General features: G+C 42.7%; 2 protein-coding genes, 3 long non-coding RNA genes, 1 other non-coding gene and 1 pseudogene across 7 annotated transcripts in view; 5 read left to right on the top strand and 2 right to left on the bottom strand.

Annotated features, from left to right (window-relative positions):
* The first annotated feature begins 75,992 nt into the window (after positions 1–75,992).
* Positions 75,993–77,066, top strand: LOC109251339 (uncharacterized). The gene is made up of 2 exons (XR_002073456.2): positions 75,993–76,562; positions 76,810–77,066. It is a non-coding gene; the product is annotated as an uncharacterized LOC109251339 (long non-coding RNA).
* A 94,517-nt stretch (positions 77,067–171,583) lies between these two features.
* GADL1 (glutamate decarboxylase like 1) lies at positions 171,584–338,618 on the top strand. The gene is made up of 15 exons (XM_019422854.2): positions 171,584–171,789; positions 201,717–201,889; positions 209,600–209,726; positions 212,001–212,091; positions 215,572–215,678; positions 216,383–216,498; positions 221,567–221,646; positions 221,769–221,823; positions 226,857–226,973; positions 233,241–233,305; positions 233,577–233,658; positions 264,522–264,721; positions 274,661–274,712; positions 284,438–284,527; positions 338,407–338,618. Exons 1-15 carry the CDS (start codon positions 171,753–171,755, stop codon positions 338,578–338,580), a joined length of 1,566 nt encoding a protein of 521 aa, XP_019278399.1. The 5' UTR covers positions 171,584–171,752; the 3' UTR covers positions 338,581–338,618.
* LOC128777461 (U6 spliceosomal RNA) lies at positions 281,954–282,060 on the top strand. The gene has a single exon (XR_008422721.1). It is a non-coding gene; the product is annotated as a U6 spliceosomal RNA (small nuclear RNA).
* An 11,010-nt stretch (positions 338,619–349,628) lies between the features above and the next one.
* LOC128777380 (ferritin light chain-like) lies at positions 349,629–356,381 on the bottom strand (annotated as a pseudogene).
* Positions 356,382–371,837: 15,456 nt separating this feature from the next.
* Positions 371,838–464,034, bottom strand: TGFBR2 (transforming growth factor beta receptor 2). The gene is made up of 7 exons (XM_019422855.2): positions 463,289–464,034; positions 425,719–425,887; positions 420,347–420,537; positions 391,199–391,998; positions 389,364–389,505; positions 377,504–377,631; positions 371,838–374,508 (listed from the first exon to the last, which is right to left on the bottom strand). The coding sequence occupies exons 1-7, from the start codon at positions 463,380–463,382 to the stop codon at positions 374,329–374,331; spliced, it is 1,704 nt and encodes a 567-aa protein (XP_019278400.1). The 5' UTR covers positions 463,383–464,034; the 3' UTR covers positions 371,838–374,328.
* A 28,251-nt stretch (positions 464,035–492,285) lies between these two features.
* Positions 492,286–551,594, top strand: LOC109251366 (uncharacterized). Of its 2 annotated transcripts, none has more exons than XR_002073487.2 (4): positions 492,286–492,364; positions 492,551–492,739; positions 547,307–547,497; positions 551,325–551,594. It is a non-coding gene; the product is annotated as an uncharacterized LOC109251366 (long non-coding RNA). The 2 variants fall into 2 exon arrangements; XR_008422621.1 differs by lacking the exon at positions 492,286–492,364 and adding an exon at positions 550,124–550,204 and having other exon boundaries at positions 492,375–492,739.
* Positions 551,595–576,337: 24,743 nt separating this feature from the next.
* Positions 576,338–576,716, top strand: part of LOC109251340 (uncharacterized) — a 404-nt gene continuing 25 nt past the window's right edge. Inside the window, exons 1-2 of the long non-coding RNA XR_002073457.2 lie at positions 576,338–576,451; positions 576,590–576,716. The exon at positions 576,590–576,716 is cut by the window's right edge and continues 25 nt beyond it. This is a non-coding gene — a long non-coding RNA (uncharacterized LOC109251340). The remainder of the gene's footprint in view (positions 576,452–576,589) is intronic.

The raw sequence follows: 576,716 nt of genomic DNA, 5'->3' as shown, positions 1-576,716 counted from the left end.
TCAGTTGCCTTTTTAGGCCTCAGTTTCCTTATTTGAAAAATAAGACACATAATTGTATAAACGCAGTTCGATCGTTTGTCAAGTGAGGTGGTTACGAGGATTAAATAAGTGTTCAGCGTAACACCCAATTGTATAAACGCAGTTCGATCGTTTGTCAAGTAAGATGGTTACGAGGATTAAATAAGTGTTCAGCATAACACCCAATAGGTAGTTAGTATTTGATGTCTAACCATCGTTGATGGTTGATGTTAACCATCGTTGTTGATGAAATGAGATATATTCTGCAGACAGTATTCTTTTAGATGGTATATTACTTCTCTATTTCTGTGTACCAGATTGTAATTGACTGTTGAACAATGACGGGTTAAGGACATCGTAAGCCCCTGCACAGTTGAAAAGTCACGTATAACTTTGACACCCCCAAATCTTAACTACTAATAGCCTGCTGTTGAGCGGAAGCCTTACCGATAGCACAAATAGTCAATGAACACATATTTTTTATGTTCTGTGTGTCATATGCTATATTCTTACAAGAAGGTAAGCTAGAGAAAAAACTGTATTAAGAAAATCATATGAGGAAATACATTTATAGGACTGTACTGTGTTTATTGAAAAACACCCATGTGTAAGTGGACCCGTGCAGTTGAAACCCGTGTTGTTCAAGCATCAGCTGTAATCAAAATCATAATGTTAACCAACAATTATTGAGTGCCGTGTGTGTGCCGGGATTGTACTAAATCTTTTATTCATAGTAGGTCATTTAATCCAGCCCGGCAGGGGCAGAGGAGTGCTATTATCATCCCATTTTCCAGATGAGGCAACTGAGACACCGAGAAATTAAGCATAGCTCAAAGATCACAGAGAACAAAATTAGAGATTGGATTTCTGCATGAGCAGAAATCTAGAGCCCATGTTGTTGACTTCTACCTGTGTTAAGTCTGGGCTCAATCAGGGGAGCAGAACAGTCCTGAGGATTAGGAAATCAAGGATTTATTTTAAAAACAATTAGACTTTGCCCGGTTGTGGGAAGAGCTGGAGAAGTAAAGGTCCACAAATAAAAGTTGAAGGATCAGACTAGGACCCACCCGCCTGACCTCATTTTAACCTTAATAACCTCTTTAAAGGCCCTATCTCCAAATATTCTGAGATACTGGGGCTTAGGCATTCACCATATAGATTTTAAGGGGACACAATCAGTCCATCACAGAGCTTGGTGTGGGTGAATGAGTCAGAGTTTTTGGGAAAATGCAGCGCACACTCATCCGGCTGCTGGAGTGGAGCCACAAGGGAGCTGACGTAGAAGCTCACGGAAGTCGTCGGCTCTCAGTGACCCTCATCTTGTAAGCAACCAGTGGCCGTGAGGCTGAGCTCACTGTTGCTCATCAGCACCGGCAGGACAAAAGGAAAGCTGGATGTGTCGCAAAGAAATTCAAGGACGAACTGGACCCCAAGAGGACCTCAGTATCCCCCTCGTAATACCTCCTGCCAACACTGAACTTCAGAGCACGATGGCTGCTGCTTCACTTTCACGTCCGTTTCCCAGGCAATTTCACTTTCGGCAACTTGAACCCAGACCATACAAGAAAAGAGGTTCTGGGAAATATAGTTCCACATAACTAAGTTGCTGAAAGAACCATAGGGCACATTCTAGAACACTGTGTCTCTGGATGTCAAGCTGCCTCTGCAAAGAGAGAGTCTCTAAAATCACTTTTGTTTGGAAATGCTCTGTATTTGAGTTTCCACTGGCCGGCCTCTTAAACACTCTTGTGGCCCATGAAACCCGCAAAGAAGCCCTTTGCAACCAGAACCAGAAAGAATTATCAATTCGTGTTTGCATACAGCAAGGGGAAATAAGTTTTATTAAGTGTTTATTGTATGTCAGGCACAGTGCTAAGATCTTTTTATGTATTGTGCCATTTAATTTAATTGCTAGTCTAAACAGTGTTATTGGCGTGCCTGATTTGCAGAAGAGGGAACACAGACCCAGAGGGACAAAGCATTTTTCTCATAATCATATAGTTAGTAATAATAAAAATAATAACTTATTTTTGCTGAACGCTCACTATGTGCCTGGCGCTGTAATTTAGAGGCAAATTAGCATTTTATATGACCACAACACTTGAGTCGGAGGCTGTTGTTATTCCTGCTTTACCTTGGAAGATAATGAGGCACAGAATATTTCAATCCCTGTCCAAGGTCATCTAGCTACTCACCGGTAAGGCCACCTGTGGCAGAGATAGGAGTGCTCGGTAAACATTGCATTTGCTCTCCGATACCTCCCAGGGTTGGTTAGTTCGTTGTGGACATGTGACTCCCCATGGGCTCCATGTGGCAGTGGGCTCTAAGCAGCAGTGATGTGTGAATGGCGAGGCATTGCGACATAGCATCAAGGCTACTGCTGACCTCCTGACCACATGCAGAAGGAGGGTCACGTGCTTTGAGACCTCGCCTTACCCTGGGTAGCTGAAACCGGGGAAAATAAAACCAAGGAGAAGGGAGAACTCTTGTAAAATCGGGACCCTTGGGAAAATGAGAAAGGCCCTTCGGTGTCCATAAGGGAAAGCCCCTTACCTCCTGGTCATTCTTTAATGACCTCCTGGTCATTCTTTTAGGTCAGGGATTGGCAAACTTTGTCTGTAAAAGGGCCAGTGAGCAAATATTTTAGGCACTGTGGAAACAGGGTGTATGTGAAGTTTTCATATTCTCTCTTCTCTTACTTCAGGACCTAAGGGTGTTCCATAGGGTGGAGGCTCTATCAGCATGGGTCCCTGAGTACCTGTGTGGAGCAGAGTCACCTCCTCAAACATACACCATAAGCAAGAAGTTGATCTTTTTCTTTTACGTGGAGATTGGTTCATTTGTGGGCCGTGTGGTCTCTGTTGCACATACTCAATTCTGCTGTGGTCTGTTGGTTACTCTAGCATAACTGGCCCATCTTGACCGAAACAACCCATGCTGGTCTAACTGTGGAGCTCCCAATCTTCTTTTAGCCACCAAGCTATGCCATCTCTGCCGAGTGGCAGGGCTGGGAATGAAGACCCGAGTGCAAAATAATGTACGCGATTGCCCTTCAGAAGTAAGGAAGCAAAGACGGACATAAGATATCTAGGTATCGTGGTGAATCCCATCTGACCGCAAGCATTGGACTTACCAAAGTCAGTCATGGCAATCGATGATAATTCCCCTTGGCAGGATTTCAAGGGATCTTTGTAATACTTCACCAAAGAAGCAGGGCTATCTTCTCTAAGAGGAGGGGAAAGAGGAAGGGAGAGCAGATTAAAATATAGCAGGTGACTGGAACACAGACACACTCTCAGTCACTCATTTGCTCATCCAACTGCGTTTTGTTAATGGCTGCTCTGGCCGTACAACAGCTGAGTTGAGGATTTGCAACAGAGACCACATGGCCCACAGTGCCTAAAATATTTGCTCACTGGCCCTTTAACAGACAAAGTTTGCCAATCCCTGACCTAAAAGAATGACCAGGAGGTCATTAAAGAATGACCAGGAGGTAAGGGGCTTTCCCTTATGGACACCGAAGGGCCTTTCTCATTTTCCCAAGGGTCCCGATTTTACAAGAGTTCTCCCTTCTCCTTGGTTTTATTTTCCCCGGTTTCAGCTACCCAGGGTAAGGCGAGGTCTCAAAGCACGTGACCCTCCTTCTGCATGTGGTCAGGAGGTCAGCGGTAGCCTTGATGCTATGTCGCAATGCCTACGCCATTCACCTCACTTCATCTCGTCACACTGGCATTTTATCATCTCGCATCACCACAAGAAGGGTGAGTACGGCACAAAAAGATATTTAGAGAGAGAGAGAGAGTAAGAGAGAGACCACCGTCACATTAACTTTCATTACAGTACATTGTTATAATTGTTGTATTTTATTATTGTTAATCACTTGCTGTGTCTAATTTATAAATTTTACCCCAGGTATGTATGCATAGGAAAATACAGTCTATATGGGGTTGGGTACTAGCCGTGGTCTGAGGCATCCACTGGGGGTCTTGGAACATAACCCCTGTAGATAAGGGGGGGAGTGTTGTAGTCTGAAAATTCCCTCCTTAATCACATTTTCAAATTAAATTAAGGCCTCAAAGGGCCCCATAAAAATGCAAATGAATGATCTAACTCATTACCCCAGTTAACACCTTTGGCACTAATTCCTTTTGCAGTCTTATATGTCTCCAGCACATCTCTGAACTGTGAAGGAGGGAGGGCGGGGAGGCAAGAGATGGGGATGGGCCAGGGGCAAGGTTGAGAGGCTTCTGTCCAACCCCTGGTCAGTGTGACAAATGGAGTCAATCAACGTCCCTTGCGTCAGAGTTTGGGCTCCATGTAGAGCATTCATAATCACTCTTCTGTGAGCGGATCCAACTAAATTGCCAATCTCTGCTCTTAGGGTTTGGGGGATGAGGGGCGACGGCATCGCTCTGATTTGGGGAAACGCAAAGGCACGGCCCTCATGAACAATTTAACATCAGCGCTTGTGAGTACTTCTCTGCTCTTAAGTTCCGGTCACGCATTGTTGCCCCACCTGGAGTCTCCTACTGTATTTTCTGATTGGCTAAACGTTATGTGTCTGTCAAGGCTCAGGTTAGGCTGGTCTCCTCTAGGAAGCCTTCCCTTATTGGCCAAGAATGGGCTGCGTCTTCCCTTAGCCCCATATACTATTCCCATTACCGGTACTTCCCAGGCAAATGGGGGTCCTGCCTTGGGTCCTGTGCTCTTGAAGATTCCTTTCAGGTTTCTTGTGGCCTGTGCTCCTTCCGTGAAGTGAAGAGTCTTGGCCCTGTTTCTAGATCGTTCTCTGAATAGCCAGGACCCTGACATTTCTATCCCAAATGGCCTTAGTCCATTGCCATTTGCCTACAGAACGTCTTCCCCAGATTCTTTTTACAGAAGATAGATAGCTTAGCACCCCTCGTTCTAGAAAATGGCCACAGGGCAGCTACTCGGGTCGGGGGTGATGGTGGATCCAGTTTGGACACATTGGTGTTGAATCCTTACTGTGTAGGATGGAGCCTGGGGTGAGGAGGGAAGGGAGGCAGGTTTCATAGTCTCTGCAAATGGTAGCAGTGGGCCTGGCCATCACAGCACTTACTCTGTGATATCACTCTGATTCATGTGCCATTAGACTGTGAACAAATTGGGGGCAGACACTGATCTCAGTTCTCAGCTGGGTAAATTGCCAGGTGCCTTGTTAATTGTTGCAGTGGAGAGAAGCACCTGGAAATGGGGCTATGCTGCAGCTCTTGTGTCTTCCCGTCTGGAGAAATAGTTTTGTGAAGGCTGAAAGTTCACCCAGACTCTCTGCAGAACTCCCTTGCTTGGAGGTGCCTGGGCTTGAAATGAATAAGGAAGCCTTCCTGGCAGGGTCTCCTCTACCACCTGACCTATTTCTAAAGAGTGGAGCTTTGTTTAGAGAATTGGTGAACTAAATTGACCTTGCAAAACTGTAATGAGACCACGCGGCCTAAGAAGACTTGAACTGTGAAGTCTTAGTGGTGAGTTGGGGAGAGACATGGATGAACTATGAATGAATCAGGCGGAGACCTGCCCCAGCCAGCAGGGATGTTTCCATTGCACGGGAACAGAATGCTGATTTGACTTGTTTATCTATTCAGGACCTTGGCAGTTCGGTGCTGTTCAACACCTGATTTTAAAAATGGATTTATTGAACCCCCATTATGTTAAATATTCCAGAATTATGTGAGCCACTTGAAATTAAACACAGTGGAAATCGTTATACAGTGGAAATTGACAAACGCTGCAAATTAGGGCTCCCTTCCCCATTCTCCCCACCCCCGACCCCTGACCCAGCTGATTCACCAGCGCACCACTGCCGACCCTGCAGAAAACCTCTTCTTCTCAGGAGTGCAAGAGTCAGATACAAAAACACACGATTTCTTTACATCTTTATTTTTTAAATCATAAAAGTATATACATGCTTGTTACAACAAATTCAAAAGAACTGAGTGTATGAAATATAAAATAACAGTTCTCTCTCTTCCAATCCCAAATCCCCTCTCCTACAGAAGTAACTTTGGAGTGTAGCCTTCTAGAAGTTTTCTACAGTTACACAAACACATAGAAACAACATTTTTTTTTTTTTTGGATTAATGGATTGAAGCCGCACACACATGTTTTTTAATACGAATTTTTTTTTCTACAGGAACATATTGTGGATATTTGTTCAAGTTAGATCATACAGATCTATATCATTCATTTTAGTGACTAAGGGTACACCACAGTCCTGTCTTCTTAATGGCCAGTTAGCTCTTTTCCATTTGTTTTCCATTTTATTTTTTGCTTCTACAAATAACGCTCTATTAATCATGCTGTGCATGTATGTGTATGTGTGTGTATTTCTATGCACATGAGGGATTCTTTCTTTTTTTATTAAGTTTATGTATTTATTTTGAGAGAGAGAATGCAAGTGGAGGGAGGGGCAGAGAGAGAGAGAGAGAAAGAGAGAGAGAGAAAATCCCTGCACTAACAGTGAGCAGCCTGCTTGGGATTCTCTGTCTCTCTCTCTCTCTCTCTCTGGCCCTCCCCTGCTTGCTCTCTATCTCTCTCTCTCAAAAATAAATAAATAAACATTTTTTAAAAGTTATATTTTGTTGTTTTAACTTGCATTTCCTTATTCGCAAGACCAAGTGTCTGGTTTTACATTTGTATTTCTCCTTTTGTGGGTTACCAATTCATCTTTGCTCATTTTTCTATTGAGTTATTCATTTTAGAAATCAATGTGTAGGACCTTTCTAAATAAAATGCATTTTAGCCTTTAGTCTGTAACACGCACTGCAAACATTAGCTTCAAGTTTATGTCTTTTGACTTTGTATTATTTTTATATACACATATGTACACACATATGTGTATATATGTGTGTACATATGTGTATCCACATACACATATATACATGTTTATATATGTTTTATATAAACATATATATATGTTTATATACACAGAAGGTCTATAAAATTAAACCACCCAGGGGGTGGTTTTGTGTTTATACTCATGAGGGCTATCCATACCCCAAAGTAGGAAAACACGATCTTATGTTTTTCCTAATACTTTCTATTTTTCTTTTACATCTAAGTTTTATTTGATTGCTTGTTTTTATCTATTCAGAATTTGTTTTTGTGTCTGATGTGAGATAAGGATGGAAAAGATATATGAAGAAGTATGCTTTTTACAGTAATGCTTGCAACAGCAAAAAAAAACCTGGAAGTAAGTCTATGTCTCTTACTAGAAGAGTAATTACAAATATAGGCCATTAGACACCTCCTAAGAAGGAATAGTTAGGTCTGTCTCTGTCGACATGGAAGGATGTCTTGTTGTGTTAGGAGAGGATACATTTCAAAGAACTGTACCTGGTATGCACTATGAGTGTTTATGCTTAAGGCCACGTAGATTTTGTTCTAACTCCATAGACTGTAGCGTGATTGGCATCCCTGAGATTGTGCGATGCAGAAGTCCTGTTGGCTGCACTGATATAGGTGATGCATATTCTGCTGATCTCTGGTGAGTCCCCCTTTCCTCTTTTGATATACCCTTGGACTAACTTACTTACTTTCTTTCTCTCTCTCTCTCTCCCTCCCTCCCTTCCCCTCCCTCCCTCTGTCCCTTCCTTTCTTTCTTTCTTTCTTTCTTTCTTTCTTTCTTTCTTTCTTTCTTTCTTTCTTTCTTTCTTTCTTTCTTTCTTCTTTCAGAGGGAGCAAGGGAGCAGAGAGAGGGGCAAAGGAAGGAGAGAGACAATCCTAAGCAGGCACTATGCTCAGCACAGAGCCCAATGCAGGAATTGATCCCATGAACGTGGGATCATGACCTGAGCCAAAATTAAGAGTTGGATCCTCAACCAACTGCGTCACCCAGGCACTTTGAGGGTTCTCTTTCTTGGTGGTCCCCCAAATGGATTTTCAAGACAGCTCTAGGTAGGTCATCTAGTAGGGGCACAGGAGGAAGGCAGACTTGCCCACTAAACACCAGTAGTACAGACCACATCCGCTAGAGCCTCTGTCCCCACTTTGCCAGTCTGGGATCCCACAGCCAGGTTTCTGTTCCTGACATCTTCCGCCAGAATCACTCACTATTCTGTAAATCCTGATTCATCCAGGAGGCACAGATGAGAAAGAAATACTTGTGGTTAGTCATTGAGTTTTGGGGTGGTTTCTTATGCAGCATCGTTGTGACAATAGCTGATTGATTTTCTCCTTATTCTATGAAAATAAAATCCTAATTTTATTGGGGCAAGATTGAGCCCAACTAAAAAGAATACATTTTTAAGCTTTCTTAAGTGCTTGATGTATCTGTGTGACCAAGTTTGGCCAATGAGATAAAGTGCTGGATCAGATTTCTGGGAAAAAAAACAAAAAACGCCCAACTTTGCTGAGAGATACACCCCTTTTGCCCTTCTCTCTTTTCTTCTTCCTGCTTCCAGTTTCACAGAGGAAAACCAGAGAATCAGTGGCCCCCTTTGGATCATGAAGTGCTTTGGGATAGAAGCCAAGTTCTAGGGTAGTGAAGGAGAAAGGCAAGAGCCTGGTCCCCGATGCCTGTGAAGCCACCATAACAGTCCAGATTGCCTGCCTCCAGATTTCCCTTGCTTGAGAAAAAAGAAGCTTCTATCTTCGTTAAGCCACTCCTAATCCTAACAGATTATGTCGTATAATGTTGAATGGGAATGCCAACTATAACTGTCTATCTACACTTTCATTGTAAATATATTAAAATAGAATATACATAATAGCAAAGACTAGAAAGGACCAGAGCTAAATGATAAGTTTGACTTGATTATGTGAAGGGAAATGTTTGCCAAGTGATGAATGGTTAGAGTCAGCCTGGATGAAAAGGCAGTGTGCCAGGCAGGAAAAATAGCTTTGGCTTCTGGTTCTAGCTGGGAGCAAATACAGGAGGTGTCACCATGGGCACATCACTTAATTTCTCCAAGCCTCAGTTTCCTCTTTTGCAGAATGGGGTTTGGGACAGAGGGACGCTTAACTCCAGTGTTTGGTGCACTTGTTTCTTGTAATAATCAGCCTACTTCCTTCACATCTAATACATGAGGACATCTTTTCTTCCCCCCCCCCCAAAGGTAACTGGAAGAACAGTTAAAAAATTATATATTCACTAACTTCACAATGATGCAATTCCACGTTTTATGTCATCGGATTATTTGGCCCCATTTATCCCACAGTGTAGAGTTATCCTGTGACAATACCTACAGATGACCATCTCTCAGGGTTGCCCCAAGAATCACGTGAGCATCTATGACTACTTCGAAAACCGTAAAAGCTTCTGGGAACGCTAGGTGTGTTCACTGAGGGAGGAAAAATGTGAAATGACAGCCATCAGGGTGACAGAAATAACCCTGGGGCACAAAAGCCAGTGGCCAAGAGATGATGCAGGCAGACATAACTGGTAGACAAACATGACCATAATTACATGTCCTCTCTAGACCTTACCTCCTGAATATGGTCTTTGGGAAAACTGTGATGGAGACATCTTTGGTCCAAAACAAAGAAATGGAAACAAAAGCAAAGAAAGACACAAACAAACAAAAAAAAACCCAAACAACAACAACAAAACGGGTATGTACACAGGATTACCCAAGTTTAATTCCTTTGCCAGCTAAACCCATTAAAGTGTAATTGTTATTGTCACTGACTCCAATGTATTATTAAGAACAAGGAATTATTATGATGATTGTTCCTGTTGCAATTATACAGTAAATTGGCTCTTTTAAAGCAATTTGAGAGCATTAAATAATTTTCCTGTAGGAGCGGCCCCCAAGGCGGGGTGCAGTCGCGTTGCTGTGCCTGACCACGGACACATGGGAAACCCTGCCTCAGCTGTATTCTACACTTGCCCCGCCCCCTGTATGAAACCAGGCTGACAGTACTGGGCTGATCATTCCCGTTCGCTGACTCACATGTGTTCATTCATTTCTGTATACTTGTTTGAGTGCTTACCATCTGCTAGGTGCTCACTCCAGCAGCGAACAGGACTGTAAGGGCCGTTGGCTTCTTGCCCACATTTCCTGAAACTTCAGCCTAGCCTGTGGGCTTTCCAACTACCAGCACCAGTGTGTCTTTTCCTGAGGGTATTCTCCAAGGTGATGAGAAATCACGTACCCCCACCAGCCACCCTCGAACAATGACTGATAAGAGTTAGTGTATAAATACCCCTCTTCTCTCCCCTTTCTGAGGGGAAACCCCTGTAGCATGTGTTTTACAGTTTCCCAGAGTTACCCCCTGGGGTTAAAAATCATTTGCCCAGGGTGGCAGTGATTTGATAAATACAACCCTTAGTCACTGCTTTCCCTTCTCTGTCCCATTGCCCTACTGGGACTACCTGGGATCCCTTTGCAAAATAAAAGGCTTACTTCTAATCCTTGTCTTAGAGTCTGCTTTTGGGGAAATCCTTGAAGACATAACCCTTGACTTCAAGGTGGTATGGAAGAAGGAGTACAGACTCAGGTGCCTATAGGGGCCAGGCAGGTGTGGTAAATGATGTTCCTCCCCTGAGCGTACCCTACTACCAATAGACGCAGTATTCAAGAGCTCTGCCTAAAGACTTTAGCTTACTAGCTATTCTTTCCTCCCAAGATATAGTCCTTGCGTCCCAGGGGGCATCAGAAGGAATGATTGCCACCAGGTAGTGACCGAATGCATGACAGTACCTTCAATAACCCATTCACTCATTCATTTGCCACCCATCAACTTATCTAGTAACCACCTGTGGATCCATCAAGTCATTTACTTACCACACATCCAGGTACCTGCCATCCACTCAGTATTCTCTTATTCATCAATCCATATATATATATATATATATATATATATATATATATATATATATATATATATATATTCATCAATCCCTCAAAGCCATCTTGAGAATGAAAACCTCTGATGGATGCTGTGGTTTGCCACAGAGAGCCCCCGGTGCAGGACCAAGGCGCTAATTTACTGCACTACTGGGGGGTATTGGTGGCTGATGACCCATAGCACCCACTCCTCAGGGGCCTGACAGGTGAGGCTGAAGGCACAGAGTCCCAACTCTTTTTACCACAAATTGGATCTCTCTTAAGGTCCATCCCAGCTCCAGAGCCTCCTGTGGGGTTAGTTGAGATCTCAGCTGCAGTTACAATACAGTTTACATTTTCCCTGGTCCAATTTGTTCTTCTCACTCTTAGGGAACGCTTGTCAATCAACCTTTTACATGCAAATATCAGAGATTCAGGGTCTAAGATAACCTTATCCAGCTTTGTCAAGTCTTCTCAGATCCTCCCAGCCCCTGCCCCGACAGGTTAGAATGAAACGGACTCAATCAGGTTATCACCTCCTCCTCTATGTACCCAAGGTACTCTGTTCATACGGTGCATCTGTTGGGTTCGGTTAGGAAGACAAAGCTACTATTAATGTTATGGAATATCTTAGTCTGTTGGAGCTTCTGTAACAAAATACTACACACCGGGTGACTTACAAACAACAGAAATCTGTTTCTCACAGTTCCGGAGGCTGGGAAGTCCAAGATCAAGATGCCACCGTGGTTAGGTGAGGGCCCTCTTCCAGGTCACAGAATTCTTGTTGTATCTTCACATCGGGGAAAGGGGTTGGGAGCTAGGTCGTAGCTCTTTTGTAAGAGCACTGATCCCACTCATGAGGGCTCTGCTCTAATGACCTTATCACCTTCCAAAGGCCTCACCTTCTAACACCGTCCCTTTGGGTATAAGGGTTCCAACATATGAATTTTGGGGGTGAGGAGGACACAAGCATTTGGATCGTAGCATGAAAATATGGGATTCAATACAGAACCTTTTTCTTACAGAAAAATGGAAGGCGTCAAGGAGGCGAAGTTCTGGAAGCGAGGAGTCAGAGCAACAGAAGAGTCAGAGCAACAGATGAACAGCAAAACAGGTTTGCCTGAAGCACAGGCTTGAGTACAGAGCTGGAATTTGCAGGGAAATCTGAGATGCTCTGTGTGGCTGGCTGCTGACATGTGACCCCAAAGGAGATACTCGTGGAGAGCAGTGTAGAACTTGCTACCTGTGTGAAAGCTATTGTCCTCACGGAATCTGTCATTTTGACAAGATGCAATCTGTTGCCTGTGGTCAACTTGGGGTCATGGTGGTCAGCAGGACTGGCAGTTGAGAATAGGAGGTGGGTGCAGTTAAGGGGCCCTCTGGGCCTATCTCTGTTTCTCTTCATGTTTGACATCACAACCTCCTAACGTAAGGGCCTCTGCTTTTCTTTCGCTTTCCAATTCTCATATGGGTTCCTTCTAGTCAACTCTAACGGAGAGGCATAAGGAAGGGTGATTCTAAGAGATGTGGTTCCCAACCACAGATGAAAGTGGTCCTGCCAACTTGCCAACATACATTCTAAGCACATATAAAATTAAGACATGTACCATATTGCCTCATCGTTGGATTTTTCTACCTTGAGGCTCCGTCTGGATCAAGAGGTAGACCGACTAAGACTGTGAGCCGAATCCTTCCCACTGCCTGTTCTTGTAAATAAAGTTTTATTGGAACAAAGATACACCCGTTCACTGTTCATGGCTGCTTTCTCTCTAGCATGGCAGAGTTGAGTAGTAGTGCCCAAGAGGATATGGCTACCAAGTCTAAAGCATTTACTAACTGGCCCTTTGTACGAAATGTTTGCCAACCCCTGCTCTGGGCTGTGGGACCAGTGAAGACAGGGGTTGTCCTACTTATTTTTGTGTCCCTGTTGTCAGTGTCTCACACACTGTATGGAAGAGTCTGATGAATATTTGTGAGGTGATTGAGTGAATTTTGGACATAAAACATAAACTCATACAACTATTAACATAGGAGTTGATACATTAAGAAATACAAGTAGATACAGCTGTTGGAGAAACCAAAAATTTTGTTCTTCGGGGCCGAATATGTGAGTTGTTATCACATAGTATGTAGGAGGTATCAGAAAATTCTGGGTGGATTTGATGAAGGTACTAAGTTCCCCAGAAGAGTAAGGAAATAAATTAGAAATGAGAAGCCTTGGGTTTTAGACCTGGATCTGCCATTTTGTAGCCCTGTGATCTAAACAAGTTACTGAGGGCTTTCTGATCCCCTTTCTCAGCTATGGGTTAAGTATTAAGAATACTGGCTTAGCCAGACTCAGAGGGTTTTTGTGGCAAGCTAATGACATGATGGTGTGGAATGCTCTGGAAACTGTAAAGCAATACCCAACTAAAAGGGATTACTTTGCAGTCAGAAATAATTTTCAAAATTGACATGGAACACTGCGTTTGTGAAGCTCAAGTTCTGTTTGTGTTTTCCCAGGGGTCTCATACCTTGAAGGCTTGGTTGAGTCTACAGGACCTATGACCGTGCCCCTACGTGGGCTACGATGCCTCAGAGGCCAGAATATAGGGTGGGATGTTGATGGAAAATGGCCTTTTCCTTCTAAAAATTCTCCAGGTCTTCAAATTCGCTCTGGCAATGGGCTGCATCTTTTTATAGAACAGCATCTGACGTGTCAGCAATCTCTAGGTAGTTTATTGATTTAACATTTCTTCAGAGATGCTAAGAAATATGTGGTCTGCTGACAGCAATGGGGAGCTGCGCCTTAAAAGGGGGATCTGATGGCTTGTTCCCAGCTGTCCTGGCTCAGAGCCTCTGCAATCACTGATTTTCAGAAAATTGTTTTAAATAGAGTTTCTGTTCCATTTTGAGCAGCCTCTCTTTGCTTCCTCATTTCCCAACAGTCAATGGGGATTGCGGTGATTTTGCGTGGTATCTCACACACTGTTGCTGAATGGAGTCATTTCATGTTGAAATGACCAAAGTGGCAGAGAAATCTGCTTTGGTCAAAAGCTGAAGTTCACTGTGTCAAAACAATCAGATTCCAGAAATGATTTGCAAAAATCCATTTCTTTATTGTTTTGGAGCACAGAGACAATGGGATCTGTGGAGCACGTCCCCGAACAAGAGTCTCAAAGGCCGGGCAGGAAGGGATTCTAGAAAGTAAAAGGAAAGAATTCACCTTAGAATGAATTCCCCTGGGGTGGAGGGCCCACCCCTGCCCAGGAGTCTCCTGCCTCCCTCTTTACTCCCCTCGTATCTCCCCACTTCCAAGGGAGGGCACTTTCCTGATCTGGTTGGGTTGGATTTAACTTGTGGTTGGGCCACTGTGACTTAAAGGTCAACAAAGGCTTCTGGATTTGTTTCTTTCCTTTTATCTTGTGTCTCCAAAAGCATGGGTTTGGTCAAGGTGTTTATTCTCCCAAGTATCCCTTCTCTCCCCTCTTGTCTGATCCCAAATACTTAGGTTTGGGGGAGAAGTAGGAGGTTAGGATGACCAACTTGGTTGGCCCCGGAAATCCTGGTTTTAGCACCAAAGTCTAATACCTCGAGAACCCCCTCAGTCTCAAGTAAACAGACACAGTTGTTCACCCTGGACCCCATTTCGTCCTCCAGACTAAGCTGCATATTCCAATTCAACTGTTACTGGGGTACCTTGTGTTGGGGATTTTGGAGGCTGCCTCAGGTATTAATTAAGTACTACTTAAGGAAAAAATTTTTTTGAAATTCTCATTTGGCTTTTTTCCCTTGTACCTGTTCTCTTTTTCTGGAATCCCCTGAAGAGAAGAGGTGAAGGGCAGGATGGGTCCCCTGCTATAATGGCTCTAAAAATGACTCTCAGCATCTACAATGGCAGTGTTTTATAGACACAGACAAGGAGCCTGCGGTAAGAGGCCTGGGGAGGAAGAAAAGCAAAGAAGTTTGTGGGGACCAAAGAAGAGGGAAAGGGAAATAAAGATTTAAAAAAAAAAAAAACTTTTTAAAATGTTTATTTGTTTTCGAGAGAGAGAGAGGGACACACACACAGAGTGCAAGTGGGGGAGGGGCAGAGAGAGAGGGAGACACAGAATCGGAAGCAGGATCCAGACTCTGAGCTGTCAGGACAGAGCCCGACGCGGGGCTCGAATTCACGAACCGTGAGATCATGACCTAAGGATGCTTAACCAACTGAGTCACCCAGGTGCCCCAAGAAAATAAAGATTTTTAAGAAAATGGGCCAATTCTCTAAAAGGGTCTCATTTTGAAGGCCATATATTTAGGTCAACACTACTGAGATTCCACGTTGTGTGGGGCCCCAAGACACTTGGGTGAGTCAGACACAGCCCTGCTTCTAGGAACGCCTCATCCTGCTTTCCTGGCCACTGTCTGGGGTGTGAGTTCCACTCCAACCTTGGGCAACTGGGAGGGTAGCACTGGGGTAGCTCCAACTGGAAATCCACACTGAGGCCTCTTGTCCCAACTGTGACCATGTCAGGAGAGACCCACTGGGTTTCTAGAGTTCTAGTGAGGCGAAAATGCCACACGGTTTCTTGGGCTGGTATGAACGATGTTTGTCATTCAGCACAAACGGGCATTGATCTCTTGTAGAAGCCAGATCTCAGGGAGGTTCAATATCCTTGGCAGGCTACTAAATCTAGGATGATCTGCTTGCCTTATGGCCAAGGGCCCAAATTTCGGGTCCTCCATTCACAGGAGAATTCTGGAAAATTGCTTAATCCTGCCTGGTCTCTTCTGGGGTCACCTTAGGTAGCAAACGGAATGCTGTCTTTTTCATTAGGAGTTTGGTTATCATTACTTGCTAGGTATATCTTACAAAAATCCAAACATTTTATTCTTTTGAAAAACTAACAACTTTGGCAAACTCCGGGCCCCGTTCTTTGAGTAACAACAGGTAGCTGGAGTTGGGTGGGGACGGTCTCCTTTAGAGAGAGCATGGCGTTCCGAGTCCCCAAAGCCACCTCACCCACTGCTGTCTCGCTCATATCGTACGCTGGCCATTTCTCATTTATATGGTCCCGTGGAACCCGTGCATCATTGATTCTCTGAGCCCTCAGTTAGAGTCTATAAGCATGGTGCCCTCTTCCATAGTGACCACCTCCTTCCTCCTCTTTGCCTCTCCCTCTTCCTTCCTTCCATTTCTACCCTGGCCTCTCTCCTCCCTCATCATCTCCCTGCCTGGCAATAGAACTTTACATAGAAGCGTGCATCACCTGTAATGTACATAGACCAAGCACCCAAATACAATGTCCGACCATCTAAATCAGCAGATCTCAAAGTGCGGCAGCAGCTCTTGGACATTCATTATAAATCCGAATTCTGAGGCCCCTGCTAGATCTCCTAAATCAAAACCTCTGGCAACGAGACCCAGGAGTCTCTGTCTTAACCAGCTTTCCAGGTGAATCTGTGACACGTGCGTCTCATACTCACTGGTCTACACGTGAAGGCGCCCATTCGCTGAAAATAAAATCTGAGCCGGGGGAAGGCAGTTTACTTCTCTGGCTCTCAGCTGAGTGTAACGTAAAACCCCCTCCTCGCTCTTTCTCCATATGCAGTGTGGGGAAGTGAAAGAAATGTCTGTTTGCAGTCCCGAAATCACCATTTTGTGAGGTGTCTGAAGGCCTTTTAGCTGCAGTCCTGCTCACTCTCAGTTTTATGAGGCGTCTACTGGTGTCTAGGACGCTCCCTTCCCTGTCACGGGCAAAAGGAAGGGAAGAAGTAAAAGTCCTTCCTCATGCGTGGTCCTCCAAACGCAGGGTTCAGTCCCTGAGGGTTCTGCAGGTGCCCCTCTGAGACCAAAGCCCAGGAAGCGATTTCCCCTCAGCACGCTGACCATGGCACCAGGGAAAAGCGGGGCTCGGATTCTGGGATAGTGGAGAAGAGGCGATGCGTCACGGGTGATGATGTGATTCATGCAAGACCTTGACCTGACATGATACGAGTGGACCGTGCCGTTGATTCAACACCTGGGTTGAGTCAGCTGAACTGTGTCACTTCCTTCACACTTCTTCTTATACGCCAGAAATGGAGTCACAGGGCAGGTAAGGACTATGTCATAGAGCCACTAGGGGGCCATTCATTCATTCACCCTATTATTTGATATGCCCTATTAAGCTACATCTGAGTGCCAGACAATGTGTGTGTGTGTGTGGGGGGGGGCGTGGTGGTGTGGGTGTATGTTATGAGTTTCTTTTCTGTCATGTTCCAAATAATAAATAGTTTTGCTACTTCTGCAATTTAATTCATTAATTAAGTTAATTTTATTCATAATGTTGGGGACGTAAGAAATGGATGCAAATGAATGCTAATTTCTGAGTTAATATTGAGAGCTAAGGTCCTTGCTAATTTTTAAGGGAAGGATTGCCGTAGTGGTTTTGGAATTCAGAAACAGAAGCTTCTGTTCTCCCCCCACCTTTCTCGTTTAAGCAGGGTAGGCTCCCACCCTGAGAATGAAGTTTCCGAAGTCTCAACGACTTCTGTCCTAGTTTTATTCTGTCTCTTGAGAAGTATTCATTAGGTGCTGGAAATGTTGCCTGGTGCTTTCCTCCCTTATGACTCTTTTTCGGTCCTAGATCTGAGAATTGATGATAATGGATTCTCTTCTTTCTCTTCCAATTCAGCTTTTTGTTCTTTGCTCTTTTGCTTTGCGCTCACACCTGGTAACACAGGATGGCACTCCGAGAGAGGGAAAGGTGCCTGGGGGAATGTGTGTGTTTCGGACCTCGCCTTCTGCTGGCTTCATCCGTCACACATGTTTCTCTGTTAGCTTCAGGCCCAAGGGGAGGAATTCTGATGGAGAACGGCGAAGTGGAAAACTTTACTTACCTACAGACAACAACGACCTCCTATGATGTGCTCTTTTGGGATTTGGCAATGAGGTGTTTGTTTCAATGGAGGAGTTTCACTCCAGATGAAATTCCACCTGCTTCCTCTGAATGCCTCCACACAATAGGAGCCTTTTGCCTTCATTGGGGGGGTGGGGGTGGGAGGTGTTCTATTTTTGCCGGGGAGCAAACGCTCCTGGGTCCGGTTCTTTGGTGAGTTCACAGCCTCTGTTGTGAAATAGGAAGGATGCTGAAACAGGTTGCTGGTGGCTATATACAGGAATTTCTATTCTGGACCAGACTCCTTGGCCGAACCCATAAGACGTTTGGGGATCTAGCCTTTGCAGCCCTACCGGTCCTATCTCTTACAGTGCCTGCCTCCCCTTTCAGACTTCCCCCTGGCCCGGCCATACAGAAGCTCCTCGCCATTCCCCGAACACTCCATACTGGTTGGTCCCTTTGGGCCTTCGCACGCTTGCTCTCTGGGCCCGTTTACGTGGGGAAACCTGTGACCATCTTTCAATACCCAGGTCGAGCCTCAACCCCTGTATCGAGCCCAGCAGAGGCTTGTCCCTTTCACCTCACACCACCCCTAGGTAGAGCTGCTGTTGTTTCCTTAAGTTCTATTTGTACCTACGTTGCCGTGGTTATGATACCATTTTGTAGTTCTTGTTTTCTCACATAATAGGATACTCTCAGTGCTTAAGCGCAGAGATTCTGAAGCAAGACTGCCTAGGCTCAGTCCCACTTCTATCACTTACTAGCTGTGTAATCTTGGGCAAGTTACCCGGTCTCTAAATGTGAGTTTCCCCATCTCTGAAATGAGGGGAATGATGATCCTACGTGCTTCACACGTTGGTGTCAAGGAGCAAGTGAATTGTCATTATTCCTCTTTCTCCTCCTGCCTTTTTACACCTCATTTCTTTTTTTTTTATGTTTATTTATTTATTTTGAGTGGGGAGGGGGCAGAGAAAGACAGAGGGAGGGAATCCCAAGCGGGCCCCATGCTTAGCACAGAGTCTAATGTGGGGCTCAATCTCATGACTGTGAGATCATCACCTGAGCCCAAATCAAGAGTTGGATATGCTCCACCAACTGAGCCACCCAAGTGCCCCTATATACCTCATTTCTATGCCTAGTATTTTTCCCCTGTATACAAACTGCCCTCGGGGATGGTAGAAGCAGTGTAGGATCATTGATTTTTTTCATTTTACGTTTCTTTTTTTCTTTCTGGATTGAGGTAGAGAGAGGGAGAGAGTGAGATGGGGAGGAGGGGAGGGAGGAGAGAGAATCTTAGGCAGGTTCCATGCCCAGTGCAGCGTCTGACATGTGGCCTGATCTCAGACTGTGAGATCATGACCCGAGCTGGAATCAAGGGTCTGAAGGTTAATCGACTGAATCCCCTCCAGGTGCCCCTAGTTTTAAATTTCCTAAATAAGCTTCTGTAAATTTATAGCAGAAATAATAGTGCTGGATGCTGACTTCTCAAAATGCTACCCAAGACAACCTGTTGATGAAGCATGTCTGAATTTATTGCTTACTACAATAAGAGAGATAATTACCTTGACAATCTTTTTTTTTTAATGTTTGTTTATCTGGGGGGGGGGGAGAGAAAGGGAGAGGGAATCCCAAGCAGGCTCTGTGCTGTCAGCGCAGAACTTGACATGGGGCTCAGTCTCACGAACCATGAGATCATGGTCTGAGCTGAAATTGAGAGACGCTTAACCACCTGAGCCACCCAGGTGTGCCACCCTGACAGGGTCTTAATACCATCTCAGAAAGCTGTGGGTAAAGTCGGAATATTTATGATTCCGTGATAAGTAGGCAAAGTTCATGATGAAGTAGTTTGGGACTGGTTGACACAACCAGGTGAGAATTTCAAGGCAAGGGGTTCAAAACTGGTCTTCATTACTGATGAGCCTAGTTGACTTATCTGTTGCTGTCTGTTGAGAACTTTCAGGAAATCTCTGAAATGAACAATAAAAGGTATTCAGCATTTCATCTTCCTGGGCAAGAGAATCCTGGAATAGCCATGTTAACATAGACAGTAAGTTGGATGGGCATAGGTGATTTTGGTTCTCAATACTTTGAAAGATACAATAGATTTTATTTTCAACAGACAGACTTTGTTGGGGTAGGTGTCATGAAATCCCACATGGCTAAGCGGCAAGCCTAAACCATGATGGTTGGAGGAATTTGAGAATACAGTACTTACACAATAGAGGCGGGAAAATATGGGGTGACATAGGAGTCTTGGAATGCCACACAAGAGGAGAAACCATCTAGCAAGAGGAAGAAATTAGAAAGGAATGATACTGAGCTTAAACACTGTTGTCTCTCAAAGATGCCTAGTGCATCTTCCTTAGGAGGTGGGAATGATGGAGACCCTCAGCCATTTGGGAATCTGAGGGTCCGGGGGACTAGAATTCTATTTCTCACCTGGAACCAGGCAGCTTTTTGTCTCATGTCAACAAGAGGCAACCACCTGTCGGGAAGAAGGGCTGGGAGGTAGCTCTCCTACCTCCCATGTCGGGGGTGGGGGACAAGGAAGCTGGCAGAGAGCTGAGAGCTGGCAGGATAGCCAGGGCATCGCTGTGGCACTAAGTGAGGGCACTTCGTAAGGAAGCTGTGGATTGCTTATCCCAGGCCAGACACCGAGTGGCGAACATAGCCAAGTGTCAGAGCATCGTCCACGGAGAGAGGACGTGAAGCTTCTGGATCGATTGCCGAGCGTTGCTTCTGCCGGGAGAGTAAGTGGTGAGGTGCAGCGGCAAATGTTGTGTTCCAGTTATCTGTTAACCACACACAAAAAATCCGCCTTGAAATGTTGGCTTAACTGTAAACCCGTAACAACCATTAGTTTCGCTCACAAATCTGGGGCAGCGGGCAGCGGGTAGCTGGGCTCAGCTCAGCCATTCTTGCTCGGGGTCTCTGACACAGCTTGCAGATGGTAGCTGGGGCCAGGGTTGCCTTAAATATGAATTGGCTTGTTTTAAACTCCTGGGCTGCAAAGGCAAACAGCTGAGAGCAGGCCCAGTGAGGACTGCCCAAGCTTCTATCTCTTTCCATGGAGCTGTCCCCAGTCCCAGACTTCTTACATGGTGGCAGTTCCTCAGAGGAAAGAAGGTGCTGGAGAACACCTTCACGGACCCAAGTGGAAAAGGTGGTAAGAACACAAGAGGTGTTTTGATCACCGCACAGAGAAAATTCTCTGGAAGAAAACCCATGATCTTTTCATCTAAACATGTTATCGATGAATGGGGACGAGGCTGGTGGCTGTTGAGGCAGGAACCTGACCCATACTTCAAGGGCAGGAATTTGGAACCAAATTGCAAAGTGAAGGCAATCACAGAGGGAGCGCTCGAGTGAGTTTGTGTGCAGATTCATGGGACTGAACGTATGAGCAACAGCAGCTCTGGAAGGCACAGGAACACGTGAGGGAGGGCTTGTTTGGAAACACAGAGTAAAAAGAAATCTATGTGAGCCGATGAGAGAATTGGAGTGAAAAGAAAACCCTTAGTCTGCAGAGTAAAAATGTTCTGAGTAACAAGCAGCATTAAGGAAAAAAGCAGTATAATTCAGTATATCCTGGTATAATTCCTGAACTTAAAGGGTAGAGAGAAAAAATCCTCTATGCTGCAAGATAGAAAAAAAAAGTTATGCAGGATAAAGAATCACTGTCATTTGACTGTATTTTGGCAACACTGCATATGAGAAGAGAGTAGAACGATGTCTATATACATTTCTAAGAGGAAAGATCTGTGCCTGCAGAATCTTCTATGAAGCCAGGATATTATTCACCTGCCAGGGGGAAAGATTGAAATCTCTGGATTTGCAATAAGTCTGAAAAAGTACCTACGAGTAAAACAACTGACAAAGAGCTCTAAATGAGCAGCCCCCAGAGCGATAAGCCATGGACAATGATAGAATGAACGGGAATGTGTGACGTGAGTTCTACGTGGAGATTCTGAGGTAGAGAATGCCTTCTGCCTGGGTGATAATCTGTAAGTCAAAATATCAAAATGTCCTCATCAACCTGGGAAAAGGGAAAAAGAAGGAACAGTCGACAGGTCTTAACGTAAGGGGTATAAGGAGGAAGCGAGAGAAGAATCCGGGCTGGCTTCGCGGCCGGCGATTTGTATGAGGTCCCCTGCTCAGAAGGGCTGATGCTTGATTCAATACTCTGCTGTTGCTGTCTTGCAATTATTAATAATTTGGAGCAAGGGGCCCTGCATGATCATTTCACAGTAGGGCCCGAAAATGACACAGCCGATCCTGAATAGAGATGGTTAACAGACTAGATTTAAATCCCGAATTGACCATGTTCAAGTCCAGGAGATTCAGAGTTACTTTTGAGTGGAAAAGAAGAAGATATTTTTCCTGGTCAGCAGTGATGGCTTGGAAACTTGGTTAAATTAAGAAACAGAGAAAAAAAGTTAGATGTTTGCACCCCAGCTCCTATGACGTTTATAGCCGATCACATGCAGGCTCTTTGAGGGCAGAGGCGCCAACGTCAGCATCTGTGTCGCCTCACGGGCCTTCTCCCGGAGAAGCCAGATAAGGGCGGTCTGCAGGAGCCCCCTGCCATCTTGCACCACAAACCACACAGACTGCATTGTGTGATCGATTTTGAAAAATGAAAGTCTTCTCAAGTTAAAGCGTTCTCTGTATCGAGGGCCAATCATTTCTGAGGTTTTATTTGCAGTGAAAAGATTTCAAAACTTCCAGGCACTCTGCTGAAGGTGGCCAGGAGACACAGGATAAATAAGCCAGGGCGGCAGACCATTCACAATTTAGTAAGAGCTAGTCGCCTCTCTTAAGGCCCCTCTTTTCCATCTCTAGGACGGAATGGCTTCGGCGTGTCCTCCCTCAGCAGCTTTCTAAGTTTCGCCTTGTTGTAAATATTCCCGTCCAACTTGAAGGAATCTACTGCATCGCGCCTGTCAAAGTGGGCACCTGTGGATTTCTCTATCCAGCTTCCATGTACTTTTCTGGTACCGATCCTGATTTTGTTCTGGGAATCCTTCCTTACCCGGGACCAGAGGAATCTGTTCTCTGCTCCCCTAGCCCTGTGACTGTCCGGTAACTGGGTGGCCATACTCTCTGTCATCCAAACTGAAATGCTTTCAGTGAAAGGGGGCACTATTAACAATTATGCTGGGACAACAGGGAGACAGGGACTCTTCCAGAAACACCTGGATATGTGGTTCCCCCAGTTCAGAGGGGCCACCTAAGCCAAGGCCTTCGGAGCAGAATGAGCTTCTGGGAATGCCTGGAAAAGGAGCAGCATTCTCCCCAGAGACTATTAGAAGAGATGAGCACTTTCTCTGCCTGATGCCACGTGAGGGCGTCGGGCTGGAAATTGCTACAGTCTGTGTTGTCATCTGCTCCCTACGGGTGACAAAGCCAACACACAGAGGAGGGCAGAAGGAAGGGGGGATTCCCAGGGAACCAGAGCTGGAGCCGCCATGACACTGGCCCCCAATTTCCTCCACACCCTGTCCACAGGAGAGTACATTTCCGTCCCGCCTTCTCCTCCACACCGAAGCCTTCCCGTAGCCCTGCCCCACCCTGACCCCTGAGCTGAGCTCTTAGGTGATGTATTGATTTTCCCACGGAATATTTCCTTTGGAAAGTCCCAGCATTATGTCCGAATAGATCACAAAGCTGTCCGTACACCAGCTCTGTGCCCTAAAATTCTATTTTTATCATTTTGTCATCTGTTGGGTACCCGTTTTACCCCATTCATTCAACTTAGAACTTGGTGTCCTCATTCTCACAGATCTTCCTCTACTGCCTGAGTTGCACAGGTTCATTTTCTCCTTGACATCCATCTGAAATTCTTCCAGAACTTCTTGGAGATATTTCTTCCCTTCCGAGCTTCCTCCTGACTCGAAGCTTTGGATTGTGCTGGGTTGTGTCAGAGCCTCACCGCTAGCCTTCTGGCTTCCAGACGCTCCTCCTCCTCTAATGCAAGGACTCGTAATACTTTTTGTGGCATTTCCTTTTTGGTGTCCCATCGGTGCCACTTAAGGGTTCCACCAAATAAGGATTTTAGATGCCCAAAGTAGAATACTTAGGATTACAAAGTCAACCAATTATATTAAAATATAGCCACTGAAATATAAGCCCCATGCAAACATCTACTATAGTACTATCTGTGTTTCTCTAATGTCTCAGACAATAAGATCCAGTGGCAGGTTCGGTAACAACTGTAATTTTAAAGCTGTAAGGAGCATAAATGATATTTTTATATATCTGCAACAGTTGTACTGGGATATGAAGAGATCCATAACTTTTACGCTGGCAAATATACAAGTAATAATGATACTCCTGCCATCTGGTACCTACCTTCGAAGTAGAAGAAAATGCCACATTCCCGTCAAAGATTAGTATCAGCAAAAGGGTTAATTTTTTTTCCACCTAGGTACGGGGATCCCACGTTAGAAGCCTCCGCTTTAATCAGTCCTGCGTGGCGCTGCCAGGTCAGTGTTTTGCACACAATCTTTTCACTGTGTCACTTCTTCCTTCGACCTGCTCTGATGGTCTGTTGCTTATTGGACCAAAATCAAATTACTGAGCTTGGCGTTCAGGAGAATTTCATAATACTTGCTACCCTACCTGTCCAGACTTTTCTGGTGCCATCACTCACCTTGGATTCTGCTCCCTAGCTGGGTGATTTCTTTGCTATCTTGAAACACAGGACGGACACACCTCTATGTTTTACCCAGGAAAGAAATATCATTTGCTTAAGCAAAAAAGGATTCAAGCATGGATAGAAGCACAAATAATGCTTCCTGGTGGCTTTCAGAGTCTCTTGATTCTTCTTTTCTTGGCACCGGTCTTTAATTTCAGGTAAGGTCTCTCGTTTTATGGAAAGATAGGGTTGGAAATCCAGGCTTTCTTACATTTTTTTTTTCAGCCTACCAATCCTAATTGAAAGAGAATCTCATTCTACATGGTACCAAGAAAAGCCCTCGGAGTTCCCAGATGGGATGAAGTTTGGGTCCCTTCGCTTTCCTTGAATTGACGACCGCAGTCACGGAGCTAGAATATTCTGACTGAACCGGCCTGGGTAATGTGCCAGTCTTGGGGCTGGTGATGATGTCAGCAGACTCAAATCACATGGAAAGAACAGGGAAGGGCATTCACCTCAAAGAAAACTCACGTTACTGTTATCAGCAGGATGGTTCTTATAACGGGCAGACAAAAACAATATATAATCTGCTCCTTTTTTAAAGACTGGGTTCTAACTCTTTCCGTAAAAATATGTTCTTCCCCCTCATGTTTCCCTAGGCAAATCCCTTCCTTCATTCGAGAAGGGTAGGTAGGTGGGATAATTAATATCACTGAGGAGCTACTGTGTGCCAAGGGCTTTATATCCACGTTACAGGATTTAAAATGCATAGTCACAGCTTGCAAGAACAGCAGCGGAATTCAATTTATTGCTCCATAATCAAACTCAACTTGTTCTTTGTGGTGGGGGGAAACATTTGTCACATCAAGATCACTCAGATTCTTCTGGCTTAAAATTTAATTTCTTTTGGCGTCAGTCCTCAATCAATTCGGGCTTTAAACTAGGTTGATGCGAAGTCGAAATTCCCTTTCAAGGTTGATCTCCCTTCTTCGGGGTTCGGTCTCCCCCCTCTGTCTCCAGGATGCTGCCCGAGTGCAAGGGAAAGCTTGGACAGTAGCATCACAGCCTCAGGGCGAGGGTGTAACCCATTGGCTGCCCCCACGGGCCTCCGCTGAGCCCACACATTCTCCATCATGGGGAGTGGCCCTTAATTCCTGCTGCATGCTGGCTGTGTTGACTGCTGTCCGTGGACCGAGTCGTGGACTGCAGTCATGATGTCTGTGGACTTGACCTCCTCCTCCTCCTCCTCGTGACCCCAGACCCCTCTCAGCACAGGGATCCTTCAGCGTTGTGCCGGGTCCCTCCGCCGGAGCAGGAAGAATTATGGATCTCTATGGGAACCGCAAATACCATCTCAGGTGTTCTTGCTGACTCTCCTGTGGGGTCCCAAGGGGTTTTCCTCCCAGAACTATTGATGTGAGTTGAGGTAGAAGCCTCTTCATGTTTAACGTGCCCGGAATTCACCACATCTGGCTTTTCTAGTATCTCACGCACATCTCTGAACCACTCTCCCTGTGGGACAGGAGGACCACACCTTACCTGTAATCTTGCCCTCTTCCCCGTGCCCCGAGGCTTTCATCTCCTCCCTGTGGGGTGGCTGAGCTTCTCTTAGGCCGCATCCTCTACCTTCATCTTCAAAAGTTTATAAGCTTTTGACCTTCAGAGGCAGCAATCTCTTTTTTCCCTTTGCTCTCCAAAAGTCACAAATTTTACAAAATGAAAGTCAGAGCTTTCACATATCTCCCAATATTGCTTGGGGAGTCTATTCGGAACGTCCAAAGCCGGCCACCTGGCGTTCTGTCCTGATCTGAGTTCTGTTGTCCTCCTGAAGCAGCGGACGCGTCGCCCTCCAGGCTGGAGAGCAACAGCTCTACGAAAACCACCCGTATGAGTCTCTTGCTGCTGCTCTAATAAGCGGCCACAAGTGTCGCGACTTAGTCATGACTCTTTGTTGTCTTGCAGGTCTGAAGACAAGGGGCCTGAAGTGGTTTTTTATTAGACTAGAGCGTCGGCTGTCTGCAGGGCTGTATTCCTTCTAGAGGCTGTAGGGGAGCATCTTTTTCCCTAAGTGCATCAGCTTCCACGGGCCGTCTGGACTCCCTAGTCTGTGGCCCCGCCTTCCTCCAACCTCTGTTTCTGTCTTCACATCTCCTTCTCAGACTCTGCCCTCCTGCCTCCCCCTTATGGGGACCTCTGTGATTACATTGGGGTCACATGGAACGCTCAGGATGATTTCCCGGCTCAAGACCCTTAACTCGATTACCTCTTTAAAGCTCCTTTTACCATTTAAGGTAACGTAGTCACAGATTTCAGGGATTAGGATGTGGGCATCTTTGGGGGGGGCGGGGAAGTGGTTATCATTCTTCAGCCTTCCACGCTACCCAAAATGAAAAAAATAGATTAAAAATATCGCAAGATATTACCTTGCTCTATGTTCTAATTCCTTATATTCCTAAGAACCCTAGGAGTCGAGTGCTATTATTCTCATTTGACAGAAGAGGAAATTAAAGTTAGGTCTGGGCCGGTAATTGTCTGACTCCAAAGCCAGTATTTTCTCCACTACCTCACAAAGAGTCTTTCTTCCCTAATAAGGCTACCCCAGCCCACACCAAATTTTCCTTTAACCCAAACTACCATAGCACGTTTCATTCCACTTGATTGTATACTATTTAGAGTATTCAGAGTATAGTGTAGTGTGTGTGTGTGTGTGTGTGTGTGTGTGTGTGTGCGTGTGCACTCATCTTGCCAGACAAAATTATAAATACCTAAGCTGGGATGAGATCTATTGCCTCTTTCGAGCCACCATGGGGGAGCCACACAGTGAATATGTCATAAAACCCTGGTGATTTGATGGTTGCTGCTAGAATCTGTATCAGCTATCTAGTCAGCTAGCTGAAGTTTATTGAGTTCCCATGGTATGGGATGCCCTGGGCCTACTTGAGAGGCAGAAGTAAAAACATATTCCCTGGACTGAAGATATTCTCAGTCTGATTCTAAAAACAGTACCGGGCTCCTGGGTGGCTCAGTTGGTTGAGCATCTGGCTCTTGATTTCAGCTCGGGTCATGATCCCAGGGTTGTGGGATCGAGCCCCGCATTGGACTCTGCACTGAGCATGGGGCCTGCTTGAGATTCTCTCTGTCTCTCTGCCCCTCTCCCCTCCTTGAGTGCGCACGCGCTCTCTCTCTCTCTCTCTCTCAAATAAAAAATAATTTTTTAAAGTTTAAACATAGTTAACTATTAACCATTTATAAATTTAAATTTAAAAATACATTCCAGACCATGGGCCACATCCTGACAGACACTATATATCAGTTATTAAATCCTTACCAAATCCTGAAATTTAGAGGCGAGCTTTTTTACTTTTTGGCCCCTTTGCTTCTCTTTCTGTGATTTTCTCCTCGTTTCTCAGGCCATTCTCACGGACAGTGGCACCCTAGCTTTGGATTAGCAAAATGGGAGGGCCGTTTGGTGGCTCCATTCACAAAAAGATAGATACATGAAGCCTGGCACGATACCAGGAGAGGAAACTGTCGAACCTGATCATTAAGGACCTTGGGGTTTTAGGTAATTCAGTAGTTAGGTTTTCCTAGGTCCCTAAAAATTCTTGTCAGGGACTATTGGTCATGACCCCTGGCTTCTGTAATTGGTATGGTTAATGGTACTGGCAGAACTAGAAATGACTTTGGGGCCAAGAGCATGGCTACCTACCAAGTCCAAGTGTATGGCTGACCGATGAGTCCTGCCAGTGAGTCTCAGAAGCCTCCAAACTGCTTTCACCCTTGGTCACATTACTGTTTTCTCCACTTCCAGCCACCGTCTTGTCTTTGATGCAATGAGGTGGATGTGTGCAGGAAAAGAGAAATTGAAAAGAAAATAGAAATGCTATCAACTCTTGTTGGAGCCCTCCGAGGGTGAGGCATTTGGTGGGGGGCTTTATGTATCGTATCTCATTCATTCTTTCTAAATAACACTAAAACTCTAAGTACAATTGTCCCCATTTTACAGATGGGAAAATGGATCTCATAGAGGTTAAGTGGACTGAGGTAAAACAGCGAGGATATGGTGAACGGCATTTTCATATCCTGGTCTCTTGGTTTCCCCAAAGCCTGCATTACTCTGGTTCAAAAATATACCACGGGGGCCGGAGGCACTGAAGGATGATCCTACCAGTGTTCCCTTCAGTTTCCTAAACTATATTCCTTGGACCAATGGTCTGTGACGCATCGGTAACATCCACACCCTTCCTCTCTCCCCAAATAACAGGTTCTGTGGTCAAATAACTTTTGGAAAAGCCACTCTTAGTAGCCCGGTCTTGGAGAGTTATCACGCGTTAGCATATGGAAGACCTAAAAACCTCCAACAATGAAGACCACTTAGGTCAAGCCCACCTTTTCTACATGTATTTCACACTCCTAATGTTGTCTTTACGAGAACCGTTGCTTCAGCTTCCGGGGGAACACCACCTTGGCACCCAGCCAGTGCCCAGCTTTGAAGGGGATGCAAGAGAGGTAGAAAGAGGAAGAGACAAAGCCAAAGAGAAAAAAAACCGTTTACCGTTTCCTCCTTTGGAAACAGGCAGAGGCCCAAAGGCCGTGAAAAGTCCCACTATTTCCTGCACGCTCCTTAGGGCCAAGCGCGCGGGTCCCTCACTGCTGGCGGAATCCTTACGGCGATTGCGACCACTAAGGAGTGACCTCTCCTGAGTGTCGGTCAGCTGATGCCACTAAGACAGTGCAGTAACACCACTAGCCTGAGTTTCTGGGTCGAGCAGAGCCAAGGAGTCGGGGAGCAGCCTCTCCCCTGACTCTCTGGATCCCTGTGCGTTCGCCTTCAGCGAATACACCTCGAGATACAATTTTAAATTACAAAACAAGAAAGGGCGTTGGATTAATGCATCATGGCTGCTTTACCACCTGCAGCAAAACCGACTTTCCAAGCTACCCATCCGATCTTGCACAGGAAATGGCACAAAACCCCGGGCTGGAGTTCTCACCACTCGGTTAGGTAGCTCACTGGCAGTCTGAAGTCAAGGGCTGAGGAGTCTGCGTAGGAGCAAGCAAAGGCTGGGCTTCTAAAAGCACCTGCCCCTCATCTCCTGGGCTAACAGGCTGCCCTGTTCCTGCAGGACTGTTTTCTCGGATTTCATTGCGCCTTGCTGCAGGATTTTGAGTTGAAAATGCTAGGCGGTTAATTATACAGCTAATGAGCTCTGGGGAGTTGGCTTTCAGACTCCCTCACTCTAGGTGACAAGTGGAAAAAGGGCCACCTAACATCTTCTGCCCTTGGGGAGCGAGTTAAACAGAGCCAGAGTCGGATTTTGAAATGCAGCACGTTCATGAGAGGAGCGTCTGGAGTTCTTGGATTTCTTGCGTCAGGTGTATGGGTAGTGCCTTTCTCTCTTGCTGGAAAGGTCTCTGTGGAGAGTGGGTTTCCCCGCCTTGCTTATATTCTTTTACAGGCTGCTGTGCGGCAGTACAGCTATACCTGAAGGGGAGAAAAGAGGTGACATTTTGCTAGCGTCCCTTCCTCTGGGGCTTCTGATGGGTCCTGCAAGCCCTGCAGAAAGTCCAAGGCCACCCGTTGGGTCCATATCCCACCAAGCAGATGTTCGGTGTAATTTACTTTTAAGCATCCTTTCTTAGGAAGCTACCAGAAGCAATTTTCCACGAGGAATGAGAAACCAAGGCAGGGGAAGGTTTGGCGGTAAGGAAACTGAGAATCCCACAGAGGACTGTGGTGTCGGAGAGCCCCTGCGTGAGCGTGAAGGGAAGCCCTGGGGATGACAGCTGTACGGCAGACCTAGGGCCCTGGACTCTAACATGAGAGCTTAAAAAATAGTTTAAAAAAAAAAATCGAACTGCTAGATCACTGGATATGTTTCCCTGGGGAAACATGAATTGAGATGCTATAGGACGGTGTAGAACACCTAGCAATAGCTATAGAGAAAAGTAAGTGAAAAAAAGTAAGTCAACAATTAAATCCAGATAAAATGGAAAGTTTTACAAGAAGGGAAACGTTACTGGTATACGACTCGGCTTGGCAGTGACTAAGTATTACATAGTTATCATGTTATAATAGAAGTATAATGAGATGTAGGACCTGTAAGCAGAGGGATAAGTTTATAAGAAAGCTAAATAATTACCTATTATTATAAGTCATCGGTAGATAATTTCTAAAACTGGCAAGTGAAGAAATAGCAATAAAATATACTCTTTGCATAGCTGCGGAAAACAGAAACATGAAATAACAATGAGTTAAACTGGGCGAACGTTTTTATTTCTCTCTTACTCAGTGTAACTAAACAGTCCAGGATTGTGGTGATAGTTTGTTCCATAATAGCCTCAGTGTAACCCAGTGTCCTACGCTGTGGTTCTGATGAGGCCGGCTTCCATTCCCAAGTTAACCTCATGGTTCAATGTGGCTGCCTAGGTTCCAGCCATGATGTCTGCATTCCAGCCATCCAGAAGAACGAAAGAATGAAGGAGAAAGCAGTCAAAGGATATGTGTCAGCTGTATTTTAAGGAAGATTCCTGAAAGTTGCAAATAATACTTTTACATCCCTTAGACCTGGATTTAATTGCATTACTATATATCATTGAAAGGGGGGACTTGAAAAAATACTTTTTATTCTGGAAATCATGAACTCAGCTAAGAATTGGGGTTTGTGTTTCTATGGGAGAATGGGAGAACAGATATGGAAAAACGGGCCGTTTCTTCCACACATATTGTTTAGAAACGTGGGAGTAAATTCCAGGAGAAATATCTAAATTTATTGAAATTAGTTACTGGTTGGAGAATGAAGCTTTTGAATGCAGAGGGGTGATGCATAATCTTGCAATGCTTGTTACAAAATTTTGGTACCTTTATCTTTTAACTCTTTAAGAAATTATATGAATGTATTATATTGATAAAAAAGTTAAACCATAGGGGGTCTGGCATGGGATGTGATAGCAGGCTGTGCAGGTTGGGAGTATATTTCTCTCCATTTTCCCCTCATATTTATTTCCTACTCATTTCTAAACATAAAGCAAATCTGGCATTCTTTTTTTTTTTTAATGTTTATTTTTGAGAAAGAGAGAGAGACAGACAGAGGGAGACAGAGCATGGGTAGGGGAGGGTCAGAGAGAGAGGGAGACACAGAATCTGAAGCAGGCTCCAGGCTCTGAGCTGTCAGCACAGAGCCCGACGCGGGGCTCGAACTCACGGACCGCGAGATCGTGACCTGAGCTGAAGTCGGACGCTTAACCGACTGAGCCACCCAGGTGCCCCGTGAATCTGGCATTCTTAAGCCTCATTGCAAATTGAAAAATTATGATTCCAAATTACAGAGAGAGAATAATTGGGCTTATGCAGTCTTCCCTGTATCTACTCTACTTTTCTTGCTTTCCTGTGAATACAAAGAAAATCTTCCCAGTAGACATCAAAAGCAATCATAATGGCAATAAACCAGTGACACATCTCAGAAGCTTAAATAAGATCTGTTTGCTCCCAGGGTGTTAGACACCTCCTTTTGGGAAGCTAGGCATCTTTCTACTGTGACTTTCCTCTTAATTCATAGTCTCTTAAACTGTAAAAAACAGTGATGTTTAATCTGGAGATTTTGATTTCACCAGTCCAGGTAATAGCTCCTGCCAGATTTATCCTCTCAACTTCTTTGCTGGTAAATATTGTCCCCTTTCCAAATTCATATCCACCCCTGCCTTAGAGAATGTCCCTTCGATTCCAGCTTTCTTGTCTCAGTGAATGGAAGTGCATGATGTGAATGCTCAATTCATCTACTGTGTGAAAATGATCCACAGCCACAGAGAAGAAAATAGAGTGTTAGATGGGAGAAAGAAACACAGTGCAAGTCCCAGGCTAGTGCCTGGGGCGTAATGATCGAGATGATATCAATAAAATTATTAGCTCGTGTAATCATCATTTAATTGACGCTCAATTTACTGTAGCTGGATTTACCAAATACTAGGTTGGATTTTTTTGGTAAGTCATCTCTGATATTCGCCAACTCTGCACGGCGGGTATTACCATCACCCTGACGTTACAGATAAAGAAATAGCTCAGAGATGTGTCATATCTACGCCAAGGTTTAACAATGGGTCAGTGGGGCTTGGGGGTTAACTCAGGACTGTCTGACTTCAGAGTCCTTGCTCTCTACATAGCACCAGACTGTGAATTCCTGGTTGGCTGCCCCATCCTAGGTCTGGGAGCCCAGTATTTTGCGAACATGTCTTAAGGGCTGCGCTAGCTTCAACCAAGAACACACAACTGGACCGCATAGAATTCATAGTAGTCACTTTTCCTTTCAGAAGTGCCCTGGTTTGGATGGTAAACTATTTGGTTATTGTAGCGGATGCTGGCAGAGCCCCATTCACATCCTCTCAGTTGCCATCTCAGGGTGCACCTCGGAGGCACCTGCATTTCTTTCCTTTGGAGCTTTCTCTTGTCATTGACCTTGCCAACAGCTGGGGAGTTCATGTCACCTGGCAGCTCTCTCTAGCAACGAAGACTGACAGCTGGTGTATCAATACCCCAACTCCCTCGCCCCTTGGGTGGGATCATTGATAAGTGTGTGTCCCATCCTGGCTCTACCACTCTCCACGGGATCAGGCTACAGTTGTCCACAGGGATAACTGGTGGGGAGGGGAAGACAGGGCAGGCGAAGGTGGGCAGATACGCAGGGGGGGTGGGCGACGAAATGAGGGGTGGACTTTGGTCCCCGGCGACGATAAGATCAGGCCAACGCAGGAAAAGGATCACAGTCAGCGGGGAACGGAGCGCCATCCCGGGTGTTTGAGCAGGGCAGGGAACCGTCGGATGCACTATTCTCGGAGGCTGTGTCTGGCCGGGAGCAGGCAGATAGGACGGGGAAGGAGGGTGCTGAGTCAGAGGAAGAGAGGAAGGCTGAACCTAACGTGGGGGGAAAAATGCAATGAGGATGGTGGACCGTGAGTCATTTCAAAGGAGAATCGGTCGTATTTAGTGGCTGACTGGCAACAAAGGACGGGCGAGATGAGTCAGTGGTGACTTGCTCTCTTCGGCCCACAAGCCCTCCGCCTCGAGCTGTGAGCAGCACTAATGACAGGCTGCTGAGGCTGACAGAAGCCAATTCCCTCCGATGCTAAAGCGCACTTGGTTTCTGGCTCTCTCCGCTTCTCCTTCCGAAGGCCACGCTGAGCTCCTTTTGAATGGCAGCTCCTCTCTCGAGTGCACTTTTCTTTAAATAACTGAACCGGTGGTGAAGAGCTGAGGCTGGGGTCAGACTGAGCAGGACTCAATCTTACTACTGAGGTCCTGAGCAAGCTTTGTGTTGTCCTGAGCCTCGGTTTCCTTAGCTTCTCAACGTGGACAATAGGAGTTTTTCCTTTATGAGGGTGCTTGGAGGACTGAACCAGAGGATACGTGGACGGGGTCATCACGGTGCATGGCACCCCAGTCAGTGCTCAGAAAATGATGTTGATTGTTCCTATCAAAGTAGGATGAATTGTCTCACCCTGCAGTGGCCATAAGAAAAGAGGACTATTAAAGAAACAAAATCGATATCGATATCAATGTCTGCATCTCTGTTGTGAGAAGTAATTTTCCCCCCACTCTTTTAGGTTCTTGGCTGAGAACCCCATGTAATACAAGGCGGATTGGCAGGAGAAAACGAAACAGAACTTTAAGAGCATGTGTACTGCCTGTCTACCTGGGAAAGACCCAGGAAAACTGAGTGGCTCCCTGAAGTGGCCCAAGCCACCGCCTTAAATACCACCTCCAGCTAAAGGCAAAAGAAGATGGGGGCCTGGGGAGGCGACCAGGAAAAGCACAGTAAACAAGGGTAAGTTTGTTATGCAGATTGAAGTCCTTGCTTCTCTAGGGATAAGAGTTTCTAGAGATTTAGTGTCGTCCTTCTCTTCCTGGTACAGAGACGGAGACACTCTTGCACAAAGAGATTTCCCTTGTAGGTATGAATGGCCATCACAAAAGAATAACTTCTATTTGGTTTTCAGCTCTTCATCTATGTCTGCTGTTTCTTAAAAATAATCAGCCTAAAATAATTTTCATAGCAAGGAGGCACATTTGGGAATGGTACGTTCTGTTCCCCTTCACTATCTATCCGTCTGAGGCCTAGAAACAGGTAATACTGTTCAGGATTCTGCAGGAAGCTTGGCATTAGGATTGTGGATGAAGAAATAATCTTCTCAGCTCTGGACAAATTTTTTTCTTCTCTCGATAGCTACAATATTGGGGGAGTTTCTATTCTATTCTTTGTGCCAGAGATCATATCCCATTTCATGGATGGCTTTAGGTCAATAAGTAGGTCTATTTTTCGCTCTTCAAAAGGCTCCCAAACACAATTGATTTCAAACAAAAGTCACCACCCACTTCGCCTCCCTTTCATGCTCCTGACCATGAAAACGGTCCTGCACACACACAACTCCTGCCCCGCTCAGTGGGGAGGATGGCGATGTGAATCCTTAAACACAGACCTGAGCTAAATAGGCACAATTGTCTTGTCTGGCAAGGATGACAAAGGGAACACACCCTCTTTCATTCCGTTCTGAAGTCCGTGCTGGCTGATTCCTCAGCTGGCCAGTTCACAATGCAGTGTTTCAGAGAGTGGTTATTTAGTTTGAAAAAGCCTCTGAATTGACTAGGATGTCTTCATGTGGCATTTTTCTTGGGCTCCCTGGGTATGCCTGAGGCTTTCTTGTTAATCCGGGACCGATTCAGAGGTAAGCCGTTTACGGGGCCTTCACACCTGTCCTCACACCTGCCTCCACACTGTGCACACCCCCCAGGGCGGCTAGTGAGGCTGGACGGGTGTGCACAGCCCCTCGGGTTTCCTCTCCTCATCAGAGGCAGCCATAGGGCTGCGGCTCTCAAACTTGACCTCCTGGGACGAAACGTCTCCCATAGGATCAAACCGCGTGATTTCAGATACTTAACAGAAATCCCCAAATGCTGGAAAGGCCTCTCCTAAATCTCCTCCGTATCAAAATGGCAAAGCCCTGGGACTGCTCATCTCGGTTTTCAGGGACTTAGGCCCTCAGGTGAACTGGGGAAGAGCAGATTTCATTAATCCACCCCGTGTGCTTTCTTCAGAGCAGGACTCCAACCACCGAGGGCAAAACCATACCGCACACGTAGCCGCCCGGGCGAGGTTTCCAGTGGGCGGAGATGAGGACTTTGGAGAGGACGAGCCACACATCTTTTCATAAAGGCTGAAATGTTAAACTGCAAAAGAGGAAAAAAAAATCGTTTTGTTTCAGCTGGGTGCTAGCACTGGGTAATTATAGAGCAGAACGATTTGAGGATTTGGTTTCCTTCTCTAGAAAATTCCTGGAAAACTACTGAGTGTGGAGGCATGCTGTAGGCCAGTGTAGCATAGGGAGGCGCCTTACAGTGGTACTTCCTCTGGGACACCACGGTTTTGAGGTAACCTCGTGTGGTAGGCATTCCTGGTCTCCCCAGCCCCTTCCTTTAGGAGACCAGCCTACCTCACCCCCGCAGCTGCTGTGGGTGTTGGTGGCACAGCTGTCCTCTTCTCCACAGAAGGTCTCTCCTTGGTTGTTGCTGCCATTATGATAGGGAAAAGATAGGATCATATAGGCAGAGAGGGAAAGATCAGGACCTCAGGTCGCTGGGTGGGGGAAAACACAGATTTGGGAACAATGCTGGGAGCATCTGACCACAGGAAACCCCCTTGGGCGTAAGGTTCCTCTTAAGAATATAACAGACACCTCGTACTCCCCCTCAGGTTCCCCTCAGGCATTGGACAATCAAAATACCTAACTAAAATAAGTAAACCATAAAACTTATGTTACACGAGGGACAGTATGACCATAGTCTGACTCTTCACACAATGGAGTGGAGCCAGTCGGGAACGGACAACCCCAGCATTCAAGCCAATGAAGGTAGAACCCGGAAGGAATAAGGAGGGAGGTAAGGGCGGGGGCAAAACCTTACAAAACAGAGGCCGTTGTCTACTGTCAGGGGTATTCACCTTCGAATGCCCCTTCTCCATAAAGAGAGCTTTCATACTATTCTCCCTTTCTAATCTTATACTCTAATAAATTTTGCCCACTCCTCATTTTATTTTGTGTCTACCCCTTCTTTCTTCAAAGCGGTGAGACTATCAATCCCGGCTGTTGAGGTAAAAAAGTAACCTGCAGCAGCATGCCCAGTGATGATGGGTGATCAGACCCACCACCTCACCCCCTCCCACCAGGGAGCCCCTGGCAACAAATGACTGTCACTGAGGGTAAAAATCCCAGCTTCTCGGTAGGACAACCATGGTGCAGTTTCCTTCCCAGAGCTCGCTGTGGGATTGGCTGGGACTACGCTTCGTCTAAAACCACACTTTCGCTTAGACTTTTCGCCTGCCTTATCCTGTGTCCCTCATTTCCCTACGAGTTTCACCTGAGAGTGCTCCCTCATTAAATCCAGGCCTAAGAATCCCTGCCTCAGGCTCTGCATTTGCAGAACCCCACATAAGACACCTGGCTTATCCAGGAGGCAACCTGAGAGCTGACTGGCTTCTTTGTCAGAGGTCATGTGAAGCACCACCCTCCATTCTCTCTCCCACAAGGCCCTCTGCGTAGATTTCAGCTAAATTGTGGCCACATAGAGGCTCCTCATAGGTTGGCTCTCTGGGTTGCCTGAGTATGATCTTCTTCAGTAAAAAATAAAAGCAACAAACCTTCACTGCCTATGCACTAGATTTCAGTTGGACTTTTTCATAAGAATGCTTAGTCAGTATGGCACGGGATTCTTAGAATTTTTCTACTACTTAGAAAGTGACTCTCCTCCCCCAATATACTTCCACAATTATCTAACTACTCTAGAAAATTACAATTTTGATGTTCGCTCCATGCGTTTCAGTTCTTTCTGCCAAAATCATGTCTTTGAAACTCTTGAGTTTCCTCTTAGAACTCATTATCCTAGTTTCTGTAAGCGTATGAGAGCACCCTTTCCTTTCCAAAAAATCTATCCACACAAACGTTTCAAAAAATGAACACGTTTTATTTCGTTTCCTGTAAGGCTTTTAGTCCAAGTGGTTTAATTTAACACGAGTGAGAGGGAGCTTGAGTGCACGAGTGGAAAATCCTGGTGGAAATGTAAGCATTCAAGGGGCAGTGGCTTTCTCCAGTTTTATGCCTTCCGTATTATCCCATCGCTTGCTCAAAAGGAAATGTTTAGATTGGGCTCCTGCAGGAGCACACCCTGAGAGAAGAACTCATGCGCAAATGACTTATTAAGGAAGTCCTATGATGAGAAACAGTAAGGCAGTGGGAACAGAAGTGCAGGGAGGAGAAGTCAAACAGGTGACAGGAAGAGTCAAGTCCCACAGAGGGCAGCTTCATCTCAACGCTCAGGGGACCTCAGAGTTTTATATTTAGGGGTGAACAGGGCTGAGCTCCAGTCTCCTCACCCACCAGTCACTGATCGAGGGCTTCACAGCCAAGGGCAGAGTGGAAACTGACATTTCTGCTTTTTTTTTTGTACGTGGGCCAAACAGCTCCAGCAGCCTGAGTAGGTGTCCGACATCAGTCATAGGTTCCGTGTGTTCAAAGTCAACTGAATCAGAACCCGGGAGAGAGACACAGAGAAACAATAAAAGGACTCGAGGAGATCTGGGTGCAGGCATGAGAGAGTCCATCTCAGGGAGGAAAATATACAGAAAGGTAGGGTGTTTGGCCCAAGAAGATCTTAACTTGAGGCATTTAAGCCAAAGAATGTGCTCTGTGCTGCACGCCAGCTTCTGGATGTCCCAGCCCGCCCTGCTTGCTTTATGGTGACGATGGCCAAACTCCTTCCGGGTCTGGTGTCAGCTCTCAGTTAATCGGGTTTCTCTACGGTCAGTTGTGGGTGGACAAATCACACCTATTGTAGGCATGGAGACTTGTGACCGTGGTTGAGTGTCCCTGCGAGAGGCTGAAGATTCACGAAGCTGTGAACCAAAGGAACCAGGTCATTCCATCCTTAAATGTGCCGCTTTGGCATATTGATTCTTTTAAGCTGAAGGCACTTGAGAAACAGCAGAAAGAGGAAGGGCTCTCTGCCCTCACCTTTTCTACTGAAAAGCAGACATAGAATTTCCTGCGAGGAAGGCGCCCTTCCTGTACCAGGAAGATAAGAACACTCTTATCACCAGATCCTGGGCCAATACCAAAATGGGCCTGTACAAGCAAATTTACCAAAATAACCCTTCCCTTCCCTTAATTGCCCCCATATACTTCCTGGTCACCTCCCCACAATTTACTGCCCCAGCCTGAGCCCCTCTGTCTGGTGACATCCCCTCAACTTAACTGTTCTCAATGTAAAAAGAGCTATAAGCTTTTGAGTCTAATGGCTTCTTAAATTCTTCATTTTCCTTCTGAATGCTCCCCTGGACACATAAAATATTAAGTCAATTTGTAGGATATCCGGGGTGCCTGGGTGGCCCAGTCGGTTGGGCGTCCAGCTCTTGATTTCTTCAGCTCCGATCATGATCTCAAGGTTCGCGGCATCTGGCCCACATCACACGCTCTCTCCCTCTCTCAAAATACATAAATACACATTAAAAAATATATAAGATATCTGATTAAGTGTTTTTTAATGTTTACTTATTTTGAGAGAGAGATAGAGGGTGGGGCTGGGGGAGGGACGGAGAGAAAGGGAGAGAGAGAATCCCAAAAAGGCCTTGCGCGGAAGGCCCGATGCGGTGCTGGACCAGATTTAAATTCCAAATAATAAATTACTTGTCGGATAAATAGGTCCTAAATGTTGCGGCATGCAAATAATTATTTATTAATTAAGTATGTCCCGTGCAATACTTAGGACACAATCTTACAAAAACAATTTGTCTTTCATCTGAAAGGTAACTTTAACTGGGAGTCCTGTATTTTACCTGGCAACCTCAGGTCTAACACTTCCCATCGGGGCGGCTCACATGGGTGGTATGGCTTTGCCCTAAGTGGAATGAGTCCTGCTCTAAAGAAGGCAGATGGGGTGGAGATCTGCGCTCACCTGTTAGCAGCACAGCCCCACTGCCTCTCCCTTCTACATACTCAGAAGGCTGGGGGAGGAGAGAGTCCTTGGGGGCAGTCTTGTGGAGAGAGCATTCTGGGGAGCGAGGCTGTCTCCTTCCCTCCCCACAGAGGAGGGAGGGAGGTTTGTGCTTTTCTGTCTAAAGCAAGGATGCAAACCCTCCAGTGCACTTGCAAAGATTGGAGGTACACGCCCCACAAGGACAGGAGATGTTGGTTTTCAGGTTGGATAGAATCTCGCTGATGAGCCCCGTGCCCACTGAGCAGGGGAAAGGGAGTAGGGAGCAGAGGGCGGGGCTTCCACCATTTGGCAAAGACGAGCCCACGCAGCCAGGGGATGCTGCGCAAGGTAGCTGGGCTTGAGCTGGTGTTCTGATACACCCCCCTCGAGGGACGCGTGCTAGGCAAGGGGACATGGTAACAGCAGGGGCCATGCGGAATGGCACTGGGCAGAGGCGGGGGAGTTGTGGTAGGGTGGAGAGGGAGCTGGACTCCCCCACTTCAGGGGACTGTGGGGGAGGGAGGAGTCACAAGGTTCCGTGATAACCCACCCCTGTGCCAGCCAGCACTTGGAGCCCTAACACGCTCAGCTCCTGAGGGCTAGAAGGTGAAGGCCGGAGGGGCAGCCACAGCCAGCGGGAAGAGCGGACCTCAATGGCCAAGAAGGTGATGGAGTTTCTGTTCTCCCTGCCTCCTCTTGCTCCCTGTGTTCCTCCTTGGAAGAGGTGGAGCCTAGGACAGAGGGGGAGTGGCGTGTGTAAACCACACCCACACCCACACACTGTGTCTTCATTCAAAAGTCCAACTGGGCATGGGGGATGGAGAGCTTTGAATGGCACGTAAGATTGAAATTTAAAACTCGTCCAAACCAATTTTAATAATGAAACTTGACTAAGTACTTTGGAATCTCCCCAAGATGTTAAGAGAAAATGTGGATTTGATAAAGTGGGGATAAAAGCAGAGATAAGAAAAAAAACTCTTTTAGGCCTAACTCCAATGAGTATAAAAATGCTCCTAAACCAATGCCATCTAGCAAAGCAGAATCCTTAGGAGGGCAGATTCACCTGGTGGTGTGACAGCTGGGCCTCTGGGAGGGTAGAGCGTCGATGAGCGTGCTGGGCGAGCAGGGCAGGGAGAAGGGCACGCTTGCCAGGCTGGAGACACGCGGAGAGTTCTCCTTCTGGAAGGCACACTGCCAGGCCCAGCCTCATGCACTAACCAGGGAGGGGAAGATCTCCCTGAGACCACCCCTCAGACTGAGCCTGGGTCTGGCTTTGGAAGTGTGTGAATAACGGAACGGACATGGTTGACTTTTAAATGAGGGTTCTAGACAATAAAAGTGTAAGTTGGTAAACTGGACCAGTTATCCTTTAAACCATCTCTCTTTGGTACTGGAATAATCTCTGCTTATATTCAATACCACGGAGTATAGGCACATAAACATACATTCACGTAAACATGCCTTCAGTATGATGGATTCCATGATTGTCTTCCAGTTCGGTTTGTATTCTTACGAATAAAAGTTCCTCGGTGAAAACTCAGCCGACAGTTGTGCTGATGATGTACGAGGGAGGGTTGGACCCCGTTCACATTTCCACGCTTGCGTCTGCCCCGCAGGGTTTAGCCAGGTAAGAACTTGCATATGTCGGTGAAATGGGAGGCCTGACGCATGGGTTGCTGCTTGTCGCGGATCTGATAAAGAAGGGAGGGCTCATTTTTTCCATAGTCGATTCCAGCTGACAATCTTTGCTCTAAGCTCTACTTTCTTTGGTCCCTTTCACCATGTCAGACACAATGCGTTGCCTCTTTTTTTCCCCCGAAGAAGCTGCCAGAACTATTTTCCAGCTTGCTAATCCACGATTTTTAAAATGATGGATAATATACTCCCATCGATCTTGCAAATAGTAGTTTGCAATAACTAGCCCTTTCCCGTACACTGTAATCACTCAGGTCAAAATGGACGATCACAAGTGTGCAAAGTCTGAAGGAAAAGAGGCGCGATTTGAAAATCATAGTTGTACTGAGTGTCGAGGTTGAGCAGTTAGCAAAATTTTCTTTTTTTCCTGGCTGCCTTGTTAGGTCGGGTGATTTTTAGGAGAGGATTATTGTTAAATAACCTCTATTTCGTGTAGCGTGGTGCCCTCGAGAAAATTATTTAACCTCTTTGCAACTTAGTTGTATCCTGTTTAATGAGGATAATGATAGCATTTACCTCTTAGAGTCGTTAAGGTTAAATGGCCTTCTATAAATCTTTATCTAGGTACAAGTGTAAGTCTAGATGCAGATATAGTTACATCGATATAGGTAGAATCTTAGACCTGTTCCCAGCGCATAGGAAACTCTTTCTTTTTTTAATGTCTGTTTATTTTTGAGAGAGATAGAATGGGTGTAAGTAGGGGGGGGTGCAGAAAGAGAGGGGGACAGAGGATCCAAAGCGGGCTCCATGCTGACCGCAGAGAGCCGGATATGGGGCTCAAACTCCCAAACCATGAGATCATGACCTGAGCTGAAGTTGGAAGTTTAACCAACTGAGCCACCCAGGTGCCCTCCTACGCAACTTTTAATAAATAGTATTTTTGGTAGGACTGCTTCCATGACTATTATTGTTTTCAGTTTTCAAGATAGTTAGAGGGCCTTATGGCGTAGTAGTACGAGCACACACAAGTTTTAGAGAAAGTGAATTCTGAAGCTAAGGCTCTGTGCCACTTACTGCGAGACCTTGGGTGAGGTAAAGGAGCCCAGGAGTTGTATCGCCAGATGGGTGAAACAATACTCCCCGTACAGGATCTTTGAGAAGGAAAGTGAGGACTGAATAAGATGATGTATACAAGGTATACAATGCAGGTCTCAGTACATGTCAGCTTCTTCTTCCATTTTTAGAGGGCCAGTAAGAGACACTGGGTTTTGCATCTTTACAGCTGTTTCTTTGTCCTTGACGCATTTCACTCTCCTCCTCCCCTGTTTTGATAAAATGAGATCAAATCCATGATTCCCTTGGACCCCATCCTACCTAATTCTTCTGGGGAAGGATTAACATATCACTAACCCTCCAATCATGGAGTTGGAGTGACCATCTTTGCTCTCCGGACCACTGAGTCTGGCTAATTAATTTCAGTGAACATTATGTGCCCAGGTAAACATGTGGGGGTGACTCTCAGAACCTTGTCCTGGAATAGGGTAGTCCCAGCCACCGCCTCATCCGGCCCCACATGGTTTGAACTCAGGGGCCTCCCCGACCTTAGGAAGCACATGTGACACCTGCTAAGTAAGCTCAGCCATAGAGCCACCTTCTCTGCTGGAGGAGTCCTGAGCATATGAAGGGGGATCAGATGACCTCGGTGGGTCTTTCACCATGGCTCCACACTGGAATCACCCTGGGAGATTCGAAAAATTCCTGTGCCCAGGCTGCGTGCCAGAACAATTAAATCAGAGTTAAAAAAAAAAAAAATCCATGTGCTTTTGATGTGCAGTTAAGACTGAGAACAACCATCATAGGCAACTCCACTCAGACCTTCACATGCCAGGGGAATGCTTTTGTAGATAACATGACCATTACTTCTCAAATATAATGGAACTTCATAATTCTAGTTAACACGCACTACCATGTACTGGCTTTTTGTGCCACTCAAGTATTTTTAAATTCTAACAAATTTTATGGTGGCATTAGTTTTCATAGAATAAGAATGCATGCCTTTTAAACGCATAATTCGATGACTTTCAACAAATACATCTACACACTGAACACTTGGCAGAATATGCCACCCCCAAATTTGTCACTTTGGTCCAAGTGTTATTTTGAGTTAGAGGCACTTGAAAAACGGCAAATACAAGAAAAACACCCTAATCTTCTTTCTGTGTCTTAAAAGCAAGAGATGAGATTCCCACGTGAGAGGTGTTCTCCCAGCTCCAGAAGCAAAGTAAATTTTTCTTACCAAGATGAGATGTGGAGGCCTAGAGAATTCTATACAAACAGACATTGTTAAAATTACTCTTCTCTTCCTCTGGCCTCCCCACATAGTTGAGTTGCTTTTCCATAATTGCTTCTCTTTGTTCAACCTACTGTAAAAGCCTACAGATTTTGCCACTTCTTTGGGTCTTCGTTCCTTGTGAGGGTTCCCGTGTCAGGTAAAGCTTCTCTAAATTTGTATGCTTTTCTCCTGTTAATCTGTCTTATGTCAATTTAATTCTCATGTCTAACTGAAAAACCCTAAGGTGGTAGGTAGAGGTAATGAGTTGCCTCCCTTACAATGCAGATGTAACTACCACCACAATCAAGACATAGGACGTTTCCAGAAAGTTCTCTTGTGCCCTCCTTTGGAGTCAACCCTCCTGCTCTTCCAACCCTCTGTCTCAGGAAGCCAATGATTTGCTTCTTGTCGTCATAGATTAGTTTTGGGATTATACTCTATGCACTCTTTCGTGTCTGGCTTTTTTTGCACGAATAACGTGCTTGAGATTCATCCATGTTGTTGTATGTATCAATAGTTCATTCTTTTTATTGCTAAGCAGTAATCCGGTCTTTGAATATACTACCACTTGTCTATCCATTCACCTAATTCTGGTACCGATTTTTCTGGTACTTCTTTCTGCATTTTTTTCTCCTATAGCTAGTTTATAGTGAAAACAGGGAAGATGATATTTCACCAGAACCCCGATTTTTCTATGAATTCCTGGGTTGGGTTCACGTAACATACTTAGTAGTGATTGGGCACCTAGTCAAATTGTTCTTCCTGACATAAAATGGAAATACCCAGCCATACCATCTGTTTTCCTAAGCTCCCAGAGCTGTTGGTTTATGTGAACTCATAGACACTGCTCACCCCAGGCGGTTTCATTGATTCTGGGTTGCTATCTATTGCATTATAGTCAAGCTCAGTTATTCACTCAAAGCTTAAGTGACTCATTTAATAATCTTTCTTTGGCTACCTACACTTAACTTTTGTGTTTTAGGATATCATAATGAAATGGATAAGTTCAGCTAAGTAGCTGATTCATAAAGCCCTTAAAACATCACCAAGCTGCCAGTTATTCCCCAGAGTTATTTTGTAAAGCAAGCTCGTCACACACACACACACACACACACACACACACACACACTAGATGTGTACGTAGGAAATATATCTTAGATGTATACATGTCTATATGTATCCTTTTCACTTTATATTAGAAAATAAAGACTATGCTATGCCAATAAAGCCTCTTGTAACTACTTTTTACTGGCTGCATACTAATTGTTTGTGTGGATGTACCATAATTAAGTTAATTATTTCCCTATAATTAAAATTTTAGGTTGTTTCCAATTTCTTCTCTACTATAAAAATACTTCAAAGACCATGTGTGGACACGTACCATTTTCTATATTGCCTTCTTTGTCTTCTTAACCACTGGTTTTTGAGTTTTTAAAAAAGCATTTCATGCCATGACCTTGAATTTTCTTCCTTTCCCTCCACAGTGAATAGATGTCTGTGGTCGGTCACTGATACAAATATTCATTTCTAGGAAGGTTCCTGGTGTCTAGGAACTCTGAAGAAAGTCCATTGGCCTTTCAGTGCTCTTGGATTTAATGTTACAAAGACCATTACTTTTCAAATTTCTTAGCAAGCCCTCTGCCATTAACCTGAAGCTCATCAATGCTAAGGGTAATATCCCATATCACAAATATCAATGTTGTCTAAGGGAGTTCTAGTTCAGGTCATAGTACAATAAGATGTGGAACTGGGTGCTGGGAAAAAAATCAACATTCTAGAAAAATCCACAAGGATATTCAATAAAAAGTGATTTTTCATTCTATAAAATTCCAAAGATCTGACCATTTTGTTTGTAGTAGGTGAATTTATTTTACCCATATTTAGAAGTCCAGTATTTGTTTTATAGTATTAAGCAAACAGGAAACTGAAAACAATGCATAGGATATTTGTGCTCCTTGTTTTAGCTGATCATGAGCAGACCTCTCCAATGATAATATAAATTTGTTCACAAGTCTTGTTCAGTTGCCTCTAGCAGAGTGTTTCTGAGGGCCTTGGGCAGGTGGAGACAATAACTGTCACAAATGAATTTGCCTACTATGTTTATGGTCTAGGAAACATTCTCTGGCATTGGTCAAGGTAAAATAGCATTTTTTTTCTAATCTAATAAATTATCATTTATTCTTATATCCTTCCCTTTTTTGTCACACTCTGCTGGGATGAATCATTTCTGTGGAGATGAGGAGAAATGTGGGGCTAGGGGCTAGGAAACCACTAGAAATATTTATTCTCTTGGCTTGTAATTATTTATATATTATGAAATGTAAGGAGATTAACATGTTTCCCAGACCCAAAGGATGTCCCTTGGAGACCTGGAGGGTGGGAAATTCCTTCCAGGAAACTGCTAGAGAAGGCAATTCCCTAATTCTGCGTATAAACTGACATAAATCCTAGGTTCCTCCTCAAGGAGTAAGTACATGGGTAGAATAGACCCAAAGAAACAAAGCAAAGCCTCTCAGGCCTGGACGCAGTATAAATCCCTGAGTCCCAGATCAATCACGAGTGAGTCAGACCCCAAAAACACAATGAAGTCTTTGAAAAGTCAGCCGACGCTGAAACCGCCATACACAGAAGGTGAGGAAGAACCTGCAGTCTAAACCTGAGTTGGATTGCTTTGCTATAACATCTGTAGCACACCCCTTCCGCTGTCCCCTGAAAATATGAATAGGGCCCACAGTCTTAAACATAACATTCAAAATGTCCAGATATGATCCAATCCAAAATGACTCCACAAAAATGGGCCAGAAAGATTTGCCAAACTTTAAAGAAGACGATCAGATGTCAAACATAAAATTACCCAGAAATTAGAATCATCAGACTTTCAAACAGTTATAACCATACTCAGTGAGGTAAAGCCAAACACACTCGAAATGAGTGGAAAGAAAAAAGATCTCAGCATAAAATAAGAAGCTATACAAAGAAGCTAACATAAAGTTGTGACGTGAAAGGCATAGTATTTGAAATTAAAAACATTCACCTGGGGCGCCTGGGGGGCTCAGTCAGTTGAGCATCCGACTTCAGCTCAGGTCATGATCTCGCGGTCTGTGAGTTTGAGCCCCGCGTCGGGCTCTGTGCTGACAGCTCAGAGCCTGGAGCTTGCTTCGGATTCTGTGTCTCCCTCGCTCTCTGCCCCTCCCCCACTCATGCTCTGTCTCTCTCTCTCTCTGTCAAAAATAAACGTTAAAAAAAGTTTTTTAATTAAAAATTTAAAAAAAGAATGTCCTTCAAAAATGGAGGCAAAATAAAGACATTTTCAAATGAAGAAGAGGAGAATTTGTTGCCAGAGACTTGGCCCTAGGAATGCTAGAAGAAGTTCTTTAGATGAAAAGGAAATGATACAGAGGGAAGCTTGGAATTTCAGGAATGAAAGAAGAGCAACAAAAATAGTAAATATCTGGGGAAATATAAGACTATTTTTGTCTCCTTAATTATCGACAGCAAATGTTACAACATCTGGTTTAGGTACAAGGTATATGGATGCAATACATACATATGACTACTATAGCATAGAAGAGAGAGGATAAAGTGAACTTTATGTTGTAAAGATTATTTTATGGAGGTTGTTAAATATTAATACTAAATTCACTGTGAGAAAATATGTATGTACACTTTAATCTTTAGTCAACTGTAACAAAAAATAATGCAAAGAGGTGTAGCTGAAGAGCAAATAGATGAATAAAAGTGTGCATTAAAATATGTCAATAATCTCTTTAAAAGGCAGGAAAACGGAAACAGAGATACAAAAAACATAAGGGACAAACAGAAAATAATAATAAAAATGTAGCTCCAAATCAAACCCTATCAATAATCACATTAACCACAAATGGTCTAAGCACATTGAATAGATAATAATTGTCAGATTGGACAAGCAAAAAGCCAACAGAAAATGAAGACCCAGCTTTTAGCTATGCACGAGTGTCCTACTGCAAATAGGATGATATGAAATCGGTTAAAAGTAAATCATGGAAAAAATATACTATGAAAATATTAATAAAAAGAAAGCTAGAGTGACTGTATTAATATCAAACATCATAGACTTCACAACCAGAAAAATTACTAGGGATAAAGAGGGACATTACGTGATGATACAATGACAAATCTACTAAAAAGAAGCAACCCTAAATACATACGTCCTTAAAATCAGAGCTTCAAAACACATGAGACAAAAACGAATGGAACTGAGATGAAAAGCAGACAAATCCATACAAACCACTGAGAGGTCACCCTGAAGGACTTCAACTTGACCTCAATTACAGGTGAGCTATAGCACACGTGAAAAGATCTTAACATCGCTAGTAATTTAAGAAATGAAAATGAAAATCATGGGATACCACCATACACTTATATAAATTTCTAAAATTAAAAAAAAAAATAGGACTGACAATATTATCAAGTATAAGGTGCCGGTAAGGATACGGAGCACCTGAAATCCTAAGACATTGCTGGTAGGAATGAAAAGTCGTGCAGCCACTTTAGAAAGTAGTTTGGTTGGCAGTTTCTTATAAGGCAAACTTATCTTTACATTTGACCTGAAAATCTGCGCCCCACCCCCTGCAAATCTGCGAATGAATGATCATAGCAGTTTTGTTCAAACTTTACAAAACTTGGGAACAACCCGGATGCACTTCAGCTGGTGAATGGGTAAACAAATGTGGTCTAATCATATTCAGCAGTAAGAAGGAGCAAAATACTGAAGCAATCACCGGTGTCGATGAATCTTGAATATATTATGCAAAGTGGAAAAAGCCTGACAAAAGGCTACATACAATCTCATTTATGTGATATTCCAGGGTAAACCTACAGGACCAGAGAACAAATTATTAGTTGCTAGGGATTAAAGGAGGGGAGGGTTTGCGTATAGAGGAGAAGCGTGGAGGAATATTTGGAGGTAATGAAGCTCTTCTGAACCTGAGTGTCTTGATGTTTATACAACTCTAGGTATTTGTCAAAACCCACAGAACGGTATGTTCCACAAAAAGTGAATTTAACTGTGTGCAAATTTAAAACATTTCTGCTGCCCTCAACCATACCCCCAGCCTTCCTCTCCACCCATGTTTTCTTGCGAATCCTATGTAAGCAGGAAACTGGGACAGGGACAGGAAGAGTTGTTGAAGTCATGCATGAGTCACTGGCCTCATCACACAACTGCTGTGTGTTCGCATACCCGCAGGACACTTTATTAGGGCGATGTGCAGCTGAAAGTCTGTCTGCAGCCCATTTGCTGATTTTGCTATCCTGTGTTATTTTGAGGAAGCAGAAAAGAGAGTTAGAGGTTGCAGGGTGAAGAGAGAGGGCAGCCACAGAATGTCCTGCAACTCTACTTTTGATGCGACAAGGAGAAATGAGTTGGCCATGAGCATGGCTGAATTGTTTTTCTGCTACTCATGCACATGAAGGAATACTGGCCAGATAAGAATATCCTAGTAGAAAGAGGCTATGTGTACTGGCTATATGAAAGAGACTTTGAACAAGAAGAAGAAGTAAGTAACAATCCAATGGTTTCTAGCTCCTATCAACTGGCAATACAATGGCAGGGTGACAAAAATCAATTAATCAGAGGTGCACGGATGAAGGAAAGTCAAGGGATTTATTCTATTTGTCTAGGTACCTATAAAACACCCAAGTCAAGAAGCTCTATAGGCAATTACCATCTAGATTTTGGATTTTAAGAAGGATTGGGCAAGAGCAGAGATGAAGGATGACTAAACTTTCAGCACCATGCCACTATGGCAGCCTTCAGACAGGAGTGAGCCTCCCTCAGCCACACTGATCTTAATCCTTTCCGGGTTCCCCTCCTCCACCTTGGTCCCTCTTAGTGCCGGATGAGAAAACTCAGAAGGCTGGTCAAGGGGCTGGGACACAAGATACTTGTATCACAACTCTCCTTTCCTCATAGTTCTATCTACGCCCACATTTTTTTGTTTTTTCAACTGCTCCCTGGCATAGGGAGGACTTGTAGTCCAGGATCTAGTCCCAGATTTAGCAAGTGTTTCTTAGGGCAAAGGTCGTTACAGGATTGATTTGACCTTGGGAGTAGTTGGGAGGCAATGTCAGGTATCCAAACCAGATGTGCTTTGACTTTTAGGATCCAGGATAACACACTGATGACATTAGTTTATCCAGCAAATCCCAATTTTGAAAGCAAGAATTAAAGTGCACGGAGTGCCCACAACGTGCCAGGACTAGGTTAGCTCTGGATCCACTCTGGCTTGTAGAAGTCCCACAAGGACAAAAAGAAAGGATTATGATAAGGTGAAAACTTAGAAAGGTAAAGCAACTATTAAATGTTATATATCTAGTAATATTAATTCTATTTATTTATTTATTTTAAATATAATTTATTGTCAAGTTGGCTAACATACAGTGTATACAGTGTGCTCTTGGCTTCGGGGGTAGATTCCCATGATTCATCGCTTACATACAACACCCAGTGCTCATCCCAACAAGTGCCCTCTTCGATGCCCATCACCCATTTTGCCCTCCTCCCTGGCCACCCCCCCAACAAGCCTCAGTTTGTTCTCTGCATTTAAGAGTCTCTTATGGTTTGTCTTCCTCTCTGTTTGAAACGAATTTTCTCCCCTTTCCTTCCCCCATGGTCTTCTGTTAAGTTAATTCTGGGATTCTTTCTTACTTTACAAAATATGCTCTTTCTGTTTCTCTACCGAGTAACACGACTGAAGCCTCAGGTCTCCTTTATTAATCTGTTTCAAACATTTACTTTCCTCTACTGACCGCCTCTGATCTGGCTCTCTCCGGCCTTTCACCTGATTTCTTGGCCGAGGGAAGCTGAGGGTGCCGAGGCTTTCCTAAAGGTCTGGGTATGAAGGGTCTCACCAAATGCCAAGACAGTTTGTGTTTGTTCGGCTGGGCAGCAGATAGAGTAAATGTTTTGCACTTACGGAATAATATGCACCTTAAACATATGTGAATGGGTTTCCCCCAGGAAGAGAAGCTGAGTAAATAACTAATTCTCACCTGCCATCTCTCATTAACTTTGGGGTAGCCACCATGCCCTCACAATTCACAATTCCATCGCTCAGTTTCTGTGCCCAAGGATTACTTTTTCTGCACACACCTGGGACTCTTTGCCCAAGGCTCTCTTTGGTGGTGGGAGCAAACTCAGCCTGCGCTGCAAGAGGCTGGAAGCACTGAAGATTTCATGCCCTCCTAGTAAGCCCCGTACCGATTATGGACCAAGGTTGGAGGATAAATATCCCAAGTGCTTCTTCGCTTGGATGAGACACTCTGAAACGTCTGTGACAAGTCTCCCAGAGGAACCCCAGGGGAATGAGCCCCATTAACTCACAGCAATATTGAGCTGATTAATGCATCTTCTGTTAGTTTCTTTTGCTTGCCTTTCTTGCTTCCCTACTCCACGACCGATGCTTTCTGGGATCACCACCTGAATAAATTACATGCAGCCAATCCTTGTCTCACGGTATGCTTAGTGAGAATCCCCCTAAAGACACATTTAAAAGAATGGTGGCATTTCTCACACTCCTATGTTCTCTGCTTACGGTTGAAACCATGTATGTTAAATATACATACAATGGGGACTACTGTCTAAGCAGAATCTCGTCTTAGATGCAAGTCATGTTTCTCTCCTGAAAACGTCATCTTCCTTACTTTCTAGACACATAAAGCCATGTACATGGCCGCGCCCATATGGTACAAATTCCCCTCTGCTTTTGTTCTTTAATGCTTTTGGGGTTAATAACCTCCGTTGGTTCACCTGATTCCAGGGAACTCTTTCCAATTGTTTGAAATGGTTCAATGGGGGAACTGTGTGCTCTCTCCTTCCTCCCATTATGCTATTGCTAAATGGACCTAACAGAGCCACAGACTTGGGCTGATTGTCGCTGAGCATTCGGAACTGAAGCAGACGGGCGGTGGTGGGTATGAGTGAGAAGTGATGTGGTATCCCTCTCTAGGGAAGGAAATGACTGGATATAGTTGAGTCTACCTTTCTGTGGGTGCAGGGCTCCACCTCGTGAACCATGAGATCATGACCTGAGCCAAAATCGAGAGTTGGACCCTTTTAGCCTTGTAAGACTCATTTGGAACTTGTGAAACTCAAGAACGGGAAGAGCATAAATTTGTGTCCTCTAAAGCCACTACATTTGTGGTCATCTGTTATAGCGGCAATAGGAAATAGTGAATGCAAGGTCCCAAAACTGCCGAAGCAGCTTGACAAGTTGTACCAGACGGTTGATGAACTGTCACGTGACTCGTGTGGAGATGTTGTTTTTGCTCTTGCCCCTAGTTCCAATTTGTACATTTCTGTCACTGGCGAAGGCTTATGGTGGGTATTCACAGATATGGCCAACAACATGACAGAGGCTGGACTGGTTGGCTAAGGGAGAAGAGATGATAAGGCTCATGCCTAAAGGCGAAAGAGGTCCCACTTCTGGTCCATGCAAAACAGCGATGGACCATGTGGCAGCTCACCTGGTCATGGCCACGGAACCCCAGGTGCTGAGGTGGGAAAGCAGACAACCCAGCTCTGAGGCGTTAGTTTTAGGAACCCAGCAGAAGGTGTCTGGCATGATTCAAAGTTCCTCTGCAGTCATCCTTTGCCGGCAATTTTTAGATTTCTAAATATGAATGAGTTCCATATGAAAGCTAGATTTCATTGGGTGGGCACGGAGGGTAGGAGGGTGGATGCAATTTGGCTGACTCTCTCCAACCTATTTTAGACTCCATTATTTCTCCGAACTCCTCTTCGAAGCACGAGTGGTAGCCACCGCATTGCCAGAGAGTTTGCTGTGTGCCAGGAACCTTATATATTATCTAAATCAATGCAATAATTCTGTGAGGGGAATGTCATGGAGCCCTGTTTCTAGATAACTCAGGCTCAAACAGCTTAAGCACACGTCTGGATTACACAGCTCGAACGTAGTCGAGCTGAGATTCAAACCTGGGTCTTTGGGACATGAAAGTCTGACCTTGACTGACACGCCACACTGCCTCTCCCAGCTCAGGTATCCTGAAATGGCAGGCGTGCTCTGCCTTTTCCTCTAGTTCTTTTTCTTCTGCCCCAAATCCCACCCTTCTATGAGCACTGGAGACCCCTAAGGCGGGGGGATCAGAGGGCATAGGCACACTTTGTGCTCATCCAAATCGTCCCATTTCTTCCTCCTTCATGCACAGACCATTTACACGCCGTTAAGAGAGTTCCGCGCAAGTAGAACGAGGAGCTATTTTATTTCAAACCGTCCTCAGTCACAGCTGTGAATAATAACAGCTAACACGTCTACGGCCACCACCAAAACCAGCCAATAACGCGCATGAATCACGGTGTGTAAATTTTTGCACAGCTCATTCGTACATGGGCTTTTTGTTGTCACAGCAGCTCTTAAGGCAGGTAATGCCATCGCCTTTTATAGAGAAGAACACCAGGGCTCAAAGAGGTCATACAAACAGAAAGTCCCCCGATCACTTCATTCCAAATCCACCTCCCAGTCAATCAGTGAGAATCTGTTGAGCATCACAAAGCATCCTCAGCGTGTTTGAAGCCTTGGTCACCACTGCCTGGGTCGGCCTTTGATGGTGTTAGGGTGGTTTTGTACCCATTCGGTTGGCTGCTTTTAGCCAGAAATTGTCACTTTCGTGTGGTGACAGTTCACAGTCGCCTCTGCCTTCACGGGAAATCGATGTCCTTTCAGAATTCTTCTTCCACCTGAAGAACAGAGCAGCCTCTCTTTCAGCTCCGCTGCCCCCGTTTGCATTAGGGCACCAGGCTGCATCGAATGCGGGCGGGCTGTTTTATCCATTCATTCAATAAATGTTTATCAAGGATTTACGATGCCCTGGGCACTTTATTAGGTGATGAGAATGTAAAGATGAGCAAGACAAACATGGAACTAACAACGTAGTAGGAGAGAAAGGCAGCTAAATTATCAAAGGACATAAAGGGTTGGGTCTGCTCTCCAGCTGCCCAGCTGAGCACAGCTATTGGAAACGATACCTGGGATCTCATTTATGGGTATGACTGAGTGACAACATGGGAGAGGTCAATGCCATTAAAAGAAGAGTTTATTACTTACAGTTTCCAGGAGGAGGGGATATGGTATGTCACGAAGGGCCACACGGGGAAGGAGCAGGGTCAGTCGGCAGGCAGAGGGAGCGAGCGTAGGTGAGAATCTTTAATACTATGGCCGTGAAAAGTCATGAGGTGGGGGCATCCTCTAAGTGGGTAGGAGCAAAATGCAATATTGGGGTTTGGCGTGAGAGGGTTCATAATATGTTATCTATGTAATCTGCAATAACACAGGGGTCATACGGATGTAAACAGCTTCAGCCATTAGCTTGGTCCATGCTTGGAAGATGTCAAAACATCAATTACGGAAAATCAGGACTTACTATTACAGCAGGGTTGATCAGCAGGCCCCCTGAAGGTATTTGAGAAATGGGTGCCATGGTCGTACCGCCACTGAGAGTTTGGGGTTACTATACAACCACAGCTGACCAATAGAGTAACCTCGATAGTTGCAAAGAATTGACCTTCACAAGAAAATGGTCCAGGAAAATTAATGCCTTGACTTCACTCTCTTCTCTCCCTTCAAGAGCCTTCCAGAGGCTAGAAGGCAAAAAAAAAAAAAAAAAAAAAGACCATTAATGTAGTCCATATAGATTAGTCCCCTGGGGCAGAAAATAGGGCAGTGCAGGGGGAAACTATTGAGCTCAGAGACCAAAAAGATAAGCAAAAGTGAGCTGTGAAGGGAGTAAGTTCTAGGCCAACAGTGCAGCACGTGCAAAGGCCCTTGGGTGGAAGGCAGCATGCTGTCTTGGGAGAATGGGCTGGTGTGACAGGAAGACAGAGAACAACGGTGAGACGGGTCAATAACAAGAGTGGAGAGGTAGGTAAGGACGTTTCCTGGCACCTCCTTATAGGCCGTGTGAATTATTTTGCCCACTATCTTAAAAGGGTTCTCAGCCAGGATAGTGGATGACATCATTTTCTCTATGTTTTTAAAACAGCCACTCCGGTTGCTGGACTGATAATGGATGGGAGGGAGGGGAGAAAACATGAGGAGGCCAGCTAGGAGGCCCTTGAAGCGTACGTGCTGGGCTGTAGCTGCTCAGCCAGGCATCTGTGGGCATCAGCTCCCTGTGGCATAAAGGAATCCCGAGAGCCAGGGAGGGGCCGTTGGACAAAGCCAGGACAGGGCTGCCAAGAACCATCTCACGCAGCAGGGCAGAAGCTGGTTGGCCCCCGTGGCCTGGACAAGGAAGCAGTCTTCTCCAGCTGGAAAGACTTGAGTCAAGGTGTTTCTGTGTCAAACAGTTTCACAGAAAGTCACCACGTAACCAGGAGGAATGCTGTGTCTCTGGGAAGCGCACCTGCTCCCAGGGACCCCACAGGGAGGACTTGGCTTTCCTTCCTGGGCTTGTTTGAAGGATGCTTTTCATTCGGTCTTTCTCCTGGGCTCCTGGGAGGAACGCAGAGCAGAGGGAAGTTTCCGGAAGCCTAGAGATGAAACACACAGGACACATTCCTTCACCTCCCCCCATCCCCATCCCCAGTCGCTGCTGCTGTCTCATTGCTCCCTGATGGGATGTCATGGGCCCTCTGGTAATTGTCTGACCACTGACCCCAGGGAGGGAGGGCAGAAGCAGAGAAACGTGCTTGCACCCGACCCCTCACTTCCCTGTTTCTCTCTCCTGGCACCTTTTGGGCACCTCACTCTCCTCACCTTTCCTCTTTTCTCTTTCTTCCCTGCTCTGTTTGCCTCCAAAGTGATAACCCATTTCTCTCCAATTTCCTGACCGCGATACTCATTTCTGTCAGGCCCGAGAGAGGACCAAATTAATGCAATCCTTTGTCAATAAAGAAAGGACATTTGTTAAATGGAAATCGTGCTTAAAGACAACAGAGAGCATCCCTCAAGGCCAAGCGTTCGGAAGAACAAAGGAATTACTCTGAGGAATGTTTAGAGTGGGGGGATTTGTATCAGGCATCAATATGTTCTGTCTGTAGAGACTCCCTGCTTCATGGGACAGACGGAAGAAGCAGAATTTGCAGGTGAAGCGCCCGGAGTCTGGAGCCAGATGGATCTTGCCTGTGCCATGGACTAACTGTGTGGCCTTGGGAAGGTTACTCAACCTCTCTGCCTCCACTTCCTCATCCACAAAATGGGAAGATTTATAAAATCTGCTTATATCACTTTATCATAATAAGTGAATATCATGTTCAAAATAATGGGAGGAATATAGCAAGCATTTATAAATATTTGTTGCTATTATTAGCCTAAAATGACGTCAGTAACATAAATTTGCGCACAGCAAAAAGTTAATCTCACTTTATGAATTACAAGACTCGGGAGGTTCCTTTCAGAAATAAATAGCATTTTTTTTTAATTTTTTTTTTAACGTTTATTTATTTTTGAGACCGAGAGAGATACAGCATGAACGGGGGAGGGGCAGAGAGAGAGGGAGACACAGAATCGGAAACTGGCTCCAGGCTCTGAGCCATCAGCCCAGAGCCCGACGCGGGGCTCGAACTCACGGACCGCGAGATCGTGACCTGAGCTGAAGTCGGACGCTTAACCGACTGAGCCACCCAGGCGCCCCTGTTATTTTTTTCAGGTCACACATTCAAAAGAAAGATTTATAGTTGGGGTAAAATAGAAGCCCCAAATAAGAATGGAAATCCTACCATTGTTCCATATAACAGTCGAAAGGTTGGAAATGAAATAGAAATAATGATGGCAATAATGACAATTTACTTAAACAGAACAAGTAGCTCCCCTCCCCCCCGCCCCCCGGCCACTGTCACTGAACATTTCATCTTTCTGGTCACCTCCTGAAATCGTCTCCAGAATCATAAAATGTGTATCTTCTTGGCTACTATAGCTTCAGTCGCCATCCTGCCTAGAAATATTGCCTTTCAGGAGTGATTTAGTTATTTAGAGAGTAGCTTGAAATACAGCACAGGTGATAGGAATCTTTAAGGGCACAGTCTGGGTCTTGTTCATCTAGATGTTTTCTGAGCCCATCACAGAAGCTTGTTATACAATACTGTTAGATGGATATTCAATATTCTGCGGCTGGTGAGTGAATGACAACTAAAATATTAAATGAATACGAATACTTGGGGGCAGTATACTTAGCAAACACACACACACACACACACACACACACACACACACACACAGAGTGATAGCTAGTGATTATTAGATGCAATTGCTATGTTAAGGACTGTACCTTCACTACAACCAGGTAGGTAATATCTCATCCCCATTGTATAGATGAGGAAACTGAGTTTATAGAAGTTAAATAAGTTCTCATTAAAGTCAGAAGAATTGAACCATGGGGTGCCTGGGTGTCTCAGTCGGTTAAGTGTCTGACTTCAGCTCAGATCATGATCTCACCATTCGTGAGTTTGAGCCCCATGTCAGGCTCTGTGCTGATGGCTCAGAGCCTGGAGCCTGCTTCGGATTCTGTGTCTCCCTCTCTCTGCCCCTCCCCTGCTCATGCTTTGTCTTTCTCTGTCTCTCAAAAATAAATAAACATTGAAAAAAAATTTTTTTTAAAAAGTCATAAGAATTGAGCCAAAATTTCACACCCAAATCACCTCCAACGTTTGACAATTACATTATAAAATGAGGGGTGCCTGGCTGGCTCAGTTGGCAGAGTGTGAGGCTGTTGATCTCTGGGTCATGAGTTAGAGCCCCACATTGAGTGTGGAGCTACTTAAAAAAATAATAAAATTTACAGAAATAAATAAGGGTGCCTGGGTGGCTCAGTCGGTTAAGTGTTCCACTTTGGCTTGGGTCATGACCTCACAGTTCATGAGTTCTAGCCCCGTGTCAGGCTCTGTGCTGACAGCTCAGAGCCTGGAGCCTGCTTTGGATTCTGTGCTTGCCTCTCTCTCTGCCTCTCCCCCAAGTCATTCTCTCTCTCTCTTTCTCTCAAAAATAAACATTTAAATCAATCAATCAATCAAAATGGAAGGAGGGTGATTTTTATTTATTTATTTTAGTTTATTTATTTTGAGAGAGACAGAGAAAGCCAGCAGGGGACAGACAGAGAGGGAGGGAGGGAGAGGGAGAATTCCAAGCAGGCGCTGCCCTGACAGCCCTGATGCTGGGCTGGAACTCACGAACTGTGAGAACACGATCTGAGCGGAAACCAGGAGTCAGACGCTTAGCGGACTGAGCCACTCAAGTGCCCCAGGGGGGTGATTTTTAAGTGAAGTGTTGCTAAAGTTACCTGAGAACACATCTAAGTGTATCTTTGGTAAAAGACGTTTTGTAACAGTATATGGATTAGCTATTGCTGCTTAACAAAGCCCTTCAAAACTCAGTGACTTTAAGAAGAGGTAATTTTTTTTTTATTATTCCTGCATTTGTGGGTCAGCCAGGGTTTTAGGTGGGGCTGGGATGGACAGTTCTACTTTGCCCTGTGGGTGTGCAGCTGCCTGGACGGTTAAGCCTCAGGCTGCCGTGGCTGGGGTCGCTATGCTGCACGTGGATCTCATCTTCCTCGGGGGCACAAGCAGCCAGACCATGCTCCCTTCTCCTGGCGACAGCACACCTGCTGAGGGGAAAGACTTACTGGGCAAGTCCCTGTCTGTGTCACATTAGGCAAGTTACCTGGCCAGACTCAAAGTCAAGAGGTGAGCAGGTTTACTGTTCCAGTGGAGGTGGGGGGTAACTGCCAAGTCTATGGCATATCGCTCACACTTTAACTGGGCGTGCAGAAGTACTATGAGTGATATAGAATAAAGGATTTATTAGAGGGATTACACCTTATGCAGTCGTGGGAGCTATTTAAAAAGTCACCGTAAGGCTGTTGCCTCTGTATCTGAGGCTGGGACTGGGGTAATCAGGGCCAGTGGTTGGGAAGGGCCAGTGGTTGGGACACAATGTGGCGAGAGCAAGAGCCACCTGGAACCCACGTCGGTCTCTGTTTTCAAATATGCAGACATGGGTGGCCTGCAGGAGAAGCTGGTGCTCCGCTGATGTGTCTGGCCAGGTGCACACATACCCGGCTCAAGAGCTACGGAAGGTGGAGGAAAATCTCCAGCAGGAGCTGGAGGCTCTGTGGGGCAGGTGCCACGCCGTGTCAACACGGAGAGCCAACAGGTCAACAAGAACACACAGGAGTTTCAACAGTGCCAACCCACACCCCAACCTTCAATACATTAAAAAAAAAAAAAATAGCGGCCGCTTTCCTTCCCTTTTCCGAAACTCACAGAAATTTTCTTCTGGCAAACTTAACGCAGGACTAGACAGAGAAGAGTATGTTGGGAAATGTAGTTTCAGCTTAGCTACGATGCCAAAACCAAGGTACGACATGTGGAAAAGGGCATGGTTTCAGGAAGGGATAACATATCAGGGTCCAGGATGCAAATGACCACACGTAATAACATAGAGAAACTGACTCAGTGCATGTGAGGAGTAATTGTCTGCCACAATCAGTTCCTGCTTATTGAAATGGAAGCGTGCAATGGCCTTCATCAGCTTTATGAGTTGTACTTCGTTCCTCTCTGGAGAAAAGCAATCCACGTGGATTGTAGCGGGGCTGCTAGACCGAAGAGGACAAGTTGGCGGTAAAAATGTAAGACATATGCCCACAGGTAGAAGGTGATACTGCTGTTGACAATCCCTGTGATGCCAGCGGACTAGGTCATGTCCTCACTGTGAGTAAAGAGGAAATGAAGGCCACCTCGTTTACGTCTCTCCTTGGCGAGAGTGACACAAAAGCAGCTGGAGAAAGCGAGGCAGCCAAACAGTAAATGACCAAGGGGCAATCAGGCATTGAAGAAAGAGCCCTGGATTAGGGGTCTGGAGAGCTGGGTCCCATTTCTGACGGGCCACAACTGGTTGGACCACTCTAAGGATGTATTATTGCAACTCAGTTTCCTCATCTGTGGGTGGAAATGTTGGACCAAATAAATGTCTGGCTGCCTTCTAGGTACTATGATCCAAGCAAGCCCTTACATGACCCCGGTGACTTCTGCTAACCTACAGTTTCTCTGTCTCCTGTTTGCAACTGTGCATTTAGACTTTGGGCGAGGGACAGAGGTACCCAAATTAGATACTCAACTACTGGATTCTCTTGTTCAAAAAGCTGCTATATAACTTTGGTTAATACAATTTACCTTGTTTGCGTCTCAGTTTCTGCTTTCTCTTTTCCTGTCTCAAAGAGGTATAGGTATGTGAATTCCACTCTGCTGCTTGGAATAAATCAACTTTTCAAAACAAGGAATTGTGCTAGTTTTTTTTCTTCTTGGCATCAGAAGGAACAAAAGGAGGGTGAGAGATGAAGGACGGTTATATGGTGTTAGGGGTGGAAAGGGGTTGAGTTGAATGTTGGGAGGGAAATGGAGGAAAATAAATCCCTGCAAAACCCAACAGCCCTGTGATTCACAAGCAAAACTTGTTTCTGAATTGGAGCAGAGAGTGGTGCCCATGTGATGGTGTGTTTCCCCAACTGGGATTATTTTTTTAATTGGAAGTTTTTAAGATCAAAGGATGCCTATACATCCCAGCTCTAAATTAGGAATTGAAAGCTGTAAAATCCAGGATCTCCTAATTAACTCCTGCTCCAAAGGACCATCATGGCATATGAATAAAATGTACGGTATTAATTGTACAATATTCAATGAGCAGAAACATCTCCAAGTAGCCCTGGGAGTTATCCTACTTCCCCTGGGAGCAGAACCTCCTTTTTCCTAGTGGAAGAAGCTACATCTAAGATCAGCTGTCTTACTCTACAGGATCAGGATTTTTGATCATCTCACAGACCAAATTTCCCACAGGATGAGAGGGGCTGGCTGTCTCAGAGAATTCTTATAAACAGCTGCATCCCAAATCCAGACTGCTTGGCGATAAGCACTCCTTACCTCCTTCCCCGCTACTCTGGCGATGTGAAAATGGAGAGCTGACAAGAGGGAAGGGCTGCTTCCTCTGGAGCAAAGCCCACACTGTGTCTAGAAGATGTCACAGCTGTATTTGTTAGGTCATCCAGAAAGTATACACTGAGACACAGTTATAAGGGCAAGATACTTATTGGGGATAAGGTCTGAGAGAGAAGTGGAGGGGAGTCAGCAGGGAAAGCTCAGACCACACCCTGGACCAGACTCCTGTGTCAAGAGGGGTGGAAGGTGGTCAGGTTTGGGGGGGGGGAAGAACCTCAGGCAGGTGCATTGTACTCAGCAGTGGAATGAAGGGCTTAACATCGTATGCAAAAAGGAAGCCCCTCTTAGGTTTTCACCAGGCTTAAATGGAATTAGCTTTGTAGTTTTTATAATCTTCTTCACAAAAGGATGCGATTTCAGTTTCATTGGCGATTCTAGCTGCTTTTAGAGTCCTATCTACTTTCAAACAGCAATCTGTCATCTTCTCCCAAACTCAACATGAGTTCCCTCGTCTGGTTTGTAAGCTTGGTGAATAATCTTTACTTTATCGTATTTGTAATTTCTGAATGGTGGTGGGAGGCTGGTCCTTGAAGGCTCATCTTGCTTCAGAAGTACTATAAATCCCTATACAGTTGGGTCCAAATGAACTCTGTGATATACCACGGATTTAAATTGTGATGCCCAATGAACAAATGAGGTGACCTATGATGGGAGCTTTGGAAGCCATGTAAAGAAATTCCTTTTGATTCAGCAATGTCATTCATGCATAGGCCCCCAGGGATCTTGTATATGTGCATAAGAAGAATTGTTGTGAGCGTCCCCTGATGAGGCTCTGAGATACTTTTGGCCAGCCCAGTGGAAGGGGCCAGGACAAGCTTGCCTATAGAGGGGTTCCACGCTGGGCAAAAGTGGCCAGGCCCTACTACCTATGTAATGCCCAGTCATTGGCTGGAGGCTGCTTGAGGACAGTGTGGCCTTACTGTAGATTCTGGAGGCCCTCAAAGAGGAAGCTGTCAGCCAGCTGCACTCCTCATGGCAAATCACTCTTGAATGAGGTCTGAGAGGTGGCCCTCCCTGGCTGCCTCACTGGCCCTGGCGTGCCTTTCGATGGGATAACGAAAGATGGAGTACACCATGAACTTCCTTATTGCTGACCCTGCCTTTGTGAGCTTTGCCTTTCTTCAATGAGATCTATTCCTTAATCTTCACGACGTGACCTTGTAGAATTAGTCCCGATATTTGGTGCGTAAACGGGAGGCCCATCCACGTATAATGATGTGATTAGCCCAAGTAGGAAGGCCACAGGTCCTCAATTCCTTGCTCTCCAGAGGACACCGCGGTGTCTGGGTAGGAGAAGCCCCTCAAGTGCATGGTTGTGACTACAGCACCAGTGGTCCGCTGGGCCTCTTGGGCTTTCAAACCACTCCAACCGCTCACAGAAAGTGATACTCAATATGCCCTAATTGAATTAAATAACAGGTTTAGTTTTCAGCAGTCGCCAAGACGGTCATCTTCAATGAAATGACATCTCTTTAAGGTACAGTTTGTACAAAAATCTATAAGAGCGATAGAGTGGGTGGGTTTCCATCACGTTGAGAAAGGAGGTGCCACCCGTGCTCTTTGGAGTAGACAAGACTTTTAAAAACAGTTTCAGAACCAAAGGGCTGTACAGATGCTGGAACCCTGCACTAGATGTTGTTGGACAACCTTATTGCCTGTCCCATCCTTCTAACTCTCCTCTGTACTTCAGGGTCTAGAAGTCTAGGAGCTGGATTTCTTAGACCTCTTGCTTCCAGCCCCATGGATGTCATTTACATTCTGTCAATGAAAGGCACTCACACAAAGGTGGGGTAGAGGTAGACGCCATTTCTCCTTCCTTTAGTATGGACAGCAGATGGACCCGGGCTTTGTATATATGCAATTTAATCTTCTCAGTGGCTTCTGAGTTTTTCTGGTCTTCACCTGACTCCAGGCTACAGAGGAGCTGGGAAGTTAGCAGTGAGGTCCACGTCACTGACCCCTGCATGACAGCAGCGTTTCTCCGTCTTACAAGGCTGTAACTGTAGTCGTGAAGCTGAAGGCTAACACCTGTTTCCTGCCTTTACCTTCTCCAGCCCTTCCCACAGTTTTGTGATCACCAAATTGTATTAAAGCCCCATTTTCTTTGAAACACTGGAGCTTGGTTTCAGTTTTTCTGAACGATAGCAGCCTGTGCATGATACTTTCCCCCAGTTCTCCATGTTTATGGCGACCATCTTCGGAAATTTCACGGAACGCTAAATCTTAAGCAACCATTTAATTCCGGGGCGGCCGTGACCGTGAGGACGCTTCTTCCTTATATCGAGCCCAGTTCTTCCTACTTGTCATTCTCCTTTGATGCGGTTCTATCATTTGTGACCATTCAGAATTAATGTGACCCCTTTCCCACATGGCAATCATTCATATTTTGAAACAACTTTTTATTTCCTTCTACCTGCCAACCTCCTGCCCGATATTCTCTTCTCTAACCAGTGTGACCTTAGTTTCTCTGTGATTTTCTCATATCTATCGCCTTCTAAGAGTGAATTGTCCAGTAAATCATTTGACTGTTATTTTTTTTCTTTTTTAATGTTTATTTATTTTTGAGAGAGAGAGAGCATGAGCGGGGGAGGGACAGAGAGAGAGGGAGACACAGAACCCGAAGCAGGCTCCAGGCTCTGAGCTGTCAGCACAGAGCCCGAGGTGGGACTGGAACCCATGAACTGTGAGATCATGACTTGAGATCATGATGCTTAGCCGACTGAGCCACCCAGGTGCCCCTCATTTGACTCTTATTTCTCTAGTTAAAATATTCCCCCACATATTTTAGCCAATGCTTGATACTTTCAAGTGGAAACAAAGTCAATAATAAGTGGCCCATAAAAAAATTAATTAAAAGGGTAGGTTTGGGGGGAAAACATACTGTAAGGAAGACAGCAAAGGGTAGTATCTATGATATGTAAAGAGTTCTTACAAATCGACAACAAATAACAATTTGAAAAAAATTCCAAATATATGCCTCAATAATTAATGGAAGATGTAACCCAAATGGCTGATAAACATACAGTGTATTCTCAAATTCAATTAATAGGGAAGGAAAATACAAGTAACACAGAAATCTTTTTTCATGCTCATCAGACTGAGAAAATGATTGAAAAAGTGATGAAAGTAATTTCTAGCGGGAACATGGCTAAAATTTCCCATGCTTTTATGATGCCAAAATAGAGTGTTAATACATTTTCTGAACACGCATTCTGGCAATGCCCATGAAAATGAAAATTACATAGGCCTCTGACCTTGAAGTTTCAATCCTGGGAACACATCCCCAGAAATACAATGCATATTGGTTTTACAGAACTTACGCCTTTCACAAAAATTAACTCAAAATATGCCTTTGATCTAAATGTAAAACTATATCATCTTTAGAAGATAATATGGGGGAAATATCAGAGATGTTGGGTTTGGTGGTGAGTTCTTACGTGCAACAACAGAAGTATAATCCATTCAAGAAAAAATTGATAAGCTAGACTTCACTAAAATTAAAAAGTTCTGCTCTCTGAAAGACACTGTGAAGAGAATGAAGAGGCAAGCCATAGATTGGGAGAAAATATGGAGAAAATATAATACCCAATAAAGGACCTGTATCCAAATACATCCCTAATGAAGGAAATATAAAGATTCCTTAAAATTGTAAGAAATAGGGATGCCTGGGTGGCTCAGTTGGTTGAGCATCCAACTCTCAATTTAGGTGCGGGTCATGATCTCAGGGTTGGAGGATTGAGTCCTGCATTGGGCTGGGCATGGAACCTGCTTCAGATTCCCCACATCCCCCCCTCCCTCTGCCTTTCTCCAGCTTACACGCATATGCTCGCTCTGTCTCTCTCAAAACCAAAAAAAAAACAAACCAAAACAAAACCCAAAACAGTAGGAAACAAACCACCCAATCCAAAAATAAGCGGAAAGTACTGAAAACACAAAATGTCTAATCTACACCATGGACCTTTGTTAATAATATATCAGTATTGGTGGGGTGCCTGGGCGGCTCAGTGAGTTAAGCGTCAGACTTCAGCTCAGGTCATGATCTCACGGTTTGTGAGTTCGAGCCCCGCATTGAGGCTCTGTGCTGACAGCTCACAGCCTGGAGGCTGCTTCAGACTGTGTCTCCTTCTCTCTCTCTCTGCCGCTCCCCCACTCATGTTCTCTCTCTCTCTCTCTCTCTCTCTCCTCTCTCTCAAAAATAAATAAACATTAAAAACATTTTTAAATATATCAGTATTGGTTCATGAATTGTAACAAAGGTACTACAATAATGCAAGATGTTAACAATGGGGAAACTGTATATGAGCAGGAGGTGTGTGGGAACTGTGTGTTATCTCTTCAATTTTTCTGTAGACCTTTGTTTTAATGCATGTGTATAATTTTATTCGTTATTCAATTATGTATAAATGTGATTAGGTGTATTATATGGTACACATGATCTAGCATGTGTAACATTCATATATCACATACATAATGAGAAAGGAAAAGTAATCATCAGCTATGTAGTTCCATTGACTCCGATCTCTAGATGGGTGCGTTGAATTCTTCTCAGGTGAAGGTGAAGTCTGTGTCCATCCCAATCTGACACTGCAGCTCATCCTCCCTCGGGTGAGCTGGCGGTATGTTAGCCTCTGCGGTGCTTTAATGGCCATATTTCCGTTACACTTTTGGCCCTTGACAACGTCTGCCCAGCTTTATTCTTTGATGCTTCGTGAGGTCAGTCTCCTCTTACTGAGCGGACCGGTGGTGGTGAATTCCTACTGTGTGCGGGCACCCTTCCGGGCATGTTACCCGTGCCGGCTCATTTTGTCCTCACAGCCGTCCTACAGGGTAGATAATACCTCAGCTCCACTTTCCAGAGGAGGGTGCGGAAACCGGAGAGCTCGCTCGAGGCCACGGATTGAACCAGTAAAACTGCCACACTGGGACCAGCACCAGAGTTTGGTTTCCCAGGATACTCAAGGTTCTCGATCTTCACAAGGACCTGGGGGTACTTGGTAAGAATACAGTAACTGATCCTCCTTCAGAGAAGATTCATCAGGGTTGGGGGGGGGGGAGGGAGCAGAGGGGTGTTGTGGTAGGTCTAGAAATCTGAGAGGTTCACGGATTCCCCAGGTGATAGCAATGTATGAGTCAGGGAGCATTCTTTGAGAAACTCGGAACCTTAATAAAAGAGAAGAAATGGGCACTAACGAAAAAGCAAAAACACACAGGTGAGAATTGTGGCTGCGTGCTCAGCCTGAGAAGCATTAATATCAGAAAACAGAAACTGGATTTACAGAAGTCAGTGGAACGTGGCATTTAAATCGCACAGCGACGAAATGCCCCCCGTGGCTGAATGCTATGAACCTGCTAATGAGGCTGCTTAAACCCAGGAGGCAACATTAGTGTCGAAGGGCCGGGAGAGGACGGGCCGGGGGGACGGCACAGCTCAGCCATCCGTCAGGTGGCCGGTTTTCCTGTCGTAGTAACAGTTGCTGAGGGTTCGGACACTGTAGCTGCTCGGGAGTCACCCTCCCCCGGGGCCTCCAGGACACCCAGGCGGCAGCGACCATTTCGGGCAGCCCCCCCCCCCCGTCAACTTGGAGGTAACGAGGTTTCTATTTTGTGACCGGGCACTAGAGAGCAGGGGAGCGTGTGTGAGGTCTCTGCAGGGCGCCCCTCTGGGCAGTAGGCAGGCAGCCAGCTGGACGCCGACGTGCAGCGGGCCAGAGGGGGTCCCAGGGCGCCCCTTCGAGGGAGCAAAGTGGTGGCTGAGCCAACAGGGGGCAGCGTCCGCAGGCCAGAGGCCTGGGAGTTCACCTGATTCCATCTGTTCTTGTTTGCTCTCTACAGCAAGCTCTCGTTGGCCCAAGTTCCTCAACCTCTTACTGGGAACCGGGGCCTTCTAGAAATCTGAAGAGCAGTGGCACTTATAAAACCCCAGATACTCGGTGGAGGGGGGGGGGGGTAGCTTATTCCGAGTAAATCCGAATCTCCCGTGACCCAGGCAGCAGAACGATTTAAAACTCTCCAGGTGTTACCGATGCGCATCCAAATTTGGGAGCAAGTCAGCTGTGTAGGATTCTTGCCCGAGACAGTTCTAGCTACTAATTTTTAAAACAGGAGACGGTTAGCTAATATTCAACAGAAGAAATAGTGTTGGTAGTTAAATCACATCTGACTTTAAAGGAGAAACAGTCCTATTTCAACGGTCGGCTGCGGGGCGCCTGGGTGGCTCAGTCGGTCGAGCATCCAAGCTGGGCTCGGGTGGTGATTTGACAGCTCGTGAGTTCGAGCCCCGGGTCAGGCTCTGGGCTGACCGCTCAGAGCCTGGAGCCTGCTTGGGATTCTGGGCCTCCCTCTCCCTCTGCCCCTCCCCGACTCGTGCTCAGTCTCTCTCTGTCTCTCAGAAATACATAAAACATCAAAAAAAAAAAAAAAAATAGGCTGTAAGCCACCTGGCTGTTCACTGTAATTAACTTGCTGAATTAAAAAGAAAATGGCAGGATACACCCCAAAACAATGAAACAGGAATCTCAAGGTCCGGGGCTTGGATGTGCCTAGTTTTTTGAAGTACCCCAGGTGGTTTCCCAGGTGATATCAATCAAGGCTGGAAACCATATTGATCAGGACGTACTCCTCCTAGGAGTTCTTTTTATTATTTTTTAAAAATTTTAAAAGTTTATTTCTTGAGAGAGAGTGAGAGAGAGAGCCACAAGGGGGAGGCGGGGGGAGCAGAGAAAGAGGGAGAGAGAAAAGTCCCAAGCAGGCTCCACACTGCCAGCCCAGAGCCCAATGCGGGGCTTGAACTCATGAACTGCTAGATCATGGTCTGAGCTGAAACTGAGTCAGATGCTTAACCGACTGAGCCACCCAGGCACCCCGACTCCTCCTGGGAGTTCTACTGAGTTTCGTGCTGCTGAAGGAGCGGGTGGTCCTGTGGGTGATCCAGCCGGCTTTGCAAATGTGAAAGGAAGGCTCCCCAGGACCTTGCATCCCCCAGCGGGACTACACACAATAAAAGTACCACCTGCTATTGGCTAAGTACCTCCAGATGTCCTGGAGCAAAACTGGATACAAAATTGTAAGATGGTTTCTTTTTCACTTTGCTCCTTTCACTCGCCTATGTTTTGTCCCCCTGGCTTGAGTTTTTCTGATTAAGAAGTCTCCAGTAAGTCTCCCCTTTCCCCTTTGATGTCATTTCTCTTTTGTTCTCAACTGCTTGTAAGATCTTTCTCTGTTTTCCATTTCCAGCAGTTTGACTCTGAAGTGCTTAGGTGGAGTTTTCTTTGTCTTTCTTTTCTGAGGGTTCTCGGAGCTTCCTGTACGGGGTTCGTAAGTGGTTTGGTGTCGTCTATCAGTTTGGGAAGATTCTCAGCCTTTATCTCTTCAAATATTTCTTTGGCCCCGTTCACTCTCTCCTCACCTTCTGAGACTCCAGCTGCATGCAGGTTAGAACATTTGGTATTGGTTTATAGATGTTAGGTTGCTCTTTCTACTTTTTCAATGTCTTTTCTCCATGGGGTTCAGTCTGGTCATTTCTCTTGACCTATTCGAGTGGTAGCAGCAATTATTTCTTGGGACTTTTCACATTCTGAGTAGGAGTTGGGATATTTTCCCTGAGTGACATTACAAGCCCCATTTTATTTTGTAAGGTTTATTTATTTTTGAGAGAGAGAGAGAGAGAGAGGAGAGAACAAGCACGGATAGAATAGAGAGAGAGAGAGGAAGAAAGAAAACCCAAGCAAGCTCCCCACTGTCAGCCCAGGACCTGATGCAGGGCTCGATCTCATGAACTGCAAGATCATGACCTGAGCTGAAATCAAGAGTTGGATGCTTAACTGCCTGAGCCACCCAGGTGCTCCACTAGCCACATCTTATGAACACACACACATACACACACACACACACACACACAGAGTCACAAGAAGGCTGAGTAACCTTCCTGAAGTCACATAGTATGTGGCTGTCATGTATGTGGAATGCAATCATCATAAACATTTTTAAAAATCTATTGTAAGTAATAAATTGTATACATGTTCTTAGGAATCTCACTAACTTACAGATATTCCATGGTAGTTGTTAGTTGGGGAGGATTATGAGATACCCTGCCTCCAAACCAGAAGTGTATCTCCTATTCCGTTTATGATTCCAGTATTGAAGCCCCTCCATTATGGGGATCTTCCTTGGATTCAAGCATGAAGGATGAGATGTGCCAGCAAAAGGGGTTAATTAGAAGCGAGTGACAACTTTCCCACATGTGAATGGAACAGGGTACCACTTTTGATGTCCCACGCCCTTCATGTCCACCAGGTACCCACGGCAGGTGCCCACGGGTGAGCCTGGCCAGTAGCCCTGGTCTCAGCAAGAATCTATAAGCAGCCATCTAAGAAGCAAAGGCTGGCCAGGGTCTGGCTGAAGACAAAGCCTTTCTTTCTTTTTTCTTTTTAAATTATTATTTATTTGAGAGACAGAGTGAGGGAAGGGCGGAGAGAGGGAGACAGAGGATCTGAAGCAGGCTCTGTGCTGACAGCAGTTAGCCTGAACCGGGGCTCGAACTCACAGCTGTCAGATCATGACCTGAGCCGAAGTCGGACGCTTAACCACCTGAGCCACCCAGGCGCCCCGATACAAAGCCTTTCTTAGGGAAGCATCCCTCTATGTTTTCTCCCCTAAACCCTGAGGCCCAACTCTCACAAATTCCCACTGAGCAGAAGGAATGGACTAGGACTGCCATTCTGTGAAACCAACTTGTCTTTTGACATTTTCTCTTTCCCATAGCTCCTCATATCCCTTTGCAGTGTGAATTCTCGGTCATTAGAGATTCATTTATTCATTTCCTCAGCAAAGCTTTGAGTTTCTGCTCTGCACCTTGGTGTTCTGAGGCTCCTGGAGAACCCAGGCTTGTGCCCTGCTCCCTGGAGGCCCTCAAGGAGGTGGCGGGACTCCAGCAGGGAAGGTTGAAGATGCCTCCCAGGGGACTGGGCCGCAGGCACAGGAGCCCCCTGCTTCTCCAAGAATTCCTAAACCCCGAATGTATCAGGGAAGTGATGGAACAATTGGATTCCAAGGTGATGTGTCCGGGACAATGGCCATAATCAATACAGACGCACAAACAGTAGCAAAAACAAACTCTTAGAGCTTGTTATATGCCAGGCACTGTTTTTTTGCGTTTTACACATTTCGAGTCATGCCATCGTCTCAACATCCCTACAAGGCAGAGACTATTATTCCCGCTATACAGATGAGGAAGTTGAGGCAGAGAGAGGGTGAGTAGTTCCCATGAGTGCTCACAGCTCATAAGTAGCAGAGGCAGGATTTGATCTCAAGGGGTCTTACTCCAGGCTTTCAACGTAATGCCTTGGCATCATGTAGGACCTCTGCAAAACCTCTGGGGAGTGGGGAGCTTTCTAGCATGACTGAGGTTGATATTTCTGCCAGCTCAGCAAGGCGAGGGCTTAGCGGCAGTGTTAAGAGTAGTCAGTTCTACCGGAGGAATACTAAGGATCGTCATAACCACCAGGGGGGATGAGAAGGTCTCCGATCTCCTGGAGGGGACTAGGCGATGTTGATAGCTGCTTCTCTGGTCTAGGCAACTCGAACCTAGACTCTGCCAAGGCAAGGTCTCAGGGTCAGAATGGAAGCCCTTGTTCCAGCCAGTAAAGGTGACAGTGAGAGGACCATAAGAAATGTCAGCCTATGTGGGTGCAAGTTGCTGGCTGTGATTCCAAAGACAGATGTGGTTCCAGCAAGACCGAGTGACAGGGTTGGGGAGAGGCAGGAGTGGATGGAGCTTGGAGAGAATTCCTGGAGACCTTGGAACAGAGGGAAAGGAGACTTTTACTGCATGCTTACAAGGCCAGAGGAAGGAAGAGGGCTGTTAAGAGTGCAGAGATAGTTTGGACAGACAAGAGACAGCTTCCCTTCCAAAAGTCTGGAGGAGGAAGTGGGGTTTTGACAACAGGAGCCAGAGAACAGGCACAGAACAGAAGCCCAGGTAGAAGAAGGTAGCTGGAAGGAGGTGGGGGAGAGGAGTCGCTGGGGCGTCTTAGGCCAGTATTCCCCCCCGCCCCCGGGGAACTGAGAGGATGCTGACCTTGCCAGCAACGAAAAAGGCCTGTGGGCTAATGAATCAGTTCCATCTGACCCACTGGGCCCCCGATCTGAAGTGAAGTCCACGGAGAAGCAGCCAAATTAAAAAATACTCCTCGGCTTGGTCACAAATCTTAAATCTGGGGATATACCCAGCGGTCCCACTGTGATACTAAAGCTCAATTATACATTGAGTCCTAAGCCTGGAATACTATGATTTTTCTGTCTCAGACAGGTGTTCATTAAAGGTCACTCGGCAACCCCTGAAACACAGTCTTTGACACCGTAATAGCTGAGAGCTTGAACCCCTTTCTTCTGTCATTGCTCTGGATTTTGGCTTCCGGCTCAAAGTTGAGGAGGTAGACAAAATGACTTTGTTTTCTCCCATGGTGCTTGGTAGTTAGTTTTTTTTTTTTTTTTCATTATAAAAGTGATAGATGGTTATTAAAAATGTGAAGAAAATATAGAAAAATGGAAGCATAAAAGCATTCCCAGTCCAGTTTACCCACCAAGTGTAGATATTAATGTTTCAATATTTTCCTGCCAGTCTGGTCTTCTATGTGGAGGGATTTTTCTAACTTACTTAAGATCACACTGGATACATGATTATCTAGCTTGAATTTTTTTATTTGACATGATGCCATAGCATTTTCCAGTTGAGCACCCTTTAACTTCTAACTGAAAAAATTTTAAACCACAGTAAACTGTCAAGACAATTGAAATTCAAGAAATACTACAATGAACACCCATTTATCGTCCACCCAGTTTTACCAGTGTTACTATTTTGCCACATTTGTATTATCTCCCCTCTCGTACATATTCAATATTAATAATATTACTATTTTCTTCTGAATCATTTGAGATCAAGTCAAAGATCTTATGATCCTTTATTCCTCAGTATTTCAAGAGTATCTCCTAAGACCAAGGCCACTCTTTTATAATCACAACAAAATGATCAAATTTAGGGCATTTAATATCGATACGATAGAATTATCTAATTTGAATTATCTTACTCAAATTATGCCAATTTTGCTTCAAACAATGTCTTATAGAGCAATATTTTTTCCAAACTAGATTCTATCCAGGGTAATCTATTAAATGTAGCAGACATATCTCCTGAGTTTCCTTTCATCTTAAAGGGCTCCTCAGAAGCATACTGGGTGCAATCTGGAACCAGGCAGTACTCAGAGAGCAGAGATATGAGGGGAGATAATGCAGGCCATTCCCGGTTGGTAGGTGGCAGAATGAATGAACAAGGGACCTTATACACAAGGCGTGCCTTGGCCATCTGAAAGACAAGTGGAGCCCCACACCAGCCCGCCAAACCTTAAAAGTGCGTAAAGAATCCTTAACTGGTTTCAGTCACGTATACCGTGCAGGTGTTCTCAACAGCACATCACCATCTCAAGGCGATGTCCTTGGACCAGTCTCTGGGAGCAGGAAAGGCGAGTGGAACCCACATTCCAAGGACAGGGGCAGAAGCGAGGAGCTCCTGGTGCCCACATACGGCTCACAGGTCAACCGGCAGTCATGTCCCCTCGACGCCCTTCCACAACAGCTCCTCAGTTGACTTTTGATTCATATGAATGAACGTTTTGCAGAGTAGGGGCTTGTGGTTTAATAGCATGACCCTCGGTTGATACTTGTATCTATGCCTGAGAGCCCACTAGGTGCACTAAGTATAGTTTACCTAAAGATCTCAGCATAAACTTTCCAGTGGCTTTCCACTATAAATAAAGTCATGGTGAACTTTTACGTAAAGCACTGAAGGGAAAGTTTCTTTAAAGGAGGGTCTCTGGGGTGAAATTCCAGGGTCAAGGAGTGTGGACATTTGGAAAGTCCTGACGCCTTGTGAAACTGCTTTCCACACAAGTTGTGCTGGCCCATCATGGTGCTTGGAGACGGCTGCCTGGGATTCTTGTTTGAGACGAGCTCTGTCTGTGTATTTCTCTGTAACTTACGTGGGATGATCGTGCACAGAGCTGGGAAGAACTTGCATGAGCTCACTGAGACCAGAAGTTGGGAACCCAGACACCTCTGGGGTCCTCAGGAACCACCAATGAGTGAAAAGGGCTCGTAGGGATTGGTGAGCGACACAGCTTCCACAGGATGCAGTTGCCCCTCACCTCCAGCTAATTATTGCCAACCTTTGCGGAAAAACTGGTGCCGACTCACAGCTTCCAAATTTTCAACAGAGGCAGGAGATCTCGATTTTTGTGTACAACGTGCCATTTTGAAACGTTGCCGGTTAATTAAAACGTTTTTTTAGGCCTTGTGTAAGTGAAACAAAACACATCTGTGAGATGGCTGTGCCTTGGAAACTACCAGTTCATGGCTGTGCTCTATATTTTTCTTAAAACCTCCACGCTGTTCAATATTTCTTTTCTTCTTGGCATCCTCTTGACTTGATTTCCAGGCACCAGATTTTCAGGGTTCCTCCCTTAACCTCAGCCCACGGCACTGTGCTTTATCTTTTGTGTGTATCCTTAATGCTCGAAAGTTGCCCCCGTACTCTAGTATCAGTCTTGTTGTTGAGCTTCTTGATATGGTGACACATCGGACGGAGGCATTAGGATGTGTCTGTCTTCTCGGTTTACCCAGAGTCATGTGTGGTCAGGAGGATCTAAGACTTGGATTTGGTTCTCTTGAACCCATGTGTGGCAGAGATATTTGCTGCTAGGTTAGTTGATAGGCTTCTGCTCCTTCACAGCCCTCACTTCCCTCGCAGGGTGCCTGGGTCATGTGACTAGTTCTGACCAATGGTCTATGAGTACAAATGATGTGTGTCACTTCCCTGGGGAAGCACCTACCGCCAGTGTGCATCCCCTCCTGTGCCCACTCCCAGCTCTCCTCCCCTTCGTCTGTGACTGCAGATGGCGTTGTTGAATCTCCGCACGGAGGGTGGCTGCCGGGGGCCTGGTTAAGGATTGTAACACAAAGGATTTACAGATGAGCCATGATCCTATTATGTGACACGTGCAGGAAATGGGTGAAGTGTGTGTTCTCTCTAAGTCAGGGTCTACCCTGCAGAATAGGCATAGAGAGAGAAGAAAATGTTCCCAATGTTATCATTCCTTTTCGGAATTTCGTTGTTAATATTCAAAATAACTTCTGGGGGGGCACCCGAGGGGCTCAGTCCGTTAAGCATCCGACTCTTGGTTTCCGATCAGGTTATGATCTCACGGTTTGTGAGTTCGAGCCCCACACCCGGCTCCGTGATGACCGTGTGGAGTCTGCTTTGGATTCTCTGTCTCCTCTCTCTGCCCCTCCCCCGCTCATGCACTCGCTCTCTCTTTCTCTCTCTCTTTCAGAAATAAACATTAAAAAAATAATAACTCCTTGAATTGAACGAGGAATAAACATCTAAATTCTACAGAAAAGGAAACTGAGGCTAAGGGTTTGTCTGATTCCAAAGCATGTTATTTTTTCTGTTGTACCCTCCTGAGCAGAAATTGGATGGGTGCAGAACATAGGCACTAGTAGAACTAATTAGTAGAGAATTAGAGACATCCTTCTTCATTCGAAGAAAATCCCAGGGCGAAGGCTACCGTTACTTTCACTTGTTTTTAATTATGAAGGTAAAAGACAGTACATGAGGAGAAGAAATGAGAGCAATACAAAGCTGCAAAAGCCACGCTTTTCACTTGCTCTAGAAATTCCAGTTCTTTCCTCAGATGATGTTCCTGGGAGTCAGGAGAGTGAAGCCCTCCATTGCTTCCAACAAAGTAGAAAACCCAACATTTTACTTCCGATAATGTATTTTCTAACCATAGGTGACTAACATGTCCGTGCTTTGCAAAATCGTCATTTGATTTTTGTTTTCCTCTCTCAAAGATCAGACTCTCCACCTTTGTCAACTTTTGTTAAGTTACATTTTTCTAACTTATTCTGAGAACGATACAGTTGACAGCTGCAGCTTTCCTCGGCTGTTTTGTTCAGTCTTAGGTTGAGAGGGGGGATAGTCAAAAACACATTTCCCTTCTTTCCCTTCGAGCTCAGCACACCTCGAAAGTTCTTTCCCGGGGAACGAGTTTGCGATGCTCAAGCGGGCTGCACGCATCAGTCAGGGTAGCTGGAGGACGCCCAGCAGGACGGGCTCAGAGGCGTATTAGAGCAGCACCATTTCCATACGAGGGTTTCCTATCGCTGTGAGTGGACTCCACGCCAGCTGGGAGCTTAGATCCCATTCAGGGACATTGTGTCATTGGGATGCAGATGCACTAGAGGCTCAGCAGACCCCCGTACGTACTGGAAGTTGAGGTATAGGCTGCCATCTTGCATTTCTCTGACAGCACAGATCGCTAGTTCGTGTGGAACCGAAACAAGAGCCTGTGTGTTTGCAAGGCAAGGAGGTTTGCAGATCTCATTTTAAGGGTACCTGTGTCTCTTCCCTGGCTTGGATTTGCAACAATTCCGACAGATTTGATGGTTGGGGGGCAACCATCCTCAACCTCTCCTGTTACTTCTGTGGGAAGAACACACTTCACTGTCCCAGGGGTGTTGGGTTGGGCCACATGACCTGATACAGCTCAAGAGGGTGGCAGTTGCAACATGCAAGTTCCAAGCCTCATCCTGAAGAGGCATCCTAGTTCCCCTTGTCCATCCACTATTGTTGCGGAAAAAGACAAGTCCCAGGTAGCCTGCTGGTCCCGTCATGACATTGGACAAGCTGCTTCACCTCTGCAGAAGTCGGTTTTCTCACCGGCTGAATGGGAATAACGGTTGTGTCCATTACGTGGTTGTTGTTAGGATCAGATGAGAGAATGCTTGCCAGAGGCCCAGAGCTGTAAATACTTACAGAATGTTGGTTACCGTCTTCTCGCCCCATTGAGATTTGTCAAGGTAATAATTAATTGCATCCGTCTTCTCACCCATTTCTGATCCAACTTAGGAGAGCACTGGAGATCAAGAAGGCACAGTGATCCATAAGGCAGACTCTAGGAGCAAGGGGCCCAGCTGTGACCTGGGACTAGTTACCTAACATTTCCCTGTCTCCGTTTCATCAGTGGGTTAGTGGGATGAATAATAGCACCCACCTTGTGTTAGTTTCCTACTGTTGCTGTAACAAATTACCACAAACTCGGTGGTTAAAAACAACACACACTGATTACCCTATAGTTTCATGAGTCAGAAGTCTGAAATGGGCCTTCCTGAGCTGAACTCAAGGTGTTGGTGGGAGCTCTGTTCCTTTCGGGAGGCTCTAGGGGAGAATCGACTGTCTTGCCTTTTCCAGCTTCTGGAGGTCACCTGTACTCCTTGGCTCATGCATGGTCCCTTCCTCTGTTTTCAAAGCCAAGCCTTTCTCATGCTGTTTCAACTAAGTCTTATGCTTCCTTCTTCCTTTTTAAAGGACCCTTATGAGTATACCCGGCCCACCTGGATAATCTGGGATAATCTGATTCACAACTTTAATTCCTTAATTTTCCCGTTGTTGTGTATCCACCGCCATATTGCCTAGTTTCAGGGCTTAGGGTGTGGACATCTTTGTGAGGCCTACCATCTACCTCACAGGGTTTTATGATGCTTAAGTGAATTAATGTATGTAAGCCATTTGGAACAGAGTCTCACACATCTTGAGCATTATATAAGAGTCGGCTATTGATATTTTTCAAGCAAAAGTCAAGAATATCAGAATTGTTATAGGGCTAGATTTGAGTGTAAGATACAGACAAGGGGCCAAATGGGTTTCCCATACGTTCTCCTTTGAATTGAACTTACACATCTGGTCGTAGGTCAAACCCCTGCACATCTTCAGACCTTTCCTGGCAGGAGTGGGTCCTCCCTACGGGGCAAACCGCATGGAGAGAAGGGCAGGAGAGGAGACAGCGAGAGACCCGGAAGATTTCATGCAGCTGCAATGATGCTCTCCTCGTCTCAATAACCGGACACGGCACCTCTCCTCTTGTGAGGAGGAGCCCAGAGAGAAATACTTCTGGGGGAGGAGAAGAGCTTATGCTATGGGCCACCAGGAATTCAGGGAGAGGAAGAAAATGTTTTTCCCACGGAGCCTATGGTCCATGAGGTCCGGTGGGAAAGACTCGCTCTCTGCTCCGTATCTCTTTACCCGGTTGGTCAGGACTGAACCTGCTCTTGCTCCTTTTAAATGAGATAAAAGCTTTCATCGGAGTCCTTTCACTTAAGTTGGCTTCTCCTGAGGTAGCCGTCCTAGCCTGCAAAAGTGCCCAAACGTAGCTATGGCTGCACATCAGCTGCCGCGTAGCCTAGGTTTAAATGGAGGTGCTTGATGGGTCGCCTGGGTGGCGCAGTCGGTTAAGCGTCCGACTTCAGCCAGGTCACGATCTCGCGGTCCGTGAGTTCGAGCCCCGCGTCAGGCTCTGGGCTGATGGCTCGGAGCCTGGAGCCTGTTTCCGATTCTGTGTCTCCCTCTCTCTCTGCCCCTCCCCCGTTCATGCTCTGTCTCTCTCTGTCCCAAAAATAAATAAAAAACGTTGAAAAAAAAAATTAAAAAAAAAAATAAATGGAGGTGCTTGAGACCATGTGCACCCACACGCACAAACATAGGTATTATATATACAATATATAACATCAAAGTCTGGACTGCTTTCGACACGGCACCCCCACCCCCATCCCCTTACCTGCATAAGGAAGAGGTCGTGTAAGGACACAAGGAGCAGCTGGCTTCCAGGAAGAGAGTCCTCATCAGAAGCCAACCACGGTGTCACCTTGATCTTGGACTTCTCGCCTCCAGAGCTGTAAGGAAATAAGATTCTGTTGTTAAGATTCTGTTGTTGAGGCTGCCTAGTCTGTGGTATTTTGTTACGGCAGCCTGAGAAGACAAAGACAGTAGCTAAGGCTTTTTTCCCTTGGTGTTTGTCCGGTAACCTCTACGGCAGCTTTGCCCTTCGGCACCGGTTGTGACATGTGTTCTCTTCTGGGCGGAAGCTCTGAAGGCTAGTGCACGGTTCAATGTTTCCTCTTCACCCTGCCAGGCCAACTGTGGAAGCCCGTGTGGAGAAGCGGCTTACGTCTGCCTTGGGTCCTGAGTGACCGGACGAGCAGAGCGCCTTCCGGGTCACATGTGTGGCGTGAGACAGGGAGAGGTTTGTGGTGTTATGCCCCTGAGTGTTGGGATACTTGTTTCTACAGCGCTACATGGCCTGTTCTGACTGATCTCCTGTCTCCAGGACGTCCCTGCAGAGCACAGATAACAAAGGAGTTAATCGTGGCTTTCTATTCCGAAGCCTAAAGCCCAGGAATGCAAACAATGCATTTGAGATACCAGCTGGAGATACAAGACCTCCTCTGGACCTAGAGAAAAGCCATATGGAAAACCGGGGAGGAAGCAAAGAGCTCAGACCCCAGTGTATCCCTGGGTCCACGTTCCCTGCCCCTGCCTCTCCGAGGTGGGCGGTTTCTCTCGCAAACCCGTAGATGCTTTTGGAGATGTAAGAGCTGGTGGGATTCGGGTCCCCGTCTAGAAAAACTCCGCGCATACTCAATGAGGAGCAGATAAGGTCTTTGAAATGTGTCTACAGCTGCATCGCTTCATGGAGTCGTCTCCCATTCACTGACAGGAGGTCAAGAGAAGGGACCCATGTGCCTAACATAGGCGCGTGGAGGAGAGGCCTCACCGGCCCCTTCTGTCTGGGAATGGGGGAGAGTGTGGCGGTGCTCACTCGTGGTCTAAGACCCGCTGAGCACGCAAGGCATCTCCTGCTCTGTTCCTGACTACCTCCCCTGCCACATTCCCCATCATTTGCCTTCATTTCAGCCCCAGTAAGTTACTTACGCTTCCCTAAATCTCCTCAGCTACTCTATGCCTTTGTGTCATAGCCTTTGCTCTCCCTTCTACCTGACATTCTCTTCCTGTCCCTTATTGGACTGATTCATCCCTTGAGGTTCACTTGACTTGCCGCCTCCTCTGGGAAACATTTCCTATTTCATCAATGCCATTAGTCATTTTTCCTTTATCTACTGATGTGCCTAACACTTCCTGCTACTTAACAAAATTTCAACAAATCTTTCCGAAATACTAGCTGTGAGCCAGGTGTTGTGATCCCCAGAGTGAATACTGGCGAACAGAGCAAATAGGGTTCTGCCTCAAGGGGTCCCCATTTCAGGTACTATTTTGGCATGACAAATCTCCCCCAAACTTAGCAGTGTAGAGCAACCAACCATCTTATCTCATGTGGCTTCTGTGGTCAGGAATTCAGGAAAGGCTCCAGCTGGGTACTTTTAGCTTGGGGTCCTCGTGGAGTTGCGGTTAAATGGTGACCACAGCTGGAACAACAGAGGAGGGCAGAGTGTGGGGACACGTCAGTTTGCCAAGCATCTGTCTCCTTTAACGTGGGCTCAGAGCCTCTCCGTATGGTCTCTCTGCATGGGCTAGTTTGGGCTTCCTCTCAGCATGCCATCCTCAGGGCAGTCTGACTGCTTCCATGGCATCTGAAGACCCCCAGAGAGAGTATTCCAGAAGGCAAGGCAGAGGTTACATTGCCTTTTGGGACTTAGCTTCAGAAATTGCACTGTCACTTTTCTTGCATTGTCTTAGTTAGAAGGGAATCACCAGCCTGATCAGATTTAACAACGGGGGAATTAGGCTCTACCTCTTGATGGGAGGATAAAAAGTTCTAGAAGAGCACGTGACACAGGAGAAGTCGTTACAATCAGTTTTGGAAAATAAAGACTGCCATGGTTTCCTCTAGTACTTGCCAAACTTGAATGCAAGCCCACCTCCCTCTTTAGACCATAAGCTTGTTGAAGGCATGAATTAGGTCTTATTATTTATTCTTAGAACTCAGCACAGCATCTGGAAGAGAGAAGTCACTCAGTATATATATGGAATTAATCAATGAGTTCTCCATTTTTTTCTCCTCCAGGTTCAGAGAATCCTGAATTCTATAAACAGAAATTATTATCTATTATTTTAATTAAGATAATGAATACTTCTGCAAGGGTTATTTAGTTTCTCAAAATAACAAATTTTCTAAGTATCCAGTAGGCTTTTTTTTTTTTTTTTTTTAGCTATCAAAGTCAAATTTCTAAAAGTTGCATAGAAACTTGACATGGACACAAAATTGATTTTTTTTCCCCATAGTCCTTCTAAGTACTTTGGTTCCTCATGCTGAAACATCTCCACCTTGAGGACTCTGCCTGCCAGATGAAAACTGGCAGCATCCTTTGTTTTTGTTTTGTTTTGTTTTTAAGTTTATTTATTTATTTTGAGAATCAGAGAGTGTGAGTGGGGGGAGGGGTAGAGAGAGGGAGAAAGAGAATCCCAAACAAGCTCTGTGCTGTGAGCACAGAGCCCGACGTGGGGCTCGATCCCACAAACCGTGAGATCATGACCCACGCCGAAATCAAGAGTTGGATGCTTAACCAACTGAGCCACCCAGGCGCCTCATATCAGCATCCTTTGAAGGGTTAAAATTTTAATAGAACCTAGGCTTCCCCAGGGCGATGCGGGTCTAGATGCTCTGCTGTATTGAAACCCAGACTTGACTTTCCCCAGGATCACATAGCTCCTTACCTCGGAAGCCACAAGACTCTTCCCCTTCTCTCTGAATGGCACCCTAGCAACCAGCACACCCTGAAGATTTGCTGGAGCTGCTTCACTAGAGAACAAATCTGAGATGTCCCTAAACACAGTTTGCAGTCACAATTAGACTGAAGGGCGCTGGCCAGTGCATTGTGGCATATGTCCGTTTCGCTCAGCTCCTTCCACACATCCAGGACGCTCGGTGAAGGCTCCTCCCATCTCATTTCGAAAAAATTTTAGGCAGGATGAAGTAGGACCAATACCAGATGCTTGTGTGGTGACACAGAAAATAGGAGCCATTTGCCAAACTTCCTTAGGTAGCTTTTTCGTTTCCTTGTCCCATTCATGTCTTGTTTACGGTAGTCAGTTGACTTGTATTTATGATCGTATATTACATGTATATTATTATGACCATGAACAGTTACCTTAGTTATAAACATTGATGATAGCTTCTATTATTTCTATTATTAAGGTCTTATCCTAAACACTTTACCCACCTCAGCTGATGCTGAAACTCTGCTATGTTAATACTCTCTTCCCCATGTGGGAGGTTCAGAGAGGTTAAAATTTTACCCAAGGTAACAGAAGCAGCAGAGCGGGGTTCGAACACTCTCGTGCCTGATTCCAGTGTTTTTAAGAGCCTGGAGCTTTTCTCTGACTCGAGAGGTAATCGTAAGGAGCGGAGGAAGTTCCGACAGTACTTGTATGTGCAACCTCTGTCCCCACGGGCTCTACTCTGGCCACCAGCTCCCCCTCAGGGCTTCTCTGCCTCTATGACAGTCTTGTTGCCTAGAAGAGGGTGTCGAGGTGGCTCCCCCTTGTGAGCCCAGCTGTTACTGCGGTGGAGGTTGGTAGCTGCAGGTGGCCCAGCTGGTTTGTGGTCCCTTGGCCATTTCTTGGGGTTCCTGAGGACGGGAGGTGCAGCATTGTCGGCCGTAAGGAGTGTGAGGTTTTGAGAGAGAGGACTGTGCAGTGAGTCTTCGTTCGTCTGTCTGCTGGTTGCATGATCCCGGGCAAACCTGACCCTCGGTTTGCTCATTTGAAACAGGACTTAATGATACCTGTCTTGCCTTCCTCTCTGGTCACTGTGGGAATCAAATGACTTAACCTTGGGGGAGATTGCTCCGTGAAGTGTAAAATTTGACAAAATGTTGGTCATTTTTATCAGGGATGATCAGCAGGGTTGGTGTCCCTCAGGGACAAGGCTGCCACATAGGAAGGGGATCGCACAGTGGAGGAGGGGTAGATCGGTTCCTGAAGACTGCAGCGGCTGGGAAGGATTTTTGAGATGTGCTATTTGGTTGCAGTCGTTACTGTTGGGACAGGGCGGGATAGTGAGGCTGGACTGATGCACCAGGGATGAAAAAGCAAAGCTATTAAGACAGTAAGATCTTGCCAATAGTGTATGAGAATGGAAAAAAAAACCTCTTTGCCAAAGTACATGTCAGGCCTTCATTTATTCCTTCAACAAAATGTTTTTAGATGCCTGCTCTGTGCATAGCCCACGAGTTACTAGAACGGAATATTTAGATACCTGTTGACATAAAATTAATTTGATTAACTATAGAAATAAAGTGTTTAGACGGATACTTAGAAAATTAAGATAAATACAGGATTTTACTTTAAGTTTGCCGACTTCACAAGTTCCCAAGACATTCCGTTTCTTGCATTTGTGCACCACGCAGAGGACAGTTCAGAGGAGGAAGCATGATGTGGCACGGTAAAGTTGTTTGTGGTGTCTGTTGTTTGTCTGTCGGTTATGCCCTGGCTCTTGACCTTGGCACTTCTCCTCCTCAAACTTCAATTTTCCTATCTGAACAGTGCGGGTGATGATACTTTGTGGCCGTCAGGGGACCGGATGGGACTTCCGTACCACGTTTGGTAAGCGATGAGCAGTCAACAAATGTTAACGTCCTTTCTTGTGAAGGCTGGTGGCTTCTCGTGGTATCAGGTAACCCTTGACCATAATCAATGCCATTTGATTCTTCTCTTCTTGGAGTTCCTGACACCCTTGTCCTCATTGGCCCCCCTGGGGTGGTAACCACGAGGCTGACTTCCCTTTTGAGCAGGAGCCATTGACGACAGTGTGCCCTTCCCATGTGACTGCTCAGAACTTAGGTACAAATTCAGTACCGGTTTCTACCGCACGGGGAGTTTCATTCTGCAATCTTAGATGGGTCTGTGATACCTAAAGGCCAGAGTGCCTGAAAGTCTTAATCAGATCTGTTCTCCTCTTGGAGAGAAAGCTCCTGTTTCAGACAAAGTCCAAAGCCCAGGAACCCTCCACATTTCTGAGTCAGGGCTTCTGTGGTGTATAAGCCAGAGGCTCTTTCTTCTGTCTGCCTGCCTGTCATGTCTTTGTAGCTTCAAGAGCTTTTCACCTCGCATCTCACTGATTTTTATGAACAAGGTAGTGATCTAGCTGCATCATCTGTCACCTACTGATCCCAGGATTTAAGCCATGAATATGGCTGGCTGTAAAAATATCTGCTTTCCCTGTATTAGGGCAGGCTAACTGCCGTAGCACACAATCCCCGGATTTGGGTGGCTTGGCACAATTGTTTATGTCTTGCCAATGGAAAGTCCAGTTGGGTGTTCCTGGACAGCAAGCAGCCTTCCAAGTGGTCATATCGGGATCCAGTCCTGTGGTTTTGTCTGTAGGGTATGTGGCTGTGTCCTTAGGGCCCTACTCATGTCCCTTTGGCCCCTTCTATTTCCTACCAATTCAAGTTCAGCTTCCACAACCACCACCTGAACCTCTTTCCAGAGGCTCTCTCTGGCCCCCCTGAGCTTGCTCTGCCCACATGTGTCAAAGTACCAGAAGTGTCCCCAAACTAATTCGTATTCCTCAAACAATGACTTATGAGGATTAGTATATAAATACCCCAGCTCCCTTGATCCTTAGGTGGGATAACTCAGGGGAGAGAAGGGGAAGAGCCCTATGCTGTTTACCATAGGGTTAAGCTGCCTCGTCCACAGGGGTAACTTATAAGATAGCATACTTTTTTTAATTGGTTTTCTTCTTTCCCTACTTCCTCTCTCCACTCCTCTCTTGATGTTTCCTGAGATCACCTTCCAAATTAACTACTTTCTGGAATGATCAAGTGAACTTTACTGGCTCAGGTAACTAAAAGGCACATGGTTAGAACTGGTTTCAGACATGACTGGATTCAGGGTTCAAACAATGTCTATTGTATATGGTTTCTCTCATCTTTGCTCTCTGCCTTCTGATATACTGGCTTTCTTCTCAATATCCAAGTTGTAGGAAGATGGCTGCAGTGGCTTCAAACTGAATGTTTTCTCCCTTTTAAGTTGAAAGAGGAAGAGAATAAAACATTTTTCCAAGTTGAAAAGAAGAAGAAGGAGAAGGAGAAGGAGAAGAAAGAAGAAGAAGAAGAAGAAGAAGAAGAAGAAGAAGAAGAAGAAGAAGAAGAAGAAGAATCTGATTCTTTCCCATTGGTTCTGATTGCTTGATGTGCCCATCCGCGAACGAATCACAGTGGAAGTGATTATAATGTGTGATTGGCTTAACCTGGTCACGTGCCGGCAGGCTAGTAGGACTGCCCTACATAACCTCATGGGCTGATGTGAGGGAGATGCGATCATCCCAAAAAAGTAGGATGTTGCTGGCAGGTGGGATGGATGCTAGAGGGGCAGAGAGCACATGTTTCTGAAAATCCCTTTTTCCTCTGACAGTCTCTCGTTTCTAACTATGGTCTGTGCTTTTGCTAAAATGTTTCTGCGAGGTTTAAACGGGGGATAATGTGGACGGTGTATTGGCTTTGGAATCAGGAGTCCTGGGTTCTTGTCCTCCTGCACCAGCTGTAACTGAGTGAGTTCCTTCTCTTCTCAGATCCTCAGAAGGGGAGGATCTATAAAATGAGACATTTGGACACAATCTCTTCTAAGACCTTTCCCAGTTCAAACATGCCATGATTCTCTGATGCCCCTATTGTTCAGTCAAATGCCCATCTAGAAGGGAGAGGCAGCCAAACAGTTTCCCAACTGGAACCAAAACTTTAGAAATATAAGATGTTCATGTAAATTCCTTTCTGTATACTGTATACTTTCTTGTATTTAACAGAACACCAAAGGGTTATACTTTAACGTTTTCATTGCCCTCCTGGTTAATCTCGCAATGAAATTATCCTGTTGCATTTGGGACCATGTCCCGTATTTCCATAACAACAGACTGGATAAGCCTTAGATACAGAAAAGTAATTATTGTTAATATAAAATCTACTGGAAACCCATTCTTCTGAACACTTTGCCCTTCCTTTAAAAAAGTATTTTCTTGAGAACAGTTTAATCCATCTGATCATGATTTAGTTTCTATTGACTCATCATTTTTCCTCAGCAGAAGTGATTTAACTTCCAAAAAGTATTTAAGAAGTAACTTCGACATTCTTTTTTGCCAGCAAATAGAAAATCACATTTATTTATTTATTTATTTATTTTTTTACCCTAGAACAAATGGATTTTAAACTTAAGTTTCTAGCCCAAAGCTATGAATGCTTCGGCTTTGGTCTTGGGTTTAAACAGAGCAAAAGGTCTTCTAAACTTGGCTCAGAAAGTAGGCAAAGGTAATTTCCACCTGGCACGCCCCAGGACTGTTAACAGTTATTTATGTGGTATCTGTGCTGATGGGTGGGTTCTCCCGCCATATTTAGAACATCATCGCTCGGGAACTTGGCCGTCTTCGTACTTGGAAAACCTCGTGGTGTTTCCTTCTTTATCATGTCCGGATGCAGCGTGGCCCTTGTTGACAGAGACCTCTCCTGCCACTCTCGCCGGTTATGTAGGAGCAAGAACTCCGTACGCCCTTGCCTACTTAGCTCTGCTCAGGAAATGAACATGCGAAGGTCACTGGGAAACATGGTGGCGAAGAGACTGGGGAAAGAGAACTAAGCTGAGGCACAGAGGTCTAGGATCTGGCCTTGCTCTGATATTATCTGACTGTCGGATCCTGTGCAAGCCACTGACCCCATTGCTGCCTTAGCGTCAATGCACTCACAGCACAGCTGTAAATGAGAGTGTTGAGCTGAGAGGTCCTCAGCCTCTGTATTGAGAATGAGCCCCAAGTGGTTATTAGTATGGTTGGATGCACATTTCAGTACTTCCGCGTGGATTTGCAAGACATTGTTTTGTTCCTCCAAGTGAACTTTTTTGGACAGAATCTATTTGCTAAACATGACTACAACGATGTTTCTGGTTCCATATACAGTATCAGGACTTACTCTTCCTCCATCAAGAGGTGGAGTCTCTGTCTCCTCCTTGCAGCCCAAGGCAGACTTTTGTGACTGTCTCAACTTTCTGAGTGACTTCTGAGCCCCAGTCCTCAAAGCGGAACACCTTCTGCCTGGCTCTCTCACTCCAGTTTCTGCGCTGCAGAGACCACGTGGAGACAGAGAGGTCCCAGGAGCCCCAGCCCTGCCAGCTGCCAGCTGTTGGAGTCCCGCAGCCTGGGTACCAGTCACACGAGTGAGCCAGCCTTCTGATGACTCCAGTTCTAGCCATTATCTGCCTGCAACTACATGACAGATGCAAATGCCAACCACCTTGCCGAGGCCAGCAAACTCCCAGGTGGGTATGGGTAAAAGTGAGATCATTGGTGTTGCTTCAAGCCACTAGTTTGGGGTGGCTTTTTAGGCAGAATGTACGACTGAACAATGGCTACCAAGTTCCCGTCCCACTGGGTGATAGGAATAGGGCTTAGCCATTTCATCCATGCTATTCTTTCCATGGAATTGTCTGAGTTGGGAGCCATTACGTTGTCATGCTGTCAGGGGGTTATCTGGTCATGCTGCCCTTGAGGTCGCCATCTACATAGTCTGTGTCCACTGGGGTTCCTTGTTCCTGCCTAGTCTGCACTGGTCACTTTGTTCTTTCCTTCTTCGTGAACATAAGAACTCTCTAGTCTATTAACTTTTGAAACCGTATCTGTGCTACACTCAGGCTCAGGGGACACATTTAACCGGGCTTCTGGAAACTCCATAGCATCGTGCCTCTTGAGTGCAGAAGGTCATTTTTGCTGTTCCTGCCATGCGGTGTGGCACAAGAGTGTCTGCGGGACTCTTCCAGACGGGCTCCGAAGCCAGTATTTTTCAGATTTTCAGGTTGCATCCCCTGGATGAGTCCTTAAATCAATCCGGTAGCTTGTAACCAGCATTAAAACGAATTTTAAAAGGGCAGAATAGAATTGAAAGGAATCTATCAGAGTAGTTAAGGGAGCTATGATGGTTAGTTGTATATGTCACCTTAGCTAGACCACGGTGCCAAGACACCTGGTCAATAATGGATGTTGCTGTGAAGGTAGTTTTAGATGAGATTATCACTCAAATAATTAGACTTTGAGCAAAGCAGATTACCCCCCCCCACCTGGTGGGCCTTATCCAATCAGTTGAAGACCTTCAGAAGAAGACTGACTTCCTCTGAAGAAGAGGGAATCCTGCCAGCAGACAGTTTTTGGATTCAAACTGCAATGTCAACTGGGCCTACCCTGCAGATTTGATACACACACACACACACACACACACACACACACAAACACACAAACACACACACACACACTCTATTAGTTCCATTTCTCTAGAGCACCTTGACTAATACAGTAGCTGTTCTTTCATGAATTTGTGCTTTTAATTATATATATATATATTTTTTTCAGTGTATATATATATATGTTCAGTGTATATATATATGTTCAGTATATATATATATATAGGGTATATTTTCAGTGTGTGTATATATATATGTGTATATACTGTGTGTGTGTATAATTATGTGTATGTATGTATGTGTATATATACATGTATATACACATACATACATACACATACTGAATTGTTGCCTAATACATGTTTCTTACTATGAATCACGGTAAAAATGTTTGGCAGATACCATCTCTGAGGCATATTCTCAGACGTTTCTTTTCGCTTCTTTTCATGGTGGGATCTTGTCATCTTGTTAGGCTCTTCCCAGGGCTGTTGGCTCTCCAAACATCTCCAGGTTTGGTTTTATTTCGTTTTCTTTTCTTTTTCCTTTTCTTTTTCTTTTCTTTTCTTTCTTTTCTTTTCTTTTCCTTTTCCTTTTCCTTTTCCTTTTCCTTTTCCTTTTCCCTTCCTTTTCCTTTTCCTTTTCCTTTTCCTTTCCCTTTCCCTTTCCCTTTCCCTTTTCCTTTCCCTTTCTACCATCCCCTCACTCCCTTTCCAGATTTCAGCCGGCAGGGACATGATAGGGATCCAGGTGGTGGGAGGGGGATTAAGACACAGGATTCCTTGTCTGGTTCATCCCTTCTTCTGACATTACCTCCCCCCAACCCCCTCTCTCTCTCCTCATTCCTTATGTCTCGAGGAACCTTTTCAAACTGAGTATGATTGGTTTCCCACAAGTTGTTGGCAGAGTGCCTGGGACAAAGGACTTTTCCCCTTGAGCTTCAGGTTTTATCGTCCGTCTCATGGGGAAACGAGTGTGTACCTCATGCTATTATGGTACAACTGAACGGAAAAGAACATGGTCTGACACATCTCATATATTCACCGTATCTCAGTTTCCCTTTCTTCCTCACCCGCGACATAAGTTGATGTGTTGGCATCCTCTCAAGACAGATTCTTCTGGGTGGGAACCCCATCTGATTCTTTCACTTCTGTAGCACATAACAAGTACTCAGTATTATTGAACTAAAATTCCCAGCCCAAATATCCAGTACTTCCTTGGCCTTTTGACTCTTGTTTGTTGATTGAGGAACTCTGAGCCTGCCAGATCGGGGATTGTGCTAACCTCCCGTGGATAAAATACACACAGACCGACTGATGTTAAACACGTATCACACAGATAATACCAAGTGAAGACACTACCCAATTGGAAGTGACTCTTAGTTCACCTGGAATGCCTCTCTATTAGGGCCCTCTCTTCCAAGACTGCTAGAAGGACAGAGGAGAATGAAACAGGAAGCAGATGTTACAGGAATCTCCTTGGCATCGAGCAGGAGACTTGATTGTCCCCAGTGGATACTTGCACATCGTGAGGGGGGCAATATTTCTAGTAACTGCATACAAATTCAGCAAGCGTTCTCTCTAGGTATTAAAATAAAAGCCTTATTCTTTTCCAGTTTAGTTGGGAGTCATAATTCAGACCGATAGATGAAGGCTGGTTGCCTGAAGACAGCTGACCTCTCAAGTCCTCTTAGCAGACCCACACCAAAGTGGGCTTTGTGTACGTAATGACATGGGGAGAAAATAATACCTTTCTGCCTGTTGCTGGTTGGCACCGGCCCTTCTCTCCTGGGAAGGCTTGTTTCTGCCTATTTAAACTATAAAGTGGTCAGTCATGAATGTCATCTAAATTTGCGTTCAATGCTGACCACATTGCCAGTGTTCAATAAATGAAAAATAACATTCCATTTTGGAGCATTGGTCTGTGACCTAGAACTCAAGTAGTCACTGGCTTTGCTGCTTTTACCATCCCACTGCCATTCACAATAAAAAAGTGAAATAATTAATATAATAATCCCATTCAAAATTATACCCATTGGCTTAAATAGCTTTGCCATATTTAGAAATGCTTTGGGTAAATGCAGTTATTTAATAGTTTAAAGCTAGTTTCATTTGGATAATAGAGCATTGTTCAACGATGAAATGACTAGGTACCCTTTTCACGTGCCCTGCGAGAAACACAATAAATAGAATGTTGTGCTTATATGGTATCAGTTTTCCTGAGCTGTCAGTTCAAAGCAAGCTACGTGCATTTCATTAATCTCAGCATCCCTGGGTTGACACAATAATCCTGCTTTCTGGAGTAGTTCCCTCTGTCTTTCTCCATTGACCTTTCCTCCTCATTCCTGACTGTCCTCCAGCCCCCCACTTCCCACAACTAACTCTCCTACTTTTTCTCTACTCGCTTTCCTCCTATCCTCCTTTGCCGTTTTCTTTTTGGAACGGCCACCTCCTTTATTATGTTTTTAAATGTTTATTTACTTTTGAGAGAGACAGACAGAGTGTGCGTGGGGGAGGGGCAGAGAGAGGGAGACACAGAATCTGAAGCAGGCTCCAGGCTCTGAGCTGTCAGCACAGAGACTGATGCGGGGCTTGAACTCACAAACTGTGAGAACATGACCTGAGCCGAAGTCAGACTCTTTTTTTTTTAATTTATTTTTTTTTCATTTTTTTCTTTTTTTTTTTTTTTTTTTTTAGTTTTTAAAATTGACATCCAAATTAGTTAGCATATAGTGCAACAATGATTTCAGGAGTAGATTCCTTAGTGCCCCTTACCCATTTAGCCCATCCCCCCCTCCCACAACCCCTCCAGTAACCCTCTGTTTGTTCTCCATGTTTAAGAGTCTCTTCTGTTTTGTCTCCCTCCCTGTTTTTATATTATTTTTGTTTCCCTTCCCTTATGTTCATCTGTTTTGTTTCTTAAAGTCCTCATATGAGTGAAGTCATATGATTTTTGTCTTTCTCTGACTAATTTCACTTAGCATAATACCCTCCGGTTCCATCCACGTAGTTGCCAATGGCAAGATTTCATTCTTTTTGAATGCCAAGTAATACTCCATTGTATATATATACCACACCTTCTTTGTCCATTCATCCATAGATGGGCATTTGGGCTCTTTCCATACTTTGGCTCTTGTCGATAGTGCTGCCATAGACATGGGGGTGCATGTGCCCCTTCGAAAGAGCACACCTGTATCCCTTGGATAAATACCTAGCAGTGCAGTTTCTGGGTCGTAGGGTAGTTCTATTTTTAATTTTTTGAGGAACCTCCATACTGTTTTCCAGAGTAGCTGCACCAGCTTGCATTCCCACCAACAATGCAAAAGAGATCCTCTTTCTCCAAATCCTCACCAACATCTGTTGTTGCCTGAGTTGTTAATGTTAGCCATTCTGCCGAAGTCAGACTCCTGACTGAGCCACCCAGGCACCCCAGCCGCCTCCTTTAATAGGGTTTGATTTACTGGGCAGGTCCCATGCCAGCACCTCAGCTGAGGACTACCAGGGAACTAGGCATTGGTTTCTGGTTGTCAGCTTTCATAGCTACGCTACCCATCGGAATGTATAAATCATATATAGGTCAGGTAAGGAAGAAGGTCCCATCGGTGTTGCTTGTTATAGAAAAAGGAAGTTTAGCATAAGAACCTAAACATATACTAGCACATATATTTATAGCAAAAAAAAAAAAAATGATCATTACAATACAGAAAGAGATTTAAAGAAACACAGCCCTGAATACAGACTGACATGGTCTTTTCAAAAACCCACTGGGATTTATCCCTTCCCAACCTACCTTTGATTGTGTTTTCAAAGTTTGCCATAATCTTTCTCCAGTGCTCTTTGCAAGGTTCACGCTCCATCCCTGTGCCATCATGGCTTCTGAAGGATTGTCCACAGTCAAAAGACCTGTTTGATTATGAGGATTTGTCATTTGGGCTCTATTCCTCATGTTTCTGCTGTTTTCTTGTGACTTCTGGGCACCAGATCCCCTTCCCTCCATTATTTTGCTTTATCAGAGGGATGACATTCAATCCCTTCTTGAGCTGTAGTCGCTCCTCACTGCCTACAAAGGTGTTTGGCCTTCACAGGGGCCTCTTGCCAAAGTTTCATATTTCTGAGACCAAATTCTGCCACCCTGCTCTGCTTGTCTCTTGTACATGTGTACACGGGTCCACATGTCCACATGTATGTATATTCCCATATCACATTTTTAGCATGCACATACACAACTTTGTATTTTTCCCCAGGAGGGAGACTGTTCCCCCCCATCAGCATCAACATACTGAGGCACTGGCTTTGTTTTTAAAATGGTCTAGTATAGAAGGGCTAATGTCCATCCATTTTATTAATTTTTTTTTTTAATTTTTTTTTTTAACGTTTATTTATTTTTGGGACAGAGAGAGACAGAGCATGAACGGGGGAGGGGCAGAGAGAGAGGGAGACACAGAATCAGAAGCAGGCTCCATGCTCTGAGCCATCAGCCCAGAGCCCGACGCGGGGTTCGAACTCACGGGCCGTGAGATCGTGACCTGAGCTGAAGTCGGACGCTCAACTCGACTGAGCCACCCAGGTGCCCCTGTCCATCCATTTTAAAGAACAGCAAACACATTTGCTTCCTTCCTCAAATTTCTTAAAGGGGCACTGCTCCCAAGCATTAAAACAAAACAAAAACCAGTTACGTTGGGGTTTCCTATCACATATTTTTAAAAAGAGCAAAAGAGGGGCCCCTGGGTGGCTCAGTCGGTTAAGTGTCTGACTTCGGCTCAGGTCATGATCTCGCGGTCTGTGAGTTCGAGCCCCGCGTCGGGCTCTGTGCTGACAGTTCGGAGCCTGGAGCCCATTTCAGATTCTGTGGTCTCCCTCTCTCTCTGACCCTCCCCCAGTCATGCTCTGTCTCTCTCTGTCTCAAAAATAAATAAACGTTAAAAAAAATTTTTTTTTAAAAAAACAAAAAAATATATATTGAGCTACATCACGGGAATACAAAATATTGGCTTACAAATTTGTGAATCTTTCTTCTCCCTTCCTCTACCATCCATGAAGATGCTGTGGTGGGACTTCCTCAGTTGTATGGAATCCCATGTATTTGTTAGGATGTCTTTGTTTACAAGGAGGAGATACCTGATTCACACGGGCTTGAACAAGATTTGTTATCTCGCATTTCTGGAGCTCTGTGGGTAGGCTGGGCTCCAGGGTAGGACACTCAGGGCTCCAGCACCATCCCTCTGGGATCTTCTCTGCCCTGTTGCAGACCGACTCTCACTGTTACAAGGTGGTTATCAATAGTGACAGTGGCAATTGCTTCTTTGGTGAAGGGTGAAGGTGAGATGAAAGTTCTACTTATAGTACCACAGAGGTGAGGCAAAAAGAAATACCAGGTGGTGGAGAGGCTAAGAGGACCGGCCCAATAAAGTCCTGGGCCAGAGAGGGGATGGGAAGGGAGAGAAGGGAAGCAGCACAGATTGAGTTAGAAAGAGAATTTCCTGGACTTAGAATGGAAGAGGAAGGGCACTTTTGGGCATCAGCCACGCACGTGTAAGATATTGACAGCAAGAGAAATGGGAAGGAAAATCTGAAAGAAGTTTAGCTCTGTCATAAATATACACTCCTTTGGTGTTTTCATGAATGACTGCAAATTAAGATTTACATGGATTTTCAGTTATTTTGGTTGCTGGAGGACGACAGATTCTAAGGGTTGCTGAACAATCAGCCCTTCTTTTGCCATTCTCTATTAGAGAAAGGTGAATCATATGATTTGTCATCCAAATAGGGACATTGGAGGCTAAAAGGGGACCCTAGTAATGATTATGCTGGTACTGCCTGTGTAAACCAGGACTACCCCAGGCAAAATAAGATTCATGCCAATATTTGATACAAAATTTTAGTCAGAAATGCTGCGATAAAAATGGAAAGTGAGGTACGCAAGCACCTAGCCTCATTTGCAGCGATGGTGGTCGGGCTTCAGAGTTGTGATCTATGATTTGGCGGCAGGAATCCCTGAGGAGGACTTACCTTCCTTACTAAATTGACACTAGGTTGAACAATGGCTCTGTCCCCCTCCTCCTGCTTGGACTACATGCATCTGAAGATGCATCAGCCATTGTGCGAATATTAGGGTGGAAGCCGGTGGCCAGGTTGGTGAAGAAAAAGATGGAGGGAACTGGGATAGTGATGATTTCATGGGCCTGCTGAACAGGCCCAGTCTGCTCACCTCCAGACTTCTTATAAGAGGAAAAAAAATAACCCTAACTTGTTTAGGTCAATCTAATAGGATTTCTGTACCTCAGACCCAAGTACAAATTCTGCTGATATGTGGATTTTTTTTTTTTAATGTTAGCTTGTATTTAGATGGAGCCATTGGGGCGCCTGGCTTGCTCAGTCAGTAGTGCACGCGACTCTAGATCTCAGGGTCATGAGTTCGAGCCCCACGTTGGGTGCAGAGATTACTAAAATTAAATCTTAAAAAGAGACATGGAGCCATAATGTAAGAATGCTTATATGGCAAACACATTAATTCCTTTTCTGTAGTAAATAAACTACATTGGTTGAGAAGACATTCTAAGTATTTTTTTTTGGTAGTGTTTTATTAAATTATAGACATTTTCAAACACACACACAAATACACAGAATAGTAGAATAAACCCTGATATGCCCATAACCAAACTTCAGTAATTATTGTTTTATTATTATCGTGGGTTTGTTTCTGTGTTAAGCAAATTAACATTCTATTGAAGGATACATATTATAAATGGGGTAATACCCTCTCTTATGTACAACTGGAGAGACAGAAAGAAAATTTGTAAATAATTTGCTACAGTAACAAGGAACCATCATCAGAAGTGAGCGTTTGATTCACAGATTATTGACTCTAGGTAATGCTGGGCCATGTGAAATCTTGGCTAAAAACCAAACATTTTCACAGGATTTGTCCCAGCATGAAGAAAGTGAGGCATAGACTGAAAAGACCAGAGGTCATTACTAGTCATGTGAGCTTAGACACCTTACTTAATCCCTCCAGGTCTCAGATTATTTACCTGTAGAATGGAGATAATATTCACCTCACAGGGCACTTGTGAGAGTTAAAATAAGGTAATAGTCGTAAAGTTGTTTATGTAGTAGTTGATACTTAGTAAATGTTCAATGGCTGATCAGTATTGCTGATTAATTGGCATGAGTTTCTTTTTTCTTCTAGGCCAGGGCAGGGGGGTGAGTGGGGATGCTGTAGAATGACAGGAAGCATAAAAATGTCTGGTTCTATAAGCTTCATAAAATGACACATATAGGAGAGGTCGATAATCAAAGACTCCATTTTCCATACTTGAAGACTTAAGTTGCTTCTACCAAATAGAGAGAAGTTATCACTGTGGATAAAGATAGTTAACTTGTTGCAGGTATATTTGTTCCAGGGTCCAGAGGTGGTTAGTCAGCTATAGCAGTGAGTGCCTGGGGAGATGCTGAGTTCTCAGATCAGAAAAAAAAAAGTTTCATATAATTGGATCCTGAAAATTGAAATTTAGAAATATGTAAAAAGAATCATTTTGGTTTGGGTATTTTCACACAAACTATGAGTCAAAAATCTCCAAATTAAATCTGCCAGAGTTCTTTGGTTATTCAATCTCATGTTTTCAAGAATAAGATATATGTCTCCTATTCATGGTAATAAGGAGAGAAGGAAAAAGAATTTTCACAGGAAGTTCATGTGTGCTCAAACAGCAGATCTTATATTTGTGCCAAGTGCATTTCTTATGGATTGGAAGGGTATCTTAGGTGTGGGTTTCTAGAAACAAGAGACTGAGACAGGAGCTTGGCTGTGTGTTGAGTTGAGGTTGTGCCCTCAGTGGACAAAGAGTAAAAGAAGCAAGAGAAAGAATAAAAGATGATAAGCAAGGATGTGGTCTCATCTGGAGTCTGATCTCTTTGATCCCACAGAGAGCTCTGGAGTGTGAAGTGTCTCACAGAGTTGAGCCCATCTTGAGGCAAGAGGACTGGACTTTTGTACCTACAAGTCAGCCAGTTAATGTTTGTGGGGTGTCCCCAGTTGGGAGAGAAAGGCAAAATCTTTCATGTGGGCTCTCTTTTGTCTGAGGGCAATTCTCTAGAGGAGGGGGTAGCTATGAGCCATTGGCAGCTATCATTCACTCCAGCTGGGGCAGGTGCACTGGTATAATAAAAAAGGGACCAATGGTATCTGTTACAGATAATGCCTTCATTTGAAGTCAGCTATGTTCCTCTTCATGCTGCTTTGACTAAATTTACTTGGAACAGAGAGTTTAAAGAGGAGGTTCTCTAAATAGGATGTTCATTGTTTCTCAAGTTCAACTAACATACGGACGCTCTCCTAAGAGGGGAAAGTTTTCTTAGTTTCCAACACCGGCTTAAATTGTTTTTAATAACTACTTAAATATACATAAACCTAAAAGTTTCAATAAACTTCTTATGCTCACATTTATTAAAAAGGCATGAAATCATAACAAATTACAAATTAAAATTTAAAAAGTCTAAGACCATTAAGAATCCAAGCAACATAAATTCAGTGTGATGGGTGATAGTGTTTTGCCGAAACTAAGTTCCCATTTCAAGATAAATAGAGACTGTGCATTCCCAGATTGTCTGCCCTGCTCCACACAGCCTATGTTACAAGATGCTGTGTTGAACGACCAACTTCTCACCACTCCTCTGTAATAGAACTTCTGCAAACCCTAATTTGTAGAGGTCATGAGGTTCTCTAACCTTCATTGGGCAGGAAGGAATTATTTAGCGTTTACATATACTTGGTCTCTACTATTGTTCTTAGCTCGCAATAATGAAAGGCATTCATCTTGGCACCGCTGTGATGATAAACCAAAATGCAAACACAGGCACTTAAATGCTGTAGCCATCCTCAGGAAGCAAATCATCTGTAACATACACAGTTTCATTGAAATGAAAGTGTAATATTGTTTAATTAAATTTTTTTGAGAGTGAGAGTGCCCATGTGCGTGTGCACGCGAGCACACGCGCGCGCGCGCGCACACACACACACACACACACACACACACAGAAAAGAGTGAGTGGGGGAGGGGCATAGAGAGAGAGGGAGAGAGACAGAATCCCAGGCAGGCTCCTCAATGTCAGCACAGAGCTGTACGCAGGGCTCGGTTTCATGGCCCTGAGATCATGACCTGAGCCAAAATCGACAGTTGGATACTTAACTGACTCAACCACGCAGGCACTCCAAAATGAAAGTATAATAATTAGGGTTCATTTAAAATACTCTCTTAGAGCACTGAGAGGCCCAGAGAATGTGTCTGCACATTCTTTGATAGGAGGCCGTAGCTCTGTCCCACGAAATGGGAACCTGTGCAGGGTGCATTTGCCCATGAGAGGACATTTGGAATACCCAAGAAAGCACCATTTTGACTCCTGCTGGTTGGGGCAAGAGGATGGGCATGAGAAAGGCCCACAGGTTGGAGGGTGAGCCATTGGCAATCTGAAAGGCCACTGAGTGGGGTTTGTGCCCCATATCTCATTACAACACTAATGATTTAATTTAGTAATGTTGACCATGACTATCAGGTGGTTCTGCGTATAGGGGCTACTCCTTATGCTAGGTGAACCTCCTGCCCTTGCCACTGACTGAACACAGTGAAAGCTGCAAGGAGCCCTGGGCTCTGCTTGGGAGGGTGCAGCAAGTGAGTTGGGACTCTGGAGTTAATGGCGCACCTGAGGGATTATGAGCATCGCCATGTTGCTGCAGACTGTCTCTACTGGGAAACTCAGGGACCAGAGTGCCTGCCACTGCCCAGGAAGGTTCCTGACTTCCTCACCTCCCCTTGCTGCCTTACACCAAGCCACATTCCCTTCGGCAACCTGAGCACCACCTGAGCAAAATGCGTAATGAAGACAATGAAAAGGTAGGAGATTATCTGCTGTCATCACTTGCGTAGAATCTGCCCCCTAATCCAGGAACAAGACCTGCACTGAATCAGAGAGCCCAGTGTGAGCCAGGGTGGATTAAGTAGAGTCTTGGGTGGAGGGAAAGCCTTAAAACCCCCTGTTTCGACATAGAGGTCAAAGCAAAAAGGAAAACCAGCTGGGCAGCTGCAGGAGCACAGTGGCTGGTTCAGTCTGCTCCAGATCATCCCCTAATTGAACAGTGGGAAAAAAAACATTCAGAGGAGAGACTTGCTTAAGTCTCATTTACTGAACAAATAGTTAGCGATCAGTGTCCCCCAGAGGCTGGACAGTCAGTCTGCGATGTGCCAGATACACAACAGACAGGCATGAGTAGTCCCTGCCCTCAGAGGGCACTGGGTTCAAAAGGGAGATGGAAGGTGACCAGATGGTTGGATGCAGTGGGTCAGTGCCTTGAAAGGGGTGACACAGAGGCCACACAGGCACGCAGAACGGTCGCCTGATCCGGCCGGGCACAGTCAGAAGGAGCTCCCTAGAGGAAGAGATGGCGAAGCAGGCAGTGAGCACAAGTTCCGGGACTAGAGGGGCAGGCAAGCCATCCCAGGAAGATACTGCTGGCTCTACCTTCATGGTTTTTTGACGCCATTGATTGAAAGAGGACTGGAAACAGTCTGGACCAGTTTCCTCTGCTTCAACGCATTGTACACATATGACCAGGATGCTTCCTGGATCCTTCTTCACGGGAACGTGTGACTTCGAGTTTTCTTCCACATAAATCTAACCCTCTGACAGTCTCCAAGGCCATCATCATCCCACCTCTCCTACCGACCAGCTCCCAGCACCCACCTTCCATTCATTCAAATCACAGGCATTAAAACGATCCTACTTGGTAGTGATCACAGGCATTCGTTTGGGAATGACCGAACACACATGGTAGGATGTGGTGTAGACCAAAAGAACCTTGCTACTCAACGTGTGATCCCTGGACCGGTACCAGCATCACCTGGGAGTTTGTTATAAAGTGCAAATTCCAGAGCTCCAACCCAGACCTATTGAAGCAGAACTTGAAGGTCAAGATCCTCAGGTGATTCTGGTGCATTTTAAATTGGGAAATGGTTCTAAAGAGATAGTGTGAGTCTAATTCTAAGTGACATACAAATGACAGCAGCTTTATTTGTAAGCATAACATCACCATGATCGCTTATCTTAAAAACTCAACAATTTGTACTGATAAAGTTTTTCTGATTTTTGCTGGTTGATTAATTTTGGCAATTAATTTGCATAATACTGGCATTCTTACTATCTTTTAAAATCGTGCGCAGGATTCATAAAGTGATTTTTAGAGTTTATTTTATTTTGAGAGAGCGAGAGTGTGAGCAGGGGAGGGGCAGAGAGAGAGGGAAGGTGGAGAGATAGAGAAAGAGAGAGAGGAACATAGAGAGAGGGAGAGAAAGTGCAGTATTCTTTTGTCTCAAAGAAAGCATTTCAGGTTTATCTATGTCTTCTTTGGTTTTATCTTGTACTTGTGATACTCCAAAGCAGAGTTACCTGTTCCAGTTTCAAAACTGTCAGATTTATATCCCTCTTGTTCAGAAAGCCTTTGAACTAGATAAGAATTATTCTTGTGAATGAAGCTTTACTTTATCAATTGTCATTTTCCTCCTCTTCTGGAGGATTCTGGAGCTTTAGAAAAATGCTTTCTCAACAAGAAAGCTTTGTTCGATATGAAATTTGAATGCAGCAGAGAGCTCTTTAAATATGCCATCAATATGCAAATAATTTCCAGATTTATTTAAATTCCAAAACAATGGTTGTCACATCAGTGAAAATGCCTGAATTTTTAGTAACACATATACGAACACCAAAATAGCAAAACCAAGAGGGTAATCAATAATGACTGTAACGATTAGCAATACTGACAGATCAGGCAAAGGTCATTGTCAACAGACCTACTGCCATAGAAGAACAAGAGATCATTGAAGAAAATGACATCATGGAAACGGTCTCTCTTCCAGCTTTTACTATGCAAAAATTTTCCATTCATTCGCACTGGCTTGGAATAAAATTTTTGAGACAAATCACTCTAATTTTGAATTCAAGTCTGAGATGCCTAGAGCAGTGACATATGCCTGTGCTTGCTAGGGGGAAATCTGCTAGGAAAAATAATTTATCTTCAATCCGAACTTCATTGATTTGTATTTTAACAAACTTCAAGGAGGCTAGTACATGCAGCAACCAAACTTGCATTAAGTGTTTTTTAACGTAAGAAGTGTTTATAAAAGCTTACATTTTTGCTCCTTTCGTGGATTTGTTGTGATTTGTGTATTTTTGTGGAATCAAATGGTTTTCCAGAAATAGGACCTAATGTATCCCATTTTATCTGTAGGAAATAAGAGCTTAACTTAAAACGGCATGACTTGTAGCTTTCTACCAGGGTAAAATTTAGCCTTGAGTTGAAGGTCTTTGAAGGTCACCCGCGTAATGGGGTACTGATACAAACCTTGTCTTCATACAGTTGCAGAGAAAACCCTTGGAGTGGCTAGGAGAAATCTGGATTTCTTTTCTTCCAAGCCCTGTTGGTCTTTCTGTGTCCCATGGGGGGGGGGGGGGAACTGAGGCAGAATAACTAAAGGTATCCATCCAGTAGCCGTGTGTGGTTTTGAATCCCAGATCTGCTCCTTACTAGCTGCATGGTGTTGGGCGTGTCTGTAAACTCTCTGTGCCTTGTTTGCTTATCTGTAAAATGGGGAGGAACGTGACAAGATTTCCCTGCAGGAGGGTGATGTGGATAAAATGAGTGTATCTAGAGCATTTACAACAATGCAGAGTATACTTTAAAGGCTGTATTTGATACTATTGTCATTATAGTAGTCAGGAGATGGTGACTAAACCTCCATTCCCTTTCTCTGTCCCCAGGAAGAACTGAGGAAAAAGCAGGAATTTCTCTTCTATATCTTTAGAAGCAACAAGGACATCAGCGTTAAAGTCACACAGACCTAGGTTCAAGTTCCCTCTCTCCTCAGCTCTTCAAACCAGGGTATCTTATGTTCACTCAGCTTCAGTGTCCTCATTTAGAGGGGACAATAATATCTACTTCAGGAGAACTTTAGAGATATTAAAAGAAGTCAATATACTTAAGGGATACAGCACTTACCTGGCTGGGTGGTCAAAAAGGTCAATAAATGCCAATTTCTCTCCCTTTCTGTCATCACCTACACAATCCATGACCCTATGTTGTTTGTATTTTTGTTGTTGTTGTTGTTTTGCTACTGCAAATAACCTTATGTCACTTTCCAATTTCCTTTTGCTCTTCCTTCATCCAGCCCTTTAAATCTGAGTTCTTTTCTGGGCAGGCATGGGTATCAATTCAACTGGGGCGTTAACTAGTCAATAAGGTATATCTTCCAGGAGCAATCCCTTAATCCCTCCAAGGAACAGAGGGAGAGGGAGAGACAGAGACAGAGGGAGATAAAAGAGAGGAATTGGCTGGTTCATGTGGTCACAGAGGCCAAGAAGTCCAGTGATCAGCCTAAGGTCTGCAAGCTGGAGAAAGAGGAAGGCAGGAGCTGTATATCAGAGGGTCGGTGAAATTTGCCACTCAAGCTGAAGAAAAGAGGGAGAGAATTCACCCTTTCTCTGCCCTTTGTTTATCTGGGCTCTTAGGGATTGCATGATGCCTGCCCACATAGGTGAGGGAGGACATTCTTAGCCTACTGGTTCAAACACTAATGTCTTCCAGCAACCCCCTTACGGACACACCCAGAAATGTCTTACTACCTATGTGGGCATCCCTTAGCCCAGTCAAGTTGACATATAAAATTAGCATCACGAGAGGATAAGCCAGAGCAAAACTTAAGGGCCAAAATCTGAAGGACTTGGCAGCCACACAGATGAAGGAAAAGGAGAGGGTAGCGATAAGTGGGTTGGAGAGTAAAGGAAACCAAAGAAGCAAAGGGAAACCCTTGTTTCTGGTTTGGATGCCTGAGTCACTGGTGGAAAGACAGGTTTTAATAAGGGGATTTCAGAGATGTTGAAAGGGAGTTAAGCTCATAACTGAAAACCAATAGGGCTGTTCACTTTATTTTTAAGTCAGAATAATTCTGGTGCTTGAGGGTTGTCCTTAAATGAGTTCACAAACTACATATGCAAGAAAAAAAAACAATATAAAAGCCTCACAATTTTATTTGTATTTTGACTATCCCTCCCTTCTCTTCAGTCCATTTGGAAGTTCCCATTGGCTTCTCCAGAGTTCTAACCTGTGCAAGGGGTTGTAATCCCATGCAGACTGCTTAGGGCCAAGGCACTGGGAGTGAGTGGGGATGGTCTACCTATGAAGATGCATCTCGGACATCAGTCTACACTCGGGAGGGCCGGGGTGTCCTTTTCTCTTGAACTCACAGTCCTCTCTGCCTGGAGGTCTCAGATGAATAACATGGAATTCTGAGGAGAGCCTGGAATCTTACCTGCCCTGACTTTCCTCATACCTCCTCCCTGGGGTTTTGTCTTGATCTCTCCCAGAAGATGCAGAACATCTTTTTCTGGGGGATCTTAAAGTCCTCACGTCACATCTTGTCCCTTACTTAATTCTCTCAAGACAGTCTTCCTCTCTTCAGTACTTTTCCTTAAACTCTCTTAGTGTTTGACTAACAAAGTTTGGAATTTTGGAAACCAAAGTCTGAAAAACTGGTTTTCACCATCTAAGGGATTTCCACCTTGAGGCATTAGATTTCTCCCTTGAGGCAATTCTCAAAGCTCCATTACCTTGAATGGGAGCAGGGGGCCTGGGAAGAGAGCAATACTGAAGAAAAAGATCAGGTACTATCTTAAAACAAAAGAAAAAAAACTCACCTCACCAAAAATAAAATAAGCAATGGGAGAAGAATTTTCTTGTCCTCTTTGGGGAAAGCCATTGGCTGAAGGAGGGACAGCAAAGGCATAGAAAACAAAAAGCATTTGGAGTAAATAATTGTAGATATTGATAGTGGAGCCTTTGAAGTTAATAAATTGCATGACTGTCTGTATGGGAGGGCTAGTTTTTTTTTGTTTGTTTGTGTTTTGGTCCCAGCTCTTATTTGTGTAGTTTCAGGCATGTATCTTGGAGTCTTTCCGAAGGTATCTGACCAGTGGGCTCATGGGATTGTAGAAAATGAAACAATATAATAAATTAGGGTCAATCAGAGACTTGGCAAAAGTTAAGTAAAACGATGCTACATTTTCTTCAAAAGAAAAAAAGACTGTTTCTATTGCATTAAGGTATGAAAATGGAGAACTTTCTGACAACTGATGAGATATCGTGTCACCAAATGTATCCTTACTGCTTGTTTGTTTTATATTTTTGCTCTTAAGATTTTCATTTTGGTAATTAAGGCTTAGAGGGGCATTAACCTCATTTATATAGTTTGTTCATCCAGAAACCAGCGGATCGAATGTTTTATTCCATCTCTTGAACACTCTGGACAATTACAATTCTAGGACCGCAGTTAGTGTTTTCTCACTGGAGAGCGAACCCTCGAATTTACTTAAATCCCTTTCCCCATAGTCTCCTGAGAGGAGGAGAAAGTGGAAATTCGAGTCACAGGGAGGTGTGTATTCACACTGTCTTTATGAAGTCACAGTGGAAGCCATTTACATTTGGACTTGAATCATAGAAAAGATGTGGAGTGGAGCCAAGGGACCAGGTTCCAGTCTTATTTCCGCCTCTCATTAGCATGCTACGATTAGTCACATCTCTACACTTCCCTGGCATCTGCTCCTCCATGTGTACAATGGCGCATTTGGCTTGGGTCAAAGGACAGACACGCAAGGAGCTGCCTGGGCAGGACAGGTAGTGAATGCAAAAAGTGTACATGACTGCCTATCACAGCATCACCACTTATTTTCCTCACGCTCCCGGAAACAACTGTTGAAATTTCAGGCTCTTTTTACAGATCGTTAAGCCTTCCCTCAGCATCCTTTCCACACGCTAGCCACGCTTCTTCTCATGGTTGGTTTTCCTAATGGCAGATTAAGTTGTATTCTTTTGCTACAGACACGCTTTGTTGGCATAGTAAACCCAGAAATCCTCTTAATGCTCGAGAAAATATGTCTGGATGACATTTTTCTTAAAACACATGGCTTTTTGGTTTGGTTTTCCATTTTGGAAAAAGTCTCTGGTGTGAGGATACAATTTTCTTTCGGTTTTATCCTACTACAGGAGTAGCCTGTGGTGTTAATGGGATAATACCTGCCAGTTGACACTTAGCCTCAGGATGGGGAGTAATAGAGAGCGGTGGGGACTGTGGCAAATGGACAACAGCGGGCAGGGGCCCCTGCCCTTTCCACAGCAGGCACCTGCCCCTCAGCACAGTTGATTGTTGGCCTCTGAGAATGAGTCCAGTACAGGCGTGTCTCCCGAGGTTTTGTCAAAGCTGTAAATTCTGACTATTATGCATGGAATTTTCCTGAATTTTATATGTTGGCAACTGAATTGAAATAAATATCAGTGGTAGCAACACTGAATATTCTCAATGGATCAGGCTAAACCAAAAACCAAACAAACAGACAAGCTAGATCACGTGCACTAAAAGGTTTAAGACTTTGGGCCAAATGACCCTGAAGTTCTTTTTTCCCTGGAACTTCCTTTGTCACAACACACATTTATATACCCCTTGATACATTCTAAGCGTATATTTTAAGGCACTATATACGTGTCCTAACTCATTTAATCTTGCCAACAACTTTAAGAAGTAGGTGCTATTATTATCTTTGTTTTACTTCATTTACAATTATGATTTCATATCTATTCTCTTTATTTATTCACTTATTTTTAATTGAGTTTTGAAAATTTAATTCCATTGTAGTTAACATACAGTGTTATATTAGTTTCAGATATACAATATAGTAATTCGACAATTCTATATGTAACTCAGCGCTCATCATAAGTGTACTCTTAATCCCCTTCACGTATTTCACTCACCCCCCACCCACCTTCCCTCTGGTAACCATTGATTTGGTGTCTATAGTTAAGAGTCTGTTTCTTGATCTGTCTCTCTCTTTTTTTCCTTTGCTCATTTATTTTGTGTCTTGAATTCGACATATGAGTGAAATCATATGGTATTTGTCTTTCTCTGACTGCCTTATTTTGCTTAGCGTAATCCTCTCTAGCTCCATCCGTGTTGTTGCGAATGGCAAGATTTCATTCTTTTTTTTTAAGTTTATTTCTTTATTTTAGAGAAAGAGAAGGAGGGAAGGACAGAGAGAGAGGGAGAAGATAGAATGCCAAGGAGGCTCTGCACTGTCAGCACAGAGCCTCATGTGGGGCTACATCCCACGAACCACGAGATCATGACCCGAGCCCAAATCAAGAGTTGGACACTTAACCAACGGAGCCACACAGGTGCCCCAGATTTCATTCTTTTTTATGGTTCAGCAATATTCCATTGTATATATATATATACCTCATCTTCTTTGTCCACTCACCTATTGATGGACTCAGGCTGCTTCCATAATTTGGCTAAATAAGGCTGCGATAAATGCAAGGGTGCATATATCCCTTTTAATTAGTGTTTTGTATTCTTTGCGTAACTACTTACTAGCATAATTACTGGATTGTAGGGTAGTTCTATTCTTAATATTTTGAAGTAACTCCATACTGTTTTCCACAGGCTGCACCAGTTTGCAATCCCACCAACTGTGCATGAGGGTTCCTCTTCCTCCATATCCTCGCCAACACCTGTTGTTTCTTGTGTTTTTGATTTTAGTCATTCTGACAGGTGTGAGGTGTTATCTCACTGTAGTTTTTATTTGCGTTTCCCTGATAATGAGTGGTGTTCAGCATCTTTTCATGTGTCTGTTGGCCTTCTGTATGTCTTCTTTGGAAAGATGTCTGTTCATGTCTTCTGCCCATTTTTAAATGGATTATTTGTGTTTTGGGTATTGAGTTGTATGAGTTCTTTAAATATTTTGGATACTAACTCTTTTCTTCATAAACAGACTATTATTTTGAGAGAGAGAGAGAGAGAGAGAGAGAGAGAGAAAAGAGAGAGCATGTGATGGCAGAGTGAAAGGGAGAGAGAGAATCTTAAGCAGGCTCCACCCTGAGTGTGGAGCCTGATGTGGGCTCCATGTCACGACCATGCGATCATGACCTGAGCTGAAATCAAGAGCCAGAAGCTTAACCAAATGGGTCACCCAGGCGCCCCATGGATATTAACTCTTTATCCGATATGTCATTTGCAAATATCTTCTCCTATTCAGTAGGTTGTCTTTTAGTTTTGTTGATTGTTTCCTTCGCTGTGCAGAAGATTTTTATTTTGATGCAGTCCCAATAGTTTAGTTTTGCTTTTATTTTCCTTGCCTCAGGAGACACATCTAGAAAAATGTTGCCATCGTCTATGTTGGAGAAATTTTTTAATTTTTTTAAATTTTTTAAATGTTTATTTATTTTCAAGAGCAAGAGAGACAGAGCGTGAGCAGGGGAGGGGCAGACACGGAATCCAAAGCAGGCTCTAAGCCATCAGCACAAAGCCTGATGTAGGGCTCAAACTCACAGAACATGAGATCATGACCTAAGCCGAAGTCGGACACTTAACCGACTGAGCCACCAGGTGCCCCATATGTTGGAGAAATTTTTGCTTGTGCTCTCTTCTAGTATTTTTATGGTTACAGGTCTCACATTTAGGTCTTTAATTCATTTTGAGTTTATTTGTGTGTATGGTGTAAGAAAACAGTCCAGTTTCATTCTTTTGTGTATAGCTATCCAGTTTTCCCAATATGATTTGTTGAAGATTTGTTTTTCCCATTGCATATTCTTGCCTCTTTTGTTGAAGATTAATTGGCCATATACTCATAGGTTTGTTTCTGAGTTTTCTGTCCTATTGATCTGTATGTCTATACATCCATACTGTTTTGAACACTTCAGTTTCATGGTATAACTTGAAACCTCCAGCCTTGTTTTTCTTTTTCAAGATTGTTTTGGGGGCACCTGGGTGGCTCAGTCGGTTAAGCGTCTGACTCTTGATTTTGACTCAGATTATCATCTCACAGTTCATGAGTTTGAGCCCTGTGTTGGGCTCCATGCTGACAGTGTGGAGCCTGCTTGGGATTTTCTCTCCCTCTCTCTCTGCCCCTTTCCCACTCATGCTCTCTCTCTCTTAAAATTAATAAACTTAAAAAAAAAAAAAAGGAAAGATTGTTTTGGCTAATCAGGGTCTTTTGTGGTTCCATACAAATGTTAGAATTATTCTAGTTCTGTGAAAAATGCTCTTGGTATTTGGATAGGGATTATACTAAATCTGTAGATTGCTTTGGGTAGTATGGGTATTTTAACAATATTTGTTCTTTCAATCCATTGGCATGGAATATCTTTCCATTTGTACTGTCTTCAATTTCTTTCATCAATGTTTTATAGTTTTCAGAGTACAGGTCTTTCACCTCCTTGGTTAGGTTTATTCCTAGGTATTTTCTTGTTTGTGGTGCAATTGTAAATGGGATTGCTTTTTAAATTTCTTTCTTTCTTTCTTTCTTTCTTTCTTTCTTTCTTTCTTTCTTTCTTTCTTTTTCTCTTTCTCTCTTTCTCTTTCTCTTTCTTTCTTTTGCTTCTTTATTAGTGTATAGAAATGAAATGGGTTTCTGTACATTGATTGTGTAGTCTGCTAACTTACCGAAATCATTTGTCAGTTCTAGTAGTTTTGTAGTAGAGTCTTTAGGGTTTTCTATATATAGTATCAATTCACCTGCAAATAATGTAAGTTTAACTTCTTCTTTACTGATTTGCATGTCTTTTATTTCTTTTTCTTGCCTGATTTCTGTGGCTAAGACTTCCAGTACTATGTTGAGTAAAAGTGGTGACAGTGGACATCCTTGTCTTATTCCTGATCTCCGGGGGAAAACTCTCAGTTTTTCACAATTGAGTATGATGTTCACTGTGGATTTTTCATATATGGCCTTTATTATGTTGAGACATGTTCCTTCCAAACTCACTTTTTTGAGGGTTTTACCATGAATGGATGTTGTACTGCATCAAATGCTTTTTCTGCATCTATTGAAATGGTCGTATGGCTTTTATCCTTTCTCTTGTTCATGTGATGTATCACATTGATTGATTTACAAGTATTCAACAATTCTTGCATCCTGGGAATGAATCCCTCTTGATCATGGTGAATTATTTTTTTTTAATGTATTGTTGAATTTGGTTTGCTATACTTCGTTGAGGACTTTTGCATCTGTGTTCATCAGAGATATTGGCCTGTATGTAGTTCTCTTTTTTTGTAGTGTCTTTATCTGGTTTTGGCATCAGAGTAATGCAGACCTCATAGAATAAATTTGGAAGGTTTTCTTCCTCTTCTATTTTTTGAAATAGCTTGGGAAGAATAGTATTAACTTTTTTTAAATGTGTGGTAGAATTTAAAAAAATAAAAAACTAAAATAAATGTTTGGTAGAATTCACCTGTAAAGGCATTTGGTTGTGGACTTTTGTTTGTTAGAATTTTTTGATTACTGATTCAATTTCATCACTGGTAATCAGTCTATTCAAATTTTCTATTTCTTCCTGGCTCAATTTTGGGAGGTTATATGTTTCTAGGAATTTATACATTTCTTCTAGGTTGTCCAATTTGTTGGCATGTAATTTTTTATAATATTTTCTTGTATTCTTTGTATTTCTTCAGTGTTGGTTATTTCTCTTCTTTCATTTCTGATTTTGTTGATTTGAATCATCTCTCTCTTCTTTTTTGATGGTTCTTGCTGAAGGTTTACCAATTTTGTTGATCTTTCAAAGTACCAGATCCTGGTTTCATTGATCAGTTCTGTTGATTTTTTAGTTTTTATTTCATTTGTCTCTTCTCTAATCTTTATTATTTCCTTTGTTCTATTGGTTTTTGCTTTGTTTGTTCTTCTTTTTCTAGCTCCTTTGAGTGTAAGGTTAGGTTGTTTATTTGACATTTTTCTTGCTTCTTGAGGTAGAACTGTATTGCGATAAACTTCCCTCTTAGAACGGCTTTTGCTGCATCCCAAAGATTTTGGACTGTTATGTTTTCATTTTCATTTGTCTCCATGTATTTTTTTACTTCCTCTTTTATTTCTTGGTTGACCCATTCATTGTTTAGTAGCATGTTATTTGACCTCCATGTACCTGTGCTCTTTCCAGATTTTTTCTTGTGATTGATTTCTCATTTCATAATATTATGGTCAGAAAAGATGCATGGAATGACTTCTATATTTTTAAAGATTGTTGTGACATGTTTTATGGCCTAATATGTGATTTATTCTGGAGAATGTTCCATATGTTCTTGAAAGAATGTGTATCCTGCGTTTAAGAAAAAAAATTTTTTAAACTTTGTTTATTTTTGAGAAAGAGAGAGACAGAGTGTGGGCAGGGGAGGGGAAGAGAGAGGGAGACACAGAATCTGAAGCAGGGCCCAGGCTCGGAGCTGTCAGCACAGAGCCCGATGTAGGGCTTGAAATCATGAACTGTGAGATCATGACCTGAGTCAAAGTCAGCTGCTTAACCAACTGAGCTACCTAGGCGCCTATATCCTGCTGTTTTAGGATGGAATGTTCTGAATATATCTGTTAAATCCACCTGGTCCGATGTGTCATTCAAGGCTACGGTTTCCTTGTTTATTTTCTGTTTGGATGATCTATCCATCGATGTAAGTGCCATGTTAAGATTCTCTACTATTATTGTATTACCATCAATTACTTTTTTTATGTTTGTTATTAACTGCTTTAAGTCCTTCCATGTTGAGTGTATAAATATTTACAATTGTTATGTCTTCTTGTTGGATTGTCCCCTTAATGATTATATAGTGCCATTTGTCTCTTGCCATGGTCTTTGTTTTAAAGTCTATTTTGTCCAGTATAAGTATTGCTACCTGGCTTTCTTTTCACTTCCATTTGTGTGATAAATGCTCTTCCATCCCTTCACTTTCAATCTGCGTGTGTCTTCAGGACTGAAATGAATCTCTTGTAGACAGCATATAGATGGGTCTTGATTTTTTTATCCATTCTTTCACCCTATGTCTTTTGATTGGAGTATTTAATTCATGGACATTCAAAGTAATTATTGATAGGCCTGTATTTATTTCCATTTTGTTACTTGTTTTATGCTTGTTTCGTAGTTTTTTTCTGTTCTTTTCTTCTCTTGCTCTCTTTTCTGATGATTAGTTGGCTTTCTTTAGTGATATACTTGGATATTTTCTCTTTATTTTTTGCATATCTATCACTGGTTTTTGATTTGTGTTTACCATTTGGTTTGTATATAACATTTTCTGTATATAGCAGTCTATATTTAGTTGATGGTCATTTAAATTTGAACCCATCTTTTACTCCTCTTCTGCCCACAATTTAGGTATATGGCGTCATACTTTATATCCTTATATTTTGAGAGCCTCTTGATTGGTTTCTACAAATATACTTATTTTTACTGCTTTAGTGCTTCCTTTCCTTACTCCTGCTTATGGTCTTTCCTTTCCAGTCAGAGTCCCCTTTAACATTTCTTGTAAGGCTGGTCTAGTGGTCATGAATTCCTCTAAATTTTGTGTGTCTGGGAAATTCTTTATGTTTCTTTCTATTCTGAGTGGTAGACTTTCTGGATAGAGTATTCTTGGTTGCAGATTTTTTTCCTTTCAGCATTTTGAATATTTTATGCCATTCCCTTCTGGCCTGCAAAGTTTCTGCTAAAAAATCAGTTTACGGCCTTATGGAGTTTCCTTTGTATGTAACTGCTTCCTTTTCTCTTGCTGCTTTTAAAATTCTCTCTTTATCACTACATTTTGGCATCTTAATTACTATGTATCTTGGTGTGGACCTTTTGGGTTGATTTTGTTGGGAGATCTCTGTGCCTTCTTGATCTGGATTTCTGTTTCCTTCCCCAGATTCTGAAAGTTTTCAGCTATTATTTCTTGAAATAAATTTTCTGCCCCTTGTCTTTCTCTTCTTCTTTTGGGATCCCTATGATGTGAATGTTATTATACTTGAGAGTGGGGCGCTTGGGTGGCTCAGTTGATTAAGTGTCTGACTTTGACTCCAGTCATAATTTCATGGTTCATGGGTTTGAGCCCTGTGTTGGGCTCTGTGCTGACAGCTCAGTCTGGAGCCTGCTTCAGATTCTGTGTCTCCCTCTCTCTCCCCCTCCCTGCTTGCACTGTATCTCTCCTGTCTCTCAAAAATGAATAAATGTTTTTTAAAAAATTTATTACACCTGATGATATTGCTAATTTCCTTGAGTGTATTCTCATTTTGCATATTTTTTTTCTCTCACCTGCTCACCTTTCCATTACTTTGTCCTTCAGGTCACTGATTGATTCTTCTGCTTCATCTACTCTATTATTTATTCCACCGAGTGCATTTTTAATTTCATTTATTGTGTTCTTCATCTCTGATTGGTTCTTTCTTATCTCTTTGTTGAGGGTCTAACTGCTGTCCTCCCCTTTTTCCTCAAGTTTAGTGAGCATCTTTATGATCATTACTTTAAATTTTCTATGAAGCATATTACTTCTCTCCATTCCACTCAGGTCTCTTGCTGTGGTTTTGTCTGTTCTTTCATTTGGGACATATTCCTCTGTGTCCTAATTTTGTCTAACTCTCTGTGTCTGTTTCTGTGTTTTGGGCAAGATAGCTACCATCTCCTGCCCTTGAAAATAATGGCCTTTGAGGAAGAGGTCCTATAGTGCCCTGCAGTGCTGTGTTCCCTGTTCAGCAGAACCCAGTACCTCAGGAGTGTTTCCTTTGCATGACGTGTGCACCCTGTTGCGGCCCCTGGGCTGCTTTTCCCTTCAGTCCTGTTATCTGCATTGGCTCTCTTTGCCTGTGGTGAGCAGCGTTTGCTTCTTGTGTTGTCAGTGGGCCAGTTAGTGGACGCTTTTGGCTTGAGTTGATTCAGACCAGGCGTTTGACTGAAATGTGGTAGCATGGAACTGGAGGTACTTTCCCTGTGTTGTCCCCTGAGTAGCTTTCCTTGGTGGGCAGGGCCTGCAGTCAGACCAGTTTTCTGCACCCAGGCCACTGCTGGTTCTTCCTTCTGACCGGTGTGTGTGTGTGTGGTGGTGGTGGACTTTTCCTCTCTCCAGGGAAGGAGTCACTTTGGAGTGGTACTGGCCACTGTGGGGGCTGTTTGCATACTGCCGGGCCTGCAGCACCACCCTGTATAAACTCTGGCCAAGAGCCTATTGGAGGGGGCAGGTCCCAAGAAGCACAGTGGCAGGGGGATGCTGTGTTTTGAACTGCCATTCCTGGTTCCTTTGCAGGAGGGCTCCTGCAGTGCCTGGACTGAGGCACCATTTGGATGGGTCTGGGGAAGCACAGCAGAGGGTGTTATGCGGGGGGGGGGGGGGGGGGGGGGCTAGCAAGCTTTGGGTGCATTCATTCCTCTGCAAGAAGGGCCCTGCATCACCTGGACGGATGTCCAAAGGGGTGGATTGGCAGAAGCACGGTGGAGGTGAGGGGTGGGCACAGCAGTGCTAAAAACTTAGTGAGTCCTGCAGGTGGCAGGGTGTTTACGCTGGGGGGTGGGGAGGGAAATGGTGCCTTCCAGTTCCTTTGTTCCTGGAGGAGTTCCCCATGATTTCTGTCCTTCTAGGACACTGAGATTAGTAAGTAACACTGCCTCTCATATGCCCCAGGCACCTTTCAAACTGGGGCTTCTATGCTGTATCTTCATGGGCTATTTGTTGTGCTGTCTCTTTAAGGGCAGACGCTCGGTTTTTTTCTCCCCCTCCCAGCTCTCCCAGAACTGAGCCTGCTGAATTTTTTAAATTCCAGATTTTAAGTCCTGCTGGTTGTAAGGACTCATGAAGTTCAGCCCCTCTGATTTTCAAAGCCAAATGTTATAGAGATTCATCTTCCCTGTGCAGGCTCCCCAGTGTGGAAGTCTGTTTCTTTCCCCTCCCCATGCCTGCAGCACCCTCCCTTCTGTGGGCAATCCTCTGATTCCCTTTAGTTCCTGACAGTATCTCTGCCCCTCCTGCTCTCTTCAGTGTGGCCACTTCTCTACATTTAGTTGTAGGGCTTATTCTGCAAGTCTCTGGGTCATTTTCTGGGTTATTTACACTGATGAGAATGTTATCTATTTGAATCCATGGGAGGAGTGAGCCAAGGGTCCTTCTATACCACCATCTTCCCTGGAAGTCCTTACCTCATTTATTTTTATCTTTCATTTCATTTCATTTCATTTCATTTCATTTCATTTCATTTCGTTGAGTCACTTACCTAATGTCACAGAGCAAATAAGTCATAAAGCCAGAATTCAACACTGGCCCTCTAACACCATAGCCCAGAAATATCTCTTTATGCAGGTAAAATTATATTTCCTATATTAAAAAAACACCTTTTTACCAGGGGTGCCTGGGTGGCTCAGTCGGTTAAGCGTCAGACTCTTGATTTCAGCTCAGGTAATGATCTCCCGGTTTGTGGGTTCAAGCCCCAGTGGTGCAGAACCTGCTTGGGATTCTCTCTCTTCCCTCTTTCTCTGCCTCTCTCTCTGCTCCTTCCTTGCACATGCATTTTCTCTCTCTCTCTCTCTCAAAATAAATACAGTTAAAAAAATGCCTCTTTAACAAACAGTTTATTTTGTCAACAAAATTTGTTGTTGACAATAAGCATACTTATTTGGATTTGTATGAAATGAGGAGTTTGGATTATTTTTATTTTGTATGCAAGGGGAAAGATGGGCTTATCAGGTGACCAAATATTAGTGCCGGTTAGATCAACATACTGCCTGCATTAGCAAGATTGAAGAGAATGAGATGCTAGTTAGGATCAGTTTCTTCCAATCAGATCTAATATGTAAATAAGTGGCTGCCCTTTGATTGGTTACTGATGATCCTCGGAGGAAGTGATTAATGTTTTGCTTTTCTGGCTGCCTCCATACCCAAAGAATGTTAATACAAATGGAAATTTGGTCATATATTTAAGCAACCTGTCACAGCAAAGAGATTTCCAGAGCTTTTTGGTTAAAGAGGTTTTTGAATGTATGTATGAGCAATATATGGGCTGACTTTTTACTTCAGCAAATATAAAGATGTATTATCCCTTGAGGTTTGTTATTAACCTCAGTTTCACCTCTGTTAATATTTACTCCGCAGGTCAATAAATCTTGATATTCACTTCAACAGAAGCCAATATCTTCAGATTATGAGTTATTAATCTTAGCCAAACTGAAAAATTGTGTGAATATTTTTCTTTTACTAGAGAAAATGAGGGCTTTTTTGGTTTCCTTTTTCTTCAGGCTTTCTTAAGGAAGAAGGTTAGTTGTTATCTGAACCTCCAAACTGCTTTTTCAGATTTAGTGTTTGGAGTGGAGGGTATGAATTGGTTACAAAATAAAATTCAACTGAATAAAATGTAAAGATCTTCTTAGTTTTATTCAACAATTTATGAATCCCACCTAGCAGCTAGAAAGGGGCTCCAAAAATGTATACAAAATGGAAGACTTTTATAGGCAGAAAGGGGTGAGACAAAGAATGGATCCTTTGTGGCAAGCTCCCCTTCCTTTGGAGGAAGCTGGGGGGCGGGGGTCTCTCAGGCAGATTACCTCACTAATGCTGACCAGGTAATTCCAGATAAACTGGTGGAAGGTAACATTCCTGGGAGAGGCTGAAACTACAGTTAGGTTAGGTATTAAGTCTTGGTTTGCTGACTTGGGTCTTAGCACAAGTGGCTCCATTTTGGATTCTTTCTTTCTTTCTTTCTTTCTTTCTTTCTTTCTTTCTTTCTTTCTTTCTTTCACAAGTCTTAATGCAAGTTTTAGAAACTCTCCTATTGAAAGGATTGCAAGGCGGCAGGAATTAAATAAATCTTATTTTAAATCCACCTGTGAAATATTCTGATTTTAAGGGGAACTTAGAAAAGATTATAGCCAAATCCCTGCTGCCCGCCTTTGTGTCATTTACTGACGTTGCTTGATGTGAGCCATGCCAAATGTGATGCATTTCTAGGTCCTGGCAGCAAAATGCTGTGCAGTAGAGAAGGACCGCTGCAGCTGGCCCAACTCGGGATAAAAAACAGCAAATGTGAAAAGACACAGGTGAATGCATGGGCTTTCCAACAGCGTAGATGTTGCGAGTGAAGTGTGCAATAGAAGCAATTAGCTTGCCGTTTCAAAGGAATGTTTCTAGTCCTAGTCTGGTAATCTGGAGAATCACACCTATAATCATAGAGAAATTCAAGACAAAAGGAGATGAAAAACTAATGGAAGAAGTTGGAGGTCATCCGACCTTACGGCTAGTGGATGCTGCTCATGGAAACGGAGATATGTAGGATTAGGAAATAACTGTGTAGAGGGTGAGAAAGCGTCTTCCCAAACGCTGATAAAGGGACATTTTTAAAGATTTTGTAACATGTTTAGTGGAGGGGGGAAGGGCGGGGGACCAGGGAGAAAGTGGAGGGGAGTTCCGAAATGTGGTGGGAACTCTGGTCAGACAGACCAAGCCTGCAGAACCCTGTTTCTCAAAGTGTGGTCCTAGAACTAGCAGCTTTCGCATCACCCAGGGACTGATTAGAAATGCAAATTATCAACCCCGTCCCAGAGCTATTGGATCGGAAACTCTGGAGGTGGAGTCCAGCAATTTGTAGTTTAAGGAGCTCTCTAGGTGATTGTGAAACGCCTCAAACCTGAGAACCACTGTGCTAGGGCGCAGAGTTTTTAACCTTATCTGTACATTGCAATTCTTTGGGGAGTTTCAAAGATAATGATATGCCTGGGTTTTGCCTCTGGAGGTTCTGATTTAATTGCTCTGGGGTACGGCCCGGACATCAGGATGTTTTGCAGCTTCATAGATGATTTTAATGGGTAGCCAGGGCTGAAAATTACTCTAGGGCAAGTTCTCATCCTAAATTGCTTTTTCAAATCTAATTCTCTCCTTTCATATCAAATAGAATGCTTCCTTTGCTGTCCTGAAACAAAATTTATATGAATATTACTACTCATGCACATATTTTTAACTGAAATATAAAGGAGGAAGAACAGAAAAGTAATTTATGATAATATGCATTTCAAACATTTTGATTTGTGGGTCTGACCACACTTAGAGTGAAGCAGGCAGATGCCTGCGTTGAGGTGTTATCAACATGACAATTCCAAATGCAGATTGATCCCGGTGCGTTGAACTGGTAACTCAAACACCATGGACGACACTACTGGGAGTGACATAACTTGCCGAAAAGAACGAATCTTGGTAAAATTTCTAAAAAAAACAATGACCGGTTTTCCATTTTGCTGAGCCTTGGGTCAAAGCATGTACTTAAAGGGACGGTGACTTATTGTAGCGGATGCCATGGCTCCCCACAAAGATCCCCCTCCAGAACAGAAGCACTTACTTCCTCAGCTGCTGTGAATGCCGATTGCTGACGGCCCTCAGTTGATATGTCTCTTTGGGACTTTCCCTCAACTGAAGAGCACCGCCTTGCCCAAGATCTCCCCAACCTAGTACATCCTTCTCAGGCACAGGCTTCATTCAATGACTGGTCAAGGCTGGGTTATGAGTGAAGTGGATCTCCTGCCTAAATTCGGGGCAATTCTGAAGGTCCGGAGATTGAATCAGATCGACTGAGACCTTTGCTATAACTCCATTATAGCTCAGCTTCTTTCTCCGCCCAACCCTGTTCCCCTTGACCCCTCCGGGCTGATGGTTCTGAGAATACTCTCTGATAAGCCTCCTGCTGAAGGTATCCATTTTAGAGCCAACTGCCAGTGCGACCCACCAGTGACCACTAAAACCACCCGTTTCAGTGAAAGCCTGACTCCTTTAGTAGTCAGTTGGGTTACAGTTACCTGAAAAGATTTTTGTTAAATATTTTTATCCCATCCAGAAAGGATACCCCTTCATTGAGACAGATGGTGAAAGAGCCAGAATTGCATTTGCGGGAGTGACTTCTGGGAGCATGAAGCAAGCTGGCAGAGGAGAAAGGAAAACTCAGGTAGTGAGTCCCAGAAATGGCACTGGTGCTGGAGTCGCAAGTGTTCAGAACAAATCCCTGGAAATTGAGCTGGTAGAGACTCCACTAAATTCAGAGACAGGGCAGCCTCCAGCAAAAAAAATGTAAATTAGTCAACATTTGTTTTGCTTTTCCCCCCGGTACCCTTTTCTCTCCATGGAGTCTGTAGCTGTGAGAACCTACTCTTTGGAAAAGATCTGATAAGCTATTTACCCCTTAGAGTGACTCTAAGTCAACAGTTTTGGTTTTTTGTCTTCCAGGGTTGTTTGCATTTGAAGTATTTTTATGGAATAAAAGTTGTGGTCTTTGGTTAAAAGGAATTTCAAGAAACTATCCTTCATTAGACAGATTGAAAATAGGAGCCCGTGAGCCTTTCCTCTTCCCACCCACTCACAATCCGTTCTCATTGGGGAATTTTTTAGGGTCAGAGAAGGGCGAGAATGGGGTACCCCAGCAGGAAAGTCTGTGAGCTCTTTGGAGATGGGTCACGCATGAATTGTATTTCCCATATCCTTGGAATTTGATATAGAGAGTTACAAAGCAAAGCTTCCTAGTCTTGGTTTTAAAGATAGAGTAAATTCGGAAATCTTCCATAGTCTGGATATATGCTTAGGATAATGAGTGTGGCTTTTGAAAGGATACTACCAAAATGTGAGAAAACCTCTCTAAATTTTATTTGTCTGTGAAGTCTTTACAAAGTGATGTAGTCTTGGCCAAGTAATTTTGTGTCTCTGGACTTCAATTCCTTTTCCATGACACAGATTATTATTTAGATTGCTCCCATGAGATTCCTTCTCACCCTCCTCTTTAATCACCTTAATGAAATAGAAGAAGAAATGTAAAAGTGAAAACAATGAGGACAACGTTAAGAACTCTCTGTAATCCTTTTTAGCGGCCCTGGCATTCATTCATTCATACCACAAACATTGACTGTCCACACTGTGCTAAGTCTTGGCCTGGGTTCAGAAGCCGAACGCATAAAGAGGTGCAAGCTTATGTCCTTGCTGCCAGTGTAGCGACATCATCCTTGATCTGCTGACCCTTAGGGCCTGACTTTATTTACTGCTCACATTAGTTCTATCCTTGGCCATGAATTAACCATGACTTTGCGTCTTAAATGCAGCGTGCGTGAAAGCCCTCTGTCGTTGGCCAGGGTGTTGTTTGCATAATGTATTGACCGTGCATGTTTAAACAACACCTAGGCGGATCATTAATACCAGGTACAGTTACTGAAATGAAGCTCCTGAGAATTTCTTCCCTTTGTAGTCTGAATTCTTGCCAATTTCTGAGCCGTTCCTGAAAGCAAATGGCTGGTGTTCTTTTTACCTCTCTTTTTGAGTCCTTTCAACCATACAACTAGTTAGAAGTAATTCAGCTAGGCTTTCTGAGCCGTGAATGTAATATTTTCTAATGAAATGAAGCAAAATCTGAGGAAAACACCATCATTAGGAAACCACAATTTGCTGAGACAGGATGTTCTTTATCAATAAAACAATTTAATATGGTTACCATTAAATGTCGTAGTTCTATGGCAAGCGCAAGGTGACAGGGTTAGCGGGCAAAACCTTCAGTTGTACAGAGCGAAATTTCCTTATGGGGGTCGTAGGGAATGTCATCTCTCGGGGCCTTACCTTCCTTATGTATAAAATGATTTTGTTTGGGTCTAAAACAAATTAGGATAGGATAGGAGAAAAATGTTTAACCGGTAACATGTTTTAAGCCCAGTAAATATGTATGTGGTTTATCTCAATAAATACATATATGGAAACAGATTCTCAAGAGTTTTTATGAGTACAGAGGCCATGATCACACAGATTTGTGGGTGAACAGTCAAGAGACATGGACATTCCAGAAAAAATACATGACTATAACCTACCAAGTGATAGCAAATACATATTGTGACTTCAACAAGGGCCAGGCTACATGAGACACTTTCTGTCAGTAACATCACCGAACGTTGGCAAGAAATACGTGCTTTTGATAATTTGAAAATAAACATCTTCCACTTATATTTTCGAACGGTACTTCTCATTCTCTTTGGGAAGCATCAGGTTTTTGTTGTTGTTGTTGTTACTTTCCCAACTGCCATGAACCCATATTTTTGTAAACACAATAAAAATGAATTCCCAGAAAAATGAAATGAAAATTTAAAAATAAAATCTCCATTGTTTATTTTTAGATTTGGCAGACAGGTAATTACTGTATCTAATTGTATAAAGATGTCTAAATGTTTCCTCTCAATGATCTCTTTGTAGATTAGTTACAAAAATGCTTGCACACCATGATTGGTTTACCACCACGCAGGGAACAACAATGGTGGTGAGGACTCAAGGACTTCCAATAAAAGGCTGATATCTGGAATTGCTTCCACATCATCACTTTTGTGGTGGTAGCTTCATTTAAATGGGTGTTTATGTCGGCCACATATTAGTACGTAAACTTTTTTTTTTTTAATTTTTTTTCAACGTTTTTAATTTATTTTTGGGACAGAGAGAGACAGAGCATGAACGGGGTAGGGGCAGAGAGAGAGGGAGACACAGAATCGGAAACAGGCTCCAGGCTCCGAGCCATCAGCCCAGAGCCTGACGCTGGGCTTGAACTCACGGACCGCGAGATCGCGACCTGGCCGAAGTCGGACGCTTAACCAACTGCGCCACCCAGGCGCCCCAGTACGTAAACATTTTTTAACAAAAACAAAATTTCTGAAGTCCAGAGGATCAATTCAATTCAAATCATATTCTTAGCCTCTTTATAAGGCACTATGATGGCCCTATGATGAAGAGAAAAATGAAGGAGACCGTTCTTTGCCCTCATGGGCCTTAGAGTCAAATAAGAGAGTGTTTTCCCAACTTTTTGACAGAAATCCAGTGTTAGAAATACTATTTATATCACAAGCCAATACGTGGATACACATATGAAACAAAAGTAGCACAAAATAAATATTTGCCTCTTTTATAGAATTAATTTGGCATTTTCTTATTCTATTTCTATTTTATTTCTATTTTATTCTATTTCTAATCTATTTCTCTTCCACATTTTAAAAATTATGATGATGAAACAGTAACGATTTCATGACCCACTAATGGTGTGCGACCCAGAATTTGAAAACTCTGAAATAGGGGCAGGTGACAAGTATAAAGGTACCTCTAGTTCAAGGAAGAATGTGCCACCAACAGAAATTTAAACTGAAATCCCACAAAATATCAAAGGAATTATGCTGCTTGGAACTTAAGGAAAAGGAGAGCTTAGTAGGTGGGAGAGTCAGCAGAACTAAGGATATAAGGTCAGGTTCATGGTTGGAACTCAGCAGACATTCTTGGCACTATGTTTCATGCTTCTGCTCTGAAAACCAAGAGGGTCTTCAGGGTGAAATGCTTCTGGTTGGTTTGATGAGCTACCTTTACTCAAAATTCTTTGGCCAACAAATATGTGTTGAGGGTCTTCTGTGAGTCTCTCACTGTTCTAGGCTTGGCATACAGCCATGAACAAGGCAGATACAGATCCCTTTGTCCACACGGAGCTGGTGTTCTAGGTAGGGAGAAAGAATAAGCAAGGCAGATGAGTAAAGGTACTCACTGTACAACTGTGTGCAACTGTGAACACTATGTGCAAAGGAGAAAGAAAGGAAGAAAGAAATAAAGAAAGAAAAGAGAAAGAAAGAAAGAGAAAGGAAGAAAGAAAGAAAGAAAGAAAGAAAGAAAGAAAGAAAGAAAAGAAAAAAAATGGTAGAATGGAAGAAAAGAGAATCTAGAGTGTCAGGGTCAGGGAGTGGTTGAGGTATGAAATAGGGGAAGGTCAACCTCATTGAGGAGGTGAGATTTGAACAAAGACTTAAAGGAGGTGAAGGGGTATGCCAAGGGGATAAGGAGGAAAGGGCATTTTAGGCAGGGGACCGAGTGGCACAGAGCCCCTCAGGCAGAAAAGCCTTGTCTGTTCCAGGAACAGCAGGCAGACCCTGTGTGGCTCAGGCAAGTGACAAGGGAGAGCACGGTAGGAGGTGAGGTCCTCAAAGCCTTGGAGGCCATTGTGAAGATTTTGGCCTTTACTGTCAGATAAATGGGAAGCCGCTGGAGGCTTTTGGGCAGAGGAAGATGATTTGAGTAATGTTTTTAAAAGTGTCACCTGGCTGTTTTGCTGGAAGTAGACTACAGGGGCCACAGGTGGAGGGAGTGGATATTGCAATAGCCCAGGAGAAAGAAGATGGCGGTTCGTGCCGTGACAGTAATGGTGGACACAGTGAGAAGTCGTCAGGTTATGACTATATCTTAAAGGTGGAACCCAAAGGGTTTTCTGGCAGGTTGGCTGTGGGCATGAGAAAATGAGAAAAGTTCCCAATTGTCCTGTGGAAGGATTGGATAGTTGGGAGAATGGAGTCGCTGTCAACAGAGAGGGGGTGTGCATGATGCAAATATTTTAAGGATTCAGTTTTGGACATCTTGAGCTTGCAGTATCTATTAGACTTCCAAGTGGAGGCCTTGTATGAATTTGGAGCTCAGTTTGGGCTGGAAATCGAAGCGAGAAATGTAAAGTTGGGATTTAGGTTTTCATATCTTTTCTCTCATTCCTCACGATCACTACTCTCATTATTATTCTACTTAATAATAGAAGTGGAGAGAAGTAGAGGAGGAATCTTGTTTGCTTTGACCCCAGCTTCCTAAAATTGGCAGTTTGATGTGAGAAGTAACAGCTATTTTGACAAGAGTCGCTTTTCTGTAAAAGACCTGTCTTGATATCGGATCACGGAAAGGCAAATGAGAATTATTGCATGGCCACACTTTATGTTACGGAGGCATCACCGAAAGCATCTGATAATTCAAAATTTATGTCATTTAAGTCATCCTGGCCAAGAGTGACAAGTATTTTGGTTTACCAGCTACCGTGGTAGCTCTGTGTGCCAATAGTGTAAATATAGTTTATAACTCCTGTCCCCATCTGTACAGAAGAAGCTCTCCTTGCACACCACCGCTGCACTCTGAGCACTTCTGACCCCAGCTGGGTGGGTTTCCCCCACAACGAGCGACACCAGCCGGTGTCCCACAAGTCAATTCCATTCTGACACTAGCTAGAGTTAGTGCAGGCCCCACGGGTTAAGGGCTCAGCCCCACAAGACCGTCCTCCCCCACCCCAACTGTCAGTTGTATGTCCCACTTTGTCACCTCTGCTTCTGACCCACTGGCTGCATACTGGACGTTCCTGCAACTCTCTCCTCAGGTTCTATCGTTTGCTCGAACAGGTCACAAAATCCAGGGAAACCCATACTTACATTTGCTGGTTTGTTATATAATGAAGAAAATGATAAAGGGTACAAAGGAACAACCACATGAAGAGATACATGGGGTGATCAGGTCTAGAAGGATCCTGAACACAGGAGTTCTTGTCCCTGTGGAGTTGGGGTGCGCCCGCCAAGGCTCCTCATGGCCCAGTCTCTCTGGTGACCAGACTCCATCCGGGAGTCTGCCGAGAGTTAACCTCCTTAGAAAAACAGACCCTGCTTTCACCCAGGAACTTACAACGGATTTAGGAACTCTATGTCAGGAATTGGGGTCAAAGAGTAAATATTAGTACAAAAGAGGCTACTAATGCTCTTACCGCTTAGGAAATTTACAATGGTATTAGGAGCTCTGTGCCAGGAACCAGGGCCAGAGATCAATGTATATATTTTCTATTATCTCACACCATCCTTTGAAACATCACATTTCCTTGCGTTTTATATGAAGAAATTAGCCCTTTTAAAAATTCCAAGTGCATTAAGATTTTCATAATATTTTTTAAATTCAAATCCATATAAAATGAGCTCGTTTCGTACGCATTAGGAAGAGGTTTAGCCCAATCTGTGGAGCAGACAATGCTTGGTATCCCTTGATCTCTATTCTCTCTCTTTCTCTCTAAGTACTAGAAGCTCGGGTTTCTTAGCTTGGTGTTTGGTTGCCTAAAATAAGGATAATGTTTCCCAGTCCTCCTTACAGCTAGAAATGGCCACATGACAAAGTTTTGGCTAATGGGATGAGGATAGAAATGATGTCTACGATTTGCACATTAGGCTTACCTTTCTCTCTTCCTCCATCCTGTTGGGATTATGGCCTTGGAAGTCAGCTATTTGGATCCATTCGGAAAAGGGAAACGTGGGAATGGCAGAACAAGAAGATGGAAGGAACCGGGGTCCCACAGTGGTGCTCTAGAGCCAGGCCTGCTGCAATAGCCCTATGCTGCCTACCTCCGATCTGCTTCACAAAAAGAGACAGAGCTTCAATGGTTTTGTTGAAACTACTGTTAGTTGGAGTCTTTAGAACATGCGCCTGATATTCTAATTAATGAAAGTAAGTAAAATATTCACTTCTCCAAATTGTGAAAAGATGCAGAGAGCATTTGCCTGGGGCAGCATGGCTTAGCAAACAAGGCACCGACTTCGGTGTGGCCTCAGACAGCCTGGATTTGAATTTCAGCCTCTCCCTCTAGCAGCCGCATGACCTTGACAAAGTTATTCGCATCCTTTGATACTCAATACTTATCAATTGGACAATATAAAAGAAAACAGAGGTAAGATATCTAACACGGGCCTCCAGAGAATTAAATGGGGTAATGCAAAAAAAGTCCTTCAACCAAATAGGCATATAAGAAATATTCAGTCTTGCCCTCGTTTCTTCTTACTGTCTGTTCTATACCTAAAGGTCTAGTGAGTATTTCGAACGCAGTGTGTCCAAACTGAGCTTCCCTCTCCCTCGCAGATTTGCTCCACCCATAGGTTTCTTTCTTTCTTTTTTGTTTTTAAGTTTTATTTATTTATTTTGAAACAGGGAGCGTGGGTGAGTGTGAGCAGGGGGAGGGGCAGGCAGGGGTTGGGGGGTGGGGAGAGAATCCCAAGCAGGCTCCGTGCTATCAGCAGGGAGCCTGCCGCAGGGCTTGATCTCACGTCCATGAGATCATGACCTGAGTCAAAATCAAGAGTCAGATGCTCAACCAACTGAGCTCCCCAGGTGCCCCCCCCCCCATCGGTTTGTTCATCTCACTTTATGGTGATTCCATCTCCCATTTCTTCAAAGTCAAAAATCTTCAGAGTCATCTGATATACCTCTCTCTTTCCAATAAACCACATGAATTTATCAGAAGATTTGGAGGATTCTATCTTCAAAATAGATCTAGAATCTGACTTTCTCACGGTATCTACCACAACCACCCTGGTCTGAGCCACCGACTGCTAGCTACAGCCCAACTACTAAGAATTTTCCAGACATCAGCCTAGTATTAGGGGCTATGTGGGAGTTTACCCATCAGATATCGAGGAATTTGTTACGTTAAGGATGATTTTAGTTCAATTGTCCCTACATATGTGTTTGAGTGTCTGAGGATTGTGCAGCACAGTTTTGCCTTATAATTCAATTTACAGCACTTTGCAAATGCTCTGTTTTGCCGAAACACGAGTGGACGCTAAGTGGGATGGATTTTTATTGCACTCTTGGCACACTCTGCACTTTGTAAATTAATTAGCCCTTTTCAGTTTTGTTTTTAAGAAGTAATTGTTTGCAGCTGTCTGCTGCAGTACTTATCTCCCTTCTAAAGGCTTCATTTTGATGCTTTTTATAAGAAAACTGGCTGGGATGAGGGCAGATTCTGTATTCTGCCATTTATCCAACCTAAGGAGATTTCTAAAAGAATCAGAGTGAGACATTCTTTTGGGATCAGAATGGAACTTTAGTTCCCTCTCTTTCCTTTTATTCATTTCTCACTCCAGCAAGAGGAGCGATTCCGGCTAGGTCATATCACCTCTGGAGCCTCAACCATTGATCAAGTGAATTTAAACAGTGTCTTAAATAAATCACCAAGGTTCTACTTAGTTTCTTTGGCAAGAGTCAAATTCTAATGCAACTCATTAGGAATATCCTATAATTCATCTAATGCATCCAGCGGATGGAACCATCACTTGCAAGTTTTGTTAATTTCTATCTCCTCTTCCTCAGTGATCAGTTGTTTTCTCAGTGTCCCACCAGGAAAGACAAGCCTTTCTGTATCATTGATGAACTTTATTGCTGGGATGGGACTTCTCAAAACATCAGGTCGTCTAATTCTCCAGAAGAAAGAAAGACGAAGGAAGGCAGAGGGATGGTAAGGTAGATTCTAAGGTGCCCTCTGGGGAGGCAACAACCGTTCGGCGACCTCGAGACTCCTGAGAGATAAGAGCTTTAATTGCTTTTCCTGAAAATACTCTGCACACAATGTCAAATAATCTCGTTTCCTTTTAGAAATGCCTCTTAAAAGAAAAGAACAGAATTAGCCACAATCTGATGACATCAAAACAACAGGGACCCTGGAATCAAATAGATCTGGGTGCATGTCTAGGTCTTGGGCACAGTTCTATCACCTCTTGGAGTCTCAAATTTCTAATCTTTAACTTAGAACAATGGTAGCCAATTCGGTGTGACTTTTAGTATTAAGAAGATGATATATATAAAGTAGGTGTGGCATCGTAGGTTTTCAGCAAATGTTAATGGTCTCTATAGATAGGAGAATTTTTTAGGTGGAAGTTATTATCTTCCAGAAATACTGCAAGAGTGAACCTCCAGAATTGTTCAAATTGGGAAATACATCATACTATAAGAGTATATGAATCATCTAGGTACAGTTTCAAAAACAGGGGCAAAATGAATCAATACGGTATATACTCTCGTGTCTGGCTTCTTTCGCTCAGCATCATGTTTTTGAGATTGATCTATATTGTTGCGCGTATCAAGGGTAGCACTCAACTCGCCAGTTGAGTGCTTTGTGATGAAATATTTCAAGTATTTTTCAAGCCGTTGCTGGTACCATATCTGCCAATTTCCCATCCACCAAAGCACGTTACATGGTCATGTGCAAAATCTAAGTGCCTGAAAGTACCATCTAGTGGATGAAATGGGGAGGGAGGGCAAAATGAGTGGTTTTTAACGTACCTGTGTGGGGAAAAACAGCTTTCTAAAAATCTCAAAACATCCCATTTAACAGCTTGCCCTGGTTCAAACAGAAGGTAAGAGGCAGGGCCTTGCATTTCAGTGTGAATACTTCCATAACCTGTGCTCTTTCCACCACATCGCCGATGGCAACTCATTTTGAGATTGTAGAAGCGAAACAATGTGAAAGAAAAGACAGTCTAATAGGCCTTAGCAAAAAAATTTAACAGCCTCGCCTGAAATCCCTAACCTAATTACTGGTGGCTGATGATAAAAAAAAGAAAGTTAAAAAGTGACAGAAGAGAAAAGAATTTTTTCCCGCACTCTCCCATCTCCTTTGCCAGTACAAAACAATCCACCAAGATAGCATGTGCTAAAATTTTGTTTAATTATCTAGGAGTTTGATGAGAGAGAGTGTGTTTCATAATTTATAAGCCAATTCTTGTTTAGCCAAATTAGGTCTTTAATTCTTGCATATTATAGCAACTATAAAATACAATTACATGTTACATAGGAAACAAACCCATAAAACAAAATGAACCAATCAATATAGCTCCATTCCCCCATAGAATTCTGTGTGGTATTTTAATGAGCCAAACTCCAAAACTAAAAATCAATATCCATTATGATCCTTTTAGAAAGGAATAGTGGTCGCATCTTGTTACCATGAGTGTTAGCCACAGAAAGTTCCCTCTAGCCTGTTTCTCCAAGGCCTAGCGGCCGCCCATGGCAATAACTTGGTTGATCTCATTACAGCGACATTTGCTACTACAAATAATTTAGCAGGTGCACATTTATCTATGTCAAGATCTTTCACTTTGATAGAGAGGAAGGATGAAGTTGGTGGAAAGACAGGCTCAGCTCTCTGACTCACAAACTTGGGGCCTCTCCAGAGGGTGGGAGGAGGGTAAAACTTAACCCTCAGGCTCAAATGTAACAGTGACTCTGGAAGGGTGACCTTGGAGAACCAGGGTATTTTACTAGGAAAACACAGCAGCAAAGGTTCAGGTTATCAAATATAAGGGGCAGGAAATTCTCTGGTGATCCTTCTATTTGAGGGAAAGACAAGCAGGGAGAAAGGGAAAAGAAACGGGGAGGAAAAGAAAGGGAGGGAGGGAGGAAGGGAGGTAGAGAAGAAGGAAGGGAGGGAGAGAGGGAGGATGAAGAGAAGGCAAAGAGAAAACTACAATTTGTATTTGTCTCCTAGAGGAAATGTGCCTGAGGGGTTAAGGATCTGGTCAGTGCATCTGAACTTATCTGGGCCTTGGAAAATAAAATCTAGCTCCCATTCATCACTTGCTAAGTGCTCAGGCTCTAGAACTTTGTGCGGCAAGGGAAATAGTGCTTCTGTACTGTCCAATATGGTAGCCACCAATCACCCATAGCGCTCAAGCACCTGAAATGCAACCAGTGCAACCAAGGAAATGAATTTTAATTTTACTTAATTTCAATTAATTTCAGTAGAAATAGCCCCATGTGGCTAGTGGTTACCCTATTAGACAACACAACACAACTCTATATTAAGGCTTTATGTGTGTTAACTCCTTTAACCCTTACAATAACTATTGCCATGTCCATTTTGTACATGGGGAAGTGAGGCACAGAGAGGTTAGCAACTTGCTTAAAGTCATGTAGCTAGTAAGCATCAGAGCCAGGAATCACAGCGATTATGCTTTATACTGATCTTCAGTCCCAAATGAAGCAGATTTTATAGGACAAGACAAAGCTTTCTTTTATGATGACAAAAGTGGACCCAACAGACAGGTGTAAGATCTTTGGGATTTGAATACAAAGAGTCAGGAAGGTCCGAGGCTACCATCCATGGAAAGCTCTTTTGGAGCCCTACCTGCCACTGGCTTCTTTATGATCACAACTGGCCACTTTGAATAGATTGGGTGCAGCCTTTCCCCAGTGTGTTTCTTAGAATACCAGTCTTTCAAGAATAAAAATGTGGTGGTGGAGGAATGGGGAATACACGATCAACAACAGAGAAAAACTACTCTCTTTGAGGCATGTAATGCATGCAATCATCTGAAGGTTCTGATTCCAAACTTATTTTTTTGCCTTTATCTAGCATTTCCCTCATTTATTTGACCACTAAAACATTTTGGGGGTCGGTAGGTAATACGGTGATTGGCCAAACATACACTGGACGAGGCTGAAGCATAATAACTCTGAATTCTATCTTGGACCTGAAGGACCCGAATTCTACCTTGCACGTCCTAGCAGATGTGCAGGAATATATGTACATATTCATACATATACAGCAATATTCTGCCTCTTTTCCAAGTAAGTGATGGAAGGCCACTGGTATAAAAATTTAACTCACCCCATAGTAATCATATATTATGTAATTTATATATATATATATATATATACATATATATATATATATACACACATATACACACACACACATATACACACACACACATATACACACACACACACATACATAACACACACACATATATATACACACACATATATATTCCTATATGTAGGAGTAGAAATTTATTTTAACAAATTGGCTCACATGATTATGCAGGCTGAGAAATCCCAAGCTGAAGACATAGGACAGCCAGTGGTGCAGGTATACTAGGAGTATAAGGGCTTGAAAACAAGGAGAGTCAGCGGTGTAAGTTCTAGTTCAAAACCAAGAGGAGATTGATGTCACAGCTCAAACAGGCAGGCGGGGTTCCTTCTTGTGCAACATTTTTGTTCTATTTAGGTCTTCCACTGATTAGATGTGGCCCACTCACGCTAGAGAGTCTGCTTTACTTAGTCTACTCATTTGAATGTTAATCTTATTTAGAAACACCCTCACAGACACACCCAGAAGAATATTTGACCAAAGGTCCGGGTACCACACGTATCAGTCAAGTTAACACATAAAATTAACCATCGCACACAGGATAAACAGTTTGTACGTTACATTGTCTTCAATCTCCAGATGTAGGTACAGATAAAATGCGTGTAAATTTAAAGCAATGGGCCAGGGGCGCCTGGGTGGCGCAGTCGGTTAAGCGTCCGACTTCAGCCAGGTCATGATCTCGCGGTCCGTGAGTTCGAGCCCCGCGTCAGGCTCTGGGCTGATGGCTCAGAGCCTGGAGCCTGTTTCCGATTCTGTGTCTCCCTCTCTCTCTGCCCCTCCCCCGTTCATGCTCTGTCTCTCTCTGTCCCAAAAAAATAAATAAAAAAAAACGTTGAAAAAAAAAATTAAAAAAAAAAATAAATAAATAAATAAATAAAGCAATGGGCCAAAATAGTCATCTGAAAAAGGTATAATGAATAGATTGTTTTCTCTATGTTTCCGGGCTTTGGGGATATTCCATAGTACATTTATAATTGGACATATTGTTTTAAATTTAGGAGCACTTTCTTTGAAAAGGTATCTAGAGGTTGAAGGAGAATATGTTGAACATATTATTCGAAGATGAAGCTAATGTTTTCTTTAAAGATAAGTTTATTTTTTGTGTCCCGACTCTACAGACACCTAATATGCTGCTTCTTTCCTGAGCTCCCTCACAGCCTCGCTGTCATTACATTCTCTGCCTGATAGTTTTGGGTTTTTTTTTGTTCTTTCTTCCCCATCTGTCAAAACTTGCTCCAGGGGCAATAATCTGATAACTACATTAATTTGTTCATTGAGACCCTCAACAGGCATCTGTTGGAATTTCACCCAGTGCCTGGTTCTATCACTCGCTGGGGTCTAGAGAAGAGTCAGACCTTGCCACCTTTAGTGGCCCAATAGGGGCACACCCAATATGGTCAGGGAGAAGGGGTTTCAGGCAAGGCTGCCCCAGTGGCCCAGAAGATGAGAAATGGAAGAGTCAAGGCTTTCAGTAGAGGACAGATCACAACTGCTCAAAGATTTCTAACTAGGATTTCCAGGGAATGCCAGCCTGGGCACATTTGGGTGAATTCCTTGGGTGCACCTGGCACCCTGCATGCCTCTGCTGGCCCAGCAAGCCCAGGGTAGAGAAGGGAGAGCGTGGGACTCAGGGCACTGGTCACTCCAGGGGTAGACCCCGACTTGCTCAGCTCACTGAGAACCTCTGGAGAACTGCCTATGGGGAGATACAGCTTCTGATGCTCTCACAGGGAAACCCAATCCAGTTTTCTTGCCAACACAGGGCAATCATAGAATCTATTATCCAAACCATAGAATCTATTCCCAAACACTTTGGGAATCAGAGGAGGAGCTCTTAGCAATTCTACCATGACAATGTTCATCATTACCCAGGACTATCCTGGGGAAATTGGATATATGGTCACTCCGCCTTGGGTTGAGTTAGATTTTTATACCAGTAGCCTTCCATCATCTACTTGGAAAGGAAGCAGTGTCTGAAAATAGTAGAGTTCAATTTGTTTTCAAATAAGGCATGTCGAATTCCCAGGGAAGCTACTAAAATACAGGTTCCTAAGTCCTAACACTAGAGATTCAGATTCAATATGTCTGGTATGGTACCTTGAAACGGACATCTTAAACTTCCCATGTGGTGGCCTGAGGTTCACATCCTGACAACCACCGGCCCTTGGGATTAGCACTGGGTGTGGATCTGGAGCTTTTGTATCCCTGGCTGTGTAATCTTGGGAACATAACCTTTCTAGTCCTTCACTTCTTCAACATAAAATGGACTAAACATCCACCTCATTGAATATTTTGTCAACTGGAAGAAACGTTGCCAAAGTGCTCGACACAAAGTCTGGTACATCATAAGCACTCACTAAATGGTAGATGTTATATGATGTCAAAAAAATGAAATGGCAGTCTCTGTAGATCAAAAACTCCATCTGCAGTGATATCAAATGGTTCAATCTAATAATTTAAGCAAATATTCTGAAGGCTTCTTGAAGTTTGTTGTACTGGGCATTTGTCCTTGAGTGGTTAGTAGGTGGCACACCTAGAAGATTCTTTGAGAGCAGTAGGAGGAACTCTAAAGTGCAGAGTGGAATGGTGCTTCTGGCTGAAGATCTCAGCCCGGTGGACTGGTCTAGAGTAGCATTTCTCGAATTTCCACGGATGCACAAATCCCCCGGGGCCCTCGTTAAAATGCAGATTCAAACCCTGGTTTGGCCTGCGCTTCTACAATTTTAACAAGCTCTCAGGTAATACTGATGCTGATGTTGATGGTCCAGGGACCCCACTCTGAGAAGCAAGAGTCTAAGAAGCGTCAAGGGAGATCAATTTTTAAAGCTATCCCCAGGGGTCTTGACTCTCTAGTGAATAAAATGAAGTGCTCATCTTCCTAAAATGAATGATACGAGGGAACATCTCTGGGGCATCAGGGTGCCCTGAAGTTAATTGCTTTTTTGATAGCATTTTAAGCAAAATTACTGTGCATTCATCTTCACGCAAATCCAGGAATTTGAATATATCCATTTTTCTGATAGATGAAGCAACTTCCTTCTTTTTTTATTACTATGCACAGAAGCGCAGAATTTTAGAGCTTAAGTGCATTTATTCATTCATCAACTATATCTTTAGCATCAACCACGTGCTCTGCACTCTGCTAGATTCTGTGATAGAGAGAGAAAAGCAGAAAGGGATCAGAAAGAAGGTTCCGGGGCTGGTTAAGATGCAACTGGGACCAGATCACAGAGTTCTTGAGCCAGCGTTTCTTCCTTCCTACCAGGTCGTGCCATAAGGGCGGCAAAGTGATATGGCAACATCATTCTAGATGGCGGGGTTTGGAGGATGAAACTGCAAGCCCAAATTCTGTTTTTCCCATTATTTCTCACTGGGTACGTTGGAGGAATCATCTCTCATAGAAGGAAACAGACAAGAGTTAAGTACATTTTCATCTATGGCATCAGTTCTCCCAGCTGTAAGATGAGAAGGTGGTTGAGATCATTTATACAGCCACTTTTGACTACGGAATTCTGTAATTCAAAGCAGGGGTGGGAATTTTGGTTTCTGTCTACATCTCCTCTTTGATCCTTTGGGCCGCTGTTCAACTTGGGACTTCGTTCGGTTTGTCCACCCACAGCATAAAAGCACCATGCTCTCTCCAGGAGAGTGAACATCTAAGAGTAAAGGAGAATGGATTCCGTAGTCTAGCTGCTTTGTTGCTCCAGAGAGGTTTCAAGCTAAGGCCATGAATCATGCTCCCCACCTACTGAACTGTATCTAAATACGGATTTAAATTCATGGGTCTGTGTCTAGATTGATGTACTCTGTAACGGAGAGGTCGTGTACGACGGCCCACTCCATAAACAATGGGGAAGGACCAGAGCCTAATTAACTGCTTATGGTAGGTGCCCCAGGCCCGAGCATTTAGTGTGGCCCGTTTCTTTGAGTACAGTATGGAGATTCTGGCTTATTAGGCAAACTGTGTGTCATTCTGGGTCTCTGAAGGATCACACAGTTCCATCTGTTCCATCCATTTTTTCATCCCCACAGGAGACCAGTTGCTTACTTGACTCGTTGGCCTGTGACAAAGCCAGCCAGGGCCCTTGTCTTTTTGGTGGTCCAGAATGAAATGTCCTTTGTTGATTCAGATCTGCATTGGTCCATCACCTCTTATCTCAACTTCTTATACCTGTGTTATTTTATCTAAAGGTATCTAACTTTCCCAGAAGCCTGCATAGATAGATAGATAGATAGATAGATAGATAGATGTAATACAATTGCCATTTCTCTTTTGTATACCAACCCTACTTTGAGAGAAGACCTTGAACAAGACTGCAGGAAACGTTCTGTCTCCTTAGTGCAGGGTTGTTCATCACACATGGATTTTGACTGTGAAATGAGCCCCCTCCAAACCATGTAGTGAGCTTATGCGTGAGGCCATGGGCCTTGTTCCAGCCGGAACTGGCATGCGGGGACTCTGTTCGTTAGAAGTTATCAGGTGGCTGAAAATACTTAACTCTGTTAAGACTCCGATAGCGCTCAAGGAGCCTGGGTAGCACTTTTGATTTATAAATGTCTAGAGACTGGTGATCATTTACCATGTGGCTCTCTGTACCATGAGCATCAAATAGTCTTAGCTTCAGAATGCGCCTCCTTATTCATCTGATTCCAAATCTTCCATGTGATACTGAAGTCTTTCTGTCTCTGTCACATTGTAGGCCAAGCTGACCTCTTTCCAGCAGGGCCCACCCCCAACCCCCAGTGCCGCCCCCCCGGCCCCGCACCCCGGCTGGTGTCTGAAACATGCTTGAATTGTACCGGGTGTATTTCCACTACTCCGTCATTTTTTTTTTTTTAATTTTTTTTTTTTTTTAACGTTTATTTTTGAGACAGAGAGAGACAGAGCATGAACGGGGGAGGGGCAGAGAGAGAGGGAGACACAGAATCCGAAACAGGCTCCAGGCTCTGAGCCGTCAGCACAGAGCCCGACGCGGGGCTCGAACTCACGGACCGCGAGATCGTGACCTGAGCCAAAGTCGGCCGCCGAACCGACTGAGCCACCCAGGTGCCCCTACTCCATCATTTCTACCATCCTTTACCCCCTCCTTCAAACCTTTGCATGCAGATCAACTCCTCTTCTATTTGTTTGCTCCCCTCTGGTCTCAAACGCTTGTTTCCAGCTCCCGGTGTGAATGTCCTTTTCTAGCCTCTGCTAGATTCGGTAAACCTACTGACCCCACTTCTGGCAGCCTGGGTTTCATGCTCGTTAAATTGTTTTCTACTTTCAACTTTTAGCTTTGCCCAGCCCTCTGGCCTTTCTGGTTCTCATGGAGACTTCCTGCTCCAGCCACTGGTCCCTAATTGGCACTCTTAGCCGATTTCTGGATATACTCAGTCACAGGGATCCGATGCCTTCCTATATCAACCTCCTAAAAATGCTCTCACAGTCCCTGCTTAATATTTCAGTGGTAGAAAATTTATTCCACCTTAAGACAATACAACACCTTTACAATATCTCCCTTCACTGGACCAACATCTGTCACCATTTTACTCTTTTTCATAACCTGACCTAGCTCCAACCCTCTGTCCACATAGAACAATTCTAGACCCTCACCCCCACCCCAAATATTCTTGGGCAGCTGTGGCAGATTGTATTTTGTAATAATTACCGCAACAACTTTTTCTGGTCCTGTCGGCTCTCCCAGAATTCCCCCCCCCCCCCGCCCTCTTCAAGAGGTAGAGTCTATGTATCTGCCCCTTGGAAACAGGCAGGGCTTTGTGACTGACTTGACAATCTGAATGCGGGGGAAGTCGCACTGTAGCTTGTTGGCTGAGTAAGAGAAAGCAAATACAGCCATCACGAGACTTTGTCTATCATTTGGATCTTTACCTTTGAAGCCCTGTACCGCCATCTAAGGAGTCCGGTTGCCCAGAAGCCACCGTGCCAGAGAGACCACGTGAAGAAACCATCTAGAAGAGAGACAGATGCTTGAGGAGCCCCAGCTGTTGGTGTCTTCCCAACTCAGACACCAGACACGAGCAAAGAAGCTTTTGAGATGATTCCAGCTCCCACCACCGTCCGACTGCAACCACTTGAGAAACCTTGAAGATCACTTAGAGCATCCCAGTCGGCTCCCAGGACCACGAGAGAGAATAGTATTAAATGACTATTACTGTGTGAAGCCAGTGTTTTGGAGTGGTTTGTTATGCAGCGAGAGATAACCAAAACAGCGGATACCATGAAACTCTTTTCAAGCTGAAGTCAGTCTTTCAGCAAACATTTATTAAGCACCTAGTGTGACAGGCTGAATTGCCTGGGTTTTTTTTTTCTTTCTTAAAAAACATTTTTTTTCCAGTGTTTATTTTTGAGACAGAGACAGAGACTGAGACAGAGCATGAGTAGGATAGGGGCAGAGAAAGAGGAAGACACAGAATCCGAAGCAGGCTCCAGGCTCTGAGCTGTCAGCACAGAGCCCGATGTGGGGCTTGAACCCAGGAGACATTAGATCATGACCTGAGCCAAAGTCAAAAGCTCAACTGATTGAGCCACCCAGGTGCCCCTCTTTTTTTTTTTTTTTTTTAAGTGAACATTACCCACAACACAGGGCTCGAACTCACAACCCTGAGATCAAGAGTTGCATGCTCCACCAACTGAGCCAGCCAGGTGCCCTAAGTTGCCTGTTCTTACCTGGGCTTCATTGACATGCTTGATGTGGTTCTCTCACTGTCCTGATCAATGACATTGGCTAAAGTTCTGGACACAGGCTACATTTTTTGGTGATATTCTTCCAAAGCATGGCAACAGGAAGCAAACCCTACATTTAGCATTCTGCTGGGCCAGCCCAGATATTCTGAGAACAAGCCCATTTGTTCCTAAGCTACACCAACACAGTGGGCATTCCACGGGCATCCCAGCTCTGATGTCACCAGCTGCACGACCTCAGCCAAGTCGCTGAACCACTCTGGACCCCAGTGGCCCCATGCAGGAAATGAGGTTATTAGCATTCACATGGAAAGGATAATGTGGTGATTAAATGAGCTAATGTATGTCACATACCTGGCCTGATGCCTCACGATAGCAAATGCTTACTACATAGTAGACCCAGTTATTGTTTTCAGTCCCTTCTTCTCTTCTGAAAAAGTAATTGTTTTAATGTACCCTAAAATCAAATTAGCAGATCGAATTAGCTCTGGCAGCCACTTACATTATTGATTCATATGGAATTTACAGTAAGGGAAAATCTTTAAGGCAGTGCTTCTCAAACCAAGGCAGGATGATGACAGAATCCAGAGGCAAGGGTCCCAGCCATCTGTATCCTACAAGCGTGCAAGTGTCCTTGGTCCACGGACATGTCTTTTCCTTACGTACTTTTTTTTTTTTAAATCAGCCACAAGCTTTAGCCTTTCCCTCATCTTGGCTTTCCTGGTTGACTAATAATAAACACTGTTAACTTTCAGCCTGCTAACACTGGCTTTGTGATACCGTGTTGAGAGATCTTTAGGTAATAATTCTGTCATCAGAAGTATTCAAAGATAGTCCTTTGGACTTTATATCTTCTTCAATATGACGGACACATCTTGTATATCTTCATGTGTCATCGATGAAAAACAACAGCATGTGGAACAGGAGTCCTTCAACCTTCCACTAAAGAGATGCCTGCAGCCTGACGTAGACTCCTAATCCAACCCTCCAAGGGACGCACGTTCAACCAGTCATAAATCCACTTGCCGTGCTATCGCCTGATCCACAATTTCCCCCTTTTTCTAAAGATCACGAGAGACTTTGACAAATGTCCTGCTGAATCCTGGGGCCTTATATCTACAGGATCCCTCTGACAGGCCTGTCAAGAAGCCATAATAAAAAGGAAAAGGGTCTTGAACGACCCACCCTTAGCAGAGCGTGGTGATCTCAGCTTTCTTGTTCTTTGTCTTCTTCTTCTTTTTTAGTTTTTAGTTTAACTTTGGCCATTTCAGTAATATGTCCTAGAATCTTACCTGGTATTGAAATTGGCATCAGCAGTTCACCAAATCTACTCATTTTGAAGAGAACTTAAAGGAGCTACTGCCCTCTCTGAACATTTGTCTCCCTCCTTCCCTCCCTTCCTTTCTTCCTCTTTTCTTCTTTCCTCCTTCTTCTTGTTTTTTAAGTTTATTTATTTTTGAGAGAGAGTGTGAGAGAGAGAGCAGGGGAGGGGCAGAGACAGAGAGAGAGAGAGAGAGAGAGAGAGAGAGAGAATCCCAAGCAGGCTCCACACTGTCCTCACGGAGCATGACACAGGACTCAGACCCACAAACCATGAGATCATGACCTGAGCTGAAACCAAGATTTGGACACTTAACCGACTGAGCCACACAGGCGCCTCTTCTTTCCTTCTTCTTTCCTTCCCTCATTCCTTCCTTCCTTGATGCCTTCCTTTTCTTCCCTTCCTTCCTTCCTTCATCTCTCTCTCGCTCGCTCCCTTTCTCTCTTTCTTTCTTTCTTTCTTTCTTTCTTTCTTTCTTTTGCTTCTTCCTTCTCTCCTCTCTCTTTCCTTGCTTATGTATTTATTTACAACCTTGAATTTGGAAAATTTTAAACATACAGAAAAGCAGGGAAACTAGTGTAATACCCCCCCTCACACACACACACACACACATTCCCATCAGCAGCTTCAAGCCTTCTTCCTGCGGCCAAGCTATTATTTTCTGTGCCCCATCCACTCCTCACCTAGCCATCACTGGATTACTTTGAATGGTATCAGATCATTTCACTGTAAATATTTCAGTACATATATCCCAAAGCAGGGTTGTTTGCTTTAAGAAAACATAATCATGATACCATTTTAAATTAAAAAATTCCTTAATATCATCAAATATCCAGTTAGTAGTAAAATTTTCTAGGCTGTCCCATAAACATTAATCTTTTTTTTCTTTTTACAGTTTGTTTGAATCAGGATCCTAACAATGTCCTCATTTGGTCCATGGGTCTTAGAAGTCTCTTAAGAGACTTTTAAGTCTTCCCTCTTATTTTCTCTTTGCATAACTTTGTTGAAGAAATCAGGTCACTTGTCCTGTAGAAGTTCTCACATTCTGAATTTTTTGCACCCCATCAGTGTTTAACATGTTCCTCTGGTCCCCCATATTTCCTTTAAATTGGTAGTTAGATTTAGAGGTCTGCCCTGATTCAAGCACGATCTTTAGCAAGAATATTCCATAGATGGTCCTAGGTACTTCCCATCACCACACACTGAATTCCTAGTTGTCTTGCTTTATATCATATTATAATCTTTTCTAAATGTTTATTTGAGAGAGAGAGAATATGAGTGGGGGAAGGTCAGAGAGAGAGAGAGAGAGATGGAGACACAGAATCTGAAGCAGGCTCCAGGCTCGGCACAGAGCGGGGCTCAAACTCATGAACGAGGAGATCATGAACTGAGCCAAAGTCGGATGCTTAACCCACTGAGCCCCCCAGGCACTCCTATCATATCAGAATCTTCAAGGAGATTTTCTCCCTTCTGAAAACCTGCACTATGTTATATATTCGCATTTACAATTATATTTGTAAATCTCACACACCTAGATCTCTGAATGACCTCTGACCACACTTCAGGGTTTTACTTTCAGGTTGTTCTCGGGTCCTTGAGTGCAATTGTCTGTATCAGGATTTTTGATCTTATGGGGAGAGCCCCGCTAAGTGCTCTCGATTCTTGCTACTCAAAGGTCCACAGGCCAGCAGTGTTGGTATCATGTAGGAGTTTGTTAGACCTGCAGAATCTCCAGCCCTACCCAGAGCTGCTGAATCACAATCTGCAGTTTGATAAGGTCCCCAGTGATCCATAGACACATGAGTAACATTTTAGAAGTTGCGTACTAACACACTGGACCCTCCCGCATACGTGCTAAACAAAACACCTAAGTCCTCGAGGCTTTAGGCATCGCTGGTAGATTTCAGTCTAGGGGTGGGACTCACTTTCCATTGTGACATAACGTGACTCTCTGTGGACCGGAAAGTCTATCGTTTGTCTCACTCATTGTTCCTCTCTCCTCCCCACAGTTCTCCCTATTAGCTGACATCTTTTCTTGGTTTCAAACGTCAGCGTTCATGAGTCTTAACATTCCGAACCTCTCTGGAAATAAAGATGCCCACGAGAGAGCTTTTCACATTACCAGCGTGGTATAGAAGGGGAGACACCAAACTGTGTGCACGGAAGCTGCCATTAATTGAGTGACTTTGAGAAAGTCAACGTAAGGTTTTTGGGCCCACACATCCTCACGTAGAGAAAGAAGGGGATGACCTACGCGCTCTCTACGGCCTCTATGTTAATTGTGGTGATTTCAAGAGAGGCCGAATAAGGAGATGCCAGCACATAAACTCGAGAGCCCGACTGCTGGTTCTGCCACTTACCAGCTTCACGTCCTTGGTCAAACTAGATAATGCTCGATGCCTCGGCTCTTCATGGGGAAAATAGGGATAAGGTTTGTGCCTACCTCCTATGCCCGTTAACACAATTAAATAATTATTTGTTAGGTGGTTAGAGTAATACCAACCCATAGAAAGTGCCATATAAACATTTCTTAATTTTTAAAAAAGTAGCGGGTCCCGTGATCATTTGCTCATAGTCCCTCTGGAAAGAAAGCGTCACCCTTCCTGTCTCCTCAGCAGCAGAGGCAGAGAGGCAAGTCACAACTAAGGATTGTCAGGCCACGGAGCAGCTCTACACATTTCTTGAGCTCTTCCTGGGTGCTAGATCCTGGGGAGAAAGCCAAGCATTGTCTCTTCTCATGGAGCACACAGCCAGCGGAGGAAGCAGCTGCTGAGGGGTCCACCTTTCCTTGCCTCCCCCTTTTCACCTCTTTCACTCACGATCCCTACCCACTCTCCGAAATAGTCACTGCCATCTGGCGTTCAGATACCACGCTTATGACTTATATTCTGCCCCTGGATGTGATCTTGTTCACAGAGTCTCCCAAGCTCCATCTCGTAGAGGCTCCGATTTTAGTTCCCGAGCCACAGAATCTGAGCCCATGATACTTCAGACTCTCCCGGCTCGCCGCGCTGGGGGAGAGATAGTTATTAGACCTTCCCAGCAATAACAGAACTAATTCTGAGATGGTATGGGAGTTACCTATTATTCATAAAAAGGAAAATAAAAAACCACCACACTTAGAGATTCAGAACAGCAGTCATGTCTTTAGCTTATGACTCTATGGGTCAACAATTTAGCTGAGGCTTAGCCGGGTAATCTGGTCTTGTCAGGGCTCCTTTGTGCGCCGTGCTTGCTGCAGGCCAGGTGGACAGGTTTGCTGCCGTTGGCTGGGTTTTCTCATATCTTTCAGGCTTTAATTTCAACAACTGGGCTCACTCAGCCCTGGTCCACATGCCTTTCTTCCTCCAGAAGGTCAGCTTGGGCTTAGTCTCACGATGGAGTCAGATGCCAAGGAAGTGTGGGGAAGAGGGAGAAGGCAGGGTTCCTGAGGCCCGGGCTCAGAAACACCAGAGTGTCACCTCTGCCACATCTTATTTGTCAAAGCCGGGCACAACACTCAAAAGAGAGGTGAAATCAACTTTATTTCTCGATGGGAGGAAAGCCACAATGCAAAGGGCATGCATATAGGGAGGGGGAAAGGGTGGTGGCCATTCTGGCGAACAATGTGCCATGAGTGGTTTATGTGTAGTCCTATTTGAGAACAGGGGGCTGGGAGTAAATACTTCTCGTGGTGTTCTACTGCCTTCTGTCTGCATCTAAGTAAATGACTGACCTGTCAGCCCACACGGGACCAATCACTCTGAGAATGATGAAATCACTTGAGAATGAACCATTCTGAAATTTCATATGTGCAGAACCAAGGTGGGAGAGTTTCTGAAGCTGAGGGCTCAAAGCTGAAAATCCTCATCCTGCCCTCTCCAGGAGATCGCAGACAACGGTTAGGGGAGAGACACAAGACACGTCGTTTTGCCTTGCTCTTTGAATGATTTTAAGCAAGTCACAGGGACTCCCCTGTGAGAGGTCCCCAGGCAGCCCACCTCCCTTCGTGTGTTATTTCCTCCTCACATCACATGCTTGTCAAAGCATCGCAGTATTACAGACAAATGGGCTGTTGAAAGGCATGCAAAGCAGCATTTTATATTTTGATGCACCGAGAGTCACCGTGAACATCATACAAGCCATTTCATTCTGAAATCAACTCTTGTGAAGCTTGTTTCATTGCTGTTCAAAATTCAACTGCCCTCCTTATGAAGGTACCTTCTCCCTGGAATGTTTTTTGGCCCCATTTAGCGTAGGGGGGACTTGTTCACTGGAGGAATGCATTATGCCCTGAGACAAAAACCCCGCCAGGCTTCTAGGGAATTGATTCTGCCCAGAAGCCTCCCTATTGCAATATTTTTGTTGTGACTGTCTATTTGACGCCTCCCAGTTGAGTGCAATGGCCATTTTGTTATTTTTTACTCCAGTTTAGTGGAAACGTGTGCAAATGATTCTGTTCACTTCTTTTTTTTCCTATTCCACCTCCTACCCCCACCCAGGAAGCAGGTGGATTTCATCCTGGGTGTGACTTTTCCTTTACCTGTAAAAGGAAATGTCATTACATATTGGCTCACTTTTGGTTTTGTGGATTTTTTAAATACCTTTTATTGATCAAAGTTGACAAGCGTCTGTCTTTAGGCTTCATGTTACTGCCTTATGTGCCTTCTGGGCGCGAAAAGGTACAGGACTTCCTTAGAGACAGGACGTGGTGTGATGGTTTGGAGCTTGGTTTGGGTGCCCAGAGGCTTGATTTCATATCCCAGCACTGCTATTTATGGGCAGTGCGACCTTGGAGAGTCCCTTCGCGTCGCTAAGCTTCAGTGTCCTTATATGGAAACAGGGATGGTGTCTACTCATTGGATAGTTGCAGTGATTTATGAGATGATGCACAGGAGATGCTGAGCATGGGCCCTGGTATATAACGGGAGCTCACCAAATGTTAACTATGGCTTGATGTCATTTCCGTTGTGGTGGTGGTGACGGTGGTGGGGTTCTTCCCTTCTGTGTTTCAGTGAGGTCACTGGTTAGAACAGAGGCTCAGCCAGGAGCACCTAAAACCATGTTTCTGGATGATCAGTTGATCAACTCAATCTAATCTAGATGATAAAATGCCATGCAAGTGGCTAAAAGAGAGACAGAGAATATATTTCCTTCCTTTCCCTTTCTTTCCTCTCTTCATCCTTCCTTCTTCCCTCCCTCCCTGTCTTCTTTTCTCTCTTCTTCCCTCTCATTCTGTCTCACCCCCTGCAGTATTTATTAAGTACCTACCCCGCAACACAGCACTGGGTACCCGGATGCATACAAATGTAACATGGTCGCTGCTTCCAATCCCTGTGGGGAGATGCAAGGAATCAACCATTACCGTCCAGTGCTGCAGGGGAGCACAGTGAAAGCCCAGGTCCTTGAGCTTGACACAGGGTGTGGGGAAGAGTTAATGCTAAAACCAAAGATGGAAGGTGAGTAGAACCTATCCAGGTAACTGGAGTGAAGGGTGGCCTTATGGGTAATAGAAGAAGACTCAAGACAGGAAGCAAAGGGCATTTAGGAAAGACATACAACATGCCCTGTTTGAGGCCAGAGGAGGCCAGGGAGCTACGTCTACAAAGGTGCTGGCCTGCTTTACCCCCAGGTGGATCAGAACTGCCCCCAAATCTGAGTCCTGGTGACATAGACATTCCCCACCCAGAAGAAGCTCATACTCTTGACTGACTAGGGAGGCAGGTTCAGAAGTAGTGGTAATGGGTCATGGAATGTGGACCGTCAGAGATGAGCCTGATGGTCCTAGCAGCTCAGATGGAGAAGGAAAGGGAAAGAGGTGAAGGTCAGAGGAGGGAGAAGCAGCCCCCAAATGCACCAGCTTCCAAGAGAGTAGGCTGAGGCTGAGCTCTGAGGCACAGGGACCTGAAAGGCAGGAGAAAAAGCAGGCAAATCAAATACAGAGTGTTACTGAGTCTGCAACCAGGAGGTGGCCCACAGCAACTTTGGAAAAGTGCCACCCCTGCTCCTGGCTTGGTTGGGAATTTGAGATTCTTTAAAAGGGTTAAAGTGCACTGAAGGCTCACAACCAGGTGGATGGAAAAAGTGCTTTTAAAATGAAAGCACTTGAGGGCAAAAGTGCTGGGTCTTTTCAATTTTTTATTTACCTAGCATGAGGTATAGAACCGGGAACAGCAGGTATTCATCTAATGCTAAGGGAAGAATGAAAAAAAAAAAAGAAAAAAGAAAAACCCTAATGATCTGCAAAGATTTATTTTGTGCCTACATGAGATGCCATGGAAGGAAGGGAAAAGGCTTTGGATCCATACATAGGAGCTTAAATCTCAAGTGGAATGCATACCAGCCATGTGATACCAGGCAAATTATTTGACATCTCGGAGCCTCCGTTTCCTTATCTCTAAGACAGGAATGATGATCCTGACCTTCCAGGGCTTTTCTGAGCATTAAACATGAGATTTGTTTGTAAAGTGCCCAGCATTGGGTACTCCTAGAGTGACAGCTTGGGTTTTTTATATTAGCCATAGAGCCATGCGGTTAATAGAAAAAAAAAAAAAAAATCTGAGTTGTCAGTCTTCGGGCCGGCAACTTCTTTTGCCTTAAATTGAAAACCATTTAAAGAGTTCAAGATCAACCTTAGAAAAAGAGATTTAAAGGGCATAACCTATTTAAGTATCTTAAAAAAAAAAAAAAAAAACCTTCTTCAAAGAGCTCACACATTTAGGGAACTCTCAACTTTTAAGATTTAGGTATTTTGCATTCCTTAGCCAGTCTATTAGTTAGAGTCCTATCAGACAACAGAACAAGAGAAGTCTAACAGGAAAAGTTATCAACAGGGGAATGGAGTATTAGAAAATTGACTAAGAGGAGAGAAAAAAGAACTCCTAAGGATACCTTGGGGCTGAGGAGGGGTACCTGAGGACGGAACAAACTTGGGAGGGGAGTATTCTCCTCAAGGCTGGGATTCAGACCTCGTTGGCAAGGCTGTGGTTGAAACCCACGGGGTGGTAGAGAAGTTGGCTGTTCTGTGATGTCAAAGTCAGCGGATGAGGCTGAGGCTGGCGGGTAGAGAGCCATCTGCTGGGCTGCAAAGCAAGCTCACCAGGAAGCTTCCAAGAGTCGTGGGGGTGGGTGCCATTGACTTTCTAAAAAGCCAGCTGGGACACCCGATGGATTTGCTAGAAGGGTTCTGAGACGCTACCTAAAATTGTGGTGGGGATACTGTTGCCACGTTGGGAAGAAGCTGTCATCAGGGAATTACCAGAAAATGAGCTGGCTGCCTGGGGAACTCCTTCGCCATCCTTTGGAGGGCTGCTAAACTCTCTGTGAGCAGGTGACTCTTGTTACGGGCTATGGGGACACTGCCACAAAAAACCACCCACTTGGGGGGAACACGACGAGGCCAACCAAAGGGAGACACCAGAACCTCTTCCTTCTCTAGCATTATTTCAGTGCCCTCTACTGACGAGCCTTCACATCATCCTGGCCATCACAGGAAAATTTTCCTGAGGTCCACTTCCCTTATGACAGGGCAGGCAAAATGGGTGACTTTGGAGGTGAGAGGCAGTGTATTGATGACTGGCATAGCCACGTGGGAGGCAAAAGAGATCCTTGAGAATTCAGCCCCATGTGCTTTGTCTTCTCCAGAAAAGAAAGGATGGGTTTGTGCCACATGATATATCTACATCTTCCTGGGTCTCCAAAGAGAATGATCAGAAGCTGCTTATAAAATTTCTATAACTTGAATGAATCGTTCTTATGAGATGATAAAATTAACAGAGCTAGTACAGAGCACAATTTTTGTATTAAAATTATTTACACGGTTTTATCTACGGTTTACGGATAAGTGTCAGAAAAACTATGCGTCTAAGCAAATGATTGCAATTGGAATTTTTAGACTTAATGAACTGTAGCAAAAATTTACTTCCCAGAAACAACATTTTAATTTTTAAAACGGTAGTATAGAAACCTCAAATGCTATCTTAATGCAGTAACACATCTGGAAAGCCTTCTTTGGTTTTGCTCAGTCCCTCCTGACTGACCAATATTTATTGCCCAATCGTCTTAACATTGATTCCCCAGAAACGTGCAAGTGATTTATTAAGGAAGTGACTCTCAGTGAAGATGAGTGAGAGAGTGGGCTCACAGGACAGAGAAGGGAAGGAAGACAAGCAGAGGTGTGATCCCAGGCAAAGTCCCACAGAACGTGGCCCCTCGGAACCTAATTTTGGCCTGGTCCCACAGAGAGCTCTGGGTTACGTCACACTTCAGAGTTGTCAATCTCTGAGGCAGGGGAGCCGGGGCATTTATTCTCCTCCACCCGTAGGAGCACTTCTCATTCCCCGTTCATGCAGCAAAGTGGGTTCCGGTAGGTTGAGGTGAGTGCTCAGAAATAAAAGGACTGGAGGTGAAAGCACACGAGTGTCCCAGGGAGGGGGTGGGCACGGGCACAGGCACACATGTGCTACAATAAGTAAATCTGCATATCTCCAGATTTGAGGGAATTTGGGCAGAGTGTGAGATTCGCCTTCCCCCCCACCACTGTATCTTTGGTCTCCATTCCTTCCTGACTAGCTTTAGTATAAAGCTATCGGCCTTGGAGAGCCAGTGGGTGTGATAAGGACTTTTAGATTCAATTCGACACAGGGAAATGTGTACAAATGTGGTAAATACAATAGGGAGAGTCAATGAGAAATCAGGTAACTCAATAAGAAACAGACTGAAAACTGTGTATTATGTAGAGGAGGTAGGCAGTAATTGTTAACCTAGAGATTTCCATAGAGTGGTAGAAAGCAGCGGATAGTAGTTGGGAAATTACAACTGGTTATGTGGACTCCTGCAACGGAGATAACTGTTCACCTCCCCAATATCCATTCTTCCTTTTTACAAGAGAACCTCAGTATTATTAAAGGAAACAAAAAGTCCTGATTTAAAAAACAAGAAATGAAACAAAACAAAACAAAACAAAACTCTGTCACTCTCCCTTGAATTTAAGGGTGATCTAAGTTCTGGTCAATAAGATGTAAGCCGTTGTTGGAGAGTGTTTTGAGGAAAGCTCCTTGATCCAAGGGGCGACTCAGATAACATGAAACTTTTGCCTCTTGCTTATCCATCTCTGTCTTCCTTCCTCAAACCAGGAGGTGATACTGAAGGGGATTCAGCTACTTGGGGACCATGCGGTGCCTAGGACATGTAAAGGATGACCGAGGGGGGAGAGAGAAGGTGCCTGGGTTCCCAGTGACATTGTGGAGTTGCTGTATCAGTCCAGAAACTCACTGCTCCAAATTTATCATTCCGTGAGAAACAGAAAACCCTTAATTGGTTTAAGCCATCTTGGGTTCTCTGTACTAGTAACACAACACAATTTCTTCACGGTATTATTTTGCAAGAACCTTCGCACGGAAAGAAAAAAGCAGTGTGTTGTTACTAGAGGTAGGCAGAAGGTCAAAGGGGAAGTCTTGGTTTGGATTTGCCCAGAAGCTGACTTTGAAGTCATTTGCTTGGGAGGGAATACTGGAAAATATTTCTGGGGAAGTACCCAAGTGAGATGGAGAAAAAAGGAAGCACTGAAAAAGAATGTATTTTTCAAGCAAGTTAGTATCAGGGGCAACTGGAGTTTTATCCTATCAGAGAAGTCCCAGGAACAATATAGAACACATGCTTTAGAGTCCTTCCTACCTCATGGGTTAGGAAGCTGGGCCATGTATACACCAATTACTATTGATCACTGAAAAAAGTCTGCTCTGAGCCTCGATGAGAAGGGAACAGCTGTAGAATAGATGGTCCATGTTTAGAGGTGGGAGGGGGAGAAAGAAGGATGGAGGCAGGTGTAGATACTTCCTTAGGCTGAGGGTTGGGACACTGAGGTCTACCCCATGTCATGATTTCAAATTATTAACGTACCATGCAGTCACCTTTTTAATGAGTGAGGGAACTGAGTATTTAGTAGGTAACTTGAGGCAAGTTCTGAAGGTTTAAAATAACCAGTCAGGAGAATGAGAAGAGAAGCTGACCACCGGTCCTGCTGCATTGTACAACCCCAAGGGCACGGTTCCCATCATGACGTGCGGCATGATAGTCCGCTGCTCATTGCGGGAATGGTTTGAAAAGCAACACAGCTAGTCCAGCCGAAACTGAACATCAAAAAATTTTAATGGCACTAAGGTTTACGTGTGGTGGCGTTTACTTCAGCGGGGCTCACGCTTATAAGTAGGCTGGTTGGATTGATTCACAGTAGGAGATTTTCAAACAGAGTTAGTAAAAAGACAGGAGCAAGAGAGTTTAGCGTCTTCGAAGACTGATTGAATTAATGGATCCTGGAGTCAGGCAGACTGGTAAGAAAGCGGTCAAGGTGTTGGGGGTGTTTGTGAAATGAATGAACAAGGGTAGGGGAGCAAAAACCGAGGAAGATGGAAGCAGAGGAGGTTGTAGACAGAGATTTAAAAAAAAAAGGCTGATGATGTTAAATAGGGTTCAATCCTATTTGAGAAATATGGTCCAGGAAGAGTGACCCTGTTATTGGATTGATGGGGTTGGGTGCAAGTAAAGAGACAGTCAAAATGGTAAGGACCCTGGGACTTGCCGGTTGGGGAAGGCACAGCATGTATATGAACACATCCCTCTCCTCACCTGTGGCAGACATGACCAATCCATCACGGCACTGATGGCCTCATGATTCTTCTCACAACCAGTCTGACGTGGCACCATGGCTTCATGATCCTTTTCAAACAGCAGTGCTCATTGCCGTGTAGTTATCCCACAACTTGGGGAATTTTGTACGGAAGGTGACACGCGCTGATTTGGACTGTGACCTGCTGCTTGTACAAAGTTCATTATGATGGAAACCGGCTGGACTGGCATCTGGAAGCTTAGGTCCTTCTCATGTCTATTCCTAGCTAAGTGACCTGCATAGGTGACTTCGTTGCTCTGTATACTGCAAATCAGGGGTATTTACACCTACTTTGCCTACCCACTGGGAAGTCGTAAAGAGACTGCTCTTAGAGGAAAGTCAAAGATGCTATACAAATATTTGTCATCGAAGTCATTAGTGTGTCGAAAGCTAAAAGCAGTGGCAAAAAATGGAGTAAATATGGGACGCATTGAAGAAGACAATCTATAGATTCGAAGTACAAGGGTAGGTTCTGTGTTTTGTTTTTCCTCATCTGCACTTTCTAGGTATTTTTAAATTCAAGCGAAAGCATTCATCCAATGACTCTCTCTGTACTAAAGAAAAAAGAAAAACCAAAAGCTTGGTTGTTTAGGGGTGCCTGGGTGGCTCATTAGGCTAAGCGTCTGACTCTTGATTTCAGCTCAGGTCGTGATCCCAGGGTCATTAGATGGAGCCCCGGGCTGGGCTCCGTGCTCGGCATGGAGCCTGCTTCAGATTCTCTCTCTCTCTCCCTCTGCCCTTCCCCCATTCTCTCTCTTCCTCCCCCTCTGCCCCTCCCCCTAACATGTACTCGCTCTCTCTCTCAAAAAAAAATTTTTTTTAATTCAAAACCAGTTATTTAAAGAACTGTTTAAAAGAAAGTTGGCAGCTAGAGGGATTATATAATCTTAAACAATATTGCCCCATCATGCAGAACTCTGATATTTCCTGCTCCTTAGTTTCCTACAAGCTTCCAGGCTGCGGCAGAGACCCGGAATCCTATCCCGTTGCTCACAGCCAAGTGTAAATTAGACCTGTTGCATTTTATGGTTTGGCCCTGTTTGACCATTCCCATGTCAACCTGACCGCTCTCTATTCTATTTTTCCAAGGAGAAAGCGAAATGTTATTATTCACGCCTCTCCTGCCGGAACTCACCAACAGGCGGAACTTCTTCCCCCTGCACTGTGAAAGCGTTCCAATGCCATGCTGATTTTTCCCCCTGTGGTCAAAACAGAAACTTGTTTGTTTTCTCTCAAATTTATTTGGAAAGGATGTTGTTACAGCGGTGCTGTTTGAATTATTATAGCTAACCTTTTCCAGTGTACATGTCCAGAGGCATAATTGGATTCCCAAAATGAACTCCATTGACAACAGCTGCAGAGGGATGCTTCGACTTGTTTATTCTTAAAATTAATGCTGCTTTCATTCGCGCGCTCTCTCTCTCTCTCTCTCTCAAAAATCCACTAAGTAAGCCGGACTTAGTGAAGGGCAGATTTGTTAATATTTCCAAAAAAATAATAACTACAGGAGTAGAGATCTGGTACCAAAACTGACCCCAGGACCTGCCTCTCTCCCCTTCCCTTTTCACAGTATGTTTATTTGGACAGTGTGTTCAGTCGGGTGGGAGAGTCCCTAGATTTCTCATTGTACTTAGCAATCTCTTGTGACCCCTTAGATCAAATTTAGTGGCATCAAACTCTAGTAGCCACTTCTGCTCCTGGAGTATCATTATTCTTACAAATTGTACATCATTATGCTTTTATGGGAGGGCTATTATACCTTGTAAATAGCACAAGCCCAGCAGCTATGAGCCAGCAGGCTGCACAGGGCACTGCCCGCTGAGTGGACAGACGCTCAAGAGAAAACCAGCTCTTTCCTGAAGTGCACATACCTGGTTGCTGCGGGACAAGTGCCAGTGACTTCGGGAGGTTGAGTATTTGGGGTAGAAGAGGCCCTGGTCTGGAAGGCAGGCGGGTATGGTCTGCATCCCGGCTCTGCCACCGATGAGCTTCAGCATGTGTCTGACCTCTGCGGTTTTGCTTCTTGAGCTTTAAACAATTTTCTTAACGTTTATTTATTTTTGAGAGAGAGAGAGAGAGAACGGGCATGAGTGGGGGAGGGGCAGAGAGAGATGAAGACAGAATCCGAAGTCGACTCCAGGCTCTGAGTTGTCAGCACAGAGCCTGACACAGGGCTCGAACCCGCAAACCATGAGATGATGACCTGAACCATGATCTAAGCGGAAGTTGGATGCTCACCTGACTGAGCCACTCAGGCACCCCTTGCTTCTTGAGCTTTAAAAGGGAGATGATAGTCCAGCCTCATGGGGACGTGAAGTGTTACAGCCATTTTGGAAACCAGTCTGGCAGCATCTATTGAAATTAAAAATACGCACATCCTTCAAACCAGAAACCTCATTTCTGGAATCTGTCCCTAGAAATAAAAGCTCCAGTGCACAAGGCCGTGTGTACTCGGGTGTTTGTACAGATGAATGAATTGGAACATCTACACCCTGGAACATTGTACAGCCCTGAGGATGAATGAGTGACTTTTCACGGAGATATTTTCATAAGGTTTGCTTGAAGAAGAAAAATTAAATGCAGGAAGAAGTAAATCATATATGTGATTTAGGTACATTTAAAAAGCCCTTATATATGTTTGTAAGCATGAATGTAAATTAATGCATATGTCTGTTTATAATCGATATGGTTTTGGAAAGATATGGAGATGGAAATATGCATGCATGGATTACCTTGGGGGAGGGGAGAGTTATGTGAAGATGTGAGAATGAAAAACAGAGTAGGGAGTTAAGAAAAAAGGGGAAAGAAAAGACCCCACTAAACAGTGTCTATGATCTGTTGTGGGCTGAATGTATGTCCCCCAAAATTCGTATGTTGAAGCCCTAACCCGCAATACCTAAGAATGTGACTGTATTTGGAGGTGAGGCCTTTCAAGAGGTAAGTAAAGTTAAGTGAGGTAATTGAGACGGGCCCCAATCCAATATGACTGGTGTCCTATGTGTAGGGGAACCGAGGGCACAGACACACGCAGAAGGAAGATTAGGTGCAGGCAGTGGAAGGAGGCAGCCATCTTTATAAGCTAAGGAGAGAGGCATCGGGAGAGGTCAGCCCTGCTAACACCTTTTGGACTCCAGCCTCCAGAACCGTGAGGAAATAAATTTCTGTTGTTTCAGCCACCCAGTCTGTGGAACTTTGTTACAGAAGCCCTACCCAACCAATGTATTATCACGCCTGAACATTTCCATGTAGTTATTTTTATGTGTAGGTGTGGCTATAACTAAATTAAATATATGGAAAAATGCCTGCTTCCCATATGAATTATCAAGTTCTCAGAAAATACCAACTATTATCATTGTTATTATTACTATTATTATCAATTTCACCCCACAGTATGCAGCTAATATTTTCGTTATCACTGTTTTACTTAGAAATTCCTAATTTTGATTGGTATGATAGTTGTTTATAGAGATTTTTCATTTTTAGATTGAAGTATCTGTTTGGTTTTACTTTTTATTGATTTTATGTACTTGTAGTTTTATTGTAATGGGATCAGAGAATGCTGTTCATACTCTTTTACTTTATAGAATTTATTGTGGCTTACATGTAAACTAACATAGCACTTTTTCCACATATGCCTGAGCAGATGTCTTTTTAATGACTAGGATGCAAAGCCTAGTAAGTATTCACAGGATCTACATTACTGTTGTGTGTTTTAAGGTCACTCTTACTTATGTTTGTCCACTTGACTCTGTGTACATTTCATTATATGTTTTTGTGAGGTGTTTTTTTTTTTTCCCCTTGTAGGTAGTCTGGTTTTACTCTAAAAAAATTCCTTTTTTGACATTTAGAAAGGGTTTATATTTTTGTTCTAGTATTTACCTAGAAATACCTTTTATATGTTTGTAATTTTATCTTTTCCTTACTTAGGCTTCCACTATTTGACTTGTCATCTTTCAGTGATGCTCTTAGTATCTCACCTATTATCTATGTGACAATAAATGAGCTCATTCTGTTTTGCCCTGTCTCCCTCCCTTTCTCTCCCATTTTTTTAGTTGTGCTGTTATAACTCTATCAAAACATTTAACATTTACAAGCTATTTTCCTACCCTTACTACTAGGTTTGTTTTTGTCTCAGATCTACAAATATTTATGTAATGTGTGTGTGTGTGTGTGTGTGTGTGCATTGTGTGTATAGATATACATAACATACAATAGATACATATTAGAACATACATACATATAAAATAACATACCATAATAACATATTAAAACACATCTGCACATAACATATCCAAAATTTTGACATTTTCCTAATTATCTCTTCATCATCTTCTAGTAGATTTTTCAAGAACTTACGAATACAGGGGCGCCTGGGTGGCTCAGTTGGTTAAGCGTTTGACTTCAACTCAGGTCATGATCTCACGGTTTGTGAGTTTGAGCCCCGCGTCGGGCTCTGTGCTGACAGCTCAGAGCCTGGAGCCTGCTTCGGATTCTGTGTCTCCTCCTCTCTCTGCCCCTCCCATGCTCATGCTCTGTCTCTCAATAATAAATAAACATTAAAAAATTTTTAAAAAAAGGACGTATGAATACAATATTCCGTAAGTTCCTATGCATTTAAACTTGTTTTATGCTGTATCATACCAGCATTTAAACTGATTCTAGAACTTTTTCTGGGTTAATAAAAAGTCCTCGATTCATACTTTATTTCTTTGAGTTTTAAGAAAATGTTGTTCCAGGATTTTTTTGTTTTTTTTTTTGTTTTGTTTTGTTTTTTGTTTTTTTTTGCTTTGCATGTTGATGTTGAGAAGTCTTAGATCTAATTTTCTGTTCTTTGTAAGTGACTTGGCCGTTGTAATGAAAAGCTCATGTTATTTTTTCTGTATCTCTTAAAGTCTAAAACTTTTTCTAGGTTATGGCTTGGAGTTGACCATCCTGGGCATATGGTGGACCTTTTCAATATGTAGATTCCAGAATTTCTTTTCTTCTGGAAAGTTTTCTTAGATTACACTTTTAAATATTAGTTGTATCCCATGGTTTTGCTTTTCTCCATCACAGATTCAACTTATGGTTATTCTGAGAATACTTAACACTTTGTCTCTGATCCTTTGTTTCACTTTGTTTATCTAAACTGTTTTCATTCATCTCCTCAATGTTTCTTAATTCATTTTCAATCAAGTTGACTTTCCCTTGGGGCTTTGCAATTTATTCTCCATTTCTGAAATAGGGTTCTTTCCTATTAAAGTTATTTCCTAAGTGTGGGCGTCTGCTTCACATATTCCTATTTTCTGCCTAGTTTCTTCTATTTTTCTTATTTGAGATGTTCCTTCATATCTGCAAATACCTGTTAATGGCATGTAACTCATGTTGAAATGTATGTAGCGTGACCCTGCTTTTCTTTTCTTAGAGTGTTCTCTTTGATTCCCATTTTCATCATCTTATAATCGATTTATATGGATGTTGTCTGTGTTCTGTTTTTCAATGTCTTGAATTTAACTGGGTGATCAATAAAAAATGTAGCTATCAAAAGTTTTGGTGATTCAGTAGGTTTCTTCCTTTAAGAGTGCCTTCTTCTGCCAGGGCAGTGAAGTAAGTTCATGTTCTTCAGTATGTGGTATCTTTTGAAGAGGAGGAGGGCTGACCTGTATTTTGATTCTGTTGTGCTCATTTGTTCCCTAAGTATCTTAATTTCTAACCCTTGTTTCGTTCTTCCTTCTAGGACACTTTCCTATTCCAAGTTGCCTACCTTTTGCCTAGAAAGACTTCTTTATGAAGACTGCCGCTTCTAGTGCTGTACATTCTAAGACTGTACCTCTAGATTCTTCCAGAGCTAGGTTCCTGTGTTGTACCAGGTAAGAAAATGACCTGAGAGTGAGTTTATTTGTTATCTGGCAGCATTAGAACCCTGAAGTATTCTCCAGGTTAGGGAGCATTAGTGTCTATATAATAATGACTATTTGCGATCCTTGAATATGGTTTGTCCATCTGTTAATGGAGGTATTTAGTCATTGATCTCAGTGAAGTTCTGTAGATTTTAGTGTAAAGGTACACACCTATGCACATCTTGTAGTAGATTTATTTTATTCTGGTGGTTGTGTTCTTCTTATAAGTAGTATACAGTTAGTGTTTGTTTATTCAGTTGAACAATCCAAATCATTATTTAGAGTATTTAGTCTTTTTATGTTTAACATAATTACTGATATAATGGGATTTAAATATACTATCTTCAGTGATTATTTATTTTGACCCAATGTCGTCTCTTCTTTCTTGCTTTTTTTACATTAATACAAATTTTAAATTATTTTATGATATCATTGCTTACTTGGGGGGCTAATTGTTTTAAGTTGGAGGTTTTGGCTATTAACTGCAAATTATCATTATTTTTCAATTACAAGTACACACTTGATATCTAACATCAATGAATCTCAGTAAAAATAATAGATTTTTGTTTGTTTTGTCTTTGTATTTTGAAAACATTTTTTTGCTCATTTTAGTTTGTTTTTAAGATGGCAGGAGATCAACACAGATTTGGTGAGAGAAGCGGCAGGGGTGAATGTTACAAGTAAGGAGATTTGAGAGGGAGATTGTTGCATGCTGGGCAAGGTGTTCTCATCTCTTTGTAGCTTCTTCAAGACTTTAGTCAGGTTTTGCTTTGTAATTGGATCTGTTTCTTTTGTGTGTTGAGATTGGTCATGAGGCAGATCGATTTCTTTACATTTTGGGAACTTGCCCAGGGCTGCGTACCAGACAGGGGCCAGCTAGAAAACAGAGCCTGTTCTGGGTAGTTGGGTGGAAGGAAATTACTATAATGACCTAGTAACTAAAGTATTAGAAGAACTCAAGAAACGGAGGAAGAAGGTAAGGAAACTCAAAGAATAGCAACTGCAGGAAGCCGCTTCTATCTTTGGGGGCAGTGGGCCAAAGGAAGGAGGCATTGTTACCAGATTCCAGGAGCTGTGGCCACCTGGTGGGTGCCGTATCCATCTTAGGGTCTATGTGACAGGAACTGGAACCACACAGCTGCTGCTGGACACACAACCCAAAGCCAAGAAAGAAGGGATGCAAAATCTCTTGGTATCTTCTTCCAACCACATTTCCATCTCCCGTCAGGGCCTCCCACTGATGAAGCCAAGTGAAAGCCGAGAGGCGGGAGCACCCAGGACATGAGGTTTCCCAGAGTCAGTCCTCTGTAATTCAAAGCAAATGAAGGGAATGAGGGAGAGCGAATGTAAGGGCACAAGGCAAATGCCTGGTGCGGCACGTATTGTGATCACATCTTTCTTAAGCGTGTTGGATGACTTCCGGGCACAAGGAGGCTATACCTGGGTGGCTTCAGCTCTCCGGCTGATGGCTAAGCTTGTGACACTAGGAATAAATGAGGGGTGTGGTCTGTGACCAGTCCTGGCCCGGCTCTGAGGGATGTCCTGTTCTGGGTTAAGAATTGCTTTATCCCCACCTATTCGAATCTTCTAGGTGGGGGTGTATTTGAGGAGATGGAGTCATTCTTACATGCCCAGAATGTAAGTTTTTTATGGGGTCCTCTCAGGGGAGGGACAACCTCCCCAGGGAAGTTTTCTGATGCTGAAGATCTAACTCAATTCAGCCTCTCCTTGTGCGTACCCATTCTCAACTTCAGCCTCTGGCAGTAAACCTTCATCTCCATTTTTCTTTCAACTCTGCTATAGAGTTGCCCATGCCCGGCGACTCCGCCATCTTGAAGGGAGTTTTGTCACGATGGCTCAAGCGTGGCCATAGTCACTGGTGTTCCCTTGCCTGGCACTTACCGTTACCCACTATTCTAAGCAGTGAAAACGCAGGATGCTAGCTGCCACCCCAATCTCATCCTTGGCATCAAAACAAATGAAGGGAATCCTAATCATTTTTCCCAAACGGAGAAGTAGGAAGGCACAAGGAAGAAGAGCAAGTTCATAACTTCGGCATAAGCCGAAGTTAAACCTAGGGAGAAGCTCTTGGCCAACTCTGCCTTTACTTTTTCATGTCTTCTTGTTAAATAGTCGACAATGTTTAACAATATTCTTATTAACTATTTGTTGACTATTTAACAACAGTGAAATGACTATTAAATGAAGTAACCTACACAAGAGACTGAGAAGTAAGTAAGAGATGGGGTGCGGCAGACGCAGAAGGGTGTGATGTCCTGTAAGGTAAAGGAAACAAGTTTTAATAAGAATAGTCAATACTGCCAAATATTGTGGAGAGATAAAGGGATAGAAGTACCTAAAAGTACCCACTGGGTGTGGCGACGGGGAGGTCATTGGTAAGCTTGGCAAAAACCACGTCCAGTGACGTGCTGGCAGCCTCAAGAGTGAGTGGTGAGTGGAAAAGAAGAGGAAACAGTGAGTATGGCCAAGTCCTGACAAGTTTACTAGCAGAACGGTGAGTGGGGAAGTGTGGTAGTAAGGAAAGCGTTTCTTTTAAAAGTGATAAGGCCTTGAGTGTCTTCATATTCTAATGGGAAGGAGCCAATAGGTTGGGAAAGTTTATAGATGCAGGTGGGATTAGGAATAGTCAATAGTAAGATTTACGAGAAAAATAAGTCTATTTTTTCTCTCACAAGGTAAGGCCTCTCCTCTTTTTGGTAAGTGCTTAGTCAGAGCCTACCCTGTGCCCATATTCTGCTGGGTCCTGCGAGCCGTGATGAGCCAAGGCTGACATGGTTGTTGTGGCCCATGAGAAGCTTAGAAGCTAGCAGGGACATAGTCCTTAATCAAAGGATCACATCCCAGATTGTAAAAATATACCAGCACCGTGATGTGCGAGAGATGCATTGATCTGCATAGTTTTGTGCTTTTGTTTAATTGCAAACTCAGCAATCATGGAGAAGCACGGAGAAAAGCCAAAGGGAAAGTACAGAAGGGAGTCTTTGGGTGCCTGACTATGGGGCAAAGATATTTCATAGGTTAGGGAACACGAGAGAATTCCTCCTGGTGCCTGAGTTTGTCTAAGTGGAACTGAGCCTCAGACAGTCATCGCTTTGATACTAGACCGTTGGGCCTGTCTGACCTACCAGCTGAGAATTCAGCTTGCTACCTTTCTCATACGCCTCCACGGCCACCAGTGTCTTTCCATGGGGAACTTGGCTCTGAGCGCTGCTGACTCTGGGGACAAACTCCTACCTGATAGAGAATATGATTCTACTAATCTCATTTGTGTTTATCAGGTATTTAAAGATAACAGTAAAAAATAAAAATAGACCTCCAAACTCTAGCTAAGGGATGAACTTTACCTTGCTTTGTAGAACTTTGAGATTCTGTAGGTTGTGTGCTCCTGGCTCTTTTTCTGTCTTAATCTGTTTGAGAAAAAAAAAAAAAATGATCAAGAGTTCAAAGATCTAGATCCTAATTTGTGTCCTGACTCTAACTTGTGAATTTGTTCACTTCATCAGTTTTCCCTTCGCTGGATTAGATGAGCATTCAGCTGTCTGATCCTACCTATTAATTTTAAGAGGAATTTACAAAATGTACAATTTGCTTTTTGAAAAATACTGAGTATGAGGCACCTCCTATATGTCACAATAATTAGGTAGGTTGACTAAGTGCCGTTTTAATTACCAAATTTTTAATAATCAGCCATAATTTTCAGGATTCTCCACCCTCCCATTGGGTTCCTCTACCCTTGACCTATTCTTACCTTAGCATGTCATTTGCACTTGACTCCCCCACATTTCTGCCTCTTTATTTAATACTGTGACTCTTCTTGTCCCTCTTTGATTAATGAGTTTACAGGTGCAAGCTTCAGCTGACTCTTCTGAAACAGAGCCATCTATTTATAAAATTAGATGCCTCACAATTTGAAAACAAAGGTGAGAACTTATTTCTTTTACCTAGAGATTTTCAAAAAAGCTTAGCATCACAGATCAGGAACTATTAGGGTTAGATGAGAGATTCAGTCAGATGGATAAGCTCCTTGACAATTGGTCATCTGGGTTGAGTTTATGCCCTTCTAAAAGGTAGTCTCAGAAAGCTTGCAACTTGCCATAGGGATTACCCTACGATGAGAATACTGAACATGAGGGGCTGCTTCACAATTTTTTCCAGTTGAACAGCAGACCATGATATGAAAAGAGGCAATCCTGCATGGGTGGACTGAAGAAATGAGTAGTCTGCCGGGCCACCAAGTAGATAATGGCTGACTTAGGAAACTTTCTAGAAAGACTGTGAGAAGTTGGTGTCCTTCTCAGGTCTAATCCTTTCCCTCCCTCGACATATGCGGACACAACACACACACACACACACACACACACACACACACACATGCACATGCATTAGAACTACAAACCATTAACCATTGGCTTCTACAGGTCTACAGGACAAGCTAAGTAGAAAGTTGGCTGAGCTGCTGGAAGACCCCAGTGGTCTATTAACCTGAGGGCCTTCTAAATACAAACCACTCTTCTGGATGCATTCCACCCCTAGTGAGTGTTTCCTTGCTGGCTAAGGAGAAAGCAAGACTTTCTGTTTTGACAATCTGAAGCCTATCTACCAAACTTAATCAGAGGGATAGGTAACAATCAGCTTCCGGAGCAGGAACTTTGTCTCCCCCTCGTACCCATCACCAAGCTTCAGCATTGCAATTTTTTTTTGCTGTATGGGTTTCATCTATCTACTGTCCATTTTTTTCCTGGACTATTTTAAAGTAAATCCCACAGTCATATAATTTTACCTGCAAATATATATGTATTGCTAGAAGATAGGAACAATTTTTTAATAGTACCCAGCGGTTGTTATCATACAAAAAAATTGATAATGTTTTATTAATATCATCTAATACCAAGTCCTTATTCAATTTTCCCAAATTGCATCAAATGTTCCTTTGCAAAATTGCTTTATTCCAATCAAGATCCATACAAGACCACACCCTCCTCCCTTCTTCCATTCTTTTGCTGGACTCCTCATGGTTACAACACGGGTAAGCCAAAAGGGAGCAAGAGGAAATTGTTGATGCAATCCAAACAGGTCAGTCTCTAGGGGCAGAGAACAGGGGGAAGACAGATGGAGGAAGGTGGATGTGCAGAAGAAAATAGGAAACCCACCATGCCTCAGAGCACAAAACAGGGCTGTGTGTTCGGGGAGGAACATGATGTGTGCATGAGGGGGCTGCAGGGAGACCAAGTTTCTGCTACATCAGGAAACTTCACCCACTTCTCCAGCTGGAAGAACGGAATGGATCCTGTTGGTCACTCTAGGCGACAAGCAACAGAGGAGAAGTGAGTCTCCAACCAAGGTCTTTTTTACTACCACATTTCCTGAATACTAAGATTCCGTCAATTGTAAAAGGTGCTGTCATTTTAACAGCAGTCTCTCAAGTGCAAGAAGGAAGAAGGAAAGAGGAAGGAAGGAAGGAAGGAAGGAAGGAAGGAAGGAAGGAAGGAAGGAAGGAAGAAAAACACATATTGCATGAATTATAGCCATCACTGGTACTTGGATATCCCCATTTTGAGACATTAAAATGTGAAAACGAAATAAATCAGACCAAGCATAGTTTCCGAGAGCAGCGAAACTATTCTGTATGATACTGTAATGGTGGATACTTAATGATGTAGTTGTCAAATAATCAAATAATGGTATAGTTGTCAAAATCCAAAGAATGTACAACAGGAAGAGAGAACGTAATGTAAACTATGGACTTTAGTTAGTAATAGGGTACCGATATTGGCTCATCAATTGTAACAAATGGACCACACCATCACAAGATGTTAATAACAGGGAAAACTGTATGTGCGTGCGTGCGTGTGTGTGTGTGTGTGTGTGTGTGTGCATGAGAGAGAGAGAGAGAGGAGGTGGTGGAGAAAGGACATGTGGTGGGGGGGGGATCTTCCTCTGCTCAAAGTACTTTCTGTAAACATAAAACTACTCTAAAACATAGTCAATTTTTTTTTAAAAAAAGAAGTATGTGTTAGACTAAAGGAAGTATAGTTATTACACCAATCTTAAATGCTCCCTACTGGTCAGAGTGTGGTGGGTGTGGTGGGAATAATCTTAACCCAGGCAAACAGGCAAAGTTAACCAGAACATGAGTGTCTCTGTTAATTAATTAATTGCATTAATTAATGCGATTCCAAAACACACCGTCTCCGAGTTACACAAGGCAAAACATAAAAACAGAGGCAGATATTTCTTTTCTCTTTTGAGACCTTAATTCTGCTTTAAAAAATAATGACAGAAGAAATAATCATTTGCCATACTGATGAATATGTAGTTTTCCTTAATATTAGAATCTAAGGCAGGATCATAATTGGCTACAGTGCAGACAAACTGAGGGATATCAGTGGTGCAGGGTCCTTCAGCCCTGGAAAGCTGCTGACAGATTATTCAGTTCATTCTTTGGTCCTCTGGGTTGGCAGCTCTCAGTGTCTTTCTTTGAATAGAATTCAATGAACAGAATGGATAAAATAATTGGGCTGCAAGGTGTAATGATTTGACAGCCAGTTAAAAAGCTAGCCTTACGCAGAAGGGGTGGCCCTCTTTTTATCTGCTCTAGTCTCCAAAGATGGCCTCCGTATGCATGGCCTCTGTATGCATGCCCTGAAGCGATCCCCTCCCAGTGAACCTGGGCCAGCCCTGTGATTTCACTTTTGACTATAGAATGTAGCAGAAGGTCCAAAGCTTTGCAGCTTCTTGAAATGTTGATGCTGAGGGCAGCCAGCCACCATCTACTCTCCTCAGACCTGACTCAAGTGCTCCTTGGGGATATACTTCAGAGTAAGATGATCTCTGCACCAAACGCTACACTTAGTGATGGAAAACGATGTTTTTTTATGGGTCAGTTTGTTGGCCAGTCTCAGCTGGCCAGTTTTTGCCTGGGGACCCTCATGGGGTCACAGTCAAATTTGGAAGTTAAGGCTGGAGTCATCTGAAGGCTCAACAGCACCAGCTGCACAAGATGGCTTCCTCAAGCACATGTCCGGGCACCTCACTATGGTGGCTGGAAGAAAGGCTGGCCAGGCATCTCTGTTTCCCCACGCTGCCTTTCTGGTGGCTAGTGTGGGCATCTTCACAGCATGGACATTTCAGGGGAGCCAAGCCTGGACTGATATTCCCAGAGCCCCAAGAGGAAGCTATAAGACTTCTTTTGACCTAGCCTCGGGAGTCCTGTCTGCCACATTCTAGAGTCAAAATGGGTCCTCTTTGGAGACTAGTAGCTATTTGAGTGCTACTATTTTTCTGTGGAAGTGTATTTTTTTGTTTGTTTCCAACAATTCCCCAGGTTCCCTTTAAGTAGCAGGTTCAGATAATAATAACAAAGTGACTATTCCCAAGGGCTTGCAATGTGCCAGGCACTGACTGCCCTACAGGTTTTATCTCTCCCAGTATCCTCTGAGTTACCAGATATTTGTCTCAGTTTTGCAGATGGCGCAACAGCATAGAAAATAACTTGTTGAAGGTCACGGGGCTAGTCAGGGGTGGGCCCTACATACAGTCCACGGCATAAATGTTCTGATTTCTAGCCACCTAGATGATGTGTTAAATTCTAAACATTTCTAATGCTTTTGTCTACACCGTATGAGAAGCCAAGAGAACCTGGACACAGATGGAAAAAAGGAAGAGTGAAAAAGGAAGATGTTGGAAATCGCGACCAGAAAAAAAAATTTTTTTTTCCATGCATCTTCCTTAGGAGGGCACGTATAATTCTCTGTGATGACCCCTGCCTAACACCCCTTCCCCCACCTTATTCCTATTTTATGCTTCACTGTGCTTTTAGTCAGTGATTCTTAAACCTGGCTTCACTTTAGAATCCCCTTGGAAAATTTAAAAATTCCTGATGGCCCAGCCAGCCCTCAGACCAATTAAATCAAAATGTTTGGGATAGAGCTGAGGTTTCTGTATTTTATAATTCTCCCAATCCCACAGGAACCCAGCATAGGGTCAAATAACATAAACCCTGCTCTGGTTATCAAGAACAGTTCGTATTTCACCAAAAACACCAAGATGTTCAATATTGCTACCTTTTGCTTTTGCCACCCATTTTTCTTGGCAAAAGCTCATCATTCAATACCCAGAGTGTCAGATCCCCCTTCTTCAAAGAGGACATACCACACTTCCCAATGCCTGTCACATGTCAGTCGTAACAGCATGAAAAACGCATTATTTCGCTGGTTTACTTGCCTGGCCCCTTGCCTCTCCTCCTACCACCCACTGTCATAATCCTCTTTAGGGCAGGGAACATATTTTACTCGATTCCTAGCATAGTGCCAGGCACATAATAGGGCCATGATAAATGTTTAATGACTGATGACTGATGAATGAAGGAAGGAAGGAATAGATGGATGAAAGAATGAATAAATGAATGAATGAAATTTAAAATCTGCTACTTTCAGTGGTTTATTCCACGGCTTGGTTTCAGGGCATAAAATTACTTGCTGAGAGTGTATAAAGAATATCAGAACTGCCTTTACGTAAACATTAGGTGTTATCCCTTACAACTGACCAAGCGTTGCTTATCAGACAGCAATGCAGTCAAACCCAGTAACTTACCTATAAGGACATGGTTGAGAAAAATGTGAAAGGACTGTTCTTAAACACAAGCAAGATATCAGTGGTAATGGGTAGTATAAAGTAGACAGGTTTATCAGAGTCCTGGCGAGAAACCAATGCCACGTTCACGCTGGAACAATTAAGAGTTTAACAAAGCGATTATGTCAATGGCGCCAGCAGGTATAAGGGAAACCAATGAAGAATGATATAATATCCTTGGGCTGGCAACATGGGAGCTCTTGACCTGCCTGAAGAGGCAAAGGGAAGAGAGCACTTCTTGGAACTCAAAGAGAATAGCTGTTTGGTGAGGGCCATGTGTCAGGAACCACCATGGGTGGGGAGACACAAGTGGCTTGTAGGAACCGACAGAGAGGGACCGTCGGACCTCACGTTTCCCCTCTCTCTGACCTCCTGCCAAAGCCTCTCATTGGTTGACTCCAGCTCAGCACTGGAGGGCAAGAAAGCCCAATGAGACAGTCCATATAGGTCAGTCTCCCAGGTCACAGAGCAAGGTGGAGAGGGGATCTGGGAAAATACCCAGCACAGTAAGACGGGTCAGTCCTTGGTGACCGTGCACACCTCTTCCACTGGCCTTTCTCCCCTGACAGGTTGCTCAGGCCCACGCTCCTTTCACATGATTAATGGTGTTACTGATGAGGGAGCATAACCCAAGCTGACAGCAAAGTACAAGCTAGCACACCCCCAGACGGAGCATGTGTGATATTTCTCGGACACTCCTGGTTACCCAAGAACAAAGGAAAGGGGTTTAAATGCTTGCCATGGTGATGTGGGAAACTAAGGCATATGAAAAATTCCCTTACTCCCTACAGCCCATTGACAAGTCCTTGAAACAGTCAGAGTGACATCCCTCTAGGAGTTCGGCTGCCCTGAAGATGACACTTTGTTAGGGGCAAAAAGGAATCTGGGCTTAACATTATCCGGACCCCCCCACCTCCCACTCCCCAGGATCCTGTAAGTCCACTTGAACATGTAAAAATTCCTTTGGAAACTTCCTTTATCTCAAGTCCCCCAAGATATGTGCTGGGACTCATACTCCAAGCTTATGGCCCCTGATGTACATCTGAAGGGTCTCATGACTGAGGTCTTAACAACCAGTAAGAAATGGTGTTTCCCTTGCTTCCAAAATTCCTTGGAAACTTACGCTGTCCCTAACCCCCTCCCAACCTAAGGGTATATAATCAGTTACTGGTCACAACCCCAGTGCAGCTCTTTCTGTCCATGAGTCCTGTCCTTGTGCTTTGATGGAGTCACCTTTTTTTGCACCAGTGACATCTCTGGGAGTTTTCCTGGCCTTTGGCTCTGAGCCCCACCATCGTCCCAAGATCCCATCATTACTAGGTCTTACTGGAGACTTTTCAGGGGCACAATCTTGTCTTGAACCTTTTATTTACTTTTTCTTAAACACATCTAACATTTTGGAGGTTTTCTAAGGAGTGTTCGTATTCCCAGTTACAAAGGAGATAGAGCATAAACAGAAGGGAAAATCACAAAGCTTCAACATACACTACAAAATTTAGCAACGCAAGTGCTCTCTGAAGTCTATAATGCATGACAGATTTGGCCTCTTTATTTCTTTTCCTCAGTGGATTAGTTTTGGTCCTCCTTAGACCTTAAATTCCCTAGGGCCAGAAATTTCTGGCAGGAAGGTGCTAGCTCTTTCCAACTTCTTTTGCTTTCTAGAAAGTTCTAGGTCTATTATCTTATGCATGGCTTATACGAAGGGTCACAAATGCAAAGGCATATAAGGGCTGATAGGAATTTAAATAAATTGGGTTGAGTGGAGACTCCGACACTTACTATATGCCAGGCACTAAGTGTTTTATATTTATCATCTTCTTCGCTCATTACAATTCAAAGAGATAGGCGTAATCATTGTCCCTGTTTTTGGGATGAGGAAATTGAGACATGGAATACATTTCCTATATAAAGGGAGCAGTGGGTCCTTGGCTCCTCTTGTAATCAGGTGGCAATATGGGTCATGACCCTGAATTTTTTTTTTAAGAGCTTGAAATCCGAATTTAACGTGAACTCTCTTAATTAAGAAAAAAAATGGCAACTGTTTAGACATTTTTCAAAAATACCGTGCAGGCCAAAGAAAGTAACTGTGGGTCAGTTATGGCTTTAGACAACCCATTTGCAACCTCAGGTCAATGATTCTAGAAGCCTTGTAAGCAGCAAAGCTCAAAGGTTTTAAATCAAAAAATACAGAAAACCCTGATAAATTCGCATGAATCCATGGGAATAACAGCAGTTGCCCCTCTAGGTCACTGCTTTTCCTCAGCAGGAGGCTCCAGGACACCTGCCTCCCACCCCCGCCCTTGCCATCCAGGAAAGACTTGAAAGGCGGTGCTCATCCTTAATTAACTACAGTTGCCCAGAAAAAAAAATAAAAATAAAAATAAGCAAGTGAGTTTCATTTGCATTGCCCGCAGGAGGCCAGACACCTGGCTTCTCCTTTTCAATTACCCTTCTTTACATAGACTTGCCTGGAGGAATCTAATTTCACCTCCAATCATTTTTTCCATTACTTTTATTTAAGAAAATAAATAGCCATCCCTTGTGCTGAGTACTCAAGTCGAAATTGTAGAACCACTACCCAATTGGAAGAAAAGGTTTGGTTTGCTGAGCCCATTGAGATTTCCAGCTCTTGTTTTTCATAAAGTCAGGTTTGAAAACAACACACACACTCACACACCGAAAAGTAGCTACAGATCTCTGAAAATTAGTTGCTGTGTATACACTTGTATCTCTTTTCAAAGAGCTTTCCCCCCAAAGAAAACACCAGCAGCAATTAAAGTCGACAAATGACTCATTTGGGGGAACGCAGTTGAGAGTCAAGGGTTTTTGGGATGCAAAAGTTATTTTAAAAATCTTCACAATCAGCTCTAATTAATTGGCAGCCCTTTTTCTTCTCCTTGTGCTCTCTCGCGAGGGTTTCAAGAGACCTCTTGGCCATCTTGACCTCCCACGTGTGGGCAGAGGTGGGAACAAGGCACAACCTCATGCCGGGCTTCACCCTACACGACAATGGTTCTGGAAATGTTGTCCTTGTACCCGCTTGCACCAGAATTACCTGGGAAGAGGAGGTGTAGTCTACAATGCAGCGTTTGGGCTCCCCCGCCCCAGACCAGCTCTATCAGAATCTCTGCCCTTTTAGCAGGGGAAATTGGCATTTTAGCAAGCTTCCTTGGGGATTGGTGGGCAAACTATAAACTGGGAGCTATTATGACAGAGGCGTCAGGTAAAAACAATGGATGCTCACATTTCGTGTACATTTCCAGCCCATTCCTGCCTCACCAATACTGCTGGGGAAGGTCACTGAGAAGACAGGACCACCAGTTGACCCGACCCCAGGCCCTTTGAACTCCTCACCCCACCCCCGTCCTCGGAACGTGGCTGTGGCTTGCTTTTCCAGCTAGGACACAGGATGCAACCTTGAGATGGTGATGTGCTGTTGAGAACCAGGGCAAAGTCTATGTGACTGAACCCAGGTAAGGCCTCCAAGTAAACTTTTAAGATCTGGTGGGCAGGTGCGGGCATGTGGTGTTGAGCTGCCGCCCAAGACAAACCTCGGGTGTAAGTTCCCTTCGCCTCATTGAACCTGCCACCTACCAACCTGGAGAGGCCCGCCTCTTCTTATCACCCCTCCCTACCCTCCAGGTGCGGGGACCAGTTTCCGATTCCACCTGGGAAGTTCCTGAGGGGGTTGGGAAGCAAGAAATGCCCCCTTTGAAGTAGATACTATCATTCTCATATTTCAGAAGAGGAAACTGAGGCACAGAGAGATTTAATAAATTTCCCAAGATCGTATATAATGAGGGAGCGTGGGGCAAGCTGAGGGAAAAGTGCAGGCTAAGAGCACCCCTCGCCCCCAGTGGGACATGTATGATATTCTTCGGAATATCCTGGCTCCCCCAAAATGGGAAAGGACAAAAAACAAATGGTTAAACGCAGCAGTCTCCACCAGTTTACCAGAAAAGGGCAATCCCATCAGAGCCTAAAGTCCAGGAACCTCTACTCTCTTAATGTTAATGCTTTGCTAGAGGGAAAAATATCCTTAGCTTGACAACAGCTAGGCCTCCAGTAAGTCTTTAGCATATGGAAGTCTGTTTGGAAACTCCCTCCGGACTTTATCTCCCCGGACACCATAAAATGGTCACCGCCCACACCATGGGTCCTGTCCCCCCGTGCTTTCATAAAATCACCTTTTTGCACCAAAGATGTCTTCATGAATTCTTTCTTGGCTGTTGGCTCTGGACCCCACGAACCAGTCCCCCATCACCCCAAAACATCATGAATATATACACCTGATTAGCTGCAGAGATGAGAGCTGAGCTCCAACAATTTGGCTTCAGAGGCCACTCTTCATGATTACTTCGGAGCCCTTCTCCCATGGTGGTCCCCGGGGCTGCTGGTTTAAAATGGAGGTTCTGGGGCCCCTGTTCCAGAGATGCTGATTTGGTGGGTCCCGGGTAAGGCACATCAGCCTGCTGGGGCTTAGCAAGTATCCTGGGGAGCGCGTCCCTGCCCCCTGCGGCCACACCTTCCCATAGATTTGTCACAAGGCAATCTCCCCTCCCAGACAAGGGCCCCTCTTGGAGCGTGACCCAGAGCCCCTCCCTCTTGTACTGTCAGCCTGTGTCTTCTTACTTGGTGCTTCCCTCTCCCTGCAAATATGCTTGAGACATCCCCAGTCTGAGACGCGTGGCAAAGCCACAACCCAATCACAGGTTACCTGACCCCTCTAACTGCCCTCCTTGGTTTCCACATCAAACCTTTAGAATTAACAGTCCACCTTGCCGGGTCCACCCTCCGTCCCCTGCCCAGCCTACCAGCTCTGGCTTCCAGCATCACACCTGTGATGGGGCTCTAATGAAGTTCTCAGGTGGCCTCTCACAAGTTCTAGCACCTCCTCTGGACACTGCATCAGGGCTCACCCCTTCCTGACACCCCCTCCCTCTGAGCTGTTATTGCCCGGTTCTCCAAGGGTCTTTCTGCTCTTCCTGGATCCTCTCTTCTCTTTAAATTCAGGGGCTTCCCGAATTTCTGTGCCGGGACTTTCTTTTCTCCCTCCTCTGCCAATGTCAGCCTTCCTTTCCCATGGCTTCATCAATCTTTGATGAAATCCCTGTCTTAATATCTCTTTCTCAATCTCTTGTTCTTTGGAAGTCTTGTACTATACTTTTAAGCATCTTTTGGATAAACCTATTTGAAGTCCCCACAGTTGTTCCAAACTTATCCCAAACAACTCGTTATTTGTGTATCTTCCCCAAACACGCTTTTAGCTCTTTTTTTTTTTTCTGTGAATAGTTTCATCACCTACCCAATTTCCCAAGTCAGAAGGTTGATTCGTCCTCAACTCCCTACCCCCACATTTCATGCAAGTCTTGAACTTTCTAGAAAGTGCCTCCCTGCTGCTTCAGTTCAGGTTGGAAAATGATCTCAGAACTGATCTGTCTGCGGTTCTGCCTTCCTCGTCTGTCTTTAATGTGTCACCAGATTGGACTCCCAGAGAAACAAAGTTGATAATACATCTCTGTTGTATCCACATTCAACTCACGAGCTGGGGTCTGAACCCCTTGACTTGAAGATACGATTTCATGCCAGACCCTTACCACTCCTGGCACCCCCACTCTGCTCCGGCCACCCTCCACTGCTGTTCACTTCAGCCTCCAGGCTCTTGATTTGCACAAGCGGACTCCTCTGACTAATGCCTTTTCTTCTTTTCTTCATTTCGTTAAACTCTGCCATATTTTCTCAACCCAGTTGAATGCCATCTCGTCTGGGAAGCCCCGGGGCCCCCAAGCAGAGACCAAGTGACTTATGCTCTGGCTGCTCCAGGATTGGATTCACCTAGTGCATCTGAATTACCTTCTTACCCATCTGTCCTCATCCCTCAGCACAGAGCATCGCAGGGAAAGACCACTGATGTGTCGGATCTGTCCCTCTAGCCTCAGAGCCTGCACGCAGTGGATCCTCACCGAGTGTTATTCTAACAGATGGCAATTGCTCCCTGGCACTCAGAGCGCAATCAATGTCACAGTTACTTATCTTCCTAAGCTCCATTAGGTTTGGCTCGAACACTCACTCGACAGTGGAAATCTTGTGCAGGGGAATTTTGAGCCTTACAAGACCCAGTAATTGATGATGGGCGAGGGTCCTGCACACTGGCTGGTCAGGATCATCATTGCCCAGGCAGACTGGAATCGTAGCTGTGCTTGCAATGGAATAGTCGGGAAGGTTAGGCCCACGCAATCAGTCCCCATCTACAGAGGTGCCTATGCTGATGGCCCCCTCTGACGCCTGCCTATCTCCAAGGCTCAGGACCCAGGCCATGACCTAGTTACTAGAAGCATTTGAACCCCTGATGTGCCTTTGCCCAGGCTTGGGGAGTCCTTGGCCTCATCTCTTTCCACCCTCGAAGGTCAAGTTCTCTGTCCTCTTTGTCGCTCCAAATACCCAGATTTGTTGCTTGGTAGGCCTAGCCCGGTCACTGACAACTTATGTGCCCACATGCACCAGGAGGTGGCTGTGTTAGGGGACAGCAGAAGGCCGCTACGGATGGTGGCTGCTTTTCAGTTGCAGCTGATTGAGGGAGGGCAGCCCATCGTGGTCAAAGAGTTCTTCCTAGTTTTTCAAGAGATGCTAGGAATGGAATTTTTGTGAGAAAAAAATTTAGTAATTTTTATTTTTTTTTAATTTGTGTTTTTTAAGTTTATTTTGAGAGAGGGAGAAGGAAAGAGAGAGGAGAGAGGGAGGGAGAGAGAGAGAGAGGGAGAGAGAGAGAATCCCAAGCAGGATCCACACTGAGCGCAGAGTCCGAATCGGGGCTCAAGCCCACGAACTGTGAGATCGTGATCAAGAGTCAGACACTTGACTGACTGAGCCACCCAGGCACCCCCGGTAATTGATTTTTAAAACCATCACGGTGGGAACCAAATAAAACTTGCTTACAGGCCAGATTCAGTTGGTGGCTGGGCAGCTTGTGACCTGTAACCCACGCCTTTCTGCCGTAAGAATTTTATGATTTGTCTGTATGGTAGCCCTCCCCTCCTAGCAAATTTTCTGACCTGGGAAACACACTTGCCCTCCCTGGAAGTTTAGAGCCTAGTGCTGGCTGCTGCTCTCCGTGGCAGGGGTGGAGATGCTGTGGACTTTTCCGTGGTAGGCTCTAGGAGCAAAGACATAAAACATAAAGGCTAGTTAGTTTCTTAATAAGTTGCCTTATGATGTTTGACTGTTATGGCAGAGAGACGAAGGACAGTCCAAATTTATACCCTTTCTTCTAAAGACCGCTTCTGTATTTTAACAGTGACCTTCGGTATCAGTGTGTTGTTTTTTAAAGTATATTTATTTATTTTTAGAGAGAGAGCGTGAGTGAGTGCAAGCAGGAGAGGGGCAGAGAGGGCAGGAGGGGGGCGGGGAGAAAGAGAATCCCAAGCAGGTTCTGTGCTATCAGCGCAGGTCCCAGTCTTAAAACTGGTGCGATCACGACCTAAGCTGAAATCAAGAGTCGGACGCTTAACTGTGCCACCCACGTGCCCCTGGATCAGTGTGTTTGAAGCTATCTGTGGGGAAGGACCATTTTTTTTTTTTTTTACTCTGGCATGAATTAATAGTAAAATATGATAATAAATTACTAGAAAAAAACCATGACATAAAACGACATACACAATGCAAGGCCCCAATTTTATTTTTATATTATTAGACACAACAGACATAAAATCAGCCTGCCATGAATCACAGCCTTGCTATGAAGCAGTGGTTCTCACTCAGTTGGGAGCGTTTTGTCTGATGGGGACATTTGTCACTGTCTGGGGACATTTTTGGCTGTTGAAACTGGGTAGAGGGGTAGCATTCAATGGGTAGATGCCAGGGATGCCGCGGAACATGCCAGAACGCCCATGACAACCCCACAGCAGTCACCAGGCCCAAGAAGTCAATAGTGCCAAGGTTGTGTGTATGATAGTTTCTAAATGACTCCCTCGTGTTCTGTCTTTACCTTTTTGTGGACCAGTTATGAGCCCTTCCCTGACTGGCACTGGTCTATAGACCACACTCCAAGAAGTACCATTCCAGAGGTTTTGCCAACACCTTTCTGACCAAACCCCAAATATAAGCCGATGGTGGGATTTCCAGAAAACTTAGTGTGCTATCTAGGGGTTCTCATAGCAGACGGTTAAAAATATATCTGAGATTAAGCCATCAACTTCCATTATGGTACTTTTCAGATGACATATTCTGCTGTCTCGGGACAGAGGCATAGCTGAGCAAGAGTCTCAATTGTGTCAGGTGTATCTGCACCTTTCTTGTTTAAGTCGTGTGTACATGGGGAGAAATAGAATGGTGTTCTTAACCTTCTAGACTTGAAAAAATTAAAAACAAAACACCAAAAAACCCTTGAAAAGAGGTAAACAGGCGACCGATTAGTAGTCAAGTCAGTATCAAGTGTCTTCATTGTGTCCTGGCTACAAGAATCATTGTGCAATATCAAATGGCTTTTAATATCTCAAGGTCATCCTCAAAGACCCTCCCAAGACCCAGTGAGGCGGATGTTTCCTTACAATGCCAAATCCAGATGAAATCAAACATGGAAGTTTTCCTACGTATTGCAGAAGGGAAGAGCTTTTGGAATCCACAGATTTGAATCCCAGCTCTGTGGCTTACTAACTGTGTAGCCTTAGACAAGTACCTAATTTTAAATTTATAAAATGGAAGTAGTAATAATTGCTTCTCCGGATTACATGCCAAGTACTCAGCACAGCTTGCTTCAATGGGACACTGGAGTTGGTATTTATCCTTTTTTTTGGCTCTCCTGCATCTATCCCTCCTTCCTATGTGTGTGGGGGTCCCTTTGTTGAGTATGGTAACAATTGGGGCACCTGGGGAAGCCGAAGAGAGAAGACTGACCCAGTTGACTGCTGGAAATTTTCTTATTGGAATAGATCCTCAGAATGTTCTTTCTTCTCTTCCATGTCCTATCCAGCAAAAGGCATGCCTTTCACCTTCAGTTAATTTGGTCCAGTGGCCAACTCTGCACTGCAGAGATATTTCTTTTTCTTTTCTCTGAATGTAAATTTCTAATTCCTTGGAGGATTCCTGGGGGAATCTGTTGTTGAGATGAAATCAGTTTCCAGTAAAGTGTTTGTAATATAGTAGTTGCTCAATAAAAGCTGAATGGATCTGTGAATTGATGAATGCTTTTCTCACAGCCAGTGTGCCTGGGACATTGATTGCCAAGGTCTTTCTTAAGAGCCATTTTTATGTCCTGCCTTGTTATGGAAAGTAGAAGCTTCTTTGTGAAGGAATTATGACTGGCTAAGTGCAGTCTTTTTCCTACAACACCAACTGCCCTATCTTTTTACCCTCTAAGGGCCAATTTTTTTCTGAAAGGTTTTGGTGAAGAGCTCTTATTACAGATCATGGCAAGTGTTTTTGCTAACCAGGGGAATCCAGTGTAGAAATTGGGCACAGGCTCTGTAATCATAGAAACTACATTCCAATCATGATTCTGAAACTCTTCACTTCTGTGTTTGCAGGCAAGTTACTGAAGCTGAGCCTTTACTTGCCCATCTGTAAAAAGGGGACAATGATAATTTCTGTTCTTATAAGGATTATAGGAGGGAATGTATGAAAAGCATTTAGCAGAGTGCCTAGTTCATAGTACATGTTTAAAGATGATAGCAACCAATATTAGTGAAAAGGGTCACTTCTGGTTGGAAACATTTATTTTGGAGAGAGCAAGAGAGACAGAGCACCGGTGGGGAAGGGGCAGAGAGAGAGAGACACACAGAATCCAAAGCAGGCTCCAGGCTCTGAGCTGTCAGCACAGGCCCAACACGGGGCTCAAACTCAAGAACTGTGAGATCATGACCTGAACCAAAGTCAGAGGCTTAACCAACTGAGCCACCCGGGAACCTTGGCTGGAAACTTTTAATCCTTCAAGGAGAAGTAGCTATCTTCTCGGAGGTGGCTTCTTGACGCCCTATATCTTTCATAGAACATAAAATATTTAAGAAAGGTTAGCTGGTTCTAAGCCTGTCTTACCTGCACTAAAGTATTCTGAGGGCAAGATTTTTCCTTAAGTTACTAGTAACTGGTACAGGGAGAAGTACCCAGTACTTGAAGAATAAAAGCACAAAAGAATATGACACAATGCCTTCGTTTAAGATTCAATAGGACCATCTACAAGCCAGGAAGAGAGCTCTCACCAGAAATTAATCCACCGGCACCTTGATCTTGGGTTTCCCAGACTATAGACTGAGAAAATAAATCTCTGTTGTGTCAGTCAAATGAATGAGTGAATGAATGAATGAATGAATGAATAAGTAAATAAATGAGAGCACTGAGATAAGCCAGTAAGAGGTAAGCTCAAAGAGCCGTTTCTGGTTTTCAGTCTAAGCATTCTGAATGGTATATTTGCTGGTGGGGTAGAGGGAGAGGAGGGTGAGGGAGGGCTTCTTGCCCAGGTGTGTAAATTGACGTTTCTGCAATCCACTGCGGCCCAGCTGGTCCCGGTTTGTCTCGTACAGAGAGACGTATAATTTAGCAGTGGCTGACACTGGTCACTGATCCGAGCTGGAGTACACAAGGTTCGCTTATTACAATGCTAAAAACAAAAAGAAAATTCGCCAGAGCGTAAATACACGTCCTTCGGTATTTTTTAAGTTTATTTGTATTATGAGAGAGAGATAGAGAGGAAGAGAGAGAATCCCAAGCAGGTTGTGCAGTCAGTGCAGAGCCCGATGTGGGATCAAACTCACAAACTGTGAGATCATGACCCGAGCCGAAGTCAACAGCCCAATGCTCAACCGGCTGAGCCACCCGAGTGCCCAGTGTCCTTCACTGGTTTTTGAATCAAGCTACCAAAGGTTAATTCCTGAAGTTCTTATTTATGTTTCCATCACTAGATCTCAGTCCTTTTTCTGCTGAAACTGGATACAAGACAGTAGACGGAGGAGAGGGTCTCAGGAACTTGATAAAATTTGTCTGCATTGTCTTTACTATTTCTAATGAGTCTAGTTGTAGGTATATTAGGAATAACCACTTCTTACTTGAGAGCAAAGATCTGCCCTGTCTTCACTGATAGGGACTTAAACTCTTGCTAGCCTAGAAAGAATTTACCTGCTAAGGGTGGATACGAGGCTCTGTGCAAAAATAAACCAGGACTTTTTTTTTTTAAGCCCGTTGAAATATCTAGATAACAAATGCAATTCCCTAATGTAGTTGTCATAAATATGCTTTGAAATGGCATTAACTGATTTTGCTCCTATCCTATCAACAGCCTAAGTTAAAAGCTCCTGAGGGAATTTAACTTTAACCATAAAGCTTGTTAGAAGGATGACAAAAAAGCCGCATCCACTGATTAAATTTAAATTTACAATAGGAACATGGCCGCAACCCAACTTTATGGCCTGGCTGAAAGAACCAGAGTGTTGAGAAAATTGCAGCCTCAAGACCAAACAAATACCAGGCCTTTCTAATTCACCACCTCCTTTGGCTCACTAGCCCTTGGCCTTTCCCTTCTCCAAACTGGAATTTTGCAGAGGCAAGAGAGGCTGAAATCCGATAGGGGAAAAGGGATTCGCTTGTAGAACTCTGAAATGTCAAGGCAGTACTGAATGAATGGGTAGCAGACGGAGCTCACGGCAGCGGCCCTAAAATAGGTTCCCTGAGCTGGTGGCCTGGAGCAGGCCACATATTTAGCTGAGGGCTTCTGGGGCCAGATCGGACGCTGTGAGGTGGTTACTCCCAAACGCCGGCCTCTGGAAAAGTCACAAGCCAAGGCTCACTCACCTGCCTTGCCTAGGAGAGCTGCTCTCTGCCTATTTCTTCCCAGGCAAATCACCCACATTCCTGCACGCTGTTCCCCACCCCTTCCCAGCGAGGGCAGAGGGACCCCCGGCAAGGGTCAAGTCGTTGGCATGCAGCCAGCCGCCCACCAAGTATTAATAGAGAGCCTTGGGCTGCAGGAGCCTGGCACTGGGGCCTCGGGTTGCAAAGTGAAAGGAGCGCCAGGAGTGTGTCCTCATCTCTCCCTCCGCCCTGGCGCGCGCCCAGCTGCCGCCGGGTGCACCTGCGGGGCCCCAAGGGGGGCGCTGCCTCAGCAACTGCAGCCGCTGCCTAGACTGCGGGAGCCGCGCGGGGGACAACCCGGAGTCGGGGAGCAGCGATGAGCAGCGACTCGGACCGCGAGTGCCCGCTGGACGGTAACGACTGGCCTCCGCGTGGCTGCGATTTTAGCCCCTAACCGCTTCCCTCGCGGGCTTTTGTCTCCGGGATGCTGGGTGACCTGGGGATTGAGGAGGAGGGGTTATTTCTCTGTAAGGCGGCTGGGCTGGGTAGGAAGTCCCCATCTTCATGGATTGTTTTGCATCCTTTTCTGTACCTTTCAGGGTTAATTTTAGAATTTAAACAAGTTAACTTTTATACAGCGCAGAGGACTGCGCTCGCAACATAATGGGCACCGTGCAGGTTTGTGAAATGAAATGCATGTCGGGGTTTCACTGCTTGGCGCGCTGCTGCGGGGATCCTTAGACCCCGTGAAAGTCCCTTTCCTGAAGAAAGACGATTTTGCTTCCACTTGGGACGTGCACAGCATCACCCCCGCCCTCCCACCTCCACCCTCCCACCTCCACCCTGCTACTCTTAGCAACTGGCCTGAAAAGAGGCTGCCTTGATCTTACAGAGAGAGTGATGCCCTGATGCACTTGGGCTGGGAGCCTGCGGGTGGGGGACTGGACGTTAGTTGTTTAGGGAAGGTGTTGGGCCGCAGAATTCCCCAAACTGATTTTATAACGCGGATGCCATTTAGTTCTACTGTAAGATAATGGTTACTGGCTTTTGCGAGGGAAGGGTCTTAGACTGCTTTGAACGTGCGATGAAATATTCCGAACCCGTCTCCCGTGAGGTTTCACCCATCTGTACACATTTGGATGTTTGCTAAAGATTTCAGGGTAGACTCCTTACCTACCTCCGTGAACCCCCCCTCCCCACCCCCCCCAAAGATTCCCTGCTTTGAAAGGTCATTCCTATTGTTATTCAGGCATTTTCACTAACTAGTTAGTTGCTGACCTTTTAGGAGGAGCGCTCCTCCAGGAATAACTCCCCTTTGCATCAGTATCCTTTCGGGTTGTACTGAACGAGGCTTAATGAAGCTGTGTTAAGTTGAAGCTCTCTGGGGGCTTGGGCACAACAGGTGCGTCAGGTACCCCGGCTTGGGGTCCCTGCGGATCATTTTCAGGGTGGGGAATTTTGCACAGTATTTGGCAAGACAAGAGCCATTGTACGACAAGAAATCTTCTTCGTTCATTCCTTTTATTGTCCCTAAAAAGTTCCCAGCATAGCTGTCTTGATCCTATTCAAACAAAAAACATTTTTTTTTAAAGTTGCATTGTTATTGTGTTTCATTATATGGTATGAAAAAACTAGTGCTATCAACTTCTGGAGCTTTTTGTAAAATTACTATTTTTGTGTTTCTAGGGTCAGCACACTCTGTAATTTAAGACATCTAGCTATTGGAGAACTGATTGAAAACTATAAAGTAGATTGTTGATCAGAAAAAAAAAAAAATTCCCAGTTATATGGCAGGCTTCTTCATGTGAGGCAAGGATAAGCCGGATAATTGTATGGGACAGCCTTAGCCCTGCACTGTTTTGTTTGTTTGGTTTTCTGTTTTTAATCGTAATTCTTTCAAAGCCATACGCCCTTTAGAAGTCTGATAGGAACTTAAAAAAAAAAAAAGTATCTATTCTTCCTAAATTAAAGACGTGTCCTTGTAATTGGGCACGTCTTGTGATGACTTCAATAATTAGCCATGTTTGAATAGTGAAGTGTGAAGTTTAACCTGACATTTGAATTCCGGAGAATGCCAGAAGGCCCAGGCTGTGCGCCGGGTCATCTTGGAACAGGTGATAAGGCGACATGTCTAATAGCAACCAATTGTGCCAAAAGTTGCCTATGACATCCTTAAAAAAGCACAGGATAGATATGTTAAACTCAGTAAATTTCTAAGTATGTGTGACAAGATCGTGTAAGGTGACATTTGATGAGTATGTTAAATGATACGCCTTGTGTTAAACCCTCTTGTTGACTATCTGTTACAGCCCTATACATTATGGAAGAACATCACAGGGAATCCTGTTACAGCTAAAGAATTCCTCATGCTTAAATACGGTTTATGATCTTGCCATAGCACATCCAATTAATTATATGATATTGAAATTTTAATTCCATTAACAATTAAGAATTCTTTGGACTCACATAATATTCCTCCCCCCAACCCGTGGTTTGAAATAATAACACAAACCTTCCACATAAATCGTCCTGCAAACTCATCCTTTTTATTTTATTCAGCTTTGCTTCTTGTTGAAACACTCTTAAAATGGAAGCGAATTTCAAGTTTTAATGGGGAGGGGTAGATATTTTTTTCTCTTGAAAAGCTGACCTTTAAATACTGTTGTAAGTCTGGTATGTTGTAATAAGATTGAAACCGTGATATCCAGGAACAAAATTTTTCTGTAATTTGTTTGGTGCCCTCTTTATAACTCAAAGATAATGACAAAAGATTCTGATTTCCCGCCGTGTTGTCATGTTGAATACACTGCTTTGTTGCAAATCATAGTTAAGCTAACTTTTGATCTCCCCTCTGCCCTTGGCTTCCCCTGCTTTGTTATATAAAGACGTTATGACAGTTTATGAATACCTAATTTGTAAGTGTCCCCTAATTGTTTTGCATAAGCAGTTGAGGTGCTTTCAAGTGCGTGAAAGTTGAGTGTCTTTTGTTTATCTTTTTCTTTCCAGAGTTAGGTCCGGGAACAAGAACCTTTGTAAAGAGGGATAGCCGCCCCCTTCCCCCCCTCCGCCCCTCCCCGCCATTTAAAAAGTCACCGCTCTTTGGGAAAGGAAGAATGAATGAGTAACCTTTAACCTGATATATTTATATACTTTGCAAAAACTATAATGTTGCTTCCACACTATCCCGGGGAACAGGATGCTATTGTTTTGTTTTTCATGTCTCACTGCTGCTTCAGTTTTCTGAGAAGTGGGATCCTGGGCCTCTTGACCTTACTTTTGAGATTTTCCCTTGCAGGCGTTCTGGTAACCTTGCTGAGTATCCCTGTGACCCCATCCCCTCCCTGCTTTCCAGCCCTGACATACTTCTCTAGAAGTCTAAATCTCTTGATTCCAGTCTAAATCAATGTCTTTTGGTACACCTGTTCCATAGTGCAGAGGGTGGTAGGATGGAAATGGAAATGGGAAAATGCCTCAAAGAAAATAATATCTCAAAAGTGAAACCCACATTAAATTTATGCACAACACGCATGGATTCTGGCACAGTCCCTTTTTCTCCTCTCCCCACTTTCCTTTCACCTTGAGCTTCTCATGATCACGGAGACACGGGATCTCCATGGTGTTTGGTTCTGTGCCCATTAAACTTCTTTTTGGATTATGAGGGACTGAGTATGTAAAACATCTATTATTTTGTCCCCTTGCAATCACCACACAGGTGAAGACATAAAATTTTGCCATCCTCCGGGGAGCACGTGTCCTATGTGCTCCCTTTTAACCACAGCCCCTCCCCTCCCCTATAAGTAACTACTACCCTGACTTGGGTAGTAATTACTTTCTTGCACTTTTTATAGTTTAACCATCTAATTATGCATTCCTCGACATAACAATTTAGTCTTACCCATTAAGAAAACCTGTGATACGTCTTTTAATTTATAGATTCACCCTCCTGGCCTTTTCCATTCTTATAGTTTATCTGTTAAAAAGCCTGGGTTATTGGTCTATAGACTTTTCCACAGTCTGGATTTTGCTGCTTTTGTGCTGGTGGTTCAGTGTTTTCCTTGAAGATCACTTTATTTTGAGCACTATTTTATACCACCCAGCCCTTCCTCCTTCTACATCTTCTGGGTTAAATTACATTTCTTAGTTTAATCTTTGACTTCTAGAAAGAGCCATGATGTCATTTTATCTATTAGGCTTTTTATTAGTAGGCAATAAAAGATTTTATTGAGCTTCTATTATGCAGCCCTCATTTCTTACATTGATTTCATAATTAATTTCAGTAAGTTGATTGAAAATTGATGCTCTCATTAACTAATTATTTCAAGTACTAGTAATTTGGGAGTATTATGGGCAGTCTCACAAACATATATGTATATATATGTATGTGTATATTATATATATTTTTTAATGTTTATTTATTTTTGAGAGAGAGAGAGAGAGACAGAGCTTGAGAGAAGGAGGGGCAGAGAGAGAGGAAGACACAGAATTTGAAGCAGACTCCAGCTTCTGAGCTGTCAGCACAGAGCCCAATGCGAAGCTCGAACTCATGAGCCTTGAGATCATGACCTGAGCCGAAGTCGAACGCTTAACTGATTGAGCCACCAGACACCCCACAAACTTTTATATTTTAAGCCCTTTTTTGATCTGTTTTCAGAATTTTTCACATTTCTTCTATGTTATTTTTGGTTTCATAAGTAATATTCAGGCAATTATTTCTTCTTCCTACCATTAGTAAGAGTAAAATGTTGGAGTGTTTTCCACGTTTGGCAATAGGGTTTAGTTTGAAAAAATGTTTATGTTAGGTTGCTTAAATCGTAGTAGATTGCAGGATAGTTTGTACAGCAAGAACACATTTTGTTGAAAAATAATAATTCATTTATACATATGAAACCGGAGCTGAAAGAACTTACACTTGGGGATTAAAAGTAGTTGTATACAAGGGGCACCTGGGTGGCTCAGTCGGTTGAGTCACTGACTCTTGATTTCTGCTCAGGTCATGATCCCAGAGTCATGAGATCAAGCCCCATGTGGGGCTCCATGCTGAGTGTGGAGCCTGCTTTAGATTCTCTCTTTCTCTCCCTCTAGCCCTCTACCCTACTTTCTCTCTCCCTCTCTCTAAAATATAAAATAAAATAAAATAAAATAAAATATAAAATAAAATAAAAACAATAGTTGTATACAATTGGGCAGGTAATGAATTTTTCCTTAGGTTCTTCTGCTTGTCTGTATTTTCTGAAGAGCATCTTCATTGCTTCTGACAGACAAAAAGAAAAAAAATAATTTGATAGGGAAGTGGGCTGGGAATGGGGTTTTTGTTTTGCTTACATGTTTTTCTCATTCATTTTAGGCCAGGCTTTCCAGTTGTATTTGTCTGGTTTGCTTTTTATTTTCTTACACAAGCATGATTGTCATTTCTATTGTTCAAACAAATCCTTATATTGGAATCTAAATGTGTTCTTATTAATCCCAAGTTACTGAATATTCAAGTTGTTTCAACTTTTTTTTTAATCACAAATATAATAGAAGAGAAATAATTGGCCGGAAATTAAGTAAAAATATAGAAGCAAAAGAAAAAAGAAAGGGAACTCTACAAATCTACCAAAGGATTAACAATGTTTTAAGGCATAATATAGAGTTGAAAATTTGCATAGAAATGCATCAGGATTAGCAATTCTTGAAAATCCAATGGTCAGAAATACTTATTATTATTATTTTTTTTACAAATCGTCATCCTGACTAATTTGCACTTGGTTATGGCAGTGATGGGGAAGGACAGGGTTTGAGCTTTGCTTTTTATAGACCAAAACTTAGTTTCTGACTCTAATAACAGTGAGGCCCCTTTCAGGGCAACTTAATTTATAGATTCCCCAGTACAATGGAGATGTTAACAAATAACATTACTAATAACCTCATGGGATTTTGTGAGAATGTACGTAAAGTACCTGGCATGTTTAAGATTAGTATGTCCTGTCTTCCTCCCTCATTAAACGTTTACCATATTGAAATGTATGGATAAATATGCCTGGAATTCTATGGGGAGTATGTTTTAAAATAAGATATAGCTTAGATAGAACCTTCAAAGCAAATAACAAATGCACTGTAGTATAAAGAAAGAAGACCTTGATCTTTATCACTCCTAATAGAGTAATTGAAAAAGGGACAGTGGTATATATATATATATATATATATATATATATATATATATAATTATTATTATATTATAATAATTATTATTATATATATATAATTTTTTAAAGGTTTATTTTTGAGAGAGTGTGTGTGCATGCAAGTGGGGGAGGGACAGAGAGAGAGAGGGATCTAAAGGAGGAGGCTCTGCTGTGACAGTGTAGAGCCTGATTTGAGACTCGAACTCACAAACTCTGATATGACCTGAGCCAAAGTCAGCTCAGCCAACTGAGCTATCCAAGCTCCCAGGACAGTGATTTTTTAAATAGTCTTCCTGGGGTGCCTGGGTGGCTCAGTTGGTTAAGCGGCCGACTTCGGCTCAGGTCACGATCTCGCGGTCTGTGAGTTCGAGCCCCGCGTCGGGCTCTGGGCTGATGGCTCAGAGCCTGGAGCCTGCTTCCGATTCTGTGTCTCCCTCTCTCTCTGCCCCTCCCCCGTTCATGCTCTGTCTCTCTCTGTCTCAAAAATAAATAAAACGTTAAAAAAAGAAATTAAAAAAAATAAAAAATAAATTAAAAAAATAGTCTTCCTACTCAGAACTGAAACAGCAGAGATAGAGAATACAATAGAAAAATATGGGAGACAGATTTTTGTTTTTTGTGTTTTTTTTTGCCACTGATTACATTATGATCATTGAGCTCAACATTTTCCTGGGTCTGTGCAAGGACAGAGCCTTTGGTGGATTTAGGGAACTAAAGTCGGTTTGCTTCCATTGCCATCACTGCTGTAAGGGCCATCCCTTCAACAGAAGTTGCATATTTGAACATGAAATGAATCAGAGACCTCCAATGTGGGTTTTCACCTGATACTGCTTTTATGAACAATATATCACAAAATTCTCATGCAATGGAGTTATACAGAGCATGTTTTTTCCCTGCCTTAGCTGAGCTTCATTTTAAGTCCTGCATATGGTTTACATACTTAAAGTTGTCTTGTCTATGGCCTCTGTGGTTGGGGCCCTTTGCGCTGGGGATAAATCCCAACAAGTGTTGGTCCCAACTCAAGAGGGCACCATGGAATGCATCTTTGCTGTTCTCTTTTTGTTATTGTCGGTGGAATGGTTAAATTTTGTAGACTAAGACTTGAAAACATGTGGATTTGGGTGAGCAAATAGGATAGAGTTGAAGGATTTAGATCAATGGGATATCAGCTGTCTATTTTACAGGTGGCTGTCTCACTGATAATCTCTTTAAAAGGCATACACTTGAAATTTGTATTAAAATAAACTTTTAAGATTTACAATAGCATCAGAAAGAATACATAAAGATAAACCTAACCAGGGAGGTAAAAAGCTTCTACACTGAAAACTGCAAACATTACTGAAAGAAATTAAAGATGACACAGATAAATGAAAAGACATACCGGGTTCCTTGATATGGTTAAGATGTCTATACTATCCAAAGTGAACTACAGATTCAAAACAATGCTCATCAAAATTCCAAGAATATTTTCTGCAGAAACAAACAAACAAACAAAATCTTAAAATTCATATAGAATCTCAAGGGACCCTAAATAGCCAACACAATTTTGAAAAGTAGCAACCCGAGAGGACTCACACTTCCTGATTTCAAAACATATTGCAAAGTCATACTAATTGAAACAGTGTGGTACTTACATAAAGAAGGATAGATAGACCAATGGATTAGAATACAGAGCCACGAGATAAGCCCCTATGTATGTGGTCAAATGATTTGCAACAAGGGTGACAAGACCACTCAATGGGGAAAGGACAATGTCTTCAACAAATGGTGTTGAGAAAACTGTACATCCACATGCAAAAGAATAAGGTTGGATCCTTACTTTATACACTACACAAAATTGACTGAAAAATGGATTGAAAGCCTGAACTGAAGACCCAAAACTACAAAATTCCTAGGAGAAAACATAGGAGAAATCCTTACAATGTTTGATTTGGCAATGGTTTCCTGGATATGACACAAAAAGCAGAGGCAACAAAAGCAAAACTAGACAAGTGAGACTCCATTAATCTAAAATACCTTTGTGCATCAGAGGACACAAACAACAGAATGGAAAAACAACCTGTGAAATGGGAGAAAATATTTGCAGGTCCTGTATCTGATAAGGAGTTAATATATAGACTATATAAAGAACTCCTACAACTCAATTACAAAAAATCAAATAAGTCAGGTAAAACTTAGGCCAAAGACTTGAACAAATATTTCTTCAAAGATGACACACAAATGACCAAAAAGTCTATGAAAAGAAGCTCGGCATCATGAATCATCAGAGAAATGCAAACCAAAACCACAATGAGCGATCACCCACACTCACTGGGATGACTACTATTAGAAAATAAAAATAAAATAGAAAATAACAAGTGTTGGAAGGATGTGGAGAAATTGGAACTCTTGTAGGCTATTGGCAGGATTGTGGAATGGGGCCACTGGTATGAAAAACAGTAGAGAGTTTCCTCAACAAAGTAAAAATAGAACTATTATGTTATCCAGAATTCCTATTTCTGGATCAATATGCAAAAGAACTGAAAACATGGTCTTAAAAAGATAGTTGTGCACCTGCATTCACAGCAGCACTGTTCACAATAGCCAAGAGGTTCAAGCAACCCAAATGTCCATCAATGGATGAGTAGACAGACAAATGTAGTTTATACATACAATACAATATTATTCAGACTTAAAAAAGATAGAAATACCATCACTGGCTACCACATGGATGCACCTTGAGGACATGGTGTTAAATGAAATAAGCCAGACATAAAATTTTATGATCAGACAAATACTGTATGATCCCACTTAAATGAGGTAATGAAAGTAATCAAATTCATAAAACATAAAGTAGAATGGTGGTTACCAAGGTGTGGGGGAATCCAGGGAGAAGGAAAAGTCTTTACTTGTTATATAGTTTCAGTTTTGCAAGATGAAAAAGTTCTGGAGATCTGTTTCACAACCATATGAATACAGTATACTTCAACAGAGTGAGTTGCACACTTAAAAATAGTTAAAATGGTAAATTTTAGCTTATGTGCTTTTTACCACAATAAAAAAAAAGAACACCTAATTTAAAAGCAAAGGAAGCAGGCTTTTAAGAATAGAAAAATTTGTGAAATAATTTTAAAACTTACTTGCCTCCCTCAACAGATTTAACCGTCTTTTGTGTATATTGGCAATGCCATTGGGAGGCCAGAATCATATAGCATTTCTAAGAGTTGAGATGTATCCGCCATATTTGTCCCTTCACTGAATGATGGGCAGATTGCTGTTTTTGAATTCTTGTAACTTTTATAGTTTGTCTCCTTCATCATGATCTCCCATGAGTGTCAGAGAAAGAATAATTTCTTTCTTCTCATAAATCCTAGTAGCATCGTTAGCCGCCACTTGCCACATTTCCTCCAATTTATTGCTTTCGACAACTTTGGCTATTGTCCCATATTCTTGGTTTTCTAGCCCACGAAAGGTTGGTATCGCACCCTATGTAAGGTTGATTGCCTCCGGATGAAATGTCAATAGGTTTATATAAGAGGAGGTTTAAGTATCTACTACACTAACATTTTTCTACTTATTTATTTTGCACTCCTTTGTATTTTTGTGTGCGTTCTGGATATTTGATGTTGCCAGATAAGATGCTTCCTAATAGAGTGTATGTAGGTGAAAACGTATTTTTATGTACACATATGCATGCATAATTATAGTTCATGCTCACGATTTGGAGAAACCAATAACGTTTTATTGCTCAAGAGATACACATGTAAACAGATTTGGCAAGTAAGTCCCGGCTTAAAGGAAAATTATAGCTTTCTACTCACTGAACTGTACTGGGAGTATGATAGATCCCTCACCCTTCTGGAGGGGACAATGCCTGCATGTGCTCTCCTAGCTTGCTCTGTTTCTATCGCTCACATAGGCAGTGCTACTAAGAAGTCCATAGCAGAGCCTACAGAAGGGTGCACTCTTCTATGCTGCCCATGATTTTTTAAAAGCTTTATTGAGGTATGGTTTACATATCATAAAATTCACCTGTTTGAATGTGCAATTCAATTTTTAGCAAATTTACAGAGTTGTGCAACGCTCAGCACAGTCCAATTTTAGAGCATCCCCATGCATATGATATTTCAAAAAAACATTACCATGCTTCTTTTTCCTGCTGTTTCTGAGTACCTGCTCTTCTCTGCAAATGGCTGTCTGCTTAAGAGGGAGTATGATCCTTACAGGTAGAATGCAAAGAGAAAGATAATTACTATTTAGATTCCAGTGGCCAAAATCAGAGTTTCAAAGGAAAACAATAGTTTTACAACTCAGGCTATTGCCTTGATATAGGGCTCCCTAAATTCCTTTATTTCCCCTTTAACATGACCTACTAGGCCTAGAAGACAAAATCGTGGAGGTATCGTACAGAGAAGATACCTTTGTGTACCTTTAAAGCTAAGATCAAAAAGGGAATATTTAAAGTAAGAAAAGTCCGTGTAGAATCTCCACTCCTGATATGAGGTGATAATGGGGAGGAAAAAAGAGATTGAAGCAAGGGAGGCAAATGTTGAAAGACATAGCATCTCTTCCTTATTACTTGGGATCAAACCCAAGGAGCAGGGAGGGGCGTAGATCATTTATATGGTAGGTTTATGGAAACACGGCCAACAACAGAAATCTTTACCAACTTCTCTTGGGGAAGGCTGCCTTGCAATCTCTTCAACGCAAAAGGGATGGCTCACTGAAACTGGACAAGGAGGGAGAGGCTTGATTTAGCCTTTGAAGGGGTGGAGGTAACTCAGAAAGACCCTCTTGTCCTCAGAGGAAGGTAGTTGAATCAAGGACCCTTGATCCTCCCAAGGGTCCCTCTCTGATGAAGATGAAATCATAGGACGATCTCTGTTGGGGAGGTTATGGAGGATGTGGCATAAATCCAGAGGGTCTATACCATCATTGACAGCCAAGGCGAGGTGACCTTAGTCGTGAAGCACCTCCCCTATCTAACCAATGGAGAGAGAGAGAGAGAGAGAGAGACACCATGAATATGCCTCAGCCGTGACTGCCAGGTGAGAAAGGGTGTAGAAACCAAGATTTCCCAGAGACAAGGGTGCTGGTGGACACTATACTGATCCAAGGCCCCTACCAGTCTTCCTCCATCTTGAGGTTGGATAACTTGCTTTTCTGCTTATGTGCCTACAAGCCATCATGAAGAGTATTAGGAGAAGGGGAAATGGAGATCTAAGAGATGGAGCATTTTTACACGGTAAAACTGAGCATTGTCTAAAGAGACTGTTTAACTTACCACATATGACCAAATTTTAACCAGACTGGGCTAAATAAGGTACATTTTGTTACCTCTTTTTGGCAATGGGGACTCAGGGGGAAGACAAAATTAATTAGAGACCAAAATATATTTATATTTTCTCCGTATACCTGTGTGTCATAAACAACCTTGGGGCCACAAACAACCTTGAAACAAATGAAATTGGCTGCTTCAGCCACTGCCATCGACACCAGCCCCGTCTTTGCGGAGTGCAGTTGCCAAGGGTGAACATGCACAAAGCTGGGCCTCAGGTCTGCTGATGGAGCTCCCGTGGTAAGTGAGGCTTAGCGGAAAAGTCCTCCATTTTTTTTAAGAGGGAAAAACAATGGGTATCGGATGTCAGTCAAGTCACATTGTAATTCAAAGCTGAAGTATCACTTTATTCATTCATTCATTCATGCCTACAACTCGTAAAAGCAAAATAATAAAGAGGGACTTTTGCCAGGAAACAGCTTTGCTGAGCCTCAAGTGGTCCCCGTGGCCCTAAAGACCACATTCTTCATCATTTCCTCCAGTGAGCTGCCATCATGGGGTCCTGACACGTTTTAGGAATTCACAGTAGTGCAGATCATTGATGAAGACTCTTAGCAATTCTGGAATGTGATTTGTGTTCATTATGTGAATGGGATTTTAACTGAAAAATGGGCTTTCGCCATAGAATCACGGACAGTTAGAGTGGCCAGGCATCTTGTAGAGGGTCATTTAACTGACGGCATCATTTAACCAGAGAGTAAAGTACTATTTGCAGTCAAAGAACTATGTAGGGCTAGAGTCGGGGCTGGGCTCTCCCATCCCAAGTTCTATAATGTTCTGTCCGTGCCTATTGTCAGAGCAGATAATTAAAAGTAAGAAATCAACCCTGTAAAATACAGATTAAATCACCGTTAAATTTTATGTTAGTTTCCACCAGCATCTGAAGTACAGTGCTAAGAATTTCAGCATTCAGGAGCTTCTTAATGGGAAATATTATAGAGCAGCTATCTAAATATTCAAATCTGTTTTGATGATTAAGCTGCAGCATTGGCAAATTTTAAATTTCTACACTCCAATTTTGCCTGTTAAATATATTGCTAAGTCCTTTTGTTTGAGTTTCTTGCTGATAAGACTATTCCCAATTCAGCACTCTGGATATTGTGTTGTTTGATCTCCTAATGCTTTGCATTGACTTTCAAAATCAATAGAGACTTAGTTGGTATTTTATGACATATCTTATCTGTTCTTTCAAATGCTATGTGGGCCAAAAAATATATCCAGGGAACATATTTTCTTCATATGCACTTTCATCATGGTATATTCTGTTATGCCATCAGCTCAGTTTTGTTTCAGTACCTAATTTGTATGAAGCAATGATAGAGAAGAAAGAAAATCCATAAAAAATTGAATTTCCTGATACTTGTTGGTGGCCTTATTTTTCAAGTTGATGGCACAACAAAAGAGAATTTCAGAAAGTAATTGTGGAACATACGTATGATGACAGTTTTGTCCAGAAGTGTTCAATACAATATGTCAGTTTAGCAGTTAATTGTTCTTTTATTGTTTCACGTGTATTCGTCCAGTCTCCCTGGTGAGAGAGGCAGCGTGGTTTAGTGAAAAGAGAGGAGACATTGCAATCAATCATAGTTTGAATACCAGCTCTGCTATTTACTATACCAGCTATGTGACCTCCCCAAAGTTAATGAACTTCTCTGATCCTCATTTTCATATTTGTACAGTTGGGAATGATACTTGCCACACAAGATGTCATAAAGAGTTGCGTAAACACGTGTTAATGTCCAGTGCGGTGTCTGTCTGGTCCATGGGCATTCAAAACATGGTAATCATTTGTCTTGATTTGAGTTTTTCAGAAGCAGACCTAAGTCAAGGGTAAAAGATCAAGTAGTTACTTTGGAAGGTGGTTTCAGAGCTAGCCAACAGAGAATACACGATAAAGCAAAGTAGCCCTGTGAGTAATTGAAGCTTAATTCTACTGGGGAACTCGGGGTGTTAGTGAAGAATACACACCTCAGAGTCATCCCCTATGAAAGACAAACGAGCTGGATATTTAGACATTAATTTCTATTGGTGATTGGTGGGAGATGCTGAGGTATGGGTATTCGTTTTTCAGAACTTCAGGCTTGCCACATAAGTGGGCAGAGAAGGTTTTGCCAAGATAGAAAGGCTGCAGGCAAAGGGATAAAGACAGTTGACTTGGAAGGGATTGCTTGAGCACAGGTCCGCCCCTGAAGAACCACTCTACTCCATTTTTGTTAACTATCACAACATTTCCTTAGTGAAGAATTTTGTTTTCCTAGTTCCCTATCGTTGGTATGCTGAAACCACTTCCTACCAGCTCGTGAGAGTGTTAAATATTCAGAAATGTTGTAAACGAATTATCAGATTGTTAGTAGCTTGAGATTAGCCTGACGGGAGTCTTTACACCAGAAAGCTAGACAAGTGCTGTCAGTCAGGGCCTTTTTCTTCAGAAACCAGTTTACTGGCGCACCACTGTCCCCGTCCCTCTTCTCCCAGTGGATGGAGAATAGGAGTTACGTGCAGAGGCTCAGGAGTCAGACCTGAGTTCAAGTCTGAGCTCTGAAACCTTTTGGCTGTGTAGCTATGGGCAAGTTACCCAACTTCTGTGATCCTCAGCATCCTTGCCTATAAAACAGCATGTGTGTAACTTGTATGGGTAGGGTGAAGATGAGTCACAATAACATATTGTGCGTAAGGAGTACTCTGGCATAACGTGCTTATTATCGAAATTAAACCTTACCCAATTATGGGAGAGGCTGAGGAAGAAAAATTCCATGAAGAGGCAAGAGGGTTTCTCTGGAAATCAGATAAAAGTCAAGTCACTAATCAGCCCCCCTGAAGCACTGGCGAGAGAGGGCAAGTTAGAGCTTATAGAGGAGCCTGGGAACGCAGGCGGGTGCAGTTGCCAAAGTGTGACCGTGCGCGGAGCTGGAGAAAGAAAGCTGTTTCTCTGTGTAGCTTCCATCCCTGAGAATCAAGAAGCAAGCATTCAGATGAGAAGAGAAGAGACAAGGACAAGCCAATATGTGCTGGGATGTCGGCAACCACTCACCACGGTATCTGACATCAAAGACTGTCCGAGAGGCCGGGCCACTGCTTCTCTTCTGTCTGAGCGCAGATCCAAGAGCCGTAGAGAATAATGGACTAGGAGACCACCCCAGCGGGCAGAATCGGACCCCCGTGCAACAGGTGCAATATGTCCTTGGCTAGATTTCAGAACTGCTGTGGACCAGTGGCCGGCTCTATGCCTTCCGTTCTTTCCTGGGAGTGTCTATGGTGGTAATCATATTCTTGCTATTTTATGTTGAGTGTGGTGTCTGAGACTCTGTGTGTTTAGTTTATGGGTCCCTGAACCAAGAGCAGCTGCAACTGAATAGCCTTTTATGTTTGTAGACTTGACACAAATCAGAAGCGATCCTGGACTACAAGCGTGTTTCTATAATAGGACAAGATTTGGGCAGGTTTGGGGATGGGAATAAGTGTATTTTGTGGGTGGAAGGAGTATGAATAATTTTTGGTAAGAGGGTAGACTCTAGTAGATTGAAAAAAAATGGCTTCACATTCCTTTATTCCTTCCTAGTATTCGTATCACTTTGCAAGGCGACATTGCCTTCTGTCGTCAAGAGGTGAGCTTTTTTTCTGGTGACTTGCTTTGATCAACACAGTGTGGCAGAGGTGATGTTGTGTGACATACAGTCCAAGGCCTCAAGAGGCTTTGTAGCTTTTGCTTTCACCATCTTCAAACCAACTGTCACCTTGTGAGGAATATCAGTCTAATCTCTTTGAAAATGAAAGCCTATGTCGAGAGAGAGGTCCAGCTATCCTAGGCTTTCCAGATGGGCTCAACTCCCAGCCACTGCACAAGCTGATCCAGTTGTGTGAGTAAGCCCAGGCAAGACCAGCAGAATCACCCAGACAAGCCACAGCATCGAGAGAAACAATACATCATTGTTGTTTTAAACTTCTAAGTCTTGGGGTATTTGTTACACAACTGTAGATAACTGATACCTCCTCCCAATAAATTATTTTTGTGTGTCACTTAACCAGAGTGAGTTTTAGTTGTTTGTATCTTCACAGGGTTGCTGTGTGGGATAAATATGCTATTATTTGTAAAGGGCTTAACCCAAACCTGGCACGTAGGAAGTGCTAGATAAATGGTAGCTACTATTCTATGAAATAAGTTCCAGATGTTTATGAGAGGTGAAGTATGGACAGCCCTTACAGGCTCTGGTAGACCTATAGAAGGAGGTACATGACCATGAAACAATACGTGTGCCCCTAAATCTCAATTTTCTCAAAGTCAAAATGAGGATATTTGCTAAATGATCTATAAGTGATGGTCAGGCTCTAAGATCCCATGTTCCTATGCAAGATTGGCCCCAAACCCACTTTGGCACATATTCTGGATGGACCCAAATTCAAGCCTCACTGGGTCTCAGCTGTGGACGCACCCATGCCAACGTCTTTCTGATCTGTTATGCAGTGTTCTACGGGCGCTTCATTTGTCAACATCAGAGCAGCGATGAGATGTGTGGGCATCCCCCTGGGCAGCCATGTTTGCCACTTCAGGGGCACCATCTACAATGTAGTTTATGTGACTGTGGTGGCTCCCAAGAAGGTTAAATTTTTTGGAATATTTTCTCTGATTTTATATGGGGTAAGGCTGATTCTGTGTAGCATAAAGGATGAGAAGGAAGGTGCTGGGGGCAGCCTCACCTTCTTTTCTACTTCACTGAGCAGTTCATCTCTGTCCCTATGTTTGCATACTCTGCTCGGCAATGTGTTCGCCCTGCAAGGGCCAGAGTCCTCTCTCCTTAGGAGGCAGTTTAGATCATCTGATTTTCCTTAAAGATGCTTCTTGGAAAGGTCTTACTGCCATTCCAACAGCTTCGTGGTATGTTCCTTCCCATCACTTGTAATAGCCTCCATAAAGGAGTTTTGCTAAGTACAGTTTTCTCCATTTGAGGTTGGCCTCATGTGAATGTCACAGCATGTGTGTTGAGGTGCTAAGGAGCTGAGAGTTACTGTCTCTGCTCATCTAGAAGATGATCTGCCAAAGGCCTAGGCTAGAAGGCAGAACCCTGGGCACAGATGAGCTTCACATCGGAGTTAATCAACAGATCATGCAAATGAGGCACCCATTTATAGCATTTATTTAAATTTTCATTTAAATTGCTGGTTAAATGGAATACATTTAAAATTCTGAAGTCAACACTTGAGCAAATTGGTTTTAAAACTATATATTAAATTGCCGCACATTGCAATTTAATGCATAGTTCCAAGATAATTGCTTATTGCTTTAGGAGTACAAAATATATGTCCAAATTGTTTAGTGTGGCTGATGAGACACAAGAAGCAGTATCTTCTCGTTTGCCTTTTCTTAAAAAAAAGAAAGGTAGAGTGTGGTAATTATCAACGTTATGTCGGACTGAACTCAGGGTATCTGGCTTTGAATTCTGCCTCTACCACTTATTAGCTGTCTGATTTGGGCAGTCCTCTTAATTCCCTCTGGCCTCAGTTACTCTATCTGTGAAATGGAGTTAAGAAAGATATTTTCATCATAGGCTTATTGGGAGGATTACATGAAGTGATCTGTACAAGGTGCCTGGCTCAGTACCTGATCCTCTGTAAATATCCGGTGAATCTTAACTCCTGTTTGTTTTTTTTTAAATAAGGGCCATTATATTTTTATTTCCTGAATGGCATCTACTACTAGAAAAGATAAATCACACAGGTGGCATCATCTGTGGCTTGCGTTATATTTCTTTTTGGCAATATCGTTCTGAACTCTTTGCAAAGACAGTACTCGTTGACCTCAATCATCCAGACTTGTTCTTGAGAGGAATATTTTTAAAAAGAGAAAAAAAAACACCATATTTGCTTTCTGAGAGTATCTGGGTGATCCCTAAATTTTGGAGAAAAAGATAAAAAGAGATGAGGAATTCTGAGGGTCCGTAGAGTATACTAAGGTGTGTCTAATTGGATTTAACTTTCCTTACTTGGAAATGGCTACAGAAACCAAATTATTCAGAGTATGAGTTATGGTTCTCTGGTGTCACAGAAAACAGCATGAGTCTAGATCACTTTTAGGGGGAATTCAGTGGAAGGATCTTGGAATTCACTGATTTGGAGAGAGAGGTAAATAATTAGACCTTTGAAAAGATAGGAGCCCAGACAACTCTGGAGATTGGAAATACTTGGTACCTGGAGATACCCACCAAAGAGCATAACCTTAATTGACAATCATGCCAAGACTGTGTCTGGGGGTGGGTGGGAGGGTCGTTCCAGTTGGGATGCTGGTTAAACCCCAAATGCCCTAAGCAAACAAGGAAACTAAAAATGGGCATTCTCGCTACTTAGCCTTATGTCAGCAAGGCTAATTTACAGACACAGCAGTGAGTTAAATCTCAGGTTTCACAAGTATGTGTAGACAAGAAGCAACATGGAGAGTCAAGGAGGACAAAGAGTCAAAATGGCACAGGGTGAAAAATGACTACGAGGGTGGCAGTGGCTAATGAAGGAGAGGGACACACAGTGAGCAGCGTTCCTAGTGTACATATTGCACCTTGGTCCCAGAGTCCCCACTGAGCCAGATGAAAGCGTCTCTTCCATAGCCAAGTTCACCAGTCTGGGGCTGGAGGATGGGGCTGAAATGTACTATGTGGATATAATAGATTCAATTTTCTCATAGAGCCTGACTACCTTCAAATCCTTGCAAGCTGAAATTGTACCCATCAGGAAAGTTCATAAGGCTTAGAGGTGGGATGGTGGGTGGGTGAGGGTGGTTTTAAGAGCTGCTTATCAATATGACAAGCTAAGATATACAGTAGCAGCACATATAGCTTGTCAAGTAATGTTTACTCAAGCGATAGAAATAAATGACTCTGGAAAACCCACTGTCTTGGAAATCTCAGAAGGTTACCTAATTCCTGGCCTCATGTCCAGTGAGAAAGGAAGGCATTTTTGAAATTAAAGTAAATTATCAATATCCATTATCAAAAAAATGGGTATAGAGATCATATACCTCAACATCATACAAGCCATAAATGACAAGCCCACAGCTAATATCATCCTCAATGGTAAAAAGCTGAAAGTCTTTCTCCTAAGATCAGGAACAAGACACGGATGCCCACTCTCACTGCTCTTAGTCAACATAGTATTGGAAATCCTAGCCAGACCAATTAGGCAAGAAGAAGAAATTAAGGCATCCAAATGGAAACAGAAATCAAACTGTCACTATTTACAAATGACATGATATTATAAATAGAAAACCCTAAGGGCTCCATCAAAAAATTGAGTTGTTAGAACAAATCAACAAATTTAGTAAAGTTGTAGGATACAAAATCAATACATAAAAATCTACTGCATTTCTATACACTAAAAGTGTCCTCTCAGAAAGAAAAACAAAATAATTCTATTTGTTTTTATTTTGTTTAAAAATTTTTTTTAATGTTTATTTTTGAGAGACAGAGAGTGTGAGTGGGGGAGGGGCATAGAGAGAGAGAAAGACACAGAATCTGAAGAGGCTCCAGGCTCTGAGCTGTCAGCACAGAGCCCGATGCCAGGCTAGAACTCACAAGCCATGAGATCATGACCTGAGCCAAAGTCGGACATTTAACCGACTGAGCCACCCAGGCGCCCCCAAAACAATTCTGTTTGTAATTTCATCAAAAAGAATTAAAAACCAGGGATAAATTCAATCAAGCAGATGAACGACATATACATTGAAACTACAAGACATGAAGGCAAGAAATTGAAGAAGACACAGAAATGGAAAGGTATTCCATGTTCCTGGATTGGAAGAATTAATATTGTTAAAATGTCCAAGCTACCCAAGACAATGCACAAATTCAATGCAATCACTATCAAAATCCAGTGGCATATTTCCAAAGAAATAGAACAAATAATTCTAAAATCTATGTGGAGCCCCCCCACCCCATAACGCCAAAGCAACTTTGAGAAATAAGAAGTTGGAGGCATCACACTCCATGATTTCAAACTATATTTCAAAGCTATAGTAATCAATATAGTATACCATTGGCATTAAAACAGACACATAGATCAATGTAACAGAATAAAGCCCATAAATAAACACATATGTGGTCTATTAATTTATGACGAAGGCATGAAGAATATACATTGGGGAAAGGACAGTCTATTTAATGAATGGTGTTGGGAAAACTGAATAATCACATGCAAAAGAATGAAACTGGACTATCTTACACCATACACAAAAATTAACTCAAAATGGATTAAAAACCTGAACATAAGACCTGAAACCAGAAAGCTCCTAGAAGAAAACAAAGGCAGTAAGCTCCTTGACATAAGTCTTGGAGATGATTTTTTTTAGTCATCTGAAACCAAAAAGCAAGAGCAACCAAAGTAAATATAAATAACTGGGATTACATCATACAAGCTTCTGCATAGCAAAGGAAACCATCAACAAAATGAAAGAATAACCCACTGAATAGGAGAAAATATTTGCCGGTCATATGTCTGATAAGGAACTAATATCCAAAATACATAAAGAACTCATAGTTCATACAGAAGAACTCAAACAATCTGATTAAAAAATGGGCAGAAGATCTGAGTAGACATTTTCCCAAAGAAGACATATAGATGTACATGAAAAGCACTTGTACATGTACAAGTACATGAAAAGGAGCTCAACATCATTAATCATCAGAGAAATGCAAATGACAATCACAGCGAGATACCCCCTCATACGTGTTAGAATGGCTAATATCAAAAAGACTAGAAATAACAAATGTTGGCAAAGATGTGGAGAAAAAGAAATGTTTGTGCACTGTTGGCGGGAATGTAAATTGGTGCAGCCACCGGGGAAAACAGTATGAAGATACCTCAAAAAATTAAAAATAGAATTATCATATGATCCAGCAGTTCCACTTTTGGGTATTTATCTGAAGAAAATGAAAAAGATTTGCATCCCTATGTTTATTGCAGCATTATTTATAGTAGTCAAGATATGGAAGCAACCCAGATGTTCGTCGATGGATGACTGAATAAAGAAATTGTGGTTATGTGTGCATACGTATAGAGTGGAACGTCCTTCAGCCCTAAAAAAGAATGAAAGCTTGCCGTTTGACGTGACATGGATGGACCTCAAGGGCATTATGCTAAGTGAAATAAGTCAGACAGAGAAAGGCAAATACTGTATGAGTTCTCTTAGATGTAGAATCTTAAGACGAAACAAAACAAAAAACCACCCAAAAAGACGCAGACTCATAGACGCAGAGAACAGATGGGTGGCTGCCAGAGATGGGGAGTCAGGGTAGGAGAAATGGACGAAGGGGGTCAAAAGGCAAAAAGAAAACAAACCGAAACAAATAAATAACAACAACTAAGGCCTGTCTGAGTAGCCGAACAGCCTGGGCTGCTGTGTACAGTTGTGCAGGTTGTATCCTGCACACTCTATGGGGCACCATTTATACCACCGTCTAGAAGAAAAATAAAATTATAAGTGAATAAATAAATAAATAAATAGGGTTTATGGGACACCATGCATTTATTGGCTATTGGTGGGGCTCTGACAGCTATTTTTTTTTGGGTGCTTTAGACTCCTTTGTGAGGAACTTGTCCTCTCAGAAAATGGATGGTGTTTAAGCACCCACCTCTTCTGTTGAAGGGGATGCCTTTGTGTTTCAACAGAATCTGAATCATTTGACTAGCATCCGAGATGCTAACACAACAGGATCTCATAAAACAAAACCCTAGGTGATGGGAACATGTCACCTCCAAAAAATGTTATATGTTCGCCAGCGCTTTGCAAGAGAGGAACTGATGCATGGATGCACAAAATGATTTTTTTCTCGCCTTATTCTGTCACCTTATCATCCAAAGGTCATTAGAACATAGATTTCCTGGAGAATAGGAAACTACCCTGTCTTTGGACAGCTTTAGGACTCATTAGAAAGACACAGGATTCCTGGCTTCAAGTTTACAGCAGCACTATTATGGGGAGAGGTTGAAATAAATACAAACCTACCATTCTGTCCACTGCCTAGTTCATGTTCTCCCTCTCCCTGGCCTGGAGTATCACCATCCTATCTCCCCACCTCCAATTCTTGACCTGCCATCTGACCTCTACACCTGTTAAATCTTTCTAAAGCCCTCTTCTTATCCCGTCGTAGATAAGGCTTCCTACTGCCCACCAAGTAACACCTAAATTCTTTCTATTCAAGTTACTGCAAGATCAGTCCCCATGCCACCCTCCCAACACTCACTTCCCCCATTTATAGACCTTGCCTCTTGGACAAACAAATTGTTGGGATTTCCTGGACACCAACATACGCATTCATTGTTTTTCGTTTTTTGGTTTTTACCTGGTTCGCGTTGCCTTTTTATCGTGAATGTTTTTGCCATGACGTTTGTTTCTACCCCCATCACAACCAATTCGTACTAATGAGAAATAAATCTTGGTTCCCTAAGCCTGCCTCGCCCACATTCTTGACTAACTTGCCATTTTCCAGTGGTCTCCGTGTCAGCGCAGGGCTCCACCGTTTGCCTGGTGGCACAGGTGCCAAACCCAAGAGTCACCTTAGATCCTACTGTTTTATTTACCCCCTACGTTCAATTCACCAGCAAGTCCTCTTGGCTTTCCCACCAAAATGTCTCCCGTAGCTCAGCACTTCTCTGCATCTCCACTGCTACCTTCACATCAAAGCTTCAGTTCTCTGTTGCCTGGACCTTCCACAGGATTTCCTCAGTGATCTACGTCCACATGCGCCTCTGCGTGGAATCAGACTAATCTTCTATAAATGTAAATCCCATCATGTTACTCCTCTGTTTAAAACCCTTAAGCGGCTTCGTGTCGCTTTTAGAATAAAACACCTTACCTGATCTGCTCCCTGTCGGTCTTTCCAAAGCTCACTTGGTTCCTTCTTTTCCCTTTTCCTCCCACTTAGGCTGCACAGTCCTTTTCTGTTTCTTTCAGGGGCCAATTTACAGATTATTTGCCTTTTCTGTTCCTTCCTGCTAGGCTGTTCTCTTGCCACATCTTTTTTACATCTGGTTCCCTAAAACACGTCAGTACAAATGTCTCTGCCTTAGAAATAGTTTCCCAGGACCAGATCTAAAATAGCTTCTTCTCCTTATTCTATTGAGTCATTCAAGTAATTTCCTTTAGAGCATTTATTAGAGCCTGCAATTATTTTAATTGGCTATCTGTTTGCCTTTTTATTGACTACATCTCCTGTCTACCCAAGTAAATGTCAATTTGTGTCTTCTTGTTCGTCTTGAACATGACGGGCACTAAGTAAGTATTTGCTGAATGGTTGAATGAACGGTCATCCTAACTACCGTCTAAGCCAGGTGGCCTTTCTGCTTCGCACATTCAGAAGCTCTTCTCTGGAATTTCAGTGTGCTTTGTCTGACCTCGAGCTTCACACTTTGTACCCTCTGGATGGGATTCTAGGTATTCATAAACATGTCTAATTTTCCTGACGAGATTTTGAGGTTACCATCCGTGTGTCTGATTCATCTCTGAGTTCCCCCACCGTGCCTATCCCAATGTCTTGCACACAATATTCAGTAAATATTTCACAAAGTGTAAATATAAGCAATATTGATTCACTGTGGATTTCAGCTAATTTCTTAATTTCTTTCTTTCTCTCTGCCTATGGATAGCCACCCCTCTTTAGCTGAATAATATTGTAAGCATATTTTTGCCTTTTACTCCTATGTCGTCATATTTGTGGGTCGCACTGTGGAAATCATTCAGTTCCTAAAAAGGCTCTGTGATTCTGCAGCATCGCAGAGGTAGATTCAGAAGCTAAATCCCTACATTCGTTACTATTACCCAAATCTCCAGAGGTTTTGTGGCCAATGCCTTGTATTGTTGTTATTTATTAATCTTTGTTTATTTTCTATAGTCTTTTTAATCGTAGGTTGCCCATAGTTACCCTCTCATTGATATGTTGTTTTAAGACAACAAAATGGCTTAAAAACGGGCATGAAATTTGAAAGGGATGCAAACAATTTACGAGCCCAGCAGTACCACCCAGGTACATCAAGTTAAATTGGGCATCCGCTCTTTTAAGATTAGAAGAGACACCGGAAGTAGAAAACTCCAGAACAGAAGGGTGTTTCTTCAGCTTGCTCTTTCAGCCGTACTTTCCTTCACTCTGTCTCCCTAAATATTCTCTTTTCAGATGTTTAGCAACTTGAGGACAGAAACTCTGTGTTTCTTATCTCTGTATCCCTAGGCACCAAGTTGGTGCTTGGTAATTGTCCCTTATTAATTTATTAATTAATGCTATCCTCTTTTGCAGGCGTTGATTTTCATGCCCATCTTGGACCGGCCTATTGGGCTTTCCAGGTCCCGACTCTCAGACCTCCCTTGGTCCCCATTGTCTTTTGCACAAGTTTTTGGAAGCGTTCCTTGGCTCCCACCCAGATGCCTGGATTCCTCTTTTGATCTATTGTTCCTCCTTCCTATCCTTTGGAAGCAAGCATTATTTTCCTATTGCTAATTTTCTCTTAATGATTAAAGAGTCTTGGATGGGACTCTTGGCTCTAACTGGCAGACTTTCTGATAAAGACCTAAGGCTATTAATTCTAACTTTTACCTGAGCCAACAGTGGAATGTGGGTGCCAAAAAAGAGTTCATATAGACTCAGTCACATTAATAGTTACTATTTCTTGTTATCTTTAGACTGTTCCTGGCACTTTGCTCAGCACCTTACATGCTTTGCCACATTTAACCCTTCCAGTGACTCCTTAAAATAGACATGTCTATTTCCTCCCTTCACCAGATAAAAAATCTGAATCACATGGAATGTAAATAACATGGATGAAGTCACAGGAGCACAATTAGAATTTGGACCAGGATCTGCCTGGTTCCAAAGCTTAAGCTTTGGTATCAGCTAGGGTGCTCATGGGAGCCTTATTAATGGAATCATGGTGACCAGAGCACGGGAAATATGAATTCACTCTATTTAAATTAAAAAAAAATTAATGTTTATTTATTTTTGAGAGAGAGATAGAGAGAGACAGAGCATGAGTGGGGGAGGGGCAGAGAGAGAGGGAGACACAGAATCTGAAGCAGGCTCCAGGCTCTGAGCTGTCGCACAGAGCCCAGCGTGGGGCTCGATCTCATGAACTGTGAGATCATGACCTGAACCAAAGTCAGATGCTTAACCAACTCAGCCACCCAGGCACCCCTGAATTCACTGTATTCTAGAGTTGGGGATACCACACCTGGATTTTTGTGCTATGCCTCCTTTTATAAGATAGAAATAAACTGACCCAGACTCGTGACCATGGGCTATCAGAAACCATTGAAGAAACTGGAGTAGTTCTAACTAGAAAACAAAAAGAGAGAGAGAGAGAGAGATTTAGATGATAGTTGAAAGAAGTCTCCCCGTATTTGGCTCAGAGCCCTGTGGAAGAGAAATTAGACATGTACCCACTTACTGCCAAAGCCTGTGGAAATGACACAGATGCGTACGTGAAGTCACGCTGAGAGGAATTTTTGTGACCATTCCAGCTGTCAGTGGGGTGCCACTCTACGTGATGCAGTTTTAAAATTATGATTATTCATTATACCGATACTCAAGGAGAAGACACGTCCTCTAATTCAGAAGTTTCCCCCGATACCTCGACTTCTCTTACAACCCTGAGCCTTAACCACGAATGTCGGCATAGTTTATATTCAAAACATCTTATGAGGGTCCTTCTCGTGCCATTGGACACCTACTGTCTTCTGGTTGGTTATTCAGTACTCTGAGGCTCTCAGTTAACTGGGGACAGGAATTGAGTCTACTTTATCTTGCTGTCGTTACTACCTCCCTGACATGGCCTTACAAACTGTAGATGCCTGCGGAACAGAATCTTGTTGGTCCTCCCCAGAGCTTCAGTATGTTATTTACCCCGGTTTCACCATTTACTAGCTCTGTGACGCTGGGCAAGCCAGTTAAACCGTCTGTGTCTCAGTTTCCTCAGCCGTAACACGGAATACATAACTGGAGTTTTTGCGACCGTTAAATTTGTTAAATCTGTAAAACTTCGAGAACAGAGCTGGACACGTAGCCTGTAGACATGTCTCGTGTGGCTGTAAATTTTGAGGACCTAATCTCCCCGTGAGACTTGGAGGTCCTTGAAGAAATGATCCCCTTCGCGTGTTTGGCCCCTAAAATGGGGCCTGTGTGGTGGCCTGTGTGGCAGGTGATGGCTACATGCTTGTTGAAATGAATGCCTAAGTATTAGAGAGAGCCTAGACAACTAAAGCTGTTAGATTTTGGGAGGACCTTAGCGGTCACCAGAACAGTGAATCGTAAGTCCAGCTGGACATTAGTGTGTTTCAGCAGCGTTAGTATAAGTTAGAGGGCTTGCTGAATTCCAGATTTTGAACGCAGCCTAGAACAAAATCGTTTGAGTAGCAACTTAGGCATCTGAATCTTACTCAGCTTTTCTGGTAGCCAGACCAGCACTTTCCTTTGTGTCCTATTTTGTGGATAAGGAAACTGAGACACAAAGAGGTTGTACTCTCCCAGGATCGGGGAGCGTGGGAGAGATCAAGTGAGACTAGAACTCAGCTAACCTGACATCGTGGCCACTGGGTTGTGCAGGGGATCTTTGGATTGTATGAAGGGATTGCGTAAGATGACTTCCCAGACGTCTCTGCCGTCAGCCAGGCGGTCCTCAGAGTTACTGAGTGCCTACGCGTGCTAGCTGCCGAACGGGTTTCTGACGTGACCAGGAAAACGAGACACGCATCCTTTTCCTGTAGGATTTTACAGTCTGGTGCAAGAAATCAAACCGCTGCACAGAAACCACAGTGCAAGCTGGAGAGTGACAAGGCAGGAGGTGTGGAGAGCTGCCCGCTCAGTGGGGGCTGAACTGCATGACCGCCATCTTGTGTCCTGAACATTCTGGCAGGAAGTACTGCTGTGTTTACGGGGCAACCCCCCACTCTGTGGCCCCTCTTTCTACTCTTCCACTGTGGCCCCTTGGTCTAGAGTTCATTACCTTGTCATTTGACCACGCTGAGGAGATTTTCCCTTTCTACTATTGTAGCTTACTGTCACAGGGAGTTTCACTTCCCCTCCGTGCACTTATGTATTTAATAAGTATTATTGGTTGCCTGTTACTGTTAGCTAAAATTTATAGAGCCAGCTAATATTAATGACTTTTTTTTTTTTTTGCGTGCCCACTACCTAGCAGCCACTGTTTTAAGTCTTCATCTGTGTTAATTTACTTAATCCTGCGTCAAAGGAAGAGGCCACTGCTCAAGAACTGAAACAATATTTGAAGTTGAATGTATTGGTTGCTCACCAAGGAAATCTGCGCATCTCTTTGAACAAAGCAAACATTGATCTCATACAGAGCTTTGGGAGGCATGGGATTGGAGAGCCGGTGGACCTTCACAAGTCAGAGTTTAAGGGGTCGACTGCCTTTCACATTTGGAAGTGTGGTTCCTAGGGTGAGGCTGGATGGACTGACTTTCAGAAGTCAAATTCCTACAAGAAAAGGAAGGTACAGCTCAGTTTCCTGTTGAACCTCCTCCCTGTTCTTCTTCCTGTTCCTCCCGTGTCTTCTGTAGGCCATGGATTGTATGACTTGTATTCTATATCTACCCCGTCCCCAGCCAAAGTTGTCTCCCGCTCAGTTAGTCAGGTAACTTACAATGGCATCTCAGAGAAGGGGACATTATCATTGGTTGGTTGAAGGGTCAAGGAGAGCTTCTTCTATGTAATAGCCAACAAAGGCTTATCAGACTCCTATAAATTGCCAGGTGCTTTCGAGGTGCTACAGAAACACAAGTGAAACCAACAGACAGAAGCTTATACAGCCAAACCTCTATTGGAGAGACAGATACTTAGACAAATAAGTAAATAAGTTTTTATTATATGTCACATCATGGTCACTAATTTTGAGTCAAATAAAGCAGAGAAAGAAGGTGGAGGTGAGAAGTGGCTACAGTTTGAAATCAGGTCGTCAAGAAGGCCTCTTTGAGAAGCTCATGTTTAAGAAAAGAGTGAAGAATAGTGAAGAGGCCAAGGTGGATGGAACTTGGGGAGCTTGGAGGACAGTAGTAATAGATGAGGTTTGAAGTCCAGGAGATGATGGGGACAGGAGATCATTTAGGGCCTTAGAGCTCATTATAAGGACTTTGACTTTTTGGTTGATGAGATACAGAGCCATTGGATGGTTTAAGTCAGCCTTGATCTGACATATCGATTCAAGGGGAACATAAGAGCTACTATGTTGAGCATAGTCTGTACGACATGCAGGACAAGGGTGAGAGCCAAGGGTTAGCTGGGAGGCTACTGCACTAATCCAAGCTTTTGATGGTGGTCTGGACTAAGGTGGTAGGGGAAGGGGTGATGAAAAACAGTCATATTTTGGATTTATTCTTCATGGAAGATTCTTCCCATTGAAAGACTTCATTATTAACCACTATACACACTAGCAGTTAGATTGGAAATCCTGGGTACATATCCCAGAAGATCACAGTTTGACCTACTTACACAACCTGGGAAAAAGCATGGGGAAGAAGAGGCACATTGTCACATCTGGCAATAGAATTAGAATGTATATATCAAGAAAAGAAGCATAATCTGTCTCCAGTTCTTTATAGTTTTTATAGATTTTCTCACAGATAATTGCATGAAATATGGGGATTTCTTTGCTGTGGAGACAGAGATGACTTTAGTTTCAATTTCACTGCTTTTCTGGTTGCAAGTGGGTGTTTGACATTTTGTGTGTGTGTGAGAGAGAGAGAAACAGAGAGAGAGAGGGGAGAGAGAGAGAGAGAGAGAGAGAGAGAGATTGATTCTGAGAGGGCTACAGAGTGACTGCTATTCCCTGAACGATAAAAACCTGAAATCCTACTAATGAGGTTAAAAAAAACTAACTTTTTCTCTCTGCCTAATAATAGCCCTGCCTACTGACATAACCAGGGTTCCCTGAATAATCGCCCTCTTTTCCAGTTTATTTTTAGAACCTAAAATTGGGAGGGAGGAAAGTGCCTTTAGGTGTTACAGGCTTCCCATCTGAAAGCTCAAACCCCGGGCTTCCACATTTGGCCCTGAGCCATGTTGAATGCACCCTTTCAAGTGAAAGATAAGTCAAAGTGAAGGGTGGAACTGAAATCCATCCTTGGAGCTCTGGATGGTTTACCCTTCAGCATGAGGTTAAAAGATTGATCCTCTGCTGCAGAACCCGGCTTTCCCAAATTGGGGAATCTGCCTGTGCCATTTTTATCTGCCTCCATGGACACCAATTGGGTTTGCCAGTAACAGAAGTAAAGCCACAGAATTTTACCAAAATGAACTACTTTGAGGAAAAGACGGACTTTAAGGCATAATAAATGTTAATACTGTTATGCTTTTTATGCTTTAGTAAGCACAAAAATATTTGAAACGCTTATGGGCCACTGGCATGTTTAAGGTAGACTTACAAAGTACAAGCAAGGCACTGTTCTGGGTGTGGTGCTGAAAAATAGTTTTAAAACTTGTTTCTGGAAATTTCCACAATGTACTATACAGGAGGAAAGAGAGACACTGATTAGAGAAAGAATAAAATTGAATCAAAGCTTGTGGCAGATATTGGTGGAATATTTGGATGAAGTTGCCAGAATTATTTTTGTGGAGGGCTATTTTGGGTAGGCAGTAACCTTTATTCTCAGATATAGATTTCCATGTTGACTTTTAACCTTTAGTCACTGACTGGCAGTTGTACCTTCCTGAAAATGTTCTGTTCCATCCTTCTGCCTGTGCCCAAACTGAAAGTTTGAAAAATTTAAGGGTATCAAATGTGGGTTTACACCAACCATCATGCATCTCACTTGTCTTTTCTTCTTCTTCCATAAAAAAGTGGCTGAGTATATGTAAGGAGGGGCCCTCAGGGACAAAAGCAGTGTCTTTAATATAGAGGGTCATTTATTTTTTTTTTATTTATTTTTTTAGACTTTCTTTTTTTTTATTTTTTTGAATTTTTTTTCCAATATATGAAATTTATTGTCAAATTGGTTTCCATACAACACCCAGTGCTCATCCCAAAAGGTGCCCTCCTCAATACCCATCACCCACCCTCCCTTCCCTCCCACCCCCCCATCAACCCTCAGTTTGTTCTCAGTTTTTAAGAGTCTCTTATGCTTTGGCTCTCTCCCACTCTAACCTCTTTTTTTTTTTTCTTCCCCTCCCCCATGGGTTTCTGTTAAGTTTCTCAGGATCCAAGCATGAGCTTCAAGTGTAAAGTTAAGAGAGGTGACCTAGACATCATTTTTTCTTCAGGAATGACTTATTCCTACAAAAGGAATATATGGCAGTCCTTAACAAATTACAGAAGAGTGTATGTGCACAAAAGAGACATGGGCTTGTGTCTACAATCATCTTTTTGTACATGTGTTTGAAAGGTGTTTGCAAGAGTGAGTAAAGTAGGTTGAATTTACATTTCTTGAGCTCCTCCGCACTCCCTGATGCTAAACAAGATGCTGCAGGAATGGAAAATAGAACTTTCTTTCCTTAACTCTATTATGCCATTGGGAACTATAAAAAATGGTCAGCTTCAACTCCCCACATGTATTAAAAGAGATATGGGGCGCCTGGGTGGCTCAGTCGGTTGAGCATCCAACTTTGGCTCAGGTCATGTTCTCGCGGTTCATGGGTTCGAGCCCCGCTTCGGGCTCTGTGCTGACAGCTCAGAGCTCAGAGCCTGGAGCCTGCTTCCGATTCTGTGTCTCCCTCTCTCTCTGCCCCTCCCCCACTCACATTCTGTCTTTCTCAAAAATAAATAAAAACATTGAAAAAAAGAGATACACCATTCGAAGCTGGGGTAGTGATCCATTTTTCCCCTTGTGTTTTGTTGTGATCTGATTAGATTCCATCTCAGACATGATCTGTTTGTGTGCTTGCAGGAGACCCCCATCAACAAGAGATGGTTCCAAGTAAGAAGAGTGCTGTTCTCGTGGATGGGGTTGTACTGAACGGCCCCACAACAGACGCAAAAGCAGGAGAAAAATTTGTGGAAGAGGCCTGTAGGCTAATCATGGAAGAGGTGGTTTTGAAGGCTACAGATGTCAGTGAGAAGGTAAAGATAAACGACACCTGTCAGAAATCTGAGGAATGGGAAAGATAGGTTCTTTCCCAATCTGGTGGTTCGATGTAAGGGAAAATGGGAAGCTCATGCTATTATTTCCTTCCTACCTTTGTTTCAAGGGGATCCCGGGAAACAAAGTGTGAGCCCCACCCCCTTCCCCCCAGCATCTACTTTCCTAGGAGGGTTGGCGCCTAACTTTGGCAGCCATCTTTTCTTGGGAGACTGGCTGAGACCTCAGACCTTGACCATGAGGGCATGAAACACAGGAATGAAGCTTCTGCGCTGTAACCGTGTTGATTATAAATAACCTGATGATCTGATTTATACATGCCCTAAAAAATACTCTGCTCTCCATTGTCATGGGCACATTCTTTTTGTTACTGGTAAAACACAAGTGGAATGGGGAAAAGGGTATGAAAAGTTTTAAAATTTATCTAAAGGTCCTTCTCAGGAGCTTGTCTGAGCTCAACTGGAAATCTTGGTTAAGTCTGACTTCTGACTGGTACCAATTACTGGGCCTAGGTTTCAAATTCAGGCTCCAATTCAGATTCAAATTGATACTTCAATTATTACTAATCACATCTACTCTTAGGAGTGTTTACTGTGTGCCAGGTGATGTTCTCAGGACTATTCCATATGAATTTGTGCATTTAATCCTTACAAAAACACTAAGAAGCAGGGGCTATATGTTAACTCTCTTTTAAGGATGAGGAAAAAAGTGAGGCACAGGAGGTCAAGTCCTCTGCCCAAGGTCATGTGTTAGTAGGCATTAGAGGTGGCACGAAAATCCACGCAGCCTGGCTTGAGTCTGTGCTTTGAACTTCTCCTCTGTGTGTCTCTTATAATTGCTCAATTATCCTTTATCACATTGATTATCTTTCCTATTGGAGTCGAATTATCAATGAATAGATGTATAGGAGGGATTCTTATTCCAATTCTATTAGTCAAAAATAAATATCGTTTAAAAAAGATTTTGAATGTGGAACGGGATTTATTCTGAATTTTTGATCATACGCATTTGGGAAAACTAATAGGAATAAAGGTGAAAGTGTCTCGTGAACTTAGAATAGCTACATTCCAGGCAAAATCACTGATGGTATTTCTTGCTTACATATTTATAATTGCATATTTTCTGGTCTTATCTGTACTTGTGAAATATTTTGGACCGGCTTCACTTTGGAGCGCACTGCTTTGCTGGTAAGCTTTTTTCCTTTTTAATTGGCCTCTATTCAGTCATTAAATATTAACTGAGTATTAGCTACGGGTAAGCCATTATATTTGGCCCTGGGGGATATAAAGACAAATAAGATAAAAGCTCAGCTTTGAACAGAATTTATAGTCTAATTGGAAGGGTGAGTTTTCACTGGACAAGAGAACAGGGGGTCCCAGTAAGAATGTGATAAATGTGTGTGATTGGGGCTGACTTCGGGGATTTCACAGAGGAGTGGGCAGTCTGAGCTTTGATGTGGGTTGTGAAGGTCAAGTAAGATTTTGAAGGGCAGAGAGAAGCCGACCCATGTGTGCTGAAGAAAGCGGGAAGGCAAAGAATGGAAAGAGCATTGCAAAAGGGAAATTTTGCCCAGAAAGAAGGGCGCATGTAGGGGACTAATGGGAGATAAGACAAGAAGGGGAGACTTAAGATCCTAAGTTATCAGTTAAGGAACCACAAGTTGATTGCAGTACAGTCACTGTGCAGTCTCTCCATGTGAAGTTGGGTTGAAAGCTATGTTGAAGTTGGGTTGAAAGCTATGTTGAATTTGGGAGAAGGAGGTGGAATTTTTATGTCGTGAATCTAGTCTACTTTCTCAGAGATCCAACAAGGCACCTTTGAAAGGTGACCTTCAGATACATCCCCACACTTTGTGAGTTGATTACTTCTAGTGTCTTCTCTTACAGACATTAAAAAAAAATTGAGTTATAGGGACGCCTGGGTGGCTCAGTCAGCTAAGCACCCGGCTCTCGACTTCAGCTTGGATCATGATCTCACAGTTTATGGGTTCGAGCCCTACACTGGGCTCTGTGCTGACAGTGTGGAGCCTGCTTGGGATTCTGTCTCCCTCTCTCTCTGCCCCTCCCCTGCTCGCTCTCTATCTCTGTCTCAAAATAAATAAAAGTTAAAAAAAAAACTTAAAAAATTAACTTACAATTTACTTTTAGTAACATTTGCTCCTTTCGGTGTGTGGTTATATGAGTTTGATAAGTCATGTAACTACACCGCAATCAAGATATAGAACAGTTCCATCACCCCCTCTACAATCAACCCTGGGACCATCTATAGTCAACCCTGCCCCTCGCCTTAGCCCCTGACAGCTGCTGACCTGTTTTCTGTGCCCGTATTTTTTTTTTCTTTTGCCTTTTCCAGAATGTCAGATAGGTGGGATTCTGTCACAAGAGGCTTTTTGAGGCTTGCAATTTTCCCCTCAGCAAAATGCATCTGAGATTTATTCATGTTGTTGTGTATACAGGGATGCCTCATTTCACTTTAGTGTCCTTTGCCAATATTATGTTTTCTACAAGTTGGGGGGTCTGTGGCAACCCTCCATCTACTAGGTCTATTGGTGCCATTTTCCAACAGCATTTGCTCACTTCGTGTCTCTGTGTTGCATTTTGGTAATTCTCACATTATTTCAAACTTTTTCATTATTACATCTGTTATATATTATAACAAATTCTAAAATATTGGAATATTTTTTATATTTCTTACGATCAGGGATCTCTGATGTTGCTGTTGTAGTTGTGTTGAGGCACCACAAACCACACCCATATGACAGTGAATTTAACTGTTTGTATTCTGACTGTTCTGCCCATTGGCAGTTAGTTCCCGGGTTTCTCCACCCTGTCCTTGGGCCTCCCTATTTGGAGACACAACAGTATTGAAATAAGACCACTGAATAACCCTGAAATGGCCTCTGGGTGTTCACATGAAAGGAACAGGTGCATGTCTCTCACTTTAAATCAAAAGCTAAGGGGCGCCTGGGTGGCTCAGTCGGTTAAGCATCCGACTTCAGCTCCGGTCATGATCTCACGGTTCGTGGGTTTGAGCCCCGTGTCAGGCTCTGTGCTGACAGCCCAGAGCCTGGAGCCTGCTTCAGATTCTGTGTCTCCCTCTTGCTCTCTGCCCCTTTCCCGCTTGTGCTCTGTCTCTCTGTGTCTCTCCAAAATAAATAAAAATGTTAAAAAAAAAATTTTTAAATCAAAAGCTAGGAATGATTCAGCTTAGTGAGGAAGGCATTTTGAAAGCCAAGATAGGCCAAAAGCTAGGCACTTTGCATCCGTTAGCCACATCGTGGCTCCAAAAGGAAAAGTTCTCGAAGAAAATTAAAAAGTGCTACTCCAGTGAACACATGAATGATGGGAAAGTAAAACAACCTTACTGCTGATATGGAGAAAGCATTAGTGGTCTGGGTAGAAGACCAAACCAGCCACAACGTTATCTCTTAAGCCAAAGGCTGATCCAGAGCAAGGCCCTAACTCTCCTCCGTTCTAGGAAGGCTGAGAGAGGTGAGGGAGCTGCAGAAGAAGAGTTTGAAGCTCGCAGAGAGTGGTTCGTGAGGTGTAAGGGAAGAAGCCGATTCTGTAACAAAAAAGTTCAGGGTGAAGCAGCCAGTGCTGACACAGAAACTACAGCAGGTTATCCAAAAGACCTACACTAAACACAGATTTTCAATGCAGACGAAACAGCCTTCTATCGGAAGATGCCACCTAGGACTTTTAAGCTGGAGAGGAGAGGCCAGGCCCGGCTTCAAAGCTTCAAAGGGCAGGCTGACTGTCTTGTTAGGGGCTAATACAGCTGGTGACTCGAAGCCAGTGCTCACTGACCATTCTGGAAATCCCAGGACCCTTAAGGACGTTGCTAAATCTCCCGTGCCTGTGCTCCGTAAATGGGACAACAAAGCCTGGATGACAGCACCTCTGTTTATAACATAGTTTACTCGATATTTTCAGCCCAAAGTTGAGACCTACTGCTCAGAAGAGAGATTCCTTTCAAAATATCACTGCTCATTCATAATGCACATAATGTCACCCAAGAACTCTGATAGAGATGTGCAAGATGAATGGTCCCATGCCTGCTAACATAACACCCATTCTGCAGTCCGTGGATCAAGGAGTGATTTCAACTTTCAGGTCATATTATTTAAGAAATATATTTTGCAAGGTTATAGCTACCACAGATAGTGATTCTTCTGATAGATATGGGCAAAATAATTTAAAAAAAAAAGAGCATTCTGGAAAGGATTTGCCATTCCAGATGCCATAAATAACATTTGTGAAACATGGGAAGAAGTCAAAATATCAACCTTAAGAGGAGTTTGAAAGAAGGTGATTCCAACCGTCATGGATGGCTTGGACGGTTTAAGTCTTTGGTGGGGTTAGTAACTGCAGATGTGGAAACAGCAAGAGAACCAGAATTAGAAGCGGAGCCCGAAGAGGGGACTGCATGGCTGCAATCTCATGAGACAACTTGCACGGATGAGGAGTTGCTTCTTATGAATGGGCAGAGAAAGTGGTTTCTTGAGATGAATCTACTGCTGGGGAAGATGCTGTGAAGGCTGTTAAAACGGCAACAAAGGATTTGGAATAAGACATTAGCTTCGTTGACAAAGACGTGGCAAGGGTCTGTGAGGATTGACCTTGATTCTGGAAAAGGTCCTACCGTGGGCAAGATGCTGAGAGCATCACATGCTACCGAGAAACCGTTCATGAAAGGAAGAGCCGGTTGATGCAGCAAACTTTATTGTTGTCTTATTTGAAGAAATTGCCACACAGCCGCCCCAACCTTGAGCAGCGACCGTCTCGATCAGACAGCAGCCATCAACGCTGAGGCAAGGCCCTGTGCCCCATGATGGTTTGCGTCTTTTAGCAATAAAGTAGTGTTGCTCCATAATCTCCTCAGGGGCTTCCTGGGTGAAATCTGAAACTGGCTCCTGGCAGAGGGCAGGGAGAGACCAAAGAAACGAACAGGCCGCTCCAGGTTGGTGGTGGCAGTTTTAATGAGCAAAGGGAACTTACATAGACTTGTCTTGGCGGCAGCAAGATGGGTGGATCCCTGAGCCTGCCTGCCTTATCTACAAAGTTTATATACATAGAGATAGATAGAGGCCTCAACTGGGTTCAGCCAAATACACTGTGCGACTGTTGTCAACACCACGTCATCTCAAGACTGTGTCCTCAGAGCCGAAAATGTGACTTGAACCCACATTCCAAGGACGGGGAGGGGGTGAGTAGCCTCCAAGTGCCCGGGTCCAGCTTGTGGGTCACCTGGGTGGTCACCTCTTCTCAATGACCTCCCCCAACAAGTGTTTTTTAATTACGGTGCGGACATTTTTTTGAGACATGATGCTATCGCACACTTAATAGGCTATATATAGAGGACAGTGTAAACATCCCTTTTATAGGCACTGGGAAACCAAAAGTGTGTTGGACTCACTTTATTCTGATAGTCACTTTATTGAGGTGGTCTGGAGCCAAACCTGCAGTGTCTCTGAGATACGCTTGTATCAATAGTCATTCCTTTTGATGGTCTCACTTTTGATTGAACTCTGCCTATTATGGTTCTCACATCAGACTTTAATTTCATACCTCTTGTACAACTTAGCATTTCCTCCTTCTTTCCCCAACCTCCCACCTCCCAGTCTCCTGACTTCCTGGCTACTCCCTTGTCTCTCTCCTCCTCTCCACAGCCTAACTTTTTAAAGAGTGTCTACACTCCCTCCCTCCCTCTCTTTCCTCACCTCCCACACCCTCACTCCATGGCAATCTGGCCTTCACTCCCACCTCTCTAAGCCAAACTGGTATTGCCAAGAACACCTCCTTGTTGATAAATCCCATGAGCACTTCTCAATCTTTATCAAATTCGGCCTCGCAGTAGGATTCGATAGTGATGACCATCTTCTCCTCACAACGTTCTTTTTTTCTTTGTTTTAGCAGCACTAAACTCTTCTCAGATTGTCCCTGCTTCTCTGGTTTGTCTTCCACCTCACAAGTGAGCTTCTCTCCCTTTGCCTGTATCTTAAGTGTTGTTGGTGCCCAGGTGAGATCCCGTGCCTTTCTTCTTAGCGGTAGGTTCTCTCTGAGCCATGTTATCCATATTGTATTTTCATAGTATATGCCCAGAACTGCGTTTCTTGTCTTTCACAAGAGCTTCAGGTCAACTGCTGCACTCCCTTTGGAGGTCCTGAGAGGCCTCAGACTAAATACGCTCGAACCTCATCATCCCCACCCCACATCCCACGAGATTCTCCACCCGCCTCCCCCACCCCACCATCACCACCTTCAACCCATGCACGCAAGCTACAGACCTGAGGGTTGTCCTTGGCCCATTCTTCTCCCTCATCCTTACTGTGTAATTGACTTCTGCGTTCTATTGCTTCTGCATTTTAAATATCTGTGGAAATACTTCATTCCACTGGCATCCACCTCATCCAGAATACCACCTTCTCTTGCCTGGTTTAATACAGTAACCCCTCATTTCCAATTTCACATGGAATCGTCACATAGCAACTAAAGCTATTGTCCAAAACACAAATATGTTCATAGCATTCCCCTGTCCCAAACATTTCAGCGTCTGCCTTCGAGCCAAGTTCAAACCCTGTGACATGCCAGAGGAAATCTGTCATGATCAGAGTCTTGTTTATCCCATTCAGTCATTCATTAATCCTTTTGTTCATCACATCTTTATGGAGCACTTCTTACGTGGTGGGCACTGTGTTAGCTACTTGGGAGCAGCGAGCACAGATGGACATCTCTGCTCTTGTGGACATTATGTGGGACATAATAAATGAATTACATGGTAGGTTGAAAGGTGGCAAGTGGTATGGAAAAAGGAAGAGCAGAAAAAGTTGGGGGGGGGGCTGACAGAGATGGGACAGGGTGCAGCTCGTGATGTTAAATAAGGGAATTGGGATTGCTATCATTGAGAAAGTGACTTTGAGCAAAGCTCTGAAAGAACAGAGGAGGTTAGCCGTGAGGACATTTGAGACATGAGCATCCAGGCAGAGGGCACAGCCAGTGGGAAGACTCCAAGGTGGGGGTGTTCTTGGTCTTATTTAAGGAAGAGCACGTTAGCAGGGCAGAGCCAACCAGGAGGGAAGCAGATCATACAGGATCATTTTAAGTCATTGTGAGGACTTTGGCTTTACCTTGAAGGAAGTGAACCCCTGAGATATGTCAGCAGAGGAACGACCATAGCTTCGATTCAAGAGGATCATTCTGGATTCTGGCTGCTAGGCTGATGGACTGTATGGGACAAGGATAGGGGTACAAGCAGAGAGACTAGCTAGGAAGTTATCGTGGCGTGCCAGCTTCCCTTCTTGGCCTCTCCTTCCTCAAACTCCATGCTCTAGCCACACCAAACTAACTTCACTCTTGAGATGTGCCCCTTATCTTTTAGCCTTTATGACTTCCGTTACTTCCACCTAGAGTGCCCCTTGCCTCACCCCACTGCCTAATCTTTGCTTGGTTATATATCGGTTCCCCCAGGAAGTCTTTGACCTTCCAAATCCAAGACGGGGCCCCTCATTTGTTCCAATGACATCTGGGCCACTCTCACAGCCTTTTCACGCTGAACTGTGGTGGAACATTTAAATCTCGGTCTCTCCCACCTGTCTGGGAGCTGCAGGAGGGTAGGGTCCATGATGGTAACGTCCTGTTCGTACCTGGCTCCGGTGGGTGCTCAGTTAACTGCCATTGCTGAATGTCTAGGTTTGCGAGTGGCGGCCTCCTGAACAGCTGAAGCAGCTTCTGGATTTGGACATGAGAAACACAGGAGAGCCACACCACAGGCTGTTGGAGCTCTGCCGGGATGTTATCCGCTACAGCGTCAAAACTAGTAAGACCTTTCGTTTGCTTCCTTCGTCCGTACCCCTGATAAGTTCTTATATTTTCTTAAGCACGTATTTACCTCACAGTAAAGCTGAGGATGACAGTGTTTATGAGATAAGAAAGCTAGATCAAAAAAGAGTGGTTCTGATATGTTTGCGATGGGCCATTTAATCCCTAAGACAGATTTTTTTTTTTTTTGTAAGGCCAAAGATAAATCGATGGAAAAACCGTTGGTGTTAGTGATCATATAGAAATATCATCTGTTCCTTGGCCATCCCATCCCCCGTTTATAATCATTGCTTATGTTGGTCCAAACTGCCAAAGGTCACTTTGATATTAGAATTTGTGAAGGGGTTTTAAATCCGAAAGGCCCAGAATATGCAAAAAGAAAAAAAAAAAATGCTAAGGAGGGTGTCCTTGCTATAAACAGGAATAGACGTGGAAGATACTGATGGACTCTTGGCAGTTGGTACTTGCCCAATTATTTCATCAAATCTAGCACAAATCTAGCAGGATCAAAACATGAAAACCCTTACGATGGTGTAAAAAAAAAAAAAAAAAAAAAAAAACGAACACATGGTAAGTTTCTGCCGTGATAGCTTCACAAGAAGACTTAACAACTATGATCTTTTGTAAATGCAGTAGCATGGTATTCGCCTTGGGCAGAAGTGCTATTCTAACTGTTAATACCCCATACACCCAGTGAGCAAGTTCCAAAGGTAAGAAAGTAACTTTCCCAAATATGCATTTCTCCATGGGCTGTAAAGGTAATCTAGTGCTTAAGACCATACAGGCATTATGCTTGGTGAATTCTGACACTGAACTAAATTTAGTGGAAAGAACATAATAAAATCCTGGCTAAAAATAATTGCTTTATATTCCCTTGGGAAAGTCTAGTGTATGTATCAAAAACCCAGTTAGCATTTCAAAAGAAGAGATACATATCTTATTATTATAGTGCATGTCAGAAGTGGAGAATGACATTTAATGCAGTAGATTTTTCAGTTTACTGGATATTTTCCATAATGTTACCATGGAAATCAATCATAAATTAACGCGGAACTAAAAAAAAAATCTTATTAAAATTACTTGTAGCAATGTCTGGTTTCCTCTGCCAGAGTAGAGGAAGTTTTCCACATATTATTTTTAAAAAACCATTTTCTTGGACTTTTGTTTTTTATCGAACCCCCAGTTTAAAGAGGGGAAAAAAAAAAAGAAAACCTAAAACCAAACGCCGAGCGTTGTAATGAGAAGCCACTAACTAAAAAGGTTCCCAAATACTCAAATTTAGAAATAGACCTCCTGCCTCTTTGTTCTTTGTCATGCTGGGCTTCCTATGATTGAGAATGTCAAGTCAGTTAGCCTGGTGTGTGGTGTGAATATTCACACTGTGTAAAGCCAAGAACCTTTATGAGACCTTTTATAGGAGGGGGAAAAAAATAGAAAGTTGGAACTGGAGTTGAGTCTTAAAGGCTACTGCCTTTGAAGTAAGTTGAATTAGAAAGTTTATGTAAGCCGCATGATGACTCACATCTTAGTCCATCTACATAAGCCAGTTGCACTACGAAAAACGGTCTAATCTGAAAAATGAAAAGTCACTCCCCACCGGTAGCCCAGCGTGAACCCTGTTGGCGAGTGAAATGCGTTTAAAGATAGGGAAGTTAATATCAACATTTTCAGAAGACAAAGGCAGCAGGCTTTGATACCTGGACAAAGAGTTCAAATAATCCAGTTCTCCAGGGTTCTGGTTTGGATCTGGGTTGTTAGACAAAAGGGAGCAGATAAACCAGAGGTCTCGAGGTAGTGCCCAAGTTTTGCTTAGAAACATATTATTGTTCGGTAGAAATGGTTATGAGGTGGGTCTTCAACATGTGTCTCCCTTGTACACAATTAGAATTTGAATTCTTTTTAAAGCTGTTGCATAATTTACATTCAGTAAAGTAGACAGATCTGAAGTGCTTAGCTTCATGTATTTGTACCTATCTGTGCATGAGTAACCACCACCCAGAGCAAGATAGAGACCATTTCTGGCACTCTGGGGGCTCCCTCAAGGCCCTTCCTAGACAGTATAACCTTCGCAAAGGTACCCAGAATTCTAACCTCAGTCTCCGTAGATCTGCTTTGTCTGATATTGAATGACATCTAAGTGGAATCATGCAGTATATATTCTTTTGTATCTGGCTGCTTTTCCTGTCTGAAAGATTCATTTATGTTACTGCTGTATAGATAGTATTGGTCTTTTTTATCGCTGTGTAGATGAACACTCTGTTTAAATTTACAGACCATCCCAGATTTTTCAACCAGTTGTATGCTGGACTTGATTACTACTCCTTGGTGGCCCGATTTATGACAGAAGCCTTAAACCCAAGTGTGTAAGTGCCATTTTACTGAACTCTTACACAGAGCATGCATTAGAGATGTTTTTTAAGTAGGTGAAGTTTTATTTTGTGAATTTCTATTTAATGGTTTCATTTGTACAGTGTCATCATAAATAATGGAATGATACTTAGCAGTATTTTAAAGAGCCGTTTGATTTGATAGTGGGACTGTGAGATGGTTAATGCAGGCATGGTTATCTCCACCTACCAAATGAGAAAATTGATAAAGCAACTTGTCATTCATTCCTGCATGAAAAGTCATGTCTCTGCCAAGTGCTGGAGGGATACGTTGAATAAAAACAAACCTTGACTTTGCCTTCACGAAGCAAAAAGTCTAGTGAGATAGAGATGCTCCATGCAAATTGATCAAAATTATCCACACAAATTGATCTAAACCTTTAATTCACATATGAAGAAGACGTGCATGATGCTATAAATATAAGTGGACAATTTTGTTAGTTGGGAGCTCAGGAAAGTCTTTGAGGAAATGACGACGAAGAGTTGAAGAATGAGTATAAGTTAACTAGGTGAAAAGAGGAAGGATGAATTTCAAACAGAGGAGCAGCATGTACAAAGGCCCTGTGGCAAGAGACAGCGTGATGTACCTTATAAACTGAAAGATCTTTGCAGGTGTGGCTGAATAAGCTATGGGGAGTGTGATGGAGGATGTGATTGGAGAAATGGATAGAAACCAGATATGCAGGACCCAGTGGGCCATGTTTATGAGTTATCCTAAGTACAAAGGAAAGGCTGTAAAGGTTTCTAGATCATGAGGGACCATTTGCTTATTGAAAAGATCACTGGAAATATGGAGAGTGGATTGAGGGGACCAATCGGGAGGGAATTATCTTAGGCGAGAGAGGACAGTAGCTTGGACTTAGACAGAAGTGATAAGAATAGAGAGAAAAACATGTGTTTAGAAGATAAAACAGAAAGGCCTGGGTAATATATCAGAACTTGGGAATGAGGACAAGAAGGAGGTTTATAAAATGTTGCCTGGGTTTCTGGCTTTTGTAGCTGGGTTGACTGTCATTTTATTCATTGACACAAGAAGCATTAGAAGAGGGGACTGGTTTTCAAAGATATGGTAAAAAAAAAGGCAAGAGCAAGAATTTAATTTTCAGTTGTGAGCAATTGAGTTTACAGTGACTTTGAGATATCCAAGAGTATGTATCAACCAAGCTGATATCTCTATGAAAGGGATCAGTTTAGAAGTTGTGGTGAATGATGATAATTGAAATGGTAGGCGTGGATGGGATTCCTGAAGTCAGTAAAGCTCAACTCTTTCTGTTCATTAGAATCAACCTGGGACATTTCCAAAAAATGTATTGAGGCCCAGGTCCCAACCCAGACCAATTAAATCTGAATTTCTGTGGCTATGTCCCAATCACCGGTATATTTTCAAAGCCAAACAAATGATTTTGATGAGCAGGATGAAAACACTTTGAATAAAAACAAATCAGGAGATGGAGAAGCAGTGTCTGCAGGGCAGAGTATAGAGTGAGGATAGAACACAGGACTGAGCCTTGAGGACATCTAATATTTTACCATCAGGAGGAGGAAGGCTAGCCTACCATGGAGAGAGAGAGAGAGAGAGAGAGAGAGAGGGGAAGGAGAAAATCAAACAGGAAGGCATGGAAGCCATGGAGGAGAGTGTGTCTAGAATCATATGCTGTTGAGTATTGACTGAAGACAGAGATTCAAAATTGTCCCCAGAACTGGCAGCATGGATGTCATTGGTGACTTCAGTTAGAGAAGGTTTTGTGGCGTAATGCGAGATGATACCAGCTCACAGGGAGTAGAACAGTTAAGTAAGTGGTAGATAGGCCAGAAGAGAGAGTTAAATTACCCAACTCTGTGAACCTTTCCTTGTGGATCTTGGGTTTTCTACCTTCCTTCCTGGGTTCTTTCAGTTGAAACACTGAGAGGTTTACAAAACGTTCAATCGCTGCTAAGCTGAACAATCCCCTCGAAATGTGAGGTCCTGAGAGCATCCCATGATGTCTTCTTCTCCTCTTCCATGCCTGTTCTCAGGTTCAAAGTTTGGCTGGCTTTCAAAGGCAGCCTTAAAATTAATTTTTTTAAAAAAGTGGATGATTATCTCACCATTTTTCAGGTACACATAAACGTATATACTTTTCCCCACACTTTTGCTATGTGTAAACTGGTTGCCTAGCATAGTTGAAAATAGAACTTGGATTGTTTGCAAGATGACATGATGTCTGGAGAGTGCTTGGCACATAGGGAGGTGATACATTGTGGTGTTCTGTTTTGTTGTTTCGTTTCATTTCGTGTTTTTGTTTTGCCCTGTTTCCAACATTTTCCCTTCCAGATGTTAAAATATTTGCATTAAACCCTGTGACTGTAAGTCTAAGTGTGTCTGTTTAACGTACATATTTAGAGTACCCATTTATTCAGATACACTTTAATGTACTGGCCCGATTGTCAGAGAAGGAGAATATAGACAGTTAGTCTCCGTCAGGTTATCTGGAGAAAGAAATGACTCAAACATCACAAAACAAGACATGGTAACCTTCCCAGGTTGGTTCTCGGGGAAACTGCTCTAGATGGAATTGAGCGAGCAGGATGTGTATTAAGGAATGCCTTTGGGATCAACATGGGTGAGGGGAGGGGAAGGCAGCAGGAGTGGAGGGAGACAGGAGTCCAGCTGTCATGCAGGCTCAGTGACAACCTTGGCCGACTCCATGGAGATCTCTGGAGCTACAATGGCCCTTTAGAGTGGTCTGGGGTTGGGTCCACGTGACCGTTACACCTCCAGCTAGCCCAGTCATAAGAGGAAAGGTTGTGACCTTGGGAAAGGTGGCTCCCTGAAGCTGACGCAGTTCCCAAGGGGCTAACTTAGTTTCTCTGGCAATAGCAGCTCAGCCCAGAGCAACAAACCCTCCAGTGACAGGGGATTTGGGTAGTGCTTTGCAATAAAATCACCACCTAATAAGAGATGCCCCGCAGAGTACTTCCCATCTGCACAAACACAGGAATGTAAGAGAGGAAACCCTAGCTCAAGATTCGTAGTTTCCATGTAGAATATCTAGAGCTGACTGTTAGGGTACTCATGGTTGTAATCTAGTAACACCTGGTTACCATGACAATGGTTTTTCTTTAACCGGCATCCAAAGCAGCATCCAGAGAATAAAGTGGCCACTGCTCATAGCTAATGTAAAAACTCTAGATGCACTGCCTTTATCTCTCCCTTCCCGTAAATTAAGACTTCTGAAGTAGCTTGCATATCCCTAAGGCCACCAGCTATTGGCATTTATCAAATCATGACCAGCGCTATCACTGACTGCACATGTCTCTATTTCCAATGGGATAAATGGCCCAAGACTCTACAGAGGCTCCACCCACAGGTCCATAGCCACTTGGTTTAATAAAACTCTGCGTGCATTTCTCGGGACACCAAAGGGATGGTTTGACTCTAGTCATAGAAGTGAAGTGTTTTTTATATCTATCTAGTTATACGTATGAGGTGTCCCCAGTGTTTCTGTTAGTGGAAGAAGCGGTTCTGAAGAAAATGATTGAATTTATTGGCTGGAAAGAAGGGGATGGAATATTTAACCCAGGTAAGTACAGCTAGTTATTGCCATCTCCTTTCCATTGCAAACATGTAAACATTTATTTATGTATTACGTGAGGAACAACTCCTTGAAGATTTACATATTCCAAAAGGTTGGATATTAATAATGCTATTTGTTGAGAATCTAGCGTGTTCCTCTTCCCGGAGTGACAACATTTTGCATAAATGCTAAATAACTGACGTAAATTTTAAACAAATAAGATATCTACCATTTAGGATTTATATCTAACAAATGAATTTATCTGCTCCTGGGAATTTGGAAGGGCTAGAAGTTTTTCAGTCAATTTTACTTGAGAAGATTTCTGAATCACATTTTGTTTATCCTACGGTCCTTTATTGGGACCGTAGATGAGCATGTATTATCATTTTATTAATCAGGTGACAGAATATTATTAACTATGAAGACTTGGGTACTGGCCCTCGTCCTTCGATTGAAACTCTTAGTTTGGAAAAACTCTGGCATGAGAGAATAGAGCCAAACGCCAGTCTTTGCTGAGGTTGGAAATTGCTGGAACTGGAGGTTAGGAAGTGTGTAGGAGTGATGTGTGGGACGCGGCACTCAGAAGACTCTTCCGGAGATTTGTCATTAGACTAGAACAGCTACGGCCATTCATGTCTTGCACGGTGGTTGGCACTTAGGGAGCTATACTTTCATGCTATAAATATGCCATTTCAATTTTGTTTTTGCAGGTGGTTCAGTGTCCAATATGTATGCAATGAATTTAGCTAGATACAAATACTGTCCCGATATTAAGGAAAAGGGGCTGTCTGGGTTGCCAAGATTAATCCTTTTCACGTCGGCAGAGGTAAAAAAATTATTTTTGATATCAGTTACAGATTTTCTGAGAATGCATTATTTAAGAGGGTTTGGTGTGTTTGGGGCGTCTGATATGCTTTTATCCTATCCATGTGTGACTAATATGCCTAAGTCTAACATCATATTTTCTTCCAAAGGAAATTCTGACGGGTTGGATATCGTAACCCCTGGCCACTCAGTTTTGTACATCACCTTGATTTAAAATTTACAGTCTATCACATTTTTCTTTGAGAAAGGAGAACATTCAATTTGAAAGCGCTATCTCTTTCTGTGAATCTCTCCTTCGAGTGTCTTATTTATTAGAACTTATCAGCTATGTCAGAAGACTCGCGTCTCCTTGTAAAACTGATGGCTTTGAATGGCTAACACAAAGGCTTTTCAAGAGGATAGGGAGGTGTTCAGAAACAGTGACCATCATACACACACACACACACACACACACACACGCTTTCGTGTTGCCACAATGCCCTATCTCCTTTTACTCTGCACCAAAGTAGGAGGTCCGATTTTAAGTAAGTGCTTTGGCTTTGAGCTAAGCTGCCTGGATTCAATTCCTGTCTCCACTACTAACTATCCGAGTGACCTTGGTAAGTCGATTAACTCCTCCATGCCTCAGTCTCCTAATTGTTAAAATAAGCATCAGTTAGCTGTTGTATGTACCGAATTATCCCAAAGTCCAGTGGTGTAGAACTATAGCTATCTCTCAGTGCTTATGAGCCTTGAGATAGGCCAGTTCTGCAGCTCTTGGCTGAGCTCTCTTATCTGTCTGCGGGCTGGCTGCCCAATGGCTGATCCAGGAGTGGGCTTGACAGGGGCAACTCCAGTGAGTTCTCTCTGCTCCACGTGTCTCATCCTCCAGCAGGCTAGTCCAGGTGTGTTGTCACGACCGGGGTGCAGGTGAAAACAGCCTGGAAACCCACCAGGCCTCTTGAGTCTAGGCTCAGAACTGGCACATTTTCGTTGGTCTAACTATGTGACGGGAAGGAACCCAGATCCAAGAAGTGGAAAAACAGACTCTGTCTCTTAAGGGGCCTCGATGCAAGGTCATCTGGCAAAGGGCATGAGTACAGGGAGAGGCGAACAATTCGGGGCCATCGTAGCAAGCCAGCAGGCACAGGAGCTCAGCAGTCACAGATGAGTGGGGTGTGCCAGGGATCGAATGAGTTAATGCATGTGAAGTAGGATCCGGCACATCACAGATACACAGAGGTGCTAGATTTATTAGTAGGAGGAGAATCACCTAGCTACAGTAATGTGGGTAGAATACCTAGCTACAGTAATGTGGCAAAGCTGAAGTACCATGTTATCTGAAAGGGATTCTTATTTTCCTTTTCTCTTTTTGTGCGATTCCAGTGGGTGCCTCTGTCCGTCCCACCACTGCCTCTTCCCCGCATCCCTGGCCGGAAGAGTTTAGCTTCTGTTCCTTCTGTGATAATCCAAGGTCTCTTGTCAACCACACGAGGCGGGCAAAATCTATGAGTTCTCTGTTATTTCCGGCCGGGCTTTCCCGTATCTGTTATTTTCTTTTGAGAGCATGAGTTATTAGGGTAGGAGAACCCCCATGTTTTCCTCCGTGTCTGTCTAACCTTTGTTCTGATTGGTTCAGTGCAAAGTGGGCAGCAAGTGTGGGAAGTGTCTGGAAGGAATCATCTAATCTGAGATTCTTAACTCAGCCACCTGAGGCCCTTCTTCCCAAAACCTTCTTGCGGTGAAGCCAGTGAAGAATGTTTGGGAATATAGTCATCTGGGGAAAATACTTGGTTCTTTGGGATTATTATGGAGTAGAGTTCCCCTTCTCTTCCTATGAGAGTCTCACGCTTGTGATTTCATCCAAACCTCATCCCATCACAGTGGGGGGTTAGGGATTAAACACATGAATTTTGAGGGGACACAAACACTCAGCTCACAACAACGTGAATTCTAAAGGAAAACTCCATAGCTTTGAACACACCATAGCTCCAAATGTATTATTTTCATTCCATCCATCCAGACCCTACCTTGCGGCTCATTCCCTTCCCTGTTTCTGCCAGAGAGCCTGAAGTCATAGTATTGCATTATTTTAATTCATGTTTTGGTGATCACCTTCAAAGCAATCCATTAGTTAAAAAAAAAAACCAAGAATTAAAGAAGGCTGTGTTTCCTCAATGGTCTTAAACCCTGTGTTATAGTCTTTTTGCTATATCTCTCTTGCTTACTTTTAGGTGTTGGCCCTTGGCCCGGTGATTATTTGATTATTTGTGAGTATAAGCAATATTAGGTGGTCTTCTTTTTCCAGTTTTTACGAGGCCTTCGGGGTGACCACTCCATCTCTGTCTTGCACCATCGGATGTAGATTATAGGCACGCTCCACTGAAGGTGTTTTTGCATACTGGAGCTTTTGACCGCAATCCGATTGTTGATGTGGACCTAGAACATCATAACAGAGACACCTGCACTGTCAGTGTATCCACAGCCGCCTCTGCAGGCTGAACAGGAACCAAAGAGAGGGGACACTTGGAGAAAAGTAACAAAAGTCACAAATCTATGGCTTGATTAGCAGTGAGATATGAATTCCCCTGAAGTTACAGAAATCATAGGTTTGGAATTCAAGTCATCGTGGGAATCAGCATCAAGCAGCGATCGTTGTCTGCTACTAAAAAGTGAGGGGAGGAAAGAAACTCTCCCCTCCCAGCCCAGCCAGCCGTTGGCCTAGCTCCTCTCTGGCAGGATGGAGACTGGGGTGGGGTGAGAGAGGCCAGGTGCACTTCTCAGGGTCGTGCCTCCTCACCACCTCATTCACTGCCCTCTCCGTGGCCCTTCTCTCTAGGCAAGTGTGACCTGAGTTTGAATGTTATTTCAGGTGTTCTCCACAGGCGAGCAGGTGCTTCCTACGATGTCAGGCTGGGTTCCGACCCTGCTTTAGGAATTGAGCCAGCTGTGTGCTCTTGGAGAAGTCCTTGTACAACATCCCTCTCCCTCATTCCCCAACACATGACCTGCACAGACCCCACCGCCTGGAGCTCATTTGAGCATCGGATTCGTCAGCACCAGGAGGGAGTCCAATTGTCCAGAACACCATCTATGGGAGGGGAAAGCGGTGCTTCACCGAGAAGCCCAAGGTCACAGAAAAACCCCTTTCTGGAATCAGAAAGGAAAACGTCAGTGCAATCCTGTCTTTCATGTAGACACTTGCTGTTTTATCTTGATAGAAATAAAAGCCCACTGAGATTTTGGTGTCTTCTGTAGGACGAATGAAACCTGAGGGCAGATTGGGTCTTAGAATGGCTGACTGACTTCTTTTGCCGGAGACGGGAGCAGCCACCATTTGTTTCTAAATGCAGCCGTTACTTCCGAACTCCAACCTTCTAGGTTTTTCCTTTCCTTGAAACTACTAAGCACGTCTAAAGCATTGCCTTCCTTTTTTTTCCCCCCTTCCAGGGCTCTTTGCTTCCTCTGATGCTTTCAGATGTTTAGACTTCAGTTTCGCAGACATTTTTTTTCAATCTGTCCCTATCCATCTGAGAATGACATTGGACTATACTTTGCCCTGAAGCACCTAAAGATAGCTCCACTGAAGCTATTCTCGCTCTGATTACCGGTTTTTTACTCAGCAGATCCATTACTTTGGGACATTTTGCTATTTCTTAGGCCAAAGCAATGGGATTTTCCTTATTGGCAGATGTCCGTGGGCTAGGCTACACTTTATTATTACGAGATCAATAATTGTTTGGTTGCCAGAGCCCAAGTCTCTGGTGAGAAATAATTCACCTTGGCTGTGTGTCACCTTAGCTGTGGTGGGCTGATGTAGCAAGTAGAGAATTAATTACGTTTTCATATACATTATTACTCCTCAATATGCATATGTTCTTGTAACAATTTGAAATGAATGCATCCTACAGGCACTTGGCTGTGTCCTATTTGATACTTGGAAATTAATTATTTAGGCTGGTTTCATTTTTCCTGATGGTGTTACTTCTGCATTTATTTTTACAGAGTTAAAAAAAAAGAGCTTCCAATAAAACTCTCTTGACAAAGGAAGAAAAAAATTACCACATTTGAGGGAATATATCAAGTTAAGTGTGAAGGCATGACTACTCTTTTAATGTATTCATACCTACAAATTAAATTACTAAGGGTTTTTGGTACAATAATGTCCTTTCGCACCTTCATTTTTTCTGGCATGAAACAGAATTAATTGACCACCTGTCCACACTAATGTATAAAGAGTGACATCTCCAATGTTTGAATGCTAATTATTTTATAGGCTTTATGTAGTAGGAAAAAAAGTCCCAGCAATCTAAAGCAAATACTACCATTTCCAGTAGGAAATAGGTCAGACCTAATTTTAGAGCCACATTTGAGCCTCATTCACACCAGGGCTGCAGAAAGTAGTGTGTCCATAAATTACTATTACTTTCGTTATTGTGGTTTTAGCCGCGTTCCTGATTGCCTAATTTTGATCTTACGTTTGGTACTGAGCCAGATTCGTCAAGGGTCTGATCTGCAGTTTATAAGCCATTGTTTGCTTTTGAGAACAATTAAATTCTGCTGTGGTTTGTGATTGTAGTTATGGAAGCAGAGTCTTGCTCCCTCCTTGGAGGGTTTTGAGTCAGCAGTGGACTAGATTCTGTTTCCATTAATGTTGAGTCTTATTATAGCGTCAAGAGAAACTTCTCTCGATGTTATGGAAAAACAACAGCCTCCAGTGACCAAGTTTGTTCCATATGTCAGGTTCTGTGTTAAGCCCTTTACGTGTATTTATTTCTATGAAAAACAAATGAATTCGCATTGACACACCCACTTTAAATTAGCAAACTGAGGCTTGGAGAGTGTACATTATTTTCTCAAGATTCCATAGCTGTAATTGGAATTAAATCCTAGTTTCTCTGATCCCAACCAAAGTCGATGTTTTCAACCACTGTATTAAGGAGCTCATTTAAGTGACTACTTTCTTTTTTCTTTTATGGAATCATGTTCCAAGGATTGGGCTCAGCCATATGACTTGAGATAATAGGCAATAGTTTTTTCATGCTGTGTGTTCATGTTTTCCTTTTTCTCCCTTGTCCCTTTTAATTTAGTGTCATTACTCTATGAAGAAAGCAGCCTCCTTTCTTGGGATTGGTACAGAGAATGTTTGCTTTGTGGAAACAGATGGAAGGTAATGGGGACAGGATCCGGAAGCCTGGTGGGCGGAGGGGGAATTCATACTTTTTAAAAAAGCAGTACCGATGTCTGTTCACTACTAAACATAACTGAACGTCTCAAATCTGTGTCTCTTAGAGGTAAAATGATACCTGAGGAACTGGAGAAGCAAATCTGGCAAGCCAGAAAAGAGGTGAGAGGGGAGAAAAAGAGGGAAGGAGAACGTAGGCATGTGTCTGGATACAAAGGAGAGAATTGCAGCAGCCAGACCCGTTTCTGTGTGTGGGAGAGAGAAGAGAGCTGGTTCTGGTTAGCACTAAAATAGGGAAACTCATTTACAGATGTTCTATTTCCAGGTGCTTGGCTGTCCATGTTCTGTGCAGTTTCTCAGATGTTCTCATTCCCAGGTGGCTGGAGCCTACTAAAACACTGACATCACCATATTCTGGATTCTTGCCTCGAATTAGCCTTCAAAGAAGAGCCCAGCCTCTCCAGCAGGACCCCTGTAGCCACTCTCCTACCTAACTACTGCCTGAGAATTCTATAGGCCAGACCAGGTGTCTCTGGGTTGCAGTCAGAATGATTTTGATTTCTTGAGCAATCTGCCCTCCCAGGTTGCTTCCACGCAAAGCCCATGGCATACCCATCACCTTATTTTGGGTATGGGCCTAGTATTTCAGCTCTGGCAGAATGTCCTCCCTTCCTTAGCTGCCAGAATATATTAAAGCTGACATACCCATTGCTGGGAAGGCAAGGCCTGGCCCCCTCACCTGCCATATTCCAGCTAAGGCTGGCCCTGACACCTGCTTTTTGGGGGCGTGGTTGTCTTGGTGGCCGCCATCTTGCTTCTTGGACCCAAAGCCTGCTGGGTTAGGTGCACCTGCTTCATTGCTTCCCTCCCATCCCACCACATCTCTCGCCGCTCTTGGAGCTTCAGACTATTCCCCTGTGTTTCCAGTACATAGTGATGGCATCAAGTTTGCAACTGTTGTAGCTGCTGAAAACCAGAAAGGCCAGCCTTGAGCTAGGATAGAAGGATCTCCTTATACGAGTTCACACTCTAAGAAGGATAGGCTCTTTATTTTACTTTTTTTTTTTGGTACAAATCTTTATTTGTACTTTTTATTTTAATACTTTTCTGTTATTTTACTCTTCACATTTTTAATTTTTCCTAAAAACCACCTTATCACCAGAACATGCTTGCTCATTGCATTTGGGTTGAAATTCTGTACTTAAAAATTCTGCCTTTACTACAGGTGTACTGGCTTTAGTTGTGTGTCCTTAGATCTATATTTATCTTTTTTTTTAACATTTTGATGACAAGTGGGCTTGATAGCTGTCTGGTGAGACAGATTATCAGATTTCATTCACTCTCAGGTAAAATTCTATATGACAACCTGCTTGTTCTGCTGTGAACCACAGATATTGTGTTCTAATTTTATCCTTTTTCCCCCTAGTTTTATCTTTTTCTACATACTCCTATCAAAGAGAACTTTGTTTATGTCGTTAATGCTTTTCTGGGGGCGGGGGGGCGCGGAAAATCGATTGTGCTTTCCGTATGGTTCATAGAATTCCTTCCTTCCTCCTTCCCCACTCTCTTTTCACTCTTTCTTTCTTTCTTGAATTTTAAACTTTTTATTATGGAAAATTTCAAATATATAAAACCTAATATAATGAGCCTCTCTATACCCATCATGCAACTTTGAAATTGTTAGCTTCTGCTCTGTTCTGTCTACACCCCACCCCCTTCCACTACCACTAGATTAGTTTGAAGCCAGTCTCACACATCGTATCATTTGATCTATAAATAGTTCAGTATATCTGTAAAAGGTATATACTCTCTCTTTATTAAAAAAGAACACACACATACCATTACAAGAAATAATTTCTTAATATCATCAAATTTTTACTCTATATTAAAATTTCTCCTATTGCATTTTTTAAATAGTTGGCATGTTTGAATAAGGATTCAAGGTCCATATGTTGCATTTGGTTGATTCATCACACAAATCTTTTCTTTTTTTTTTTTTTAATTTTTTTTTAATGTTTATTTATTTTTGAGACAGAGACAGAGCATGAATGGGGGAGGGGCAGAGAGAGAGGGAGACACAGAATCGGAAGCAGGCTCCAGGCTCTGAGCCATCAGCCCAGAGCCCGACGCGGGGCTAGAACTCACGAACCGTGAGATCGTGACCTGAGCTGAAGTCGGACGCTCAACCAACTGAGCCACCCAGGCGCCCCCACACAAATCTTTTCTAATCTGTAGCTTACCCCGCCTCCTTTTTTCTCTCCCTGCAATTGATCTGTTGAAGAAACCAAGTTTTTTATCCTGTAGAGTTTTCCACATTGTGGTTTTTGTCGATCACATCAAGAATTTGAGAATCTAAGTGTTCCCTTCCCTATACAATCCATCTGTTCTCTATATTCCCTGTAACTTGACAGTGAGATTTTGAGAGTCAGTGAGACTTAGGTTGGAATTTTTACCAGGAAGGCTTCTTCACAGGTGGCGTTTTGTCCTTCAGTCGGGACACATCTCCTGTCTCTTTTTGTGCTGCCATTGATCCGTGGGTTCTGGTATTATTGGTCCATCAGTTATAGACGTCTGCTTCAGCTTCTCACCCCATGAATTCTGCTGCCATGGATGATCTCTGTCCACACCTGTTATTTCCTTAGGTGATGTTCTAATTCATTCCCATATTCCTCCTTCATTTAATGGCAGGCTTACTACCATAAAGAAAACCTTCCCTTACTCCTGTTTGGTTTCCCAAGAGGAACCGTTGGCACAGTGAGGGCAGGATAAATGTTTTATTCTTTCTCCTTATTTACCAGTTTTCATATTAATGAGTTAGTTGCCTAGCATCCGTTAAAGATAGCCAAAGCGACTTTTCTTCTTTAATATCATGAAGGATGCATGCTCTAGCATATTTGATGGGTTTTATTCTGCTTCAGTCATTAGTACTTTCATTGTTCAAATTTTTGTTTGTTTCGACAATGAAAGTACGTGAAAACTGACATATCCTGAAGTTGAGAACTTGAAAAGACGAGTTTTGAAAAAGTGAAAATCGCTTTAGGGACATTTAAAAGTAGGGCGATGGGGTGAGAGTGGGTATGTTTCCTCAGTTTTCTTTCAAGTTAGTTAAAACTTGAGTCTAGATTCACCGAGGACAAACCTTGTGTCTGTTCTGAGATAATACCTGGCGATTAGCTTCGTTTTCCAGTAGCTTCAGACCTTGCTCTTCTGTTTCAAGCTTTTAACTCGTGTTGCTACAGATGTGGGGCCAGTGCATCAGTTTTTTTTCTGCTGGGATTCAGTTCCCCAGCCCACCACAATCCATTAAAAATCTGTTGAGCAGTGACCTTTATTTGACGCCATTACAAAGATGCCGAAAACCACAGGAGCATCAGAAGTTCTTATGAAAAGATCAAACTCGTATAACCACTGGATATTCGAAGGTGCTTTTGTGTACGAGTGTTTTCAGTGACAAACTTTTGTAGGGAATACACCTCATCAGCAGCACGCAATCAATCCTGTTCCCACTGAATTTTCTCACTGATAGCATGAGATATGAGAAAGGGAAAAAAAATGGAAGGTTAAATCCAGATTGCAAAAGTTTAATTTCTGGGACTGGTATTTATAGCTAGGTTGTTAAAAAGGTGCGGAAAACTCATTAATAGGCTATAATAGCCTGCAAAGGTATTTTTTCACAACTGTTCAGGGTGTCATAGGGTTTATAAGGAACAGTCCAAACATGAAAGGCACCTTAAGTGCTTTTAGGAAATTACTTTTTCTCTTAATGATTGATGTAAATCTGGTCTCATTTTATTTAGGTCACCGACATGATAAAGACGTAATCTGTTGGTAGTTGATCGCAGGGAAGAATTCCTAAAGCCTATGGTTCCCCAGGGTCTCTATCCCCTACTGGCCCTGCTCTAACAGGTTTGGATGGACTGGATTCCGTGTGTCACCAGTGTCTCCCCAGATGGCCAATGGAGTCACTGTGTACCATCACTTTGTTTCCCGTGCATCTCAATTTAAAGAGGTGGACCAAGTGTCTTTGCTCTGCTTCTCTTTCCACTGAGAAGTAACGTCCTTCTGTCGAAGGTCAGCTAAATGGGAATGAGTCAGGTTCAACCGGAACACCACCTGACATTAAATGGGACGTAAGAACAACTGAACTTCAAGATAAAACAGAGAAAACTAGGACTCCGTCCTAAAGGGAGGTAAAATGACTTTTATAGGCAGTAAACGTTCTTGTCACTTGTTCCCCAGGAGCTCTAGAATCTTCGGATTCTCCCTGCTTCCTCCACCCCTACTTCTGTGTGCAAATTTTCCCTCCCAAGTCACTTCCACAGTGAGCAGAGCCTCTTTGCTGACATACGGGGATGGATCTATGAGGTCAACAACCTCATGTGCTTCCCTCTATCTGGCTGCTCTGAAGTTCCTTATGGGGCCAGGGCATCTGGCTTGCTTGGCTACAATTGCCATTCATCTCTGCGTGTGTTCCCACAGTCTCCCTCCCCCACCCCATTTCCCTCTGGCACCTGTTCGCTCTACAAGATGTAGCCACGGGCTGTATGAAGAGGCATAATCGCGGTAGGAGTGATGCAGGTTCTCTTTTCTAGCACTTTCTAATGGATTTCTCTGTGGGGCACCCATCTTGGCAAGTGTCGCCCAGTGAGGTTACTTTATCCCCTCGGATACCACTTTGTACCTGAGCACACACTCTTTGTTTTGTAGCTCTGCTTACTTTGCAAAGTGACAGGCAGACGGGCCTCCACGGTTTGCCCCTGGAGCTGCTTGTTTTCCAGTCGTCCTCCTGGTTATTTTGTGGAGGCGCAACCACGCGGGCACCCAGGCCCCAGTGACATGCCCCCAAAAGGAGTTAGCGATCGCATAGAACGCCAGCCTGCCACTGGGCAGAGCATCCTCACTTTCCGTGTGGGAAATCTGAGAGCGTAGAATACTACGGAAAGAAAATGAGAATAAAAAGGGTTACGATGAGTATCAAGTTGGGACCAAGGACTCTTGCTGTCACAGCATTGTCCCAGTTTCCCTGACCTCTCTGAGATGAGATTGCGGAGGAGTTGAAAAGCACTCTGCAGGAGTGGTCACCTCTGACGGAAGCCCGTAGATCTCTGGATGTATAACCGTTCTGTTTACCAACCTGCTACAGGACAAACATAGTGGTGATGGTGACAGTTCTTGTCTGTGGGTCCTCCTCACAGGGAGCAGCTCCGTTTCTCGTCTGTGCCACCTCTGGTACCACCGTGCTGGGAGCCTTTGATCCTCTGGATGAAATAGCGGACATCTGTGAGAGGCACGGCCTCTGGCTTCATGTGGATGTAAGTGCATTTGTCTGTACCCATTGGTTCGACTTCCTCGTCTGTTCGCCGCTGCGGTGGGATGTCTTTCATGTTCTCAGAAACTAGACGTGAGGTCCCAGCTACTTTCATTTGTGTATTTCTTTCTTTAAAAAAATTTTTTTTAACGTTTATTTATTTTTGAGAGAGAGAGAGAGAGAGAGAGACAGAGTGTGAGCGGGGGAGCGGGGGGAGCAGAGAGAGAGAGAGAGAGGGAGACACAGAATCCGAAGCAGGCTCCAGGCTCTGAGCTGTCAGCACAGAGCTCGACGAGGGGCTCGAACTCATGAACCGCGAGATCCTGACCTGAGCCGAAGTCGGACGCTTAACCGACTGAGCTCCCCAGGAGCCCCAAGCGTATATTTCTAATTAGGGGAAATACATATGTCATTTTCCATAAGGTAATAAAGAAGAAGATGCCAAGACTTGGTGTAAATTTTGGTTTTGCTTTCCAGATTCTATTTTATTTCCTCTTCTCCCGTGAACCATTTCCTCTGGTCCCTTCAATCTAGTACTGTCATGATGCGGGTGTGGTATGAGGGGCACAGTGAACTACAGAATCAAGAGACTTTGACTTTGGGTTCTAACTGGTCTCTTCTTCATTGTGACCTCACCCGTTTGGGCTTTGGTTTCATTTATAAAGAGGGAGATAGCTGATGTGGTCTGTGAGGTATCTTCTAGCTCTAAAATGACATGATTCCAATCAGCCGGAAAATGCAAAAAGCTGCATTACATAATTGCCTGCTATAATTACAGCAGGTTTTGTCTGGATCCCTCGTAGATAATTATTTGAGAGGGACTGAGATAACTTGCATTCTTCATAATTTCCTAACTTAAAGAATGGACTTTTTTTTTTTCTAATTAATTTTGTAAGTCCTGGGGCTCTTCCTAATACATTTTCCCTTAATTAAAGGTAACTCTTTAAATTCTACTGATCCAGGGTTAATAATTTGAATTCGGCCGGTTCTGAATGCTTGTCGAGCTTTTGGTTTTCCTTTTCTTTTTATAAAACGAGGAGTTAATTAGTTTGATTCAACCTAATAGAAGGGATGGTTGAACATACTGATGACACCATAGGGAACTTTCTTCTGGCAAGTGAGTGATTCATATCCTCCTTAGCAGAAAAATAAAGCACGCTATTTTTGACTTTCTGAACGGAAGGTAACTAAGCATTTGGGGGATATACCTACACACAATTTTATAGTTTGTATGATTTTATGCTTTCAAAGTACAGTGCCTGGGTTACAGAGAGAATTTTTCAGCAGCTCAAGGCTTTCATTAAGCATATGCTAATATTTGGTAAAAGCAGCAGTGATGTAAATCTCGCTAGAGTCACCGGCCCTATTAGTATGCCGATGGCAATGCTTCAGGTAGATTATTTGTGACTTTAAGTGGGATTGTCGCATTTGTACTTGTTCACATTTCAGCTTTTATCTTATTGATTTTTATAGACTTAGGAGCATAATAATACATTCCGTCCTAAAAGACAATATGAAGTGAGTACTCTGTGACTGTGGAAATACGGGGGAAAAAATCAAGTATATCAGCAGTTATACTTAAAAATTCCATTCTCATAAAAGAAACATCAAATATGGATTATGTAGTTTAGGGAAAGCAGAGCAGGTACAGCAGTTTCTAAATTGGGAGTGAGATTAAAGACTTAAGAGAGGCTCAGAGAGAATTGTGATTTATAAGTATGAATGAAAACCTCCCTAGATTTTCAAAAAGAAAAAAAAAAAAAGAAAAAAAAGCAGGTTGACATTTTTTTTTTTAATTTTTTTTTAGCGTTTATTTATTTTTGAGACAGAGAGACAGAGCATGACCAGGGGAGGGGCAGAGAGAGAGGGAGACACAGAATCTGAAACAGGCTCCAGGCTCTGAGTTGTCAGCACAGAGCCCGATGCGGGGCTTGAACTCACAGACTGTGAGACCATGACCTGAGCCGAAGTCGGACGCTTAACCGACTGAGCCACCCAGGCACCCCGAAGGTTGACATTTTTTAAGGAAACACTCTTATAAGAGTCTTTAAGCCACACAAATTGTTTGATTTGCACCTAGTAGACATCTAGCGGTATTAGACAAGTTGGACTACGGTTTATCTGACCTGTTAACGAGATTAGCTCCCACACTGAGACAGTGGTCACTCATGCTTTAATATCCCAGGCTGGGAGTACCCTGGGTGGTCAGTGGGTTAAGCGTCCCACTCTTGGTTTCAGCTCAGGCTGTGATCTTGCGGGTCATGCGTTTGAGTCCTGCACCGGGCTCTGTGCTGACAGTGTAGAGCCTGCTTGGGATTCTCTCTTTCCCTCTCTCTCTGCCCCTTCCCCACTATCACTGTTTTTCTCTCTCTCTCTCAAAATAAATAAATAAACTTTAAAAATATTGCAGGCTGGATGTAATGGAATACTACATTATATCGTTATAATAATCATATTGAATCTGTTGATAAAATTTTATAAAGGGGGGGGGTGCCTGGTTAGCTCAGTCTGCTAAGCATCTGACTCTCGATTTCAACTAAGGTCGTGATCTCATGGTTTGTAGGATTGAGCCCCGCATCGAGCTCTGCACTGACAGCACGGTGCCTGCTTGGGATTCTCTCTCTTTCTGCCCCTCTCCCTCCCTCTCTCTCTCTCTTTCAAAATAAATAAGGTTTTAAAAAAACTTAAAAAGAACTGTAAAGAATTTTTGCATTTTTTAAATGTTTGTTTATTTTTGAGAGTGGGGGGAGGGGCAGAGAGAGAGAGGGGGACAGAATCTGAAGCAGGCTCCAGGCTCTGAGCTGTCAGCACAGAGCCTGACACGGGGCTTGAACTCACAAATGGTGAGATCATGACCTGAGCAGAGGTCAGATGCCCAACCGACTGAGCCACCCAGGTGCCCCTAAAACAATTTTTTTTTAAATAAAGGAGCATGTAGCTGATCTCGAAGAAACCTCATATACCATGGATAGTTTATTAAGTTTAAAGATAAAAATTAGCACAATTGCAGTAATTACTTTGGCCTGTCTGAAATTTTCTGGAAAATATTTTTTTAAACCCTAGAAAATACTAAAAACAGTCATCCACTCTCTTTCTTTTTTACAAATGTAATTATTGCCCTTCGGGGTTTTCCATACAACCTCCTTGCCCTGCATAGATGACATATGTGGCTAATTCCAAGATCTACTTACTTTGTTTCCATTTTAATGCGTCTGAAGTTGGTACGTTGATGTCATTTTTTTTTCTTTCCTGGTGGCACACAAAAGATGGTGACTCTTACCTTCGGTAGTGCCTTACATTTGGTTAATTATAGTGTATTTTTACACAACTGCTTAAGGAAAACTTCCGCGTTTTGGCAGTTTGTATCTCTGGCACTATCCTTCCTCCAGGACGGCAAATGCTGCTGTACCCTCTGCCTCAGACTAGAAGAACCGTCTGGTCTGGCCCTTCTCTGAGGCAGAGGCCCTGGATACTGCATGATTTCCCATCCCAGCCAAGCGTGCTGGGGTGTCTTACCCACTCTTCATTCTCAATCCCAGGGGAGGTAGTAAATACGTACGTATTTAACATCAGGGGCTTTAGAAGCTGCCGGATCTCAATTCTGCCCTTGCCTCCACCTCCCTGTCCAGATTGGTCTTGCTATTAATTTCTTAACTAATTAATCAAAGAGAATAACATACACGAATGCTGATGCATAGGGGCACATATACCACAATGTTTATAGCAGTGCTTTCAACAATAGCCAAACTATGGAAAGAGCCCGAATGTCCATCCACTGATAAATGGATAAAGAAGATGGGGTTTATATATACAATGGAATACTACTTGGCGATGAGAAAGGATGAAATCATGCCATTTGCAGCCACGTGGATGGAACTGGAGGGTATTGTGCTAAGTGAAATAAGTCAGAGAAAGGCAGATATCATATGTTTTCACTCATATGTGGAACTTGAGAAACTTAACAGAAGACCATGGGGGAAGGGGAGGGGTAAAAATAGTTTCAAACAGAGAGGGAGGCCAGCCATAAGAGACTCTTAAATACAGAGGACAAACTGGGGCGGGGGGGGGGGGGGGAGTAGGACAGTGCCCGGAGGGGTGTTGTTCTTCTCCCGTCAGCTCTTTTGAGGACTAAGCCTGAGGAGGAGCTGTTCCCGGCCCTGCCAAGCCACTCTGAACCATGGAGCTAACGCCTTGAAAGAGTTCATGTGATTTTCTTTTTATTTATTTTGAGGAAAGCAGAGAGAGAGCACAAGTGGGGGAGGGACAGAGAGGGAGGGAGAGAGAGAGAGAGAGCAGTCTCCACACCGTCAGCACAGAGCCCAACATGGGGCTCAAACTCACGAACTGTGAGATCATGACCTGAGCTGCAGTCCGATGCTTAGCTGACTGAGCCGCCCAGGTGCTCGAAGTTCATGTGATTTTCAAACTTCCTTGCCCCTCACTAGGATTGTGAGAATTTGTTTAATTTTGGGGGAGGAAAAGGAGGCAGAGGGTGGTGCAGGAGACGGGAAGGTGTTCGAATGTGGTGTGTGAGGCTCCCGAACTCACCTCCTTCCATCACCCTCAGCTCCGCACACTGTCTTCTACCATTTGGCCCTAAGCCAGGATGTTATCCTGAAGCAGGAATGGGCTTTGGCTCCCAGATCTCACCTACCACCTCTGAACCTTAGTTTTTCCATTAAAAATTTTGAGGTAATAATGGCTCCATTCTCAATGCAGTGTTGTGTGGTCTAGATAACCATGGAGGGCATTCAACATGGCCCAAGTTGGTGCCCTCATACTCCCTCACAACCATTACCCTTCCATACTCTGCAAATTAAAACTTAGAAGTCTGCTCAATTTCAAGGACCAGATTGACTTCCTTATTTCTCATGTGGATTCTTCCTCCCCCCGCCCTCCCGCCGCCCCTCAGCATCCCCCCTACTCCTGGCTCCAGACTTCCTGTCTGTGGGTTTCCTTCCATTTCCTAGTCTCAGCTGTCTTCTCCTTCGCTCATAATGTTTACGTCTCCTGTGGACATCTTCCCTAAGTCCCAGGCTTCCTTTCTCCCACTCTTCAAACATTTTTGATTTGCAAATACTTCTGAAAACTGTTTGGCTGAAAAGATCTAATGAATGGGTTCCACCTAGCCCTTCCTAGTTGGCTTTGAGTTCCTGTGTACACCTCTACCCACCCTGTCAACTGTGCTCTTTATTATTCAGAATGCCAGCCCTCAGCCCGTACCTCATTATCAACCCTGGCATGTTGTGTGTGGGAGAATGCCAGCATTGCAAAGGATATTGTCTATTTTCCTCTTAAATACAGAGGACAAACCTGTGGTTGCCAGACGGGAGGTGGGGAGGGGTGGGTGGGGGTGAAATGGGTGAAGGGAATTAAGAGGCACAAAATTCCAGTTATAAAATAAATAAATCACAGAGATGAAAAGTACAGCATCAGGAATATAGTCAATAATACTGTAATAACGACGTATGGTGACAGATGGTAACTATACTTGTCGTGGTGATCACTGAGAAATACATAGAATTGTCAAATCACTGTGTTGTACCCCTGAAACGAATGTAACGTCGTGTGGCAACTATGCTTCAATAATGACACTAAAGAATAAAAACACTTCTTCACTGGATTATTTGTTTTTTGGGTGTTGAGTTTGGTAAGTTCTTCATAGATTTTGGATACTAACCCTTTATCTGATATGTCATTTGCAAGTGTATGTTATTTGCAAGTATTTTCCCATTTCGTTGGTTGCCTTTTAGTTTTGTTGATTGTTTCTTTTGCTGTGTAGAAGCTTTTTATCTTTTTTTAAATTTTTAAATGTTTATTTATTATTGAGAGAGAGAGAGAGAGAGAGAGAGAGAGAGAGAGAGCAAGAGAGGGGGAGGGGCAGAGAGAGAGGGAGACATAGGATCTGAAGCAGGATCCAGGCTCTGAGCTGTGAGCACAGCTGTGGGGCTCGAACTCGCAAACTGCAAGATCATGACCTGAGCCAAAGTCGGATGCTTAACCGACTGAGCCACCAGGCGCCCCATAGAAACGTTTTATCTTGAAGAGGTTCCAATAGTTCATTTTTTGCTTTTAATTCCCTTGCCTTTGGAGATGTGTGGTGGGGGAGAGGGGAAAACGGGTGATGGGCATTGAGGAGGGCACTCTTGGGATGAGCACTGGATGTTGTATGGAAACCATACAGGTTGTCACTCAGGGTTTTCTGTGACAGAGGACTGACAGACGAATGGCATTGAAATAACGTGTTGTGGTTCTATAAATATCTCCACAGGCTTCGTGGGGCGGTTCAGCTTTGATGTCAAGGAAGCACCGCAAGCTCCTGAGAGGCATCCACAGGTAAATGTGGTTTTTCCAGGCCCGGGGCACCTCGCATTCAGGCAAGTGCATCTGCCTGGATCTTGCACACTCAAGGGACTATGAAAACAGAGACAAAGTCACCGCTTTACTGGAAAGGAAACCAACCCAAACCCCAAACTCCCCCAACTGCTCCAACAAGGCAGCCTGTTGAACACCTGGGTGTGAGTATCACGTGCTACTAATGATCTTAATCTTGCCGCCAGAAGCTACTTATTCCCTCCTTCCCTGTCCGTTTGGTTTTCCGCAACAGAGCCGACTCCGTGGCCTGGAACCCCCACAAGATGCTGATGGCTGGAATTCAGTGCTGCGCTCTCCTCGTAAAAGACAGATCTGTGAGTTTTCCTTTTCCCTCTTAGGGTCTTGGGGCATTAGGGAAGGTGAAACCACCGTGTTTTCGGAGGCCTCGCTCTTGCTTACGTTTCGTTGCTTTGAACCGGATACAGTGGAAGGTCTTTGGTAAATGGTGGTGGCGTGAAAAGGAAAACTACAGAGGCTCAGATTAAAAAAAAAAAAAAAGTCTAGTGTTTCTGCTCAGGTGATTTTGGGGCTTAGCTTTAGGTGTCATATAATCTCATTAGTCACAGCAAAATGGTCTCTCTTGCCCTCATTGGGATTATATTTTAAACCTCAGTTTTAAACATGGCCAAGATTTTGTTCTCCTTGATTAAGCCTGGGATTGAAGTTATCTTGAAACTTCTGCTCGCTGAGAAAGCGGAACAGATGTGTGTCATACATTAAATTGAATGCTTAATATGCTTAGCTAGGGTTTAACAGCGCATGCATACGGGAAGATGTTAGTTCCGTGCTGATCACCGAACACTGATTTATTATGTTCTTTCGGAACATTTTGCGTGTGTGTGTGTGTGTGTGTGTGTGTGTGTGGTGGGGGGTGGGGAGGGGGGGGTAGTTAGACGCTAGTCTGGATCCCAGCGGGCCAGGTTGCAACGGCGCTGCGGGGGTCCCCCCTGGCCACACGTATAAACCCTGTGTTTTTCCGCGGGTAAAATAAGGATTCTTGTGGGAAGTGGCCCAGGCTGGGAAATGCCGCTTCATTCTTAGAAATGCCTCCTCAAGATATGTGTGCAGCATGTGGGTGATCTTTCTCAGCCATCTGTTTACATTTTTTTTTTTCCTTAGGGGGACTCCCTTTGCCAATGCTAAAGTCATTTTCTCTTTTTAAGGAATTTTATTTCAAAGGAAAACCATATTTAAAGTTGAAACCCAGTCTTGCTTGTGCAGTTACAACTCTCTTTCAAGATGAATTGTGACATTTGTATGTCCGCACTCTTTGTGTTTGGAGATGACCGAACAGAATAGTGTCGTAGGGGCCAAGGGCAGGCCCACCTAAAATGTGCCCCAGTGGCATATTGATTATTTTGAATTGAAGCCACTTGGGAATCAGTCAGGGCAAGGACACTCAGGTCCCCTCTGGCCTCCTGAAAACAGAAGACAAATCTCCCACCTGAAAGGTGCCCTCCCTGTAGAAAGAAGTAACAAGACCTCCTGACCCCCAGAGACAGGAATTGTAAACCTGAGAAAGCTGTACAAACAAATTGTTACTTTTCTTTTTACTAATCTACTACTCCAACTCAAATTCCACTTAGAATTCCTAACCAGTTAAAATTTCCAAACACGTTTTCTTTATTGTGTCAAGGCTTCACAAATGTATTGTCTCATTGTCTAAACTGTGTAAAAACCGCCTTCGTCATTTGTTTGGGTCTCGATCTCATTCTTCGGCCTCCATGTGCCCATAATAAGACTTTGGTTTTTCTCTCTTGTTAATCTGCCTTCATGGGAATTTAATTCTTTTTTTAAAAAAAATTTTAACGTTTATTTATTTTTGAGAGTGTGAGAGAGACACAGTGCACAGCAGGGGAGGGGCAGAGAGACAAGGAGACAGAATCTGTAGCAGGCTCCAGGCTCTGAGCTGTCGGCACAGAGCCTGACGTGGGGCTTAACCTCACGAACTGTGATATCATGACCTGAGCCAAAGTCGGACCCTTAACCGACTGAGCCGCTCAGGTGCCCCTAAACGGGAAATTTAATTTAGAGTCCAGTTAGAAGAACCTAGGACAAAGTACAATTTCTTCCTCCCTTTCAGTATCCATCAGAAGCTACAGAAACCGATTCTGCATGTGGAAATAGAGATACTCTCAGAACTATGAATTTATTGCCTCCTATTTTATTAGGTTGTCTACTGTTGGTTGTATTTCACACCATTTTTTGTTTTGCATTTAACTTCTCAAGTTATTATTTCGTTTTATAACTGAAAGGTAGTTTAAGATTATCATTCATGAACCAAGGAACATCCTCGGCTTGCCTGTGGTACGTATTTAGGACATGACAGAGTTAGGAATAAACCCAGGTTTTCCTTTGCTCTAGACATAAGAACAAAAATATACTAAGCATCCTTTCTGTGCCTGGCATTCTACATCTGCCTTCTCCCCAGTCCGCCAATCTGAATGACATCCTTATCTGTTGGTGTGACACTTTCGGGAGTGGAAAAGTTAGACCAAAAATTTGATGACTGCTCTTTTAAATAACTTTCTGGCTTTTATACATTTTTCTTGTCGAATGATGTTTTAGCCAAGAATTGATTTGCATTTATGTACTTGATGCAATTCAAAATTTTCTGCATCGTCTAACTCTATTAAAGGGGTGACAATTTTATTTTATTTTTGTAAAGAATTCATTCCTGGATCTCAATAAAAAACAATACCCATGTCGACTTCCATGGCAGGAATTAAAAAGTTGCGGAAATTGTATTTTTTGTGCAAAGAATTGAATGTTATTAAAAGTTGCCTTTTTTACTGATTTTTTTTAAGTTTATTTATTTACTTTTGAGAGGGAGAGGGAGAGAGAGAGAAAGAGAGAGAACGAACAAGCGGGGGAGGGGCAGAGAGAGGGAGACACAGAATCTGAAGTTGGCTCCAGGTTCTGAGCTGTCAGCACAGAGCCTGATGGCAGGGCTTGAACTCAAGAACCTCGAGATCATGACCTGGGCCAAAGTCGGACACTTAACCGACTGAGCCACCCAGGTGCCCCAAAAGTTTTAAGCTTCTTTTAAAAATAAAAGATTGTTTTTATGATTTTATTATTATTATTACTATTACTTTTTTTTTTTTTTGAGAGAGAGAGAGAGAGAACACCAGTTGGGGAGGGGCAAAGGGAGAGGGAGAGAGACTTTTAAGCAGGGTCCATGCTCAGTGGAGACCCCAACACGGGGCTCAATTCCACAACCCTGAGATCACAACCTGAGCCAAAATCAAGAGTCAGACATTCAACTGACTGAGCCACACTGGCGCCCCTTCACATAAAGGATTGTTTTTAAATTAACTGGAATGGAGAGCGGAACCATGAGAGCTGAGAGAGGACAATCAGCGTAAGCAAGTTTTGCGTTGGCAGTTTTCTGTCCCTTTTGCACCTATTTTCTGCCTCTGTTCTCTTTTGTATTTATTCATTCATTATTCAGCCAATGCTAACTGACTTCCTGGGTAGGCCAGGTGCTGTGCTAATTTGGGGCTTATAAAACGGGCACATTCCCTGTAGTCAAAGAGCTTATAATCTTACCGAGAAGATGATGAACAAAATGTTCATATTTAATTCTTTTATTATTATTTTAGTAAACGCTCCGAAGAATGTGTCAGACACTGTTGATCATATATACTATAGCCATTCCAACCGCCTTCCTTTCTCCTTCCCGAACTATCTAAGCAGTCTCCCTTGCAGTAAGAGCTACAATATGACACAGCTGTGGTCGGTACAGGATAGAGGAAGGTGTGAGGACTGTTGAGAACTGTTTTACCTGCAGCTGGGGGTGATACACACAAGAGGAAAGCATCCTTTCCCCTTTTCTACCTTGAATGAAGTTGGGTCAGGGCATGATGTGTGGAGTTCTGACAGCCGCCTTGCAGCCATACGACGATGACCTTCAGTCAAAAAGTGTTGTGCTGATGCTGGAAGTGATTACTTTGCAACCGTTTTGTGATATGAGGTCATTTATTGTCCTTATTGCTGAAATCACTTCCACTGGGTGATCTGTCCCTTGTAGCCAAATGCACTCCTATCTGATACAGAAAAGAGTATGGCACTCAGAGAATGTATATCAGGGAGAACTGAGATGTTTCGGCTGGAAGAAACAGAACATACAAATTTTTTTTTTTTTAAGAAAGGAAGGAATTGTAAGAAAGGAACCCAAGCAGGCTCCATGCTGTCAACACAGAGCCTGACAAGGGAACGATTCCACAAACTGTGAGATCATGACCTGAGCCAAAATTAAGAGTCATATGCTCAACCGACTGAGCCACCCAGGTGTCCCCAGAACAGAAAGAATTTTAAAACCAGAGAGTAATCTGAATAAATTTTCATTTAAGACCGTGAATTGGAGGTAGGCAAGAGTGGAAGCAAGAATATGAAGCTTGCAGTGTCCAAGGAAGAGTTGATGGCAGGGAGATGGAAAAATGTGATGAAATTTAAGATATACTTTATCTGTCCACCAACCAGATAGGGTTGAATCACCAGTTATATGAGGGAGATGAAGAACAGGTGTCATGGTTGACTCTCTTGACTAGTGATGCAGCAACTGAGTGAAGGTTCATGCGTAGGCAGATGGAGATTGCTAGAGGATGAGAAGATTTGAGAGTGAAGTATCTTGATTTTTAGCATTGGCTACATTAAATTTGGGATTCCTATGAAGTTTTCGAGTGAAGATGTCACGTAGGCAGTTGACGTGTAGATGCAGAGCTAGGATGAGGGGGTCTGGGCTGCAAAAGTATATTGGGAATTGCTGCTACATAGATGTTCTCCAAGGTCACAGGAGTGGAATGGATTGTCTTGGGAAGAACTTGGAACCGAGAAGAGAAGAAGATGTAGAATTTAGCCCTGAGGAACTTCAGAGTCCGTGAAAGCTGAAGTTGGAATGGCTGGGGAGGTAGGAGGAACATCAGGAAAGCGGGATGCTAATAAAATTCTCTTTGAGAGAAGCGTATTATGAGGAATGTTCATGACCGCCATCCTTTGTGTTGAAGCTCAAATGTAACTTCCTTAAAGAAGAGATCCCAGACTCACCAGGTGGACCGGCATCTTCCCATTCTTCTTTCTCAGACCCCGTCCCCTTCCCGTAAGTGCTCATCATGATGGGTAATTAAGATTTCTCATGTATTCACTTTCCCTCCCTCTAGAACATAAGCTGTGTGAGGATATAGACTAGGTCATTGTATTTGCCACTGTATTCCCAGTGCCTAGCAAGTATACACTAAACAAGGGTGAAATTAGAATTCACTGAAAAATTGACTGCTTAAATATATTAAAAATCCTCAAAAATACTTGCTATCATGTCAGCAATAACTAGGGGTTTCCAATTTCTCCCCTACCCCAAAAATCGTTCCTTTCGAACGCTCTGAGATAACAATGATGAAAATGGCAGTTGATGAGTTTTATTGCCTAGGTCCTAACACGAGGCTGGAGTGTGCCTCCAGCAGTAATTGATGAATAGCGATTTTAATTTGGACTCACTCCTCCAGCTAATGGAAGGGGATAACTCTAGTTAAAAGAAAGCAAATAACTTAGTGAATATACTTCTGTTAAGGGAAAAACGAATTCCCTAATTTGTACCCTCCGAGCCCTGACATTCACAACGCTGTTTTCCTGATTGACTAGCTGTGGTGTTTGCATTTTTAATGTCCTGTATTAGTAAAGAAGATGGCTTCCAAAACAAAGCAGAGCTGCTGTTCTCTGAATTGTACTATCACTAGTCGCCTTTGCATCATAGGGATAAAAAGAAAATCAGATGTTAAAAAAAAAAAAAAAGAACCCTGTGATTATAAATAGGTTGACTTCAGATGTAAATGCTGGCACTACATGGCTGTTTTAGATCAAAGGCAATTTTGATGCTTTGATCTAAAAGAAAAGGCAATATATTCTAAGAATCAGTTGCATAGATGGAGAAAAATCTCAATGTTGGCTTTTTAATTTTTAGTGCTTATTAGAAGGACTGTTTAGTTTAAAGGTGGGGGGAACCCTAATAGATACATGAGATGAGAAAATACCAATCAGATGAATTTTTGAGCATGGATGTTTTCTCTCCATTTCTACCTACCGTTATCAACCAATATTAACTCACAGGGATTTCCTGTTTCATCAAACAATTTAAGGGGCACTTTTTTTAATTTAATTGTCTTTAGAAAGACTATGTTGGTCTTGTGGATTTTTTTATTATGTCTGTTTTTATATGTTTATTTCAGAAGCAATTAATATGCATCATAGACAAATCAGAAAATTCAGATATGGAGAAAAATGAAGAAAAAGAGACAATTCAGATAACTGCATGCCCACTTATGTATGTTCTTCTGCATATATGCATTTAAATAAATAAATGTGGGGGCGCCTGGGTGGCTCAGTCGGTTGGGCGACCGACTTCGGCTCAGGTCATGATCTCGCGGTCTGTGAGTTCGAGCCCCGCGTTGGGCTCTGTGCTGACAGCTCAGAGCCTGGAGCCTGTTTCGGATTCTGTGTCTCCCTCTCGCTGACCCTCCCCTGTTCATGCTCTGTCTCTCTCTGTCTCAAAAATAAATAAAACGTTAAGAAAAATTAAAATAAATAAATAAATAAATAAATAAATAAATGTGTGTGTATACACACACACACACACACACACACACACACACAGGTGCACATACCTAATCTAAAAAGATTATAACAGGGATGCCTAGGTGGCCTGAGTTGGTTAAGCATCTGACTCTTGATTTTGGCTCAGGTCATGATCTCCATGATATCATGGTTGTGAGATAAAGACCTGCATCAGGCTGCATAAGATTCTCTCTCCCTCTCCCTCTCCCTCTACTCCTCCTCTGCTCATGTGCACACATTCTCTCACTCTCTCTCAAAAAAATAAAAATAAATCAAAATAAATAAATTATAACATATTTTTCTTTTAGCATGCTATTTTCGCTTAACCAATTGCTTTTTAGTTAACCAATATTCATTCTATACGTTTTTAACAGCTGCATAGTATTCTATCATTTTGATATATTATAATTAACTTGACCATCTCGTTATTGCTGACCAGTTAGGTTGTTTTCGTATACGTGCTGCTGATGTAAGCACTCAATTAGGTTGTTTCAATGTTTGGCTGTTAGAGATTTGGCTGTCATCTTTGAGGGCTAAATCTTTGTGTAAATCCTATATTCTTTCCTTATAAAAAATTCCTAGAAGTAGAAGACCCATGATGATCTTTCATGATGTTTTTTTATACTTATGTCCGAATTTTCCTTCTAAAATATTGCTTACCTTCTCACTAGTAGAGTATGAGTGTGTGTGTGTGTGTGTGTGTGTGTGTGTGTGTGTGTGTGTGTATGTGTTAACCTTTGACATCACAGGGGTTTTTAGCTTTGTCAATTTAGCAGGTAAGCCATGTGTATACCCACACTTACAGACACGTTTTCCTTCTAGTGTTATTTATTGACATAGCTCTTTCTGAGGGATCTTTTTTAGACAGAGGTATTGACATGCAGCTGTGGGCTATACCTAGGTTTCAAATGTGAGGCCGATAAGTTTGCAGTTCTTCATTCTAGAGGAAGATCAGAATCCTCCTCTATTCTTTAGGAGAATAGTTATTCTCTTTACACTCTTTAGGAGTCCTGGTTATTCATTAGGAGAAGGAGTAGCAAGAAGAAGAGTATAGGAAATTCATTCAATACACACTCATGAAAGGTCCATTACGGGCCCAGTCCTACGATGCAAAGAGAAAACAAGGAAAAGGAGCCCAATATCATCTCCCAATATGGTCCCCCAGAAGAAGGCAGAGATTTTCACTGGAATACTATACCTGAGAAATGTGTTACCTTTTCTTTTTTTTACAGTTTTTAAAAATGTTTATTCATTTTTGAGAGACAGAGTGCGAGTGAGGGAGGGGCAGAGAGAGAGGGAGACACAGAATCCAAAGCAGGCTCCAGGCTCTGAGCTGTCAGCACAGAGCCCGATGCAGGGCTCAAACTCACAAACCGCGAGATCATGACCTGAGCTGAAGTCGGACGCTCAACTGACTGAGCCACCGAGGTGCCCCAGAAATGTGTTACCTTTTAGCCCCATTTAGATTTTTATTCTGGGTGGTAACTGATATTGCAAATGACAATTACTATATGCCGTTTTTTAAACAAAATTGTGCAAGAAAAGAAAGAAGGAAGGGAAAGTAGATTTATTAGAGAAACTGGAACACACGGTGTCAGATTCGTGAGGACTTCTTTGTTAGCCCTTGTTTTTCTTCATGGAGTTCCTATGGAAGTGCCATTAGATGGTTTGAAAATACTAAACAATCTGATGATCAAAGAAGTTCTTATTTTCACGCCAGGGAACACTCACACTTCCCCCTACACAGGCACATTGTAAGTTTCCTTGGAATGACAGCCTCCTGAGTAATGTGGCAGAAAAAGAGGAAGGTAGGTGTTTCAAACTGATGACAAAAAAGAAGCATTTTGCTTGTAGGAGAGACATCAGTCTCCTGGGCTTCATGCTGCCAAAAATTACTCTCCATGTCTTAGATCTTCCTGCACGAACAGAGAAAATTTTTAGTTTTTAGCAAGGTTGAGATTGCCTAAAACTGGCAGAACTCATCAAATTCATGGTTGCTAAATCGCCCTTTCCTTTTTAAATTCTTGGCTTTTTTTTTAATTGTAATAAACAAAAATTGATTTTTTCATGAGGCTTTTGGAAATTTGTGCATGTGCACGTATATATGTGTGCATCACGTCAAAAATAAAAAAAGGCTCACATGCTTTCAGTCAGTCGTGACAAGCCCCTTTATCATGTCTGTTTTCCTTTTCCCTGAGGTAAAGGGAGATAGTGATTAATGTTAAAGTTGCACATACTCAAAATCCACTATGTCTTTTTCCACTGAATAAACCAGTAATTGGGTTTTAGGGTTTATGGTTGGCACTGCATTTGTCATTGGTTTTAACAAAGGATTTGCACTTTGTTTTGGATCTGTGCTCCTTTTAGCCTAATATATTAATGCCTTTGTGAACTGTGGCTCCAAGGGATAAGTTAGTGCATCATTGCGGTTATCCTACCCGATTTCCGTCAGTGGTTACCAACTTGTCATAAATGGGCCCTAGTCCCAACGCAGAACCCTTTCCGTGGTTTTTGGAATCCGTATACAGCAGACCGAACTACCGGAGGGCAGAAGGGATCTTATTCATTGCTATGGTCCCACTGCTTAGTACAAAGCTTGACATTCAATGCTCAGCGAAATGTTTCCTGAAGTGAACTTACTTTGTGTCTTTTTCCAATACCATCAAATGGTGATGTGTTTTAAATCTGTTACCTGCAGTGTGAAGTACTATGTCCTTTATCATCACCACCTGATCTCTTTCAAGTCTTAAAAAGTGCCCCTTCCTGCCAATATGTTGCAATTTTGACGGGGGTGTAGAAACTGTTTGCCTTATCCATATGGCTTGATATATCCATTACCTCCTCGCATCCCCTTTCATGTTGGCACTTGAAAAAAAGTCTTTACTCTAAACTGTGCCAACATTTGGCCTTTTATCTACATGCCTCAGAGACCAATAATAAATCAGTGACTCATGCTTTCCTTTTTCAGAAACCATATTGTCTTTCCCCTAGGAAGTTATTTTCGTTTTAGTGTCTAATGATGCTGTTCTTTATTGGCGACTGGACAAGCGGAAGAGATACTTGCTTTTCTAAGGCTCCCTGGGTCCTCTCTTGACCCCTTCTAATGAACAGAATGACATTCACAATCTGCCTGTTTGCAGTGTTGGATCCAGTATCTTGGCCAACAGCTTCCCAATTTCATCCTTGAGTTCCTTCAGACCTTTGGGTGACTGCCACCTGGTCCTACTGATTAAGCTACATTAATTTCGTCCGTTTGACTTAGATGAGTTGGGGTGTTGGCCACTATTGGACTTAATACCTTCTGCCTGTCTATTTCTGGAGAAGCCTCAGAGTGTGGGAATCTCTCTGATATCCTTCCAGGTAAAGACTTCATTCTTCATAACAGCCATCCCGTTTCAGTAGGGGACCCCAACCTTTGCTTCCCTGCCAGCCATCATAGAAGACTTTCAGATTTGCTAAAAGGATAAAAAGTGGGGGCAGGAGTGGGGGAGAAAGTCTGCCCTTGTGTCCCAGCAGTTGAAAATATCCCGGAAGGAGGATTCTATTTACAGATTGCTTTTTTTTTGTATCCTACCTTACAACAAAACTGATGAAGGTCTCATTATATCGGAGGGTTCTGTAAGCTAAAATCTAAGAAAAATGAGATACCTAGAGTAAAAGGGCACAAAAGGAAACGTGGAATGAAGCTAATGGAAAAATTCTTGCCGTAATTAGCATGCTAGATCTGCCTCAGGTGGATAGAATTTGGTTTTCACATTTTTAAAGGATTCCAAGCATCTGCCATTTTTTTGCCTTTTATTTTTTATGAACTCACCGCAACAGGCTTTCTCTTTTATTTCTACTCCCTGGTATGACACGGGAGGCCCTTTTGACTTCTTAGAAAAAATTGTTCCGTTTGTTTTCCTTTGCACAATTCTAATTGTCATATGTGTTGTTTTCCAAGGAAGATATTTGAAAACATACCTGACATTCCTAGTTAGGCTTTCCAGCTTTGTTGTTTCAAGGACAGAAAATTTCAGGGAGTCAGTTTTCTTCTGGGTTCTTCTTCCATGGCAATTCCAAATGTTAATACGAGTACATGTGAACAGAATTATTCTGATTTCGTAGAAACTCAGGGGTGGCAAATGTAGATTTATTTTTCGTAGGCTTTTAGGAATTGTATGTAAACCCTACTTTGTAGGAAAATTGTTAACAGCAATAATAAATTAATTGTAGAATTAATTAATTTCCCTGAATAGAAAAAGGGAAACTCTGTAAAATAGTCACCATATCTTTAAATTCAAGGTGTATATAACTTATGTATGCAAACACTTATGCATACACATTCACACAGCAAATATACCTGCCCTTAAGTCATTATGATATTGATGAACAATTATAATTTAGGGAGTTTTGTTAATTGCAAAAGTAACTCAATAACCTCTCTGATAGCTCATTCCGAGGGCTTTTGTTGGCGGGGGGGGGGGGGGGGGGGGGGGGGGGGGGGGGGTTGGAAGATGTTGGTCGTTTTTTCTTTTTTAGTTTTTTTTTTTTTTAAAGATACATTCAAAGAATATAACTAGAAGCACAGAGGTCCCCCATGTACTCTTTCTTGTTATTGGCTTTTGCTTTGTTTTTAGTTCTTCTCTGTAGTATGGATCCTCAAATAATATAGTTTATTTTTACCTTTCTGAAGGAATCGTGTATATATTTTTGGCTTGGCTTTGTTGTTGTTGCTCAGATTTACCTTATGTCTGTAAGATTCATCTGTGTTTTGACGCAATCTGATGATTATTCATTTTCACTGCTGTATAGTTTTCCATATGATTATAGCACAATTTGTTTATCTTTGCTGCAGTGATGGACACTTGGGTTATTACAACTTTGGGCTTTTACAAAAATTGGCTATGAACATTTTTGTGCACATATCTTCATTGCTTGCTATATCTCCAAGATTCCATCTGGCCTAATTTTCCTTTTTCTTGAAGACCTAATTTAGGAATTTCTTAGTGGATCCAAAGGCAGCATATCCTGTTAGGCTTTGCTTCTTTGAAAATGGCTTTATTTCATTTTTTTCTGGAAGTAGAATTCTGACAGTAATTTGCTTTTGGTACTTTAATGATTTTTTTTCCTTTTCTTTCCCCCTTTTGTGTGTTAGAAAGTTAACTAACTCATTTTTTTGATGACAAAATTACTTTTTATTTTGGCTTCCTTTAAGATTTTCAAGTATTCTTTAATTTTCCATTTATCTATGGTGTTGTAAATATGGATTCTGTGTGGTTTATCTTGCTTTGGCTTTATTGGGCTTATTAAATCTGTGGAATGATATTTTTCCGAATTTTGAAGACTATTCACTTAATTATTAACTCCCTCCTTTTCTTTCTCTTTCTGATGGACTGTCCAATTAAATGTATTTGATATCTTCTCACTGTTTCTTTCTCTATTTTGTATGTTTCATAATTTTTTCTTTCCACACTTTGTTGTGGATAATTTTGATAATCTTTGTTGAAATTCATGAATTCTGTCTTCAGCTATATCTAATCCAGTTTTCTTTTAATTGAGTCTTTTTCACATATATAATGCCTCTAGGTTCTTGCTGACATTTGTAAGATCAGCCTCTATCTCCATGACCATTGCACGCCTAGATTTACACCTAGTCTACCTCTGTTAACTCTGATATCTAAATTCCCTTGAACGCTATTCCCATTGATTCTTGTATCTGTGACTCCTGGCTCTCTATCTAGAGAGACACCTTGTAATGTTTGATGGTTTACGGAATATTTTTGTTTGAAAGATTACCTTTAGGAATAATTTAAAATATGGAGTGGAGTTACCTACCTTGGGAGAGAAGATTTTATTTTCATTCTTCTGGGCATCCGGGGGAATTAGCAGCCCAGGACCAAAGCTTGAAGTTTTTCTCGATCTCTAGAGTATATACCCTACCGCCATTTCAGGGTGGAGATCTTTGAATCCTAAACAAGAGGAAGAATTGCTTTACTGCCCTTAGTGATGCTGAACACCTTTGAACTCTGTTTCCTGAAGTATTTGGAGTGCCTGTTTCCACACATGGTGGCCACTATCTCTGTTCCCTCACTTTACCCTTCTGGTTCCTGTATTAGCTATCCTCCCTCAGTCTGAAAATGTCCCTGGGGTAGAGACATTTCTGGCTGAACTTCTTGAGCTCCCTTCCTCTCCATGGACCTTCCAGAAGTTTATTTCTGTCTTGGTAGGTCTGTGATGCTTTTCTTTAGATGCAGTTTTTATGCTTTGTTTCAGCATATTTTGTTTCTTACAGTAGGAGCATTTCCAATTGATCTAGTCCTTTATTATTAGAATTTGGCTTTTTAATAATCAGCTGCTATTCAGCACCACCGGTGGGAATAAGCATTTGTTAGTTTATTCACCCTTTCATTCAACCCGCAAAAATGTACTGCCTCCTATGTGTTAGATGAGTAGGCATCATCCCTACCCTATGTGAACTCAAAGGCTAGTACGGGAAACAGATTTTAAGCAAATAACTGAAATATAATACATAATGTATGTAATAGAGTGATGTAATGGAGTAAAAAGCAGATGTTTAGGGAATGCAGATCAGGTAAGAGAACAACCCCTGCTGAAAAGGCTGGTGTGGAAAAGTTAGTTGCAGCAGACGTGACTTAACAGTCATTGGTAGTTTCTTTCCATTTTTAAAGCAATCTAGATCATGCTAGCACAGTCAGGCATAATGAGGAACATAAAAATTGCTTAGAACCCACTAGCCAAAGTTAAATCATTAAAAAATTTTTTGGTAGATGAATATTATGTATTCATATCTATGTCGAGGCTGATGGAGATGAATTTATTTTGCTTCTGTAACCAGCATCTTCCTTTCTTTGCCCATCCCTACCCCTTTCTTTGATATAAGAAACAGAGGCGGTTAGGCTTATCGAGTCTTAAGAAAATTTGCTTCTTAAAGGATGGTTACCATGATTGTGGAAGCAGCTAATTTGGCATCTTAAGTCCAGCTCAGAAGTGTGCATTTATGGACTTCTGTATATGTTTTAAGAAGATTCTCTTCCATTGCAGAATATATAGTATCCCTTCCCCCCATCCCATCCACACACCTCTTGTAATCACAACTGCTTATGTTATCAGTGACTTTGTTGGGAAGACAGGGAAGCTAAACTTGCTGGTGTTACCATCTTCTTCCACCGGGTGATGTTGGTATTTGGAAATCTCCTTCAGCCACCTATTCTTTTGATACTCTGTTGACAACTTTTTGTGACACTCAGCATCTGTTCATTGACAGAAGAAAGTTGTCAGAGAAACCAGATTTTCATGAGAGCAGGTCACCCCATTGGAGGCACCAGATGAAACCCAATGCTGGACAAAGCCTACTTATCAAGTAGGGGAACTGGGAAGTTGTCCCAGCTGAAAACAAAGTCTTTAAAACATAGGGAATTACAGAATTATACCAGTGCATAAACTGGAGAGGAAAGGCAGAAAATGTTAATTAAGGGTCTGAAAGATAGGATGAAGCAAGGATTTAACTTGATCCCATTTCTGGAGGAACCCATTTATTGGATCGAACTGTTATTGATTGTTTGCCAAGTCCGTATTGCTATAATTATTATAACTTAAAAATATGTTTCGTCTAGTGGGGCAGGTCTTCATTCACTCTGTAAGAAAAGGATCTATTCTCATCTGTTTATTCTTCCAAATGGATTTTGGAAACACTTTTTTAATGTAAAAACCTTCCACTGAGATTTTATTTAGGATTATATTAAACCTATGGATTAATTTGAGATATAACATCTTCGCAAAATTTTAGCCTTTCCTCTAGGAACATGGTACATCTTTCCATTTAACCATATTTCTTTTATTTCACACCCAGATTCTTTTTTAAATTTTTACTATGGAAAATTTCAAACATATACAAGAGCAGAGATGAACCCATATGTACTGATTGCATGACTTTAATAAGGATCAATTCATGGCTAATTTAGTTTCATACTCAACACTTCCTACTCTTTTCTATATAGTTGGGGGGAAAAAACAACTACAGATATTATATCATAGAATTTTGATGGATTTTCTCATAGAGGACTTGAATATGTTTTCCTATTAATGTTATTTATAAATTTTTATATTTGTTAATATATATAAAATTTAAAAAAATCTTCTAACTGCAAATGCTGCTATGAAGGCAGACTTTTAAATATTTATTACTACTTTACCGTATTTCTTATTACTTCTGAAGGGGTTAAAGCTATTCTCATATATTCTCTAAATATACTATTATATCAGTATATAACTGTAATTTTGCTTTTTTTTCTAATATGTAAGCTTCATATCAGTTATCAGCAATTATAATGTACTGATAGAATTTCCAAAAATATATTCAGTAATATCAGTAAATACAAGGCATTTTTGTCTTCTTTGTGATTTTGTTAAAGATGTCTTAAAATATACATTCTTTGTAAATCCTCTTGAGAAATAATATAAAAATGAGTATTGAATTTTACCATTTTCTCTTTTATTATCTAATAAGGTAGTTCTATCATGTTACTCCTTAAACAAAATTAAATGTGCCTTAATAGATTTTCTACATTACTAATTTAACTCATTCTACTGTGGTAATTTGCTTTAATGTATTGATGGATTTGTATATTTAGATTTTTGGTTCTGTCTACATATGATCGATCTACTCTATGTGTGCGTGTGTGTGAGATCTTGGTTAGATTGTTTTTTTGAGTGGATTTTAAACTGTCTTCATTTTAGAATAATTACAATAACACGGACATCAAGTTTTTAAGAAGTGTTCAGAAAAGTCAATCATAAAACTTTTCAGAAATTTTGAGGGAGATAATTCTTTGATCTAATGTTAATTTTTCCCATTTTTATCGAACTACTAAGAATTTCCTGCTCTCCTGATCAATTTCAAGAACTTACATTAAAAAAAAATATTTACTACATTTTATTGAGCTTTTCAAATATGTTAGCAGAATATATGTCATCCGTTTACATTTATCATTTTCATTTAAATTTTGCCTTATATTCTTGTCTGAAATCTTAATTTAAAAAAAATTTTTTCTTGATTTAGTTTCTCTTCTCTCCATAAGGAATGACTAATTGCATTTATTTATTTAGAAAAAAAATTTTTTTTTGACGTTTATTTTATTTTTGAGATAGAGAGAGACAGAGCATGAACGGGGGAGGGGCAGAGAGAGAGGGAGACACAGAATCTGAAACAGGCTCCAGGCTCCCAGCTGTCAGCACAGAGCCTGACATGGGGCTCGAACCCACAGACTGCGAGATCATGACCTGAGCCGAGGTCAGACGCTTAACCGACTGAGCCACCCAGGTGCCCCTAATTGCATTTATTTTTTGATTCACATATTTATTAAATTTATTCAATTATTCACTGAATTGTTATACATTTTCTCCTGCTTCTTTACACTTTTGTTCTATAAGAATGTTATTTTACATTTGAGGGCAATTTCGCTTCTGTTCCTTAGGTTTTGTTTTGGAGTGTTCTCATTGAAATTATTTTCTAATTAATCCATAATAACTGTGGATTCACTCTTCTAGCCCAGAATGGTTTGTGAAAGAGACTTTAACCTCCCAAGTGCTTAAGATATGTTATGAAATTCTGATTTGTTTTACTGTAGTCAGACAATGACTAAAATGAAAGCAGAGATCAAGAGTGACAAATTTTTACCTTTTCAACTTCAAAAGTTACTTTTTTTTTCTTTTGACTTTGAATTTGAGAGCAAGCGCAAGTGAGAGAGAGAAAGAGATCGTGAGCAGGGGAGAGAAGAAGGGGGAGAGAGAGAATCTTAATCTTAGTGTGGAGCCTGATGTGGGGCTCCCTCCCACAACCGTAGCATCATGACCTAAGCTGAAACCAAGAGTTGGACACCTAACCAACTGGGCCACCCAAGCACCCGCCAATAATTACTCTTGCAAGGATGTCTTATCACCCAGAATCCATTTTTAGTTTGCACTTTCTTTCTCAAGTAGACAGTCCTCAGGGCTTGGGGTGGGGAGAAAAGTGTTTGAAGAGGAACCAAGTATTAAATATGAATATGCAAGCCCAAGAGGACCAAGGAAGAATAGAACTTCTCTATAAATACAGGATATATAAGGGCCTTTCCTCTCTTGGCTCAAGTTCTTGGTGAGAGATAGAGAGTTGGGAAGGGAAGCCTTTTCTCTCCTCTGTTCCTCATGTCAGTCTGGAAAGCAGAAATTAAGTAGATATGATGGGGGTACATATTAAGGTATAAGAGTACCTAAGATAGCCCCCTATAAGTTTTGGAGTAGCTGGCAAGGAGCTCATCCAAAAATGACTAAAAATGAAGAAGAAGGTGCAAGGAAGTCTGGAAATAAGGGCAAGAGCAAGGAGCATGACTGCGATCTGACAGCTGGAGGCCATGGCCGGTCTTTGGATGGAAGCAGGAAGATGGAAAGATCATCTGGGGATAAGTTAGAGATGGGGCAAGTGGTCCGCACAAGGACAGCAGTGACCACGCTGGGGAATCAGGTTCACTCCCCAGCTTCAGTATAGGGTTGCCAGATTTAGCAAATGAAAATTCAGGATGCTCAGTTAAGTTGGAATCTCAGACAAACAACAGATAATATTTTAGTATAAGTATATCCCAAATATTGCATGGGATATACTTTTACTGAAAATTTTGGTTGTTATGAATTTACGTGAGGTTTTTACCTAATTCCAATTTAGTAGGATGTTTTGTATATTATCTGGCGACCATCCTCAGTGGCATTTGTGAATATCCCAACAATGTTGAATAAACAGCAAGAGGAAGAAAACTCTCAGAGGGAGAAGTCTTGATTGCGCATATTTTATGTCAGAATGGTCTGAGAAATCACTCGGAGTTTTGAGGTTTTCTGGAAGTGACCATATTAAATGTTCTGCATTAGAAATAAATATAGGTCCAAATCAAAAACGTTTTCAGTTAAAGAAAAATAAATTACCGTTTTTGCACATCCAAAGTGATGCAATTTTGAAATTCATAACAATGTCGTTTTTGAGTTCCAATGACAGGTGAAATATGGTACTTCACAGTAGGATGCTTCTATCTCAGTCCAAGAGACCAGCATGAGCTAAATTAGGATCTTTCTCAGCGTTAATTCCACATACCTAGTCTTCTCCATCTCTGGTCCAATCAGCTAGGACCAGGGCGGAATGGTGTGGTGTGACCATCTCTATGGGTGAGAAAGGAAGTAAGGGGTCATTATGGACTGAACAAAGAACCTACATTGTGTCTATGATAAATGTCTCCCATCTCTAACTGTGACAACTTACTAATGGATTGTTGACCTCTAAACCTGGTCCTGAAACTGAAAAGAAACAAGGAAGATGGATTGTATCTTCCCCATTTCTGGCTCTGCAGCTGTTGTCAGAAAAAAGTTCCTGGCTTCTTTTTTATAAGGCTACTCTCTTCTCAGTACATTTCATTATGCCCTTGTCACGGAGTAGCACATGTCACTATTATATGTCCTTTGGATCTTATCTTGACATATTATTCCTCTGTTTTATTACCAGTTTTAGACAGCACCATAGTGCAGATTAAACCCTCGACATCCAGTTACAGAAATACCGATGCATTCATTTAGAGGACTGTCAGAATCTTTCTGCCATTTCAATATCCACCTTGCCAGAGATGTAGTGAAATGCAATGAAATACATAGCTTTTTTTGGAGCTAGTGAGAACCAGGAATTTATATATAATAAGGAAAAGATTGTTTTCTACTTGTGAGGTAGCATCAGCAAGCGTTAGAAGGTTGGTCTCTCTAAGAGGTTTTATTTCCCAGTTATGAAAATTATAGGGCCCCCTTCACTTAAAGGTTTCAGTTGAAATCCAAGAGGAAAATCACCAGGGGCGTGCAGTTATCTATCTGTCTCCTTAATTTAACAAGATTGTGTTTGGGGAAATGACTCACTCATGATTGGTGGTGAGGTTAATTTCATGGAGCCATGAGTCGTAAGTGTACTCTCGAGCCTGGTATTGGGTTTCCAGTTTAACAATGAATTAATGTGAACCCATGGGGTTTATCTTTCCCTGCACGGGATTCCCCCCGCAATGCCTCTATTGCTGCAAGCATTCTTGGGAAAGGCCATCACTTATATTCAAGGCATTTATCATAATTATTTAGAATAAAAAACGATATTCATCAGTGCCAGCTAGATGAGATCATAGGGAAGACATATTGTTTCTTATTGCTGTGCCAGTTTTATGGGTTTTGGAAGCAGGAGAGGAGGAACATAGCTGTGGTTTATTTTAGGTCATTGTGCACCTGGGCACTGTCCCTGTCAGCCCACAGGGCCCTTCTAGAGGGTACCCTGAGCAGTGTTAGGTTTGAGGGGTGTGATAGGATATGGGGCAGGAGGATGGGTGAAGCCTTCCCTCACGATGCTGTTCGTTCACAGTTACTCTCTGATTTCTGACAAGTTCTAAATAATCAGAAAGTGCAAACGTATGGTCTGGAGTTGAGCGAGGCAATGTCCTGGCAGTGACAGGTGTCTGAGACCGGGGAGGGACGTGTTGAGAGATGGGGGTCGGGAACAATATCAAGTTTGGATGGCTTTGGACATCACATTGAGCATACATTCATTTTCCCACTGTGTGGAAACCACTCTCTTCTCTGCTGCCCTGAGTCCTGTGTTCTCTCTCACAACATTCTGTTCAAGCATCAACTTTCCCAGGGGGGCTTCTTGCTTTACTGTCTGCTTCAAGGTCTCTTCTCTATCCCAGCATTTGTTCAGCGTGTATTGCAAGGTCCTCTGTGATCTAACCATGAGCTTGTCACCCACACTGAACTGGAGGCTCCTTAACTGTTCTCATGCCCCATATAGGCCTGGGCAAGTGTGATGGAGAGATAGATGAGTAGATAAATTTAATCCCCATAGCAATCCCACGAGGTAGGGACTGTCATTCTGACCACTGGACAGATTAGGAAACTGAGTACGGAAACCATAAATATCATGCCCAAAGCTACCAAGCTGATAAGGGATGGCACCAGGATTCAGAACCAGTCAGGCTCATTCCACAATCCATGGTTTTAATCACACGGCCTCTATGTTCCTCAGTCGAGGTGACAGGTGATGGATCAACCTCATACCCTGCCTGAAACTGTGATTTTTTTAAAGCCGCAATGATGTACAGAAATAGAAAATATTGATTTGGGAAGATAAGATTTGCCTGTTTAATCCTCTTAGAACCAATACAAAGTGAAATACTATCGCTAATGATTTTGCTTATTCTAACTCCGTTCACATGACCAGGCAGGCTGGTTAAGCTGACCTGTAAATCACTTCCTAACTCTGTTTGGTGCCCAGACCCGGCATGTAGGTTTTTCTCATTTACTTTTTCTGTTTCAGCGTAGCGCTCTGTAGATAGAGTCACTCTCCCCTAGGATTTGCAGTCACCGCTGTTCTAAATACCCCAGTCCAATACCCTTCGAGACACTTGCAGTTTATCAAACAAGGATTGGGTTTGGAAAATATAATTCTCCTACCTAGAGACCCATTGAGCCAGAGAATCCTAGAAGTCCTCTCATCTCCCTGCTTCTGACCCAGCAGAGAGCCCTTCTCTCTGCCTTGCATCCCTCCCTCCTTTCCTGCTCTTTGACCAATTGTAGTTTCTACTTGCTGTTTGCATATGAGGTGCCAGTTTGATACTTATAGATCTTCCTGCTGCATTATTTCAGGAAAGACCTATTATAAATGACAAAATACAACCTTAAAATAAAATAGAAAATGAACCCAGATGTAACCAGTTTTATCACAGAATATATATATTTTTTCTTCTTGAGGTGTGGGGGAAACAAAAGAAATTGTAAATTGTAAGCCAATATGAGTCTGGATCATCAAATGCCATTCCTTATGGAAATTGCATGAAACGTTTCTCCAAAGCAAAAAGGAAAATAAACCATGACAGTTTTGATTTATTTTAAATTAAATATTCTTTTTTTAGAAGTTACGTATTCTCTGTTATAAAACAGATTAAAAACTTGCCTCAATGAAAATGAAAGACAATGGATTGGAGCTTTCATATAAATGTTTAGCTCTTTTTACATTTACACATTGGAAATGGTTGCCTTATTGAGTGTATCTCCTCATTGGTTATGTCTTAAAACAAGGGTCTGCCAATTATGGCCCTTGGGCTAAATCCAGCTTGACGCCTGTTTTTATAAATAAGGTTTTCTTGGAACACAACCATACCCATTTATTTTAGTACCCTATGTGGCTTTTTTTGTGCTACAACTTGCTGAAGTTGAGTAGTTGTGGCAGAGATTGTGTGTCTTACAAAGGTGAGAATATTTACTCTCTGGCCCTTCACAGAAATTGTTTGCTGACCCCTGTTTTAGAATACCCAAAAGAGAGGGCTCTGCCTTCCTTAGTGTCTGAGACCACAGTTTGAACTAGGGAATTCTGGGATTGAAGATGATTTCTCCGTGGGAAAATCCATTTATAGACCTTGAAACTCAGTAAGATCTGTGTTCAAATTCTGCCTTTGTTTGAGACTGCCCTGCATGCCTTTGACAAGTTGCTTAGATTTTCTGAACCTCAATTATGTTATCTGTAAAATGGAGACACTTTTTCTCTTATGAAGAACAACTCTAGCGTTAAATGGGGTAATGTTCCGGCAGGGTGCAGTGTGTTGCCGGCCATACAGTGGACAGTCAGCGAATACAGTTTTTTTCCCTAGTTACATCCAAATTGAGGAGTGAGCTGCATGGAACACACTGATTCTTCTGTCTGGACAAATGTCCATTCGTGTAGTGAAAACATTCTCATTTTCTTTTAATTTTTTAAATGTTTTATTATCCACATTCGAGACAGAGGGAGACGGCATGAGCAGGGGAGGGGCAGAGAGGGACGACAGGGGGAGACGCAGAATTCGAAGCAGGCTCCAGCCTCCAAATGTCAGCACGGAACCCGATGTGGGGCTTAAACCCACGATCTGTGAGGTCATGACCTGAACTGAAGTCAGATGCTTAACTCACTGAGCCACCCAGGTGCCCCAATTCTTTGTTATCTTAGCACATTTCTCCCTTTTATCATGTCTTTGGGGGAAAAACATGCTTTTGTCTGCTAGATCTTGCGTCCTATTAGAAGGTTTTGCCAAGCACTTCCTGATTCATTTTAAACTATGATTTAAGGCCAGTTTTGAGTAGGATTGCCCATGGTCATGGTAATTACCAATGATTTCCAACAACAGTTTGATGGGATTTATGCAATGAAGAGCAGGAAACTTGTGTTTCAGAAATTGCCTTGCTGCACCGCACTTCTCCCCTGTATAACATCAATTTCTTACCTACACTCCAGGCCTCAGAGGCCAGACCTCTCGAGAATGTTTCAACTCCAAGAAATGTAGGCCGGCGGCCTTGCCGCTGAACGTGTAAAATTCCACCTGAGAAGGAACCGGGCCCTCGTTAACAGCATCACAATCAGCTGGAGACACAGATCGATTTTTTTATTTATTTATTTTTATTTTTTGCTAAATACCGCGCTCCTGGTGTGGAGTACTTTTCTAGCCTCGGCCCCCAGGAGCACACTTGATTTAGATCCATTTTGGCCGAAATGAAAGACACCATTTCTCTACGTACCCAACCACCTATCTGGGAGAGATGCCAAGCCAGCCATCCAGACTGGAGAAACAGGTCTTGTGTTAATAAGTGTTTCTCCAGACCTTCACTTACCCATTATGGCACAAATACTTATCCCCAGGAGGAGGGCTGCCTTGCAATATCATTATCCTCAATTTATAGGTGAATGAAAATGTGATCTGATGGAGCAAAGTGGAGTACCTGCCAGTTAGAGTAAATACTCGGCGCTCAGACGCAGCATTTGGCCACTGGGCACTCTTGCGGTGTGCACATGACCGGGCGGGCTGAGAAACCGGTGGGGAGTCTCTGCCCTTCGCCCTCCGTCCGGCATGACTTCTCTGTACAGATACCACGGCAGTTGCACTGTGCTTCCCCACGGCGTTTCCCCTGGCCTTGACTTCTCTCTTCCTCCTTTCCCTTCCCCACTCCCTCATCCCTCTTTTTCTCCTCTTCTTCCCTCTCTCCTCATCCTACCACATTGTGTTTTCATAAGCTGCCTTCTTCCCCCTCCCCCGCTTTGGTTAAGAGTCCAGTATTATTCATATCCACCTATGTTTTCTTTACTTAGGTGCCTAGAATAAAGCCATTCCTCATTTGTATTCACACAGAAATACAACTGTGATAATGGACACGATTAGCACGAAAAGTAGTCAGATAATCATCTGGGTTTATACAGCCTTATAAAAACTCAACACCTCAGAGTTCTCTGGACTCTGTATCAATGTAATGCTGACTGAATATTCCAGATCAAGAGTTTTCAACATAAGGTCCAGACCCATCAGAACCATGGTTTTCAATCCTGGCTGCACATTAGGATCATCTGAGAAGCTTTAAAAAAAATGCCATCACCCTTACCCCACACCAGGAATTCTGACTTTTTGGTCTGGAGTAAGGATCTTGCATTGGTACTTAAAAAAAAAAAAAATCTCTTTAGATAATTCTAATATTAGCTACGGTTAAGGACCACCGTACTAATTGGTTTCGAGTTATATAGTCAATTGTAAGTCACCTCAGCTTTTTATTTTCCTTTTTAATGAATAGTCAGGATAGAATAGAGTAGAAAATACGAGTATGTTGTTCAGGTGGTAGTGATGGGTACTATTCCATCAAATTCATGTTTCAGTTTCATGGATATCAGGGTGGAGACTGTCACCACCTAAATACAGTTGCTTGACTGTGGGCTATAATCAGAGTTTGAAAACCACTGCTTTAGATTATATTTAACAGAAAAGTATGTTGATAGCTGCCTGGGGAAGATCAGAAAATCTTCATCTGTCCTAAGAGAGAAGCCCGATTGCACTATTTTTAAATACTTGTAGGGCATGCAGAGGCATTGCCAAGTTATCTCTGGACTATCAAATGTTTCTTACCTATTTATAGAAGCACTTACACATTCTCTAAGACACTGAGCCCAACTTTCTGCTCTCCTGTAGTCACCCTCGCTGCTTAAAATTGTTAAGTTGCATTTCTTTAAAAAAAAAAATGTTTTAGCTCAGTCTCTCCTCATTTTTAAACCAGCTCATTCTGACCCTTAGTTAGGGATATTTACAAAAGAGTTGCAGCTCATTAGCAAATATAGAATCTTCAATCTGCCACTGAAGTACTCTTATCAGTTCTCTGAAAAATGCCCATCAGGCCTGCAAGCCTAGCACTTAACAAAACTTTCCGGAATCTTCCAGGAGGCTTTCTGGAAGGAGAAGTGGCCTTTGGTATTAACACTTAGTGCCCAAACATTCCAGGGTAATCAGTGGTTTTCGCATATGATATCAAAGTGATTTGGCCCCGCTGGTCTTACAGAGTTCACATGATAATAATGTAGGAGCCTGTCAAGGAAAGTAGGGAGTTTCTGGCCTCACTGGCCCCGCTCATGCGTGAATGGACACCCTTGTGGTTGGCAGGACAGCAGGCTCAAATGTGTCACCACGTGGCAGTAGAAGGGGGACAGGTTGTTCACCAGATCTTCGGGAATTCAAGCACAAGCATCTGAAATATGAGCGAACTTCCATACCTAACATCTTCCAGAAAACACACATGACAGAGGGGAGTAAGAATTGGAGAATTAACTGAAGACCTAAGCAGAGGTTGATGTGGGGGTGATACTAACATTTGGGAATGGATAAGAAAGAGGGCTGAATCAATTGATCAAAAAATGATTCAGAGCTGCCAAGAGAGGCCCCTAAGTTGGGGTGTGAACCTTCTGCAACGACTGAGGTGGCCAGTGAAGCACAATGTGTCTGAAACTAACCACTAAATGGCAAAAGAAAAATGCAAATAAGAACTCTGATCTGGTGGGGAATTTAGAAAAATTCCAAATGGAATTTTGTGATGGCTGTTCATTAAGTAGAGTAAGTTTTCTCTCAAGCAAGATGCAGCACCAGATGATTTTAACAATTTTCTGCTCTGACAGCCAGCGAAAAAGCTACAGGTAACAGAAAGACAATGAAGTAAATAAATCCCAAAAAAGAGGGACCCAAGGCATACCATGAGAAAAATGAAAGATGTCTATCCAAAGAATCTGCGAAGAGAAGGGTACCTGCTTTGGATTATAGATGAACATGAATGGGGCAAAATGCAGAAACACTGTATGTAGAAGCCCAGAAAGTGGAGGCCTAGCGGATTAAAGTTCAAGGCCAATTTCCAATAATGCACAGATCTTACAGCAGAGCTGAGCATGTGAAACACACTGCCTGTCAGTCAGTAACTGCCCGAGACTAGGGGAATCTGATGGACGGTGCGCAGAGGGACAGAGTCAGGACTCCAGTGACGGTAAATGCACGATTTTCACGTTGCCAGTGATTTTGATGGCCAGGTCTCATTCCTACCATAAAGACTGGCAAAATGCTCTATACCCGTGAAAGTCAGAAAGGGAATATTTGTGGGATTGAAGAACAGAGAAAGTCAAAAGTAGTGGACGGACATTGCATTGGAAGATGTGAACATAAAGGGTTATGGTCTCACTTTCCTACATGGTACATCAAAAACTAAACAAAAATGTCAAAGATTCCTGAAAGTGCTGTGCCAGTACAAGAACCTTCATGCATTAGAGGAGAAACTTAATGGTCTTCTCGTTTCCATGGGTTTTAAACACACCTGTATAAACATAACATAAACATAAAGTACAGGTTGACCTATACTTTAAGACGTGAAAACTCATTTCGAAATAATATCCTTATATTATTCTTATCCCTTCCTTCCTTGCTTCCTACCTCCCTTCCTTCCTCCCCTCTCCACTCCCTTATGTCTCTTTTTCACTTGTAAAGATCCACAGCATCTATGAGAGCCATCAAGAGTCCTAGCTTAAGCAAGGTCAGGCTTACCTCCACTTGGAGGTAATTCTTCCTATTACTCTAACATTTCTTTTAATAGCCTTAACATAGTCTGTCACTTGGTTTTCTATATCTGCTGGCCGAGACCTACCATTAAACACGGGAGTGGGTGAGAGGTATAATATGCTCATTTCATAAGCAGCAATACTGTCTAGAACTGGCGTGTCGTTCTTCAACTTGCTTGGGGCGAGAAGTAAATCAAAGGACCGTCGGGAAGGGTTGGGGGTATGGGAATATGTAGGAAGAAGGGAGTGATGAGCAGGATTTTGGCCAAAAGATTGAGAGGTGTCCCCAGTTAACATTATTTCCTTAGATTTTCATAATATTCCTGTAAGGTGGGCAGAGCAAGTATCATTATCTCCATTACACTGATGGGAAAAATGAAGCCCAAAATGTTAAGTGACTTGCTTTGAGCGCTGACACCCAAGTGACTAAATCAAAAGCGGACTCCGCATCTGCTGATTCTCACTTTATTCTGCCAGATCAATAATGAGGTTTAGGTTGAAGTATCTGTATAAGCCCGTGAAAATTCTGTGACCAGTCATTCTTACTGTGGCACTTATGATCCGTGGTGACTTGGCTACTCTGTACCTTTCCAGCCTTACTAACTCTGCCCTACCCCATTAATTAGCCCCAGTAAGACTGAATTCATTCCATCTTCTCTTCTACCCGGCTCCTCCCCATCTTTCAGCTCTCAGTGACCTATTTCTTCTGGCGAAGAGCCCTATCTAACATCTCTGAGTTAGTGAAAGTTGACCATCCTTCATGCTCTGTAGACTTTGTTCTTACCCCTCTTCTGGCCCCATCCTGTAACTGCCTGCTTTTCTATTCCTATCTCCATCTTCAACTTCTTAGGGATAGTGGTTTTCTCCCATCCAAGTACTAACCAGGCCGGACCCTGCTTAGCTTCTGAGATCAGACGAGATCGGGCGTGTTCAGGGTGGTATGGCCGTAGACTGGGGATAGTGGTTTTCTTATTTACCATTACATCCCCAGTGCCTAGCATAGCTTTTGGCATATACTAAGCCTCTCAAATGTTTGTTCACTCAAGCCATAAAGCTAAGATGAGAAGAGATCATTTTTAAAATTCACCATTACGTTTTAGTTTACAACCAAACCTTTCTGCTATTCATAACCTAAATTTAGTTTTGCACATCCAGTCAACAAATGTTAACCAAGATGCTTAGTACCTCCATGGGGTTGTATGCCCAGGCTTCTCATAGTGCTTGTTAGGCAACAAGTACTCAGTACATAATTTCGTAATGAATTAGTTAGTACAAAATTATTAATATGCCGATTTCCTAAGGCATTTAGTCGATGTCTTGCATGTAAATAATGATATGGGACAGAATATGGAAAGAGACATACAGGAAGAATTTGGGATAGTTTTCGTTGGCTGAGCTGAAAAACATGATTGCAAGGAGTGAGGACATAAGTAGTCCCATGTGGTCATTGACTTCTGGGAAAGAGACAACAGCATTTGATCTAGCCTGTGGAAATAAAAAATGGTTTGACTCAGCTCGACAAGAAAAATGTGTCGATCCATTATGTATTTGTAGTGATGCCCTTAAACATCACCAGCGTCACAAGTACTTAGATGAACACCAGAATAGACAAGACACTACCATTAGTAAGACAGAAGTCCTATTTATGGGGAAAAAAGCAAGGGTCTGCAATGGGATTATAGTTGTTTTGATCTCCATTTCAGTGTGTTCTCGATGGGCCGTTTTCCTTTTCACCAGCCTCTTCAGGACTTTTTTTTTTTTTAGTTTATTTGTTTATTTTGAGAGAGCGAGAGAGAGCACAAACCGGGGAGGGGCAGAGGGAGACAGAGAATCCCTAGCAGCCTCCACACTCAGCATGGAGCCCAGGGCGGGGCTCTACCCCACACCATGAGATCACAATCTGAGCCAATATCAAGAGTCGGATGCTTAACTGACTGGGTCACTCGGGTGCCCTCTTTCAGGACTCTCAATGAACATTTATGGGGCACTCTCTTGCACATGTATTTAAGGGCCCACTGTAGAAAGACTAGAGTGTAATGGATGCAGCGTTCAGGCCCTTAATCCCAGCAGCCTTGGTTTGACATCCAGCCTCACTACTTGGTAGCTATATGATCTTACGTAATTCACTGAACCTCGCCACGTTAGAGTTTTGTCACATGTACAATGGCATTGACAAAAATAATAGAACTTACATCATTGGATTGTTCTGAGATATCAATGAGTTCATGCATATCCAGTGGCTGACCCATAGTAAGAACTCCATTAATGCTGGCTCTGGTCAGTACTATTACCTACTAGGTTCTGTACAGTGAAAAGGCAAGATGTGGTTTCTGTACTCACGCAGCGTGCTTGTCATTTGCTTGTTTCTCTTTACTGTATAATTCATTCTTCAGCCTTCTTCTGCTTTGCTCTGAAAGGGGCGTGCCTCCTACAAATCACATTTCCCAGGCTCCCTCACCAATTGGCTTCCTGTTAAGTTTGGGCAACGGGACGTTCAGACAAGAGATTGAGATTGAGGGGGAGGGCAGCAGTCCCTCTCTGCTTTAGGGGCATCACCAGCAGAGGCTGTCTCTTCTCCATTCTCTCCCAACAGAGCCTCCCTGGGCACTCACAGGTCCTACTGGAAGCCCCCATTCCCAGGCTTCTTCCCAGCTTTCTGCCAGGGAATGAGACCAGTACAAAAGAGAATAAGAAGAGAAAGACAGATTCCAGATTTGATCCTGGATCCACCTGTGCCTAAAGATTATATGTGCCTGGAGTTTTAAATATATGAGCCTATAAAAAATTCTCCTTTTTGCTTAAACTACTTTGGTTGCATTTCTTGTACCTCCCACTGTGTGAGTGCCAGTACAATATCTACTAATTCCTGAGAACTGTTTGAGATGATATCACAATATAAAGCAATTGGTATTCTCATTGCTTCTGTGTCTCTGGAAATCCTAGAACTAGTATTTATTGTCCTGCTAGTGTTAAGATTATAAAGATGAGCAAGATAAACAGGGTGCTTCTCTTTGATAGCACAATAATGACTAATTAAGTGTTTTCAAAAACACTAACTTTTATTCTACTTGTTCCAAAACGTTCTTTTCTCTGGAGATCTGAAACATCTTGCCTTAGTAGATGTGCATCTTAAAACTAAACGCATCGCATCCATTGTAACACAAGGATATAAACGAAAATGCAAAGCAGGAACTTCATGGTGAAAGTTTTCATTTATTTTCGATAAAGGAAATCCCAAGCCTCCAGTTGTGCTTTATGAAACCTTCCCAGGGCAGGAGGATTTTTCAGTGCAATGAAATTAATGGTGTCATGACTGTAGGACAATCACTCATTCTGGTCTATGATGTTTTTGGCTCTTCTCTTCTCCATTTGCCTATGATGATGCAATTTGTCTCCTGATAATGGATGGGCTTCCTCTCCCTTCCAGTCGCCAGTGTTAGGCACTGAAACTTGCCCAAGACATGTCCAAAGTTGATCTGCTTGGGGGATTTCTTGGAGTCTTTCATGGTTGATGAAAGCAAATTTATAGTCACGATGCAAGTGCAAGAGTGTGTGTGCGTGCTTTGTCCTTAAAATGTATGCAGTGGCCTTTTAATGTTGGAATATATGGTCAGGCTGCAGGTGCTATGGAAACAACAATCAAATTTTCTGACCTTTGAGGGTAGGGAGATACAGTGGTAAGGGCTGTGATCAAAGCTGAGGATTGCTGAGAGAATTAAAGTAAAGAATAAAAAGCAAGGGGCCCTTTATACCTTAATGTTCAGATCAGAGCAATCTGTTCTTCTGTGTCTACCAACAGTATCCACCAGAGCGAGACTGAAGACTTCCTAGTATTCTTTTAGTTATTATTTTATGTTGTTTATTTTGGATAATAACAACAATTTTGGTTGAGTGGGAATTTTGGAGTTCTTGATTATAGTTGGTCTATAATTTTTTACATAACATAAAATCATGGTTTCTGGTAATGGAACACCTATATCCAGATCAGTGGCCACACGATACAACGTTACCATTGTAACATGCAAATGCATGGTTTCGTTTGGAATGTACCAAGTTGATTAGTCAAACGAATACACTCTCTGTTCAGAAGAGATCATTTCTAGGACCAGTGGGGTGTTTCTCTGTAGCTTCCTGTACGGTATTGATCCTTTTGTATTATTAAGATTTAGAAGATGTGCCTGCCAAATGAGAAGTTCATGTATCTGGGTTTATTCTGTTTATACTACGTGTCAGGGGAATGTGAGGGAAATATGGAATATGGGGAGGGGCATCATCACCCTAATTGCTTAGGGAGGGTCTTCTATGCCCAATACAGTGTTGAACTCTGTGGATGTGGGCATGAATAGGAAATGATTCCTGCCCTCTAGAACGTGCTTGGCCACACAAGGAGAGAATATATGCAGACTGCATATTGAGTAGGGGCACCGCAGGAGCAAAGCCAGCAACCGGAGGCAAACATAAAAGGAAGAAGTGAGTCCAATGGGATGGGCAGAAAAGAAGCTGAAGGGAAAGCATAACTTGAGATGGGACCCAAAGGAAGGGCAGACCTAGATAAAGAGGAAAGACTATGTTCGGTGTTAGTAAACTTCAGAACTTGTAAATTCGCTGAATGTATTTTTGAATGTGTCAAATACTATGTTAAAATAGAGATAGGGTCAAGCAAGTGATGGGAGCAAAGACACAGATGAGGCATGATCTAGTGGTCAAAGGACATTGAGTAGTTTGGCTATGTTGGGGAAGCAGAGGGTTTTACTAAGTATTCTGTAGGAATGAAGATACTCAGAGATGCATAGGGCATGGTGAAGGGATGGGTTAGGAAATCTGGGATTCTGTGGACACCAGATGACTTGGAAGGTAACCAGGATTAAACTCTACAAATTTGAGGTCAGGACGAAGAATTTAGAATGGTAATAAATAGGGTAAATTGTCACCCACTGCTTAAAGAGAAGTAACCAGTCAGTAAATGCAGATCGAATTTGGTTGCAAAATAAAACCCATGCAGGACCAACCCCCCAAAACCCTTTGCAATTGCAGCTGATATGGGTGATAGTTATAACTTGCTGGCTGCCGTTGAACTCTCCCATAGCTCCTTCATCAGGTTTTTTATCCCTGGGTTGTTGTCACTTTTGGCCTTGTCAATATGAATATGACTTTAAAGGAAGAGGCTATAAATGCCTATTTGTTTTGCCTATGATATTATACAAAGTATATACAATATGTTAGGTATTTTTTTTCCCAGTATGGAGCTTTGAGTGAGTTACCAACTGATATTTTTCATCTTGAGAACTTGACCCACTTTGATATTGTAGGATTACTTGGTCATTGCCAAGCTTTCCCATAATCATCAGTGAGATTGTGAAGATGGACTGAGCAATTCTCAACTCTGAGGGGTTTTTTTTTCCCAAACAAAATAGGTAACCTGTGTCTCAAAGTTAATACACACATAGACTGCTTCCCACGCAGGGCGGTCACAGAGCAAGAACAAATGCTTTTGGCACAAGGTAGTAGAATATCACACAGGTTTTGTTTGTGGGTGTGTGTTTTTGAAATAAAGTGTATTCTAAAAATTGACAGTCTTACAGTCTTTTCTTTCTTCTTTCTTTCTTCCTTCTTTTCTTTCTTTTTCTTCTTTTCTTTTTTCAAAAGGACCTTCTCAAGAAATGCTACTCTGCCAAGGCATCTTACCTCTTCCAGCAGGATAAATTCTATGATGTCAGCTATGACACAGGAGACAAGTCTATCCAATGCAGCAGGAGACCAGATGCATTCAAGTTCTGGATGACTTGGAAGGCCCTGGGAACATTAGGCCTTGAGGAAAGAGTTAATCGTGCACTTGCTTTATCTAGGTACTTGCCCGTGTGTGTGTGTGTGTGTGTGTGTGCGCGCGTGCGCCCATGCATGTCTGTAAAAAAGACTCTATGAAAATGACATTTGTGAGATCTACACATGGTCTTTCTTCTGTGCATTTCTTCTTTCATATAATGGCCATTTTTTCAGTATCTACTGTGTGTTAGGAATGGTGAACAAAACCGTCCTACCCCTGCTCTCTGGGGTGCCAGCCTAGTAACAGATACCTTTAAGTGACAAACCTGACCAAATAAAGGTGAACCTACTTTTCGGTAAGGAGAGGTATGTGGTGCTCCAAGAGCATTCAGGTGGCTTCCCTAGTGTTCTTGAGGGGCTTTGGCAGAGGCTTCCTGGAGGAAGTGACATTTAACTAAGACCCGGTGAAGAAAGGGAAGGAGAATGGTGTGGGCAGAGGGAGGACCAAGCCCAAATCATGGTGACTTGAGAGACCTGAACAGTAGGTCTGTGAGAACGTGGGGCTGGAGTAGAGGCAAGAAGGTAAAGGTATCTGGAAGTGCTGTGGTTACCTGTCTCGTCATAACATCAGAGACAAAGCTTTTGAAGACACTTCCAAAGGCATTAGACAAGCTCTCGAGAGACAGGTGGTGGACATTTGCCACTCAAGACTCTTCTGCTAAGCTTGGATCAGTGGGTGCAAATGGGCAGGCCACAGCCAAATTTAGTTTTAAATGTGATTGGTTGAGCCCCAACTGCATAGACTTAATCTTCTTGGTGTTAAAAAAAAAAACTCAAACATTTAAAGACTTAAAATATTTAAAAATAGGGAGATTTGTCAAAAATCTGGATTTTTGGCTTCTCTTGAAAGATCTGAATGCTCTCAGTCCCACATGGTGACAAACCACTGAACATGTTGATGCCTGTCTAGAGACCCACATTCCCCCTACTTCCTTCTGTGTTTTTGCAGACAACCTGGACTCAAAACCTAGGTCTACCATTTACAAACTAGGTGACCTGGGCAGGTTTCTTAACCTCTCTGTGCCTCGGTTCGCCCCACGAAAATGGAGATAACAGTCGTATGTGTTCAAATAGTTGTTGTGATGATTAAATGAATTGACATATGTTAAACCCTTAGAATGTGCCTGGCATAAGCTACAGGCTATATGAGTTTTGGTTATTTATACCTGCTTGACCACTATAGGCACTGGAGTTTGTGATCTCTGGTTTGGATGATCTCTCCTTCATATTTCTTGCTCACATTTCACATGCAAAATCCAGAAGTCTCACTTAGAGATTTAAAACAGTTTCCTCTTTCTTTTTTTTTTTTTAATTTTTAGCATTTATTTATTTTTGAGAAACACAGAGACAGAGCATGAGACAGGGAGGGGCAGAAAGAGAGGGAGACACAGAATCCGAAACAGGCTCCAGGCTCCGAGCTGTCAGCACAGACCCCTATGCGAGGCTTGAACCCCTGAAGGGTGAGATCATGACCTGAGCCAAAGTCGGATGCTTAATTGACTGAGGCCCCCAGGCATCAGTTTCCTCTTTCTATACTGGGATTGTATGGGTGCTCTGTGCAATAACTGTCTGAAAAATCAGTGTCTTAAAACAACTATTTTTTCAAGTTTATTTTTATTTATTTTGAGAGAGAAATAAAGAACAACAGGGGGAGGGACAGAGAGAGAGGGAGACAGAATCCCATGCAGGCTCCGCCCTATCAGCACAGATCCCCATGCGGGGCTTGAACACAAACCATGAAATCATGGCCTGAGCCAAAATCAAGACTCGGAGGCTTAACCGACTGATCCAGATGCCCCCAAACAGCAATTATTTATTCTCATACATCTGCAGTTGGCTGGAGTGGCTTTATCTCATACTATGGTGGCTGTGGGGGTTGGTGGAGGGTCTCAGTCTACTCCCTACATGCTTTGCAGCCTCCTTGGATTAACAGGTGAGCCAGAGTATGTTCAGAGTGTCATCTGATGGAGATGACCGAAGGCCAAGAAGGCCCCATTATGCAAGCTGACTTCAAAGTTCCATTTATATCCTATCTACTGGCATTCCAATGGCCAAAGTAAATCACATGGCCAAACTCGATGTTGAGAGTCAGGGAATACAATCTGCCTTTTAGCAGGAAGAACTGCAAAGTTACATGGTGTTGACCTTGAAAATAAAACAGCCAGTTTTTTACCAGAAAAATAGCCTATTTGGGAATGACAGAGGAATTGCAATTCAGGACATGCAAACCATGGCAAAACATAGGCAAGTTTGGAGAACAAAGGGGAGAAGTTTGCGTATATAGAGGAACGGGGGAAGTTGAGAGGGGTTGCTTTGGACATGAGTCCATTGGCGGAGACAGGAAGTGATGGTTTCTCATTGGCTGAGTAGTATGGCTTCTCATTGGCTGGGGCTGTTGCTAGACAAGGAGAAAATCTTCCGCCTATTTGCTGTGGTAGTAAAATAGGCTTCTTCCTGTTGGAAAACGCAAGGTAGCCTTTTCCTGTTGAAGTCTTCAATTGATGTCTAGTTTGTAGGGCATGACAGCCCCATCTGCAGGGCTTCCTGACTCCATTTCAAATGAGATTTCCTTTATACTCTTTCATAATGGCTTGGTAATAAGGACAGATAAAGTGATGGCTTTGGCACTTTCAGAAGATTGTTAGAAGTCAGCAAATCTAGTGATTACGGTTTAAGAAGTAGTTTGAAAATCTATAAATATTGTATCATTTAGGACTCTGGTGGTGGTAAGCAACAGAAACCATACTTCAAGATATTATAAACAAAGAAAGGTAATTTATTATCTCATGTACCTTATGAGCTAGTGTAATGATGACTTCTGTAATGACTTTATCTAGGAGCTTCAACAATATCACCTTAATCATTCTCCATCTTTCAGATTTGCTCTCTTTTATGTTGGTTTATTCCTGTGTTGGAAGGTGGCTGCCAGGAGTGTAAGATCTGTGTCCTCCCCGGTTCAAGTTCAAGGTCAAAAGGAGAGTGTGCTCCTCTCTTAATCCCAAAGGAAGTTTTCTCTATATCTGAATGAGGCAAATGTCCATCCCTAATCCGTTGCTGTCGCCAGGGAAATGTGATACTCTCACTGGTCATGCCCTCCTTTGGCACTGGAGAGACGTCAATTCCTTCTATAAAATATGTGATGAAACTAGGTGAAGGATATGCCTTTATTAGAAGTAGGGTTAGGGGCACCTGGGTGGCTCAGTCGATTAAGTGTCTGACTCTTGATTTCAGCTCAGGTCATGATCTCATGGCCATGCGTTTGAGCCCTACATCAGGCTCTGCACTGGCAGTGTGGAGCCTGCTTGGGATTCTCTCTTTCCCTCTCTCTGTGCCCTCCTCTGCTCATGCTCTCTCTCTCTCTCAAAATAAATAAACATTAAAAAAAGAAAGAAGTAGGGTTAATGTACCTCTATCAGAATTAGTGAGATAACTACCCAATGGTGAAAAAAAATGAAAACGTCTACCATAAATATTCATAGTTTCTGTTCACTTAAAAGTTCAGAAAGCTCTATTTCCTTTTTTGCTTTTGTATTTTCTCAACTAAATTGTGGTAGAATCTCTGCATTATTCCATCTGAGCTGCTAAGGAATTCATTGACAGGTGTCTTGAAAGAAGGCTAGATATAAATATTTGATGATCATATTTGTTATAAAGTTAACATTCAGCTCAGGGTGGAATTTAATTTATAGTCTAAGGATACTTTCTAATTTTTGCAGAGAAATATCACAGGAGGATAAATGTTAACACTTCAATTCAATTCAACAAACACTTATTGTTTGTAAATGTTTGTCAAGTTGAATTGAATTGAATTAACATTTCAGTGAGCATCACTGCAGATGCTGTGATCTAAATATTTGAGAAATAATCCCTCCTCTATCATGCTGCTATTCACAGTTTTTTTTTTCTTTTTTTTGCCTTAACATTCCACATTCTTCATAAATCCAACCCTCTATTCCTGGGGTGGGCAAAAGTCATCCCGTTCTACCCCCAATGCCAGCAAACACTGAGTCCTTCTATTTTTATTTAATTTTTCACTGAGTTCTCTTAGACGTGTCACTTGTAGTGAATAGGAAATTATAAACTTGGAGAGTTTCTTTAGGATGAAGAATTATATGAAGTTGGCAATGTAAGTCTTTATTTCTGTGATTTTATTTGTTTTCAGATTGGCTAATTGGTTTGTGGTTCTGCTCTTGAGGAAAGAAGGAACTTTATCTCCGTTCTGGGGTCCGTTCTGTTTGAGCCCACATTCAGTGGTATACGGGTAACCTGGCTCTCAGCAGGAGCAAACAAAAGTCCAAGTCTAAAACGTCGGCAGTTCCCGTGGTGTAAATATGCCCATGGTGTCAAATTGCCAGCTGTCAACAATTCATGAATATTTAACAATTGGCTCTTAACAGCCAGTTCATCCTAGCCCTACAACACCATCGATTAAGTAAGCCAGTATAATCAGTTCAAAGCACCGACTCTTGAGAGTTAAAACATCATTTATGGTCAAGCTCACTGACCCTAGGCCACTTGCTTTAGAGTTTACCTAATAAAAACCATTCTTACCCGTGTCCAGAAGGCCATAGCCTGGCATAATGTCTATAATTTCAGAACAACATTGTTTTGTTTCCAAGAAGTACAATTTCCTTCAGCAGATAAGAATTAGCAAAGTAAAGGGGCGCCTGGGTGTCTCAGTCGGTTAAGCGTCCGACTTCAGCTCAGGTCATGATCTCGCGGTGGTCCGTGAGTTCGAGCTCCGCGTCAGGCTCTGTGCTGACAGCTCAGAGCCTGGAGCCTGTTTCGGATTCTGTGTCCCCCTCTCTCTGACCCTCCCCTGTTCATGCTCTGTCTCTCTCTGTCTCAAAAATAAATAAACGTTAAAAAAAAAATTAAAAAAAAAAAAGAATTAGCAAAGTAAAGCTGCAGAAGAGGATTGTGTTACTATTTGGTGTGCATACCTATTATCAATAGCCCGTTGTAGCCAAGATACCTATTTCCCTAGATCCTTGGTCAGGTCTCTCACATACTGGAAAGGCTAGGCAACTCTTTCCCCCTGACATGTTGCAGGAAGGGCTACTTCAACTCCATAGAAGCAATATTTCCACGTTCCTGAATCTAAACGGAGCTTAGTTTTGAAATTTGTATATTGACCTCAAGATTTAAGGACCGGAGTTTGATGGAACAATGGATTGCCATTACCCTGATGGGATAGCTTGCTTTCGCTTCCCTTGGGAAAGCAAGAGCAAACATTTTCCAGAGGACGATGATTCTTATTTAATGAGTTGTCAGAATGTGGGAAAAAGGGAAAAATTAGCGCCTGGAAGATTTCTAAGGCCTTTCCTAATTTCCATGTGACCCTTGTCATTCCAGTAGACAAGAGAACTCTTATCTCAAGAAATAGTAACGACTAAAAACCTGCTTGCTCCTTGGATTGTTTGAAAAGCAGTGACATTGGGAACCTACAGTAATGTGCGATTATTAGGCCTCACTGAGACTCAGAGGACTGAGGTTTAAAATCACCACCTCAGGCACAAGGCAGGTGACTGTGCATCCCTGATATTTGCCTAGAAGAGCTGAAAATGTTTCACAATACCCAGGGCTACCCGTTGCGGAGGGCACCTTCCAGGCCTTTGTTAAGTCCCTCAGTTTAAATGGATATTCAGTAAGAGGTAATTTTTAAAGCGAGTCTGGAAAAGTCATGTGTGTAAATCTTTTCAACAACAACAAACAGCCAAGAATTCCCATTCGGCTCCTTTGTTAGATCTCCAGTGTATCATTTATCTATTCCCTTGACACACAATCTCTGTAATCTCTCAGATGGCATTCATTTCACTGACTTGCATGAATACTGAGGGATTTATTGTTTTCAGTATGGAAAAGGTGAGCAGTTACACAATGGCACCTCTGTGCTGGTATATTTCTCTAGGTGATGAGAGGGTGACAGTCTACAAGGCTATAGAAGGGCCAGTGTTTTCATCTTTTTCTTTATATTGGTAATTTTTTAAAAAATCACAATTGCAGTAGAACGTAGCATGTATGTAGGTGTCTGTGATGAATCACACAAGCCATGCAATATGTTCTAATATATGCAGAGCATATAGAGAGCAGATGGGGAACCTCTCGGGAGTTCTGGGAGACTCGGTGCATCGGAAAAAAAAATTTCAAATGAGGAGGTGAGACTGGGAGAGAAAGTTGGTCCAGAGTGTTCCAGGGAGACTGAGTAGCTGAGAAAGAGACTGGAAAGGCTGTTTCTGGAAAGAATGTCCTGCGAAAGGACAAGTTCAATGCAAAAATATCAGACAGACTTATTGAACAAATCAGAGAATTGAGGGCCTTCAAATGTCAGAAGCATGTTTGTAAGCATATTTGTAAGGGAAGTGTTTGGGAACAAGAACATCATTAATGGATGCTTCAAAATCAAGCCAGAATATTAATACAATGAGGTTTTTTTTACCCAGTAGGATTGGTGAAAATTCTTGCTGGTGTGTGTGTGTGTGTTTTTCCCCTCCCTTCTCTCTTTTTTTTTGTTAAGATTAGTGGGAAGCACAGTGATGAGTTTTTATAAGCTATTGTTGTTTTTTGAATCCATTTACCCGGATTCCTTTTGGTGGAAGGGGTTTATGGTTCCTGCATTATGTCCCCAAACTCAATGTACAGCTTTTTTCTGGTTTGCATCAGATAAGACTAGGTTTTTTTTTTTTTTGAAATGTATTTTATCTTTAGTCTGTTTCCATGTATTGAAAAGAGAAATTGTGAGGAACAAATCATCCCTATGAATGTAGGCAGAAGTGACTCAAACCTTATTTGGATTCCCTCCCCAAAACCCATTTAATTTAAGTATTTATTTAAGAAGAGGATAGAGTACCCTATAGATGAGGCACTTCTAAACTAGCATTTCTGAAACTGTACTCAGTGGAATAATAGACTTCCAGAAGATTTTAATAAATGTTCTTCCAAAAAACGTTTTCATGGTCAAATATGTTTGGGAAATGCTAACTCCTCTCTTGGAGATTCAGTGTTCATTAGCGCATTAAAGACTCTGAGGGGGCCTGTAATATAGAAACATTTTTTAGCTTGACTTTTAACATTTTTAACATGCAGACACTGTTCATTGTTCACCCAATAGCCAGTCTCCCTTTTTCTTTCTTGCTAACAGAATCTTGATTTTATTTAGGTAGCAATAGTCTTGCTGGGAACATCGGTCTAACCCAATCTCCACTTCCTGTAGTTAGTTTCGGGGTAAATATAGGACTCTGCCTCAGTCAAGAAGATATAGAAGGAATTCTTTGAAGGCTTCTGGGGGAAATAGTGTTAGCTAAATAGAGACAAATGAAGAGAAAATGCTTTTGCTCCAGCCCCCTCTCTTCCCTCTTGGACACCGTTGTACAAGGATGTGACGTGTGGAGTGTGGCACACATCTTGTGGACACGAGACAATCAGCACTCTGAGCGTGGAGGGCTGAAATGATAGAAACGATAGAAAACACCTGGTTTTTGATGCCAGTATTGAACCATCCAACCAGCCCGATAAATGTCTTTATGAATTAAGCCAAGTCCCTTTCTAATTGTAGGCAAAAGTAATCTAACTGGCATGCCCAGCATTGCTCACGTTTATTTGGCGATCGAACTCTTTTATGTGGGAGACATATTTACACGGTTTGGCATGGAGCATAGTTGGGGGACTCGAGCGTAAGCCTTTGTTGATGTTTATAATAGCAACTCTTCACCCGAATCACCTGCACTCTCAACTCAGAGTGTTACCCTGGGCTTTCCGGGCTCTGAGAGCAGCTGCAGTGGGGACGCTAACCCTGACACAAAGTCTGGGTCCCCATGGTTAGCAAAAAGCAGAGTTGTAACTGAAATGATCCCGGTCTGTTTTAGGATGCCTTTCTCTTGAGAGCAGCTGTAGCCTGTTTGACAGACATAGCTTAAATGGAGACTTTTGTGTAAGTTTCTTATAGTCATCACGTGTTAGGGAAGGATTTTGTCCCCCTAGTTCCACACCTCCATTATATACAGGAGGACACTGAGGCAGGCTTGGGGAGGCTAAGGGATTTGCCAAAAGTCACAAAATTGATGGTCTGCACAACTAGAATCTTGTAGAGTCTGTCCCGGGATTTCTAGAGATGCAAAGTTTTTCCCTAGCTTTGAGGTGTCCAGAATTAGTGTGGGCTTCCTCAGGGTGAAGTGTGGCATTGCTCCAGAGTTCACATATTGCCTATAAACATTTGTCTGAGGAGCTGCGGAAAGTATGGTTCAGAAGCTTTCCTTATGTAGATAGAGATTGCATGTGTCTGTCTATATGTTTTGTACTTTGCATTTTTGTTTATTAAGTTCCCTTTTAAGAATTTTACAAGTAACCACATCCAAGAAACTTTGCAAAGAAATATAAAAAGAGAGCTACTAATCTCTCTCTTCCCCATTGCGTCCTGTTTGTTCCTTCCTCGGGTAAATACTAACGATATATGGTGTACCCTTTCTTTCTTTACTCTGTTAAAAACGTGTGTGTGTGTGTGTGTGTGTGTGTGTGTGTGTGTGTGCGCGCGTGCGCATGCATGCATGTGGATAGGAATTACTTTTGCATTCTTTTTACAATTTCTTAAAAAGCAAAATTGTGTTATCCGTATTTCTCAGTACCTTACTTTTATCTCTTGCTAATACATCATAAACATCCCTGTGGTTTAATTAAAGTAGATATAACCTATTCTTTTTAATGTCTGCATCATGTTCTATTGTATTGCTATAATACATTTTATTTGACCATTTCCCAATTTCTGGATATTACTCTTGTTTCTGGTTATTTTGTATTAAACACACACACACACACACACACACACACACACTACATGTAGATTTAGACAAAATTAACGTGTATGATTTTAACTTTTTTACAACAGCCTTTGAGATTCAAAACGTAAATTGTGTTATTTCAGTTTTTTTGAGATTTAGGCCCAAGAAAAACATTTTTGTTGTCCTCAAGTATTAGTTGAATATGTGTAGTTTAGTTTAGCGACATGCTCATATTCCATACAATTGTACCATCTAATTCCCTATGATGCGTGGACCGTAAGTTTCAAAGCCAGTCCTCATTGCTGGGTGTCGTGTTCTTGTTTGTTTGTTTGCTTCTTTCTTTCCTCCTTTCTTTCGCTATTACATATAAAATCACGGTAAATATTCTGGCAAGTACATTTTTGTCATTCCTTACACTTTACCCCCAAATTTGAAATACTGGGACAAGGGTTATAAACTTTTCCAGACTTATAATCAAATCACTAATATTTAAGGCCAATTATTTCAAAGTGTTCCCCTTTTTATTGACAGTAGCCAAGCCCAGGGGGAGAGGTGTCTGTGTGGATTTACTCAAAGTCGTTTTTGTCTTTTCTCGGTCATACTCCATATCTCACGTATCTGTGCCCTTTGCTTATGGTCTGATAGTTCTCTTTTCCCTAACATTTGAGATGACTTCATAGACATTCTATCAGTGGCTGCAGCCCACTTACTTTTAACATGATACTAATGATCACTTCTCCTTTCCTCGGTTCTGGCCTGGGAAAAGGTAATGTTGAGCTTCCTTAATTTTAAATGAGCTTATAGGTGGGATTACGCACCAAAAGCCAGCTGGGTAATTTAAGTACCTATACTAAATCCCCATCTAGAATATAAATGTGTAACTCACGTGGTCAGAGATGTATCTCCGATATACTGTAGGTGGTTTTCATAGTGGGGTAGAAGTCTGATGCTGACATGTGAGATAGACATCACCTTATTAAAAAGATGTACTTTTTTGCTCGGGCCCCAGAGGCCTGCAGTAGGTTCAGGAATATGTGTTTAAATCCGTGTCTGTTCCTATCCCTATGCTTTCCTTATTTCTAAGCCTTGTCTCTGCATCAGAAATAGCAGTTTGTGTGTGTGTGTCAGTTGTGTTCATGGAGTTCTTAGATTCCAAATTATAAATATTATTGTGACTTTCATTTTTAGATACCTTGTAGAAGAAATCAAGAAAAGAGAAGGATTCAAGCTACTGCTGGAAGTAAGTGATTACGGAATTGTGCTCGTGATTTTGTCAGTCAACAGTGATGAAGGTGGTAATTTTCTAATCTGTTATATTTCACTGGTTTTTGTGTTGCAGACTTAGAAACAAGTCATTAGCTTAATTCATGGAGTCCATTATGTTAATTTACTCTATTAGTGAGTATTTTTCCTTTGTTAGATTCACAAAGAGCACACTTGCCTTTAAGTATTGAAAATTAAAGTGCTCAATAATAATTACCAAGGATAATACTGAATAAATATATAAATTGCATGATGATTGTACTGTGAATATTCAACTGTGCTATAGTGGTGCCTGCATGTGAAAAATCAATTAAGTGAATGTACGGTAATGCATTTAGTTTTGTCTTTTTATAAAATAAGGAAAGCATATTAGCTTTGGAGCAATGGGAAAATAAGTCATTTTGTGTTGTGGACTGCTTGCTATATATAAGAAGTAAAGTGGTTGCAAAAGTAGAGAATATTGTTTTTTTTCCTAAAACTTGGTTAGAAAATATGAAGTGTTATTTAATTCTGATTTTTAAGAAATATGAAGTATAAAGTTCTCTCAGATCTTCTAATAGCACGTATTATATAGCAATTTTAACCTAATGTAAAAATCCCCTAGAGATTACAGCCTAGGAACCTATATTATATGTAAGCAATCTGGCTGCCATTGGTATTCATTTATTCAGCAAGATTTCTTGAGCAATTACTATGTGCTAGGCATAGTTCTAGGCATGGGAGGATAAAACAGGGAAATCCCTCTCTCTGGGAGTATTTATACTCAAAATGGTAAATGACAGGCAATAAACAAGCAAATTAATACCTAACAAGCATCAGGTAGTGAGACCTCTTAAGAAAACAATAAGGCAGGTTCATGAAAGATAATCCAGTATACAAATAAATAGTTACAGATGTAGCAAGTTCTGTAATAGAAACAGATGTTGGTGAGGATTGCTGAGAAAGGGAAACACTTTTACACTGTTGGTGGGAATGCAAACTGGTTCAGCCACTCTGAAAAACAGTATGGAGGTTCCTCAAAACATTAAAAATAGAACTATCTATGACCCAGCAATTGCACTACTAGGAATTTATCCAAAGGATACAAAAATACTGATTCAAAGGGGCACATGCTCCCCAGTGTTTATAGCAGTGTTACCAACAATAGCCAAATTATGGAAGAAGCCCAAGTGTTCATTGACTGATGAATGGATAAAGAAGATTTGGTATATATGTATACACACACACACACACACACACACACACACACGCGTGTGTATGTGTTTGTATAATGGAATACTACCCAGTAATGAAAAAGAACGAAATCTTGCCATTTGCAACAATGTACAGAGGGTATTATGTTAAGGAAAATAAGTCAGAGAAAGATAGATATCGTATGATTTCACTCATGCGTGGAATTTGAGAAACTCAGCAGATGAACACAGGGGAAGGGAAGGAAAAAAAAGAGAAAAACAGAGAGGGAGGCAAACCATAAGAGACTCCTAACTACAGAGAACAAACTGAGGGCTGCTGGAGGGGAGGTGGGGGGAAGGATGGGTTAAGTGGATGATGGGCATTAAGGAGGGCACTTGTTGGGATGAGCACTGGGTGTCATATGTAAGAGATGAATCACTGGGTTCTACTCCTGAAGCCGAGACTATGCTGTATGTTAAGTAACTTGTTTTTTTTTTTTTAAAGGAGAGTGGAATGCCGGAATGAGGATGTCGGTGGGGGGTGGCTTGTTTGGTTTTGGTCATGCAGGTAGGGCCCTCTGAGGTCATCTTCTACCTGAGACCTGATTGATGGTAAACAGCATGCCATGCAGCTAGCTGTCTGAGCGAAAGGCATTCTAGGTAGAATCCATAAACAACTACAAAGGCTTAATGCTACAAGGAGTTCGAAGTGTTTAAGGAACCAGAAGAAGGCACATTAAGAAAGGGGGGTGTAGGAGGTGATACGGTTGGAGAGGTGGGCAGAGACCAGATCAGGTAGAGTCAGGTAGGGCCTGGTAAGACCTTTGGCTTTTATTCGAAGTGTAATCATCAGAGAAGTTTTAAGCAGACAGGAGTCTGAATTCCATTTTAAAAGATGGTCCTGGATGTCTTGGGAAGAGAGGAATGGGGTGGGAGGGGGTGAAGGAAAGCCAAGGAAAGGATGAACGAGACAAGTTGGGACGCTGCTGCAGTAGCAGAGGTGAGGTATGATGATGGCCCTCCCAATAAGCTGCAGAAACACTGCTCCAGAGCCTCCTGACTGTGGCTTCTGCCACTATCCTCAAGAGTTCAAAGTTCCTGAAAAATGGGGATAGGAAAGAACTTGCAAAGACAGCGAGAGAATCCATATTTAAATGGCTTTCTGGGGATACTTGAGAGAAGCAAAAAGGCGAATTTGGAATGTGGGATATTCCACAGGGCAGCTGTCCCGGTTTCCTCAGCAGGTTAGTGGGGTGAAGGAAAATAAAGGAGAAGGTAGTGATGATCACCTCAGGTTCAAAGAGACAGAAGAGGCCTGATAACCACACGCGGCAGAGGGAGCTGTTGCCTAGTTTGAACACTTGTAAAAAGTAAAGTTTCAAACAGTTGGGAAGCTTCTAATGTGAACTGGCTATTGGATAGTACCAAAGAATTATCAATAATTTTGCTAGGTGTGATAATGGCATGATTACATGAGAAAACATCTATATTTTTAAGAGATGCATATATAAGCACATAGGCGCAAAACAACAGCTGTAGGATTGGTTGCGGGTTGAGTCTGAGTCACTTTTTTTTAAAAAAAATATTCTTGAGTTTAACTTGCCTTCTTTACTTCCTTGAGGTTGAGTTTTACTCTTTATTTTTACAATTTTGAACTGCCTTCTCTATTTCTCTGGTTGTGGGAGCTCTGGTGCTTATGGAAAGTCCTGTGCACCTTGGAACTGAAGTCTTTTGATAGAGCTAAAAGAAAACGTGAAAAAAAGACGGATTGTCTTAAACGTTATGTATATATTCCTCCTAAAGGCTTAAAAGTTAAGGGAGGAAACTCTCACCATCATTTTAGGGAATTGCAAACATAAAACTTGTAAGGCAAGTGAAGGTGGGTTTTAATCATTAGGCAGCCTTCTGCCCTGAATATCTTAGCAATGGGAACCAGATGGCCCCAGAGCAGTGAAGGTGGCTTTCTAAAAGCACTCCAGCCTTCCCACTTACAAGGGGTTTTGTATGTGATACGCATTTGCCTCTTTTCTCTGTGTTCCATTTGGAGAAATAATGTAAAATTAGACCTTGAATCTCATATATATATATAAGTGTCAAGGCAGTTATCCTTTTTGTTAACAAAGGCTTAGTTTGGATTGATTAGATATAACCCTACCATAGACTTAAGAGAGATGTGATTGGAGTATAGTCTGTGAAACTGAAAGTCTATCACTTTAGGAAAAATGCAAGTCTATATATAGATAATATATATATATATATATAATCTATATATATATATATAATTTTATAAATTATATATATATTAATATATAATATATATAGAGATAATATATATATATAATCTATATATATATATATATATAATTTTACTTACACACATATATATTCACTTTTTAGCAGATAGCAGTGAGAATGTTAAGTGGAATATTGAAAACAGTCAATGAACACAACAAAACAGAATATCCAGTATTTGAATACCTTTTCCTGAAAAGAACAAAAATAGTGCATATCTTCTTGAAGATGATTTAAAGTTATCATTTCAAATGAATTCTGCATTATTCATAGGCCCCTGAAAATAATCTTTCTGTTTTTCTGTGTTGTATCTAAGATCTAATAAATGTTTTCCTAGAGGTATAGTCATTCATATACTATCATTCACATATTTTATTTTGATCTCTTGGGAGAGTCCTAATTATTCAACTTTTTGTTTTTCTCTTCCTGAGTTCTACATTAGGAAGAGTTAGTTTGGCTCCATAGACTTTCCAGGGTGTAAAGGATCTTCAAGGACATCCAGTCAACTTCCTGCTGGAGGCAGGACACCTCTCTTGATGGTAACCAGTAACCGTAACAGGATGTCAACCTCTTCCTGAACACTTCCTGTGTCACATAATTCACAGCTCAGTTCTCTTCCCCAGAGCTCTAATTATTCATATTCTATTATTTATTGACCCCTGCTATTAATATGTATCAAGTACATGCAATTTATAGTTATCTTCTTATATATTTTTATTTAGATGACAGCACCCTTCTAATCGCAAAAATCTGATGCACATTGTTTAGTCTTCATCTCCTTGGACTTAGGTAGCGTTTGACACCATTATCTACTCCCTCTCTCTTGAAATTCTCTTCCTTCTTGGTTTCTTTGAATTTCTCTCCCAGTTTTTCTCCATTACCTGTAACTTTTTCTTCTCAGTCTCTATGTGGCAAAGGTCTCTTCATCTGGGTACCCCGTGAAATATTCTTTTCTGTTCTTCCATCTTAAGGTCTTCATGGTATCCACTTACTCTCCCTGAAATGTTTCATCCATTTCTAGAACTTTGTTGTCAACAGCTTCAATAATGTATCCATCCTTGACTTGCCTCCTAAACTCTAGTCACTGGTACATTCGGTATGTTGTGAAATTTTCGGTTAGACTCCCACAGGCACCTCAAATCCAACATTTCTAAACCTGTAGTGTAGCCATTTTCATTACCAAAATACTACATTCTTCTTTCAGTCATTAGAACTATGATCAGTCCATCTCTACATGGGAGCCACACTGTGGTCTTTCTAAAATGAAATCTGCTCCTGAAATCAAAAGTCTCCCATGATTCCACATCTCTTCTAGAATCAAGCCAAAGCCCTCCAACATGGCAGATGAGGAAGCCCTTCATGAAATGACTCTCATTTCCATGCCCATTTTCACCTCTCTTCAGTACACCCTGTCCTCTGTTCATTCCAAGTTCTTGCCATCCCCCTGAATACACGGGCTTCTACATGTGCACTATTCCTGTTGCCAGAAATGTTTCTTGTATTACGAGAAATTTCGTCTTTTGTAATGCTCATTCCATTGCAGTTTAATTGCCTGTATGTAGCTCCATTACTCGTCACTGAGTTCCTAGAGATAAGCATATAGTGTAGTCATTTTTCTCATCTTAATGTCTGGTTCAGTATCTAGAACATAGAAAATTCTGTTAATTGAATTAGACATTTCAGTTACCCTTCTTGGGGCAGGCTATAATTCTTTAACATTCCCCTTCAAATATTGTATGCAAAAATAGTGATGTGTCCCACCTAGTACAGATTTTAATGTGGCTACTCATCCACTTGATGAGGACATCTTGTTCTACCTATATAGCCCCAGATAATAGCCACTATTCTAATAGAGTGCCTGGTGTATGGCCGTATATAGTAGTAAATGTTGGAAATAATCTCTGTGCTATCTAACCAATTCTGTGAAGCGGACCATATGATCTCCATTTCATAGATTAGGAAGCTGAGATTAGAGTTCAACCCCTGTCCAAACAAAGACCTGGTGAAGCTGAGATCCAAACCATATCCTTGTGACTCTAAAACCAAGGCTGTTTGCTGTTTGTGCTACTCAGTGCTGCCTTTGAAATTTTTCAGTAGTCTAATCAGATATTTAAAATAAAAAAGCTTGAAGTCACTTGAAATCCACCATGGCCCTTTTCTCCATTCTATACTTGCACGATTATTTCATTCTGTCTGCCAGAGTCTGCATTTCTACTTATTAAAATGCCTAGTGCTAGCTTTGCTTTTTATTATTATTATTATTATTATTATTATTATTATGATCTAATGACACTGTAAGCAAAGGAGATGAATTTCTTTTGACACGACTCAGTTTTAGAGGATGCAAGCTACTACATCTTGGTGACCCTCGACTTATTTCCCCAAGGGGTCTCATGTCATTTGCTCAATAATAAAGTCCCTGCTTCATTTCTTAGAATATATCTATTTTTTTCTCTTGAAAATCAGGGTAGGATGTATCCATCTTTCCTTTAGTGACATTTCTGTACTTCTCCATGAATTTTTAAAGGTTGTGACAATGTTTTTCACTGCTACATGTGTTTTTGTACCCTTCGCTCTCATTTGTCTGGTCTAGACACTTGGATTCCCTTTTTATGTCTTCTCAATTTTATGGTGTTAGAGTACATAGACTAAAGTGTTCCTAAGACACTCGAGAGGTCAGGCTTTCCTATATATAGGCAATGAAGTGCCATGTGAATGGTTCTACTCTGAAAATACTCATTACTGCTTTGCAGCCTCTTGAAAAAAGTCACTATATCAAATACAAGCTAGAAAGGCAAAGAGACAGGAAAAACTCAAATGTGTGCCTCGTGAATATTCAAAAGGATATTTTTTCCAAATCTTAATAGTTTTGGAAATGATGACAGTAAAGGTATTCCACCAAATGGAGATCAAATATCTTCCAATCAAATGAACTGTCAAAAAGGCTTCACAAGTTTTCAAATGTCACAGCACTAAACCACACCATTATAAAAGAGACTGGGCAAAAATCACAGGTATGTCACTTCTAAAATATTTAAACAGAGGGGTGCCTGGGTAGCTCAGTTGGTTAAGTGTCTGACTCTTGATTTCAGCTCGGGTCACGATCTCATCGTTAATGAGTTCGAGCCCCGCACCTCATCAGGCTCTGCGCTGACAGTGCAGAGCCTGCTTGGGATTCTCCCTCTCTTTCTGTCCCTCCCCTGCTTGCTTGCTCTCTCTCTCTCTCTCAAAATAAATACATAAATTAAAAAAAAAATTAAAAATACATTGAAACAGAAACTTACTAAAGGAAGCAAATTTAAAAGGTGATTTAAAAGGTCTAAGTCCTGGGGCGCCTGGGTGGCTCAGTCGGTTGAGCACCGACTTCGGCTCAGGTCACGATCTCGCGGTCCGTGAGTTCGAGCCCCGCATTGGGCCCCTGTGCTGACAGCTCAGAGCCCGGAGCCTGTTTCAGATTCTGTGTCTCCCTCTCTCTGACCCTCCCCCATTCATGCTCTGTCTCTCTCTGTCTCAAAAATAAATAAACGTTAAAAAAAAAAATTTAAAAAAAAAAAAAAAAAAAAAAAAAGGTCTAAGTCCTAACGTATACAACATAGAGCAGATACGGAAGCAAGTAGAAACTACCACAAAATGATTTATAATGTCTCCGTGCAAATGAAAAGCAATAACTTAATGATGTATTAGTCAGGGTCCAATAAGAAGACAAAAACTGCACAGTAATTTGAAGTGGGAAAGTGCAGTCTAAAGAATTATTGTGCTTGCTTCAGCAGCCCATATACTGAAACGGGGACGAGACAGAGATGATGAGCATGGCCCCTGTGCGAGGATGACACACGAATTTGTGAGGCATTTCATATCAGAAGGAGAAGGAGAGGGGGAGGAGGAGAATTATTATTATTATTATTATTATTATTATTATTAACAGGGGATTGCCTCATCAGGGAAAGAGAGAACCCTAAAAAATAAAGAAATAGCAGAGGTAGAAAACACGCACCACTCTTAGAACCCGGGATACAGCACCCAAGCAAGAGGCCGTCCTCCCCGGGCTGAGATCCAGTGGTAGTTGGAGGAGGCACAGAGTGCTAGAGAAAGCCTCTGAGCAGCACCTTGAAGCTCACTCAGGCTTCACAGGGGTGCCTCGCTGGCAGCACTGCCCTGTGAGACCACCTGAGGGGAGTGTGCCAGAAAAAGCCATTTAGGGCCCCTACCAGTCTGCTGTGAAACCATCTGATGAGGTGGTGCCAGGGGGAAGTTGGCAGGGGGTCCACTTGTGGCTGGACACCAGCGCTGCTCAAAAACCCACACGTCCTGCGGGGGATCCATGAGGTTAGCACACCGGAACCGGAAGAGATACCTCTTCCTTCTCAGCGTCCCTCCAGCACCCTCTGCTGATAAAGTCTCAGATTGGACCAGATGGCAAGGAGAAATATTTATAGAGTCCACTTCCATTGTTATAGGGGGACAGACAAAGTGTGGATTTGAGCTGAGAAGCAGGAAATTATTTCTGGGGAAAAAAAACGTCATTAATGTAAAAGACGTGAATTCCTAGAACCCGATGACAGAGGATAACTATATTTTCTTTTACTTTCTGATCAACTATAGTTACTTTATTTGAAAAGATGTATTCACATTCAAGGGAGTAAAGAATTTTGAAGGACATTTCTTTCCTAGAGATACCAAATCAGTTATATCAGAAACCCAAGTATAAATTGTATGGATTTGTAAAGACTGTTGTAATCTCATGATAAATGTTTGCAGAAACTGAGTTGAATTAAATAGTACTCCATTTTGAACTACTCTATATTTTGAAGATTTGTGGCTCTTTTTTCTTTCTTTCTTTCTTTTTTTTTTTTTCTTTTTTTTGGTCAAATCCAATAAGCATGTTACAAATTTCAAAGGTGAAAGGGCTTAGCTTGTTGAGCTGGGGATGTTTCTGGGCATTCACTTTTGATTTAAAATCCACTAGAATCCGAACTCTCTTTAACACTGGTCTTGTGATCTTAAGATATAAGATGATAGCTATTCCATCTTTCTGAAATACTTGCAAACTTCATCCTGATACTAGAGTATAACTCTGATGGTTACTGAGAACTGTTACAACATTGGCTATTGCCTACAAACCGTGTTTGTGTGGAAAAATGGAAATCATTTCAAATACTGTCACTGCTAAGAGTCTGCTGGGCAGGTAGTCATGTCTTATAATCTTTCCTGAATATCTAATCTTCCCTATGTATCTAATTTGTAAACCCCCAACATAACTTCCCACATCACCTGGTCACTGAATACAAGTCTTGTGATTGCCATTGACATGTACTACGTTTTTGTCCTGTGAGGATGAAATGTGTAGTGGAGAAGGTCTCATCTATGTGACAAGAGCTAGACTAAAGCCTGTTCTGGCAGGTTATCCCATGTTTAACCAAAACCGATTACTGGAGATGATGATTTGGCTCTGGCCTCTCTAGTTCAGAGTTTCTCAAACATATACCATGCGCGACTTACTTCAGAATCACCTGAGATGCTTTGTAAAATACCAATTCTCCAGCCTTTTCTATGCTGGACTAAATCAGACGCTGGGCATTCTGAGCACAGGGACTGAGAATCTCTGTTTTGAAAAAGGCCGACTCCTATCCTTACAGTACTTGGGACTGGCACTGATATTTCAGAGCCACGAGTCAAGATGATGCTCTTTTTCTCAAAGCGGTATAGGCAAGGGTCACAGCCGGGCTGGTTAAGTGAGGTCCAAGTATGTCCTATGTCATCAACTCATAGGTAACTGGGGATTTTGCATCTGTCAGGTTCAGCAGGTAATGGAAGACAGCTTTACCTTAAATACCTCTACCTTAAATAGAGAAGGAATTATTAGAAGGATATGGTGGTATAAGGAATAAGCTGAGGATCAGAGTTGAAGAGGGAGGGACCAGGGCATCTCTGGGCACATGAGTGTCAGGTGCTAACTGATGATCAGAGCTTGGTTGGAGCAGCTTCAAACTTTATTATGTTTTTTCCCAGTTTTGTGCTCATCCCTTACCTGGAGGAAAGAGCACCCTCTTTCTCTTCTCAGTTGGGTGCACCCAACTGAGAAGAAAATCTCCCAACAGACTGTTATCAGAAGTGAGGCAGAATGATTTGATATCAACATAATACACACATGACAACTCTTAGAAGAAGTAACTAAGTTTAATTACAGTATAAGATTAATTTTAAGTTAAAATAACTTTCAAATTTTTTAAACCCCCAGCCTGAATATGCCAACATTTGCTTTTGGTACATTCCGCCGAGCCTTCGAGAGATGGAAGAAGGACCTGAGTTCTGGGAAAAACTTAATGTGGTAAGTAATACGTAAAATTGCATTTCTCCTTTTGATGAAATGATTCCATGCCCATTGTCTGTTGATCCTATAAATAATTCTGTGCTTGTAAGACCTCCTGAAGATGTAGAGAAGTAGCTCCTGGTATATTACAAGCTAATGACATACCAAACAGTATAAACGTTGTTTACGCTTAACAAATTAACATACTTGACCTACACACAAACTCAAAATAAAGTGCCGTTTGCAAGATCGTTCTAAGATTTGTGAAAAGTTCTCACTCACAGTGTATTTCTGAAAGTATGATCTGATAACAGAACACAAGGGAAAATCGTATGATGAATGGCTTCTTTCCTCCAACTCTGCCAGCACATGTCTGTGTTGGCGTCACCTCTCTTGGAGATAATGTTAAAAGTCTAAATCCGGTACCCTTTGTGAGTGTGAAACCTTCTGTTCTTTCCACCAACAAAAGCATCTTATGCCCAAGGGGCTTGTGTGATAAAAAATGAAGAGATGCCAGCAGTGGGTTTCAACTGATCATAGAACAAAATGTGCTTGAAAGTGTCTCCACACAGTTGGTGAGGGCTGACAGTCCTAAGTGAGAAGAAGCCCCCGGGCTCTAGAGAGAGACTCCTTGTGTCTCACCTGCCCCTCTCCTAGCATGGTCCTGCCGGTTAAATTCCTGCCTCCAAATTAGATTTTGAAGAACAGGGAAGTCCTGAGTCAACACTACATGCTCCCCCTCCTGTGCTGCATAGACATCATGTATAGGGATGTGAACCAATGAGTTGCCCCAAGGTCATGACAGATAGAATAGAGTTCACAACAGGTTGCAACCATCGAAGTTGGGTAATTTGGGTGATGGTCTACCCCTGGGATCTTCTCCCTCAAGCTCAGCTACCTCCATGACCCTGGTTAGTAAAACCGCCGACTTGCAAACCCCTCCCTACCTTCAGTGGGAAAATCGGTGTTACTATTAATAGCTTTTATAGGCAATAGCGCTTCTTCTTCCCAGTCAGGCAAGCAACAAACCTTTATGGAGCACTTGCTGTGCTGTGCACTGGAGATACAAATATCAAAAAGACTTGGTTCCTGCCTTTGAGAAGTTCGTAAGTGGAGAGACAAATGAGTAAAGAGATGATCGCAAGGTAACTGGTGAGGACCCGGATGGAGATAAACCCTGTTTGCACTGAGAGCAGAGAGAGAGGATATCTACCCCACTGGGTGATGCTAGAGCTAAGTCTTGAACAATCAGTAGAAGCCAGTTAGGGGACGGTTGTAAAGAAGCAGGCTCCAGGAAGAATCGCAGCATGATGATCCAGAGACTTAAGAAGAAAAGGTGTGATTCAAGTATGACAGAGGTGCAAAGGGGCCGTCTTGGGGTACTTGTCTTTCATGACAAGGAGCTTGGAACTTGTGTCTAATGAAGAAGAAGAGGGAGGGCCATAGCCTTTAAGCCATAACCTCACCTACAGCATCTCCTCTTAGCTGCAAGTTATTCTCTGTTTTTTTTTCATGGCTCATTAAACCTCCTACACTGTAGCATAATATGTACCCAATACATACATATTCTACCCCTTGTCAAACCTGAGATCAGGCAGTAGAGATGGGGAGAGAGGGGTGATGTTCTCTGTGCCTTTGCCTAGAAAAGCCCGCCCTTACCCATTTCAGGCCGTTCACATAGTCCTTGGGCTTTGTCTTGCATTTTTGTCACACAAGGCAAATAGAAGAGTGCTAAAGAATGCATTTCAGATGCTAAGTAACCCATAAAAGGAAAAGAGAACTGGACAATGTGAGAATTTAATAGTGAGGTTTCTAGGGACATTTTCTACTTTGATGGAATACAACTGACACTTTTTGGTGGTGTGGGGGAATAATTGCTCAGGGTTGAGAAAGATGTGGTTACCGTTTTCCTCTTGTTTTCCATTTAACACTTTTCCATTGTTAAGAAAAGCAACCAAGGATGTGATATTTGTGTTTTGCTGACTCATTACAGTTCAAGACATGGATCAGGAAAACTAAATAGCCCCATTATACTTGGGGATATTGTTGACTCACTCTTCCTTTATTTAAAGCAACAATCATATTACCTATTCTCAGAAACAGTTGAAATCAAGAATGGATATACATGCTAAAGTCAGATAATCAGCATGTAATATACTTTTAATCTTAACTGGAAATTGAATATTAATTGGGACATTCTTTTCTATACCTAGTATTTTGTAGCGCTGATTCTCTTCTGGTTAATATCTATGATTCTCTATTCCTTCATTTTGCAGTGTTTTTTTTTTCTATTTAGTACCATGGTTTTCTTGCCCAGTCTAATAGCATACTATTTTAATTGGTAGGGTTGCTTCTGATTAGTAAATGTGACTGGTGCTGACACATAATCATTGGTTCACAGGTTCTTAGTTTCCTTTTATTGTCTCTCTTTGTGTGGGTGTGCATGGATTTGGCAAGGAAGGGACACACACACACACACATATATATATATATATACACATATGTATATATATACATATACATGTATATATATACATATGTGTATATATATATATATATATATATATGCGCACTTGATCTTTGTAGTTTTCTGCTTACTGTAGTATGAGAATGCAAGTATATGATTTATAACCTGGAGTGTACTTGAAGCACACTTAAAATTTATTTGGGGGTTTATCTTGGATGCAGAATCACAAACAAATAAATAAGCCGAATAAGGCTTTGCCCCTCCAGTTCAGGCTATTGTCAGGTTGGGCTGTCAGATCACAGAATCAGTGGTGTGATAAGTCTTTCCTTTGGCAGCAGGAGCGGGAGAGGGGTTACTTGGTGATGAATCGGGAGTTTCGGAGCATGTAAGCGTGTGTCTGTGTGTGTGCTTGCAAATGTGTGTGCATGTGTGTGAGGCTACTTTTGAGGGCTCAGTCACTCTGACACCATATTCAATCACTGAGTTCTAGTCACTTCCTTTTTAAGATGCCTTCTGTGAAATGTTCTTCTTTCTGATGCTTGCAGGCATTGTGATATTGTAGGTGTACGTTATTTCCCTGCCCAGATTGCGTTTGCCTCCTTTATGGTCTCTTTGTCTCTTGCCATCTCTTTTCCCCATTTGTTTTCTTGGCTCTCTGCGTATCCATACCTCCAGCTCTGTGTCATCATGTTGCTCTCCTGCCGGAAGCCTCTAATGGCTTCCTGTGCTTTGCAGTAGCAATATTCACCCCTAGAGACCCGATGACCCCTGCTTATAATAAATATTGTCAATGTCCCCTTTGCTCTCCTAAAATGAGACCAATACCTACACCTGACTTGATAAAAGGTAACACGAGACCTTGCGTGTAATATGAAGGAGAGCTAATCTTCATAATACAGATACATATTTCACTACAACATGCGTGGGCGTGACTGCACTAGAAGACAGGAGGAAGTGAGTGGTACGATTCTCACACATGCTCTTAGAATCACAGTGATTGTAAGCCATATACAAATGCAGACTTTTGTACGTAGGTGACGTTGCTGATGCAAAAAGCAGGTGTGGTGTGGTATTAGTGAAATAATTTTCCAAAACGGTGCACAACTCTTAGTAAAGCTTTGAAGAAAACCCGTTTCCCTTGATTTACCCGAGTAATAAAAAAACCTTAGCGTTTCTTAAAAATGGGCACAGAATCTTTTGCATTTGTATGTAAAACAGAGTTAGGGTATGGGCTTGGAGCCTTGTAACCGGGCTTCTCACCTGCTACATTTCCGGGAGGACGTTTGAAAGTTGGGCAGGACACAGGACAGTGCTCCTTATTGCTCAGGACCACTCTACACATTGTAGAGCTAGCAGCCTCTCTGGTCCTCACTAAACACCAGTAGAAGTCTCCACCCATCTTGAAAACCAAAACATCTGGGGTGCCTGGGTGGCTCAGTCGGTTAAGCGTCCGACTTCAGCTCAGGTCACGATCTCGCGGTCCGTGAGTTCGAGCCCCGCGTCGGGCTCTGGGCTGATGGCTCAGAGCCTGGGGCCTGCTTCCGATTCTGTGTCTCCCTCTCTCTCTGCCCCTCCCCCGTTCATGCTCTGTCTCTCTCTGTCTCAAAAATAAATAAACATTAAAAAAAATTAAAAAAAAAAAAAGAAAACCAAAACATCTGCCCAGATTTCCAAAACATTCCCTACAAGTATACTGCCATTCCCTTGAGAGTGACTGGTCCATAGGATAAAATCTAGACCATTCTGCTTGCCATCCAAAGGCCTTCATGTCCAAACTTCAAGTATTAAAACAAGAAATGTAAAAGAATCTAAGTATTCAACTATAGGGAATTGGTTAAATTTTAGTACCTAATTTATATGCAAATTTCTAGTATATAGACACTTAAAATTCTGTTCCAAAATAACGTATTCATAATTTATTATTAACTGAAAAAAATGAGTTATACAAACAGCCACTATAGTATAATATCAATTTTGAAAAACCATATGTGTGTATATATATATATATGTATATATATATATATATATATATACACACACACACACATAGATACTTATATACATACAAAATGTTGTATATATGGTTAGATAAGGGGAAGATAACAGGCACCAAAATATTTTAGAGATATTTATAGGTGTTTTTTTCTCTTTAGTATTCCTCTGAAATGTCTTAATTTTCTCCATTAACATAATTTTTGTGAAAATCATAATAAGAGTGGGGCCCCTGGGTGGCTCAGTCAGTTAGGCATCCGACTCTTGATTTTGGCTCAGGTCATGATCTCACCGTTAGGCTAGTGAGATCGAGCCCCATGTCAGTCTCTGCACTGGCAGTGCAGAGCCTGCTTGGGATTCTCTCTCTCCCTCTCTCTCTGCCCCCTCCTCTGCGCTCTCTCTCAAAAATAAATAAACATGAAAAAGATTTTTTAAAAAATCATAATAAGAGACAATAATAATAAACCTAAGTATAGAGTAATTGACCTAGTGAAGCCATCGGGTTCCTTGCTTGCTTACCTACACAAAGGCTATCTAGGAATTGACCGCAATCTGCTAACAGTTAAAAACATCGAAAATAAACTGAGCATTCATTCACCCCAATATGTTTTTATTCTTTTAAAATCATCTACATGTATTACTTTTAAATATAGTATGCACATTTAAAAATACACATCATCATTTTTAAGGATGAATTGTAAATTTTCAATTATGTAGAGATGTTCTAATCTCTTCTCCTTACATCACAGGGGATTGTCTTGTTTGGAGAGCATGATTATACAATATTCAGTCAATTAGTTTGCAAACTATTTTCTCTCGTGACTTGTTCCCAGATGTAGTATGTCATTTGTCTTCCCTTCCCATCTCTATCTCTGTCCTTACTAAAACACCCACACCATCTGCACTGATTTTAAGTTCAGGGGCATTGCCAGTGGTCTAAGTTGAGTTCTTCGAAAGGCTTTCCAGGGCTCCCCGGGAGCTTCCAGCATCGTAGCAGAGTTATACTCTGCTCTCTAAAGCGACTGTCTAAAATAAGTTTATGTCTGTTTGTTTCTTCGGAAGCTTCACCCTAGTGAACAGATGTGGAGGGCAAGGGAGTTGGGCAAGGCTGCAGAAGCCCGAGACCCAGAGAATGTAATTGAAAATCCCATCAGTTTGCTTTGCCTCATCATTACTCAATGTTCTAATGCAGATTTCCTCTTTGGTCAACATTTCATAAATAATTCTGCATCGCGCCAGCCAAATTTACATTCTTAAAAGTAATTAACAAGTTGTCTTTTTGTACTCACGCATGGTCATTTCAACCTTTATTTTTGTTTGCTGACCTGCAGATTTGTGACTAATGTTAGCCATTTATTACCAGCTCCTTTCTCCTCAACAGTAGAAGAGAAATAAATCTTTTAGAACCTATTTGATGGGTGTGTTGTTTTATTGCTTATTTGATGATACCACTTGATATGATATTCCAGATATCTTTAGAGGGAATCGAGTATTCTCCCTGGCAGGTTTCTGATGAACAACACTTGAAGGAACTGCATAGTCTGGGTGGGGTGATGTGTTTCTATGGAAGCCTCACAGTGAGACACTGCAAAGGCCACTTCCTAGGTAGGCAGGCAGGGCTTCAGGCACCCCCCTGGGTGTGCTGCATTTAATTCCTGTGTGTGTGTGTGTGTGTGTGTGTGTGTGTGTGTGTGTTCATGTATGTATGCATGTAAGAGTTTGTATACATTTTGAGAGCTTCTGTATATTTTTGAGGATGCTGATCCTAATTTTCTTTCCATCACCATCTGTGACATTGGTATATCCAATCACTCGTTTTTAGATCATGAACTAAAAACACCCGTTTCTTTAAAGATGCAACAGTGTTTTGTTTTTAATGTTCAGGATGAGTTTCTATTTTAACAATGGGATATAGAATTTACAATATATTCTTCAAAATTCCTGTTTCCTAGTGGATAGAACTCATCTTAAAGCTGTGCGTTGTTTACAATTTATATTTAAGGAGAATCTAATATAGACGTGCCCTTTAAGTGAAGTATTTCTCAATGTGACTTGAGAGACTCTCTTTCTGATAGTGGCTGGGATGTGGATTTTGGAAAAGCTTAACTCATGAATTTCCCATGTCTTGTAGGTAATGTGTTCTCTTTCCCTAAACTATTAAGACCCGAGATACAATCCTGTCCTATGTATTCTCTCAGGTAGAGCTGTTTTATCTACAGTTTGTCAGATACCCTACTAGCTGAAGTCAGATTGTTCTTTGTCATTCTGAGTAAAGGGTCAGGGCACCACAAGGTGGTGGTTACGGGTTAGGGCACCACAAGGAGCCACTTAGATATGTCCCGCGTAAGCATGGCCTTCTTCAGAAATCAGCTGGTGAGGGTGGGGTGTCTCTTCTGCTAAAGGACGTTGGATGCTCTGAATGTTTTATGGATTTATGCTCATTGCTTTTCCCTAGTTTAAATCACAGTCTTTGTAGATAGCTGTACTCCACTGTATTTGTAAAATTGCAACCAGCAAAAGATTGTTTTTTAATTTTTTTCAGTTTATTTATTTATTTTGAGAGAGAAAGCATGAGCAGGGGAGAGGCAGATTGAGAGAGAGAGAGAGAGAGAGAGAGAGAGAGAGAGAGAGAGAGAGAGAGAAAGAATCCAAAGCAGGCTCTACACTATTTGCTTGGAACCCGATATGGGACTTGACCTCACGAACTGTGAGATCATGACCTGAGCCGAAACCAAGAGTCGGACGCTTAACCGACTGAGCCACCCAGGCGCCCTCCAGCAAAAGATTCGAACAACATTCCTGTTGGATATTCTTGTGCAACAGGGGAGTTCACAGTGAGTTCTCCTTCGGAACACACAGAACACATTTTTAAAATTGTTGTGTTATTAATTTATATTAACTTATATTGCATTTAGATCTTGTGGACTTAAAACATTATCTTCAGACCCATCCAGAGGATTTTTCATGGATAGTAACCTGAGCTCCCCGGGAAAGCCAGACAAGTGCAGAAGACCTCATTAGAAAATTATTTTTTCTTTCCTTTTATTTTTCTGTCCGGAGTTTAGCAGGTTCCCCTCTTGTTTCTGTTGGACTCTTCTCATTTACCGTGGAAAAAGCTCTGAGCTTGGACTGTCTGTTGAAAATTAAAATTGAGCAAAATTAAGCTGGGCGTCTCTGCACGCTGAGGCTGAGCTCATGGGCTGAGGTCAGGACAAAGATGGGTTCTGAGTGGGGAACATGTGTGTGTGTGGCCTCCTGTAGCCTGTTCACACCAGTGTATGCCTGCTCACTGGGACTGGCTGATCCACTGGGCGCTCTTTTTTTTTTTTTTTAATGTTTATTTTTGAGAAGGGGCAGAGAGGCAGAGAGAGGGAGACACAGAATCCGAAGCAGGCCCCAGGCTCTGAGCTGTCAGCACAGAACCAGACGCGGGGCTCGAACTCACAGACCGTGAGATCATGACCTGAGCCCAAGTTGGACGCTCAACCGACTGAGCCACCCAGGCGCCCCTCCACTGGGCACTCTCAATAGCAGTGATGGAAACTGAGGCCCAACAGTGGAGCTAAAGCTGCATTTCCACAAATATCTCTTTGTACCTTGGGTTTGCTGTTCCTCACACAAGCATGGGCATACTGTGCTGTATGCCAGGGCTACCCCTGGCCTCATCTGTCACAATTGCATAGGAACCAAGTCGGTACCTGAAATATGCTGAAATATGTCTTTAGTCTGTGCTCAAATCTTAAGGCCATCTGAAATAATTCTGAATTTCCAGATAAATCAGTGTGAGCAGTGAGGAAAGGCAGACGCTTAGTCTTAATCAGTCTGGAGCACAATCCTGTATCCTGAGTATGATTGTATTTAGTTTACTCAGAGGTTAAAGCTCAAATGCTTATAGAAGCTAGACAGGTAGCATAAATAAGGGAGGCGGACTGGGCATAATACTCTAGGGCATGGTGGGGACTGTGATAAAGCAGAGAAGGGCGGCCTCAGCTAAGGGAGCAGCCCCTACTCCGCAAATAATGGCGGCTGCCACGCAGGGCTGTGTCCCAGGCCTTATTTTTCTTTATTTCTTTTCTTTTTTTTTTTTTAAATATAATTTATTGACAAACTGGTTTCCATACAACACTCAGTGCCAGGTCTTATTTTTCAAGAGATGCTACATATACAGGTGCTGACGTGAACTATCCTTTGCTCTTGATATTTTCAATGTTGGCCAATGACTTACAAATTTCCAACGTACCTTTGTCAGTGGGGTCTGGCCTTCTGGCTTTTAGTTTGCAACTCTTCCCTAAGTTCACCAGGTCTTAATGACCTGTTCCTATGCATGAGACACTGGGAGCTCCTTGGAGGGGGACGTATCCCTTCTTTGTGTTGGTTCCTCCATGGCACCTACCATGATGGTGAATCCTCAACCCACCGTTGGCTACGAGGGCTGCCCGAGGGCTGTGTCATCTACCGGAAAAAGAACGCGCACGGTCACGTGATGTCAGACTTGTAAACACGGGGGGTTTTAAAAACGGTAACCTTGAGGCAAATGTGGCAGCACACTTAGGGTATATGGGTGGCTTCTGTTCTTGTGTTCTTCTCCTTTCCTGATCCTGAGAAAGGCGTAGCACCCCTGGGGTCCATGCCTCCTTTGAGGCTTGCGTAGCCCTGATGGTATCTGTCTTCCTAGGTTTTCTGAAAGCCTCAGCTGGCCAGTGAACCCCTAGAGGAAGGCAAGAAGTTTAGAGGCAGAGATGCAGGCCTAGGAGAGCAAGGGGCTAAAAGGAGGGGTGGTGGGGGCATCCCCAGATAGGGATGACTCCCGGCTCCCCTCTGTAAGTACCCTAAGGTGGTGTGTGTGTGTGTGTGTGTTTGTTCCAGGTGTTGGAATGTCTGCTCATTTCTAACAGGGAAGGAAATGGCCCTGCCACAGCGTATCAGGGGATCACGTTGGTTCGGGTCGTAAGCATTTCATGTACTGGACCAGTCACCTAAGCACTAACACTGAACCTCCGGGGGACCTCTGGGGGCTGTGGGAGCCATAATCATGACGGAGGCTGACTTTTAATCAGGCTTGTAGGATCTCCACTTCAGGCTGGATTTAATTTTATTCAAAGGATGTAAAGTACTGTGACATTTCATGCACACCTGAGTTTCTGGAGCAAAATTCATACCCACAACACAACCATTAAAGAAATTGCTCCGGACCCAATGCAGTATTTATGGTTGCAAAACAAAGAATGGACCCAGAGCTGAAAGAAAAAAAAAAAATTTTTTTTTTTTCCGGAAGATCCTTAAACTCCCTTTGCCAGACCAGACCTGCCCCCTGGTGGCATTTTTGCTCATTTTTTCCTTTACTAGCTGGGAAGTGCCACAGTAGCCCCTGACTGAAGCAATGCTTTTAACAAGATGGTACAGGATTTCAGCCTCCGTGGTGTCAGGGCTCCCGGAGTCTGTCAAACCCAGAAAGGCTCACCTGAAGGAGAAAGTCTAGAAGGATCAAATTGATCCTTGTCTTCACTTCAAACGTGTTTCTGTTGGTCTCTCTTCACCTCGACTCCAGAGGAAGGACTTGCCTATTTGCACAGCAGACTCCTTTTACCTTTGGGTCCTGCTTCTGGGGCGTGATCCCAGACAGTCTCTCTTCCCCGTGGCGTCCCTTCTGTTCCACCCCTTCTCTCCCTTCTCGTTCTCTCTCCTTCTCATATTCGCATCCTTTCTTTTTCTGTGTTGTATTGCTGCCCTCCATCAATACACACATCCAGGCTCTGACAGCCTTGGAGGAAATCATTCTATGATTTGCTTTTAGCAAATTGCTTCCCTTCAAATTACTTCCTGTCTCTTTCTCCATCCCTTTGGACTAAACTGCTGAGAAGAAAAACTTAAAGTGTCTTAGCCCATGGAACACCCTGTGTCATAGCTTATGAAACCATCCCCGTGATTTTGGGCATTCAGCTTGCCTCCAGCGCGTTGCTGTTGTAAATGACAATGGATGAACACGTCTGTGCTCATACTGCCCACTTTTGCTTTCATTATGTCCAGAAGATAAAGTGCCCCGTATGTAATTGCTGATTATGAAAACCAATGTGGTTTTGAGCCAGACTCTGGCTGTGTGTTGTGATACTGACTTTTAAGAAGGCTGTAACCACTCACAATGCCACCAGCAAGGAATGCGTTCCCAGGCACAATCCAACTATGGCAACATTGGATGCTGCCGATGGGCGGTGCGGGGTGGGGGGGGGTGGAATTCTACTCAGAGAAGGGTGAGAAATAATATCTCACATTTGCTGTACCTTTTATTGTATTGTTGGTGGGCTGAACCATTTTCTGTTTTTTTTTTTTCTTCACCGATTATGCTTCCCTGTGTGTTTGTTGTTTTTTTCCCCCATATTTTCCATATTTTGAGGTCTGATGTTTTCCTTATGAATTTGAATAAGAACATATATAGTGTGAGTTTAAGGCCCTCTTTGTCAGATAGAATGCAAATATTGTCCTCAGTATAATGTCCTTTTTATTTTAGTCTTGCTGTTTTTTCATTGTACAGAAGTTTTAAATTTTTTATGTATTCAAATCTGTCAGTCTTTTCCTTCATGATTTATTCCACTGCTTCAAAGCTGAAGTTACTGTCTTTCACAAATCTGATAAATATTCTATCCCATCTCCTGCTGGTTTTTCTGTCATTCAATTTTTTTGTATTTAACTCCTTAATCCAGGTGGAGGTTATTTTTGTATATTGTGTAAACTATGAATCTAACTTGGAAAGTTCCCCAAATGGTTATCTACTTATTCCAGTTTGACTTACTAACTAATTCTTCTTACCATTTTTCATTATGGAAGCTTGTGTTATCAAGGGTTACATTTTTTTTTTTATTTTTTTTTTAATGTTTATTTATTTTTGAGACAGAGAGAGACAGAGCATGAGCAGGGGAGGGGCAGAGAGAAAGGGAGACACAGAATCTGAAACAGGCTCCAGGCTCTGAGCCGTCAGCACAGAGCCCGACGCGGGGCTCGAACTCACGAACTGTGAGATTATGACCTGAGCCGAAGTCGGACGCTTAACCGACTGAACCACCCAGGCGCCCCAAGGGTTACATTTTTAAAAACACTTCCTTCTATTTCTGGATTTTCCAATCGGTTGTATTGATCTGTGTTTCTGTTTTTGAGCCAGGGACAAAGGTTTTAGGTGGCATTGCTTCCTAATGGGCACCCAAAGCTGCTAAAACTCCATCCTTCTGGTTCTTGTTTAAAACAGCATTCTTCAGGGGCCCCTGGGTGCCTCAGTCGGTGAAGCGTCTGGCTCTTTGCTTAGGTTCAAGTCAGGATCTCACCGTTCGTGAGTTTGAGCCCCCTGTTGGGCTCTGCACCTGCTTGACATTCTTTGTCTCCTTCTTTCTCTCTGCCCCTCCCCTACTGTCTCTATCTTAAAAATAAATAAACATTTAAAACATAGCATTCTTGAATGCTGTGTTTTAAATGTTTTCATATGAGTTAAGCATCTGACTCTTGGTTTTGGCTCAGGTGACCATCTCACTGGTTGTGGGTTTGAGCCCCATATCAGGCTCTGCACTGTCAGTGCAGAATCTGCTTGGGAGCCCCCCCCCCCCCGCTCTCGCTCTCTCTCTCTCTCTCTCCCTCCCTCCCTCCCCCTCTTCTTTCTGCCCTTCACATCTCTCTCTCTCTCTCAAAATAAATAAACATAAAAAAGGCGGGGGGCACCTGGGTGGCTCAGTCTCAGTAGGTTCAATGTTTTCATACATATTTCAGAACCCTTTTTTAGTAAAAAAAGACAGCTTGTTAGGATTTTTATTGGAGCTTATATCACTAGATCTGGAGCTAAATAAATAACGCCTTTGTTGCTCACTGGCCGTGTAACCACAGACAAGTTATTTAAAGTCCCTTTACCTCTTATCTTCCATCGATGGCATGGGGATGATGAAAATATCCACCTTAAAGGATTTTGACAGGGATTGAATGGCATGACTCAGGTACAGTCTGGCACAGAGTAAGTGCTTATTGAACATTACTTTTCATTATTAATCCTGTTACCCCATGTTTGAAGTATGAGCCTCGAATGCCTTCTTCGTGCCTTTCTGTTTGCCCCTTTCCAAATTGGCGTCTACACTCTTATCATAATAAACTTTCTAAAATACAACTCTGATCATCACGTCGCTCCTTCATGCTTTCTTTGTTCCAGAGGGCGAGGGTCCATAATCATTCAGGGACCTCAGTGATCCAATCTGTTTCAGCCTCCTTGCATGGTCCCCGGCTCATCCTCCTCATGTACCCTGCTCTCCAGCCAACTGGACCACCTGCTCCTGTGTTCACTGGGGAAGCCAGCCTATATCACTGTCGCTAAGCACATGGGCTCAGCACTCAAAAGCTCAGGTTCAAACCTGGCTTCATCATTCTTTGCGTGTACCTTCTGGTAGAGGACATTGCCACCCCATGCCTCAGTTTCCTCATCTATAAAATCACACTGATGATGATAGGTTATGGCTTTGCGTAGATTAAATGAGATAGTGCATGCAAGCCATTTTCACCGTGCTGAGTAGGACCGGCTACCTCATTAGCAGAGCCCAGTGCAAAATGAAAATATAAGCCCCCCCCCGACTTTTTTTTTTCCAGAAATTGTCAAGAATTTCAAGGCCGTGACACTAGGGAATTAAACTAAGTATGAGGCCCTTCTCTAGTCTGGGGTACCAGGTGACTGCACAGGCCACAGAGCTTTGAAGCCAGCCCCAGTCCACAGTATTTGATGACGGCAGGGAATGTTAGCATTCTGACCGCCTTGTGTTTTCTCAAGCTGCTCCCTCTGTCCCTGGTGTCTTGCTCCTTTGGCCTCCCGCCTCCCCACCCCCCACCCCGTGGCTTACCTTATGTGCAGTCTCCTCCCCGAAGCCCCCGAGATACACACTTGTTTCCTCTTTTGAGAGACTGTGGCTATGATCTAGTCTTGTCTAGGCCTCTTACAGCCTTCAGCCTGGTACACGGGGAAATTTTGTGCGTGACTCCCTCTTAAGATCAGGCTGTCGGCCCCCCAGCTTGCACTGGAAGCGTTTCCTGGCACTCGAATGTAAGTACCCTTCCCAAACACACAGACGATGCTTGGCTATACTATCTCGGCAGTTACTCTCCGATAGAAACCTTTTCGGTGGTTGGAGGTGGTGGTGGTAAGCTTGGGAAGAGAAGAGCAGGCCATGAGAAGTTACCCGCAGGGGGGAATGGCTGATGAACCTTAACCTGGGGATGACGCATCGAAACCTTCCATCAGGGGCGCCGCCTGGGCGGCTCAGGCGGTTAAACGTCTGACGTCCGCTCAGGTCATGATCTCACCGTTTGTGGCTTCAAACCCAGCTCGGAGCCTGGAGCCTGCTTCAGGTTCTGTGTCTCCCTCTCTCTCTCTCTGCCTCTCCCCCCATCGCTCTCCGTCGGTCTGTGTCTCTGTCTCTCTCTCAAAAATAAAAATAAAAAACATAAAAAAAAAAAAGAAACCCTCTGTTATCAACTAAGATTTCCTCATTTGTTTTTAATTTTTAAAAACAAATTTAATGTTTACTTAAGGCCTGGCAAGTAGAGAGCCCGGTGCAAAATAACAGCGATAAGCCTCTTATTCCAAAATTATCAAGAATTCTAATGTGGTGACAGCACAATATGAAACCAAGCATGAGGCTCTTCTAAGCACAGGGCCCCGTACAGCTGTATAGGTTGCACACCCATCAAGCCAGCTCTGGTACTGTACTGAGTGTTAATAACGGGGGTGATTGTTTATATTCTTATTGCTTTGCATTTTTCTCACATGGCTACTATCGCAGGGGGAGATGCACAATAAATGTTTGCTGAATGAACGGATCAGTGAATAAAGGCATGGACTAACGTGTCACCCTTTGGAGTGACTTATTTCTATGCCTACAGCGGTTTGCTAGAGACATAGTTATTCTTGCCTTCTTTGCCCATCGGTGAGCCCCTAGAGGATTTTAAAACATCAACTGCGTTTCCAGAGACTGTGATTGGGCTTTGTCTGGAGTCATGTCCTGGGAGCATCTTTCTTACTTGGCTTCTGATGGCGCAGGAGGGACTGAGAGCCCTCAGATCTATGAATGATCCGTGTGGGGTTTTCTCAGCACAAAGGCATCGCGTCTTGATAAGGAAGACATTGCAGGGAGCGAGGAGCATTCTAGGGGAGATGAACATTTTAGTCGGTCTTCTCATTTTGTCGTGGAAGTCAGCTTCTCTGGCTCCGCGGAAGTCGACAGAGTTGGTGCTGAGAGTTGCTGTCTAGTTGTGTCCTGCCGGCCAAGTTGTCATCCGTTCAGAATGCAGAAAAAGATTTTTGAGGTCCGCATTTACAGGTCTGACTGCCGATGGCGAAGCCTCTCTCGACTTCAGTTCCGACTTTTCTGACTGTCTATCTTGGCATCATGCTCTGCTTCTGATGGAAGTGTCTTCCTATCTAGGATGTCTTAGAAAGGATAGCACCCCACTCTTTCGGGGGCGGGGATGGTTCCAATGCCGGAGGTACAGTAGCAGATCTTGCTTTCATCAGTTGTACCATCACCTGCCTAACTCTGAATGGAGATGGTCTTTCCGTCTGCCTCCTGGGGGAGCCGATTGCCAGGTGGTACTAAGGTGGGCCAGAATATTGTAGCTGGAGAATTGGGTCCTAACCATGTCTGCTGAGGACGTTAACCATGCGGGACTGTAAGACGACAATCAGGGAGTCAGAATTCTCATTTGAATCTGCTCATTCATTCAAAAATGGGTATTGAGCACCTACTCGGAGCCCAGCACTCATCTGGGGGCTTAGACTGCCCGCTTCTTTTTCGTTCAGTCATTTCTGGAATTAACATGCTGATCAAGGGGTGTAGGAAAATGATAATTAGAGACTGAGGGTTTCGTGAAGGATAACAGGAAAGATTAAAAAATGATTAAAACAGAAATGCTCCTCAGTTTGTACAAGAGAAAACTCAGCTTGGCCTTTAGTTCCTAATGCTGTGGACCTGTGGTTTTATTTTTCTTACACTCATACATTGTGAGTGTAATCTAACAGAAATGTTGCAAAAGTGAGTTATGATTTCTGTTATAGTCTAAACACCGGAATCTATCAGACCATGTCTTGGAAACTAGCTTCTGCTGTGTATCTTCTTACAGTTTGAACAGAGAAAATGCCTTGGATCTAAAAATCTCATCTATAACTCTATTAAGACATTTTTTCCTCCCCCTTCATATCCTTAGTTATTATGTAAGAGAACTAAATTTTGAAAATTTCTTTAAGCAGTTTATTTTTTATTTTTGGATATGAAGGTTAACTTTAAAATGGCTTTACTAATTACTTTATTAAAGATAAATATGAACATTAAATATAAATATACATGCATATGTTAAATAGAAATTTACATCTTTGTAAAATACTTATTATATTAAAATTGTCTATGCTGTTATCATGAAAGTAATATTGAATAAAATATTTTATTGCCTGATATCTTCCTTCAGGGGTTTAAAATTAATTTAATAGATGGGGCGCCTGGGTGGCGCAGTCGGTTAAGCATCCGACTTCAGCCAGGTCACGATCTCACGGTCCGTGAGTTCGAGCCCCGCGTCAGGCTGTGGGCTGATGGCTCAGAGCCTGGAGCCTGTTTCCGATTCTGTGTCTCCCTCTCTCTCTGTCCCTCCCCCATTCATGCTCTGTCTCTCTCTGTCCCAAAAATAAATAAACGTTGAAAAAAAAATTAAAAAAAAAAAATTAATTTAATAGGAATACCCTATTAAATTTTGGTTCTTTTTATAACAAAAAAAATTAATGGAAAGATACTTTCTTTTGTATTATTGAACTTTTTTATGAAGCTATATTTTCCAAATACAGATAGCCACATTCTACATCATTTCTAAAAAGGTATTTTCTGATACCTGCACTTTTCTTCATTTTATAGGTCTATTAACTTTGTCACATAATTTAAAAATTTCTTGTCAAAAGCTGATTAAAGATTTTATATATATATATATATATGCATATATGGTTCATATATATAAGATACCACACAAACACACAGACATATAAACAAACATGCACACACATATCTAATTTGTGTATGTTCTTAAAAAAATTTTTTTAATGTTTATTTATTTTTGAAAGAGAGACAGAGAGCAAGTGGGGTAGGGGCAGAGAGAGATGGAGACACAGAATCCAAAGCAGGTTCCAGTCTCTGGGCCGTCAGCCCAGAGCCCGACACTGAGCTCAAACCCACGAACTGTGTGATCATGACCTGAGCCGAAGCAAGACGCTTAACCGACTGAGCCACCCAGACGCCCCTATATGTGTATGTTTTTTTAATGTAAGTCAGGGGATGGAAAGGACTCAGGTATGCTTCATGTATTTTTTTTTTTTTATGTAATGGCAATTCAGAAAAATCACATGAAAACTTTGAATATTGCTTTCCAAAGGAGCCTTGTATTGAAGTACTGGGTAGAAAAAGGAGCAATTTTTTTTTTTTTTATCTTAAATATATTTAAATCACAGGAAAAAAAAAAAAACCAGCTGGAACTGGTACGTTGTATTTTTTCCCTCTATTTAAACAATCAGCCAGTCAGTTTTTTGTTTTTTTTTTTTTAACTGAACTATAGTTGACACACATTACGTTCGTCTCAGGCGTATGACAGTGATTGCACCACTCTGTGTTAGAGTGTTCTGCCATTTCTGTTTCTCTCCCACCTTAAACCCTTACCGAGTCCCTCAATCTTTGTATAGCACACTACGAGTATCACTACCATATGTCACCACACGACACTCTTACAATACTATTGACTGTGTTCCCTATGCTGTAACTTTCATCCCTGTACCTCCCGATCCCCCTCACCCATTTTGACCAGCCTCCACCCCCTCCTCTCTGGCAACCACTAGTTCGTTCCCTGTAATCCTTGGTCCCTTCCTGCCTTTTGGTTTTTTTGTTTTGTTTTTTAGATTCCACATAGAAGTCAAATCATGTGGTATTTGTCTTTTCTCAATCTGACTTATTTCACTTACTGTAATGCCCCCTACATCCATGTCATAGACTCTTAAGTCTAAAGTTCTCTCTCGTCTGGCAAAAGAGCGGACGCAGGATTAAAGCGAGAGATGGCTAATGTCCGGGAAAAGACAAGAGCCCCGAGTTAAGGGTCCTTGCCCCGTTTTTATTAGGATCAGAAGGCTTACAAATATGGCGATGGACATGCACAAAGGGACAATGAATCTGTGAACATTAACTTGTGGACGTGAGGGAAAGGGGGTCTTGAGGATATTTGTGGATAGCGGTGTGGGTTAATACAAAACAAAATCCCCGGGCAACGGGGAGTTGGGAGGAAGTTTGTTTACAGAGGCAGCACTTCTGTTTATCTCAGCCTCAGGGATAAATCTGGGGAAATAACCTCAGGATTGACAAGACACCTTTTCTTTTGTTAATCATCTCCGCTCTGGGCTGCTTTGCCTGCAGCTCAGTGGTCCATAGTCCAATTCACCAATTTACCTAAACTGGCCCTATCCTCCTGTGAAAGCAGCTTTTCTGCCATAGGACTAAATTGGGGTGCTCCCATCCTGAACATCTAATCTTGGTAATTTCACATGCCTATGTATTGGGCACCTTTGCGCTGTTTCTACTTCAGGCCTTTGCCTCTCCCTCTCTATTCTGGGGGCCCTGCACCCCCCTATTCTTGCAGTGCCAATCTGGTTTACCCAAACTCAGGTGTGAGCATTTTATGACTTTGTATCTCTTTATGCCTTGTCAACTCCTTGGTGTAAGTCCGGGGGATTCCTAAGCTTAGCCCTCACACATCCATCCGTGTTGTCGCAAATGGCGAGATCTCATTTTTTTCACCGCTGAGTAATATACCCTCCTACACACATACCACATCTTTATCCATGCATCTATTGATGGATGCTTAAGTTGCTTCTGTAACTTGGCTATTGTAAATAATGCAGTTAACAAAGGGGTGCATTTATCCTTTCCAGTTAGTGTTTTTGTATTCTTTGGGTATTCCTGGATCATATGTATTTCTATTTTTAATGTTTTGAGGAACCTCCATCCTGTCTTCCACAGTGGCTGCCCCACTTTGCATTCCCCCCAACACTGTGTGAGGGCTTCTTTTTTACCACATCCTCGCCAGCACAAATTATTTCTTATAAAAGGAAGCTATTTTAAGTGTATGTCCTCACTTCTCTGTTCTTACCTAGATGACTGCTCCAGACATCTCAGAACTATCTGCTTGCTTCTAGCATTGCCTGTACATCTCACCCTGCCCATTACCATTTGAGGGCCATACACACAGCCCACGGATCATTTTGTTCCACTGTGTAAAGAGCTTCCCATTACCTTCTCTATAAAATGCGGGCTCCTAAGCAGGACAGTCAAGATACTTGGTGACACAGCTGTGCCTCCTTCTGCACCCACACCAGACCCCTAAGAGTGCCGTGCTCAGTCTCATCTGCCTCTTTTGTACCTTAGTTCCAGATGCTCTCTTTTCGTAGAATCTCATTCTTCCCATGGCCCCACCTTCCCCGGTATTACGTATGTATACATCTTTGGTGTATGTATGTCCATATATACAAATTTTATATTACATATAATATAAAATACAACAATTGGTGTGCTATCCAGTTTAAATACTGCCTTAAAAATATTAACCTTAGTTTTGACCCCAATTGGTGTGTGAGGGAGGGTGCTATCTTATGGGTATAGTATAGAGTAACTGTTCCTGTATGGTTTTTCAGCTTAATGCTCATGCAGTAAAGTCATTTTCCCTCTGCCCATTCTCCCTCACCCCATACATATTTCTGAAAATCTCCTTCCAATCCCTATTATTATGGTCTGCTAAATATTGGTATTTTGAAATAAATAGAGTTTGGTCTTGACTCAAAGATTTTTTTGGGTAAAGAACTAGGGGCAACTAGTTAGGAAGAAAGTCAGGAAGAGGGCTTAACCAATTTCCATTTGCACAAGAGACTTGAATAGCTTAGGAGCTAAAATATACCATGCAGTAAAAATAAACATATAAAACCCCAGACTCTGCTGTTAATGGAATGTGAAAATGTGTGTGCACGAATGACACTCAGTGCCTGGAAGAAGCCGTAGCCACTTACTTTGTCAATAAACTCCACATACGCTCCGTAAACAAGTCGTCACTCATTCCTAGAATTTGCCAAATAAATATTCTCTGAGTCCATTTTAACCCAGCAACTTGGTAAGGGGCCCTGATAGTTTCTAGCTACCTTCTTCCTGGAGGCTGTGCTCAGAATTCTCATTGCTAACCATGATACGGCATTTCTCAGTAATGTACAAGGGGATGGAAATTCAGCCAGATATGAAGGAAACCTGAAATTTTATTAAATGAGTAAATATGGCAGATGCTGCGAGACTTACACCCAGGGTCTCCTCAGAGGTCCTTCGTTAAATGCCTGTATAAAAACTGGTAGTGTGATACTCTCTTGAAATGAAAAAGAAATCTAGCTGCAAAAATTTTATGGGCTCTGTTCTGCTTGGTAAATTGTAATCCTTGTTTTGCCAATCTGAGTTGATACTACTTACATTTTTTTCTTAGCCATTGGTTTTTGAATGGGACAGCACAGGATGGGACCGCCTTTAATTTTGATAATCAAAGTGGGAATGGCTGCAGTTTTCCTATGTGCTTTCTCCCCCACCAGAACCCTCACCGAGTCCCTCGGTCTTTGTACAGATGAGGCTCCACCACCTGTCTGTCACCGCTCTGCTCCTAATTCAAGAAAAATGCATATGATAAAAATTCTGAAATTAGAGAACACATTCAGGGCAAAGTCATGTCACCAAAGTCACTCTTTGCTTTACAAAATTATTCCCAATCTTATACCTTTACCTGAGAGGCTCCATGGATCTAAATAACTCCCTTTGAGTACGTATCAAAGCCGCATATATCTTACCGGCAAGGTATTTGGAGTGTGCTTCGGTGAGAGACAGATAACTATTTAAGCCTGAGGTTTTTTGTGGATGGATGGCCAGGAGACAGATGGTCAAGAAAAGAGAGGGGAAAGAGCAGAGTAAGTTAGAAGAAGTTGCTGCCCGTGGTTTTGGGAATAGCACGTGAGAGGTATTTGGGGAATGCCCACTGGACACAGCCGGCGGGCAGCTAGAACTCAGTGGCTATGACCCAAGGAAACCTTCACGACTGGGGATAGAGTGTGAGAGTTTTCCCCAGGGAGTGATACAGGTCCCTGAAAATGATACTTAAAAGACAGAAGAGGACTTAATGTTAAGAGAAGCAACATTTTGAGTAGTATCTATTGATAGCACACAAGGAGAGTGAGGGTGGTAAGGTACAGTGAGAAAGTAGCTAGAGCCCTAGTAATGTATATTGTTCCGGAAATGAAGGAGGAGAGGCTTGAGAAGGGTGTTAGAGGAAGGGGATGTGTTCCAGGGAGGAATTAAACTTCATGCAAGATGCACTTTCTTTTTCTAGTGTATCCAATCGTCTTTGAAAGGGAGAATTTCCTTTTTGCCTTCCCAGGAACATGACTTATTGCTACGAAAATACTGTGTAACAAATAATCACAGACCTTACTGATATAAAACAGTAGGCATTTCACGCATCTACAGATCAGTGGGGGCAGGGGGAGATGTTAGGTGGCTAATTTCGGCTCTCTTCAGCTGGGGCCGGCTCTGCTCCAGGAGTCTCTTATTCTCTTCCTTGCATCAGTGGATTATCTGGGGCATGTCCTTATGGCAATGACAGAGGCCCAAGAGCACAAGCCCAACTTCACAAGAACAGTTTCAGGAGTCTCTGTCACATCATGTCTGCTAGCGTAGGGTTGACAAAGTCACATAACTGAACCCAATATTAAAAATGGGTTACACTCCACCTCAGTGTAAATCCATATCAAACCATATGGCCCAAATCAGTCTCAATGGGTCAGGGAAATATGTTACTCCTATGGAAGTGAGGAGGTAAGAATAAATATTTCTTTCTTTCCAATTTTATTTACATTCAAATTAGTTAACATTCAGTGTAATAATGGTTTCAGGACTAGACTTTAGTGATTCATCACTTACATACAGCACCCAGTGCTCCTCCCAACTAGTGCCCTCCTAAATGACCATCACCCATTTGGCCCATCCCCCATCCAACGCCCCTCCAGCAACCCTCAGTTTGTTCTCTGTATTTAAGAGTCTCTTATGGTTTGCCTCCCTCTCTGTTTTTATCTTATTTTTCCTTCCCTTCCCCTATGTTCATCTGTTGTGTCTCTTAAATTCCACTGATGAGTCAAGTCTTAAGGTATTATGAGTAAATATTTCTGAAGAGTTACCTCATCTATCACAAACATGGATGGTTACTTTGAATTTAGCAATTTAGACATAATTTAACAAGAGATAGAATATGGAAGAATAAAATGCAGTGATCATTCAAAATCAGTCTTTTGCCCTGCCACAGTGTTATTGTGGGAACCTGCCTCAGTTCAGTTCAGCACATGTTTTGCAAAGCACTACGGGAAAAATCAAAGATGAAAATGAGATCACATCTTCTTTCAGGCAGCTTTCAATTGGAAGAAGAGAGAAACCTGTCTAAAAATTGCTGTAATGAAAAGTCAAGTGTAACAAGAATTACGGGCAGAGCAAAGTACTTTGGGTACAGAAAGAAGGGCAGGAAGAATTCCTCTTCTAAGTGATTGCTTAGGGGTCAAGTGCATGTCATAGAATATACTCTGGCTAATTTAACAAGAAAAGAATTTCTAGAGAATCAAAGACGTAATCACTGGAGGGCTAAAAAGACACATGTTCAAAGCCATGCCCCAGAGCCAGGCTGCCTCGGGTGCTGCTGCCCCTGCCCCTGTCTGAAGTAGCCTGCTGAACTGTGAATCTGCCACGAGAGATGCCCCACACTGGAACCAGCTGCCTGTACTGTGATCTACCCGGCAAAAACAGATCCCTGTCACTAGACCCCTTCTCCCACTGAAATCATGGCTCATACAGGTGCACCTGATGGGCTAACCCTCAGTCACACCAGACACCTTAGCTGCAAGGGGGCCTTGGGAATGCATCAGCCTCTGCAGTATAGGAAGGGACTTTATTTGGAAGGGTTGTATTGATGCTGAGTCCCTGCTGTCCTCTACAGGAAGCTTAGGGAAGACTCCCATCGAGAGGCAAGCATCTGTCCTGGTTCTTAGAAAGCGCTGCCTTAGGGCAGGGATGGCCTAGGATTCTACTTATGAAAGTGCTTTACAATTTGTACAGCATCAAAGCATCAAAATAAATAAAAACTTAAAAAACAATTGGAAAGCAGCAAATCTAAAGAAGGCTTGCTTTGTTGACATGCGATGCAGCCCTCCTGAAAGGGGTCATCGTGGAGATCTTTTTTTCTCAGTAATGAGAGTCTATGAGTAGTTTCAACTCTCTCCCTCTGCCAAATCGGTGTTATTCGAAGGGGCTGTATTTATTATTTCGTAACATGTTTTGAGCATTTGCTGTATTCCCTTACAGTGTGCTAAGCCCAGTACGTACATAATTGTATTTAGTTCTACGAAGCAGATTCTATTATTCCCCTCAGAGAGGGTCAGTTAGTTGCCCAACATCTCATGTTAATTAGCTAGTCAGTTAGTTAGTGGCAGAACCGGTCTGATCCTTTAGAATCTTTAGCCTTTAGTTCTTAAGCCCAGGCATTGTGGTTCTCCGTAAAGGGAAGGAAGGGGGCGGGATGGAAGGAAAAGCATAGGTAACGGAGAGCTGACAAAAGGCAGAGCTGGGAGAGGCTTCAAAGAGTGGCCAGGAGAAACATCATCAGCCTAGGAGGGGCTGTGCAGGGAGGTGGACCAAGCCCTGCCAAGGAAAGGAACTAAGAAAGGTGAGACATTTGGTCCATGTAACTGTATGTGTGACAACACTTGGCAGATTGTGACATGGTGTACAAGCAGTAGCTTCAAAAGCAAAGAATGTGGGAGGGAGCCAAACTTTAGGGTTCAGATGGTTCTTGGGTATCATCCAGACCTCGTCTTGCTCTCGGCTCTGCCAATAAGTAGCTATAACTGGCTGTTGGGACAAGTTACTGTGTCCCAGCCTCATGGGTAGAATGGATTTAATAACACCTGACTCATGGAATTGTTGAGAAGACAACTCTGAGACTGTGAATAAACACTAGGATGCACAGTATGGAAAAACACGCTCAATAAATGATATTGCAGCATTGTTGATGGGCACTCGGCCTTCCCATCTTAAGCTCAGATGCTATTTCTTAGTTTTTGCTGATCTGCTGATAGTTTGGATACATTTGCTGCTGGTGTATTCTATTAATAGGAGGAAAGAAGGAAGTCTGGGCATCCAGAAGGTATACTGTAAACAGAGAACCCTTGAAGCGAGGGTGGCAATATATTTGCACAAGTTGTAGCATTTCTTCAAGTTCTCCTGTTGTGACTCTGATCTATTAGTCATGAGAAATATTTGGATGATTGGATTTCTAGGACATCATCCTGTGCTCATGCACACTCCGTGGAGGGGTTAAGCCCTGACAGAGAAACAAAATGCAAACAACAAAGCAGAAATAAAGGGAAACATTAATGCATGAGCCTATAATTATCCTCAGAATATTCAGTAACGGTATAACATTCGTCCTGGTTGTACATGGCAGGCGCTCTGTGAGCAGAGACTACATGGGCACAGAAGGCATTGATGGGTTACCCTTTCATTTCTTCTACAATTATCTTTCTACTCTCTGTGCAATTTCTCCTGAGCATTTATGGTTTTTATAGACTTCTGGTGATCTAGCCTCTGATCTATTCCCTTTTCCACTTTTGCTAACTAATCCCTTCCTGCTTTCCTGTATCAGCTGATTTTTAAATGTCAGGTTGGGTAGGTTGATTTCAGAAGCTATATTTAAAAAGAGACCTGCCTGCATATTCGGCTCTTTATTGGGGCAGCATACTTAAAGAGGGATTGGATAGGATCCGGGAAGCCATTTCTGTCTTTCTTTTTGGATCACGTCTTGGAAGCAGAAACACAGCCGTTCACACTGTGTTCTGTGATTTAAGGGCAGTCTTTTTGCTGAGAGCAGAAGCTTTCAGCCTTCATTCTGAGGTCAGCTAGGAACTGTGGCTCCCACCACCCTGGAGATGCTGAAGGAAGCTGAAGGGAAAAGCTGAAAGATAAAATTGTCATTGATTTCCAAGACCTCATACAGCCTGCCTATGTTAGCTTTTCTTTCTGGACATTTCCCCAGGGACTCTTAATTGGAGGCTACAACGCTGTGTCAGTTAGCTATTGCTACATTACAAACCAGCCCCCAAACACAGTGGTTGAAAATATTCATTTTTTTTTTTATCACTCTTCATGAACCTACAGATGATCTAGATGGTTCTGCTGGTCCTGGCTGAGCTCAGTGTTATGCCTACAGTGAGCTTTGGGTCAGGTAGTCAGCTCTGCTGCTCATGGTTGTGTTTGCTGCCATAGGCTGGGTTGGATAACCGAGCCACGTTCTGCATGGTGTTCAGTCCTCCACCAGGCTATTCTGGGCTCATTCTCCTGGCAGTGGTAGGGGTTCCAAGACAGCAAACAGGAATTTGAAAGACTACCTGAGGCCTTGCCTTGGAACTAGCGCACCATCCCTTCTGCTGTTTCTTATAAACCAGAGCAAATCGCAAGACCAGCCAGATCAGAGAGGAGGCATCGTAGATGAATAGACTCAGGACAGGAGGGACTTCAAAGTCCATTAAAGACTGGCAGAGGTACAGAGAATTAGTGTTATGTTTGCAATCATTCTACAAAGACACTTTCCTATCTAGCATACTTCACAGAGTGTTTTAAGGCTTGACAAGTGTTTCCACATCCACAGTCTCACCCGATTTGCCTATGAATCCTTCCTATAAAGTCAAGTTTATTCTTATGACCATCCCCATTTTAAGAAAATGGAAGCTCTGATCAGCTAATTAGGTAGCTAACTAGCTAGAGGTTGCTTAAATTTAGTTTTTATTATCACCAAGCTCCATATTGTTTTCGTGGGCTACAGAAAGATGATTATGTCAAAGGATGAGGTGAAAAGCGTCCAGCTTCGGCTCAGGTCATGATCTCACGGTTCAAGAGTTGAGGCCCCAAGTCGGGCTCTGTGCTGACAGCTGGGAGCCTGGAGCCTGCTTCGGATTCTGTGTCTCCCTGTCTCTCTGCCCCTCTCCCTCTCATGCTCTGTCTCTCAAAAATAAACAAACAAACAAAAAGTTTTACTCTGTGAAAAATTGTAAATTGTTTATAGCGGTGATCTTCTTCCAAGGGCTGGATTGGAACTGTCTTCTTTTACTGTTGCTATTTAATAACGAGAAGAAACACCCAGATTCTTTAACAAACCAGGCTGGTGGTTTCAGCATGGAACATCTCTGTGTACTGCTTTCAAGTCAATAAATAATTATTATCTCCTATTATATACAGGACAAACCTAGTTGGGATATAATTTACAGTAAGGTAAGGGCTAGTCCTTGGTATAAATATGAATCCTCAAGTTATCCGGCTAGGTCAAACAGTATTCTTCCTGCAGGGAATCCTTTTCAGAGATGCTGTAATGTTAAAGGGGTTCCCATTTTGTCTGCTTTCTCTTGGTTTCTTGATATTTGACCATCTTATTAGCTGCAGAAAAAAAAAATTTAATTCTTTCCAAGCATGCGAGAGACTTTTTTTTTTTTTAGGAAAAAATATAGAAAGAAAAGAAAAAGAACCCAGTGCCCCCCCAGTGTTGCTCCTTCATAGCAGAGCTAAGATTCATTTTTAGAAAAACATGCTGGTAATTACATCTTCTACATTTGCCAGTTTATCTCTGTTAAACACAGTAAACATCTCACTGCTTAATTTGCTCTGTCAACCACGGCTTTTCCAAAAACTAGAGCTCTCAGGCAGTTGAGATTTTATGTCTGCAGTATAATTTCACAGGCAGGTTTTTTTTTTTTCTCCCTAATTTTGTATTCTTGGCTCATTTACAGTCAAATATCTTCCACTCCATGAAGCTTAAATATTTAGCCATTGAGGTAATACACTCTTTATCATCTGTCAGCTTAGCTGTAGAATCTGGACTTCATGTTCTTGACATTCCCAGGCTCCTGTAGAATCAAAAAGTTTGTCATTGGCATTCCTATGGAGTTATCCTTTTCCATATCCCTCTAGGATTTAGGCTTTATTATGCTTCTCATTGTGGCTGAATCTACTCTCAAAGTACAGTCACAACACCCTCTATTTTCTTTCCTGAAGGGGTCTGTCAGATGATCTGATTTGATAACTTGTATTTCATTAGTTGGACAAACTTATCGTTTGTTCCCCAAGAGGCCAGCATGTAGGGCCCTCTTTACATATCTTGATAAAAACAAATGGTGGACTTTGTGCCCATGGCACTATACTGAAATTGTCACCCAGGGAGGAAGCAAACATAGACAGAGTCCTACTTTAAAGGCAAACCCGTATACCTTCTTTTCTCTTTTTATTGAGAGGATCTTTACTTCTCTGAAGTCCGCATATCAACCTGATGGCTCGTCACAGGAAGCTCTGTGTCGATAATTGAGTTTATGACTTGAAGATAGAAGGTATAGAATAAAACTGGTGATGCAGCTGTCCCTCAGTCCCCCTGGAGAAATCCTGTGGGTGGCCATGACTTTTAGTGTGCTCTTAACGGAATAATAATGTCATTTCAAATAATTGCTTCCTCTTCTCTAATTAGTCAAGGTTCTAGTTACGTTTTTCACAGGGCCCACTAAAATTAGGTGCCGAGTGAGGAACCTCATACGTGGATTAAAATGTATAAGGAAACTTCCATTTGATGAATTAGCTAAAGCCTTTACAGGTTTAATTGTTAAGAAGCAAATGAGTGGGAGTTTATATTTGGGCTACTAGATTCACGTTGGTTTCCTCATAACATTACCCAAATGTCAGCCGGGGCCTTTTGTAAGCCTCATCCCACAGGTAAATACAGGGTTAGGAGGGTGCGTTTAAGTATTGTCAAGGAAAAGGACTAACATGTTGTCCTTTAAGGTCTGTTGGTCTTCGGTTGTTCTGTTGGACAAGCTCAGTGGGGGTGGGTGGGCAAAAGGGTCTCCCATTAGTCACCCTTCTATAAGAAACCATCCTTTCTTGAAAGCAGTAGTTTGGTTTCTTTGCAAAAATGATGACCTGAGAGAGGATTACATTTTCTTTTCCCTTAAAATTAAAATCAAGAAAGTTTAAAAATAAACACTAAGCAACCCCCCCGCCCCATGACCAAGATAAATATGCAAAATACTGTATGCAAACCTGTCACTGGTGTTTTTAAAGATGTATTGGAACTAGGAAGGCTGCTTTTGAGGAAGGACTTCTGAATTGAAGGAATAAATGCCAGGGAAAGAAAGGCTGTTGTGTATAGAGCACGTAATGTAAATTGGGCTGTCTCCACTCACGCGGTGTGAAGGCAATTTTCTTCTGCTTGCATGCAGTCATGGGTGGGGTCTTTCGAATGCGGTTAATATTCCACAAGGTAACTTAGCAGATTGATACCACAGAGGCAGCAAATCGCTGTCTCACCAGTAGGATGAATTAGTGAATTTGTTGTTGGCAGTTGTTTGTAAAGGGCAATTGGTTTAAGATGCCTATTATACTTTACTTTATAATCTAAATATACCTAAAATTTAATGCTTCATTAATATGTACTGATGGGGCGTCTGGGTGGCTCAGTCGGTTGAGAGTCCGACTTCGGCTCAGGTCACGATCTCACGGTCGGTGAGTTCGAGCCCCACGTCGGGCTCTGGGCTGATGGCTCAGAGCCCGGAGCCTGTTTGCGATTCTGTGTCTCCCTCTCTCTCTGCCCCTCCCCCGTTCATGCTCTGTCTCTCTCTGTCTCAAAGATGGATAAACGTTAAAAAAAATATATATGTACTGATAATGGAGTGTTCTCAACTGATTGAGGTTGTTGAGAATGAAGATTCTTAGTTTTCAACTGAGTTCAAGTTCAGTTCAGAGTAGTAGTTCCCAGTTTGTCGTCACCCAGTTACACTGGTTTGACTTCCATCGACTTTTGTTAGCGGTTACTTTTTTGATACATTAGGAAATAATTATCCTATTAAAAGTTGAATAGAACAAACACTGGTATCCAAAGAGTTGGATCATTTTAAGATATCGTTGTAGAGGAGGAAAAATGATTTTCCTTCTACCTTTCTAGGTTCTTGGCTGAGACACCCTTACAATAAAGGCGTTAACAGGACTAAAACAAGCAGAAGTTTAGTAACATGTATACCTCCTGTATATGTGAGAGAGACCCAGGGAAACTGAGTAACTCCCTGCAATGGCCCAAGCCATCACTTTAAATACCATCGTCAGCTAAAGATCAAAGGTGTTTGGGAAGCAGGGAGACCAGTTTTGGGAGGTTATCAGGAAAAGCACAGTAAACAAGGGTAAGGTTGTTATACAGATTTAAGTCCTTGCTTTACTATTGATAAGAGTTCTAGAGATTTAGAATCACCTTTCTTTTCCTGCTAAAGAGAGGGAGACACCCTTACAAATGGAGATTTCCCTTTAAGCTGTAAAACATCATTTAGGGGCAGAGAGAGAGAGAGACACAGAATCCAAAGCAGGCTCCAGGCTCTGAGCTGTCAGCAGAGACCCTGACGCTGGGCTCAAAGTCACGAGCCGTGAGATCATGACCCGAGCCAAAGTAGGACACTTAACCAACTGAGCCACCCAGGCGCCCCAACAAAAGGTAACTTCTAAAGCCTACTGGTTTTCCTATGTCTGCTGTTTTTTGGTTTTGATTTTTAAAAAATAATCAGCCTGAACGAACTCCTATGCTAAAAGAGGCATATTTTGGGGTGGCAAATTCTACCCCCCTTCATAATTGACATCTTTTAAGCACTAACAAACCAATCTTTGGATTCCAACACTCTCTAGAAGCCCCAGGTGAATTGAGAGATGGGGGAAGTTTCTTCTAGAACAATCCATGCTGCCCTTTCACTTTGGTCGTCTTGCTGTGGCGTTTGCTCCACAGATCACTTTCCTGCCGCTGTCAGATGTTTAAGGGGAAGAGGTTGAGAGAGAGAGGACAGGGAAGGAGTCACTTAGGACTCCTCCAGGCTGGGTTTCTGAGTGGTTCTGGTGATTTAAGAAGCAAATCGTGTCCCATGTCCTCCTCATCTCCAGGGCTACAGTAAATTTATGTTAGCTATTGTAACCATTGGGTGCAGGGCATTATGTAAAAGCTGAGGTTGGCTGGGACACAGATTTCACTGTTGTTCCCGTCATCTTTTACCACAAATTTCTACACCTCCATGTAGAGTGCTCCACTTAAATGGATTTTGTGCTTAAACTGCCGCTTGTGACTGTCAGCCAGGCAGAGGTAGGCCCTATCGTGTCTGAAATGAAAGAAACTGAGGCTTTGTCTCGTGCCAGCCTGGGCTAGTACTCAGTTTGTGAATCTGCCTCCATTGAATTTTAAAAGCAGGAAAAAAGCCATTGGTAATAACCCCGAAATTACCCGAGAAAGCCTGGTGGGCAGCGCCACATCGGGGTGGCATCTTTGCTCAAGCTTCTCAGTGAAGTGCTCAGTCAGGTCCCTTTTTGTGTGTCGAGTGACAAACCACAACCGCGCTTTAATGAAATGGGTTTCAGCAGCCGGGCTGGGTGGCCTTTGGAAAGCCTTCTGCCTGCTGTGTTTAATTTCAGAATCTCGGCCTATCTTATTCTGACGGCCATCCGTAAGCCTCCCTTTTTTTTTCTCTTTTCATCCTTGGCCTCATTACCCTTTGCCATTCACTTGTTGGAAAGACAGGGGAACAAAATTGGTTGGGGATAGAGTGGAAAGCTGGATTTAGCCTTGCCACTTAATCCTACTCCAGCCTTTGACAAAAAAAAAAAAAAAAAAAAAAAAAAAAAAAAGCCTGTGAAAGGGTTCCATACATAGGGCTTTCCTCTAAAAGTATGAGCTGTGAAATGGTAAGACCATTGGGGGGCGCCAGTGCAACAGAAATCTAATTGAGTTTCTTAGTCCATCTGTCTGTGTCTATGGGACACCAAGGGAGTAAAAATAGACTGGGGAGGGGCAGAAGATAATCCCTCAAATCATCTGTCTTTAAGTTTTCCTATTAGCCTATAATACTGCCATTCAAAATCTGGAGGGCTTTTTTTTTTTTTTTTTCCTCTCTGTTCTGCTTGGTTTATTCGGTTTGCCAAAGAAAGAGCTTTTTACTTCTTTGTCTACCAAACACACATCCTTTTACATCTGTATCTTGTATTGGAGATGATGTCCTGTGTCTTCCAGAAACATGTAAAATATATAATGTCCTGTTTATTATAGACCCTAGCAGGTCCTGATGCGTGCTGAAAATTAAAAGAAAAAAATGAGCTTCTAAGTCAGGCAAATGAATTGGCACTTATTTTGAGCCTGCTGAAGAGAAATTAGTTTGAAGAAGACACTAACTTAAATCAAGCAATAAAAAACCACAGAACAAATTGCAAATATGCATGTGTACATAGTGTGTGTGTGTGTGTGTGTGTGTGCATTGTTACTATTGGCAGTAGTTGTAGCACTTGTGGCCGGTGATTGGCATCAGGGGGAAAGGGATGGAGAGGTGGGAATTTTGATCCTTAGGCTTTTGCATCATTTGGAAGCAAATTGGGAGCCTCTCAATGGCCACTGTGACCTCTCATGCAGCATCACCTTTGGAATGTCGCTTGGGTATCTCAGTGGGCCTGGCCTTCTGGAGGCCCGAGCAGAGGGGGACAGGCAGTGCTCATGGTGCTCCTGCATCCACTCACACAGCAGTTACGACCTGGACTATCGGTATGTGTCTGGTGACCAGAGAACGTATTGCCTAACTCAGGACACTTTTGAAAGCGAAGTGGATGCTATTAATAATTATACCAGAAAAAAAAAAGACATACATAAAATCAGCACTCCTCTGAGCAAACGGGCATCCCTAGTTATGTGCTCTTTTTTCTTGTAATTTTAACTCCTTCTTTCCCGTTCGTGAAAGCATGTCAGAGCAGGAGTCAGAGGGATGTTATATGCGGATAATCTGAAATGCTCTTAACTTGCTTTGAAGGAGAAGGAGGAAGAGGAGGATTCCTGTCCTTTACCCTGAAAAATAATAGGTTGCCTACATACCACACAGCTGATTGAGTGCCAGCAATCAATCTGGACTCTTGTCAAAAGGCTGAAGAAATCTCCTACCCAAAGCCTTTTTCTCCATCATCCCTGATTGCTGGCGATAAAACACTCTGACTTAACTCTCCGTCACAGTTTGTCCTTCAGTTATGGTATTTAGCCCACTTTGCTTCATGTGATAGTCATTTTCATGTTTTCTGACCCCTCCCCGAGAGGGAATATGTTTTTCTAGCCATTCACTGTAAGAGTCCCTCAGTGGCTTGTCTGCGTGAGGAGCTGACCTAGACCCAGTGACAAAGGGTGGGCTGTGCCATTGTCCTAAACCACTGAGTAGGGGCATCCCTCACTCCCCATTCTGCCTGCCCGCAGGTGCTTTCCTGGTATTGTCATGCAGATCGAGAATTTGTTGCCCGCTCAAAACCTTCCCTTCCTATTAGTTTCGGGGGCCACAAATAAACATAAGGGAAGCACAGTTGAAATGTTCAAAATCTGCTCTGTTCTCTAAGTTCAAAGTAAGTCCAATTGGCTGAAAGTGTTGGCTTCTAGAAGAAATGTTCCCAGAGTCACCTGTTGCCCAAAATAAGCATGGGTTAGTTGGTGCGTGGCTGGATTAAGATAATAGCTATTTAGCCATCTGTCAAACAGTGGAAGACCTGGAAGGGGAAAGTGAGAGAGCCATCCAGCATTCTGGACAGTCTTCTTTTCTTCTGATTAGAGAGAGAAGTCCAAGATTCTGAGGGAAGGTCCATATCTTCCCAATGGCCTCTCATGGAGGCTTGGAGACCTGTCGGAGGCTTTATTTCTTCGCCTGAAAAGGAGAAGCCAACAACATGAGCAACATGAATACGACATTTGTTTCCATTGAGAGTAGCTAGAATCAGTTACTCCTAGAAACTGATGTCCCCCTCGCGATCTGACCATGTAACTTCAGAGCAACTGCTGGAAATGAGAGAGCAAGCTTCCCGTCATGAATGGGGAATGAGGGTTTTTTTTAAGACAGAGTAGATGAATGAAGAATCGTTAGTCACTATTGATAGTTATAATAAAAGTATCACAATATTGAGCTCGGGAGGTTTGTTGTTGTTTTGCTTTATTTCTCCTCCCCCACCCCCATGGGAAGCTTAGAAGCAGTGACATAACATTTATTCAATGCCAAGAGCATGGCTTTATATAGAAGAATTCAAAATATAATAGCTGAATTATATTCAACTCTCTTCCCCGGTTAAAAATTCTAGCTGCCAATTTTAGTTATTGAACAATGTTACATTTATTGAGTGCTTTTTGTGTGCAGTGCACTGTGAAATAGGTACTGTTAGTACTGATTTTCTGGTGATAAAAGCTGTTGAGTTCTAGAAAAAAGACTTAATATTTTTGATAGCTAAAGCCTCTACATATATACTGTTTAACTGAAAAACACTGCAGGTGATAGATGCATGTTTGAAAATCTGGTGCCCTGGCATCATTCTTTCCAAACCCTTTGGGGCCATTCCCAGATGCTGACTTTCTGGCAGAAGTAGGCTATTGATTGACCTGACTCCATGAGGCATTTCTTAGGCTCTTACCTTGGTCAATGGGAAAGTGCAAAGAGAGGAAACTATCCATTGTATCTCAAGAGGCAGGTGGGATAATCAGTCGAATCTGGTCTTTGCCACAGTCACTGGTCATTCTGTTTTGCTTTTGCCCTAACTTAAAAAAAAAAAATCACACCATTGTTCATTTCAGAACCATTTAAAATAGTCCGACAGAAAGTATTTAATCAATGGAAACATAATTTGGCTTGGGATTTTTCTTTCTGTGTTCATGCACTTCCTCAAATCCTTCACTAGATGGTGTCCCAAATCAATCCATAGTCTAGACACCATTGCTTTGGTCCTGGAAGAAGGGGAAAAACACAAAGCTCTCTGCGACTGACCTAACTCCCTTCCTCTGCCTTCAAGAATGATTGGACCTTTCCCCACTATCTGATAAGTGGTTAGGTCTGCGTACTGTTGCACTTCTGCAGGTACGGACCTGTCAATGTGTTGGGGGTGACTCTGACTAGAAGCATTTTCTGTGGCCCCGGAGATCTAGCTGGTGCTGTGAATGAGGAACAAACTCATTTTAACTCCCTGAAGACAGTTCAAACCACAGGCCCCAATCCTGACAGGAACTGAAATCCAGATTTGATGAGTGGGTGGACAGTTGAGTAATGAAGAGAAAATACAGACTATGGTAGACCAGTGGAAACGTATAATCCTCATGCCCTCCTATGTAAATCTTTGGTCCATGTTCCCTCAGATGTGGCTATGACTAGAGTCTTCAAAGGAAATGATAAATTACTGTTGTTTTTTAAAAAAATAACAAGACATTCATTTGATTCACAAAAGATATTGGGGTCTATGTTTCAAAAAGAAACGATTTGAGGATTCTGTAAAAACTGTCCAATAAGCTGTCTATATAGATATGAATCCATCCTTCTCCAGAATTATTGTGTTTATTATTTTTTTAATTTAATTATTTAAATTCAACTTAGTTAACACACAGTATAATATAGGTTTCAGGAGTAGAACCCAGTGATTCATCACTTACATGAACACCCAGCGCTCATCCCAACAAGTGGCCTTCTTAATGCCCATCGCCCATTTAGCTCATCTCCCACCCACGTTCCCTCTAGCAACCCTCAGTTTGTTTTCTGTATTTAAGAATCTCCTGTGGTTTGCCTCCCTTTCTGTTTCTATCTTATTACTGTGTTTAGTTTCAGACTGTACTTAGTTCCACAGTTCTCTCCCTCCCCTTCTTCTCCTTGCTTGATTATTCAGATAGCAAAACATGCCATCATTTTGACAGCTATATAGGCAGTTGATTCATTATTGTCAGTAGTCAAGGAGACTGAATTTTTTCATAATACGTTTTGAGGTCTGAGCCAGCTCTGTGAGAAAAAAAGAACTTTTAGACAGCCCAGTAGGTTGGATGCTGAAATCCTTGGGAGGGAACAATGGCTGGGTTCCACTTGTGATCATTTGGTTGTCAACATAAACAGAGCAGAGCCGGCGTCTGACTGGTCTGATGATATGCTTTATGTGGAAGGCTTGGCGCAGGCCTACGGTAATGAATATCACCTGAGGGGCAAAGAGAAAAATGGCGGAACCTGAAAGGCGCCATGTTTTAGAGACATCCGTATATAGTTGCTGTAATGTTACACGGTGCAAAAAGGCCTGTGAGGATGAAGGATGGAAAATTCCTGACCTGAATTGCTTTCTTTCACAGAGGGATTTTTCAGTATACTTCTGCCCTTTCAATTTTTATTTTATTTTATTTTATTTTATTTTATTTTATTTTATTTTATTTTATATTTTATTTTATTTTATTTTATTTTATTTTATTTTATTTTATTTTATTTTATTTTATTCTTTTAGAGAGAGAGAAAGAGAGAGAGAGAGCAGGAGAGGGGCAGAGAGAGAGGAAGAGTGAGAATCTCAAGCAGGCTCCACACTGTCAGCACAAAGCCCCACATGGGGCCCAAACCCACGAACCGTGAGATCATGACCTGAGCTGAAATCAAGAGTCGGACACTTAACCGACTGAGCCACCCAGGTGCCCCACTTCTGCCCTTTAAACACTCAAACTCACTGTTTCAGTTTTGCTCCCCTGCATTGATTTCCCTCAGAAACACTAAAATACCACACTGATTTTGTAGAAAAGGATTTTTGTACATGTGATAGATCTGGCTCATTTTTTCAAATACGCCAATGGTGATTTTTATGGACGATTATATGGATGACAGGTTTTTTTTGTTTCGTATCCCCAAATTATACTTGAGTTTTATTTGTTGATGTTCCTCAGTGTGAGATGACCAATGACACAGGATTAGATGCTGTTGTCGTCTGAGAGAAAAGTACAAAGTAGGAAGAGAAAGAAGCTTCTCCGAGGGAGTGATAGCCCACCCTTCAGCTCATTGCCCAATGAGATATGCCCCTGGTGTCATTTTCTGTGCCTCGATTTAAATACTGAGAGTGGGGACTATTTGCATTTCTCATGATCTGTCTCTTCCTTTACTTGGCTTTACATGAAAATCATAGGGAAATTTTGGTAAAAATCAGTTTTCCAGGCTCAATAGTTTTTCTTATTTTTAAACTTAAAAACTTTTTTATTTAAAAAAAAAATTTTAATGTTTATTTTTGAGAGTGAGAGAGAGCATGAGCGGGGGAGGGGCAGAGAGAGACACACACAAACACACACACACACACACAATCCGAAGCTGGCTCCAGGCTCTGAGCTGTCAGTACAGAGCCCCATGCGGGGCTCAAACTCACAAACTGCAAGATCACAACCTGAGGCGAAGTCGAATGCTCAAACGATTGAGCCACTCAGGCGCCCCTAAACTTTAAAAAATTGAATTTAGTTTTGTTTTAGAGAGAGAAAACGTGTGTGCAAAAGAGAGCGAGCAGGTAGAAGGGCAGAGGGGGAGGGAGAGAAAGAGAGAGAATCTTATGCAAGTTCCATGCTCAGCATGGAGCCCAACTTGGGGCTTGATCCCATGACCCTGGGATCATCACCTGAGCCAAAATCAGGAATCTGCTGCTCAACTGACTGAACCACCCAGGTCCCCTCCAGGCTTAATTTCTTAAAGAATGGAGGTTTACTAGGTATACAGAGAGTGGTACCCTAAAATCTGTACTTTTAACAAGCACCTCCAGATGATTCTGAGGCAATTTTTGCATGTTCTAGTCACACGAGGCAGGGTGATTTAGGCCCTGGTGCAAAGGCTACTGTCTCCACCCACCGCTATACTTGAATTGTATTAACATGAGGAGTAAATGGATATTAAGTCATTTTCCTGTCATCTCCCTTAAGTCATCTCCCTTCCCCATGTTTTTTCAAGCATACAACTATGCTGTCAGCTCAGAGCAGTTTCATTTACCTTAAAAATTTCGCCTACTAGGGCGTCTGGTGGCTCAGTCGGTTGAGCATGGCTCAGATCATAATCTCATGGTCCGTGAGTTCAAGCCCCACATTCGGCTCTCTGCTGTCAGTGCAGAGCCTGCTTCAGATCTTCTGTCCCCCTCTCTTTCTGCCCCCCCCCCCCCCCCGTCAAAAATAAATAAACATTAAAAAAAATCTCCCCTACTCTGTGAATAAGGTAGAAGTCTCCATAAGCATATACCCCAATTTTACAGAAGAATATTTCTACCTTTCTTTTTTATGCTGCTTCAGGAGGAAGGTGTTTATACCTGCCTTGGTGTCTTAGGAGCGACTGTGATAGATATGATACGTGTCAGGTTATCCACCTCATGGACAGAACAGACACCGTGTGGTTGTTAATGATATTGGTCATTATTTTGGCAGTAGAAGAAGTAGGAAGAATGGAGGAGAGGTGATTTTAGTATTTGGAAACAGGATGAACTCCAAGAGGAGAATTGGAAGATAAATTTAAAATGTTAAATCAGGCAGAAAATGTCCTTAAAAAAAAGTAATACTTTTCTCTGGTGGCCTTTAAATTTATAGGGAGAAAAAGTGGTTCAATTATCTCAATTGTCACTCTAGCCCACGCGCCAAAGATAGTAAATATTGGCCATCAGCTCCTGAGCACATTTGACTCTGATTATTTATGATTAAAGACATTTAAAGAACATAGAGAACCATATTAAGATTCATTGCTTTTTAAAAGAAAACTTGACCTCCTAGTCTGAGTTCAATAAATGATAAAATGGACTTATTTTTATTTGAGCAGATGGCACTGAGATTTTGGTTTCTACCCTTGTAGGACAGAGCTCTAATGCAAGACGTTAGGAATTGTATGACTTTGGTATAAAACACAGAATTATTACCTGTCACTCAAAATATACACCTGAATTGGGAAGAAAGCATTTCTATGTCAGGTCAATATAATTGGAAGTCTAATTAATGAACATGTAAATCACAGCATGTATTAATAGTTATTCTTGGTTATCGTAAGTGTATCTTATCAAACCAATAGCTCAGCAGATGTCTCTGTTTCACCTCATTACTGTTGGACCTCATTAACTTGGCATGCATTAAATAGCCCTTCAGTGGGAATCCACTCGGAGTGGACAAAGATGAAAAAAGAGAGATGAAAGATGAAAGAAACTGAAATTCATTGAGTGCCTGGTCACTGGTACTTTATATGTCATCTTAATTCCTACAAAAACCTTGTGAAGTGGTTATACCATCTGTCCTTTAAATATGGGAAAGCCAACAAATTATCAGTGTCCTTCAGTGACCACTGGGTAGCTTTTAGTGTTAAAACAATATAAACCTGATTGTAAAACATTAGGTTTGTTTTAACATGTTTTTATTTCTTTATATGTGTTTTTTTTTTAAGTTTTCTTATGCTATAGCAGGGGTTGGCCTGCAGACCAAATTCAGCCCATTGCCTATTTCTATAAATAAAGTTTCACTGGAACACAGCCACCCTCATGGGTTTTCTGTTATCCGTGGTTACTTTCACTTACAACCTGAGTAGTCATGACAGAAACTATATAGCCTCCAAAACCTAAACTATTTACCGTCTGGCCCTTTACGGAAAACATTTGCCAACCCCTGTGCTGGAGATTGACGCCATCTTTCTATCTGACCAAACCACTTTTATGATGGTAGATACTCATCGAACAGTAGCTTAGAATCATCCAGCAGTTGCCTGGACTTTGCCTACGGAAATCTAAGTGCGTAGTATCCTCAGGGTGTGAGGGCTTTAGTGCCATGTCTAATGCAGGGAAAACTAGAGCCAAACAAGGATTACCTGGGTTCCTCTAAAGCGGGATTCATCCTGGATCTAACCTAATGCACCTTAGTTTGAGCTGTACTCCTTAGGTTTCACTTAGTTTTACTATAGCAATGAGTGAGCGCCCCCTCCCAGTCTCCCAGTCATCCGTCCTCCTGCCCATCACTTAGGTAACCAGAGTGTGCTGTGAAATCTCCCAGTTACTGCTTCCTGTGAGCACTTCACAGGCCCACTCCTCATCCGGGTGGCTTATTGTTCCGTGTTTTGTCCTAGCAACCCGGACTCAGCTCGTCTCCTACACGTGTGTTTCTGCTTTTCTTTCTGGGGCGAGGGCCCGCGACTTGACAAATAATCAGCGGTGAGTAAGAGCAGGTCCAGTCAACGGATTTTGATTTACTTGCATCAATAGGTCCGCACCGTTCTGAGGCACTTAAGTTATTCCACAGCCTTGCCTTCCTTCCATTTGTCGGGGTGATAAAATAGAAAGTAAAGTCACCTAAAAAGCTGGCCGTGTGATAGGAGTTTCAATTTCCTGTTTAAAGAAAGCTGACCCTTTTGTGGGCCTGCAGGTGAAAGTTGCCTGTTAAATGCAGATCGGGTCTGGCTCTTCTGCCTGGAGGTCAGCGGAGTAGAACCAGATATTAAAGATACTTCCCCAAACTGGGTCAGGACAGCGTTCAAAGACGGGAGGATTATTTCAGGTTGCTGCACAGTAATCCACTCACACAGGTTGAAGAACTTAATTTATGTCGTGGTTTCGGAGCCCCCGAACCTGTCTGATTGATTAGCCAGCCTCGCACACGGTGTTGCCGCACACATTCCGTTTTTACTGCTCCATTCAGCAGAACGCCCGTCATTTCAAAAGCTAAGCAAATGCGGGCTTTAAAAAAGCAATTTCATCATCTTCTCCCTGTCTCTGGCCAAGTCAATTACGAAAGTATTCCAAAATTATTTCTCCCACTTAAAATGAAGCAAGAGAAAAAAAAAAAAAAACCAAAACACAAAAAACATAGGCTGAATGACCAAAATTAATGTTAAGCCTTGCAGGTAGTCTCACGGTTGTGTCCTTTGTTTGCTTGTATGATGTCTTCGATTAATATCTACCGAACATGAAAAGCCTTCCCATTAGGCTCACTAACAAATTAGGAACATCTGCCCCTCGCTGCTGCGCGTCGATGTTGTTCTGGGAGTGCTAACCACTGTGATAACCAGAAAAAGACATGGGCTTTAAAATATTTCAGAGGGGAAGACTCAAATGTGTTCGTTTTAGATTGTGCGATTCTGTATCTATAACACCCAAGGACATCAAATAAAAAGCTTTGAGAAATTGGCTACCATAGACGTACGAAGTTGAATATCTAAAAAAGCTTTTCCTTGCACAAAGAGTAAGAACCTAGGAGCTGGAGAATTGAAATTTATATCAGAAGGGAGCCTTTTAGAATAATTTTTCTCAACCACAATAGCAAAAAATACATTAAGTCTCTAAGAGTTAAATAATTATAGTACCTATCGAAGAAAACTGCAAAAGTACGAAACTTTAAGGACACCCCCCCGCCAAACTTTAATGTTCCCAGTAACAATTTCTGTTTTACAAATTATGCCACATGAAGCAGCTTTAAACAGCCATTTTATTATGCTCATGGCTTTCGGAGGTTAAGAATTCAGACAGAGCACAGAGGGGATGGGATGTCGGGAGCCTCATCTGGGAGGACTAAAATAGCTGAGGGTGATTCGGTGGCTGGAGCTGGAATATTCTGGAAACATATTCACTCATACTTGATGGTTAATGCCGGCCCTTGGCTGGGAACTCATTTGGGCCTGTCAGAGCCCTACCTGACGCCTCTCCGGGTGGCTTGGGGTTCATCATAGGGGGTGGGCTCAGGATAGTTAGACTTCAAGAAGCCAGGGTCCCTGAGAATCAGCTGGACACTGCTGTACCTCTCCTAACCTCACCTTGGAGGTGTGCAACATCTACCACATTACTGGTGCCTAGCCTGCCACCAATCCTCTCCAGGTCGGGAAATCTCTTTGAGAGGAATGCCAAAAACCATGCAGCCATATTTAAAAAAAACAAAAACAAAACTACCTCATTTAGAAACTGAAAAACACCAAAACTCTACATAAGAAGATTGACTTTTCCCTAATTCATATGCAGCGTGAATATAATTCTAATCATAATCATGGAAAGGTTTTTGTTTTTGTTTTTAACTTGTCACAGTGTTTTTCAATATCATCTAAGAGAGCAGGTGGGTAGTATTAGGTAAGAACATTTTGAGAAGGGTGAATGCTGAAAGGGGTGTTTGATATTTTATGGACTGAAATAAGTAAAACAGCTTGATTATTCTAAGAATAGACATATCAATCTTACAGAATAGAAAGCTCAGACCTAAGTATTCATACGTATTCCCAATACATGCTGGGGAAAGGCAGGCTTGTTCCTTCAGTGATGTTGAGACTCCTGGTTAAATACAAGGAGTGCATTTCTAACGTATGTAAGGTGCAAATGGAACGTTCAAATGGATTAAAGGTTTTAAGCATCACAATCAAATCAGAAAACCATATTTATTTAACTGGCCTAGGGTAAAACGAGTGTTGGAAAAAAAATACAGATGTAGTTGATAGGTCTGACTGTATACATAATAAAACTGTACATGAAATAACCAAAACAAAATTAAAAGCAGATAAACAACTTGCACCATGTGAAGCAATCAGATAGTTGATGTTCTTAGTAATAAAATGTTCTTCTAAATCAGTGAAAGACGATCACACAAAACGGTCAAGGAACACGAACAAGTGGTTTACAAATGGAAGCCATTCAAATGGCAAATGGATAAGTTGAAACTCTGGGGTGATTATGGGAGAGTAAAAGCACAGGAATGGAATGATGATCACGTGGGAGAAACAAACCGGCCCTTAGATGGGAGGTGATACAGCTCCGTAGTGCAGCTGTACTAGGATATACTTGAGGTTCAGTTATGTGAAACGGCCAATAATTATTCACTGTTGCTACATTTGGACACAGCTTGGCCGTGTGTGACATATCCTCAACTCTGCAACCTGTTTCTCTGTGACTTTCCTCAGTTTCCCCAGCTTGGTCAAGAATGTCAACCAAGAGCCCCCCTCGCCCCTTAGACTCAGCATGTAACGAGGCATCCCTTTAGCTAACATCTTGAGGGGTATTTTTTGGATATCTCAAAACGGTCAGTCTTGAATAATAATAACAAATACATTGCCAATCAAGTTCAAACTTGTTTTTTTGTTTGTTTTGTTTTGTTTTTACCTGGCGGAGCCCTTGTTGTCCCACAAACTCTCACATAGAACTCTAATATATTAAAGACAGCTAAGGTGGGGCTTGCTTTAGGCCAAGAAGGGCCCTGTCTGCTCTGGGCCTTCTTCCTGCCCCTCTGGCATCCCTGCTCCCCTTCTGCAGCCCTCTCTAGCCTGTAGCCCCCTGGAACCAACCGGACCACCATGACTTTGAGGAAGAGGCAACGTCCAATTTTAAGCACTTAAAGAGTGTTGAGTGAGCTCCATAAGGAAGAATGCATAATCACTTTTGTTAATTTGCACAAAATGTGCAAACCTAAAGCATTTTGTTACTTAAGTAAGCGGTCTGGGTTGCTGTTAAAAGCTGTTGCTTGCTATTTACAGCACTAATTGTAAAAAAAAAAATCCTTTATGAGCATTTATAAAGATTTCAGCAAGGAACATAACACTTATTTTCTCAATATTTTTATGAGTAATACAGGAACAATAATTATTTTTAAATACCCTCATGGTAGCTCTCTTTGATTTAGTAAAGAAAGAAAGAAAGAAAAGTGAGGTACATAAAACATCTGTCTTTAAAAGTTCGGGTTTTGCCTCTGAGGTCGAAACACCAGGCATTTTAGGATACACTAGAGCTCGGTAAATTAAGTGCGGTGAAATGATATGCAAAGCACTTATAAATAGACATGCAAAGACAAGCCATAGGAAGAGGTGAGAGTGTATCTTGGGTGTGTAGCTAACTTGGGGGTGGTCAGTGGACAGCTGTACTCTACCAAACCAGAAAAGGTCAAAAAGACAATTTGGATTTCAATTTACTCCAGAAGCAAAGATCAGTGCAAACAAAACAAAACAACCTCTAAGCGAGATGAGGATACAGGGGAGTGGCTGCAGGTAGGTGGGTTCGGGCCAGTGAGCACCTCACCGAGGCATAATTCGGACGTGTCGGCAGGCTGGGCAGAGTAGGATGTCTCTCAGTTCAGAGCAGCGTAACATCATGGGATCACTTCCTGTTTTACTCCCTGCCTGTCAGGCCCAGAATCTACTCTAAAAGCCCATAATTCTGCAATTCAGGAAGCTTAGCCTCCTGAGCCTAAATGCAGGTTCTGCACCTTAAAATAATCGCTGTGCCAACACAGGACCGCCTCCCACATCTGTGCCTGCGCTGCCGCTGGGTAGGGGTTTGGCATTTATGCCTCAAACAGCCTCACTGGCAGTTAGAGGCTTGTTGGTAATGGCTGAGTCAGAAGACAGAATTTCAGCTGCCAGTTGCCCTTTGCCAGTTGTCCAAGGGGAAAAGACTTCTCAGGGAAAGTTACCCTGGGAAAACCTGTTGGGAAAGGAATCAGACTCTCATCCACTTTAGAAGGCATACTGGGCGCTCCTTACCTCATGAGTGTGTGGGAAGGATATGAATGTGCCTCCCTGTCGCAAAAAGCTGGTGAGTCTGAGCCCCTGGCTCTAGAAGGCAGTCGTGCTGGAACTAGCTGGAGGCTTCCAAGCTGTGTCCCTGCCCTGCCAGATGCAGCATTTAGAAATATGGACCGCCGCCCAGAGGACCTAGGGAGAAACCTGGACGATACTCATTTTATCCTCTCGCATGGGGTGATACTCTTGGAGTATGTTAAGAATCTTTGGGCCATCCCTTCACAATGTATATGTACAGCAGAAAGTCACATTGTACACTGTAATTACACACAGTTTTTCGTTGTCAATTATACCTCAGTAAAGCAGGAAAAAATTAAAAAGGGCCTAAGGGAGCCAACAGAAAGTACTGTTGGCCTCTGAAGATCCCATTCCCTTTGCCGAGTCATCAGTTGAGTCCTGTGTTCTGGACCAAAGCAAGGGTCAGAACTCTTGAGAGAAACCAAAAGGACCCAGAGGTGTCAAGATAGAGTGTGGGAGGTATCCCTGGAGCACAAGGGGCTCATGATCCATGTTTCTCAACAGGGGCATCGTTGGCATTTTGGGCAACGTGACTCTTCCTTGGGCAGGTTTAGTTGAAGCACTGGGAGGTGTTGAGCACCCTTGACCTTCAGACGTGAAATGCAGAGAGTCTTGGCAAGCAATCCAAAACACTTAGACACAAAAGCCCCTAGCGAGGTGATAGGACCCCAGGGCGGCTGTCATTTTAAGGAAAGAATTACCGAATAAATTGTCAAATTAAGGAACGAGACAGGGATCTCCCAAAATGGGCGAAAAGTTGGGGGTTGGCCCACAACAGTTACCGAGCAGCTATTAGCTCGCATGGCTCCTGTGACACAATTGAGGATTAAGTTTTTGCTTTATAGAGTGTGTAAAACGTTTATTGTGTCCATTCTTCAGCTAACGCTTTCAGTTCAGTTTGGTTTATTTTTACGACTGTTCATTTCAGCTGCCTTGAATATATGACTGACATTAGGTTTATTGGAATTGCCGTCATTGTCATTTCCACGTTGTAAACACCAAATGTGAAGCTAACTGTGTCCTTCGGCCTTTCCAGGATTCTAAACTCTGTTTTCGTGGCTTAGCTCCTCTGTATCGGAAAGGGCATGAACAGGACAGTGCTTTGAAGTCGAAACACTTTTTCATTTTGTGCAAGTCTGATTTTGAGATATACTCTGGAGGAAAATAGGGATAAAAATCCATATTTGAAAAAAGGTACGTCCACTCTAAGTGTGGCCTATTTCTCTATGTTCTGCCAAGCTGAAATGATCCTTTAGATGCATCTGATTTCATGGGCTATCGGCCATCAATTTTACATAATTTAAGCTCGGGAGACTTATACCGATGTAACTCAGATCTAAATTATAGGGGGGCAGATACCAGGGGAATGAGTGAGTGTTGTGTGCGGGAGTAAGAAGAGAATTGGACAGGTAAGGAATGGCAGAAAATATATGGAAAGAGGCAAGTTGATTCTCCTAGCAATCAAGACAAAGAGCTTTATTGTTTCCTGGGCCACGGTTAAGTGTTCTGAACACTTTATCAGGTTTTACGATTAATAGAAAAGTTGGCCAGCAATTTCTTTGAAGGAGACTGGCTTATTATTTCTTTATTTTTTTATTTTTCAGGATCACAGTATCTCCTGCCAGCTAAGTCTTATTTTATTATAAAATTGACAAAAGAAATTCAGGAAGGGGAGATTCCCAATCTCCTCTCCCCTCCTCTCTTAAAGTTGTTTTTCTGGTCCCAAACATCTCTCACCTCTCATCCCATCATCACCTCTCCCGGGGTCCTAGGTAAAGGACTGTCATTCGCCGTGTTCTCAAACTTGCGTCACGATAACAAGCATTTGAAGTGCCTGGTAAATATGAAGACGACCAGGTCTAACACACTGAGATTCAAATTCAGATGCTCTGGATTGGGACCCCCTGATCCAGTTGATTTGTATCTCCAGACACATTTGGGGAACACCTAATACTTCTCTTTGGTCTTCCTTTGATAAAAATATAAGTGGTGGGACAGCACAAGGAGACCGTACAATTTTGGGCACAAGCTCATGGATATGGGGACAGATGACCTTTTCAGTTTACGACTTTTCCACGTGTCCAAGGAAGAAGTAAATTTTTACTTGGAAAGTATTTCTGCTTCCTGCAAAATACTTAGACGACACGTGGAAATTTCTAACATACAATAGAAACTCATCCCTGCCCACAATACATTTCAGTGGAAAGCTTCTTTCCCTGCCCACTGCCCACCCCCACCACCAAACTGCCAAGATGCTCAATACTGTGTTACTTTTTAAAAGAAAAAGAAGTTTACTTTGCTAAGTGTTGGGAAAAACTTGGAACTTAAATGGAAGATTAATACAGAAGTGGCATACATGAGGTGCGAGATTTAATTTCTAAAACTCCTAACTCACAACATCTCAGAATTATTTAAATACAGTTTAGATGCTTTGGGGAGAAAGAATAAATGATAAATCGTGTTTTCACATAACTTTCAAATGCTCATCTCTCAAGAGAGGATAATGAAAGAATGTGATAAAAGACCAGGTATGAATGTAAATTGATTAAAAACAGATTCATTTTAAGAAACTAATAATACTAGTGTCTAGAAGGTGCCAGATTCTATTCTTGGTGCATTTCGTATGTATTATTTCATTCAGTCCACCTGACAATCCTACAAGGGATTATCAGGTCTTGACAGAAGAAGGTGAGTCCCAGAGGAGTCAAATGTTGGTCCAAAGCCACATCGAATTTCAGGAATTAGGTCCCGGGTCAGTCTAAACTAGCCTCTTGGTTTATGTATGGTTATTCTAAACCTATAACTCAGCATCTAGACTCACTTATGATAATGAAAGGCACGTATTGATAATTACAGGCATAAATTGATCTGTCCTGAGGAAACAGGAAAATTGGTCACTCAGTAAACTCCAGTTTATTTAGCCATCAGGAAAAATTAGGGTGGGGACAGAGGAATTGTATAGGGATATATAAAAATATTTGCTGTTTTTTAAAAATCGCCTCAACATGCAAAAGAGAAAGTGGAAAATCAGACGTCAAACAAAAGATTATGTTAGCTCAGTCACCCACAACTCACCTGAAATCTTCCATTATCATGTGTGAATCACATTTAATAAGCACGGTGGGTACATTTAAATGTTTGATCTAATGTGCTGTAGAGCCTCTATAAAAACTTTGAGCCAGTCGGTTTCCATTAGGCCGCACTGCTCACCATGAAGAAAAACTTCAAGTGCCACTGTGTCCAAAATAGTTTTATCTTGGGCACCCGAAAGTGGTTACCATGACCCTTCTCATTTCAGGGCTACGGGGAAATTACGTGATTTGCTTAAGGACATGCAGTGAGTGACAGAACTGGAAAGAAACATCCCAATTTAGACCTCCGTTTCCTTTCTAGAGTTTGTGCTCTAGACTTTGTTTGAATAAGAGTATTAATCTTCATCATGTGCCGTCTGTTCGCATTACATGCTGCACTATAGTATCATATTCCATGTTTTATCAGTTGAATGAAGGGACACTATCCTATTATCATCTCCTGCCTAGAGATGAGGAAACTGGGCTTTGGGAATTAAAGTTATTTGCCTAACCTCTTATAGCTCCGTGTCTCCTTAGAGCCTCTCTTATTTTTTTTTTAATTTTTTTTAGTTTTTTTTTTTAACTTATTTTTGACAGAGACAGAGTGCGAGCTGGGCAGGGGCAGAGAGAGAGGGAGACACAGAATCCGAAGCAGGCTCCAGGCTCCGAGCTGTCAGCACAGAGCCTGACACGGGGCTCGAACTCACGAACCGTGAGATCATGACCTGGGCCGAAGTCGGACGCTCAACCGACTGAGCCACCCAGGCGCCCCGAGCCTCTTTTATTTTTAAAGGAATTCATTTATTAATTTAAAAATTTACATACAGATAGAGCTCACCTCTGAAAGTATATAGTTCTATGGGTTTTGACAAGTGTATAACGTTAGTTACTGGCAAGGCTTTGTATTGGAACCCAGATTATTTGAGAAGAAAGTATAAAGCAAGTTACTTTTCGGGATTGGTCAGGGATAACTGCTGGAAGAAAGTCAGAGTGACAAAGCCTGTCCACCCATCTGTGGTACTGGTTTCATGCTCTGCTGGAGAAGGACAGTCAAGAAGACTGTTGGCGTTTCCTGACTCAATGTAGAATTTCTGAAAACAAAACAAAACAAAAGACAAAGAAAAAAGCCAATGAATATAACTTTCTATGCGCTTTTTCCTTTGAAAGGGTAGATTTTACATATCATCACGTATCTTTCCATTTTGACCAGGGAGTCGGTTCATATGTCCACAACCACCTATTGATTTATAGCCCAGGAACTACGAATGGCTTTAACATTTTGAACTGGTTGAAAGGTCATCACGAGCAGCTTAGTATTTCCTGATATGTGAAAACCGTATGTTAAATTTCATTGCCCCTAAATAAAGTTTTAACAGAACACAGCGTTGCTCATTTGTTTACATATTGTCTAGAGCTGCTTCCATGCTAGTGATGGGGGAGTTGAGTATTTGCAACAGAGATTGCACGGCTAACAAAACCTAAAATAGTTACTAGCTAACCCTTTAAAGAAAAAAGTTCGTCTCTCAGATCTAAAATAACTAACATTCAAGTATAGCAGCTGAACATTAGCCTCCATTTTATTCCTTTCTTAGTGTTTCTTTGCTTAACCCTGTATGGAGACGTGTGGTCTCGGTATGTCCATAAACTGTTGTGGGGAATACAGAAGAGGCCAAGGAGGTATGGAGTTTAGTGTAGATAGAGGGAAATTTAAAACTGTTTCAAGTGACTTTTTCTTTCTTTCTTTCTTTCTTTCTTTCTTTCTTTCTTTCTTTCTTTCTTTCTTTCTTTCTTTCTTTCTTTCTTTCTTTCTTTCTTTCTTTCTTTCTTTTTTTATGTCTGTTTCTAAGAGAGGGAGAGGAACACAGCATGAGCGAGGGAGGGGCTGGGAGGGAGGGAGACACCGAATCCAAAGCAGGCTCCAGGCTCTGAGCTGTCAGCACAGAGCCTGATGCGGAGCTCGAATCCACAAACCGTGAGATCATGACCTGAGCCAAAGTCGGACGCCCAACCGACTGAGCTACCCAGGTGCCCCTCAAGTGACTTTTTGTAGAGAGAAAAATATTGTAGATAATTTTCCGCATTTGACATAAGTTTCTTTCAGGCAAGGTAATCTTAGAACAAGATGTTAATTACAATACTAGTCTCATAATTTACTCTTCAGTTTATTAGCTTACCTGCCCACTGTATGTTCTACCCACAATATCTGCAAATTATTGTGAGTTTAGCCTCCTACCTCCAAAGAATCTTTGCTTCCTTGGAGAAAATGGAATGTAGGTTAATTAAATTGAAATTGAGACAATAGCTCTAAAAATCTGGAGTTTGAGGAGCATTGATTTGTTCATGGTTTGTGGGAGAATTTAGCAAAACTACAAGTCTGTCTGGATTTATTAGAAGCTCTGGGTCGTATTGTTGTCTAGAGTCAGAGTAGAAGCTTATAGTATTTGTCCCTCATATTAGCTGCAAAAGCATCATCTCTTTTAATTATGGATTTGTCTTCACAGCCACCCTAGGTGTTGTGATGCTGCGTATTCTACAGGTGAAAAAAATGTGACTTGATTTCACCTGCACAGCAGATAATGGGAATAGGCGTACGTGGGTCCTGAAGTTTAGACCGTTTTGAGCCATTTACTATGATAATCTTTGCACGAGCTTTTGAAACACTGATGTAGAGGTTTCATGATTGGGTCCATGGTTTCACTGAAATGCCATTATGACTGAAGCAGGCCCAAGATTTAACAACTGGGAAATGATTTAGGTAAACTAAGGCATAGTGTTGTGATGGAATACAAGACAGCATTCAAAATGGCACGGAGACCATGGCAAGAGGCATAAATAAACATGCAAAATAACATCAAGATTCATAACTAACATAATCTATACCCATAAGGAGCCAAGGGAGTTAAAACAGAGCAGCAGAGACTTCAAAAGTTCATCTCTAGCCCTTTGCAGATCCATGAACTGAATATTCCCAGTCTGTGATAAGAAAAATATGGAACTCAAGAGCTCCTGCTTAGAAACTTTGACGACACGTTAACAGATTAACTTTACTGTTGAATTAAAAAAAAAAATTTTAATGGGGCTTGTAGTTATTCTGTCTTTTACCACATTTTTATTTAGTAATTCATTTTCAATCAATAGTTCGCATTTGTTGCATTTCACAAAAGTATTTCCGCAATGCATTGGAAAAAATAAACCTCCTCCTCGCAGAGTTTGAGAGACACTTTGTGTATCGAAATGTGTTACTGTCAACCTTAAATATGTTACAAATTTTTAAGAAGAAATACCACTTAATGGACATGAAATTTTATTTTCTTGAAAGGCTATGCTAGTGTCTGGTCAGTTACTTGTTATCAAATTACTGTAGTTGGCCAGAATGAGAGAGTTTCGTTTTCTATTTTTCCCTTGGGTTTAAGCAACTTTTAAGTATCAAATGCTATTTTATGCTGCAGGACTGTGACAACAGAATTCTGCTTAAATGACTAAATCATTGCTGGAACATAATTTAAGGTGGCGGGGGTGGGGGGACAGCAATCCTACAGAAACGTGTCGATTAAGTTTCTGTGCAACCAAATAGAAATGTCAGGATCTTCTTCCACTTAAGATGCAGGGACCAGGGCACTGAGGCATGCGAAAAGAATTTGATTTACAATTTGAAGGAAAACCAGCAGTAAAATAATTGAGAGCTGGAAAGCAATCTCACTCCTACCAAATTGCTTTCCTCCATGCATGCTCCATTTAGGGGCGATATGCAGATACTTATATTTAGTTTGTGCATATTTTCTTTCCCCTGTGAATATCCCATCCTGTCGGATTAGGACTATTTCTCTGCTTCGATCAGCAAAAGAGAATATCCAGGTTATCCAGCATTGGGTTGTGCGTGGAGTTTTATAAATAGAAAATAGGTGATTTTTTTTTAGGTGCAAATATGATAAGCTGGCTGTTAATGAGACCATTCTTGGTCTCTAAATTGCAAAACACAGGTTCCTTTCAAATAAGCTTTAATGTGAGTTTGTGGGAATCAGATACGTGAAAGCACATTGGAGATTGTGAAGAGTTGGTAAAATATTTGTTGGCAACAAGGGTAAACCAGTCCCACTGCTACAATTATAATTTGCGACAGAGATTTAGTGAGTATCGGCCCTGGTGTGGCTTATGGCTTGCTTTTCCCCGCAAAGCGTTCATAGATAAAGGAGATCTTCCCTTCTTGCCTAAGAGTGATTAATCGCCTCTAGGAATTAATCATATATGCATGGGCACATAAATAAAATAAGTGTTGTACTGCTAAACCCTTGCTTAGTTTGTTCTCTGAGTCACATAGATATGTAGTCATTTATTTATAATTTTGAACATCAGTGGCAAAAGGTGGCTTAGAAGTTTGGTTCCCATGTATATGTGTCTTTAGCCACGGAGGCCCATTCTACAAAGGCAAGAATTGTAAAGACCCAAAATATCTTTATATTAAAAGAGCCGACGGGTCCTCTTTTATCTTTCTTGCACACATTAGAGAATATTTTTGGTTTGCTCACAAGAAAGGCAAAACTGACAGATTCATTTTGATAATTGCCTCGTGTGAGCCTCTGACACTTTATGAGCTGGGATCCAAATTCTAATGCTCTCCAAAGGGAAGGCATAAAATATTCCTGGGAAGGGGGAAATAGGGTTATTGAAAAGTAAACAGGAATAGACAATGAAGACTAGGCTTGAGCCAAGAACATGCCTGTTTTAAATTTAAAATTGGCTATAGTCCAGAGCCTGTTATATGCCCCTGGGTACCAAGAGGAAGAAAGAGATGAATATGAAAGGAATTTTTATTTTAAAAAAAGTCGGCAGAACCACAATCCATAAGCTCTAAAACTGATAGTCTGTGACTCTCCTGGCCAGATATTTGTGTTATGTGACCCACGTCTTCCTATAGTTATCAGCAATGGTGCTATTGTATTTTTCCCTCATACCTTCCATTTACATCAAGAGGCCACTTGTTTGAAATAAAACTAAATGTACCTTTGTCATGAACCTGAGTCAAACCATGGTTCCTCGTTGCTTTGTGACAAAACAGGAAGGTTTTTGAGAGCACTAAATGACAAACGGTGGGTTAAAAAGTGTAATGTACATGTGCTTGTGCACACACGTGTGCACACACACACATACCTACATGCACATGCACGCATTCACATCCACAGTCACACAAGAAACCCTCCTACCCAAGGTGGTGAGGATTGGTCAGTTACAGCAAATACTCCTACAAGAAAATGTGATGCATACATGACTTAAACATTTTAACTTAAAATATATCTATGTGTATTTATTTCCCCCATCTTTTGGTGGGAGGCTGCTGTTTTCTTTTCCCTGTCAAATGAGGATTTTTTCTAAAAGCTTTCCAAAAGTAAGTGAGGTTTTTCTTGAGTCGGGATCCGATGATCAAAGGGCCTTTACCATTCTTACATTAACTACAGGAGGCATCTGTCCTGTCCAGCCGCTGTTTCTGTAAGCAGAGTGAGGGTGTGGCCGCTGTGTGGCCATCTGTGTGCAGAATCAGTCTAGACTCTAGATTCTGCTTGAAGGCTTTTCCAGTTCTGTTCCTGCACCTGACTTGCAGGGATGTTTAGCAACCCTCCCCCCCCCCCCGACTTCATCCAGCCTTTCCAAAGGATTCAAATTAGTTTTTATGGAAAGCACTCTCTTTTTTTGCATTCACCTTTCATCTGCCTATATATCATTTCACAAGATTTTTATAATTCCAATAACAAATGATACTTAAATACAGAGCTTGGCAAGAAAACTCAGTGGATGCTTGGAGCATTCATATTTAAGAGTTTCAAACAGATATACGTAGAGCATAGGTATGTAGAGTGTTCCCTACTTGCGTCCTTTTAGCATCCACTGAACATTTGTCACTAAATTTTGCAGAGATTGGAGATGATGTTTATTTAACCCTGCTTTCCTAATCTCTAAAGAGCTCAGATAAAATTTGTGACATACTGCCAGCAATCTGTAGAACTTGATCGTTCATATTTTTTCACTAACTTGACCTCTGACTTCATCTTCTTTTTCTATATTTTTTTCTTTCATGCTCATAGATTTTCTTTTCATGTCTCATTATACAGTGAGAGAACACCAATACTTTGCTAGAATGGCAATGTGGTTGTGCTTGCTTAATGGATGTTTGTTTTTGCTGTCGTAGGCTTAGAGTAGTCCACGTTATGCAAGATTTAGGTTCTAAAATTAGCACATACGGGGGAAAAGTACTTAGTTAAAATTATCCTTACACACCCCTGGAAGGCTCTGTGGGTGAGTCTAACACATCCTGCCAATAGAGGTCTAAAACCCCCAATTTTTCCATAAGCTTTGCAATAGCTCAAGATGACATTGAATGTTAGATAAAGTAGTTTGGCTTGTTTTCAGGGGGATATCTGACAAAACATAGGTATGTTTAAAAAGACTAGAATGGTGTGGGATGGTCATACCCTGAAATAGGCTTGCGGGAACAGAGAATTTTGCCCCTAACCTAAGGAATTTCAAAGCACATCATGCTTGGTGTTATTTATGTATGCTTTCTTCCCTTCTGAATTAAGTAAGTCTCATCTTTCTGAGGAGATGAGAACATAAACTCATTATATTTTCATCATATGTTCATGTAGACGCACTCAAATTTTGAAACAGTTAAAAGGAAAACGGAAAACCTTTGCTTGCCTTTCCAAGCCAGGAAGAGTGCGCTCTTTTAAATTGTTTGACTTGGTATTTCAAAGAGCAGCTTTGCTCTTTTAAAAGTTTATAACCTAGTTCTTGGGTGGTCACACTACCAATATGAAAATGGGCTGATTTTTCCATTTGGTTCTTAAATTGGACTAATTTCTTCAAACATTAAACTTTTAGAAAAATTTGTACAGTTGGATTATCAGGTCCCATTTTCCCTGTGTTACCTGGAAATCTTTAAAATAGGGGCTTCCTGTTTTATTCCTGCCTTTACACCTCTTAATAAAAGAGTGTTTATGTTTCACGCATACTATTAATAAACTAATATTAGTCTTCAAAGCAGAACCGTGCATAATATCTGTATTCATGTTTTCCTTTGTAGACTATCAATGCAAGACTGTTATTGTGTGTGTGTGTGTGTGTGTGTGTGTGTGTGTGTGTGTGTTTTCCCATCCAAGGCTAATTTTCTTTATTTAAGATGCCTGAACTGGAGGGGCATTTGGGTGGCTCAGTCAGTTAAGCATCCCAAACTTGATTTCGGCTCAGGTCATGATCTCAGGGTTTGTGAGTTTGAACCCCTCATCAGGCTCCACACTGACTGTCTGTAGCCTGCTTGGGATTCTTTCTGTCTCCTCCTCCCCCCTCACTCTCTTTCTCTCTCTCTCTCTCTCAAACTTAAATAAAACTTAAAAAAATAAAAACGTGCCTGAACTGGAAGAGTTTTTAGTTCAGACAAAGTTGGGAATGTGACATTTGATACAGACATTTGAGTCTGTGCTCTCTGGGGACACTGGGTTGTTTTGAAAGAGACAGCAGTGCCTAATGATTTAGGGTTCAGAGTGTGGGCTTAGGTGAGGCTACCTTCTCTTTCACTGACTTTTTCTGAACATGGGACCTCAGACTGTCTGATCACCTTGTACCTCAATTTCCTCATCCAAAAATGGGGATATCTGTATCTCTCTCATGAAGTCACTGTGAAGGTTAAATGAATTAACTGATCTAAAGCCATTGGATCAGCCTTCATATGCTGTAAGTTCTCAGTAGATCATTATGAACGTTGACCTTGTTGTGCGCAAGGGAACGGGGTTCACAGTGGATGCCAGTGAGTATCAGATGCCTGGTTGGAATGCAGCAGGAATGCGCTCTGTCTTTCACCGCCTCCCTCCTCTCGCCCGTGCAGGTGGCCCCAACCATTAAGGAGCGGATGATGAAGAAGGGAAGCCTGATGCTGGGCTACCAGCCCCACCGGGGGAAGGTCAACTTCTTCCGCCAGGTGGTGATCAGCCCTCAAGTGAGCCGGGAGGACATGGACTTCCTCCTGGACGAGATAGACCTACTGGGGAGAGACATGTAGCTGTGGCTTTTGGTTCCCCAGAGGCACGGGTCCTGTCCTGGGGAGGCTTTCAGATCCAGGGCATCTGGGGACACGGAGACTGTGGCCCTTCTGGTGAGAAATAGGAAAGGTGGCCTGGTCTGGCCTGTCAAAGCAGAAATGCTAAGCAAATAGTGTTAAGGACTCTTTAGCTGCCTGGGCACTAGTGTTGCTAGAAAGGAGGAAGTGAAAAAATGGATTTGCTCAAAAGTTGTCTTTAGGACACAGCCTCGAAGAGAGTTTATTTAGTAAGTACCACACAGGGAGGGCCTGGGTTCTAAGCTTCGATTGCCCTTTTCAAGAACATGTAAATTAATAGTTGAAAGCAGTGGTTCTCGAATTGGTGGTCCCTCCACTGGCAGCATCAACATTGCCATGGAACTTGTTAGAAATACAGGTTCTCAGCCCCGCCCAGACCTACCGAATCAGACCCTTTATATTTCAAGTGCGACTCAACATTCTATATTTGAAGTAGCTTTCCAGGTGATTCTGAGGCAAGGCAAAATCTGAAACCAGTGGCTTAGCGCAACCTTGTGAAGACTGAATAATAACTCCGATGTTTTTCCAGCAAAGAGATAGCTAATATTTCAGCGACCCCTGAGTCAGTTTGAAAATACGGCCATGGCATCTGTAGCACAAGTGTTTAGGGGCATCAGAAGTATATATATTTTTGAACAGAGGAACTGTTTAAGATGTTTACTTTACAAAGATGTATCTTTTATGCAGCTGAATGTTTATTCTCAAAAGTTAAAATTAACCGTTATCTATTCTAAATTACTTAAATTAGAGATAAGGATAAGGACAGACACTTTGTAGCATGGCCTTTTTAATGAAAGCAATGGTACTAATTCACTTCCCAAAGCGCTTGTGCCATTAGCTTGGAGTAGACATTAGATACAGATGTCTCCAGCTATGTATCTCTCTCGGCGTGAGGGGCCCATTTCTTATCTTATTCTCTGCATATAGGAAATAACCAGAATGAAGTCCAGGGTTATACAACATTCCCTTTATCAAGCTTTGAAACGTCAGTGTAGACTATTAAGTGGTTTATATTAGGCAGAGAATCTGGGAATTGTAGGCCTTTTCAGTGCAGACACCTCCTCTGTTCCTCTTGGGAGCGAGTGATTGTAATTCTGTCTCTGATCCTGGTCCTGGGTTTCTAGGAGAATTCTATTTGACTAAGAAATAAACAGAATTCAGAGGTGTGGGTGCGGAGTTCCACAGGTAAGGTTGTGAATCTGATTAGAACTCTGATTTGGGAGGCAAAAAAGATTGAAGAGTATTAGACTTCGCATATTCAATAAGCTTCCATTCGATATCGTCAACTGTGTTGATTACATTTTGAAGAGTAAAAAGCAGATGTGTACTATTGCTCTATTCCATGTTTTCGCTTCAGGGTGTGTGCTTTCTCAATATCTCCATCAGTCAAAGAATATTTTAATCTTTCTCTGAATCACTTTATTCTCTGGTGATAAGTGTGTGTGTGTGTGTGTGTGTGTGTGTGTGTGTGTGTGCGCGCGCATGTGTGTTTTACATATCTTGTTGCTTCTTTGTTTTAATGTCTACATAAAATGTTCCTGAAATTGATATTTGCAATAACTCAGGTCTCATGAAATAAAAAGCAACATTAGCGCCCACTGAATGTTACCGACTTTTCTATTCCTGTCATCTCCTCTTTACTGGGTTTTCTCAATGCATTTTAGAAGTGAATTGAGTTCCGCTGGGATTTTAGCTAAATGATTGAATGAGTCGGTTGGAAGCTGTCTGTTTTTTAGCCAACACCTTGAGTAAAATGGAAAAAGCAGTTATGGCAAAGTGGGGATTTGCCTCTTGTTTTGTCTTCTATCGGGAACCCGATAGCCATGGCTCAGCTCCCGTTGGACCTTTTCTTGAGAGATGATAGTTCCTTGATCAATGAAAAGAATAACTGTTACCAGATACTTTAAAAAGTCCATTCTTTGATCCTTCACATATTCAGATACACCACCCCCAATCATGTATTTGACTGAATGGTCAAGAATAATTTTCCAACAAAAGGTTAATTGTAATTCATTCACTCCTTGAACATATAGATGGTGTGCCTAGTACATCCTGGGCAACTATCTAGGTGCCAGGGATATGCAGTGAATGAGACAAAGTGCCCGCTCCTCTGAGGCTTTCAGTCTAGTTGAGGCAGACAGCAAGTAAATATGTGACAAGTCAGGTGGTAATAAGAATTTTGAAGAAAAATTAAGGAGAAGAGAGGGGAAGAGTATGGAGAGGAGAGAAGCGTGTGCTATTGGAGAAAAGTTGGTTGGGGTAGGGCCTCTCTAATAAGGTGACATTTGAGGGGAGACTAAGGAAGTGAGGGAGGGGACCATCTGGGTGTCTGGGGGAAGGGTATTCTAGATTGAGGATATGGTCAGAGAAAGGCCTGAGGAGCAATATTCTTAGTATGTTCAAGGACCACTGTGGAGGTAAGCGAGGCTGAAGCAGAGGGAATCATGGAGTGAGTGGTAGATGATTACATCACAGAAGTATCTGGGAGTCAGTACACTGGGCCCTGTGGGTGGGGACTTAGATTCAGGCAGAAATAACATTGGACAATCTGAACACGGTATTGATGTGATTCAACTTCTATTTTAGAAGGGTCACTTTTTTTTTAATTTGAGAGAGAGAGAGAGAGAGAGAGAGAGAGAGAGAGAGAGAGAGAGATGGGGAGGGAAGGGCAGAGGGAGAGTGAGAGAGAGACAGAATCTTAAGCAGGCTCCACTGTCAGCATGAAGCCTGATCCGGGGCTTGAGCCCATGACCCTGAGATCATGAACTGAGCTGAACTCAAGAGTCAGAGATTCAACCAACTGAGCCACCCTAGGTGCCCCTAGAAGGATCACTTTGATTACCGTTTGGAGAATAGGATGTCTGTTGTCAGGCGTGGATTCGGGGAGACCAAACAGGAGGCAACCGCAAGAGTTCAAACAAGAAATGATGATCGTTTATACTAGTCGCAATGAGGGAAGTGACGAAAAGGGGTCTGACCCTGGAGGCATTTGCAGGTAGAATTGGTAAGGTTGGCTGATGGAGTGGAGTATTCCAGGAGAAATGGGGGATTCAGGAGAGTTTCATACACTTTTAGTCTGGGCAACTATAAGAAAGGAATTGCCATCTGCTGAGAGAAGGACTCTGAGGAGAGTAGTTTAACCTGTTTGGGGTCATGTAAAATGTGAGGTGTCTATGCCAGACAAGCAGATCTGATGTAAGGAATTATTTTGAGTCTCAATTTCAGGGGGGAAGTTGGGGCTAAAGCTACAAGTTTGAGAACCACCAGCATAGGGATGTTAATTCAAATTATGGGACTGGGTGAGATCATCTAAAGGTCTAGATCAGAGATATAAAAGGAGAGGCAGGGCAAGGACTGAGCCCTGGGACTTGAGCACAAGATGGAGAGGACCAGCGATGAAGACTGAAAAGGAGCAGCCAGTGAGGTAGAGGAAGAACCAAGAGAGTGGTCACCCCCAGGCCAAGTAAAGAAACATTTTGGGGGGAGGAGGGAATGCCCCACCATATCAAATGCTGGGGATGGGTCGAGTGAAAACAGATTTCCTTTAGAATTGGCAATCTATTCATTATTACCGGCCATTGTTAAAATGTCTCACTGAAATTTTATTTGCTAAAAATAAGCATTTAAAGTATAATTTTCAGTATTTCCTTTAGCAGTTAGTAGACTTGATTCAGTTGGTTGAAAACTGTTCAACTGGTTGGCATAGACACTTTAAAATTCCTGTTTGGGCTTTTGACATTTAACAATAGTTCTTTATTAAAAAAAGATCTGGTAACATAAAGGGATTTGAACTTCAAGAAGTATCTCGTTGCTCACTGGATCAAAGAGGATGAGATTTAGTAGCATGCACATGAAACCCCAATTAATTGTGGTTTCATTGGAGGGGTTTATTTTTCTCTATTCAAAGGAGGTTCCAACATAGATAACCTGGAGTTTCTATCTTACCTTGGGTTACCCAGTAAGAAGACACAGATAAGGATTTGAGAGCAAGAAGCCTGATCGCTTGGTGAGCCCAGGAAGCGCTGTTTGGGAGCCAGTGGAGTGAAGAAGGAAACCAGTATAGTGAATGTTAGTGAGCAAATTAATGCTGTGACGACTGTCCATGACCTCTGGGAAAGAGTGTAGAATGTACCTCAGAGGTGTTCCATCCGAGGGGTAAAGAAGATGGGGTATTTAATGCATTGGGGAATTAATTGAATGAGAGCTGATCCCAGGAGTATTAGCTCCCTGACCATCCTGATCATACTTCCATGACCCTAAGAGGTTTTCAAGCAGAGAATACAGGTGCTTACCACCCAAGCCTTGAGCGGGACTGGTGAATGTTGGGGAGACTTGGGAGGGGTGCTGACAGCTGGATGGTACCTCCACCCTAGTGTCAGGGACCCCAGATCCTTCCATATTTTCACTCTGCCACCCTTAGAGATGGATTCATTCATCAAGTTTTACTCATGGGTGTAATTTGTGCACTGTGGTTCCAGCCATCTTCTCCAACTTTCAAGTTGGAGCAGCAAGAAGCAGAAAGAAACTTTCCCAGGAGCTGCCCACCCCCCGCCCCTCTTCATGTGACACACTTTCTCTTCGGGAAAGAATGGGAAATACAGTATTTTTCGTCTGCTTGTTTTTGTGGGTGTTTTAAAGCTCTACCTATGTTGATGCCCACAACCATATAAGTAGTTCTGTTAGTAGTGAAGAAAAATACGAGGACGGATACTGACAGGCAACTTGTGGGTTTTGCCACTGTGACACATGCAGTGGCACCAGTTCTGAAAGCATTATTTTTCCAGAGAGCTCAGAAATAAACCTAGGTTGATAAGGTTTGATTCCATTTTAACTGGAATCTGGTCTGGTTGGTCCAAGCTAAGCAGAGTCAGCCTTGCCCCGCTCACATTTACCTAATCCAACCGGAAATAGATTGATACAACTTGAAATGTCCTAATCCCCTTAACTCAATTAGAGCCAATTTTGAACTGGGAAAAAAAAAAAAAAATTTTTTTTTAGATTCAATTTAACCTCTTCAGGACCAGTTTTATTTCTCTTAATCTAAACCGGTCTGAACTCACCTAATATAATCAGAGCTGGCCTGATTCCAGTTTGAAGCAATTTTATGTCTCTCTACCTTGATCACATTCCATTTGAGCTAGCTTGATCTTGTGGGAATTCATTCCAGCAAATTAGAAATGGTTTGATTTTGTTTTGATTTGTTTGAGATTTATTTTACATGGTTTAGTTCAAGAAAAATTGGATTATACTTGCTTAATCCAACGGGATGCATTAAAAAAGCCCCCTTTTCAGGAAGCCCCTGGCTTTAGGGAACCCATTCAAATAGCAGCATTACAGTAAGGGACACCTGACCAGCTCTTCAGAGAAAAATAATCTCACAGCACAAAGGACAACCCCAGGTTCAATTGGAATCACACATGGGGAAAAATGAGACCTCTCCGTCTCTATTCTATTTTCCACTCCCTTCTTTCCTGGCATGAGACTGGTTACGTGAAGCACCCTGACCCTGAAAATGAAGGCCCATGTGGGGACAGGTGTAGGTGGAGCGCCGTAGCTAAAAATTAGAAAAAATGTCTTCACTTTCTGTAGCTATATGGAGAGGAAAGAGTCATTGTGGACCAATCCTAGCAATCTGACTATGCCTGGCATCCCACAGTTACTTGGCGAACAAAAGCACCGAGAACCAGCTTGGTCTCAGAGGGCAATAATTATCTCATACTGTCATGGCACCTTTCTCAAATTAGATTAGGAATTTTTATTTTTATTTTTTTTAGATTAGGAATTTTCCTGTCTCCTTTTTGCCTTTGAAGTTGGAAGGCAGCAGTAGAGAGGGTCTTTTGACTTGAAATATTAAGAAATGTTTAGGGGCTTCTGAGTGGCCCAGTTGGTCGAGTGTCCGACTTTGGCTCAGGTCGTGATCTCGTGGTTCGTGAGCTTGAGCCCCGCATCAGGCTCTGTGCTGATAGCTCGGAGCCTGGAGCCTGCTTCAGATTCTGTGTCTCCCTCTCTCTGTCCCTCTCCCACTCACGCTCTGTCTCTCAAAAATGAATAAATGTTAAAAAAAAATTCAAAAATAAGAAATGTTTATAGGGACCAGAGTGGAGGTGAAAATAAATATTTTCTGAGTATTTGGTCATTGCTTTGTTTCTCGGACCTTTTTGAGTTCCTGGACCACTGTGCTAATGCTTACTCGACACCTCCACTAGGGTGTCTCACTCAAACTCAGCAAGCCCAAAACTGACTCATGATTTCCTACCCCAACCCTACATTCATCTTCAAACCTGTTTTTTCGTCTGTGTTTCCATTTCAGTGAATGGCACAACTTCCTATCTAGTGTAGCAAACCAAAATGTACAATTCAGGCTTGATACCTAGGGGGTCTCTCTCCCCCCCGCTGTCCAATGACTTAGCAAGCCTTCTTGGGTTTCCCTCCAAGACATGTCCCCGATCCGTCCGTTTATCCAAGATGTCCAAATTCCAGGCATCTTTCACCTCTCCTCCGGACTATAGCAATAACCTCCCTGGTGTATCCGTGCATTGGTTCCGGGCTCTGTCTAATGTACTTAACCAAACTGCAACTAGATTAGAACACGAAACTGGTCCTATCTCTCACTTTCTGTTTGGTCTTAGGGTTGACAACTACCAACTCTGCCAGAGACCTTTAGAAAACCTGTTGATCAAGCAAAGCTAAGTTTATCGGCTCTGTCGAGTACAGGGAACACTGCCTTGCAAGAGTCTTAGTGATATCTCAGAAGGGAGAAGTTGGAGGATGGTATTTACAAGCTTCAGGTCTGTGCTCCGATGGCTCTTCCAAGGCAGACTGATTGGGATACAGTTAATCATGGGATCATATAGGCTTGGTGGGCACAGCAAGGTGAGATACTTGATGTAAGTCTTGATAAATACACTGTTGTGTGATAAGCAAGCTGTTTCTGCAGGGAGCACTCTTTTGTCCTGATGGGAGAGATGGCTCAAATGTTTGTCTGGATAAATTAGTTGGCAGGGTTTCCTAAAGCAAACAGGGAAGTTATTCTCTGATTTACAACCTTAACTTTCTGAGCGAGAATCTCCTGAAACAAACATTTAAATCATGCTGACGATAGTCATCTTGGTTCTCGGTCCTGGTGGTTAAGCTACACGGAAGCAAGTGATTTCAGTTCTCGGGATAAAGATCAAGTTCTGGCAGCGGCTGCCAAGGCTGCTGTTCCTCCCTTCTCCTAACTGAATTTCTGCACACAGTTCAGATCTCAGCTTGATTCTCAGTTTCTTAGAATAACGTCTCTCCCTGCCCGAAAGGGGATCTGCATCAATATAAATAATTTTCTTTTTTTTAATTTTTAATGTTTATTTGAGAGAGAGAGAGAAAGAGGAAGATAGATCATGAGTTGGGGAGGAGCAGAGAGAGACAGAGAAACAGAATCCAAATCAGGCTCCAGGCTCTGAGCTGTCAGCACAGAGCCCGATGCAGGGCTCAAACTCATGAACTGAGAGATCATGACCTGAGCTGAAGTCAGACACCCAAACAACTGAGCCACCTAGGCTCCCCTTCTCTATAATTTTCTTAAACTGAATGTATCACTATTTGTAATCATGTATTTCTGTATACTTTAAAAATTAGACTATGATATACAGAAGGGGATTGGGACATAGTAATTGCTCAATAAATAATTGTGGCAGTAAGGAAGGTTGGCAGGTAAGTGCAATAATATGCTTTCAGAGATAACTTTTTTATTTAGGGGATGTTTGGATACCTAAGTGTAAAACAATTAACCTATGCCTTAGAGAAAACTCTTAAGTCACCCGTTAATCTTAAAACACATTGCTTTGAGGGACACCTGGGTGGCTCAGTTGAACGTCCTGCTTTGGCTCAGGTCATGATCTCGAGGTTTGTGAGTTTGGCCCCACATCGGGCTCCCTGCTGTCAGCACAGAGCCCGCTTTACATCCTCTGTCCTCCTCTCTCTTTTCCTCCTCCCCCGCTTGTGTGCACACTCTCTCTCAAAAATAAACATTTTAAAAGATTTAAAAATTAAAAAAACCCACGTGCTATGAATTGAAATGTCAGTGTGTTACTGACACACACAGCGTGTAACCGAAATGTGTTAGCGTATGTGCTCCTCCAGAAAAGGAGCCAAGTTTCCTCTTAAAAATAAACTTAGGCTTGACTTATCTCAGAAAAACTTTCGTATTGGAATAAGAATAGTTTTGATTTCTAGATATTTTCTCACAAGAGTGAGAGACTAAAGCCACATCTACCTTAAGGCATCACAAGTTATGGTTTGGTTAATATTTCCCTAACGCTGCCACGCGTTACCAGCTCACGTTAGCAATATTCTGCAATTCTGCCCGATTGCCGAGAACAATGTAGGATACAAAGAGTTACCAACTGTCCCTCAAGTGAATGGTGAGTCCCGAACAATTTTTATTCTGTTATCTGGATGGAGGCTTTAAGGTTTCTTGGGCTACATCGTATTCTGCTGGAGACCAAAGGGCCAGAAGGATGTTACACCATTCTGGAAACACAGCTGTTCTCTCTGCAAGGGGGGGCGTCTCTTGCTGCGGGTAGGCTGGGTGAGGAAGAAGATGAGCGATGGGGGTTGAGCTTTGGGGGACACTTTATTACCTCCTCCTCTCCCTGCTTTGAGAATAGGACCCTATTATCACAGTGGGGAACCCATGCAAGTATAAAAATATACCTTTCATATCATACCTAAATCAACATGTGAGTTGGGGTTTTAGGTGAATGATTAGGTCAAGTGTTCAAAGACCCAAACACGTGTTTCCCTAAGGTCTCTCGGACTTGGGTCCACTAGAGAGGAATCTTCTTATCCTGAGACCTACAGCCACAACTGAGTGTTTACTGCCTGTTGCCCTGGAACCTGTGGACCAATTCTGGGATTTCTCATATCCTTAGGGAAGAAAGACACATCCCAACCTGCAGGGCTTCCAGGGAGGTTGTGCACACATGTTATAGACACTTGCTGGTCTACCAGGCGAGAGCACTCAGGTTCCTCTTATTCTTGTGTGAAAATTGTAAAAATTCTTCGGTATCTGTAAGGTCTGGATGCCCATTATAGTTGTAGCCACATAGTAAAGTCTAGGTAGGGGCGCCTGGGGGGCTCAGTGGGTTAAGTGTCTGACTCCTGATTTTGGCTCCGGTCATGATCTCAAGAACCGTGAGATCAGGCTCTGCACTGATTGCACAAGAGCCTGCTTGGGATTCCTTCTCTCCCTCTCTCTCTGCCCCTCCCCTGTTCGTGCCTGCTTGCTTTCTCTCTCTCTTTGTCTCTCTCTCCCTCAAAAATAGATAAACTTAAGGGGCGCCTGGGTGGCGCAGTCGGTTAAGCGTCCGACTTCAGCCAGGTCACGATCTCGCGGTCCGTGAGTTCGAGCCCCGTGTCAGGCTCTGGGCTGATGGCTCGGAGCCTGGAGCCTGTTTCCGATTCTGTGTCTCCCTCTCTCTCTGCCCCTCCCCCGTTCATGCTCTGTCTCTCTCTGTCCCAAAAATAAATAAAAAATGTTGAAAAAAAAATAAAAAAAAAAATAGATAAACTTAAAAAAAAATAAAAATAAAGTCTAGGTGGGAATTTCTGCAACACATCTCCTAACGGGAGCAATCAAGGACCAAGAGCTAGATGATCCTGGAGACTACCCATAAGACCGTCTGTGTGTGTGTGTGTGTGTGTGTGTGTGTGTGTGTGTGTGTGGTTATAGACCAGGGCTCAGTTTTAGGTTGAAGGCATGTGGTTAGTTATAGGGCTCGGACTGGCTTGACCAGGATGCTGGTCAGCTGCTGTCAGCAGGTCTGGGTTGTCTAAATCCACAAAGGGAATAGGATATTTTTAACTGGAATGCAGTGATTTAGCAGAATCCCCATGCTCTACACCTTGGGGAAAGCATGGATTGAATCCCGGAGAGGTCAAGCCGAAATAACAAAATCCAGATACCAACGACGGGGAGTAAGGTAGACTTAACAGAGCCTGACAGAGCTGTGAAAGCCTGACTTCTAAATGAGATCAAATTGGTACCAACGTTCCTGACTGAATACTAGCTGATGTTTGAATTGCACCCTTCCAAGTCAGTGGTTCCGCATATGTGATGTGTGTGCAGATTACACTACCCTGAAGGGCCAAAGTCAGGGTGCACTATTATGAATGAAGGCATTTGTGGAAGATTAACGCCAAGTCTTTGATTTTGAGTAGATGCTTAAATGGTTGTCGTTACCAGGGAAATTTGAAGAGGGGCTAGTTTGGCAGACAAGTGGGTGAATCTGATTTTTGATACGTAGCTTGCAATAACAGGGATGTATTACAATTCAGAAGATGGAAACAAGCTAACAATCATAAATTGCCATCATTTATGAAAACTGAAGAAAAACTGGGTTGCCAGCCCCTGTGTCAACCCACCTTCTAAAAAGTGCCTGGTAATTAGAGACCAAGGACTGGCATTTGTGCTGCTGTGGCCGATCTCAAATTCCATGCTGAGTGTTGTGTAAGGCTGCTTGCTGTAGTGATCATTGAATGGCTTCACGTCTTGGGCCTCATCCTATCTAAATGGATTGCCTTTGGTTCTTATTTTCAAAAGAAGAAAAGATCCAATGAATATTCATCGAAGATTTTGCTGAATTGAGAACAGGAGCTGTGTGTTTGGATGACTTTGGACTCCATTGTGAGTTTGAGTGCTAATGACTCTCCCTAATTTGAAGAGTAATTATCCCTGAAATCTCTTGTCTGTCTTTTCTGTCTAAAATAACCATTAAATCCCGAAGATAAAACAAATACTCAGCAACGGTTACTCTCAATGATAGGAGTCAAGTGTATTCTAGACTTAGTTAGATTCCATATCAATTTCCTTCTTGGCGAAAAGTTGACCCCGGTGAGTTTCGGTGCTGAAGTGCAGCATCAGGTTCACCTGGTTCAAGGAACCAGATGTACTCGTCCATAAGGAACAACCAAACAACTGAACAAAACACAACTGAACAAAACATGCGAGAGGGAGACAGAATCCAAGCAGGCTCTGCACTGTTAGTGCAGAGACCGATGTGGGGCTTGAGCTCATGAACCACAAGATCATGACCTGAGCCGAGATCGAGAGTCAGATGCTTAACTGACTGAGCCACCTAGGTGCCTGGAGAGTGAGCCTTTTGAAGAGATACTTGTCCAGCCCAGCCTGGGGGCCAGCCAACCTACAGCGGTTAATCACATGGTTGCCATCTTCTTGATGAGTTTCACCTCCTCATCTAAGAAGTGGTTCTCCAGGAAGTCCCAGAGATGCAGGTCTTTGTGGGCAGAACCCAGGGCAGGCAGATCCAAAAGGCAGGCAAAAGATCCAGTCCAGATTCTTCTCCAGGACCATGGTGACCTCCATGGCATCCAAAGTGTTATGCCACTTATTCTGGGACAGCTTCTGCATGTCCTGAAAGAGAGGGTACAGCAGCCGTGCTGGTTTTGCATCTTTAAGACCCCAGGCCCTCATGCTTCTTTTCTCCAAACTCAAGGAAGAGGCTAATACCCTCCTGATCCACATCATGGCAGATGAAATAGAAGGCCAGAGAGAGGTAGGTGTAGAAAGCTTTCAGATGGAGGCTGACCAAGCAGTTGATAGGGATGGTCTCCACCTCAGTGGATTAATTCTGAGCAATCTGGGAATTCACGGTTGATTGGCAATATCCTAGGAGCTAAGCTCAAAAACTGGTGTTGGCTGGTCTGGAGGGTAGAGGATGGCTCAGAAGATGGTCCCCGGAGATTGTGACTAGAAAAGAGGCTAGAGAATGGTAGGACATTGCTAGAAGGGGTGTCCCTGGGTCTGTTCTGTCCAAACACCATGGAAACAAGAGGCAGATCCATGGGACCACTGGGCACACTGCCCATACAGAGATTTTTTTTTTTTTTACAGTATGGTACTGTAAATGTATTTTCTCTTCCTTATGATTTTCTTTTTTTTAAACTTATTTTTAATGTGTATTTTTGAGATAGAGACAGAGATAGAGTGTGAATGGGGGAAGGGTAGAAAGAGAGGGAAACACAGAATCCGAAGCAGACTCCAAGCTCTGAGCTGTCAGCACAGAACCCAATGTGGGGCTCAAACTCAAAAACTGTGAGATCATGACCTGAGCCGAAGTTGGATGCTTACCCGACTGAGCCACCCAGGTGCCCCTTCCTTATGACTTTCTTAACATTTTCTTTTCTCCACCTCACTTTTTTGTAAGAATACAGTCTATAATGCATATACAAAGAGTGTATTAATTGTTATGGGTAAGGCTTCTGATCCGCAGTAGGCTCTTATTAGCTAGGTTTTAGGGGATTCAGACGTTATAGGGGGACTTTTGACTGCGGGGTTTGGCAGGTCTAATCCCTGTGTTGTTCAAAGGTCAAGCATATTGAATAGGCAAGAGCTGCAGAGATTCAAAATTCTGGAGATCCACAAAGGTTTTGTCTCCCTTGAATATTTTAACAGAGTACCGATCAGCATGTGTCTGTGAAGAAATGACCTGTGGCTGGAAGCAGAACCCTCTTAAGGGACTGGAGGAAACAGTAACCCGTGCTTTGACAGGGCCTGAAATAGTAATGCCTCCTCCCATCAGCCACACTGGAAAACCTTACGACTCACAGGACACTGAGTAAAATACTCAGAAGGGCCTTGCCTCAATGATGAAACAAAATTAGTCCTACATTCAGACATCCGGATTGTTTCCTGCTTTCTTTGTTGTCTTTTTAACATTTTTAACCTTTAACCTACCAGGCTTCTCCACTACGAAGTTACTCTTTTCTTCCTTTTCATATACTATTCTTTAAAAGGGAGTTACTTAATCCAAGGCACTCTCAAATGGATGAGAATTAACTCTGATTTCTGGAAAAAGGCGTGTCAAAGAATTTGTAGATACATGTTAAAGACACCCGGGGTAATTACTAAATATTTGGGGGGGGGGGGAAGATATGTTAAGGCTATGTAAATATCTTAAATGTCTTTCTCCTTAAAGTTTTACCCACAGGTTTGATCATTCATTAGAGCATATTGCCTTATGGGAATTATTACTTTGGTGTTCTAACAGTGATCTTCTATTTCCCTCACGCCTTCTATATTTACTAAGTGGGATTATTTTGTAAGAAAGTCTTGTCTCTTTTCCTCCTTACGTATTTATTTAGTCACTTACTTATGTCAGCATGGACTCACAGATACTCATTTTCTCTCAGTCATAATCTAGCACCATTGCTATTTGTTTTGGTGCTCGGATTGTTCCAGTTTAGACCATTGGGAGCTTTTACAGGTTGGTTCCTATGTCCTTTTGACATGTTCCCATCTCTTTTTCTTAAGCACTTTATTCCCTTCAGCACAACCAGATGCTCTAGGCTTATCTTTCATTGCTCATATCTAGAGATAGCCGTTTCTCCATGAAGTCCTGGCTCCTTTCTTTGGAAAATGGTAGAAGCCAATGTGTAGACGCTAAGGGTGCTGGTTGTAATTGGGCTGTCATTGCACCTAGGCCATCTCAGAAGACAGAGCTAGGAAATATATGCATGTACCCACCCTAACCCAAGTACACGCACACACACAATTTATATATATTACCTATACACACATGCATAATGCATATGCGTACGTGTGTGTGTGTGTGAACATGAATTCACACTGTTATCACCAATTCTAATCCAACACTGCAGGGTTCTTTCTAGCATTCCCTGACGTGCTTATTTATAACCTATTTCTCTAACAGTAAGACATCTGGCTCTCTTTATTTATAATATATTTACTTATTTGTTCAACTGTACTCTACACATAAATTAATCTCAAGATTGCTAACCTGCATTATTGTGCCCCTGAGAGAAACAAACGTACCAACTGGAGTATGGTATTTGTGGACTGTTTTCTTTTTTTCTTTAGCTTTACAGTATCCAGCCAAAAAATTATTCTTCAAAGTCACTTAAGTTAGCTCCTTTTTTTCTCCATCTCCTTCCGTGAGGTTATGTTGCATAGTTGCAAGACTGTTAGATTTATTTGTCATAGTCGACATTCCCTTCTCGTTGCTGCAAAAAAAAAAAAATCTCTCTTTGCCCAAACTTTCGATAGACACTCTGAGCCCCTCAAGTAGGCTTTGACTTTGGACTTAGGTTTACAGAGAATTCCCCAACTTGATAGCTGACCAAGTTCTTCATCCCCTACCTTTGATATCTAAGTCTTGATCTGCTGTTAGCAAGAATTTTGTTAGGTCAGGAGGCAAGAATCATGCTACCCTTGATGTCTGCACTTAGTAATTTTCTGTCCACTGACCCCCTCACTCTGCTCATTGGCTATAAATCCATAGCTACCTTTCAATTCAAAGTTGAACCTAATATTTCCCTTTTTGAAATATTCTTATTGCCATAGTCTTGAATAAAGTCTTCCTTACCATTTTAACAAGGATCAGAATAATTTCTTCTTTATTGTTATCCTGACATCCTACTTGAGTTTAAAATTTGCATATTGTAAATTTCTCCCTTTGTAGTTTACTTTTCTATGGGTTTTGAAAAAATAAATATAGTCAAATATCTGAAACTATAATAGAATTCCACCACCCTAAAAATTTATTTGTGTAGTCCCCTTCTTATCAGTTCCTCTACCTGCAAATTTCAGCAACCAGTAATCTCATATTATTCCCTTTTCCATAATGTTGTATAAATGGAATTATATGAATGTTGCATTTAGAGTCTAGCAACTTTTATCTGGCAAAATGCACTGAAGATTCACTCATGTTGCTATGTTAACCAATAGTTCATGCATTTTTATTGCTGAGTAGTAGTCCTTGGTATGCATATACCATTGTTTGTTAACCCATTTATCTGTTGAAAGATCTCTGGGTTATTTCCAGTTTGGGGAAATTATGAATAAAGCCTCTATAAATATTGTGTACAGGTTTTTGTGTGAACATAAATTTTCCATTTACTTGAGTAAATGCTTACGAGGGGATTGCTGGGTAATATGCTAAGTATATGTTTAACTTTACAAGAAACTCCTAAATTATTTTCCAAAGTGACTATACCATTTCACATTCCACTAGCAATGTGTACAACTTTCTGTTCTCAATAGTCTTACTAGCACTTAGTGATATCAGTTTTGTATTTGTGTAAATGAGGAGAAAAATATTTCCCCTACCCTCTTATGTTCAGTACTGGAACCTGTGAATTAAATTGAAAAGAGATTAGCAGGAGAAAGGTTTATTTTGCATGCATGTGGAGGCTTCATAGAAAAGAAGTAGTTTGACCCAGAGGTCTATAGACAATTTTAACAAAGGGTGATAAAGTGTGGAGAAGAGATTAGACAAAGGAAAAGGAAGTTTGGACTTCCTGGGGAGGGAAGGGTAAATGGCTGGAAGGCGACTACAAAATGTACAGTAAATAAGGATTATTCAGTGAATTTTGTTACACAGACTCAAATCTTTTCAGTTGATATATTTCCTTTACAAAAGGGAAAATTATGCCCTTCTTCTGGCAGAAAGTAAAAGGTCGGAGAATTCCCCCTATGTTTATTTCTTAATTACCTTCAGCTCAAAATTACCCTTATGCCAAAGTGGCATATTTTGGGGTGGCATATTTTGATCCCTTCAGTTAGCTATTTCAATGCTTATATAGTGATGTCTCTTTGAGGTTTTAATTTACATTTCCCTAATGACTGATAATGTTGAGCTTTTTTATATGCTTATATATCATCCATCTATTCTATTTGGTGAATTTCCGATTCAGTTTTTTGCCCAGTTTTTAGAGTGTTTTGTAGTTGTTGTTGTTTTGTTTTCTTATTGTTGAGCGTTAAGTATTCTTTACATGTTCTGAATACAAGTTGTCTCTCATAAATATTATTTAAAATTATTTTCTCCATACTCTCAGTTTATCTTTTCATTTTCTTACCAATAACTTTCAGAAAACAAAAGTTTAAATTCTGACCAACTGCAATTTGTCCATTTTTCCTCTATGGGTCATGCCTTTGGTATCACGTCTAAAGAAATTCAGTGTCAAACTTAAAGTCACACAGATTTTTTCTCCTAGAACTTTTATAATTTTACTTTTACATTTATGATCCATTTTGAGTTAATTTTTCTATAACCTGTGTGGTATATATTGAAGTTTATTTATGTTGCATAACGACATCCAGTCTTTCTAATACCATTTGTTGAAAGGACTATCTTTTCTCCATTGAATTGCCTTGGTACATTTGTTAGGGCAAACACGAATATAAATAAATAAATTCTCCCTCATACCAAAAGGGGAAGAGAACTTGTTGCTCTCCTTTCCCTTTAGCCTTTCCTTTAGAAAATATGAAATTATAAATGCTCTGTTTTCTTTGAAATGCATTTTAGTCCTTTTAAAAGCTAAATGAGCCTCTTGCCAGTTTTATGTTCCAGAGATTTCTTTCTTGAGAAGCATGGGCTATCTCTTTGAAATGCAAAGATCAAGAAGGATGACCTTGTCTCCCTGCCTCTGTGGGAGTTTCAGCTTCAGTGCTTGACTTCAAGTTGTACATTTCTGTTTGCCACAGAGATATGAGAAGTTTTATTTTTCCTTTTTGATAAAGACAATTAACATGTATGTAACGAATTGTATCTGCTTTGCTATATAAAGAGATGTGATTTCTTTCTGTCTTTATAATCTCTTTAGACGTGTCTTACACTCTGAGTTAATGCTTATTCAATAATAAAACTGTTTTTTTTTTTTCCCTCTTCTACCTTTGTGGATAGGTTTGTACGGGCTGGCAAGAGATTTTATTTATATTATTAGATTTCCCCGCCAATTATCAAGAATCAGTTGCCTATATTTGTGTAGTCTATTTCTGGGCTGTTTATTCTGATGACGATAGCTTTATAGTATGTCTTCAAAATAGATAGTCTACCCTTCAACCTAGTTTGTTTTCACAATTGTTTGGGTCGTCCTGGTTCCTTTGCATTTCTATATAAATTTTAGAATCTTCTTGCTGATGTTTACTGAAAAGGGGAGGGGGGGCACTAGGATTTTGATTGGGTTGTGTGGAATCTACAGATCAAATTGGGGAGTACTGATGTCTTAATGATACTGAGTCTGCCGATTCATGATCCCAGTATAGTGCTCCAATTATTTTTGTCTTGTAAGGAGCAAATGTTGGTATTTCAAGATATACCTCTTTGGCATATTGATTATTTTTAGCTGGTTATTTTTAAGCAACTGTAGACACAAGCGAAGCTCTGGGAACCAAATAGAAGTTACATTTTTTTATAAGAGACATTTACATGGATAAGGGAAATCTTCACTTGTAAGGGTGTCTCCCTCTGTACCAGGAAGAGGGGGATGACTCTAAATCTAGAAACCCTGATCTGTGGGAAAGGCAAGGACTTAATCTGCACAGTATCCTTACCTGTGTTTACTGTGCTTCTCTTGGTGACCTCTCATAACTGACTTCCCACCCCCAACGTCGTCATCTTTTGTCTTTAGCTGGAGATGGTATTTAAGGTGATTGTCTCAGTCATTTTGAGGGGTTATTCAGTTTTCCTGGGTCTTTCCTGTGAATACAGGAGATATCAATGTTGTTAAACTTCTGTTTGATTTTCCCGTTAGTCTGTTTTGTGTCCGTTTGATTCTTAGACCAGCTAGAGGAATGTTGAAGGACAGAGTAAGATGTTTTCCTCCTCACCAGTCTTTTGTATTCCTTTTATCAATTTATTATAGTTTTTAGCATACAGATCCTGCACGTATCTTGTTAGCATTTAAACTGGTAGACCTTTTCTCACCTTGGGGGAGGGGGTCATAATTACGCTAATTTCTCCTTAATCTATTTCTCACTAGTTATGCTCAGTCTGTATATTTTCTGATGAATTTCATACTTTAAATTATTTTACTTCTTTTAATTAATTTTGATATCATTTCTTTTCTAATAAAAATAGATCAATACTGTCTACTCAGCCTTTTGTAATTGGAAAAAAATTGGAAAAAAAACCCCAAAACCCAGGGTATTTGAGCAAGGCAAATGAAAAGATTGCGGTATATTTATGTGTATTAAACAATAAACTGAAGCATATTAAAATTTTGAAGTTTATTTGAACAAGTATCATTTTGAACTGGGCAGCCCCAAATAAAAAGTAGTTAGGAGTGCTCTACCAACGAGGGCTAGAGGTAAGATTTTTATAGAGAAGACACAGAAGCAGAAAAGGGAATTATTTGATTGGCTACAGCTTAAGTGATTGCATTATTTAGGAAACACTGGTTTGCTGTTTATGATTGGTTGTTCTTTTTAACCTTGAGGCATTTATAGGAATTAACTCTGGGTTAAGTTTTGGTTTGCCTACTAGACTATCAAGTCATTTCAGCCACCTCAATCTGATGGCATCTTTGTTTGATTACTTTAACATGTGATAAACACTACACGATTGATATGTATCCACATAGATGGATTTCAAAAACATAATCTTAAGTAAAGAAAATAAGGAAGTAGAACAACACGTATACAGTTCCACTTCTGGAAATTAAAAATTATACACAGAAGATAACACTCGATTACAGGTACATGCATAGATGGGAAAGAGCCACATTTAAGCCGTAATAGAGGGGGACCTGGGAAGATCGGTAGCAACAGGGATTAGGAACTAAGGACAGCTACCAAGATTGTGGTGACGTTTATAGTATTTTGTTTCTTTTTCAAATGAAAGGCTAAATTCTGAATGAAATTCAGAACAAGTGCATTTATGAAGTCTGGATATATGGTATAGGCCTGGGTATATGCTGAATTATTAATATTTTCCTAATAAAAAAATGAATGAGAACAAAAACAGCATGAAGAAAACACCACCAACAACAAATAACAAGCCATAATGTTAACGAAAATTCTGGGAATTGAGAAGTATTAACACTAATTAGAAGTAACATTATCTACAGCAGCCTTGCACTGAAACTTGGATAATGGAGCAAAATAGTACAGAAGTAGTTTCTATTACAAGGACAAATATACTGGATCCTGATGGAAGTAACACAAATCAATCATAAATGAGTTTCTTGCCCTCACCTCCACATTAAATGATCTTGGGGTATCTCTTGAGCAATTAGAAAAAATATAATCTTTCCGGAGCACCTGCATGGCTAGCAGTTAAGCGTCTGACTCTTGGTTTCGGCTCAGGTCATGATCTCATAGTTTGTGAGTTTGAGCCCCACATCAGGCTCTTTGCTGACAGCCTGTTTGGGATTCTCTGTCTCCCTGTCTTTCTGTCCCTTCCCCCACTTGTGCTCTCTCTCTCTCTCTCTCTCAAATAAATAAACATTAAAAAAAATTCTAAGGGAAAATATAAATAATCTTCCCTCAAGCCCACACCATACACCTAAATACATTCTAAAGAAAGTAAATAATTACTAAAAGATAATGTCACAGAAAATCTTTAAGAAAATAGCGTTGGTTCTTTGTTGGCTTTTTGGAAAGATGGTTTGCTTTCTAAATATGAAGGCAGGAGAATTCATAAGGAAATAGAGTGAATGATTTAACTCTATACAAATTTTAAAATTTGTATACATTAAATACACATTAGCAAAATCAAGAGGGAAATAAAAGCTGGAAAAGGACGGCAAATACTATAATTTTTAAAATCATTTAGGTGTAATAGATAAATATGTAAAGGGCATGACAGATAATTTTCTCTTTTTTTTTTTTTTTTTTTTTGGATTTGTCCCTTAGTTTTTTTGTTTGTTTTGTTTTGTTTTTAATTTACATCCAAGTTAGTTAGCATATAGTGCAACAGAGATTTCAGGAGTAGATTCCTTAATGCCCCTTACCCATTTGGCCCATCCCCCCTCCCATAATACCTCCAGTAACCCTCTGTTTGTTCTCCACATTTAAGAGTCTCTCATGTTTTGTTTCCCTCCCCACGACAGATAATTGTCAATGATAAAAGTATAATCTCTAAACAGACATATGAAAAAAATTCAACCTTTTATCAATAAAAGAAATGCAAATATCAATGATGATGTATAATCACAGAATATTAAATTAACAAAAAATGATAATATGTAAAGCTGGTGAATGTGCTGTTAAACACATGTTCTTGAGTACTGTTGGTGGGAATATAGACAGACACAATTACTCTGGGAAATATTTTCGACAGAGATGACAAGACCCATGAAAATATTCATAACTTCTTGTAATCTATTTTATTTTTATTAAAATTTTTTTTAACATTTATTTATTTTTGAGAGACAGAGACAGAGCATGAGCAGGGGAGGGGGAGAAAGAGAGAGAAATACAGAATCTGAAGCAGGCTCCAGGCTCTGAACTATTTGTTAGCACAGAGCCTGATGCGGGGCTTGAATTCACGAACCACAAGACCATGAACCGAGCAGAAGTCAGACGCTCAACCGACTGAGCTACCCAGGTGCCCCAGTTCTTATCAACTATTTTAAAGAAATGGAAAATATACGAATGCTAACTTATATAAAGATATTCATTGTACCAATATTCATAATGCTGAAAAATGGCAATGCAAGAATGGGAAATTCATGAGTACAGGTAGATGTGAAAGACACACAAAAAAATTTGAAACAGGGTAAAAGTATGTTTTCCATGATTCTTTTCCACTTCACATTAGGTCATGCATAGCGGTCTACATAACATGATTCTCCTCTGACTGTAATGTACTCAATCACTTCTATAATATTGACTGTTAAATTTTGAATGTCCAATGTTTGAATTTAAACTGAGGATTAGCCTTTTAAGAAATCACATTTAGTATCAATTACTGAAGATTTATAACTTGTGAATGATTTAATGTCTTTACACAGTGCTAGAGTATGAATGATTTAGTTTCCTAACACAGTATCTTTATTGTTAATACATTACTTGTCTCCTAAAACAAAACCGCAAGGTATTGCCTGCATTAACAGCTTTTTCCTGTCCTGTGTGTGCCAACAGCAATGATATTCCTTCCAGTAATCGTGACTCAGCATAGTCCACCGGGAAGCTAGAGTGAGGAGGCATTCTAACCAAACCAGTTGTGTTCCAGAAGTAGGGTCTTATCTAATATCCCAACCAGGAAAAGCGGAAGAAAGTATATTGCTTCCCGAGTTTGGAAGATTCTCAGCGGATTCCATTCAGTCCCAAACAAGTTCAGGTGTGGAGGCTGAGCAGCTGGGATTTCAGCTAACTACCACCACCATTATCTTTCTAGGCATCCAGTGCCTTCCACTCCAACCTGAAGGGCTCCTGAGTGCCCTGGGAGTTGTAGTCTGCACTTGACTTTAAAATACTTTAGTACGTACATTCGAGATACATATATTACGTAAAATAACTTGAACATATATTCCTAGGATGGATGGCTGCTCCAATCTCAATAAGTATTACAAGGATGATTAATTCATATGTAATTAAATGTCACACTTCACAGACTGACTACAAGCATTTCCCCTACCGTTATTTCACGAGAGCAGAGGTTTTGTTAGTTATCATAATGGATGTACAAATGAGTGTTCGTTGGTGAAATGGTGGTGTTCAAGATGTGTGAATAGACTAAAAATATTCTGAGGCTTTTCCCTGTCTTCCTGTGAACAAAAATCCAACTGGCTCAGAAGTCTAGCTCCTTCAGACTGTTATTTGAAGTAGGCTTCTAAAACAGTGTTCAGGTATTGATTTTGAAAATTCTGGTTGTTGGGTATCATTATAAAGGTGCTACACTCCCCCCCCCCCCCCGCCCCCAACACACACCTCTGGAATGTTGCCAAGTATGGCGACAGCACTAAGAAGAGAGATCTGGGACTTTTTTTTTGAGGCCATGGAGCAGTTTGTGACTCCTTTTGTGCCATCTGAGACTTGCTTTCATTAAAATCTGCTGGTAAGATTGTTGGGGAAACCTGTAGCCTCAATAAGCTGTTAACCATCAGAAGCTACTGATAGCCAACAGAGTCTGGTAATTATGGCTGGCAAAATTACTCAGGTTAAGTCGCAACAAATGAGGCCTAGGAAAAGGCTCTTGGGGGCCCTGGGGCCACTCCTTGTTGAGGTTCAGAGGCCAATAGACTGCTATGGATAGGAGCTTCTCACCAGATTCTTAATGTGAAAGACTATTGATATAATTCCTTGGCACAGAAGGCATGAAGTACTCACTAGAGTAGACCCTAGAGGTTCTAGAATTTCTGACTCTGTATCCATGCTGTTCCATAGGCGGACAAAATGTCACACTAATGGGGACTGGGTGTCTTTAAATCATTCAGTCTCTCAACTTCGGTCTGTGTGGTTCCTCCAAGATCTCTAGCACACTGGTCCCAGGCCCGGACATCTATTCTCCTCATTGTTCTTTTGTCTCCCCTAGACTGGGGAATTTTGACTACACTTGGTGGTATAATGACAAGAAGTTTTGTTCTGCTGATACCTGTCTTCCTCTTTGCTTTGAGTCCACCGTAAGCTTTTGAAATTTGAAATTGCCTTTTCTTCTCTTCAGCTTCAATAATCATACCCTGAAATCATGCTTCGCTATATCATGCCCCATGATCTAGCGTGAATGGGATGGGCATACAAAGAAATATCATGAATAAGAAACTTACTGGTATGTGTGTATATATGTATATATGGATAAGGTTTGGGAGATATCTCCCAACATATGTAAATATAGATAGATAGTTCTCCATATATATATATATTTTTTTTTCTTCTCCCAAACTTTATCCAAAACCTCTGGAGTCAGACTGATTTAGAAATCTAGACTTTTGAGCAATTTTAGAAAGATAATAAGATGAATGTTATGTGACACCCTAAAGCATAGTACAGGTGACAGTCCCAAAATCAAACATTAATATTTCTGCCACACAACATAAATATTTACCCTAAATGGGATAAATAATGACTGTAAGTCAGGTTTAGAAACCAAATGAGTTAGGAAATTTACTCATATGTTTCAGAGGTTTCGGATTTGAAATGGCAAATAAGGGATTATGGACCTGTATGGTCTCATCCCAACAGTAAATACCAGATCCAACATTTTGTTTTCTTTTTGGTATTTCTTCTATGCTATCAGCCATGAAAGAGGCTGTTCTCCCTCAGACCCAGGAGGTTTAGGAAATGGTTGAACACAGACTCAAGAAAACTATCAGATGGAAGTTTGAGTCCCTTTATTATACTGGAGGATATACAATGCATATAAATAAGGCTGATATATTCTTCTGTGTCAAGATGTGAACATCCACTCTTCTTATGGAAAAATAATCAATTGGTTCTTCACTTTGTGTGTTTTTTTTTTCTTTCTTCTTCTTTGCTTTCTCTGAAGCATCAGAAGAATGGAATGCAAATATTTTCTTCTCCAGGGAAAGTTTGAAGATTACATGAACTAGTTATTTGGTTGCTAATGATTCAGACTCCCAAGTTGATAGGCCATCCAAATCTAGTAACAAATGGGCAGGAGCGGAGCTTGGATAGAGGAAACATGGAGGATAGAGAAGTCCTAGCTCCTGAAGGAATGACAGTTATGTTAGTCTCTGGAGCTGAGGACCGGAACCTGAGGATATGGTAGGTTTTAAGGGAGTAGCCCAGGTGTGCCAGGAAGCAAATCTAGACCCATGGCACTCAAGCTCTCCCAAGAAAAATGCCAAGTCTCCAGCAAGGCAAGGGACCAGAGGAAAGACAGACCTGAACAAACCCAGCAAATGGGATAATGGGCATCTTAGAAGTAAATCAGGCTTCACTGATAACTGGGAACCAGGACTATCCAACCCCTTGCTCCTTGTTCTTATTGCAGGAAGCCTGAAACAATGGTAAAACTCCAGGAGTTAGCGGGGAGAATAGCCCCCCCCCCCAATAAGGGCTGGATTTCCTGCCAGTCCAGCAGGATAGGGGCTCAGAATCAAAGTTAGGTTTCTTATTTATAGAAAAATAAGACACAGGACATGTCTGGCACACCCAAGTTTGTAATCTTGAGATTTATAGCCACTACAGTTGAATTAGGAGATTAACTTTTACTACTACATAGCATGTTTAGTTATAATGGGAACTGATGCCTCTTAAAAATAAGATTCCAGAATGTCCTTCTGGCTTATTTAATTCTGGGGAAAAGTTTCCCCACACATAACACATACACAGGCACATAAACACTACATGAAGAAAACAACTCTAAAAATATGGAGAAGACTAGGAAGTCTATTAGAATGGAAACTTTTCTCTCTTTTCCCCCTAATTTTATGTAATATGGTTCTTTTGTGATATAAAGGAAAGGAAATATTTTTGAATATACAAATATTAATGTGAGTCTATTAAGATAAATAAAGGAAAGTACTTCATAAACTGAGAATTTTAAGAGGAATCTTAGAGATAATGTAGTTCCATTTTACACATGAGAGACTGAGACCCACATACAGTAAAGCACCTGTGGTAGTTTTTAGGCATTGCCTAAAATTGTCACTTCTCACATTGAGAGGTTTGAGACCCTCCCCTTGCTTTGATTTCGAGTTACTTGCAACTGCTTGGTTCAAGAGTATGGGAGAAGTGATGTTATAAGATTTCCAAGAAGATGCCATAAATGTCCATGCAGTTTCTGCCTGGTTCTCTTGGCCCATTCACCCTACAGGGAGCCGGCTGCCGTGTAAGAACACTAGTGCCCTGATACCCCCAGGTGGAAAGGCCACCTGGTGGAGGTGTGCTAGATGATGGTCCCAGCTGAGCTCCCAGCCAATAACCAGCTTTAACTGCCAAGTGAGGTATCTTAGCCGTCCAGCTCAACTGAGCCATCAGATGATTCTAATGAGGCATGAGTCTAATGGGATCTAATGATCTAATGATCCCATGAGTCAACATGGGAGTTCAATGGCAGAAGAGACCCCAAGGGAGCTCTGTCCAGCCCCAGCTTTCCTCAAGTTTCTGATCCACAAAATTTAAGTAAAATGGTTGATTTAAGCCATTAGGTCTTACAGTCACTTGCTATGCTAGAATAATTACTAGAATACCCAAGGTCATGGAGGTAAGGGACTAAGAAATAGGCTAGAACCTGACTTGTCATTCTCATCCTTTCTGATTTCAAAGGAATGAGATGGGGCATTGGAACAAGGCAACTGAATATTTTCAATTGTCACAGTTTATTTCTAAGTTTGGCACTGGTGTGAAATTCCATAATATTGTTGGAGAACCATGAATCGCTCCCTACGTGGTAGCAGGGGCTGTTAAACACAGGGTGGCATCCAAGGGAGGTATAGTGGGTGGGGAAAGGGTTGCCAACTTCACCTCATTCTCATACTTCTGGAGGACAAAATTCCTAACTGCTAGAAAAATGATAGGTGTATAAAAAGGATATGAAGTCACTGAGATAAACAGTAATCCTTAAGTGATATTTTAATTACCGTACAGTATAAACATACCGTGTGTGTGTGTGTGTGTGTGTGTGTGTGTGTGTGCGCACACACGGCATATGTGTGTGTGTGTTAAGATAGAAAATGAAACAAATGAAATTTGTGAATCTGTCAGGGTCATCTTTAGGAATGCTTCAAGTGACCAAAAGGAGAGTGTTGGACTTGAGATCTTCTCATCTTGGCAAGAATTGATATCAGAGGAATTGGCTAATGCTCTGTATTGGGTTGAATGATGGTCCCCCCCCACCCCGCCCCCTGCAAATGTATCCATGTCCTGATCCCCAGAACCTGTGAATGTGACCTTATTTGGAAAAAGGGTCTTTGCAGATGGAATTTAGTTAAGAATCACGAGATGAGATCATCCTGGATTACCTAGGTGGGCTGTAACTCAAATGAAAACAATACTTACAAGACACACACAGAGAAGCAAATAAAAAGGTAATGTGAAGACTGAGGCCCACTTGAGTGTCGTGGCCAAAAGCCAAGAACTGCCATGAAATGCCTGGGGCCAATGGGATCTGGACACATCAAGCAGTAGTCCTAACTATTCCCTAGAGACTTCAGAGGGAACGAGGTCCTGCTGACACCTCGATTGTGGACTTCTAGACTCCAGAACTGTGGAAGAATACATTTCTGTTGGTTCAGATTGTGCTCATTCGTTACAGCAGCCCTAGGGAACTAACACAAGCTCCTTGAGAGAGAGTTCTAAGGGAATTGAAGGAGCAAGTCCACCCTGTCAGGGATAGCCATGGTGGCTGGAGCATTTCATACATGGCAGATAAGGGACAGCACTCAGGCTCTTGCTAAGCAGGTCTCTGCAAAATCTAGGCATTTTTGGCCTCAGGCTATTTCACTCCAACAGCCATTACCAATTAGGACCTCCTGAGCGCGTGCTGTTTATTTGAATGTCTGTGTCTTCTGTCGGATTGTGAACTTCCAAAGGCCAAGAGGCTTATTTTCTTCCTTCAGTGAAAATTATTGAACAACTGTTATGTGCTCCACTCTGGGCTAGATGCTGGTATAAAACGCTGAGTAGCAACACATAGTTTTTGCTTTCAAGCTGCAAGCAGACCTCGGGTGGTACACTATTCTGCATTCAACTAACGTATGTTGAATGAAGGAAATAAATATGGACAAAACAGCTTGCCGGAGCGGATGGTTTGCACTTGGGAGAGACTGGGTGTAAACTGTAAACTTGCATAAGATACTTATTTCCATTTCCTTAACTGCAAAATGGAAAAAAATAATTCCCCCCTTCCAGGATTGCTGGCATGATGATCGTATACATATATAATGTTATTAACAAAAGAGAATCTAATGTTCCAGCAAAATCTCAGTGTATCTCTCCATGTCCAAAAAAGGCAATAAATTCCTTCTTGCATCAATACTATCCAGGACTTTTCCCATGCATTTTTACTTATCATGTCATTTGATTTGTCTCCAGCTTTCTAATGTGGGCAGGACAGGGAAGAGTCTCAGGTGAGTCTCAAGAGCAAGACACCAAAGTCATGGACAAACAGGGCGGTGGCTGGTGAAGCCAGACTAGACCCCAGGCTTTCCTGCCTCCCAGAGCCCTGTATTTACCACCACAGCCATGCCAGGCTGAGTGAAAATCTCTTCAACCATATGGGGTGGTCTGCTCATAGTTACAGATGTAAATAGGGCTCATCTTCCTCAAGAGTCCATTTTGCCCCCAAATTTGGGGCACAGCATGTCTGGGAAATATTATGACAGAGCTTCATTTTAAAGCAGAATGCAAAAAAAAAAAAAAAAAAAAAAATGATCATCAGCCTAACAACTAGTTCTTATGTGCACCAGGCTCTGTTCTTTTTTTATTATGATTAAATACAATTTATTGTCAAATTGGTTTCCATACAACACCCAGTGCTCATCCCAACAGGTGCCCTCCTCAATGCCCATCACCCACTTTCCCCTCTCCCCCACCCCCCATCAACCGTCGGCTTGTTCTCAGTATTTAAGAGTCTCTTGTGGTTTGCCTCCCTCCCTCTCTGTAACTCTTTTTTTCCCCCTTCCCCTACCCCCTGGTCTTCTGTTAAGTTTCTCAGGATCCACATATGAGTGAAAACATGGTATCTGTCTTTCTCTGCCTGACTTATTTCACTTAGCATAACATTCTCCAGTTCTATCCACGTTGCTGCAAATGGCCGGATTTCATTCTTTCTCATTGCCAAGTAGTATTCCATTGTATATATAAACCATATATTCTTTATCCATTTGTCAGTTGATGGACATTTAGGCTCTTTCCATAATTTGGCTATTGTTGAAAGTGCTGCTGTAAACATTGAGGTACAAGTGCCCCTATGCATCAGCACTCCTGTATCCCTTGGGTAGATTCCTAGCGGTGCTATTGCTGGGTCATAGGGTAGATCTATTTTTAATTTTTTGAGGAACCTCCACACTGTTTTCCAGAGAGGCTGCACCAGTTTGCATTCCCACCAACAGTGCAAGAGGGTTCCCGTTTCTCCACATCCTCGCCAGCATCTATAGTCTCCTGATTTGTTCATTTTAGCCACTCTGACTGGCATGAGGTGGTATCTCAGTGTGGTTTTGATTTGTATTTCCCTGATAAGGAGCGATGTTGAGCATGTTTTCATGTGCCTGTTGACCATCTGGATGTCTTCTTTAGAGAAGTGTTTATTCATGTCTTCTGCCCATTTCTTCACTGGATTATTTGTTTTTCGGGTGTGGAGTTTGGTGAGTTCTTTTAGATTTTGGATACTAGCCCTTTATCTGATATGTCATTTGCAAATATTTTTCCCATTCCATCGGTTACCTTTTAGTTTTGTTGATTGTTTCCTTTGCAGTGCAGAAGCTTTCTATCTTGATGAGGTCCCAATAGTTTATTTTTGCTTTTAATTCCCTTGCTTTGGAGATGTGTCAAGTAAGAAACTGCTGAGGCTGAGGTCAGAGAGGTCTTTTCCTGCTTTCTCCTCTAGGGTTTTGATGGTTTCCTGTCTCACATTCAGGTCCTTCATCAATTTTGAGTTTATCTTTGTGAATCGTGTAAGAAAGTGGTCTAGTTTCATCCTTCTGCATGTTGCTGTCCAGTTCTCCCAGCACCATTTGTTAAAGAGACTGTCTTTTTTCCATTGGATATTCTTTCCTGCTTCGTCAAAGATTAGTTGGCCATACATTTGTGGATCCACTTCTGGAGTCTCTCTTCTATTCCATTGGTCTATGTGTCTGTTTTTGTGCCAATACCATACTGTCTTGATGATTACAGCTTTGTAGTAGAGGCTAAAGTCTGGGATTGTGATGCCTCCCACTTCGGTTTTCTTCTTCAATATTACTTTGGCTATTGGGGGTCTTTTGTGGTTCCATACAAATTTTAGGATTGCTTGTTCTAGCTTTGAGAAGAATGCTGGTGCAATTTTGAGTGGGATTGCATTGAATGTGTAGATTGCTTTGGGTAGTATTGACATTTTAACAATATTTATTCTTCCAACCCATGAGCACAGAATGTTTTTCCACTTCTTTGTATCTTCTTCAATTTCCTTCATAAGCTTTCTATAGTTTTCAGCATACAGATATTTTACATCTTGGTTAGGTTTATTCCTACGTATTTTATGATTCTTGGTGCAATTGTGAATGGGATCAGTTTCTTTATTTCTCTTTCTGTTGCTTCATTATTGGTGTATAAGAATGCAACCGATTTCTGTACATTAATTTTGTATCCTGCAACTTTGCTGCATTCATGTATCATTCTAGCAGACTTTTGTTGAGGTCTGTCGGGTTTTCCATGTAGAGTATCATGTCAGCTGCAAAAAGTGAAAGTTTGACTTCACCTTTGCTAATTTTGATGCCTTTGATTTCCTTTTGTTGTCTGATTGCTGATGCTAGGACTTCCAACACTATTTTAAACAACAGCGGTGAGAGAGGATGTCCCTGTCGTGTTCCTGATCTCAGGGGGGAAAGCTCTCAGTTTTTCCTCATTGAGGATGATATTAGCTGTGGGCTTTTCATAAATGGCTTTTATTATGCTTAAGTATGTTCCTTCTATCCCGACTTTCTCGAGGGTTTTTATTAAGAAAGGATGCTGTATTTTGTCAAATGCTTTTTCTGCATCTATTGAAAGGATATGGTTCTTTTCTTTCATTCATGTGATGTATCACATTGATTGATTTGTGAATACTGAACCAGCCCTGCAACACCAGGCTCTGTTCTAACCACTTTTAAAACAGAAGTGCTACTCTCATGGCAACCCTTACTGCTCTCCCAGGAAGGTCCTATCGTCAACCCCATTTTACATGGAAAGAAGCCGAAGGAATACAGTGGTTAAGAGGCTGGCACCAAGTTGTGTAGGTGGTTGGTGGCAGAGTTAGGATTTGAACCAAGGGAGTCTGGCTCTCGAGGGCCCAATTTTAATGATTTTGTTATGAATACTTAGACAAAACATGAAAATTCAAAGGCATTTTATCTTTTTTGATGACCCAATGGCATCAGGGCTATAGTCATTCTGTCATTTGCTATTGTGGGCATGGGTGGAGAGAAGGCTCTGAGGACATTTTCAGAAGCTGTGTACTTCACAGGCTGCATACAGAAGAGATTTTTAAGGACCACTTTGTGTGTGTGTGTGTGCGTGCGCACGTGCACTCATGTGCATAGAGTGAAAGAGAGCAAGCATTTCAGTGTGTACAATTTCAGCTTAATTAGAATAGGAAGACTCTTAAGGTATTTTTAAATGCAGCAAAGATCTGGAGGTGTGCTAGAATGAAATTACGCTGTGCGAGGCTGACTGGCAGGCCATGTATTATGGGAAAGTTCACAATCTTGTCTTTATCAGCATGGTTTGCAAAACAGGCCCGAAAAGCCACGGCCCCAAACCCATCATCTGGAGCTATAATTATTCAAGTTTAAAAAAAAAAAAAGGAATTGGAAATGTGATTAGCAATGATTAGAAGGCCTATTTCAGGAAGAAAATGAACAGAACGAGAGACACCAACGGCGGTGAGTTTGGTGAAAAAGGACGGACGCACTGGTTTAAATGAAGTTTCCTGTCACCTAGGGGAGGGATTTCCCTCAGGACCGTGCCGTTAGCAAGTGTCGTTTGCAAAGAGGGCTTACAACAAAGCCCCCACCCCAAAACAGAAGCTCGTGGGCTCTGAGAGTGCCTGCATCCAAAAGCTGGGGACTGGCACAAGAGACCATGGGTCTGCTGAGGGCGCTTGGGGACTTTCGGCCAACCAGGAAAGCGCCTGACCTTGCAGTAACAAGAACTGAAATAACCCCAGCAAAACGGAGCCTGCGAAGGGGGTCAGAAGACCTTGGCTCCTGTTTTGGCCGAAGCTCTTGGACTGGAGCCCAGAGTCCATGTGACTTTGAGGAATGGCTTTCTCTCCCTTGGCTCCCTTATGGCCAACCCCTTGCCCTCCAAACTGCACCTTACTCTTCCATAGTTTAGGCTAACAAATCAGACCTTGGAGCGTGCCAGAGGTTCCGAACCCCTTTCTCTTTTACGCCACCTCTCTTTCGTGTTCGAGATGGGAGGATGGGCTCTGGAATCTCATTGCTTCAGTTCGAATCCTGGCCTAAGGATCGCTAACTGTGGAACTCTCCGGAATACTTCACTCTCTGCCTCAGTTTCCTCATCGCTAACATGGAGGTAAGGCTCCCTCGCAGGTTTGGGGCGAAGATTAAAGCAGATAAAGAAGGTAGAAGAGAGAACAGGGTTTGGTGCTTCTGAGTACTCAATACATGTTAGTGATTAATATGGATTGATATTTGTGAAACCCGAGGCTTAAAGTGTTAATTTTTTCCGCTGTGTGTTAAAATAAGAACAGTATAGGGGCTCCTGGGGGTCTTAGTTGGTGAAGCGTCTGACTCTTGCTTTCGGCTCAGGTCGTGATCTCACAGTTTGTCATCCGGCTACGCGCTGACAGTGCGGAGCCTGCTTGGGATTCTCTCTCTCCCCCTTTCTCTGCCCCTCCCCGCCTGCTCTTGTCTCTCAAAATAAACTTAAAAAAATTTTTTTAATTAAATAAGAACAGGCCCACTAAAACCATATTTTTAAGGGTTGTCACAATCTAGAATCATCTGAAGTACCAGTGTCCGTGCCACACGTTAGGCAACACTGTCCACACATATTCATTCATCTTCCAGTTCTCATCAAGGCTTTAGATGACATTTATCGTGTGGGTGGAGAGTCAGTGGATTACATAGATGAAGCAGCATTTTCCTTATCTCCACTGAGCAATCAACTCCACGGGCAGGGGAGATGAGAACAGTGACCACGCTATGTACGTGGAGTAGAACATTTCATCATGGTATGGCCCTCTTGTTCCAACGTACAAGCCAGTTCCCTCAGGAGACAGTATGACGTGGAGAAAAGAACCAAGAATTATTCCAAATTCTTCCAAATTCTAAGACAACTTGGCCCGTCACCCAGATTCTACCCCTGTGAAACCCTAGGCTTCTTTCTTAAGTTCTGTCAGGATGATTTCTCATCTGTAGAGGGGACATACTATCTACCTCAGGGCGCGGGTGGGGGATTCAATTTGATGAGATGGGAGGTACTCAGGGAATGGGAGCTCTCCTCAGATTATCCACATACAGGCCGTGGAGCACGTGCCCAGGTCTCTTCAGTGGTGTTAATGCTCTCTAGGGTCTACCCCAAAATCTACCTCATTGGGAAAGCAGCCGTTGGCCTACTAAACCAATTTAGTATTGGCCAGTATGCACTGCAGGCTTTCCAAGTTCAAGACACAACTCCAAAAGCTTTTGCGTGTATTCCTATCACAATGGTATATTGTATAGGATGAGGTCTGTAAAATCCTATTTTACATATGAAGCTGAAGCATGAAGCATATAATTACGCAGGTCACAAAGCTGATAAATGGAGGAGCAGATAACCACTAAAATTGTCGAGCTACTAGTTAACATAGGACTATAACTCATGCCCACAGGACTACAGGACCACATCATCTAGTTCAGTGATTCCAAGAGTGATTTTGTTCCCTAGGGGACATTTGGCAATGTTTGGCAACATTTTTCGTTGTCACAGCTGGGAGGTGGGGGCGAGGGATGCTGTCTACAATGTACAGGACAGGCCCACTCCCCAAAGAACTATCTGATCAAAACATCAGTAGTGCTGAGGTTTAGAAACCCAACGTAGGGGGCAGGCACCTGGGTGGCCCTGTCAGTTGAGCAACTGACTTCAACTCAGGTCATGATCTCGCGGTTCATGGGTTCGAGCCCCACATTGGGCCGTGTGCTGACAGCTCAGAGCCTGGAGCCTGCTTTTGGTTCTGTGTCTCCCTCCCTCTCTGCCCCTCCCCTGCTCATGCTCTCTCTCTCAAAAATAAACATTAAAAAAATAAAGGAAGCCCAATATTTAGAACTGTAACTAGAACTCAGTTAATAACTTAGAAGAAGCCATTGAATCTCTGAGATTTCAAAACTGGAAGGCCAAAGGTTGGGCAGCAAATCACAGACATTGTTACCAGAAATCCTTCCAGCAAGGACCTGGAGCCAACTGCCTAAGGCATAGTCATCTGGTGATGAAGATAAACTGACTAAAAGCCCTAAGTAAGATGCTGTGGATGAGTAGAAAGGAAGAGGGAGGAAGCATAAGTGACAATAGTCAAAAAGATAGTCAAGGGCCTGCTATGCGAGGGAAGGAGCCTAGAAGACAAAGTCATGTGAATGGAGCCAGTTTCTGGGACAGGCAAGATGATAGCCAGGAGACGTAGAGACTTCATGTCCCGGCCACCAATGACATTTGGTGCATCTGTTGTGATGGAACTTTTGTGATTGCTTTTTTAAAAAAAGGACTTGAGACTGCCACTTGAAGACGACAACAATTGGAAAATTTGTGACTTTTCCCACAATAACCGAGTGTGGTTAAATGGCTTAATCACGATGAACAGGAGCAAAAGGTAGGAAGCTGACCTGAGTATTTTTGCTTTATTCCATCTAATAAACATTTTATTTATATAAAAGACAAACGATGCATAGAATGAAAATAAGTGCTTGAGACATTTGATATAAAGAGTATATAGCATTCACATTCCTATTTTAATACATGAGTACTGAAGTGTTCCATAAAAGAATAAAACTTTCCCTTTATGTATAGTAGTAAAAAAAAAAAATCAGTATTTTTAGGAACTACAGAATGTTATTCCTTGGTCTTTTTCTTGACAAGGAAAAAAAAAAAAAAAAGCCACAGTATCATCTGACACTACATTCCAGTTTATGCTGATGACCACCCAGAAGTGATAAAGCTCTTTTGAATCTTGGAAAATCCCATTAATGGACCAGTATTCTAGAAATTCACCACTAGAGGTCAATGAGCAACAGCTATTGGGACAGCATCTAAGCCCTAAGGTGCAAAGGAATTTCCGGGCACTTCCAAGGTGCTGCAGACAGACTGTCCCGAACTCTCTCAGCCCACCCCCACTGAGAAGGGTGCCTACAAGGTTCATCTAATCCCAAATCTCAGCCTATCTGCTAAAACTTCAATGAGAGGAGACCTTCCAAAATCCAAATGGAACTGATTTGCTCACTGCCAGTCCTAATATTCCTATTTGGCTGAAAATAGGTAGCTTCAACAACATTAAAAAAGAGATTATTTGCAGCATTAACATTTGTTTGTGGATTAACAAATTCCTATGGAGTATTAAAGCTCATTCTTTGTTCTTGCCCATTCGGACACAGACTTCCTAAACGCAAAAGGGACTGTGTCCCACATTCAAGTCCTTGCTAGCAAATCCTGCAAAGGGCGGGGAAGGCTGGTATGGTGGAGAGACTGATAACCCTGGCAAAAGCTTCTAGGTAAGAGCTCCCCTCCGTAATGTGCAGGGGAAAGCTCTTAACATATAGGCAAAATAGATTTGGCTTAACTGGGACCACTTGAGGGGGCCCCCTTCAGTCCAGAAAAACCCACCAACTTCAAATCTTAACACCAGACCAGGAAGAGAGAGGCAATCAAACTCCTATAATCTAGCCAGAGAATGGCTGACGTAACGCACATTTCTTACAAGGGGCCTTGGTTACGGGCAGGTTTAATTCCTAGCCTGGGATGGGGTGGGCAGTGGAAAATGCCAACGTTTACAGCGAGAAGTGAAGCAGCGTTAAAAAAGTGTGTCCACACCTTTGTCTTGTGAATAATGTGGACTGGGGAGAACTGGAAACCATCTGCTATCTGTCTTCACTTGGGAGGATCCAGATTTTCTGTTTTGCAAAATCTCCAAATATTTAAAAAGTGGCTCAATTTTGTTCGACGCTGTGCTGGCCAAGCAAAACACATGTTCAGAGTGCCTGAGGAAACAGCTCTGACCATGGCGGTGTCGTGCAGCTCGAATCCTTCTGACTAGGCCAACATGTACTGGAGCATCCAGGAGCCCAGAGAGATGGAAACTCTCGGCGTTTGCACAGAAAGCTAGAGACTCAAACCGAGCCTGATGAGAAAATGAACACAACGAACCCTCGACAGGAGACGTATTCCCTTTAAGGAAAGGGAATCTGGGTGGCAGGAGAGAAGAGTAACATAGATATGGCAGGGGGATTAACAAACAGAAAGAACGATCTGTCTTTAGTAGAATATGCGGCCACTTCCTAAGTGGGGAAATCTGTTCTGATTTTTGTGCCCGTGAAGCCTGGGAAGCTAAAAGCTCTTGGAGATGGGACAGGGTTTCTGAGCTGGTCGAGGAAGGTGACTCACAAACCGATCGTGGGCTTGAAGCTCAAGTGAGAAGTCCAGGAGACCCAGTCTCCCAGGATCTGGTCCCCAAACGGCGTGACTCTAATTAGCTCCATGGCCAGAAAAGGAGCTAATTCCACGTGCACGGAGTTATTAGTTTGCAAAAGCAAGTGCAGCGTGGCCACGGCTGGCTCGGAGCCTCGGAGCCCCTCTCCTGATGCAGAGCCCCCACCTTGTGTAGTCAGAGAACCAGCGCACGTGTGATTGTCAAATGCTAATGCTGTCACGGATCCCTTCCTTCTGTGCCTGGTTCCGGAGCGCTCCAAACAAACCAATTTCCTGGGATGTTTGATCTTTTTTCCTTGTCTCTTTCCAGAGTATGGCTGTATATATATATAGATATAGACATATATAGATATATATAAAACATAGCTATTCCATATTTATATACAGGCATTAATAAAGTGCACGTTATTGGCTATTGTAAAAATCAATCTCATTTCCTGAGGAAGTGCTAACACAGCTTATCCTATGACAATGTCAAAGGCGTAGAATGCTTCATGATACCCACTCCCTGCCGCTGGTGTTTCTGCTCACGCCCACAGCTCATGGGGAGGGGAGTGGCCCCCGGGGCCTCCAGGAAGCATTGGTTCAGGGTCAGGGGCAGCTTCCTGCCGCCTCTGTTCTTTGGTGACAGGGGCAGCCTCTTTAGATCAGCGCAGCCTGCCCCGAGAGAGCTATTTGGTAGTGTTCAACGAGCCATCTTCGGGAATCTTCTCCTCGGAGCAGCTCCTCCCCGAGAGCCTGTCCAGGTGCTGCAGGTCACTGAAGCGCTCCGCCACGCACTGGGCCGTGAGCCGGGCCTCCGGGTCATGGTCCCAGCACTCGGTCAGAGTCTCGCACACCATCTGGATGCCCTGCGGTGGGAGAGAAGTCACGGAAGTCACAGTCACGCGGAGCTGCTGGTCTGGGGGGCTCCTGCTGACCTCGCCCCTGCGGTGCTGGCCCCACGTCCCGACTGAGCACCCACGAGGCAGGGCCGGCCACTCGCCTGTGGAACAAAGGGGCGTGTGCTGTCCTGGAAGCCTGCTCTACCCATCCGCTCCTGCGCCATGGGATCACGACAGGTCGTGAGATGGAGAGCCGGCACGTCTGATCGCGACAAGGACTCTCCAGGAGGCCTCTGAGGTGCAGTAGCATCCCGGGTACCGGAAAATTCCCATGAAGTGGCCCCTGATACCCTGTCATGCCTTCCTATTTCTTTAGAGCAGTTTTTGGCCTTATTGTTTAGGGTGGTCTTAGGTTCATAGCAAAACTAAGCGGAAAGCACAGAGGGTTTCCGAACACCTCCTCCCCTGACACGTATAGCGTCCCCCACTACGGACATCTCGCATCGTGTGGTCCATTTATTCCAGTCAAGGAACCAACACGGACACATCGCTACCAACCGAAGTCCGTGGTTTATACCGGGGGACGCACTAGGGGTTCTGCCGGATGTACAACAGCATGGAGGCACATGGTTATAGCCCACCGAGTAAGGTCCCTGCCCTAAAAGTCCTCTGTACCCCACCACCCCTCCTTCTTCTTTCCCTGAGCCCCTGGAGACCACTGATCTTCCTGCGTCTATGGCTTTGCCTTTTGAGAGCATCTTATAGTTGGAATCACAGACACCTTTCTATTTAAACAGGGTTAAATACCCCAGTCAGAGTGAAGTCCAAACCTTGGGCTGGTTTCCTCCTGTGAAGTCCCACGTTCTCTGGACAGCTTCCGGCAGCTGCCAAGGATGACCCCTCGTGCCCCGCTCCTCCCAGCGACATCAGGCTGCACCCTAGGAAGCAGCTGTCTTTGTAAGTCAGCCGTGCTAGACTCCAGGCTCTGTGAGAAGGTTTCGTCCAGCCCCATAAAGACGCCGTTCAAAAGGGCCATTCAGGGGCGCCTGGGTGGCTCAGCTGTCTAAGCGTCCGACTTGGGCTCAGATCATGATCTCACGGTCCGTGAGTTCAAGCCCCGCGTCGGGCTCTGTGCGGACAGCTCGGAGCCCGCTTCAGATTCGGTGTCTCCCTCTCTCTCTGTCCCTCCCCCACTCGCACTCTGTCTGTATCAAAAACTTAAAAAAAAAAAAATTAAAAAAAAACGAGGGGGTGGCATTCAGGAAATGCTGCCCAGTATGGTGGCAAGGGTCTTCTCTCAGGGGTGTAATTTTTATTTTGCAGTGCAAACACGTTCATCATTTCAAGTCCTTTTTGGCAACCAAGTAGGCAGGGGTTAAACAGAGAGGCAGACGTAGAGCGTGTGTCCGGCAGTTAGAGGCTCCCCATGGTCACTGGTGATCTTTGATACAAGTGGCCCAGGAGGGACGGATATACCCCAGCACCTGCCCCGAGAACCGGCACGTTGCTGTTGAACATCCACCACAGGTAACTTTCCCAACACACCTAGGAGCCTCTCCCTCCCTTCCTGCCCTGTGAGTGAATTCATGATGTTGAATTAATTGTAAAATTCACCTAATTGACGGTATTGATTGATGGCCTGTTAAGAGTGGAGTGGTACTGTTGGTACACAAGTAACATTTATTTTATTCTGGCCCTGTAATTACAGGCAGTAAATTAAATTAAATATTAAGCATTAACGTGAAATCAATAGGGCAACAAATCTCATTAAGAGAAAAAATGTATTATGCAAATTCTTTCCAGAATTTTATCATCATGAATAATGGCTTCATTACAAGAACCATACAGCAGAGGAGGCAACGGGGTTTGAAAGAAATAACCCCAGTGCCTGCTGACTTCGGAAGGAACCCAAAACAGCCTTGCGTTTTCAGCCAAAGAGGGTTTGCCCGAAACCCCGGGGAAGCCCTGGGCTACCATGGCCTGGTTCAAGCTCTACCCAGACTTTATTAGGGACTGTCTGCTGAAGTGGCTCCGGGCCAGGATTGGCACCGACCAGGCTTCCGGCTCCATCTGTCTTCCTGATTGTGCGTGATCTGTTGTCTCTGTTGCTTATCTCAATTTGCCTTGCCCTTCGGAAAACCTATGACTTAGCCCAGCCTTCACTGGATAAGGGAATTCTTCCAAAGGAGGCCATCAGAGGGTCTACCCAGGAGAAAGATCAGCTCTGTCCGTGAGACAGGAGCACACGGCTCCCTCTCGTCCTTCCTTCACGCTCCCGAGTTATGTCGCACAGCTCTCTTGCCCTGGCAACCTATCACTCACTTTCTTCTTCTTCTCTGACCACCGCTCTCGTCAAAATGCCCCCAAACAAAGAATTTGGAGAGTTCACCCCGAAAGTCCAGAACCGCTGCCTTTCCACAGATGCCCTTGCCTACCATCTCTTAGAAAAAGAAAAGAAACAGCAACAGCCCTGAGGATGCTCCCCACAGACAGATTTCCTATTTGTTCACTTGGACCTTCCTACTTCTCCCGGCTTTCTTTTATGGCAGAGCTGGTGTCCTTCCAGACCCAGTGTGCGCGGCCTGCACACGGCCATGAGCACACGGCACCCGCCCCCCAGTCCCACTGGGGGACAGACTCTGCTTACTTCTCACTCTTAGAGCGGAAGATTCCCAGGAGATGGTATTTGGAACCCAGAAGGGAACAAAACATAAACACGCTACGTAAAGGCTTGGGGGGTGAGGGGCAGAGGCTGCAAACAAAATATTTTAACGCCAGACCCAAGCGGGCTTGCGTAACGGGACGACGGCCTGCAAAGGATTACTGGAGCGCCCTCTTTGAATGGTGTGTCTGCCGCGTGAGTCCACTTCAGTGACATTTTCTCTAGAAACAAAACCTAACAGGATCGTGGAGCACCAAGCGACCCGCCCTCCGACTGAAGCCCAATATCCTAAAATTCTCTCCTCTACTAGAGGCCACTTCAGACAAATCTGCTTCTCCCTTCAGAACAGCAACTCCTTACCTGGTGGTTGAGCCAGGAGCTGGGAATTTCTGGTCGTCCTCGGTCTCTCAGCACATTGTCCTTCATGCTCTCAACACAGGGGTGCTCCCGCACCTTGGAACCAAATGGAGGCTCGTACTCTTTCACCTCTGTTAAAGAGAGCAGGTGAACAAGGCCGCTGAGAAGGGTGTGGGCAGCTTGGGGACAAGAACAAGGTGAGCAGCCTGGCCGAGTACCCTGAGCCACTGAGCATCGAAATGTATCTGTGATTCCTCTGAGAGCAATGCTTAAAGAAGAGTGGATCAAAATAAGAAAGAAGGAGTAGTTGTGGAAAGAGCCAGAGAAACGATGGATGATTGTCGAGCTCTTGCTACGTGCCAGGGACTGTGCTAATGGCTGCGGACGGTGAAGAATGGGACCAACAAGGTCACTCAGCGTACATTTTCATGCGGGCATTCTCAGGGGGATGATGTTGCCCCAAGAGGGCAACACTGGTTCTTGGGAGGTGGAGAAGTCTTACACATCACCATGGTTTGTAGCCCTACAAAGGTCCCTGGGACCCACACAGGTTTAATAGGTGGTGGCCAACTTCATGGGGATACCCAGCCTAAAAATGAATGAAATGCTCACACAAGTTACAAAGTGGATGAACCTCAAGCATGTTATGTTAAGTGAAAGAAGGCAATCACGAAAGGAGAAATATCATCTGATTCCATTTACATGAGGCACCTAAAATGGACTAATTCATAGAGACAGAAGGTAGGCAGGTGGTTGCTGGGGACTGGGAGGGTGCGTGTGTGTGGGAGAGAGATGGAGGGTTATTGTTTAATGGGTACAGAGTTTCAGTTGGGGAAGATGAGAAAGTTCTGGAAATAGGTAATGGGGATGGTTAAACATCACTGTGAATGTACTTAACGCTAGTGAATTCTACACTTAAAAATGATTCAGACAGTGAATTTTAGATTATGTATGTTCTTCCAGGAAGGAAAATCACTGATGCGGAGTAAGGATTAAGAAAAAAAAAAAACTGTTGGGGCACCTGGCTGGCCCAATCAGTAAAGCATGCGACTCTTGATATGAGGGTCATAGTTCAAACCCCACTTTAAGTGTGGAGCCTACTTAAAATTAAAACACGCACACACACACACACACACACACACACACGAGAAGAAAAAAAAAAATGTCTATAAAGACTCCTAAGGCCAGCAATGATGACAAAAACATTGAGCAATGCTGTTTAGTGGGATCGCAGAGGAGAGAGATTGACAACACATCAACAAACAAAATTTAAAAAGGTAATTTTCCTTTAGTGGTACATGTGACAAAGACGATCAGAGAGGATGCTGTACTCCTTCCCTAGGGCTTCAGATTTCAACTAAAGTGAATCTCTTTATAGAAACTTCCTTGAATATCCTTCAAGACATTCCTGGCTAGATGTCCTGGGCAGAGCTCTATGTTAGCATGTATCATATTTTGCTATAGTCAAATTTATTGGTCTCATCTAACAAGATTGTGTGCATCTGAGAGTAGGTTCAGACTCCCTTTGGTCATCCTTGTATTCCCAGCACCCCTGGTAGGGCCTCCTCTACAAGAGGCTCTCAATTAATACTTTGTTGAGGGATGGATGGATGGATGAATCTTAGATCCCGTCCAAAGTGGCAATGCCTAAACTCTAAGTGAATACTAAAACAACGCAGTAAGTGGGTGGGGATCCCCTACATGTCAGTATGGCACAGGACAGCCTAAAAGACTGAAAACACTCCTGTACTAAAACATATCTGGGGGCACCTGGGTAGCTCAGTGGGTTAAGCATCTGACTTCAGCTCAGGTCATGATCTCGTGGCCTGTGAGTTCAAGCCCTGCGTCGGGCTCTGTGCTGACAGCTCAGAGCCTGGGGGAGCCTGCTTTTGGTTCGGTGTCTCCCCCTCTCTCTGCCCCTCCCCCCCTCGTACTCTCTCTCAAAAAAATGAATAAATGTCAAAAAATAAAAATAAGTAAAACATGTCTGTGCTGGAAATGGAGGATGGGCTGGATCCAACATTTTCCCTACAGAAACCAGGACCTTGGGCTTTTAGCAAAATAATCTTGTTTAATGAGTAAACCTTTCAATAAGTTGCCCTTCCAGGCTAAGAACTGAAGAAGCTTTTGAGGCAAATGACATTTTGAAAATGGATTGCCTGTTCTTATTTGTTTGTTTTCTCCCCTTTCCCAGAACCCCACTTGCAGATTCATCTTCTGTGGCACCCCCTCTAGCCCCCAAATAGAAGATCTTTTTTCAGGAAATTTGTGATGAAGGCTTCCCATCACATTGAGGTGAGCACAGACCATCCTTTGGTGTGTCCACTTTTGCCCCTCCAGTGCCACAGCACTTAACCCTTCCTGCTCTCGAGGTGAGATCTGAATTTTGACCTGCATAATACTTCTTTCTTCCATTCCCTCATCTTCTTCTACAGACTGTACATTCCTAAGGCCCAAGGCAGAGGCTGAGTCTAGTGTCCTCTGATTCTCTGCTCAGTGCTAAAAACTGTGCCATATACATAGCAGGCATGCGACAGATATGAGTTGGGTCGAATTCTAGAAGCCGAGGACTGGTAATCAGAGCTGGTTCTCAGTACAGTTTACTCTGATCTAAATATTGTCTTCTATAAAAGGAAGGGGGCTGAAGTGGATGACCTCCCTGTCGCCCTCCGGATTATCTTGTAATCCAACCTAGTCAAATAATATGATGCCCTCTTACTTCCATGTCTTGAGGTATGCATATTCTAATACAATATAATGGGATAGGATTTGTATATGATATAAAGTGTTCCTTAGATAATGTATCAGTCCACACACTCTCCATTTCCAACTGTTTTGGCTGCCATAGCTAGCATTGTTGGCTCCCTGGCTCTATACCTTAACCAAGCCAAGAGCACCAGCCCCCAGCTACCACAGGTGTTGAGTCCTAAGAGACCACAACTTCACCCTCCTCTGGAGGATTGCCCTTTGCTGATGAGAGCTGCCTGGCCTAGAGATTTCCAGAAAGCCTCACCCTGAGAGACAGCCGGCAGCCAATGATAAATTAACGTGGGAGTATTAATAGTCTAACCCTCTTGCCTCTGCAGGGAGATAACCATGGTACAATTCATACTCTAGAGTTCCCCATGAGATGAGGCTGAGGCTAGACCTCTCCTGAAACTACAGGCTTACTGCGGTTCTCCCCTTCCCTTACTCCCTTCTCCTGAGACCTCATCCGCAGTAAACCACTGCACAAAACTCTTTGTTTTAGATTAGTTCTAGGAAAGCCAGCCTAAGACAGCAGTCAAAGAAGTGTTTTCTCTTCAGGTCGATCTCTCAGCTAAACTGCACCACCGGACCCTGGTTGCAAAGTCACCCTGAGGAAGCCCTGACAGGGCTTCTTCCTGAGAAAGTGAATGTACTAACCCATCAACAATTCCCACAGCACAGGGCTCACAAAGGGGCCGGGGATGACTGCAGTCAGGGAAGGAAACTGGGCGGGATCAGAATCAATCCCAGGTGTTGAGCTCATGGCTAAGATTCCTAGAGAACAAAGAAAAAAAAATCTCCAGAGTTGAGGTTGTCATAACCCAGGGCCAATTTATTTAATTTCCAGTTCTAATCTTCAAAGTTCCACAAACCACACTGTCTAATTTTGTAAGTTCTGTGGGGACTAACGCAGGTTTCCATGGGGAATGGGGGCGAGCTGACGATGGCAGAGGGCATTAGGCACGGGCTTGTTTTCTGCTTAAAGAAAAAGTAATGAATGCCCCTTTGGAAAAGAAGACAAAGGCAACAGTCCTTTCCCAGAGTGAAGAGATATTTAACTGGATTACTTCCTACTTTTCCTAAAGCCTTGGGAAGCTGTGAGATTTGTCAGACTCCCTGGTATCCCTGAGGGGTAGGAGTCTGTGACTTGTGGGAGATAACGTAGGCAGGTGAGGTCAAGGGCAGTCTGAAGGTGGCTGGCAAAGGAATGGATTCTCTGAGCTGAACTGGGAGAGTGTGACTCTATGAATCTCCTTTTAAGTTTAAATTAGACAAGTCTGGGGGCGCCTGGGTGGCTCAGTCGGTTGAGCGTCCGACTTCAGCTCAGGTCATGATCTCGCGGTCCGTGAGTTCGAGCCCCGCATCGGACTCTGTGCTGACAGCTCAGAGCCTGGAGCCTGTTTCTGATTCTGTGTCTCCCTCCCTCCCTCTCTCTCTCTCTCTCTCTCTCTCTCTGCCCCTCCCCTGCTCATGCTCGGTCTCTGTCTCAAAAATAAATAAAAACATTTTAGATAAATAAATAAATAAATAAATAAGACAAGTCTGGGGCACCTGGGTGGCTTAGTTAAGCGTCTGACTTAGCTCTGGTCATGATCTCACAGTTTGTGAGTTCGAGCCCCGCACTAGGCTCGCTGCTGTCAGCGCAGAGCCGGCTTCGTGTCCTCTGTCCCCCTCTCTCTCTGCCCCTCCCCCACTTGCACGTTCTCTCTCAAAGATAAACACTAAAAAAAAAAAATAGACAAGTCTGGGTGACCATGCTGTGACCCACACTGGCACACCCCCATCCCTTAATAACGAGGTAGTCTTTCCAGTGAGGAAACGGGACTTAAAGTATATGCATGTTAAAAAAAAATAAAACTAAAGTGTATGCATATTTTCAGCTGACTTTTCTTCAACTCCCGGTGACTGTCATATTTACATAACATACATTTTTCAAAACAGCTAAGCGGGCTTTTTGTCTTGAGGATTTTTGCAATTCCTCTTTCTTTGCTTTTCGCCCTCAGTTTAAACGTACACACTCCCACCCGTTTTTTAAATCATGCCCTATAACAGGTAAAGATGACCTGTGCTTGGCAGCATGTGTCCCTCTGCTTCTCAGTCACCGGCTTGAATCTCTGATCGTGGAGACCACTGTCTGCCAACATTCTTTTCCTTTTCTTCCCTTCTGTGGCTGTGAAGGCAATGCCTTCTCAGGTCTCTACTCAGGTTGTGGAGGATGACCGCCGACAGACATTGTAAGAGAGGCTGTTTCTTTCTTCCTGGAGGCCAGGTGCTAACTGCTCCTCGGGTCTGGTCTGCTCAGAGGCCCTCAGGATACCGTGCGTATTTTCTTTGCTTCAGCAGGAGGAGGCGGCCACAGAGACCGAGGTGGAGGCCTAAGCCCTGGGGCAGGTGGTTGAGGGCAGGAAGCCTCTGTCAGCCAGTTGGGCACCGATGGTCCTTCCTGGGATGAAACCTCAAGCACTGAAACCCAGACGGTCCGGGGACTCGAGCAGACGTGGTGACTGGCCAAACCAGAGGTTGGTTTTCAGCTCCAACTTTCTCCCATGGTTTCAGGCAACTAGGGGCTGAGCTGCTTCATCCACTCTGGCAAAATTGCTCGGTCCAGGTTACATGTCTTTTATCCCTGTCTGTTTATCTTTTGTCCTTATCTGTTGTTCATGTTCGTGCTTAAAATGCTTTTATTTTAGAAAATGCATGTGTTTAAAACTCCAAAATTACTAAGTAGACGGATATAGGCAAAAGCAAATCTTTGTCCCACTCCTCATCCTTAGTCTCACAAAAGTGGCTTAGGTGCAATGCTGGGATTAAAAGTGATAAAGGGCATCTGGGTGGCTCCGTCGGTTAAGCATGTGACTCTCGATCTCGGCTCAGGTCATGACCTCACGGTGGGTGAGTTCAGGCCCCGAGTCTGGCTCCATGCTGACAGCACAGAACCTGCTTGGGATTCTCTCTCTCCCTCCGTCTCTGCCCCTCCCTGCTCACGCAAATGCTCTCTCTCTCAAAAACAAACTTCCCAAAAAAGTGATTTAAATTTGCCCCTTACTGTTTACGATGAGTGCTTCTCAATCTATCTCTTTTTGATAAAAGACTAGATAGATGTTTTGCCCCCCTCCCCCCAATTCACTGGGGACTGAAGCTTAGGTAAAACACTGTAGAAAATTACAGGAAGAAGGAATGCCATTTGGGGGTCCTGGGCAACCCCAGACCGCTATCAGAGTCACTGCACCCCCGCTCTGTCCTCATCATGTCGCAAATCTGGAACAACCCGTCCGAGGGCCAGCACCCTCTGCAGCCCATGCTCTCAGCAGGACTGTTGTACGTGTTTTGCAAGGAATAGGAGTTGCGTCTTGACAGAGGAGCTGAATGCAAGTTATTAAACATACTTTCAACATTTCAAATGAGTCAGACAGAGAATGCTGAAGAAGAGTCTTGAGAGATGGGATCCAACAGTTCATTTTCCAGTCGCGAAAACCGAGGCCAGAGAGCACGCTGGATTCCGGGAAGAACGCTCAGAATCGCGGGCTCTATTACTGTTCCTCTGATGAACTGGCTTTGCCTTTTTAGGAAGCCTGCATGCTTTCTCCTCTCTACTAAGCATTTCGGTGAGTTCTTTCTCCCCCCGCTGGCCAGAACAAGCCCAGCTGGGGCAGCCCCAGGTGGGAACGTGCCTGTCACAAATGTGACAAACGTGTCCCTCCCTGCCTTGGCCGGCCCCTCCGCACCGCATGGCTCCGAGAAGGGGAACCTTACGGACATCTGTCGGACGGTTACGGTGTGTAATTTCTAAACGAGTTACACAAAAGAACAAAAGAGCCAACGAGAAAACCCCTCACTGATGGCAACGAGCAGCCTTCTCCCTAACTGCTTTTATTGACCAGCATGAAACCCAAACGCTGGTCCATTCTGGGTTTTGGCGAAACAGGTGGGCTGGTGGTGGTAGAGGTGGGGGAAGAGGAGCCCCTCACAACCTGTGCCGCGAGCACCAGATCAGGGCGGTGTTGGCCGCGGCGTTAACGCGTGATTTTCTGGAGGTGCCGTCTGTGCACCTGATCAAATGATGCCACGGCTCAGGCCTCCCTTCTGCAAGGAACTGTCATCACGCCAGTCAGTCAAGGGGGGAGCGGGCTCCCCGTACCGTTACTCCATATACTGCCAGAAGGCCGCCAGCCACGTGGCTGTCCACGCCCGCTGGCCCAACACAGGTGGAACCTGCTGGGCAGGTTGTGTTCGCCCTTCCGACTCGCCCCGGGAGCGACCTTGAACCCACGATGGATGGGGTTTGGGAGGAAAACAGCCGGCTTGCCCGTGGGTCGGATGGTGTGCTCCCGGGGCGTGCGTGCGTGTGTGTGTGTGTGTGTATGTGTTCGTGTGTGTGTCTGCTCCCGGAGTCCCCGGCAGGACTGTGTTCCAGCTGCCCGCAGCGATGGCCTGCCTGATGACCCGCCCTTTCCCGGCTTCCTCCCCTTTCCTGACTCGCTTCTGCCTTCGCTTACTGGCATTTCCTGGGATCTCTTCCCAAATAAACCACTCAGGCTCCATTCCTGTTCCAGGCTCTGAGGCAACCAACCCCAGGCAGACGTCCCCATGACAGAACTATTCACTGGGACCCAGTCTCTGTCCCACCCTCAGGCTGCTTCCCAGGCCGGGCGCCCCAGGGCCCAACACGACACCTCCACCTCGGGATCTCCCCGGCTGCCTCAAAAAACATCTTGTCTGCGGAACTTCTTTATCGCGCGTATGGCTTGCTCTCCTTTCCGGCTCCCCTCTCCCAGGCTTTCCCCAGAGTCTTTCCACTGATGGAAGCCATCCCTCCCAGATCCTGGCAGCTTCCTCTCATGTCTCTCAGGAGGCTCTTAAGAGAAATACCACCCTTGCCGCTCCCCCCACCCCCCCGGATTTTGCACACGCAGAGGGCAAGTCTCTGGGACACGATGCTCTTCCTCCGGAAGTCGGCATCTGGCAGTTCCAACTTCATAGAGCAGGCTGACACTGGTCCTCGAGGCAGCACCCCTGAGTTTTGCATCTGCTTCTAAATGATGCTCCCCTGAAACCCAGGAAAACTTCGAGCGCCTCTTATCCTCTCTTCAGCCCTCCTCCCCCACCCCTCTTCGTCGTCGTTGTTGTTTTTCTCTTTTGCCTTTCTTTTTGACTCATGTGACTTTCTGTCTTCCAGGCCTGTGGCGGGCAGACAGGATGCTTAAGAGCTGCGTCTCTCCCCTCGTTAAACGCCCGCTCCGCGGGCTGCCGTGTGTCAGTTTCTATTCAAAGACCTCAGTGGCCAGGGATTTATTTGGAAGTTGGTTTTCTGGTGGGTCCGTTTTGACTGGGGGTGATGTGAATATTGTGTCTGCTGTGCTCGCCAGAGGGGGGCCCCCCGAAAGGGTCCCCGCCGTCCTCCACCTCCCACGCACCGCAAACGCTTGCATGAACACCAAATAAACCAAAAGCCGGACAGAGATTTCTTTGTAAAGCAGGGCCCGTCTCCGGGTCTGTCCTTGCTGAAGGACGATTTCACGACTTTCCTCCTTTCTAAGACAGTCACAGACCAATCACCTCCTGCGATCTGGCTCCTTCTTCAAACAACTCTGAAAGACCTGTTTTCCTGACTTCTGTGTTCTTTCAGGTGATCCGAGTGTCCGAGGTGATGCTCTCTGCCATGATCTGTCCCTGACTCTTTATTTTGCTTTCTAAATTCATATCTGCCTACTCCCACCCCGGTGCTGTAATCACATATCTGTTTGCTCATTACCCCTCTTTCTACAATATTAGTTCTTCACAGACTCCTTGTCTCTGGAGGACAGAGAGGGCATTTTTTCTGTTTGTTTTTTTTTGCCCCCCCACTGCTGTGTCCTTAGCATTTGAATAATGCCTGCCTTGCAACTGGTACTCAATAAATATTTGTTAACAGAAGGAATGAACGAATAAACAGATCTTCAGAGAAATAAGGATAAAGAAGTTATCTCAGACTTTAAGGCACTGAGTCTGTAACATGCTCAGAAATTAAGAGCTTTAGGAATCTGTTAATAGAGGTGCACCCAGAGGAGGCAGGAAAGTCCATCCCTGGAGACTTTCACGAGTGAGGCCATCACTGAACGTTCCTCAAGTGTGACAGTCTTGCTGGCTACTTCCAGAAAGACACTGAATTAGAGGCCAGGATGCACAAGGTAGCACTGGCTGCCCAATCCGTGATGTCCTTTCTTTACGATGTCCTCCACTGGTCAGGCCAGCAGTGTCGTGGCCACACGGCTTTCCCACTTCCCGAAGCCTCAGTTTTCCCATCTGTAAAATGCAGCATTTAATACCAGCGCCTGAGAGTGCTCGGTAGGCTGGATGAGCTGACCCACGAAGCAAGTGCCCAGGGAACGGTGGCTACTACTGCTTCGTGGCTTTCTTCATGATCACAGCTGCTTCCACCAGGATGCCTTTCCACTTGGACCACCCTCTTCCATGATTGCAGCCCACCTCTCGAGCTCCTCCGTGTGAAGGGGGCTGTACCAGTTGGCTTCGGAAGAGTGCTATGATCAACTGTTGCCATTCTGTCATCTGATAAGAAAGACTTGACTGGTCCAGTGGGGTGGTAGTGCTCTTTCTCTGTTCCCCTCGAGCCGCCTCGCAGAGAGAGGCTGATAAAGAAGCAACTCAAGAGGACAGTCCTAAGTCTTACGCATCCTTCCAGAGCCCTCCCTGCCCGACCCTACTGTCTCGCTCCCCTCAGCTGACGTGGGCTTTTGGGGCCCCGTGTCCTTGCCTCACCTTCGTGCAGCACTGGTCACAACTGACCTGCACTTGCGTGTTTAGAAGTCTACTTCGGCCCCAGTCAATAGCACGAGACAAAGCCTAGGGTTGAGACCTAAAAGGCATTCATAGAAGACGTGCCGTGTGGAATGACAGTGCTATGGGCAGATGAGGCTAGAAAGGCGAGCGAGGGCCAGGCTTAGCATTCACGTAAGAGTCTGGGCTCAACCGTAAGAACAGAATGGCGTCCCTTAACGGCAGGACAGCTGGGGTTTCACATTCCCTACAAGACTGTCCCCTAATGGTTAGCATCCTCCCGCATGCAGTTAGATGCCTGCTACTCAGAATAAAACTGGATGGAATGGAATATTAGTTGACCTATGTGGCAAAATACAATCTCAATCTCTAATTCGCCATACCAAGTTAAGCTTCAGATTCCACATTTCCTTTTTTGAAATCAGATGGTCAATAGAAGATAGTAATTACACACATTGCATTTCAAGTGAGAGAAAAGAAGGTTTAAGCTTAAGGAAAGCTTTTTCTACATCCCACCCTCTTTCTTAGACCTTCAAAATTAAAGCCTAACATCAACTGGGGGGAATTATAATTGATTTCATTTCTAAGGCAAGAAACTGATGAATTTGTAAATATTTTTGAAAGTAAAGAAGAAAAAAAAAAAGTCTGTCTCATCAGTCAAGCTTCCTGAGGGCAAGACCTGTCCTTCTACCTGTGTCTCTACAACAGCTGGGAGGGAATGTGTCTATCTGCCGACTCTATGTTCTTTCCATGGGACTCCTGAAATACAGAAGAAAAGTCTGTGAGAAGCACCTGGGTGGCTCAGTCAGTTGAGCATCCGACTTTGGCTCAGGTCATCATGATCTCATGGTTTGTGAGTTCAAGCCCTGCATCGGACTCTGTGCTGACATCACAGATCCCGCTTAAAATTCTCTCTCCCTCTCTCTGTGCCCCTCCCCTGCTTGTGCTCTCATGTTCTCTCTTTCTCTCTCTCAAAATAAGAAAACTTGAAAAATATTTAAAAAAAGGAAAGGTCTCTGAAATTAAGATGAAGCGAAGAATCTGTCTTTAATGTTTTTAAGATACATTCCACCCCCTTCGAAAAAAACAAAAAACGAAAAACCTCTAAACCAAAAAAAACCCAAAAAAATCCACGATGCTTTCCAAAAGAAGGTAAAGAAAAGGGCTTAATACGTGAGTTCACACACTAAATCAAGTGAAGGGCTTTCAGCTGGATCCAAGTGAGGAGAGATAAATAACTTGAGTTTCTGCAGCCTGAGCGGAGATGAGAGACGCAGGACTGTGGGCTTAAGATCAAACAAAATGAGAACCGGGATGGCCTCTTTCCGGTTCCCCAAAACCCATCCGTTCTTATCCTAAAGGTTATGAAAGGTTTTCTGAGACTAGCTGAGCAAATGAGATCCTGTTCCTTCCTTGGGAAAACTTGTTTATACTGTATCCATTTTTAGACCTCGTAAAAGTTGGTGAACTCAGTTCTTCCCCATTAGCCCGAATTCTTCCACACTCAGCAAATATCAACAGGAAAGGGCTTCAGTCATTGATAACAATGGAAGCAGAGAGTTCACATAGGGCCTTAATAAGCCGGCTGCGCTGACAGAGGGAAAGACAGAGACACAATCTCCAGCTCATGTTTATAGAATAACGGGTTTGAAAGGATAGAAAAGATACCGAAATCTAGGTAAATTTATTCTGACGGTGACAACAGCACCACCGTCTCTTACACAACTCATACTGGTCGAAGGATTCGTTTTGGAACTGTCAAAGCTTTCAAGCAGAAAATTATTCTCAGGGGCTGAAACTTGGTTAAACAAATTTCACTGCGCAAGGAAAAACCAAGTTAGTTTTGGATGTGCCACGGGGGGAAGGCAGGCAGCAGAAAATAACGGGGTCGGCCAGACAGGAAGTGCCGTCCCCACACAGGGACCCAGGCAAATAGGTGATGGGTTTCAAAACCTTCAAATATAAAAACAAACAAAAATCCGATATTTTTCCTAACGACATGATCTATTTGATAAACAGGAGTAATTCTTATAAATATTACTAGTGTTCATCTCTTGCCAGATATTTAAATATCCGTGGAGAGATGTCAAGAGAAAAGTAATTATACTGTAGAGAAGGGGATAGAAAGCCTTCTGCTCCAAACATGGTTTTCAGCTGAAAAATCTAGGCTTCTTAGCACAATTCTCAGTCATTCTGGAATGGCTGTGTACTAACCGATCTCAGCTAGCTCTCACCGTGGGGTTAACTCTGTCGTACCCCCGGAATCACGCTTGAAGCGAACAACGTGACATCATTTTGAAGACACGTCTACCCCCACAGTATGGGGGTGGTCCATACATACCTCCCACCGCATTACAGCGAGATGTCATTTCCCAGAGGACCAGAGCCATGGAGTAGACATCCGTCTGCTTAAAGGATTCAACATTCTCCAAATTCATCCTGGACTCTAGGACTTCTGGAGCCATGTATCTTGCAGTTCCCACCTGAAGCAAAAATAGACATTGAGGCCCATCGTGAAATCCAGCTGCATTTTTATTCTAAAAATATAGCTGATGTTTGTTCTCTACACATGCAGATGATCTTTGAAAAGCACACCGCTCTTTTAAATAATGAGACTGGTACAGAAAGGGACAGCCTCTGAAATTATTTTTAAAAATAGTTTTTCTCTCCCTGAAAACACTTTTAAAAATATAAACAAAGCACGCCAAAATAAGGAAATGTCAAACCCCAGGGCTGCTTTCTCTCCCTTCATGATATATGTCATTGTATTATACAATAACATCCTCACAGATAACTGGGGAGACGACATCTGTGATATGTTAGAACTTTATTTTTGCTTTTGCAAATAACTATTTTCTCATTCCTGAAACACCAAGATTTATGGTGAAAGTAAGAATAATTGCCATTAGTTTCTGTCACTTAAGGACGGCCTCAATATTCTTTGTTTACTCCGTGGTACGTTCTAGTGTGCCAAGAATGTAGTGTACCTTCATAAAATCTCTACTGAACTAAGCTGCGTGAAAGTATTTCTATAGTAGAAGGCCAAATCTAGATCATTTTATAATTTTGATGAGCATGCTATGCAGTTTTCTTTGGACAATGGCTGATAATGCAAAAACAGTGGTATACACAGGAAAAAAGGAGAAAGATATTTCTAGGGAAGCAATCACTTAAATGTCTGATTTTGCAGTATCTATAGCTCAACTAAATAACAATGAAGTCCTTACCTTTTCAAGAATCTAGGGCAGGTCACGTGAATTGATATGACTATCCCAAGGAATGTTTCTTAATCGTATGTATCAGAGGGAATTCTTCTTTTCAATAGGTCATTGCATGCCTCACTACCCTGCCATATTAATCTGTCCATGTTGCATTCCATATGTTTACCTCAACAATGCCTGTGCAGCCACGGACCCAAGAGGCCAGACCAAAGAGCAACTGAATGCTTCAGAAGCACATACCCCCACTTTCTCGGAGGAAACAACGGTGCTTTCCAGACTCTACTATAATCCACATCGAGCTTCCAGTGTGTGAAAACACGGAGCGCCGTCATTCGTGAAGGATGGCCTGGTAATTTCTAGTGACTTTCCAATACCTCCTTACCCAAAAAGGTTTCTATTTTCACCTATGAGATGCTTCAAAAAAACCGTAGAATTGTATATTCACTCAGTCTGTCAACTCACTCAGTAAGTATCTATTGGTCACTTTCACCGTTCAAGGCTTTGTGCTAGATATGACCAAATGGATGTGCTTTTGGGCTTCAAGGAGGTTGCCTTCTAGAATGGTAAAAAGAAAACAACGTGGCCACCAATAGTACCGAGTAGGAAGTGCTCAGCAGAAGAGTAAGAGAGGGGAAAAAATAGAGGCAAAGCACTAAGGGCGTTAGAAGCAATGAAATGTACTCTGCAAACAGGAGGAAAATGAAGACCGACTCAAGGAGAAGAATGTCTGTCTTGAATTGGAAGAGGTCTGCAGAAACAGGAGGAGAAATGCTGTCCATTAGTAACGACACCCTGGCAGAAGACAGTGGGGCATTTCCAGGGCCAACTCCCGACCTCGGCTACATTCCCTTGAGAGGTGTGCAGAGCACAGGGCCATTGGAGACAAAAGACACGGGAGATGGATGGAGACGTAGGGCAGGGATCCTACAAGTAAGGGGATCCAGGTCTAACTTACCTGCCCGCTGTTGGCCAGGTCATCCACAGACAGGGTCGGGTCCAGACGCAGGGAAAGCCCAAAGTCACACAGGCAGCAGGTCAGATCGTTCTTGACGAGGATATTGGAGCTCTTGAGGTCCCTGTGCACGATGGGCATCTTGGGCCTCCCGCACAGGGTGTGGTCGCTGTGCAGGTGGGCAATGCCCCGGGCGAGGGAGCTGCCCAGCGTGCGCAGGTCCTCCCAGCTGATGACGTGCCGCGTCAGGTACTCCTGCAGGTTGCCCTTGGCGTGGAAGGCCGTGATCAGCCAGTACTGCTTCCCCAGCTCCGTCTTGCGCTCCTCGGCTGTCAGGAACTGCAGTATGTTCTCGTGCTTCAGGTTGATGTCTGAGAAAATGTCCTTCTCCGTCTTCCAGGAGGCGTACTCCTCGTAAGGGAAGATCTTGACCGCCACAGTCTCGAACTGTTCAGAAGTGTTCTGCTTCAGCTTGGCCTTGTAGACCTCGGCGAAGCGGCCTTTCCCCACCAGGGTGTCCAGCTCAATGGGCAGCAGCTCTGTGTTGTGGTTGATGTTGTTGGCGCAGGTAGAGCTGATGTCAGAGCGGTCGTCTTCCAGGATGATGGCGAGGTGCTCGCTGAACTCCATGAGCTTTCGCGGCTTGCTGGTCTCCCAGGATGGGCTCAGCTTCTGCTGCCGGTGAACACGGTAGCAGTAGAAGATGATGATGACGGCTATGGCGATCCCCAGCGGGGGCAGGAGGCTGACGCCTGTCACTTGGAATATGACCAACAACAGGTCAGGGTTGTTGGTGGCGTATTCTGATGTGGAAACAAAACAAGGGAGAGAAGAAGTTGGGTTCAGCGGGTATACACGGTCAGGGAGCGGGCCCACGCCTTAGGCATCTAGAGGGTTTGACACCCGCATTATTTTTGTGGATAATATATCGTGACTTTTTGTTCCAGGGATGGGTGCACCTGCGCAGTCTTCCCCGCCTCTGGCCACCTATTCAATGTCTCCCATTCATCCCTCAAACTTCAGCTTCGATGTCACCCTCTAAAGGAAATCTAGGAAAATGTGGGAAAACGTTTTGTTTTATATATTCTCATGACGCTCTACATTTTTCCTATGCGACAACTTAGCACAATTTGAATTAAATAGCTATGATTTTGGTTACTGGTTTCACATCTGCCTTTCTCTACTTCCCCCACCCTCAGCGGACTGAGAACTCCATGCCGGCAGGGGCCGTGTCTTTCTCCGGTACTATTGTAAACAGTGCCTAGCACACATCAGGTCCTCGGCAAGTGCTCACTAAACGGACAAAGCATTTACTGGGTGTTAACTAAGCCCAAGGCTGAGCAGGAGGCTTCGGTAATATAGGAAGAATGACCGCTCCTGCCTCCAAAAAGTTTGTGTATGTGGTATCTGGTGAAAACGAAGAGACCGCTACACCTCCACCAGAGTCTTTGTTCTTTTCTAAACTCTAGCTTGTCCTGTTCTGACCGACACCCAGGCCACCCTTAAACATAGGTGGTGGGGAGAGAAATCGATGCAAAGGGTCTTTCTGGAAGGCAGGTACCTTATACCCACCCAACATCCCTCTTTTGAGCGTGCATTTTCCTAGAATAGGAATTCTTACTAGCAGCAGTGGAAATAGTCTTTTTAAAAAAAAAATTAATGTTTATTTTGAGAGAGAAAGAGAGAGCAGGGAAAGGGCAGAGAGGGAGGGAGAGAGAAGATCCCAAGCAGACTGGTGCTGTCATTGCAGAGCCCGATGCGGGGCTCAAACTCACGAACTGTGAGATCACAACCTGAGCCAAAATCGAGAGTTGGACCCAGGCGTCCCACAACAGTGGAAATATTACTACAAAGGTGAGAAGAGTAAAAAGAAAGGCAGGCATTTTTCTAGCTTGGACCACTGAAGCATGCCTGGGGATTGCTGGAGGGGAGTCCTTAGCACCAGCTATCTGACCACATACAATGTCTTGTATGTCAAGCTTTGGGTCATGTGCTAGCCTGGCCTGGCTCTGGGAAGAAGAGCATAGAAACAGTCAGTGGCAGAAGACAGAGAAAGGCAGTCATGGTTCAGCGAGAGCTTTGTGTTAGCTTGTCTCCACTGGACGAGAATGCCAGAATTCTACTGGTTTTATACGTCGTTCATTTCCCCTCAAAGGTACCTGTGAAGAAGCAGTCCTCATGATCAGAGACTAGATTCACTCATTGAACACAGCACTGTTGGATGCCACTGTGGGTATGGCATTGCCCTCAAAGAGGTTATAACCCAGGAGAGGATTAGGGCACGTGTACAAATGCATAGAGATAATACAGCGAGCAGGGACGGGGCTAAATGTGTGCTACAGTCTATGTGTTGGCAGAATATAGAAAAGCTTGGAGAAACAGGGAACCACAGTGGCAAGGACTACCTTTGAACTGGTCAACGAAAAATGGGAAAAAGTGAGTGGTGACCAGAAGAAATGTTCTGTTAAAAAATAAGAATGTATGATTTGAGGAAGAGTAGTTTTCCCAAACCAATAGCTCCACTCAAGGAAACAGAAAGAAAAAAGGTTGGGTAGGTGACACGGAACCGGAGAGCATGTCATAGAGAGTATGCATAGTTGTTCGAATGGCAGTTTTCACCTACTGTATGCGTTTGATGAGAATACAGTGATAAGAATACAGTCCAGCACGAGGGAGAGAACCATTACCTTTCAAAGAGAATCCGTCACCTAAATCATGTCTGGTATCGTCAGTCAACAAAGCTCAGTGAGAAAGGAAGCTTGTAGCAAGCCAGTTGGGAGTGGTTAGGTTTCACATGATGTACCGCTGAGTCTTGAGGTCAGTTCTGAGTGGGAACACCAACTTCAACTGCCTGTATGTTCTAGATGAAAACTTCAGATCTTAAGGAGATGCCACAAAACGCTGGAAGAGCAACCCCCACACATCTGAATTTCAGCAACCAAGAGGGGGAAAAAAAAGTCACTCTTTTGGGGAAAGGTCTCTTGGTGCATTAAAAAAAAAAATTTTTTTTAACATTTATTTATTTTTGAGACAATGCGACAGAGTGCAAGCAGAGGAGGGGCAGACAGAGGGAGACAGAGAATCCGAAGCGGGCTCCAGGCTCTGAGCTATCAGCCCAGAGTCCGACGCGGGGCTCGAACTCATCGACTGTGAGATCATGACCTGAGCTGAAGTTGGACGCTTAACCGAGCGAGCCACTCAGGCGCCCCTAGTGCATTTTTAAAAAAAGAATAGGAAAAGGGAAACAATATGGCAACTGACTCTTGCAAACCCAAATTCTTGCTCACACTGGAAGGCATGAATAGGACAAAGGACAGGTGAGACACCGTAAGTGACAATGGCACAAGGCAGTGGCAGAGAGGGCTGGAACTGCAAACGAAGAGAGTTCCTGTGGAGTAAGTACAGACTGTCCCCATCTTTCAACAAAGTATGAGCCTGGAGAGCAAGGTTAAGGAGGGGGGGCAGATGAAGGAATAGAGCAGAAAACAACATTCCCTCCTGGTAACTCTGCCTCTATTATCTGAAGTATCCCATGAATGTGTCTGCTTCAAGCACCCACTTGTCTGTAACTACACGATGCCTTATGATCATAGATCGGTTTGATCCCTGCATTGCTGGTCTCCCCCAAGAGAAAGTAAGCTCTTTATGGGTAAACCTGTGTATCGATCGCCATCCTTATACCCAGTGCCAGGCTGAGGAAGGGGCACTTACACTACTCAGCAAGTGTTCGCTATAGAAGCTGGATGGATGGTGACTTCACAGGACAACAGCCCTCACACGTTTTCCATGCTGCAGCAGGGGCTGGCAAACCACAGCCCAAGGCTTATTTTTGTACAGCCCTGTGGGCTACAAACATTTGTTGCTTTATTTGTTTGTGAAAGAGTTGCTTAGAAAAAGAAAGAGACTAACAAGTGCGTGCAGCGGAGATGATATCTGGCCCAGAAAGCCTGAAATACTCCCTACCTCGCTCTATATAGACTAAGTCTGCAGGCCCCTCTTGTGTGGGTGTTTTTTTTTTAAACAACCTGTAACACATTGGCAGAATTTGGGGAGAGTTCACTTTGGTCCAAGGTGAATATATTCTGTTTCTATTGGGGCAGCAATACAATTATAAAATATATAAATATAAATTAATATATAAATTATAAAATATATAATTATATATATAAATATATTAAAATATGAAATATAAATATAAAAATTTTAGAATATTTTAGAAAATATTTTAAAATATTCTATTTTATTAAATATTTTACTAAAATATTTTGAAATATTTTAGAAAATATAAAATATTACAAAAACAATTTTTTTAAATGTTTATTGTATGAGAGAGATAGAGAGCAAGTGGGCACGAGGAGGGGAGGAGCAGAGAGAGAGGGAGACAAAGAAACCGAAGCAGGTTCCAGGCTCTGAACTGTCAGCACACAGCCCAATGCAGGGCTCATGAACCGAGAGATCATGACCTGAGCTGAAGTTGGCACTTAACTGACTGAGCCACCCAGGTGCCCCTAAGATACTTTTTATAAAATATAAAAATATAAATACTGCATATTTACTTGGCTATGTCTTCAATTCATTAAAGTATGCAAAACATTCAAATGAACTGTTTATTTATTGCTGATGATTTTTTATAATTCCTGGCCATAGATGAAAAGGATCTTCCTTGCTAATTTCTATTCTTTTCCAGGCTAAGGGAAACACAAAAACAGAAATCCCCTGAAATTTATGTGTGAAGAAGATTCTAGAAATCCCCAACCGCGCCCCCCCCCGCCCCCCCAGTTCAGTGTCAGAAACCAAAAGTTTTACTTTCCCCTCAAATTTCCTGTGATTTCTTTTTGAAAACCTACATGTAAAAATTTGATGGGGCGGGAATGACTGAATAACATCTGTCAATCTTGAAACTTCAAAGAGGTGGTGGAAAACCCTAACAATAGCAAACAGGGTTAAAAGGGAGCTCTGGGATGTGGTTTTATCTAAATAGGAGCCACCCACACCCTCTCGGTATTAACCCTTGGGCTGCTACAAAAGCAGATTCAGGTATAGGCACAAGCTGGCATTTCCTTTACTCAGAGAGTACCAGGAGATGGTATTTCTTTTCACCAACCCTCAATTACGCAAGAACTAAGATATTGAATACTTAGTATGAGCCTGGCTATGTGCTAACTTATATATATATACACACACACACACACACATATATATACATATATATATACATATATGTGTATATATGTATATATATGTATATATAATATAAAATATATATATAATATATAATATATATATTATATAATTTTTTTTAATGTTTGTTTTTTGAGAGACAGAGCGTGAATGGGGGAGGCGGAGAAAGAGAGACACAGAATCTCAAGCAGGCTCCAGGCTCTGAGCTGTCAGCACAGAGCCCGACGCGGGGCTCGAACCCACAAACCATGAGACCACGGCCTGAGCCCAAGTTGGAAGCTCAACCAACTGAGCTACCCAGGCGCCCCAATTTTATATCATATTTTTTTTAATCTACAGAAAAACCCTAGGAGGTAGATATGACTATTATTATAAGCCCCATTATACAGATAGGGAAGCTAAGGGTTATATGGATTAAATGATTTCCCAAGATCATAAATTGAGGCAGCAGCAAAGCTACTATGTGAAACGAACGGTCTGATGGGAGCCCCACCATGTTGTCTCTACACTTCATATTGGTGAAAGCCAATGAAGAATGAATTTATAAAACCCCTTAGCTTGATAAACTGGTTGCCTTCAATGGGCACTAGGCGATTTTATAAACATCTATTAAGTGATATTAGCAGTTCTTAGATAACACATCCCAAACGGCATGTTCTAGGTGTGCAGGTGATTCTCTTTGGTTTTTAACTAAGAACCACAGTTGAGTAGTGTCCCCATGAATAGGTGTCTTTTCCCTGCCTGGGAAGAAAAGTCTTACATGAGGGAGAACCTAAAATCTCTTTTGTCAGAGTCTACCCCAGGGCCTTTGACAACATAGGACGCTCAAGATGTAACTGCCGAACCACTGGAATTTCTACATAATAAGCTGTTGCCTGGATGTCAGGTAACTAGTGCCCTGACAATCACATTACGCTCCCTTGTCACGTACCATCCAGTTAGACACAGGTGTTCTCTACTTCTTAAACGTTCCTGTTAAGTCACTGGCTTTTTACACAAGATCTACACTAGTAACTGTTTATGCTAACTGAAAGAAATCCAGAGAGTATTCTGACTTCTATGAAAGAAGGCAAAGAGAGAAAACGGCATCCAGTGTTTGTTTTGCAGTGAGCTGTTGTAGAGGAGGCACCCCCCCCCCCCCGACCCCCACCCCAGCAGCGAGACCAGCCCTGCCAAGCCCCTTCCCTGGGAACCACACTCAGCAGCTCAGCATCAGGCCGCCATAGCTTCGAACTCTGTGAACATCTGCGCTTTATCTCAATTTACTTTGTGCATCTGTTAGCAAGATGTGTCCCACAGTATCAGAAAAGCCTAAAAAGTGATTATTTGCGGGAATGTGGGAATGCTCAAAAATGTTTCCAAATAAATGAATGGTAATTGCTTCTTTGCTTTACGTCATTTTGGCTTACGAAAGGTTTCATTGGAATGCTCTGCTTTTGGGTGGTGGAGGAAACCATATACTTCTGGGAGGGGAGGAGTACAAATATGAGAATTTCTTTAAGATTCATAAAAAATAAGTCTCTACACTCTAATAGAAAAGTTATTAGCCTGGGCTCCATGGATAGAATTCAGTAGATCTGTGAATTTAAATGGGAAGAAATCACATCTTTTTATTTTCTCCAACTATTGGCTAAAGTAACATTTCCTACGAGTAGCTGCAGCTATGACTTTGTTACCAGTAGAAACCACAGGTATTTTCATGCCATGTTACATTTATCACAAGATGTCTTTGTCTATCATTTATACTCATCACTTAATATACTTCAGTGTCTTAGATCTGATGCTAGATCTTGTTAAAGCATTATTACAGAAGCACATATTGCTGTATCACAAATGTAGTTTTTAAAACATTTGACAATTATATTTCAATATCATTAATTTTCCTTGGAATCCTGCATATTATATCTTATGCATTTAAAAACATCCTTTTGAGAAGGGGTCCACTGGGTTCACCAGACTTCCAAGAAGTCTATGGACTTTTGTCCGTGGCACATGCACAAAAAAAGCGAGGAGCCCATGGCAGAGGGAAGTCACTGGAGCGCCAGTATCTGCCAGGATTTCCTAGAGCAGTGATTCTGAGATTCGGCTGTTTCTCCAGGAAGTTACTAAGGGAGGAAGCTGGTGCCAGTGACAGATCCTAACTCTGAATTCCATCAGAGCTGCTGTCTCCCTTGCCCCGCATGAAGGGAGGTCTGCAATGGATAACGGTGGGAAGCCCTCCATCGAAATCCCAACAATAAAGAAAATGATCATAAAATGTGCTTTATTGAACTAGGCACTGAGCAATTCACTTTATAAGCACCATTTCACTTTATTTCTCCAACAACCAAGTCAGGTTCCCTAATAGCCCTGTTTTACAGACGAGGTTATTGAGCCTCGGTTGGTTCTACAACATTCTTTTAGCTTACCTAGAAAACTAAGTAAAAGTTGTCCCTAGTATCAAGTTTCCTGCCAATTTTCTCTGGCACAGCCAAAGCGGAAGTATAGTTATTAAAGAGACACGTTTTTTGCTCACCATCATAATGCTCACAGCTAGACACAAAGATAAGGAGACAAGTCAGGTTTGTTGAGTGAATGAATGAATGTATCTGATGAATCAACCGGATGAGGAATATTTCTGCAAAGCTGACTGCCTCTTCTCCAGAGGCCAAATTCCGTGAGTGAGCCAGACCTGACTCTGCTCACATACAGTCTCCCTGTAATTTGTGCCTGGCATGTGGGGACTGTTAGCTTGAGTACCTGGAATGTGGTGTGAAAGAACGAGCACTAGATTAGAGATCAGGAGACGGAGATTATATTCCTGTATCTGTCATTAATCACCCATGAAATCCGAGGCAAGTCATTTCACCTCACAAGGACTCAGTTTCCTATGAAAGCTATGGTTCTTGGTTCCCACTTGAGGAAAAAAGAAATGCCTCATCAATAGAAGGCTTCCAACAGAAGACATCTCGGCTTCTTGGCAAAATGGCCAATTCTAGGTCTGGGACTGGAAATAATAAGTTTGGAATATTTTGTTATACCACATAACAAGGAGGTGATCAAAGACTACTAAGGTCATGACCAAAGGACCCAGAAGCCATCATGAAGAGACTCTCTGACCAAGACAGGATAATGAAGATTTTTAAAAAGCAACACACTGGGACTCAATTAAGTACGTTTCAACTTATAAGAATGATTGACAAATAAATTTATCAACTTCTGAGGGCAACAGGATGTCAACTCATTATACTGAAAACTAGAACATGAAGAGAAACATCAAGCATGCATCTTGCCACTTCCATCAGACCATAGCACTGGATAACCAAAGAGTTGAATAAAGCATCTCCTTGTTAAATTACTCTAGCGAGTAAGTGCAAATGAGTTGGAAGAAACAGATTATCCTTTTTTTAACCCTTCATGAATTAAATGGATCTAGGCAACAAGCATCCACGCCAACCAATGTAACAACATCAGAGATGGTCGGACATCATCACCCCTGATGGAGGAGAATAACTGTACCTATAGACTTGCCAAAGAGATCTAAGTGGGGTCTGATGAAACCTCCAGATCCAGCTGCCAATTTTCAAACAATACAGCGAATCGAGAAATGCCGCGGATTGCACCATGAATGCCACCAGCAAAATCCGGACTGTAAAATAGTACAGGTCAACGTGGTTCTTCAATAGATACGATGTAGGGGAAAAAGGAACTGGGGAGAGCAGATTAAAAAAAAAGAACCTATAGGTATATCAAATTACCAAAATAAGAAGAAGAAGAAGAAGAAGAAGAAGAAGAAGAAGAAGAAGAAGAAGAGGAAGAGGAAGAAGAATAGGTAGGACTATGCTAGTGTTTGCCAGATGCAAACGTGGATGATAAAGCTATTTAAGAAAACACAAGTAAGTGATAATTATAAAAGAAAAATAGCGGTTACTTTGGAGGGAAGGAGGGATCTATGATTGAGGTGAAGAACACATAGAACCTGTAGGATATCTGGAAAAATTATTTATTTTTGGCCTGGGCAGGGGTTATAAGAATGTTAGCCCCATTTGCTAAGCAGGACATTTGTTTTATGTGCTTTTCTGTGTTTGTATTTTATTTTATTTTGCAAGATTCTTTCTCTTTTCAAAAGAGAGAAATCAGAAGAATAACTCTGGATGCCACACCTTGCTCCTGGGCTAAGTAAATTATTTTGGATGCTATTAGGGGAAAAGAAAAGGGAAGATAAAACTCTTTTTTTTTTTTTGAGCACTTACTATGTGCCAAAAATTTCAGATACGTAATCTCATTTGATATTCAGAACACCCCTTCAAGTATTCACCCCATCTTAGGGGTGAAGAAATTAAATTCCTTGTCCAAATATACCATAATATATTTATCCATTCTACCACTATTGGTCCTTTTGAGCTATGACTGATGTTGCCAGAAACATTCTTGTAATGTGGAGGGAGAGAGGGAAAGGAGGAAGGAAGGGAACTTGAGAGTTATGATGAATCACTCAAGGGCAAATAGGGGAGCCTGTTTCTCTCAACTTTGAGTGACCCTAAAGCCTTTGTTCTTTGCATGCCACCAAACTGTCTCCCTAGAAATGAACCCGGAGGTCTCTTTAATAATTCTGAAAATTTCCAACCAAATGCGCCCCACATACAGAGCCCAGACTTAGTTGCAAATAAGGAACCATTTGCAAATGTCAGAGCCTTGATGATAAATATTTTTTAAAGACAAATGTCAAAGATAAATGTTAGTATGCCATAAAAAAATACAAACTGGCAGAAAACCTCAAGGGGAAATTTCATGGTATACATTCCTTTGGAGTGATTTAAAAGTAAACAAGTTGCCTAGTAACACACACACACACACACACACACACACACACACACACACACACACTAATGAAAACAGGTTGTCCCAGCCTCTTTTTTTTTTTTTTTTTTTTTTTTTAATTTTTTTTTTTTTTTTTTCAACGTTTATTTATTTTTGGGACAGAGAGAGACAGAGCATGAACGGGGGAGGGACAGAGAGAGAGGGAGACACAGAATTGGAAACAGGCTCCAGGCTCTGAGCCATCAGCCCAGAGCCCGACGCGGGGCTCGAACTCACGGACCGTGAGATCGTGACCTGGCTGAAGTCGGACGCTTAACCGACTGCGCCACCCAGGCGCCCCTGTCCCAGCCTCTTTCAAGTCCTTTGTTATGCCCCAATCGAACACTGGTTACTAAAAGGAACTTAAAAGTAAACTTCTGTAATTCACAGTTTCAAAAGAAAAATCAAACCGTAACAGAGACAATAAATAAGACCAATATAGTAAAAAAGCCACAGGTGGGTCAGTTAATGTGTCTGGAGAAAAGCCAAATCACCATAGATGAATTTGAGAGATGGGCTCCTATTTTAATATTTGAAGTAGTTTTGGCAATTCCTCCACTTAATGAGGGAGTTTCAGGCACAACTTTACCAAGAAACTAATTTATCCAAGCAATACAAAGGGATAAGGATGATTGTTCCACACACTCCTTGCTGCATGGGCTCACTAATGAACACCACAGCACAACCCGGAGATTCTTGAAGCTGGTGGTAACAGTCTAACCGCTAAGCTTTCACACGCCAATACCGTCTAAAGCAACAGGATATACATGCAACTGGCCCAGATCCAAAGAAGGAAACTGCTGAAGAGAGAGAGGCCTGTGGGGGGAGGGAGAACTTCCTGTCTTAAGTCATTCTGTTCACTATAATGGTGACAAGCCCAGCACGCGTTTACTAAGCTTCTACTTAATGCCAAACACTATGTTTTATACCACAAATTATGTTGAATCCTGCAGCCACACTGCTAGTTATGTAGTATTTATTTCCATTTCGCAGAAGCGGGAACTGGGGAAATGTACAGGAAGTGAGCTGGGATCAAAGCAGAGGAGCTCTGACGGCAGGTAGTGGTGGGCTTCCCAAAGAGGGATGCTCCTGGCAGCTCTGGGGACCTTCAGCCAACACAGGGTTCAACACAGAGAAGAGGGCATGAGCCCTAGGAAGAGCCTAGAAAGAGGATGATGTTAGAGAACCGAAGGAAAGAATAGTGAACATAACGATTGAAATCGTGAAGCAGGAATAAAGACACAAGGGGCAGGGATCAACAACACCCTAAATTGGTTGTGGATACTGACTAATACAGTATGCAAGCCTCTGTGCAGCTGTTAAGGCAATAAGGCAAAGGCACAGAGGGGGTGTAATTACAAGCACAGCGAAGATTCAAAGGAGCATGAGACCTTTTTGCTAATAAATTTAAACACTTAGACAACAATGGTCATAAGTCCTGAAAATAATATATGTGTAATTTACCGAGACCGACCCAAGAAAAACTATGAGACTTGGATAATCTCGTAAATATTAAAGAAACTGAATGAGTAATTCAAAATTTTCCTAATTTCTTAATTTTTTCTCTCTCTTCTTTTGTAGCCTTTCACTATCAAATTACCTTCCCTGGTATTAACATGTCTGAATACACATCTCAGAATTTGATTTTTCCAGAACTGCCAACCCCCTCCCCACCCCAAACTTTCCTACAATAAAAACACCAGTAGAATCCTTACAGAAATGTTTGGTTTGAATCGAATCCATCTCAAGGAAATGAAACACTATCTCTAAGAGACAGATGCACCCCAGTGTTTATTGCAACATTATGTACATTATTTAATGTTCCAAGACGTGGAAACAACCGAAGTGTCCATCAGTGGATGAATTTATAAAGAAAACACGATATATCTATATAAATATATAAATACACACTCAGTAGGATACTATTAAGCCATAAAAAGAAGGACATCTTGCCATTTATGGCAACATGGATGGCCCCTAAGTGCATTGTGCTCGGTGAAAGAAGTCTGACAGAGAACAATCAGTACTTTATCGTTTCAGTTACATGTGGAATTAAAGAAACAAAACAAAACTAAACCCATAGATGCAGAGAACACACTGGTGGTTGCCAGAAGTGGGAGGTATGAGGTAGGATAAATGAGTGAAGGCGGTCAAGAGGTACAAAGCTGCAGTTATAAAATATGTCTGGAGGATATAATGTACACCCTAGTGACTCTAGTTACAAATACTGCACTGCATATTTGAAAGTTGCTAAGAGAGTAAATCTTAAAGTTCTCATCACAAGAAAAATATGCTTGTAACCATGTGCCGTGAGGAATGTTAACTAGACTTACTGTCATGATCACTTTGCAATATATACATACAATGAATCATTATGATGTACACCTGAAACTAATATAATGTCAAGTGTCAATTATATCTCCATCAGCAAAAAGAATCTCATCAAGCAGGAACCATCAGACAAATCCAGAATAAAATAAACGGGTCGGGTCAGCCTGTTCCAAGTCAATGTCATGAAAAACAAGAAACAGGTGTCTGAGGTAAAACAACTACATGCAATGTGCGGTCCTTGCCTGGATCCTGAATTTAAGCAACAGCAGCAACACCACAGCTTTGGGGAAACTTGAATATTGACTACCATAGACCCATACGCACGCACGCGCACACACACACACAGAAACGAGGAAGTAGTAAAATGTTAACACAGGGTAAATACTGAGGAAGGGACAGAGTATACGAGTGTACATTATGGCATCCTTTCAACTTTTCTACAAGTTTAAATTTTGTTTAAATAAGAGGTGGGGGAAGGGTGCCTGGGTGACCCTGTCAGTTAAGCGTCTGACTTTGGCTCAAGTCATGATCTCACGGTTGGTGAGTTCGAAGCCCGCATCGGGCTGTCTGGTGTCAGCACAGAGCCCGTTTCAGATCCTCTGTCTCCCTCTCTGTCTGCCTCTCTCTCTCTCAAAAATAAATAAAACATTTAAAAAAAAAAAAAAAGGAAAAATATGAAGTAGAGGAAAAAAGTAACCGAAAATATTTGAGCAACAGTGTTCCCCCCCCCCACAAAGCCCTAAACCCATACCAGTCCTAGCTGAACCAAACTTGTGAGGAACAGACCCATTCAATATCACACAAACGCTTGCAGAGAACAGAAAAGACTGTACCATGGTTCAATTCATTCCATGAAAACAGAACAACGAAAAGCAAACAAGGAGAGTATGAGAAAAGAGAATTACAGAACAATCTCACTCACGTACTGTGATTTAAGCAAATAATTCCAACTAAACAGCAAGCCAAATCCATTAAAGGATATAAAAAGATAAGAGGGGCACCTGGGTGGCTAAGACAACTGAGCATCTGATTCTTGGTGTTGGTTCAGGTCATGATCCCAAGGTCATGGGATCGAGTCCCACGTTGGGCTTCGTAAGCTGCTTAAGATTCTCCCTCTCTCTCCCTCTGCCCCTCTCCCCTGCTTGGGCTTGCTCTCTCTCTAAACTGAAATAAAAATAAATAGAAAGATAAGACAGCAGGACCAGGTTACCAGGAGAGCATGTTTTAGCACGAGAAACAAACAAAACCACCTACTGTCATTTACCACATTAATAAATTACAGCAGAAAATCTACATCATCAATTCAGTGGACACAGAGGAAGTATATGATGACGCTGAACACCTTGATAAGGAAAACATACCAATGGTCTTCAGCAAACTTGATTCTAACGGGGAAATGGTAGATGCATTTCTTTTAAAAACAGGAACAGGATGCCAACCACAGCTCTCTCTACTGAGCATGAACTGGAGATCTGAACCAGCACAGTGAAACAAAATGGAGGAATCTGTGTTACAAGATAAAGAATTTTTATAAATCTACAGGCTCATCTAGCTCGGTCCTTTACACCTGGGCTCAGTGACTCTTGGTGTCCAGGTGTCCCCATGCTAGTTTAATCTGCTCTAAAACCAGATGCACGGACATGTGGCTTCTTTTCTCGTGAAATAACATACACGCAAACAATGCTGTAGGTATCGGGAAGGACAAGCGGTTCATGGTATGAAAAGGACTCTTTCTTCCAGTCAAGAAACTATTATTTCCAAACAGACCCACACAAAGTACATTTTGTTGAAACAGCTTATTTGGGGATTTTTATCCCAAGTCTCCCAATGTAACCCAGAATCACCTTTGCCACGCCCTGTGCTGCCTGGGATTTAAGGTCCCTTTTCTTCCCTTAAACTATTTAGCAGTATCTCCTACAGCAGCCGCCACATGTAAAATCCTGAAGTCCCTGCTGCTTTGGGAAGGGGAGTTCTTGGAGTGTTCCAGGATGAAGCGATGGACGAGTAGCTTTCATGCTACTTTACCTTCTAGACACCACACTGACCTGGGATCCAGTGCCGTGACTTTTTCGATGCACACTGAAAAGCTGACTTTGTTTGCAATCTGCAGGGGGTGTGGGGGGTGGGGTGGAAACTAGCTCTAGATTCAAACTGGTAACATTTCACCAGGCAACAGAAAGCTCCCAAAACAAAGTAGATCCCGAGCCTGAAAATTTTACATGAAAAGCAGCATAACTGGGTTTTTAAAAGCTCTGGAACCTGATTTTATTTTATTTTATTTTTTTTAATTTTTTTTTAACGTTTATTTATTTTTGAGACAGAGAGAGACAGAGCATGAACGGGGGAGGGGCAGAGAGAGGGAGACACAGAATCCGAAACAGGCTCCAGGCTCTGAGCGGTCAGCACAGAGCCTGACGTGGGGCTCGAACTCATGGACCTCGAGATCATGACCTGAGCCAAAGTTGGCCGCTTAACTGACTGAGCCACCCAGGCGCCCCTGGAACCTGATTTTAGAGCCAGCTTTGTTTCTTTCTGCCTCCTCACCTGCAGAATGAAGACAACCCAGAAATAACCCCACTAGGTTCTTTATAAGACTCACAAGAGATTTCTGTCAATCTCATAAGTATCTGTCAAGCTCTTTAAGTTAGGTAAAAAAAAAAAAAAACATTCGATAAATATGTTTGTATTATTTTGTGATAAACTCTAGCAAAAAAATAATAGTTCTCATTAGTAACATATTTCATAGGTTTCCAACCAGAAAAAAAAAATCCCCATCTGGTAAAGAAGCATTAAAATTTCATTAGGTTTGTGGTTTGACTGCAGTTTTGCCTGGCTTCTCTTTGTATCATGTCCTATGATAATGCTGCTTTTAGAGAACCCATTTCCCCCATGACTATCTGAGCTGTAAGATTCTCTTTCTTGAGAAACTGAAGCAATATACCCTTGTCAGAAATGAGTTTAAGAGAGCGTATGCTGACGAGTTTGAAGTACAATAGCAAAAAGAAGGTGGAAGGCTTATTTAGGGAAGTCAGAAGATAGTCTGGCTGTACTGGGAAAATGGAGGCATGCGCATTTTGGTTTGGATGTTGTCCTCCCAGGGACATAACTCGGTTGAACCATATGTCTAAGGAAGTTGGACCCGGTTACAATAAAGAAAAGGATGGAAGTGAACCAAAAATACGGATGTCTCCTCTTCATTCACTGAATACGTTTCGTGCATGTTCATTCAATATGCAAAGGAAGCATTACTGAACCACAGCACTCTCCAGGCACAGACGCGCCAGGGTCCCCAGAGAACAAGATAAGGGACTGCATAAGAAGCAACACAGATTGCATCTCTTTATTTGTTACATTGCATATCCATACAGCTTTCCTCTGTTTTGCCCCATCACACACACCAAGCCACCATATTTTACAGACACACACACACACACACACACACACACACACTTCCTAACTGAGGAGTTCTAATATCTTACCAGCATTTTCTGTATCCAAAAAAAAAAAAAAAAAATCTGGTGGCATGATACAGAAAGACTCTCTTGGCTCTCTGCGGCTCAAAGCGTGTTCCCAGTTGTACCCCTGAAACTAACATAACACTGTATGTCAACCATACTCAAATAAAACAACGACAACAACAAAGTGTGTCCCCCAGACTAGCAGCCAGGGCAGGCGTCTCCTGGGGACTTATCTGAAATGCAGAATCTCAGGCCTGTCCTAAATTCCTGAATCAGAACCTGCATCTTACAAAGTTCCCTCCTGCTTCATTTACACAGTAGACTTTGAGAAGTGGGGCTTCAGCAAACATGGAATAAGTCTTGGTCCTCTGCCACAGAGAGGTTTCCCTCTCCCATAGCAAATTCGTAAAGGACCTGTTTGCAAAGCCCTCGTAGAACTGTATTCAGTGCTAGCCAGTGAGAAAAGGGTCTCTGAGAATTTACTAGTGAAATCAGCTGCTGCAGGAGATAGGATTCTTCATTCATTGTCTCAGTAAAAAGCAAACAACTAGATTCAGGCAAACAAAAAGAAATCATTCTAATTAAACAAAAGAAGGACAGTGAGCTCACTGGGCACAGACGATTGAATTTAACTTCTAGAATATTGACAGGACTGTTTGACATTCTGGACAGACTCTGAGGATAATTCTTCCTAAAATAATGGAAGATGTCTTCCCTCCAGGCCACGTGGTTGTTTTATTCCGATGACACATATTTCAAAACTAAGCCATTCCCTAGCCCTTGCACCCCTTCTGTGGTCTCCCTTACATTGTTTCCTTCCACCTCTCTCCCCAACAAAAGGGCCTTATTGGTAGTCTAGTTGGGTATGACCACCTCTTCTGGAATATTCTCGAGAGGTAGAGATAAAACCTCTAGTCAAAATGTTATAACAGAGAGACCCCACTCCTCTGTAAATCATTCCATAATCTAATGCCAATAGATCCAGCTGTAGATCTATTAGGATAAAGTCTGAACACTGGGATAGTTTATTATTTATTCTTTATATTAAGCTTATTCTTTGTATTAAATCAAATGTGGCCATTTTTTACTGGTTTTCATGCTGTTCTCTAGAGTAAAAGACGACAAAATGGCTTCTTCTTCTATGGGACAGATGACAGCTCTTAAACTCTTGGTAAGTATGTCACCCATTTCCCTAAATCATTTCTTTTTCAGGTTGAACATCTCCGTTTCCTTCAATTGCTCTTCAAAAGATCTATGTGTCAGGGGGCGCCTGGGTGGCGCAGTCGGTTAAGCGTCCGACTTCAGCCAGGTCACGATCTTGCGGTCCGTGAGTTCGAGCCCCGCGTCAGGTTCTGGGCTGATGGCTCGGAGCCTGGAGCCTGTTTCCGATTCTGTGTCTCCCTCTCTCTCTGCCCCTCCCCCGTTAATGCTCTGTCTCTCTCTGTCCCAAAAATAAATAAAAAAACGTTGAGGAAAAAAAAAAAAAAAAAAAAGATCTATGTGTCAGACTCTAAAGTCGGCCTGCCCAACATATGGCAGGCACCCAATAAATGCCAGGTCCGTTTTCTAAGTGTGAAGTGATGTATTCTCTGAAATCACTCTTGTTATTCATGATTCTCCATGTTTCTCTAGACCCAGCCACAATACTTGGAATGTTATCTGTGTCGCAAAGTTTAACTGGGACTCTCATGCCCCTTCCTACGAGCACAGTTGAAGACTCGTTGGTTAGTTGGTTCTATGGTTTTGTTTTGATGCTCTCGGTCAGATCAGCCTGAATTTAATGTGACCTTAACTCACCTGTAAACCCTGGGGTCTTTATCACATGAACAGATGCCAAGCCAGCTTTTGGCAAGCTACTTTTCTGCAATCAATCGCCTGGACCCATATGCCTGATTTTACATGGATCTGTTAAGTTTCATTATTACTGGCCATCCATCCCAGGCAACTAAAACCCTGATTCTGTTTCTGCCATGGTAGATAGGCACTCCTTCCACCATGCTCATCGTCCTTCCCGTCCCTCCTTGGGATACAGATTCCTGCTACTTCTGTTGCTGTGGCTTTAGGAGGGCAACCAACATTAACAGAGAGCCTAAGTCATGCCGGGCTTTGCCCAAGAAATGATCACCTATCGTATGAATGCCTATTTCTCCCCGGGCAGAGCCTCAACCTGACAGATGTTCTATGGGGCCACATTTTTCTTCGTGTTAGTCTTCCGACCACTTTGGAAAAGCATGTTAATTATTCACACTATCAATCCCCCTTCGGTCACTTGAAACACAACTTGCCCCTTTTTCTGGCTTTTTCCACGTGAACCACAGCTTGTTGCAGTTCCTCCCACCTGAGGGTCTCCACCTCCTCCAAATGTGCACACCTCCCCACCTCCCGCCCCACCTTGTCTTTGCTGGGGCAATGGTACCCCAGTTTTCCATCCTACCTTCCAGTCACACTTCGAGGTTTCAAAGGATACCATACAAGTTCACCAGTTCTAACACCTCGGATGCCTCCACCCAGGAACGCGCTTGGCCTTGTTCGGGAGTAGCTGCTTGTAAGTTACAGAGAGCACGGTATTACCCTGTGTTAGAGAACCCTCCTGTTCCTCAGGGATGTGGTAATACAGGTATTTTGTTTGGTTGTTTTTCTCCTCCTCTAACCTACAAGGCTGCATTTTAGCTACTTCCTGTGGTGGTTGCCATTCTCTAATTGTTACCATTCTTTTCCAGGTTATATGAGGTACATGATGAAAAATAGAAAAATATTTGGCAGAACAAACTGTCTTGAGTTCAGTGGTTCCCAACACTGGCTGCATATTAGAATATCTTAGGGAGTTGTGTTGTTTTTTTTTTTTTTTTAATCCTGATACCAGGACTCAGACCAATTAAGTCTGAAACTACAGGGCTAAGACCCAGTTAATGAGTGGTTTTTAAAGCCTCTCAGGTGTTTCCAAAGTGCAGCCAAAGCAGAGAACGACTTCAGCTGGATGGGAGAAATAGGTATTCTGAATAGGATGGGACCTGGAAAAAGAAGGAATGGAAGGAGTTAATGCCTACATTTAGGATCAATTGGATTTTTTTAAACTGTATTTTTTAAATTTATGTTGAGAGAGACAGAGAACAAGCAGGGGAGGGGCAGAGAGAGAGAGGGAGAGAAAGAATCCCAAGCAGGCTCAGTGCTGTCAGCGTGGAGCCTGATGTGGGGCTTGAACTCACAAACCGTGAGATCATCACGTGAGCCAAAGTCAAGAGTTGAACCCTTAACCAACCGAGCCACCCAGGTGCTCCGGATCAATCGTTCTTGACAATGGAACATGCTATATCCTAATGAGGCAATGTGAGGTACATTTTTTTTTTTTAAGTAAAAACATGAGTTATGTCCTTAAAATGATGAAATGTTACAATGGATGGACCCCACTCCTCTGTAAATCATAACACAATCTAATCCCAATAGATCTAGCTTAGATCTAGGATAAGGTCTAAACACTGGGATATTTAAAAATTTATTCCTCACATGAAGTCAAAGTGGACTTCCTGTACACCCACGTATTGGTTTTCATACTGTTCTCTAAAGCAAAAGATAAAAAAAAAAAAAAAAAAGGTTCGTTCTTAATGAATGTATAATGATTGCTGGTAAATTTGATATTTACATAATTAGCACCATGCAGGAGTGATTTCAGGATCAGAAAAGATTTTACAAAGTCTTGTCAGCCAGATGTCCAACTGGTGGTAAATACAGCCTCTGGAGTTTAGTATGAGCGGAAATGAAAGTCAATTTCATGGTGGTTAGCTAGCTTCCTGGTGTTTTTCCACTGGTGGGGCGCTGAGACACTTGTAAAATAGCCAAAGGGTCTCTGTGGACCCTTTTCACGGTCACCCATCCATGTGTTGTTTGTACAGCACAAGGAGGTGGTCATGGGGGTGATGAGAGACTACAGATGTCCCACCTCATTGGACCAAATGTTTAACTGGTCACTCACATCCAAGTGGATGGGATTCGAGATTCCACTCTGCCATGATTCACAGTGGAATGAGGTTCCATTGTAGATAGATTCACAACCAGCAACCACATCTAACCTCAGAGCATCTTTGTTTACTTTGCTGCTTAGGGGAAAAAAAAAAAAAAAAAAAAATCTACAAAGGCGAGTTGCTTTGCCCGGAGATGCCACAAATACATTCTAAGCTGCACTTGACTGAGTCACAATGCCCTCTGGCATGTACGATCTTTATTATTTCCTTGGCCAGACATAGGCCGTATTCACAGATTCAGAGGATGCTTTCTAACCTAGCTCATTCATAACCAAAGGCTCCTTCAGCACTGAATCATCACCTCAAATAACTGACTTCTCTTCCCAGGAATGAAACCAGTGAGTTTAATCCATAATTTTCTTCCTCTTCTAACAACTCTTCACAACCATATTTCCACACTTAACTTTTTTCTCCTACAATGAGACCAGAAAGTAAATCTGGTTTGCTTCTCCTGCAACAAAAACGCACAGCTGGCGAGCCAGCTATTTTGAGTAGCGACTGCACAGTTCAAAGGCAGCACACCCAGAACTCACGGAGCTGCCAAAGCCCCTTTATTCTTCTCATTTCTTCCACGTGAGAACGAAGAGTTTCCCCAAGAAGCCAGCCCCGTGATGCTGGGACGGAACAAACACAAAGTGGGATTTAAGGGAAAGGGGGCGGTGCTCCCAGGTCCTCTCCGACTCAGAAACCGATACGAGTCAATAAAGTGCACGAGGCATGGGATCGATACACGGAGTGCGTGTGCTGGATGGCGCGAGGCCATGTTATTAAGGTCACAATAGGTCCGGGGGGAACCAGCTGGCTGAGATGTTCTGCTAGCAAGTTAAACACAGACAGGAAACCGCGTGTCTGATACTGTAAAAAAATCATTTGTCTTCCTGCCAGAGTTAGGCTTGCAAACCGAAGAGGCTGTTTTCATTTAAAAGAAATTCTACAATGAGAGAGGAAGGAATGGAACTCTGTGGCTACCGGGAGCCCTGGTCTCTCTTCTCTCAGCCTCTCAGGTTCAAGGGCATGCTAACTGCAAAAGTCTGCACGTAGCTGGCACGTCAGCAATGAGACAACACACTGGGTGGCAGCCTGTATCGGACGGTCTGTTTCTCTGTTTAACCACATCGGTTGAACTCTGAGTCAGAAGTGGTTTCTAGAGTCCTCGTTTCTAAGTTGATGACAAATAATTGATGTGTTTACTGATAGTCCCATCCTGTTTAACAACAACAACAACAAAAATCTCATGTCACCTACAGATAGAGACAGTAGGGAAAGAAGACAACAAAAGTAAAAGGCGGGTTGTGGAATGAAGGTAAACAGAAGATAAATGTGGAATACAGGCAGGCAGGGGTGGTGTCAGTAGCCACATTACTTGCTAGACGCTCAACTCAGTTGGTACTGAAGGGGGGTGTACGAAAAACACGCTCTCCATCGGGGGTTGAAGTCTGTTTCTGTAAATGAAGTGTTACTGGAACACAGCTGCATCCACTTGCTTACAGGCTGTCTCTAGCTGCTTCCACGGCAGGGCTGAGCAGCCGCAGGAGGCAGACTCTGTGGCCCAGAAAGCCAAAAACTATTTCCCAACTGGTCCTTTAGCAAAAAAGTTTGCTGACCTCTGTTCTATATGCTTCAAAGTGTCCATAAGATCAGACACAAACGGGGGCCCAGAGGGGAACGATCTTTCTAAGGCAGAGAGCTGAGAGAAATTTCTCCCGGCTTCCTCCTGAAGATTCCACCACAATGCAGGGAACAGTTTCCCCAACAGCATTCCTTACCGTGAACATATCACCCTGATTTCAGTGCACAAAGCTCCTTGATCATCTGGCTGAATCCAGCGATAAGTAATAGTCAATATTTACAGACAACGTTTATTGAAGACTTGCTCTGATCCAGGTACTATTCTAAGTCCCCTAAGTGAATGAAGTCATTTATCCTCACACTTATCCTGGGCATAGGAAACACTATTTCTATCCCTATTTTTCAGAGGGGAACGCCGAGGCGAAGTAGTCCACTCAAGGGACAGTTTATAAGTCGCTTAGTTGGGATGTAAACTCGGATCATCTTACTGGGGGGAACCATGAGCTTCTCAAGAGATGGGCATCCTGCTGGCCATTCTTTACGTGATAAACGTTTCTCACAAACCCATGAACAGTGGAAGCCTGAGGTTGTACTTCTTGCCAAGGACTTGCTGAATGGTGACTGTGTATTGCGGTTCAGTGACCAGTCATGTGCCCACAGAACAGGCAGCCCCTTATGTGAAGGGTGCAAACTTCCACGGGTGTAAGCCTGATTTAAAAAGCATACACGACCCACCCCACCCCCAACCAGACCTGACTGTGGAAGGGTGAGGGCACTCCCTGAAGAAGAGACGAGATTCTCTGATTCTCTGTGGGTAAAAGCTGGAGAACCAACGGTGGGATCTTGGGAAATGCATGCTACTCTCTGGAGACCCATTTCTTTGGGAGTAAAATGAAAAGTGTAGATAAGCTTCTTTCATGGGACTCATTTCAGCCTAAAAAAAATGTGACTCAAAAAAAATAGGAGAGGACAAGCACTGGCAAGGAAGGAGAGAAAAGGAAAATGTTGGGACTGCTGGTGGGAAGGTAGCAGCCACTATGGAAAACAGTACGGTGGTTCCTCAAAAAATTAAAAATAGAAATACCATACTATCCAGCAACCTGACTTTGGGGTAAATAACCCAAGGAAATAAAAACAGGCTCTCAAAGACATATCTATACTCCCATATTCACTGCAGGATAAATCCATAATGGCTGAGATATAGAAATAACCTGAGTGTTCATTAATGAGTGACTCAATAAAGAAGATGTGGAATATATCCATATACAGCCATAAGAAGAGAATTCTGCCATTCACAACAACATGGATGGACCTTGAAGGCATTAAGCTAAGTGAAAAAAAAAAGAAAAAAAAGCCAGGCAGAGAAAGACAAATACCGCATGTCATCACTTCTTATGTGGACTCTTAAAAAAAAAAAGTCAAGGGGCGCCTGGGTGGCTTGGTCGGTTAAGCGTTCGACTTCGGCTCAGGTCATGATCTCACGGTCCGTGAGTTCGAGCCCCGCGGCGGGCTCTGTGCTGACAGCTCGGAGCCTGGAGCCTGTTTCGGATTCTGTGTCTCCCTCTCTCTCTGCCCCTCCCCTGTTCATGCTCTGTCTCTCTCTGTCTCAAAAATAAATAAACGTTAAAAAAAAAAAAAATTTAAAAAAAAAAAAAGTCAAACTCATAAACAGTAGAAAAGTGGTTGCCAGGGCCTGGAGGGTCAGAGAAATGGAGAGAGGTTGATAAAAGGGTACACATTTTCAGCTACAAAGTGAGTAAGGTCAGAGGATCTAATGTAAAACACAGTGAGTAGAGTTGAAAATGCGGTCTTGAATAATCGGAACTTGCAAGTAGCGTTTAAATGTTCTCACATACACACAAATAGGTGGGGTGATGGATGTGTTTAACTAGATGAGAGGAATCCTTTCATAATGTATGTGTCTATTCTAAATGTCTTACAGTTGTATTTGTCTATAATGCCTCAGTAAAGCTGAAAAAAAAAATGATGGCAGAAAAAAAAAATAGGACTCTGGGAAACAAGACAACATCCCTGCAAGTGGACAAGTTAGCCCACGTGGCCAACCGACAGTAGACTCTCAACCTGAGGCAGTGATCACGGCTGCTATTGTTCTAACTGTTCTATGAATTACCACGGCCTGGGCCTCGGACAAGGCTTCTTCAGCTTTCTGGCTCTTCAGTTAAGGAAGGCGTTGGGTCTCTGGCCTTAAAACCAAACTTTTCAAAGTTCACGACTTGAGTTTAATGCTAATTCCCTTTCCTGCAGAGCCCATTTCTAGAATGAGCAGCTCAGCTCCAAGTCAAGAGGAAAGGTGGGATGGCCAGGAGCCCAGTCACCTGGGAGCAGGAAGTTCCTATAAGTCACTTTCTTGTTTTTCACGTACCCAACTCTGGCAGATGACCATAACAAACAACTGAAGAACAAACTGATTCAGGCAAACTCTTTGTAACGTTACTCTATTACTTGTCCAGGGCTCCCCGGGGCTATTAAACATCTCCTCTGTAGACCCAATTGAGAACAACGTCTTAAAAGCATTCCTAAATGTCTTCTTGCTTTGGGAAGTATTAGGGGACAAATCCCGCAGACAAATTAGCATAAACATTATCATGCAAACGAAAGAAATGTTACCTAAAAGGAGCCTGATATCTACATGCAGACGCTAGCACAAAGTCTGTACACTTGATGTACAAGACATCAGGTGTGTAAGAAGGTGTATCAAGAAATGAACTCTGGGGAGCCTGGATGGCTCAGTCGGTTGAGCATCCGACTTCAGCTCAGGTCACGATCTCGCGGTCCGTGAATTCGAGCCCCGCATCAGGCTCTGGGCTGATGGCCCAGAGCCTGGAGCCTGCTTCCGGTTCTGTGTCTCCCTCTCTCTCTGCCCCTCCCCCATTCATGCTCTGTCTCTCTCTGTCTCAAAAATAAATAAATGTTAAAAAAAAAAATTAAAAAAAAAAAAAGAAATGAACTTTACCATCACTGTTGAAAAACACTCACATTTCCCTGGGGAGTTCCGTTACGCGATTCATGAATGGACCGAGTACAGTATATTTAGCTCATTTCCAAAGAACCAGGTTTAAGACCAAATGCACTCCTCTTGGGTTGATTAGCTCAGCAAGTTGCCAGCATGAACTTAACGAGACCCATCTCCGGTGCCGTGCCTAGCTGGGTGAGTTCACACCAGTGCTTTTCACACTTCAGCGTGCAAACAAATCACCAAGGACACGGTTCCAGGGCAGATGCTGATGCAATAGGTCCCGCAGGCTGTGTACATCTAGCAAGCTCCCTGGTAATGCTGGTGTGCCAACACTCCGTGTATGAAAGGTTTCCACCATGCAGGAGAGCTGTGCTCCTTGGCACGGGGTTCTCCTTTCCCAGGGAGGAAGGAGTAAAACAGAAGGTACCTACTGTGCGCTGGCTACTGAGCTGGGCCCTCCCGGCACCACCTGTAACTCCCAGCCACCCCAGGCCACAGGCCCCCCCACTATCAGCACTAGGCGGTCAACAGTGGCGGGCCATTCAGTGAGACGGGCACGTGGCCCCAAGCAAGCGTTCAGCTGGAAAAAAGAAGAGGGGGTGAATCCCTGTAGCAAGGACAGAGTGTGATTACCCTCATCACTAATCTGAAAGGCACTTGTGAGTCTTCCTAGTTTTATTTAGCTGCCTCCTGCTGTGATTCTGAGTCAAAACAGGAACAACGTGCCTAATTTGTAATATTATCCTGCGATGTCAGGGCTGTGGTTAGCTTTGAGATTAGAAATCCTAGACCCAATACGCTCCCCTTCCTCTGTGAAGGCATGCGGATGATGAGGCTCAGAGTCCAGCAAAGCAAGCCCCCCCGTGTATGCGAGAGGGGTCTCAATGCTCTGCCGGCATGCCATGGTCAAAACCCGACCGCACGACCTCAGTGCCGGAGGAGACCTAGGCACCGCACAGTCCTGGCCCATGTCTTAACCAAAAGTGCCAAATCCTGTACAAAAAGCCCAGCGAACTCCAGCAGCGAGGAGTGACTCCCCACGCTGTACTGGGCACTGACGTAAGGGCTCCGCACGCACGCATCTATTCAATTCTGACAACATCACAACACCGCCCCAGCCCCCAACCCTGCCCTTTAATTTCCATTTCATACCCAAGAGGACTGAAGCAGGGAGACATCAGGTAACTGGCCCAAGGTGGCAAAGCTCATAAGTAGTAGAACAGGCCATGGATGCAGGGAACCCACCTCGGGCTCCCACTCTTAACCAATTACACTACACTGTTTCTCTTTCCTAAAACAGCAAAAAAATCATCTCCTTGCTCTGAGCGCTGCAAATTGAGTGTCCTCACTGCGCTTGGAAACCGTTTATGGAATGAATAAAGCCGAGTGGTTGCGTTTGATTCTTAAAGGTTCAGTGGGAGATCGATCACCGCATAATGTCTCTGCAAAGTGGATGTGTCCTCTGCAAGTGAACAGGACAGCTGTTTGCTCAGGGTTCCCTCCTCCCACATTCTATGCTCGGTCCTGGAGCCTCACAGGTCTCCTCTGACTAGCAGCTGTCACGAGGCCATCAAGAAGGACTAACACAACCACCCGCTCTTCTAGCTGGAATCTTCGGTCTGGGGGAGTCCAGGGGCGGACTGGGACTTCTCGGAATTCTACACAACACCTTTTAGCAAGAGAGAATCTTTCAGAGACAGGATTCATTCTCGCTGAATGTCAGCTATCACGGCTAATAGCCCTGGAAATAAGATCTGCATTTCAAAGGAAAACCATGTGGCTTACCTTTTGCCCTTAAATATTTAAGAACAATGGAAGATGTGAGTAATTATCACTCACAGCGTTTGCAGATCAGAAATCTGGCAACAAGAACAGAGCACCGTACGAATAAAAATACAGCATAAAACACTTGATAGTGTTTGTGTTTGACATCTTATTTGACGTGGAATGGAGAAATAAAAATTGCTTCAAGACATTTCATTCCTCAGCATAAGAAAGAGATGGTGGCAGTAAGAAGGGATGTGGATCCCCAAATGTTGCTAATTATGTGGCGTTTTACATGGAGGAATTATCCCACTGCAGAGAAGGGAGATGCCTAAAAGGCAAACACTCCCTGGAGCATTTTTAAGAGACTTTGAAGTCATCCAGACAATCCAGTCATCAGCTGTGCTGGATTTCCTGAGTTGTAAATGAGAAACTGCCTTTATGCTGATTATCTTACCTCATAAGGAAAGAAATAGTCTGATAACGAATAAGAGGGAAAGTACAGACATGGGCCCATGATGATCACCTGAGTCGAAATATACTGCAAACTGAAGTCATTAATATCTTCTTCTTTTTTTTTTTTTAAGAAGAATTTTGGCCCCTCTTTTTTTTTTTAATGTTTATTTATTTTTGAGAGAGAGAGAGAGACAGAGAGAATGAGAACACAGGCTGGGGTGGGGCAGAGACAGAGAGGGAGACAGAGGATCCAAAGCAGCCTCTGGGCTGTCAGTGCAGAGTCGGATGTGGGGCTCCAACCCATGAACTGTGAGATCATGACCTGGGCCAAAGTTAGATACCTAACTGACTGAGCCACCTAGGCGCCCCTGAAGTCATTAATATCTTAAAAGCTTATAGTAATACAACTATATATTCAACTTTGAGGCCATTTACTAACTTTTGTCCCTTCTGGACAGAATAAACTCTTCCACTGTGGATAAACCAGTTTGCAAAAGGAGAGAAAAGTTTCATCGATGGCAATAAACTTGTTTGGATATTCTACTATTAGAGATTAATCCCTTAACCTTAGACTGGGAGTTCTTTGAAAAGGTGAACTACTTGGGGAAGGTTAATGTGTTAAGTCAGTATATCAGGTGTTACCACGCTTTAGTGTGATTTAACACAGTTATATCTTCCCACCTAACTCAAATTACACAAGAAAAATGAGACAAACGGATTATAGGATGAGAAAATAGGAGGGAGGGGTGATTTTCGAAAGTGTTGTGCTGACAAGATGAACGTGTCTGACTCTGTACAGAGAATCTGGAATAGGTAAGGGGTTAGACAAGAAGAGGGCAACGGGAGGAGGCGAAAGACAAAGAGAGAGAAAAAGGTGGGTCAGCAGTGCTCATGAGCACCATACACAAAGCATGAGACCTCGTTTTCCATCGCTGGGGTATACATAGCAGCAGGGATGCTGCGTAAACCCACAACTTGTGTTCTAAAAGGATTTTTTGGGGCGCCTGGGTGGCGCAGTCGGTTGGGCGTCCGACTTCAGCCAGGTCACCATCTCGCGGTCCGTGAGTTCGAGCCCCGCGTCAGGCTCTGGGCTGATGGCTCAGAGCCTGGAGCCTGTTTCCGATTCTGTGTCTCCCTCTCTCTCTGCCCCTCCCCCGTTCATGCTCTGTCTCTCTCTGTCCCAAAAATAAATAAATGTTGAAAAAAAAAATTAAAAAAATAAATAAATAAAATAAAAAATAAAAAAATAAAAGGATTTTTTATTGAATCAGACCTCCTTGGGGCTGAAATCTATCTTACAGAAATATTAGCACAAATGTACAAGACGTTTTTGCAACAATATTCAATGTAGGATTAAGTGGAAAAATGGAGACAGCTAAATAATCCACCAACAGGGAATGGTTAAATCAGTCATAGAAGATAATCCACGTTATGGAACTTCTAGACAATAATTAAAAGGCATGCAGTATATCCATATGTATTGTCTTATTTAAAAGGAGAAGTAAGGGGGCTGGGTGAAAAAATACTGTCAAATAATATTTATAGTATGATCAACTATTTGCACTGAAAGGTGAATGAGGGTATGGGATGGATAGTTGGATGGATGGATGGATGGATGGATGGACGGACAGACAGATGCATGGATTGAAGGAAGGAAGGAAGAGAGAGGGGGAGGAAATAGGGAAACAGAGGGGATAAGGAAGGATAATATGAATGGATGACAGAGACAAGTATGCATCCAACAAACTATTCATGTTGATTATCTACTGGGTTGGGAGTGAGGAGAGGAAACTTACGGACTTCCATTTGAAATTTTTACAGGCTGTGGATTGTCTGAATTTTTGATAAGGAACACATACTATTTTTGTGGTTAAAAATCACTGAATAGTGGTTTAAACTGAAGGAATAGTGTGTGCTCTCTTTTTAAGCTGAGTGAATGTTGAACTTCAAAGATGGAGGCAAGACTCTAATCTCATCTTTCCCTATAAACCCTGGGTCGTTATTTTCTGTCTGCATTTCAGCTCTCCTCAGAGACGGGGCATTAGTAAGCACCCTTCAGACAAATCCTGAGAACAGGTACGCAAAACTTCTTGTCTTAATTCAAAGTAAGTCTTCAAAGTAAGACAGCCTCCTCCAATCTCTAGACCAGTAGTTCTCATATTTCAGCGGCATCAGAATCACCTGGGGGGCTTATTCAAACACAGATCGCGGGGCCTGCACCCAGCGTTTCTACTTCCATAGTCTGGGGTGGGGACCCGGAATCTGCGTCGCTGACAGGTTTTCAGGTGATGCCGCCGCGGCTGCTCCAGGGACCGCACGGAGAGCCACTGCTGTCGGGGAAGAAACTGGTTGCAGGCCAAGAAGAATGTGGGCCCTATGAGCCAGACTGGCTCTGGGCCAGGACCAGCCCTGTTACTCCTTAAGCACCTCGTCCCGCCAGGTGCCTGGTTCCTAATCCACAGAGCGTAAGCTCCCTGTCTAGTCCCAGAAGGATGGAGCCTGAGACTCTGGACACAGAGGAAGCGGGGCTCCAGACACTCAGGGGAAGAAGACTCACCTTCTGAGAAGATGATGTAGTCATTGCATTCATCGGTGCTGCAGGAACACATAAAGAAAGTCTCGCCCAACACCTTTTTTTCCTTCATAATACACTTGGGAGAAGCAGAGTCTTCAAGAGCAATTCCATGGTAGGTAACCTTGGGGTCATGGCAAAGCGTCTCTAGGGTTATGTTCTCATCGTTCTTTCTCCTAGGGTGCAAAGGAGAGAAAAAAGAGGACGGATAAATACGGTCTTCTGGGCACAAAAGCAATCTGGCCTGTGTTGCCTTCACAAAGTTGTTCTAACAATGGCAGCTGGTTCCTGTTCTCCAGCATTAACAGGCTGTCCTCCAGTCCCCTGTGCTTTTTCTACTCATTTTGGTTTTTCCATTGCGTAGTCTCAAAACCCATTTATGTCCGTAAACACGAAGGCTTTCCTTGGAGGCTGTTCTGCTGGAGAATTGTACACATTATGTCTTAATTAAATCAGTAGAAAGGAAGGCACGGTAAACGGAAGATTGCTAGGGACTCAGGATTAAACATTCCATCCTGAATGCACCACCGGGCTCATGCCGTATCCCCAGTTTATCTGGCAGGATGAGGGTCATGTCTAGCTTCTACAATGTTCTCACTGGGCCCCAGAGCACTATGAGCGAGGGCGTGTTCCATGTCAGCTGATTGCTGGGCTGAGCAAACGGAACAAACTTCCTAGAGGAAGGACTGGCAGTTTCCCGACTCACAGAAAGGGACAGAAGAGGGGGAAAAAAAAAAAAAAGAAAACACACGGGAAAGAATTGCAAGGTGTTCTTCATGTACAGTTCGGTGAAAGAGTTTATGCTGTCTTAAACAAATTACTTCTACATTTAGTATCCCTTCACATCACATATTTGAAGCCTAACTCAGCGAAGGGCTCAGAGAATCTCCCACGTGGCATTTTACTTAGGCCCTAGAAAATGCTCAGCTGGCTGTATGTGTACATTACATTTAAAAGTGACATGATTAGGGGCGCCTGGGTGGCTTGGTCGGTTGGGCGTCCGACTTCAGCTCAGGTCATGATCTCACGGTCCGTGAGTTCGAGCCCCGCGTCGGGCTCTGTGCTGACAGCTCAGAGCCTGGAGCCTGCTTCCAATTCTGTGTCTCCCTCTCTCTCTGCTCCTCCCCAGTTCATTCTCTGTCTCTCTCTGTCTCAAAAATAAATAAACGTTAAAAAAAATTTAAAAAAAATTAAAAAAAATGAAAGTGACATGATTAATGTCCACTGTTATAATTGCAAAAGCCAAAATAAAACTCTGGCATCCTTGAAAATGTGCATCATTCTCTGCCTGTTTCAATCTGCTCCTCATAAAGTTGCCATCTTGGAGGACTCTGTCCAACACCAAGGTTGGTTTGACCTCTTTCCTCCCATCTCTGACCTCTTCAGATGCAAAATACGTGTGGTCTTGAAAGGTAGTCTCTATATCTGGAGCGGGGGTTGTCTAGGGAAGGGTCTAGGGAAGGCCTCAATGACCATCAATTTGCAAATATAATCTCTCGTGGGAAGGATTCTGAATGCGTGCGACTGAGTGCACACGCGTGCCCACATGCCCACACACACTCACCAGCTGCTCCCCTCCCGGCAACAAGCTCACTGCTTGCAGCAAGGCAAATGGGAGGCAGGTTGGAAGCAAGAAGCAGCTGAGGTACAGCCCTCACCTGGAAAACAGGTAGGCCATGTCCACAGGGGAAGAGCAACTTTAACAGTACCACCGCTAGGGTGTTAAATTCCAGGACACTAATGGGCAATATGTCAACAAGGATAAGAAGAGCAGAAGTAAGGGTACAGATAGAACGGTCCAACCAGGAATACAGACAGCTTGTCTGGCATCCACGCAACCTAGGGTTGGCTCCCGCAAAGGCAAACGGGCCCTTGGCCAGAGAGCTCAAGGGTTCTGGAACTAACACTCCAGCAGGCACAAGAGAAGCACGCCCTTGCTGAGCAGGTCCCTCCTGGTAAAGGAAATGCCACAGTCGGAATCCTTACTCTAGGGTGGCTAGCAGGGAACAAAGTGAAACCCAACTTGGCATGATCACACAACGAACCATGCATATTTAAAAAACCCACTTATCCTTCACCCCAAAGCTACTGAAAGTCTTGGCAAAAATGGCAGGCATGAAGCAAGAGCACCTCCCTCCCTGCCCCCACCGCGAGGGGGTGTGTGTGTTGTGTGCGTGCCCAGAGATGGTTGCTTTTTGGTTCGGGTAACAAACTGAAGGCTGAGTCTGCTGTGCCCCCCAAGTAAAAGTATGGTGTCTCTTCCTTGTGAAGCTTCTAGAGCCCAAGGAATGGAATGAGGAAGGAACTGTGGGCCGTGAAGGGAAGCTGCTGTATAATCCCTGGGCAGCTCTCTGAGCCTCTTGCCTGCCATCTCCTCGCTGCTTAGAGAACTAAAATTGCAGAGAGGAAATTCAATTAGAATACTTGAGTCTGGGGAAAGTCCTTAACTGCTTTCTCCACTCACTCCTGTAACAGTGCTCCCTGGCAGGCAAAGCCAACTCTGAAAAACATCTTTAGATACAGTTGAGCATAGGAAGGGAGAATACGATGGAATAAATACAGACTTCTTTGTGCTGAAACATTTGCTCTGAGCCATTAAAGGGGTTTGTCAACATCCACTCAAAAAAAGAAACACAATAATGAAATTAACTTTGGGTCCAAATTATTTTTATCCTTGGCAAGAACGTACGCGTCTGACACGGTATGGGGGCGCAGCTGACATCAGTTAAATGAACAAATGAGTCAATGAATGAATGAAAAGAACACCACGACGAAAAAGGCACTGGCATGCACGAGCAGGGGTAGAGCCTTTCCATTTCCACATCTGGCTGTTAGCTGGGCTTCCCTGGAAACGGACCTTAAGGCGAGATTTCTGTGGAGAGTTTCTGGAGAGGCACCTGTAAGGGATGAAGGAAGGAGCACTTCCCACAGCAGGAGCTGAGCCACAATGCAGGTCACAGCAAATGACTCCCGGATCCCTCGGAAGATGTAAAGCTAAGATGGCCAGTCAGGGCGGTCCCAAAGGAGGCAACGTGGCCAGGCATTTTGGACCCTGGCGTCAATCGGTCACGGAAGGCTGGCTGCCTATGGGGAGGGGCAAACTTGAGCAGAGGCCAAGTGAGGGCAGAAGCTCCAGTCAGTGGAGGGAGGGAAATTAGCTGGAGGGACTCGGGTGATCCCTCAGCGGCTACTGGTGCCAGCAGCTGAGGGGGTGAGGGCTTCGGTGCGGAGGAGGGTGGGCAAGATGTGCGACAGCACCTCTCACTTCCCTTTCCCTTTACCGACACTCCACCCCCACGGGAGTATTTGTCTTTGCTGAGACAGGTAGAAAAACAACACTCACTGTATTAACTCTTCATGGTGGGCACACTGAGGAAACAGGGAGGTCTCCTCCCCGCTACATGCTCACATCCTCTGAGACAGCGAGTAACGCCTCGTTCCAGAGATTGGAATTTCACAGCGACTCAATTCACGTGCCATCAGTGGGGCTTGGACCACAGGTCAAAATATCTATCAGATGAGCCTGTCTGGGGTCGCAGAAGTAAACTCTCACGTCACGGTGGAGATTTAAGTAAAGGTGATCAGCAGAGACCAGATGCCAAGGAGGAAGCTTTGAGGCCATAACAATCTGGTGCCTCAATCTTTCCTGCATTAGACTCGATGGGTGGTCCCCCAGCCTCCCCTGCACTTTGACTCCTCAGACGAGGAAGCCTGTTTTGCTGGTAGGAAACCACAAGTGTGAAAATGTTCACACTTACACTGCAGGCCGATCCCTTGTTCATTTGACGGATCCTCCTTCTGCCCTTCAGAATTATGGAGAACGAGTTTATTATAGTTTCCCCTTGAGCGGCCATCCAAAGTCTCTCAACAGAACCCATGTCTTCTCTTTACTGGACTCACCACGTCTGATTGTGAGGAACAGCTGACACATCACAAGCTTCCTAAGCCCGCAAGCGTACCGACCCCTCTTCCTCTGAACACGATCTTTGTCAAAACCCCTTTCGCAAAGACGGTGCTCAGAACTGGACCTGATGAGGTTGGCAGGTAGAGCAAGCCTTCACGACAGCTACTGGCTGTTAACATTCTTGGAGTTCTTAAGAAACTCGTTCATCCCCTGGTATGTATCGAAATTTGCAAGCTTTTCAGATCTATCATCAAGGCTAACCGTATGTGGTCTGGAGAAAGTCTCAAAAGACTTTTTCTCCAAGAGGCGGTGGGGTGGGTGGTGGGGGTTGGTACAGGGAGACATTTGGGTTTATCTTCTCATTCGCCGGGATGCCGGGGTGGCTCAGTCGGTTAAGCAGCCAGCTTCGGCTCAGGTCATGATCTCACACGGTCTGTGAGTGCGAGCCCCGCGTCGGACTCTGTGCTGATGGCTCAGAGCCTGGAGCCTGCTTTGGATTCTGTGTCCCCCACTGCTCTCTGCCCCTCCCCCACTCGTGCTCGGTTTCGCTCTCTCAAAAATAAATAAATGTTAAAAAAAACTAAGAAAATAGATAGATAGATAGATAGATAGATACAGATATTCTCATTTGCCAACTGGCCAGGAAACACATAGGTTACTTAAGAAAAAATTGGCTGACAAATTTAAAACATCAGAGTAAGTCTGCAAATGCTATATTTCATTAATGAATTTATACATTTTATAAAAGAGGACTCTTTTAATCTCTATTTTCCTTTTAGCTCTTGCTCTTACTCCCAATCCCAAACTATGAATGAATCAAAGGATTTATGAGCACCGTGTGTGTGTGTGTGTGTGTGTGTGCGTTGAAGGGGGAATGAGAATGAGAGAGAGAGAGAGAGAATATGAAGGGAATGTGATCTAAGAAACAAGCAGTTCTGATCCCAGAGCAAGATGGATTATGTAGCCCAGTGGTGCTGTGAGTAACATGGCCAGGACTCCTGACTAATGAATGGGCTGTTTTTCTGGTTCTCCTAAGAACTTCCCTGTTTCTGACAAGGTCTTGCCTCTTTACACAGCCACCTTGCATCCCCTCTCCTCCCATAAAACAAGACTGACATTGCCTCACAGAAACAAAGCTCCTGGTATCACTCTGGGGTACCGAGCGGGAGGTTGTCAGTTAAAACGACAAGTGGCAGATGTCTCTCCTTCATACAAGGAAGGGGTCCCAGACTTATTGTAAATATTTAAGGCCATCTTATACACTGTCACACCCACATGTAAACAGATCCACAGCGGTGTGTATGTATCTGAAAACATACAGAATATCTCTGGAAGGGAGGCTGCCTGAGGGAAAGGGACAAGTCAGGGGGCCAGGGGACACCCTGACTTTACGCACGACAGCGCGCATCACTTAGGAAAGAGAGAAAAGGCAGATGTTTAGAGGCCACCTTACCAGACGGCCAGACAGACTTCGTGTGGCCTCTCGCAGATAGACGTGATGCTGCAGTTGCTCAGGCAGGATTTCTGGCTGTCACAGGTGGAAGATCTCACGTCACAAAATTTGCACAATTGCGGAAACTTGATGATACCATTGTTGTCGGTGACCATCATGCCATTGTTAACTGGGGAGGGAAAAGCAAGACACGTTAAATGAGTATCTAACTGCTAGGCAGCCTGCCAGCGAACCCCTGATGATGTGTTGCAATTTCGAATGAAATAAAAGAATGCCTTTATGTCAGATCAGAATTTCCTTCACACAGGCGATTCGTAATGAAAGCCATTTCGGGGTGGTGGTGGCCGGGGTGGGGGGACGTCTGAGTAACTTCTTGATTTTGTCAGTGGTTACCTAAGGCACTCGATCTACAAACAATCATTCCATCCAGAAACAGCGAACTGATCAGTCTACTGCATAGTTCTGGGTGCTGGAAGCACAGAGAACACTACCTTAAGGAAACCATCATTTAGCTGAGTAGATAGACAAGGAAACAAATGAGGGTAGGGTAACCCAAAATAGAAACACAGAAGATACAGGATCCTAATGAGGGCCACCACTTAGATGGGTCGAGAGAGGTCACAATGGAGCAGAGTTGTGCGGTACAAAAGCGTGTTGGCCAACTCAGAGGACACACTGTAGGTGAGGCAGGACACTGCCGTCGTTCTCCTCACCTGCATGGGAAGAGCTACAAGGGCGTTCTTTGCAAGAGACTGGTTCTAACTTCTCCCCATTGCCTTGAAGGAAATCAGTTAATCGACCAACACGGACGGTCTCTGAGATAGAATCCCCAAAATTGGCAAGGCTCCAGGCGCCGGAGTCCTGCAGGTGAGTGAAAGGTGAGTTCTACCTCAAGAATCCACCACCCGCTACCTCTCTGACTTTAGCCACCGCCACACCCCACCAGCCCCTTTACTCCTTACTCGTTACCTTTTAAGACACACAGGCCTTCCCCGGAAGAAGCCAAGTTCCTTCCTCCCCAGAGCCTTTCACTTGCTATTCCCTTTGTCTGGCTTTTTGTCACCTTCCTGGTCTCCAGTTAATGTGACCTCTTCATCCTAAAGCGACCCACAAGTAACTACCACAGAATTCTGTTGTTATCTCCTGCACAACTATCTCAGTCACTTACTTGCTTACAATCTATCCACCAAGATGCAAGCTCCGTGAGCTTTCATCTGCCCTGTTTACACACTGTATCTCTAGTGCCAAGAAGACGACCTGCTACATAGAAGGTATCCAAAGTATTTGTCAGATGACTACGTGAAGAATGAATACACAAAGGACTAACTATAAGAAGTTCACATTTGGCTCTGTGTTATCAAGTGGGAAAGGATACATAACTTCTTCCTTCAGACTGGGGGGTGGTGGGTGTGATTATACATGCGATATTCATTCACAGTCATCAATAACATATTGAAGACAGACTGTTCTTTGCAAGACACATGCTGCATGTTAACAGACCATTAAAAAGGGGATAACACTACCTTCCCCTTATTTTTCCTGCATGAGATCCATTTCTCCTGGCAAAAGTGGAAGTTCAATGGATGAGTTTGAGAGTCAGGAGAAGGAAAACAAGGCTACTGCAGGTTGGGGGAGGAGGGCGCCTGGGTGGCTCAGTCGGTTAAGCGTCTGACTTCAGCTCCGGTCATGATCTCACAGTTCGTGAGTTCGAGCCCCACATCCGGCTCTGTGCTGAGAGCCTGGAGCTTGGAGCCTGCTTCAGATTCTGTGTCTCCCTCTCTCTCTGCCCCTTCCCCACTTGTTCTCCCTCCCTCTTTCTCTCTGTCTCTCAAAAATAAATAACATTAAAAAAAAATAAAAAATAAAGACAAGGCTACTAGGCATTTGGTCAACAAACATGAACTCAGAGACACTCATCAACCGGACTAAGAAAGATTAGGTGCCTAGACCACCTGTAGCACCATAACAGTCACTGGCCGTTAGGAAGCTGGGAGGTACGTTTCTCCCAGGGATCGCCCTTGGAAAGGCCTGAGGAGAGCCTCCCCATCTCCTCCCCGTGTCAAGCATGCTCCTGCCTAAAGCCAGAGGAACGACTTCATCACCCACCCCCTGTCTCTCCCTGTCCCGTGAATTTCAGATTTCTGTCATCCACACTTTGCCACGAAACCCTCTTCATCACTTGGGCATAGCACCTGTTTCCTGGGTCTCTAAAAATACAAACATATATAAATTTAAGATTTGCTTTCTTGTGGTAACATTAAATATAGAAGAAGAAGAAGAAAAAAAAAAAAAAACCAAACCCATTCATCCCTCTCAGGCCTCAAGTTCATTTCAGGAAGTATATTTTTAGGCAACAAACTATTTTGAAATTTGTCTCCCAGACCCAGAGCTCTATGCTAAGCTAAAAATACAGGCTAAAATGCTTTCTGAACCTTGTGTTCAATTTGGGACTAACACGACAATGAATATATATATTTGCAATAGTTAGATTTGGATCTATTTATGAAATAACTAACTTAACCCTTTAGATTTCCCTATAAGACATTTGTAAAACAACAAAAAGCTGGGGCATGTTGTATTTATGTGATATATATTTTTTTTTTTTTTTGGTATAGAGTATGTTTGAGACAGACAAACATGCATTTGCCAGAAGCTTTGTTCTTTTTAAATATAAAATGAAGCCTCCATGAAATGGAATTAAGCCTTCTAGCATTTTAGGATTTTAGCCTGTATTAGCGGTTACCGACTTTGAGGGCATGTTAGAATCGATCACCTACGGAGCTTTTCAAAGATAATGGGGCCCAGGTCCCACCTCCAGATACACTGATTTAATTATGCTGGAAGGCAGCCTGAGCATAAGGATTTTAAGAAGCTGCCTGGATGATTCTAACGTGCACCCAAGGCAGAGAATCCTGACCTAGAATTAACTGAAAACAACATGACCGGCGCAAAACAAAACAAACAACCCTCCCACCAAACACGCACACACACTTGCGCACACACACACACTTGCGCACACACACACGCACACACATACACACACACACACACACACACACAACTTCTGTGACCGTAATGGAGCAGCCCCTCCATAAAGCCGGGAGTACCAGCCCCTAAAAGGAGTCCTTCTCAGGGATGGCTAGTGCTTTTCTAACACAAGCTAAGAAGTGTGAGAAAAGTCAGGAGAGGAGTGCAAACAGTGAGTCCACTGTTGGAAGCCACCAGGGCAGCCGCAGACCTGTTGACAAGTAGAAGGGCTTTAAGATCTGATCCCTACAAAGCACAATCAACAGTGAAGACACCAAAGAGGGCCATCAAAGAAGAGAAAGGCTAGAGAAGGGCCGCCAAGCCACGCAGCTCTGGGGGTGGCATTCCGACCGCAGTCTGTGCAAACGGGGCCCCTGGAGACAAGCAGGTCTACAAAGCCGGCTGCCTACGGCAAGACCCAGAAAGGGAAGGCCTTTGCAATGAACCCTGGGAAAAAGGCAAACAGCCAGCTTCACTCCCTACTTGGAGGTACAGGGGTGGGTGGGTGTGTGTGTGTGTGTGTGTGTGTGTCGGGGGGGAAGGGACAGTTTACAGTGGGGATTCATACACATCAAACACCTACTGTGCACCAAAGGATGTAAGTTATCACATATCGCGTCGTAAGTACCCAGTGAAGAGGCCTCATCTTTCTCTTTATTATTGTAAAAGCGACCACTGCTAAGGTGAACAGACTTTTTAAGCTTGAGCAGCTGTTTTTTATGTTTTTGTTTTTCTGAAAAATTTGAAAGCCTTTACCCGGGGCATATTCACTATAATTTCTTGCCCTCCCTTCTCCAGCCAGCCACTCCCTATTCACTGACCTCAGGAGGCTCCCTACCTTGACAACTCCAGCCAGCCAGTAAGCATCAGCCTCTGCTTTAAGCCAGTGTTTTCCCTTGTGAATACGTGTGCTGGTGGCATAGAGCGAAATGTAAGGGGCAAAGCTTCTCTTAAGCTTTGTTCGAGGTCATCTAGTTTTGCTAAAAACTTTATGAAGTCACTCTGAAGAGATGGGGGAGACATACTTAGGAAGTTTTGGTTATCATTTCAGAGGGCTGACTTACAGACTCCCTGAAGACCCACAAGCCCCCACCGCCGAAGATTCCAAGGACTAGCCCAGAGTCCTCAAGAATCACCGATAGCACCCTAAGTAGCACACCGCTAATCAGAGTTGGGGGGGGCTCCTGGGGGGGGGGGTGCAGGAAGGGCCCTAGTGGCTATTCACCGCGTGCATGATTCCATCTGTGCATTCCAATCAACAGAAGAAGTTACCATTGCAACCTCAGGTATCAAACATCTTATGTTTGTGAATACGTGTTTGTGAAGCCAAAGTAATGAAAGGTGAGTAGATCTATGTGAATCGCCAGGGACAAAGATATTACCCTAAACACCACAACAAAAGCCACCTAATTAACCCCACAGTAGACCCTAACCAACTTCCAAATTACTTCCAATTCGGGTTAAATTGCCCTCCTGCATCTTTAGTTAATATGTTCTCATATTAGTGAACATTTTTAGTGTCTCTATGCCCTCTGTGCACAGATGACCATCTTCAGGGAATTTTCTACCCATACCAGGCAAATCAGCTATTCATAATGTCCCCCAGAAAGAGGTTCCAATAAGAACATCTCTCACCTAGAAAGTCATTCGCTAAAGGAAGTGAGCCTGGGTAGCCTCCTTCAGCATATGATGGGGTCACATGGCACGCCGCATTTCACTTCTCTTCAAACAAACCCATGAGTAATACCAAGACCTTCAGTCTAGGTCATACTGCCTTCCTCATTTTAGGGCACATTTTCCCCAAACTCACTGCCTGGAGACACAAGTTCCAGGTCTTGAGAATATGAATTGAGTAAAAGCTTAGCTGTGTCTATTTCTGGAACAACACTGTTGTCTTTGAAGGTTAGTGACGAGCAGCCTAATAAGGCTTAGACTTATTCCAGATAAATATTAGATATGACTATCGGACAGGAATTCTTAGTCCGTTATCTTTGGAATGATGTCAACTATTAACTGAAGTACTAGGTGAAATCTCAAGATTCTACACAGAATCTTAAACACTTTGCCAGAAATGCACTCCCATATGTTTGAATTCGTGCATCTATCTCTTGTTGCCTAGTGATGTGTTTTGGGGGGCACCTAAGAATGAATTCGTTCTACAAACACCTGTGAAGGTCTTGTTTAGTGCTATTTATTTCAGAGCAGGACCACTAAAATTGATACAATTACCTGCAGCATCTCAAAGAATAATCCATGGCAACAGGTGAACACAACTCCACATGCTTCTGAGAAGTGCTTCTCAGATGTTACGAGGGGCACAAGGATTTGGGGAATATGTTTAAACCCCCAGGTGTGGGATACTGTATTGGCTCATGCAATTGTGGGGCTTGCAAGTCCAAAATTTAGAGGGCAGGCCAGGGCTTGGAAACCCAGGCAAGAATGAATGCTACAGCACTGAGACAGAACTTCTTCTCGGGGAAACCTCTTCTGCTCCCAAGGCCTTCCAACTGGTTGGATGAGGCCCAATCACATTACCCAGGGTAATGTGACTGGACTTAAGAGTCAACTGATTACAGTTGTTAATCACATCTGCAAAGTACCTCTACAGCAACACCCGGGTTAATGTTTGATTGAAGAGCTGGGCCCTGTAACCTAGCCAAGTACTCATTAAACTGAGCATTACAGGTAGAAGCTGAGACCGTTCCCAGATTCTGCTGATGCCGCTGGTTCACGTGTTGAGGAGGAAGGCTAGGGGGAACCCAGTTTTGGCCTGGCCATTATTTCCCCTTCTCCACTCATACTGGATCCAGCAAAATTAAATGCCATTCCTCACCTTTTTTACAGGCGTGTCTCATCTTACAGTTCTTTCCATCTGCTTTTCTCTTGAGTCTGGCCTCTTAAACGATCACAGGCCCAGAGGCTCTGATCACCATATGGGCCCAGAATTGAAAGACTTGTTCTCTGAAAGAAGGTTTTTAATTGCAGTTGGCATTTCGGAGTCAGACACTGAGGCGACCATCTGGCAGACAGCCGCCATGGTCTGTGATGCTGGCAACAAATGCCCCACGGCCCCCGAGACCAGGTGGGACAAGTGTATTGGCCCGTCACACACGTCCTCCCTCCAGAACAAAGCAGCAAGTCAAGCAGCCTCAGAGCAGGCCCTTCATAACTCTTCACGGAAGAAAGACGTTTCCAAGGGAAGAAAATACTTTGGCCTATCACTAGAAACAAACAAATAACACCTCGTGATTAAGTCGAAGATATTTTAGGAATATTTTTCTTCTCTACAGCATAGCTGGAAATCGTAACACAACACAATACCTTCTATTTTAGTTTAAAAAAAAATTTTTTTTAACGTTTATTTATTTTTGAGACAGAGAGAGACAGAGCATGAACGGGGGAGGGGCAGAGAGAGAGGGAGACACAGAATCGGAAACAGGCTCCAGGCTCTGAGCCATCAGCCCAGAGCCTGACGCGGGGCTCGAACTCACGGACCGCGAGATCGTGACCTGAGCCGAAGTCGGACACTTAACCGACTGAGCCACCCAGGCGCCCCCTATTTTAGTTTTAAAAGTATTTTAACCGCCATTTCCTAAGTAATGGTAAATATCTGGAGAGCAGGGGAGGTGGGCTCTTCTTCAAGTGATAGTCCTGCACGGTCTCTGAAGGACCAGGATGAGTCCTAGAGAAACCATCACTTAGTTAACTTGGAGACCAAAGTATGGGCAGGAAAGAAACAGAGACAAGTGGCCTGAATACATCAATTCTTTTCGTGCAAATGTTCTATGATAATACTTTTAAAAAACCTTCCAAGGATGACCGAAACAATACTCGAAAATCTCTCTGAAATGGCGGAAAAATCATTCTGGTCAAAAACGTAATAAGAAAAGATGTATCCTTTCACATTGAAATTGCCTACCACATGGCCAACCTTTAAGGATCTGTCAAGCGTCTGTGATATTCTCCACATCCCAAGAGATTTAAAACAAACATCTGCCCTCCTGGGGCTTACCTTCTAGTTGGAGAAGCAAAATTATCAAATGTAACTGACTTGTCTTTAAATGCAGGCATGAGGTCAAAAAAAGGAGAGAGGCTGGCACAAGAATACCCAGTTTTATGGGGGATGGGGGATGGGGGTGGGGGGTGGGGATCAGTCCTTGAAGAATGGGTGGCTTTGGCAAGGGAAGGACAAAAAGGCACTCTGCGGGGCGCCTGGGTGGCTCAGTCGGTTAAGCGTCTGACTTCGCCTCAGATCATGATCTCATGGTCCTTGAGGTCGAGCCCTGTGTTGGGCTCTGTGCTGACAGCTCGGAGCCTGGAGCCTGCTTCGGATTCAGTGTCTCCCTCTCTCTCTGTCCCTCCCCCGCTTGCACTCTGTTTCTCCCTCTCTCTCTCTCTCAAAAATAAATAAATATTAAAAAAAATTTTAGGGGCGCCTGGGTGGCTCAGTCGGTTAAGTGGCCGATTTCGGCTCAGTCCATGATCTCACTGTTCGTGGGTTTGAGCCTCGCATCGGGCTCTGTGCTCACAGCTCAGAGCCTGGAGCCTGTTTCAGATTCTGTGTCTCCCTCTTTCTCTCTCCTCCCCCACTCATGCTCTGTCTGTTCTCAAAAATAAATAAACATTAAAAAAAATTTTTTTTAATTTAAATAAAGGCACTCTGCGCTGAGCAAATAGCTCAGACCAGGAGAGTCTGAGCAGAGATGAGATCTCTGAAGACAGAGAATCATTCATCAAATAGGCATCCTGCATTTGAGTGGCACATGCATGTTCTGGTGTGTATGCTATTCACAGGACTGGCTCGATCAAGTGAGATTTACAAAAGGCAAGGAGAGTTGGGAAGGCAGAGCAAAAGCCCCGGGACCAGAAGCACAGGAGGCAAGAACTGAATCTCAGACGTAGTCTGCCTCCTCTCATAATAGAAATATTCTAATCTAGGAATGAACTGAAGAAACTCCAGGCCTGGTTTAATGAATCTGGACAGTTGTCAAGCATCCTAATAAAACTCCAGCCTAAATTCACTAAAAAGTAGGTAACTGTGAATAAATCGGAGAGGAGGTGTGTGTGTGTGTGTGTGTGTGCGCGCGTGCCTGTGTGTGTGCGTGTGTGTTCCCTCCCTTTTTGACTTGTTCAGTGGAGGAAGTTAGCTTTGAAGGTTTGGGTTTCTTTATTTTTTTTTTTTCTTTAGCCTTTTTGGCTAAAATGAGTCGAATTGTTCACTATGGATTGTTTCAAGGAAACTGCATAAACCAATGTAGGAACTTGTATTCACCAAACAAATAAATGAAGGGATTAAGCTATGTTTCAAAGGGATTAATCCAATAGGGCATTTTACATTTAAAACTTGACTGTACCTCTAAAGGAGGATTTTAAAATTCTGATTTACAGGGAGCTTTTCAAAAGCCACATATAGACTAAAACAAGTTGCCGCTGAATGGAAAAGTGATTGGCATTGTCTAGTGACAAACATAAAATAACTGAGCTGGAGTTTGATTGCAAACTTCTCAACTGAACACTCCCCAACCCCTATAGTTCCAAATAGCTCCCAACATGCACACTCTGTTTTCTTGCTTAGCCCTGAATTTCTTGGATCACTGAGGATGAAGTGCAGCTTGAGTTCTCCGAAAACACTTGCTGCATTTGCTTTTTTTTTTTGGGGGGGGGGGGGGTGGTGGCGGGTATATGTCCCAGAATCAGGCCACATATCAGGTGACAAAACCCACACATTTTAAATGACTCTTGCAGATGGAAATATCTATATTACTGCCAAAGGCAGTATTTCCGAATACTAGAATTTTTGCCACAAAGAGCTGAAAAACTCTTAGCTCTCTCAATCATCTTCTTTAATGTTTAACGGGGATCTAGTAGAAAAACAGCCCCCAGAAAGCTGGGCAGGGGTGAGCAGTTGGCAACAAATGCCACTGTCCACACATGGCAATTTTAGTTTACCATTGAGAAAGCTGATTTTCACAGTGTGTTTATCTGGCAAAATCTTAACTCTAGAGACTTTGAAATGAGCCAACACCAGGAGAATGCAGGGGCTGGGGTTGAGGAAAAGAGGAAAGCAGTTGAATCAATTAAGCCACAACAATGCAAATGGGATACTATACCAAGTGAAGGAGTACAACTTGACACCATTTCACATACTGTCAAAATAACTATTCTGCTGGGAAATGCTTTCAAGTTAGTTGGTGCTTTATGTAAAGTAATAGTAACTGAGAAAACAATTCTCCCTCAGTTGATGTGACTTGGATGGTATACCGTGACAACAAGCAAAAGCACCCAGAGATTATTGCAAATAAATATGATTAACTCTCTTGGTGACAGTCAAAACAGCATTGGTAAATAGCCTGGCAGAGGCACCATAGTGAGCACAGGATTTATGGAGTGCTATAGCATTCCAACTCAACTCAAATAATTACCAGAAAAATTAGCCGACATAAGCAAACGTGCATTACCTATCTGCTTTGCGAGCGGATATAAAAGCCTTACGGGGGCGCCTGGGTGGCTCAGTCGGTTAAGCGTCCGACTTCGGCTCAGGTCATGATCTCACGGTTTGTGAGTTCGAGCCCCGTGTCGGGCTCGGTGCTGACGGCTCAGAGCCTGGAGCCTGCTTCGAATTCTGGGTCTCCCTCTCTGTCTCTTTGCCCCTCCCCCACTCATTCTCTGTCTCTCTCTCCTTCAAAAATAAATAAACATTAAAAAATTTTTAAAAAAAGAACTCTTATGGGAACGGTGGACATTATGAGACATAACCCTTTCTTTTCAAGATGCTTACAGTCCTGTAGGGAACCAAAAAAAAAAAAAAGTACTTGTATGATTTTTATCAAAAAAACTTTGGAAATGGAAAGGCTCTTCAGTTTTGTGAAGTATGTGAAAATACTGGTCAAAGCAGATGATTCAGAGGCTCATGCTCTGGAAAAGGGCTGGAAATACGATAGCACTCAGGTGAAGCACTTCTTTAAGGGGTGAGGTTCGAGATGCTTGGTTTCTGACACCCAAATAAGCTGGGAGTAGACCAGACTGACAGACATTAAAGCAGGGATTGCATGAGCCACATAGAGTCCACAGATGTGTTCCGTTTGGCCTAAACTCTTTTCTTTTTAAAAAGTGAACCAAGTGAGGCTCTTAGGTAGCTCAGTAGGTTAAGTGTCCGACTCTTGATTTCAGCTCAGGTTATGATCTGATGGTTCACGGGTTCAAGTCCATGCTGTGCTTGACAGTGTGGAGCCTGCCTGGGATTCTCTCTCTCCCTCTTTCTCTGTGCTTCCTCACTCTCTGTCTCTCTCAAAAGAAACAAACAAACATAAAAGAAATGTGAACCAAGTTTTCTTTTAAAAAAAATTTTTTTAACGTTTATTTATTTTTGAGACAGAGAGAGACAGAGCATGAATGGGGAAGGGTCAGAGAGAGGGAGACACAGAATCTGAAACAGGCTCCAGGCTCTGAGCTGTCAGCACAGAGCCCGACGTGGGGCTCGAACTCACGGACTGCGAGATCATGACCTGAGCTGAAGTCGGACGCTTAACTGACTGAGCCACCCAGGCGCCCCCCAGGTTTTCAAATTAGGATATTTCACAGGAAAAGCTGGATTTCCAACTCTAACTAAGACAATTAAAAGATGGCGTGCCTGGGTGGCTCAGCTGGTTGAACATCCTACTCTTGCTTTCAGCTCAGGTCATGATCCCAGGGTCATGGGATCGAGCCCCCACATCCAGCTCAACGCTGAGCATGGAGGCTGCTTAAGATTCTCTCTCTTGCTCTCCACCTCTGCTCCTCTCCCTCACTTGTTCTCTCTCAAATAAATAAAATGAAAAACAAAAAAGAAAATTAAAAAGATGTGGCAACAGTGGACCTACAGAGTTGCCATGACAACAGTCAGACGTTAGCTAGTGAGGGGTGGTAGGCCCTTGAACTGGTTCGAGTACCCACTGGCTGGCTTGCCACTCACTGCTGCTCCCTCACGACTCCTACCCCCTGCCCGGCCCCTGCGGCCACCTGAAGTTTTACCATTAATGATTTTTTTAACATATCTGTTCAACTCTAACATTAGAGGTTTAACTGGAAGGCCAAAAACTCACGTATAATTCTCTAATATGGTCATTTTCCAATGTGTATTTGATTCACTAACGTGGACACTCACGTTTCAAGAAAAGGAAAATTTTCTACTTTAGAAATCGGAACTGTATGGGAGAATAATAATAATACTAGTTATTTCTACACCATTTATTGAACGCAGATCAAATGCCTAGTCCAGTACCAAGAGTGAGGATTATTTCGTTTGCTCATCACAACCACCATGGCATTTTGTCATCACCATTTCACAGATGGGGAAATTAAGGGTCAAAGAGGTGAAATGACTATTCAAGGTCAATGAGACACAGCTAATGAGAAACAAAGCCACAAGTCACATGAAAACCCTCAGCCTCCCCGACACTAGCAGTGTGACAGATGTACCCATTGTAAAGGTTCCCGAGAAGCACTTAACAGTCCCTCCAGCAGAAGGCAAAGATACTGAGTGTGGCCAGAAGTAGCAGAGGGGGTCATGTAGGGCCAGGGGAGCAGCACGTTTCTTAGAAAAGAGCTTTGGTTCTTTGTAATTCCTTTGCTTATTTTAGGAGACATATAGAATCACAGTCAGCTTGTGAAGTCCAAGGGTTTTAAGGTCAAAGACTTCAGAGTTCAGGATCTGCCACTATTAAGGCTGTAGGACCAAGGCAAGCCACTTCTTGAAACCCCCTTCTCTTGGTCAATGAAATGGTACTCTCTAGGGTCAGGATGAAGTGAAAACATGCTTGAAGTACATGAGAAAATCATCTGGACAATAAAAAGTGCCACACAAGCACTCTGGTTAGAAAAGTAGCACGGCATGCAAACACTCTCTCACAAACGAAAATTACAGGAAAGGCACAAGATAATTAAAAGTCTGGTAAATCTATGCCTCCTCATCACCAGAATGCAGCAGTCTGATGACCTCTACAAAATATTTCAGGAAATTTGAGCGAACAGACAAATTGAACTACGGTAACGTTTTGTTACCAGCGACCTGGAGCCAAAGCTTTCAAAGAGATCTAACGGAATCAATCACTGTTTGATAACAAAGCTCCCAAGAGTGCTTTGGATCTTTAAACACCCTTCTAGAACCAAACCATCTGGTTTTAAAATACTGTTCAGAACCAGCTTAGGTCTGGCAACTAGGTAGTAACTGGAGGATCGAGTTTGATTTTCAAATCCTCTGCTGACCCTTGCGCCACATTCAAGAAGAGCTGATCCGCCTTGGCTTTGAGGCACTTCGTGTGTCATTTGGCAACATGCTAATAAAATTAGTGAATTTGACGGGCAGCCATGGGGAGGCAATGAGGCGCCTTAAGATTATGGAATTCTGAAATGTTGAAATGAAGTTATGTTTGGCCTTCTTTCTCAAGGAAAAACCCAGCACAATGTGATTCACAGCTGATGAGGAACATGGAGAGGAATATAAGCAACAATTTTCCTAGATTTGTAAGTATCTATCTAGTTAAGAAGCGTTCTGTGCCATTCAGATACACGGAAAGCAATATTCCTTAATCTCTTTTCCTCGAAGCCGTTTCCTCATGTACAAATTAATTATGTGACATTGCTATACAGTTTCCCCTCGAGGAGAATTCACGCTGGGAGTAGACGCGGGTTGCAGCAGAGAAGACACTGAACTAACTGTGCGCCTGGCTTTGCGTTCTTGGGCAACTACCCAACCACACTGTGCCCATCCTCTGACCGGTCAAATAGGTGGGCCGAACACGACGATCTTTAAGTCCCTTTCATTTTGGAAAACACTCACAGTTCAACCCCAAAGAGTCAAGAAACCTGAATAACTCAGACGTGCCTCAGCACTGACCTGGCAGTCCTGGTTAAGCAGAATGAGATGCTATGTTTCAGCTTATAAGAAAAAACGGCTTCAGGACTATCAAGCGGTGTGATTTCAGTTTTGCTGTCTCTGCTCCTTGAGAAACCACACTCTCTGCAACTTTGGGAGGTCCACATCCCCCACTAATACTCAGGCTTAACCCCGATCACTGAAGCTGATCCATCTTGCAGGAACAAACATTTGTGCATCCCGAGGTTAGAAGGAAGGAAAATTATGTCAGATGACAAAGGATCACTTTCCATTCAGCCCGTGTAGGCATTTCCTCTAATTTTATGGGGGATGTGGAGGAAATTCTGGCTTACAGCACAGACATTCACTCTAACCATTTAAAAAAAACAACCTTCAGCATTAGAAACATCTCTGTTTACTCTGAATCCATTTCTGGGCTCAGCTTGAATGATAAGTAATAATAACATGTATAATTGTACAAAAACATCCCATTACTTGATCTATGCCTTGACCGTGTCTGGCAAGTGGCTATGAGAGATTAGATTATTGCTTCCATTTTACAGAAGAGGGAACTGTTTAAGTAGCTTGCTGAGGCTGGCAGGCAGCAGGATATCAGCATCATGAGGTCAGGGACTATCATCTGTCTTGTTCCAAGACGGACAGCCTCGGCCCAGGGTCTGTCACAGAACAGGGCTCAATAAATGTGGAATTAAAAGCCAAAATTCAAAACCAAGCTCCTTCTACTAGGCCATCTATTTGAGGCTGAATTTTCCCTCAAATGAAAATTAAGGCAAAGAAACATGGTCGATTTTAAGAAAATGAAAGTAACAACCAGTTCTGGTATAGTTTCAGCATTATGTTTAAAACTGTGACCCCCTTGTAAAAGATTCTGGGGAGGCTCTTCATTGACTAGCAGCTGCCAAACTGCCTTCGACTAGTTGGCACGAGAAAACTAAAGGGTGCGTTCGGATTCACTTTGGTTTCTAAGATAACAACAAACACTTTGAAGCCTCCCTTCATATTTTTCAAGGAGAGGAAGTGAAATAAAAAAAAAAAAAAGAAAGAAAGAAATACGTTTTAAGCACTGGGAAGCCTTCAAGGAGGGACATCACAGGGTAGGAAATTTGAAATGAATTCTGAGAATCTGCTCTTGAACCGAGCAACTCTGTTGCTTTCTCGCAATACAGTTGGATGAGAAGGTGTGGGGAGGGTTTATGCCTTTCCTGGGTATTCCTCACCCTTGTCATTAATGCCATTCACAGTAAACAGCATACAGGGCTCTCGTAAGGTAAGTAGCTGTGATCTGTATGATGCTGTCCTCCGATAGGTAACAAGCCCACTGCAGTTGGTGAGAAGAGAGAACAGCCATTTACCAGAGGATATTGTTTTCACTGTTGTCAACAGGCTGTGGCAGAGTCAAGATAGATCCCAGCAGTCATTTCAGTACAGAAAATGAGAACCACGCCCACAGTCCTTGAGGGCTCTTCCCACTGAGTACTGGAATACAGCGGGCTCCTTCCATCTATGGGGACGGCCATATTTGCATACGGCAATAACATTTACTGCTAGGGCTAAGTGTGGAACAAGTAACTTCAACTTTGAAATGTTCTGAATTATCTTTGACTGGGAGATCAAATTACGACACCTTTTAGTTCTTTAGAAGACTTTTTGTGCCAACTCCCATAGGCAGCTAACTTCTGCACCTTGGATTTGCCCTCGCCCGCCCCCCAACTCAAATAATCTTATTCATTAAACCTAACTAGTGCTGGAAACTACCTAATGGAGTGAGCGGCAAGATGTGTAAAATGCTGCATGGCCCCAGTGGTGACCGAGAAAGCACATTTTGACTACATTTCACCGACTCTCAACCATTTCAGTCTAATCTTTTTACCAACACCAATGGGGTTGTGGACTGGCTTCATTTCTTGAGGAGTCCAATGTAAAAATGTGTGTCTATAAGTGTAAAAAAAAAAAAAGAGAGAGAGAGAGAGAGAGAAAGAGAGACCAGCAAAGATGAGAGACCACGGGGAAACCGAGAGGGTGTGAAGAGATAACAAGCACGCTCTGGTTTTAGGGCATTTGGACATACTATTCCCTCCACCTAGAACATTCTGAAGATAGATGCCTTTTTCAGATAGGAATATGGTAGCCCTTTTCTAAAATTACACTCAGCCATCAGCCTCTGCTCCTTACTCTGCACTTATTTTCCCAACCTATTAGTAAAATCCTGTTTCTAGCTGGAGCATAATGGTCTTTGTTTAGTTCACTGCTGTCCTCTACAATCTTCAACGCTGCCTGGCACGTAGTAGCTGGCATGCAATAAACACTTGTTTCCACTTTTCCATTTCCCTGCATCCTGCAACACCAAGTTTCACATCCCTTCCTTAGGTTCCCGGAGAAAAGTTCTACTGTTTCTGACAAATTCCTCTTATTTGTTAAAAAGTAAATGAATGCGTATTTGTAGCTGTGGGACAAGGAATAAAGATACACTCACAGAGGAAAGAAGACAATAGAAAAAAAAAATTGGCATGTTGAACCCAGAACCCAGGTGCGGAGAGTGTGAATCGTCTGTGCAGTGTCTAAAACAATAAAAAATAAAAAGCTCAGGATTTCAGTAATCAAAGTTAGCAGTATAAAGAAGTTAGTTCAGAGGTCAAGAGAGTTTCCTTCCTGGGAAGAGCTCGTTCATGAAGGTAGAGGACCACGGGGCACCCAAGACAAGATGCTCTTGTCAAGGCACGTTGTTCTGAAGTCGAGGGCTCGGTCTGGAGCTGCGCTGTGTAATATGGTAGTCAGAAGTCCACGCGGCTTTCTAAATTTAAATTTAAATAACTAAACTAACACACGTAAATAACTGAAGCTAAATAAAATCATATATTCACTTTCAAGTAGCACTAGCCATTTTCAAGTGCTTCATAGCCACATATTGCCAGGACAGATCCAGAACATTTTCATCACAGCATAAAGTTCTATTGGACAAACACTGATCTGAAGAAATCCTAACAGACCTGGGCTCCTCAGCTTCCAGGGAGCTCTGAAATCAGAAGCTACAAGGGACATGGAAGGAGAAGTAGGGCAGAGCCAGAAAAGAAGTCCCAGGGGGAAGAGACTGGCTTGGACGTCGTTTGTAATTAATGGTCCACCCTGACTTCCTTTTTTTTTTTTTAAGCTTATTTTATTTATTTTGAGAGAGAGAGAGAGAGAGAGAGAGAGAGGGAGAGAGAGAGAACACACGGGAGAGGGAGAGAGAGAATCCCAAGCAGGCTCTGCTTTATCAGTGCAGAGCCCAATGCGGGGCTCGAACTCACTAACTGTGAGATCATGACCTGAGTGGAAATAGGAGTCGGATGCTTAACCAATGGAGCTACCCAGGTGCCCCAACATTCCATCCCGACTTCTTAAGGGACGTGTTATATATGAAATGATTGGCTATCTGCAGTATTACTGCTGAGGTAGGGACAGGAGACAATTAGGGACAGGGACTAGATCTCCTCAGTAAACCCATAAGCCATGAGTGGCAGCAACAGAAGGTCCCAGAAGTGAGAAAAATGGACCAAACTAGGTTTGCAACAAGCTGAAACCTGTAGAGGCTCAAGTCAGCTGGCACGACCTCTCAAAATGCAAATCCCTGTGCCTAAGATAAAAGACTGTTTAAAAAAAAAAAAAAGTGAGGCTCATCTGACTCCTAAGGTATCAAGTAATTCTTATTAAGCCCCATTTCAATGACTGAAACATAATGCAGAGCCGAGGCGCACAGATTGAGTTTCCAGTCAAAGCCTACATAAGCCTAAAGCAAGGAAATTAACATTTTAGAAAAAATACTGGCTTCTTTTCCAAGGTTTTTTGGAGGGTTTAAGTCACGGCATGCCAAGTAAGGCTGAGTTTCTAGAAGAACGTAGCAGAGAGGTGACCGATGGCGGAGAGAATTTATTCACAGGGGAAAATCCCAATGCCCTCAGGGAAAGCCACCTTGCTAGACTCTTCTGATGGAAGCTAAATCTAATTAAAAGCATTCCTCCAGGGCAAGTTTTCTCCTTGGAGATTTCTACCTGCCTCTTTAACTTCTCTTTATCCAGTATTTCCAGGAGGAGTTTGAATGTTTCATAATCCCTACCGCTCCACAGGCATTGACGTTAAGCACATTTTTTTCTCCCACAAAATAATACTATTTTTATAGCCCTTTTAAGGTTAAAACTAAAAACACAGATGATAAAAGAGGCCCCGGCTGGATCCTCCTAGAACAAAGTATTATAATTAAAGCGTACTACACTAAAGAGTATTTTCGTAAACATTAGAATATCATATATCCAAGACAGAAACAGCCTACAATTCCAAAGTACAGGACTGGAAAGGTATAAATAATGTAATCTGCCTATAATTATAGGTGCTAAGAAATTATCTGATTGTGCTTCATCAGAGGACTTGAAGGGAATGAGGATTTTAAGGATATTCTATAACTGTTCTGTCCATGATGGAAGCCAATAGCCACAGGCGGTCATTTACATTTAAGTGTAACTGAGATAAAATAATATTTAAAACCCAGTTCCTTAGCTGCACTGGCCACACTTGAAGGCACAGGTGGCTAATGGTTAGCACAGTGGCGAGCACAGACATTAGACATTGTCACCACCGCAGAAAGTTCCAGCAAACAAGTGCTTGCTCTCTAAGAGGGCTATACAATTTGTCCCAATGTTGTCATGGTGATTATGAAGTAAAAAGCTCCCTAAATACCACATTTCTGAGCTATTGGCATCATTCTCCACTCTAGTAAATTCCTTGCAGTGGTTTATATACGTTGTCCAATCAATCCAACCTCCCTAGTCTCAAGCCCATTAAAATGGCATTAGATATAATAAAAGTATTCCATCGAGGCTCTACCCAACTGAAACTCTAAATTCTTCAGATTTCTAAAAGTATGAGGCATATGTTTGAGATACTTGGGGTGTGAACACGTCAGGAAAGCATCTATAAGTGAGGTCTGGCAAAAGAAAGTGCCCCCTTGCAATTAATGAATCTGTGCCCCTGTTTGGTTTGTTCATACCTCATTCCAGAAGAGTCGGCAGACTACTTTGTATGGAGCGAGATCAGCACAGAACCTAAAGATAAGGTGGAGACAGTCGAGGTTCTGCGATGCTTAAGAGCTTCCGCCTATATCTTCTGAGGTCCAACGAAAGAACTGTTCTTTTTTTTAAAAAAACCATTAAGTGCCGGTGATGACACCCTAACCCTGATGTGGGATCAGAATCCAGAAGGGTACAGGTGCTGACCAGGTGCACAGGCAGGTTGGGATGGGTTCCGCTGCCCTCTGCTAGCTGCAGAGGCATCAGAGGAAAAGAGAAGAAAGGCATTCACAGCCTTCCCATCACAAACGTCTGGCCTGGGGATGGTTCGATTACGTCCCTGCTTACAATCTGCCAGTGACTCGGAGACTTAAGCCCAACTACGTGGCCTGGCATTTAAGGCCCCGATGATCTGAGTATCCTTCTGCTGAACGACGTCTTATCAGAACCCCTATGATATGTTCACCCTTTCTTCCTTCTCCACCCCCAGCGTGTCCACCTCCGCATAAGATCTACCATCCCCAACGTGGTCTGCCCAGGCCTCAGAGAGAGGGCAGCGCCTCTCCCAGCAGCTGGAAAGGAACTCAGAGAATGGCCTCTCCAAGGACACCTGGCATCTGACACCCTCCCCAAGGAGAGGCCCAACTCAGTGAGTGTGCCGACTGTCCGCTCTGGAGGGTGGAGTCGCTCGGGAGAACAGGAAGAGTCCTGGGTGTGGTTGCTGGGTATACACTGCAAGCAGGCATCCCCCCAGCTTCCCTTGGTTCCCTTGAAGCAGGTGCACGAATACAACCACTGAGGAGGGCCCAGCGCTCCGATTCCTTCGGCCTTGGTTTTTAACCACCTGTACGGTGAGACAGGCTTTTGGATGGGTGTGTGTTTAACCCCACTCTGCCGATGAATTTCCAGAAGTAAAGGGATTTTGATTCTTCCCTCATTCTCCAACAAAGCCTTGCCCTTATTTGTTAATACTGGATTTAGAGTCAGGAGTCATAAATGGTACTTTGTGGCGGGACATTAAGTGAACGCCTCGACTTTGTGCAAATTCTCCATTTGTAGAAATCAGTCTGTCTCAACCTGGGTTCCACAACAGAATCATCGGGGGATCTTTTAAAACAATTATCGATGCTCGGGCCCTCCACCAGGGCGAATGCATCAGAACTTCAGGCGTTTGGCTCAGGCACTGGGATTATTTTAAAAGCTCCCCATATGATTCTAATGTGCAGCCGGAAGTAAAAAAAGTAAATACAGCTCAGGAAAGGATTTATTGTGTATGGAGTGAAGAGCTAAACAGGAACAAGCTCAGGGGTTAGAGATAGGGAGCAAGGCAGTCCGCGAGAGAGGAGGGCCTGCCTGCAAACCATGCCTCTCAACTTGGCCTGGCTGCGGGGAAAGTCGCAAACTGCATTATTAACAGAACATTTTTATCAACGCACACGGGTTGGGTCAAACCCAACCCAAGTGATTTTCTTATGTGACTCAAACTCCAGTAATGTTTTGGGATAGGGCAGGGATCGTAAACATAATCGGTCCCAAGGCATTTGGTTGCTGTTGTACAAATTCTCGCTTGGAAGGTCATTTTTATTTATTTTTTGTTTTTCTTTTTTTAATGTTTATTTATTTGTTTTGAGAGAGAGAGAGAGAGCACGAGCAGGGGAGGGGGGAGAGAGGGAATTGTAAGCAGGCTCCACACTGTCAGCACAGAGCCCCACGCCGGGCTTAAACTCACAAACCGTGAGATTGTGATCTGAGCCAAAATCAAGAGTCAGACCCTCAATCAACTGAGTCATCCGAGCCAACTGAGCCAGGCACCCCTGGAAGGTCATTTTAGGTTAAGTTTTTAGTAGGGATTTTACATATTCCTATGTTTTTAAAGGGTGGAAATCCTTGGTCAATCACCAAGAGCATGAGTTTGAAGGGAGATCTGTTTGAAGACCTAAGGGGCAGGTTTCCGGAGAAAGCTGAATTTCTAAAGGGCTTTGACTCCACAAGGCAAAATGAATAATGACTTCAAAAAGTCCAACATAAGAAAGTGTTATCTCCTTTCAGATGCACTACCAAAGGAGTTAATAAGATAAATAGCTCCTAGATCAGAGTTCGCGGTTGTGGACAAGTTTTTCCTTCAGATAATCACAAAGCTAAACAGATAGAACACACAAAAAAATAAGTTTTAAGTCAATATAGTCCTACAGCTTAACTTCTCTTCCTTGTCTCTGTGGTATATTTTCTTTCTTATTCCATTTAACAGATATATACTGAGTACTATCTCACCAGATCTGAAGAAGGATCGCCTCTGAAATGTTCAAAATTTGAATATTCTTCTAAATACAGTTACATCTGCCTTAACAGGAATCGGTATGCACAAATTACCATTTTTAAAAGGATTATATAATAGGTAGTATTCTAGAAGATTTACTATGAAATCCCTTTTAAACAAGAAGTACATGAAAAGTAACACTGAAATCCATTCTAATTTGAAGAAGATCTGATTCTAATATAAATTCATGAACCCAGTCATTACTTAAGGAAGATCATCTTTTCTAGGAAATTTTCCCAGAGATGGAAAGATCAGAATAATCCTTAGTCTCAAGTCCACTGGAAAAAAAAAAAAAAAAGAAGAAGAATGGTAGAAAAGAAGAGAAAGAAGTCCCTACTATAGTGTGGGAGCTGATTTGATTTGTTTCCTTAACCAAAATTAAGTAAAACGACATCATGACTCAACTTCTCTTTTTATGTTGTGGGGGAAATGACATTTCTAGAACAAATTGCAGGCAAGCAGGAGTGTCCGTTAGCTTTGTGTAGCTTGCAAGCTGAGTGCAGTTTCTGCCAATCAAGGTCATTCTTTACCATATCCTTTGAAAATGTCAGTCAAATAAGTCGGCTTTGCTACTCCTCAAGATAGAAGCTACTGTATACAAAAGTAATTTATTTTTTTCCTCTTATTTATGTATTTATTTATTTAAATAGTTTATTGTCAAGTTGGCTCACATACAGTGTATACAGTGTGCTCTTGGTTTTAGGGTACAAAAGTAATTTAGGGTATCCAGAATACTGGATGCCTGTGTTTCTTGTGTTCTGCCAGTCAAAACAATCTTGTTCTTCTCCGTATCTTTACTCAGACATTCATCTCTAAGAAGTTCTGGGAAAGGAAGCCAAGGACAATACTTGACCTCTATGCCTATATGGTGAAGACACACCCTTCCTGTGTGATTATGGGAAGCATCCCGAAACTCTGAAGACGAGCACAACTACAAGACTGTGGCAAAGCCATAGTCTTTTATAAATGGCGACATGTGCCTACTGGCAATGGTGATATAACCCTCGGGAAGGCAGACCGCATGGTGTTTAAGAGAAAAACTGCCCTACAAGAAAAGGAGAACAAGAAAAATAACTCATTATATAGCTTCAGCTCTAGGAAGACCGGTGACAAAACCCTCAAAGAAGTGTATCTTGAAGGAGGGTATTCGCCGGTCCCAAATATGGTTTCCAATTTTTGAGGCAAAGAACAAGGCTTCTGATGTCAATCCTACGATCCCGTCTTCCTCAATTTGGCTACTGAAAGATAAAAATATGATAGGACCATAGCGTTTGTCTCACATTTTCTTAGAAATTAAGCAGCCAGGGGTACTATGACTAAAAGATGGTAAAATGACAAAAACACACACTTGTGATGCTTTACAAGGCCTTAGGTGGTTTCATCTTTCTGGGCTTCCATTTCCATATTATTGGTAAAACAGGGTAATTATACCCACTCAGAGGGTCGTTTCCAAAATGAAATATGATATCCAGGTGAAACTCTTTTACAGATAATAAAGCACTCTATTAACATAAGGGATTATTTGAAAATCATTATAACCAGACATGGTCAATATGTTTTCTTCAAAGTTATCAGACTAGACTCTTTTCCCCACTGGTACTCTTTCCCCCGTAAGTCTCAGAACTCATAAAGTTATTCAAATCACTGCTCTTTTCTGTTTTCCTGACACTAGGTTTTTTATCTGCCTGGACAAGCTGGCAAATGACTATTTTTACGATGTTTGTTGTGCTTTTCATCTTCATTTAACAGCTATTTGAACAACAAAAGACATTTTCCGTGTTCCCAAGAGATATGCACCAGGGAGGGCTGTGGGCAGAAATGTTCACCACAAGCAGGACGTTCTACCACAGCCCTGGTCACTGCTGATAAAGGTCACACGAGTGGCTTTCAACCAGCACAATCATCAGCTGCTCACTCTGATCCCTTCATTTTCCCCTAACTTCAAAGACACTTCAATTCAGAGAGCACGAGTGCCAAGGTGGCCTCTATGGTCACTTTGTGTAACAAGGGAAGTAGATTTAAGATCAGGGACACAGGATCAATCAGACATTCAGGGGCTCCCTCTAAATACTCCTTTATTATTATTATTATTATTATTAACTGACGTATACTCAACATACAATATTGTATTAGTTTCAGGTGTACAACACAGTGATTTGACAATTATATACATTATCAAATGCTCACCATAACTCACTTTCACGTACGTTTTACTAAAGTACTGATTGTAATCAAAACAGTACTTTGTATCAGAGCTCACGGTGAAGATTCCCTTCCCAGAACTTAAAGATGAATTACAGAACTCTCTATGAAAAGAGAGAGAGAAGAAGAAAGCTGTTTTGATTAGCAGAAGATGACTAACAGAGGCATCTAACATTTAGTCAATTGCTTTTAAGAGGAGTTATACCTTGAGGAGTAACAAAGCCAGTGAGCTCCGAACAGAGTTAACTGTAGCTCCAACAGTTATCCAACAAGTAAATATGAAACTAGTAGGAAACTAGATTCCTTCCTTGGCCCTGAAGATAAGTATTTCATTAATAAACTGGTAACAGGAGACGCTCTGAGTTTGACAAAATGCTTTGCACAGTGCTGCATAACCGATTATATAATTGCCACAAACATCCTCACCAACTTCATCGTCAAAATCTTGAAAGATAAAAGGTTTTCAGCAGTTTTGAAAGCTAACCAACATCCATCAAATTAAAACCATTTCCTGTAAGTGCGACGGAATATTAAGACATAAAATTCTTATTTCATCCCCCTTTCTCCCTAGATAGAACAGAAAGGGCATTGCTAGCCATGCCTAATGTTATGAACTCATGGGTAGCTCCAAAATTTCCCTGGAGGAGGGGGGTCTATGGGTGACAATCCAGCTGGAAGAGAGCTAGGGGCCATGTCTACAGCCTTTCCAGAAGGTACAGCCAGGAGTCATCTTTGCAATATGGGATGTCCTCCCTTGGGCAGGTGGAAGGGTGTTTTCAGACACTCTCCATTGCACTAAGACTCCTTCATTCAACTGTCCCTTCCCCAACTATCCCAATGGCAGGAGATAACCCACAATTCATAAAAATGAAAGGCAGGAGTGGCAAAAATAAATAAATAAATAAAAACCTGTCCTGAGTCTGATGGTATTATGATTTCCTTTATGACTTTTTTTGGCTTCTATAGTCACAACACGTTGGGCCCTCTACAAAAGATTCACACACAAGAGGATAAATGAACCAAAGGCGGTCGGTGACAGATGGAAAAACAACAGGCTATAACACCCACAGACTACAGCTCCCCCAAGTTCACAGAAACTAAAGACCGAAGACAGGGGATCCTCCACTGCAAAGAGCAACTTACACGCATCAGATGGTTTAAAATTTCCCACAAGCCCAAGGTTCCCTCAAGGTGGCAATAAATGGCAAGACCACTGATGACACGCTTGGTGGTGAAAGGGTCAACAGTCTAGAAAAAAATATTTAAATTTATATAAAAAATATCTATAGTTAATATTATAGATATAGATCTATCTCCATCCCATCTTGGATTTATAAGCAGTTTCCCTGGTCTTTAAAAGTAATAAATTCTAAACAGCAACTACCTTTCTCAGTGAGAATACACACTGAGTGCCAGGAAAAATCAGACAGAAGGTTCTCCCTCAAAGAATTTTCATTCTAATAAGGGGCACATAATACAGCCAAGAGTAGCTTGGCCACCAAAGCCACCTGAGTGTGGAAGCCAGGCCTGTTAGAGAGGCTGCAAAGAGGAGAAAGAAAGGAGATCTGACGGGATAATAAACTGAAAACCCAACAGAGGGAGTGGCATTTGGTCAGGCATTATTTCAGCATGGTGGAGGTGTTGTAGGACATGGGTAGAGAATGGGAAAACGTGGGGGAGCAGAACAGTCAAACATAGAAAATCTAAAAGCAAAAGGATGTGTGAGGAGACCCAGTCTGAATGGAACCAGGGTCCATAGCATGCTTGAGAGAAGAAGGGGAAATGGGGGGAGAGGACTGGCCTCATTCACGCATGCAATCATCAAACCCATCCTGTGAGTCTTAGGAACCATCAGTGAGTCTTAGGAACCAAGGATACTGATGCAGCGCCTGACCTCAAACAGAAAGCAAGGGCCGTGTAATCAATCCCCGAGATCAACAGAGAAGATCCATGGAAGGCTTTCTAGCAGGGGTCACCTGTTCAAAATGAAGTCTGTGGAGAAGATTTAACTGATGGCCATGTGTATTTATTAAAGAGAAAAGGGACAGAGGGTGTCCATGGGCAGAAACCACTGAGCTTCTTACAGACGGCAAGGTAAGAGTTCAGATTTTCATTATGGTAGCATGATTTAAGAGCAAATATGAAAGCAAATGGTTATGCATTTCATGTAATTTGGTTCCTGTTGTAAATAAACATCTGCTTAAGAGATTCGAGGTATTAAGATTTACAGTTATTCTGCTGAATAAGTTGACATTTGATATAAAAGGCAGCAACATGAGATACAAGTTTCAATGGAAAGTTTTTTCAGTTTTTTGTTTATTTTGGTTTTTGCCAAATACAGTTAAATTGTCAAGAAGAAGAAAAAAGTCAGAAGATAAAGTTATTTGAAAAAAATAAGATCAGGAAGAGGTATGAGAATTGGTTGTTGTTGTAACTGCTAGTGACCCAAAATTCTTAAAGATGAAAGTAACCAAGGTGCAAAAAAACCTGCCTTATGGTAAATAAAATACAGTCACCAATCACAGAAAAAGCCCATGGTGGTGCTTAGAACATCTAAAATAAATGTTGATGGATTCAAGAAAAATTTAGTGAGTTCTCACTCAGCATCAACCAAATAAGTTTCTCAAGGCAAAAGATTTTTTTTTTTTTAATGTTGAAGAGGAGAACCATGTCCTGAAAAACCGGGCATTTATTCATTACTTTACTGGGTACATACTTTATATATAGCACAGTGCTACCCACTTTCAGAAATGCCAAGGTACGATAGCTCTTAATTAAGGCCTACAAATGTCAAGGTAGTCTGTGGTTAAAAGCCTAATGAGTAAACGTGATAAATGCCATGAGTTCAGCAGAGAAATGGATCCCTAGGATCTTGGTTGCTGGTCAAGGGTAGAGCCATGGAAGACGCTTTGGGTAAACAGGGTGAAACTGACTCAGTAATTGACCTGAAGCGCTGTCAGAGCATTGCCTCTGCTAGCCTCGGAGCATTAGTTACATACGGTTTAAAGGGGGCCTTGTAGCTAGGAGGACTCAAAACACCCTCCAAAAACCAGAAGCTCCTACTCCCCTGGAATCCTTCTCCTCCTCAGTGGCAGAAGCAAGTCTGATCTGATCTCCCAAAATCACTGTAGATCCTTTGACTCCTCTGTGCAAAATGCTTTAACGCTACTGGAGCAGGACTTCTCAAGTATGTACATGAATCACCCCGGGATCTTGTTAAAATGCAGATTCTGGACCACCGGTTGAGTAGCCAGGTATCAGAACATCTTCAGTTGCTGTTATCAGGGGATGATGTAAAAGCAATGTTTTGGTGTCAGAATGCTTGAGCTCAAGATCTGAACCTCACCTGTATTATAACACATGAAAAGTAGATGTTAAATGAGGTTCCTGAAGGGGTGAGCAAATAGGACAAGCAGGGCTTGCTGGAGGTGATGGAAAACAGAAAACAGCAAAAAAGGAAAAGACTGGTTGGCCTGTGGCTCCTTGCAGTAAATAAACAGGTGATAAGAGGCAATAAAAATTATATGATTAATTATAATAGAAATGATAAGAATAAGAGAGTGCTCAGGATGGGCTGAGACTGTTAGAAAGTATTTTACAACAATAGGATTTAAGGGATTCCACAATGTGACCGTGGGTTGTTTTTTTTTTTTTCCTTTTCACATATTTGAGGTCAAATTTTATCAACATTTTCCCCCAATCCTATGGGTTTTGGGGAACAACATATAAAAGTGAGATGTAGTAATAAGATAGTCATTCAAAGGAATAGTTAGAAGATTCCTCTTTTGTGCTAACTGGTGTCTGCAGACACTACAGAAATGCAATTACGGGGCTCATAGCTACTCTTCTGCCTAAAAAAAGCAGTCTGCAATCTGCCAATCTGTAGCAAATTCTGTCTTTTCTGAGACTATGTTAAGAAAAGTGGTAGAGAAATCTTTGAAAGGCAGGAGAAGACTAAAAATATTCAGACGAGTTTCCTTTCTCTTCCCAAAAAACCCATAGAAGCTCCTTTAGGACGTTCTTTTCCTAGACACGGCAAAGCATTTCATAATTCTCTTCCTCAGGAAAAGCCTTCCCAGACACTGTAACCAATTCAGGGGAAAGGGGGAATGAGAACGCCATAATTAACCAAAGAGAAATGGTATTACCACCAAAACCAAGTCAGTCTTTTCTTCAGCAAGGAAGAAGTGCTAGGTTCAAGTAAACATGCTATTTAGTCAGGGTGTATGCTCAGGCACCTGTACCAAGAAATTTTCAAAATAACTATGGTTTCTTTTTCTTTTTTCAAGAGTAGTCCTCTCCAACAAACTCCAAGTGGATGTTTATCTGTCAGTTCTGACCTGTCATGACTTTTGAGTTTTCTGCTTAGATTAGTTAAGGATTATGTTTTCTGAGTCAGTTTCAATGATTTCCTCCACTAAGCTACAAAATGAAACATTTCAAAACAGAAAAAAAACTGGAAATATCATCTAGTCCAATTCTTGCCACTGTATGTAGAAAAAAATTAGACCTAGTGGGGCAGAGGGACTTAGGCAAGTCACCCAGACACCTTGGTTGTCATAACACACTTTAGTCTTCCTCAGCTGTCTCCCAGGCAGAATCTTCACTCAAACTAACGGTCAGATCTGGGTTTCATTCAAGATCAAGGTTCTGTGATAATTACATATTTACAATTTCTTTTCTACTTGGCATGGGGCCTCCAAACTAGGGAAATGATGAAGGGTTTAGCTAAGCCTGGGGGGTGGGGGGGAAGTTTGGGTTTGGTGATGTAACAATGCAGACTTCAGTCTCTGTTTGTATGGGGGTGGGGAAGGAGGCACTTCTATTTACTTTTTAGGCCAAAAAGCAAATCCTACCGTTAAGCATAGAGTTGGATCTTGTGAAGCTTTTAAATTTCAGGGCATTTTTTAAGGAAAAGAATACAAAAATTAAAAATAGAAATTTAGGTATGAAAGCAAATATTTAGGATTTAATATGGCATCTTACATGTTACAAATTTTAAAAAGCTACAAATACCACAAACATGAAATTTAAAAAAAAAAACAGTTTTTATTAACTGTCTGACATACCTTTGAAATATTTTTGCTACCTTTTTTGATTGCATACTCTTTGATCACCTCTTCCAAAGATATTTTACAATATTCTCTATAGAGATAATAGAAAAATATTTCAGGGGTGCCTGGCTGGCTCAGTTGGTTAAGCATGACCTTTGGCTCAGGTCATGATCTCACGGTTCAGGAGTTTGAGCCCCGCCTCGGGCTCTGTGCTGACAGCTTAGAGCCTGGAGACTGCTTAGGGTTCTGTGTCTCCCACTGTCTCTGCTCCTTCCTTGCTCATGTTTTGTCTCTTTCTCTCTCACACAAATAAACATTAAAAAGAAAGAAAGAAAGAACTCAATCTTTGCTCTAGAACTGTTGATCAGAATTTGTAATTTTTTAAAAAATATTTAAGCTTATTTATTTATTTTGAGAGAGAGAGAGAGAGAAAGCAAAAGCAGGGGAGGGACAGAGAGAGAGAGAAAGAGAGAGAGAATTCCAAGCAGGCTCTGCACTGTCAGCGTGGAGGCTGACACAGGGCTTGAACTCATGAACAAGATCATGACCTGAGCCAAAACCAAGAGTTGGACACTTAACAGACTGAGCCACCCAGGTGCCCCTGTAATTTATTGTTTAATAGCTTGGAAAAAATTTATTTCAGCTTTGTAAGTCATTTTAAGTGATATCCTATAAATATTTGAATTGCCTCTAAATTTGGGAAAACCTCCATCAAGTTTCTTTTATACGTGAGCTGTGATATTTAGGGCACCGCAAGATTTCTTTTTTTTTTTTTTTTAATTTTTTTTAACGGTTTTTTAATTTATTTTTGAGACAGAGAGAGACAGAGCATGAACGGGGCAGGGGCAGAGAGAGAGGCAGACACAGAATCCGAAGCAGGCTCCAGGCTCTGAGCCATCAGCCCAGAGCCCGACGCGGGGCTCGAACTCACGGACCGGGAGATCGTGACCTGAGCTGAAGTCGGACGCTTAACCGACTGAGCCACCCAGGCGCCCCAAATTTCTTAAATATTCTTCAACTTGATGACACTCGCTAACCACATTGCCAGTCCCCCTTCCAGAGCCAGGAGATGGGCCTATACCAAGGATAAGCCTTGCAAGTTACATCCCACCTTGGCATACCATATATATTCCCTACATACTTACACATCCTTGAATTCCCCCCAGTCCTTCCAAATAAAGGGCCGGTTTTGCTCCTTGAGGACATAAATGTTCCACAATGCATCAATGGATGTATATATTTCATTTTCCTACTGAGGTCACAAGACAGGCATGATGTCTGATTACTTGGCGTATGAATCAAGCACTATTTTATTTAGCTAAAGAGATTAAATGGGATAATAAATGAAAAACACTAAAGCATCAGAAAAATGTTGGATATAATCATTATTTTTCTCAGCCTCTATGTCCCCCCCCCCCCCACCCCTGCTACAATAGGGAAACTACTATGTCGATTTAGGCAGCCTCGCCTTTGTATAGTATGTAATGTAACAACTGGGAAGCCAGGTGTCTAAACCAAACCATCCTGGTTCCAATCCCAGCATAATCATTTGCTACCCAGGTAGACTTTGCTAAGTTTCCTAAACTCCGGAGGACTTACAATGAGCATTATAAAATCTACCTCATAGAGTTGTTTTGAAGGTTAACTAATAGAGGGGCACCTGGGTGGCTCAGTCAGTTGAGCGTCCCACTTTGGCTCAGGTCAGGACCTCACAGTTTGTGGGTTTGAGCCCCGCATCGGGCTCTGTGCTGACAGCTCAGAGTCTGGAGCTTGCTTTCTTCATACTCTGTATCTCCTCTCTCTCTGCTCTTCCCCAACTCGTGCTCTGTCTCTCTCTTCCGCTCTCAAAAATAAACAAACATTAAAATTTTTTTTGAAGGTTAACTCATAAAGATGTGATGCTCAGCATGATCCAGGAAGTAGCAAGATCTCAAGAAGCGAGCTACACACATTATTGGGAAACCTGTTCATGAAGGCTCCTGAATAAAGCTTCCTGGAGAGAGAGAGCTTCCTCACTCACAGGGAGCATGAGGCCAATTCGATATCCCTGTGTAGAAAAGTTGCACAGAGTTTTCGGATGGCCAGTCATATCCACAAAGCAGCTGGCTGAGTTTCCTCCCAAGTCAGTGAATTCTCTGTAATGATTTACAGCTTTCTCAGATAAGACCTGCTGTGGCCTATGCTCTAAGTATGTACCAGACTTCATATTCTCCTTCGAAACGTTCATGTTTGTTCTGCCAAATCCCCGGCTCCCCAACATGCATAGTTTGGGCAATCTATACCTTTGATAGGGTCAGAAGGGCTTCTTCCTTCTTAGCACTGTTCTACTGTTCTTGTTTTCCTTACAGAGGTTTGAGAGGGCCACGGATGCTCATGTAAAAATATTTACAGTAGTGGAAGAAAACATCTAGATAAGTCTCACCCTGCCCTAGTGTTCCCAACACATGGAGGAAATGTAACTAGGCATTGGGAAATCTTTAAAAGAAAAAAAATGTATACGTGAAATAGCACACAGAACAAGTCAAATGAATAGAACTAAAGTTTCCTTCAAGAAAATACTATGAGAAACTGAACTGCACACACACACACAAAAAAAAATACGTTATAATTACAAACAGAGTCTTAGCTTTTTCATGAATGACCAGTCTCTCCAGGGAAAATATAATACAATCCACAAAATCTAAGTTTGTACCCCACACCTCTGCAAAGGAATGTTCTTGAGGCCAGATGCATCCCCAGCACTGGAAGAGCCAGGGCCAGGACAAATAGAGGCCCACACACCACAGGGCAAAATACTGGAAGTTCTAAATTAAGCTGAGAAACTATTCAGTAAAATAGGTTTTGTCCTACTTCCACTGACAAAATGTATCTTCATAACACTTTGCAGGACCAAGTATCATTTTAAAACTCTTGAACTACTCAAATCCCTCCCTAGAACTGGGTGTTTCGGGTAAACATTGTCCGGGGCCTGGCCAACAACATAGCTTCCTCTTTCCACTGCCCCTTCCATCCTACATCAAGAGGGACCTTGTAAGATATGTACAGACACACAAAGCTGTAACACTCCCCTGAACACACCCCATACACACACAGCTGCCCCTTAGACATCGCTCAGGTGCACAGACTAGTGGCTATATGGGCCCTCACCAAAATGGACCAAAAGGTCCATATAGTCTGTCAAAGCTAACAGGGCCATCTGGGCAGCGAATTGTGGTTCCCAGGTACCTGAAACGTGACCTAAAAGAGGGAGGAGTTTGGATTCAGAGGCCCAGAGTCTCCTCACCCCATGGACAAGGGGTCTGACTTGAGAAGAATAAAGGGAGTGCCCTCTACAACCAAGGGCAGAGGACCCTTTTGCCCATACACTAGGCCTATATTTTAACTGAGCTGAAATAAACTGGGAGGGGGAGGAGATCTCATCAGAAAGAAAGAAAGAAAGAAAGAAAGAAAGAAAGAAAGAAAGAAAGAAAGAAAGAAAGAGAAAGAAAAGGAGGTGAGTAGGCAAGGAGGGAACGAGGTGTGGGGAGGAGGGGAGGAAGGAGGGTGGGAAAGAGGGAGGGAAGGAGGGAGGGAAGGAGGGAGGGAAGGAGGGAGGGAAGGAGGGAGGGAAGGAGGGGGTGAGTGAGCTGCATATTTTCAGAGCAGACAGTCTTTCCCACTCACAGCCTCACTAGTCATAGGCACTTAGTCTGCAGCTAAAGCCATCCTAAAGAGCTGTGCTTCAGCCCCATAAACAAAACAAAGATGCTAGGGAACCCATAAGAGCCTAAGCAAGCCATGCTGAGTTGACTACATGTAAGGAGGCAGTTGCTTCCTGCTGAGTGCCAAGACCTAAAAAGCTGATCATAGCAAGTAAAAGGCCGGAACTTATCATGAGGAGAAGAATCTTAACCACCTGCAAGCCTTCAGATTGGGTGGACCTCAACAGTCCAATCTCCCCCCTTTGGTATGCCTGATAAAGTCTGTTCCTTCTGCTCTCACCAACAGTCATTTGCGGCCTGTATGCAGAGGCTGACCCTACGAGCCTGGAATTTGGGCAGAGGCCCCTTTTGCCCACACGCTAGGCCTGGATGGTGCTTGTCCAATCGCCGCCAACAGTCAAACCATGGGTCACATGAAGGCCTCTGTGATCAGACTAGAAGAGTAGAGTTTCCTCGCAAAGAGACTGCCCTATCTTGATTTTCTGTAGTACAAAGAGAGTCAGGAAGGAGGCAGATCACGTAAGCAGAGCAAATCATGAAATCAGAGGCACTGAACTGATCCTATCAGAGGGTCACTTTCCCCTTGCTGAAACACGGGGACTCTTCACGCCCTCCCGAACTTCCATCTCAACTTCTGTACTCACAGATACACCACGTAAAAGAGCCAAGCAGAGTGCAAGCCGGGCAAACTTTGAATACACACACACACAAACCTCGAGTGACCTTGAGCAGACTCCATCTTCCCCATTTATAAATAAAGATAGCAGGCTTCTTCTGAAGATTAAATTAGATCAGCCATGTCAAGCAGCCGGCTGCGAGCAGATTTTCAAATGCTGGTTTCCCTTCTCCCCACTTCTCCCTGAGATGAGCTAATGTGCCCGCTCGGCCTTCTAAACCCTCCTGACATGCCAGGCAAGGAAGGAGAATGATCGCGGTGCCCAGGTCAGAAGCAACAGTACGGCGGGGGGGGGGGGGGGGGGGGGGGGGGGGGGGGGGGGGGGGGAGGGGGGGAACGGGACACAAGATGACACGGAAAACAGGTAGCACAAAACACGTGGTGAGTGTTCTTACTGCTAATGCTTCTCTGCTAAGTCACTTCCCCTGAGAATCATGCCTTAAATCGGCCAAAGCTGTAAGTGAGGACCCAGAGAGCGGAAGGTAACAAGGTAGCGGAGTTATGCTTTTATGTGGAAATTGGCTAAATAATGCCATGCTCTAGCCAGGAAGTAGGTTTCCTCTGCACCCTATTTTAAACTGTTTTGGTGGTTTGCATCAGACCTAAATAACATCCACACAGCTCTGCAGCACAGAGAGACTGCTCGAGGGCCACTCTGCCCTTAGACCAACTCTGCGTCACTGCTTATAAACCAAAACATAAAACCCTGATGAAAAAAGAAACTTAAAAGCTATATTTAGATTTCAGCACTTCATTTTTAATGAAAGTCTCCTTTCGACAACCTTCTAGAACAAAAAAAAAAAAGGACAGAGAATTCAGGATTTACTGGAGAATTTCTTCGGTGGAAACCCTAATGTTTTGGAAGGGCTTAGAATGCCTAATGCTAATTCAAAATGCATAGCTGAAGGGACTGGATGAGAACTTTCCTTCATGCCTTGTCAGAAGTTGAAGCCTCTTATTCCATATCTCACCAGAATAAGAAAACAAGGACATAGGATAAAAACAGCCACACTGCCCACTTAGATCAGAGCCAAAACGATTCCTTTCCTTTTTAATGTTTATTTATTTTTGAGAGAGAGAGCGAGCAAGCAGGGGAGGGGCAGAGAGAGGGGGGGTACAGAGGATCTAAGGTGGGTTCTGTGCTGACAACAGACAGCCCGATGTGGGGGCTTGAGCTCATGAACCAAACTCACAAACTCTGACCTGAGCCGACATCAGAAGCTCAACCAACTGAGCCACTTAGGCACCCCGGAGCCAAAACTATTCTAACCAAAAGTAAGATTTTACCATTCAGACAAACTCCCGATACATAGTGATTGCCTGGTTTGTTAAAATGCTTGGCCTGGATTGTACCAGCAGCTCAGGTCAACATTTCCTGGGTGCTAAGGTCTTAGCTCAACCTGGGTTGAGGTTTCTTTAGGCAGATGACACTTGAGCAAAGTGTTGTTGTTGGTTTTTTTTTTTATGTTTATTTATTTTGAGGGGTGGGGGGAGAGCATGAGCAAGGGGCAGAGAGAAAGGGAGAGAGAATCCCAAGCAGACTCTGTGCCATCAGCCAGAGCCCAACACGGGACTTGACCCCACGACCCTGGGGATCAGGCCTTGAACAGAAGTCAAGAGTCAGACAGACACCTAACTGACTGAGCCAGCCAGGTACCTCTACACTTGAGTGCAGTCTTTTTTTTTTTTTAAATTTTTTTTTTTTTTAACGTTTATTTTTGAGACAGAGAGAGAGAGCTATGAACAGGGGAGGGTCAGAGAAAGAGGGAGACACAGAATCTGAAAACAGGCTCCAGGCTCTGAGCTGTCAGCCCAGAGCCCGACGCGGGGCTCGAACCCACAGACCGTGAGATCGTGACCTGAGCCGAAGTCGGACGCTCAAACCGACTGAGCCACCCAGGCGCCCCATTGAGTGCAGTCTTAAAGACAAGGGAAAGTTATTCAGGGAGCCGGAGGTGTGAGCAGAGAGCAGCTTGAACAAAGACACTAACTAAAAGGGCTAAACTATTCAGGGCGTGTGTATACAGGATGACAGGGGTACATTGGGAAAATGTGACACTTGGTGGGATGCAAAGTCTCAGAATCAAAGGACAACCAGATCATGGAGCATCTTGTGAGGCCTGATTGAGGACTTAATAATAATGAAAGCTGCTATTTATTGAGCATTTATTATGCTGTGGGCACTGTGTTAAAGCACTTCAAAGCTTTATTTCATTTAATCTTTACCATGGCTCCATAATCCCCATAGCCAGTAAGCAGGAGGTGGTTCTGGAACCCAGGAAGGCCTCGATACCAAAGCTGGTATCTCTAAGCCTATCCTCAAAAGAAAGGCTGGATGGGCACATTGGGTCTACCACAATGGGCTACAGAGTGGGGAACCAGGGTGGCCCAAGTGGGGACCTACAACACGGCAGGTATAGAAAAGGGCAGATCAATGGAAAGAAAAGATGTTCAGAGGGACGGAGAAAAACAAACAAACATTCAACAGGCACTCCTATAAGAGCATTCAACAAGCAAACGGGCTTTTGAAAGAGGGGTCTAGGAAATAAACCACCAGGGTTCATTAACGCCTCCAAGTGCACAGGGTTAAACTATGTGCCCTTGTTTATGGAGGCCTTTCAAAGTCCTTGCACGAGGCCTTTCACACCCTCCCAAACGTTAAACTCAATGAGAGCAAAGACCCAAGTCTCATCTTATTCATTCAGGACAGTGTCTTCAGGTCTGAGCCTGGCACAAGAACATACTCATAAATACTGAGAAGACAGAATGAGTACTGGCCACTTTTACAATGGCACCAATGAGGTAGCATTCTTAATTGGAAACTTCGGGTTAAAAAATATAAAGAAAAAATTTTAAAGTAGCATTGATAACAAAGGGTTGGTAAATTAAAATGGAAACCATGTGTGGCACCTGGATGGCTCAGTCAGTTAAGCGTCTGACTTTCAGCTCAGGTCATGATTTTGTGGTTCCTGGGTTCAAGCCCCACGTCCGGCTCTGTGCTGACAGCTCGGATCCTGGAGCCTGCTTCGGATTCTGTGTCTCCCTCTCTCTCTCTCTGTCCCTTCCCCACTCACACTCTGTCTGTCTCTCTCTCTCTCTCTCTCTCTCTCTCTCAAGAATAAAGAAACATTTAAAAAAATAAAATGGCAACCTTGTAGCAGTTATGATAGCTACACAGACTGTAATAAGGACTCATCACCATGGGGTGCTACCTTGATAAAAGGCAATAAATCCAAACTATGATGAGTTTTTTGTATAAACCATAACGGGTGAAAAGTAAGCTGTTATTAAAGGAAGTGGCCTAGGGGTATAAATGTGTCTTCTGGAAAGCAATAGGACCAAAGATCAAATTCCGGGCCTAGCAATCTCTAGTCTCTGACCTTGACAAAGTAAGTACATAACATGATTTTAGGAAAGAACTTTATCTGTGTGACACTTTTACCAGCACTGAGACCGCCACAGAAATCTCTTGTTAGGGATTTGAAAAGTACAAGCGGCATTTTTCAGATCTGAAGAGTTTTTTGACATTTAAGATTTTCCCCTAAAGAGTAATTACTTAATTTGGGGCATTCGGGAAGAGTGGGTCTACGAAACAAACAAACAAACAAAACAGGATTTAAGAACATTTCTTCGAGAAGTTCGTTCTTATGCTGAAATCCTCTGCCCACTTATCAGTCTGCCAAACAGAAGATGGGACTTACTTAGGTGACCTAACAAGACACGGTAAACAATCTCATTTCCTCCCATCTTATCACACATTAAGATGCTCTGAAAAAGCCTGGACAGTTTACCAGTTAGTTTAGAAAAATCCTGAAACCGTTTACTCACATGGAAAATTAAAATGCAAGTGGAAGGTAGGTTTCTTGTTTTCATTATGGCTACCTTCAACCTTCAACTATCCTTGAAAATTTAATTTCAAATGAGTCCAAATTCAAAGTGATTCCTTAGTTCAAATTCGGAAACTTTAATTCCATCAAAATAGGAAACCTGTGGGTTTTGCAAAACTGTTCAAAAGCCTGAATGAAAAGCCACTAGGCTCTTAAGCTAATTGTTTAAAAATGTGTATACAGATGAAATGAAACGGACTCATGAACCACTGGGTCTGGAATTTGAAAATTCATAAATCTTATCCTCGTAAACAAAACCTAACCAAATCAGGGCCTGCTGATTTCCTTCTTTCGTAATCGGAAACGAAGAGTTTTAATGACTTTTAACGCACTCGGAAAATGAAGGGTGCTGTTTCAAAGCTTTACTAGCAAAATATAGTTCAGTTTTTAAGTATCTGGAATATAATCAGAGACAGTTGAACACTGTGGCGCTGCAACGTCGGAAAACATCCAAGAATGAAATACTAGGATCTTATGAAACTCAAATGCGCGTTAGGACGTTATGTTTACAACAGTTCTTCTGCCTTATTCCACTGAAAACTCCCATCTCCATGCCACGTTCCCTATGAGGCATCATTTTAAAAAGTTCTCAACCCTCTTCAAATCCTCTGAAAGGTACCATGTAGAACCCGGTGCTTCTCTCTTCTGGACAAACATAAAGGTCAAGTCTGCCTGTGGCCCCTTGGGAAAAACAAGCAAGTACCTGGAGGTGATGTGGCCTGCCAGATCCTCTACACTTCGTCCCAAATCTACCTACACAAGGCATCTCCAAATCACCGAAGGGGAAAGGCAGCGACAAGCGCTACCAATGAAAGGGATGTAAAACTATCCCAATGTAACCATTTTACAGATGAAGGAACTGAGTCCTCGAAAGGTCCAAATACTCAGTTCACCTTGACCCCAGCTGCAGACACTCAGTCGTCGGAATCACAGCTGCAAAAACTTTAACTTTTAAGGTCCCGGGGGTTCCGCACTTTCCGCAGCAAGTCAGTAAGAACTCAATTCCTGCATTTTTCACCTTCAGAAACCTCTAGGAAGCGTACGGACGGTCAGGAATCGAACCTTTCCAGAACCCAGCAACTCAGGGAAGGCAGGGCTGTCTTGCTCCAGGCCCCATCTCCAGCACCCAGCACCTAGTAGGCACTGAGTTCGTAATTCCCCGCCTTCCACCTGACCATCCCTGCTCCCCTCCCCGTCCACGCCCAGCCATCAGCGGGGCCAGAGAGCTTTCCTCGGGAAATTGTTTCTTTCCTTGAAACTTGCAGACAGCGACTGCGGGCCGAGAAGCCGGCCTGGGGCGACGTGCGGCGCCTCCCCCGAGCGAAGGCTGGACTCGCTGGCCACTGAAGGGGGGTGGCTCGGCCAGACCCGGGTGGGCGCGCGGCTTCGGCCCGGGCCGCGGCGACCCCAGGTGCGCCAGCTGCTCTGGCTGCTCGGCGGCCTCGGCTCCGGGCCGCGCGGCTCCCCTGCCTCCTTCGGATGCCCAAGCAACTTCTCAAACTTCCCTTTCCGGGGGTGGGGGCGCGCCTCGGACGCGGCCGGCGCAACGCCTTTCCTGGCCGCACAAAGGGGGCCCGACGTGCCCCGCGCCCCCTTCCCCTCGAACTTTCCTCCTCTTCCGAAAGAGAAACGCACACCCCGGCGCCCCTCGGGGAGCCGGGCTGCGTGGGTGCCGCCGAGGGAACTTTGCCGTTTCCGCCCGAGCGCCGGGCGCCCGGGGCCGCCTGTCAAGCGCAGCGGGGACCCCCGGCGCCCCGCCGAGCCCGCCTGGGGCGGGGGGAGGGGGCACTCACCGGACTTCAGAACGTGCGGCGGGATCGTGCTGGCGATGCGCGTCCACAGGACGATGTGCAGCGGCCACAGGCCCCGGAGCAGCCCCCGACCCATGGCAGCCCCCGCCGCTCGTCATAGACCGAGCCCGGAGCGCAGCGGACGGCGCCTCCCGGAGCCCCGGCTGCGCCCCCGCGCCGCGCCCTCTCGGGACCCTGCGCCGGCCGGCCGGGCAGATGCGCGGGCCAGATGCGGCGCCGCTCGCCAGCCGGGAGGGGGCCTGGAGGCCGGCGGGGCGCGGGGAGGCCCCCGGCGGCCGAGGGGAGCTGCGCAGGAGGCCGGCTCCTGCCCCCGGCGAGTGCGCGCGCGGGGGTGTCGTCGGTCGGTGCGCGCGAGTGACTCACTCAACTTCGCCCGGGCGCCGCGGGGGAAACAGGAAACTCCTCGCCAACAGCTGGGCAGGACCTCTCGCCGCCCGAGAGCCTTCTCCCTCCGCTCGGCTTTCAGCCCTCGCTCTCCCTCCTGCCTGCCAATCACGTCCCTGAGACCGGCCCCTCCGAGGGCTTTGGCAAACTTTCAGCTGCCCCCGCCGCCCTCAGGAGTCGCTGGCTCCGAGCGTTTGCCCCCCCGCGTGACTAAGGGCACGCGTCTCAGAAAGTAGCCGAACACCGCGAGTCTGCACGCTTTGCACGAGCTCCCGCCCCAAGCATCCTCCCCCTCCGCACACCCCCCTTTGCATTGTTCCCGGGTGCTCCGGGATCGTGTGTTCAGCCCCCCAAGTGCAGCCCCCGCGAGCGGATGCCGAAATCTGAGGCGTGAGCGCAGTTTTGTTTCAAATTAAATAGCAAGTAGCGCCTCGAGAAACTTTTGTTTCGTTGTGAAATGTTTTCCTTACTGTAGGTCCAAGCCCGGAAGTTTTTTTTTTTTTTTTTCCTTCCCCCCCCCCCCCCTTTTTTTCCTCAAGCTTTAATGTGCGTGTTAACCAAATGAGTATCTTGCTAAAATGTAAAATTTCTGATCCAGGCCCCCCAAGCTGCAGCGTTTCTGAGGAGCTCTGGGGTGCTGCCTCCCGTTTTGAACTGCCCCTTCCTGGGGGGTGGGGGTGGGGGCGCTTCAGTGAGTGTAAAGGAGCAGCCACCACAGAGGGATAGTGGTGGGACATTTCATGTGCAGAATGGATGGAGTATGGCAATAAATGTTAATATCAGAGTGGCCCAGGAGTGAGAGAAGTGCCAGGGTTTGCACTCCAATACTGCCTGTGAAGAGAGAAGCCTTAGCGCCTCTGCACCAGGGAAAGCTGGGGCAACCTTGAACCCTCCCTTCTTGCTAGGCTGACCAGGTTTGCCCGAAGAGATCCATGTGCACACCTGTTTTGAAGTTCGATCATTCAAGGAGCCCCTTTTCCTTTCCCAAGCGTCTTGGTTGGGTAGGGAATTAATTACATGCTTATCCCAGTTCCAACCGTGTACGGTTCTCTGGTCAGGAGATCTTCCAGCAGGTTACACAATGAACTTATTTCCTTTATCTGAGAGAAACATTTGCAGAGGCAGGTGGCCAGGTTCATTGGGAATGAAAGCAAATAGCTCTCCCGGGAAACCCAATGCTGGAAAACCTCCCTGTCAATCTAAGAGTTCATTTGCTTGATCCTGAAGCCATCAGCCTTGTCACCATTGTTCCACCCAACACGGAAGCTGCCTCTGAATGTCTCTTAGGAAAAGGCCGCTTCCCAGCCCTCTTGTGTTCCGGATGCTGGAAGTGCAGGGAAACCAGGAGGGGCCGGGCATCTTCTTGCTCAACCACAGCCTCGCCAAAGCTGGTGCCACTTGAGCCACCAAGGAAAGTGGAGTTCAAAATCTGCTTCTTGCCATTTTCTCCACTGCCAACCCTTGGGCGGGAGTCTCCCAACCACCCATCCCCAGTCCTGGCCATTCTGGGCACCCAATTTCTCAAATCAGAGCTAACGTCCATTTTTCAAAGTGCAAACCTAATTATCCCAGTCCTCTGATTAAATGCATTCAGTGGCTTCCCACTGCTCTTGAGAGAGGGTAGAAATTCGATCCTTCAATTCCCTTCCTCTCCTGCTGAGAGCCTTCTCCAAATTCCCTAGAGCATGTCCACTACTCCTCTTGTACAGAGCCACCCCTAGGGCCCCCTTCCTTCTCTCTGTTCTTCCTTTCTTCTTCACCCAGCCAATTCCTCGTCTTCTTGGTAAATCCCAACTTCTTTGATGGACACGATTTCCCTAACCTCTCTGAATAGACTTTTTATTATGTGTTCTCTTGGCACCCTTATGCTTCTCATTTTTAACACTTACTACAGGTATCATTGTGTCATTATCGGTGTCACTCTTTCACTTCTATTCCTCTCCCCAGCTCAAGTCCAAATTGTTTGAGGACAGGGATTAAATTTTTCCCTCTGCTCACCATTGTGAGCTTAGTTCCTAGCATGTAACAGGTGTTTAATAAATAGCTGTTGGGGGCGCCTGGGTGGCTCGGTCGGTTAAGCGTCCGACTTCGGCTCAGGTCATGATCTCACGGTCCGTGGGTTCGAGCCCCGCGTCGGGCTCTGTGCTGACAGCTCAGAGCCTGGAGCCTGCTTCAGATCCTGTGTCTCCCTCTCTCTGTGACCCTCCCCCATTCATGCTCTGTCTCTCTCTGTCTCAAAAATAAATAAACGTTAAAAAAAAATTAAAAAAAAATAAATAAATAGCTGTTGGATAAATGAAAGAATGAGTTAATAAAGATTTAGAAGAAAATTGGACTTCAGTGCCCTACTTATTCCACAGCTCTGGAGAAGGCATTCTATTACCTAATAAATTGAGATGTAAACAGGCTAGTTTTTAGCTACAGGTGATGTCACTATTACTTCCTTTTCTTTAAAAAGGAGAAGTGTGTGGGTATTTTCTCTCTTCTTTTTTTTTTTCTAAATTTGCCCAAGTTCCTCTGGACAGCTTACATATACTTCCTTACTCCTCCAGACATACTGAGAAGCAAATAAATGCCCAGGTGATCCCAAAGACTTTTTTTCCCCTGTATTTAATGCAAAAACAGATGTTTTACATAGTCAGAGGCCAGGTTTAAGATACTCAGTTCCGTGGCAGAGAATTTAACTGGAGGGCCTTTGCCATCATGTGTTAGTAATGTTGACTTTAATGTTGTTTGCCTTTAACATTTCTGATTTAATCCCCAATCTCCTGTGAAATTGAGAGTCTGAATTCAGCATTGCCAAATGCAAACTCATCCTTTAGAAACCATCAGCCCGATGAAATCAGAGGCCTGTAAACTCACACATACTGCAATTTGGCAATCTTAAACATTTGTCAGTATGACCTTCCTTTTGGGATTCTCGCCGTAAAAGAAGTCTGATACTCTCAGTTAAAACATTGCTTTCACACAGAGTTTTATATTTGACTCAATATAATTTTCAGTTAATAGACATATGCAAAACTTGGGGCCATTTGCAGATAGAAGCAAAAATTAAAACCCCAACTCCTCGGGACTTAAAAAACAAAGAGTAATTTTTAGGCCCTTACCAATTTGAAAAACAATAAAAACCAAGTTGAACCAAAGTTAAACAGCTTGAGTGTCTTCACATTTCCAGTTTTACAACCTCTGAGCGCATGCGCGCGCGCGCACACACACACACACACACACACACACACACAATTGCACTGAATCAAAATGGTTAATTTAAGCCCTGCATTTTCCAGTTGTGATAAGCCAGAACTTTCCACTCCCCTCAACTTTTTGACACACAGCTGCTGAGGTTACTGGCAACCAAAGCAGTTGACAGAAGACTGCTCTTCATAGAAATCAATCATATTCTGCATTCTCAGCTCTTATCTCTTGACCAATTCTCCTTCTATTGTGAAACAGACCAATGAACACTGAGACAATACTGAATGTGTGAGAACCACCCACCCCTTTCAGAATCTTACGTGATGTTCGCTCCTCCAGGAAATATTTTGTGATTCCTCCAGCTTCAAATGATCTCTCCTCTCCCAGAGGGAACCCAAGGAGCATTTCGTTTATTTGACCTATTTTGTAATGTTTATCCCATTCTGACACGGAGTGTGTTATAATTATTCATTATTTTTTTTGGAATCCTACCCCCACACACACATACTTGTAAAACCCTTGGAAACATAGATTATTCATTTTTCAAATTTGAACCACACTTTGCGCCCTACAGTACTCCATGTATGTTTCCTGTCTTCGATAAAGGGAAAAAATGAGAATATCTGTTTTTCTCATCCATCCCCTTGTTTGCAGTTCTCTACAGATATTAATAAAACCTGCTATTATACCACATGTTTAGAGAAAGCAGGAATTGTTTCTTTTGGAGAAAACATAGTTGTGTTTTAAATTGCAAAAATAATGTATATTCACTTTAGGTGGAAAAAAACCTAAAATAGAGATAAGCCAAAGGCAGAAATCAATAAAAAGATCCTTCACTCTATCACCCAAATATAATCACTTGTTAACATTTGGGAGCACGTCCTTGCAGTAGTGATCTGAGTTTCACTTCACGGGTGAAGAAACTGAGGATTATAGAGATTAGAGAGTTGGCAAAGTTCACGTAGCTAGTAAGCGACAGAGCCCAGGTTTATGCTGACGCCTGTCTAGCTCCAGAGTCTACACTCTAGAATAAGTTGATCAAGTGGTCGATCCTAACCACCTGACCAGCCTGATCATCACACTATTTTGGGTGACTATGGGCTGGTGAGAGCCCACCCTCTGCTATCACTACTTCCTCCCTTACTCATTGGTCAGCCCATGGCAGTCACCTCTCCATTGGAAAGTATTTTTGCTTAGCAAACATCTTGTCTTTAACTTGTGCCATGGGTAGGCATATTCCAATCAGGGGCTTACCTGCCTTCTTGCTCTATTACCTTGGATAGTAGGAGCCTGCTCACCTCTCTCCCTTGGCATTCTCTCTCCTTTGACTTCAGTGTTGCTCTTCCATTCCTATGTTATGGACTAAATAATATCCTCCCCAATTCATACATTGAAACCCTAACCTACAATATGACTAAATTTGATGATAGGAGCTTTGAAGAGATAATTAACATTGAAAGAGCTCATGAGGTTAGGGTCCTAACCCCATGCGATTGGTATCGTCATAAAAAGAGTTGCCAGGGAGGCAGAAGTGCACACACAGAGAAAATGCCACGTGAAGACACCGTGGAAGGCAGTCAGTCACCTGTAAGCCAAGAACAGAGGTCTCAGGAGAAACCGAACCACCAACGCCTTGAACTTGGACTTCCAGCCTCTGGAAGTGTGAGAAGTAGATTTCTGCTGCTTAAGCCACCCAGTCTACGGTATTTTGTTACGGGAGTGCTAGCAGATTAGTGCGCCCAATTTCCTGCTGTTCCTTCTCAATATCTTGGCAGGTTTGTTTTCCTCCGCTCATTGGTCTCATGCTAGTGCTTACCAACTCTGTTCTCTGCCCCTCTCTCACTCCTCCTGGGAACACATGCATTTGTATGGCTTCACTAATACGTGATGATTTCTAAATCTAATCATCAAGCTCTAATTTCACCTAAGCTAACATTATTCCATTTGCCTACTCGACTCTTCATGGATGTTCCACTGGCATCGCATACACTCATAATTTTAAAATTGGACTCCAAAGTGCATGTCCCCTTGGTACATTCCCCATATGGAGAAAAGGCTCTATCTTTAAAAAAATTTTTTTATAAATGTTAAAAAGGGTGCCTGGGTGGCTCAGTTGGCTGAGCATCCAACTCTTGATTTTGGCTCAGGTCACGATCTCAGGGTCAGGGGACTGAGCCTCCATGATCAGTGCAGAGCCTGCTTGGGATTCTCCCCCTCTCTCTCTGACCCTTCCCTCCTCCTTTACCTCTTTCTAAAGTTAAAATTGGGAGAAAATTGTATAAAGGCTCCAACTCCAATGGATAGCCCAAGCTAGAAACATTAAAAATCAGCTAAGAGTTAACTTCTATTTTACTTTCTTGAACTAAGTGGGCATTAGGGTCTATCTATAGCCCTGATAATATAATTGTCACAACGGTGATAAGCTCAGGCTACGACAGAAGCAGGCACTAGGGGCCAAGAACCAGCCTGAGAGTGAGAGAAGACCGCAGGGAAGGAGTGCCTTTTGAGCTGAATCCTGAAGCATGGTCAGGCCATGAAGGCCTGAGGAAGCATGTTGCAGATACACAGATCAGCCATGAGAAGACAAGGGGAAGTATGAGCGTAGACTGGGCCAGGAAATACAAGGAGTTTAAAATGCCCAGAGTACAGATTTGAAGGGATTTTAGGTTGTATTTTTTGGCCCCAGTTCTGCCCCCCTCCCTGAATTCATGTTCTTTGCCTTTTGAGTGTGGAGTTCCTCCCACTAGAGGCAAAGGGTTCTCACAGGCAAAAACCATCATGGGGTCCATCATGGGGCTGGAGGTGAGGAGGGCAAGGCAGCTTTAATTTAGATTCTTGGCGTCATCTACACATTTGATTATTTAGGAAGTTATAGGATACAGCCAACACCATGGCTGGCTTGCGCAAAATTTATTCTTCCCCTTCCTGCTTTGTTATCAGAGTCTAATTTTGTTTAGGATATGGATTTAATTGTGTCTTAGGCAAAGAGCCTGTCCTGGTTTGTCTGGGCAAAGAAATATAAAAAGGAATACTACTGGGGCTTGTGAGAAAGTTTTCTTTCCAAGGAAAGCCACTCTTCCCGCTCCTGTTTCTTACCTTTAAACATAATTAGGGGAGGCTGAAGCAGTTACAGGGATACAGTTACCTTTCAACAATGACAGAAGGCCAAAAGTATCCCAAAGTAGAACTACTGAACCAATATAAGTAACCACCTCAACTTAGACATTATCTGAGTATGGTAGGTAGTCTTCACAGATGGCTATGACCCTTTCCTTTCCTCACTGGCTTACGGTTGCTCCTCAAGAGGTGGGATGGATCCTCTTTTCTCTTTTCTCTCTCCTTGAATCCAGGCGAGCTTTCTAACTTACTTCCGCCTATAGAACATGGTAGAAATGATACAGTGCCCGTTCTAGGGCTGGCCTCAAAGAGAGACTTCTCTCAGAAACCAGTTAGCAGGTAAGAAGTCTGAATACCCTGCAACCATATGCTGTGAGGAGGCCCAAGTGAACCCCATAAGAGGCCACATGGAGAAAGATACCCAACCAGCCACCAGCTCTTCCAGTCCTCCTAATAGAGGCATCAAACACATGAGTGAAGAAGCCATCTTGGACTTCCCAGCCCCAGCAAATGCCAGAGGGGATAGAAATCAGCAAGGTGATCCCAGTCCAGATTGCAGAATCACAAGACATCATAACTGATATCATGTCGACTGTCAGTTCCAGTCAAAATTCTAACTAATACAGAGAAGTCCACTAATGAAATGGAAAGAAGGAGATGTTCCAGTCACCACATGGCTGTCAATCTGTGTACCAAATACAGAATCACATCAATTATGCCTTAACTATATGATTTCTCCAATTATCTTGGAAATCACACAATTACATTTTTTATGTATTTGCATTCATAAAGAAATGCATATTTCCATGTATATGTTTGCTTATACGTAGCAAACGTGTAAGTGAACCAAAATTTTGTTATTTCATTTTAGTAGTTATCTAGTTGTGGACATTAACAGGGAACCTCAAAACCCAATAGTGGCCCAGAGTAGCTTGGGCTTGGAGAAGCCCTTTTTTTTTTTTTTTTTATGTCAAGCTAAAGAGTTTATATTTCATATGTCAGGTGATGAAAACATTGAAGGAAATTTTGATCAAGGGAGGGAGATGATCAGAACTAATCAGATAAGATTTTCAAAATGGTGATTAAAAGTCTGAAGGATGCATCTGAGGGTGTAAGACTATGTCGGGAAAACAACTGTGAAATCACAAGTCTGAGCCAAAAGAGCATGGGAATGGAGGGAAATCAATGGATAAGAAATATATGAAGAGCTCAGTTTGGCAGAAACTGGTGTCTGAATTGACATGGGACGAAGCAGAGGGATAGTCTTGCAGAAGATGGTTTCCAAAACATCCTGCTTAATAATTGTAACCAACATTGGTCGCCCAGCACATTTTATGTTGCACACTGTTCTGAGTTTTTAATATAAATAAATGCCCATAGCCCTGCAATCCTATGAGGTACATGGTATTATCATACCCACTTTACAGGTTGGGATACTAAACCACACAGAGGTTAAGTAGCAACAGAGCCAGAATTCCAGCCCAGTAGAGACCAGCTGCATATCCCCGGCTCTAAGCCACTTTGTCATCTACTGTCCTTACAGTGGCCACCCCTTAGATTTCCCCATAGACTGTGGCATTCTTGAGGCAGGAACTGTGTTTTTCACATCTTTAGCTTCCTGTGCATGATTTATGTTTGTTGCTCAATAAATACCCGTGAATGATAAGATGATGCAATGAATAGACTCCATAATCTGTAATATTAAAAAACTGAGACTCTACAGATTGTGAATCTGGGAGATAAAATCCATAACACCCTCAATGCCTGACTACCAAATGAGGCTAGAAATACCTGCCATGGAATTTAAACGCCAGCATAAACTTCCTCTTACGTTGTTGAAAAATGCTTCCCATAAGTGAAAATGGTATAAATAAATGAAAATAGATTTTATCTCCCAAGAGAACGTTTATATTTTTGATAGTTATATTGATCAATTTCACCCTGGTAAATGTTCATCTCTGATTTTTAAGTTTAAAAAAAAAAAAAGAAAACTGCAACAAAAGAGGTTTCATTTTTTATTTTTATTTTTAAAATTTTATTATGATTATCATTCAGTTGAATAAGTAGTTATTAACCAAATGATATTATAAGACTTGAAAGTTAGACACTTAGTCAAACTTAAGTTATTGCTTTAAATTACAACAAACTGTTTTAGTTGTTCATTTCGCAGAAATACAAAATTACTTAGTGGTACTGGTTCATCGGCTTACAAAATTATACCTTAACGTGAGTTTATTTAGTTGGTCTCAGAAAAATAATGATATAACCATATTAATTTATACTTTTAATTTATACTTTGATTTCATGGTATTACACATCTCAGAGCATGTAATACGCATGCGTGCTAGACTCGATGAATATTTGAGATCTTCTGATAAAACTTTTGTACCCTAGTCAAAGGGAAATATTTTGTGAGTAACGGTAGCATCTAGAAAGCTCTTAGCGAGACTGCACCCCTAAGCAGTTTTTGCCATATTTATCTTAGATCAACTCCAGCCGGTTTGCTAAGTGTCATGTGGAAGTCAGAAATGAATTTTTGTTGGTGAAATGATTGTTGCTCAAGACATATAAATTGGCTTAAAGAGGGAGCCCCAGGCCTAACCCAGGATCCTGTGTTTGGCTTTTGTTGGAAGGTTCTGACCCTTGATCTCAGATTAACTGAATCCTACTGCTAGAAAACGGTCACATTTTCCTGGAGTGACTATTTCCTGCAAAATACTTTCAGAGTGTGTGAAAGGACAGAGAGCAGAGACTTCACTTTTCCACAGAGGAGGTGGACATTGGCTTACTTAATAAATATACATACGTGTAGCAGAATTCAGTTTGAGACTTGCTTCCAGTGTTAAGTGTTACCTGGTGGCAAGGACATGGGGAGACCTTGGGTTCTCAACCCACTTCTAATTTCCCCCATCCACCAAACATATGCAAACGTTTGGCAATGACAAAATGCCTTGAGTCAGTTCACAGCAGTTCTATAAACGCAGAAGCTTTAGTTTAACAGCTAAGAACAATTGCAAAGAATATTTGGTAACAAAACACTTATGCTTTAGTGTATCAGAGGTGAAGAATTCACAGTGTGAAATGCGCTCTTGCATAATCATTTGCAAAAGTCTCAAGAGGCGATTAATTATTAACCCACTGAATCATTGGAAAAGCATGTGCTACATGTGCCTTCGGGCATTTCAAAGGGGTGCCTCCTTCCTGAAGTTGACAATAGACCCATTGGTTCTTGTTTAGAATTGCCATGGTGAGTGCTTATCGCCAAGTCATAACAACATCAAACCATCTGCTCCTTGCAGTCATTCCTCACCTACAGGCTATCAGAATGCTACTCGTTCTTTAGAATTCCAGAGGAAGTAGTTCAGAGAGGCTGCCTTTGACATTTATCATTATCTTTTGCCTCCACACACAAAATCAACTCCCGAAAGACAATTAAAACACTGGGCTATTTTCCCAACACTTCATGTTTTATTTGACTGATTTTATAGACACCTCTTGTTATGCTCTACTTTTCCTTCATCTCAACCATCTGCTCCCATGAAACGTATTTGTTTCTTTCATGGGGAACACCCATATTCCCCAGGACATTTTTCTCTAAGGAAGGAAAACTCGATCTTGGTCTTACCATAGACCTTCTATAGGTTTTCAAATCAGGGCTTTTACATGAATACCTTTTACAGAAAAATAACGATTCTGTAGATAAAATTCTACTTCTGGGTGAAGTGTACAATCTCCAGCCAGACCTGAAAATAATGCTGGGGTAGTATTTTCCAATTCACAAAGAGTCCCCACACACCAGATCTTATTTTTGCCTCATGAAAACCACATGATGTTGACAGGGCGAGAAATTATGAACTCCGTTTTGCAGGCGATGAAAGCGAGATTCCAAGACATTAGTGACTTGCCTGAGGCTACACAGCTAGTAAGAGCCAGAACACCAATTGGTTACCTGACTTTTCTTTCTTCTGTTCCTCAGGGACTTCTTCAACTCTCTTTTTTGCTGACTTACATGTCCCTACACTGGGCTCTCATGTCTGCTCCTGGCTCAGGGTATACCGATATGCTTAAGTCCACCCCAAAATTTCAAGTACTGTCACTTGCTCCCTATCCAGAAGGGGCCAGAGTGCTCTGGAGCCAGAATGCCCTGGGAGCATTTCTACAGCCCATGCATCATGGTGATTGACCATTAGTGGACAGTGTCTTCACACACAGAGGAGCCCAGTGGAACTGCCTGTCCAGGAGAGTCATCCCTGGAGACTCCTGGGATGGGAGATGCGGTGGGGGTAGACAGTAGAGCGCTGGTAAGGTAGGGGGATGCCATCCAGTTTAACCCCCTACTCTTGGCACTCCCATGATGCCCCCATGGTTGCCCTCTCCTTGCTGCATGGCCTCACAGCCGTCTGATCCTGAGGTCCGTTCTTGGACCAGTGAATGACCATTTAGGATGTGATTCTTTGCTGCTGCTTCACAAGTGTGGCCTCTCTCTTCCCTACATGCAAGCCTATAGCATACTTTTCTCCAAAACAGGAGATCTTAATCTGGAATTCATGGAATTTACCATGATGTGCAATAATTTGTATGAATTTATGTACACGTGTTTGTCAAAAGAGGGGATCATAGCTTTCATCAGATTTTCAAAGGGGTTTTTGATTAAAAAAAAAGTTTACTAATAATATTTAGAGTGAATGATAGATCTGGGAACCAGACCCAATCCATCTCACGTCAGAGTTCTGATTCTTGACCCTTTTTTCCTATCTTCCACCTTCTAGGTTGGAGACCCTGAGCAATTTATCCAACATTTCTGAGCCTGATTGATTTTAAGTTTAAAGTCAAGTTGATAATCACATCAGACTTCCACTTCAAAGATGGCTTAGAGCTACTTTTCCCTATACCTCCTGATTAGCACAAGTAAAAACCTTGGACTCTATATGTAGGAAAACATAGGAAGACTATGGAAGGTGGAAAGAAGTAAAACCAACTAGGGACCTCGAACCTGAGGAACCACATGGTGGTGAGTTTCTCAGTCCTCCCCTCTGCCCCTCCCCAAAAGCTCATACTCGGAGCTAAAGAAGCCAACAACCAGGAAACATCAACAGGTAAGACTAAAAAACAAAAACAAAACCCCAGCCAAAAGACTAGAAAGGAGGCAATCTAGCAAAATAGAAAAATTTTAGACAGTAACTGCTATACTCCATCAAAATACCACATAAGATATTGTGGTTCCACCCACACTAGCAAAGACCAAAAGGGGAGCATAGATTTCCATGCTTGTGTAGTTTTAATGAGGGATCTCAACCCCCCCTACTAAGGTGGGGTTAGAGAAGGCCAAGTAGAAAGACAGGACTTTCATCGCCACTGGCCAGTAGAGCGCCCCCTTCTGCCCCTTCCTGCTTCTGTGCTGTGAGTGGAGACCATGTAGAGAGCCTGGATTTCTACCCCTATCCTGCAGTGATAAGGTGTCTCTACCATTTCCCGTTGGGGTGCTATCAGACAAGAGCTCATGGAAAATCAGGACTTTTACTATTGCCCAGGAGTAAGAAGGTCACCTCTACTTTCCCGGCAGTGGATACCACATGGGAGCTGGAACTCCTAACCGCACCCAGCAATGAGAGTCTCCCCACACCACAGCCAGGTGTCAGTGGAGGTCAAATGGGCAGCCTGGACTTTGACTTCTACCTGTCAGTAACAGTGTGGTGCCCCTCAACCTATTGGAGCAATATTGAAAGCCAAGCAGGCGCACACACACACACACACACACCAAAAAAACAAAACTGTTAAACAGAAGATTTAAACAAGATCCAGAGTTTCACAACACAATTTAAAAAGTCCAGGTTTCTATAGAATATCACTCATATCAAACACCAGGGAGATCTCAAACTGAATGGGAAAAGATAACAAACGCCAACACCAAGAAAATGGTGCTGTTACAATTATCTACCAAAGATTTTAAAGCAGCCATGATAAAAATGCTTCAACAAGAAATTAGAAATATACCTAAAAATAAATGAAAAATAAAAGCAGGAAAACTCAGCAAAGAAAGAGAAATATAAAGAAGAATTAAATGGAAATTTAGAACTGAAAAATATAATAACTGAAATGAAAAGCTCATTTGATGGGTTCCACAGTAGATTAGAAATGATGGAAGAATGAATCAGTGAATTAGAATAGAACAATAGAAATTACTGTCCCTATTTTCAGATGACACGATTGTCTATGTAGAAAATCCCATCTACAAAAACTTTCCTGGAAATAATGTGAGTTCAGCAAGGTCACAAGATATAAGATAAACACATAAATATCAATTATATTTCTATGCAGTAGCAATGGACATGCAGACACTGAAATGAAAACTACAATGCCAGTTACATAGCTCAAAAATGAAACACATAGGTATAAATTTAACAAAACACGTACAGAACTTGTATGCTGAAAACTACACAACATTGATGAAAGAAATTAGGAGAGGCCCAAATACAGGGAGAGAGACACAAGATCCACTGATTGGAATACTTGAAGTAGTGAAGAAACCAATTCTCTTTAAATTGATATACGCTTTTAAATCAATTCCTGTCAAAATACTAGCATGATTTTTTGTTGGCATGGAAAAACGTCCTGAAAGAAAAACCTGTTCTAAAATGTACACGGAAAGGCAAAGGAACCTAAATACCTAAGCCAATTTTGAAAAAGAATAATAAAATGAGAGGCCTCAGTCTATCTGATTTCAAGCTACAGTAATCAAGACTGCATGGTAATGGCAGAAAGAGGAAGACACATAGATCAGTGAATCAGAACCCAGAAATAGACCCGTATAAATGTGCCCAAGTGATGTGTTGCAAACATACAAAAGCAATTCAACAGAGAGAAGATAGCCTTTTCAACAAATCATGCTAGAGCATGTGGACTTCCTTATGTAAAAACCAAAACCGAAAGAAAACAAGCAAAACTTGGACCTAACCCCCCCATCTTATATAAAAACTAAGTCAAAATGGATCACAGACTTAAATGTAGAGGGTAAAGCTATACGAAGTTTGGAAAAGTAAGCATAGGGGGAGAAATCTTTGCAATGTAGCTCTAGCCCAGTATTGTTAGTCTTGAGAACAAAAGGACATCCATAAGAGAAAAGAGTTGATAAATTAGACTTCATCAAAATGAAAATGTCTGCTCTATGAAAGACCCTTCGAAAAAATGAATAGATAAGCTACAGGTGAGTAAAAATATTTACGATTCACATAGCTGATAAAGAACAACTATCTAGAACATATAAAGAATTCTCAAAATTATTTGAGAATGTATAACCCTACAAAGCAGTAAGGACATGGGCAAACAAAACCAGAAGACATTTGACCAAGGACGACCCACAGATGGCAAATAAGCACATAAAAAGATGCTCAACAACAATAGCCATTAGGGAATTGCAGATTAAAGCCGCAATGAGATATCACTACATACCTGTGAGCATAGCTAAAATAAAAAATAAGGGCAACACCAAATGTTGGCGAGGACATGGAGAAATTGGATCACTCAAACATTATTGGTGGGAATGTAAAATGGTATGGCCACTTTGGAAAACAATGTGGCAGTTTCTTAAATAACTAAATCTACAACTCCGGCAAAACTGAGCAATTCTACTTCTCGGCATCTATCCCATATGAGTGAAGATATTTGTTTACAAAGAAAAAGGGGCAAGAACATTTGTAGTAGCCCCAAAGTGGAAATAACACAGATACCTTTCAACAGGTGAGTGATTGAATACATTGTGATACATCTACACCATGGACTAATACTCAGCACTAGCAAGGAATGAGCTATTGATACACCCAATACCAGGATGAATATCCCGAGGATTACACCAGTGAATAAAGCTGATTACAAAGAGTTACACACTGAATGCTTCCATTTATGTCACATTCCTAAAATAACAGAACATTTAAAAATGGAGAACAGATTAGCTGTTGCCAGGTGTTGAGGAGAGGATAAGGCAGTGGGGAGTGGGTATGTCTAACACAGAAGCAACCTGAGGGAACTTTGTGGTGATACAAATGTGGTGCATATTGGCTGCATCAATGTCAATATCATGGTTGAAATATTGTAATAGCTTTGCAATGATACCATTGATCGATAACTGGATTTAGAGTACCTGGAATCTCTTTGTATTATGTCTTATAGCCATGTAAATCTACAATTATCTTAAAATATAAGTTTAATTAAAAGGTTATGTCTTGGCATGTCTGGGTGGCTCGGTTGGTTAAGCGTTTTGACTTCAGCTGGGCTCATGATCTTGTGGTTTGTGAGTTCATGCCCCACATCAGGCTCTCTGCTGTCAGCACAGAGCCCATTTAGGATCCTGTTTCTCTCTCCTCTCTCTCTCTCTCAAAAATAAATACATTAAAAAAAGGGGGGGGGGGTTATGTCTCACTCTCTCTTCTTGTGAATCAAGCGTGATAATGTCTATGAAAACTCTTTATAACTTATAAAGCTCTGACAGATGTTAACTTTATATATATAATAAATATATACAGAAAATAAATTATATATATGTGTGTGTATATATATATATATAATTTATTATCAAAATAGCACCAACATTAAGCTTTTCTTTGCATGTATTTGGATGTGATATGTTATCAGTCTATTTCACTCAACGCATTTTCATGCACTTAATTTTCAGGTTCTTTAGCGTATATAAATGAGACAAAGTTAATGAGTTTGCAGGTCTGATTCTAATGACAACAAGAGAAAACCTCACTCCTGAGTTAACATAAACAATGTGGCTTTTGTGTTTGAGGATGCTGCTGCCAACGATGTAATTAACTATCAGTGATGCGCCAATGAATGGATTCCAAAATTGGCTTCAAAAGCAACAGTTGGAGATCACTGGGCAACTATCTTGTAGCAGGGTTTGGAAGATTACATAACATGGGGCACCTGGGTGGCTCAGTCAGTTAAAGTCCAACTCTTGGTTTTGGCTCAGGTCATGATCTCATGGTTTGTGGGTTCAAGCCCCACATCAGGCTCTGCGCTGACAGCTCAGAGCTTGCTTTGGATTCTCTCTCTCCCTCTCTCTCTCTCTCTCTCTGTCCCTCCCCTGCTTGCTCTCTGTCTCTCTCTCTCTCTCTCTCTCTCAAAAATAAATAAATAAATACATACATAAATAATTTTAAGAAGATTACACAACAATGCTTGTAATGGATTGAGCTCAGACCCAAGGGCACAGTAGGTATACAGTAAATATTTGTTGAATGAATGAATGACATACTACTAAATAAACAGTAGCAGATTGTACTACAATTAAGTCTGTACTGGAATGTTCTGAAGACACCTTAAATTCGTCATTCCCATCCCTGAACTTGGCCTCTCTACCCTGCAATCTAACCAGACACTTCCCTTTTATTCTTGTCCTAGCAAATGACACATCTATCCACAGATACTGTTGTGTCATACCAGAAAGTTCAATCTTTCTAGACTTCCTGATCCAATTGGAAACTAAGTCCTTAGCAACTACTTAATTATCTACTATCTCCAGCCCCATAGCCTCTGGCCTCCTTCCTTCCCTTGTCATTTGTCATCTAGGAAAGTTCACAACGCTTCTGTTTTCAACACTCAGACTGGTGCATCCTCTAGTGTGATTTTTTTCCACATCACACGAATCTTCTATAGATACCAGCGTTAGTAACTATTTATTGAGCCCTTGCACATACTGCACACTAACTGTGGGATAAGCTCCTTTCATACACTAACTGTGAGTTTGGTTTAGTGGGCATTTGGGTAGATTTTCCCAAGTCTATCTGGTCCATGCTTGTCTCTACCTCCAACTCTACATAACTTTTCCTTCCTGAATTTTGGTTAAAAGTTTTGTTTACCCACATGTTCTGGGATAAAGTCCTTTCTCTGCGTATTTCAAGAGGATGAACCTTGATGAGTCTGGGCCAAGGATGCCATTCCACTAGTTCTACCAGACGGAAGTTAAGATGTGGACACATGGTACAATTCTGGCCAAACAAGATGTCTGCTGATGGCAAGGTGCCAAACGGCTTCTGCCCAAGAGTTTTGTTGCTCTCCACAGAGATGCATGACTTCCTTTTTGGTCTTATGGGTGTGGCTACATGAGGAGCTGGTCGTCTAGCAAACACAAAAGGCTAATACTGAATGAAAATACCAACATACACCAGGAATTTTGGTCCTTAATGAGGCCATCAAGTGACCGAATTATCAATTCTGGTCTTCTGTAATGTGAGGTGATTGTTCTTATGGTGAAAGAATTTGAATTTTGTTTCGTGTTACTTGCAGCTGAACTCACCGCGAATAATAAGATCTTATCCCCACTTTGTTGCTGAGGAAATGTGGCGAAGGCATCCAGCACTCAGATCCAAGCTTCTGAAGCCCCAGATAATTCCAAGACTGTGTTTCTATTGCTCACAGTACTTACCACACAATAGTACATCTATTGGTCACTTCAACATCTCCTCCCCTTGGGTAAGTTTTACAGCATCAAATCTGTGAGTTTTTCCCGTGCTGGGACCTTACATTGTCATGGTTTTATGACTGGACATGACATTAAGGCAAGTAAATACTGCACTTTAGAAATATATATCTTTTTTATCTTCTTTGGTAACGAATATTCTGGTGGCCTCTCGAAAATTTGTTTCATTCCCTTTCCTCTGAATAGCAGACGTAAGGTTTATGTGGGATTAACCAGGCCCCTAGGTCTAGAGGTCAGAATTGGCCCAGGTCAATCAAGATAATTCTAACTTCCTGTGACATTTATAGTTTTAGAGATGCTGAAACACTGAAGGATGATACAATGTGAAGCTTAACACTCTTAACTCATGGTTTGGGGAAAAGCAGTATCCCTCACCTGGAAGTGAAGACTCCAGTCTGCAGTTCTGGAAAACGCTGGCGGCCATCTTCCTACCACGAGGCAAGCCAGCCTAAGGATGAAATGAAAGCACAAAGGAGGGAGAAGCTGAAAGAATCGAAGGAAAATGAGGCTTGATGATATTGTGAGTCTTTGGGTCAAACAAAACCCAAAGCTTGCCTTAATTCTGAACTTTCCAATTTTGCGAGTCAATACAGTCTTTCGTTACGTTTGAGTTGGGCTTCCTATGGTGTACAATATAAAGAGGAGTCCTTACTGATATAATCTTAATTACATTTTAAATTAAAACCTATTCCAAATAAAAGATCACATTGCAAATAGTGTAAATATAGACCCTCGTCTGCATTATCCAGCTACAATAATAGGATTTATTACTTGTGCTCCTTTTCAGTTACATTCCCGAAGTATTATAATTTTATATCTAATTTTGTATTCCTTGGCTATAAACCATTTAAGAATTTTAGGAAGCGAAGTGTGAATATTAACCTTAAAGAAGAAAAATGAAATTTTATCTATGTACAATTAATTCTCCTTTGCATATCTGTCAAGTCAGGATTCGGGCATAAATACAAATCCTTCATAAGAAAGAGAAACAAGGTCAGTATTTAATTGCAGCTAAAGCTGGGATTCTGAACACATGACCGTCTTATTCATTGTGGAAACTTAAATCCAATAACCGGTGGAGCTCTGTTCCTTTTCTTAGAAACGAAATGTTTCTAAGGGAGCCTACTCTTTTACCTCGAAGCACTTATATGCATACACGCACAACCGTATACACACATGTGCATGTATACTTATGAGGTTCATTTATTTTTTCCTGACGAAGGCAGACGTTTGCAGTTTGGAGATCTTGACACTATATCTGTGGAAGGGATTACTGAAACCTGACAAAGATTTCTGGTTCAGATTTTATAAAGAGTTCAAGCAGCCTTAAATTCAGTTTATTTGGGGGATCTGCCTTTGGAAAAATTGAGGGATTTGTTTGGCGACGATATGGAGATGCTTCTTGACTGTTCTGGTTCAAAAACTGAAATCCATATGTAGAGCTCACAGGCAAGGAATTGATATGTAAGAGGGGGAAAAAAATCCATTCTTTGACTGTTGTGTTGAAAGTGAGTTCAATAGCCATGAGGCTGCTATTGAAGCTGGCAGCACAACGCTGTGAAATAAATGGACTCTTTCTATATGAAAACTTGGCTCTACTGTTAAGAGAGTTTTATAACCTTTCACAATCAAAATTTAACCATAGGGCAGTGATAGGACTTCTCGGTCTTGCTCACAAGCGGGTAGCTAAATGGCTTTAATGCTGCCTATCTACTTTTATCTGCTTTTATCTCTCTGATTCTTCTACTTGACTTTGCTCTTGATAAAGAATTAATGTTTGAGCGAGTCTTCAAAAGGAATGGCAGACCAAAAGAAAGAGTGATTGGCAGGTAACGAGACCAGAGAGGTAGCCAGGCCTGATCATGGAGGACTTTTATTTTATCTTTATCAAGATACCTCTAGGGTGCCTCCAAGGAACTGAGACAAGAAAGAGCCCCTTGGTGTGGTCAGGTTTGATTATTCCCTTAATGGAGGTTGGTACGGTTCTAAAAGAGAGTCTTCCTTCTCCCCAAACCCTCTCCTATCCTCCTGTGGTCTGTTTTACTTTCCCTTTTCTGTTCATTCCCCAATTCCAATCCTGGACACTCTATCTTCTTCCACAGGCCAGGGATTTCCAAAAAATTTTAATTACCTTTATCAGTTAAAAAAAAAAAAAAGTGAAAACACACTAATTTTATCGCACACAGAAAAAGCCCCGAGACTCACCTTCCAGAGTGTCATAAGCTTTTTCTATCTTTCTGCTCTCATATCCTTTCTGTGGTTTCCATCCTCAAAGCAACAAGATGGCTACTGTGGCTCTAGCCATCACGTCTGGGCCCAAGAAGGAATAAAAGGAAGAGCAAGATCAAAAGGGCTGTATTTCTAGCTTTCTGTTCTCTCTTTCAAGGAAGCCTCCCAGAAGTTCCATCCAAGGTCTTCATCTAAGTGTCCGGAATGTGGCCACTTGACTGTACATAGTTGCAAAGGAGGCTGGGGACTGTAGTACCTTAGTGGGACACAGTACCACACCCAACAAATATCACTGAAGAAAAGAATGGTTTCCTGCCAGTTTGCTTTGGAATCTATTTTTTTCCAGTCAAAACAGCCACAGCTCCTCTCCAAAACATTTTAGGCAATGCATCATCTCTTGTAATAGTTTCCCAAAATGTATTTCTTCATGGGTCTCTGTGTCACAAAGGGATTTAGTGAATAGTATAAACAGAGACAAGTATTTTTATTCAACTGCACAGCACCTTCCCACATTGTATCATTTGTTGTAACGGTTGTCTCTTTCACGTCTCTTTCACATCCTCTCCATCCTGTGCTCTGTGCATTTTCCTGTAAATTTGTTGGCAAACGCCTTTTAGTCTGTTGCCACGTTGCACCTTAATGTCGTTTCAGCCATTTTTATTTTGGAAATAAAAAATAAGCAGTTATAACTGTTGAGCGGCATTTTGTAAAACACTAGATTGAGCATGCGGTGACTTAAACTTCACTGGATATCCTGGATATTTAGTTTTTAGCTGTCTGGTTAGTCATGTTTTCATACTAATATTAGCTCTAAATCCAAACTCCTGCACCTTAATGAATTTTTGGCATGAGCTTCCAAGTCTGGCTCCTATGTTATGACACAGCCCTATGCCTTCAACTGCTCAGATAAGTCCTAACAGCGATTTAATAGAAGCCATGTTTGTATTTTAATATTTCTAGGAGCCACATTAGTAAGTATAAAAATAAACATGTCAGATTAATTGTAATAACCTAGTAGATCTAAAATATTGTAATTTCAAAGCATAATTTAATAAAAATTGTTAATGAGATAGTTCATATAAGTATTTTATTTTCATTGTATATTTCAGGTTTTATCACACATGCAAGTTTAAACTACATTTTAATGCTCAATAGCCACATGTGACAAATGGCCAGCATACTGGTCAGCACAGGCCTGTAACATGGGGGATAAACACCTAGCCATATCCTGGGGGTGGGGACATGGGTCCTGTAACCTCCTAATCTCAAGGTCAGTTCAAGAATACATTTTTCAGGTAATTCCCTTTAGGATTAAGCTGTTTCACTATTGTAATTTAAGACGGTGGTGAAGATATTTGGACATTGGACCCAACTCCTCCCCTTCTCCCCTCATGTGTCTCAATGGTCTTACAATTTTGTTAGTAGATACAAATCTCACTCACCTGGCTTAACTTCCTAGCATATGCAAATAAGATCTCTCACATTCAACATACCCTCAGAAATTATTATCCCAGGAATATCCTTGTTCTTTCCTGAGTCCAAGATCACTTTGCTCTAGGTCTTATAGCAGCCATCAAAACCTGCACCTCGTGCCGTGTGTGTTTTCTGACCCAGATTTCCCAGTAAAATCCGTTAGCCTCCGTGTCCTAACTCAGGAAGTTTCAGCTACAAACAGTAGAAAAACCTTACCCATACTGTATTCAAACACAAGAGCTCATACTGGTTCACACAATTGGAAGAACAGAGAGGGCGGGTGTCAGGCACGGTTTAATCATGCTTTCAGGCACTGTCTTCGGTTGGGTTCCCAAGAAAGACAATGTGAAACAGGGGTTTGAGTCCAAATGGTTTGTGGAGGAAGAACCCTCAGGAGAAAGGGAGTGAATGAATCAAGAGGCAGAAAGAGGAGCTAAGCAGAGACATGATGTCCTCGGTAGCATGGTGGTACCACAAAGCCAGTCTTAACTGTGAGTTAGGGAGGGAGCCTCTTGTATTCCTGGGCTAGTCAGTCATTTGCTGTCCGTTATTTTAGGGATGGAAGGATGCATACCTTTTGGGAGGGGGCAGTCGGGCATCTCATCCACAGACAGCAATTCTCAGGAGAAAAGGGCAGCTGTCAGCTCTCTGCAGCCGACACTCCCAGCAGTGGCATGTGTCAGTGTGGGGTCAGGGCAGGGTACCCACAGAATCTACTACAGCTGCATTCGTCTATGCTTCTCTCCTTAGACTCTCCTCTGTGTATGGATTTTGCCTGTAGCATTTCTTGTCTCCTGGCTTCACGATGGCTGCAGCAACCCCTGGAGAAAACTGCTTTTCTATTCTTATTCCTGGGGCGGGGAGGGCAGAGTATTGGAATCCCTATGAGTCTCCCAAATGAGTTAGGAAAACTCCCAGAAGCCCCCGCCAATTTTCTCCTACGGTTTATTGGCCAAAATCTAGCCACATGATCATTCCTGAACATTTCCTTAGCAAGAAGTGTGAGATTACATTGAAACCAGTCAGGTTCACACCTGATCTGAGGTCACTCCCCACTGAAGGAAGTGGAATAGATAATGGGACAATAGCCTCCAGGCACGCAACTCACTGTGAGAGAGCCTGAGAAATCAATTTCTGTCGAAATGTACATAACTGTTAATGGTTTCTAGGAAGGTGGTCTTTTCAGGGACTTTTCTCTCTTATCACACAAAAAGGGGAGGATTCAGCCTAAAAATATATTCATGGAACTTAGCATCATATAGTACAAATGTGACCTGGTGACATAGTACAAATTGCAACTTTATGTTTCCTTTCAAAAAAAAATTTAACGCTTATTTATTTTTTGAGAGACAGAGACACAGCATGAATGGGGGAGGGACAGAGAGAGAGGGAGACACAGAATCCGAAGCAGGCTCCAGGCTCTGAGCTGCCAGCACAGAGCCCAACATGGGGCTCGAACTCATGAACTGCCAGATCATGACCTGAGCTGACGTCAGATGCCTAACTGACTGAGCCACCCAGGTGCCCCACAACCTTATGTTTCTAACAAGTTAGTAAAAGAAATAGATAAAAAGGAAAACTTACATAATATATTATATATAATAATAATTATTATTACTTTAATATATTATTATTATGTATATATGTGCATGTGTATACACACACACACATGCAAGTTTTAAGAGCTGATGAACTGAAATTGTCAATGATTACCCGATCTCTATAATGTAAAAAATTGTATAACTCTGTGCTTATATATTTGAGTACATTCGTACCCATTCACTGTACAAAGTAAAACAGATTGCATCATGAATGTACATCTTGGGTTTTGTTCCCAACTATACTACTTAGTAGTTGTATAATCCTGGGGAACTGACTTAACTTGTCTGAATTTCCTTTTCTTTATTTCCATCGCAATACATACATACATACATATTTTTCCTACTTTTTTTTCAGGTAGCATCTTCTTTCGTTCTTTTTTCTCAAAGTTTTATTTTATTTAAAATCTAGTTAACATAATATTGGTTTCAGGAGTAGAACTTAGTGATTCATCACGTACATACAATACTCATGACCCATCACAACAAGTACCTTCCTTAATGCCCATCATCCATTTAAGTCATCCCCCACCCATCTTCCTCCGTCAACCCTCAGTTTGTTCTCTATAGTTCAGTGTCCCCTATAGTTGGCCTCCCTCTATTTTCCCCCTTTCCTCTATGTTCACCTGTTTTGTTTCTTAAATTCCACATATGAGTGAAATCATTGTGTCCCTCTGACTGACTTGTTTCACTTAGCATAATACACTGTAGCTCTATCCATGTCATTGCAAATGGAAAGATTTCATTCTTGTTTTTACCAATGTTTATTTACTTATTTTGAGAGAATGAGAGAGACAGAGACAGAGCACGTGCACACAAGCAAGAGAGGGAGAAAGACAATCCCAAGCAGGCTCTGCACTGCCAGTGCAGAGCCCAATGAGGGGATTGACCCTATGAACCACGAGATCATTACCTGAGCCAAAATCGAGAGTCAGATGCTTAACCGGCTGAGCCACCCAGGTGCCCAGATTTTGTTCTTTTTGAAGGCCGAGTAATATTGCATTGAATGTATGTGTATATATGCATATATCTAGATAAATTTATTTCCATAGTTTGGCTATTGTTGATAATGGTGCTATAAACATTGGGGTACATGTGCCCCTTCGAATCTGTATTTTTGTATCCTCTGGGTAAATACCTAGTAGTGCAACTGCTGAATCATAAGGTGGGTCCTATTTTTAACTTTTTGAGGAAACTCCATACTGTTTTCTAGTGCACCTGTTTGCATTTCCACCAACAGTGTAAGAGGGTTCCCCTTTCTCCACATGCTCACAAACATCTGTTGCTTCCTGTGGTGTTAATTTTAGCCATTCTGACAGGTGTGGGTGGTATCTCATCATGGTTTTGATTTGTATTTCCCTCGTGATGAGTGATATTGAGCATCTTTTTCAAGTGCCCGTTAGCCATTTGGTTGTCTCCTTTGGAAAAAATGTCTATTCGTGTCTTCCTCTCATTTCTTAACTGGATTGTTTGTTTTTTGGGTGTTGAGTTTGAAAAGTTCCTTGGAGATTTTGGTTACTAACCCTTTATCAGATATGTCATTTGCAAATATCTTCTCCTATACCGTAGGATGCCTTTTAGTTTTGCTGCATGTTTCCTTCACTGTACATAATCTTTTTATCTTGATAAAGTCCCAAGAGTTCATGTTTGCTTTTGTTTCCCTTGCCTCCATCAATGTGTCTAGTAAGAAGTTGTTACGGCTTAAGTCGGAGGTGGCTGCCTGTGTTCTCCTCTAGGATTTTGAAGATTTCCTGTCTCACCTTTAGGTTTTTCATGCATTTGGAATTTATTTTTGTGTATGGTGTAAAAAAGTGGTCCAGTTTAATTCTTCTGCATGTTACCATCCAATTTTCCCAACACCATTTGTTGAAGAGACTGTCTTTTTTCTGCCAGGTGTTCTTTCCTGCTCTGTTGAAGATGAGTTGAATATATAGTTTCGGGTCCATTTCTGGGTTTTCTATTTTGGTCTATTGATCTATGTGTCCGTTTTTGTTCCAGTACCATACTGTCTTGATGACTACAGCTTTATATATATATATACACACACACACACACACATATATATATATATATATATATATATATATATTTCTCCTACTTTGATAGGGATAATGTGACATAATGAACTAATGAATATAAAAGTCTTGTGAAGGATATACTTAATATATTTTATGATATCTTTATTAGAGTACTATTACAATAGGAAATTGATTTGGAGGCATTCTCTTCTAGAATACTTCTACATCTCCAATAATGTTCCAGGTATTGGGCCTGATATGTTTAAATGTAGCAACTTTTAAATATAGCAATAAATATGATATCTATTTGTGCTAGGCCATAAAAGGCCACTTAGCTGCCCCCTGGTTTGCTGTAACATTTGCTGTCAGAATTCTGGGATACCTTGTAGGACATCTGATCAACCTGTGGTCACCACGACGGTGAAGCCTTGAGGAGAAATCACAGGTAGAGGCCCTGAGTGCAGCCATTTGACTCATCCAGGCTCAGGCACCAGGCATGGAAGTGAAGAATTCTTTAGATAATTCCAGCCCATCCACTCAAGTCAACCCCAGCCAGGTGAACCTTCCCCAGCCAAGGTTCTAGACGGTGCGGCACAGACAAGCCATATCGGCTATACCCTATTTGTGTTCCTGACCGATACAATTCATAAGCAGAATAACACAGTCATGGATACACCATTACATTCTGGAGTGGTGAGTGATGCAGTAAAAAATAATCAGAAGGGTTTCTCAGTTGGCTCCACAAACCCCTGCACAATCCCATTTTTTATAGGTGGAAATCAAGAGAGAACTCCAGTAATTTTTGGTCCTACCATCGATAGTGTCAGATCTAGGATTCGAACTCAGATCTGCCTTAGGGCAGAATCTTTGTTCTTCTCACCACCACGTCTGTCTCAAGCTGACCTCTGAGGAGGGCACATGGGTGGCCAGCCTGCTGAGCCCACAGGATGAAGGGGCAGAAAGAGAAACATGTCCTCTTGCTTCAGGGCTTGTTTGTTTCCAGGCTGTCTGCAGGATGATCATTTGGAGAGCTGAATCCCTCACATTTGTTATTATCTGCCTCAGACATCTTAATTAAATGCTTTGGAAGCCTGTACCATACAATCAAAACCCTAAGCACTTTTCTCTCCTTGGGAAAAAAACCCGTAAACTAAAATTCCTGTCCACGGTTCAAATTCCAGCTATTGATTTCTGCTCTTGATTTTAACCTACTTTCTCTCTGAGAGTGCAAGTCCCTCAACAAGATGAGAATAAATAAAAGCAAGTGGGTGCCACCTGGGTGAAAAAGGGAGGGGGGATTGGAACACCCTGATAAGGGCCTGGGTTGATGGTTCAATAGGAGAGGGGTTAAGGGACCTTAAGTTAAAACTTGTTTGAACTTGAAAAATTCTTTCCTGAAATCCCAGTACAAGGTCTTTATACTTTCTCAGTGCACTTTGCTCTATGTAGGCTCTCATAGTAAGAATAAGAACAGTTACGAGAGAGAACAAGAAAGCAAAGGGATAGTGTGTGTGTGAAATAGTGAGCATTTTACCAACTGATGTTTGAGATGGAAGAAGAATTTACTCCCTCAATTTTATTAGATAAAGAGACGAAGGCCCAGAGAGCCTATGTGGTATTTCTGAGGCAGCAGGCAGCCAAGGGCAGCAGTGCCTGCAGAATTCTCCATTTGTACTCTTGCCCCCTGAGAATTGATTGTCCAGCTTTATCTATATATTTTTTCCTATTTACTTGTATTCAGTGTGACTGTTAGGGCTGATGCTTGCTTTATATAAAATTGGGCCACTTTGGTTCAGTGGGGCCATATTTAGAATAAGAATGGTTGGGGCACCTGGGTGGCCTTGTCTGTTAAGCATCTGACTCTTGGTCTCAGCTCAGGTCATGATCTCCCAGTTTGTGAGTTCGAGCCCTGTGTCAGGCTTTGTGCTGACAGCTGGATCCTGCTTGGGATTCTGTCTCTCCTCTCTGCCCCTCCCCTGCTTGTGCTCTGTCTCTCTCTCTCTCTCTCTCTCTCTCTCTCTCTTTCTCTCAAAATAAATAAATAAACTTAAAAAAAAAAGAGTAAGAGTGGTCAACACGTTTTCAGAGAGAGTGGGAAAAGGCAAAAAGAAGACTGTTTAAAAGGTGAAATGTCAATGCCATTTTAGCAGATACGACCGAACATTTCAATCATCTGTGGAAGGCTCTGATTAGGTGCTTTGCATATGCTATTTCATTTCATCTTCACGGTTCCCGGAGGTCGCTGTCCATATCTCTATATTTACATAAAAAATTGGCTTTTAAAGAGGTTAAGTTACCTGGGAAATGGCAAAGCTCTGACTTGAATGCAGGTTCCTCTTCTCCCAAAGTCATGTTCGTTCCACTGTGCCAGTGTTTCCCCTGGTATTTACAAGGTTATTTTAGATGGTTCTAGGATGGACATAATATAGTGCAATAGTTATGTGTTGATTTCCGTGTGCTCTAGGAAAGTAACATAACAGACCCATAAAGCTCAAATATTTACCTGTTGCTATTTCTTATTTCTTTCTTAAGATATTTATTGACGTTAAAAAGGGGCATGTGGTTAAAATATTCACAAAACCATGGCAAAATTATATAAAATAGCTTAGGCAAAAATATGAAGTGGTATGCCATGAAGCTGAAGTTTTAGAAACTGTACTATACTAGGTTGTCATGATATCATTGACTGGCTATTGGCCATTGAAGGGTTTCCAAAGAATTCATTCAGATTTCCTGACACTTAACACAAGTGAGTTGTGGTTTTAAAGTCTATCAATTATATTAGGGTTAAAGTATGCTCTTCAAGGAAATGTACGGCTCCTTTAAAATTTATATGTTTAATTTAGTAGAAATGTGCATCTCATGTATTCACAAAGCATTGTTCTTAGATGAGAGCACCATCTATCCATCCATCCATCCATCCATCCATCCAATGGCGTTTGTAGGCACCTGAAATGTAGTAGGAATAGTATAATTAATGCACATTCCCTATGTTATAACAGAGCTCTCGCCTACTTGGAGGAGACAGTCAGGCAAATATTTATTTATGACATGTTTTTTTGTGGGCAAAGTACGACGGCATCAACTGAAGAGTGAATAACTCCCTGACTCTTCAGGAGTGGGGCCTCTAGGAAAATCTCATAGTGCAGAGAATTCTATGATAGATAATAAATTCCACCCAGATGGAGGCCAGGTGAAAACCTGCTGCCCACATCTGATAAGTCACAGGAATCTAGTTTGGGGTAAAGGTGAAGCATGGTACTTCACAAGGTGAAAGGTCTAGCATAATTGCCGCCTGGAGCTTATCCTTTTTTAACACCACCACTCTTCATTAGATAAAATTATTTTTAGTGTTATTCTGAAGTAAAAGGATTCATGATACTAATGGCTTCAAAGAAGCGCAGAGTAATAGATTAATACTTTTTAAGTACATTGATGCGATCTTCAAAGAAGAGAATGTATAACATAATAGGGTTCACCCAGAGTAATGAATAACAACATCACAGTTCGTTTTTGAGGCTTCGTTTCTTGCTATTTGTTGATGACCTCACCAAAATTAATCTTCTTCACATATTCCTGGAAAAAAAAGAGTATACCTAGAGTTTTCAATCTATTTCATCTGCAGTTGATGAGAGAACATACTTTATTCATTTTAATTTCCAAGAGTTGTTTTTATGTTAAGCAACATATGTGGAAATAATTCTGAAATACTTTAAATGTAAGGATCAATTTGGCAGAGACCTTAAAAACTCCACTTTATAATAAATCCTCCAAAATGCATCTACCCATAGATTTGTGTCTTCAAGATAGTGTGATTGATTCTAGGGGCTTTAAGCAAATGCCTCTGCAGCTGAAAAATTATAAACAGAAATTAAAACACGATGCAATGAATTCGTCACTCAAGTTCTGTTTCTCGTCTTTGCAATCATCGTGCCATCATTATTTATTTCCAAGTCACCCTTTAAATACAGGAATGCGTGGTACAGGAACTTAGCCTGAAGCCAGCTCAAAGGATTTCAAACCGTTACTCATTTACTCTCAAAGGGAATTCATATATAGCTAGGTCTAGGTGTTGTGGGTCAGGCTGTCTCACTGAGAATTCTCTGAGTGTCACGCAGCTGTACTGAAATATGTTAATTTTCTGCTTACATATATATTTTTAAGCTTCAATGATAACCACAGTGATTGTTTAGCAGTTAAACAACAACGTATTTTTTTAGGGAGGAACATCTCTATGTAACTGACATGGTTCAGATTTGCAAGTGCATGGTATTAATAAAATGTAGGCTGACTTTTAGTCAATTTTATTATTTTTTTAGCATCGTCTACAGGCAGTGCCTAGAGTCTATTGACCGCAGTGGGGGCCAGCCACTCCCAGACCTACCCTTAGCATGCTCTTGTGCAATCTTTGTTAGATGGGAGGGCTATCGCATGTCTAATCAGGCCCTGGGAATTGGGCCTGGCCTTTCCGGTAAGAACAGGCATGTAGTTCATAACAGTAACAGTAAGCCTCTAATCTCTGGTATGTGACTCCCAGTTTACTGGGAGACAGCAGAAGCATATCCAGGTAAGGAAATCTGCCCACACATCCTGACCTCTGGGATTCTCTCTCTGGGATTCTTGTGTCTGGAATGATACCACATCGCCTTCTCAGCACAGGGGAGTCTGACCCTCGGAGTTCTGTTCATCATTAGCCCACTGAGGGGTAAGCTGACTTCCGCCGTTCTTACGACTGTGTCTGCTCATCTGAAAGAGTGCAGGTATTGGACTGCATCAGGGGACACACGCTCAGACGGCCACAGAGCCCAGGAAGTCAGCAATGTGAGTGAAGAGGGCCAGGCACAAGCAAGAGAAGGAAGTGGAGGCTGGAAACCAGAGCTCCCACATTCCGTCCAAAGGGGGTAGTGCCTCCCTCGTTCTTGCCAGTCACCGCCACATGCAGGTACAGTGTTGCCAGATATTTATACTTCTCCCCAAAAGTTTGGTTATCTTGCTTTTCTATGTTAAATCATTTTTAAACGCTGGAAATGCACTAAAAATATTTAAAACCCAAACGACATACATCTGAAGGCCAGTTTATGGTCTCCAAACTTTGTGAGTGTTCTGATCCCTGGATTCTTTAATGATTCTACCTTGCTGGCAAAGAAGAGGTTTGGCTGTCTTTCCTGAGTAGGGCATCCAAAAAATGGTTTCTGGTCTGATGCCAAGCTCACAGCTGGGACTTTCATAAATCAATGACTACATTGTTGGTTTGGTCCAAATCTATTTAATCCATCCAGATCTCATCCACCAGGCTGGGAGAAAAGGGGATTACCTTTTATCAATGGTCTCCATTCTGCATCATGGCTTTGAGGTCCGCTTGGGATCAGGTTGACTTTTTCTATTAAGATACAAATACAAACTAAATGGAAATGAAGCAAATGAAAACTCCCACACTAGACAAAATGAAGGTACAGAATCTTTTCATGCTAAGAAGCCTCTTTATTTTAGTGGTGAATGATGAGGTCATGTGCTTTTCGAAAGGATCAATTGAGTAAGATCTATTTTTCCAGTACGCTTTTTTTTTTTTTTACTCTTCGTGTGCACGTGTGTGTGCGCGTGCTAACATTTCCAGCTTAAATCGTTTGAACATTTAGTTATTAGGGACACTTTTTTTTTTTCCTTGCAATTTACTGTGGCTCATTGCCGGTTTCAGTTCTTCTTCTCTTATTGCTTTGGTATTTTTCTAAAATACACAAAATGTTATTTTAAAGAAATCCTACGAAGGACCCTAAAAGATGAACGAGAGATGAGACGTCACTGAAATGAAGGAGAAAGAAAGGGAAGCAGGGGGACCAGGAGAGAGCAAAGGCAGGGGAGATAAAACCTGAACAGAACTATTACTCACTAGAGTCATTAATCAAAACTATTGCTCTTTATTATCATGTTGGGTCCTGGTGGGCTTACCTCTGGGACAGAAACCTGTGCTCTCATTCTTTTGTTCAATGTTTCCATTGTAATGGGAGAGGGCCCTTATTCAAATATAATACCATTTCCGGAGAATTTATAAAAACATACTGAAAGCTAATGTGTGAGAATTCTCTTATCCCCAGTTTTCCATGCCATAAAAGACATTTTCATTTGCATTGTTTGTTGTGAACAATTAAGGTAGAGGAGAGAGCATACTCCATTACAAATTAAACCTTTTCAGAAGAGGATTAAAAATGATCTTATAAACAGGCTTTTCAGTGCAAGAGCATAAGCTTTAACTCTGAATTGAAAAACCAAAGCCACGTAGAAACAGAAGCAAGAGCATTTAATTAATCTACAGTTTATCCTTTCCTATTGTGATACACAAAAAGAAACCGTAATTTTCTTAGGGCCTTTCTGTTTAATTCTTAGGAACAATTGCATTAACTGAAAGGGTAATTCTTACTGCGAAGGAATGCTTGAGGATGCTTTGCAATCACAGGAATAGCACTGAAATGAAAGTCTCCGGGCTTGAAATTTAATCTCACCCTGCCGTGATCTAATACCAGAGAACCTGAATTTCTACCATTTGCAAGGTACTTCTTGCATGTGTCTGTCCTTGCCTGTTTTTATTTAACTCCTGGAAAAAAAAAAACAGCTTACATCAGTCATTTGAAACAATTATTCTAAAATATTGCCCAATTGATGAAAGGAACAAAGCATTCCCGGCAGGGACCAAGAAGTGATTTATATATAACACTTCCAATGAATATTTCACTTTTTACTTTGCCTACGTAGACACAAGCCAAGAGAAACCAGAAATGTAATTTCAGAATCCGTATGAGCATTTCAAGGCTGAATGTCAAACAAGAATTTAGGAAAGAAAAAAAAAAAATCACCATTAAAGACAAGCAGGGATAATCATCCTTGTAACTTAATCTTTGCTCACATCTTTAATTATTGAAATAGGTGACTTTTTAGGGCGGTTTTGGGTCTAGGGGATCCTGGTGGGTTTCCAGTTTGAGATCTTGCTTCAGATCCAGACACTTGGGCCCTACCCCAAATCAATGAATCAGAATATCTAATTTATGGGTCTGGAATAAGATCTAGGAAGATGAATTTTAGACAAGCATGCCTAGGGGATTCTGATCCAGATCACTTTTTGGGAAACCCTACACTACAGCTGCCACAAATTACCCGTGTTTTTCAGACATTTTGCTAGCAGCTAACTGCTTTTTAAACTCAGTACAGAAACAGAACAAACACAGAGCCGCTCTGACAAAGGCAGGTGGTCATTTGAGGGACCTGTGGCCTTGACCTGCCCTCCAACCTGAAGAGGAACCCCTGAAAGTCTCCCTATGGACTGCTGACTACCAGCACACCCCTCTCCTCAAAGCCCGATTAAATAAAAGCTCTTGTATTTCCTTCCTGGGAAGAACTACAAAGTTGACATGAACATTCTTGTGAGAATTTCACTAATGTTTTTGGGGATTTGTATGTAATCAAGACTAATACGGAAACGGCAGCCCCCGCTACGGTCTAACCAGCTGTTCAAGGCCATCCTCTCTTCTGATTGGCTGTTGTGCAGGCCATCAACATTATTAAATATTTTATATCCCCAGTGTTTTTTTAGTATTGAATTTTCGTGGCAGACAGCAATATTTGGCTGCTTCAAGACTGTTCCCAGCCCCAGTTTTGCTTTTCTGCTTTCTACCATAAAGGATAAAAACTCAATGTTGCCTTTCCCAGCTTCCCCTGCAGCCAAGAACGGCCCTGTCACATCGTTTTGAACAGGGTGATGTAAGGGCAGTCTTCTGGAGTCCTTCTAAGAAGGATTCTTCCTCCGTGATGAAAGCAGACGAGTATCTACGGAGAGCTTGCTTACCACCCTGCCTGGCCTCTGTGTCCTGCCTTTGGAAGCAGTCAGGTGAAGGAGCCCTGGAGGAAGTGGCAACAGCCGCCTTACCATCCAGGGTGGAGTCCAAGAGAATGCGTGGCGGACCCCAGTCATCCATACTGTCATGGCCGAGCTAATGAAGGAACCCTGAAAGGGGCTGCCTCCAGACTTCTTTTTTTTTTCCAATATGGGTATTTTAATTTTTAATGTTTATTTTTGAGAGAGAGACAGCGACAGAATGTGATCAGGGGAGGGGCAGAGAGAGAGAGAGGGAGACACAGAATCTGAAGCAGGCTCCAGGCTCTGAGATTGTCAGCACAGGGCTGGCCGCGGGGCTCGAACTCATGGACTGCGAGATTATGACCTGAGCTGAAGTCGGACGCTCAACCGACTGAACCCACCCAGGCACCCCTAGACTTCTTGTTAAATAAAAATTGCTGTGCTTAAATTGTATATCTCCTTATAGTTTAGTATTTTTGTTTCTTTTACCTGAGAGCATTCTCACTGTTGCCGTCTTCAACAAATCTCTTTCTTCTTCTCTGGCCTGTCTTCTCTCAGTGGAATATTTTCCCAGGAACTTTCTTTTAGTAATATTCTAGAATTTCCAGTGGGGTGACCAATGGTATAATTTGCATATACACCCATACTTCAGAGTCAAGATCAGGATACTCAGAGTTAAATTCTGCTGCACAAGACCTCAAAACTATCTTCGTACACATGATTTTATTAATTGACTGATAGCTTGTCTTACTCGAAAATGTGTTTAGGGGCGCCTGGGTGGCTCAGTCGATTAAATGTTCAACTCTTGATTTTGGCTCCGGTCATCATATTGCAGTTCGTGAGATCGAGCCCCGTGTCGGGCTCTGTGTTGATAGCACTGAGCCTGCTTGGGATTTTTTCTCTCCCTCTCCCTCTGTTCCTCCTCTGCTCTCTCTCTCTCTCTCTCTCTCTCTCTCTCTCAAAATGAGTAAATAACCCTTAAAAAATAAAATAAAATAAAATGTGCTTAGAAAAACATACAAGTATTCACAAATTACGAGCACATTAAAGTAAGGAATTAGCACAGAATCTAGGGAGCAAAGGTTAGAGCACAAAATAACCCCTGGGTAGAGGAAGATAGAAAAATGCATAACCTGAGGTCCTCGGTAGTAGGGCCATATATTTGTTTTTAAACCAAATAGTAGTTATTCAAAGCGAACCAATTGTTCAGAACAATTGTAACTATTCCTGACCGTAATGTCAGGAAAGATTTTTTTTTCCTGGGGATCCTTATAAATAGAGCATTGTGTAATGTGATCAGGTTCTGTGGTGTGGCATTCCTTAACATTCTCCCGTGGCATCACACCAGGCTGCGTGGTCCTTCGTGCAGCTGGTCCGTATTGCCCAAAGCGAAGCAAAGAACAAGTGGCCTGCCTAAATAGACCACCTAACAGGGATCGATGGAGCACACTAGGAGAGTTTGCTTGGTTTGAATAAAAGGAATCTAATTTTTTAAAGAGAGTGTTGTGATTTTAGTGCACCAGCAGCACAGACTCTGGAAGTCAGGTTGCCTGACGTTGAATCCTAGCTTTGCCGCCTTCCTAGCTGAGTGTCCATGGACAAGTTATGTAATTTTTCTGTGGGATGATAATAATAACACTTAGTTCATAGATTTTTTGCAAGAAGTGTGCGTGCTACCGTGCCTGGCAACAGTAATTACAATGCAAATGTTTGCTCTGATCCTACATAGGGCCTTGAACTAGAGCACGTAAAATGCTCCACACTCAATTCCAAAGTGGACAGTGGGGTTTTCCCCCACGGAGCAGTTCTCGGGCACCAGCTGGGTGTCTCACAATTCAACTCCACGTTGGCACTATCTACCTGGAGATAATGTCAGATCCCACAGGTTAAGGACTCAGTCCCTTAAGACTGGCGCTCACTCCCCCACAATAACAACGAGTCCAGGTTGTTCCTTTTGCTCTGACTGACCACTAGCTATAATCGAACCCTCTCCTTGGGTTCAATTAAATTGGTGGAGCAGCTCACAGAACTCAGAGAAATATTTTACTTACTGAATTACCCATTCATTTTAAAAGGATAGAACTCAGGAGTAGCCAGACGTCATAAGATATCTTAAGGCGTAACCCTAGAAGTTCCAGAATATACATTCTCTGCATTCTGTTATGCAAGCAAACATAGAGTTCCATATAGAGTCAAGGGAAAGGGCTCAGACTCCACATCCTTGCTGTCAACTTGAATCTATCACATCAAGTATACACCCTCCTGGTCCAACCTGGGATATGTGCCACTACATTGCAGGTGACCACATTCCTTCTTTAGTCTCACAAGTGCTGTTCAATGAAACGATATTTCAAACACTTTTAGGAAAATATTTGTATTTGGGGACTCTTGACCATAGAAACCATTGCGTATTCATCACCTAATATTTACTTAGTATCAATACAACCGATTTTGTCCCATAAAACATACACAGGATTTCCCGATTTTAAGATTGGCCATCTCTACTTTCTCCTCTGTGGATTGGGCCGCAAGAGAATGCAAGCTCTCAGAACTTGGCAACTATGCGCTTAGACATCTGTTACCTACATGAAGCTATCTGATGCCACCAGAGATCAATGCTTGGTGTCTAAAATGCAATACTAATCAGCGTGCCGGTTTACAGGCTTTGCAGGTCAAGTGAAAAGTGGATCACCTGTGTTAGAGACTGAGATAAAATATTATAGTTGAACCCGTTGTAAAAATGCCTTCAAGTGGAAGACACCGTAACAAAGACAGAAACTTGGACTTTAGCTATGTAATAAAGGAAAAGTGCAGAGTTGTGAAAGAATACAACCAGTCTTAAGTTGGTCTTCTACTTGCTAGAAGTCTCATGGTGGGAGATCCCATACTGGATTTGTCCTCCACGCTGTCCAGCAAGCATAACGTTGTGTTTGTTCATGTTTTCTTTGTTTGTTATGGGTGTGTGTGTGTGTGTGAATTTGAATGTGTTTGGGTAGCATATTCATGTTACCCTTAGGCACAGTTCTCACCACCCCTTACTGTCACACACTGATCTGTTTCACTTACAGATGCTACTCGTTTACCGCCTGCAACTTGAGGTTTTACTAGCTCTGTACACGTCTCTGGCTGTTAACACCTTTTGGGTTCTGAAACTCGCCTCTAACATGAAAGGAAATGAGTACACAAAAAATGTATCACCCAGTCTTAGCTATTGAGAGTATGTCCTAGAACTGGGGCCCAAAGCAGCCAAGGAGAGAGTGGAACGAAGCTTGCCTCACTCGTCTTGGGGGAGCTGGTACACAATGCTGGCATCACCCATCCTCTGCTTACCTTGCTGGCCGCCTCATAGTGTGACTACCACGATGGCAATGCAGTATGGACCAGACTGGTCCTTACCTACTCTGGTGTCTTGTATCATCCACTGTAACCATCATCATGCCAATAACTACCTCAAAACTTGTGGAAAAGGCATCATTTCAAAAGGATGTGTTCAGAAGGGTGAAATCCTTTCCCTGTAGCTGTCTTATTACTTGGGATAATGGTTGGGCTCATTTTGCCCAGGATCTGAGCAACCTCTTGCTAATTATACTAATGGAGATGGCAGCAGACTGCTCGATGGCTAATACCTGTGGGGAGGACAACTCTTATACAAGACGTTAGAATGTCACGAGGTTGCCTTTTTTAGAACCACAAATCAACCATGTCAGATCAAGGTTGCCCTTGTTTTAACAGAGCAAATTCAGAGCTGAATTAATAAATGATTCTCTTTTATTATATATATTTGTACTTTCTGGGAGATGCATTTTTTCCACTAGGAATGTGCATATTCTGTACATGTTTCTTCCTATTCATCTATCCTCATTATTGGCACTTTAAGAAAGTTCATGCTAGACAACAAGAAGGAATGTTCCACAGGTGCCATAGTAAGCAAATTGCTGGGTTTCATTCCGGAAATTCTGGAATTGAACTGCAGATCATGGTTGGCTCTCTACGTAAGAGGTCACCCTTACTCTCAGCACCCCTGTCCAAACAGGATGCAATCCGAGACCCTCCGAGTTTTTCATTCTCCTATACGTATTGCCTTTTGGTCCCATGTCAAGGAATTATTCTCATTAGAACAATAACAACAAAAACCCTTTGTTCTTTCATTGGTCTCTTGGGTGGTTTTAGTGGTATTGAACTCAGGCATACATTTGCTGTTCCTTGAAACCATGAATTCCACATCTCAATGGGATCGTTACAGACCTCTAGCATGAGATAAATCAAATTGTATGGCATTTGTTTGAGAGATTTCTAAAGAACAAAAGGAGTGTACGTGTTGGGAGGAAGGATGGGGGTGGATGGAATCTATTCATATCTCCAAGATCATGGAAAACACCTCTCCTTAAAATAGCTGCCCTTTGTGGCAGGTACCGCTTGTTGCCTACCCCAAATCCATTTCCCTTCTTCCTTCCTAGCAGGATCCCTCATTTTGTTCAAGGCTGCAATGGATGTAGTTAAAAAGGCCCATGTCTTGGGTTCTTTTGTGTTATGGAACTGCTCTGTGTCTTGATTGTGACTATAGTTCTATGGATCTGTGATAAAATGTCACAGAACCACATACACAGACAGATAAAAAATGAAAACCGAGTTCATGAAAAAAAAGCTGGTGAAATCTTAATGGAGTCAAACTTTAGTCAAATGTCATCTGTCAGTGATTTCGATAATGTGCTACAGTTAAGGAAGATGTGACCACTGGGGGGGCAGTGTTATGGCTAACTGGGGCCTCTCAGTATTTGTGCCACTTCTTGTGACTCTATAATTATTTCCAGATAAAAACTTAAAAATAAAGATCCTGATGCAAACTTCTTTACAAATAAGGATGACCCTGTGACCCAACTTTGACCAATGGGAAAAAGCAGAATTGCATAGATAGTGGTCCTGGGTAGGCTATTTTGTCATATTTAAAGGGGGCAGACTACTGCCTATGTTTTCACCTTTGTTTTTTAATCCTTCTTCCTGCATGGAACACACACATGGGGCCAGATATATACGTATAAAGTAGAAAGTTTGCGTATGCAGGTGAAGTAGAAAATTAGAAGGAACTTGGGTTCTTTACTCTGTTCTCCCAGGAAAACTACTTTGGGGTTTGGTATCATGTGAGAAAAAGAAACCCCATTGTGTTTAAGACTGGGTAGTAGAGTTTATGTTTTTTGATGTTGCACGTAATGCTAAATGATACCTTCTTTTTTGTTCCAAATGCAGCCATGGTCACCAAAAGTATGAGTGCCAGTAGACTTTTATGTCATCATCCTCCGAAGAACTTTGGAAAATGCCCTGGGAGTTCTGTGTTCTTATAACAGTTTATTCATGAGCTATCTTTATGCCTTTGGACAAGAAGTCCATTTTCTCTAAGATGAGAGAGTTGGACTTAAGAACACTGAATGCTCTTGTTTGTATAATTAAAGAAAAACCTTGAACCAGGAAATGCATAATGATGGAATCTAGGGACATGTTAAATCAGTACCTAGTAATCAAAGAGTATTGGTGGAGTAAATAATGTAAGAAATAAATGGATATTGGAAGGAAGGAGGCAGATTAAATCGTTTTCCACTACTTAGACTCCTTTTCTTTGTGAAAGAATAATCACTCCTGCCTATTCTCATACATCTGGTTGGGCTTCCTGGAAGAAGAGTAAACATGTTGTTTCATTGACTTTAGGCTTGGCCATATGACATGCTTTGGCCAGCGGAATGTGAGAGGAGGTGATGTATATCACGTTCACACAAACTTTCGGAGGCAACGCAGATTTTCTTCAGAGTTCTTGCTCTTCTGTGCTATGAACACAGCCTTGGCTCACATACTGACTCTCTTCCTTTCTACGTTACTGGATGAAAAAAAATCACGGAACACACATACAGCCTAGCGGCAGTCTATCCACAGCTGAGCAAGGACTAAACCTTTGTTGTCGTAAGCCACTCAGATCACAGTCTTTGTTGCTACAGCCAAGCGGACTAGTACGGAGAGGAACCTAAAAGTCTTTAACAAGAAGCAGTCCATGGACGTAGCTGCAAAAGTGCAAAAGCTATAATCTAAGGAGGAGATTGTGATTAGAAGCCCGGAAATAGAATCAGGCACTGAAGAATGGGAACTTGGGCTTCGTTTGGTAAATTCTCTAAATTCTGCCAAACATTCAGTTTTCTACTATATGATACACTGGTTACAAGCAGGGGATCTGAAGCCAGGTGTGTGCATTCTAATCGCAGTTTTTCCATTTGCAAATTGTGTGTCCTTGGTTAGGTGACATAGTGTCATCTCTAAAACAGGGTAACAAACAGGATTTAACTCATTGGCTGGTATACAAGGAGGATTAAATGTACTCATACACAGCACTTCAAACAAGTGTTTTGTCTATATTATATCCTCAATTGCTAGCTACTATTAGTATAAGAGGGTTTCTTCCCTCCATTATGCCACATTACTCTACTTTTGGCTAAGATAATAAGAAAACTACCAGAACTGTGAACATAAACACTGACCAATGGATAGAGATCTAGAAGGAATTAGGGCAAGACAAATGAAAATCAGAAAAATAAATCCAATGAGAAATGCTTTATCTATCATCTATCTATTCTTCCTTTCTATTTCTCTGTGAATTAGTCTCTAAAGAAAAAAATAGATATATTTACCAAAGACAAAGGCAGATTTTAAAATGGTTTTGCATTTTTACCTGATGTGTCATTTTATTAAGTTAGAAAATTGTAAGCCTACACAAAACTGGAGAGAAGCATACAGAACTCCCACATATCTATCACTTAAGTATAACATTTATCTACAATGACCATTCTTATTACAATGCCCTCTCTTCCCCTGCCCCGCTAGATTGTGAAGAAAATCCCAGATGTCATAGCATTCGGTTGAATAACTTTGAAAAATCACTTACAATTATCTTTTTCTAATAAAAGAGAGCATGTTTGGACTCTTAGAGTATTCTCATTAGGAGTTACGTAGCATCAGAAAAGTAGAGTATGATAATTAACCGGTGGGTGGTGTCGCAGCTTGTTAAGATATAAAGTGTAGGCTGTGATCATGGTCTAGACCCAAGACACTGCCACACATGCTTCCCACATGGCTTCAGGGCACTTCTTGGGAGTGCAGTGGCATGAGAGAGATTTTTGAGAGTGGCACTTTAGAAAACCTTAAGAACAAATCAACGCAAAATATCAATTCACTTTCTTTCAATAGATATTTAAAGACCACCAAGTATCCAATACGCTTTCATGTTTAGGAAAATAGGTGAGTTCAAGATGGGCCCTACCTTTAGTGAGGATTAGTCACATCTATAATGAATTATAACCCAAGGCAGTCCAAAGTCTTGTAGTGTAGCATTCCAAACCAAAGGCTCTACTGTCACAGATGGAGTGCAAATAATCTGAATTTGGGGAGATGAGGCAAAGAGAGACAGTTTCATAGAGGAAGCAATTTTTGAATTTAGCTTTTAAAAAATGAGTAGCAGCATTTTGACAGGTGAGCTAGGACGTGGGTGGGTAAAAGCCTAAAAAAATAAAAAAAAAATAGAAAAGAAAGAAAGAAAGGGAAAAAGCAAGCAAGGAAGCAATTTTAAAAAGTGTGAAAATTTGTGTGGAAACCAATTGGACAATAAACTTCATATATTGAAAAAAATAAAAAAATAAAATTACCAACTTAAAAAAATGAAAAAAAAATAATAAAATAAAATAAAAAGTGTGAAAATATACACATCTTTAACCCAGAAATTAGTGATGTTTTGGGTCCCAATTCTGGAACCTTCTGTCCAATGTTATATAAGTCCAATCAGTGTCCTCGAAACCTGTTTTTTAATAGATGCCATTTGCTGACGTAAACACATTCTCTGCGTACTGATGAAATTTAATAGGCTAATCAAATGACGTAACATTTATATTCATTTTAAACATTCCCATAAAACTAGACTCAGCAAACTATAACCCTTGGGCCAAATCTGACCCATGCCTGTTTTTGTAGATAAAGTTTCATCGGAACATAGTGATACCCATTTGTTGAGTATTCTCTATAGCGTATGGTGTTACAACCGTAGACTTGGGTGCTTCCAAAGGACCGTCTGACCTGCCAACCCTAACAGATTTACTGAGTATCAGGACGAGGGTGAGCTGAGTAAGGTATTTATAGTGCAAAACTTAAGTAGACACTCATGCTCAGGAGTGCCCGCACGACCCCGAGAGTGACAGCTTCTTTACATTTTATGCCTGAGATGCCTCACTTGCCTTACCCTAATCCTGGCTCTGTATTTACTACCCGGCTCTCTATAGAAATGTTCTTCTAAACCTTGCTATAAAATAAAAGGATTTATAGCAGAGTATCTTCATAAATTATTTAGCAGTGTTCCTGGGATGGATGAAGTCTGTTCATTCTCCGATGGATGAGAAGGGTGGGAAGTGATGGACTTAACGTTCATTAATTATCATTCTTTATTATCCATTATTTATAGCAATGTGTCACTGAAGGGTACCAGAATATGCCACCCGAAATCAGGCCACTTTGGCATAAGAGTATTTTGAGCTAAAGGCAATTAAGAGCCAACAGACACAGGGAAAGCTCTTCACCTCCCACTAACTGCCTAAAAATAAAGTATAAATTTCCCCTTTATGAGGAAATTTCCATTTCTAAAGGAAATTTCCATTTGTGTAGATGTGTCTGTACCAGGAAGAGAGACAACTTTTGTCTTCTCAGAGACTCTAATCTGCATAGCAAGACAACCCTTATTTATCATACATTTCTTCCCCCTCATCTTCCCGGAACTTGCCTCCCCTGCCCAGAAGCCCTTTGTTCAGCCGAAGATGATATATAAGCCTAAGTCTTCTAGCTGCCTCCTAGAGCCACATTTTCTCCTTTGTGAAGTCTGGGGTGTATGTACGTAATTATGACTATCTTTTCTCTTGCTCGTCTGTCTTTTATCAGTTTGATTTGCAGGCCCCATCCACGGAATCTAGGAAGGTAGAGGTGAGAGGGTTCAGGGCAGATCTCCCCAAAATGTGCCACTTTGGCAGGTGGACTATTTTGAACTAAAGGCAATTGAGGCCCTGTGGACTCAAGAGAAACCTTGTGTGTCCTTTAACTACCTAGAAGAATCTAAATGGAAGAGTCTTTCCCAGAATCAGAATTATGACCAGAGATGAAGTGTATCTGAGTGACCCATCTGTGTGGGAGAGCCAACATCTAATTACCAAACATCTGCTTTTCTTATTGCCCTGTGAACAGCCCTCCTCCGTTTGAAATACCAAGCCCCTAGCTCATTCCTTTCACTTAGGGTGGCATATATACTTCGTGTTATTTTCTGTCTTTGAACTTCTTGTGTATATGGGGTTCCCATACATAGAAAATTAAATTCAATTTTCAGTTAATGTATCTCACGTGAACTTAATTCTTAGGCCAGCCAGAAGAATCTTTGAAAGGTAGAGGAAAATTCTTCCTCCCCAATAGAAGAAAAAAGATTTTTCTTCCCCTACGTCATTAAATAGAAATGCTAGTTCACCATTTCTGCAAAGTATCCTGGGGCCAGGACTGGGGATTCTAGCATGAATGACCCAGTCAAATAGGATTTATTTGTTGGTCTTTTCCCTTTCCTGTTTATCTTACATATGGTTTTCTTTTCCAGATATTTCCCCAATGCTCGTGTTGTTTTAAACTTCAGGTTAGATATACAGCTTTGAATTGTATACATTTTAAACCAGTGTGTGCATGGAGTTTAATAAAATTACTCTCATAAAATGGAAGTAATACATTTTTTTTTGTTTTTACAAATTAATAGAACCAGGGGTGCCTGGGTGGCTCAGTCGGTTAAGCGGCCGACTTCGGCCCAGGTCACCATCTCACGGTCCGTGAGTTCGAGCCCCACGTCGGGCTCTGTGCTGACAGCTCAGAGCCTGGAGCCTGTTTCAGATTCTGTGTCTCCCTCTCTCTCTGCCCCTCCCCTGTTCATGCTCTGTCTCTCTCTGTCTCAAAAATAAATAAACGTTAAAAAAAAAAATTAAAAAAAAACAACAAAAGAAACCCCCAAAAAAACCAAATTAATAGAACCAAACAACAGAAGATGGGTCAGAATAAGTGAAAGCTGAAATGGAATAAGAATGCCTCTTACCCCTTCATCCTCTGCTGATTTTTCTCCACTCCTGCAAGCTGCTCTAAATAGCGTTGTGAATATGCTCGAATTACCAGGTTTCCAGGGCTTCCGGTGGAGCATTTTCTTATGTGAACCCTACTGTCACATCAGTGAGGGCATTCCTTTCAGAGAAAATTGCTTTGCATTTTCACGTAATTTTTTTTATCCATCTTCTTGTAGCTCTTGACCATGTAAGCGATTTCAAGTTGTGTAGCTTGAGAGCCTCATATCACTAATGCCACCAACGATGGACAGAACCAGGGACCCAGTTATAAGGAGGATAAGTTGTAAGGTTTTAAAATTTCTTTCTATAAGAATATAGAGCTACGTAGTTAAGAAATGAATATTGTTGGATAGATATAAAATGTTATATAATGAAAGAAGTCACTGAGTCAACATTACAGTCTAACCAAAACGATTGCAACTGGTGGGAAATGCCAAGTTGCATTTAGGGCTTTCAAAGCATTCCAGAGTGAAAAACGGGTTTTTTTTTTTTTTTTAAACAGCTGTGCAAAAAAGTAAATATCAAAGCGGAGGTAAACAGAACAAATGTCTTGATTCTCCCGGTAAACTTAGAGATCATAAATTTTTAATGTTTAATCAATATGGGCTACTAGAAATTAGTATTCCACATGCAAGCGTGGAAAATTGAATACGTAACATTTACCCAAGGTCAAAATAAAAAGCTTAGGAAAGGTGGTAGTGTGCTCTGCTTAAAGGACAGAGAAGGCAAGGCACAGAAAAACCAAAGGGTGGTTGAAACTGGGAAAAATATACATCGTCCGTTGTCACCATTCACAGCAGACTTTTTGCAGCTCAGAAATCCCGCTGAGCAAGGTCCCTAGAAATTCAAATCGGGGACAAATGATTGGATATTGTTTATACATCCCACAAGCCTCAGGAAGAAAACCACCCTTCCCATCCTCTCCAAAGGGCCCCCGCTCCATACTCCATCAAGTGGTACACAATAGGGTGCTTATGTGGTGTTTAGTCCTTCCTCAAAAGAACCTGGCATCAATCTCAGTGGGAGACAGGATATCAGAATAAATAGGTCATTGTTCCGTTCCATCAGGGCGATTCTGGTGTTCCTGTTGCTTGACAAAGACACCGGTGCCGGGAAGTGCGGCTGATTGTTTCATGGAACTCACATTTTAACGTTCTCCTCGCTTGCTTCTTTGGAGTAGTTCCTCTGCTACAGGCCCATCTGGGGAAAAGGTCTTGATAGCCACGCCACCGGGAGGTAGCTCTTTCTTTTGTGCTGCTTCTCCTGTTCACCATCTGTTACTAATTACTTAGTAGTTCCATTTGCTGGGCGTTTTAGAAATGGAAAAGGGCGCAGGCAGCTTCAGGTCTGGGTTGGGGAAGGTCTTGTGTTTAAAGGTGGAACGAGAGAGCCTTGTGATCAGTCCCAGGAGACCTGTAGAAGTCAGATCCTGGCTTGATGATATTCCTTCTTTTCATGGTAACGAGAACGCATTGCAGCCGCTCTCCTCTGTGTGATTTGATAGGAACCAACTGGATTTAGGAATTTTGGAAACGTGCCTCTGTTAGTTTGCTAGGGCTGCCATAAGAAAGTACCGCAGACTGGGGGTGGGGGCTTAGGCAGCAGAAATGTATTTTCTCACGGTTCTGGAGGCTGGAAGTCTAAGATCAAGGCGTCAGCAGGTTTGGTTTCCTCCGAGGCCCCTTTCCATGGCTTCTTGGTGGCCATCTTCCCCTGTGTCATCACATAATCTTTCTTCTGTGTGTCTGTGTCCTAATCTCCTCTTCTAAGAACACCAGTCATATTGGAATAGGACCCACCCTCACGACCTCACTGAACTGTAATCATCTTTTTAAAGACCCTGTCTCCAGTCACTTTCTGACGCACTGGGGGATAGGGCTTCATCATATAAATTTGGGGGGGTCCTACATCGCTCAGCCTATAACAATGCCTTTTGCACTCCTTACTAGCAGCAAATCTTTTGGCTTAGGATTGGATAAGAAAGTATCTGGTTTATGGGGCCCCTGGGTGGCTCAGTCGGTTAAGCGGCCGGCTTCGGCTCAGGTCATGATCTCGTGGTCCGTGAGTTCGAGCCCCGCGTCGGGCCCTGTGCTGACAGCTCAGAGCCTGGAGCCTGTTTCAGATTCTGTGTCTCCCTCTCTCTGACCCTCCCCCGTTCATGCTCTGTCTCTGTCTCAAAAATAAAATAAACGTTAAAAAAAAAATTTAAAAGAAAGTATCTGGTTTATAAATCTCACCTCAGCTGCCGAGGGCCCACCTCATACAAGAGAAATGTCTTTTGACTACTCAGATTAGGACAGCAGCAGGCTCTCTCCTCCTGGCTCTAACATGGAGTTTTCCTAAGTTTCCTCAGAATGGGGTGAGGGCTGAAGGGTAGATCTCTCTGTCAAATGCTGATGAGAAGAAATAAGTTTAACTGAAAAAGTAGAAAAACTTGGCACATGATTTACTGTATTATGTGTACCTTACTTTTTTGTAAGGGGAGGAGCAGGAGAGAGGGGGAGAGAGAGAGAGAGAGAGAGAGACAGAGAGAGAAAGAGATAGAGAATCCTAAGTAGGTTCCATCCTGATGTGGACTTGATCCCATGACCCCAGGGACCCCGTGACCCCAATGCGGGACTTGATCCCACGACCCCAGGATCATGACCTGAGCTGAAATCAACAGGTGGCAGCTAAAACCAATTGAGCCATCCAGGCGCCCCTGTACTTTACTTTTTTGACGTAATTATTTTCTATTTCTCCCCCCCCCATGTAAGTTTTCCTTTTCATCTTTCTTTTGATGGCAATTTAGAAATATTTTATTGCACCTCTATCTTTTATTATGTCATCTAAATCTAATTAAGGCAGCAACTTTTATCAAAATTTATTTCTCTATTACTATTGTTTATCAAAACCTGCCTTTATTTGAATTTTTCTTAATGTTTATTTTTTTGAGAGGGAGAGAGAGAGAGAGAGAGCACAAGCAGGAGGGGGGCAGAGAACGAGGGAGACACAGAATCCAAAGCAGGCTTCAGGCTCCGAGCTGTGAGCACAGAGCCCAACGCGGGGCTCAAACCCAAGAACCATGAGATCACGACCTGACCCGAAGTCAGATGCTTAACCGACTGAGCCACCCAGGCACCCCAAAACCTGCCTTCATTTTAATTCTCACTATTAGTATCCCATGAATACTAAAAATATTTAAAATAACCCTTTCATGTGTATATATATCAAGTGTTAATCTAATTTTCCGTTAATCTAAATAATTTTATTTAAAAATTTGAAGTCCATAAATTTGAAACAAACTTAGAATATCAACAACTAGAAGTATAACACAACAGCAAACAAGTAGCAGTAAGGTATCTGAGCTAAAACTGTCGTTGGCGATTAATCTTGATCTGGTAGAAGCCAGATAGAATAAATTGCCATTCTCTTACAAAGGCACACAGCTTTCTCTCTCTCGATGCTGTACTTGGTGCCTGGAGAAGTCACCGTCCACTGTCAGACTGAGATGGCTCTGTAAGAGCCACCTGGAGGAGAAACAAGATGTGGCCAAGACAGAAGTTGAGGAATTTAGGTCATTTCTTTCCAATGACTTGAGGAACGATGGCAATCTCTCTAAAACATAAATGTGATAACTGGATACAAATCAGTGCCATGTGGTGGACAGCACGTCCCAGTCTTTAAGACTCTGTTAAAGATACAATCATCTTTTCCTCTCACAATAGCCTTGTGACAGCGGGCAGTGTGTCCCCTGAGTTCTAAGTCACAGGGAGGTCACGAGGTGTCTAATCTTCATTTGAGATGAGGAAACTGAAACTCTGAGAAAAAAAAAAGAAGGACAATGATTTCCTCATCTGTTAGTCAGAAAGCTCATTGGGAAGTTTATATATTGGTGGCAGCTTTGTGGGATATACTTATAGTCTCAGATAGAGTTACACGGTTTTTTATCGCACGGCCACAATAGACAGACACAAGCCTTTCCTTGAGAAAAGTAAGTAAATCCAGGGTTACATAAATCTTTCCACTTTACAGATTTTTTAAAAATTTCTTTTATCAGAGAGTCTGTTGTATCTACTTTCATAAAGTTGTAACACTTTCATGGTGTCCAATAACTTGGACACCTGAGGATTATACACATATGTAAACAAAATTGGAATCAGGCTAAATATATTTGTTTTTACAAATAGAATGTTGTAAGGACTTCTCACAATTTCTAAATGGATTGTACAATCTTAATGTGCATGCTTTACATTTTTTTAAACCTTGTGATACTAGTTAGACAAAGACAAATACCATATGATTTTATTCATATGTGGAATTTAAGACACAAAACAAATGAGGAAAGGAGAGAGAGAGAGAGAGAGAGAGAGACCAAGAAACAGACTGTTAACTCTAGAGAACTGGTGGTTACCAGAGGGAGGGTGGGGGGGGGATGGGTGAAATAGGTGATGGGAATTAAAGAGCACGTGTATCATGATGAGCACTGAGTAAGGAATAGAACGGATGAATCACTATATCGTACGCCTGAAATGAATAGGACACTGCATGTTAACTGGAATTAAAATAAAACGCTTAATAAAAAAAAAAAGTATGCTATTTATCCTTGAACCAAACTGACTAAAAAAGTCTTTGGAGGAAACACACTATTTCTTGACATTTCTACTCTTTTATTGGCTACTTTTTACTGACTTAATCAGATAAGTGAGTGGAAGAAAAGCATTTTAGAAATGGGACCCGGGATAAATAGATTTTGAAGGATGGGAGGTAGTAAGAAGTACAGAATCTAGTGGGTCGAATCTAGTGGGTCTCCTGTATAGTTAGGAGACATCTACAGCAGTAATCAATCAGTGTTATTTATGGAAAAAGTCTCTAGCATTCGTTGCTCTAACAATAATCTGAAGCCTATTGGGCTTACCTGTGATGGCCAAGTCTACCAGGCAATGTAGTGCAGGTGTGGACAATTTTCATCACACAGCACTGGCATGTGGGGAAAGGAAAGAACTTCAGGAGGAGGCAAACAAGTACCAAGGAGCCAGCATGGAAAACATCCTAGGGGTGACTGGGTGGCTCAGTCGGTTAAGCGTCTGACTTCGGCTCAGGTCATGATCTTGCAGTTCATGAGTTCCAGCCCCGCGTCGGGCTCTGTGCTGACAGCTCACAGCCTGGAGCCTGCTTCAGATTCTGCGTCTCCCTCTCTCTCTGCCCCTCCCCTGCTCACAGTCTGTCTTTCTCTGTCTCTCAATAATAAATAAACGTTAACAAATTTTAAAAAAAAGAAAGAAAGAAACCATCCTATGACTGCTTCTGACTTGACCATGGCCAAGCCCTGAGACTTTATGAGACATGAACTTCTCTGCTCCTTTAAGATGCTAGGGACTGAACACAACACAACCACATCTCCCCAAACTAGTCGTTTGCTTTTCCATCACTGTCTGACCCCAACACCAAAGCCTCCTTACAATGGGACTGTGTTATCGGTACTTTTCATTTAACAAGTCACTCTATGAGATTTCTTCATGAGGTGCCAACTGAGTCTAAGTTTACCTATTCTCAAATTATATTCTACCACCGATTCCCACTAAATTCAATCAAATATAATAAATAGGCCTATTTCCCATATATTCCAGAAGAAATTTTTTTCCCACCAAACTCCAAACATCATTTGGGTAAACACTTAGTGTACCTCCATGTCATAGCATTTCAGTTTTAAGGCGGAAATCTTTTAATCATGTGCTTAAAGTAAATGGAAAATGGGTCATAGGATCCATTAATCTCATTTTATTTTGTTTTGCTCTTCTAGCACATTCTAAATTTTCATATGTGACAGCCATTAATATTACATTTTAATTGAATCTCACTTTTACTTCCCTTTTTATACTCAGTATTAGTGATTTAAAAAAAAAAATCATTTGAATTCATTTGTCCTGGCATCCAAAAAGTAGGACATTTCAGCTCTCGTAATAATTGCATACAGAAGAGATGAAATCATCTGTTGGTTTTAAATGCTTTTAAGTTGAAAATAATTTCCATATGGCTGAATTAGGCATGATCTCCACACTCATAAAGATCCATATGGCTGAAATTATGTATACATGCCTTTAGATAAAGTGGAGAGATATGAAAATTTTTACCACCAACAGCATATAAATTAGCAAGGATGGATCACTTTTCCAGAGCATCTAAAATCGAAATGCCAGTAACGAAGACATTAGCGATCAAGATTTGGTTTTAAAAGTAAAACTAAAAACATCTATAATTATTAGCACTTACTACGTGCTCGATACTGTATTAAGTGCTTTATACAGATCATCAAATCAGGGGTTGGCAAACGTCCGCTGTGGGGAGCCTTTTAGACTGTGGGAGCCATATAGTCTTTGTCATAACTACTCAGCTCTGTCATTACAGCACTGATGCAGCCAGAGAGGGTCCTGAACACACGGTAGTGGTAGTGGCTTTGTTTCGATGAGGCTTCATTTACAAAGACAGACAGGGAGCCTAATTTGGCCCGTTGGGCTCTCGTTTGCCAACCTTTGATCTAAATGAATTCTCCTAAGTAACGGATGGCTACCTACTGAGGGCATACCTCTAAGCCATTGAAGCTTGCTGACAATGCAATGGAGAAAATTAGAAAATTTCTCCTCCAGCACCTGGATAGGCAGGATCCACGTCTGCAAATAGTCTCCAGGTCCACATCTTTGGGAGTGTCAGAATTTCTCCGCATCCTGGCTCCCCTTGGGGCACTGAGCATAGGCTTAAGACTGTGGTCCAGGACCACAGTCTGTGGGGTTATCAGGCGTCTGCCACTACTTGGATTTAGGACACTGGTTTACCTGTACAAAAAAACCATATGTCTAGCAAATCACTTGCGGAAACCCTTTTCCTAGTGAATTAACAGTGTCTAGACTCAAGGATAGGGAATCATACCGTGACACTTATGTCTCCATCATCAGGCATGCATAAGGTCAGCTCTCCTCTCGTCTGCTTCCACAAGGGTGCTTCCTTTGTACTCACCTGACCTCCTCCTCAGGCTTTCCGTCGTAACCTGTGGAACCTCATTCCATTTTAAATAAACTCTCCTTCATCCACAGAGTCTCCATAGAATCCCTTTTCTATGTGTTCTGTCTTCACTAGGCTTCCTATTTCCATCTGGCCCTTGTCAACTTGTGTGAGGCTATAGAGTTATCCCTGCCTTCAGCCCTTGGGCCACATGGGGACCGTCACAGCCGGTGTCTCTGGGATATTGCCTTTACCACATTGTCTTACTCAACTAAGCCATACCAAAAAAGGACGGAAAAAAAAAAGTAGAACTGACACTATTTCATTCACTCCTTTATCTTTAACCAGTTACTGTATAGACAATTCTCAAGCCTGTATCACTAGCTGGAATCTTCTGAGCTCCTGAAATTTAAATATAACTGTGTAAATACATTTTCTATTTGGTTGTTTCACAAGTAGCTCAAGCTTACTACACTCAAAGATGAGTTCATGACCTTCTGTACAAACGAGTTTTTCCTTAGATTGGTGAATGAAACCACCATCTATTCTCTTATCAAAATCAGAAACCTGGGGAGACCTTGACTCTTCCCTTGACATGAAGCTGGTCCTGTAAGATCTAGTTCTCTGACCTCTCCTGTAGCTATTTCTAAGTGGTTCCCAATATTTGTCCCCTAAAATCTTCCTTTTTCCTACTTAATAATCAGATATTGATAATTAAAATGTTTACTTGGAATAAAGGCTACTTTTTCCCAGACTCATTTGCAGCTAGAGGTAACTATGTTACTAAGCTCAGATAAGGAGAGGCAAGCAGAAGTCTCATGTGTGACCGCCAGGAAGGATTCTTAAACAAAGGATGCACTGCCCATTTTTTCCTTCTCTCTTTCCTGGTGTCTGGAATGCAGACATTATTGCCGCTTCTTGAATAGCCATCCTGGACCTTGAAGTGGAATCCACATTTTTGAGGATGGAGAAGCAGCAGGATGGAGGAGTCTTGGTCATGAAAGAATTTTTTTTCTGTGTTTACTTATTTTTGAGACAGAGACAGAGCGCGAGCAGGGTAGGGGCAGAAAGAAAGGGAGACACAGAATCCGAAGCAGGCTCCAGGCTCTGAGCTGTCAGCACAGAGCCCGACGCGGGGCTCGAACCCACGAACTCTGAGATCATGACGTGAGCTGAAGTCAGACGCTTAACCAGCTGAGCCATCCAGACGCCCCTGTCGTGGAAGAATTTAAGAATTTGCCTTATCAGCTTCCAGTCTGGGATTGGGAACAAGTGGATTCTTTTCACATACCAACAGAAAAAAAGAAGAAAGAAAAAGAAATACTATATACATAATACCAACACACACACACACACACACACACACACACACACACACATACATTTATCTTGTTTAAGCCACTCTTACTTTGTATTTTTTTCTCTAACTCACCTCACCAATTCTCCATCTACAAAAACCTTTCTAAAAAGCAAATCTGATCATTTTATTCTTCCCATTACAACCCTTCAGTGATTCTTGTTTGTCTCTGGGATGAAGTCCCAACTCCTTAACAAAGCATAAACCATACTGACTCCTGGCATCTTCCCTTATGGCTGCAACCAGTGCAGTTGTGATAATAGCTCTTCCTGGGTTGAACTTCTTGTGAAATCTCCTCATAAATCAGGTAAATCTAAAATCATGGCTAACATTTATTAAACTTATACTATTGTCTAGCTCTAAGAGCTCTCTATAGATTAACTTGTTCAAGCATCAAAAGAACTTTGTAAAATAGTATTATTATCCCTACTTTATAACAGAGACACTGAGGCATAGAGAGACAAGTTGAATTTCCCAGTCTTGCCTAATAATGCATACTAGGGCCAGGGTTTAATTCCAAGCAACCTAACTCAGGAGCCTGCTTAACTACTATGCAATATGTCACCCACCAGTGCTATAAAGGCTAATTCTAAAAGCTCCAAAGATTTTCCAGGGCTCCCTCTTTCCTTCCCATAAACTTCCCATATCAGAAGCAGAGGCCTGTGCTGTTCCCATCTTTCCCGAGATCACTTCAGTAAAAGTGGGGAGAGGGGCTGTTTCATGATTCTCTCATTAACTCCTAAGTCGTTTGAAGTATGAGCTCACTGAAGTATGGTTCACTTGGATACTTTACATCGTTCTAGAAAATGTCTAGCACTAATTATAATGCGCTCTTATAGTTAATGCCTACTATACAATGCAAATTCATCTATAGTGCATTAACCCCAAGCTTCTAAATATTTTCAGTTTAACTTTTACTTTCCCAAGGTGAACTCAATCATGAAAACCAACAGTTACTAGGAATTTCCTCATCTTGTAGCAAAGTATAACACACGCATTCCAGCTGAATGAAAAGAGAAAATTTGCTCTCTGTAAGTGCTCAGAGAGCCAGAAATATTTTAATCGAAGCTTGGAGTTTTGTAATCTTTGTATTAGTTTTATGCCTGAGCATGCATAAGCAAACAAGATTAAGGGCAAATGAAAGAGATTTAAAATTATAGGACATTTTCTAAATGATTTCCTCACTAATTCTTTGGAAATGCGCAGGACCTATTACTTTCTACTATGGCCAAGTCACAGAACGTTAGACCAGTTCTTAGTGTCAAAAGTTGAAATTCTACCCAATTAACTGGTTACAACATTACTGCTTCGGATCTTCTGTCTCCCTCTCTCTCAAAAATAAACAAACATTAAGAAAAAAAAGGGAAAGGTATTTCACTGATGCCTTGGCTTTGTCAATGTCTGTCTACTTATTAATAACTGGAATACATTTATTAATACCCAATCTTGTTCCAGAAAGGATTTAAAGCAACTTATTAGGATACATATGAAATAGCAAATAAATGAGGGAAAATGAGTCAGGGAAGTCCAGTAGAAGCAAGGATGAGTCAGGACACAAAAAAATCACGCTATGAAGTCATGCATACTTGCTAGAGGTGTGCCAACAGCTTGATTTTAAGTTTCTGCTGGCCGATTAGAAGGAAACTTTATAGGTGGGTGATTCACACTATTAATAATGTTAAAACTATCTAGTTGCTCAAGATGTGAATAAGGTTATCGGATTCTGAAATCAGAATTTTCTCCTATAAGTCTTTACAGAAAGAGAACACACAATGTAATGTCATAAACCTCGTCTCGATGGTAAACATAGACACAAGTTGTACAGAGGACGTTCATAAAATATACCATAGCATTGGCTCCAGGCCGCTTGGCAAAGCGCAATCCAGTAAAAGACTTAGTGGGGCCCGTGTGACAGACCATAAGCCCGGGACTCCCTGGGGGCCTGGCCCAAAGAAATGTAGATCAGAGAATTCATAATAGTACTTCCTAACATTTATATACGCAAGAATAAAAAAAATATGAAAGATGAATTTCTATGCTTGTTTTGCAGAGATTTTGGGTTGGTTCGTCTGGAGTGGAACTCTCCTCTCCTGAAGTGATTCCAGTGTAGAAGGTAGGGGAAGCCCAATGGAAGGGACAGAGACGAAAAGTGACAGGCAGCATTATTTGATGTAAATTAATTAAGCATCCTTCCACTATGAGAATAATTAATCTGTAACAACTTGTTTTGGAGTAATGTTAATGAAAAATTAGTGGCCTTACCCTACTACGGAGGATGTTCTCCTGGAAAATGGTCTTGTATTTTAACTCTTCTCCACAAAGTGAAAACACCTGCTGCATCAAAAAATGGAGGGAAATAGGAATTCATTCAGGATCACTGAGTGTAGATTTCTTGAAGGTGATATTCCTTAGATGCGTGGGTATGGAAAGAGGTCTTCTGGGATATTGAGCACTTTTCAGAAAATGGTGGCTTCATATGGTGGGTGCTATGGCATGGCATCCAGATTCCCACTTCAGGACTGAGGCAATTGATCACCCGGCTGCCACGAGTATTTCCTTCTGATGGCTTACAGATAGATGTCTGTAGGCGTTGTCCCCCTTCATCAAGCTTACACCTGTGGGGCAGCCGGTGTCCCACGGTTAGCTGGTGTGGAGGTGCAGGACCTGGACAGCCTGCAGTCCATGCAGCTCTAGAACTCAGTGTGGGATCGACTGAGGTCTTTGTTGAACCTGCACCACAGTTCAGCTTCTTTCTCCACCCAATTCTTTGTTCCTCACTCCTTGTATTATGGATCCTTAGGGCATTCTTCCAAAACTTTCTACCTACCGATCTCCATCTGAGATCTCCATCTGTTTCCTGGAGAACCTGACCTGACAGTGGGTTCAGAACTCCCGGGTTTCACCTCAATGACATTATTCATGTTACTTTGTTCCAGAATTTTAGTTCCCAATCTGCCACTCCTTTCTGCATCCTTCCTTTTCCTTTTTCTCCTGCTCTATCCTTGATATTTCAGGGCCCCTACTCTGGATCTCTTGTTTCCTCTATCACTGACCTTATTAGGCTGTATCTTCTTTTTACTCTCTGTGAGCCTGACCTCAAACACACACATACACGTACAAAGCCCTGAGGTTTCTGTGATCTAAGGCATTTGAGAAATTCGGAGTTAAACAAATGTGAGTTGCTGCAGGAGTTCTGAGTCTTTAAAAAGCTCATATAACAGAGGCACCTGAGTGGCTTAGTCAGTTAAGCATTAGTCTTTTGATTTTGGCTGTGGTCATGATCTCATGGTTTGTGAGATCGAGCTCTGCATCGGGATCTGAGCTGACAGCATGAAGCCTGCTTGGGATTCTCTCTCTCTCCCTCTCTCTGCCCCTCCCCTGCTCGTACTCTCTCTCGAAATAAATGGAAAAAAAATGAAAAAAAAAACCTTATAAAATGCTCATATAACATACAACTATGATTTTAAAGCATACAATTCAGTGGCACATAGTACATTTATGGTGTTGTCCAACTGGCACCCCTGTCTAGTTCCATAACATTTCTATTGCTCCAAAAAGACATCCCGTACTCATTAAGGGGTCACTTTCCACTGCCTTTCCTCCTGCCCCCTGAAAACCACTAATCTGCTTTCTATCTCTATGGATTTACCTAATCTGAATATTTCATATAAATGTAATCATATAACACGATATGTGATCTTTCGTGTCTGACTTCTTTCATTTGTTTAGCATAATGTTTCTGAAGTTCATCCACATTGTAGAATGTATCAACACTTCCTTCCTTTTTATGGATGAATAATATTCTATTGTATGGATGTACCACTTTTATTTATGTATTCATCACTCAATGGACATTTGGGCAGTTTTCACCTTTTCGTTATTATAAATAGCATTGCTATTAACATTTGCATACAACTTTTTGTGTGGGTACCTATTTTCATTTCTTTTTGATATATCCTTAGGAGTGGAATTGAGGAATTTTGATGATAATTCTATGGTTAACTTTTTGAGGAACCAAAACACTTTTTAAACAGCATATTTGATAGTAAGATACCTAGGAGTAACACCCTTTGAAAAGCTTTCTGTATGAATTCACTTTAAGATGTTAATGGTTAATTGTGAGTTAATGTGTTTAACCTTACAATTGTCTGATGCTCCAGGAAACTTTAACTCAAAGACTTGAATTTGGAATAATGGAATTTTAGGGTCAGGATCTACAAAGGGGAGAGATTTTTGAGAAAAGATATCTTTTAGCATGCTATGCCAGAGGTTCCCTATTCCTCTTATTTTTGTAATCTATTTCTTTTTTTTTTTAAATTTTTTTTTTTAACGTTTATTTATTTTTGAGACAGAGAGAGACAGAGCATGAATGGGGGAGGGTCAGAGAGAGGGAGACACAGAATCCGAAACAGGCTCCGGGCTCTGAGCTGTCAGCACAGGGGCCCGATGCGGGGCTCGAACTCACCGACCGAGAGATCGTGACCCGAGCCGAAGTCGGTGCTCAACCGACTGAGCCACCCAGGCGCCCCTGTAATCTATTTCTGAACTCTTAATTTTCCTTTATCTTATTTTTATTCTGGAAAAAAAAATTTAGAGGGGGAGGAAACAATTTGGCTTTATACATTTCTATAATGTTTAGGCATTCATAGAAATATATCCCTTAAGTCTCCTGGATACTGTAGGGGAACAAAACTATAAATATTGCCATGATACACACAAATTAGCTCAAGTAATATCTGTTTATTATTTAAATAATTTTATTATATATTTAACATTATATGTCTTATGTTATATATATAACATATGGATATTTATATGTAATATATATTATATGTGCACATTATATGTAAAAACTGTATATTACATATACTATTTTCACATATATCATATTGGGGCATGGTATATGTCATAGATATTTTACATATAAATGTATCTCTTTAAACCTCAAGGAATATTTTTGCTTACTTAGAGGTCAATTAGCAGTGATAAGGGACACTTGGGTGGCTCAGTTGGTTGAGTGTCTGATTTCAGCTCAGGTCATGATCTCAAGGTCTGTGGCTCAGAGCCTGGAGCCTGTTTCAGATTCTGTGTCTTCCTCTCTTTCTGCCCTTCCCTTGTTTACCTTCTATCTCTTTCTCTCAGGAATAGATAAACATTAAAAAAAAGTTATAACACTTAAATTTTCTTTTCAAACACCTCAAAGAAACTGTTAATTACCTTTCAATGTAACATGATGTACTTTGCCAAGCCTGGTCTGTGTAAGGATCATATCAGTTACCTCATTATGACAGCAGACTGAGCGGATATGGAAGACTTTTTATTCTACTTTGAGCATATAGAAATGCTGAGTAAATCATTTTTCCCTACCGATATAATAGTTAGCATGCATGAAATCCTTCAACTGCATAATCAAAACAAAGAGTGGCAAATCGCCACATACCAAAGCTGAAGAGAGGATCCAAAGGTCGAGTGTGCAAGGGAGTTGAAGACTTGTGGTCCAAGTGTCTATAGGGGATGGTGTGCTGATGCCCTCATAGGGACAAGGGTCACAAACTATGGTCAGGAAATGACTTTGAAAGTACTGATGACCTGGGCTTAGAAAAACTCTGCCTCCAAACCTTTTACATGGTACACATTTGTGACTCTCACTTATGTAGGTCTCAGTTTGCAAATATGTTATATATTTTACCCAACATTTATACATATTTTGTATTGGAATCTTTTCCCAGGATATTCTGGTTTATTACTGCACATTTGAATCAGTGATAAGAGCAAATGTAAATTAATTAAACTTTCCTATTAAAAGACAAAGATTCTCAGGGCGCCTGGGTGGCTCAGTTGGTTAAGCGTTCAACTCTTGATTTCAGTCCAGGTAAAGATCCCAAGGTCTTGGGATCGAGCCCTGAGTCAGGCTCTGTGCTGGGCGCGGAACGTGCTTAATATTCTCTCCCCCTCCCTTTCTCCTCCCCCACTTGCAAGCACACATGTTCTCTCTCTCTCAAGGAAAAAAAAAAGACAACGATTTTCACATTGCATTAAACATGCACATTACTAGGAGTCAACTACATGTATTGATCAACATGGATAGTTCTTCATATCATATTATTGGAAAAGAGTGAATCACAGCTGCATGGATTAACATGAATCAATCTCTAAAGTAGAATGCATCTTGTATGACCTCATTTATATAAAGTACAAAAACAAGCAGAAGTAGACATAGGTCACCATGTCATTGATTTTCTTTAACTGTACTAACGTCTATGTAATATACATTCCAAATTTTTAAAAGAGTAAAAAAAGCAAATTACAGATTGGTACGTATAGCATGATGTCGTTTATATAAATTGTAATAGTACAGTTTATATTGTCATTGGGTAAATAGATATGTAGAAAAAAATATTAAAAAATACACTGCAGTGATCAATGCCAACCTCACAGTAGCGATCGGTTCAGAAATGAGGGTTTGGAAATGAGAGTGAAAAGAGGGTAAAAAGGGGACTTTTAAAGTTTCTATAACAAACGTTTTTATACTGAAAAAACAATTTGAAAAAGAAAGTCAGAATAAAAAGTTTATGTAATGGTGAGATGCCAATGAACACTCAAAGCAGCTCATTGCTGGGGTCTAATTCCTTCCATGACAATTTAGAAAGTAGTTGAACCATTAAACTATAGACATATAATGGTTAAATTTTGGGCAGTATATCAGAGTCCATATTGCCAGAATAGCTCACATCCAAAAAAAGTTTTAATGGAGAAGGAGCTCTGGGGGGGGGGGGGGGTGGGGGGTGGGGAGGCAGGTAGGACTGCATCTCTAGAGGAGGCCAAATCAATAGCACAAATTATCCCTCATGGTTTTCTATATAGATATATAACCATGTAACCAAGCAGAGGTTATATACCATTGCAACGAGAAGATAAGCTGACCATGGCAGGTCTGTGCAAGGAGCCGGTTGTGTCTGCCCCACCCCCTTCTTCCAGTGGGAGGGCCTGAACCCAAGCTCAGGGTGGAATGCAATGTCCCATTGACCCCAAGGTCTCCAGGTTCTGGCCCATCATCATTCCCAGGCAGTAGCTGCCACCTGAAATTCAGATTGCCTGGCTCCAAGAAGCGTGTGTGCTCCCCATGGGCCAGGCTGCTTTCTCAACAGCTTGTCTACACCTCAGAGACTCGCAGGTGGAAGAGATTCATGTTTTGAAATGCAGGCCTGTCTTCCAGCCCTGGCAGTGTCCCGGCCTTGGGAAGCCTCTTATGGGATAACGTGAGGATTAAGTAGACCTGAGCTGACATTGTCCTGTGTCGATTTTCCCATTAATGGCTATTCCTTACCCTACACCATCTGTATTGCAGAATGTGCCTTGAACTCTAGAATGTAACATGTGGAGACCTGGATGGGCCCTGGTCTGCATTATACAGAGAGAGGCATTGAAAGAGAATATACAGGCATTATAAATAGGCCATTTATTTCCAGTGTCTGAGAAATAAAAAGAAAGAAAAAATCGAGGAAAATGTTAATAATGGAGCAGTAAGCTTCAAAGATTAATAAAATATTCTTTGATGTTCGTGATGAAACAGCTGCCCCGCTAACCTGGCCATTTTGTTCCTTGGGAATGATGTCATTTGTGGCCTGTGTTTTATTGCCTCTGCCACTCTCCTGACTGCCTCTGCTTTGACTATGGCTGCTTCTGCTTCTCTGTGAATCACAAGCTCACAAATCCTGGAAAGATCAAATTAATCCTCATACAATTAAAATCCTATTGAGTGGTATCTTCTCATTTCATCAGCGCTGGATTCTGTGGGATTCTTTTCTAGTCTAAATAACTATTGTTAGAATCAAATCCCTCAAATATGGCACCTTTTGTACAAGGGGTAAGACGAGTCTTCTGGTAAAATCTATGAGTGTGGCAGCCTGTTTCTAATTTTATGCACTCTGCTCCAGTATGGGCAGTGCGAGAGAGTTAGGATGCTGCATTATTCAAACTGGGACTCAATGGAGAGCCCAAAGAGGGGATATTAATAATTAAAGTGAAGGCATGAGTCAGTACTGTTCTGGCCAAGCCAGGAAGTATGTCACCTTAGTAAAAGAGAAAAAAAAAAGATAAATAGCCAACTAAGCTATGAACCAGTGGTGGGCTTGGAGTTAACCATACTTTTTTCTGTTTCCCGTCTATAACGCATTTTCCCACCAATAAATGTGGGTGTGATGGTTTCCTATAGTATTCTATGATTTTCACATTGTTTTGCTTCTTTTTATTTGTTTCTTCAATATCTGACTTCCCTGTTAGCGGCACGAGAGCAGGAATCTGACTCTTTCAAACCACCTATCTATGTGTCGCAGGGTTTGGCATATGGTAGACGCTCGGGAGCTCTTTCCTGAATGAGAGGATAAAGGGATCTACCCAGGCATGTCAGGGAATACCTGCTTTCTGTTAAAATATCCTAGAGAAAGTTGTTCCACACGTGGCTTGCTAACATTGACAGCAGCAGCAGTCGACGTGGATGCCATCCGACCAATGTTCGACAGAAGTATTTTCTCCAAATTTATTATGTTTAATGGCATGGGGTGGGGGAGAAGCAAACAAACAAAAATAGTCAACCAATAAAAATTGATACTTATAACTTTTTTTAGTGATGGTGTTTGCAATAAAAATATAGGAGATTATGTAGAGCAACAAAGTTGGACAGTGAGAAAATTCCTCTGAGGAAATAACATTCCGCAAAACTCAAACCTGAGCGATGATTCACACTGAGCTATGTGAAGAATTGCAGGAAGAAAATTCCAGGGAGAGAAACAGCATGTGCAAAGGCCCTGAAGTAAGAAGCACTTGGATATGCAGGGAACTGCAAGAAAATGCGTTCAGAGCAAAGCATGCAAAGCACAGAGCATTCGGAAAGGAGGTCAGAGGAGGCAGGGAGAAGCTCATGCAGATGTTTGAAGATATGGGGTTTGGATTTTATCCCAAGAGGATCACATGCTTTCATTTACATTTTAAAAATATGATTTTGTTTGGCGAAGGTATGATAGACTTAGGGACACAAGAGAGAAAGCAGACACCCCAGATGGAAGGCGATTGCAATCATACACGTGAGGAATGATAAAGATGATAAGAAACAGCTGGCCTCAGAATGAACTGTGAAGGTACAAAGCAGGAAAGAATATCCAGTGGAAAAAAGACAGTCTCTTCAACAAATGGTGCTGGGAAAACTGGACAGCGACATGCAGAAAAATGAACCCGGACCACTTTCTTACACCATACACAAAACTAAATTCAAAATGGATGATAAAATGCCTAAATGTGAGACAGGAAACCATCAAAATCCTAGAGGAGAACACAGGCAGCAACCTCTTTGACCTCGGCCGCAGCAGCTTCTTACAAGACACGTCACCAGAGGAAAGAGAAAGAAAAGCAAAAATGAACTATTGCGACCTCATCAAGATAAAAGCCTTGTGCGTGGCAAAGGAAACAGTCAACACAACTAAAAGGCAGCCTATGGAATGGGAGAAGATATTTGCAAATGATATCTCAGAGAAGAGGTTAGTATGCAAAATCTCTAAAGAACTCACCAAGCTTAACACCCAAAAATAAACAATCCAGTTAAGAAACGGGAAGAAGACGTGAATAGACATTTTTCCAAAGAAGACGTCCAGATGGCTAACAGACATATGAAAAGATGCTCAACATCACTCATCAGGGAAATGCAAACCAAAACCACAATGAGATACCACCTCACATTTGCCAAAATGGCTAAAATTAACAACACAAGAAACAACAGGTGTTGGCGATGATGTGGAGAAAGGGGAGCTCTCTTGCGCTATTGGTGGGAATGCAAAGTGGTGCAGCCACTCTGGAAAACAGTGTGGAGTTTCCTCAAAAAGTTAAAAATAGAACTACCCTATGACCCAACAATTTCACTGTTAGGTATTTACCCAAAGGATAAAAAAAATACACATTTGAAGGGGTACATGCACCCTGATGCTTATAGCAGCATTATCAACAGTAGCCAAATTATGGAAAGAGGCCAAATGTCTATCAACTAATAAATGGATAAAGAAGATGTGCATAGGGACACGTGGGTGGCTCCGTCGCTTAAACATCCAACTTCGGCTCAGGTCATGATCTCATGGTTCGTCACCTCATGATCTCAGAGTTTGTGCCCTGTGTTGGGCTCTTTGCTGACAGCTCAGAGCCTGGAGCCTGCTTCAGATTCTGTGACTCCCTCTCTCTCTGCCCCTCCCCTGCGCTCTCTCTCTCTCTCAAAAATAAATAATAAAAAACATTAAAAAAATTTAAAGGTATATAAATATATATATACACACACACACACACACACACACACACACATACACACACAATAGAATATTACCCAGCCATCAAAAAGAATGAAACCTTGCCATTTGCAATGGCATGGATGGAGCTAGAGTATATTATGCTAAGCGAAATAAGTCAGTCAGAGAAAGACAAATACTATATGGTTTCACTCATGTGTGGAATTTAAGAAACAAAACAGGTGAACGTACGCGAAGGGAGAAACAGAAGAAAGGGACACAAACCATACGAGACTCTTAACGATAGAGAACACACTGAGGGTTGATGGAGAGAGGTGGGTGGGGGACAGGCTACATGGGTGATGGGTACTAAGGAGGGCACTTGTTGTGATGAGCACTGGGTGTTGTATCTAAGTGATGAATCACTGAATTCTACTCCTGAAACCAGTATTGAACTGTATGTTAACTAGAGTTTAAATCTTTTAAAAAAGGAAGGAAATGTGGAGGTACAGTAGAAAGCAATTGGAAGCATCCATTCAATTAATGGGTCGGATGGGAGATGTTAGAGAAACAGTCAAATCAAGGATGATGCCTAGGGTTTTGCCCTAAACAGCTGAAAGAATGGTGATATGGTGATGTGTAATGCTGCTTGCAGAGGTAGGGGGATGGAGGTGAGTTTGAAGATGGGAGTGAATGGGCAATCAAGAGTCTGTGTGGACAGGTTGAGTTTAAGAGGCTGGTTAATATCCAAGTGGAAATGCCAAGTTGGTTGGTTGGTTATACCAGTGCAGATTTTGTAGGAAAAATCAAAACCAGGGATGTGATTTTGGTATTCATCAGGCTAGATGAATTTAATGCAGAATTTATACGGGTTTATAGGGGTTTATACAAACCCGTGCAGAATTTAATGCACGGGTTTGTATAAAATCATGTAGGGAATGAGTAAGAAAGGAGAGAAAGGTTGAAATGAGACTTGAGGCTGACCTCAGGAAGAGAAGGACCCAATGAAGGGTTGCTACAAGGCGCACGCTGGGAGAGAGGAGGAAAACCAGAATAGGCCGTCCCGGAAGGGAAGAGAGTAAGGCATTTTGAAAAGAAAAGAGTGAGGATCAGTTGTGTGAGATGCTTTTAATTTTTCTGAACTCCATCGCTCTTTAACTTCAGCTTGGATTTGAAGATGTATCGAATGGCAACATCGACTAATTAATTAAAGATTAATTAAAGATTAATTGTGCTTTTTTCTCTGAGAAGAGAGAAGAATCACAATACATCTCTGTTCATCGGCTTAAATAACGCACATGCAGACATTCTCCTCAATCATAAACAATGAGCAAAGGGCATAGTAAGCATAGTAGGGAGGTGTGAATTGGTAGAATTTACAAAAGCCAGGCTAACATTTACACAGATTTTCCAACTGCCTGTCATCTTCTGAGAAGCTGTAAAGCAGATTACATTCTTCGCTCTACTTTCTAATCGAGTTTAAGTAACTTTATTTTCTCTTCCAGAGTCCTGTTTACAGCAGTAGGAAAAGCCATTTTGTTCTAGGTAGGAGAAAGTTTGATGTCCCTAATTTGACTTTTTTTTCTTTAAGCTTACACTATTCTGTTTGTTTTGGAGTTTTCTGAATTGAATGTCAAGGGTCAGTGTCTGTCGCTTGACCTGAGGGAAATGGCAGGTTTTTTTGTGTGTTTTCCTTTCCGTTTTCCACAGAAAGGAAAGGATGACAATATACTTGCCTCTTCCTCTTCAGTGTCGGGTCTTACAATGACAAATGGGATGACCAATACTTCAGAACCCTTTAAGGTAACGGATTCTTTGAGCCCCAAGAATGTCAAGGGTTTAATGGCTTGGACATAATTTTAGGCAACTCAAATAAGGTCTTCAAGTTTCCATTGACGTGACCTGGAGAACTGTGGGAGAAACTGCTCAACAAAACCAGACCCTGGAGTTAACTTGCACAGTACCAGTGGCAGAAATATCTAGAGGAAAAGTAAATTCACCTCTATAGGTGTTAAGTCCGCCCTGCCATTCTTGTACTAGGACTGTGACTCATACTTGACTCTTTGCCCCACCTGTGCTACAGCAGTGTGATCTTGCATGTATGTCTCAGTTGTGCCAAATTCCATTTACTACATTAAAAAAAAATTGTTTTAAAGTTTATATTTACTTATTTTGAGAGAGACATAAAGAGCAAGGCGGGATTGGGGGGTTTGGGCAGAGAGAGAGGGAAGCAGAATTCCAAGCAGGCTCCACGCTGTTGGTGCAGAACCCTATGAAGGGCTTGAACTCAGGAACCGTGAGATCATGACCTGAGCGAAGTCAAAAGTTGGATGCTTAACCGACTGAGCCACCCAGGGACCCCCATTTACTGTATTTTGTAACACTAGCTTTACAGAACCTTCCCTGACTGTCTCACAGAGTTCAGGTAAGGGCCCAAATCAGAGTGATGTAATGTACCTGTTTTCTAAATTAATAACATTACAAGAATTCATAATGTCATTTTTTATCATACCTTAAATCCTGGATATTTCAAAGTGTTTTATAAAGTAATCCTTTGTTGTTGTACTTTGTCTTGAAGTTTCTTAGATACCTAGAAGGCACCCTAAACCATTCTTTTACCCTACATCAAAATAATAAGAAAGTTTGACTTAAAATTCCCGAGTTCCTTCTCCTGCTTTGTCTATTCTTACTAGCATGACCCCAAGGTCAATAGCATCATCAAAGCCCATTACTCTTTCTTCTAACTGCCTCCCAGCTTTTTATCCTTCATGCAGCAACCTTACAGTGATCCTTTAAAACAAAATAAAACAAACAAAACAAAACAAAACAGGGGTGCCTGGGTGGCTCAGTTGAGCATCTGATTTCAGCTCAGGTCATGATCTCACACTTTGTGAGTTTGAGCCCCACTTCTGGCTCTCTGCTGTCAATATGAAGCCCACTTTGGGCTCTTCCCCCTCTCTGCTCGTTCCCCACTCACAATCTCTCTCTCAAAAATGGATAATTTTTTTTAAATCCCAGAAATGATCATATCATTCCCCAGTTGAAAACCCACAAATGCCTCCCCAATGTTGGCAGGATAGAATGTGTGATTTTCAAGATTAACCATAAGATTTCTGCTAGCATTTTTATACAGAGTATCCTTTCCAGTCCTTGTCTCCAAATCTTCAGGCAGGCTGAAGTCCTTGCATTGCCGTGATCAATTGACAGATTTCCACCTGTCCCTTCTCACATTGCCCACTGTTCTAACTCCTGGTCATCAGGCTTCTCATCTTTTAAGTTTCTGGGTTATGACTCTATACATTCCGTTTGATTTCCCTTCTTTATCCCCTTACTCCAGCCAGAATTTGTACCCCTTCCGTGCTTTGTGGTCAGCTTAGCCTTCTTTCTCAGACCCTGAAGCATAGAACTTCAGGTAGGTGTTCACGTGATTGCCTCCTTCTTGACTGTGAGCTTCTTTAATGGAGACACCATTTCTATTTGTCTTATTCAATATTGTTTTACTCCAGCATCTGGTGGAGAACCTTGTAATCATTCAACAGGAAGGAAGGAAGGAAGGAAGGAAGGAAGGAAAGAAGGGAGGAAGGAAGGAAGGTTGTAATCATTCAATAGGAAGGAAGGAAGGAAGGAAAGAAGGGAGGAAGGAAGGAAGGTTGTAATCATTCAATAGGAAGGAAGGAAGGAAGGAAGGAAGGAAGGAAGGAAGGAAAGAAGGGAGGAAGGAAGGAAGGAAGGTTGTAATCATTCAATAGGAAGGAAGGAAGGAAGGAACAGAGGGAGAGAGGAAGGAAGGTTGTAATCATTCAATAGGAAGGAAGGAAGGAGGGAAGAGAGGGAAAGAAGGAGGGAATAAAGGAAGGGCAAAAGGAAGAGACTGAAGGTATAAATCATTTTATTTATGTTGCAAGTTATATCTACTCCGAATACTAAAATAAATGATATCTACCCACCAATCAATCAAATTATTTTATGTTGGATACGTTTCTTTCAGTACAATCTGTCAAAACTAAACTATATCTCAAGCAGCCTTTGGTAAAAGGTGGCACAGTTCTTGTTATTTCTGTGCTTTTCCCTGGGCTCCAGCCTCTCCCTGGGAAGCCTCTAGTTCTGAAGGTCACAGCTGCTAATAGCAGAACTTGATGAGGAAGATGCCAGAATCCCATCTGGAATTCACAAAGTCCTGGCCAGCCTACTCACAAAGTCTGAATCTCCTTTAATCCAGTGAAATTAACTCAAGAGCGTGTGGGACCTGAAATCCATGCTCCGCGTATCAGCGCAGGTGCCCAAGGCAAAGTAAAGGCCCTGCTTTTCACGTCTGAGAGGCATTTGAAACAAAAGGTCTGTTCTGGCAGGTCCACAAGGAAGCGTCAACCATACTACAGAAATTTACGTCCAGGACTCTCTTCTGGAGTGTGAGAATTGATTGTGCCCGTGACTTCCCTTCTCCGTGTTAGTGTTGTCAGAGCAATTGATTGAAACCCAGCCATCGTAAGAGTATGTAAGCCACAAAAATTGGCATAAACATCAGGGCTTTTCCTTTTTTTCTGGAGAGCCAGTTGAAGAGCACGCCATTCTCTCCATCTTGTTTGCCTCTTCTCTCCCACCAGCCCCCCTCCCAGTCCATACTTTTTAAAAAATTTTTTAAAAATGTTTATTTATTTTTGACAGAGAGAGAGAGAGAGAGAGAGAGAGAGAGAGACAGAGCATGAATGGGGGAGGGGCAGAGAGAGAGGGAGACGCAGAACCCGGAGCAGGCTCCAGGCTCTGAGCTGTCAGCACAGAGCCTGACGCTGGGCTCGAACTCACAGACTGCGAGATCGTGACCTGAGCCGAAGTCAGAAGCTCAATCGACTGAGCCACCCAGGTGCCTCCCCAGCCCCCGCCCCGGTCCATACTTGAAGAACTGTGCTCCTAATGAACCGCTGGTGAGAAACATACAGAACTCGTGTCTGCACAGGAAGATTTATTTGTTCATTTACCTTAATAGAGGAAGTTCCTCTGCAGTGTTTTTTAGATGGAAGTGCTGAAAGACCACGTCCTCTTTGGCTATTCACTTCAGCTTTATGGGGACTTTGTTTGCCAAGAAGGTGTTGAAATCTTCCCAGAACACAGTCTGAAAAAACTGACCATGAAAAATCCCAGTTAGTAGACTAAAGTTACAAGTACACACACACACACACACACACACACACACACGATCCACCTTTACAACTTTCCTTTCCTCCCTTCCCTTCTCCAGACTCTCCTGGACCACTCAGTAGGGAAACTTTTGAAATTAACAAACTAAGGAGTTCAAGTGCCTTCAGCCCCTGGTTTGAGTGGTTTTATTATTGTTGTTGGTACTCTTTCCGAAATCCTGTCATTAGAAGGGGTTTATCATAATGCTAATGAGGCTGAAACTTCAGGACCCTTTCTGAAAAGACTCTTCCCAAATTACAATGTGTTCACGCGATCAGATGTCTTTTAGAAAATTAGGAGTAAGAAAATTTTTGGTGAATTATTTTTTCGTGAAAAGTGTGCCACATGTTGTATAAATTTCAGGTCCCGCAAAAACTGGATTCATCCCTGAGAGTTATTTTACATTGGTTTTCCCTGACTTACCTGAAGTCATAATCACGCTTCTAACCCTATGCTTTTCATTAACTAAACTCTCATCCTTTTTCCCTTGTTCTAATAAATTCACAGTGCAACCTCTGTGTTATAGACTTGCATTTTTAAAGTTCTATGCTATTACCAAGAAAAAGAAAATGGATATGCATTTAACTTCTAAAGGGAAAATTGTTGACTCAAGGGTCTACCTTCCCCAACCTCCCCGTCCCCCACCAGCCCAATGCCTACATTTCAGCCGTTTCCTTAGCCTGGTAACTTTTCCTTGTCCTTCAGGCTCAGCTTAAATCTCATCTCATCTCAGGAGTCCTTCCTAGGTTAGGAGCCCCTCCTAGGTTAGGAGCCCCTCCTATGAATTTCACTGGACCTTGAGTTTCACCCTACAGTAGACTTACCACGCCATTAGGAATGGACTTACTACACCATTAAAGCATGAGCTCTAACGGTCAAGCATGTGTCATTTACATTACCTCTTAGAGTGCCCGGTAGAAAACCAGCCCTCAGTACATATTTATTGAATGGATACATGAATAAATAAAAGAACACTTCTCCGAATTAAGAGTTGGGATACCCAAACTCTGGTTGCATCTCTGCGACTAAGAAGCTGGAGAGCATTGAACAAACCCTAAACTCCCTGGACCACCTTTTTCACATACAGATACGTATAGCGGGCATCCCAGGTGGGCCCCAATCTTTTGGGTTGCATGTGTCTGGAGCTAGTTTTTACAAGGAGGAATGAGAAAGATCCTCCTAAGAAAGCACATCCTAAGGAAAGGCAAAGCAGTTTCAGGCAACCTGGTTTGAGAGTGGTGGGTTCCTGCTAAGGCGGGTGGGGGTCTCGAGTATACCTGTGGCCTGCCACTCTGATGGCTCTATAGCTCAGGCCCCATGGACACGCAGTATGAACAGGTAAACAAAGTCTGTTTTCCTTTTTTTTTTTTTTTTTTTCCTACTAATTGGTTCTCTGGGCTTTGGAATGTCAATATGTCAGCAACATTAGTACTGGCAGCATGTGCAGAGACAGCATGTGGCGCTGGTGGCATTGGCTCGTCAGCATCAGCAATTGGCGGGCACTGGAGATAGGTAGTCTCTCTTGATCTACAAAGAACCAAAGGCACCATCCCAGTGAGATGGAGCAGAAGGGAAGAACATGGCGGACGCCTTCCGTCTTAAGAAGATAACTCAAGGGTGCGTATCACAAACACCCTAGACATCTGGAAAACTCCACGGAAGGAATGTCAGCAGGGCTCTATGTCTCGCAAAATCAGAGATATGTGACTTGACTATTACTGTGTGAACCTCCCTTTACTCCAAGGAATGAACTGGAAGATGATTTGGGGGTTTATCTGGAATTCAAATTTCCAAATGATTGTTCTTACCCAAAGAATGTAATACATATTCACAACTCAGATATTAGTAAACTGGACAAAGAAAAAAATAAACCTCACCATGGCTGTGAAATTGGGGAATATAAATTCAGAACCTATTTCTTCTATTCTCAATGCCATAGAAAGGCCTTAGAATTGGGCTGGTATCCTAACTCTGGTACTTAATAGATGGGGTGAATGAGTCAAGTTATTTCACTTGTCTGATCCTCAGTTTCTTACCTAGAAGATGGAGATAATAATATTTATTTTTCAGTCGTGTTGGGAAGGGATTTAATATATAAAACACCTAGGCAGGTGCCTGGCCCTTGGCGGGGGGGGGGGGGGGGGGGCTTGATAAACATTAGTTCTCCCTCCTGCTTTTATCTCTACTTACTAATAAAGCTTTGTCCTCAATCCCAAGGTAATAGAAGTTCAATGGAGAGAGGACACAAGGACAAGAAGAAATAAACTTCTTGTGGTTCTAGACGATCTTTATTGACATTCATTACATTTTTAAAAGGGTTGAAGACTGTATGAAGAATGGGAAAAAAAGGAAATGTTTGGCTTTCGGTCACTGAGAACAATTTTGTGTCATTGCTTCAACCTCGTTCCCCCTCCCTCTCTAACGAGGCCCCATGCTCACACTCCGGTTGCTGGAGGTTAGCTGTGGTCTTCTCCACAAAAATATCAAGGCTGTACGTCCTATAGAAATCATCTCAAAGCCTGTTAAAAATAAACTGGTATTTTTTTCCTTTTTTTCTCCTGGGTTGTGCAAATATAATACTCCTGGGTATGTAAAGGTACTTGACTATCAATGGATTTTATGAACTTACTATTGACTGTGCCACACAGATACTAGTGAAGTTCCAGATGGAATTGTAAGTCCAGGCCCATAGTGTTCCATTCGAAATGAACCCCGGGAAAAGCATCTCCTAGATTCAAATATTTCCATAATTATGCACACCTTTCTTTTTTTTTTTTAATTTTTTTTAACGTTCATTTATTTTTGAGACAGAGAGAGACAGAACATGCACGGGGGAGGGGCAGAGAGAGAGGGAGACACAGAACCGGAAGCAGGCTCCAGGCTCTGAGCCATCAGCCCAGAGCCCGACACTGGGCTCGAACTCTCGGACCGCGAGATCGTGACCTGAGCTGAAGTCGGACGCTTAACCGACTGAGCCACCCAGGCGCCCCTATGCACACCTTTCTTTATCAGCAGATGTTTTTATTGTTTGGCAAGTGGTATGGAGTGTGCATGGGCTTGTGTGTGGACACACACAGTGAGCTCTAACACATTCTGGTGAGTAGAATATGGCTTTTGGACTGGGGTAGACCTGAGTTTGCCAGTTCCGCTGTTCACTAACTCTGTGACTTGAGCATTTTACTTAGTCTCTCTAAGCTTCAGTGTTTTGTTAATTTAAAAGTGCAATTTGGAAGATTTATGCACAGAGCACCTCCAGAATGATAGCTATGCTATTAATATTCCAAATACAATAAGGCAACATACTACACGCAAACATTGTTAACAAATAGGTTTTGGTGAAATTTTAAAAAATAATTGTTCAGCTATGTTGATAGCAAAGACCACAGAAGGTAGCCAAAAAATTTTCACTAATCAAGGGAAAAGGAAGGCAACTTGTAAAAAAAAAAAAAAAAAGTTATTGCTTTATCAGTCCTTTCCCACTCAGTCATTGGAACTTAATAGCAAAAGCAGTATTTGATTTGTCATACTTACTGAAACTTACCCAACAGAGATCGTCCAGGGTCTGTTATCTTTCCAAGAGAAACTCTGGCTTAGCATTCTTGCCTCTTCCAAAAATTATCTGGCAGAAACGATATCCTGCCCGGAATTCACAACGTGTCTTTGTTTGTGAAAACAAACAAACAAAAAAAGTTCATTTCCTCCCAAATCTTCTCAGGATCCTTTCTCCTGATTTATCTTCTGGAAATCAATTTTCCCGTAACCTTCTTTACTCACTTTCAAGGTGGAAACACAGCTTGTGGGGAGAAATGTAATATCACCGAATATTTCATGATTAAGTCTGAAAGGATTTAAGCAAACTCTCCGTGGTAATTATTTCTGACAGATGGTTCTATAGGTGACAAAAACTCTAATTTTTTTTAATTTATCTTTGTTTTCCAATTTTTTTCTACAACAAATAGTTATTACTCATGAGATAGAACACAATGAAAGTTAAAACAAAATGTGATGTCAAAATGAGGCACCTGGGTGGCTCCGTTGGCTAAGTGTCCAACTTTGGCTCAGGTTATGATCTCACGGTTCACGGGTTCGAGTCCTGTGTTGGGCTCTATGCAGACAGCTCAGAGCCTGGAGCCTGCTTCAGATTCTGTGTCTCCCTCTCTCTCTCTCTCTCAAAAGTAAATAAACATTAAAAAAAATTTTTTTCAAGTGACGTCAAGGCTGCAGTCGAATACACTTTTCTTAAATTTTGGCTGTTCTCATCTGGAGTTGTTTTTATGGGCTCTGCACTTGACATATGCTATTTCATTGTCCTGACTGTATCTATTCACATTACCCATTCTATCCTTGAAAAAGCAAAGCCCAGAGAGTTTAATAGGTTGATCTAAGTCTTGCATCTAGAAAAAGGCAGTGCCAGCATTCAATCATCATTGAATTCAGAGGCTCATTTTATTTTATTTTACTTTATTAATTTTATTTTTTTTAATTTACATCCAAATTAGTTAGCATATAGTGCAACAATGATTTCAAGAGTAGATTCCTTAATGCCCCTTACCCATTTAGCCCATCCCCCCCACAACCCCTCCAATTGACCTAAGTTTGTTCTCCATATTTAAGTCTCTTATGTTTTGTCCTCCTCCCTGTTTTTATATTATTTTGCTTCCCTTCCCTTATATTCATCGCTTCTGTGTCTTAAAATCCTCATATGAGTGAAGTCGTATGATATTTGTCTTTCTCTGACTAATTTAGCTTAGCATAATCCCCTCTAGTTCCATCCACATAGTTGCAAATGGCAAGATTTCATTCTTTCTGATTGCCGAGTAATACTCCATTATATATATATATATATATATATATATATATATATATATATATATATACCACATCTTCTTTATCCATTCATCCATCGATGGACATTTGTCAGAGCCTCATTTTAAAACACCCTACAAGTAAGAGGCAAAGAGGGGACTTGAACTCAGTTCTGTCCAAACAAAGCCTGTATTTTTAACCACAGTTATTCCTTCAAATATCTTCTTGGGGTGAACAAGTCCAAGTCTGACCAATGTGGTTTATTTTTGTGGCCATAGTCAATATGAAGAAAAGAATTGGTGTTTTTCCTGACGATGAATGGGCAGTTTTGATTTTTGAAATTGATGGATTTTAGGAGATAAGAGCCTCTGCTATGTCCATGACACTTTACTAAAAGGGCCCATTCTAACCCCAGAATATCTGTAAAGTGTGTCTTCACTTTCAAATTTGTAAAGATGCTTCCAAAGATACTAAATGACAAGAAAATATAAAGAAGATGGTGCAGAGGAACAACACAGATAAGAGGCATAATGGGTACCCCAAAATAAGGCCAATTAATGCAAGAATGGAAGAACTTAACTCTAATACACACCACTAGTAGGTAATTAAAGAAGAAATGACTTTAAATAATGCCTACTATTCTAAATTTTTGTAGGCAGAATTTGAAACTCTTAATTTTCACTGGGTTGCAATTCAATGACCATTAAGTACCTTCTCAGCCAAAAACATTTGGACTTCTTTTGACATTTTAAAACTTGTCCCCAAACCTTTCCCTTCCATGCTTAAATTTCTCCTCTTCAGACTTTGGTCTTTCTTTAAAAAAAAAACAAAAACAAAAAACAAAAAACAAAACTCTTCTGTTTATTTTCATTCAATTCAAGGTGAGAGACAAGGGATTACTTCTTTCTTGTAGAGTTCTAGCACCAATGCTGAGTTTAATTGAAGGGCTAAGGGAATGAGTCTAATGGCAGCAAATCTGAATTAGTCCAACTGCCAAGGAGCAGATTATGAAACTAGTCATGTGCTTGTAAAGCAATCCCAGGTTTCGCTTTTGGAAAGCTGGATTTAAGGGTAACTAAAATCAATGTCTTGGGTCTAATGGGGGAAGAATAAAGTCTGATCTGCCTTCATCATATTAAGTTTCAAACCCACCATCCCCAGTCTCAGTTTCAAGAAGAATTAGCTGGAAAGCTTGAGAACGGGACACTCGGGGGTCTAGGGGAATTGACCGAGAAGGAACAACCAGCTCCTTGGGTCAAACTGCACAGAGACACGAGGGGAGCCGATGCCGCCAGTTTGATAAGCAGCCCTACTCGATTCTTCAGCTCATCAGAGTTCTGGACAGAGAGATGTATGATTTTATTATTGTTTATTCCTTGACCTAGAGCCAAAATAAGCCCCCTGAACTGAAAATCCAGCTTTGCATCTAAGGCATTTTGGTGTCTCCACTGTGGCAAAGGAAAACACTTTTTTCCCCCTGTTGCTATGTACATTGGCAAATATCCTATCCAAAGAATTGTGCTCCAAGAACTCTGGAAACACCTGCCAGCAGAAAACTTGGGAGCTTTGTTTAAACAAGTGTACCTGCCAACTTTCCAGAACTGTTGACTTTATAGGACTGAAAAACGTGGACTATTTTAAAACCTACTTGATGGATAACAGGAACTGGGCCATAGAGATGAGGCACGGAATGTGCCTAGAATCATGTTTATCTTTTTTTTTTTTTTTTTAACATTGCGTAGTCTCAGTCTTGTGCAAGGACACTGCAATGTTAATCTCCCTTTAGCACTGAGCCCACCACGTGGCTCTGAATCGAGAGAATGCTTGGGACTGAATTCAAGATATTTGGCAAAACAAGAGTTTCCAAGAAATACTGTGGTAATCCAAAGCACTAGGCTCCATGACATGCACAGGCATGGAAAAGACATCTTTTAGGTTATTATACGCATGTAGGTTCCTTTTGCATTATCTTTTAGGGCAAATTGTCAATCACCCAGTGTGGACACTCTTGAGTCTTAGAGTGTATTTGCAAGTCTGAGTCTTGCTTGGACTCAAATATAATAACAAGTTCCACTCTCATCTCCCCTGTCAAGTTAATACCATAGGTAATTGTCCAATGGGCAAGAGGCCATCTTGGGGGTACTAAATAAAGGCATTTAGATGTATACATCTTGATCGCTGGCATTAAAACATTTTGTCCTGTTCAGGACAATAGCATTTAGTAGAATTTTTTTTCATTGCAATAGGCAGCACATGATAGTTTAAGAGTAGCTGAGCTGAAGTCAGCAAGGAAAGTATGAAGATACCATGTTATTCCCACCTTGTAAAGCATGAGGTGGTCCCACTGAACTTCGGCTTTTTCCTTGGCTGGGCATGATATGATGTTTTCTGGAGAAGACCAATGCTGCTCCTCCAAAGGCCCCTGAAGATGCTCATTTACTTTGTGTGATTGGGAGGAAGAATGTTGAAAACCTCTTCTTTGGGGTGCCCATCTTCTGGCCTGCCATGAGAGTTCTACCATTTTGAGGTAGGACTTCATTCCTTTGGATGAAGTCTCCTTAGGACAGTCACTTTGTTTCTTGGATCCTCAGTGTCCTCACCTATAAAATTGGGTTTAAATTATGTATCACTTAGCTGTCACCATGGTAAATGCTTTACACTGAGGGTTTATAGGTCGTTTCTGCCTCCCCTGCCATTGGCTAAGGCAAGTCACATGACCAACGCCAAAGTCAAGAAGTGTAGAAATACACTGCATCTATGAAAAGGCAATGGTAAGAGTGTGGTACAAGGAGAGAACTGAAGTTAGTAATTCAACCTACCAGAGACTGGTTCAGTGGGTTCTAAACTGAGGTTTTTGCAGCTGAAAAAGAGATTTCTCAAAAATGATCTGTTGCAGAATCCCAAAATGAAAAAGAAAATGTATTTAAAGCTATAATTATTCTGTAGGTCCTCTAGGGAACTCCTTAAACATTAGTTTTCAAACATTAGTGCATATAAGTATCATGGTGTGAGTTTGGAAACATTAAGTTCCTGATACCCTCTGTGACATTCTGATTTAGTGGAACTGAGCTGGGGGTCTGGGAAATCCCATTTTGTTTTTTAAATTTTTTTTTTAACGTTTGTTTATTTTTGAGACAGAGAGAGACAGAGCATGAACAGGGGAGGGGCAGAGAGAGAGGGAGACACAGAATCGGAAGTAGGCTCCAGGTTCCGAGCCATCAGCCCAGAGCCCGACATGGGGCTCGAACTCACGGACCATGAGATCGTGACCTGAATTGAAGTCGAACGCTCAACCGACTGAGCCACCCAGGCACCTGGAAATCCCATTTTTAATAAAACCCTCCAGATTATTCAGAGGCAAGGGCTCTGTGGAGCCTAATGACTCTAGGATCCCAGGATTCTAAGCAGCACCTCTATTTTGGCAGGACATAGAGTGTCAGGTACCAACATGGTTTTACTGAGTCAGGTTATGTATGTCAGCTGAGATATATTACAGTTTCTTTCCCGGTTGATGTATTTGGCAGGGACAGCAAATCCACAAGCCAATGCAAATAGAAAAGGTGGAAACAGGAAGGGAGCAAAGGCATTTTATCAAGGTCGTTGTTTACAACAACAATTCTAAACAGTAAAGGTGGGCGCTGATTTTAAATATTGCTTCCAGAAGCTCAGAGTTAATCAGCAGTTATCCCAGGCAGTGAAAAATTCAAGGAAAACCTTAGTTATTTGATATAACAGTTAGTGTTCCACTGGAGAAACATAGCCAATAGGATATCTATCTGTCATCTGTCTATCATCTATCTATTCATATCTATCTATTGACCTATCGACCATCCATTGATCTATCATCTATCTATATTATCTATTATGTATCTATCAATCAGCTTATTCAATTAGCAGTTGTTGGGGCTGGCTCTACATGTTAGAATTCCTTGGAACAGGCCATGCTGTCAGGAAGGACAGGCTGGAAGTCTTGGACAGGAGTTGAAACCTGAGTCTACAAGCAGGATTTTTCCTCTTCTAGGGAAACCTCAGTTCTGCCCTTAGATTCTTTTAACTGATTCAATCAGGCCCAACCAGATTATAGAATCTCCTTTACTTAAAGTCAACTTATTGTAGATGTTAATCAGATCTACAAAAATACCTTCACAGCAACACCTGGATTAGTGTTTGATTGAACACCTGAGTACAACTCAGCCAAACCAAACAGACACTTAAAACTGAGCATCACAACTGAAGATTCCTCTTCTAGCTATTTTCCATCTTTGTGTGTCATCTATATTCTTACTTAACATTTTTAAGTGAACTCATTGCCCTCCTCATTTTAGCTTTTCCTAAGCAGTGATTACTATGAAATTACTGATTTGATTTGCTAGTTGTGGAGATTATAAAAATAAAATTAATTATAACTATTAAAAGAATTAAATAATTTAGCACACCCTCGTGGAAATGCTATATCATCAAACCACCTGCCAGAAGGCTTTGCAACAAAGATGGAATTTTAATGCATCAAAGAAAGTCTTGAGCCAGTTACTCACCTAAGCATGGCAAAATCCAGGAAGATGTTTCCTGATGGACAACATCTTGGGAAAATCTGGTGTGTAAGTACCCAGGGCTTGGCAGTGAGACAGCTGTGTTGAGGAGGAAGGATGGAAGAATGCTGAGGGCTTTTGGACAATTTCATATATTTTTGAGGAATGACTTTAGCCTCCTGTATTATAACTTTCAGGAGGCAATGTTGCAAAGAACTTGAAATAATTGATTCCATCAAACTAAAGAGACTGAAGATGAAGAAGAACTAATCTTTGCCCTTACCACTCCTACAGTCTAGCGGTGAAGAGAAATAGCAAAAGGTGATTGTAGACCAATATGGAATATGTTGCTGAAGACCCACAGGGGTGATGAGTAAAGGAGTAGAGCACTCGGGAGAGGCTGCCTGGAGAAGAGGGTGTCTGAGTTGAGGTTCAAAGAGTAGTAGGAATTAACTTGGTGAATAGGTCTGAGAGATGGGGTAGGGGGAGCATTCCATGTAATGTGGAAGCATGAAAGAAGTCACAGACTTGAACTTGCATAGTGTGTGTGTGTGTGTGTGTGTGTGTGTCTAGGGGATAGGACTAGGAATAACTTCAATAAAGGTAAATATAGTCAAAACAGGGTTACCACGCTGCACAACTCCAGCATTCCCCAGGAACAAAGACCTTAGTTCTCACTGTAGAGTCTGCAAGGACATAGGTGCCTGAGGCACAAATCATGGAGGTTGGAGTAGTAGGAGGTGGTGGTGGAGAGGTAGGCAGAAATTAGATCATCATGAGTTCTTAATTCTATGATAAAGAATATGGCCTTGGGCAATCAGGCTACAGGGTAATGCTGGATTTCCCAATGGTCGGATCAAGCATATACTTAAGAAATCAACGGATCAGGAGAAGAAAATAATTTTATTTTGAAATGATTTGTAAAATTTGTAAGAGCAAAAGTAGCCATTTTAGAAAAAAAATCCCAAAGCATTGGGTTTTCTTATATTTATTTAATGTTTTAGTATTGCTTTTGTTTTTAAATTACATATGGGAGGATGGAGCTAGGCAGGAGGCAGCATAATATTGTCCATGTTTTGGACAACTAAGGGTTTTCAGATCTTGCTGTTGATGATGTTGATGTTGTTGATGTTGCTTTTGAAGACTGTTACTATGAAAAAAATGAAGGAGGGAGAACCTGGGTGACCAGGGTTAGATGCCTTGTTTTGGTATTAGATGAAATAAAATAGTGTTTTGCTTTTGTTTTTACATTCACTGACCTCTGTGTAATGTATACGACAACATCTTGATATTACAAAGTTTCAAAATTATTAGAAGAAAAATATACTAAATCAAAGTTCCTGACAGGAAACACATGACACATTCAAATGAAAAAATTCAGGGCAATTTACCAAAGTCATCATTTACTGAAGAGGGTAGAGCAATTACTTTGGTTTAAGGGAAACCAACAGGGAATATTCTGAGACTAGCAACGGTAGGAAGCTGTTAGGAACCCATAGAGTGAGGGGCCAATGGCTGGGAGTAGTAAACCGAATCCTGAGATCCTAGATGCAGTTGTTTTTTTTTGTTGTTGTTGTTGTTTGTTTGTTTTTAGTTTTTTCTTCTTATTAAGTTTATTTATTTGGAGAGAGAGAGCATATGCGGATGGGGGAGGGGCAGAGAGAGAATCCCAAGCAGCCTCTGAGCTGTCAGTGGAGAGCCAGATCCCACAACAGAACTTACAAGCTGTGAGGTCATGACCTGAGCAGAAACCAAGAGTCAGATGCTTAACTGACCGAACCACCCAGGTGCCCCTAGATGTAGTTGTAAGAGGCCAACAGAACTGGAGCTGTGACCTTTGGGTAGAAGCACAGAACCAACATGGAGAAAGCCAGCATGGAGAAAGCCAGGAGAAGAAACAACTTGTGCTCATTCTCCTCTTGCCTTCTAGATTTCTGACAATGCCTCCTGAGTTGAGTTGACCAAACTCAAACAGAGCCAGGGGAAAAGGTTGTCCAGCAATGAATCCATAACAGTCAATTTCCACTACAGAAAACAGGATGAAGAAAGGATAGCCAAGTGGGACTGGAGAGGTGAACAGAAAATAGCTAGCCAAGGCATACCCAGCAAGCAAACATTTAAATAAGTATTTACCCTCTACACGAGGTATCAGCAAAACATGGGCCATATCCATTCTGCAGCCTGTTTTGGGAAATAATTTTTTATTGGAACACAACCATGCTCATTTATTTACATATCTTCGGTGGCTCCCTTTGTGCTACAATGACAGGGCTGAGCAGTGGGTACAGAGACTATCTGGTCTGTGAATCTGAAAATATTCATTATATGGCCTTTTACACAAAACCTTTGCCAACTCCTGTTCTACATAATAAAAAGTAGGCCTTCCCCTTCGTAAAAGTGTTTCATAGGAATAACAACATACACGCCAAGAAGTGCCCTCCTTTTTTGACCTCTGTCATCACTAAATGTGTATTATTTTCAGTCTTGATTTTTTAATGAACTGAAGCTATGTTTTTATTTTTATTTTTTATTTATTTATTATTTTTTTTTAAATGATTTGCCCGAAGTCATATGGGCTTTTTTTTTTTTAAGTTTATTTATTTTTGAGACAGAGAGAGACAGAGCATGAATGGGGGAGGGGCAGAGAGAGAGGGAGACACAGAATCGGAAGCAGGCTCCAGGCTCTGAGCCATCAGCCCAGAGCCCGACGCGGGGCTCAAACTCATGGACCGCGAGATCGTGACCTGAGCTGACGTCGGATGCTTAACCGACTGAGCCACCCAGGCGCCCCTGAAGCTATGTTTTTATATAAATAAGTAAATAAATAGAAAATGCATTTGAAATAAACAGAAGTAACTAGCAAATCTAGACTGACATGTTTATGGTAGCCTTCCTAATTTACCTGGTTGCTCAGATGTGTTTTTTTCTTTTTCTTTCTTTTTTTTTTTTTTTTGTTTTTTGGTTGTTTTTGTTTCTGAGAGAGAGAGAGAGAGAGAGAGAGAGAGAGAGCGCACACACACACGCGCGCACACACACGCACACACACGTGGGGAGGGGCAGAGGGAGAGGGTGAGAGAGATTCCACACCCAGAGTGGAGCCCAATATATGTAGGGCTCTATCTCAGGATTGTGAGATCATGACCTGAGATGAAATCAAGACTCAGATGCTTAACTGACTGAGCCACCCAGGTGCCCCAAGTCTGGTCATTTTAAAAGCATTATTCCAAATGTATACAAAATATATATATTTTTACATATATAAACTATCTGGGATGCCTGGGTGGCTCAGTTGGTTAAACGTCTGACTCTTGATTTTGGCTCAGGTCATGATCTCACAGTTCATGAGATCGAGTCCTGTGTAGGGCTCCGTGCTGATAGCGTGCAGCCTGCTTGGGATTCTTTCTCTCCCTCTCTCTCTGTCCCTCCCCTGCTCACATGCAGGCATGCTTTCTCTCTCCCTCTCTCTCTCTCTCTTTCTCTCTCTCTCTCTCAAAATTAAATAAGCTTAAAAAAAAACTTGACCTGACTCAAGTATATGATTACTTAAGTGCAATTGTCATGGTGAGAGAGAAGGAGAGAGAGATAAATATAAAGAAAAATTGAAAGAAATGTTGTAGATTTTCACATCAAGGGTCATAGTAGGTTCAACTGTGACTTGTTTCCAAGTGATTTTTTTACCCTGTTGTCTTGTTAATGAATTTATATCAAAACTCTTAGGTGCTGCTCTTATAAATTATGGCTTGGATCTTTCTTGCTACTGTTCCATTCCACATTTCCACAAAATTTCCACCAGGATTTATTCTGCGCTCTGGAATAGCAAAGACTATACTTGAAGTTAGAAAGTGCACCATATAGCTTTTCTTCAGTAACTGCTGGCAGCAGCAGTGAAGGAGAAGGAGAACAAAAGACAATGGAAAGGAAAGAAATGTTTAACACAGTAATATACTGCCTCCTATAAATGTGTATAAAGACTGAATTCTTTTAAACTATATGTAAAAAAATTACATGTCAAAAAACACCATAATGAAGTCAAAGTACAAGTTGAAAAACGAATATATATGTTTATGTGTGTGTGTATTTGCCACTCATAACACCAAATTTCAATAAATGAATGAGAAGGAACAAATCGATAGTCAGAAAAAATGGAACACAAGTGGCACTCACATTATGGGAAAACGCTCATTTTTATTTGTAATAAGAGAAGTCTGAAACAAAATTATGAGGTGGCATTTTTCATCTTTCTCGCTAATGCGGTTTGATTACACACACCTATGGGATCAGGCATGCTCGTGCATTGCAATATATGAGTGTGAATGGTTACGTCCTTAATGGAAAAAATTTAGCAATTTTTTTGGCATTATAAATGGTATACAGTTTGAACCCATGGATTCTGCTTCCAGAAATCCTGGTAGGATTCTATATGTGAGAAATGATGTGGGTGCCATAACCAACAATACATGCATTATTCACTGTTCCATTATGTGTTAGAGCACAAGATTGGTATCACTTAATGAGATCTAGAAGATTGGTTAACAAATCAGGAATGCAAAGAATAAAGGTAAGTCAGCACATAGATCCACACTCCTAAAATGGCCCCCAAAAAGGTGTGGTGTTTTCAACACGCCATTCTCTATTTGAAGGTCGTGAACCTTTGCCTTAGTAAAAGTTACAAAGAATGCAAAATTAAGAAGCTATTAAAAAATACAGCATCTCTATCGAAATGGAATGATCTTGAAGATATATGCTATACAATCCAGCAGGATGCCCATACAAGGGAGTCTGGGTGGTGAATTTCTTAGGAATCAGCCTCCTGAAGGCACTGAGCAGGACAGAGAAGACTGAGGAATAACTCTAGTAGGGCGATTATTATTATTAAGCATGCCTCTCACAGTATTGTTGCCACGAAGATCAAAATGGGCAAAATACTTTGAAAAGCACAACATGTGATATGACTGAAAGACCTATTTATTAACCTGTTGGATCCACTCATGGCGCAAGCTCCTTGTTGGTTCCAGGTCAGACTTAATTTTCATCTGTCAGTTACTTGACGAGAGACATAACTTGAAATGCTTGGAGAAGGAAAAAAACAAGAGTTTTGAGTAAGACCATCTACTACATGTCAGTGTTTAAAAACACCGAGCTCCAATCATTCTGTCCTCGACTCAGAAAGGGGGTGGGGGAAGGTCACAATAAAAAAGTACAAGTAAATGATGTGTCATCTTGTTGTTTCTTTGGGTTTAGACTGTCATAGACAAAAATCATCTACCTTTACCTCGTAACCCCAAATCAAATCTTGGGTGGAAACTTTCTCAAATGCTAGATTTACCATGAAGCATGTTTTGACCTCCCCCAGATCTGGAAAATCACCTCTCATTTTCCTGAATTCCCCTAGCATTTTACTTTGTATTCCTTACACACTATATCTCATCTTATACTCTCTAACTTTGTCATGTAGGAACTGGGAGGTCCATTGCACAGAGGAAGTAAGCCCTGATTTATTCACCTTTGTGAGTTATCTTGTAAAATGACATCACAGTGCCAGATACTTAGCAGGTATTATGGGCTGAATTTGTGTCCCCCTACTATTCATATGTTGAAACCCTAACCCCCAGCATCTCAGCATGTGACTGTATTTAGAGATGAAGACTTTCAGGAGGTAATTAAGTTAAAATGAGGCCTTTTGGGTGGGCCCTATCCAATCTGACTGGTGTCCTTATGAGAAGAGGACATAGCACACACAAACAGACGCAAGGGGGGCCAGGTGAGGACACGGTGAGAAGCTGGCCACCTGCAAGCCCAGGAGAGAAACCTCAGAAGAATGCAAAATCTGCTGACACCTTTATCTCGGAGTCCCAGCCTCAGGAACTATGAAAAAATAAGTTGTTGTTCAAGCCACCAGGTCTGTGTCATTTTGTTTGACGGCCCCAACACACTAATACAGTAGGTATTCAAATAAATATGACTTGTCATACCCTACTGAGCTCAGCTACCAAGTCATACCATACCAGTCTACACTTGACTGGAACTCAATTTATTTAACTCCTGGAAAGGATATTTCTGAAACAAACAAAGCTAGAGAATGTACTTGCCATTGAAAGAAAGTTGGTAGAATTAATCCATAATGGGCATTCTGTAAAGGTAAGAAGGTTGAGAATTTAAGAATTTGTACCAGAATCGGATAGCCTCTTGATCAAACATCAGCACCACTGTTTGTTTTATTGACTGTGGGTAAGTTATTTTAGCTTTCTATGCCACAACTCCACAACTTTCACATCGGTACAATGGGCGTAATGGTAATTTTCTACTTCATGGGGTTTTTGTGAATATTAAATAAGTTCATGCGAAATGTTCAGAACAGTTCTCCACCACAGAAAGCACTCAAACTTTCTTTTTTAAAAGCTCTTATTTGCTAAAGCTAGTTATGAACTAGGGTGATGATGGCAGCCTCTCTGAAAAGAGCAAATAAATCAGAGTCTGTCTTAGATGACCATATAATTGACAAACGCTGTCTCCTATTCTGACTTACATCCTCAGAATCAGAGAGGAGTTCATAGTTACGGAATCAGAGCCACAACAGCTTAAGGAAGTGGGGTGACAAGAGAGTAGACTTCTTTGGTGCCATTTTACTTAAGAATAGGTGTCCCTTTACAGTTGACTTTCAAGACCATTGACAAATATGTACCCAATACTCACAAGCAGAGAGTTCTGGTGTGACTTGTGGTATAAGTGTCAGTTTCCAAATGACAGTCATTATTTAAATAGGATCTCCCTACTAGAAAAATGAAGAGGATTCTGGGTCATTTCTAGAGCAGTATTGCTCTATTGATCTAAACATCAGTCAGTTTTATGATGAATCATAACCAAAAGGCAGACAACTGGATATCCAGGCATCCTGGGGGTTATTTACGGTCCTGAGCCCTGAATCCATAGAAGGCAGGGCTGATATGGGAAGCTGATATTACCCACCAATATTCCATGCTGATGTTGCCTTTCCTGGAAAGCTCTAGATGGTTGGGAAATATGACGACCAGCAAGGACCTCAGACACTGCCTCATTCTAGAATTTGCATTAGTGGCCTTCTCTTTATCTTGGGGGGTGAAGTGTCTCATTGAAAGTCATGACCCGATCTCAGTGAGGCCTGGATGACTCAGCCAATTAAGTGTCTGGCTTTTGATTTTGGTTCATGTCATGATCTTACGGTTCATGAGTTTGAGCTCTGCATCGGGGTCTGTGTTGACAGCTTGGATCTGGCTTGGGATTCTCTCTCTCTCCCTCTCTCTCTCTCTGCCTCTGCCTCACTTGTGCTCTCTCTCTCTGTCTCTTAAAAATAAATAAATAAACCTTAAAAAAAGCCACAACCTGATCTCTAAACAGAGAAAAAAAATGATATGTTCCTCAGTCTCCTCTGTAAAGTAGAAATACCCATAACATCCCAATCACAAAATTGTTATCTCTCATGAAATAATAAGGTATTCAGGCATTCAGAACAACAATACCTAGTGCATGTGCATGCATTCACATGTACGTGTGCACACACACACACACACACATGCACATTTTCTCTTTTCTCTTTCTCCAAAAATATCAATTCCCACTCCTTTCCAGTTTTTCTTTCTATAGGGGTGATAACTTCAGAATAATGGCTTTCATTTATTGAGCCCTTATTATGTGCCAGGTTCTATTTGATTTTCATAACAACTTTGCAGGGTACATGCTGTCTCTGTGGTATAGATGTGTCTCAGAAAAAGTGAGGAATTTGCCCAAGCTCTCACTGTTGGTGAGTTGTGACGCTGGGATTTGAATCCAAGCTTGCCTGGTAATGGCACCACCCACTTTCCATATTGCCACTTTGATACTTCACAGGAAAGTTTGCACCAAGTTCATCTCATTTATTTATTGAGTCATGAGGACCTTGTCACTTGGTCTAAGCCGGCGCTCGTGGTTCTCAGTTCTTTAAGATGAACAACAGGCTCTTCCCATAATAGAGATCAGCATGGAGGGCATGACCCATTTTTCTCTCTTGCATCAAGACTGGCTATTTTACTGGTGGAAGACATGACTCTGTACAACACGAACATCCGACAATGTCTCTGCTTCGTGGCTCCGGCTGGGACTGGATAGTGGCAGGCATTCAGCTTCTTCCATCTTGCCTCTGACAGGGATGTGGTTGGGCTGTGAATCACTATTTTAACACTTGCACACAGATGTGTGAGGTTGGACGATACAGGAGTCTGAAGTGGAGTATGAAGAACAGACTGCTAGAGGTGTTGGAAGCTCTCCAAAGTCTCCCAGAAAGCACAGTGGCTCAGGACTTCCAGCTGAAGGTCAGGAACAGTTGCCAGTGAAACAAAGGGTCTACAGCATCACTCTGATCTCTGTTTTCCTTTTACCAGCCCCCATGGGTGTTGCTGCCAGCAGCTCACAATTGAACGCCTCTTCAGAGAATTGTCCTTGGGTCGTTGGAGCTGCCTAGCCCGGCGGGGCCTGGGACTTATGCCCTGACTCCCTCTGTCATCACTCGGGGCACACCAGAGCCAATGACTGGCCAGTGCAGGACTCAAAAGACTCACTCTCTCATCTCAAGGTAGGACAGACTTTATGGTATAGTTTACCCTCAGGGGTTCCCTGTGAGACCAGAATGAGGCTAGACACAACCTGAAACCACTTCTGTGCCTAGATTCTTCTCCTCCCCTGTCTCACTGTTCTCACTTTCTGGCAGGTTTCTCTTGGAAGCTCTCTTTCATAAGTCACCTGCATAAAAATCCCCATCTCAGGGTCTGCTTTCTAGGGTCTAAAGAATTGTCAGGAGCTAGATGACAGCACCGGCAGAGGAAAGATGTAAAGACTATACAGTAGGGGCCACCAGGCTGAGAGGAGGAGGACAAGTGCTGTTTTGACGTCATCCTAGAGAGATGACAGACCCTCTCTAGTATGTTTGTAAGATGGTCGTGGCTCTGTGTGGCTATGGGTGGTGAGGGCAGAGAGGGGGCGATAGGGAGGGAGAAGAAGAAGACCCAAGAACCTCTTCCACAATTCCTGAATTCTCGAAGAATTACTCCCTCCCCCAACGCTGCGAGATCAATAATCCTTCTTTGACTATTTCCAGAGAGAGTTACACACGCCCAAGTCTAGGCCTTGAATCCTGTTATATTCTTCATTCTCTGAGGAGGTGGGGGAGGATGCATTGTTAGACTAGGCTGTTCCAAGTGTGAGGGGCCTCCTGCCCTGGCACAGTTATTGTCTTTTCTTTTCTACCTGGGCATGGAGGGGAACCCTTGACTCTGGCAGCCATGCAACACTGGGGACCCTCGGGGTCTGGAAGAGAGAGATAGATCCCCAAATCTTTAGAGACAACCAGAGACACTTAATTTCTTTATTCAACCTCAAAATATTTACCTAGCATCAGACATTGTTCTAGACCTTGAGAACCCAAAGGTGGACAAGGTAAGTTGAGCTCTGTCCCTATGGAGATGATGATCCAGAACAGGAGACAAAGAAGTAATCAGGGAAGCTCCATCCAAGGGCTCTGTGCTGTAATCGGTGACCCAGTGTGCTGTGGGAATTTGGAAGAGTGGCAGCTTTACAGATTTGGGGGTGAGGTGGGGACACCTTCCCAGAAACCTGACCCTGAAGCTAAGGACAAGCTGGAGCTGCCTGGTCAAAAAAAAAAAAAAAAGAAAAGAAAAGAAAAGAAAAGAAAAAAAAAGGTGGGGGGTATATTTTTGCATGAGCAGGAGGGAACTCTAAGCAAAGATCGGGAAGCAAAGAAAGCTGGGGATTTCACAAGGCCAGAGGAAGTTGAGAATGTTTAGAGCACAGAAGCAGAGGTCACACTGGCAGGTGCATGGATCATTTTGAAAGCCAAGTTAAGGAACTTGGGTTTTACCATATGAGCAATGGGTGGGCATCAATAAATTCTTAACATGAAGAATGCATATACTATTTTTAGAGAGATCACTGTGGCTTTTTCATGAAGAGTAGAAAAAGAAAATAAGTTAGAAGGTTCTTAGCACAGCTTAGGAAAGAAGGGGGTGGGGGAGGGAAAAAGAGAGAGAGAGACACACACAGAGAGAGAGAGAGAGTAGTGGCCCGAGCTGGACAAGAGATAGTATAGAGATAAAATTTCCTTAGAAGGTCAGATAAACAGGACTGGATGATTTGGTGTTGAAGCAGAGGGAAAGAAGCGAGGGAGAGCAAGTAATCAAGCTGATTTTGTGGTTTGGGGTTTGATGGTAGGGCCATTCATCAGAATAGGAAACAACAAATAAGAGAAGATTGGTGGAGGAAATGAATCCGGTTTTGGAACAATATGACTTTGAAGGATCTGTAGAACATCCTAGAGGACAGTTGCATTTATGGTTCTAGAGCCTAAGAGAGAATTCCGGGCTTTACATCTAAATGTGGGAGTCCCTGGGATAAAGACCATAGCTGGTACATGGGTTTAGGTGAGAATATCCAGGGAGAATGTGTAAGAACAAGAAGGTAAGAGGGCCTAGGTCTAAAACCTGAGTGATCACTAGACCTCCAAAGAAATATCTACACCAAGACTATTCAAAGACTGGGGCATTGCCTCGGTGGTGGATAAGATGGTCATAGCAATGATGATGATAATGATATTAACCACTAATTGTTCCTGAATGCTTACTATTTGTTATACGCCTTATAGATTCTTCTCTCAGTTTTATGAGGTATGCATTATCATTATTCCCACGTTACAGACAAGAATACAGATTCAGAGAGGTCGCATAACTTGCTGGAGTCCACATGGCTTGGAAAGAGCAGAGCCGGGGTCCCCATCCAGGCCTGTCTTTTCAGGGCTCTCACTTGCCATGTTTTTAATGGAGGTCTCAGATACAACCCCAAGACTTTCCAAATCTCAGTGCGTGGATTAAATTAGACACACTGCCCTCTGGGGGTAGATTTAAGTGCAATCTGATTTTGTCAAAAGTGTTAATGAGCTATTCATGCTACTGATAATAACTAGTAGTCAGAATATTGCCTGTGCGAGTTGTCCCAATTCCTCATGAGTGTTAGGGACAGAAGATAGAACATCACAGCCCTCTAGAAAAGGAGGGCTAAAGGGCACCTCAGAACATCTCATCACAACCTCCTCTACAGCCGAGAAAGCGCAAGTCTCAGGTCACTCAAGAGCATAAAGCAAATGCCAGGGTCTTTTGGGGCTCCTTTCACTACGATCTTATTTTTTTTAGTTTCTCACAGCAGAAAAGTATGCCCCACGTGCCCTGTTCTGGCGCCCTGGAGAAATGAGAAGCCTCAGGTCAAGCCAGAAGGTAGGCTGGGCATCACTATCCCCAATCCTGAGTACTGTCTGCATTGCCTTCCTCTGAGTACATGGCATACTCATGCAGGGGGAGAGGGCATGTTTTCTGAGCCCACATGTCTGGGCACAGCACGTGCTTGGGCTTCCTGTCCCATGTGCACTGAAGTTGGATCTCATTTCTATTTCTCTTGTGAGCTGTTTGCACTTTTGGGTAAGGCAGACTTATTTGGAATCAGTTGTAGCTGCCAGTTATGGGAACGTTCATGACACTTCTCTGTGGGACAGCCATCTGAGAGGGAACCCAGGGTCACAATTGTGCTGTCTCCTGTAGACTTTTAATAGACGTTGTCAGGGGCAAAGTATGTGTATGTGCCCTGGAAAGTCTCCCTCTGCCGTCCCATCTGATCCAGGCGAGGGTGGCCTCTGTTGGCAACCTGGGAACACAGGACATAATGCCATTCAGGCACCAGGTCTTCCCAAATGTAAATTTCAGCTAATGTCTCAAAGTTGGGAGGAAAAGCAAGAAGGAAATGAGTATTTACTGCATCTACTATGGGTCGGCCTGGGACACCTCTTTGCATAAATAACTTCTTTGAATCCTCACAAGATACTTACGAAATGAACCTTATTGATCTAATTTTTCAGACAAGAAAATAGAGGCTCAGAGAAGTAATTTGCTTGGATCAAAAGCAAGCAGTGTCCCTGCCCTCCTAATCTTGTTTCCTCTAAGTGGCTTCCTGTATTTTGGGCAGTCTCCACCCTCTTACATTTGTGGGGGCTTTTGAGTTTGCAAAGCACCACTATTTTTCTTATCACCATTTGGATGGTATTATCACCATTTCATAAACAAAGAAACTGAAGTGCATAGAGATGAAGATTTTGCTTGAGAACATACCTCTTACAAATGGGGCAACCAGAGTTGGAAACTGGATCTTCTAACAGCTTTGAAACAGCCAGTGTATGGGGAAGACCCTCCATGAGTGGAATATTCTTCCACTTATTCCCTGATGCCCATGTGCCCAAAGAGCTCTTTTTCATCCTTCAAGCCCCAAAGCATGATCATGATACACATTTATGAAACACTGCATACCTGCTGCTCTTATGTATGCTTTCACTTGTTTGCTCCGCAGAATCACCGTGTGAGATAGACACCTTCAGTGTCCCCATTTGACAGATGAGGAAGTTGAGCCTGGAGAGATTCAGAACTTACTGAGGTCACACAGCCGATCAGGGGCCGAGCTGGGCTTTAAACCCAGGCAGAACTACTCAATATACTGGACTCTTTATTCTACACGTGCAGCCTCTCAGATGGTGTCCTTATTGTTTGGGATGTCTGTCCTCACTCCCCACTCCTGTTCTGCTTCCTTTGCCCTTCTTAAATAAACTCATTGTTGAAAATATATTATTTCATTGAATTTATTTACTTGTATCTCTTTTTACCATTGCACTGTGAGCTCCCTGGGGACAGGAACCACATCTTACTTATGGGTTTAACTGCTAGTGTTTGTCATGGTGCCTGGTGAGAAATGGCGAACTAAAAGTTGCTGGCTTCCAATGGAAGGATGTGCTAGCAGGTGTCATGGCTACAATGTTATAGCTTTCCAGAATGTGTTTTCTCTTATATTGAACAAAGTCATTCTATCTTGATAACCTCTCCCATTGTCTTACCGTTTTTGTTTATTTGTTTTCATTTAGTGGTCCCCCCCCCCCCCCAGAGAGTGAGGAGATGTGTGTTCATGTTTCAATTTGTTGCAATGATTGGGGTCACTGTTACCTTTTAGTGGGCACGGATGTGGAATGCTGCTATGGACTGAATGTTGTGTCTGCCTCAAATTCATATGTTGAAAACCTAATCCCAAATGTGATAGTATTTGGAGATGGAATCTTTGGGAGGGAATTAAGTTTAGATAATATCAAGGGTAGACTCCCCCTTGATGGGATTAGTGTCCTTATAAGAAGACGAAGAGACACCAAAGCTTACTCTGATTGCCACAGGAGGACACAGCAAGAACGTGGCTGCTGACAAACTAGGAGTAAGGCTCTCACTAGACATTGGCACCTCGATCTTGCATTTTCCAGCCTCCAGAACTACGAGAAATAAATGTGTACTGTTTAACGCACACCATCTACAGTATTTTGCTATGGCAGCTCAGGCAGACTAAAACAGAGTTTATAATCTTCCAGTGTAATGTGCAGGACAGTCCCACATGATTGAGATTTTTTTCTACCATGAATACCAAAGGGCTCCTATTCTAAACACTGGTCATTAGGTCCATATATTTGTACCTGGACGATGGTCCCCTAGGCCAAAACATCTGGTCAAGCTGAACTTCTTCAGGGCTTATGGAAGGCTACTGAAAAATCCCAGGTTTCTCTGAGAAAGGAAGGAAAAGATGGGTAAAGCCAGCCTGAGACAGAAGTCAAAGGTCCCAGCATCTTTCTTAAGAAAGTTCTTCACTATCCTCTCAAATAGGTCGTATCTGCAGTTCTGCTGGGGAGCACTGGTATTAGAAGACTGGTATTCCAAGACTAGCTGGGGAAAGGCGATCCCTTGGGCTTACATAACCTGCAGTCAAAAAGACACTCCTTTGAGAGAAGAGCGGAGCACCATGTTACCTGTGCCCCACATACCTCACTAGTGTCTAAAGGATACTAATGTCTTCCTAATTATAGTTAGCCACATCTGTCTCCTTCAAGAACCTCTGGAACCTCAGAGTCGTTCATGTACGGAAAAGAGGGGTCCCTGCCATGGTAACAAAATGTCTGTGACGTGACTAGGTGATTGAATGGAGGGAGGCAGAGACTGCACGGGAGGATATGAATGAACATGATGACCCCTGTCCTCTCCATCTCCCTCGCCGGTTCCCCTTGTTCTGCAAGCCCTGTGGACCTCACCGGACGGGAGAGATTTTGATTCACCTGGGTAGCCTCATGTGCTCTAAAGCAGGGGAAGGGAGAAACTTTCCCTTTCTCAGACATGTCCCCTCCTTTTGGTGATCTAGCACGTTAGTAGGTGAGGCTAAAGGAGAAACCACACCATGATGTGGCCCCAGAGCAGAAGCGCTTCTCACTGATAGCCTCATTGTGGTTACGATGTAAACTCCTCCACCCTTCTTTCTCATCCCCACCCCTAAAAATGTTTCCTGTTATTGACAAACCTAAAGAGACCAAACAAAGGGACCAAAGCCATGGAAGTTTCTTTAGAGTTTCTTTTGCGATGCCTACCTTGCAGAAAGTGGAAATGTTTTCCAAGATAAGGGGAAAAGAGACCACAAATTATAAGGTATGTTTGATGGACAGTTCCAGATCCTGCCTGCCACAGCGGCCCTCATTATTCCTGATAAAATGTTAGCCCCTTCTTTTATTTTCTCAAATACCAATAGTCGTTCAAGGCCTCCAGCATGATGTGAAGTTTATTCTGGAAAGGCTGAGCTCTCCACAGAGACTCAGGGCAAAGAAACATAATTAAAGGCCTTTATCAATTCTTCTATCATCTTGTCCCAGTTTTATATAATGCTCTTGACGAAGGCAGAGAATGGCAATAAGTAATTAGTTTCTTCTCACAGAGAATTACGTGGGAATAGGAAATCACACAGGAATAAGTTCGGAGAGCAACCTGTCCTGTGGTCTCAGAGTCCTAAGAACATAGTCTATTTCTAAGAGAGGAGAGAGGCAAGTCAGTACTTTTACGGGATGTCTATGCCTGTGGAGGGGGTATGAATGAGCTAGTTATGCCGTAAAATAGCCACATCATTTCTTGCCACCTTTTTCTGCTTCCAGCCCATATACACCTCATGTGTTTCTTGGCTTCCTTATTCGGATGAGGTACCAACGTCCAAGTGAGCTGAGGGTGTCGTTTTAAAAGCTGCCCTTTGAGACGGGGTGGTGGCCGGGCCCACAGGAAATGAAGAAAGCTGATAGGCCGAACCTTTGAGCTCCACACTGAGGCCCGGAATCAGGACACTTGCTCTTGAGGACAAGAACTACTTTGTAAAGAATAACCAATGAACTCGCAGCCCAAAGGCTCTGTGCTTAAGCTGAGCCAAGCCCCGAAACTCATTTTTCCATAAACAAGGCTCAGCCTTAGACATAACTCTCTTTAGGCTCTCTGATGACTTCATTTACTAGGCATGCCAAAGTGCCCAGATGTATGACTCCCCATTCACTGGGGAAACTGATCTTGTCCTCTGGTTTGGTATTAGCAGAAATGTCATTTATCAGAGCTTTGCAAGGAGATCACCTACCCATAATTCATCTCTTAGGACTCTGAGGTCATTTTGAGGGTGACTGTCTTCCCCTGCCTCCACTTGCCACAGTCCCACATACTCTCTTCCTTAGGTATCTGGACCTCCAGTTCCCTCACGGAGTGGGTGTTTCGTTGACAAAGACTGCCACAGCCCTTTGAGTCTCTTGGATATTTCTATGCATGAATGGCTTATTATTAAAAAAAAAAAAAAAAAAAAAAAGAGGAAAAGTCTTACTATCTTCACTGTAGTCTTTTTAATGTAAAATAATTCCAGTGACAAACAGCGGTAAAACAAGCTCATTTCCCTGCCAAGCATGTTTCAAGTTGGACAGGAGTTTCTCATCTGTCCTCACTGCTGGAGAGAAAGTAGGGTGATCAGGAGAAAAGCTAGACCGCGACAAAAGTGCTTCATTAAATTGGGGGAGTGGGACTGAGGCAATAAGGCGGGAGAAAACAAGACACTTCTCTAAATTTTTATATGGCTCAGCTTTTTTATTTAGGTGGTTTCAGACAGATGGCAGAAGTTAGTTTCAGCTTCCCATCAGCTGGCAGTTGTGGAGACAATTGTGAATTCCCATGTAGATAGTCTGCTAGGTTTTCTGTAACTCCAGGCGCCACATCTCCTGACTTGCCAGGCCATGCTAATTTCAACTGCACTCTCCCCTTCTTTCTATAAAAACCTTGACTTTTTCATGTTTCAATTTTTGTTCAGTTTTGATTGTTTATTAAAGTATAATTTGCATACAGTAACGTATACAAACCTTAAGTGTACCTCTTGAGAGTTTCACCTAGGTACACCCCTGCACAGACAGAGTATTTCCAGAACCCAAAGAGGTTCCTTTGTGCCTCTTACCAGTCCTAGGAATAGTCCTACTTCTGGCTATGTCATCTTTTTGCTTTGCCTGTTGTAGAACTCCATAGAAATGGGACCACACAGTGTGGAGTCTTTTGGATCTGACCTCTTTCATTCAGTATAACACCACTGAAGGACACTTGGGTGGCTCAGTTGGCTAGGCATTGGACCTCGGGTAGGTCATGATCTCACGGTTTGTGAGTATTGGACCTTGGCTCAGGTCATGATCAGGTCTGTGAGTTTGAGCCCCGCGCTGGGCTCTGTGCTGACAGCGTGGAGCCCAGCCTGCTTCGGATTCTGTGTCTCCCCCTCTCTCTATTCCTCCCCTGCTCTCTCTCTCTTTCTTCTCTCCCTCCCTCTCTCAAAAATAAACATTAAAATAATTTTAACACCTGTGAGTCTCGTCCATTTCAGTGTACATAATAGTAGCTTGCTCCTTTTTATTTCTGTGTAGTATTCTAATTTGTAAATACACCATGACTTTTGGTGGTGGAAAATTTGGTCACCCTACCTACAGGACATCTGACATCAGCAAAGAGTGGGACAAAAAGTACAAGGACTGTCAAGTATGATACGAGGGTTCAGATACCCATTGGCTCTGCCACAGATTAGCTTTATGCCCCTGGGGAAGTTACTTAATTTATCTGAGCTTGTCTTTCATGGCATGATATATTTAATATGTGCTATTACAGAGAATCATCCCAGAATGGAGTTCAGGAAATTGGTTCCAAAGATTTCTCATTTCTAGAGACACATACTAATTATTGAATGCTCATCCAACAGATGATTGCAAAGCAATTACCATATTCCAGGCACTGTTCCAGCGGTGGATCAGATGGACAGTTTATCCTCATAGCTATAGGGGAGATGGATACCAAAGAATCAAACATTTAAATGAACAAGATAATTTGGATATCAATAGGTGTCAATGTAGAAAATAAATAGGTCAAGGAGATAGAGTAGTGGTTGTCAGGTGCTATTCTAGATCAGGAGGGGGACAAGAACACAGAGGAAGCCATAGTTAAGTAAAGAGCCAAACAGTGTGCATTATTCATTTATCTAACTCTGGGGAAAGAGACTTCCAGGCAGAGGGGAAAGCAAGAAGCAAGGTCTCTAGACAGACATGTGTTTGGCACATCCGAGTAAGAGCAAGGCCCCCCAAAGTGCTGAAAGTGGAGGGAATGGGTTGGGGGTGGGGATAGTGAAAGTGGTTGAGGTTAGAAAGGTGGTTGGGGGCCAGTCTCTATGGACACCTCCCACTCACTTTCCATCAGAAGCTTCCATATGTGCCTTATGAGCTGCTGGGACAACAGGGAAGGGCAGGGGGATGGGATTAAGTGACTTCTCTAAGATCATTTGGAAGATCTAAGATCTAAGTTCTAAGATCATTCCCATGTTGCCTGACAGTAAATAATATCATCTCATCAGCAGGGGAAATGAATGACTAAATGTGAATGATTTGGGGGCAACATCCACCGAATGATTACTGAGGCTTAAATTAGCCTGGCATGTTCTATAGAGCAGGGGTAGCTGACTTCAGCCCGTGGGCCAGATCTGGCCTGCTGCCTGTTTTTGTAAGGCTCACGAGCTAAAATGGTTTTCACATTTTAAACGGTTAACAAAAATCAAAAGAGAAATAATATTTTTAGACATGTAAAATGATATGAAATTCAAGCTTGTGTCCATAGAGTTTTATTGAAATACAGCTGTGCTCATGCGTTTCTGGATGTTCTATGGCTGCCTTAAGTGCTATGATGGTGGGGTTGAGTAGTTGTGATAAAGACCGTATGCCCCCCTCAAAATAAAAAAAATATATATATTTACTATCTGGCCTTTTGTGGAAAGTTTCCTGACCAATCTTCTCTGTAGCGTAAAAGCTGTGAGTTCAGCAAGTGAAATACCTACCCCCCAAATACCAAACTTTAAATAATACAATATTTTTGAGAAATGTCCAGGACAAATATGTTGCAAAATACACTCTTAGATAACTGGGCTGCCTTGCTGTGTGGAGTTGCCAGCCATATGCCATTATAGGCAAAATAAAGATTCTTGATTTTGGAATATTTGACCTGCGTGCCTTCTCTGCACCAGCAACTAGGTAATGGGTCTGGACTTTTGTTTTATTAAGGCTACTACTCATATGTAGCAAAAAATACCTACTGGCCCATATGATCATGCTTATTTTTCACTTTTCTATATCAGTGGATATATTCCTAAATGGATGTGAAGCACTGAGAAAGAGCAAGCATGTGTGGAAGGTGAGGGAGAAGGAAGGGCGTTATGGACTGGATGTTTGTGCCCACTGCCCCCCTCCCAAAAAGTCATATGTTGAAGCATGATAGTATATTTAGGCAGGGCCTTGGGGAAGCAGTTAGGTTTAGATGAGGTCACAAGGGTAGAGCCATCATGATAGGATTAGTGTCATAAGAAAAAAGAGACTAGAGTTCTCTCTTCCTCTGTCTGCCATGTCGTTACACAATAAGAAGGTGGCCCACCTGCCAGCCAGACAGAAAGCCTTCACCAAGAACTAAGTCTGTTACATGTTGATCTTGGACTTCCCAGCTTCTAGAACTATGAGAAAAAAAAATTCCTATCGTTTAAGTTATACAGTATATGTTATTTTGTTATAGCAGCCCGAGCAGACTAAGACAGAGGAGGAGGAAGCTAAAGAGAGACAGAACACATTCTTACTTAACTCATTGGTAATTCTTTCTTTTATTTTAAGGTTTATTTGGGGGGGGGGTGCAAAGGGGCAGAGAGAGAGGGAGAGAAAGAATCTCAAGCAGGCTTTGCACTGACAGCACAGAGCCTGATGCGGGGCTCAAACTCACGAACCAGGACCTCATGACCTGATCTGAAGTTGGATGCTTAACCAACTGAGCCACCAGATGCCCCAATTATTTCTAATCTTTCAAGAAAATAGAAATTTCAGGAGAATCCTTACCAACCTTGACTCTTAGGTAGTGTTAATATATAGATTTTCTATAAATATTACTGTCCCCAGTCAATGCTAACTCTGTGGTTTATTCTCTTACTTGTATGGGTTAAAGGCCAATAAATCCTGAGAACCATCTCCTATATTCCTGATAGATATCACTCTGAGATGTTAAGGAATGTGACAAAAGTTTTCTCATTAATAGAGAAAAGAAGAAATAAACTATAATTTATTGAAAGCCTGAACTGGGCCCACCTTTATTATATGCTATCTCCATAATGTCTTTAACAACATTTTAAGGTAGTTACCATTACTATTGTCATTTTACAAGAATGACACTGAGGCTTGGATACAAGAGACAAGTGATGCTCAAGGTCACATAGCTATCAAGTGGTGGGACTGAACTTACAGCTTAGCTCTACTTATGACAAGGTCTCCACTCTTCAAAATGAAAGATGCTCCTTTCTAGCAGACCCTTGGCTCTCAAGAAAACCTCTTCACTCTAGGTGCCAAGGAAGAGAAAAAACTTCCCTAAAGTATGCTAGAAAAAGGAAGACTGAAAAATTTCAGACTAAGGGCAAGAAATCCCCTATAACAACAACTTTATTTTAGAACTATAGAAAGTCCCCTCTGTCTGGAACACTAAAGCATCTGAACAATCATCCAATGGGAGGCCTGCGGTGGTCACTCAGCTGGAGAAGGCACTAAAGGGCCAGCTTTTCCCCAGACTTTCTCCACTGCCTGTCCCCCCACTGGCAGTGGGTACTGACCGTGCACTTTGGAGTCTCTAGAACAACTGAAAGTCAATGGTAAAGGACTATTTTCTGATCTTCTTTTATTCATTGTCTTTAGGGAGCAGAATATAGAGAAGTGGGTTCTTCCCAGAGCTCTGAACAATCCTTTGTAAGACACTGGGAAATCTATCTGCTTTTGAGGATTCAGTCTGTCTATGCAGAGAGTAAAGTGTTTTAAGTTCTTCTGATGATTTTATATATTTCTCCTTAACTCCTGGCCCTTGTCACACTTTTCTGTTTTGAATTTTTTGTTGAGCACCTATTAAATGCATAAAATTGTACTTCATGCATTGCTGAATGTGAATTGACAAGCAGCCACTCCCATCCCCCAAACCCAATCAAGAGTTTACCACATAGTGAAAAAATCTGACCACAGTACAAATCTTTTACGAATCTCTTACAAATGACCTCTTCTCTTCCTTAAATTACTTGAGTAATTACGTGATTTTGTCTCAGTGTGTCTTAGGAGATGCTTCATGACTGGAGAATGTGAAGGGCAAGATTATATCCCTTCCATTAAAGAGTTTAGGTGCCTTTATTTTATAGCAAGATAGAAGTTTGCCAACGGGATGTACATCAGTATTGGAGAAATTCCGACCTGGGTTCAAATGATAGCATTTATTACCGTGTCACTTTGGACAAGGCATCCAAGTTCCCTAAGTCTAGAATATCTCTTTTTAAAATGGACACAAGAAGGGCACCTGGGTAGCTCAGGCAGTTAAACTAGCCTGACTCTTGGTTTGGGCTCAGGTCATGATCACACGGTTCGTGAGTTCCAGCTACACATCGGGCTTTGCACAGTCAGCTCAGAACCTGCTTGGGATTCTCTCTCTCTCCCTCTCTCCCTGCCCCACCCCTGCTCACTCTCTCTCTCTCAACATAAATTAATAAACGTTATATATATGTGTGTATATGTGTGTGTGTGTGTGTGTGTGTGTGTATATATATATATATATATATATATATATATATACACATATATAAATCAAATCAAATGGACACAAGAAAAGTAAGTAGTTTATAGAATCGCCCTGAGCTTAGATGGTGTTTGATGTGTCTGGTGTGGAGTAAGTATTGACTAAGTGTCATCTGCAATTTCTAACCTTCCACACATTGAATTGAGTTAATTAACTCCTTAGACAAAGCATGTGCACTCTTCGGGGAATGATCCATTTTGTATTATTTTCCTCTCACCTTGCTTTTATGGAGGAATGCCTTAAAAATGGTACAAAAGAGTTTCAAAAATGCAAGATTAAACAGTTATACAGCTTCCTGTATTGAAGAACCACTGAGAGCCTTTACTACATTACTACGCATTTATGCATTATTTGGTAACAAGGAGAAAGAGTGTGCAGTGTTTTGCTAAGTGATTCAACCAGAGAATTCTTTGATCACCTTCTTCTTCTTCTTCTTCTTCTTCTTCTTCTTCTTCTTCTTCTTCTTCTTCTTCTTCTTCTTCTTTTTTAAACAGATGAACCTTGTAAGTTGAATATTCCAAAGAACAAACCCTAGGACAGGCTGATTTAGGAATTGCTGCAAGGAAAATTGACTCATAATTAAGAGAAGAGAATAAATTTGCATTCTCTGCATACTACATATATTGAATAGTTTAATGTAAAAAAAAAAGAAAATATATTAAGACCATAACAAAATATATAAGAATATTTCAAAATATTGGCATATGAATGACTTCATGTGTCTAGAACAAATGAAAAAATTGCAAAGGTAAATATCAGAGGGCTGGATTATATAAGGGCCTAAATATTTCTTAGGCCAAAAAAAAAAAAATCTTAAATTTAAGAGGCAAAAGTCAAACTAAAAAAAACATTTCTTAAAATAAAATAATCAAGGCGCCTGGGTGGCTCAGTCACTTAAGCGTCTGACTTCGGCTCAGGTCATGAACTCATGGTTTGTGAGTTCAAGCCCCGCAACAGGCTCTGTGCTGACAGCTCAGAGCCTGGAGCCTGCTTCAGATTCTGTGTCTCCCTCTCTCTCTGCCCCTCTCCTGCTCATGTGCTGCCTCTCTCTCTCAAAAATACACAAACATTGAAAAAAAAAATTTTTTTAAATAATCATCTACTAAAATATTGAATGAAGAACATTATATAAACAAATAGTCAAAAGATATCAATTATAGTCAGAGGAGCCAAGATGGCGGAACAGCATGGAAGTTTTTTATGTGTCTCGCATCCATGAAATACAGCCAGACCAACACTAAACCATCTCACACCTAGAAAACTGGGGGATTAACACAACAATCTGCACAATCTGAACCACAGAATTCAGCAGGTACGCAGCACAGAGAAGGTGACCCTAGGGAGCTGAACTTGGGGAGCGAGAAGCCGCAAGGGGCAGGGAGGTGCTTTTGCGGGTGGAGACAAGATGGAGATGGGGGGGAGGGGAGAATATGAGGAAAGCACCCCTCCCCAAAAGCAGCTGGAGAGAAAGTGGAAAATTGGAAACAGCTGCAGGGACTAAACTAAAATGGGAGAAAGGAGAAAGGAGAGGGTTTAATTAAGACTGTAAACAAGGGGAGCACAGACTCTGCAACTCCGCGGCTCCATACCTGGCGGTGCTCTGGTGGGAAGGGCGAAGCCCCAGGAACAGAGTGGGGTCTGGGAGGTTCTCGGGCCACACAGGGAAAAGCGGCTCCATTGCTGGAAGGACATTTGGTAGAGACCGTTGAAGCCACCTGGTCCCGGCAGACCCCGGAAGGCGGCCACATTCGCTGGTGCTGGAACAAGGTCGTTAAGGGTGAAGCCTGATGCCGGATGTGTGTTGCGATTTTCCATAATCCCTGAAACGCTGCTGCTACAGTCTCGTGAACTTTTTCCGGGGCGGGTGGCACCTGGCCGCAGTCTCGGGGCACCGGCACCAACAGGGTCCAGTAGACGTACCTGGGTGCAGCTGATATTCGGCCCTTGCTCATTCGGCCATTGCTCGGTGAGACCCTCCTGCAGAAGGGCGGAAGGAGTCAAAGTCGCAGTCCTTCGGAAGTAAGGGGCCAGGGAAAACAGCCGCATCTGAGACAAAACGGGAGAGAGGTGATGCCTGGGACCTGGTCACGGAGAGTGAAAGAGCGGGGAGTGGACGAAAGCTGAGGACAGAGGACGGGTGTGCTGCTGACCCAGGAGAACAGCCTGGGTGGCTGGGTGACGCCATTTTAACCGCTCCAGCGGATGCCCATGCACACCTACGAGCACCACGCTCCGCCCCAGTAGGCCAGCAGCGCCATCTAGTGGAGAGCAGAGCCATTACACTGAGCCCCGCCCAACTGCGCCAACCTCGCTCTTCAAGAACATACTTCTCACCACCTGCTTAATTTATGGACTATAAAGCGCTTCATAGTCTGACTTCTAGGGGAAAACGAAGCAACTTCAGTCCTACTTCAATCTGTTAGCAGGTTCATCTATTCAATTTTCTTTCTTTTTTTCTCTTTTACACTACATTTCTTTTTCTCCAATACAGAGAAAAAATTTATTTTTATTTTCAATTTTTATTAAAAATATTTTTCTTTCATTTTTTTACTATATGTTTTACTTTTGTGTAAATTGTTTCAAATTCTATTTTACTTCCGTTATTTTATTTTAGTCTACTTCAGTGTATTCACTTTTTCAAATTTTCAAACGATTTCTTTTTTTCTCTTTTTTCTTTCTTTTCTTTTTCTTGAATACAGAAAGAGAAAAAATTCATTTTTCTTTTTAATTTTTCCTGAAAATATTTTTCTTTAATTTTTTCTACTATATTCTTTACTTTTGTATGAATTTCTTCAAATTCTGTTTTACTCCCATCATCTCCATTTAGTCTACTTCAGTGCATTCATTTTCTCAAAATCTCAAACGATTTCCTTTTTTTCCCCATTTTTTTCTCTAATCAGTCAAACCACTTTCACCACCCAGACCAAAACAAACCTAGGATCTAACATCATTTATGTGACTTTGTGTGTGTATGTTTAATTTTTTAACTTTAATTTTTTTAATTTTAATTTTTCTACCTAATTAATTCCTTTTCTCCCTTCAAAATGACAAAAAGAAGGAATTCACCCCAAAAGAAAGAGCATGAAGAAATGACAGCCAGGGATTTAACCAATACAGATACAAGCAAGATGTCTGAACCAGAATTTAGAATCACGATAGTAAGAATACTAGCTGGAGTCGAAAATAGATTAGAATCCCTTGCTGCAGAGATAAAAGGAGTAAAAACTAGTCAGAATGAAATAAAAAATGCTATAGCTGAGCTGCAATCATGAATGGATGCCGTGGCAGCAAGGATGGATGAGACAGAACAGAGAATCAGGGATATGGAGGACAAACTTATAGAGGATAATGAAGCAGAAAAAAAAGAGGGAGATTAAGGCAAAAGAGCAGGAGTTAAGAAATAGAGAAATCAGTGACTCATTAAAAAGGAACAACATCAGAATCATAGGGGTCCCAGAAGAGGAACAGAGACAGAAATGGGGGCAGAAGAGTTCTTCGTGAGCAAATCATAGCGGAAAACTTTTCTAACCTGGGGAAAGACACAGACATCAAAATCCAGGAAGCACAGAGGCCTCCCATTAGATTCAACAAAAAACGACCATCAACAAGGCATAACATAGTCAAATTCACAAAATACTCAGGCAAGGAGAGACTCATGAAAGCAGCAAGGGAAAAAAGTCCCTACCCTACAAGGGAAGGCAGATCAGGTTTGCAGCAGACCTATCCACAGAAACTTGGCAGGCCAAAAAGGAGTGGCACGATACATTCAATGTGCTGAATCAGAAAAGTATGCAGCCAAGAATTCTTTATCCAGCAAGGCTGTCCTTCAAAAGAGAAGGGGAGATTAAAAGTTTCCCAGAGAAACAAAAATTAAAGGAGTTTTGACCAGTAAACCAGGCCTGCAAGAAATTTTAAGGGAGACTCTCTGAGGGGAGACAAGATGAATAAATAAATAAATAAGTAGTTAAAAAAAGAGTTAAAAGCAACAAAGATTAGAAAGGACGAGAGAACACCACCAGAAACTCCAACTCGACAAGCATCATAATGGCAATAAATTCATATCTTTCAGTACTCACTCTAAACAAAAGCAGGAGGCATCACAATCCCGGACTTCAAGCTATACTATAAAGCTGTAATCATCAAGACAGTATGGTACTGGCACAAGAACAGACACTCAGATCAATGGAGCAGAACCCAGAAATGGACCCACAAATGTATGGCCAACTAATCGTTGACAAAGATCAATGGAGCAGAACCCAGAAATGGACCCACAAATGTATGGCCAACTAATCGTTGACAAAGCAGGAAAGAATAACCAATGGAATAAAGACAGTCTCTTCAGCAAGTGGTGCTGGGAAAACTGGACAGTTACATGCAGAAGAATGAACATGGACCACTTTCTTACACCATACACAAAAATAAACTCAAAATGGATGAAAGACCTCAATGTAAGACAGGAAGCCATCAAACTCCTCAAGGAGAGAGCAGGAAAAAACCTCTTTGATCTTGGCCACGGCAACTTCTTACTCAACACGTCTCTGGAGGCAAGGGAAACAAAAGCAAAAATGAACTACTGGGACCTCATCAAAATAAAAAGCTTCTGCACAGAAAAGGAAACAATCAGCAAAGCTTAAAGGCAACCAACAGAATGAGAGAAGATATTTGCAAATGACAAATCAGTTAAAGGGTTCATATCCAAAATGTATAAAGAACTCATCAAACTCAACACCCCAACAAACAAATAATCTAGTGAAGAAATGGGCAAAAGACATGAAAAGACACTTCTCCAAAGAAGACATCCAGATGGCCAACCGACACATGAAAAAAATGCTCAACATCACTCATCATCAGGGAAATACAAATCAAAACCACAATGAGATTACCACCTCACACCTGTCAGAATGGCTAACATGAGCAACTCAGGCAACAACAGATGTTGGCGAGGATGTGGAGAAAGAGGATCTCTTTTGCACTGCTGGTGGCAATGCAAGCTGGTGCGGCCACTCTGGAAAACAATATGGGGTTCCTCAAAAAACTAAAAATAGAACTACCCTACGACCCAGCAATTGCACTACTAGGCATTTATCCCTGGGATACAGGTGTGCTGTTTCGAAGGGATACATGCACCCCCATGTTTCTAGCAGCACTATCAACAATAGCCAAAGTATGGAAAGAGCCCAAATGTCCATCGACAGATGAATGGATAAAGAAGGTGTGGTATATATATACAACGACAATCAAAAAGAATGAAATGTTGCCCTTTGCAATTACGTGGGTGGAACTGGAGGGCATTATGCTAAGTGAAGTTAGTCAGAGAAAGACAAAAATCATATGACTTCACTCATATGAGGACTTCAAGAGACAAAACAGTTGAACATAAGGGAAGGGAAACAAAAATAACAGAAAAACAGGAAGGGGGACAAAACAGAAGAGACACATAGATATGGAGAACAAACTGAGGGCTACTGGAGGGGTTGTGGGAGCGGGGGATGGGCTAAATGGGTAGGGGGCACTAAGGAATCTATTCCTGAAGTCATTGTTGCACACTATGCTAACTATTTTGGATGTACATTTAAAATAAGATAATAAAATAAAATAAAATAAAATACATAAAAAAATGAATAAATAAAATGACTTGGTCAGGCTATGCCACTTTGAAAACCTATAGTAGAGCAAAGACTGGAAGGAGGTGGTAGATTGAGCCACGCAGCTATGTGGTAAGTCGCGTGGAATAGCAGTGCAGGAAGAGGGAACACCTTTAAAAAAGCAAGGTGGTGTGGGTATGGTAACGAAGCCAGTGGGCTAGGGCAAGGAAGCAAAGAGGAGAGTACTGGAGAGGTCAGAGGGTATGAGGGATAAAAAACAATGAGTGACCTGTTACAACTGTGCAGATGTGCTTGAGTAAGACGGGAAGTCATCCAAGGATTTGCTAAACTGAATTATGTTTGCAAAATCCTTTGTCTGCTATGTAAGAATACAACATAGAGGCAAAGGTGGAAGTCAGGGGACCAGATAGAAGGCTTGTACATTTTTCTGGAGGCGAGCCACAACGGTAACTCCGAGTTCAAGACCAAGTTCATGAAAATGGAGGTAGTAAAGGTTCTTAATTGGGGATATCTTTTAAATGAAAGTCAAAAGGATTTCTTGACCACTAGGATATAGGTAAGGGAGAAAGAGTTAAGGATGACTCTAGGATTTGTAGCCTGGGAAACTAAATAGACTTGCCATTTAATGAAGTGGACTAGGTTTGGAGAGGAAGATCAGGAGTTTAGTTTTGAATGTGTCAAGTTTGAGAAGTTTATCACATATGTAAGTTGAGCTGTTGAGTGTAGTTGAACCTATGATTCTAGAGTTTAAGAGAAAAAAATGGAGAAGGAAATATACATTTGGGGGTCAACAATATATTCATAGGACACTAAGCCATGAGACTGAATGATTTCTAAAGGAGTGGGGAGAAAATGGACAGAAAGGAGGAAAAAGAACACACACACACACACACACACACACACACACACACACACACCAAGGACTAGTCAACTGCCATATTTCTGGGAGAAAAACAATAATTTTTTAGTTAAAGGTGAAACTTACATCACAAAAGGCAGAGCATCTGTTTCCACATCTTTCAGTAGGTGAAATGGTTTTATCTTATTTGTGTTGGGTCACAGCCAGAGCTATAAACCAAAAGATTATTTAACCTTAGAGTTGCTCTGCCAGACATGCTTAGGCACCATTAGATTGGTTGTACCCAATTCTCTTCACTTTGTTTTATGTTACGTGCAGAACATAGGAAAGATTATAGGCTCCCTGGATTTTTCCCCCTAAGTTCCTAGAATCATCTAGCATCACATGGTTTCTAGGTAGCTTTGCTAATGTTTTAGGGCTGCAGACTGTGGCTTCCACCAGACAGAAATGGGAAGGTAATGAAATGAGCCAGTCCAAGGAATGGCCTATAATCTGTTAATCTATTGAAAATATAACTTATATTTCAACGGAAATGGAGGGAAATTTGAAAGACACATCATAAGTACAATGAGCTAAAATGCATTAAAGTAAGCTTGTGCACAGAATATACAGTCTTTGGAAATAGAAACAGAAGCAGAATAAGGGGAAACTTCTGGACAGTTTAAGTTAATCAAAAAATTTTGGCCCAAGACATGGAGAAGGACTTTACATTGAGAAGCTTCTATTTTGAGAAAGACAACTGGGAAAATATCAAGACATCTTCAGAGGAAGGCCAAGTCTTGGAAAAAATATAACTCCTTCCCCTCAAGAATTTGAGATCTAAGAAAATACAGAGAGTTATTGTGTTAAAGTCACAGATAGAGCACCGGCTATATAAGCTTGTGAGAAATTGTGCCCATGATACTCGGGCTAGTGGAACCAAGTAGCTACAGAAAATAGGGGCTGATGTGAGAGGGATTCCTCCTGGGTGGGCAGGTAAGTTCTAATATACCATAGTTGTTTTTAGTAGGCTTATTAGGCATTTGATGCCTGAGGAAAATGTACAGAATGAGGACCCCTACAGAACAAGGGTGACCACATAATTTATTATCTAAACTGGGACACATCTTGAGACTGAAAGCGGTGTTATTAACCTGTCAGCTTCCTGGGGCCGCCATAACAAATTACCACAAACAGAGTCAGAAATATATCCTCTGACAATTCTGGACACTCGAAGTCTCTGTGGGATCTCAGGGGAGGATCCCTGCATTACTCCTTCTACCTTCTGGTGGCTTCCAGCAACCCCTGGTGTTCCTTGACTTGTAGCTACATCACTCCAATGTCTGTCTGCCTTGCTCTTCACATGGCCTTCTTCTCTGTGTCTTCTCCCTTTTTTATAAGGACAGCATCAGTGAATTTAGAGCCCATCCCATTCTATCCAGGTAGGTCTCATCTTGAGAACCTTACCTTAATTACATCTGCAAATACCCTTATTCCAAATAAGATTACATTATGAGTGTTTCCAGAGATATATTTCTTTTGGGGGGGACCACTATTCAACCCACCACAAATAATTTCACCAGACCAATCAGATTAAACCAGGACTGTTGTGAGCAAACAGGGATATAAGATAAATCTAATAGAAAGTGCAAGAAAGATGGGATTTATGAAGGGAAGCAAGACAATACAATGACAGAACAACCCTATGTCCAGCTTGGGGGCTAGTTGAATGGAGACTCCTCCCGGATGAGATTTTCTTACTCAAGGAAGTGAATGAAGACAATATTTTGTTGAACAATGGATGCCCTTGCCTGTCTAATTCTCAGTGGTTTCAAATCTCTCCAACAGCCGTTGGTACCACAAGGGGAAAAAAAAATCTCAGAGTATGTTAGAAAAAAAAATGCATAAGAACAAGGTTAAAGTAAAGAACAAGTTCAGATTCTGAAAACAGTGCTATCCTAATGAGAAAGAGAGAAGGAAAGGAAAGGAAATGACTTTAAAATATTGTTAAAATGGTAAAAACTTTGGTGAGACATCCCAAAAGGAAAAGGGGAACAATACAGGGAAATTCAATCCCACCAGGGATATGTATATACCTCGTTTCAAAAATATGAGGAGACAGGAAGAAATGCCACTGCTGTTATTGAGCTAAAAACTAACGATTCAAGGTCTACAAATAAATGTTGTGATTATTTTTATGTTTTAGTAAATTTTCATTTAAGAATAACAGGCAGAAAAGGGCACAAATCACAAGCATACATCCAGGTGACTGAATTTTCAGACTGAATACAACCTTGTAACCAGCCTCAGAAACTTCCCTTATGCCCTCTTCTGATTGCTACCCCTTGAGAGTAACCTTACCCTGTTTCTAGCAGCATAGCTTAGTTCTGTCTAGTGTTGAACACTGTATAAATAGAATTATGCAGCGTGTACTCTTTCGTGTCTTATTTGACCTAACTGTGGTTTGTGAGAAGCTTCCATATTTATTTTGTATATATCGCAATAGTTTGCATGGAACTACACTCTCTGAGTATTCTTCACCATATTTATCATTGTTAATGAATACTGAGATGGTTTCCAACTTGGGGATGTTATCAAAGGGCTGCTGTGGACATTCTTGTACATGTCTCTTGGTGAGCATATGTTTGCATTTCTGTGGACACACACCTAGCAGTGGAATTTCTGGGTCAAGGGGTATGTTTATGTTCAGTTTTAGCGGATACTGCCAGATAGTTTTCCAAAGTGAATATACCAGTTAAGGGCTAGACATTTCATTCTAAAAATAGAAAGGATTCCTGAGAAGGGCTTGTGGCAGAGATCTTGGTCCTTACCGGGCCCCAAGGGCCTTGGGTTTCAGAATCATCAATGGCAGCTTCGCTTCAGGAATTTGCTGGAATTCTGCCGCTGAAGCCAAGGTAGGGAAGAGAAGGAAATAGCCCACAGTGGGCAGAGTTCAGAAACCAAGAGAATTAACTCCATAGCAAGAAGCAGTGATGGTACACCTTTGGAAAAGGGCTAAAATCACTTCCTAAATTGCCCAGAAGTAGCAGTTACTGTACCAGACAGAGGTGTCGCTCAGCCCTGGAGAAGCATTGGACTCAATGGACGCTGGACACTTAGAAGCTTTGGGGATGTAACATGGGGACCAGGGAGACTAGAGCAAGATGTAATGCTGGAAAGTATGGTGGGCATGATGACATCGTTCAGTGACAGACTTGTTCACCTGGTGGGAAGACCGCTATTGGGGAAAGTGCCTTCAGTATCAATTCCCTCAGGGGTCACCTCAGAGGCAGAGAGTCACCTGGCCCGAGGTCACACCCTTGTCTGGACAACCCACATCCAATGCCTGGTCAGTGAAGTAGGACAAAGTCCCGGACACCTTGGCCTAAAACTCAGGACAATTCTTAATCCTTCTAGCTCCCCATGGAAGTTGGCCAACACTGTCTGGGGACTATATCACCACTTTCCTCCCTTTACCTACTCATTTCCTTGTCCTGCCTTCCACAAGTTTTAATCCCTTGGGAACTCATTACTACACATCCTACATACTACATTCTGTTTCAGGGTCTACTTTCCAGGAAAGCCAACCTGCAACAAGGCCACTTTGCAAAAATGACAGGAGTATCTCCAATGTCCCTCCCTGCTTCTATAATAAGTATGTCCTGCTAATTTGGAGACTCTTCAAATAGCATCCATACAATGTGAGACTCAGTCTTGAATTACTTCAATTTCAGGGATCACCAATCCAATGAGAGATCACTAGGTTCCAGCTGCTAAAATCATTCCATTTATACCTTGGCATCTAGGTAAGGAACCTCTGGCTGAGACTAAAGGGAATTAGGCACTGGGGAGAAGGATTTGGACTTTAATTTCTTTAGACTTTAACCTAAAATGGCAAAAGGATTTAATTTGAAGCCTTGTATTTTACCCCAGATTTAATAAGAATAAGGAAGCTATATTATTCAAAGTAAAGACATTTTCATTGTGCTACTGCTGTATTATTTGTGATGGTTTTGTGCTGTCTTTAGGATGAACAGCTCTTGACCTATATTGGACAAAAAGGCTGGACATGATAATGGAAGTAGAATGGGGGGCAGTCATTCAACTCAGGGCACAGCATGAGTTCATAGTTGATGTAATGAATGTCCTGTTCTGAACCATTTCATAATCTTCTCTTGGTGAAAACTAACATGCCCACCAGAAGGTGTAGCTGAATGAGGGTAGGAAAAAAGTCACTTTATTGAAACATACACCATTGTTTGCCCAGTGGATTAAGAAATCAAAAAGATGCTAAATGTTGGGAAGAATCCCCTGGACAGATTCTGTATCCCCATAAAACATCTGCAAATGGGTTGCCTGGGTGGCTCAGCTGGTTGAACGTGTTACTCTTGATTTCTGCTCAGGTCATGGTCCCAGGGTCATAGGATCAAGCCCGATATTAGGCTCTGTGCTGAGCATTGAGCCTGATTAATATTCTCCCTCTCTCTCTCAATCTCTCTCTAAAAAAAAAAAAAAAAAAAAAAAAAGTCTGCAAAAATAACATATCTGTGCTCTCTCTTTCTCTGTCTGTCCCTTTGTCTATGTCTCTGTCTCTTTCCCAACTTCCCAGGAGGGAGGAGTGACTATTCTGACTGATGAAAATGGGAAGATCTGAGTATGCATGAATTGGCCCAATTCCGTGTGGAAAGAACACATTGTAATGGCCAAGACTTGCGTTTGAAAGCAAGTGTGGAAACCCCTAAGTCTCTACACATGACGTCACGGTGGAACTAAGGCATCAATTCCGGGAAAGCATTTTGCTCCGCAGACCCAAATTCATTCTTGAGTGGACTGTCTCAAAATCAGGATTTGGGGAAATCTCATTGTGACTATGGATGCAAGAAGCCTAGCAAATAGAAAGCTAACGTCTTACCATCATTAGTTTGATTCATGTGTCTATTCCTCAAATACTCTGAACTTTGGAAGATAGAGACGAGAGTTATTTACTGGATGGGAAGATTGGAGGCATATCAGAGAGGGCCTCAAGTGACAAACTAAGGATTGGGACATTTTCAAGAAGATTTATAAGACTATTTGAAGACAGAAAAGGGTATTATTGTTGCAAAGGAGGTTTTCCCCCTTCAAACCCCTGGCTCTGGGTAGACTCATTTAAACCTCAAATGTTCATTTGTGCCTCAGGCATCAATGATGGGCATGTATGCGGTCCATTACTCATCCAGCTCTGATGGGTTCAGAGGCAGGCGCCTGCCCTGAATTTCACACCAGACGAGGCGATCTGAGTTTAACACTTTGGACCTCAGACTTCACAACATAGCTTCTGTTCCTCAATGAATACTTGAGATGTTTTCGCCCACGCTTCTTATTCAGTTTTGTTAATTACTTTCACATTGAGGAAATTTGCCCAAAGGCTATTAGAAAGTAATAGAGGGATAAGAACGATTACCGATTTAAATAAATAAACATTATTGATATTCTCTTCTGGTGTGTAGTTTGCCATATCGTTTTAGCAAATGTAAAATACCTAGGAGATTTTTCATATTTTTATTCAAGACTTGATTCCTCTAATGCTGGTGCCCTCAACTTCCATTGTTCCCTGTAAAGAAGAACTTCATCCACTACCCCCAGGCTTTTACACCCCTCACTGTGGGGAAAGGACACGATCCTTTGGATATCACATCAGGTCATTGTGCTTGCTGGTCCCTCAGCCTGGGGTACTCTTGACCCCCGGTCTTCATTGCTGGCTTTCTATCATATTCCATGACACTGTTTTCTCTTCTTGATATTGTATGAGATTTTTCTCATGTCATCACTTACTCACTTATTTATGGTAGAAAACCACATGGAAAAAGAGAAGCCACTGTATGCTCAGCCCAGAAAAGTGCCTGGTAAGTATGTGATGAAGAAATGCCCCTGGGCCTAGAAAAGGAAATCTGTTTCAGCTTTACACGAATTCTAGATTACGGCTAAACAGGAAAAGAAGTCCAGTGGTTTCTCTGCTCTGAAATAACTTCTGGAGTAGTTGAGGAGAGACAAGAGTTAAGAATAAAATCACTCAGCTTACAAAGCAACAAAATTGTAAATACCTGAAACAGGGACCAAGCATATGTGCTGATACAGACATTCATCTACAGACGTCTCGGGTTAAACATGAGCTGGAGAAACTCCCATTTTCCAGAAAGGCTGCACCAGTTGGAACACTTACTCCAGTGGATTGAATCACTAATCCTGGAATTTCAGGCACAAGTGCAGTTTTATTTGAGCTAGGATGTCAGGGAGAGGTGAGCAGAGGGAAAGAAACTCTCTTAAGAATAGGAATTTAGTGCTGGGATTGCTCTTCGGGTAGATGCCGATGTGCATGTTACAAACTGGAAAATCAATGACCATTCAGCTTTCCCAAACCCTGCTCCTAAGGGGGCACTCTTATATGGGGCCTTAATAATCATACTTTCAACAAATAGTAATAGTAATAATAATAATAATAATAATAATAATAATAATGGTAGTAATTACAATTACAAGAGCAGCTGTTCAGTTTCTATGTAAAAGTATCTGGCAAGAGAGAAATTTAGAGTTGTTTTCTTTGTTCGTTTGTTTTAACTTACTACAGATGTAATTATTCTCATCTCAGTTAAGAAGTCACCTCAGATGGATGCCTGGCTGGCTGGGAGGGAAAAGCATGTGACTCTTGATCTCAGGGTCATGAGTTCCAGCCCCACGTTGGGTGTAGAGATTACTTAAATAAATAAACTTTAAAAAAGAAAGAAAGAATGTCATCAACTGCTCTATCTCTTTGGCAGATAAACTCTTCAATTCCTCCTGCAACCTGGCAGAATCCTTGAATGGTTTACACACAGTTAGACTTTTTCACACTTCCTGATTTGGGAAACGTCTGGAGAAGTCCCTCCACAAGCTCAGGAATGCACTGAGTGAGAAGATAGCACCGCGGCAAGACTCAGATATGATGGATGCCCATTGCATGGTTTGGGAAAGTTGTTTTCCATGGGAGATGTGGTTCAGACAATCATTTATCATAACCTGTGGCTCCACTTCCTGCCCCCACCAACTCACCTCTAATCAGGTCTGTCTGTCCACCATGGTAGAAAAGCAGTGGTTTGGACCCAGGTAGCCCTAGATTCAAACTAGTCACGTCACATTGCAGAGGCTTGGTCTCTCCATTTGGGGAATAAGAAAAATAGTGTCATGAAGGCTGTACTACATATAACTCTCCTGCTGCATAGCTGGTGTTCAATAAACATCACCAACTGTCATAAGCTTTGGAGAGGAAAAATGCAAGGATGAAATCCTTCGTTCATCCATTTCTCTTGGTTGGCCATTCATATTTCTTCTGCCTAATAAATTGCCAGAAACCCTCATTTAAAAAAAATGACAGACTGTTCTGTTTAGATCACTGATTATGAAAACTGAATAAATTGTCTGTTTTACTCTTCCCTCCTGATTGACCCAGAAGTGAGATGCCTTGATTCTCAGCCCCAGTGGATTCTCAAATCTCACTCCCAAACAAAACCACGGACAAAGGCATAAGACGCACAATCAAGAACGTTGGGAGATTTCCCTTTTAGAATCATTGCTAGGGACTTAATAATTATTCAAATGACTTATCAAGCATGTGTCAAGTCCGTTCACGTCTCGCAAGTGATGATTTCAAACTAGCAGGGTCCCTGGCTCCTTTTGCTTCAGTGTTTGAGCTGCGTTAGTGTTCTAGCTGAGGGTTTACTAAAGAAATACAAATTGGTGGCATTTAGATTACAGTTATGCAATTATGCTACATATTAGCAATCCATAGGAAAAGAGTAGAAGGGGAGCGTGATGTGAAGATTTCCTTAAATAAGAGTCGGGATTGTACAAGGTTTAATGTAGCATGACAAAGGTCATGCATTATCATACCCTTGCATAGCATCCTAATGTACAATGCACTTTCACATGCCACGTATATTTCACTGAATACCAACAACTACACTATGATGGAGTTATTAACAGTGCCATTTTACAGATAAACAATTGATCCATGGGAAGACTGACATGCATGACATATAATAATAAATGGCAGATCTTGTATTTAAACTCAGGTAAAGATAAAATTCACATACCTACTAAGGCTCAGGGGCCTTAGATATAATATAATCCTTATTCTATAAGTCAACCATGCAAGAAAGGTGACATACCCCTGATACGTACCTACTGTGTAGAAGCACTTAGGTAAAGGCACCTTTCAATGGATGGATACTGGGGTACCCCACCCAATCATAAAAAAGGGGGTGTGTGTGAAAAAGTCAAACATATCAAAGGTAGGAATATAGTTAGGCTTCAGCAAAAGCTCAATCTAGGAATTTAAAGACTTTCTCCAGCCCATCTCTACTTCCTTAAAAAAAGTTTTTTTTTTTAATGTTTATATTCATTTATTGAGAGAGCATGAGTCAGGGGGTGGGCAGAGAGAGAAAGAGAGAGAGAGAGAGAGAGAGAGAGAGAGAGAGAGAATTCAAAGCAAGCTCCGGGCTCCAAGCTATCAACACAGAACCTGGCACAGGGCTCGAACCCATGCACCGTGAGATCATGACTTGTGCCAAAGTCAGAAGCGTAACCAACCGAGCCACCCAGGTGCCCCTCATCTCAGCTTCTGACTCTGATGGCTTCATTTCTGTCACTGAAGTCCTGCTTCTTCTGCATGGCAAATGTCAGAGTTAACTGTCTCCTGTATCCCAGCTTCATCACTAAAAATGAGAAGCATATTTCCCCTCAGTTACTGCTTGAAAAATCCAGCTGGATGACCTATTTGCCCAATTTGGTTTGGGTGTCCGCTCCTGGACAAATGAATTGTGGCCAGTGTAACAGGGCCATCTAAGAACATAGCGACTTACTCTGTGACCACACCAATGAGATATGTAAAGAAATAATGGGGCAAGAAAGCAGTGTTCTGTTCTAGAAGGGGAGAATGCTAGGTACAGAAAAGAACCGTCCACCTCCAAACTGTAGCATATTGGCCTAACTTGTACCTTATGGGCCATCAGCCTCATGAACCACTCTCTCCATGTCTATCACAGGTGGATCAAGCCTGTTACTTAAAGAGTAGGGAAGTAAGGAGAGGGTAGGTGAGGAGCTAGGACATGTTCCAGGTACTAAGTCATCCACATCCTCATAACAATTCTTTTTATGGAAGAGAAAACTTAGGCCCAGGTTAGCTAAATAACTTGACCCAAACCCCAGAGCGCCTACGTGACAGAAGCAGGATTCAAACCCAAGCTGGCGGTTACAGAAGCCACTACCCCCTAAAGCCTCTCAATGAGAACAGAGAATAAGATATGACTAGCACAAGATGGCGGAGAAGCTGTGTTTCAAGCCTGTCCTGAGGCTGAGGAGCAGTCGTCAAGCAACAGAGGCTTAGGGGCCCTGCTGCGGGCCAACTGTGGGATCTTGCACAACAACTTGACATCCTTTAGACAGTTTCTTCATTTCCAGGAGAACGCACTGAACAAGCTTACGCGTTCCCAGGATCTGTCGTGCCATACGGTCAACTGCATCCGAAAGTCCAGACGGGTGACTTGGGTTACTCTCCTTTTCCTAGAATAGAGCCTCTGGGTGAATCGGACGCTGTGTCTTGAGATTCTTGCCAGGCCTGCCTCCCTAGCTACGTGCGGTGCTCCCTGGGAGTGGTTAGAGAATCGCCAGTTGCTCAGCCCAACTGTGATAAACTCATGAATCAGGGTTACTGGATCTCAACGAATATGATGAGGCAGGGAAAATCTCTCCAGGACACACACGCCAGAGAGGCCACAAACGAACCACTGCCTTTTTTTTTTTTTTTTTCTTTTTCAAGTCATGACATCATTCAGATTCCTTTACCCTTTTTCACAACTCATGCACTCCTCCAGCCCCAACTCATCCACACCCCAACATGGCTCACATGTCCTTGCCTTCCACCGAAACCCCTAAGTCAGAACTGTCTTAAATGCTTATCCTAATGGAAGGAGCCTGGCCCCGTCTAGCTAAGAGGTGAGAAGAAGGGCTGGCTGTGGAAAGACAAATTTGATGAATGTCTGCTGCTGAATAATGCATGTGCTCTGTTTGTGAAGCTAATTAACTGAATTCACTTAATGGAAAAAACGGTGCTAAGAATTCTTTTTCTTTCAGAAAGGGCTGAGGAGCTGAATAGAAAAATGCTCCCTCAACAGCATACCCCTGCTCTAAGTGTCACCAGGAAGTCACATCAAATGCTCTGAAGGTGCCGGATATATTCTTCCAATTGCTTTTTAGCTTT

Source organism: Panthera pardus, unplaced genomic scaffold (assembly GCF_024362965.1).
Source record: "Panthera pardus isolate Hobbes unplaced genomic scaffold, ASM2436296v1 HiC_scaffold_16, whole genome shotgun sequence".
In the NCBI taxonomy this organism is placed as follows: domain Eukaryota; kingdom Metazoa; phylum Chordata; class Mammalia; order Carnivora; family Felidae; genus Panthera; species Panthera pardus.
The sequence above is the reverse complement of the archived record's forward strand: the minus strand, read 5'-3'. Positions and strand labels throughout refer to the sequence as shown.

What these genes read in the sequence shown, in the direction of transcription:
- GADL1 (XM_019422854.2), top strand. Translation starts at nt 171,753, where the DNA reads ATGAGCAGCGACTCGGACCGCGAGTGCCCGCTGGACG. An exon ending in CTACAGATGTCAGTGAGAAG is followed by an intron (nt 201,890 to 209,599) that starts GTAAAGATAAAC and finishes CTGAATGTCTAG; the next exon opens with GTTTGCGAGTGGCGGCCTCC. An exon ending in CGTGCACTTGCTTTATCTAG is followed by an intron (nt 264,722 to 274,660) that starts GTACTTGCCCGT and finishes TTTCATTTTTAG; the next exon opens with ATACCTTGTAGAAGAAATCA.
- TGFBR2 (XM_019422855.2), bottom strand. Translation starts at nt 463,382, where the DNA reads ATGGGTCGGGGGCTGCTCCGGGGCCTGTGGCCGCTGCACATCGTCCTG. An exon ending in GAAGTCTGTCTGGCCGTCTG is followed by an intron (nt 420,538 to 425,718) that starts GTAAGGTGGCCT and finishes TTTGCACCCTAG; the next exon opens with GAGAAAGAACGATGAGAACA. An exon ending in ACCTGGCCAACAGCGGGCAG is followed by an intron (nt 389,506 to 391,198) that starts GTAAGTTAGACC and finishes TTTTTGCTTCAG; the next exon opens with GTGGGAACTGCAAGATACAT.